Source organism: Ochotona princeps, chromosome 6 (assembly GCF_030435755.1).
Source record: "Ochotona princeps isolate mOchPri1 chromosome 6, mOchPri1.hap1, whole genome shotgun sequence".
Taxonomy (NCBI): domain Eukaryota; kingdom Metazoa; phylum Chordata; class Mammalia; order Lagomorpha; family Ochotonidae; genus Ochotona; species Ochotona princeps.
In genome coordinates this window covers 78,258,194-78,756,241 of record NC_080837.1, presented here as the reverse complement: position 1 = coordinate 78,756,241, position 498,048 = coordinate 78,258,194, and the positions used below count along the sequence as shown (strand labels likewise).

Sequence of the window (498,048 nt, the reverse complement as noted above, 5' to 3'; positions counted from 1 at the left end):
GGCAAGGCGCAAAGTGCTTGTGGCTAGAGAAGTTCTCATTGTCTCAGATTTCTAGGATGGGTTTCTATTTTGATTTTTTTTTTTTTAATTAGCAGAATGACTAAGATTCCCAAAATGTCTGACCTGGTTCCTATAATTTCTTAATAAACATTTATGTTCCCTTTGTAGGGGAAATGTTGTGGTGAGGCCCTGGCAAGGCAGAGGCAGGGACAACACAGGGGACCCCCACCCCCACTGCTAACAGCTGGCACAGACTGTGGCCCAGATCGCTGGCCAGAGTCCAGGGCCTGCGAGTGCTTACGTAAACACCATTCCAGGCTTTGATTGGCTTTGAGCTGATTGAAGTTCCATGGAAAATTTTGGGACAATGCTTTTTCTTCTCTTGGAGTAGTTAGACGCTTGTACCTGGAGCTTCCAGTGGCCACAGTGACAGGGTGCAGGTAGCATCGTCCCCATCTGCTGCCTGTGACTCCCAGCAAAACAAGGTATGAGGTGCCTGAACCCTCTTAGCCCACACAGGCGGCCAGCGGCACCCAGGCTGTGTGTGCCTCTCTGCGGTGGGCCTGGCAGCCAGGTGCTCAGGCCTTGGGTTTATAGGGCTTCCCTGCTTTGCTCGATGATAACCACCAGGAGTTCCCTGTCTCAGCAAGGAGCCAGGTGAGTGGACAGGGAATGGCTTCATTCATTTGGTCATTATATGGCTAATTCAGGCTGCCTTAGTGGGGATGTTTCCTTTGAGCCACACTAGAATACTGCGCCCAGGCCTGCTTTCGGGGTACCTACCGCCCTCCTCTTGGTTCTCGTAGATGTGTTGGACATTGGAATCCTCTCCCATGACAAAGACTGGCATGTGATGTGCTGAGGGGGGGTTGGCCACCCGTGGATGCTCGGCTCTGAGGGAAGTGTGTTCCTGCAGTAGCAGCTGATGTGGCCACAGAAGGGCAGGACCCACCTGCCCAACACTAAGCTGCATTTGCTTTACCATGAGCCTGATGCTGCTTGTCCCACCCTAGCCTCGCAGCCTTTTTAGATCTCTGCTTTGACTGGGGGCCTTAGCCCTTGGCCTAGTGCTGCGCACCCAAGGGAGGCCATGTTGGCATTCTCTCCAGGGCCCTGCTCACCTGGCCACCAGCAACTTTCCTGTCATGTTTGCAGAGACAGTTTTATAAACATGACCTTTTTCCAAGATGTGTGCAGAATTTAGTATCGTGTGTGTGTGAAGGATTTACTTCACAGCATTAAAGGTATTGAAATGCTATCAGAAAACATTCAGGGGAGTGGTGTTGTGGTGCAGCGGTTAAGCTGCATCTTCTGAGTACCAGTTCAGGTCTGACTGCTTCACTAGCCATCCAGCTCACTAATAATGCACGTGGGAAGGCAGCTAAAGATGGCCCGGGTGTTTGGACCACTGCACACCTGTGGGAGACCTGGATAGAGTTCCTGGTTCCTGGCTTCAGCCTGGCCCAACTCTGGCTATTGCAGACATTTGGGAAGTGAACCTGCAGATGGAAGATCTCTGTCTCTGCAGCCCTGCCTTTCAAATAAATCAGCAAATCTTAAAACTTAGGAAAATAGGGCCCGGTGGCGTGGCCTAGCGGCTAAAGTCCTCGCCTTGAAAGCCCCGGGATCCCATATGGGCGCCGGTTCTAATCCCGGCAGCTCCACTTCCCATCCAGCTCCCTGCTGTGGCCTGGGAAAGCAGTCGAGGACGGCCCAAAGCTTTGGGACACTGCACCCGCGTGGGAGACCCGGAAGAGGTTCCAGGTTCCCGGCTTCGGATCGGCACGCACCGGCTCATTGCAGCTCACTTGGGGAGTGAAACATCAGATGGAAGATCTTCCTCTCTGTCTCTCCTCCTCTCTGTATATCCAGCTTTCCAATAACAATAAAGTCTTAAAAAAAAAAAAAAAAAACTTAGGAAAATAACATCCTTCGGGAGCCTGGGTAAGTGGCTGCACATGGTGCTGTCAGAGGCCTTGTTGCTGGCTTAACGCTTACCTATGCAGGGGACAGCATCCACGTTACTCCACCCCACCTGTTGCCCAGACTGAACCCTGTTCTGGGTTTTATCTGTGAAAGGATTGCCCTGGCCCGTGAAGAGCAGAGGAGGGGATTGCCGAGGAGGTGCCCAGCGGGAAGAGTGAGTTTGCAGAATTTGGCCCATGAAGGCTTACTCATGGCACCTGAAGGACCAGTTGCTTTGGCAGCGGATGCCAGATTATGCCACAGGATCTGTGTAGCTCACCCTGTGCCTGCCCTCCTAGGCCAGCCAGCCTGTCGGCCCTCCTCTCCTTCACCCCACCACCCTTCAGGATCTGGCCTCAGCTTTTGTGTCTGTGAAGTGTTTGAAGCACAGGGTCTCAGGAGATAAACCAGGCCCTGGCTTTGAGAAGGTGGCACAGAAAATGAAGTTTCCCAAGCATCTGGTTGTTGCCATGGAGACCTGTTGTCAGGCAGCAGGCTATGCTCAGACCACGGAGGGGCAGTTCCACCTCAGGTGAGCTTTGTCCGCTGCCAGGTAACGGAGCCTTCCCAGGCACCTGTGGGTTCTGCCCAGCCAGACGCTAATTAGCAGCTGAACTGAAACCTCGACCTGGATTATAAAACGTCCCTGGTTACTAGAACAGTTGTGGATGCACCCCCCTGCCCAGGGGTGGGCTTGAGGGCAGTCCCACCGAGGGGCAGTCTCAGGCCTGTTGAATGATTTTTGACAGGTGCATTCTGAGAGGGCTTCGCCTTCCAGGGGTCCCTGCAGTCCTTCAACCCCAGAACAACAGGTGTCTGCCAGCAGGATGGCAGCAGTGCCCAGAGTGGAAGAGACAGTGGTACCACAGGAATGGGATGTGTGGTAGGAGAGCCCGGGGTAACCCTGGTTCCAGATCTTGGGGAGCTCAAGGTTACCTGTGGATGCCTTGTTTGCTTTCTTCACTTTGGCGTGTGGAGGGCAGCAGTCCTATGTGTGCAGACTTGAGTGTTGTGTCCCAGTGGGGTGCACAGAAGCGTGGTGAGGCGGCTTTCCAGCTGCCAGCCACAGTCTGTACCTGTTTCTTCCCTTCGGGTCCGCATCCTGTCCGTGTGTTTGGCATCACAGTGCTTCCTGTGTGGTCTGAGGTGAGCGTTTCGAATGACTCCAAATAAGAGCCTTCCTTCCTCCCTCCCTCCCTACCTCCCTCGCTCCTGACCTCTGATTGTTCCCTGAGGATACCTATGAAGGTCCCTGGGCAGGCCCAGTTGCTGGATAAGGGGCTTTCCCTGGGCTCCAGGCTCCCTTTCCCAAGCACTCTCGCGTTGAGCCCGTCCTCGAGATGCCCCTGAGGTGTCTGCAGGCCTGCCAACCTAGGGGCACTGTTGAGACTGGATGTCCTGCAGTCAAGTGCAAGGGTGGTGGTTGTCCCCACCTGTCTCCAAGGACAAGGCTTGGAGGCCTGATGGGGAGTGCTGGGCACTGATGGCCTTGCCAGGGGCTGCATGCCCACCTGTGTTGGCAGCACCCAGGGCACCTGGGCCACAGCAACATGAGTTACATTTCAAGAGTGGAGAGCTGCCCAGTTCGAGTTTCTCCACCACCTGTGCTGTCCTGCAGGTGCACCTGGGCTTTGGTCCACCTGGATGGGCTCTTTGGCAGGGCCTTAGGCAGACATTCCGAGGGACCCTGGGGTGCAGTGCCCAAGAGTCAGCCAGGCTCCCGGAGCAGCTCTGCCTCCTTGGGGAGGGTTTCTAGGGCTGCCGACACTGCTTTCCAGCTTTCGGGTGTGTGCGGCAGGGTGTCTGGTGCCCCTTCTCCCTGCACAACTCCACATATCTTGGCAAAGCTAGGTTAGGTGCCCAAGGTATGAGGTTGGGTTTGTCAGCCTCCTGGGACGGAAGTCCGGCAGCACTTCCGCAGCGGCAGCCCTTGGTGCCTGGCACTCACGCATGGGCTCCAGGTCCTGTCGCTCCAGAAGTGCTCTCCTTCCCTCCCCTGTCTGGCATGTACAGGTGGCAACACCCCCGGCCCTACACCAGGAGGTCCGGGGCCTGGCCTTGCCCTCACTTGCTTGATAGTAGTGGCTTCACCTCCTGCTTGACCTGTGTTTTCATACCAGGGTACACTGAAAATGGGTTGTGGCTGTGGCAAGGGTTCCAGAGACCAGAGCTAGGACTCCCCTAGCCTCCAGCCCCCAGCATGTTCAAGAGTTGGCTTCTTGGAGCCTGGGCTAGTGGCTGGTACCCTGTGCAGCCCAGTGGTGGGTCTGGCCCACAGTGTGAGGGGCTCCCTGCCATTGAGGAGCTGAGCTGGGCCCAGGAACCTGCTGGTGTGCTGTGTGGCCAGCATAGGCTTTGTTTTAAGAATGTGCAGAATAAGTCCTGGTCCTTGGGTCTGTGGATTTTTTTTCCTAAAACCAGCAGACTTGTTTTGACCTAATCTTGTGGAATTCTATGCAGACAAGGGCTGGAGAGGGTTGCTGGGGTGGGGCAGGGGCGAGGCCAGCAGAGTTGGCTGCCCTGTGTAGGCACTGCCCTGTGTTCTCCACACCCACCCTGGGGACTGTGAGTCCCCACTACTCAGTGCAGGCCTCTGCTGGCTGCTGTGTCAGGGCAGCAAATTGCTTCCGCATCCTCATTTGTCTTTCCAGGGTGTCTGGAAGAAGAAATGAAAACAGCGCCTGTGCTTTGAAATCTCTCTTTCTCGCTGGGGATGCCTCTAGGCCCTTGGTGTTGGGCTGGGCCCCTTTGAGCCGGGCAGCCTGCCCATACCTGCTGTGCAGCCCTCCTTGCCAGTGGCGTATGGGAGAGTCTGGGGAGATGCAGATGGTATAGGCAGCCTGCAGAACAGCGGCCGCCTAGGTCCTGGGGATGGACCCAGGGGGTAGGTGAAGTTGGGAGTGTGGTAGGACCCATGCTGAGCAGCAGGTGGGAGGATTTGGCCTTGGATCTGTCTGGAGTGGGCAGTGTCTCCTACCAGATAGTGCGAGCCCTCTGAGCAAAATGCTTTTGCCTCTGTGGTAGAACCTGGGGATCCCTGGGGAGAGCAGGCCAGTACCTCCTTTGCTTAGGCCAGTGTACCTTCCAAAGAGGCCCTAAGTCAGAGAACCCTCTAGGAGGCCACTTGGGCTGGGGGGTGCTGCTTTCATTCACCTCAGCCATGGGGCATCTGGGGTCAGTCTGGCCTGGCAATGTTGTGCCAGGATTCTGCAGTCCCATGGTCCCTCACTAGTGGGAGTTTGATGGCAGGGTTCTGAGATAGAGCAGGAGGAAGTAGGGGGCAACTTGGCTTGGGATGCCAAGGAAATAACAGCTAAAGGAGAAACAGGTGTTGTCCTGACCAAGCCTGAAGGGACCATGCTGCCACGTGGCAGCTGCTTGAAGGACCCCAGTTCTCTGTGTTTCTTTCCTAGCCCTGGGGCCCTGGGGCTGAAGCAGAGTGGGGTCGCCTTGTTGTGGCTGCAGTTTTGGTGCCAACAAGTCCTGTTGGCATCTTTTTTTGGTTATTTTTTGAATTTTTATTGGAAAGGCAAATTTACAGTGAGAAGGAGACAGAGAGAAAGCTTTTTCATCTGCTGTTTCACTCCCCAATTGGGCACAACAGCTGGAGCTGAGCTGGTCCAGAGCCAGGAGCTACTTCAGAGTCTCCCACGTGGATATGGGGTCCCAAGGCTTTGGGCCATGCTTTAATGCTTTCCCAGGCTGCAAGCAGGGAGCTGGAGGGGAAGTGGAGCAGATGGCACCTATATGGGATCCTGGCATGTGCGAAGTGAGGACTTTAGCTGCTAGGCTATCGTTCTGGACCCTGGGCACTCTTTAATATTATTATTATTTTAATATTGATCAGTTTATTTGAAAGGCAGAGTTAGAGAGAGGAGTCTTCCATCTGCTGGCTCACACCTCAAATGAATGTAGTGATAGAGGCCAGGCTACCCTGAGGCCAAGTTTCCCACATGGGTGCAGGGTCTCAAGGAGTTGAATTGTCTTGTAGCCTCAGCAGGGAACTGGACTGGAAGCTGAGAAGCCAGGTGAGCTTGTGTCATAGGTGGTGGCCTGACCCGCTGTGCCACAGTGCTGGCTCCCTCCCCTGGGTGTTCTCATGAGAGGGCTGCTGGCATCCCTGAGGCTTCCACACCACCTCTCCCTCCCTCTCGGGTCAGGATTCAGCAATGGGATTGTGAGGATACTTTGTGTAGGTGGTGGCCTCTGTTGTCTGCCAGGGCCTGGCCTGTCCCCTGACTCCAGACAGCCGTGACCCAAGACTGTCACCCTGCAGGAATCCCAGGACCCAGGGCTGTATTGCTGCCACAGCCCATTTGGGACAGGGGAAGCTCATGCTGCTTTCCCGGGGACCTGCCTGTGGATCCTGATGTGGACACGCAGTTTGCCCCAGGTGACAGGAGCCATTCCTGCCTGCATGCGGGCCCCCCCCGGGAATCATGCAGCCAGCTGGACAGCATGTGCACCACAGCCCTCTTGCTGGTAGAAAGGCAGCCATGCCCAGGGACTGCAAATTGAAAACTCACTTGCCTCCTGTTGCACTCACCCTGGCCCGAGTGCTGGGGGCCTTGGCCACCTCCAGCTGGGTACAACCTCCTCTGAATCACTCCACCCTGAGTGCAGCTTCCTGCTTCCTGAGTACGTGGGTGGTGCCCTCAGAGCAGCCAGTGCAAGTCCACCAGGCCCCTGTGAAGCAGGTGTGGGCCAGGCCTGAGCCGCTGCACCTGTGACCTGGGCCAGGGCAGGCCAGAATTTGGCTGTGGGGGCTGCTTCAAGCCTTCTTCTGCTGGTCTGGACAGTTCCCTTCTGGGGGAGGGGGCATGGGCGGGTCAGGGTCACAGCTTCCAGAGCCCCTCCTGTGCCAGTGTGAACTGAAGTGTGAATTAATGAAAAGCAGATGAGTTCACATGTCCCTGGAACTGCACATTATGTGAAATGGAAGAATGGGATCAGTTGTGTGTCCTTGGCCGAACCAAAAGTACTCAGAGTTGCTGAAGCTGCCAGGTCCTCAGAGTGGCCTCTGCACAATGGGTGAACAGTGTCTGGCGTGCTGCGCTCCCTCCCATTGGGGAAACCCCAGAGGGAACCAAGTTGACTGGGTTGCTGTGGGGCAGGGAGGGTGCTGCAGCCTGGTGTTTGTCCTTAGGCCAGTGTGCAGGTTGCAGGCTCAGGATGGGCTGGAGAGAGTGCTGCACAGGTGGGACAGGCCTTGCACATCATGGGACTGTTCGGGAATGACGTCTCCTGGCCAGCCAGGTGGCTGGCTGTGCCTTCATCTCCTAGATCTCAAAGAAGGCAGAAGTGTGTGTGTGTGTGTGTGTGTGTGTGTGTGTGTGAGTGTGTGAGTGTGTGACTCTAGCTGAGAATGCCCGTTTAGGCTCTGCCTCCTATCACAAGATTGAAATTCAGAGTGGAGGGAATTCTGTCTCCCCACCCGCACACCCAAGGAGAGGAAGGGAGACTCTGGGCTTGGTGCTTTGCATATGTCCCCAATGAGTGTGCAGAGAAGGCAGTGGGAGGTGGCACTGAAGGTAGTTTTCAGTCTGACTTCTTGGTGGTGTTGGTGGAGTCTGGGACTTGCTGAGGGGCTGACTCTGGTCCAGCTTTCAGGCCCTGAAGGACCCACAGGGCCACCAAGGTCTGGGCATAAATCTGCAGAAGGCCCTTAGGGGTGGTCGAGAACAGTGAAGACGGTGAGGCCTGGCCAGCACCCTCATGTCCCAACCGCCAGGCCTGAAGCAGTGTGCAAGCCATGGGAGATGGTGAGAGCAAGGAAATGAGGAGAGGGAACCTTGGTGGACACCCAAGTGGAGAGTTTGCCTGGTCGCCAGAATCGCTCACCCTTCAAGACGGCCCAGCTCTCCATCCCAGGCTGGGTCAAAGCAGAGAAAGCCAAGTCACCAGCTGGCCAACGTGGGCTCAGCCCATCGGTGTGGCCTGAGATGCTGGTCCTCTTGCAAGAAATGGCCTTCCCAGGATACTGTGAGGGGGCTGCCTTGTGCTTGTTCTTATTTCTGATGGTAAAGATTAAGTGTATCTCTTAAAGGTGTTTTGGAAACAGTATCAGAAGTTGATACTCTGGAGATTCGGATCGGTAATTCTAATCCCAGCCACCACTGTTAGTGTTTTTATACGTGTGTATGTGATGTAGTGTAAAACGGCATATCCTGTGCAAGTCATCCTGTGTTCTCATTTTCCTGCCCTAACATTCTTCCATGACCACATCCCCAAGGCACTGGCTGACTTTCTCCCGGACCCTTATGGACTGCCCCCAGTTTCTCCATTACTTTGTCTTCATGTCCTGCACCAATCCCAGGCTGGGAATCTCCAGCGACTTGCTGGTCTTGCGCACCCTGCAAGGGCATCCCTGCTGTGTGTGAGTCCTCGTCCTTCTATTTTGTTTGATTTGTTTGAAAGGTAGTTGCTAAGAGAGAATGAATAACTATCTTCCGTCCTGTGGTTCACTCCCCACAATTTCCACAACAGTTGTGGCTGGGCCAGCTACAGCCAGTACCTTCTTTCACCATCTGCTGCTGCTTTTCCAAATGCAGTAGCAGCGAGCTGGCTGAGAAGTGGAGTAGCTGGGACTTGAAATGGCTCCCGTGTGCAACGCTAGCGTTGAAGGTGGAGGCTTAACTCCCTGTGCCACAATGCTGGCCCCAGTCCTCATTTTCACAGCCTGAGTCTGAGGACCCCGCCAGGCAATGTGCATGTTAAGAGTAAGGTGCCTTCTAGAAACGAAAGTGAATCAGACCCACCAGTAGGACATGTGAGTACCTTGACAAGGAGGGGGATGAGCAGACAATGCTGGAATCCAAACCCACAGTTCCCCCAGGACTCCGGGCCCTGCCACTGAGTAGGCCCCTGGACCCTTGGGCCTGGGCAGTTGGCCGTTGAGTCTTGGATACCCAGGTTTAAAGATCTCGCAGCCCGGGGAGATGGGCCTGCTGGTCAGCTGGCAACCTCAACATCTGCCAAGGCCGGTGGCTGTGCAGTGTCACTTAGTGTGGCTCCAGCTGCTGTCCCTGGCTGTCTCCTCTGTCCCCAGCCCCAGAGTGCCAAGTGCAGGAATGGGTCTCCATTGACCCTTTGTGTTTCCGGTACCTGGTGTACTTCCTGGGTCATGTTATGGCTGCTGGGCCTGATTGAGGTGGTGAGACCAACAAGTAGAGACTTAATGAAAGGCTGTGTTAAATTGTGTGCATCCTGGTGAAGGACCAGCTGTGTGCATACACAGGAGCACTTGGCATTGAGGCCTCCAGGGTGTGTGTGTGTGTGTGTGTGGGCCTGACCCCGCAGCATGAAGAGGTTGGACCATCCTTCTGTTTGCACCCTCCGTGTAGCCAACCCTGGTCAACAGCTCTGTGGGAGGGTGCCATCTCTGAGCCCGTAGGCTGCCTAGACTGGATGGGCCTTCTGGAGGATGGGGAGGAGAAGGAAGGGCTGCAGAGGCTGGGCCCAAGGATGGCTCCCCCATTTGCTGGCTCTGAGCTGGCACCTGGTGTGGTTCTTGGCCTGTCATCTGAGGAGTTTTCCTGGGCTCTCATTCACAGGTGAGTGCCCAGTGGTTACCAGCACAAGGGCTTGGAACCCTCAGGACCAAACACAGTCACTGGTCAGTGCTTGGGGACACTGTCCTCCAGTCCTTCTGCTCCTCACTGTAGGTGCCCTTGACGGGGTGTCCCTGGCTGTAAGAGTCCCCCTTGCTAAGAGGGGTGGCACTCTGGGGGACTCTTGGGCTGGGCTAAGTCCCTGCCATCTGGCTTGGTCCCCGCAGGGGTTGGGCTGCTTCCAGATCTGTTTTCATTTTCAATTCCTTTTATTGCTAAACCACTCCAGCCCACAGAGAACAAACTGTTGTCCTCAGCTGACCTCAGATTCCTCCCGGCCTCAGTTGTTTGCCGTTTGCTAATTTTAGCCTCTGATCATTTCTACCCGTATCTCCCCTCCCCCCCAATGGGAGACACAGACCAAGAATAGCTACGGGTGGGGGGGGGACAGCTGGGGGAGGTGGTGGCCCTGGCTGCCACTGTAATCCAGTGGGGGAGGGAGCAGCTCCCAGCCACCTGGTCCTGGTGGAGAGGGTCCAGGCGTGAGTGTGGGGATCCCCTGGCCCCCTCTCTCCAGGGATCCTGCACAGAGGGGAGGAGGACAGGGACTCCTCTCTGCATTCGTTTCTACTTTTAGGCAGAAACCAGGACTTCCAGGAAAAATGTGTCCCCGCGTGACTCTGCCTAGCTCAGACTCCTGGAAGTCTCCCCTGAACCCCCAGATACAGCACCCCAGCAGTGGGTCTGAGCTTTGAGGCCAGGAGACAGGCAGCCTGGCACAGCTGTGTCAGCCATGGGGGTGAGCACCAGGCCCCAAGTGGGCCTGAGCAGGTGGAGGGCAATGGTGGATGCAGGACACTAGGCCCAGACCATTGGGAGGGACCCCCGCTCTAACCACGAGAGACAGCCTGCAAACTTTGAGAGCTCAAGGAAAAGGAGCTGTGGGTGGGTCCCTGCCCTGTGTCGTTCTGAAACTGCTGTTGTGTGTGTGCCTGGTACCTGCTCTGCCCTGACTGCAGTCTGCACATGCACTCCCACCCCCACCCCTCACCACCTGCCCATTGTTTTGTAGGCAGTCCCCCACACTGTATGGCTTTATCATGAGTGTCTCAGCACTGCCCAGTTCTGCCCACTGTAGCAGTAGGTAAGGGTGGCACGAAGAGCCCAGAGCCACCATCGAAAGGTGTGAGGGGCCCTCCGCCTGCCCTCTGTGGGAACAGGAAGGCAGCCAGGCAGTGGCCTTTCTGTCCGGGTGGAGCCCTTGTGCTCACCCCTCCCCTGGGAGCACAGGGGCTCATGTCATCACCGCTTGTATGTGTGGAGGTGGGGATGGGAAGGAGGGTGCCCTGGGGCAGGGCTGGGCTGCCCAGAACGTCACAACCACCTCTTATTTGTGGACATGTGTATGAGGGAGGGCACGTGGTGATGGTACCTTATCGCCAGATAAGGTACCATCAGATGCTTCCCCTGCTCGCTGGGCTTTCCCCTGCCCCAGATGCTTCCCCTGCTCGCTGGGCTTTCCCCTGCCCTTTCTCTGCAAGGGTCAGGGGCTCATCTCAGTGTTTTGGGTTCTGGGTGTTTCCCTTGACTTCACTGATGGCAGTTGGGGACAAGGTCCCTGCCCACCCCCTCCTGCCCCCCACACGCCCCCTTATGTGCTAACAGCACACTTAGGATGATCATCTTTCAGTATCTCCAAGATCTTCACCAAGCAAACACTGTGTGCAGGTGGCCCTGGCTTTATACTTTCCTTGAGAATCCATAGTTGTCTTTTTGGTGTGTGTTAAGATTTATTTAATTTGAAAGGCAGAGTTACAATACAAAGAGAGAAGGAAAATCTAAGAGATCTTCTATCTACTGGTTCATTGCCCAAGTGGCCACAGCAGTCAGAGCTGGGCCAATCAGGAGCCAGGAGCCAGGAGCTTCTTCTAGGTCTCCCATGTAGGTACAGGGGCCCAAGGCCTTGAGCCACCCTCCACTGCCTTTCCAGGCCCATCAACAGGGAGCTGGATCTGAAGTGGAGCAGCCAGGACTTGAAACCTCACCCATATGGGATGTGCCAGCCCCCATAGGTGCCTTTCTTGTGCAGGTGGTGCTGTTGTCACTTGCCCCCACCCCGTAGCTATCTGTGGCCTATATGTTGTCTGCTGGGGTTGGTTGACTGTCATCCAGGCTCCTTTCCTTTGCTGGCACCCTTTGGTGAGGCTTGTCCTGGAGCAGCCCAGAAGGGGCCTTGTGGGGCTCATATGAGTCAGAAAGTGCCCTGATTTGGCCCAGTTCTGGGCTCAGGAGGCCAACTGAGACTCCCTCGCTTCATCTGGACCTGGCCAGGACTGTGGTGCAGGGTTGCATGGAACTGCCCAGCCACACTCCGCTGTGTTTTCTGTCTCCTCTTGCTCTGGTTTGGGGGAGCTGCATCTTTTAAGGTGACCTCGCCTGCTTTCTGCGTTGAGCCGGGTCTATCTTGGGATCGTGGTACTACCTTCGTGTTTCTTTACCTGCCTGGGCCTGCTTCTTCTCAGCGCCTCTTCCTGCTCTCAGGTCTGCATCTCTGGTGGGGGCTCACGCCAACAACTCTCTCCGTTGTCCCCTGTCCAGCTACCCCAAAGGGCCGAACGCTGACTATGGAAATGGGGTGACATGCTGGGCTCTTTTTACCAGGCGTTTCCCACAGAGAGAGAACCAGGGTACTGGGGAGCTCCGCTTTGGGAGGCTGCCTGACCTTGCACCAGTCTAAAGCTCCCTGCCGTGGTGACTGCTCTGAGAAGACAGGAGGCTGCGGCTGTGTCCCTCAGTCTAAGAAGCAGAGCCTCCCCCCTCTTCCAGCCTCACTGTCTCCCTCATCCTGCTGAGTGTTTGAGGGGCACATTGTAGAGTCATGAGGTTGCCTGCTCTGCTGTAGTTTCACTCTTTATGGGGTTGTGTCCGCACTGTAAGCAGAAAATATCGCGGGACGAGTACACCCCCACCCTACTGAGTACCATGGCTTACCCAGCAACATACTGTGGAGCACATGTGTTGTTTCCTGAGTAACCACGGGGCGGGCTGGCAGTCACGCTCACTGCCGCTTCTCGGCATCTCAAGGGAGGACCTGACTGCAATGTACCAGGCAAGGAGAGTTCCATTTGTCCATCCAGTGGATACATGATGCCTGCCATCCCTACAGCATTAGAACACAGCCCTGCTTATCGGGGAATAGTGTACCCAGTGACTTCTGCGGAATTTGTTGGCCAGAAACTTCACAGAGTAAACGCTAGCTGCAAGGGAGTCAGGAAGAAAGCATTTTCGCCTGGTGTGCTGCTGCTCCAAGAGAAAGTCAAATCCTCTGGGAGGATAGCTGCCTGGCCCCCGAGATACTAGGAGTGGCTCCCACACATATGCCCTTTAGGTGTGGGATCACGGACCGGGGAAGAGTCCAGCAGGCACAGGCCATCAGCAGTGGATGCATGACGTCCCAAAGCTACTGAGGATCCTCAGACATTGATTTCTCTCTCCCATATTCCCCGAGAGTTGAGTCAGGATTCATCACATACATTGCAAAGTAATATTGGCTCATTACTCAAAAGCAAACCACAGAGGTCGTTATCAGAGTGATTGCAACAAGCACGCAGAATTGTCTAAACTGCAGTCACCTTGTCTTCCTCTGTTCCCCTTGGCCATGACAGTTTCGAGGCATACTGGCCATGTTCTTTGAAGAATGTCACTCAATTTGTGTTTTTCTTATGAGTGAGTAGGGTCTATGGATCTTTGGGGAAAAAAAGATGACAGAGATGACATGCTGTACTCAGTACTGCTTGCCTGTGGAAGGTGAAATCCACATGACTTAGCCTGCTGATGTCTGAGCCTTGACACCCCCTCATTTTGTCTTTTGTTTATAACCCACTTGCTGGCATCACAAGACGTTTTGGGCTAATTTTTTTTTCTACTCCAGACCTGCAGTTAGCCCATTTTCCCAAGACCCCAGTTCCTTTAATTGGAAAAAAGGAGTAGAATCCAAGATGTGGGTACTGTGAATCTGTTGCTTTAACATAGCAGAATGTGTTTAAGTTTTTGCATCTTGGGGATGGTGTTGGCATAGCAGATGAAGCCGCCACCTCCGGGTCAGGTTTATGTCCTGGCTGCTTCACTTCCAGTCCAGTTCCTTGTTAATGTCCTGGGGAAAGTGGCGGAAGATGGCTCAAGTGTTTGGGCCCCTGCTGCCTGTATAAGAAGCCTGAATGAAGTTCTTGGCTTCAGCCTGGTACAGCCCTAGGGTTGCAGTCATTGAGGGGTGAGCCAGCAGACAAAACATCTGTTTGCCCATCTCTGTGTAACTCTTACAGATAATAAGTCAGTACTTTAAGGAAGGAGCCTAGGATCCCTCCATCTTGTATGAGTAGCTCCATCCTTGTTATGATTAGCATTCCATTGTGTGGATGAGCGTCTGTAGTGTTTGCTCTCAGTTTCTGATTCCTGTGAATAAAGTTGCTAGAAGCATTTGCATACAGGTTTCTGTGTGAATGTAATTTTTCAGTTTGGTCATTGCTGAGTAATGAGATTGCTGGGTTGTATACTAAGTCTCTATTTAACTTCATAAGAAACTGCCAAGCCATCTTCCAAAGTATGCCGCAGTGCCTCTACTCTGCCCCGCCATCCTCCTCAGGTGCTGGGTGTTCTCTGTCCTTACCTGCGCATGGTGGCCGGCAAGAGACCTCTCCTGCAGCTTGCGATGGCTGGTGACAGCGCCTTTTCACACAGGACCTCATCTGTTCTCCTTCTTCAGTTAGATGTTCAGATCTTTTGTTTATCTGCGTAAAGAAAGTATTTAAGTAGAGTTAGAAGGAGAGACAGATCTTCCAGCCCTTGTTCAGTCTCCTGAATTGCCAGGTTGGAGCCAGGAGTTGCGTCTGAGTCTCGCATCATCTTCCACTGCTTTTTCAGGCACACTGGCAGGGAGCGGGATCTGAAGTGGGGCAGCCAGGACTCAAACCCGTGCCCATTTGGGATGCCAGCGTTGCAGGCAGCTGCTTTACCCATGAACGCCAACCCTGCTAATTTTCTAAGTTGGGTGCATGCTTATTGTTGAGATTTACAGGTCCTTTATATAGTCTGTAAACAAGCTGCAATCACTTTGTTTTTTAGTCAACCTCAGATTAAAAAAAATTAATTGAATAATTAAGCCTGACTCCTGAAGTGTGGATCCCAGGATCCTGTTTCCTTGCTTTTCCTTGGTGTTGCAGACAATCCCTGAGAAGGGTGGTTGAGCCATCCTCCCTGGCCTGCCCACAGCTGTCAGGCTCAGTGTCCCCATGCAGCAGTCCCATTGCGGTGCCCAGAACAGGATTCCTTAGCAGGACAACCGCCATCTCCCAGTTTGTACAGGGATGGGGTTGGGTCTGGAAATGCTTCTTTCCCTCCACTCCGCTCCAGCAATTGACTTCTGGCTGAGAGGGAGCCTCCAGAACAAAGAGGGGCTGGCATCTGGCACAGTGGGTTAAGCAGCTATGCAGAGTGCCAGCATCAGATGAGCACTGGCTGCTTCATTTCCACCCAGCTCCCTGCTTGCGCCTCTAACCCCTATCATCCCATGTGGGGGAACTGGATGGAGTTCCAGGCTCATAGCTTTGGCCTGGTCCAGTGCTGGCTCCTTCAGCCATATGGGAAGTAAACCAGAGAAGAAAGGATCTCTGTGACTCTCCCTCTCTGTAATTCTGCCTTTCAAATAAATAAAGCTGAAACATAGCACAGAAGCAACACATGGGCATGTTGGCCCTTTGGGTTGAACCCAGGGCTCCTCTGGTAGCATTAGCCACCAAGAGAAGCCTTGGCATGTAGCAGCCCCAGGATCATGGGCAGGGACACCTGTCCATGGATTCATCATGGGCAGCACGGGGCAGCGGGGAGAGAGGGAGGGAGGCTGGGAGTCCAGAGCCCCGTCTGGAGTGGCTTCTGGCCTTCTGCCGGCAGAAACCGTCAGTATTTTACTGCAGCTATTTTTCAAGGGTCACCGGAAATGGAAATTGTCTAATGTGTTTCGTAACCCTGAGCATAGGAGAAGCGGGGGGGAACCTTTATGACATTGCCGACGTGGGACTCCTCTGACCTTTCCCGACAGTGTACAGGGCACACCGCGGAGTGGGCTGTGGGGAATCCGAGGGAGCAGGCCCAGAGAGAGCAGGAGCGTGGGTGGGGTATGTGTGTGGAAGAGAAGAAAGTGGAGCTGTTGGGAAGAGGTCCTTGTGTGTGGCTGTTGAGGGCACAAGAGAGCTCTCCACCCCTCCCCTTGTCCGCAGTGTCCCCCACACCAGTGAAGGCAGTGACGTGGTGGCACCCAGGAGTGAGGATCTCCCCTCCCCGACATCAGGCCCTATGGGAGGAAGGCAGGGCGTGGGCCAGGGTTCCTGCCCTGGAAGCTTGCCCTGGATTTTCCTAGCCCTCCACCATCAGGCAGAGCCCAGTGACCTTGGGACGTAGACTCCCTGCAGTGCTGTTGAGGAAGGAGTCACCCCAAGTTTGGTTTCTGGGGGGATCCTGGTCCGTGTCCTGTGGGTCACGCATTTGGATAACATCCTCCCTCCAGGCAGGGACACAGTAAGAAGCATAGGAAGCCTGGAGGTAGATGGTGAGTGCCAAGGGACACTCAGGCCAGCCCATGACTGGGCGGGGCTTTGTCTCCCATCTACACAGCACCATCGGATTTCTTTCAAGCCAGGAGGGCACGGGCGGCCTCCTGCTCAGCCTTGAGGGTCCCTGGGTACATGTGGGTCAGGCCTGTTCTCTGAGCACAGTGAACTTCCCAGGAGTTCTAGGGTGTATGTCACCTGTAATAGAGGCCCACGGGAAGCACCTGGTGGGTTGGAGGCCTGGGGCAGCTGGGCTCCCGCCGAGCATCTGGAGCTCCTGGAGCAGTTCAGCTGCTTTAGAGAAGGCAGAGCTATGTCCCGCATTTTCTTTGCGCTTCACTCATCTTCAACCCCATGTGTTCCCCAAGAAACCAGCTCTGAGGAGCAGCCTACTTTCACTAGGTTCTTTTGCAAACCTCACACCCTCTCCCAGGGAGAAAGCCTGGCTGCTGCAGAGGTGGGAGGGTGAGGCCAGAGCCCAGACCCAGCCTGCTGCAGCCCAGGCCGCACAGGTAGTTGGGCACTTAGTACCCAAGAGGCAGGGCCTCTCCTGAAAGGACTGCCTGCACCCCACCTGCATACCCTGCAGGCCTCAGATAGAGCCTCCTGCTTGGGAGACCTGGTGGCTGCTGAGGTCCCCAGGGGCTGTGGTAGGAAGAGCTGCTGGCCTTCTCCTGGGCAGCCCAGGAACATGTGCCCTGCTGTGGGAACCCCTGCTGGCAGGGCCCACCCAGAATGCTTTATGAGAGAGACCAAAGGGAGGAAATGAAGGCAATGGGGAGGGGAGACACAGGAAGAGGAAGTGGGGCACACTGGTTGCCAAAGGCCCTGTAGAGGGGGGCCCCTCCTTCAGTTGCAGAAGGAGCCCAGGACACCTGCAGGGGCCTGGGGATGGGCGGGGGTTGAGCTGAGCCAGAGGCTAGCTGCTGTGTCTTGCCCACCTGGGAGGCCTGGGCTGACCTGGGGTGTGGCTGTTTCTGTAAGGATTGGGGACACGGAGTGAGGAGCTGTGGCGGCCCAGGCAGTGCGGGAGGGCAGGAGGCGTTCCCACACTGTGCGGCCCGTTTTCCCCACTCGTGCCATGCTCATCCTCTGCTTTGCTTCCTTCCCTTTGTTACTTTTTTCGAACCAAGGTGAGAACCCTTGCTCAGAAGTCGGCAGGGCTCCTAGTTCCCACTCCTCAGCAGCTTTCAGACTCTCCTGCCTTGAATTTAGGGCCTGGGTGGGTGGATGGACTCGACCTACAGGCTGCCGACACTGACCCAGCCAGCCAGGGCCACAGACAGTGCCCACGCGGGTTGTATTAGCTGCCTGAAGGAGCCCTTGGATTCGGCCTGTATTAATCTCTTGCTGAGCGTCTTTCATCAGTGGCCTTTGAAATCTCGATTACATATTTCCCGGCACACCTCTGCTTAGGTTTGCGGGTGAAGCAGGGATTCTGGTCCTGCCCAGGACATCTGCAGAGGCTCGGAGAGCTTTGCACGCCACTTCACCAAGAGCTCACTTTGCTTCCTTATCATCGTATTCTGTGACATGTTTCAAAGCTTTATTTATGTATGTATGTATATTTTGGTATCAGGGTCCAGTGGAAGGACACTGTTGGTCTTTGGCTTCTTTGTGGAATATCCAGGCCATGTGGTCCCATTGGTTGGGTGTGTAGGGGTTCATTTGTGGGGTCAAAGGGCATGTGCCTCTGTACTCCCAACAGGTGTTGCCAAATTACCCTTCCTTGAGCATGTGGTGGTTTGTGTCCCTATCAGCAGTAGCCACACCAGTCTGACAGGGGTCTCCTCGGCTTTACTGCCTGACAGGTGTGGCGGAGCCTCTCCTCAGGTGTTTGAGAGCCAGTTATGTTGCTGATTCACTTTTTGCTAACTGCCCTGTCCATCTTCCCAGCAAGTGTTTACTTTCTGGGAGCTCTCTCTCAGTTGGAGATTAGTGTATAGGAGCTGCAAACAGTTTGGTCTAGGGGGTCCCCCGCCACAACCCCTACTTGAATTTGTCACTTACCTTTTTAAAAATTTGCTTCATCTTATTTGAAAGACAGAGCCTCCTGTACCTTTTACCCTGGTTCCCGATGACTTTATCCACGGGCAAGTATTCCCATGCTTTGATGTAAAATCAGCCGTGTTGATTTTTTCTTCTGTGGCTTTTGGACTTTGGAGTCTCAGGAAGGACTTTCTCCCTGGTTTCTAAGACAGTGCCCTCATGTGTTCCAAACGAACGTCTGCGGTCTCACTTCTCACGTTGAACTTGTTGGCAAGGCATGCCAGCATGGGCGCCATGTGGCTGTCCTGACGCGCTCAGTGGGATATGATGGCCTTCTTGTGCACAGCAGCAGGCACCAAGGGCCCCTGGAGGTGGAGTGCGCTGCTGAGGCCCGGTGGGCCCCAACCAGACCCGTCTCCCTGTGCGGTCCGGTCTGCTCTTGCACGTGGGACCAGTGCAAAGGAACGTGTGAGCAATGAATGCCTGGACTCGGGCAGGCGGGTGATGTGGGGGCGGGGTCCCAAGCTGCTTCAGGAAAATATGTGGGCTGGATGTGGCTTTGGACCTGCCCACAGTGATCACAGCATCTTTACCCTGGGTCTCCTGGTAGTTGGTGGAGCCTCCCTGGATGGAGGGTTGTGGAAGGATCTGAAAGTGGCTCCAGGCTGGAGCCCACGGCCACTCTGATCTGGATGGCCCGAGGACTGGCCAGCTCTACCCCTCTGGATCACTCACGTGGCTTCCCTATGCCCAGCGAGGACACCTTGGTGAAGCTGGGAGGTCCATGTGCTTTGCTGTCTCAGGCCCCCCTCCCATCTCCCTGCCACAGGCGGGGAGCTTAGCCAGTTTCCCGGAGCACAGATCAAACAAGAGGCTGGCCAGAGCCCAAGGCCTTTGTCTCTGGCCTCTGCAATGGCCCTGGCCTAGTGCTGGGCCGGGCAGGTCAGAAAAAGATGCCCCTCCCCAGTCACACATGCACACTGGCCACCACTGCTGGCAGACAAAATGACCTGTACAACAGCTGGCCAGGTGCTGCTACAGCAGCAGAGCCCACTCTCCTGTGGGGTGGGGCGGGGCGGGGCGGGGCAGGAGGAGGGGCAGCTGGGTGTGACCTGGGTCCTGTAAGATAATTGGGACGGGAGGCTAAGCAGCGCCTTGCCCCAGTTCTGAGACCAGGCCTAAAGCCGGGTGCAATGGGCAAACTCTTGGACCCTGGGGCATTTGCATGTGGCTGCCTTATGGAGAGTTCTCCGCAGGGTCCAGGGGTGGGCCTGGGCAGGGGGCTTGCACTCTGCTCCCGTCCCTCCTGGACAGCCTCTGGGAAGGGAACATGCAGTTCCGCCCGGCCTGTGGCTTGGGCCAGAGGCGAGTGGGACGCTGTGTTCCCTGATAAGATGAGGCAATCGCTGTCGGGCCCAGGCCGCTTGCTTGCTGGGCTAGGCAGCCTCCTCGCCACGGCGCCAGGGAACATTTATGTAATCCTGCCCGGGTGCCACGTGCTCGCGGCTCCGCCCCAACGCGCGCCTGGCCCCTGCTCTTGGACCCCTCCCCTTGCCCACGCCACTCCCCGGCCGCTCTGCACTCCCGGCACCCCTCCCCACCCTGCTCCAGTGACACTGCTCTGCACACTCTGGCCCGTCCTCACCTTGGCCTGGCACCCCTCAACCCCAGCCCCCCACCCTCCACGCTGCATCTCACCGGGCCTGACCTCAACTCGCTTCCTCTCACAAGGTCTGAGCCGCAGTCTTAAGGCTCCTGGCACCCCGCAGCGCCATGCAGAGTCTTGGGCTTTCTGGCTTCTGAGAGTGTGGCCCGCTCAGACCTGGAGTGGCTGGAAGGCAGAGGTCATTGCGTTCAGGACCTGGGGTCTCGGAGCTGCACTAATCCTTCTGTGTTGGCAGGATTGTGGTCCCAGCAGGAGGCCGGGGTGGGACAGGACTTGAGTGCAGCAGGGATGCAGGTTTTAATGCCAGGGGCTCGCTCCGCTGCAGCCCGCCTTGGAAGGTGGGGTGCTGCCTACCGTCGCCGGTGGCCGGTCTTACTCAGCTCAGCCACGCCACCCTGAGGTCAGTTCCCAGAACAGCAGTTTCCAAAGTGAAGCTGGAGGGTTTCTCTACCTGAGACTTTGGGGGGAGGGGGAACAGAGTGGAAACTTCATGCACAGTGACATTCTTTGCACTCCACTCTTTCAGAAGAGTGCCGTGGAATATTCCAGATGCTGCAAGATGTGTGATGATATCACCCCTCTGGACAATAGGAATGTGTGCTTGGCTTCAGATTGTGTTCAGGCCTAATCCAAAAAGTAGCAGCAATCCTCCCACCACCACTGTTGGCTTCTCGGGTGCTGCCCAGATGTCTCTGAGAGGTGACCTCCGGACCAGCCCCAGTGCCGCTCCTTGCCAGGCGGAAATCCTGACCTGTCTGTGCACCAGTTCGTTTGTCATTACCTCCACTTAAATAGGCTGACAGAAGCATGCCCTGGGCCAGGATTGTGTCCCCAGGGCCAGCCCTTGGGTACAGGCATGCTTAGCAAGCTCATGGCACTGCTGGTGTGTGCTGGGTTAGGTTTGCCCGCCTCCCCCACCCCCCTGGCTGCCCGGCACCAGCACCAACAGCCATGTGCACGGATGCTGCAGTTCTCTGGCACGACTCTTCCACTGTCTGGCCTGCTTCACACGTTTCACAGGGTCACGGGCAGGACTCTGTGCCAGGACCCAAGGCCACGAAGATGCAAGGTGGGTCTCAGCTTGGCCCAGGAGGTGATGATGATATGATAGTCTGTCAGCACTGCAGGAGTGAATGTGGGGGCCATGCTGGGCCCAGTGCCAGGGCAGCCCCCTCCTGTGGCTGTTGTGGCATGTGACAACATGCTGGTGGTTCCTGGAGCCCCGGGGGTCCAAAGCCAAGGTGTCCGCGGAGCTCACTGCCCTGGAGCCTCTGAGGGGATGCAGTGCTGTAGTGATCTGTGGCATTCCTCCTCCACATCCCAGGCTCTGCCCACATTCCCCGCTTAGTTACACCTGAGAAGACCCTGTTTCCAAATAAGGTCACCCTCACAGGTTTGGGACTTCCCTCTGCAGGGAATGGTACTGACCTATCTGAAGCTACCCGTACATGGAGGACACAGGCTTGATCCTCTCTGGTTTACCTCACCTCGCTCCCCAACACTGTGAGCCCTGCCACAGTCAAAGCTTTTGCTCACTCACGTATATCTTGAGTCTGCAAGGGCAGAGTCCCCATGTGACAGTTGTCAAACGTTTTACTTTTCCTGGAACTAATACTAAAGTTTTCTTTTGAATATGATTTGGGATATGTTGGGCTAGATAAAGAAGTCTATTGAAACAATCTTTTTTCTTGCTAATAAAGAAATCAACGTGTTTTTTTAAAATGAAGAATCATAACATGGAAGAGCTTCCAACCTAGGGCACCCTTCTTCCAGACTGTGCCGCTCCACAAAGCACTTCTCTTTTTAACTCTGTTGTTGATTATCCTGGTAGCTCTCACCCTCTGTTGCTCACACGATAATTCGTTTGGTTGTACACTGTGTAAGTATCTTCCCGCCTTTCCCTGAACACTGCTGTGCCAGGGCTGGTTAGGGTCAGTTGCATATGTTTAGTATATAAGATTGACAACTGGAGCTAGGGATTATATGACCATGACTATAGTTTGTCTGCCTGAGCCTGTGCTAGGATTACATTGCTTTCTGCCATCTCATGGGATTGTTATGAAGGATAAATAATAGGACACCACTTGCTCATTTCACCAGTAGCTCATACTCATGTGGCATTTCAGTCTACTTCTCTGATTCGGACTATAATTTTCTTCTGTTTTTCCAGGAGTTTCTCATTGCCTCTTTTTTTTTTTTTCCTCCTTCAAAACAAAAAGCAGTCACGTGCCGTGCCTTCCTTGCATGGTGAAGTTCAAACAGTGTCTTTGATTGGAAGCTCTGGTGCCCAGAACTTTTGTTCCCACAGTCTCTTAGGTCTCTGCTTGACTTTTGTCCCCCGATGCCACTTTGATACCGGTCACTCAACCCTGGCTTCCTGGTTTCCTTTTGCTGTTACTGGAATCTGTAAGTCATGAACTTGGAAGGCCTTGATCCCTGCACATGTGACCTGGAGTTTCCCTCTTCTCTGCTAAGTTTTGGGTACTCTTGTTTTTTCCTTGGAGTCCTGGCATCTCGGAAACTCTGGGAACAAGGACATTTCATCACTCATCTGTCCACCTCCACTCTAAGCCTTCCCAGGCAAGCCTCCTGTCTTCCTGTTCATTCTGTGGTGACCTCTCTTCCGGTTTCCTCCGTAGATGCTCCAGTTGGAGAGGTGTTAAGTTCCCCAGACTGACTCCCTCTGTCTGTAACTGTCACACAGTTTTGGAACATGATGGTGGCTGCATGGTTTCAAGTCCCTTCCCCAAGGGCCCGGTGCCGTGGCCTAGCGGCCAAAGTCCTCGCCCTGAATGCACCGGGATCCCGTATGGGCGTCGGTTCTAGTCCCGGCAGCTCCACTTCCCATCCAGCTCCCTGCTTGTGGCCTGAGAAAGCGGTTGAGGATGGCCCAAAGCCTTGGGTTCCTGCACCTTTGTGGGAGACCTGGAGGAGGTTCCAGGTTCCTGGCTTCGGATCGGCGCAGCACCGGCCGTTGCAGCTCACTTGGGGAGTTAGTCATTGGATGGAAGATCTTCCTCTCTGTCTCTCCTCCTCTCTGTATATCTGGCTTTCCAATAAAAATAATAAATCTTTAAAAAAAAAAAAAAAGTCCCTTCCCCAAACGTGGAGTCAGCAGAGTGGCTGTCAGCAGGCTAAGCAGACAGAACATGTGGCATTCACATATTGGCTGCAACTGCTTTTGGTTCCGTTTTTCTGGGATATTTTTTTCCTTGAGTGTATTCCCAGATTTTCCATGGAATTTTTGTAGGGGGGAAGGGACAGCAAGAAGATTTTCAGTTTCCAACTGCTATGTTTTTGTTGTCTGAGCTTCCTTCTTAATAGTATCCTGTTTGTTTTATGCATCAAATTCTGCCTCCAGTCCCTCTGAGGAAATGGATTAGAACTTGAGGTTGATGTGCTCTTGTGTTTCTGACATCATCCATTTTCCTCTGGAGTTGGTGCCTCTGCTGCTTTAGACCTTCCCCTCCCGTGCCACTGGTCTTGCTTGGCTGTCTGGCTACCCGTGATCATTTGTCTCTATCCAAAGTGGGCAGAGGGGGGCAGTTCCTGCGCTGAGCATGGTGGGTGGGTCATGCTCAAGGATGTGAGCAGGAAGGGCATGGGATGGGGCAGGTGGCTGTTCCTAGTGCCAGTGGGCTATGTCTTGGGGCACTGGAGCCCTCAACTGGTTTTTTGAGCAGTGGGTATCACCATTGTGGTTCAGAGTTTGGGTAAAAAGCTGCCCTGTCCTTGCCCTGTGTAAAGAATGGCAGAGGTTGGAGGCAAGATCCCACTGGTACCCTCTTCACCACCCTAGAGGGAGGAGGGATCCTCTGGAGCCCCCCTTCACTACCTCTTAATTCCCCACCCCCTGCCTGCTGCATTCTGTTCCTTTCCCCACCTGTCCCCGCGCCCAGCACAGGCACAGGGGACCATGAGCCTCTGCGTGGATCAGTCACCATGCCAGTCCCCCTGGGGGCCACTGACCATCGCTGCCTGGCCGGGTTGGTGCTTGGCTAAGAGAGGAACAACAGGACAGTTCCTCAGTAAAGCCAGGCCCCAGAAATGTCAGCCTGAAAAAGGCCATGCCCTCAGGGGTCAGGGCTGAGCTCTGCCAGTGCTGGAGTTTGGGAATTGTTGTTTTATCCTATCCTGCAAGGATTCCTAGGTCCTTGTGCCCAAGTACAGGACTCTTGCGGGCAGGGGACAGCTGGGGCTACACTCCTGTCGGGCAGCGCACTTTGTGGTCTACTTCCTGGGGGTCCACTGCCGGGGACCTCAAGCCCACCCCCTGGCAGCTGCTATTGCTTCAGCATTTGGTGGGAGAGGGGTTGACACAGGTGGGGCATGCGAGACTGGGGGTGCGAAGAGTTGGAGCTTGTGAGAGGAGCCAGGTGAGGTGGAAGGTGAGACCGGCTGACATTGTGTGCCCCTGTCACCCACAGGTGAGCGACCCTTTGCCTGCAGCTGGCAGGACTGCAACAAGAAGTTTGCACGCTCCGACGAGTTGGCACGGCACTACCGCACGCACACTGGCGAGAAGAAGTTCAGCTGTCCCATCTGCGAGAAGCGCTTCATGCGCAGCGACCACCTGACCAAGCACGCACGCCGCCACGCCAACTTCCACCCAGGCATGCTGCAGCGGCGTGGCGGGGGCTCGCGGACCGGCTCACTCAGCGACTACAGCCGCTCAGATGCCAGCAGCCCCACCATCAGCCCGGCCAGCTCACCGTGAGGCCACCCCGCACGCCCTCCTGCCCACCCCTGTCACAAGGCCTCCGCTGTCAGGCCCGTCCTGTCCTTTTGTGATAAGAGAAGGAACAATTTAGGAGAAAAAAAAAAGTCCATGAGAAACACTTTTCTTCACCTCAGGTGTCAAAGTCAGTTTGTTTGTTTGTTTTTAAAAAAAAAAAAAAGAAAAAAAAACAACGAAAAATGTCCAAAAACACCATTCACAAGTTGCACAACAGACGTATGTACCCATGAAGTTGAGATTCAGCGGTGTTGAACCCCTTTCTCAGGGATGGACGCGGTCCACGCACGAGGTCAGTGAGGACACCCCTTCCTGGCGCCTTACTCTGTACATAGATTTGCACTCTGGAGTTTTCTGTGAGGATAGAGCTGGCCAAGTGGCGCAGGGGTCACAGACATTTGTGCTTCTCTGACAGATTCCTAAGCAGCGAGGCCTGGCTTCCCCGCTCCCTGCCCTGCCCACTGCCTAGACCTGATCAGGCACCCAAAGTGCAGGTGTCTCCAAAGGATGGGCCACTTCAGGGGGGATGCCTCAAGCTGTGACAGGCCAAAGGAGCACCCCCATGTGTGTGTTGGGGTTGGGGTGCAGGGGACTGTGTGGGGAGCCTCTGCCTGACTCCCTCCTCGCCTCCAGGAGCTTTGCCAGGGTCACCTTGGAAGAACTGGAATCAGGCCAGCCTGATCAGGCACAGCATTGTACCAGCCTGGCAGGAGACAGCAGCTGGGCCACACCTGCCCAGAGCCCCGAGCTCTGTCCTTGCAGAAGGCACCTGGGGCCACCCCACCCTACCCCTGGATACTGTACCCTGTTCTCCGACCGGAAAATGAAGCCTGGGGCCTGCAGTCATGGGCACAGGTGTCAGGCAGAGCCATGGGCGTGTCCAGACCCTGAGCTCTGTGGATGATACCGGTGGGCCAGCTTGGTGTCTACGCAGAAAGCTGGCAGTTGGGTAGTTGGGGGACTTCACAGACTGTCCTGCAGTGGCAGACCAGAGCATGTGACAAGGAACTCTGCCAGTATGGTGCCAGGGCTGTCCTGGGAGCTGCAGGAACAGTGAGGACTCTATGGGGAGCGCTTTCTTAGACCCTGCATGTCCCAGCTTCTCCTTGCCCTGCCTGGGAGGCCTAGGCTGCACCAGCTTGCTCCTGGTAGGAGACAAGGAGCACACAGCCCAGACTTGTGCGGGGCTGATTTATGGCCTGTGCAGCTCCATCTGGTCATGCCCCAGTGAGCTCTCCGGGGCCCTGGGATGGCCACCCTGTCCCTGTGGCCCAGGCCTATCCTCCCCTTGTCAGGGAGCACTGGGGCCTGTGAACACAGGCCCAGGATTCTGTGTGTGAATGTGTGAGTGTGTGTGTGTGTGTGTGTGTTAGGGGGAGGGGGTGGGGCAGACTTGGGCTATCTTGCAGAGACCTCTCTTCATGTGGGTGAGGGGTTGCCCTTGGAACCTCAAAGGACCATAGGTGGGCTTCCTGGGCCCAGAGTGCCTTGGTGGTGGCCATCCTGCTTCTACTCTGGCCCTCCCATGGCCTGGTGTGCAGGCCCCCTGCGGCTCCTGGCCACTGCTTGGGAGTGACTCCAGTGGATGGGCGTCCTGTGTGCACAGCTGTGGGAGGGGAGGAAGGGCAGCGTCGTGCTGAGCACTGTCCTTGAGGTGCCATGTGTGCCAGCTGGGGTCGGCGAATGTCCCGGAAGCGTGAGGGCTCCTTAGCTGGGCCGTGGATTGTTCCTGCACTGGTGGGAGTGCTGGGGAGGGGGAAGCCCTATCCTGGTCATGTGCCTGGCTGTCCTGATGGCTGTGTGTGGCCTGGGGGAGAGGGAGAAGGTAGCATAGGCAGCAGGGACCTCGCCTGAGAGAGCCCTGGGTACTTGGGTTCCAGAGTGAAGCCACACTCTGAATACATTTCACGTCTCAGGAATTCACATTCCAGGTTCAGGAATTTTATTCCAAAGTCCTTTGGTGCACTCGCCATCCCGGGTTCCGAAGGCAGAGAGAGGGTGCAGGGTGTTCCCAGGAGGTGAGCAGAGCACCCTGGAGCGCGGGGGTGGGGGGCGGGAGGGGAGGGGAGGGGAAGCGCTCCCCACGTCACCCTAGGAGGTTTTCAAGCTCCACATCTGCCTGCATAGAAGAGGTAAAAGGACTCTAAACCCAGTTATCTTGGAATAAAAACGAGCAGGTTTGCTTTAGAGCAGGGGTGGGGGGTGGGGGGAAAGGTGGGCGTCGGCTGTTTCCAAAGAGAGCACTTAATTTAATTTTCCTCTAGATGACCCAGGGCTGTTCCGTCTGATAGATGGAAGGGTAACATTGCCTTAAAACAGAAATATGCAGGCGTTGTTGGCTATTTTTGGCAAATGAACGTGTCTTCATTCCCAAAGTGGTTCTCATTAGCGGGCAGGATGGGGTCCTGCAGTTCCTGGGGGCCTGGCGTGAGAAACGGGAGGCAGAGCACCCAGGTGGGCAGGAGGCATTCCCATCTGAATCATCCAGGGGTGGAAACCATCCCTGGGTGGGGACCAGATGGGGCCCCGCGAATCTCAGGCTCAGCCCACCGGCAAGTTCCCATCTCATCCCGAGGAGGGTGCCTTCTAGGATGCGGGATGTCTTCCCAGCCTGGGTCCATTTCAGGGTCTTTTCATTTTTGTGTGGTTTATGGCCACGCTTGCCAGTTTCGGTGGGATTAAGGAAGCCATAGGGTTTTTAGAAACAGTAGTGGAAATGCAAACCTTGGTTTTTGGGACTGACTGCAGTTCCAGGAGCCAAGTAAGCAGGGGTCTGGAAGTGAAGGGAGAGCCCCTCCCCAAAGGCCTCAGAGTGGCTTGACGTAACCATGGGGCTGGCGTTCTGCTCCTATCTCCAGCAAGAAGCGCCCTCTTTGCATCAGCCATATCGGGACTGGCCGCCAGCTCCCCAGACGCCTACTGAATCCTACAGCCATACCGACACATGCAGCTGGACATGTAGTCCTCTCCTGCCGGGTGCTACGTAGGGGTAGGCAGTGCTGCCCTAGCCGAGAGCACAGGCCTGGGGAGGCAGTCTGGGGTGTCCTGCCGCAGCCCCTCCCTAGGGCCCTGGGGGTTCAGGGTTCCTCCAGCTTCACCCTCCTGGCTCCTTCATTCTGAGGCCATGCATCGGGGCAGGTGCAGGATTCGTCACGGTGCAGCCTCAAGATGCAAACGTGTGCACGCTGGTGACCGCGGACCTCACTGTGGCCCACAGCCAACTAGGCCAGGGGAGGGTGGTCCAGAGATGGACATGGGGCAGAGAGGCCCCAGGTGAAGGGCAGCAGGACTGGGGTCTCCATTCAAGATCTTTGCCCCATTCTTTCGCCTGCCCTCAGCCCAGTATTCTTGCCAGAGCAGGTGCTAAGATGGGCTCAACAGGGTTGCAGTTGTGTGACCTGGTTCAGGGCAGGGTCCCAGCCAAGAGGAAGGCTCCTGGTTGGGGCCTGAGCATTTTGACTTCTGACAGTGTGACAGTAGGTTTTTGTGTGTGTTATTATTATTATTTTTTTTAAACTCATTTGGAAAAAGTCCTTCATCAAAGACAGTACCCAGGGTGCCCAGGGGAGAAGAGCTGGTCCCATGCCTGATCCAACTCCAAACTTCCAAGATTGGCCCTAGACATTCATTCCAGATGTGATTGTCCCAGCATCTGGAAGCACAGCCCAGCTGACTACTGATAAATGCCTGGTCTTCCTCCTGCCCACTGACCTGTCCCTCTTCAGTCAAAGGAGCGCATCTGTCAGGAAGTGGGAATCCCCATGTTCCACCGGAAGAAGGGCCACACTGGGTACCTGCTGACGCCCCTCCCCATCAAGATGTGGGGGCTTGCGGTGTGGGCCCCTGGCCCTGCTCAGCCTCTCCCCCTCCTTCAGCTTTAAGACTTGACTTTTATTTAAGAATAAACAGGATAAGAGAAATAGCTCTTCTTCCCCCAAACCCCCAAATGTCAGACACACATTCCAGAGGGTGGGGAGGGCACAGGAAGGCAGGGGTGGGGCAGCTGTGCAGCCTCCTCCCAGGGCTAGAGGTTCCCGTCTACCTGGTGACTCCCCCAGAGGACCCCTTGATGGGCTACTTGCAGGCTCGTTTGGAAACCAAGAGCGTTAGCGGGGCTGCTGGGAGCTGACTGTCAGCAGAGCGCTTCCCAGAATGTGTCCCCTGCCATCCCTGTCCCAACCCTGGAGAAACAAGGGAGCCCCAGCCACCACACTCACTCAGGTCAGGGTGTCCTCCTGGGTGAGCCAGCGGGAGACTTGCTTCCTGGCCTCACCCTGGCAAAGTCGGCCTGGTGCTGAGTGCTGCCCCCACTGCCCGGTGTGTTGGGGGGTTGCGTGCCAGCTGCTTACTAAGACTATGCATGCATGATCAGGTTTGGGACCCTCTGTGTGGCTCCAGGCAGACCTGGAATGGCCTTTGCGGGTGTATTGGATATAGGTGACTCCTTCCCATCCCACACCGTGATGGAGCTTCTCTGGAATTGTTTGCCAAAATCCCAAGGCAGAACACAAGGGTCCAAGACCATTTCCATCAAGCTCATGTTTGCTTTTCTTGTCTTTTTTTTTTTTTAACCATCCCCCATCACTTCCGAAGGCCATGGCTCATCTTTCCTGGATCACTACAGTGAAGTATTATAGTTGTACAGTTCCCAGCCTTGGCTTGCTCCAATAAAACTTTGTATGTATTTTGTATGGCATAGATTCTATATTGTAATGATGTCCTATGCAAAAAAAAAAAAGAAAAAAATTAACGAAATTGTAAATTTTATTGTTTTAACGTGTATGCATGTTTAGTGACGTTTCCATTTTGAAATAAAAATTATGATTCAGTATTTACCGGCCAGCGCTGCTTTCCTTGAAGGACACATCCTGCACCAGGAGGGGGCCTTGGCTGCCCCTCCTGCCTGGGGTGGGGTCGGGGAGGGTTCTTGCAGCTGTTCCAGGCAGCAGGTAGGCGGCTGTGGCACTTTGGCCATAAAGGCACATAGCCTTTCCCTAAAGCTCTCCCAACACCAGGTTTCTACCCCCCACCCCGCTGCACCAACCTGCACTGTTCCCCAGAATCCAGCAGTGTGCCTGTTGGCAGCTGTAGCAGATCCTATAATGCACTGTGGGCAGTGATCCCCAAGTGCCCTGCCACAGAGATGGGCTTGGGGGATCTGGGCCAGGAAGATGTGCGCTGGGAACAGGGCCCAGAAATCCCGTGGGTTCAGTGGCCACCACAGCAGAGGCCATGAGAAGCCCACACCCAGAGACAGGAGAGTCGATCAAAGCTGCCTCTTCCTGAAGCTGCAGAGGTACCGGCAGGCATGTTTTGGTGAGTGTGTGTTTTCCCTGCCGCGGTCTAGGGGGCGGAGCTGTGAAGTGAGCGCACCCACGCACACTGCCGCCATAGAAACGAGCACAACGCAGGGCAACACGAGGCTTCCTGCCAAGATATTCGGAGCCTGTTCGTGGCTGGCCAGGACAGGCGCGGTGCGGCCCTCTGGGAGGCTCATCCTTATCTCAGGAACTGCCCCCACAGATGGATCCGCTTCCATAAATAGTTCTGTGTTGAAAGGATCCCAGATGCTTTACAAAGATTGACACAGGAAGAAAGCTGACAGTGACATCACTGTGGAGACGGGAACAAAGTTGAGTTCCTGTGGGGGTGGGAGTGTCATGGAAGAGCCCCTAGGTGAGACTGAGGTGCCCAGGCAAGCAGAAGGGACTCCTGGTGTTAAGATACCCGGGTAGTGCGTTAGAAGGCTGGAACAGAGTTCCAGCTCTGCACCGGATGGCAGCTTCCTGTACACTCGCACGGTGGAAAGCAGCAGGGGAGGCTGGCGAGGCTGGGTTCCTCCCCCCTCAGGGAACCTGCATTAGGCTGCAGGCTGTGGCTGCAGCGAAGGATGGACTGGCAGGCATTTTGGAGAGGCAGTCGGCACATGGGAGATCTCTTTCTCTGCCAAGCATCTAAGATGAATGAATGCATACATTTCTTTAAGTCTAGTGTGGGTGGCATTCACTCAGCACATTGCCCTGCCATGATCTTGTGGACAAGGTTCGGGAAGGTGGGCACAACAAGAATGGGGGTGGTTGAACCGCATCCAGGGCCTGACCCTCCTTCTCTGTTTTTATTAGATTAGAAAAGCACATTTGTGGCCCTCAAGGGAGGTGCTATGCAGGCCTAGAGCCTCCCTCCAAGGCTCTGGGACGAGCTAGTCCCTCTCAGGTCATCTGCCTGAGTGTTTTCAATTCCTAATAACACTGCAGACTGGATGAGTTATCAAGGAAAGAAACTGATTTGGGCTCTTGATTCAGGCTCAAGGTCAAGGCAACATGTCCAGTGACACCCTTCTTGCTGATAGAGTGCAGAGGAGGCGTGCAGTCCCATGGCGAGAAATGGTGCGTGTGGGTCAGTGCTGGCCTCTCTGGGTGAGTCCTGGGGGCACAGTGCTGGGAACATCACCTGACCCTGCTTGACTCCCATGACCCCAGCTCTGCACTTAGCATCCCGTTACGCTCTCACCCACTTCAGCCCTCACAGAGGGATCGAACCCCAATGAGAGGTTTGGAGGGGTCAGACCCTATTTCTTGACAGCCATGTCTCAGGGCGCTGGTGTGCAGTGAGCACCACACTTCTGGGGGTATAGAAGCAGGCATGGAAGCGCCGCCTGCCAAGGAAGCCATAAAGAAAGCTGTAGTTTGGAAGGGAAGGCCATGGTGTTGTTCTTGGGAACTCCCAGGAAATACTCATCCAGACCCTCTGTAACTGGCTTCTTCCAGTTATGTGTTGGCTCAGTCATATTGGGTCACGTTCAACTGCAGAGGACCTTAGCTAACAGGCTGGGCTGTGTGTAACTTGTTCTGGGGGCATAGGTAGCTCTATTCCTCCCTGCCTCCCCACCCCCATAAAGCACACCTCTGCTATGCGAGAGAAAACCCACACCCCTCTCTTTCTAAGGTCTTGTAAATGGAAAGCAGCCGAACCAGGTAAAGGTACACAGCTGGCCCCAGCAGTGCTCTGCTCTGGGCAGCAGATTCTCTTCTACACTGAATCAGGGACCGAGATCCCACCGTGGTGGCCCACAGGATAGCTGGCTTGGGACGACAGAAGTGTTGGAAGCATTTCCTGTCAGTGCTGTAAGTAGTTACCACAGACAGTGACCTACTGCAACACACCTTTAGATTCTCACAGCTCTGACACAAGTCCAAAGGGGTCTTAATCATATATATATATATATATATATATATATATATATATATATATATATATATATACACACACATATATATACATACACTGTATATAGTGATATATGTATATATACATATAAATATATATAACATATATTATATATATTCCAAGGCAGAATTACAGAGAGAAGAGAGAGAGATAGCCCAAAAGAGGTCTTCCACCTGCCAGTTCATTCATGATGGTCCTCACAGAATAAATTACACATGGTCCAGGCTGTTACTCAAGGCCCTCTCATTCCAACATGATTGATCAGATGTATTAGCAGGGAGCTGGATCAGAAATGTAACAGCCAGGACTTAAACCCACACCCGTATGGGATGCTGACATGGCAGGTGGCAACTTAACTTGCTATGCCACAGCACCTTCCCCTCAAGGATTATTTAATCTGTCTAGGGATGCTCCTGTCCATTCTTTGACATCATGGGGTTTCCTTGGGAAGGCTGGTGACACCATGATGGGGGGCTTTTTTCTGAGTACACATTTTTGGGACCACTACACTGGGCAGTCCTGTGAGCCTGCCCCTGGCAACCACTGTGTCCCATGCAGTGTTCCCCTTGGAAACATGCAGGCCCAGGCACAGTGGCTCTCAGGCCACTCTAGGGATCTCTCAGAAGCCTTCGTGGCTGTGATGTCCCCATCCAGGCTGCCGGCCCTTGGCTGTTCCCCCTCATCACTCGGGCCTCTTGGAACCCCAAGGCATGGCCAGAGCAGTGACACTTGCCACCCTCAGTTTACAAACATGAGAGATACCCAGGGCTGGCACTCCTGACCCCAACACCAGGGCTCATTCTTTGTGTATTTTATTTCTGATTGGCACATTATAAATGCACATGTTTGGGGTTTGAAATGGTACTTCAATACATGCACACATTAGGTATTGATGAAATCCATGTAAACAGCATATCCAATACCTTAAACATTGATCATTGATTTCTTTGTAGTAAGAACATTCAAAATTTTTTTTTGTAAGATAGACTTATTTATTTTAAATACAGAGTGATAAAGAGGGAGGAAGGAAGAGAGAGAGAGAGAGAGAGAGAGAGAGAGAGAGAATCAGGAGAAAGAGATTTTCTGTTCTCTGATTCATTCCCCAAATGTCCACAACAGGTGGGGCTAGGCCAGGGTAAAACCAGGGGCCAGGACGTTCATTTGGACCTCCGCGTGGATGGCAGGAACCCAAGCACTTGGGCCATCATCTGTCATTCCAGACATACTAGCAGGAAGAGGGAGAAGTGGAGTAACCAGGACCTGAACCAGACACTCTAGTATGGGATGTCCCAAGTAATGGCATAACCCTCTGTGCCAGGAGTCAAAGCACAGGTTGTCTGTATCTTGGCTCTTACGAGAAGTGCTGCAGTAAACAAAGGAGTTCTGGTGTCTCACCCTGATTCTATTCCCTTGGATATACTCCCAACAGTGGGACAGCTGGGCCATGTGGGAGTTCTGTTCCTTTTTTTTTTTCTAAGATTTATTTATTTTTATTGGAAAGCCAGATATACAGAGAGGAGGAGAGACAGAGAGGAAGATCTTCCGTCCGATGATGTACTCCCCAAGTGAGCCGCAACGGCCGGCGCTGCGCCGATCCGATGCCGGGAACCAGGAACCTCTTCCGGGTCTCCCACGCGGGTGCACGGTCCCAAAGCTTTGGGCCGTCCTTGACTGCTCTCCCAGGCCACAAGCAGGGAGCTGGATGGGAAGTGGAGCTGCCGGGATTAGAACCGGTGCCCATATGGGATCCCGGTGCGTTCAAGGCGAGGACTTTAGCCATTAGGCCATTGCGCCGGGCCCGGGAGTTCTGTTTCTAATGGTTTTATCAACCTCCACGTTGGTTTCCACAATAACTGCAAATCTGCATTCCTGCCAACAGAGTGCAAGGGTTCCCTTCTTGCCATTATCAGCTCTTATTCAGAACTTTCCTTTTTGAAAGAAGCATACTGGGGTTCATTCTTCAATCTCCCACCCCCAAGGTCTTCTTATTTTCAGCCAGACAACAGTTGTGTGGAGCCCACAGAAACACAGGTGAGACTCAGCAGACTTCCCTCTGCCACAGCTCCTATCCTCCAGCAGGTGCTGAGTGATCAATGATTATGTGTTAGCAAAATGCTCATTACCTGTGTGCTCTGATGGGTGGCTTGCTTTGTGGGGCCCCATCGCTGCTGTCAGCCAGGAATACCACCCCGAGGCCTCTCTGCAGAGTAGGGAGGGGGCCTCCTGCCCTTGCTGGCATGCTTTGGCGGGGGAGGGAGGTTTCTTACAGGGGCCCTCCCTTCACAAGGCCAGTTCCAGAAACTCAGGTTCTAATGGAAATGCAGATGCGCACGGCCATGGCATCTTTACAGAGTGGGCACGGGAGGCTGGGGGAGGTACAGCCAGTGAGAGTAAGGGACAGCAGGCCAGTGCTGGAGTGAAGCAAGGGGCTGGTGAGCCACTTATCTACATATATATCTGCAAATGCAGCAAGTCTTAAATAATAAACACATAAAATATCCAGGTGCTTTAGATAGTTCCAACGGGGAAGAGGACACAAGTTTAACATCTCCCTCAACATCCAGGATTTTTCAATTTAATGCATTAGGTGAAAAAGGCTGCTTGCAGAACAGTAGGCAAAAAATAATCACATTTGCTAAAAAAAAATTGTGTTCCATGGTTACATAATTTTTAAAATGAGTTTTATTTATTTCATTTGCAGAGTGACAGGGAGGGAGAGAAACAGAAAGACCTTTCCATCTGCTGATACATTTCCCAAATGACCACCATGTCTGGGACTGGTCAGGCCGAGGCTAGGAGCCAGACACTCCAGCCTGGTCTTGCATGTGGGTGGCAGGGGACCAAGTCCTCGGGCCATCTTCTTTTTTCTTTTTTTAAGATTTATTTATTTTTTTATTAGAAAGATTTGCAGAGAGAAAGAGAGACAAAAAGATATTCTATCTGCTGGTTAACTGTGCAAGTGGCCACTATGAAAGGAGTTGAGCTGATCTGAAACCGGAGTCAGGAGCTCTTCCGGGTCTCCCACGTGGGTGCACAGTCCCAAGGCTTTGGGCCATCCTCTACTGCTTTCCCAGGCCACAAGCAGGGAGCTGGATGGGAAGCGGGGCCACTGGGACTAGACCTGGCACCCATATGGGATCCCAGCACATCCAAGGTGAGGACTTTAGCCACTAAACTACCGCACCAGGCCCCTTGATCTGTCTTTTCCTGTCTTGCCTGGAGCATTGGCCAGATCAGAAGCTGAGCAGCTTGGACTCCAATTGTCACTCTGACATGGAGTTCGAGTGTTTCATCGGTGATCTTGCTCATGGAGCCACGGTGCCAGCCCCTGGTAGATCCTTCAGCAGCTGAACTGACCACATGGGGATGTCAGGATGCAGTGGCAGAGCCAGGTCCATGGGGGTTTCACCTGTGCCTACAACACTGCGTTAATTTAGGATGTGTTAGAACCAGGCCCTGGGAGCAGTGGTGCCATTTTGCTTTCTCTGTATTTGCTCTAGTGTGAAATGCTTGCCAGTTTTGCATGGCCCACGGTCGTGGCTCATCTAGGCAGACTGTCTCTGTGATATGCAGAGTGAAGTGGAAGCAGATGGCTGCAGCCAGACTTCTCCCTGCCAGGGATTCTGCCGGGGAGCCTGGCACCCAGAGCATAGCACCTGGCTTGGATACAGGCCACGCGACAAAGTCAAGTAACAACAGAACGGGTCCAGCCAGGAGGAGGGGACTGAACAACTCGTTGGCCAGCCATTGATCTGAGATGACAGAAGGAAACTGGACTGGCACAGGAAGGAGTCACATGACCTGCCCTGGTTCCTGGAGGAGCCTGGGCACAGAGGGAAGACCTGCAGCTCAGAGTCAGCTCCCGGGTTGGCATCTCCCCCGGCTGGGCACTGGAAACAGCTTGTTTCCTTTGTACATGAGAGTACTTCAAAGAATCTGTGGAAAGTGGAATTAAGTGATAAGCTTATTTTAGTTCAAAACAAAAGTGCAATCCATAGGGTTTTTTTCCCCATGTAATAAGAATTTGTGTGTATGTAGAGAGAGCTTATCTCCCATCTGCTGGTTTACTCCCTAAATGGCCACAACAGCCTGGGCTAGGGGAAGCTGAAGCCAGGAACCAGAAACTCCATCCAAAATCTCCCACGTGAGTGGCAGGTGTTCTGGACTTGAGTCATTATCCGCTGCTTTCCAGCGCATCAGCAGGGAGCTGGATCGGAAGTAGAGTCAAAGCAACACTGCAGTCTGGGGGCAGGCATCCCAGTGGTACCCAAACCTGCTGCACCACAACAGCAAGCCCAGGATCTTCCACTAACTGTGCTAACTGTGCTACGTGCCACAGTTAAACCCTGGTTGGAGGCACGTTCCCTTCCCTGTGGGCCTGCTGTTCTCCCTCTACCTTCAGGACACTGCCGACCTCCAAGAGCAAACTGAGTGAGCCCATTTTTCACTCCCTCATTCACCAAAGGTTGTATCACATTTTAGTTTGCTTCATGGTTGAAGCTTAACTTCGTAGCATGTATTTTTTTTCTCTGTGACTCCCACTGGCCTCCCTGCTGTTAACAGATAGTAACACACCACAACCGTTACCTTAGTTTTACCTTTCAGTTCCCAACAACTCCTCTCCTGCCCATTTTTCTCCTCACTCTTTGGCCTGTCCGCAGCACTGGTACCGTATGGTACTAGTGAGTCATTTCAAGTCTAAATTCTCCCTTGCTTCATTTATTTGAAAGACAGAGTTACAGAGGGGGAGAGACAGAGAACAGTCTTCCATCCCCTGCTCCATTCACCAAAAAAAGGTTCCAGTGGCAGAGGCTAGGCCAGGCCGAAGCCAAGAGTCAGGAACTTCGCATCTCCCACCTAGGCGCAGGGGCCCAAGCACTTGGGCCATCTTCCATTGCTTTCCCAGGCACATTAGCAGGGAGCTGGATCAGAAGTGAAGCAGCCAGGATTTGATCCCGTATCCAAATGGGCTGCCCCCTTATTTATTTTTATTTCTCCCTTTGCTGGAATACAACCCAAAATAATTTTCATAAAAAGGATGTGTAGGAGATGGTTTTGTGTTGCTTTGTTAAGTCCTTGGAAGTTTGAAAACATATTTATTCTTTTCCCTTTCTGAAAATACCTTTATTCGGCTCCACACTTAATTGGCAATTTGGCCCGGTATAGAATGCCAGGTTCAAAAGGACTTTCTGCTCGCCTGGAAGTCTGAGGCAGTACGGTTAATAGTCTTGCAACAAGCCTTTGATTTTTCCTTGTTTGAAATCTATCAACCAGGGGTACTCCCGGCTGGTCTGCCAAGTTTTATTCAATCTGTTTACTTGAGAGGCAAAGAGATGGCTCCCACCTCTGGCTCCTTCTGTGAATGCCCACAACACCCAGAGCTGGGTGGGCAAGGGCCCCAGTCTCCCACTCAGATAGCTGGGACCTGGCTAACCTGTGCCGTTACTGCTGCCTTCCAGGGTCCACATTAGTGGCAACCAACACCTGGAGGCAGGCCTCGAACCCAGCTCCTTCCAACATGGCACAGGAGTCTTCACTGGTGAGCTAAATGCCAGTCCATGTCGCAACTATGTTGAGGGGCAGGTCTGCATCCCAAGGACACTCACCTGAAGCTGCTGCGTAAATGCGTTCCTGTGATATTTTCTTGTTTCCTCCCCACCTCCCCTGCTTCTCTTTCTGAGGATTTGTGTTAGCTGAAGGCTGCCACACTGAACCTCCTTCTGTGGCTTCCACTTCAGCATGGGCCCCTCCCCTCCATCTCCTGTTCTGCACCCTGAGCTGGATTCCCACTCATCCTCTGAGCTACCCTTGCTGCACGTCCTGGCTGGCAGCCCAGCCTGACATCCCGTCTCCAGGGTCTCCAAGGGACAGACCCTCCAAGGCTCCGGAAAATCCCAGGAGTTTGTCAGCTATTGGCCCTGAGGGGGCTTTCCATGGGATTTCCGACAGGACCGACAAGCTGGGAAAGCACTAGCCACCGTGGCCGCCGGGGCAGAGTCCTGGCTACAGGCCACATCCCGGGGCCCGCGCGCCGCGAGGCCAAGCTCCGCTTTGCTCCCCAGGCGTCCCGACCTTGACTAGGGAGGCCCGCACCCCCGCTGAGGTCAACCCGCACCCCCGCTGAGGTCAGCCCGCGCCCCACCAAGTCCCTCGGGCAGCGGCAGCGCTGCTCCGCCCCTTCCCCCGCCCCGGCTTCCCTTCCGTAGCCGTGGCCGTGCCGGGGAGCGCGCCGCTTGGCTGTCGCGTTCTGAAGACGTGGCAAATCCATTCTGAGGACCTGCCGCGCTGGGGCTTCGGGAAATGGCCCCCTGACCACCACCGGTGGGCCTCGCTCCTGGGACTGGGAAATTTCCCGGCGCTCCGAGCCCCGGGAGCTCATTGGACGGCGGCGACGCCACTCCCGGGTAGGGAAGGCAGGGGGCGGGACCTCGCCTCGGGGAGGGGTCCCACCTGGAGCCTCCCCGCCCTGCGTGCGTGTGACGGGAACTTCCTCGTGTGCCCCACTCCACCGTGTGGGCGTCGTGTCCCCTCAGGGCCCCGTGGGGCGTCCCAGAGACACGGTCACTCCTTGTCCTGAAAGCCATGGCTGCCCTGCTTGGTCCTGTGCGCCTTCCTGGGCGTCCCGGAGCCCCCCGAGGGAAGCGGGGAGGGCTTGACGGGTGACAGCTGAAGCCTCTGCTCCTGGTATTCTGCAGCGGCCTCGACTGGGGTCAGGTGGGGGCCAGGCCGGAGTCTCGGCTGACAGCATTTCTACAATGGCGCCTCCGCACTCTCTCCCACGCATTCCCTGGAGCCTTCCTTGAAAGTCTTGTGCAGCGGACTTGTCCTGCCGCACATGGAGAAGGGCAGTTTGCAACCCAGCCGAGCCTCCTAGGATGCCCTACAAGCTTGGAGGCTGACCGGGGCGTCCTTGGCTAAGAGACCCTGCAGCGGTCTCCTCCTCACTTCAGAGGCCTCTTAGACCCTTCCCTGTCCTGGCACTGGCCTCTCGCACAGCTCTGCATCGTCCCCACCTGCTGGCCAGCCCCCACAGCACTGGAGCCACACCTGGCCCCTGCAGCTCTTTGTGCGCAGTGAGGTCTGCCCTTTCAGGGCACGGCTCTGTCCAGAATGGTTCTTGTGGGAGAACTTTCTAGAAGTTTGTCTCAAGAGTGCCCACTGGTGACTGTCAGCCTCCTCCTTGAGTCCCCCCAGCTATGGTGCACTTTGCTGCCCTCCCCCTACCCTGGTCACCATGGTGCTCTGGGGTCCTTCAGCGTGGGAGAGGAGCCCCTGTGGGAGAGCGTTCCCAGCCAGGCCCCCGCTGGCTTAGCCTGAGGTGAGGGTGATGATGACAGGGCTTCCCACTGGAATCGTGTTCATTATCTCCCAGACACTGCTCAAAGTCCCAGACGTGTGTGGACTCGCTTCTTTCCCACAACGTCTGCCTGGGCGGGGATGAAAAGATGGGGTATGGACTCTAGGACACAGCGCCCACCCCACCCCGCCCGCTGTGGCTCCCTGCACACAGCATCCACCGAACCTGCCCTGCCGCTTGATGTTGGATCTCAGAAATCCCTCCCCCTGGCCGCGCTCCCCATGCATCCTGAGCAACTGAGAGCCCCCCAGACAGGGTTGTTCCTGGTGGCGCATTTTGTAATGCCCACAGGTCCCTGTCCCATTTGGGCTCTGCAAGTCCCAGAGCAGACAGATTCAGTGCTGCAGTGCCCTGTTTTTTTTTTTTTTTTAATATTTATTTTATTTTTATTGGAAAGGCATATATATAGAGAGAAGGGGCGGGGGAAGACAGAAAGGAAGATCTTCCGTCCGGTTCACTCCCCAAGTGACCACAATGGCCGGTGCTGCGCTGATCCAAAGCCAGAAGCCAGGAGCCAGGAGTTCTTCCGGGTCTCTCACGTGGGTGCAGGGTCCCACAGTCTTGGGCCATCCTCCACTGCTTTCCCAGGCCATAGCAGGGAGCTGGGTGGGAAGTGGGGCTGCCAGGATACGAACCGGTGCCCATAAGGGATTCTAGTGTGTGCAAGGTGAGGACTTTAGCTGCTAGGCCACTGCGCTGGGCCCAGCAGTGCCCTATTAAAGGGGAAAAACTCAAACAGCACAGAGACAGTTGCTACCTATGTAAGGAACTAGGGGACAGGGGCCAGTGCTGCCATGGAGCAGATCCAGCCGCAGGCCTGTGACACTGGCATTTCCTAAGGGCACCAGTTTGAGTCCCGGCTACTCCACTTCTGATCCACTTCCTTACTAATGGCCTTAGAAAGCAGCAGAAGATGGCCCAAGTGCTTGGGTCCCTGCTGTTCAAATGGGAGACTTGGAAGAAGCTCCTGGTTTCTGGGTTAAGCCTGGTACAACCCTGCCGCTTGTGGACCTTTGGAGAGTGAACCAGTGCATGGAAGATTCTCTCCTCCCCTTCCCTCTCAGCAACTCTGCCTTTCAAGTAAATAAAAACAAGCAAACCCTTAAAAATGTAGAGAACAAGATAAAAACCTTATGTGTGTGTATATATATATATTTATATGTGTGTATATAATATGTATCATATATTATATATTATAATATATATATATTATACAGTCAGTTCTTTGATTCAGGGTGGCTCTTTCCACTTGGGATTTCATATGATGGGGTGGCAGGGAAGCGATGGGTGGTCAGTCCATAGCAACTCTCCTGATAATTTTGAATTAAGGTCTTTCCCGGGGTTAGAGAGACGCACTGCAGCTCTCTCCTCTTTTATTTTTCCCAAGATTTATTTTTTTTATTTGTAAGGCAGATTTACAGAGAAAAGGAGAGACAGAGAGAAATCTTTCATCTGCTGGTTTACTCTCTAAATGGCTGCAACCACCAGCACTAGGGCCCAGGAACCAAGAATTTCACATCTCTCATGTGGGTGCCAGGGCACCAAGTGTTTGTGCCGTCATCTGCCACTCCCAGGATGCACTGGCTTGCCAGGAAGCCCGAGTGGAAGCGGAGTACCTGGGACTTGAGGGGGTATGGGTTCTCAGGCGTTCTGTGCAGCGGCTTCACCCACTTCACCACAGTGGCCCGCTCAGTACTTGTTTCACTTAGAATATTTTCAGTTCACCATGCCTTTAAAAGTGGGTGTGTCTGATGTAAGTGAAGAATATATATTTTGTTCTAGATCTATGAAGTTTTTGCAAAATTGAAGCCCTGTGGCTGTAGGGATGCGGAGGGGTGGTAGGAGCTAGACGCCTCCCGACCCACGTTTCCTTTGACATGTCTGGGACATTTTACATATCATACAGCTCAGCCATTTATACTTCGCTGCATTTTGCAACATTTGTAGGTGTTCAGCAGCATCACTACCGTCCAATTTGGAACATAATCTCCAAAAGAAACTCTGCAGGGTCAGCCGCTGTCACGCTAGCCTGTCCTCCCGGCTCCGAGCAGTCACTAACCCTTCAGTCTCATGTAAGTGGAGCCGTCCAATAAGCCTTTGTGTCTGGCTTCATTCACTGTCAAGTCCATCCACCTTGTAGCTATGTTCTCGGTGTTTCATTCCTTTCAGGGCTGTGTCATCCACTCAGGTGGAGACACTTGAAAGATGTATTTATTTATTTATATTGGAAAGGCAGATTCACAGAGAGAAGGAAAGAAAGATCTTTCATCTGGTTCATTCTCCAAGTGGCCACCACAGCCAGAGCTGAGCTGATCCAAAGCCAGGAGCCAGCAACTTCTTCCAAGTCTCCCACCTGGGTTACAGGGTCCCACAGTCTTGGGTCATCCTCTACTGCTTTCCCAGGCCATAAGCAGGGAGCTGGATGGAAAGTGGAGCAGCCAGGACATGAACCAGTGCCCATATGGGATCCCGGGGCACATGCAAGGTGAGGATATTAACCACTAGGCTACTGCGCTGGGCCCATATACAGACACTTAAAAAATCTATTTGCCAATGAAGTTGTTTCTGCCTTTGGCTACTATGAATGTTGCTAATATGAAAATTTGTGGACATGTATTTTTGTTAACATAGATTTTCTGTGCTCTGGCATATCTAGCTAGGACTGGAATTGCTGGGTCAAATAACCACTTGAGAGTTAATCATTGAAGGAGTTTCCTACCGCAATACCTCCATTCCCCCCAGCAATCTGTGAGAGTGCCAATTTTCCCAGTCCTCTCTAGCACCTGTTGTCTGTCCTTTTTTGACGGTAGCCATCCTGATGGATGTGAAGTGATATGTTACTAGAGTTTTGATTTGTGGTTCCCAGATGGCCTGAATGCATCAGTTATCTGTAGTTTCAACTCTGATTATACTTCAGATCGTATCAAAATTAATCTGAGAAGCAACTCTAAGTGAGGGCAGGTGCCGCTGCTGGGGGTGGGGTGCGGTGGGAGCCTGGGTTTGGGCCCATGAAGTCAGCCAGGGCTGGTCCCGGTTGGAGCTGCACTCTGCCTCTTCCTGGACCCCAGCCAGCATTGGAGGCTGTCACTCCTTCACACTCCCAGGGCAAGGCCCATTGTCCCAACAGCTCTGGGACTGCACGATACTCAAGAATTCTGCCAAAGTTTCGATACGTGGTCTGCCGAAGAACATCCCTGATGCCCTCCACAAAGAAGCCACTGCTCATGGGAGACAAGGGCAGAGCCACCTAGAGTCTGTCACTGTCACTTCGAGTCTCCCTGCCTGCTGACATCTGGTCTCTGGCAACTTCTGCAAGTCAGGCTCAAGCTTCAGCCCCTCCCGTCTTTGGCCTGGGAGCTTCGGAGCTTGTGGCTTGCAGCTCCCCGGTGTCTGTCTTGCTGCTTATGCTTCTGGCTGGGAAGCAGCACTGCGGTTGGGAGGTCCTGAGGTCATGGAGGGCGTTCTCCTGGAAGGCAGCTCTCACCAGAGGGCTCCTAGTCCTCACCCATTCTCTCACGTGCTCTGCCGTCTGCCCTGGGGCTTTGGCCAGAGCCTGCCTCCCGCCCTTTGGACCTGCAGCCTCCTGCCTGGGAGTTAAGTAACTCTGTCCTCACTCACAGGGGTGGTGCCACCCAGATTCATTGCAGGACACAGGCAGTGGGGGAACCCTGTCATCCCGTCAGTACTGCAGACATCTGCATGGATAGGCATATACCACCAAACACCACATTTTTTAAAAAAAGATTTATTCTATTATTTTAAAAGGCAGACTTAGAGAACGAAAGATAAAAAGAGATCTTGTATGTGCTGATTCATTCCTTAAATGGCCTCAGCAGCCAGGGCTGGGCCAGGCTGAAGCCAGGAGCCTGGAATTCCATCTGGGTCTCCCATGTTGTGGGGGCAGGGGCACAAGCACTTCGACTGTCTTCCCTGATTCCATTAGCAAGCAGGAAGCCAGGTCAGAAGTGTAGCAGCCAGGACTAGAACCGGTATCCAAATGGGATGCCAGCTTAACCAGCTGCACCACAACTGACTTGAAGCAGAGGCAACTTGATTTGCCAAAGAGGACCGAGGTGAAGGACTAGCTGCAGGTGCTACCAGTGGGGGAAGGGTCATCCTGATGCCATTTGAATACCTCTTGGCTCTGCTGACAAAAAGAAAGGTGTGGGGGAAAAAATCAGAAAACATAGACCAATGGGATGGCATGGAGCCACCAGGACATGGGGCTGTGAATGCCTGTGAAAAAGAGATGTGAACTGAGGGATGTTTGGCTGGTGCCCCAGGACCTGAGAGGGAGTACTTGGGGGAGAGCTTGGCAGCACCACCATTATATCGACTCAGACTCCTGGTGGAGAAGAGCTGGGGCGGGCCACTGCGGACACTCACCGCTGTAACGGCCGAGAATGTAACCGGACCTGCCTTGCTTGGAACAGCATCTCTGGAAGGGTTGGGATAACACAGGGGCAGAACCATCTATCCACGGGCTAGTGGAAATCAAATCCAGAATTCTAATGCCAAACTTTGGTCTTTTTGGTATTTGTCATGTTTAAGATAATCCAGCCCGTTAGGGTCACAGGCCAGCCTTGCAATGAAAATTTAGTTATCATTGAGGATTTAGACTTGAGATTTTAACTTGAAATCTGACTCCTTATATTGGAACACTTATGGGACTTGAGTCTCCATATGTGAATGTATCCTGTTTATAAATAGGACTTAAGTACATGGAAGGGGGCTGGCCTTGTGACACAGTGGGTTAAGGTGCTGCTTGTGACCTCAGCCTACATAGGACACCAGTTCGAGGCCTTGCTGCTCTACTTTCAATCCAGAGCCCTACTAATCTACCAGGGAAGGCAGTGCAAGATGTTCTGGGCCCCTGTCATAAAACAGGTGGAAGACCCAGATGGAATTCCAGGGTCCTGGATCCTGGCTTTGTCCCGAGCTAGCCCTGGCCATTTGGGGAGCGAGCAAAGGATAGATCTCTGTCTTTCACCATCTCTGTAACACACACACACACACACACACATTCTGTCTTCTGGTTCACTCCCCAAATGGCCACAATGACCAGAGAGAGCTAGGTAGCCCAAGGCTGGGAGTGAGGAACTTCATCCTGGTCTCTCATGTGAGCACAGGCGCCCAAGGCCTCGTGTCATCCTCTGGTGCTTTTCCAGGCCATTGACAGGGAGTTAGACCAAAGGCAGAGTGGCTAGGACTTGAACTGACACCTATTTGGGATTCTAGTGCTGCAGGAGGAGGGTTAGCCTAATATGCCACCATGCCAGCCCCAATAACTCTGCTTTTTTTTTTTTTTTTTTTTTAGAAAAATGATTTATTCTCTTATTAGAAAGGCAGAGAAGGAAATATTGAGCTCTTATGCTAGGCCCCAATAGCTCTGCTTTCTAAATAAATACTTTTTAGAAAAAGATTCAAGTCCTAGGCAGTGGGGCAGGACATGCTACTGGCTCTGTCTTGGCCTCCTCTCTGAAGCAGTTGAGGTGCCATGTCCCAGAGCTTCTGAGCTGTGCCATTGACCCAGCTGTTGAGTGAGGAGCTGCCTCCAGGGGACAGAGGGTGGCAGGCTGGGCAGGGAGACTGGACAGGGGCCACAAGGCTTGGGATCCTTGGGCCACACTCCTGGGGCAGGGGGTGGCACAGCCCCCCTCCCCAAGTACCCACACCGCCAATCACTGAGGTCCAGAGGCCCACTCTTCTCCAGTCCAAGTTTTTCCTTTGCTGTTGCCTTGGGGATCTAGCTCACCCAAGGGTGCCCCAGGAGGGCAGCCCCTGGGCCAAGGTGATCAGGTGGGGTGGTGATGTGATGGGACCAGCTCAGGCAGGAACATTGCCACATGCCTTCACAGGAGGGCCATGGGTCCCCCCACCCCCCAGTCTTTGCTGAGTGGGGGCAGGGGGTATGAAGGAGGGTTCTGGGCCTCTTTCCTCTGTAGAGCCAGGGCTGTCTGTTGGTCTTGGCTTAGCAGCCCTGTGTCTCAATTTCCCCAGCTAGGAGAAACTCAGCAGCATGAGCCCCTTAGGCAAGCAGAAGGCACCACTAGTCAGCTGCTTTTAGCCTACCCAAGTTCACCTTCAGCGGTGGGCCCAGGAGCTCATCCTTAGCCCGCTGCGCACATGCACACACACACACATCTGCGTCCCTGTGTTTTGTGCTCAGCTGCAGCCTGTGGCTCCCAGTAATTTGCCTGATCTCTGGGATAAGGCTTTTGCCTGGACAGGTTCCCACCACAAAGCACTTTGTGCTTAGCGGGCAGGAGCGGCAGTGGCAAAGATTGGGGCTGTTTTGGGATGTTCCCCCACTTCCCACCCATCAGACAGCCCTGTGGAGCCATTGCACTGTGCCAGGGAACAGCTTGCACCGCCTCCAGTGTCAGGGTACCAAACAGCATGGGGCCAGGTGTATGGAGAGGGGCAGACATGCAGTGCTGGCATCGTATGCTTGCCTGGGAGGGCACAGGAGGAGACAATCCTGTGAGCCCGCAGCCAGGGTTCCCATCTGTGCTGCTGCCTTCGGCCCAGGGTACACCCTGGAACATGGATGAGTTAGCAGGACCCCCAGCTCAGGGTCCCCGAAGGCCACCTCATGGGGGTGACTTGGTGGCAGGACTCTGGTCCTGCAGAAGACCAAGCAGAAGCCTCCTGGGAGGCAGTAGGCTGCCGCCACAATGCCATCATCCACTCCTCCCGGGGCAGCCACAGGCGGCCGGGGCTGGGGGGAGTGCGGAACAGCTGGCAGCCAGGCCCAGAAGCCCTGGGCAGAGCCCATGCAGCTGCCTTTGATCAACCCAGGGCCGCATCACCCAGTGGGCTTTGCTGTACTCAGGGGCCTTACCCTATGGCAGGTGCAGCCTGGATGCCCCTGGTACAACGGGAGCCTGTGTGAAAGAGAGTGGTACTGTGGAGAGGTCCAACAAAGCCTCCCCTGCCCCTACCCCCACCCTGGGCGGAGCTGGTCTTCTGAAAACAGGGGGCCTCTCAGCCCCGAAGGTCAGGGGGCCCACCTGGCAGGGTGTCTGCGTCCCTGTGTTTTGTGGGCCGCCAGTCTTGCCAAACAACCACCTAATCCTTTTGGGTTCCCAGAGCCCTCCTGCCCACACAGGTGCTGAGGCCAGCCCCCAGGGGATTCGTGACGCCCACTGCTCCTGAGCCAGGTCTGGGCCTGCCCCCTCTATTCCCAGATGAGGTTCAAGGGCACTGAAACCTGTGCTAACCTTGCAGGGCTGGGCACAGGACAATGGGTGGGGTCCGAGTCAGGGCTGACTCATCCTGGGTGGGTGTGCCAGGTTGGGGCTGCTGTGAGCCAGAGGGGCACCAGCTGCCGTGTGTGTGTGTGTGTGTGTGTTGGCGGGGAGTCCTGCGCCCTCACACCTGTCCTGTCTGATTGGCCAAGGCAGGAAGTAGGAAGAGGGGGTGGGCACTGGGCTCTGGGATGCAGGCCTTCTGCCCTGCTGGTCCCACACTTGGTGCCACACCCTCTCTGAGTCCCCTTTGTCTGGGTGCTCAGGTTTGTTATGATCAACTTCCCTGAACTCTAGGAGTTTAATCCACTGAACAGCTTGCATTCACTGGTCTTAAAAGAGTGGAAACACAATTTGACTGTGATGTTTAGGGGCAGGACTCCTGGGAGGTGATTAGGTAATTAGGGTGGGGCCCCCATGGTTGGCGCCCAGTGGCTTTTTCAGAAGATGGACACAGACAGACACGGGCACTACCCATCTCTGGCCATGTGATACTTTGCCTTGGAACTCTGGGAACAAGATCTCGCTCATCAGAGGCCAAACTGACAGGTCCTGCCCCGTTGTGGCCTGCAAGCCTTCAGCACCACGAACTAAGATCAGCTCCCTTCATAGCAGCTAGCTGGCCCCCAGCACGCCATGACCACCATGCAACACTGGAGGACCTGTCCTGACTGCAGGAGTTCCAGGGAGCTCGGCCTTTGCCCTTTGTCCAGGGGCTCCCACTCTGCGGCCCTGGGGGAGGTGAAGGTTGCAGGTTTGAGTTTGGAGTTTGGGGTTCTGTCTCCTTCTGGCCCATTCTCCCCTCCTTCCACCTGGTCTCCATGGAATGGGGAAGAGGGCTGCACATTGGGATTCCACAGGGAAGAATGGAGGCAGAGCAGTGGGGTAGGTGAGGTCAAAACCTGGCTTCACTTCCTTCCTGTTTGTTTTTAAAGATTTGTTTAATTGAAAAAGCAGTTTTACACACACACACACACACACACACACACACACAAAATACAGAGATCTATCCACTGGTTCACTCCCCCAGAAGACTGGGCAGGGCCGAAGCCAGGAGCTAGGAACTTCATCCAGGTCTCCTATGTGAGTACAGGGGTTCAAAGATTTGGACCATCTTCTGTTGTTTCCCAGGCAGATTAGCAGGCAGCTGGATTGAAGGCAGAGCAGCCAGGACACCAACTGGTGCCCGTATAACATTATTGGTGTCAGGTCCGGAGCAATGGCTCAGTGGCTAAATCCTTACCTTGCAAATACCTGGGTCCTACACAGGCACAGATTTGTGTCCCAGCTGTTCCACTTCCCAAACTGCAGGCATTGGCTTTACCCACCTGGTCCACAGCACCGGTCCCTTACCTTCCTTTCACCTTGCGTCCTAACTGGGCAGGGCTGTTAACACAGGCTGGGTGTCCCTTCCTAGCGGTGGCTGGGACCAGAGGTGCTTTGGGTTTCACATTTCTTTCCTTAATGTGGGACTATTTGTACATATTTGGTGATGTTTCCTGGGTATCGACCCAAGTATAAACATAAAATTTATCTGTTTTGCTTCTGGCTTATACAGACATCAGTTCCTAAAGTCAGTTCTGTGCAGCAGTGTTAATAACGTATATGAGGTGGGGTTTTGTGGTGTAGAATTTTCCACTTGCGGCCTCACAGGGGTCCTCAAATATTTCAGATTTTGGATTTCAACTTTTCAGCTGAGGGATGCTCTCAGCTTATACTAAGGTCAGGCCGTGAGGGGCAATCACAATAAATAGAACATAGAAGAGAGACAAATGGGGGCGGTGAGGCCTGTAGGCTGACCAGAGAGCCCGCTGAATATGTGTAGTTAAGGATCTGAGAAGGGCGAGTTAGTATAGCTTTGGGAAGGAGTTTCCAGAGAGAATTCAGATACTAGGTCCTGAGATGGTGCTCCCTGGTGTGGCCAGGACAGTGAGAGGCCCTGGCACTGAAGCAGAGGGGTGAGTGGAGCCTGAGCAGAGCGAGGCAAGCAGGGAAAGGGACCTTCAGGGAGCTCTAGCTGAGGGGTGACTGGCCTCCAGATGCTCCACACAATGAGGAAGGGAGGGTGCGGACAGGAGCACCAGCCACAGTGGGCTTGGGAGGGAGGTGACATTGTCCTGGACCGGGTTGACAGTGGCTGCAGGTGATGGGTACACACTGGCTGGACCTGATGGTGAAGGGTGGGGGTGTGGCAGAAGGGGGAGGAGGGGATGCCCCCGAGTTTTAGGTCTGAACACCCGGAGGCATGGAGGGGAAGGAGGTGCTATGTGGCTTGCCCTCGCAGTGGCGGTGGGGTAGCAGGAATCAAGGATGCAGCCAGGGTTTGCACCCCATCCTCTAGATGTGCAGGCTGGGTCTGAGGTCTGGTGTAAGGAGAAGGGGCCACCTTGGCCTGCAGGGCTGTGTAGAGCCCTTCCCTGGGAAGTTGCCCACTTGACAAACTGAGGCTGTAGCCAGGTAGGGCCTGGGCTCAACGGTCTGCCTGCTTGGTCTCGAACTGCCCTGTGCCAGGCCGGCCTGGGCTTCCTCACAGCACCATGGCTGAGTTGCAAGGGGGCAGTGTCCCAAAGGAGAGCCAGGCAGAAACAGTCTGGCCATTTGTGACCTGGACCTGCTGCCCTTTAGCTCAGGTGGCAAGCCAGCCTGGACTGCAGGGAGGGAGCTGCACCCACACTGCCAGAGGCTTCTGTGCTCATGTCCTTGGCTGGGGCGGTGTGTGCATCCAGGCTGTGCCACAGGCAGGAATTGCACTGGGTGGTGCAGAAAGGTATGTGGGGGTACAGAGTTTCAGTTCCAACTTCCAGTTGTGCCTCTACCCAGCCTCTTGATGCTGGGAGGATCCTGTGTTTGCTGTGGGAGGAGACCCCCTTCAGGGGACCCCTGCCCGCCTGCAGGATGCTTGTGTGGAGCTTTCTGTCTGGGGCTGTGTGGGTAAGTCAGCGTGCTGGGGACACCTGGGAGGCTGTGGCCACGAGCTGAGGTCCTCTGGTGCTCTTGGCTGACAAAGGCCTGGAAGGGAATCCCAGGCAGGGGAGGAGCAATGGGTTCACAGCATAGGACTGTCAGGAAATCCCCCAGGCCTGGCCCCTCTGGAGCGGTGCTCTGGGCATGCCTCCCCGCTGACCACTCGCAGGCACTGTGCCCAGGGCGGCACATGGTCCCACCACTGGCGATGGAGAAGAGCTGTCTCCAGCAGTGGCCACCATTTCTGGCTGTCACCAGATAGGGGCTTCTGTGGCTCATTAGTCTGCGATCCTCCCCACCCCCCAGGACAGGAGACTGGTCTGGTTCCACCATGAGCCTCACCAAAATATGCCAGGCCAAAACGTGGGGGAAAGCACTTTCTGGGATGTGGCAAGGTGTTTCATTTCTTCACCAGCAGCCTTGTCAGCCTCACTTGCTCCAGCGGATGCCCGTCCCTGCGCCAGGCGCTGGCAGGGAAAGACGGAGGACAGGAAGGAGGGGCAGTTACACAGAGTCCCTGGGAAACAATGTTGCCTTCTCTTTGCTATTCTTCTGGCTCTCCAGCTGGCTCAACCCCATGGCCTCTCTCGAATCCCACAAAGTCTTAGCCCAGTTTTAGTCACCAGTTATGGCCCTGAATCAATTTGGAGCAAGATCTTTGGCTCTGGCCAGGGTAATACTGTGGCCAAAAATGACACCAAGACTGGATGTTCTGGTAACTAATGATGCATGAGGGCCTCATTATTCCAGTCTCCAGCTTGGTGGGCTCAGAGTGTAAAGAGGTGGCATGCGCTGGCACTAACACCCCTGCCAGAGTGGTTCCTTTTCTTAGTGATGGGAGACTGGATTTTGTACTTGGCATCTGGACCCATTCTGACCAATGGGTAATGGGCAGCAATGACATGAACCACTGCCACCCCAGCAAGTGACTTGAAGAGGAGTGGGTGGGTTCATCACACCTCCTTCTCCTCCTGCAGGGTGGAAGGTGGATGTGATGGCTGGAGCTGCAGCTTTCATAGTGCGACGTGAGGTGGTCTTGGGGATGTAAGTTCAGGTAGTAAAGCACAGGAAGGTGGGGGACCTGAATCTCAGACAAGCTGCAGCCTTTAAAACAGATGTGGGCTTCCTGTCTTGCACCCTGAGCCAACTACTGCTTTGTTTAAGCTGAGTAGGTGAGGGTTTCTGTAGAACCTGTAGCCAAAGAGAATCCATCACTGGCAGAGAGGTTCCATTCAGTCCTGCTTCTCTCCCAGAGTTTCCCAGTGGTTCTGTGTGTCCTTGGTGGCCTTGCACTGAGCTAAGGCAATGCATTTGCAAGATGTCGCTGTCCTTACTGAGGAAGGTGACCTCAGCACACAGATGTGCCACGGGTCTGGGATATGCAGACTGGAGTATTGCTCCAGCTTTGGGGTGCAGAGGGCAGCCCGGGAACTTCTTTCCTTATTTTTTTCTCCCAGAACTGGAATATATCCATGGTTTTTATTTGTTCATTTTAAGATTTTTATTTATTTGGAACACAGTTACAGAGAGGGGAGGAGAAACAGAATCTTCCATCTTCTGATTTACTCCCCAAAAGGGATTGGCCAGGCCGAAGCCAGGAGCCAGAGACTTCTTCTGGGCCTGGCATGTGGGTGCAGGGCCATCTTCTGCTTTCTCAGGTGCATAGGCAGGGGGCTGGACCAGAAGCAGAGCAGCAGGAACATGAGCCGGTACCTATACGGGATGCTGGTGTTGCGAGCAGATGTTCAGCTTGCCGTGCCACAATGCCATCGTCTCATGTTCCTTCATTTATACAAAAAAAAAGTTTCTTTGCAGATGTAATTTAAGAGCTCCACTGAGCACTGGGATCTGTCTCTGGCATGCCTCTGCCTCTTGCTCCATCCCACGTCCCCACTGCCTCCCCCCACCTTGGGACTCAGCCTGGGGACACCTGACATGTGGGTCATGAGGCCACTCTTGGGGCCGCAGCATCACAGGGGTGCTGTTCAGAAAACAGAACACATGTGGGCCCTTGGTTCACCCTGGGCAAAGGAGGTAATGGGAAAACAGGTGCCCTCCCACACAGCAAGCAGACAGGAAAACACAGCAGAAAAAAGGGGAAGGAAGAAAAATAAGATCAAAACTGAAAAGGAAAACAAAGTTCAAAAGCTTTATGTGAGGGTAGTAGATGGGGGAGGGGCAGTCGCAGGCAAATGTGATGAGTGGGTGTGATGGGAGCATCTTGCGGCTTCATTCCTGGGTCATGGCACCCCTTCCTGCCTCCACTTCTGAGTGGGGGTCCCATTGAGCAGCAGGCTGAGAGTCCACAGTTAGAGATCAGGAAGAGGCCAGCAATGTCCCTTTCGGGTCTGTAGAGCTGCAGGTGCACTGTTGGCTTCCCCCTAGTCCACCAGGCCTCATATGATAGATTGTCAGTGCTGCATTTGCACTAGGAGAGGAATAATGATAGGGTTGTGCACTAGATGGCATGTGTGTGACTGTTGGGAGGTGGGAAGGGAGCTCGGAGCAGACGTCGGGCCTGCTGGAGCCTTGGGTTTTGCACATCCAGGTTCCAGAAGCATGGGGAATGCTTTTCTCATGTTCCTTAGCCACTTGGTCTGTGGTGCTGCGTTGCAGTAGTCAGACATGAAGGAGACATCTTGCCAAGAAATGCACTGAGCCTAGGAGGAGGGTTGGTATCTGTGAGAGCAAAGTTCTCACTGGTTTGGCCTTTCTTATGGAGACAAGGGACCTGGCACCCACTGGGGAAGGCTTCCAGTTACTCTGAGTCACAGCATGATGCATTGCTCAAGCTGGGCTTCCCAGGAAGGGGAGAGGCCTGCTAAGTAAACAGGTCCAGAAACCACAAAGAAAACCCTTGCCAACTGCATGTGTGTACACCAGTCTTGTCTTGTGTGTGTGTGTAAACAGGCATCCACAGCAAACAATCACTATGGGACCAGAGGACCAGGAGGAACAGGAGTAACCACTGTCCTCGGGAGAAACAGATTGTGACGGCAGCAGAGGGAACCGCGCTGTCGTGGTGAACACCTCAGATGTTGGAAGAGCTGCTGCACGCAATGAAACAGAACAGAAATCCAGGGAAAGGAACAAGGAAGGAGCGAGAAAAAAAGCTCCAGTAAAAAAACATCAGGAGGAGGATTGAAAAATACAGTCCAAGAAGGCACAAAAGTAAAAGACTATGGGGGGCAGTCGAGAGCTGTGTAGCCCCAAATATGTCTAATAGGGGGTTTAGAAAGGATGAACAGCAGCGGCAGAAGCAGGGTGGGCACGTTGGTCCCCATTGCTGCTATAACAAAGTCAGCAAAGTTAGCGGCGTAAGCAAACATGAGTTTATCACACCTGCCAGCAAGTGTCAGCATCGTGGTAATCACTTTATATCCTAGCATGCTAGTTTGTCATCTGCATAAGCATTTTTGTTAGGTTTTGGGTATCTATGCTTTAGAAAAATAGTTGGGGGTATGGTTGATACCTTATATATTTCCCCTTAAAATAGTAGAAGATGGGCTTCCAGTTGGCATTTTCACTCAGAAATTTTGATTTTCAGCAACTTGTTACTTACAAAATTTTTCCTTAAAATATTAGAAAATTGGTGATGCTAATAAAACAGTGGATTTATGTAAAATATATGAGAAGTCTCAATAATTGTGACTGTATTAAGTAACCCAATTAAATGGCAAAGGCAATGAAATAAAGTACAATTTTCAAAAATTGATAAATATCCCACTTTCCGTTTAACAACAAGAGACCAGACAGCAAACATTCAGAGATGTGGGGAGTGTGAAGACAAAGGACTACACGTCTTGGCAAACGACAGCTCACCTGCACAAGGAGGAGAACGGAAGCATTTACTAAGAAATAACCCAAAGTTTGAAGAATTATAATAAAAAAATTGAACTTAAACAGTTTTAACACTCTATCAGACCTGGTTGGAAGCAGACGAAGATGTCTGTTTGGGGAAGATAAAGGCTGAGAAACCCATGAGCTAGATATCTGTTAAAGGATGGATATTAGAAAAAGAATAGCAAATAAATCTAAAGAGAGAAGAGCAAAGACATGGGGAGGACAAGAGCAGAAGTGAAAAACAAACAAGTACAAGAGAGCAGCCAAATAGAAACTTGCTTCTATGCTTGATAAATGCGAAGGGAACACCCCTAGTAGCAGGGCTTATGGCGAAAGAGAGCCAACGGGTGACACTATGGTGAGTGAAGGGGCCGTGACTGCTGACCCCACAGGTGAGATGGACGTACAGGACATTTCAAGCAACGTGTGGCCAAATATGTGACAAATATTAATCAATACAACATGCAACAAGAAATATTCCCAAGGAAATCTAATCAGGAAGGAAAATTCTTTTTATAAAGAACAGCAAATTCTCCCAAACATTTAGGAAAGCAATAATAATACATCTTACATAAACTGCTCATGGTATATTTCCCAAGACATTTTATGAGTCCAGAATAGCAATGCATAAAAATGTTACAGAAGCAACGCAAAAATGCAATTTATAGGACAATGATGCTATGAACAAGGATGTGAAAACCATAAATAAAAACCCACCAATGTGAAAAGAAAGGCACAGTATGCAATTAATTGGATTTACTCCAAGAATGCAAAGATTAACATTAGAAAACACTTGGGTTTACTCCAGGAATGCAAGGATTAACATTAAAAAATAAAAATGTTTTCTTATGTGAGCACTAAATTATACACAATTGTACATTACGTAAGATTATATAGTATGTAAGATTACATCATGCATAAGATGAAAAGGAAAATAATAAACCCATTCAAGTGATATTACAAAATAACAGTTTAAAAAAGATTTTAAAAATCTACTGGAACATAATTGCAGAGAAAGGGAGAGAATGAGAGAAAGCTCTTCCGTCTGCTGGTTCACTCTTCAAATGACTGCATTACTGGAACTGCGCCAGGCTAAAACTGGGGGTCTGGAACCCCATTTGGCTCTCTCACATCAGGTAGGGAACAAAGCACTTGAGCTATCTTCTGCTGCTTTCCCAGGTATGTTTCTGGATCAGAAAGGGAACATCTGGGACTCGAACTGGCACTCATATGAGGTGTCTACATCAAATGATGGCTTCACCCACTATGCCGCAACACGGACCTTCAGAAGCATTTGATATCCTAAGTTAATATCTCCTTACGATAAAACTTAATCACAGTAGAAGTAAAGGAAAACATGCTTAGTCTAATAAAACGTTTTTACAGAGGATCAACAATCAGTATATCTAATGGTGAAAAGAGGAATGTGTCACCTTTGGGACTGAGATGACAATGAGCTGTGAAACTCCACGAGAGAGTAGAACAGCACACAACATGAGATGACACAGGCCAAATGGTTGCACACGGAAGAAAAAAGTACAGAAAGCATTATAAATGTTTACAGAAGTGTTGCTCAAGTTTGACTATGCATGAAGCGAATGAGGAAAATGAAGTGTCGAGTTTCAGCAGCAAGGTGAATGAGTAGGAACCCAGGCTTGGTACTCTCACCATGATACCCACTTAACAACAGCACATAGCCAGAAATCATCTAGGTGGACTCCCCATACCAGTCACTGCACCACAGCACAGCTCAATACCGTGAACTGCAACACTGAAGCAGCTTGAAAAACTTTACTTATTTCCAATTGCGATATCTCTTTCTCCAAGCCAGTGATAAATCCTCAATGTGTAGGGCCTCGCCAGGGAAGAAAAGAGACATGGAATACAGTCCAGCCTTTCAGCTCTTCCGGAGCCTGCCAGAGAGACGAGTCTCTGTATCTCCTGACTTGGAGAGTGGACCCAACTGGCGTGTTTTGGATGCCTGGGCTCCGTGGATGACAACTCACAGCTCAGTATTTCGCAAGGTCAGAGAACCAGCAGCGTTACCAGAGGGAGCAAGAAATCACAAGATTTTGAAAAAGAAAATGACAAAGGCTCTAACTGTGAAATGAATCGCATGGTACTGAGAAGAAATCTCCCCTGGAAACATTTTTAGAACTCCTGGGCTTTTGACAGGGGCTTGATGACAAAAATCTTTCCCTGAAGGTATGTTTTTTTTTTTTTAATTTAAAATTCAAGAAAAAAAAATAAGGCACTTGAGGAAACAGAGGAACAAGACGAAACCTTAGGAATGGACCCTAAAGAAACCAAGATCAATGGAAGAAGAATTCAAAATAACTGTCGGAAAGAAGCTCAATGTCCTGCAATTGACACAGACGGACCATAAGGTGAAATCATGAAACTGATCCCTGAGAAGAACGCGGCTATTATGAGAGATAGGAACCACAAAGGGCACAGGAGGAGTACCTGCCAGAGAATCCTCCACGAAGAGAAGACTGTGAGGTCGGAGACAGATCATTTCAAGGTCTGTGCTGTGGCACAGCTGGTTAAACCCCCACCTTACAGTGCTGGCATCCCAAGTGGACCTTGGGTCAAGTTCTAGGTACTCCACTTCCAATCCAGTTCCCTATTAACATGCCTGGAAGAGTATCAGAGAACTCCCCAAGAGCTGGGCGCTCTGCATTCATGTGGTGAATGCCCAGATATTCACTGCCAATGCTTGGCTAGGGTAGTTGATCAATCTGTTCTGTCCTCCGTCCTCTGTTATGGTACCAGGTGTCCTCTGCAGGCTCCAGTGTACTGCCATATCCTCCACATGTATTTATTATTTTTTTATTTTTTATTATATTTTTGACAATCTCTACATAGTTAATTAGGGTAAAAATGTACAAGGGCTATAGGAAAGTGGGTAAGACTATTATTTCCATATTGTTTCCACCATATATCTGAGGTAAAGGGGATATTGAGGGAAAAGCCCCACCCAGTATCCCACCCATCCCAGGTCCCGGATGTGGGGCATGCTTTGAGATACTTGCTCAAGTGGTTTTGATAGTTCACCAGTTATGAATCGCTGCCAATCTCACCACTCCAAACACGATGAGGTCGCTGAAGAATCCACTGCTTGACATAGTCCATCATAGAGTCTCCATTTGCCCAGTATTTCGCTGCCAACATATAGCTGAGGTGGTTGATTGACCTGTTCTGTCTTCTGTCTTTTCTTGGTTAGGGTTCTGAGTCTGGTAGTTCGATTGGGGAGATCCCCAAAGAAACTTTGTCTGAGGTATTTCCAGACCAGATTCTTGTATGTACTAGCAGGTACAGGGCCCGGCACAGTCCGTCACCCCGATCAGTTGGTGGTTGCAATTGCTGGACTGGTTCTGTTTTCACCCCCGACTTCCACTGGAACCAATGCATGTTGCAGTTCAGCCTGGTTCTGCCCAGCACATACTCGGCCCTCACATAAACCAGTGGGAGCTGCAACCCAGTCAGAGCGACCCACAATAACCCCCACCAGGCCCGCACCCTACCCTGGTTTGCCAGTATGTGTAGCAGATTAGTCCAGTCTGTCCCATATCCCATTTGGCTATTGTACATTTCGATAGGTATTGAAGCTTAGTTCCATCTAACCAGCTCAACTATCCAGCCCTCATGGACGTTGTTGAGTGTCTCTCTGTCTAGCCACCCCAGCCTCTGTCCTAGTTTTCATGCCCTCCCGTGGGAGTGGTAACCCAAGAGGGAGGAGCCCACTATTTCCCTCCCAGGCCTCTCCCATTCCCAGATTTTGCACTCTCCAGGTGGTTCTGTGGTTTGACTTAACAGAATTAGTCCCCAGTGCCAACTTCTGCCAGCTGATGCTGTGGCTAAGCCCAAACAACCCTCACCCACCCACTCTAATTTTGTTTGCACCAGTAGGAACAATCGAACTCTCACCCTGGCATTCCGTATTGTGGACTGGTTTTTGTTGTGACCGAACCTGGCCCGACCCACACTCTGTTCTGGTGCTCGGATTTGCCAGTCGATGATGCTCCACGTGTATTTGGATATGTTGTCCACTGCTCTGTGTAAGCCACTGAAGAGGTTCAGCTCAGCTCTGACACATGTACTCCACAGTCAGACCATGGGACCGGCGATTCTTTCCATGATTGGGGTTCTGAGCCTAGCGGTTCAATTAGGGAGGAATTGCCAAAGAAATCTCATCTGAGGTGATCCTAGACCTGATTCTTGTGTGTGTTTGCCAATATAGGATCTGGCACAGTCTGTCACCCAAATCAGCCTATGCACACATTGTTAGTTGCAATTACTGGGTCAGTTCTGTCTGTAGCCTTGTCTCCTACGCAAACTAATAGGTGTTAGAGTCTAGTCTGATGCTGTCCACCACACACTCGGCCTTCACACAAACCAGTGAGAGCTGCAGCCTAGTTAGAGCGACCCGCAGTAATCCCCACCAGGCCTGCCCACTGCCTGGTTCACATGCTTGCCAATATGTACAGCAGACTGGTCCGGTCTGTCCCACATCCCATTCAGCTGTCGCACAAGTCAATGGGTACTGAAGTCCAGGTCATTCAATTAGCCCCACTATCCAGTCCACACTGGGGCAGACAAATGCCACCATCTGTCTAGCCATGCCTGCCGTTAGTCCTGGCTCTCATGCTTACCAGTGGGAGTGGCCACCCAAGACGGAGGTGCCCACTGTTTCCCTAATGGGCTTACTCCCACTCCTGGATCTTGTATTCTCCAGCTGGTTCTACTGCTTAGCCTGATAGAATTTGCCCCCATGCCAGCATCTGCCAGACAATGCTGTGGCAAACCCAACCCACCCACTCCCATTCTGTCTTACACATGCACCAGAAGGTAGTCAGCCCAGCCTGGCTTTCCCCTGATCCAGCATACATGTAGGCCATCAGATGTTGTATCCCTGTCTGCCCCTACTCCCAGTTTTCATGCTCACCAGTGGGAGTAGTGGCCCAGCAGGGGGTCCCCGCAGCTCCTCTACTGGTTTTGCCCCACCCTCCCTGCAGGTCTCATGTGTGTTGGTTAGGTGCTGTGGCCCAGTCTGGCACGGCCCGCCTTACCTCAGCATTTAGCAGTGGGTGCTGTAGCCTGGCCTATCCCGACCCACCCCCAATTCCAGCTCACGCTAATGGGGGCTACTGCCTAGTCCAGCCCTGCCATCCCCAATCCTGGCCCTAATGTAGACTGGCTGGTATTGTGGCCTGACCCGGCCTGACCCACACTCCATTCTGGAGCTTGGATTCGCCAGCAGGTGATATGAACTGGCTTAGCCTGGCTCACCCCAGACTTGCATCACATGTATGCTGGTGGGTAACATATCCTGGCCTGGTCTGTGGTGCTCCCTTTCTTGGTTCTTGTGCTCACCTGCAGGGACTGTTTCCTGACAGAAGAGTTCCCCAAGCTCCTCCATCAGGATCTTTTCCAATGCCAGATCTCGTGCCCATTGGTGGGTCCATGGGCCAGCCCTACTTAGTCTACCTCTTGTCATAGCAGGAACAGTGGCCTTTCATGACTGACCCTCACCCATTCTGGTTCTTGTTTTGGGGTGCTATAGCTCAGCTGGACCAAGGCTGGTCCATACCCAGACACAGCTCACACATGGCTCAGTAGGGACAGAGACCTAGCCCAGCCCTTCCTATACTCACCCTGATTCTCCTGAACACCAGTGGGTGCTGTAGTCTAGCCCAGAATGGTGCATCCCAGACCCAGTCCACACCCATGCCAATGGACACTGCAGCCACATCCAGACCAGATCGCAGCCCCTACTCCGGCCCTCAAGCTCACCAATGCGAACTTGAGGTATTTTCATTACAGCAGTTCCAGTTAAGACTAAGTGGCAGTAGCAGAAATGTCTGTCAGTAGTAACAGGGATAAAAAAGATGCATATCCATATAATAGATTTTATACTGCAGCAAAAATGAATTTCAGGGGCCAGCACAGTAAAGGCTCTGATTGCACTGCCGACATCTCGTATGGGCTCTGGTTTGAGTTGGGGCTGCTCCAGTTCAGCTCCCTGTGAATGACCTGGAAAAGCAGTGGAGAATGACTCGATTCCTTGGGCCCTTGTATCTATATTGGAAATCCCAAAAAAGCTCCTGGCTCCTGGTTTTGCACCAATACAAGTCCAGAACTTGGAGCCATTTGGGGAATGAACCAGCAGATGGAAGATCTCTCTTTCTTTTTCTCTCTCTGTAACTCTACCTTTCAAATAAAAATAAATAAATCTTTTTAAAAAAAGTAGATCAGAGATGCACATGGCAGTAGGGTGAATGCTTGAAAGCATGATTTTGACAGAAAGGAGATGGATCGGAAACTGCATACACCACAAGACTGCAGACAAGCCTTTGGCCTTTGCTGACAGCTGTTGACTGCCATGAACTCTAAACAGTAAGTGTTGACTGACTGCTGAGACGGCAGAGATCTGGGGAGTCGTAGCAGGAGGCAGTTACTTGAGTGTTCGCTTTCAAATAGCTTGCTGAATGCATTGCTTATGTTTAAACACTTCTGGATGTTCATTTCGTAAGCAAGAGGAAGCCGAGAAACTAGAGCAAGGGTAAAACCTTCCATGTGGCTGTTCTCAAAAGGGAAGGCCCAGCAGAGCGGAGCTGTGTTCCCCTGTTGGCCCCATCCCCCGCCCCAAGGGAGGGGCTGGGGGGCTCCTTCCTGGCCACCTGTCTTTACTCTGTTTTCCCAGCTCTGCCACATCTCTGTCCCTCCCTGACAGCTTCCACCGCACCCTGCGGGGGGCCTGCCCCCCTACATCTCATCGCGGATCACATTCTCCTGCTTCCGTTGACGGCTGCTCATGTTTGCAGGATGCTGGATGTACTTGGGACGTAGGAGATTTTTGCATTCTTGTAAAGATTCTGGAGCTTTTATCCTGAGAGGCAATGAAGTCACTTAGAAGTTGTCTGATCTTGTCGGGTCTTGCCTTTAGGACTTGCTCAGTGCAGTACTGCTCAGCCCCAGCCTAGGTCTGGGTTGACTGCTGACTACGCTGCCCAGTGCCTGGCGAATCAGGGGGTGTCCGGTCTGGTCGACACTGCCTGCTGTTGGCTCTGTCCCGACAACCCTGGCTGCTTTGCTTCCCCAGGCCTTTCTGTCCCGACAACCCTGGCTGCTTTGCTCCCCCAGGCCTTTCTGTCCGACAACCCTGGCTGCTTTGCTCCCCCAGGCCTTTCTGTCCCGACAACCCTGGCTGCTTTGCTCCCCCAGGCCTTTCTGCTCCATCCCTCTCCATGCTGGACTCTACTTCTTCCTTGCCAGGGTCCCCTGTCTGCCTGCAAATGTTCTTGGGGCAGCGAACACGGCTCTCCGCCATCCATTTCCTGTTTCCCTGGGGACCCTGTGCTTCCTCATCTCACATCCTGTTCACGTATCTTGGCTGGCTGTGCTGTTTGCTTCAAGCAGGAAAGCAAATCTGGTCCCTGTGACTCCAGTCTGGTGAGAAAGGGAGGCAACAAGGGCTGGTGGGAACCGGCCACACGCATCCTTGAGTGGCCAGGGGCAGGGGTATAGGTGGAATGGCCCTGATAAGCATTGCATATTCGCCAAGGAGAGATGCTCTGGGCACAGAGCAGGTTGCAGCGGTAGAGTGCCAAGCCCGTGGACCAGCTGCCTCTTAGTGGAAGCACCCAGAATGCAGACAAAGCCCACCCGTGTGGCTCTGCAGCTTGAACTCAGGTCAGGTTCATCGAGGTGACACTTTGGGCTTCCATGCCCTGGGACCTGCAGGCCATCCATGCAGAAGCCTGCTGATGGCCAGGCTTCCTGAGTTGCCAAGCCTTACAGTACCGGACATGGGACATCTCTCCCCAGACACGCATGTCTGTGAGACCTGTGTCCTGGGACCATGAAGAAGGCCTGCCCACTGTGCCCACAATGTAAGGGCCTAGAATGGCAGCCTTTCTTTCCCCCTCCCCTTGCTGATCACTGAGAGAGGAAGAGAGAGGCTCCCAGCTCCGTGCTCTTGCCCTGTTCTGGAACCCAGGCTCTGGCCTCTGTGGGTGAGGGTAATCAGTGCCATTTGGCTGAAGCTCACTGCCCACCTGGGCGCTCAACATCTTCATTCCACAGACAGCAACACGGGGCTCAGGGAGGCAAAGTGACTGGCTAAGCTCCCAGACTTTCCGTTTGGAGAATCTGGAAAAAGGAAGACAGGAGGGGGACAGTGGACAGAGAGGCAGGGCAGAGAGCCGCAGCAGAGACAGAGGGAAGAGCCCATCTGGGGTTGGGGCTGGGGCTGGGACAGGGGAAGGACAGCGAGGCGCTAGGTCCTGCCGGAGCAACCCTGGTTGCAGAGGCCTGGGCCCCAAGCCAGCCCTGCCAGGAAGGCGAGACTGGCTGGGACCACCAGAATCACAGGCTCCACCCTGCACTCAGCGCCACAGGCCTCCCTGCTGGGACCACAGCCTGCCACTCCCCAGGCATTGTCTCCCGCGGCAGCCACCTCGGCTCTCTGTCTAGACAGTGGGGCCCTAGCGCGTAGGTGGCTGACCGTGGTGGGGCCGGGGGTGGCCCTGGACGCCACTGAAGTCTCCCTTAAAACCGCGGCCAGGGCGGACTCATCGGAGTGTCCCTTCCACTTCCTTCCTGTGTGTATTTTACGCACGCTATGGGACGGGGCGGGCTCTGCGAGCGTGTGTTTTTGTTTCTTTCAAGTTTTTGTCTCTGTTTTGGCGCCGTGAGGTTGTAGGTTGCGAGGGTGTAGTCTGTTGTGAGTGGCCAAGATGCCGGAGCACCTCCTCCTGAGCTTTCGATGCAAGTTGAAAACCTTGGAATGGCAGAGTGAGGGAGAGGGCAGCCTCCCCGCAGCTCAGACCCTAGTCCGTGGAAACGCTGTACTTTTACTGTAAGATGGATGAGGCAGGTGAAGGATCAACCGGCCAGGAGGGCACTCGCTGCGGCTCCCGCCTCCTTCTGGAACCCTGTGGTGCCTGCTGTCTGGGGGACACTGGCTTCCTCCCTGTGCTTCTGATCCTGTGCTAAAAATGTTTGTCACCCTGTTTCCTGTGAAGCCAAAGGCTGCTGGCTTGTTACTCTTTCTCTTGAAGTAAACAGAATCTAAAACAGAAGCTTGGCTGTGATCCACATGAGCGCTTCCATCCCCGCTAGTGCATTTATGGATAACACACGCATGAAAACATGCACATGGGTCTGCAGATGATCTCATACATGTATGTACACATAGCTTGAGCATCCCTAACCTGAAAACCCCAAATCTGAAATGATCAAAAGATCAGACAACAAGACAACCCAAATGGAAAATTCCATACAGCTGACCTCACAGGATGGTTCCAAGTCAGAATGCAGGCACACCACAGACATCGTGCAAAACTACCCAGGACACATGTGTAAAGTATATGTACAACATAAATGCATTTCATGTGTATCCCCCTGCAAGGGATCTTATTACGTATACGCAAATATTCCCAAATTTTACAAAGTCCCAAATTTACAACCCTCTGGTCCCACCGAGATTTCAGATACAGACACTCAACCTATTCATCTGTAATTGATAGTGTTTCCATGAAAAGCCCTCATCCTCGCGTGCGGCACACTCACCCTGCTTGAGGTATGTTCACACTCATTGCCCATGTGCATGCATGTCTATGTGTATGAATACATGCATGGGCTCACATGTTTGTACCACTTTTGTGAAACAGCATACGGTATGACTCATCCACTCTGTGTGTGATATGATACCATTTTCTTTCCTTTTCTTTTTTAAAAATGATTTATTTATTTTCATGGGAAAGGCAGTTTTTACAGAGAAAAGGAGAGACAGAGGGAAAGATCTTTCGTTTGCTGGCTCATTCCACAAATGGCCACATTGGCTGGAGCTGATGCCTTCTCTGGGTCTCCCACGTGGGTGCAGGGTCCCAAGGCTTTGGGCCGTCCTCCACTACTTTCTAGAACCACAAGCAGGGAGATGGATGGGAAGTGGAGCAACTGAGACATGATCCAGTGTCCATTAGGGTTGAAGGTGCTTGTAGGCAGAGGATTAGCCAGTTGAGTTACTGTGCTGTCCCCAATATGTTCCCACTGAACAAGGGGAATTGGTTGGGAGTCAACACGTCCCACATCGGAGTTGTGTGCTCCATCTAGCCCAGCTTCTACCTGCATGTGGCCCTGGAAGGACAGGTGGAGTGGGGCTGGGGAAGCAGAGAGGAACAGAGCACCCTTCCCTCTTGGGTGGCTCCAGTCACAGGCTGGGCACCTCCGAATCACTCCTGGACTCCGGGGTTGCTTAGAGAATCAGATGTTTGTTTCCGGGGTGCCAAGTGAGGGGAACTTGAGGTCATACCTCCAAGTACGTGAGTCTATGTGACAGCATCCTGGATCCCAGAGCCCCAGAGCCTCCCAAGTCCCTGTTTCCAGCCAGCGTGTCCACCCATGTCCTGGAGAGCAGGTTTATCACAGCTCTTCCTGGGGCAGGTGGGTGTGCTTCTATGTCACACTGGACTGCCGACCCTGAGCCCACCCCTCCCAGGGGCTCAGTACTGTGGGGGCACAGGTGGGTGACAGGGAAGTTCAGGAGGTGGGGACTTACCCCACTTGCACTGGCTGTAGGCTGCGGACCCAGAGCTGCATTCAACCATGTCGACACAGGGCTGCTGAAACTCCTGGCAGCTGTCAGGTCCCCTCAGACCAGGCCTTGTGAGGTGTTTCCTGTCTGGAAAAGAACTGCCAAAACCCCTGGTAGTAGTCACTAGCCAGGCAGGTCAGCAAAGGCCCATGGACGAGGTAAACGTGCAGGCCCCGGCTGTCGGAGTCTGGTCACCACACTCACAGGCACTTCAAGTGCTTTTGGAGAGTGAAGCATCAAAGACATGTAGGTAAGCATTAGACAGGTGTGCAGAGTGGTGCACCTTCTTTAGGGCATCCTAAAGCTGTGCCACCAGGGGCACTGGGAGCAGACAGTTCTCACCTTTGCATGGAAAGGCAGAGAGGAATACCAGCACGGTTACAATGAGGGTCACATGGTCACTGCTGGGACAGCTGATTGCCAAAGGCATGGGAGTGGTCAGAGTGACCCCACAGGTGCCTGGGGTGGCGGGTGCAGTGAGAGGGCAGCCGAGTGCTCTTCCCTGCATTGGGGTTTGCTCTGGGTGTCCCCGTTGCCATAGACAACTCCTCCAGGGAAGATGGGGTATTGTCCACCCTTTGGCTTGGGGCCAAGTGGAAGTGGCAAGCAGGTGGAGTGGAGAGTGGGCAGAGGTGTACCTGAGCCAGTAGCAGGAGGGAGGTGGGTCCTGGACTCTGCCTTTCCCCTTTAGTCCTCTGCCTGCCTGGCTCGCCCCTCCTCCAAGTGTTGCCAGGTTTGGGAAAGGCTATTATCCCTGAGCTTGGGCAGCAGAGCCTGTCAGTGTCAGCACATCTCAGAGGCCGCCCACTGTAGGTTACCTGGTGACTCTGTCCTCTAGATCCCAGGCCCCGAGAGGCCTTTGAACCTGAGGTCTGTATGTGCTGCAGGCTGAGGCTGCTGGGCCCAGGCGAGCCAGGCAGGTTCCCCCGGTGTGGGAGGAGAGTGAGCTGGAGGAGCCAGGAGGGAGAAGCTGCGTGGGCTCCCGGGGTGGATGGGCTCCAGTCTCCCGTGGTCTTCTTAGAGACACCCTCCAGCCTGACATGGTCTCTGTTCCCCAAATCCAGCCCTGAACTAGCACCCCCCACCCACGCCTTATGTGGTATTCTTTCCTGGGGCTGTGGAGGAGATTCACCGGGCTCTTGAGGTCCTGTGGGTACCTCATCTCTGACACGACCTGACCGCTGGGCCCACAGGCCCTGAGATTTAAGGGAAAGGGGATATCAGGCCTGCCGGATTCCAGGATGACGCCTCCTCACTGCTAGGAGAAAGGCCTGTCTTTTGGTCTTGGGGCAAAGACCTGCTTGATTCTAGGTTTCCATCCCAGGGTTTCCATCCCTCCTAGTGGCCCAGCCCAGCTCGGATGGATCTAAGACTTGAGGCACACTAGCCTTGTAACACTTGGAATTTTTTTTTTTTTTTTTGTGATTATACTCTAGCTCAAAGGGACAGGCAATTTAGTAACAATGTAGCTGGGACATAACTTCAGGCAGGACTGGGGCCAGGAACTCCAATTGTAGCCATATTCCCTCCAGTTTTTTCTCCTGTTGACTCTACAGTCCCTACCTCTAGCCCCCCCTTTTTTAACAACCCCTGAGGCCAGATCCCCCAGGACTCATCAGCAACAACCCTGTGTGCCTGAGAACCCAGAGCTTCTAGAACAAGCACTCAAGGCCAGGGCCCTGAGACCCTCCTTGGGTCATGTGTGCAGGCAGGGAAAGCAGGGCTCCCAGGGACACCTGCAGGGACACGTGGCCCACTTGCCCGTGTGGGCGGGGAAGCTGGGCTTGGACAGACAGCCTCGGGTCTGCTTCTAACAGGGGCCTCACGGGGAGCTATGCTGGGTCTGAGGTTGGCTTCAGCTCCTCTCAGGTCCTTGGCTCAAGGTTCTTCTCTATCCTACCCTAAGCAGCACAGATTAATATCACGTCTAACAGGCCAGTGATGGCTCATGCCACGATGCAGCAGACAAACAGCGAAGGCCAGCCTCTGCGGACGTCTGAGCTGGTCCTCAGGTGGTCAGCACTCAGCCCACCTGCTTCTCTGATCCTTGTCGGCCTTGGGAGAGGACACTCCCTGGTACCCTGTTCACAGTGAGATCTGGCAGTGTGCCGTGAGCTGAAGGCCGCATGTCACCTCCAGGGGGTGCTACTGAGCAGCCAGCCTGAGGGCTGCATTGTCCCTTCACTCTGATGACCACCTAGCCGGGCACCTCCAGCATGCACACCCACTGGGACCATCGCTTCCCTGAGAGCTGAGCAGACCCAAGCACACCGCGTGTCAGGAGGGGTCACAGCTCACAGGTCCTGCTGGCACTGTAGGAATCCCTTGGGCAGTGATGAGGCCCTGCCTCGCCGTGGGAAGCTGCACCTCTTCCGCTTCAGCACACCCTGTGTGGGAGGGAGAAGATGCTCGTTTGTGCTCATTCTTTTTTTTTTTTTTTTTTTTTTATAAACAAAGTACTTTGTAACTAACAAGTCAAACTGCATGGGTTTATTACCTGCAACACCATGTTCTAATGGTGTCTACACTGCAGAAGAGTTAAACCAACCTGGTATACATGGCCAGCAACTCACAAATGTGTGCCTGGCAGTTTCCAATCCAGCAAAGCCAGCCTGCCATGCAGCATAAGTCCCAAACGCATGCCTGCCGGAGCCAAATGCCCATCAGCCAGCATCACCCCCTGGCTCTAACTCCTTCTCCAGCCCCTTTTCCCTAGCTAAGATCCCACTGGCCTGTGTGGGTTCGATTATTCACTGCACGGTATCTCCCACCAAGCAGTCCCTCACGCTTGGATCTGAACCAAGCGCCTCCTCGGTTGCTCCCATGTGGGACCTTGCTCCCCAGGGGTGCAGGTGCAGGCCGTGGTAACCCTGTCATGTGAAGTTCCAGTCCTGCTCCTGGGGAAAGGAGGGCTTTCCTGGGTTCTAGCAGCCCAGTCCTTCCTCCTCCGTCCTCCCCAAACAGGCACTAGGTCAATTGGCGTGCAGACCCCACACAACTGAGCCGCCTGTGCTTTGTGCATTGAACAGACACGTGCGCTTGGCTGTGCTGGGAGCCGCCTGACGCCTCGGTCGGAGTGGGTACCTTGTCCCTGACTTGAATTCTCACCTTCATCCAGATCCTGTTTTAACATCTGGAAGCTGTGTGGGGGCCAGTCTGCCAGCAAGAGCCTTTACTAAAGAAGGCAGGGACTGGGTGAGGCAAGGGCAGAGCGAGAGCTTAAGTGTGGGCGCGCGGTTGGCAGCAAGAGCGCAAAGAGCTGCAGGGAGCCCCCCACGGCAACCGGGGACCCGCACAGCCGCCCTGCCTCCCGAGGTCGGAGAGAGTGCGAGTCCAGAGCCCCGTACGAGGAGCAACGCCTTCCCAAGCCACCCAGCGGCTGAGGCCTGAGAAAGCTGCACTTGGAACGGCTGGACCCGGACCGGGGACTGTGTGGCGCCCGCTTCACACTCAGCCTCCCGCCGCCCGAAGAAGTCCTGAGGCTGGGGGTGGGCAGCAGAGAGGACCCCACCCCCGCCCAGCAACGTCGGAGGCCCGCCGAGTGGAGTCTCTATGGGAGCGCCTAGGATGCTTACCTAGCCTGAGTGTGTTTTGCTTTGTGTTTTCCTGCTTTAGTGTTGTTTTCATGCCTTTCGCTTGAAACACATTCCTCACATTTGTTCTTGTTTTCCTAACTTGGCTCGGCGACCTCGTGTCCTTCACATCCACTGCTTCTTGTTCAGTGCTGACATCAAGTGGTGGAGCTGCGCACTGAGCCAGTTCGGACCTTTTCTCATCCTTCCATATCTGTGCTACCTGCAATTTTCATTTTCTCTTCCAGAGGTTTTGACTTTGAAGTTTTAGGGTGTTGGGCTTTACCAACCGAGAGATGATTTACATAGGGTGCCGAGCGCTCTGACGTGGCATAGGGTAAAGCCACCACCTGCGATGCAGGCATCCCATACTGTCACTGGTTCATGTCCTGGCTGCTCCGTGTCTGGTGTAGCTCCCTGCTAATGCACTTGGGAAAGGAGCAGAAGAGAAGGGATAGCTTACATGTCCCGCACTTCTGGGCCCACAGACAATTTGACAGGGTGCAAGTTAGCCCCTGGATCAGTCATTTTTATGTCCTACCCTCTGATACTACCAACAAAGCCTGGCGTAGTCGCCCTTGTTGCACCCTGGATCCATTAGCAAAATGTCTTCACTCTGAAGGAGCAACGTGAAACTTTGTGGAAACTAAGGGTGATCTAGGTCCTTGCAAACTAGCTTATGACGTAAGGCTGGGGAGTGGACACGCCCCCAGGTGGGGACATGCAGGTGCATTGCTGGACTCTATTAACAGAGAAGGAGGAAAAAGCACCGGTACCAAGGAATGCTCTGGTTTGCTCAGGCAATGACACTGCATTTGGTGCCCATCAGTTAAGCTTGTGATGACTCATGGCCGTAATTCTAACATCCATCTGCTGTCTGCACAGGACAAATGGGCATGTTCAGTGGAAATCCGGTGAGAGCCACCGTCCCAACCCCCTCAAGTCCTTGAAGATGACATTTACCTGTCAGTCTCTATTCTAGGATTAGCTGTATTTTTGAATAGTTGTTTTAAATTCCTTGATCATCTTTAAATGCTTCTGTCACTACTAACTTGTTTGTGTGAAAGTGCCGTGATGGTGCTCCAGCTTTCTTGTGATTGTTTCCTACAAGGTAGACCCTTTCCCGTTTATTTTCAATTTATTTGTGTTTCTGAACCTAAAGTGTGTCTCTTATAGGCAGCAGATAGATCATTTTTTGTTTTCTTTTTAAATCCATTCTGACAATCTCTGCTTGTTTAAATCCAGTCACAGTTCACACTATCATGGGATTTAAACCTGCTGTTTTCTCTTTTGCTTTCCCTAGCTCTCACATCTTTCCACTCCTCAATTCCTTTTTATTTATTTGCATATTTTCTTTTTTTTAAAGATTTATTTTTATTACAAAGTCAGATATACAGAGAAGAGGAGAGACAGAGAGGAAGATCTTCCATCCGATGATTCACTCCCCAAGTGAGCCGCAACCGGCCAGTGCTGCGCCAATCCGAAGCCGGGAACCAGGAACCTCTTCCAGGTCTTCCACGCAGGTGCAGTGTCCCAAAGCATTGGGCCGTCCTCGACTGCTTTCCCAGGCCACAAGCAGGGAGCTGGATGGGAAGTGGAGCTGCCGGGATTAGAACCGGTGCCCATATGGGATCCCGGGGCGTTCGAGGTGAGGACTTTAGCCGCTAGGCCGCTAGGCCGGGCCCTATTTGCGTATTTTCTAATGCAGCATCGTAACTTCATTCGTGATATATATATATATTTTACTATTCTTTTAATTATTTCATTAGCGGTTGTTCTGGGTGTTACATATACATCCTAACTTTTAAATATCTGTTTTATGTTTGTATTAGCTTAATTCTTGAACTATGTGGAAACATCACTCTTTTTTTTTTTTAAAGATTTATTTTATTTTTATTACAAAGTCAGATATACTGAGAGGAGGAGAGATAGAGAGGAAGTGGAGCTGCCGGGATTAGAACCAGCGGCCATATGGGATCAAGGCGAGGACCTTAGCCACTAGGCCACGCTGCCGAGCACCCGGAAACATCACTCTTACATAACTCCATTCTTATGCACCCTTTCTGTAGCATCATTGTTATAGATGTTATGATATTGTTACAAATCCAAAGACACATTTTTACAATATTATGAAATACTCTGCTATGTCTTTTAAGGAAATGGAGAGAAAAGGGAACATGGGCACATGTTTACAGCTTCTCTCATATTAACATTTCTATTTTACGTTTTTGGTTCTGTTATTCTTTCCCCGTGGCTGCAAGCCTCCTCCAGCTGGGGTGGTTTCCTTAGCCCAATGTGGCTTTACTGCCACCCACCTTCTTTGTGCTGTGGTTGGTAGACACATTACAAAGCACACTATATATCCAGCTGCTTCTTAAATCACTTAAGAAAGATAACAATGTGATTTTTATAGTGTCTTGTATAGTTACACAACAAACTTACTGACGCATCCTATAATAGGCTGTTTCTGACTATTAATCCACACCTATGCCAGTGGTGTGTATGTGTTGGGGGGAGGGCTTTGCTTTATTTTACTCTCTCTGTGGAGTCTAGTTTTCCTCTGAGCTCACTTGCTTTTACCTGAATTTCCTGTAGTGTTTCTTGTAAGAGATGTGTGGCGTGTGAACTTGACCAGCAACCAGATCCATCGGTTTTTGTCTGGGAATGTCTTTATTTTACCTTCAGTTTTTTTGAATATTATTGCTGGGTCTAGGGTTCATGGCTGATAGGTGTTTCTTTGAACATTTTTAATATGTCACCCACTGCATTCTAGCCACCATTGCTTTTGATGATGAATCAGTTGTTAATCTTATTGGGTTCCTTTGTAACTAATGTACTGTTCTGTTTTTACTGTTTTAAAAGTGTTCCACTCATGTTAGGCTGTCAGCATTCTTCAGCTTGGCAATGTAGCACATCTTACTGTGTTACAGTTTACTTTCTGCATTGATCCTGCATGGAGTGCATTGCACTTCCTGAAAGTGAGTCATTTTCCAACCAATGTCCCAGTGTGGGACATTTCCAGACAGTTTTCTTCAAATATTTTTCCGTCTCCTTTCCTGGTATCCTCATTATGGGCATGTTGTTGTGCTTAATGAGTTATATGTCTAAGACTTTGTTTATCTTTTTTAAAATTTATTTTCCCCCCTATTCTTTGGCTTGTTCATTTTCTACTGATGTGTTCCCAAATATGTGATTCTGCCAATTCAGATCTGCTGCTGTCTCCCTCTAGAAATTTTTCATTTTCCTACTGTACCCTAATTCTAGCATCCTTCTTTGTTCTTTAAAACAATTTCTCTTTAGTGATATTCTCTACTTGATATGATGTTACTTCTTTCTTCCTGGATCATGGTTCTCTTTAGTTCTCTGAGCATGTTATGGCTCCTTGGAAGTTCTTGTTATACTGGCATCCAGTCAGTCTCACGGGTGGTCTCCTGCTGCTGTCCCCTGGGGTACAGATCTTGTTCCCCGTTTCCTTGCATGTTTCATGGTTTTTTTTTTTCTGGATTATTTTAGATAATATAACAACTCTAGACTTGGGGCCTAACTCCCCCAAACATTTTTTTTTAATTTTCTTGTTTTCTGTTTAATAAATAATGAGATTCAGTGAAATCCGTATCCTTGGGTAGGGAAAGGCAGGAGTAGGGCTTGGTTCAAATCCCACAGCCTCTCACCACTGTCAACAAAACTATAATGCACTTAACTTAAGGATTTTTTTTTTAAAGATTTATTTTTTATTTTTATTACAAAGTCAGATATACAGAGAAGAGGAGAGACAGAGAGGAAGATCTTCCATCTGATGATTCACTCCCCAAGTGAGCTGCAATGGCCGGTGCTGCGCCGATCCAAAGCCGGGAACCAGGAACCTCCTCCAGGTCTCTCACGTGGGTGCAGGGTCCCAAAGCTTTGGGCCATCCTCGACTGCTTTCCCAGGCCACAAGCAGGGAGCTGGATGGGAAGTGGAGGTGCCGGGATTAGAACTGGTGTCCATGTGGGATCCCGGGGTGTTCAAGGCGAGGACTTTAGCCACTAGGCCACGCCGCTGGTCCCAACTTAAGGATCTTAAAGGCTTTATTTGAAGTTCTAGAATTAACACTCATATGCATCAAAGACTGTGGGGTTTCCCCCACAGATTCCTTTAGTACTCCGTTACCGGAGGGGATGAGCCTGCTGCCCGCTACCCAGCCTTCTGGCCCGCGAGAGACAAACAGATGGACAGGGGTTCTGTCTAAGCAGTTCCGATTTATTGGGGAAATTCAATTTCTTATATAGGGTAAGGGATAGCCTCAGGCCAGGAATTTCAGAAATTCCAGGAGGGGAGAAACTAGGAGCCAATTACTGGGAGCATGACTGCGGAAGCCACGTCCCATAGGCCAGGGGTAGGTGAGCGTGATGGCCCTGGTCAATCAGTATTTCCTTGGAGCTACGTGACTCCTGTCCTGGTTCACGCCCAGGGCTCTGTCCTTGGCTGCCATCTTGCCCACCAGTGACTTGGACTGTTAGTCGCCATCTTATTGACTTAGTGACCTTTTTGCCCCTGATCCCCACAAAAGAGGATAATGTTCTGATGACTGGAAGAGGTTAGCTTTGTGGACAAGAGCAAGGTTCCAAGAAACAAAGAATAAAAAGCAAGCGGGTCATCTCAAAGTTACATCCTTGGCAGGCTGGAATACAGAAAAATAGAAATACCTGATGGGCTGACATCAGGTTTCCTTTTGAGACAAGGATTAAGACAAAGGAGACTTCATGATGGCTTTGACTCAACCTCGTGGGCCTTCTCTGCTACCTCTCCTTATCCTGATTTCTAGAAGATGAGAGAGACAGCTTCGTTTTTGGTTTGGTGACATTGCAATGCAGTATCAGTGACTCCACTTGGCTTGGTTTAGGACCTCAGTCCAAATTAATGACCTCTTAGACACTTGAACTTGTTCTTACTGAATTGTAATTTTTAAAACTGAATAATGCTGGGGAGAATCAAAATGGCGGAATAGGGTGAGGACACATTTTAACAAATGGTAAAACATTAGCCAGGGTGAAGCAGAGAGGGCACATTCCAGGAAATAGGAGAGGATGGACTGACGGCAGAAGGGCACCTTCTGACAGACACAGGAAAGTAGCGAAACAATGGGCTGGTATTGCAGTGACCAGACATTTAAGCAGCATTCATGCAGCAATGATCTTAACTCCACCAGCAGCTGGAACTCCACCTGCAACCAGGTGGGAAGGGACATTCACCGGGAGCTCAAGAGGTAAACCCAAAGAACTGTCCTTCCAGCTGGTTTGTTTTATTTGACCAGAGCAGAGACAGAGCAGCAGATCCCAAACAGGCGGTATGGAAACAGGGTGGATTTCACAGACCCAACCCCCCATAGAGCTGAATTGGGCACCATCTTATGTAGATAGACAATGGCTATGGGGCAGGACTGCTCATGCACTGAGCTGGGAGTGAACTCATTTCAGATTCAATGAATTGCAACAACATGGCATCCTACAGGTTCCTCCCAAAATAGGTCTGGGTAGTTCCCGGAGCTAATAGCCAGCAAATCCAGAACTCCACCAGTGGCACATCAGGTACCAGTTTGTACAGTGTGGCAAAGGCTTTGAGACTGCAGGGACAACAGTGAGCTGGTGCATGCACTGAGTTGGGAGCGAACTCACTAAGCTCAGTGCATTGTACTGATCTCACATTGAAAATAATACTGACTTTGGCATCTTATTGCTAAAAATAGTTCCATGTGGCCCTCAGACTTAATAGCCAACAGGTTCTGGTAAGATCAGCACTGCCAACAACCTAGCTATTTAGGACAGCTGCTGTCTCCCTAATCCTGGGAACTGTGTGAACTGAAGGTGGGAGAAATGTTGTAACAACAGCAAGGGATCACAGGAGGTAGAGTGCCAAGCCAGGAGTGGGGGTTACAGAGACCATGGTGGAAATCTGACACAAGAACCCAGATCTGAAACTCACTGGAGGGAGTGGCACAAGTGACTGCAAACAAAGAATTATGCACCACAATAAGTAAAATTGAATTGTAGACCTGTGGGTGACACAGCTTAGAAACCTGCCCTAAGGAGAAGAATCTACAAACCAGAAGTGCAGTGACCATGAGCAAAGGAAGAGACAAAGGCACAATGAATATTACTGAAGATTCCCCTGCAAAAGAGCAAAAACCTTTGCCAACCTCAGAGTTAAATGAGGAAGACATAGAGAAAACAGGGGATACAGAATTCAAAACACTTGTCATAAAGCTTCTTATCAACAATTAGAAGCACATGCATGAATTTAAGGAATATGTCACAACCCGTTGTTAAATGACAGAACTAAATTACCACCTAGTCATATTAGCCCTGAATATAAATGGCTTAAACTCATCAAACATCATAGATTAGTAGACTGGATTAAAACACAAAACCCATCTGTTTGTTGCCTACAGGAGGCATATTTCACCAACAAAGATTGGTGGAAACTATATCTCGTGGATTTTGATATTTTTGTTTTTAGTTTCAAGCCAGAAGTTTCTTTGACTCGAAAGTTTCCTAATTTAAGCATTTAGTGCTGTGACTTTCCTTTCCAGCCCTGTGTTAGCCATGGCCCTTGGCTCACAGGGTCACGGAGGCCGAGAGGTCCCTGGTTTTAGTGCTTGCAAGCTGGAGCCCATGGTGTAGTTCACATGCCTAAGGGCTAGAAAGCTGATGATGCTGGTTCTGCTCTGAGAACCAGGGGTGCAGAGGGCAGGAGCAGACCCACATCCCTGACAGGCAGGGGTCATTTGCCTTTGCTCCACTTTGTTGTCCTCTGTGGGCCCTGACTGCCTTGGGCTGTGGCCAGTCATGTTGGCAAGGTCATCTGCTTTGCTCAGTCCATCAGTTCAAATGCTGCTTTCCTGGGGAACCACTCTCACAGACACACCCAGAAATGAAGTCTCACAGTGATTTGGGCACCCCTTACCTTACCTTGACCCAGGTGGTGCATACAACCAGCCATCACAATGCTTGCTCAATTCCTTGGTTTTTGTTGTAGTTGTCAATGATTTATTTTCTTTAATTAAAAGGCAGAGACACAGAGATGGAGTGAGAGAGGGCTTCCATTTGTTCTTCTGGTTCACTTCCTAAATGGCTGTATCAGCTAGGGCTGGGCCAGCCTGAAGCCAAGAGCCTTGAATTCTACCCAGGTCTCTCACATAGCTACAGGGACCCAAGCCATCATTCACTGCATTCTTAGGCACATTAGCAGAAAGTTGGATCAGAAGTGGATCAGCCAGGACTTGAGCTAGCACTCATGTGGAAGGCTGGCATCTCAGGTGGTGGCTTAACTCACTGTGCCACAACACTGCCCTCCCCACCACCCCAGCTCTGTATTTTTAAACTCTTCTTTGAGAGAAATCCTGTTTGAGGAGTAGACTGTTTAGAGAGGCACATTGGAGTGGTAGGTGCAGGTGTGTGCACACCTTCCAGTGCTGTTTTTAGTGTTGATTCCCAGGTTGTTCCTGTGATTGTCAGAGAACATTGCCTGTAGGATTGTTCTGAAGTTCCAAAATCCTGGGAAAGAGCGCACGCTCTGTCCTGCCCCTGGCGGTGCACATGTGCCACCGAGACACGGACTCTGTCATTGGGCGTTTCAGGCTGTGGGTGGGGAGGTTCAGGAATGGTTCCCAAGTCCCCTTCAGGCAGTCTCCAGACCTCCCTGGAGAAGACAGAGGCCTGGGTGGTGGGGTCCCTGGGTCTGGTTTTCTGCATGAAGCCCAAGCCCTGGTAGTCTCAGATCAGGTGGCTCTGCTGGCACGCCTCTTTGCTCAGGTGTCGTCTGTATCTGAACACAGAGTCCTGGGCAGTGACTGTGGCAATGCAGGGAGCTCTGCGTCAGCTTCCTGTTTGGCAGGAGGTACCCTGGGTCCCAGCCAAAGGCCTCAGGACCCACTTGGCCTTGGGAGTCCCCCTGTGCTGCTGTCTGCTCAGGAATGGATTTGCTTGAGCCTGGATGTGGAAACCGAGCTGCAGAAGGTGGTTGTGGTGACTGAGGCCAACTAAGCTGGGGTAGGAGCGAGGAGGTCATGGAGGAGGGAGGCTGGTGTTGGGGAGTATGGACCAGAGTTTGGGAGAGTGAGGCATGGTGCCGGACCAGGCCACATGCCCATTCCTGGAGCAGCTGACACCCAGGTACTTCCCCTGGTTTGGGGTCACTCAGGAGGCTGGCCTCGGGGCCCCTGTGGTCTTCTGCACCTGACCTGGTAAGTGCAGCTGCCGGGAGGCCTGTGTGTCACTGGATAAGAAGGCAGGGGAGGGGTTGTGTGGTCCTGCTCCCGTGGCGCCCCCAGGTTTGTTTCTGGGCCTGCCCCTGGTGTTGACCCCTTAGTTGGCCCTGCTTTCCCCATGTACCAGCAGTGCCCAGTAACTGCTCTGTGGGGCTCACCCTCAGGTGGCCACATAGCCAAGGAAAGATGACAGCAGAGGTGTTCCAAGCTGGGGAATCCCTACTGCCCACCTAACCGGACAGCTGAGCCGAGGTCATCCACATGTGATGGCCAGTGCTGCTCCAAAAAGCAGGATTCTGGGGGTGGCAGGAGCGGCACTGGACATTCCTGTGTGTGTGAAAACACACATGCACGGGCAACGGCACCCAGAGAAACACATGGCCCAGACACTGCACTGCCCAAGGTGCGGGGCTCAGGCTTCAGTTCCCTGCATTATGGGGTTTTCCAGAACTAAGATATAATTGTACCCCTTGTTAGCTTGCTCTCCATATCTTCCTATTCTATGAGTTTAAAATTAACTTATAACTTTATTAAAACATCTCTTGAGGGGGGGAATCAGCCTGTAGAGAAAGCATGAATTGTGCTATGCACACACACCCTCCTGTTTGCAAGGCATTTTCCCGGGCTGCGTGGGTATTTCCTGTTGGTTTCCTGTGGGCCCCAGCAGACGCAGCCTCTCCCTCTGAGCTGAATGGTGGTGTTGGCCAGCACTGCCACTAGCAGAGCTGCAGACTGAGTCACACTGCACCTGCTCTCGCCACCTGCCCACTGCAGTTTCACGGGATGCAGGGAACCCCGGCTGGTGCCTTCTGGGGACTCTGCAGCCACACAACCCGCAGAACTGGCCTCTTTCCTTAGCCTTCCTAGGCCAAGAGTCCAGGGCAGCTGGGGAGAGGGCAGTGTGCCCCGGGCAGGCATGGGTGTGGACGGGGAGCACAGAGGCTCGCTGCCACTCCCAGATGCAGACACAGCAGAGGCAGATGCACGGACACTCAGAGAGGCACATATACAGAGCCTTAGGCACACACACATAGAAGCACACAGATGCAGGCACACACAAACACAGGTGCTTACAGATGCACAGTTACAGACATAAGCACATAGATCCAGTCACACACAGTTACACACACTCAGACACACATACAAGTGCGTGTACACACTGCCTTGCTCATGTCCGTCTTCTGCCTCCTCATGGGGGCCTGAGCAGAGCCAGACTCTTGGCTGTCTTGCCTGGATCTTGGACCACAGAGCATTTTCCTGTGGGGAGAAGGGGTGCGGTGTGGCTGCTGAGATGTCAGTCCCACACCCTTCCTTGTTTTACAATGGCTCTCAGTGGAAAGGGTCACCAGGGACCCCTTCCTAGGTACTGCTAGGAGGCAAGTTCCACTCTGCCATCAGCCTGGTGTCTTCAGACATGGGTCTGTTAAGACTCACTTGCTTTGGGCCTAGCGGCGTGGCCTGGTGGCTGAGGTCCTCGCCTTGAACACGCCAGGATCCCATATGGGCGCCGGCTTCTAATCCCGGCAGCTCCACTTCCCATCCAGCTCCCTGCTTGTGGCCTGGGAAAGCAGACAAGGACGGCCCAAAAATTTGGGACCCTGCACCTGCGTGGGAGACCTGGAAGAGGTTCCTGGTTCCCGGCTTTGGATCGGCGCAGCACTGGCCATTGCAGCTCACTTGGGGAGTGAAACATTGGATGGAAGATCTTCCTCTCTGTCTCTCCTCCTCTCTGTATATCTGACTTTGTAATAAAAATAAAATAAATCTTTTTTAAAAAAAAGATGCAGCTGCTTTAACCCGTTGGGGGCACTGGGCGCTCTGCAGGAGGAGGGTACACAACTTCAACATGGAAACCTGGTGGAAGACGGTGGATGCCTGCCCAGCGCAGTCCAGCAGGGCTCACTCTATGCTCTGGGGTCACCAGCATCTCGTGGTGGAGTGGTTTACAGTGTCAGGCAGTAGAACTGTCCTTGATTACCCTGCACTGCCTCTGACTCAGGCTTGTCCCTGGCCTGCTTCCTGGAAAGACAGAGAGAGAGAGAGAGAGAAAGAGAGAGAGAGAGAGAGAGATGGAAAAAGGCCTGTGCTTGCTGCCATCCCAGTGGCCATGTCTGGAAATCAGCCTGTTCTCCCAGAGCTGTGTGTCTTTTTCTTGGAATGCGGGTTTGAAATCCAAGCCCTTTGTGCTCATTGGGGCTGGTGGACAGAGCTCAGAGATGTACCCGTGTCCTTGCCCCATGTTTGTGTCATGTGCTGTCCCTGCGTCCACACTGAGCCAAGCATGAGTCCAGAGGGAGGCCTCTGAGGTTTCCCCCCCAGGATAGCTCCTCGCCTCCCCCTGGCTGATCTGCATCCTGTCCTGTGGAGAGGCGTGGCTTCTCACCTGGGTGTCCAGCTCCAGGTCATCAGCCTTCGCTGGCTGGAAATGGACTTGCTCCCCAGGGCACAGCTCCTTTGTTCATGGTCTCTCAGATTCCAGCCACAGCACCGTGTCCCAGTGGAGTTGGGCTGGCTGTCCCCTACCCTCCAGAAGGGCCAGGTCACACATCAGTACATAGCAGGAGTCCCTTGTCAGGAGCTGAGACTCATCCCAAGACATCCCAACCTCTTGGTAGCTTTTTAAAAACCTTCATACAAAGTGCACAGCTTCTGGGGCACAGTGGTTGGGGTGTCAGCACACAGGGCCAGAGAGAGCAGCCCCATCGTCCTCACAGCCGCCCCATGTGTCTCTGTAGCTGCAGTCACCCTCTGGGTCTCCCCAAACCTCTGACCTTTTACAGAAAGTCCTTTGCCTGGGGTGAGGTAATATAGAACCATTTTGGATTGGCTGCTTTCACTTATGCTATGTCATAAAAGAGTAAAGCAGATGGCAGCTCTGGCCAACTGGGGAAAAGTAGATTTGATTTAGAGCTGATGGTGCATGGAAGCTGTTAGCCATGGCAGCTGGGGTGGGCGGGTCAGCCGACAGTGATGCCTGCCGCCCTATCAGTGCTAGACCACAGCACATACAAAAACCTGGGACTTGGGCTGGGCTTGGTGGAGGCCACTGGAGCTCCTGTGCTTTCCCAGACCATGTGCTAGCAGCATGTGAATGCCCAAGTGGGAGAGAATACACATTTCCACACTTGGCCAAGCACAGCTTTGAGTGACACTATGGCAGGCTAGCTCATGCCTCCAGTGACAGTCACTTCCGAAGGCTGTGGGAGGGAGACATAGAGAGCAGGGACGAGACTCAGTGGTTCAGCCCACGGGCAGTTCTGACCTGGGGACCCCTCTCTTCCCTTCTTTCATTGTCTGCCTGCTACATGCAGGGGTCTGATGGTTCTGGTGCCCCTACAGTGAGGCGTGGGCTGAGGCTCCTTGACCATTGCTACAGCACCCATCAGCCTGGTAGTGAATAACTGGGAGCATTAACCCATGGGAAAGGGTCTTTTGTTGTTGTTGTTCAGGGCAGAGGGAAAATTGCCTTAAAAATGCTCAAAAGAGCCCTGAACACAAGGCCCTCGAAGCACTCACTCCCTGGGGAACACATGGTTAAACCCACCATGGCTCTCTCCAGCAAAAATATCCTCACTGTGGCAGTACTGAGGTACCCAGAGATACAGTTTCTAAAAAAGAAACAGACAAGGCCTGGCGTGTTAGCCTCATGGCTAAAGTCCTAGCCTTGCATGTGCCAGGATCCCATATGGGCACTGGTTCTAATCCTGGCAGCTCCACTTCCCATTCAGCACGCTGCTTGTGGCCTGGGAAACCAGTCGAGGATGGCTCAAAACCTTGGGACCCTGCACCCGCGTGGGAGACCCGGAAGAAGCCCCTGGCTCCTGGCTTTGGATTGGTGCAGTTCTGGCTGTGCGGCCATTTGGGGAGTGAATCAATGGACAGAAGATCTTCTTCTCTGTCTCTCCTTCTCTCTGTATCTCTGTATCTCTAACTTTCCTATATTTAAAAAAAAAAAAAAAAGAAAATAAGCAGAGAAGCCAGCTGAGGAAGCTCTGTTAGGTCTCATTCACCCGTGGTTCTCAGCACAGAGGTGCGGCTGGGCTGTCATGAGCCCCTGAATCTGCCCTCTGACTCCGTCCCTGCTTGGAAAGCACACACCGTAGCACAAACTACTACTACCTCTTCCAAGAATAGGGTTTGGAAGGTGGAGCGAGCCTAGGGCCACCAAGCTATTGCACTGGGACATTTTTTAAATTTTTTTCTTTTTAATTGCTTTTGACATCTGAGGAGAGGAGGTCTGAAGGGGACTTCGCAGGGCCCCCAGAAGCCCTCAGATCCAGACTGGTGGCCCCGACCACTAGGGGGAAGCACATGGCGTACTGTGCCTCCTACAGGGCCCTGGCCCATTAGCCCCTCTCTCCAGAAAACTAGTGCCCAAATTCTTACCTTCCGCTCCCTTCAGCCTGACAATTCCGTGCACGTGGGGCTCCTTCCTGCCCGGCGGTCATCAAGTGAGTATTTTAGCTCTGATAAGAACTTGGGAGATTCTGAGTCTCAGTTTCTTGATCTACAGTGGTGACACTCCCTGGGGAAGGGGTGGAAGCGCCCCGCTGTGTTGGGACAGGACCAGGGTCAGCTGCAGCAGCTCCCAAGGCCTTCCCCAGCCCTTGGCTTGCAGCGGAAGTGGCCGCTGTGTGGGCCCCCATCATCCCTGTCTCTCCTTACCGTGGCAGCTCCTGTACTAGCTGACAGTCGAGCCTTCCGGTCTTTGCTCTTCTCGGGTAAGAAGCTGGTCCAATCCTGAGCAGATCCAAGCAGCACTGCGCTCCCCGCGGCACCGCCAGCCTGGATGTACTTTGTGTGTTTCTGGGTCTGATGAGCCCAAGGCCTTGCTTCATGGCTCCACCCCCAAGCAGCTGCTGCTTGGATGGAGCTGAATCCTGGAGACTGGGGAAGCTTCTTTAGGGGCTCCTCCAGGCACTGCATAACTGGGAGTCACCTCCAGGCCCAGGCGAGGGACATGTGCTGGCCTGACGCTGCTTGCCTGGTTGACCTGGGCACACAGGACAGAGATTGTGCGCCAGGGAGGAGGTGTGGCTCCCACCACCAGCGGCGCATCTAGCGACATCAGACAGTAACCAAAACAAGGTTCCATGGCCAGCAACCAATCACCTGAGCAAGGGGACGGGGCACATGCTGGACTGATCCAGCCGGAGGCTGGACTGTGAGCTCAGGGGGTGCCTGAAGGACGAGGTGTAGTGGACAATGTGGGCGGTCATCAAGTTGCCAATAAAGACCAATGGAGGCCTGTGTGAGAGCACTAGGATTCCGTGTGCATGGAGTTTGAGAACAGACAGCATGAGTGGGAAGCAGAAAGCCAGGTGCACAGCTGCTGTTCCTGGGGACAGAAGTGCAGAGGGGAGGCCAGGGCGTCCCCGGGCTGTAGAAGACTCCGCACAGCTGTTCTGGGGACAGAAGTGCAGACGGGAGGCCAGGGCGTCTCCCAGGGGCGATAGGTCTCTTCGACATCTTGGCTGCCATAGTGACTTGCATGTGTGTGTTTGGCACAACTCATAGAACTGTACCTTGATATTTATGCATTTTTCTATATTTAAGATATAGCCCAACACATTGACTTTATTACAAATTATGCCTCAAGGTGCTGGTGCTGTGGCACAGCGAGTTAAGCCACCACTTGTGATGCTGACAGCTCATCTTGGAGGACCTGTTTTCAAGTCCTGACAATGGCACTAATGGTCTGGCTCCTTGCTAATGCGCCTGGAAAAGAGTTCTTGGGCTCTGGCTTTTCCCGTGGGAAACATGAATGGAGATCCAGGCTCCTGGCGTCTGCCTGGTGGTGACAGCCTTAGTGGTGACAGCCATTTGGGGACTGAACTCTCTCTCTGTCTGCTTTTCAAATAAATATATAAAAATTTTAAAAAGCCACTTCACTTTTGAAAGAAAAATTCCTACTGAAGTAGACACAATGGAAGTCCAGTCATTGAGTTCCCAGGCTTGAGTCATTTGACAGTGAATGGAGCTTGTGGCTTAAATGTGAACCAGGCTCTTAGAGCGAGGACTCTACACTTCCGCCCAGTTGTAGGAGGGGACTGGAAAAATGAAATGGAAAGGTAAATTTATTCTTGTACACAGAAAGTTGAAGCCTGCATGTGATGTGCATTTTGGGGAAGTTTTGGAAGGGCATGCGTCTGCACAGATTTCAAAGTGCTTGTTGACATTCTGTACTTGAACATGATCTATTCTGCTTGGATGCCCCATCCCAGTGTGTTTGCCGATGAGTCTCTAGGGCTCCTGGTGGGTAGTGGGGCCTCAGTGGCCTCAAGGTCCAACAGCAGTGCAGCGGGGAGCCCCGGGGGTGAGTTACCCACCTCCAGGGTCCAGCAAGGAGCTGAGCTTCCTTTTGCATCTCACCATTCTTCTTCCTAAGCAACAGCTGCTGGGTCCTGCTGGGAGCACTGAACAGGTGACCACAGGATGTCTGCTGACGCGGAAGCCCCCGGCTGACCAGCATGAACCAGGTGTGCCTGCACCACCAGGAGCTGCCATCCCCCAGCCCGTGAAGGTAAGTGCACGAGCACAGGGCTGTACAAGACCCCGCAGGCACAGGTGAGCCGTGAGCAGGTGGCTCAGACAGATGACACACACCGTTGTGTTTTGCCTCTTGTCTGTCAGTCTGTGCTTCCTGCTCTGTGCTGCTCAGGGAGGCCTGCTGCAGAGGGCTAATATGGTGTGCCAATACCTGCTGAGTGAGCACTCAGGGCATTTAGGCCCAAGAGGTCAGGTCACAGGGAGGTTCAGAGAAGGGGTGGGATGGAACAAGTGGCTGTCTTTTTTTGCACTTACTGACAGCTAGAAGAAATATCCTCTGTGATGGGTCCCCATGGAGGAGAGTCCCACCCCCATCCTCCAGGGACATCGGGCAATGTCTGAGTCATTTACAAATGTTTAGATTGATTTACTATTAACTTACAGAGAGAGAAAGAGAGAGCATGCACTCTCTCAAATGCTGGTTCACTCCCCAAATGCCACAAGAGCAAGGATGGGCCAGGTCAAACCAGGAGACAGGAATGCAGTTCAGGTTTTCCAAATGCACATGGCAGGGACCCAGGTGCTTAAGCCTCATTGCTGCTTAAACCTGCTGTCTCACAGGTGTGCATCAGCAGCAGGCTGGAATTGGGAATGGAGGTGGGACTCAAACCCAGGCCCTCTGATAATGGGATGTGGGCAACCCGAGGGGCATTATCACCAGTATACCAAAGCCCGTGCCCATTGCAGGTATGTTCGGGTGCTTCTATGTCTATCAGGTAGAGTTCTACATATCGTCCAGGCTTGCCAGAGAAACACAGAAACACAGTCCACAGGGAATGGAGATCTATGGAGAAAGACGTCTCCCAAGAGCCAGCAGGAGGCAACAGGGTGCATGGAGGTCCCAGCTCACACAGGCTGGCCCCACCCTTCCTCTGCCTTTTTCCCTGGGTCCTCCAGACTCGAAGGTGGCTGGGAAGGGTTGCTCTTCACTCAGTCTACTGGTTCAGGTACTGTTCTCTTTCAGGAATACCTCGCAGATACACCTGGAAGGCAGGGCTTACCAGCCCAGCCATCTGAGCATCTCTCAGTCCAGAAAAACTGACATAGATGGTAAACCAACATGGTCCACTGGGGATGCCGTCGAAGATCTTACAGGGCACACGGGAAAGCTCCCTAGAAGAAAGAATTCCCTGGTCCCAAATTTCCACAGAGCTGCTGCTGAGCGACTTGAACTAGGAGTGGGATTTGGGGGTTGAGGCTACAAGGAAGGAACTGGGAAGATGTATGTGATCAGGTCTTTTGGCATGTATGAACAGGGAGCTACATGCATGCCTGGTTATGCACACTAGAGGACTTGGTGCAGAATGCAGGCAAGATGGCCGTCTTTGTGCTGCTGGCCAGCCCTCCCACCAGCTCCATGGGTCCGTCCACAGAGGGGAAGTGGTTGCAGGGATGGAGGCTGTGGATGAGTGCCTTCCGCCAAGGTCAGCATGGAGATCACTGCTGCTGTGTGTCAGTGACTTCTGACCCGTGGGAGTCACAGCTTGCATGTCCCATCAACCCAGAGGCAGCTGTCTGATGGACTGGGAACCTGCCCACGGAAGACTCCACTACGAGGCCAGCAGACAGCTGCTCAAGAGGAGGGAGTCTGAGCTAACAAATGGTGATTTGAGTCAGGGGACTTATTGGGGTGTCCTTAATCACGCATGTTCCCCAAATGACCATTGCACTGAAACATCTAACAGAAGAACTTGTGAGGATTCTGAGCCTTCTCCAGTGAAAATCTAGGTTACCCGTCAGGCCAAGATCCCAATAAGCTGAGGTTGGCTGGGTGTAGAGAAACATGCACTGGTTAAGGAACAACGGAATTGCTGAGTGTCGCCAGAGTCCCCAGGCAGCTCCAGTTCCCTGATTTTTCTAATCTTCCCTGCTCAGTGCGTGTGAATATGCACAAATATACATGTGCGCACATGCACACATGTGCTGTGTGCTTCTATGTGCACGTTGCATGTCGGCAGATGGGAGGCACACAGAGGACTTGCTCTTTCTGCTGGCTTTCGGTTTCTGTTAGTGTTGTCCTAGCAACTAGTGCTTCACAAACCAATGGTGTGCTTCCGTTTTCTTGCTTACATGGAAGAGCCTGTCAGATCAAGCCCCATCCACCAGACACAGCATGTACTGATGTGCCCACAGGGTCACAGTGCTGTGATCAGCGCCTGGCAGACACTGGCTCCTGGCTGTGGCTGGGTCCTGGGTGCACTGAACCTGCTTGAGCTGGGCCTGGGGAGCCCTCTTGCTCACCCCAGGCTTCTGGGGAGGCCTCTTCCTATCTCTTCCAGGGCAGGACCCCTTTCTTCCTTCACACTCCCGGCTGCCGCCTCTTGCCTGTAGCAGCTGTTTATGGTGAACATTCATCAGGAAAAACTCTGCGGTTTGCATTCAGACGGCCAATGCCGTGACCATTCTACAAAGGAAGGCAGTAATTCTCACGCGAATAGCTGGATTTACATCTTGACAGAGTGGAGTGCGGATGGATGGATGAAAGCCTTCTCCCTTCTGGGCCCTATAGCCTTCTGGGATGCACCTGGCCAAGTGCACAGACACGAGTGGGCCAATCACTGGACCAACCAATGCTTTACAAACAGGTGGTTTTATTGAGTGGGCAACAAAGCTTCTCTGCCCAAACATGGAGAAGTTGCATCACATGGATTACAGAGCTAGTTTCATTTGAAATGATCTTTCATAAAAGAAAGAAATTAAAGTTCTTCTAGAAAAAGGGCAGTCGTTATAACTGGAAGTTTTCCAAAATGAAAGATTTACTACATATTGCAAAAATTGAGCGCTTTAATACTTTACAGAGTTATAACCCAGCCACCAAGGACAACTCCCAGAATGCATTTCTTCTCCAAAAAGGGACCGGCACTGAGTCAGAATGAACACTTGCAAGGAGGAAAGGGTGCTGGACGACTTGGTCAACAGAATGGGATTCACAACCCATTTTTCCTCAGTGTTTGTTCACAGTAACCAAATAAATGGGGAAACCAAGCCACAACAGTTCACTCCCAAGTTAGTCACATCAACGACAAGAGCAAAATAAAGGGGAAGGGCACCAGAATGTTCCATTCACTGACTTTCATGGGCGGAATGCAGACAGATGCGGAAGGAGGCTGTCCAGCTCCCACTGGCCTCAGTGAAATGAGGCCAGCTTTCCCAATGTGAAGGCGAAAGGAGCCCAGGCTCTGCAGTGGGGCAGTGACGGGTTCCTGGGAAATTCATCTCTGTGTGGGCGCCCCTTTCCGTGACTGACAGCGAGTGCAGTATGTGCCCACCAGGGACCCGGGGGGACAGGCTTGGTTGTGTCAGAGGCCAGGCTTGCCTCTGCGTCTGGGGGCTCTGCACGTGGCCAACCTCCAACAGGTGCTTGCGGCTGCTTCATTAGTTTTGACCTTGAGTGAGGCAGAGAAGCGGCCCCACTCCCACCTGCCCGAAGACCCCAACTGCTCACTAGGTGTTGTGATTCAGTTCCTGCAAGCAGGAAGACAAGTGTGCTGACAGCCAGACAGCCCTTCCAGGCTGTTCTGGACAGGTTTTGCGTGGGTTCGGGCTCTGAGAACCGGAATGAGCATGCTCCCTGTCTGGGCAGCCTTGTAAGGGACTTTGTTTACCTGGTAAGTCAAGCATATATGTGGGTGTGCACACTGCTTGCGAAGCAGCTGCAGAGGGGACATCCTGGGGGAGACCTCAATCCCCCAACCACGAGAGACCCTACAACACAGCACCCAGAGAGCTGGTGGTCAAGATGTGGAAGAGGATTCAACAGAAGGATTGAGTTCTTGATTTAGGGCACAATGGGACAAAGGTCCGGTAGGCAGCTTCTAACAGTGTTTTGCCGACAATTCTTAAGAGGAAAACATGCTTGGCCAGATGACCCAGGAGTAAACACCGAGGTTAGGCTGCTGTGGAAATCCGCAGGCAGGAGGAGGATGTTAGGGGTACAGTCACCCGCCTGCCTGCCACACGACCTGAATCCAAGGAGGTTGGTGTGGTTTGGCTCTGTGGGTCAGGGTCATGGCTCTTCATGCCCACCCAGCAGTGACAGAGGTAGAGCCCCGGGGACCCAGACTCTCATGTCCCCATCCTCCCCCCAACTCTCAGGGCAGTGGTCCTCCCTTGGCCTGGTCAGTCTGGATGATCGGTTTCTCTTCCTCCGTGACCTTGAGCTCAGTCCTTCTGTAGGGCTGGTGGCCTCCCTTCCCAAGTTGGCCCGGCAGGTGCCAGCTGAGAAGGACTGGATGATGCCAGAGAGTGGGTTACCAGGGTTTCTCTAGCATGTCCAGGTCTATTTGGTTTCGATGGAGGGAGTGTAAGGGGACCCAGCCCAATGCAAATGATGGGGAGCTACCCTGTATGGTATCAGTTTTCACCTCCACTGCGAACAGTTCTGAGACTCCCTCTTACTGAGAAAGATGGTCAGAGTCGCCACTGGAGGCTCTGCTGCGCCAGGAGCAGGTGCCCATGGCAGCTGGGCTGCCATCTGTCACCACCCTGAGTGTTTCTGGGCTGGGGATGGGGCCTGGGTGACAGTCCAGCTGCTGTTCTCCACTATCAGCGACTGGAGAAGAACTGGGGGCTTGAGAGAAGCTCCCATGGCCATTTTCCAGCCTCCTCAACAGCTCTCGAACTTGCCATTTGTTTTCTTGGATGAACATTTCTCTAGTGTCCATTAGGTGCTGGGCACTATGGTAGGCACCAGGTGCTGCAATAAGCAAGACACACACATATGCCTGCCTGCAGGGAGCTGACATTCCTTGCCTGACAGGCCTAGAAGAAATATGTGGATAACTGACAGGTGCACACAGGGAGCATGTGTTGTGCGTCTAATACACAAGTCCAGGAGATCCTAGCTGTAGGGTGACACTGCCGAGATGGCAGGTGGTACAGAGCAGCGTGGCTCTCTGGAGGAATAATGTTCCAGACTGAAGGAGCAGCACAAGCGAAGGTGTTGAGAGAAGAGGCTGCCTGGCGCTTACAGCTGGCATGGCGGAGGGGGCAGAGCCTGTGTCTCTTGCTGCAGTGGTACTGGATGGGGTGGTCTTGGTGAGGGTGTGGCTTTGGTGATGGGAAACTGAGTGATCCTCCAGTGTCCGCAGGCCTGTTCCCAAGCTTTGCTTCCTGGTTCTTATGGCACTAACAGGTCACTTTGATCTTGGGTTTTGTCCACATGTGTTTTAATATGTCCATATGTATTTTAATATAAAAATTGGCATATATGCCACCATATGTTAAAGTATAATAACAATAATAGATATTTATCTCTTTGAAATGTTCTTAAGCAATAAAAAGGTAAAAGCAATGTGTATCATTTTGAACGTATATAATTAGGGCTGGTTTATTATTTATTTATTTTCATATATTTATTTATATTTTACTTGTTTATATATATATTTATTTTTTTTTTGCCAAGACTCAGTAAAAATACAAACGTCAACATATCCTTCAGGGAAACAGTGCTCTCCCTTGGCGTGTCTGGAGGTAATGGCTGTGGTGCCACCCCCAGGATCAGGTGCTTTCAGCACAGCCTGGTGGAGCGCTGCATGATGGCACATGTTTAGGGGTCCTGGGGCTATCCCTGCAGGGTCTCTCCCTTGCTGGCTGCCCTGTGCCCTGGACTGCAGCGGGGAGGGAGAAGAGGTCTGCATGCAGAGAAGTGACCCGTGCGCCCACGGATGCATCATCTGACCGCTGCTCCGAGCTGTTCCGGAAAGCCTGTGCTGCACTGGGGGTACTCCGAGCCAGGGAGCCTGCTGGGGTGGGTGTGGGTGCTCTTGGCATCATGGGTGGGTGCTGGCCTCCTGGGACAGACTGGACTGGACCTGGCCTTTTGTCAATCAGACAGCACTGCAGACACCCGCTGGGGAGCAACACTGGGCAGCACCATGGCACTCGCAGGAAGCTGAGGTCACAGCAGTTGGTGAGCCACGCCCCAAGGGTTCAGTCCTGTTCTAGAGCAGGACAGGGAAGGAGGTCCCCCGGGGGTCTCCATGTGCAGGTGTTTCAGAAGGGGTTGCTGACTCCCAGTACCAGGGGCTCCAGCCACCCCTGGGCCCTTGTTCCTGCAGGATCAGACTTGCTATCAGCAGGGCAGAAGTTGGAGCCGGTGGGGGTAAAGACAGGGTTGCACTCGGTCGTGCACACACTTTCTGTATTTGTTACAAGTGCTGTGGGAGGAATGTAAAGTCCACACTAGGATAAAGAGAATCGGGTTGGAAGAAAGATGCCCCTGCGGGCAGTGGCCACCTTCGGCTTGCACGCCAGGTGTGGGGGCGAACGGAAAGGACTCACACACAATGCAACTTACACAGATTTTTGGCAAAGTTTTTTTTTTTTTTCTTGCACAAATTCCCTCCACTGATAGGTACAGCCCTTTTTCTTAAATAGTGTGAAATATATTTTGCTAGGTCAAGTTTGGCTTTGCAAAATAGAGTTAGTCTGTAAAATAAGTTGTGGACATAAAGGCAGGAAAGGCGCCGTAGCCACGGCCCCTCCACTGGAGACATGGTGAGGGCCCTGTAGGGAGGCGCGCCTAGGGCTGAGCCGCAGCCTCTCTGCAGGTTTAGCCACCAAATTCCCGGAACTGAAAGCTACTGGAATTGAGCAATCATTTGGGAAACATTCAATCTGTGAAGGAATAGATTCTGACGCCACTGGGGGAAACTAGCTCGGAAGTCCACAGTGATCTGAGGTGGTCAGGCGAGTTCACTCAGCCGGCAAAGGGGCAGAATCAAAATCCACAAACAGGACCAGGGAAACCAAACTTCCTGTTGAGAAGCAGATGGCGAGCACACAGCCCCACTTTTCAGGGAGTGTCCGCACAAACCACAGGCAGCACTGTCACCCCAGAGCCCACCTCAGGCAGCACTGTCACCCCAGAGCCCGCAGTGGGGCCCCGGCCCACCTCACAGGCAGCACTGTCACCCCAGAGCCCGCAGTGGGGCCCCGGCCCACCTCATCGCCCTGCCCCAGAACAGCCCCCGGTTGAGAAGGCTGTAGGAGACTGCTCTGTGTAATTTTGAAATTAACAGAAAAATAATTTCTTCATACAGTTGAAACTGGGCATGTAAAACTTCAATGTAAGGTAGCACAAACATCTACAGAATATACTGAAAAACACCTTCCCTTAACAATATCTGATATATTTTTTAATAGCATTTACGCAGCAGATGTGCAGGAATTATGAAGCAAACTTTGGAAACAACCTCTGAAGGGGGTTTGGAAATACCTGGATCCTTCTGGAAACCTGCTGTCACTTTCCCAGAAAGGGGAGCTGGGCAAGAGGGGCAGGATCCCCTGGAGCCTGGCCGCCCCGTGGTAAGTCATGAGGTCTCTAACCAGAGCTGATGCTCTCACACTGGCAATCTCAACACTGTTGAGAGCAAGGGCAGGTGCACCGCCCTCATGAAGAGAGATGGCTATTCGGAAGCAACAGGGGCAGAGACGTGGCATTTCAGCCAGGAGCAGGCAGTGGCAGCTGCCGGGTGCCCTGGCTTGGCCAGCCTGCCTGGTGACCATGCTGAAAGGCTGTGGCCCCTGACACGGCAGCTGGAGCTTGGGGGGTGGCCAGTGGTTTAATCTCAGGCTCTTGTTCATGGTAATGTGCACCTGTCAGCAGGTGGAGATGCAAGTGACAGAACAAAGCTTTTTTTGTTTTGTTTTTTAAATAATACTCATACATAGGCATTACACTGTATTTGGAAGGCTCTCCTGTGTGACACTAGATCCTTTTTATTCTGTTTCCTCATGATTCCTCGCCTTCACCTTTTTTTCTTCTTTTTATAAATGTGGCAGAAAGCACGGGAAAAACACTTTCTTAGACAGTTTTGGGAATTTTTTGTTGGCTCTTTCAATGTTAAAAAAGAAAAAGAAACAAGAGCAACCGCCCCACAAACTTGCATTATGTTTCCCTGACTGCTTGTGTGTGAGGCTGGCTTCTGGCTGCGCAGCGCAAAGCTGAAACCAAGGGGTCTGCGCTGGAGGTGACACACACTGTCACAGGAGCAATCTGCCCACACAGCGGCCACAGCGCCTCCAGGGGGAGTGTCTCATCATGGCTGGTTTCGTAACAGAGACCCCAGCAACACGTATGTCACCCTGACAGTGTTGTTCAGCACAGAAAGTCAAACCGCAGAAGCTGCTTCAGTCTATTGGGTCTATGCTGCTCAGAGGGACCTCCTAGGCAAAACCGAAATGACAAAAAGCCCCACATGCTGTAGAAATGAAAAACAGAAAGAAGGATGGGAGGGTTATTTTATAAGCCTCAAACCAGTTAAAAACAAAAAGTTCCCTCGCCATTGTTCTCTCTCTCTGCATTGTGGCTCTGTGTGTCATGGGGGTTCCATACCTTCTCCCGCACAAGCAGAGCCCCGCCAGGCGCCTTATGCCCTGCGTGGGGGTCATCAGAGGCTGGGCTAAGGCTCTCACAGGTGCTTAAGCATTCCTCGTGTGAGTGAGGACTTTGTTTTAGTCCCCTTACACTTCTGTCTTGGAAACAAGCCTCGCCCTTGGGGAGGCAGGGTGAGGGCCTCTGTGTCCTTGGCCAAGACCCGTGGTCTCCAGAGGTAATGTTGAAAGCAAGAGGCTGCATATATTGCTGCTCAGGACAGGGTAGCTAAGGACACATTATTTTTGTTTTATTATTATTTCCTCAAGAAATGTAGGAGGCACCAAAAAAAGAGGCTGTTGAGGGACTGGAGCTGCTGTTCCCTCCACGTGTGACTAAGGCAGGGCTCCCATGCCCGGGAGCCCCTGAGCCTAGCTGAACCCAGACGGAGGCAGGTGGGTGGTGGTGGGGGGGGATCCTTCCCGGTCCTTTGCCTTTGGTAAAAGGGGGTAGGCCGGGCTTCCAAGCAGCCTAGTAGGGACTTCCCCCAGGGACCCAAGGTCAATGCCAGGCTCCTCTTTTTGCGGGCACTGTGACCAGCTCCCGGGGGCCATCCAGGGTCTCTCCACTGAGGAGGGGTCTTCCGAGAGAGCAGGCAGCTCACCCATTTGCTCAGATGTGGGTCTACCGCTACACCCCCGGCTGCTTGGACCTGCGCTGTCTTTGGAAAGCTCCTGCGCCTTAAGCCGCCCTGGGAACTGTGAGCGCTAACCACCCTCCCCGCGCACCGCAAGGCACCGCGAGGTAGGTTGTCCGGTGTCCGCTCCAGACCGCTTGCGGCTGGCATGGCAGTGTGGCCCAGGGTGAGGAAGGGGAGGAAGGCTTGGCCCAGGGTGGCGGAGGCCCCTGGGGAGCGTCAGTGGTGTGAGGTGGCGGCTCCCTCTCGGAGGGCCAGGGGGCAGGAGGAATGGGTGGGCGTGGATGTGGGGTCCTGCACCCTCAGGCCGCGTGTTTGCTCTAAAACCTTGGGGTGCTACCAACCGCACACGAGTGACCGCTAGCTGGAAGAGGTCAGCCGTCGGGTTAGGGGGAAAAACACCAAAAAAAAAAAAAAAAAAAAAAAAAAAAGCATGTAAAACACTCCCTTCTAAAAACAAAGGGCTGCGAATTTCTTTATTTCTGTTATTGAGGAACAAAAATACTCTGGCAATGGCTATTGAGTTTCCACGGTACGAGGCAAAGGCTAGGCTAGCACACCCACTCTCCCACAGTATGACTTGTTTCCTATCCGTCTACTACCTGAGTGGCGTCAGTGTAGGTTCAGGCACCATTAGGAACGTTGGACCAAACACGTACACAGCACTGACAAGACGCGGCGCCGGCCGGCCGGGGGACCAGGGCGTGTAAAAAAAGACACCGACAGGATGGACGCGGCGGGGCAGGCGCGGGGCTCAGGGCCGCGCAGCGCGCGCCTCGCGCCGCCGCCGCAGCTCCTCGCGGTAGCAGTAGGAGCAGTAGTGCTCGGTCTCGGCGCGCCCGTAGAAGGCGCAGTTCTCGCGCAGGCAGCGCCGCTGCGCCGGCCCGGGCCCGCCGCGGCCGCACTCACCGTTCGAGCGCGAGGCCGGCGCGTCGGCGTCGGCGAACTCGAGGCCGTCGCGCGCCGCGCCGAAGCCGTTGCTGTAGGTCTGCGACTTGTGCTCGGCCGCGCCCGCGCCCGCACCCGCGGCGGCTGGCAGGGTTCCGGGCCCGGCGCGCGCCAGCGACTCGACCGTGTTGACGGTGCGCAGCGCGGCGGCGCGCGCCGGGCTGTAGCTCTGCGACGACAGCGAGCGGTTCTGCTGCGGGTACGTGGCGCACGGCCGCAGCGGGCCCACGGCCGGCGCGCACGCCTCGTCCCGGGCGCCCGCCGCCTGCACGTGGATGACGCTCTGGCGCCCCGGCGCCGGCGGGCTGCGGCCCGGGGCGGCTCCGCCGCTGGCGCCCGCGCGCCGCGCGCTGCCCACGCCGCCGGGGCCCGGGGAGGCCGAGCCGCCCCCCGCCGCCGCCCTGGCCGCCCTGGAGCCCGTCCCGGGCCCGGGGCTCGGGCGTTCCTTGAGCCTGAGCACCAGCTGCGTGGGCTGCCTGGCCGGTGGCCCCGGTGAGGCGCGTTCGGGGCCTGGCACGCTGTCGGTGTCCGGCCTGCGCGGTGGCCGCTTGGCCGTGGAGTTGGAGTTGGAGGAGGTGGCGGCGGTGGAGGAGGACGAGGCGGCCGTGGTGGCGGTGGCAGCGGCGGTGGCGGCGGCGGCAGAGGCGGCTGCGTCGCGGCGCCGCTGCTCCTGCTCGGCGCTGAAGCGCTCCTGCGCGCTGGTCAGGTAGTAGCCGATCATCTCCTCGTGGAACTGGTGCCGGTGGCTGGTGAGCAGCAGGCCGGCGAAGATGAACTTGCGTTCGCCCTGCATGGCGGCGCGCAGGATGTTCAGGCTCAACTTGACGTCCGTGCTGTACTTCCAGGCGTCGCCGCGAGGCCCGCTGCCCTTCTCGGCAGGCGAGGTGCCTGCCGCCTTGTCCGTGGGCGACGGCGTGGTCTTCTCGGATGGCGACGTGCTGGCCGAGGCTCCCGACTCCTCCTTGCTGCCCTTGCGTGACTTGGCCTTCTTCTCCTTGCCCCGCTCAGGGGCGTCGCCATGCTTGCCGTTGGCCGAGTTGGCGCGGCCCATCTTGCCGTGCACCAGGCCGCCCAGGCCGCCCATGTTCTTCTTCAGTTTGATGCCCAGCGTCTTGCTGAAGCTGCCCAGCTTGTTGGCCACGGAGTCCGCCCGCGTCTTGTCCTTCTCCTTGCGCTGCTTCTCCTTCTCCTTGTCTTTGCCGTTCTTGCCGTTATTGCTGTTAGAGTTGCTGCACACCGAGTCCCGGTCGGAGTCCAGCGAGTCGGCCAGGGACTGCACGTCTTCCCCTGCTGAGGCCGTCGGGGACTCGGGCTGCGCCAGGGGCGCCTGCGAGGGCAGATGGGACAGGGGGAGAGGCCATTTAGGAGTTGAGGCCACCACCACCAGCTGAGCCCAGCGCCCTCCCCAAGCCTCGCCGTTCCAGTACCCACTGCTGCCCGGGTTGACTCAGAACATGACGGGAGCCTAGGGTAGAACTGGTCCTGATCAGCTGTGCTAATGAAAACACGTGCCTGCAGGTGTCTGGGAAGGCTCTGTAGGGTCTTCCCCATCTGTGTGTGCAGTCTGGGCCCGTGGCTGGGGTGCACATAGCCCCACAGCCCTGGCAAGTTTCACAGAGAACTGCCATGTACCCCAGCCCCCTGCAGCTGCCTGCTGGACCACACTGAGTCCCCCCGGATGGCCTCCGGTGTAACGGCACAGGTCTTCGGGAGAGGAAGGTGGCTTACCTGCATACAAGGTCTCTCCTACAAACACTGTCACACTCCCTCCAGGCAGGATATAGACATCTGGCCCTCAGAGCCCTACTCGGGCTCCTGGGACAGACCCCCCTGGGATGCCGCGATGGCCCATCATTGGCAGGACTTCTTTCTGAGTGGTTGTGTGGAGTGACAACAGAGAAGGAGTGTGAAGTAGGGCTATGTAGAAAGGATGTGACCGTTCCCAGGCTTGGCCTCCTGTGGGCATGTGTGACACCGGGTGGTGGGGGAGGAGGGCACCTCCGCAGACACCTTGGATGAGAGGTGCTGACCCTGCTCAGCCAGCCACAGGAAGGGTAAGGATGGTGGGAACATGGGCCAGATTGGGGTTAGGGCGCTGCTGGAGGTCTGGTAGACCTGCTGCTGCTCTGAGGGGACACCTTCCCAGGAGGGCACAGAGGATCCGCACGAGCGTCACAGGGCAGGACCCATCTTGTTGGCCACTGGGTGCAGCCGGAGGCAGTGTCCTTGGAACTGGCTCTCCTGGGCTGTGGAAGAGCTGGGGAGGTGGCTCGCTGCCTCCCAAGGCTTGGCTCTTGCCCACCTCCAGGCTGAGCCCTGCACCTGAGTCCCTGAGCAGCTGACTCACTTGTGCCATCTGTTAAAAGCGGGGCATCAGAGGTAGCTTGCTGGGAGCCCAAAGGATCCAGAGCAGGTGAGAGCAGAAGTGTGGGTGTGCTGTGAGCGCCCCCAGAACTCCTGTATGAATGTGCCAGATGCTGCTCTGCATTCCCCGGGGGGCACCTGTAGAACATTCCTTCCCAGGCCTCACTTGATGCCTAAGTAAACTGAGGCCCGGGCAGGACCAGTTATCTGCAGGCGGCTTCTGTGAAGCCCTTGCCCTGGGGGTTGACTACTGAGATTACAAAATCATCTGCCGGCTTCTTGAGGCCAGTTGCCAAGGCTCTGCAAGCAGGGGCAGCACGGTGCTCCCCCGCAGCTCTCCACCCCTGCCAGCTCTACCCACCAGCGCGCTGCCCCAGGGAGGGGGTGCACTGGGCTCCCTGGCTTTTCCAGGGACCCACACACAGCTGGTAATTAATTCTGCTCTGTGGCAGGGCGGCACAGCGTGTTCCGATCCCAGCAGAGATAGCTCTGTGTTGTGACTTGCCTGCAGTTTGTTTTGAGTGGGTGTGTTTACACCTCTCCTTCTGTGGGGAAAAGTAGGGGACAAAAATCCCCCCCATGCGGCCATGCCTGCTCACACACCAGGTGCCAAGTGAAGGTGCTTTGAGCAGGGAGGGTGGGACTCCCCGGGCTCCCTGGGCTGCAGGTGCCTCCGAGGAGGTGGCGGGGAAGGGTGGCAGGGCTCACCCGCGTCTCTGAGGGGATCCGGATCCACGTCACATTCATGTAGCTGTGCAGGAGGTTCAGCTTGGCTTCCAGCGACAGGATGAGGCTGACAAGAGGGGAGGACGAACCTCAGTGAAGCACAGGCCTGGCCACCCGCCCGTCCCCAGGGCAGCAGGCGCAGCAGGGACCCCGGGAGGGGAAGGAGGCAGGGTGGGCAGGGTCCGGCCTTACTGGGCCAGTCGCGCGTTGTCGCTGTCGTCTTTGCCCCACTCCCAGTCCTTGCCCGGGTCCACGGCAAAGTGCAGGGGGAGCAGTTTGTGCTCACAGTCTGTCAGGGGGATCACGGCTGGAACAGAGAGAAGGCACGTTCTAGGCAGGGCCCTCAGCCCCTAGGGAGTCCCAGGCCACCACACCACAGGAGGGCTACCCTTCCCCCTCCTCCAGCTGTGGGTAAACATGGAGGCCTGCGGCCCCTGGCCTCAGGGTCTGTGTGTGCCCAGGCTGGTTCAAGACCACTAAGCAATAATGTGGGAATCTGCTACTGTTGTCCCTATGGGCACTGAGGGAGGACCCAGGGCCGCAGATGCACTGCTAGGGCAACTTCCAAGGGGCCAGAGGGCTGGGCCTTCCCTGTCCTTCCAGAATCGGGTAGCCAGTGGGTGTGCCACTTAGGGCCTCTGCTGCCCTCTGCTGCTCTGTGGCTTCACGGAGCATGGCTGGAAGTCCTGCCTGGCTCTACTGGAGCAGCCAGGCCCTGGCCCAGAGGGAGCTCATGGTGGGGGCAGGTGGGCAGGTGAGTAGGTCAGGGAAGGTGATCCCCGGGGGAGTAGGGGGTAAATGGTGGGCAGGCAGGCGGGAATGATGGCTAGGCCTCTCTGGGTGTGGCGGTGCTTAGGGAGGAGGGCCAACAACAATGGCAGGCACTGCCTTGGTGTTGCCAGGTGGGACACAGGTGCCTAAGAGCCTGGCAGCAGCCCAGCTGCTTACCACACCGGTTAGCAGGCACTGGAGGGCCCAAGGCAGGCTGGGCTGTGGGCTGAACCCAGGCTAGGGGCATATGGCACCAGCCCACACCAACAGCGAGGCCACCTGCACACAGAGCCCTGACGGAGCTCTGCCCGGCTGATACTGTCCCCTCGGAGGTCCAGGTGCCTCCACGCAGATGGACATGCGGGAAAAGGAGATTCCCCTTCACTCCAAATACTGCCACCAAGGTTCTCAAATCCCGTCAAACTTGGAACAATCTGCCAGATGTAGCTACTGTGGGGTAATGGGACCCTGAGGGGTGGACCGTCCACACCTCCCACCCTCCCCGAGTTGCTATGGGAACACATCTGTCCGGCCCCTTCCCCCCACCAGCACGTGGAGTAGGGTCGCAGGCATGTTAGGGTAAGATTTTAGCAGTTTCACTTCCTCTCCCTAACATGCCCTCTGGAAGACCCGGACACTCCCTGGGAGAAGAGCTGCCTGCCCATCGGAACACCTGTTCTAGGTCACCCACGTGGGGCCCAAGCTTCGGTGATGAAGCCACTGCAACGCTGGCTTGTTTCCGATGACCACGTGGACGCGCATCCAGATCGCCCACATCTTCCTCCCGCACCTGCTGTCTCCTTCCTGGTGGTGCCTGTGCGCCTCCCAGCCCCAGGCGTCTTCTCCGCAGAGGGCTGGGACAGCCCGGGGAGGCCCCGCACGGGTGTCAGCCCCTCGGAGGGACACTTCCCTTTCCGCAGAGGGATGGCCACGCGGCGGGCTGCCCTCTGGTGGCAGATGTCCGTAACAGCAAGTGCTTTGCGAAATAGGCCTGGAAAGGATTTTTCACTTTTTGTTTCTTTGACAGGGCTTTCTTCTGCGTTTTTGCCTGGAAACACAGAGAGTTCCTCACAGACTAACCTGAACTTATTCTGCGTACTTGTTTTTTAACAAAGAAAGAATGGGGGCCTCTGTTTCTGTTTGGAATGTGAAAAGCAAGTTAGGAAAAACTGCAAACGTACAACCCATCTCTAGCTACAGGACTGAAGTCATGAGGTGACCATCTGAGTCCGGAGTCAAGGAAAGATGCACTCCCAGAGGAGTTCAGCTAAAACTGTTAAGCTGGAGAGAGCAGAATGTGGGCTGGTGAAGCAGCGCGGACCCTGAGGGGTGAGAGGCAGGGAAGCTGGTGTGTGACACAGGCGCCTCTCTGCTGGAGCAAGCCTCAGCTCAGGCGCTGGCGAGAATTCTGAGGACGCGTCCTCCACAGACTCTTCTGTCCTTTCTCTGCGGGGACAGGGGTGTGGGGGGCATCAACTACAATTTCCTTTCTTAAGGCCACCGGTTTCCCCAAATCCAAACCAAACGGCGCTGCTTACGGAGGGCTGGACACACTGACAAGGGGGCAAGCTGTCGCGGAGTACGGCTCAGACATGACACAGGCAAGGACGCTGTCGGACGGGGACCTCACACACTACTGACTGATGGCAGAGGGATGCCATGGGGGATGTGGTGGCCGGCCTCAGCAGGGAGAGGACATCGGGAAGGCATCACAGGGAAACAGTGACACGAGTCAGAGCGACTGTGAGTGGCCAGGTCAGCTGGCTTGATGTGGCTGTGGATGCAGACTGGCCAGCAGAAACTACCCTGGTGGGGACAGAAACAGGGTGGGGCAGGAGGTGAGAAACACGGCACCCCACAGCCACAGGGCAGTATTAAGTCCTGTCATCCCCGAAGGAGAAGAGAAGGGGACAGAGGGAATGTGTTAGGAAAAGGTGATGGGAAAACTCATTGAAATTCAATAAGGATCACCAACAGATCCAAGAAGTTAAGAGAACACCAAACAATAACGGTGTATAAATCCTATGCCTAGATGCTCACAACGCTGGAAGCCCAGAGAGGAGATCATGGAGGCAGCCATAAAAACCGCGCGCCTTCCATAGCAACAAAGATAGGAACGGTGGCTGGCTTTCCTGATGACACGGCAGGCCAGAAGATAATGGAGTAATACTTTCCAAGTGCTGAGAGGAAGGAAATCCGCCAGTGTGGAGTTCTGTCCACAGCTGAGCTATCACAGAGACAGAAGGGGAAATAAAGTTTGTCTTCACCATCTCAAGCACATTCACCCACAGGCGCCGCGGCAAAAGTCCAGGGAGATGCTTCAGGAAGAAGATACAGAGGCTTGCATCTACTCAGTTCAGAGTGATGGAAGTGGAATAAATTTGAAAATAGTATTTTTTTTCTTTTTAAAAAACTGCTGTCAGAAATCTAAGGTGAAGAGAGCAGGAACAAGTTATATGCTTGTATGTTAATGTTGCATGTGTTAGATGTATGTTATATGTCTTACATGTTTATATGCTATAGGTCTTTTATGCTATGTGTTTTTCATGTCTCGTATGTTTATATCAGATGTAGTTGATAACAGTGCAGAAATGGTGGGAGGGAAGGATTAGGAATACACTTGTCATATTACTATATAACAAATGAAGTAGAAATTACTTGAATACAGAATTTTGTCACTAAAGATGTTTGCTGGGAATCTGCTAACAATTATAATGAAGACTAAATCTTAAGTCAATAATGGAGTTAAAACCATTAAAAAGCTCAATTAAGACAAAAAGATAAGATAATGGAAGAGAAACAGAAGGAAGAATGAACAAGTGGAACAGATAGAGAGGAATGAGTAGATCATGGATTAGGCCCGGTGCAATGTCTCAGTCGGCTAATTCTCACCTTGCAAGAGCCGGGATTCCATGTGGGTGCCCGTTCATGTCCCAGCTGCTCCACTTCCCATCCATTTCCATGCTTGTGGTCTGGGAAAGCAGCAAAGGATGGTGGGGAACACTGGGAGACCTGGAAGAAGCCCCTGCCTCTGATTGGCCTAGCTCCGGCCACTTGGGGAGTGAACCGGCAGCTGGAAGATCTTTCTCTCTGCCTCTCCTTCTCTCGGTAAATTTGATTTGCCTTTCAAATAAAAATAAGTCCTTTTAAAAAAAGTCACGGATTTTCTACTGGACTCTCTGCCATTGTCCATGCCCACAATGATGGATATATGACTGTGTAAGAAGAACTATACTATAGTAATGATATAGGGAAACTCAGTGAGGGGGGAGTAATTGGGGAGGGGATAAGAGAAATCCCAGGGCCTGTGGAACTGTATCATAAAATGATAATAATAAAAAGAAGTAAAAATAAAATCATGGGTTATCTAATCCAACCTCACCACTGATGATATTAAGTGATAATATTAAATGACAGTGAAACATCGCAAGTAAAAGGTGCAATTGTCAGTTTGTAGAAAGTACACATTGTCTACTAGGACCCCATTATAAAGACACAGAAAGGTAAAAAGATAGTCACCGATAAAGAAAAAAATAAGGAATATCTATGCTATTAACGGGCAAAGTAGACCGCAGACTAAGGGCTGTAACCAAACACAGGAGGGGCGGTTTGTGGTGATGATGGCTGGGTTCTCTAAGAGGACAGAGGACAGAACACTGTGTGCCTGCTCCTGACCACAGTGCTTCCAAGGACACAGGGAGCCACTGCCAACCCCTCCAAACCCCGGGGACAGCCCAGACCCCAGCAGATGCCTAGAACAGCTCACAGAACCATCACATCCACAGACCAATGTACTATAGTTGGAGACACCACCACTTGCTCCTTTGTAGCTGAAAGAACAAGGTAGAGGGAATGAGATGATATGGAAGCATCAGTCTGGGCTCAGCATGGTGGTGCAGTAGACTAACCCCTGGCCTGCTCCACTGGCTTCTATACGGGCACTAGTCTGTGTTCCAGCTGCTCCACTTCCCATCCAGCTCCTTCCTTATGGATTGGCAAAGCAGCCTTACACCCAGAAGAAGTTCCTGGCTCCTGACTCTAGATAGGCTTAGCTCTGGCTGTTGCAGCCATTTAGGGAATGAACTAGTGGGTGCAAGAACTCTCTCTGTCTTTCCTTCTCTCTGTAAAAATAAAATAAATCTTAAGAAAGACAACAGCAGTTTGATATAGAAGGTCTGTGCTGTGCTATCAGAGAACTTACACCAGATGACACTTAAGACAACTCAGCTAGGGCAGAACTCAATTTTTTTTTTCAAGCTCACATGGACTATTCACCAGGCTAGAACATACTGCTTACTAATCTTACAAGTTTAGAAGAATAGAAGTCATAAAAGTTTGTTCTCAGACCATGACTGAATGCAATTATAAGTTAATAGCATGGGGGGCGGTGCTGTGGTGGAGTGAGGTGAGCTGCTGCCTGAAATGCTCATTGTCCCATGTTGGAGTGCTGGGTTGAGTTCCTGTCAGTGCTGCTGAGACAGCTGTCCCTACAGCTGGGCATGCCACAGAGTGGTGTCAGGACAAGCTCTGAACTGAGGATTCCAAGTACAATCCCACTGTGTGTGCATTGCTTTGGTGCCATCATAAAATGGCAGCATCTTTTGTAGGACTGTTTTAAGTTGGGGACTGTTTATGCTGTGTCATAACAGGAAGCAGAGATGGCCTGTGGAGCTTGAACATCTCCAGAGTTCTTCCAAAGGTTCTCTGATTCAATGAACTGCAAGGGCACCTCTAGCTGCTGTTTAACAACACACACGTTGGCTCACAATACTCAGATCTGAGTTGGAAACAGTGCCCCCTGGGGGCCATCTGAAGACATGGCTGCAGAGAGGTCCACTGGGGCAAGGGCAGTGGGCACCACAGGCTGCCTCCAATAAGACTGAAGGCCTGGTGCCAGTCAAAGCCTAGTACCCCACCCTGGAGAAGCTGCTAAGAGAGGAAGCACATGGTTTATCTGGAATGTTTTAAAATGCTTGGGGAAGCCTGGGCCACAGCTGACCAGTCCTGTGAGCTCCCCCAGTCTTGACCTCCACACACACTCCTGAACTGGAAGGTGGTGAGCAGTGGTGTTTGCAGCCCCCAGAAGCAGAGGGTTCTCCCAAGAGGTGTGTCAACCCAGAGGAAGGCAGGTGGGTGAGAATTTTCTAGAATGCCCTGCACTGCTGTACAGCAGCCTCAATGTGCACGGATGAGATGCGACAGCTCAGCCCAAAGGATGCTGGGAATAAGGGCAGAAGGCGGCTAGCTCCCAGCCTAGCAAACATGGACGTCTCATCTTGACTCCCTAGAATGTTCTCCAATCCAAGCGGAAGACGCCTGTCTTCTCTGGGACCTATGATTTCTTTCTTTCCCTTCCCTTCCTTTCCTCGTTCCTTTTTTTTTTTTTTTTTTTCACTTGAAAGGCAGAGTTAGAGATAACGAGTGAGATAAAGAGAGAAGAGAGAGAAAGAGATCTTCCATCTACTGGTTCACTCTTCTAATGGCTGCAACAGCTCGGGCTCAGCCACATGAAGGCCAGGTGAGGAGTTTCATCTGGGTCTCCCATGTGGGTATACAGCACAGGGAACATTCGTGGGACTCACATGGGGTGTTGGATTTGTAGCTAGCAGCTTAACATGCTATCCCACAACGCTGGCACCAGGGACTCATGACTTCTGTGTGTTGCTATCTTGGTGTGCCTTCTACAAGGCATCCTTTGCAGGGGGCAAAGTCCGTGGCAGTTGTGTGGTAGCCCTGCCTGGGGCTGGACAGGAGTCTCACCAGGCTGGGCAGGCCACTCCAGCAGGCCTGGCCTGGGCCTCCTGTTGTCTGACAGTCTTTCTTGGGCTTCTAGGGATGCTGGTGAGCCCTCTCTAGAAACCTCAGTGGGACTGTGGCTTCTGGTCCACGGCCCCCACTGAGCTGTTTGACTTGGGATTTTGGGCTTACGACTGTCCTTGAGGGCTGTAGGTGCGAGGATCCCAGAGGCCACACAGTGATGCTGCTGCTGCCCCTGTAGCTAACAGTGGCGGTCAGAGGCACCGGGCCTCTTGCCCGTGGTCCGGCTGTCCCAGGAGGGCTGACCCTGTGGAGGGAGGACAGCAGCAGGCACCTTCCTATAGAGCACTGGATAGTGCCCCCTTGGGGTGTGGCATGGCAGTCTTGGTGGCTAACCCTCAGCTCTCCACAGGAGTGCAGAAGCCCAGGAAAGGAACCTGAGGCTGGGGGTCCAGCAAAACTCGCCTGCAAATATCAGTGATGGTTTACAGGAGGCCAGCTCCTGTTCTACAAAGCCTGTTTTCTTTGTTTTGTCTTCAAATTTACATAGCAGCGTAATGAGATCTATATAAACTGTATGCACACACAATGCAGCCATGGCTCTTCGAAGCTGGTGGCATTGTTCACTCCCTGGGTCTTTAACATGGATCTTTCCAGATGCACACATTTACACACGCCCTTAGTGGTTTTAAGCAGAAAGTACCCTGTTGCCTACCTTGTTCTCGCTGCTGGTCTCTCTGCTCCATGGACACGAGGGCAGAGAAGTGAGCTTGATCGTAGGCTAGAACCAGAGGTGAGCAATGGCATCTGTTGGGGGGCACCTCCAAGGGCAGGTAAATCCCCCCAAAGGGGATGGGCGCGAATGCTGCCAACACAAAGGAGGGGGAAGTCATGAGAAGTGGGACCCTCTGGTGATTGCAGGGGGAAGGAAGCTGTGCCCAGCTCGAGGAGCCACCCTTGGGAGTCAAGGTTACCCAGCCTCTCCTGCATGTCATGTGGCTAGCCCCGGGAGCTCCTGAGAGCAGCCCTGGGAGCTGCAGGCTGGAGGACCCAAGGAGAAGCACGCCTGCCCTGGGCCAGGCCCCAAGGGCCGAAGCACATCCAGCTTCAGAGAAAGGGTCAGCCCTGCCCAGCGCCTGGCTCTCCCTGGCAGCTCCGGCTTGACCCCAGCCTGGAGCAGGGATACCTGGCTGCTGGAAGGGGGCACTGTTGAACCGTGAGCCCACCAAGGGAGACGCAGTCCCAGCTCTCCCACGGCCACTTGCTTCTGGCATGTAGGTCAAGAGCGAGCCCTGCCGCACCCAGGAAGGTGAAGGAGAACCGAGCAGAGTTGGCTGGATCTAATCCACACCAGGTAATGCTCACTGGTTTTCTGGGGACCCAGCCTCCACGGGGTGCTGTCTGCTCCTGATCCGGGAGGTTGCCCGTTGCAGCTCTTGGGGTTTGGGTTTGGCGGGGAACTCACCTTCTCCACCCGAGTCTCTCAGCATCGTATCTGCCACAACAACAATGGGTCTTCGAAGTATGTGAGCCAGTACGAAAACATGGAACTCTTCCAGGCTCTCATACACCGGGTCCTCAGAGTTATCCACACTAGGGAAGAAAACAGAGAGAGCTGACACAGCTCTGAGTTAGGATGGGGAGGCAGTGATGGGAAAAACAGGGAACAGGCCGCTGAGCATCACCCCTCCACCCCAGGTCTGTGTCCGTGGACTGCATGGACCCCCCTGGAGTCACAGTGTCTGAGGCCATCCCCTCCCTTAGGCAGCCATGGCGAACACCCACTCCCACCAGGAGAAGCTGCAGGTTGGCACAGGGTCTCTGCAGGCAGAGGTGGCCTGCCAGGGCTGTGAGAAGCTGGGGGGCTGGTTCTCTCGGGGTGTCCTACAAGGACACAGCAGGGGCTGGAGGGAGAGAGGACGGCTTTCTATCTTGCTTATTTCCACCCGCGGTAGTGCAGCCACTCTTGGGAGATGGATGCCCAGGCTTGCCTGATGTGGTCCATTGCCCTCTTGGCAAAGTGGCCAAGGACGGGGTTTCCATGTCAGAGTTGGTGGGGGTGGGGGGAGGGACTCTGAGTGTGATTCTTGTTGCTCAGACCTTGTCCAGCCTGGACCCTGGCAGCATCCCAGACAGGCACAGTCATCCCAAACTAGTAATGGTTCATATTTTGGTGGCTCCACTTCTGTTTCAGCTCCCTGTTAATGGTCTGGGGAAAGCAGCAGATGATAGCCCAAGTATTTGGGCCCTCATACCCCAAATACTTGGGAGAACTGGATGAAATTCTTGCCTTTGGCCTGGCTCAGCTCTGGCTGTTAGACATCTGAGAATTGAACCAGTAGATGGAAGATGTCTCTCTCTGTCTCTCCTTCTCTCTCTCTCTGTAACTTTTTCAAATAACTAAACAAATCTTTAAAGAAACATTCTTGCAATGCTTAGTTATGGGTTTAGTTTACTGCTAAGAACACCAACATGCTACGTGAAGACTTGGCCCTCTGAGAGGAGCACGCCCTTGAGCGTCTTCCTAGCATGTCTGTGCTACACACTGGTCAGGCACCTGCCAGGCACCTGCCTCCACCTGTTGCAGATGAGGGAGGGACAGATCCTGGAGAGACACCAGGCTGGTGGCCTCTGCCTGGCGGGACCAAGGAGCAAGGCCCAGGAGGTGGCTCAGCTCCAGAGCACAGCGGCAGTGGCTGACTCAGGGGAGCCAGGGTTTAAGTGGCAGTCGGAGCCTTACAGAAGCTGGGCTCTGGACAAGGAGGGCAGGGTGAAGGGCTGGGCAGTCACCCACTCAGAGGGGACAGTCTCTTGACCCATCCCTGCTTCCACTCCTCCAGGGCAGGTGACCATTTCTCCCAGTTTGCTCAGGGGAGTCCTGCTTTCCACATTCTGAGGGATCAGGAACACATTCCCTTCCCTAAGAAACCACAGTGATAATGAGTGGCATGGTAGTCACTCCATCTATGGGGACACAGCACATGGGGATGCTGCCCCTTTGCTCTCAGCTGCACCCCCCCACTGCCTCATGCACAGTTTTCCCCTCAACCCCACCCCTGCAGGACCCTGCAAGGAGAGGCTTGAAGGGGCTGCTGTCAACCTGCATGTAGCAGTGGCCCCTACATCCAGCCCAGCCCTGACTGCTGTAGTCATTTGGGAGAGAGCATCAGTGTATGGAAGTGCTCTCTTTCTCTCTCTTTCTTCTCTAAGTCTTTTGAATAAACACATAAACCTTAAAAACCAAACCCCTTTGACCTGAATCCCATCTTAGCAAATATGAGTAGTCCTTGCACCAAGTGCATTCACAGCACCTTGGGGAATGCACTGAGAACATGTGCTTTTGCACAAGAGGCCAAGCCCACGCCCTGGGAACACAGTGCTGTGGGCTCCTCCCAGGCATGGAATGGAATGCCACTTGACACTTCCTGGAATGATCTACATAAGTTCTTATCACTGGGATTGTGTGCTATGAAATTATTTAGGATTCTGGTTGATTATGAGAAAAGCCAGTGAAGCCAGGCAAACCACAAGCATGTGAGTGCAAAGGGAAAAGCAAAGGAGGCAGCCAGAGAAGCTGGAAAGTGAGGCGGCCGTCGGAGCTGCACGTTCCTCAAAGGGCCCCCTGGGCTCTGCGCCTTTCTCTTTGTCCTCCCAGCCTCTCAGCTTCTGCCTCCCGGCTCATCTTCTTTTATAAGCTCAAAGGACAAACAAGCAAACAAGATGGCCTTCGCTCCCAACCTCAGGGGAAACATTCCTGCTCCTCTGACCTGTTCATAAGAAGCAACTGTCTCTCACTGGCTGGGGGGACACTGACAGGTGCCCAGTGATGGCTAATTCTATGGTCAACTTGTCTGAAGGCCAAATGATGCTCACATACCTGGCTAAACACCATTTACTGGAGAGACTAACATGTAAACTGGTGGACTGAGTAAAGCAGACAACCCTGCCATGTAGGCTGGCTCCACCCTATCCGTTTAGGAACCAGGGGGAAAAGCTGAATCATGCTCAATCCTGTCTCCTTTTCTTCTTCTTCTTCTTTTTTTTTTTTTTTTAAGATTTGTTTATTTTTCATCACAAAGTCAGATATACAGAGAGGAGGAGAGACAGAAGGGAAGATCTTCCGTCCAATGATTCACTCCCCAAGTGAGCTGCAACGGCTGGTGCTGCGCCGATCCAAAACCGCGAACCAGGAACTTCTTCTGGGTCTCCCACGCGGATGCAGGGTCCCAAAGCTTTGGGCCGTCCTCGACTGCTTTCCCAGGCCACAGCACGGAGCTGGCTGGGAAGTGGAGATGCCGGGATTAGAACCGGCGCCCATATGGGATCCTGGGGCGTTCAAGGCGAGGACTTTAGCCGCTAGGCCACGCCGCTGGGCCCAATCCTGTCTCCTTCTGCCCTCAACCTCCTCACCGCCTTGGAACTAGCCACCCCACCCCATCCCCACCTCCCCATCCTTCCTAGGAACCTGATTGGCAGGTGGCACATCATAGGGCTTCTGGAACTCCATCACAATCATAAACCAATCCCTTATCACAAAATTCCTGGTGTGTATATATCTGTCCTCTACCTGTTTTGTTTCTCTAGAGGATCCTGATCCAAGGACTTCAAAAGGTTTGTGGAAAAATGTAATTAAAAGAAAAAGTTTAGAGTCTGGCATGATGGCTCCATTGGCTCCTTAAATGCAGTGGCCCTGTGGTACAGCCGTGGCAATGAACACGGAATATAATCCACGCTGCCCATGCGGTGGCACTGGAGCCATCACCTTGTCTTTTCGCTCTGCACTAGTAGCAGGTGGGAGTGGAGCTGGGCGCTGTGCACAGACATCCCAATATTTACAGAAAAAAATTTTCCCATCTACTTGAAAGCTATATGGATAGAGGGAATGAGAGCGTGGTGGAGGGAAAAAGAGGGACATGGGGAGGAAAAGGGGGAGGGAGAGAGAGATAGGAAGAGGGAAAACTGGTCAGACAGGGTCAGTGCTGTGGGACAGCCATTGCTTGCTGCGCTGGCATCGCACATGGGTTCCTGTCTCAGCAGCTTCATTTCCGAGGCAGCTCTCTGCTAATGCCTGGGAAAGCAGCAGAAGATGGCTCGAATGCCTGGGCCTGTGCACCCACATGGGGAACTGGGAAGAAGCTCCTGGTTCCTGCCTTTGGTCTTACCCAGTTCTGGCCATTGTGGCTGTTTGGAGAGTGAAGCAGCAGATGGAAGATGCCTCTCCCTTTCCTTTTAAATAAAAATGAAAATAAATAAAAATTCTAAAGCGAAGATGACATCTTTGTGTCCATTCTGAGGCTGGCGGCCACATGTGGCTTGCCAGAGGGACACTTAGCAACTTCTCTGTAAGCAGAGGCTAAGCCACACCAGTACACATGGGCTGTTCTCCCTCCCATCCCCGAGATGACCCTACCACAAGCCTGGGCCTCCACAAGGACAAAAGCTCATGTGGAGTCAGGCTTAGCAGAATGCCAGTTCCCAGCCTAGGCCTGTGAGAGAGGCTACTTAGGATTCTTCGGTGTCACCTGACTCTCACACATGGCTTCAGCAAGTTCAAGTCCAGACTTCCGGCCTGTGGGGCTTGAGCAGACCCAGTGACTTTTGCTTTCAACTGCTCAGCTCTGGAGTGGTTGGGCAACTACCAAGTGCATTTCCTGGATGGGCACCACTCGGCCTCAGAGAGCTGGCAAGGTGGGACCCCAAGTCTGATGGGACTCTAACCCGGGACGTTTCAGCCTGGCTGTTCCTCCAGTCTCCTTCTTCCATGATCTTGTTTGCTCTAAACTAGGAGCAGCCCTGAGAGCCTGCACTCACCAGCTGCTTTTGGAGAGTTCACTGGCTTCAGAGCAAGCACTGGGGCTCCTCCCTCTGCACCCCATCCCCTCTTTCCAGTGTGCACTGCATAGAGATGGGGGTAAGACACGGGGCCCCTCTTCCTTCTGTGCAACTACTCACCTGGGCTTAGGCTTAGCACGACAGTGGTAGTGAGAGGTGAGCTGAGTTCACTTTGGGTTGGTAGTGGCTCTAAGGGACCCGGGAGAGGGGCACCCCACACATGTGGTGCCTGAGGGTCTGCAGAGCTGCACAGTTTGTTGAGTTGGCCTCAGAGAAATGGGTATGTTTTGATGTGAAAGACAGGGCATCAGAGTGAATTCATTCTGCAGCTCTGAGAGCAGCCTGTTCAGGAGCACTTGTACTTGCCAGGGCCTTGGTGTGGGGGGCTCCCCAAGTCTGTGTGTGGGGGGGACCCACCTGCCTTCCTTACGCATCTGAAGCCAAGTACACACTCGGCCTTGCCTCCTGGGGTGGAGTAGGTCCTTGAGGTCACCCTGTTCTGTGCTCACGGACTTAAGGAGTCTGTCCAGGGCCTGAGTCCTGCCTGAGTGTTGGTCATGTGTCTGTCCCTACTACTTGGAGAGGCAGTGAAGATGCGTCTCTGCCTCCAGGGTCTCCTGTCCAGTTCCATCTGTGACCCTGGGGGCTTGACCACTGTGAGTCACACTGGGAGGGAGAAAGACGGGTCAAGTTCATACTCCAGTTTGGTCTTCAGTCTGCTCTGCCTTCCCCAGAAACTCAACCTGTTTGCCGTCTGGGAAAGTAAGAGGCTTAAGAAAGACTTGAAGGCATTGTGCATGCCACAGCCCAGCAGTACGGGGGCTAAGACCCTCAGTTAAGGTGTCAGGGGTCTAGAACAGGATGGCAGGGCTGGCGCTGCCCTTACCCTATCGTCCCTGGGGAGCCAGGCTGGGGAGGAAGTGTGCAGGAAGCCTTCGTGGCCTTCCTGGCCACTGTGTCTCCACACTGTCCCCCCTCCCAGCCAGCTCTTTTCCCCAAGTCCCTGGGGTGGCAGCCTGAAATACATTTTTGCTCCTGTAGTCCACTGCCCAAGTCCTGCTTAGGACTGTCACCCCACGCTGGAGCCACCTCGGGACCCTGGCCAGCTCCTCCGCTCCACAGGTCACCTCCTCCACTTCCTTCTGCAGTGCGCCTGCCACCGTCCCCTCCACCCCTTGCCGTGAGGCCAGCACACAGCAGACAAGAGGGGCAGGGGTGTGAGAAAGTCTTCCTTAATCTTCATTTCAGTGACGCTGTCCCATGGCTGAGCCCTTTGTGGGTCTCCAGACCTTGCCTTGGTTTACGCGTGATCTAGCTCCCCAGTTCACATGGAAGCTGCACCCTCAGAGTTGCAAGCTAACGGCACTGGGAGGGTAGAGATGCAATCTGCTGACCGTCTGGAGAAGCTGGGCCTGGTGGGAGGCCCTTAGTCAATGGGGTCATGACCATGCAAGCTTCTCCTGAGAGGGCCGATTCTCTGGGCAGGTGTGGTCCAGCCGTTCTCTCTGCTTCTTGGCTTTGCTGTGGGTTTGTTCCAGATGGCAGAAGCAATGGGACTTCAGGCCTCTAGGAACTGAATAAGCCTCCTACTGCTTTCTCTCAGGCGTTTAGCTGCATCAACGAAAAACTGACCAAGGTCAAATTCTTCACTGCAGGGGTTCTGTCCTCAGTTCCCTGGTTAAAGGGCATCCACCCTCAGTCTCCTGGCCCCTAGGGCCACCTTCTGTGAGGTCCACTGCCATAGGTTTGGGCCTCCTTGCCAGGGTCCTTGCCTGGCCCTGGGAAGGCATGGGCAGTGTCATGACCCACTTGGCACCCCACAGCCCAGTGGTTCTGCAAGCTGGCCAGCCTGAACCCTGGACCCTTGAGGTCAGTGCTGGATATGTGTCTCTGCATCGGAGTGTAAGCCTCCATTCCTTCCAGTCCAACATGAGAAGTGAATCCTCTCTCCCCTCACCCAGAGGAGGCAGAGACGACGCAGTGTGCACTGACAGCAGCCAGCTCAGAGCACACTTCCCAGGTCCCAGCGTGAAGGACGGCTCCTGAGGACGCCCTGGTGGTCCTGAAAGCTGCCCTGCACCTCTCGGGTGCCCTCAGCACAAAGGCCAAGCGTTCAGGAACAAGTGTTTTGCCTGGTTTCAGAGGCTTCCCTCCTGGCTCAGCTGGACTCACCCAGGGGCACCTGCAACAAGGAGCAAACTAGCTGTGGCCACAGACATGCTTCTCTGTTGGCGTTGTCCCTGTACTTATCTTAGCTTTTTTTTCTTTCTTCTCTCCACTGGAAACATCTATTGCTAGGACTCACACGCACGGCCTGCATCACCAGCTCGTGTTTCTGACCCGAACACTTAGGGCTCAGGATGTGAGGGCTGGGGGTACTGTGTCCTCATTGCTGCGACCCCGGGCTGCAGGCCGACTCACTGTGCAGGCTTCCACCCATGGTTTTGTTTTTAGGAATTCTGTTTGGTTGAGCAGCATTGCCAAAAGAAGGGATACTAAATGATGTTGGTGTTCTACCCCTTGGCTCCTCCAGCTATAATTTCTGGGACCTTGGGAAAGCCACTTCATCTCACTGAGGCTCAGTTTTCCAATCTGTGAAAAGGGTGACCAGGGTTAAATGGCTGAGGCACCCAGCACAGGGCCTGGGAAGGATGCCACTGGCTCCTTCCAGGTTCCTCAGGGGTTCTCCCTGCTCCTGCTGATCCCCAAACTTGGCTCCCACTTGTCCTTCCTGTCTCTACAGGAAGGATTCTTGTTCTTTCCCTTGGATGGGAACACTGCCACCCCACCCTCACCTGGACTTTGTCCATCTTCTCCACGTCTTCTTCTGTGATGCAGCAGTCAGAACTGTGAGCCCAGGTCCCAGGACCGTGCCCTCGTTTCAAGACAACGTCTAGACCATGAGAGAGCCACGAGGCACCTGCATCCTTTTGCTGCATTTCGGGGGATTACTCAGATCTGACCATTTTGTGTTTTATCCTGAGCTTTTACAGTGCTGTTATTACAAAAGTGATTCATTTTCCTTGTTGAAAGGAAGAAAAAATCCTACTCAGGTGCTAAAAGGGAGAGAGGATAATGAGAAATAGGGTGAAAAGCATCGGGTGGCGGCTTGAGGATAATTTGTGACAGCACTCCAGGCTCTAGAGTGGGTGGTCACCGGCTCCAAGCAATAATTCCTAGAGTGGGGCAAGTACCCACTTGTCACCAGAGGGTGTCCTCAGTGTCCATGACAACCACAGGAGCATGAAACCTTCTGTCCTGCAGTGAAGGTGGGCCCTTCAGCAGGGCAGGAGAACAGAATCCAGCGGGGAGGACAAGGGTGGGCAGGCTGGGTGAGGATGGCTAAGTGGCAGCGTTTCCTAGGGAGCTAATGGGTGACCCCTCTACAGAAGTCACGAATCAGAGCCCAGGGTTCATGTGCTACGTGGAACATCTACAGACACTGATCAGAAAATCCTCAGTCACAGGGAAAATGCCTGGAGCCCCAGCAGCTGGGGGGAACCCAGGGGAAAGTAGTCCCAAGCACTTGGGCTCTGTGTTGAACAGTGTTTCCTGCTACTCAAACCTGTGGTTATGTGTTACAGGGAGGGACCCAAAGAGCAGGGATGCACTGAGCAAAAAACAAAACCAAACAACAAACATCTTCCACCCCTCAGGGCTCCTCACAAGCAGCAGGTTTATCACCAAGGTCAGAGCTGGCGGACAGCAACAGGGGTAACACCAACACAACCTTGGAGGGTTGGGAGGCAGTAGGAGGTGTTTGACACCTGTCATTGGGTGGCACAGGAAGGGCTGGACACAGGACACAGTCTGCTACCCCAGCATGTTTCCTGTGAGCAGGAGAGGGGTTGGCTGTCCAGCGCCCACCATGTACCCCAATCTCAGGGCACCAGGCCGGGAGAAAGAGAAGCGATGGTAGAGAATAGTAGGGCTGATGCCTGGCACAGAGATGCCCTTCTGCTGCCATCCTGCCTGCCTGTAAGTGCAGACACAGAGATGGACACCGGACGCTGTCTGCCCCTGCTCCCTCTAACCCTCTAAACACCTCAGGGATTGAGCCTTTGGCTTTAGGAGTCAGACGGGCCTGACCAGCTGTGGGGCCACTGGATGGGGACCTCAGGGAACCCAGTGTGTGGTGTCACTATTGTTGCTGCTTCCCTCCATCCCTCCCCCCGGCTGGGAGAGGCCCCAGACAGGACCAAATGTTCCAGGACACCTCCTCTCCCAGTGTCTGCCTTGTGGTCAGGATGAGAGAAGCAATAGTGGACAAGATGCCAAGGACATGGTTGGACTTGAGAGGGTGAAAATGATGAGCAGAGTTCTTGTCCGTTGACTGGGTCTTGGAACATTTGTCTCAAACTGTTTCAAACAAGACAGACTTGGTGCTGATGTGCCACACCATTCAGGAACAAAACAACACTGGGTCTGGCGTTGTGGCATTGCAACTTAAGCCTCTACTTGTAACACCAACATCCCATGTGGACGCTAGTTTGAGTTTTGGCTGCTCCACTTCTGATCCACCTTTCTGCAAATGGCCTGGAAAAGCAGCGGAGGATGGTCCATATGCCTAGGTCCCTGCACCCACATGGGAGACCTGGAAGACTCTCCTGGCTTTGCCCTGGCTGTGAGTCCATGGGTGTCTAGGCTTACAATTCCTGGTGTTTGGCCAAGACCTTTTTCAGGTGCAACATCTTTGCCTTTAGCTTCAAAGACCTTGCTGTCCCGTGAGCCATCATGGCCAGTGGCTGGGTCATGGCCACCTCTGCCTAGCTGAGCTTTCATTCCCACAAGAGAATATTCCAGCTGCATGAGCAGGAGCAAGCTACTCCTAAATGTGCTCTTAAACACATGGAAAGCTTGTTTTTTTTTTTTTCCCTGGCAACATGTCCAACACACCCCCAGTGCCAACGGTAGGAGTAACTGTGTAGCTCAGCCATCTTCTGCTTTCTGTGTGCCTCCCGGAAGCCACACATTCAGCAGCCATTCAGTCCACATGTGGCAGCCCAAGGCCTCGCAGCTGGGCATGTGCGGTGGCAGCATGAGAATGAGCGCTATCACAGGCCACCCTAAGGGGCTGGCTGTGCCCTGAGCTCCTCCCCAAGCTGTCGACCCCATGATGGGGCCCTAGGTGTGTGTTGTGGGTGGACAGCCCTGAGTTTCCACCTCTGTCTGGTGGACAGGGGATAGGGAGTGCAGTGTATACATGTCCTCCGAACCTGGCAGGCTCTGGCCATCAATTGCAGCCCTTCTACGGGCTGCACGGTGTCTGTACCTGGCAGCCTGAGGTGACCTAGGCAGGGGATGGGTGTGGGAAGCAGTGCCACACTTACCCCCCGCCTGTGCCGCCGTTCTTGCTGAAGTGCGTGCGTGGCTCACTGGAGGCCAGCTTCAGCAGCTCCGTCCACTCGCGTTCCCACTCTTCCTCCGTGTACACCAGCCCAGACTGTGGCAAGGGAAGTCCCTTTAGGAGATGGATACTGCTCTCCCCTTCTCATTTATCCAGCCAGGGCAGCCCTTGCAGGACCCAGGCTGGGCACATGAGTTAGTGGCCACCAATAGTCTCCCTGCCCTCTCTCCTCACTTTGCGCTACAATATATTTTCAGAACCCCAGGCTCAACTTTTAGGGTTTCTGGGAGGCCCCCCCAATTTCCCCAAAAGGGGCATTCTTGGTGGAGTGGGGACAGTGAGGATGAGACAACCTTAACCAGGAAGTGCACCTGGTTAGGCTGACAATTAAAAAGCATTAAAAAGTGGGCATGAGAAATCAGGCAGTTGGGCTTCTCTCTGGACTGAGCTCACACATGGGGGCTGCAGCCATGGGCTGTACTTGATTGAGGCTGGGCCACTTGTGAGAGTGAAAGTTGGCAGCTTTCAGAAGACGGAGGTGGGTGGGCACTGCGGCAGGCAGGTCCTGTCCAGGGACATACATAGGGGATGCCTCACTAACCTCAAAGGCTGTTTCCATCTGACTTCGACAGGACCGAGCCCTGAGGCTGTACCCTGCAGGTGTCAGGCTCCGGCCAGGCCCCTGAGTACCAACCTCTTTGTTCTGCTGCGTCTGTTGCCACCTCCACCTCCGCTTCAGGGCTTCCCTCTCAGCCCCTGTCCTCATCATGGTGTAGAGAGCTTTCCGCAAAACCAGGTCCCGGTCGTGAAAGCCCCACATCCCTGCAGCCAGGAGAGGGGATATGAGCAAGGGGTGACTAGAGGAGATTCTCACCACCATGACCTGCTGGGTCAGGCTCCTATGAGAATGCGCAGGGGCCCTAGTTCCCCAGCAGTGCAGTTCTCATTCTGGGCTCTGGACTCTGGTGCTCTTATCAACCTGTAGGAGGCACACAGGGCAGTCTATCTGCTTCTTGGCCAACCATGCCTGCCTGGCTCTGGGAGCCCTGGAAACCCATGCTCCACCTCCTAGGTTTGTTGAGGCATCTAACAACATTTGTCCTCCAGCTCTCACGTTTGTAGGACAAAACAGCCCTTTGGGACATGTTGGCTGCATGTCCTCGTAAGAACCTGACGTCAGTGTGGCCAATTGCATTCTGCCTCCTGGGTCTGCCAGACTCCATGCGTCCTAGCCCCAGAGAAGCAGCGCATCAGTAGACTCTACAGGTGGTCCTGGGCAAGAGTGAGGTTGGTCAAGGTCAAAGAAACAAAGGGAGAAGCAGTGAGAGGTATCGCCCTGGCTACGGGGGAGAAGGTAAGGAAATCCATTTATGTAGTCATTCAAGGAGGTGAGACTGTGTATGGCCGAGGCCAGAACACAGGAAATTACTGAAAACTCATGGTGCACACACTTTGGGGAAGAAGTGAAACAGCTGTTACCTGAACAAAGGATGTATAATCAGGAGGGGGGAGGGCGGCACCAGAAGGAGAGAGGGACAGACACAAGAGGACAGTGCCGGTGCGTTTGTGAGGGTGGAGTGAAGGCTTACTAGGGGGCGGCTGACAGCATCCCATGCTCAGGGATAGGCCGGGCATAGGTGCAAGGAGCAGCCTACAAGCTGTGCTTGAGAAAAGGCAGGATGCAGTCCTGGCTGGAGTCAGGACTGAGTGACAAGGCAGAGAGAAAAAGATGGGCCTTCAAGTGAGCAGGGTGGGGCTGCTGGAGAGTTTTCAGAGTTGGGGGTCCTGAACTGCCAACTGCTTGTGCAGGCTCAGGCTGGCTGGGGGTCTATGGACATGCAGTAATCAAGACAGTCATGGGTTTCCTAGCAGGCCGGGGTCTTTTCTGCAGGACAGATGGAGGGAATCCTCAGCCCTGTTGTAGCTGTCTTCTGGGACTCTCCAAGTAGCCTCAGTGTCACAACCCCGTGTTCAGGTATCCCTTGCAGGGAGCGACTCCTGCTCTCAGACGGGTCTGCCTACAAGCCTGGCTCTACGATCCCTGTCATTTCTATATGTTGTCCACAATCCTAGTTCAACATCAGGCCTGTTCAGCAGACAAAGCACAATCAGTGTGGGTGGTCCTGGTTCTGTAGGAGTGTAAAATGAAAACCAAGGACTGGGATGCAAGAACCAAACAGGCTCCTGGCTGGGTTGGGGAGAGGTAGAGGGAAGCCTTGCAGCCTGGGTTAGCCAGGGCCTCTCTTGCAAGTGGACAGGTCTTCATGAGGCTTTCTCTTCCCAGGTGAGCCTGGTCCATTGTGCTCAGGGGAAAAATCCCATCCGGTGACATCATGGAAGCTGATGGGGACAGTGTCTGTACACATGGCAGCTTCCAAGGGACAGAGGGTTTTCCAACCTGGGACTTTTCAATGAGGCTGCTGTTTGACACAGATGGGCGATGTCTTCTCTAGCATCTCTCTCGGCTTTAACAGGACGAGCTGAGATATGTCCAGTGATAGGGTAATAACCAGTGACAGCTCTTAGGATGAAATATGACCTGATTCCTGAAATCAACACCAGGCATGCATCTTCCTATAATTTTAGGTATTTGTTGGATCCCAAACTGGGGATATAGAAAGATCACACTTTCATTGCAAGAACAAAATCCTGGCAGACAATGCTCCGAGGTGTGAATGCGGCCAGCACTGGCTGGTGGGATTATCAACATGTACTTTCTCATCATGGAGATTATGCAACATTGTCATGCTGGCCAGCAGGACAGGCTTGCCTTGATGTGGACAGGAAGCAGGTAGGTGAGTACCTGTACCTGTCTCTTTCCCATCACTGCCCTTGTTCTATACCTCTGTTTTCCCTGGGATCTCCCTGGGTCCCTTCCTCCAGCCCTTTATCTCTCATTGCAGTCTGCATCTTGCTGAACAGCCCTCAGGGCAGGTTTATAATAAGGCCGGAGCCTGGCTTTTGCTCTGGGTCACAGCACTGAGTTAAGGCCAGGCTCACCTAGGGAGGGAGTTTGACCAATGAGAACCATCTGCTCAAGGCAGATGAGGAGTAATGGGCCCTGAGCATGGGGTTCCTGATGCTGATCTAGACTTGGCTAGAAGGAATAACTGAGCTCCTGGGAAGTTTGCTATGGTCTTCAGTGATTCCAGTACGGCCAGTCACACCTGTGCACCTGCTGGTTTGGGCTTTTGTGATCAGGAAGCTCATTCTACCACTGGAGACGGTTGCTGTGTATTCTAACTGCACCAACTCTCTCGTGAGGTACACAGTGGTTCCTGTATTTCTCCTTTCATCAGTCCAAGTTCATTGTAGACTTCTGTGCCTAGGGCAGCTCCACAGCCAGCCGACTTGACCTCTTGTTCTCCAGGATTCCTGTTATAGCCTCACTTGGCTCAGCCCTGCCTACTCTCTGCATTCATGCGTTATCCATTTGGTCTGCCTGCCTGCCTGGAATGTCTTCTCCACTCCCTCAAGGTCTTCAAGGTTCAGTAAAGAGACCACCTCTGACTGTTGATCTCTAACTCATGCTTAAGGTCTCTTTCCCTTACGACTGATATTTCCTCATGTGTGTTCTGTCTCTCCACCAAGAAAAGAAGGCCAAGGACTGCCTGATGCACCTCTTGGGCACTCTTCAGATGACAGACAAGTGTAGCATGGGTCTATGCTTCAGGAACACACTGCCCAGGCTTGGCGCCCTGCCACCATCTGTCTTACCCAGCGAGGCGGCATGGAGGAGGCAGTTCCCATCCCCCGTCGTGGCCAAAGGAAGCAGCCGCTTACAGCTCGTGCACACAGTGGACCACCAGTTCAGGCGCCCTGGAAGAGAAGGTCAGTTTAGCGTGGAAGAGCAGAAAAGGAGAGGCCGCCTCGGGAAGGTCTCCTTTGAATAGACACAGAGATCAGTGGGAGATCTTCTGGAAGGCTCCAGGAGGAAGGTCAAGTATCATGATCCCTTTTTTCTCAAATAAGATAGAGCTTACTTCCTCCGTTTAAGACAGGAAACGGCCAGCGCACAGTTCACCTGGCGAGAGGATTAAGCCGACCCCTTTTCTCCTGGAGTCTGGCAGTACCCAGCCCAACATTTCTCTCGGATTTTCTCAAACACATTGTCTCTCCTGTTTCGTTCTTTCATCACCGTTGGCAAGGCATTAGGTGTTTAGACCATCATGGCTCTGTGTTTGTCAAACACAACAGTGAAAGCCCGGAGCTGCCCGCCACTGCTGACAGCAGAGGTGCCATGGGGGGTCTGGGTGTGCACCTCTTCCAGGCTCTAACCAGGCAGTCTCTCTCAGGTGCAGAGCAGAGCCAGGACTTCAGCCCTGCTGGGGGAGCCTGGAACCTCACGCTCAGAGGAGAGGGATGACAGCCCCTGTCCTTCCCAGCAAGGGTGGGGGTCGCAGTAGGTGCCTGGGGGGGGAGCACCAACTCCTGCTTTGGCCTCACACAGGCACCCTCAGAGAGGAGCCCTTACTCGCCCCGCCCCATCAGTTATGATGCAACCATCTCACAACTGTCAGAGGAAGTCGCCTAAGACACAAGATTCGGATAGGTCCACTAACTTAACATCCGCTGCACATTCTCTTTGAAATAAATTTATTTACTTTGACAGTTACAGAAAGAGAAGAAGAGAGAAAGAGAGAAAAATATCTTCCACCCACCCTGGTTCACTCCTGATAACCACAATGGCCAGTGCTGTGTCATGCTGAAGCCAGGAGCCTGGAACTCCACCTGGGTCTCCCATGTGGGTGCAGGGGCTCAAACACTTGGGTCTTTCTCTGTTGCTTTTCCAGGCCATTAGTGGGGAGCTGGATTAGAAGTGGAGAAGCAGGATGCAAACCAGTGCCCATATGGGATGCTGGCATCACAGGTAGTAGCTTTTTCTCACTATGCTATAATGCTGGCCCGACAATTATATTTTAGACGGTAGATGATAAGCAAAATTGCAGGTGAGGTTTATATGAATCACTAGGCATGGTTAAATGTCAATACTAGCAGTCTTTTCATTGTATGAAGTAATGCCTAGAACAATCTCTCTCTCTCTAACACACACAGAGCAATCCTATACAGTTTCTTTGAGACCAAACCCAAACAAAGAAAATACAAAAATGAGAAACATGCAGACCAGTCCATGTTGTATATACTTACCACATAACCAGCAACTGCATTTTCTCAAGATGAATGAAAACATAAGGATATTACAAGAATATTCACAGCAGCCTTATTTCTTACTAAAACCAGTTGCTAAAAAACTGGGGGTTGCATTTTTAAAACAACTAATCTCATTAAATAGTTATTTTGGGTTCATTTCCTAGTAAACCCGGGTTAAGGTGTCCTCATTTACTCTTTCTTTCTGGATGTTTCTGGAGGAAAATGAGGACAAAAACCCCAAACAGGGTAACATGCAATCAGAGAGAAAACAGAGAAAAAAGAGGTGAATGAGGCAGGAGAGGGGGAAAGACAAGGAGTCAACCTGCTCCCTGGGGACAGGTGCAGCTGTATTGCAAAGGATACAGAACCTGGCCCATCCAGTGATCATAGCTCACATGCTGCACAAATGACACAGATATCATTTGTTCCTTCTTAATAACATTCAATTGTTCAAGGTTATGAATCATTTGCATTTTTTAACCTGGGGAATAAAATATAATAATTCATTCTCAGGGCCTTTAATTTTGTAAGTTTCTTTTTTAAAAAAGTATGTATTTCCACTTGAAAGAGCTACAGAAAGAGAGAGGGAGGGAGGGGAAGAAAGAGAAAGAGAGAGAGAGAGAGCAAGAGAGAGAGAGAGAGAAAGAGAGAGAGAGAGAGAATGAACCTTCCAAATGGCCACAATGCCAGATCTGGGCTGATCTGAAGCCAAGAGCCAGGAGCTTCTTCCAGCTATACCATGTGGGTGCAGGGTCCCAAGGCTGCTGCTTTCCCAGGCCATTAGCAGGGAGCTAATGGAACAGCTTGTGTCCTTTTGGGATGCTGGTGCTGCAAGTAAAGGATTAGCTCGATACGCCACGACAGCAGCCCCATAATTTTGTAAGTTTCAAGTAAGTAAAAATGTTTATCATGTGTTTCCATTAAGTTGTAAAAAGGTATTTTTGTTGAATATTCTTTTTTTCCAAATAATTTATTTATGTATTTGAAAGGCAGAATGACAAAAAGGAGAGATGGAGAGAGATTAATAGGTTTTTCCAACTGGCAACAGCCAGTCTAGACAGGGTGGAGCCAGGAGCCAAGAACTCTATCCTGGTTTCCTTTGTGGATGGACAATCTTCTGCTGCCTTTCCAGGTGGAGTAGCAGGAATCTAGAAAGTATTAGAATTGGTACTCCATTAAGGGATTGTTGGCATTGCAAGTGGTGACCTAACCCATTGTGTTACACTGTTAGCCTTTGGAGTTTTTTTTAAAGAACATTATTAATAGAATTTGAAAAATTGAGGGACATGTTATTATTTACATTTCTACATTTTCTCTGCCATTACTAAGAATTTTGGTAGAAGATATTACTTCTTTATGCTACGAAATAATGCAATATGAAGGATAAAGATTGTAAATGATGCTCGAAAATTAAGGTCCTTGGACATGATGTGATGGCTCAATTGGCTAATACTCCTCCATTTAAGTGCCAGTATCCCATTTGAACACCAGTTTGTGTCCTGGCTACTCCATTTCCTATCCAGAAATCTGCTTATGTCCCAGGAAAGCAGTGGAGGATGGCCCAAAGCCTTGGGACCCTGTACCCACATGGGAGACTTGAAAGAAGCTCCTGGATCTTGGCTACAGATCCACTTAGCTCTGGCCATTGTAGCCATTTGGGATATGAACCAGTAAATGGAAGATCTTTGTCTCACCTTCTGTCTGTAAATTTGTTTTTCCAATTAAAAAAAAAACTTTAAACTAAATACTCTTAATAACCTTAATTTTCTTTTTATTTTGTTAGAGTCAAAGAGTTATTGATAATATATTACGAACTTATCTAAACTGGATTCCTATTTGTTCTCCAATGCCTTTAGTTAAGACTCACCGATTCCATGGTAATAAGTGGTTTTATTGATATCAAATAAATGTACTCTTACTCCTAAGCAAAAGCATGAACTGAAATTAACACTCCAAAATTAAACAGAGGGGTATCTATTCCATGTAGGTGCTAATGCTTATGTTAATACATTATTCTGTTTTTGCCACCATTTTATTCACCAATCATCTTATTAAAGCTAAACAAGAAGCTCTAGTGAGGGCTTTAATGGACAGTACTGCTGGGTGGCCTGTCAGAAACAGAATGACCAATGCAATGCTTTGGAACTCCTTTTTCTCCAGGCTGTGGAGAAGCAATCTGAATCAACTGCTCAAAAGTCTTTTTATAAGCATCCAGTCTGGCAGATGTTACAACTGGGTTGCCGAGCAGTGCAAAGATGCTTCCCTACACAACCTAAGACTCAAAAGAGTGGCTGTAACACTGAAAGCCTGACGCATTTCACATTCAAGTGGGCCAGGCTCATTTCGCCTTGGAATTGCATCTGAGCTGCTGGTGACTCCCAGCACAGTGGGTGCCGAGGTTGTCATGGAGATACAGGGAAGGAAGGGTGCTAGTGGGGCAAGTGGTCCACATTACGTGGCAGACCCTGTGTCTGTCTGAAGCTACAGCTTCTCCTTGCTGACACAGCTCTGCTGTTGCTGGCGTGTTTTGGGTGTTTCCTTCCCCGCTCTTTGGAGCAACCCACGCAATTCCATTCCCCTCTGTGGGGGGGCTGTGTTGGTAGGGACCGGTGCTGTACCCCAGGCTGGGGGAAGAAGGCATCTTTAGCTACTTTCCCAGGTCACAAGTAGGGAGCTAAATTGGAAGCAGAGCAACCAGGACTCTAATTGGAGCCCATATAGGATGCCGGCACTACAGGCTGAGGTTTAGCCCACTATGTCATGGCGTTGGCCCCAGAAAATATACTCTTTAATGGGAATAGGGTTGGAGGTCAAATCCCAGCATATGTGAAGTTACAGGTCCAGCTTTTTCAACTCCTCCCTCCTTTGCTCCCTGTTTCTTATTTTTTTATTCCCCTCCCCGCCCCATGAAAGTATTGTAAAATACCGAGAGAAATAAATACACTCATTGCTCAGAAACACGCTAATGGCAGTCTCCGTCCATCTTTGCTCCAACGTGTTCCTTCCAATTTAAAAAGAAAAAGCAGTAAAGATAAAGTTTAAGTTCTCTGTATCTCCCCATCTCCCTGAAGCTTGTTGAAGTCAGAAACCAAGAGCTTCTTTCAGGTCTCCCACGTGGGTACAGGAACCCAAACCCACCCTTGGGCCATCTTCCACTGCTTTCCCCACTGCTTTTTTAGCAGGGGGTTGGATTGGAAATGGAGCAGCCAGGACATGAATCGGTGCCTCTATGGGATGCTGGCATCTCAGGTGGCTTTTATTCCACAGCACTGGCTCCAGTGTGAATTTTCATGAGAGTGATGTATGCTCCTGGTTACACAGAAGAATGTCTTTATTTTCAGAAGACACCTTCTCTAAGGGGTGAGTTACCTCCATAGAAATTTAAACAGCTCAGAAAAACTGGCCTATTATCTATCCTGTCTGTACATCTATCCATCCATGTAAATCTGTGTGTGTGTATACTGAGAGAAAAAAAGAAAGCAAATATGAAATATGACAGAACCCTGAAAACTGGTGATTCTTCAGGAAAATAATACACAGGTACTAATCTTTCAAATTTCATATTGACACGAAAATGTTCAGGACAAAAGGTATGCCATGTGGGCTTGCTGCCCAGTCTGACATTCATAAATGGAGATATTCCATTTTAGTGGCAAAGACAATTTCTATGTAAATTAACTCATCTGTCTCAATTCAGTTTAGGAAATTGGTTGAATTTGGTTAAACGCTCTTAAGGGGAATCTAGCCGACACAGCTACTAATTTGATTGAATTTTTCTGCTTTTCAATAGATTGAATTGGGATTTTTACAGTTTTGTTACAATGTTGAGATTTTTCAGGGGCACAGAGCCCTCAGGCTTACAGATGATTTCTCTCAAGTGTCTCCTGTCAATGTCTATCAGACTCACAGCAGACAGTATTAATAAATCATCATAGTTTCCATGGCAGACACGTTCATCAATCATGCCTCTTTCCACAAAGCAGGTTGAGAAGCTGGTCATCCATCTCAATTCACAGCTCTGTGCAATACTGACCGGCTGCTTCAAGCTGACAATGGGGCTGCAATGAATTATTCCTCCATTGAGTGGGCTTTGGGAAACTCACCCCTGCAGGATCTGGAACCTAAGAGTCAACGTTAGTCAAGGGTTTAAAGAAGCAGCCAACAGAGAGAAGGAGCATAGGGAATCCAAAGGTAGACTTCTGGGTTCAACTCTGAACTTTACTGCATTCATGGTGCGGCCTTGGGTAAGCTGTTTAAGCTCCATATGTCCTAGTCCTCAGTTCTAGAAAATGGATATAATGATATTGACTTAATATTGACTTAATGGAGATTTAATAAAGAGTGTGGAAGCAGTTTTCAAAAAGTTCACAGAAGATGTACATCATGAAAAAATATATGCAATTTCAATTTTTGTACCATAATTTATCTCTCAGCTCACATTTTCTAAGTTTTAAATTTAGTTTTTATTTCTGATATAACATGTTAAATATAATAGTTAATGCCCCACTAAATAAAGAGTTCAACAAATAAAGAGCAAAAAGATCACAGATGAGCAGGAAAATAGGCAAGGGCTATAAATAACCACATAAAAAAGATGCTGGACCTTTGTCATATAAACTATATACCTAAATAGTCACAAAATCATTACAAAGTAGTACATAGTTCTAGCAACCAGCACTGTAGTGTCACAGGTGAGGCTGTTGTCTGTGATGCTAGCATCCTACATGGGTACTGCGTGGTGTCCTGGAAGTTCCACTTCTGATCCAGCTCCCTGACAACGGCCCGGGAAAAGCGGTGGAAGGTGGTCATGTACCAGGGCCCCTGGCACCCACGTTGGCAGGCCTCTTGGCCACCTGAGGCATGAATCAGGGGACAGAAGACCGCTCTGTGTTTCTGTAACTCACACTCTCAAAATAAATAAGTAAGATAAAAACTATAGTAACATATATTTCTCTAAGAGTTTCTTGAGATAACCTCATAGTATGTAATACTTGGGGAGCACTTAGAACAGGGTTTGCCATATAGAAACCCCTAAATTGCTTTTCTTTTTTTGCCAAAATAGGTCCAAAATTGTGGGGAAAAGGAGTGCAGTTATGTGTTTATGAATATACTTATGAATGAATGAATGAATGAATGAATAAATAAATAAGTAGAGCACCCTCACACAGCAAGGTAGAGCTGCTTTTACATTCAGGGAGTAAAACCTACGGGAGTTGTCCTGTTGAGTGCCTGGTACTGCAACAGAAAGGATTTCTCTCTAGTGATGCACTCCCCAACAGCGGCTGGCCTCGGTTACAACCCCAAGTCACACACAACAGGAACCCAGTCCTGGAAGAGTCTTAGACAAAGTCACAGATATCTATCAGATTGAAGCTATCGACTGTTAGCTGGAGATTGCAAACAATTTGTCTGACATGTTTAAACGTAATAAAGGAATGAAATAAAACGTGACCACAGGTAAGTAGCAAATTTCAAAAACAAAAATAGAATTTAAGAGTGAAAGCTGTAGTGATCAAAGTTCAAAATGCTTACACTTGGGAGTCAGAGAGAAAGGCAGGGCTAGAGGATTCTCAGCTGCTGGTTCACTGCCCAGATGTCTGCAAAGGTGGAGGCTGAGCTGGGGCCTACGTGGGGAGCTGGGAATTCAATCTATGCCTCCCACATGTATGGAAGGAACTGGATTACTACAGACATTAGAGCTGGCTCCCAGGGTGTGCACTAGTAGGAAGCAGGAGTAAGGAACTGGAGCCAGAAATCAAACCCAGATGCTCCAATATTGGACCTGGGCATCTTAAAATGACAATAACTTGCAAATCAGGAGAAGATGGGGTGAACAAAATCAAATTTGACTAAGGTCCCTGTACTCTTAGGATGTAGCTTAAGATGTTGATTAGTTTGAGGTGCAATTAATATGAATAAAATGTTTTAGGGTAACCTTTCAATAATAAAAAGAGCGTACACTTTTAACATGATCAGAGGAAAAGTCAAACTATTAAAACATTTAAGGGCCCGGCACAACGGCTCAATTGGCTAATTCTCCTTCAAGTACCGGGATCCCATGTGAGTTCTGGTTTGTGTCCCAGCTGCTCCACTTCCCATCTGGCTCCCTGCTTGTGGCCTGGGAAAGCAGTCAAGGATGGCCCAAATCCTTGGGACCCTGCACTCACATGGGAGACCTGGAAGAAGTTGCTGGCTCCTGTCTTCGTACTGGCTTATCTCTGGCCACTGTGGCCAGTTGGGGAGTGAACCAGTAGATGGAAGATCTTTCTGTTTCTCCTCTCTGCAAATCTGCCTTTCCAATTAAAAAAAAAAAAAAAACAAGGGAGGGGATGAAAAAAGATGAGGCTCACCTGTCTCCACTCCACCCATTGCTCCATTGTAAAAATTTTAAAGTTAGATTTGCAAGATAAGAAAAAAATTGTCACAAACAACAAGGACAAATAGTTAGTAGCTGCACTAAAAACAAACGCACTCCAGGGCCGGTGCCATGTACAGTAGGGTAAGCCTCTATCTGTGGTACAGGCATCATGTATGGGTACTTGTTCGTACCCAGCTGCCTTACTTCTGCTCTAGTTGCTCTTTGTGGCCTGGGAAAGCAGCTGAAGATGGCTTAAGTCCTTATGCCCCTGTACCTATATGGAGAACCAGTAAGCTTTTGGCTTCAGACCCGCTCAGCTCCAACTGTTGAGGCCATTTGGGTGAGTGAACCAGCAAATGGAAGATCTTTCTGCCTTTTAAGGTAAAAACAAAATAAATCTTTAAAATAAATAAAACAATAAATGCATCCATTAAAAGACTAAGGTAATGAAACTGACTCTAAGAGTAACTACATGCAATTTATAAGAGGCAGGTGTAAAATATGCATATGCAGATGGAAAAATGGTGAAGGTATGGAGGCTGGCACACAGTGTACCAGGTAGATATTACCTTGAAGACAGCTAGCATACCTGCATCAATATCAGCTAAGTGGAAAGACAAACAAAGCTCTACTAGAGTCCAGTAAGCACTCTGTACAATGTCCAGCAGCTCAGTCCACGAAGCACATGCAAGTTTAGCTGTTGCAACTAATAGCCTAGCTTTACGTTTAGTTATGATTAAAAACCATAACAATCAGAGGATATAGGCAGCTCTCTAATCATTAGAAATTTTAATGCATTTCCTTCAGTAATAGAGAAAATAAAAATAAATAAACGAATGTTTGGATTTAAAATCATCGTACATGAACAAATGGACATACACAGAACAATGGAGTTAAAGCTGAATACTAGATCTTCTTTTTAAGCACACATCAAGCATTAGCATTTCAATCCTATTCTGGACCAAAAGTCAAAGGTCTCAACAGGTTTCAAATTGTGGACCATGCTCTCTGATCCCAATGTAATTAAGCCAAAACTCAATAATAAAACTGTAACTAGAAGCACTACTAATAATCCATGAGTCAAATGTGAATCAAAATGAAAATTAATAATTATAGAGCTACAAATAAAACTACATTTGAAACTTTGTGAGATATAACTCAAATAGAAATGAGAGGAAAATTTGTAACCTTAATTGCTTTTAATATGGTAAAAGCAAGGTTCAGAATTAATGAATGAAGCAATGATGTTTGGAAGTCAGAAAAGGAATGGTGAATAATTCCAAAGTGGGAGGAAAAGGACTCAGTACATTTTGGCCAGGCAGAGACGTGTGTATGGGAGATTGGGGAGGGAGACAGAGAATAAATTTGTAATAGAGACCTTACATGCCATGCAAAACCCAGGAAGAGCTATCAAACACAAAGTTAAATAATGGTATTTTTTAGGGCAGCAGAAAAAGAATTCGGGGCCATACAGCCTGTATCCCAAACAAAACTAAAGTTAGACCATCCTGGGATGGCAAAACAATTCTAAATGTCACTCTGCCTGATAACATAGTTTCAACATTATTCAAGGTACCAGTCCTGTATAACCTAACTAACTTCTTAACATCCTTGCCCAATTAGCATCCACACTGCTCCAATGATTTTTGGCTACAATGCTTCACATTGTCCCTTCTTCTTCTTCTTCTTCTTCTTCTTCTTCTTCTTCTTCTTTTAAAAAAAAAACATCATTTGTGGAAGACAAAAACTCAGCAAACTAGAAATAGAAGGTAACTGCCTGAATCCAAAATAGAGTATTTCCAAATATCCTATAACTCGCACCATATATCATGATAAAGTTGTGAATGTCTCCCTCTGAGATCAGAAACCACTCAAGGATGTCTGCTGTTACTTCTTCAATTAAAGTTTCCACTGGACAAGTCTGCAACTGGCAGAGAAACTAGGCAAATCTGCCAGGATTGGAAAAAAAGCAAAAACACTCTCATTCTTTCTACTTAACAGACTGTGAACCTAGAGGCTGAAAAAGCTTTAAACTATTAGGATTTATAAATGAATTTAGCAAGTTTCTAAAACGTTAGACCAATCAATAAAAATAAATTGAATTTCTCTGAGTTGTAGTTGGCACTTTAAAAATATATTGTTGGGTCTGGCGCCATGGCCTAGTGGCTAAAATCCTTGCCTTGAACACACTGGGATCCCATATGGGTGCCGGTTCTAATCCTGGCAGCTTCACTTTCCCTCCAGCTCCCTGTTTGTGGCCTGGGAAAGCAGTCGAGGATGGCCCAAAGTCTTGGGACCCTGCACTCACGTGGGAGACCCGGAAGAAGCTCCTGGCTTTGGATTGGCTCAGCTCCATCCATTGCAGCCATTTGGGGAGTGAATTGTTGGATGGGAGATATTTCTCTCTTCAAGTCTGGGAACACACAGTAGCTACCACGTACACGTGGGGAGCTGCTCCAGGGCGGCCAGTGCGCCATTTGGCGCCAGGCTCCGCCTGCTGGCCGCCCGGCCAGAGAGTTTTTGACTTTTGGTTCATTGACCTGCCGCCTGGGAGGCTCCCTCCTGAACCCACAGTGCTTGGGGCGTGAAGCACTGTGCTTGCTAGTAACCTGATCTCTGAACACCTCAAAGTCTCTTTGGGGATCCCGTCAATCAAAATGGAGGAAACAGAATGCTGGCAATGAGGGAATCCCAAATGAACTTGAGGCTTGCAGCTACGCTTGCAATGGGGGAATCTCAACTGAACTTGAGCTGTGGTTATGCAACAAGGTGGAGGAATCCACCATGGTGGGAGGGTTTGGGGAGGGGTGGGGAGAACCCAAGTATCTATGTAACTGTGTCACATAATACAATGTAATTAATGAAGTTAAATAATAAATAATTAAAAAAAAAGATATTTCTCTCTGTCTCTCCTCTCTGTATATATCTGGCTTTGCAATAAAAATAAACAATTTTTAAAAAAAGATCTATAGTTTACAATATCAAAAATATCTTAAAAGCATTCAGATAAATCTGAAGAATTGTATTCAAGTCCTTTCCTTTGACAGCCACAAAATATTTCTAAGAGGAATTAAGGAACATATTATGTCCCTGGACTGGATGACTTAACATTGTCAAGATTAAGTATCTTCCAACTGATCCAAAGATACATCTATGTGGAATTAACTTCTATAAATCCCATGCAGGTTAATTTATATGGAAGTACAAAAGCTGATAACAGTGATGACAAATGTTAAGGAGCCAAATCCAGAGGATTACACAGTATGACAAAGCCTGCTCATGCTCATGTTGTGCCAAGGACAGGTAATTAATTGGCAGAGTGCTGAAGCCGACCACCGTCATGCGGTCATCTGCTTTATCTCAAAGGTTATCTTGCCGATAATAAAGAAGAGAGTTTTTTTCTTTTTTCTTTTTCTTTTTTTTAGAAAAGGGAGTTTTAATAAATGGTATCAGATCAGGTCGATAAAATGTGAGAAGATAGACTTTCAGCACCTACAAACAGGAACATCCTGTCCAGGTAGACTGTAGAGTTAAACAGGAATGGCAGAAAAATATCACTAGGAATTTGGGATAGGCAGAGATCTTGAACTCAAACAGAAGCTCTCAATGTAGAGGGAAAAATGGAAAACTGAATGTTTTAGTTAAGATATTCTCTTCAGAAGGTGAAAAGGCAACCAGCAGAGGGAATGATGGTGTCAGCACTTCTGACAAGACCCACATTAAGAAAGTGTAAGACCCAGATACAGGAAGGAAAAAAGAATGTGGAAACAGTGGTCTTACCCACTTTCCTGTAGCCTCTGACCCTTTGCACTCTAATCAGCTATGTAAAGTTCATCAAAATAAAATAATAAAAAAAACCCTAAAAAAACAGAATGTGAAAGAAATTAAATTCCCACAAATCAATCAAATTGACTAACATCAGTATGGGCTAAGAACCAGTAAAGGCACCCAATGAGAGGTCATTCAAGTGGCAGGGACATGAAAAATATGTTTTGTTAGTCATCAGAAAACACAAATTAACCACCATGTGAACATTACTGCGCTTTCATCACAATGCCGAGCATACAAGAACAAAGCAAAACTAAAAAATGGAGCAACCGGAACTGTCGAGAGCGGAAGAGAAAACTGGTACCAAGTTGAATTTTTCTAAAATTCAAATCTAATGATCAGGTAATAAATATCACGTGGAAGTCCAGGATCTCCAGAAATGTTCACTGAATGTGTTCACACTGAAAACACATGCAAGAATGCCCACACAGCAACACTGATCAAAAATTGGAAATAGCTCAGATGTTGTAGACTAGCTGGGTCCCCTGACTGCACAGGATCCGTGTACTGATAAGAGGCAGCACTCCTAGACTCGCACCCCATCCCATGCATGCACTGAGGAACCAGGAACCAAGCAGGCTAACACCTTGGTCTGGGATTTCATGCCCCAGAACCACGTATGGTATTTTGCTATTTTAACTTGAGTTAAGATACCAATGCCTGTCCACAAGATAACAGGTAAATGCTTTGTAGTATATGCATTCTTTGCAATACAATGTAATGAGGACCAACTGTAATCCCACCTAGCTATGTGGACAAATCACATAAGCTTACTGTTAAGAGAAAGAATTAGAATTTATTCATGAAAAACCGCAATAGGCAGAATGCGTATAAGCTGTCAGTAATTAGTCTCCCTGACCTGAGGCCCTGTGACGGAAGCTGTTATTGTGTGCACTGCATGGTCTGTGCACTTTCCCATAAGCATGTTATGTTTCCACGAGTTAGCAGAAAAGAGTGCTGGGTCTAGCTCTGTGACTGTGATGGGGGAGAAGACAGCTAAAGGCTGCTGCTGCCTGAGAAGCACGCAACAGAAAACATACAATGATGAATGTGATGGGAGACAAGACCGATTTTCAAGCATTTTCCCAAATCATTTTTCATAAAATGCAACAGGATAGGTCTTAAACATCTGTGGGGGCATCTTGGGTGCTTACTGAGCCTACAAATACAGGCTAAGTCATAAAGCTGTGAGCATAAATTGCCACTAAAGCATACTTTAATCTCACACTGTTTATTTCTATCTACAATGCTAAACAGAATCAACATTAGACAACAGTAAAACTACAAAGACATACAGGGCAAATCAAGAGTGATCTTGACAACCTCTTAACAGGAGGTCATATGCACAGAGCCGGGGGGGGACCCCAGAGTGGAGCAGGTGGACAGGAGGAGGCTTGTATCCCAACCGTGGAGACTCCCGGATCCTCACCAAGGACTATCAGTATGGGCACCAAGGACTACATCCCAACTGCCAAAGAGACCACGGGGAATTGGAATGCCTTCAGAGGCTGAGAATTCTGAGGTCACCCACTCCTGTTTGGGTCTACCACATGGGATGGAAGAAGCCCAAATCCTTCCTTGCAGGATCCAAGGTCATCGGAACAACAACCAGGAGCCGTGAGCGGTCCGCTGCAACAGAACAGTCAACTTCCTTCGGGACTAGAGAGAGGAGCTTTCTCTTGTCCTTACTTAGTTCCAACTTTGGATCCCCACCCTCTCTTGCAATGACCATCAGGGTCGCTCCAGAGGCGCCTCACCCCAAACAACAACAACAACAACAACAACAAAAATTAGAATAGATAGAGAACAACAAGGAAAGCTTAGAACCAGACAGGAAATGGTCAGTGTGGATTCACATATACCTTATTAGGTAGGACACAAAGATTAGTTACTCCTCACTAAGGTATTGAAGATTTCTCTGCATACCCCTCCTAAAACTGTTTTGCACCTACACTGTTGACATATGTCTTGTTAAAGTTATAAGCCAGTTTAGACTATCCTAAAATCTGCCAAGTTCAGCAAAATTATGCTTCAACACTATAAACTGCTAAATACTAAGCTGAAAATAGATATGAGACAGCTGAATAGTACCATATAGCCATTTTAAGGTGTACAGAAGCCAGTTGTATATAAACTAAAATTGAAAATGTCAATGAAGCAGTCACAGGATGTGGTTAAGAACTTGCATTTTTTAATATATTGGTTACTCAATACCATGTCAAATAATTCCATAATGTTGTAAATTGTTGTTGATGTTATGTTGTGGCTTCTAATTGATCAGGATGATATTCTGCCAGCTCTGCCTTCAGACCAGAGATGGTCTCCCCAAGAAATGGTTGAATTTACCTGGACAATAAGATGCTGGACTCTATGCTTTGTATGTTTGCAATGAAAGAATATTGACTGAATTTGAACTGTAATACTGCAACAAGGTGGAGGAATCCACCATGGGTGGGGTACAGGGAGGGGTTGGGGGAATCCCAGAGCCTATGAAACTGTGTCACATAATGCAATGTAATTAATAATCAAAAAAGAGAGAGAGAAAAAAATGTATTCATTTATTTGAAATGCAAAGTTACTGAGAGAGCAGGAGAGACAGAGTGATCTTTCACCAGCTAGCTCATGACTCAGATGGCTGCAACAGCTGGAGCTGGGCCAGGCTGAAACTGGGAGCCTGGGAAGCCATCCAGGTCTTCTACATGGGTGGCAAGGGCCCATGCACTTGGGCTAGCCTTTATGGCTTTCCTAGGTGTATTAGCAGAGAGCTGGACAGAAGTGGAGCCCCTGGAACCACAGCCATCTTCAGTTTAATTTAATCTTTCATTGTACATCTTTTAGTGGAGCACAATTTTCATACTGCAAATCACAACACTGCGTTTGTGCGGGCAGACTCGTAGGAGGTTCTATGATGTACACCTCCTACGTGATACAGCTACTTCAGCCTCTTCCCTTGGGTGTGGTTAGACCTTCTGCTCTGATAGAATGTCTTTCCTATTGTTAGGTTACTATCCAGGACAAGGCACTTTGTCTGGTAGTGGACTGATTAAAGCTGCCTTCCAGAATCAAGACTTTTTCTTATCTGAAAGCATCTCCAGGGCTGCAAATTAGGAGGGACCACCTGCAAAGGCAACTCAGCCATGAGAAGTAAGTGCCAGCAATTTCCAGCGTCATGAGAACCCCAAATAGTCTAACGCTATTCAGATGCCCCCCACTAACCTCAGAATGGGCTATTCAGGACAAAGGCCTTTGTCACACAAGGAGTGAGATGGGAAAGTTTCCAGGAGGTTCCTATTCCTGCTGTGGCAGAGTGCCCATTTGTGTCTCCTCTGTAATCACTTAAGCACAAGGAAAAGACCTGGAGGCTTGGCATTATATCTCTCAGGTCCAAGGTGGCTTAGAGGGGAGATCACAGGTGGACACTGTGCAGGAAGGCTGCTGGTGTCAGGCGTAAGGAACTCTTAGTCATTTAGGTGGACTCTGCTGAGCCACAGGCCTCTTTGACTCATATGTGATGATGGGAGGAACACATTTCATCTTGTAACAGATGGGCACAGCAGTTTCAGATGTCATTTTGCTCATTGCTTACTAAGACACTTGGATTAAGGCAAGCAAAACGTGACAGTTCTCTAAGATGAGGACATTCTGGCCTTAAACATGGCCAAGTGCTTCCCTCCACTGTCTCTGTATGCCTCCACCCTCTAGCCCCTCTCCAGGTATTGCTGTGTCTGTGTGTGTTTCCATGAGCTCCTTTTACAACACACTGATGCTTTGCTCTGGGTTTGTCCCCTTTAATGTCCTTGGAGCTCCTTGTGGGCTGGGACCTTGTGCTCCTCACCTTGGTCCAAATGATAATGTCTGGCACATGGTAGATGCTTCATATGTGCTCACTGCATGAATGTGCCCTTGCAGTAGGCCTGAGAAGATGGCCAATTGCACTGGTCAGAATAAATACACCTTATAGCAATAACACAAAATATAAATGAAAAAGAAGTAAACATCACTCTATGGAGATAAAATATAAAGATTAATGCAGGTGTCACTTGTTCTGTGTTAGTGATCAGATGACCACAGCCAACCTGCTTTAGGGCCCTGAACTATGCTTCTCTGGTGCGAGGTTTGCTAAGGACCATGCTGCGGGTACAACGGTGCTGGGCAACTGGCAAAAAGTAGGGATTCTGGCTCTGTAACGCTGCCTCTCAATGACACTAAGCATGGGACTTTTGGAGTGGGGAATTTAGACCTTATATGGGCAATAAAGAGTGGGGTCCTCAGGCAGCTTGGTCTCCTGTACAGACAGCAGTGGCAGAGGCCCAAGGAATGCCTGGGGGCCAAGAGCTGCTCCCACTCTGTCCAGATGGAGTTGGGCATTTGAGGAGGCCTGCGTCACAGCAGCTGGGGGTATCCACAGAATCTGAACCCATTTTGGGGCCTGAAAGACAACCTAGCCCAAGATTCTGCCTGATGTGGAGAAAAGGGTTTGCAGAATTATAAGGGGGTCAGGTTTGCATTCTCTCAGCTCAGACATTCACCTGAGGAATGAACACAGGTTGGCTGCTGCACCTGTGCTGTGGCTCAGGGTGAGGATCATGGAACCTGCTGACTCCTAGGATGCCTGGGATGTGACCTCTCCCTGAGGAGCAGCACAGTGGCTTCCCCCAAGGCCTGCCCGGGACAGAGTCAGAGGCCAGAGCTTCCTCACTGCTGCCTGGGACCAGGGGCCTTGGGTCTGCCTGGATTCCGCCTCAGATTTCTCTGCCTGAACATGGACTGTTTTTAAAAGGTTTCTCCCAAGGCCAGATGTAAAACCTGGAATATAAAACATGAATGGTAGATGTTGACAGGTCCTACAATAGTTTCTCTGTGTTCCCAGAGCATGCCCATCTCTGGACTGTACAAATTCTATCACATAGGGTTGGCCCATACTTCTCCCATACTGGTGCTCACCCAAGTCTGTGATAAAGCTTAATTTGTAAATTAAACAAGTAGGACAGTAATGATCATAACCAATAATAAAATAGAGCGACAATCGCCATTCACTATAATCAGTTATTTAAAACTTGTGAATTGCAATCCCTGTCCATGTCATTTAACTTCATCAAGGACTCATATGAATCAGGGGCCCACTGCTGTTAGCTCTCATCAGTGCCACACTTGACAAGGGTTTGAGCTGCTGTTGCATTCGACACAAAGTAAGTGCAATGTCCTTCTTTCTCAACCCACACTAATTTCTCTATGAATAGCACTTTTCATTTAAAATATCTTGTGTGAATCCCAGGACAGTATCTTTGAAGCAACCAGCCCCCACCATGCGTGTGCATGGTTTGGATCATGGCTAATCCATGGGGGACTGCTCTGTGTGGCTCAGTCCATGGCATAGAGGTGAGCCAGGTGGCTGTGGGTGACAGTGGCTGACTTGCTTCTGAGAGCTAGGCTTGCATCTGGGGTAATGACATGAGATCCAGCAGGGCAACAGCGGACACAGATCCTGCTCTACAATGAAGCACACTGGGCCCAGCATGGTAGCCTAGTGGTTAAAGTCCTTGCCTTGCCTTGCACACCGGGATCCAATATGGTCAGCGGTTCGTGTGTTGACGGCCTGCTTCCTAGCCAACTCTCTGCTTATGGCCTGCGAAAGTAGTAGAGGATGGCCCAAAGCCTTGGGATCCTGTATCCACATTGGAGACCTGGAGGAGGCTCCTGTCTTTGGATTGGCTCAGCACCGGCTATTGTGGCCACTTGGGGAGTGAATTAATGGACGAAGATCTTCCTATCTGTCTCCCCTCTTCTCTATGTATCTGACTTTCCAATACAAACAAATAAATCTTTAAAAAAAAATAAAGCTCACAGGCCCGGCGGCGTGGCCTAGCGGCTAAAGCCTTGAAAGCCCCGGGATCCCATATGGGCGCCGGTTCTAATCCCGGCAGCTCCACTTCCCATCCAGCTCCCTGCTTGTGGCCTGGGAAAGCAGTCGAGGACGGCCCGAGGCTTTGGGACCCTGTACCCGCGTGGGAGACCTGGAAGAGGTTCCTGGTTCCTGGCATCGGATCGGCGCGCACCGACCCGTTGCGGCTCACTTGGGGAGTGAAACATCGGATGGAAGATCTTCCTCTCTGTCTTTCCTCCTCTCTGTATATTCGGCTTTCCAATAATAATAAATCTTAAAAAAAAAATAAAGCTCACTACTGGCAGGGTGGCTCCTCTGAGTCATTGTGGTTGACCATAGGCTGCCCCACACAGATCAGGCCAACTAACTACTGTCCCTTCCTTTAATCACATGCCACTGTGTCTTCCTTCTTGCAACAGGTGGATAAGCAAAGTCCTCAAAGCAATGGCATGGAACAAGTGTGAGTACCCAGATGCTCAGTTCTGGCCAGCATGCCTGACTCATCCACTTTCTGCATGCTTCCCACCTGCTCAAAGAACAAGTGCTTTATGCTTCTGCATGCATGGGCACCCCAAGGGTGGACTGCATGGGCCCCACCAGGGAGCTCTCTGCTCCCTGCTAGCAAAAGCACCCAGATGGTGAAGTGGGATGTGCTCACAGGGTTTATTTCTCTGGCATCTTCCCCCTTTCCAAAGCCACTCACTCTCTGTCGGGATCAAGGATCTGTCCTTGCAAGTACGAGGTCCAGGCATGGTGTCCTTCAACCCTCCCATTCCTTAGCAGATGCCCCTTTGCAGAACTCCCTCACCTCACTAATTTTGGCCATTTTCTTTCTTCCCAGAACCCTGACTCACCAATCAGGGTCAGACAAATCATCAGAGCCTTCTCTTTTGCCATGGAACAGAGGCTCCACTGTCCAGCAGCTGGGAAGGTGCCCTGCATTCTCACTGGCTGAGAACTGGACTGCATATCTGCTGTCAGCCTACACTGCTGCAAGGCCCTCGCTGGCAGGTACCCAGTGGGCATGAGAAGTAGGCAAAGAGTCATGTGCAGGCGTGTATGAAGAGCCCCTGATTAGAGGATTTTGCAATATATTTAAACACCAATATTTCTGAGTAAAATAGGTACAATCACGTAGTGCTTAGCCACAAGGACACATTCTGAGTATTGCACCATTGGGCAAGTTTGTCATTGTGTCAACATAATAAGGTGCATTTACACAAAGAAAGAAACTGTTAGGACAGGAGGTGATCTGACCTCAGGATTTCACCACTGTATATGCGACCCCCTACTTCTTGAAACATTGGTACGTGCACAAGCCTGCACTGCTTCTCTTGGGAAGGACCACATCTGTTTCAGATATGTATTCTGACCTCCTTATTTCTCCTTTAGGCAGAGGGGAAATAGTTTGCTCCTCAAGACTGGGGCAGGATTTCATGTTTTCTCAGCCTGGAGACCAGAAAGGCTGGGAGGGCAGGGAAACGCCATGCGGTGTTAGGACTCCCAAGGCTGCGGCAGGTGGCCATTGGGTGTCTTCATTTTTGCAGACAGGATAACAGAGGGGCAGGCAGGTTCCACAACTGGCCCATGGCCATAGGAAGGGACAGAGATCTCCCGCTTTCCAGTATAGCCCAGGTCTGCCTGATCTTTTGCTAACAGCTCATGAAGGAGTTGGAAAGGGAAGATGACAAACAGGAGCCTGTGAGCAGCAGCAACTCACCTGCCTGCTCCAAAGCTACCATGGTTGCCTGCTCGATCAAGTCGCGTTCGATGAAGCTCCGGAAGTCCTCGCTGTAAACACTCAGGTCTGGCAGCTGGAACGTGTAGATTGGCATCTCCAGGGGGAACTGCTCACTGTTGCATTCACTTGCTACGTGGGACCGGGCCAAGGAGACGATGGCTGAACTGGCGTGGGAAATTCCCCGGGAAAGCCGCTTTTCTGTATGGAAGAAAAGAAGACAGCCACAGGAACTGAGTGGGCATGGGTGTGGCTCTGTGGGACATGCAGTGAACATCACACACATTGCATGAGCATACTAGACACACAGCACACATACGGCTAGATGCAAGAACACGCATAACACATGGCTGTCAGGCATATGCCATGCATGCATGTACATCAGATGTAAACTCACACAAGTGTAGGTGCATGTATACAATATACACAATAACACACATGTATATGTATATTCACTAGGCAAATACATGTTAAATGTTAATTTACACACATACATGTAAGTACACTATGTAATATATACTTACATACATGCATATACACATACACATATAAACAAACACAATAGACAATGGTCTACCCACATGGACACACACGTTTATGCCACATTATACACTACACATCTGTGCACACTACATGCATATCTGTACACCAAAGGAATGGTACACAATACATGCAAATATCCATTGTACACAGGTGTACATAGGTGTACACACATACCCTGCACATGCAATATCCAACACTCATATTTTCCCTGAACAAACCCTTCCATTTTATAAGCTTTTGCAGTCCTACAGGCATTTCTGTCCTTAGACTAATGTTGTGACCATTGATGTGGGCTGCTTCTTCACTTAGGGTCACAAAACCACTTACAGGTGAGGCTCAACTTCAGTGTACAAATGCACACTAGCATGGTCACAGGGCACTGGGCTTGTTTTAGGTCTTTAAAAATATTTGCTTATTTATTTGAACGTCAGAGTTAGAGAAAGGGAGGAGGAAAGGGGGCGGGGGAAGAGAAGAAGAAGGAGGGGGGAGATGGAAAATAGAAGTAGATCTTTCACTGATACACTCCCTGCATGGCTGCAACAGCCAGGTTGGAGCTAGGCTGAAGCCAGGAGCCAGGAATTCCGTCCTGGTCATCCACATGGGTGTCAGGGAAACAAGCACTTGAACCACCGTCTGCTGTTTTTCCTAGGTGTATTAACAGGACACTATATTGGAAGCATAGTAGCCAGGACTGGAACCAGACCTTTGACACAGGTCACTAATGTAACAGATGGTGGCTTAACCTGCTGCACCACGATGGTGCCATGGCTCAGATTCTAAGACAGGTGGTTCGCAAAAGTTGCTCTGATAAATGCATCACATGTGAACGGCCCCAGGACACAGAGATGAATCTGTTATGCGTGCCTCTTTTCCACCTGGCTGTCACAGCATCCTCAAATGATGGTCTTCTCTCATCTTACTCTTCCTGGTCCTTCCAATAGGAAGGAGAGATCCACAACAACATTCCTCTAAAGGATCGGGGGGCTATCTTGCTAGGGAGTTGATTTCCTACTTAACCACAGTTAGAGCAGCTATTGCCCTCGCTCACCCCAGAACACTTGTGAGGATGTGGAGAAAAGGGTACCCTAATCCACTGTTGGCAGGAATGTAAACTAGTAAAACTACTGTGGAAGATGGTGTAGAGATTCCTGAGATCTGAAAATAGACCTACCATATGACCCAGCCATCCCACTCCTGGGAATTTACCCATATGAAATTAAAACATAATATGAGAGTTATCTGTACCCCCATGTTTATTGTATCTCAATTCACAACATCTTAGATATGGAATTAAGCCAGATGTTCATCAACTATTGACTAGATAAATACATTATGGTGTATATATACACTATAGACTACCACTAACCCATAAAAAAGAATAAAACCCTGTTTTTTTTCCAACAAAATGGATGCAACTGGAAATCAATATGCTTAGTGAAATAAGCTGGTTTCAAAAAGACAAACATCAAATGTTTTCTGTGATATGTGGTAGTTAATATAGAATTCAAAATAATGTAAATGAATGAAATGGATGTCTTGTGAATTGTGGTGTTCTTACTTTTTACTTATTGAATATTATAGTTAACGATGTATTAACCTTGTGATTATAGAGTGGATTAAAATTATGTCTTTGCAAAAAATCTACATTTCTCAGAAAAGAACTGAAAACAAAAACACAGGTGTTTTGTTTCCTCAATGCTGTAAAAACACAAAAAACCAGCTGTCTTTAAAAGCCCCACATTTAATGGCTGATATTGAACAAAATACAAGAAATTATAAACATGACATTAAGAACCACTTTCCCTTGGTGCAACCATGTTGATAACATGAAGATCTTCTTTTTGGCTCTGGAAAGCATGACCAGTGGTGTTTGGATGTGAGGATTGTCTGAACCTCACGGCAAATCCGTGAGTCTGCTCTCTGGGTCATGAGGATGCTCACCTCATTGCAGACTAACCTACTCACAGGTCAGGTACACACTCAGCTGGATGCTCCTTGGGTAGCCAAGCCTGCACCTTCCCCAACACCAGACATTCCCTACATTCCCACTTGCAAAAGCAGTGGTCAGATAGCATCAGTGGAACATTTTATGACAGCTGAAGAAGCAGAGACCTTGATTTTGTACAGAGTTAGTTTTGAATCCAAGGTTATATCTCAGAAGCCTTTTGTATTTGCCACTAAAATGAGAGTTACACACACACACACACACACACACACACACACAAACTCAATGATTCTTCTTTTTGAATAAAAACAAAATATTTTATAGCAATTAACTATGCTTTAAGTTTGTGCCAGAGAAACATGGATTGAAAACCAATCAATGAGCCAAGTGCCCAACCAACCAACCACAGTGGGAGAACATGCAAAATTTGCCCTCTGCTGAGACCACCCACTCTAACCTTGAACCTTTGAGCCAGGAGGGATATTAACAGTGTTTGCTTAATTCTATGTCTTTGATACTCTGGCATCTCCTCACTGGGGAGAGGCTGCCCTTCCCAGGTTTGGCTGGTTCCTGGGGCTATTTACCCTACCTCACCAGCCATTCCCACGGCAGCCACAGTGCAGGCTTGGAGTGGAGCATTCCTTGGTCTCCTGCTGCCTCCAGCTCTACCTGGGGCTTCCCTGTGTGGCTCTGTGCTGTGGTTCCTGCTGCCAGGGAACTCTGAGCCAAAAACCTCTACCTCCACGACAGCCATTGATGTGTCTGTGTGTTTTACCATGATAGATTAGAACAATTCCTAAATTTTAAAATAGGTGCACAGAACTGCCCATGCTTCCTGTCCTTCTCTGTTTGCATGCACAGGGAGATGGCCCTCACTCACCACAGGTACTGGGAGTTCAAGGGGAAATGCATAAGCAAATGAGGAGAGAAGAACCAATCAAGAAAGTTAGCAAAGTTCTTCTGCTAGGGCACCAGGAGGACCAGTCTCACAAGCGTGCCTGAGGTGGACGGTGCAGAACCCAAATCACTACCTAAGATGCCCACATCTAAGGGCTCCTGGCTTCAGTCTAGCCTAGCCCTGGTTGCAGTGAAAATCTGGAGAATGTACAAGTGAATGCAAGCTCTCTCTGTCAGTCCCTGTCTCCGCCTTTCAAATAAAATGAAAAAAAAAAAAAAGCCTGGCAAATTTGTTCAAATATAAATAAATACTAAAATGTGAAATAATGATTACAAAGAGTAATTTGTAGTTATAAATTATGGATGTTGGCATCAACACATTTACCAAAGACTGGATTAGTGTGCTAGATCATAGATCAAACTAATCTATTAGCAAGACATAAAAATAAACTGAGCAAGACGGGGGGGGGGGGTTGCAAAACATTCTAAGAAAATGTCTTGAATAGGGAATTTATATTCCATTAAAACAGAAATTTAAAAATATCCTGTAAACTGTTTCAGGGGGATTCATCAGGTAAAAACTCTTGGTGAAGGTGGTCTTTGAGGAAGCATTCTTTTGGCAAAAGAAAAATGAATACATGTGAACAAGTAAAGAATTCTCTAGAGAACCCACAGCAAGGACAATCACCTCAATAGGATTGCAGACAAGTGGAGGTGGGAAGGGAGAAGACAAGAGCATACTGAGACGCATATATTTTACAGGTCAAAATACAGTTGCACATGTGTTCTCAAAACAATAGAAAAAGGCAGGTTTTAATAGAAGAGAGGTTATTACGACATGAGTGAGAGAAGAATGTATAACTTCCAAACCAGTAGGAAAATGAATTAATCAAAGAAGATAGGACTGAACAACAACAACAAAAAGATATCCGGAAAGAGCCTGGCAAATAAAATAGCCAAGCACCTTAGCATGAATTAGCACCAGGTGGAATTCTAAGATAAGTCTATTTTGATGCAATTATACATTTTTGAAGAATTCATTACAGAGAGAGTGTTCTCACTGACTGCTGCACTGCCCAGTGCCCTCAGTGGCTGGAGCTGGGCCGGGTGTGAAGCAGGGGTGCAGTCGGCAGTGAGCTGGGAACTGGATTGAGCCACTCCAACATGGGATGGCAGCATCTTCATCACCAGGCTACACACGCACTGCAGGTGCAAGAAATTTTTGAAACTCATTTATATGTAGCATCATCAAAAAAAAAAAAAAAAAAACCTCACGAAGAATATGTATTAGGATAAACCTATGGATAGATTTAAACAATATCCGACCTCAAATAAACTTACCTTCAGATTACATTTTCCATGAAGCTCTTTCAAAATTGATTTTATGTATTTATTTGAGAGAATGAAAGATATACAGAGAGCAAGTGCATTCAGCCTCCGGTTCACTCAACAAATGCTCGCAGCAGTCCAGGCTGAACCAGTGATAAATGCAATCCAAGTCTCCCGTGTGGGTGGCTGGGCCCAATTAGCTGAACCATCATTTATTGCTTCTCAGTGTCTGATTTCCAGGAAGCTGGAATTGGGAGGTGGTGTTAGGACTCAAGCCCAGATACTTCCCTATTGGACATGGGCTGCTCAACTGGCATCTCAAAGGGCCACATGTTTCATGAACTTTAGGAAGTCCCCTTATACTTCATGACAAGCAAGGTCAAGTGTGACATGGGTGGACAGAATGGGAATCTCATTCATGACACCATTAGCCCAGTGGGAAAAGGATTCCTTGCTCAATCAAGATGCTCACATAGCCCACTCTTGATCCAGAAGAAGGCAAAGTTAGATCCTGTGCTGTCGTCGTTTATGGCCTATACAACAAATTCTGAAACAAATATATCAAACTATTTCAGGAACTTTGTTTTCCAGGAGGTTTTTAAAATAGGAAAGGAAGTCACCAGGCAGAAGTGAATATTGGTGAAAATATATTACATGGCAAAAATATACTGCAATCAAAGTCATGCAGCAAGTGATACAAAAGGAAGTATATACATAACTATGTGAAACATATATATGTTGTAGCCTTACTTAGGAAAGAACTATAAGTTGATGGGAAAAGTCAAATCTACTGACACAATATTCACAAAGCATGCGAAGAGGCACACTGCAGAGGGGGAAATTCAACTGGCCAGAAAGCGAATGACAAGATGCATGTGAAATGAGATATTTTTTCCACCTTTCAGAATAGGAATACAATAGCAATAACATCTAGAGCTGGCAAGATTGGAGGGAAACACCCCTTTCACATATGGCGAGTAGCAATGTTTTTGGACAGAAGTCTTTTAAAAAAAGATTTATTTTATTTTCATTGGAAAGTCAAATATATATAGAGGAGAAGAAACAGAGGAAGATTTTTCGTCTGCTGATTTATTCCCCAAGTGGCCGCAATGGCTGGGGTTGAGCCAATCTGTAGCCAGGAGCCAGGAGCCTCCTATAAGTCTCCCACGTGTGTGTAGGATTCCAAGGTTTTGGGCCATCCTCGACTGCTTTCCCAGGCCACAAGCAGGGAGCTGTATGGGAAGTAGGGCAGCCGGGATTAGAACTGATGCCCGTATGGGATCCCGGGGCGTTCAAGGCAAGGACTTTAGCCGCTAGGCCACGCCGCCGGGCCCTGTTTCTATGTTTATAAGAAATACAAACTTCAACATCTTTATACTTCCAATCCTATATCCTGGTGATTGTCTCTCTTTGGGTTAGCACTCTCAGAGTGAATTTACTATGCCAACAATGTATGCTTTTAATTTAATAATGTCAAGACTTCTGTCCAGGGCCTGGCATGGTAGTTCAAAGGCTAATGTCCTCACCTTGAATGCTCTGGGATCCCATACGGGCATCAGTTCTAATCCTGGCTGCCCCACTTCCCATCCAGCTCCCTGCTTGTGGCCTGGGAAAGCAGTTGAGGATGGCCCAATGCATTGGGACCCTGCACCCGCGTGGGAGACCCGGAAAGAGGTTCCTGGTTCCTGGCTTTGGATTGGCGCGCACCGGCCCATTGCGGCTCACTTGGGGAGTGAAACATCGGATGGAAGATCTTCCTCTCTGTCTCTCCTCCTCTCTGTATATCTGGCTTTCCAATAATAATAATAAAATCTTTAAAAAAAACATAGAAACAAAGAAACAAACAAAAACCAACACAAAATGCCCAGGAAAAACAGATCAATTTTGAGTTCAGGAGTGGTCTAAGACTTAATGTAGAATGTAGAAAAAAGCATAGCTACTAAGAGGTTATGTTGGTGACCCACGCTTGGGGAAGCATTGCAAAGTATAATGGGCATTTGACTCTGGTGTGCTTGTGTTCTGAACAAGTGTAGCAAGAGGAACAGAAGGAGGCAGAGTGGGATGTTGTCAGCACAGTACTTCAGTGAGATTTTTGGAAGATGTGGAGAAGAAAACCTAAAAATTTCCTTTCATGTCTCCATACTGCTTCCTTTGCTACAGGAAGCACAACAACTTTTTGCAATGAAGTAAAAGAAGATGAAGAGCAGGCATTCAGCTTAGCAGTTAGGATGTGTGTTCCCTGGTTCTGGTTCTGGACCTTTTTCTGCCAGTGCAGCTCCTGGGAGGCGGCAGCAGCCAGATGGCTCCTATGATGGTTCAAGTAGATGGGTCCCCACCCTTCACGTGGGAGCTGTAGATTGCAGCTCCTGGCTTTGGTTCCAACTCAACCCTGACTGTTGTGAACATTTGGGGAGTAAGTCAACAGATGGGTTTGCTCTCTATTTCTCTGTCTCTGGAATAAAAATTTAAAAATAAATACAAATTAAAAGAACTAATAGGAAAGCTGGGACACGTGGACATGATGCAGAGAAGACTTGGAAATTTGCTGCTTGGGAAATACTAGTTTGGTTTGGAAAATCCAGGGCCTTGGGAGGAATGTTGGGTCTCAATATCCCTTAGGTCTTTTTTAAAAAAAATATTTTATTTTGATAATCTTTATATAGTTGATTAGGGCACAAATGGTCAAGAGCTACAGGAAAGTGGGTAAGACCATTGTTTCCACATTATTTTTTTTTCTGTATCTGGGGGAAGGGTGGAGATAGAGAGAAGCCCCATCCAGTCTCTCACCCATCCCAGATTACCGATGTGGGGCATGCTCCGAGGGTCTTGCTCAAGTGGTTTTGATAGTTCAACAGTTCTGAATTGCTGTGAATGTTGCCATTCCAGGTACGATGAAATCTTTCCAGGATCCACTGGCTGACATAATTCTCCTTAGAGTCTCCGTTTGCCCAGATTTTCACTGCCAACACATGGCTGGGGTAGTTGATTGATTTGTTCTGCCCTCTGTCTTCTGTTGTGGTACCAGGTGTCCTCTGAAGGTTCTGATGGACTGCCATATCCTTCATGTGCACCTGGATATGCTGTCCACTGCTCCGTCTGAGCCTCTGAGGCTTAGCTTTGACACATGCACTCCACTCCATTGTCAGAGCATGGAACCGGCACTTCTCTTCATGGTTGGGGTTCTGAGATCAGCAGTTCAGTTGGAGGGATCCCCAAAGAAACTTTGTCTGAGGTGATCCCAGACCTGATTCTTGTGTGTGCATGCCAGTACAGGGTCCGGCACAGTCTGTCACCCCAATCAGCTAATGCATATGCTGGTGGTTGCAATTGCTGGGTCATTTCTGTTTCCAGCCCTGTCTTCCATATGGGTGTTGCAATCCAGCCTGATTCTGCCCAGCACACACTCAGCCTTCACACAAACCAGTGGGAGCTGCAGCCTAGTTGGCGTGACCAGCAATAACCCCCACAAGGCCTACCCCCTGCCCTGGTTCCCACGCTTGCCAGTATGTACAGCAGACTGGTCCAGTCTGTCCCACATCCCATTCAGCTCTCATACATGTCAATGGGCATTGAAGCCTAATTCAAACCAACCAGCCCTACTATCCAGCCCACACACATGCTGGCGGGTGCCTGTCTGTCTAGCCACCCCTGTCCCAGTCCTAGTTTTCATGCTCTCTAGTGGGAATGATAACCCAAGAGGGAGGTGCCCACTATTGCCCTACTGGGCTACACCCACTCCTGGATCATGCACTGTCTAGGTGATTCTGGAGTTTAACTTGACAGAATTAGCCCCCAGTGCCAACATGTGTCAGCTGATGCTGCGGCAAAGCCCAACCAACCCTCAACCACTCTGATTTATGCTTGCACCAGTAGGAACAGTCAGCCCACCTGACTTTTCCCTGATCTGGCTCACATGTGTTGTAGCCCTACCTGGTCTGGTCTGCTCCCATCCCGACTCATCTCTCCAGTGGGAGTGGTTGTCCAGTAGGGGATCCCTCCACATTTCCCTTACCAGTTTTATTCTCTCTTCTCCTGGTTTTCATGTGTGCTGGTTAGGCTCTGCAGCCTAGTCTGGCATGGCCCTCTTGCCTTGGCATTTGCCAGTGGGTGCTATAGCCTGGCCTGGACCGGCCCACCCCCTAATTTCAGCTGATGCTGGTGGGGGTTACAGCTTAGCGCAGCCCAGCAGGCACCCAATCCCACCCATAAAGTGTACTGGTATGTGTTGCTATTGAACCTGGCCTGACCCACATTCTGTTCTGGTGCTCCAATTCGCCAGCAGGGGATGTGAACTGGTTCAGCCTAGTCTGCCCCTGACCTATGCCAAATGTATGCCAGTGGGTATCTTTCTCTTGTCTGGTCTGGGCTGCTGCCTATCATGGTTCTTGCACTCCCCTGCAGGGACTGTGTTCTGACAGAAGAGTTTCCCATGCTCCTCCATCAGAAACTCTCCCAATGCCAGATCTCGCGCATACTGGTGGGTCCATGGGCCAGCCCTACTTAGTCTACCTCCTGTCCTGGCAGGAACAGTGGCTTTTCTTTGCTGGCCTTCAACCTATTCCAGGTCTAGATGTTTCAGCCCAGCCAAGGTTGATCCATACTCAGACATAGCTCACACATGGCTCAGTAGGGGCAGAGACCTAGCCTAGTCTGTCCTACAACAACGCTGGCCCTCCAGAGCACCAGATGGTGCTGGAGTCTATCCTGGTTTGGTGCACCCAGCCCCAGCTCACACTTATGCCAAGGGACACTACAGTCATATCCAGACCAGAATGAATCTCCCACTCTGGCCACCGCACTCACCAGTGGGAACCCCAACCCAGCCAGGGCATTCTCTTAGCTCTCCAACCAGGCCTGTTCCCAGCCATAGATCATGAATATGCCAGTGGTTGCTCTGACCCAGCTTGGCATAGCCCCTCACCTATTTTAGCTTTTGTCGTTCATGTTGTGCCCTAGCATCCTTGGCTCATGCAGACCAGTAGGTATAAGAGCCTAGCTTGGCATGACCTGTGCTCCAGCCTGATTTTTAAAAAATTTTACTTCTTTTTATTATTATCATGATATAGTTCCATAGGCTCTGGGATTTACCTTATCCCCTCCCCAATTCCTTCCCCCTTCGCTGAGTTACCCTATATCATTACTATAGTATAGTTCTTCATTCACAGTCATATGTCCATCATTGTGGGCATGGACAATGGTAGAGAGTCCAGCTTCCTACTGTCAAGATACAGTAAACAGTTTTATTGGGAGTCCATCTTTGTCTGGAAGTAGAGATGCATACTGCATTGTATCCTCACATCAGGATATGATAGTTTCCAGTACACAGTTACCATACATCCCCTTAAATGAAAAATCACAATGCAAAATCAACAACAGCAAGAAAAATGGAAATTAACAGCACCATGAAGTTAAATAACATGCTACCGAATGACTAATGTGTCACTGAAGAAATGAAAAAGAAAATCAAGAACCTTCTTGAAGAAAATGATGCTACTGTATGATCTATGAGTCAGTGAAGAATTTGATCAGAACAAAGTGTTTTGAAGAGATGAAACCAAAAAAAAAAAAAAAAAAAAAAAGAAAGAAAAGAAAACCCATTAGATACAGTTTCCACTGATCTTTGTTGGTGAAATGTGTCTCCTGTAGGAGACAAATAGATGGGTTTTGTTTTTTTAATCCAGTCTACTAATCTATGATGTTTGATTGAAGAGTTTAAGCATTTTACATTCAGGGTTAGTATGAATGTGTGGTAATTTGGTCGTGTCATTTAACAATGGGTTGTTCACGGATTTAGTCTTCTGTTATTTGACTGGGATGTTCTTCACATTTGCCTTTGGTTTTGGTGGGTACTATTCCTCTTCTTTGTCAAGAGAACATCTTTAAGTATCCTTTGTAAGGCAAGTTTGGAAGAGGCCTATTCTTTTAACTTTTTTGACTGTGGAAGAATTTCATTTCATTTTCAAAGAGAAAGAAATGTTTTGCCGGGTACGTTATCCTGGGCTGACAACTTTTTGCTTTTAGAATCTGAAATATGTTGCTCCATTCTCTTCTGGCCTGTAGCTTTTCCTGTGGGAGGTCTCCTCTGAGTTTAATTGGCATTCCTTTATATGTCAGTTGACTTTTTTCATGTGCACATTTAATGATCTTTTGCTTATGTTCGATTGGAGAGAGCTTGCTTATCATGTGTTGCGGTGAAGATCACTTTTGATCAAGCCTGTTGGGAGTTCTGTGCCCCTCCTGGATGTTGTTTCCCAATTCGTTCTCTAGATTAGGGAAATTTTCCTTTATTATTTCATTAAATACATTTCTAAACCCAGCTTCTCTTTCTGCACCTTCTGGTACTCCCGTAACTCTTCTATTTGGCCTTTTAATAGTGTCTTTCAATTCTCGAATACTCTTTTTAGCCTGATCCAGCTCTGCCTCCAGCTTTTGTTTGCTTCCCCCTGGTGACAGGAAATATCTGCCAATTCTGAGATTCTTTCTTCTGCCTCCTTCATTCTTATTTGGAGACTCTCCACTGGACTTCTAATTTGCTCTACTGTGTTCTTCATTTGTGATATATCAGCTTTCATTTGACTCATTTCCAGTGTGACATATTCCTTAAATTCCTTGAATGCCTGCTTTGTGTGCTTCTTGTTGCTGCTAAGAAGTTTTATAACAAGTGTTATAAAATTCTGTATCCCCCATTTTCTCGATGTCTTTCTCAGTGAACTCTGAAGTTGGCCAATGATTTTGCTCCTTTGCAGGGGAGTCTTTGATGAGATTCATTATGCCTCTATCTCTTCTTTTGCTCTTGGTCACTGTACTTCTGGTTAGCAGAATCTTCTCCTTGGGGCAGGTTTCTAAGCTGTGTCACCCACAAGTCTACAGTTTGATTTTACTTATTATGGTTGGTACATGGCTCTTTGTTTGAAGTCACTTGTGCCACTCCCTCCAGCGAGTTCCAAGTCTGGGTTCTTATGTTAGATTTCTACCATGATCTCTGTAGCCCCAGCTCCTGGCTTACCACTTTGCACCACCTGTGAGTCCATGCTGAGGCTGCACCATTGGCTGTATAACCTTTCTCCCATTTCCTGTAAGAGCAGGTCCCAGGATTAGGGAGATGCCTGGTGTCCTATATATCTAGGTTGTCGGTGCTGCTGATCTTGCTGGAACCTGTTGCCCACTAGGTATAAGGTCCACATGGACCTATTTTGAGCCATACAATGCCGAAGCTGGTATTTTTTTTCCTGTAGGACCCGTGCAGTGCACAGAGCTCAGCTAGTTTTTGCCAAGCTCAGCACATGGGCAGCTCACTGTTGTCTCTGCAGTTTTAAATTCTTTGCCACACTGTAAGAAATGGTGCCTACTAGAGTTCTTGATCTTCTGGCTGTCAGGTCTGAGCATTACCTGGCCCTTCTTGGGTGGGACCTGTAGGATGCCATGTTTTGCAGTTTGCTGACCCTGAAATGAGTTTACTACCAGCTTAGTGCAAGCACAGTACTGTCCATAGCCCTTGCCTCCTTAAACAAGATGGCACCCAATTTGACTCTAGGACGTGGACTGGGCTGTGAAATCTACCCTGTTCCTACACTGCCCATCTGGGATCTGCTGTTCTGTCGCTGCTCCTGGTGAAATCAAACAGACCAGCAGAACGGGCAGATCTTCATCTGGGTTCACTGCCTCAACTCCTGGTGAAAGTCCCTTCCCACCTTGTTGCTGGGGGAGTTCTGGCTGCTGCAATTCCAATCGCCACTTGCTGAAAGCTGCTGGGGTATCAGTCACTGCAACACCACATTGTTGTTCCTCTGCTTTCCTGTGTCTGTCAGTCTCCAGCTACCCCTGTGCTATTGTTCTGTCCTCTTCTATTTCCTGGAATATGTCCTCTCTGCTTCACCCTGGCTAATATTTCTCCATCTGTTTAGCCATGTCCTTACCCTATCCCACCATCTGTATCTCCCCCAGCCTGATTTCTGTTCTTTTTGGTAAGCTAACGTTTGCTCAGCCATGCCCAGTCCTCCCCCTTCCATAACCAACCCACACATTAGGCAGCCTTTGGAGCTACTTTGCCTAGCTTGCCCAACCCCCAGGCCTGTACCATGTGATCATCAGTGAGAGTTGTGATCCACCTGGGGAGTTTTTCAAGTTCCCCCACTTGACCTACTCCCAGACCCAGACATCATACATGCCAGTGGGTATTAGGTCAGTGCCCGGCATAGTCTACCCTTCTATCTTGGCCTCATATGAGCTGGTGAACGTTGCAGCCTGGTCCACACCACACCCTGTTTTATTATACACATTTGGGTGCTGCTGCCTTGACCTGCCCAGACTGTTGTTGGTTTCTTCACCTATGAGTGATGGCAGGTTCCATGAATCACCACCCCAACTTTTAAGCTAACCAGTGGGACTTGTATTTCCATAGGGTTTGGCCCATTTATCCCTTGCAGAATCTACCCCCAGACCTGGTTCTCTTGCATGTCGGTTGGTGTCATGACCCTTCCTAATGTGACCCATACCCTGTTCCACCACTCAGTCAGGTACTGGGATCTAGCCCTGCTAGAAATGCCCCAGCCATAGCTTTCGTGTAGACTGGCATGTGGCAGTCAGCGATGTTCTATGCTAACAGCCTATCTCAGGACTTCCATGTGGACTGGTGAATCAGTTTGACCCAAACAGATCATATGGACTCTGAGACCACCAGATCTATGAGACCACCAGGTCTCAGTCCCCACGCTTGCCAGCAAATTCAATGACCTCATTGCTGGGAGTCACACAGGATTCATCCCTCACCTATGTTAACACTGGCCTTATCCATGGATGTCTTTAGGTAGCAATTACATACCCTCAAAACCCTAGAGCTCGCTGCCGTGCAGCCAGCAGGTGGAGCTCTTGCCACTTGGCACACTGGTGCCCAAAAAGCCCAGGATTGCTTACCACGTGGCGACGGTGTCCACAGAGTTTCAAGCATTGGGTCTGATCTGGCTCATGTATCCTGCACAGCTGCCATGCTGCTGAGGGCTCCTTTTACCCAAGCCCTGTGGTCAAACACCCACCTCCTAGGTTCCTCTTGCTACAAGCTGGTAGTGGCAGGGCGAGGCCAGAGACCTATTCCTGTTCCCGATTCCCTTATGGCGTACTCACCATGGGTGCAGAAATCTCTCAGGCCTCCCAAAAGCCCAGGACTGCTCACCATGTGGTGACAGTGTCCATGGCCAGAGTCCCAAGCATTGGTCCAACCTGGTTCAGGTATCCTCTGCAGTTGCCACACTGCTGAGGGCTCCTTTCACCCAAGCCCCACAGTCAAACCATTCCTTAGGTCTTAAGGTACTGCATTCCCTCACCTGCCTGGTGGAGGCCCAGGTAGGGCCTGGAGAGGACATTACAGTCCACAATGAGGAGTGAGGTGCTGGGGCTCCAGTTTTCCTGCAGCTGGAAGCTGGGGATTCCAGTGTTCTCTGGCACCACCCAGCTCACTCCAGCCCTGGTGCACCAATGGACCCAGAAAGCTGCATACCTTGGGCAATGTCGTCCTGCCTCTGCAAGCAAGGCCGCTCCACCTTGTGCCCGGCCTGGGGCTGTTCTCGCTCTGGCTGTTTGGGGCACCTCCCTTCATTGAACACATGCGGCAGGTTGGCTGTGTGCACCTGTCGGAGCTGCTCATAGTCACTGAGAGCGGCTGTTAGGTCCCAGTTTTTGCCTAAGGGCAAGAAATAACAAGAGATTATACAGTTTCAATACACAAACAACATTGTACTATGGAAAAGAACCGTGGCAAGAAGGAGAGCCCATTTACAAGAAAACTAATGAATTCTCCATTGGTAATTTGTATTTTTCAAAGAGGAAATTACCTTCTGCCCAATCTTTGGAAGTAAATTTCACACCTGTAACTGTTATCCTCTTTAAGTACGTGACTTCACACAGCCTCCACACGCACACATGTGCACATACACACATACATGCACATGCCATCAAAACACTACGCTCCTAATGTTCATATGCTCTCAGAAAATTTAGCTGTGGGGAGAAAAGCACAAAGTTACAAAATGATGGAGAAGCAATCCTAAAGTTTCTTTGGGTTTTTGTTCAGAGTTCTACTGTTTCCTTTTGGCTTGACATAGAACAGCAGAAGCTGGGAAGACAGTCCTTCACTGGAGAGCCTTAGGCGAAGGTGCACCCAAGAGATCAGCTCTGCAATGGGTGGGATGCTGGCTGCGGTCAGGGTCCCCAGCGCCCCAGCTGACCCTGGGCTGGCACACAGCCATGGTGGAGAGGCACTGGGGGTGTAAAGGTGGATGGACGTGGGGTGGCTGAGTAGCTCTGCCTTTTGGCTCACAAAGCCTGGGGCTTCTTACAAAAGGAAGGAAACAACACACTTTGATCACACCGCACACCTAACCTCATCAAGCAACAGGCAGTTTTTTGAAAACAAAGAATTATAAGCTTAGCCTTAGTTTTAAGGAGCAAATCCAATCTTATCCTCCTCCTGGTTCACATCAGACTGCAGGTCCTAACAAAGTAGGAACGAAGTATAGGCCCAAGAAGGTGGCTGCATTAACACAGTGTTGGAAAACCATCCCTTTGTCTTTCTTCATTGTTTTCTCTTGTAGAGACCATCCTATCAGCCATAATAGTTAAATTACTGATGAAGTCATTTACCATTTAATGCTGTTTCCCCCTGCAGGCCAGTGAATAGTCCACAACAGCAGCATCTTTGCACATCTCAGAGGATAAGGAAAGTAAACTAAAGCCATGTGGGTCACCCTCCCCCATAAACAACAGGATCTTTATTTAAGATCTTTGTCTAAGGGGGCACTGAGGTAATGCCACAGAGTAGGGGGTGAGGTGGGCAGTATCAGTGTCAGCCTTAGTTCAGGTGAGATAAACTAAAGAACTAGGAGAACATATTTTTGCCCTTCTGCTTGCCAAAGAATCAATGTATAAAGCTTACTGTGCTCACACATCACCCATGATCAAAAGCTGGCCTTTCTGAATATGAGTTAGTGACGATCAAATGGGCATTCATGCTCTGAGCAGAGAGGGACAGAACCCTGCTTTTAGGGGATTTATGCCATAGTAGGGGTGAGGGCCTGGTGTGCACTGGGCTCTAGTGTGGGGCCAGGGGGTACAGTGTGAAAGAAGGCTTAGGCTGCAGAGGAGGGCTCAGCAAAGGGCAGGTGGTGGGTGGGGTAGGGGGCATGCTGTACTCCAGCTCCTACTACAAAGACACACGGGAGCAGAGGTGTGTACTAGAACACTCGCACAGCACCTGAGTTCTGGCTGTGCAGAGGGTGGCAGAGGACAGGGGCCAAGGGCTTCAACATCCCGAGGCCACAGTGAGAAACAAGCAGTTCCCTGGCATGTCACAGACAGATGCCCAGGCTTGGTGTGGTAATGGCATTTCCCATAGCCCCTCTCTGGACACAGTAAGGTGTCTGGGCACTTTCCACTGAGCTGCACGCTGTTGCAGGGCCACGCCAGCCACAGCAGGTGGCTCCAGGATAACACTGTGGCCACCCGGCTGGGGTAGGTGGGCATTGGCTCTGGGCACCAGTCCACTCACCCTCAGGGCTTCTCCTAGCCAGAGACAGCCTATGCTGCTTGTCCTCCCATCCCCTCTAAGAGGCCCTTCCCAGAGGCTCTGTCCAAGGTGCCATGATGAGCCCATTCAGCCCAAGTTGGAGGCTGGACTGGAGGTATCCTGTGTGAGCGTCGTGGGTCACCTGGAAGCCCCTGTAGCAGGGTGGCATGCTCCATAACATGTACTAGGCAGAGGGTCCACTGTTAAGACTGGGAAGGCAGGTACCCAGCTGCCAGCAAAGGCGTATGCAGCTGCTTTCCTCCTCTGCTCCCCTGTGTTCTGTCACCACATGGGTGTATTTCTCTCTGATTAGACTCAGGCTCACTGTCCTTACCAGGGAAGATCCTGGTGGTAACCCGTACCATGCTTGATAGCAAACAAGGACTTGGTGAGAATGAACATGGAGGTAGAGAGGAGGTTGCAACACAGTCTACAAAACCCTCTGTCTTTGACTGACAGTGAGCATGGAAGAATGTCCAAAGAGCAGCTGGAGTGAGAGTTCCAGCCCAGGCACATCCGGCACCTCTGAGCGGGAGGCAGAGCCCTCCTGTACACTTTTCCCACCTCATTCTGCAGGAGGGCCAGGATGGCAAGCTGTGACTCACAGAAGCTGGCCTAGGGAATGCGAAGGGCCAGCTCGGCCTTGGTGGAAAAACAGACTGAATCTATAGACAGGAAATCTGGAGGACAGGGCCAGTCCGGGTCCCTGGTGGTTTGGAGGAGATTCCAGATCAGTCATGTCCTCTTCTCACCTTTCCTGCTCCAGTTCCTGGGAGCCCTACAAGGCCAGAGTGAGAAAGATCCAGAGCCCAACCTGGGCATAGGACAGCAGTGAGGAAGGCAGACAACCAGGAGCTGATTTTGGGGCCTGAAGTCTGTGACTTTTTGTTTAAAAATGTTGAATCAGATCAAGATGGCAGAATAGGGTAAGGACATGTTAAAACAGATGGAGAAATATTAGCCAATGTGAAGCAAAAGTTAAAATAGGCCTCTTCCAAACTTGCCTTACAAAGGATACTTAAAGATGTTCTCTTGACAGAGAAGAGGAATAGTACCCACCAAAACCAAAGGCAAATGTGAAGAACATCCCAGTCAAATAACAGAAGACTAAATCCGTGAACAACCCATTGTTAAATGACACGACCAAATTACCACACATTCATACTAACCCTGAATGTAAAATGCTTAAACTCTTCAATCAAACATCATAGATTAGTAGACTGGATTAAAAAAACAAAACCCATCTATTTGTCTCCTACAGGAGACACATTTCACCAACAAAGATCAGTGGAAACTGTATCTAATGGGTTTTCTTTTCTTTCTTTTTTTTTTTTTTGGTTTCATCTCTTCAAAACACTTTGTTCTGATCAAATTCTTCACTGACTCATAGATCATACAGTAGCATCATTTTCTTCAAGAAGGTTCTTGATTTTCTTTTTCATTTCTTCAGTGACACATTAGTCATTCGGTAGCATGTTATTTAACTTCATGGTGTTGTTAATTTCCATTTTTCTTGCTGTTGTTGATTTTGCATTGTGATTTTTCATTTAAGGGGATGTATGGTAACTGTGTACTGGAAACTATCATATCCTGATGTGAGGATACAATGCAGTATGCATCTCTACTTCCAGACAAAGATGGACTCCAATGAAACTGTTTACTGTATCTTGACAGTAGGAAGCTGGACTCTCTACCATTGTCCATGCCCACAATGATGGACATATGACTGTGAATGAAGAACTATACTATAGTAATGATATAGGGTAACTCAGCGAAGGGGGAAGGAATTGGGGAGGGGATAAGGTAAATCCCAGGGCCTATGGAACTGTATAATAAAATAATAAAAAAATAAAGATGTTATTAAGTCATCCATTTCATTATCTTAATCTGCTATGTCTTGTACTCCTCTCTAGACAATTAGGATCATAAAAGTCACTCACTGATAATTCTGATTTGGGTCAAAAGAAACACGGTGGTGGTGTCTGTGAAATTCCTGGCATACAGGAAGCTCCTCATACTTGGCAGCTATTGTCCTCACTGCTAACTTGAAGTCTTGGCTTGTGACTCATTTCTGTTGCTTGTGGTTGGAATCCAGGTAGTGAGCCCGGAGCCCAGGTCTGTCCTTGGCATTTAGAGCTCGGCCTTCCCTTGAGCCTGGTCTAGCTCCCAGGCTCCTCCTTCCCGCCCTCTTGCCATCATTCTTTGTTACCAGGATGTGCCTTCCTTGTCACCAGGTCCTTCTGCTCCCCACCACCCCTTGCCCACCTAGCCCGACCCTCCCTACCAGGACACTCCCTTCTCTTCACTGGATTCTCACCAGGTCCTTCTGCTCCCCACCACCCTTTGCCCACCTAGCCTGACCCTCCCTACCAGGACACTCCCTTCTCTTCACTGGATCCTCACCAGCACTTCCTCCTTGTCAGGATTTCCAAATTCTGGATCTTTTCTCTGTTACCCAAGGACTTGGTTATATGACATGAGACATGCAAGTGTCATCAATGTCATCTCTCAGACTCTGGGTGGTCCTTGGGCCTGTGGGAAACGCCAGCAGGCACCCTTCATTTTAATGATTCCTCCTTTCTAAATCTCTGGGCTTTCTTTTGTTCTCTTGTTGAGTATTGTTAAAACACAGGGACACTCCCCTACTTTTTCTTCTCACTCTTGTTTGTTTCTCTTAATCAATACTTTAATATGAAGATTCAGTCCACCCGTCTCCGAACAATCTCAAGCATACTTATAATTAGTGTCCTAAGCTTCAAGGTCATGTATCTAACCAGTCCAGGGACAAGTTGACTACCCTGTCTCCGATTTTTGTGTACAGAATCATGATTTACTTGGGATAGCAAAGCACATAGCTAGAGACACGCATTTTTTCCTTCATTAGGCAACCTGGGATCATTAAAATCTGTATGCTATCCTGCACATCTGCTTTGCTGTGTTATTTCTTGCAGTAGTATTTCTTCCACGATGCAGACCAGGCTAATGTCTGGAGGAAGACCGTTGCCCTAGGAGTCCTGGGACTAAGGGTGAAGTGTCATGAAGCTTGCCTTCCAGGCTGTTGCCTTAGTTTTATCATTAGCACTTACAAAACAACAACAACAACAACAAAACATGACAAACACAGCACTCCCAAACCCAGAAAAACATCTTTCAGTAAGTAGCTAAGAAAAATAAGCAGCTGAGGAACTTAGCATAGTCACATGTAAAAACAGAAAAATGATGGGATAGAGCTAAGACTGACCTTTACTGCAAGAATAAATCTAAATAGGCTTAACACAGTTCCTTAAAGAAAGCATTTTCATGGATCTCAAAGAAGAAAGACTATCTGCTGTGTGCAGAGGAACATGTGGAGCCAAGCGAAGGCTCCAGACTGAGAACTGTCCATCCCCAAACTCAGAGTGCAGGCCTCAGGGTCCTGTGGAAGCAGCGATGAACTGTAGCGTGGGGCCTCTCGGGCGTGACTGGATTGGGTTGTCAGGGTGCAGTCCCCATTTCCTGTATCATGCTTGGGCCTGCATGGCCCCGCCGGGACCAGCGAACCCCCAGAGCTGTGAACCAGGGTAAACCTCTTGTATCTGTAAACACGGCTTGCCTCTGATATTTCATGATAGTAGCAAAGCTCGCATAGCAGTGTAGAAAGGTTGCAGCTAAGAAAGACTGGCTATAGCTGATCCGCTGCAGCAGGCAGGGGCTAATGAGCAACAGCATATCAGAAGCAACACAGAGGCCCTCCGTCTGTGACACGCAGGGGAGAAGTGAATGCTGGAAGCATTCAGGAAGACAAAGAAAGCCACTCCGGAAAGCTGCTGAGTTTGCAGTGAAGACATGTCATGCTCTTATTCTCTGTGTTTTTTCTTATGCTTTGACATCTGGGCCCTTGGCGTCCCTGGAGGGTCCAGTCAGTTGCTAGAGATAGCTCAGGACCCCACATGCCTGTTGTTCTCACGGAAACCAACGGGCCCAAGGCCTGGAGCCCTTCATATCTCCTTGTGAGGCTCTGCTGTTCTTACTCCAGTATCCCCAGGGCAGGCACTGGGCACTAGGGAAGCCACTGACATGATTCAAACTGGTCAGTCCTAAGCCTGCCAGGCTTGCAGAGTGCTGTACTTTAATCAATCCCACGGAAACTTCAAGAATGGCACTTGGCCAGGCTCCCTCTGGTGCTGTGGCCCTGGGTGCTCTGCTGTGGCTCCTGCTCCTGGGGAACCATGAGTGAGATTTTTCGCCTCCACATCTGTGGGCCTGATCACATCTGACTGAGGCAAATCCCAGGCATCTATGGGAATTGAAGGCATGGGGGTACAGATACCTGTGCACTAAACCAAGAAGCATAAACTGCCCTGAGACACAAAAGAAAAACATGCTGGGGGTGTAGCAGGTCAAGTCTGGACCTGAATTGTTGGCACCAGTTGATGGCTGGGCTGATCCACTTCATGTCTAGCTCCCTGTTAAGGTCCCCTGGAAAGCAGCAGAAGATGGCCCAGTGCTTGGTCCCCTACACCCACGAGGGAGACCCGGAAGAAGCTTCTGACTCCTGGTTCTGGTCTGGCCTAGCCTTGGCCACTGTGATAATTTGGGGGAGTGGAACAGCAGAGAGAAGGTCTCTTTCTCTCTCTTCCTCTCTGTACTTCTGCCTTTCAAATAAATTTTTAAAAATCCGAATATTTTAAAGAAATTAAAAATAAAAGAAAGTCACAGTGGTGCACAGGATTTCCAGGAGAGTGTCACAGGTAATGGGGTAACTGGTATATGGAGACAAACAGCTTCTGTGCCTGGAGTTTGCTTCTAGCTCAGACCTGGTGTCCACCATGTGGGCTCCTACAACACTCAGGCAGACAGAGCAGACACTCTGAAAAATTGCCTGTCACTCACTGAGGAGGGGGACAAAAAGCTGGGTAGGCTCTACAACTGACAGTCAGGGATCCTGGTCCAGTGACAGTACCTTGCTTCTGGTGACAGTCCAGACAGTGTTGGGACCCCATCCAATCTAGGGACCAGAGATGTGTCCTCCTCTATGCCCACAAGGGGGCAGCAGAGAGCTGTATAAAGTCCTTGCACAGCACTCAGGAAAAGCATACTGGTTGCTAAATTAACATGCAGGAATCAGCAGCCTCCACAAATCAACATTCATTAAGCTAGAAATGATACTGGAAGAGAATATTCCATTTACACTTGATACATGTACACCAAATATGATGTTCCCAAACTGGAAGCGTCATACTCCCTTTCTAGGTTAACCTGTACATTTAATATGATTCCAATAAGACGTACAAATAGGGCATTTCCCTCCTCTCTTTCTTGGGATCAGACACATTGATTCATGTTCACTTGGGGAAAAAAGGAAGAGTGGCCTGGGAACTGCTAAAAAACAAGATTAAAGAGAAGGGATGAGGCCTCACAGGTACTCCTCCATTCCTACCCATCTCATTGCTGTGGGGTAGTCAGACAAGACCAGCGTGTGAGGGAAGCTCCAAAGAGACTCATATGCATAAAGAAGGTCAACAAGAAACCTGTATTTGCAGCTCACATTGCACACCGGGGCCTACGTGCCAGCAGAGCTTGCCTGGCAAAGGCAGCAGGAATGGGCACTGTCTGAGCACAGGGAGGCTCAGCAGAGCCCCTGCTGATCTCCCGGGCAGGGCAGGTGGGATGGCTGGTCACTGGTGACCCCAGGGAGAACCAGGGAACAGGTGCCCTCCTTGGCTGGGGCCAGTTCTGAAAAGGGACTCAGCCACAAGCCCCACCCAGCGGAAGTGCCATGATGAAGGTATCTAAAATCTTTATCACTCAGTAATGTAGTGTAACGTAATGTAACTCCAGAGACTAATGAGGAAAAAATACGCTAATAATCCAAAAGATAACACAGGCAATGGATTTGAACAGAATTCAAAAATAGAAAATAGTTACAAATGTGTTTAGACAAACGAGAAGATAGCTAATTTCATTTCCAAAAGAAACACAAATTACAAACATGCTAAGGTGCCATTTTATACATATCAAAATAGCAAAGATTAAAGACCGGAAGACTGCTTGGTTATCAAGTCTGTGGGGGAGACAGGCCCACTCTTCTACAAGCTGTGGGAATATAGTTACAGGACTCCCAGGAAGACAATACGAATGAATTCCTCAAAGCTTCAAGTGCATTCATCCTGTGACCTGACAATTCCAGTTGCTGAAATTAGTCCTTTGGAAATTCCTATACATATAAAACTGAGATATGTACAACATTGTCACTCCAGCATGGTTTGTAATAGCAAAGCACTGGCAACTGTCTATTTACAGAACAATATATTGATGCACTGGACTACACGTCACCCGACACAGTGCCGTCCACTAAATGAAAGAATAAGGAAAGGGCTAGTGTTGTGGCATGGTGAGTTAAGCCACTAGTTGCAGAGAGAGCTGATTTTAGATCCAGCCTCTGCCTCTGATCCAGTTCCCTGCTGATGTGCCTGGAAAGGCAGTGGAGGATGGCTCACATGGGAGATCAGGATGGGATTCCTGGATTTTGATTTCAGCTTGGCCCCGCTATGGCTGCTGTGGGCATTTCGACAGTGATCCAGTGAATGCAAGATTCTCTCCTCCCGTCTCCTGTCCCACTCGGCCCCTCTTCTTTCTGTGTCTTTGCTTTTTGAGTGAGTGAATGAAGAAAGGAAAAGGAAGCTGCATGAAGACATGAAGTAGCTGTAATCCTACCTGTTAAGAAACACACACACCCCTTTGTTTGTTTGCATCCGCATCTACAAATGCTGGAAGGTCAAACAGAAAAATAACAGGACAGCTGACCTGGCCTCAGGGAGGAGAGAAAGACACAGACAGGGGTACATATTCCCAACATCAACCTGCTCTGAGTTCCGAGGCTTTTTGATTAAATCAGCTCTCTGAAACAAACTGCTAAAAAGGAAGTAAAAAAGAATTCAAAAACAGTTACCCAGTAACTTAAGTGTAGTAGAGTGGGGATTTCTTTGTAATATCCAGTCTGGCATTGACAGAAATAGAGTTCATCTCACTTACTTCTTACAGGAAGTAATTTTTAATTATCTGGCTATTAAAGCACAGACACAAATAGAACCAACTGAAATAACCAAATCTCTAAATTAGCTGATATTTATCACGTTAGCTTTAATCAGTTTATACAGAGAAGGAGATTAACCCAAAGGCTGCCCAACCTAATAGCCCAGTACTGTATAGTTCATCAAACACCCTTTTGTCTAATTTTTAAACAGGATGTATTTATTTTCATTTGAAAGGCAGATTTTATGGATAGAAAGGAAAGCTATAGAGAGAAGATCTTCCATCTTCTGGTTTACTCCCCACATGGCCAGAATGGGCAGAACTGAGCTGATCCAAAGCTGGGAGCTGGAAGCTTCTTACAGCTCTCCCATGTGGGCGCAGGGTCCTCTGCGCTTGGCCCATCCTCCTCGGCTTTCCAAGGCCATCAGCAGAGAGCAGGATCAGAAGGGGAATAACTGAGGCACGAACCAGCACCCACATAACATACCGGCACCACAGGGCGGAGGATTACCCTGTGTGCCTCTGTGCCAGCCCCTCTTTTGTCTATTTTAAACCGAATTATATTACTGACATTTCTTTTAAAAATGAAAGAAGACACTTAAATGTATTGGTATTGCTTTGTGTCCCACTGTGGCTGTGAAGGACAACATGCACAGGCCACGAGGAATCTTCAGAAAGTCCACAGAGAACACACATTAAACAATGCTGGTGTATAGATTCCAAAACTCTTTGCACCCAAAATAAACTTATCTCTCATTTCCATTTTACATGAACTTTTAAAGTCCTGCTGCTGGATAGGCTGGACGTGAAGACACTCCCAGCGTTTGTGCTTCAGGGGAATGTGTGGGCAGAGCGGCGGGCAGGGAAGGAGAGCTGCGGCTGGGATGATGGAGGACAGCTGGAAGGACGGAGGGCGAAGTGGCCCCACAGATGCTTGGGGGTCTTGTAGAGCAGGCTGTGATCTGGACTGAACTGCCAGGGCAGAAATGAGTTGCAGAAGTATTTGCCATAGCAGTAGGGCTCAGTGAGTGCATTAGTTTAGAAAAATAAAATATTTGCACTTGGGGAAAATGTCTGTGGCTAAAATGCAGAGATCGGTTATTATGTGGGATGCACTGCAGACGGAGTGTTAGGTGACTGGGAGCTGTGTGAGGATGGGGGTGTGGGAGGAAGCCCTGAGGCAGAATGCTCGGAGACCCAGTGACTGCAGAAGGCAGAGCTCAGGGCCCAGGATCTCCCTGCCTGCCCAGAGCCTGGCTGAGCAACAGTACTCCACATCTGGATAGCATTCAGATAGCACTGAGAAGAAGGGGTGTGCAAACCCAAAGCATCTTCAAAGTGTTCATGAATAAATCAGTATTGGGAAAAAAATAATGCTCAAAGTTTCAGTTTAAAATAAACTTATCTTCTAATTCTGTTTGACATGATCTTATTGAAGTTTCCTTTTGCAACTGATTTGAGGAGATTTCACTATGGAACTTACTTTTTGAGAAAAATTATTTATTTCCCTAATTTATTTGAAAGGGAGAGAGGTGAGAGAGAGAGCGAGAGAATGAGCGAGCGAGCAGGAGCGAGAGATAGTGAGCTATCCTTATGAACTGGCTCAGTCTGCAAACGCCCACAGCAGCCAGGTTTGGAGCAGGCTGAAGCCAGGAGCCAGCACTGCATTCGGGTCTTGGTGAGGAACTGCTCGCTGAGTACAGCATGTGCAGAAAGGGGTTCTACGCAGTCCAGTCGGGCAGCACAAGCTCTGCTGGGTGCGGGGCCTGTGATGCACAGAGACAGCTGTGCTCCTTACACTGCTGCACCACGGGAGAGATACCTGTGGTTTTCCGGTTCTGACAACAGTCTCCAGCGAGGGGTGTTCCTGCGAGATTTGCCAGCAGGAAAGGACAGGCTGTAAGTCTACCGGAGCAGACAAACGTGCTGTGCACAGAAGTAGGATTGGCTGAGGGCTCCTGGCAAACTCCAGGGGAGACACTTGCTACGTTAAACCTGGCTCCTGAGAAGGTGACAGGGGGTGTGTGTCTCTGGGACTCCCGAGGTCCTTTTGACCATCAATGGACACTGGCAATCTTTCTGTGGGCAACCAGACTTCTCTGACTTCCTGCACTCGCACAGGTTGTGTGGGTTCCCACTCAGAACACCCAGAGCAGCCTGCATTTCCTTAATCAAATGCTGCACACAGAGATCGGTGCTGGGAACAGGAAATGCAATGCAGAAGCGCGGGGAAGAGATACAGCTGGTGACAGTGTGGGAGACTGGGATCCCACTGGGCAGACAGTGCAAGCAAGGCTTTCATCCCCGTTCCTAGTCCAGCTTTGGCCTCGGAGCTGCTATGACTTCCCATCAAAGTCCTGGTAGCTCTTAGAGCCATGGGGGTGCTCATTCCAAGCGCCAGATGTGTCTGATCCTGCGGGTTGCTGCGTTATAGGCTTAACTCAAAGGCCTGCTTTATCTGCCCAGAATGTGGCAGGACAGTGCTCAGGAAAGACCGGGCCTGGGGACATTCAGGAAGGTTCTGAACCTGACAGGCCTTGAGCGAGCAGAAGCAGTCCTTCCTCTCCCATCTGATGCAAATGACCTAGACTGGGCACATGTGTTAACAGGCAGAAGACAAGTCATCCTAAAACCCAGCTCTTCACATGATTAGATTCATGACTAGGAAGACAGCCTGGGAGGTGACACACGTCGAAGGAACGGCAAGTAGAAACCTTCCAGCAGGTTGATAATGTTGATCCCAGAATTGCCTGACACCTGCCGGGAGAAATTTGCTGAGCTCTTTTGGACATGCAGCTCTGGGTGCTGGGAAAGGACAAGCAGGGCCTGGCAGGTGCAGTGGGAGACAGCATTAGAACCACATCAGCCTCAGGTGTTGGCCTGCCCTTCTGTCCTTGCTGGCAACTTATCTGTGAATATTGCTCTGTGTGAACCTCATGTGCCTGTCTTCCTTCCTCATCACAGAATATAAGGTATGCAGGAGGGGCTGTGCTCTTAATTCCGCTTTTGAGTTGTGGCTTCTTAGGCAAACGGATCATGACCAAACCCCAGGTGAATCAGTGATGGCTCAAGTAACTGGGCTTCCATCACTCATGTGGGAGATCTGAATCCAGTTCCCAAATGCTGGAATCAGCCTTGCCTTGTCCCATGCACTACAGCTATTTGTGTGTGTGTGTGTGCGCGCTTTTCAGTTTGAAAGGAGTATTGCCTTGTTGCGGGAGGAGAAGAGAACTGGGGAAGCAGAAGAGAAAGAAAAGGAAAGGAAGGATAAGGAACCACATAGAAAAAGGAAAGAGGGCTAGGAGGAGATAGAAACAAAGATGGAGCCAGTGATTTATTGGATTTCTTGTATCCCCTTGTTGATGAGAAGCAAGAGTGTTAACTCCAGAGCAGCACAGGGTCAGAGTTGTTGTGGTTACTGCCGGGGCTTGCCAGATGAGGCACGCACCAAAGGACACGCATGCAGGGCTGACGAACAGTGGAGCAGCAGCAGACAGCCCTCTGCCTATAGACCCTGGACTCCCTCTCAGCCCTGGAGCACCGCAGCATGAGCCTGGAGCAGCTCTGCCCAGGAGTGCTGTCCTGCTCAGCTCCAGGTTCTCTAGAAGAAGCATGCACTTATAGTTTGGGATCTAGCAGGGGAAGCTGTGAGTCCCTGCCAGCAGGAATAGCTCCTGCGCGAGCTCCAAGGAGCCCTGCTCTTGAGATGGGAACCTCAGCTTGCAGCTGCTCCAAGGGGAGCATTTCCAGATGCGAGGCTCGGGAGCCTGGAGCTTTGGAGCTTTGGAGTCTTGTAGCAGACGCGGTTCCCTGACAGTCCTGAGGTGGAGCACGACTTCTTAGTCACCTGTTTCTACCCACAGCTTCCCTACCTTAACTCCTCCACCCCTTCCATTGCTGGTGCAAGCCTCTAAGTGTCTGCGGGAAAATGTTTCTCAACTGCAGACCTCAAGTATTGCATGTGTCTCTGATACAGCACAATTCCATTCATATGTGCACACATGTTTGCATGCACAAAGGTGTGTGTGTGTGTGTGTGTGTGATACACACGCACTTCTATAGGATTATTTGAGTTTGCAGACAAACAGGAGGGATCTTTCAGAAGTTCATAAAAATGCTTTTAATGAGCACAGGATGCATGCATCTTGGATTCGGTAAAACTGTCACTGGGAAGATACTGATGGCCACTGTCTTTAGGTCAGTGCTGTGGGCAGAGCTTCCAGACCAACCTGTCTTTAAGTGCAGATCTGTGGTCCCAGTCCATTGGACTTAGATTCTATGAGCATCAGTTGAGGTTGGCTGCAGCAAGTCCACAGCCAGCCTATCCTTGAAGAGCCTGGGTTTTAGATGCAGCCTAGCATTGTGGCCTGATCACTCCACTCCTCCTTCAACTCCAGGCAGCGTAACCTGGAGTGAATCTGAATGAGGGGAAAAAGGTAGGTGAGTACCAATACATTGCAAAGAAACATGAGGCTAGCACTTCAGGACTTGGCTTTTCTTCCTTGACTTTGGGCAATGATAATTGTAACCAAGATCATGCCCCTGACTGTGTAAGCACTTGATTGACCCCTCTAGGACTCAGGGCCAGCACTCTGACAAGAATACTGGGTAAAGACCCAGAAAAATTATCTTTCACAAATGAAGGGGAAATACAGACTTTCCAAGACTAGCAAAAGTTGAGGAAATTCATGAGCACTGGACCAGTCTTGCAAAAGATACTTAAAGGGCTCTCAGACACAGATACAGGAGAAAAATAATGACAATCATGATAAAATGTGAAACAATAAAACTCACCAGATAGAGAACAAACAAGAGTCAAAGTGAACTGAAGAAAAATTTTAAAATGACAGGGCTAAATTATAGCTTATTAACAATAATCTTGTGTGCAAGCAGTCTAAATCATTCCCCAAACAAAAACACAGGTTGGCTGAATGGATTAAAAATCTGACCCAATGATACACTGTCTACAAGAAACATCATCAATAAGGGCATACACAGATTTACACAGAAAGGATGGAAAATGACACAAATGGAAACCAAAAGCAAGCTTACATCATCAAAACAGACTGAGACATAACTATGGGAAGGACAAAGAAGGTCACGACACAACGACTGAGGGATCAATTGAACAGGAAGACATGACATCTATCAGTATGTATGCACCTCATGCCAGAACACCCAGTCTTACAAAAAACAAACATTGTGTGAAATAAAAGGAGAGATAAATTCCAACATAAGAAAAGCACGGACTGTCCATCAACAGACAGATCATCTAGACAAAAAAAAAAAAAAAATAATAACCAAGGGTTTGGTATTTTGGCTAATTCTCCACCTACAAGTGCCACATCCCAGAGAGTGTTGGTTTGTGTTCTGCTTGCTCCACTTCTGATCCAGCTCCCTACTTGCGGCCTGGGAAAGCAGTGGAGAATGGCCTTGGGACTCGGAACCCAGATGGGAGATCTGGAGGAAACTCCTGGCTCGGCCATTAAGGCCATTCAGGGAGGAAGAAGTAGATGGAAAATCATTCTTTCTGTCTCTCCTCTTCTCTGTAGATCCATGAAATTCCATTAAAAATAAATAAGTTAAAAAAAAAAAACCCCAAACACCTATCCTAGTTAGCCTATCCTAGGCCAAATGGATCCAACATTTATAGAGCATTATATCCAGCAATCGTAGAATAAACCTTGTTTTCCTCATTTCATGGAATATTCTCAAAGATATACTTAAACAAATCTGAACAAATTAAAAAACACTGAATTACGGCATAGAATTCAACAAAAAGGGAAACTTTAGAATACAAATGCATGGAGATTAAACAACATGTCCCTGAGTGCTCAGCTGGTCAATAATAAGTAAAATAATGATTACAGAACATTAAAATTCTGTGAAAATGAGAAAAAAAAACCTCAAACCTATGGGATACAGAAAAGACAATATTAACAGGAAAGTTTGTAGCAACAAGTACCTACGTAAAAATAGAAACATATAGGTCACCTAACAATGCATCTTAAGGGTCAATAAAACAATAACAAATAAATAGATAAACCAAACCTATAGTCCACAGAAGGAGATAAATAATTAGCAGACCAGAGATAAGTGCAATAGAAACTAACAAAACTAATGAAATAAAAGGCTGGTTATTTGAAAACTTAACCGTTAATACCAATAAAGCATTAGCTAAACTGAGGAGAAAAAAAAGAGAAGATTAAAATAAAACCAAACATGAAAAAGAAGACTTTACAAACAACACCACAGAGATGCAAAAGATTCTTAGGGGCTATTATGCCAAAAAATTAGAAAAACCTAAAAGAAATGGATAAATTTCTGGATACTTATTATTTACCAAAGTTGAGCCATGAAGACACAGAAAACTTGAATAGATCAATAATGAGCATTAAGATTGAATTGGCAATAAAAAAAATGTCCCAATAAGAAAATATTGGGATTAGATGGTTCTACTGTTGAATTCTACCAAACTTGTATGTAAGAACCAGGGCCGGCATTGCGGCATAGCCTGTTAAGTTGCTGCCTGTGACTCCAGCATACCAATTGGAACACGCACCTGGGAAAACAGCAGCATATGCGGAAGTCCTGTGCCCCACGCCATGTGGGAGACCTGGATGAACCTCCTTCTCCCTGGCTTCAGCTTGGTTCAGTCCTGGCTGCTGAGGCCATTTGGGGAGTGGGCCAGTGAATGAAAGACCTCTCTCTCTATCTGTCTGGAACTCTGCCTTTAAATAAATAAATAGATCTTTAAAGAAAAAAAGAATTCCCAAAATAAAAAAAAAGAATTCTCAGTCATTCTCTAAAATTTTTTAAAAAAAGATTTTATTTTACTTCTATTGGAAAGTCAGATATACAAAGAAGAGGAGAGACAGAGGTGAAGATCTTGCATCCGTTGATTCACTTCCCAAGCAGCCACAATGGCTAGAGCTGAGCCAATCTGAAGCCAGGAGCCCAGAGCCTCTTCCAGGTCTCCCATGCAGGTGCAGAGTCCCAAGGCTTTGGGCTGTTTTTGTGTTCCTAGGCCACAAGCAGAGAGCTGGATGGGAAGCAGGGCTGCCAGGATTAGAACTGGGTCCATATGGGATCCTGGAGCATGCAAGGTGAGGACTAGCCACTAGGCTATCATTCTGGGGCCTCAAGCTATTCTAAAAGATATCTAAAGAGAGGAAATTCTTCCATTCTAGTGAGGCTAGTATTACCCTGAATCCTAAATCAAAGATACACAACCAGAAACAAAATCATAGAGCAATATTCTTAATAAATATGGATTCTAAAATTCTTAACAAAATATTAACAAATTGATTTCAATGATACATCAAAAAGATAATCCATCATGGTTGGATAGGATTTATTCCAAGAATGTGGAGATGGTTAAATATATGCAAACCAATAAATGGAATACATCACATCAACAGAGTAAAGAATAAAATTCATACGATCATCTTGACACAGAAGAAGCATTTGTTAACATTCAGTGTATACTCAAAAAAACCTCTTGAAAAAGGTGCAAATTGAACGAAGGAACATGCTGCAACATAATAAGGGTTTTATATGACAAATCCACAGTCACCCTCATGTTGAATGGGAGAAGTTGAAAGCATTTTCTTTAATATCTGGAAGACAAGAAAGTCAACTTTCACCACTCCTATTTAACATAGTTCTGGATTTTTTTTTTGCCACAGCCATTAGGAAAGAGAAAGAAATATGTATCAGACAAATAAGAAAAGAAGTCCAATGAGTTCTGTTTGCAGGTGACGGGATTTGTATCTAGAGAATGCTGAAGATTCTCCAATAAGAGACTAGAAGGACTGTTAGATGCGTTCACTAAAGTCACAGGATTCAATACAAGCACACAAAAACTTCATTTACTGATGCTTTCTGTGAGAAAGAAATGATAAGAGCAATTCTATGTTCAATAACTATCCAAAGGAGAATGAGGGAAATCATGAAGATAATAAAGCAACTGAATTATCTCCATAATTCTACACTCTATATAAATGCAATGGAACGTCTTTTGATACTAGAAGATCTCCTGGTGTTAAACAATAAAAAGCTGTAAAGAAGCATCGTAAAATGAAAAGTTTTTATTTTTCTTACTTTGGATTTTCTTCATTGAAGTCATACTAAACATATCTGCAGGAGTCAGTTTACCCAAATACCAAATGCACATCTGTTTCTCCAGGTAACAATTTTGGCTTTGTTTTCAATGCATAAGCACACATCCAAAAAAATAGAAATAAGCTGTGGACTCCATCATTTCAAGCAACTGGTTAACTACTGTGTGAGAGTACTTCAGAAACTTGTGGGAATGGGAAATTGAAGAATAAGTTTATTTTGATGCAAATTTTTGAAATCCACTCCACAGTATCTTCATTTTCACTTTCCAAGAACTATGTGAAGAATCTTTACAGAAAAGTAAATTACCACAATGAAGTTTAGTGATGCATATGGACTAGTTCTATGATTTTTCAAAGTATTAAAACAATAAATTTCAAAATAATATGAGATATATTTTTACAATAAAATAGTAATTTTAAAAAGACTTTGAATTTGGTCACAAAAAATGTATCTGTTAACTGCAAAAAGGAAAGCAAATTTTATGAAGACGTATGTCTCTATATAAAACTGTACCTATAGATCGACATACAGAGGAGGACCTTACTGAATTATTCTACAAATAAAATTCTACAAATGAAATTATTTCACTGTTACATGAATGTATCAGTGAATATGTACTTTTAGCCTGAGAAATTCTATTTTTGGATCATATGCTCTAGAGTTCATAAATCAGGCACGCCTTTTAGCTATTTCTAGATGTGATTTTGCTCTGCTTAGAATGTAGTTTTAATATAAACAATACTACCCAAATATGGAGAAACATTTTCATAGCAACTGGAGAAGCAGCTAAACAGAACAACCAAAAGCCACAGCAATGGAAGTGCTCCATCACTGTGCCTTGGGAAGGTTCTCTGGTTTGTGGGCACGAACTCACTCAGCAGTGGTCAGACTCCTAGTGTGCAAGGATCTCTGTGAATGCTGATGTGTGAAAAACAGCGATAAGGACCTACATTTGCCTTTCATGGGCCAGCAGAGCAAAAGGTGAGGCAGACGTGGAGACAGCGATGTGGACATGTCCAGAGAGCCAGGCAGTCCACGCCGTGGCTGACAGCCCTCATACTTGGGATCAAGCACTGCAGGATCCCCAGAAGAGGAGAACAATGTGGAGGTCAGCGCCTCCACAGGCTCAAAGGCTTGTGAAAAACTCCGCTCGGAGAGTTGCACAGAAGGGTCAGGCACTGAGATGTGGGAGCTGGTCAAGAAAAAGATACGCTTGTGAGAGGATGGCACAACATGCAAGCTTATCTGGGCATCCAGGGAAGTTCTGGACAGCAGGATTCTGTACATAGACCCTGCATCCTAGGGGTGCAGGGTCTGTAACACAGGACAGAAGAAGGGCCAGGGTACCCCCAGGGGAGGGGCAGGTTGAGGAGAGGGGGATTATATATTACAATGGCTAATTTTATGTGTCAGCTTGATGGCGCCACAAGATGCCCAGAGAGGTGGGCAGGAGCGCTGGATGTGCGTGTCCGTGGGTGTTTGTGGATGATATTAGCATTTGACTGCAGACTGAGTAAAGTCCAAGGCCCTTTCCATGAATGGACCTCATGCAACCTGAAGAAGTTCTGAGTGGAACCCAAGGCTTCGTGAAATTTGCCTGACAATGTTGGAACTCCCCTTGGACTCAAACTGGAGCTGAGACCAATTGCTCTGCTTGTTCTCTGATTGGCCAACCAGATCTTGGAGCTTCTCGGTTGCCACATTTACATGAGCCAGTTCCCAACAGCTCTGTCTTCTTTGTGTTGTCTGTCATCCATGTGCGTGCACGCACACACACACACACATACAGCCATATGTGCATCACTTAATGAGGATACCTTCTGAGAAATGGGCACATCAGGTACTAACTTACGTGCTAAATTTTCCTACTACTGGCAGCACCATGGCTTTGTTTATGCTTGTGTCATCAAAAACATGTCATGTGGCACTATGATGTCACAACAGCTATGATGGCATTATGGGATAGGAATTTTCTAGCTCTACTAGAATCTCGTAAGACCACTACTATAAATACTGCCCACTATTGACGGAAATGTTTTGTGGTGTGTGTACTTCTCTCTTACTGGTTCTCTTTCCTTGGAGAATCCAGGCTAATTCACTCATTTAAGCTGTCTTGATCAGCAGTGAGCCTAGAGTGTGCGAGCTCTTTGGGACAGCAGCGGCTTGGGGTCCTTCAGCCATAGGCCCGCCTACTCAAAGGTTACTGCGTTCCACTGAGGTTATGCGTGCAGGCTGTGCCCAGGAATTCGAAATGCCTAGAACTCTGCTTATCTGAATTATGTCCAAAACAACCGGGTAAGCAGAAATTTGCACATGAGGCTGGCATGCCTTTGAGGAAAGGGGTTTCAGTTTGTAGTAAAGAATCAACCAAGTGGGAGTTCATGTCCCCAGACTGTCTCTGGCTTATGTCCATGGGAGACCAGCAGGGCAGGGGTGTGGGGTTTGCCTCTCTCAGGGGGAACTTTAGAAAATATTATTTGTTTGTAAAGTCTCAGATGTTGTTTTAAGTCACTTGGTTTTGAGAGAAGTGAATGAATTTAACAGCTGTCTTACTCACTGCCTCATGTCTGAGCAACAAATTCCAGTGACTGGCTCGGTGGAGGTGGGGACCTACTGGAACACATCTTCCTGTTGCAGTCATGGTGAACCTTTCCTACAGCCAAAGCTATTTATTGAAATCAGTGCCAGCCATCGCATCAGCATCCTTCCCCACAGCTGGCCTCCTGGCTGTTACCGTTCCAACAGCGCCTTTACGAAGAGTCCGATCTTGCACTGCCTTGTCCATCTCACTCAGGACATGGGTCATCCTTTTGTCCAGAGTCCTGGATACTGATTTCCATAGTCAACAAAAGGTCGGTCCACTGTCAAAATGAATTGAGTCTTGAAAGTCGGAGTGTGCTGTGTTGAGACTGACGGCAGCTTGCTGATGTGGGCTCACCAGCAGCTCCCGCGCTTGCTGTGGATCTGCGCTGTCCTCAGGAGGAAATTGTGCCTCTCAGTTAAATTGTTTTAGTTAAAAATTTCCAAGATGGCTGTTAAAAATTGCAATCACACTAAATCCTGAAGATCTAAGAAATAAATCACTTCCTCTCTCTTGGACGTTTGCCAATCTGGTCTTGGGAGGAGTCTGTCTGTCAATTCTAAAGAAAGCTTTTTAACTCCTTCCATAGTGTTCTGCCAAGGGCGTCCCCCAGCTCCCTTGCCACCATGTCTGGGTACCTGAGAGCTGGTAAGGCATTACCCTAAGCCACTGGGTGTCAGTCACACACCCAGATCAGGGGTTTCTCTGTGGATTCAGAGGCCTTGAGAAGGACTGCACTAGCAACAGGAGCCCAGCGAGTGGTCACAGGTGGTCAGCTTGTATGTCTGAGTGAGAATGGCTGCTAAGCCTCTAAGGTTATTTTCTGCTGTTCAGGTTCAGTACAATCCTGCTGGGGCTCTGCAGACTAGTGAAATCCGAACCAGCCATGACTTCTTTCTTCCCAGTTCATCTAATAGGCTGGTAGCCCCTGAGAAACAGGTTGAGTCATGATAGGTGGGTCTGGGTGCAGAACACGATGTGCTGTAAGGCTTGCTGGCTGGGAGGCTGTGTCCACACAGGAGGCTGCTTCCACTAGGGGACGTGTATCCACCCATGAGCTATCACACACTCAGCAGAGGTCTAAGGGGTGCCCTTTCTGTACTGCTCCACTACTCAGGCACTGATCGATCCCTACTAAGATGATGTCATACAGAGACTCCAAGCAATGAGGAAGGGACTCCTGTGGCTGTTTGGACAGAGTTCTCAGCAATCATGCTGTGGGTCTGTGTGGTTGTAGTAGTGACACATGAGCAGAGTGGAGCAGGCTGTGCTTAAAAGTATGCAGAGTAGGGACATGGGAAAGGTGCAGGATTTTATTTTGGGTGAGACAAGACAGCTGGCAGATTCTCAGCTGCCTAAGGAACCCTTTGACATTCTCAGTGCTGATTTTCATGGTACAGTGTGTAGCTCTGCGCTCAAGGGCGCAGCTGTGTGGCCTTCAGTGTAACTGAGATCTACAGCTGGTCCAACCCATCAGAATGGCCATTCTGCTCCTTCCTAGCCAGATTCTCTGTCTTTGTGTCCTATGGGAGCATTACATATGATTACATCTTTCCTTAGTAGCTTAGTAGAGCAGAGGCTCAATGTCTCACAGTTTTGGAGGCCAGAGGTCCAGAGGGCTCCCTGGTTTCTGTGCTCTGATTCTCAAAGGGTAGAAGAGGTGCCAGCAGAGCTGTCCCTCTCCTAGGCTCTGGACAGCAAATGTGTCTGCAGGCCCTCTCCGGTTGTTGCAAGATTCTGCTCCAGGCGGCTGCTGCCTTGCAGGCTGCTGAGTTCTATTTGTGAGTTCTTTCTTAGCAAGCAGAACAGCAATGTTGCCTCATTGGCAGGTGACATGATCAAAGACGACCCAGTGGATGCCCGAGGGAGGTGCTGGGTAACACAAGAACTTACACCTACTATGTTTCCCTATTACTGTAGAGCCTAGCAAACTCAGCAAATGATTTTTTCTCTCCCTTTCCTGTAAAAAACCCTCACCTTTTCACTTAAGTGAAGCACATTATGGCTTCTCTTTGGCATATCTAAATTGTCAGCATCACTACTCTTACGTTTTAGGCCATTTATTGAGCGAGATAAGGGTTAAATGGGCACAGACACTGCAATGCTAGATGCCACTGGAGTTAGTTGGATAATACATGTGTTAACTAAGTGACTAGTAGGCAGGTAGCTAACAGAGTGTGGACACTCTGGACAAAAGATGACCCAAGTCCTCAATGAGATGGACTGGGCAGTGTGAGATAATCATCATACTACTCAGAATAACATGAATAACATGGAAGCAACCAAACTGCCCATCAGCAGAAGACTGGATAAGAAAGCTATGGTTCATCTACTCCATGGAATACTACTCAGCTATTAAAAAAAAAAACAAAATGCAGTTCTTTGTGGCCAAATGGGCCCAACTGGAAACCATAATGCTAAGGGAAATGAGCCAATCCCAAAAGGTTAGATACCACATGTTTGCCTTAATTTAAGATGAAATGATGTCAATATGAAAAATAGTACCTGTAAAATGTAATATTATCTCAACCTCAAACAGCCTATCTCACATGCAATAAGATATTGTGAGGTAACCAACAAACCAACAATCAATGTGAGTCAGACTGCTTATGATCTACATCAAAGAATTGTAAAACCTAATATACTTTTAATACCATATGGGAGTTGTGAATTCTCAGAACAGTGACCTGTAAGGTAATGCACTGGTAGTTACCAGGAAAGCCACTGGGGGCACCCATGCCTGAGAACTCACCCTACAACCATGGAACAAATAAATGATTAGAGAACATTTGTTTTTGAGACTGATTTTCTTAAACGATTTAACCTACGCCCCAAGGCCAAGCATTTTGTTGCTTATGAAAAGGACGACAGCAGCCACAATCCCAGACACTATTATGGTCCTCTCTCAGTAATCGGGAGGCTGGCCAGGTTGCATTGAGCAGGGAACGGCCCAGAGACAGCTCAGGCTCCAAGCACTCCACCCCCCTGCCTGGGGTCCCGGGACAGAACCCCAGATGCCACCACCTCAGCAGGCTCACTCAGTCCTCCACTCACCATTCCATATACTCTTAACTGGTCTCTGATGGAGGAGAACATTATCAAAACAAAACTTATTTGCCTCAACCAAAGGTGAACAACTAGACGATGTGAACCCACACTCGGCGTTGAATCCAGTGAGGTGAGTGTGCTGTGACATCCCAGTCATTTGTGCATTGCTTGCCATTTCTGGCCCACAGTAGGTACTGAATAAGCCTACATTTCATGTGAATATCTCTGGGTAGATGGAGATTTTGCTTTATTCTTTCACCATCTTCATTTGCAAACCCCAGGCAAGTCGACTGCAGCTTTATGGAGGTAGCAACAAAGCTATGCAGAACTGGGCAGGTTTTAGAGGCTGGTGTGATGAACACACACACAGGTGCACCCACAGAGGCCGCAGAATTCCTTTCAACTAGGGAATCAGTTATGAGCATTCAAAATAAGCTGTTCAGGATGCAGATGGCCAGGAAAATTAACTGGGTTTTCTAACATGATGAGCAAACAAAGGTAGGTAAACTGTGTGAATAGCCTCCTTGAACAAGTCCCCTTACTGCCAAAAAAAAAAAAAAAAAAAAAAAAAAGCCAGACAGAAAAGAAATGACAGATCCCTGACAAAATGCAGTTTTGTAAGTTGCGATACTGCACAGCTGATGTCAACACCTGTTTCACCAACTGTCTAATGCTTACTCAGCAGTTCTCTGTTCAACTTGAAAGTTACCACTTGGACACTGGACAGGCAACATCTACAGCCATACTTTTCACATTTGAATCAAGTATTGTATTTTATTTCAAGATTATTCATTTAATGCTGATACCGGTTAGCTTGTGATTCTTTGATAAGAAATCACAGACCAAACTACTGTCTGCTTATTCTAACACTGCAGTGCTTATCAGTGATACCATGGTGAACAAACTGAAACAATACTTGGGAGTTCTCTCTCCTGGCAGGGGTGCACTGGGTTAATTCCGACCATTGCTCATATTGGAACAGCTGCTAAACCTGTTTAATGATATCAGAGGTTGCAAAGACCATGAGGACTTTTAAGGTTAGGAGTTGAAATGAATGGAGACAAGAGAAGTAAACATAGTATTTGAGAGCATGTTTTGTATTTGTGGCCAATGGCAAAAGTCAAGAATGAGAGGTTGGAAACCGTTAAGTCTTAGGGACCTGGGCAAGTGAAAACTGGAATTCCTGGTCCCCAAAGAAAAGGACACCTTGGTCAACAGTTTTTCAGCTGGGAAGTGAAGGAACACAACCTGAGAGTCAGAGTGAATGAGAACTAGTACAGCTATAGCAGGAAAGTAATTACAGCTTCCAATCACTTAAAGCCTTATTTGGTTTACTGTGAGAGTGAAAATGTCCCCGCTGCAGCTGCCTGAGATAAGTAAATGTAAACACTCCTGAAAATACATAATCACCCAGAGTCTGAAATTATGATCTCAACATTTTAGTATATACTATGGTATAATATTCTCTGTATATAATAATATCCAGGATCCAATTACAGTGGCCAGGGTTATGCAAAGATAAGACCAGACAAAAAATAACAGCAGACAGCAGAAACAGAAAAACAGGAGACAAAGGAGCTCTAAAAACATATACTTCAGAACAACCGTAACTAATATAAAGAAGCTACAAAATTTTGGCAGAGAAAGAAATATAAAAATAAGCCAAGTGATAAACTCTAAAACTAAAAAATTGAGTAGCTATAAATAACTTAGTCGGTATGACTAAGAGGTGACTGGGTACCCAAGAAAAGAGAATGAACAACTTGGAAGACACATCACATGAATAAATATCCTGTCTGGCACAACAAGTAGACACACAGACAAGATGCAAAGGATGGTGTGTGGGGCAAACGGACAAGCGCACAGCAACATTAAAGTAACCCAGAAAAGAAGCATGAGACCCGAAGAAAGAAGACAGAGGATGGGACAGAGCAATTTGCCGAAAGACAATGATATCATATGTTTGATATAATATAATATAATATAATATAATATAATATAATATAAAATATCAAATCTAGAGATATCATATGTGAATCTTACTCTGTGTTAATCAATGTTTCTTCAAACTTACTTGTACCTAATGTAACAGGAACTTGTGATGTAATTCATTAGTTAACCATCCACAAGAGGTGGATTGTTTATAATCACCTGTGATTATCAGTGTCCACATATAACTGTTATTGGTATGACCGATAACAATGAAGGTCTAATCCTCACTCTGCCTACATGAGAGCCCCAGGATACAAGAATTAACCTACAACAAAAAGTTATTCTCCTGCATGGCTGGGAGATACTCCAGTGGAAGCATGATGGACTTGGGAAAATTCACGATGGATACACATTATGATTCTAGAGAAGAGAACAGTGGGGAGGGGAGGGAATTCGTGGAGGGGGAGGAGACAGCCCACCACTTACTAAATTGTATCAAAAAACAATAAAAATTATATATATTAAAAAAAGACAATGACTGACAGTTTCCTAGCAATTAGTGAAGGCTGGCAAGCCTCAGAGTCAAGAAGTGCTATGAACCTCAAGAATGATAACACAAGAAAAGTCCAAGTCAGCACATTGCAATGACAAACTGTTGAAAACCTGAGATGAACAAAAGTATCTTAGAATCTTCCAGTGAACGACAGGAAGATAGACAGTTGATTTCCCAATGGAAATAATAAAGGACAGAAGAGAACGGAATGATCTCTTTCAAACTGCTAAAATTACTGCCAGTCTAGATTCCTGTATCTTACAAAACTGTCCTTCAAAAAGTCATGACAAAATAAGAAGAAAATTTCAAGACCAAATCTTAGAACATTTATCACCAGGGGAGCACACTAAAGGAAATCCTAAAAAGGATATTATTTAGGCAAAAGGCAATGATCCCAGATAAAGATGAGAATAAAGGGCACTCGAAAGACTTTCTAAGTTAAAATGAGTATTGACTCTACAGAAAATAACATTGCTCTGCGGGGACTGAAATAGAATCAAATTATGGGACCTCATTAGCACAAAAGGACAAGATAAATGGGGTTTAAAAGCATTAAGATGCTTGAATTGTCCAAAGCATGGTAAAAGTACTAATTTAAGGGAATCTCTATTATCAAGGATGTTATGTTGCAATGTCTGTGGTAACTACCAAAAGAACACTAAAAAATAGAGAAAATAAAAACTGACTTATAAAAAAGCCACAGAGATGGCAAGCAATGAAAAGATAGGCCAAACAAAACAAATCATGAAATGTTAAATCTGTTATCACATCCAAATGTAGATTAAATAGTTCAAGTTAAAGACAGATGATGAGACTGAGATTTTTTTAATCTCAATCATATATTACTTATAAGAGTTAAATCTAAATATAAGGTATCAGAAAGATTGAAGGTATGGTGATAGAAAAAATACAAATGAACACACAAAAAGGTAATGTAGTAACACTAATATCAGACAAGCTTTAAGAGGACTATTTAAAGGATAAAACGCTTGTAATGATAAAGCAACTGTTCCTATGGAAATACATAATAAGACTAAATGTACTTAGTGTCAAATTATATAAAATAAAAATGGACAGAAAATAAAAGAGAGATATTCAAGTCTACCATTATAGTTGGAAATGTTAACTGTTTTCAGTAACTGATAAAACAAGAAGATGAAATCATATGGGTTTAATTCACATGGACAATCAACACGATGTAATTAACATTCGCAGGTCACTCTACCTAGTTGTCAGCTCCTTTTTATTTCCCTATGAATATGAAGCATTCAACAAAATAGATCAGATGCTAGACTCAAAGCAAGTCTCATTTTTTTTTTTAACCAAAGGCTAAAATAATTCAGAATGTGTTCTCTGAGCAAGTGAAAGTTGTCAGGAAAGTGTGGGGGACTGTCTCTGCCCTGGTGCCCACAGACTCCACAGGCACAGGCTGTAACACACTGCCTTGGCAGTGTGACAGGGGCTTCTCCCAGAACGGTGGGCTGTGCATTAGGATTATCTGATTCAGCTTCAGAGAACATAAATGTCAAGATCCTAAGATTTATAGCAGAAGTTAGGCCTTTGAAAGCCAGTTTTACTGGAGGTTCAATGTTAAATGCGAGACCTCTATGGCAGTGAAGATCTGAAACAATCTGTTCAAGCCGGGCTGCCTGGGTTTGCAAAGACCGCTGTGGCTGCAGAGGGAGGCCTCTGCCCAGACACTCTTCCTTCCCCTGTGCCTGGTCAGCCAGGCCTGCCTGGCACTAACGGCCTCCACTCCCCTGGCTCCTTGCTGGTCTCCAGGAAGTATGGAAAAAGGGGGCAGAGTCACCCCTGCCACAAGGGGATGATGATACACTCTTAGATGACAGATGTTACCTAGCTATCCTCTAATAACTGTATATAATTAACATTAAACAACTTGCATATATTTATATAATTTTATAAGTTTTGACATATGTCTATGAGGGCACTTTTAAAAGCTCACAGAAAATGGAAATCATTTTGGTGCAAAAAATTGAAATCCATGTATTCCAAAAAGCTCACAGAAAATGCATATTCTGAAAACTCTGCATAGGTTTTAAAAATTTTTTGCACCAAGCAAACTTATATTTTGATTTTATTTTCCCATTAACTGTGGAGGTAACTTCATATAATATAAACCATCACCACAACCGAATGTTGAGCACATATAGCACTCTTGAGCTCCTTGGTGATCCAGCCTCCTTGGACCGCTCTGCCGTCTCCTCAAGATCCCATGTAATACAATGACTTGTATCCCTCCTATGGAAAGGTGTGAATCTGCACAGTTTTCTTTAATGAGAATTCTACAGTACATGCTATGTTACAATCTGACTTCTTTAACTCAGCATAATTATTTTGAGATTCGGTCACGCTGTTGTGTATATGAAGTGGTCACTGTTTTTAATTGCTAAGTCACATCCCAATGTATGGTTATACCACAATTTGCATACCCATTTATCTGTAATGGACATTTGGTTGCTTCTAATATACAGCTATTGCTAAAAATGCTAAAATCATTTACGTGCAAGTATTGACACAGATTAATATGTATACATTTATATATTTTTAGTTTTCGGAAGTAAATAAATACAGGGATGTACATTAACTGTGTAAGAGACTATCATAAACAGATGTGAGGATATAAGGCAGTGTGCATTTCTATTTCCAAATCAAAGTTGGACTCCCAATGAAACTGTTGGATGTATCTTGACAATAGGATGTTGGACACTGCCATTGTCCATGCCTAAAATGTCAGCATACACTTACATAGCAGAATGATGGACTTATGACTATTTGTGCTGGATTGTAATGACATGGAAATTAGTGGGGGGGAAGGGATTTAGGGAGGGGGAAGAGAAATCCTGCAGCCTATGGAACTGTACAATGGAGCAACAAAATAAAATAAAGATAGGTATTTTATAGGACAAAAGGTTTGCAAGTATTTTCTTCCAATCTGAGATTTAACTTTGGATTCTCTTAACACTATTCTGAAAAAGAAGTTTTAAATTTTTATGAGGCCCAATTTATCTTTTTTTTCCCTTTTACAAATTGCTTGCTGGGTGTAATAACTAGAAAAATACTTTCCTGAGAGTCAAGAAGATTTTCTCCTTGGCCAGCATTGTGGCGTAGTGGGTTGTGTCTGCCTGCAACTCCGGATCCCATATCTGAGTGCTCATTTGAGTCTCAGGTGCTCTGCTTCTGAGCCATCTCGCTGCTCATGTTCCATGGAAAGCAGTGGAAGATGGTCCAAGCACCTGGGCTCCTGCCACCCAAGTATGGAGCTCCTGGCGATTGCTGGCACCCACCTGGCCCAGCCCGATCATTGCAATTTTACTAAGTAATACTTAGTAGTTTCAGGACACAGGTGTTACACACAGCTGTCAGATTTCCTCCCATTTCATAATTTTGATGCTACTGCAAACATCGTTCTCAAGAATTTCATTTTCTGATTATTCATTGCAAATATATAGAAGTGAGGCTGAATTTTGTATATTGATCTTTTATCTTACAACACTTCTGAATTCACTTAGCAGTTTCAGTAACTTTGTCAACTGAATTAGATCTTCTAGCTGTTAATCTCTTCCTTTGCAATCTGAATGCTTTTGAATTTTATTTGGTCACTTTATTGTCCTGCTCAGAGTCTCCAGCAAAATGCTGGGCAGAGGTGGTGATCTTCGAAAGAAAAGTTCATCATCCTGTAAATACCATTGAGTTTCCTAAAAATAGCTTGACTGTCTGGGAATTTGTTTTTAAACATTTTTTTTAGGTGTGATGAGAGCAGCTTTTTTTTTTTTTTTTTTTTTTTTTTTTTTAGGGCTATTTATTCCCCACCACTGAGGCCAGAACCTTCTAGATGTTCCAGTTAGTGCTTTTCCCATTGGGATGGTGGCTACTGTTTTGGCCATTGTGTGGGCAGTGGGTACTGTTTTCCTGGGTCCTTTCAGGTGGTTCTCTCTCAAGCTTAAGGTTTTCTTCACCCACAGGCCCTGGTCAGCACCCTGCTGAGAGGGAGCTGTACACCCCAGGCCAATCCTGGGCCTCCTGTCTGTACAGCATCCTTTCTCTGGTACTCTGACCTGTGGCTTATAGTCACCTGGCCTCCCGGGGTCTTGGCTCTGTCCCTTCACACCAATGAGTTAGTCAGGTTCCATTGGGTTCCTCCTCCCTAAAGCACACCCTGGAAACTCACCCTGCAAGTTTTCTCAAGGCAGCAACCTGGGCAACCACAGGATTGACTTTGCTTGTTAATAACTGCTCAGGGATTGCTGTCCCATGTTGCCTGATGTTCAGTGCCTCATCAAACATGCTTTCTGTAATTTTTAAAAATTAAAAGAGGAGAGGGAAAAAGAGATGGGGAGATAGTTGTTGAGATCTTGTGCGTTCACTTCCCAAATGACCTCAACAGCTGGGGCTGCGCCAGGCTGAAGCCAGCAGCCTGGAATTCAATCCAGGTCTGTCACAAGTGTGGCAAAGACCCGAGGGCTTGAGCCACCACTGCTGCCTCTCAGGGTCCACATTTTCAGGGAACTGGATTCGGAAATAGAGATGGGACTTGAACCAGGTTCTGTGACATGGTAGTGACTCAAGTGCTGTGCCAGCTGCCTACCCCAAACACAGTTTCTGACACTCCACCTTGGCTAGATGCAGAGATTTTTTTTCCTGCTATTGCCTGTTTTCAGAGTTTTAAATTACGATGATTGCCATCCATGCAGAGAAGTAGACACAGGCGTATAATAAGCCTGTTTGCATCCACTGCCCAGCTTGGACAATACCCAATTCATGGCTAATCGTGCTTCATTTCTACTAGCTTGTACATCCCCACCCCCTGCACATCCTATAGCTTCATCTGTTGATATTTCAGCAGGTACTTATTTCTTAGCACTTCTGCACTAAAAGAATCCCATTTAAAAACCACGAACAATAATTTTTAAATTATTACCAAGTATCTAGTAAATGCTAGTGGTCAAGTTTTCCAGAATGCCTAAACATTTTCCTTTCTATTATTTTTAGATTTTTCTGAGATAGCGTTCAAACCATGTGTACATGCACTATTTGATAAAGCTCTTCAGTCTTTCTAATTCTACAACATGGGTTGGTAACTGCAGTCCATTAACTGCCTAACTGTATAAATAAAGTTTTGTTAGCACGTAGTTGTGAACAAATTACCCGGGGAAGCAAAGATTTATCTTTCCAAATCTCCAGCATCCAGACAAGAGGCCCTCAGTTCATGCTTATAGATTCACACTAGGAAAACTTAGATTAAGTGGGAATTCTCACAGTGTGCAGCAACCTCCCTTTTGCTGTCCCAAGAAAACATGTCAAACTGGGTTTAGACTGCAGGGCTACTTATCTTCAAAAGCATGTATTATTTGTCAGGGTGTCTTCTGCCAGGGCTACTGTTGTGCGGTCTTGCCCCCTCTTCTATGGGAGTCAACCTAGCTCACATTACTGAATGCCACTCAGGACAGGTTGTTCCCAGGGTTGGGGCTCTGTGTGACACAGAAGGAGGTGGCACTCGTTTCCTATACTTGGCTTCCAGGAGGCATGGAGGTACATGAAAAAGATGGGCAAACACAGAATGGCAGCTCGTGTTGATGGTGAGGCTCCACTCACACAGCAACCTCGAGACTATGTGATGAATGTGGTTGGTTTTCCAGACAGGGCACTGAATTTCACACAGCTGAGACGGGGCAGAAGTTTGAATAAAGCCCATACATTAAGGCAATGTTGGTATCTGTGGGTTGCAACCTAACAGAAAGGAATTGAGGGAAACAAGATTGACTTAATTGATCAGTGTGACAAAAGGACACAACAGATGGTGCTAATGGATCTCAGGCTGTGTTCAAGGCTGCTTAAGTGCCTCTATCTATTTGTAAAGACAATCTGTCTTCTTGGGCCAGGTCAGGCCTTAGAACTCTGATCCTGGCAAGATCCGTCCCCCACCCCAACCCCTGCATTATTTTTAATGTGAGAGTTGTTCCTAGTGGGGACAGAATAGTAAGAACAGCAACCAATGGTTTCTTTAAGTGTCTATAGATTCCCTGAAAAGGTAGTCCCAGCTCTGGCCAAATCGCCATCAGACATCTGAATCTTCTGTAACACCTGCTTAGGATTTTGTCAGCAGCTTACTTTTGTGGTTTTGTCCATGGCAGTCCTCTGATCATGCAAACCTGACAATACTTCTGTTCGGGATTAAGCAGATCTAACAGCTCTCAGAGGAGGACATGCACATGGTATATCCAGCCTTTGGTGGTTTCATTTCTCTTTCTGGTACCCACCCCAACATTCTGTATATCTAAATGTGATTTGCAGGCTTAGCATCCTGCAGTTGCAATGGTGACTTGTGGGTTTCCAGGCAGAGACTCTCTGGACTTCTCTGATCTTTGCTTTCCATTCTGCTTTCATCTGAATTCATCTTTTCCGCTGTGTACTCCATGGTTGCTGTCACAATATTTCTGGATCAGTAGTTGGCTAATGTGAAATATTTACCTTTAGGACAAATTGTTTCTTTTACTAAACTTCCCCCATCTCTTTACTCATTTCTTGGATGCACTTCTGCGAGTATTATTATAGACAGTTGCCGTCTCCAAACTGTGGGAAAGTTTTCAAAGCATGAAAGTAAATATTAATAGCATTACTGACAAGCAATTTCAAATTGCCTCTCTGTGTGAGCTGGACCATGGAAGCACACCATATGCACACAAATACTTCAAACTCAAGGGGCCCAGGAGCATAAAAGAGACAATGCATTTCCTTGTAACATGTCTAAAAACTTTAGTTCTCAAATTATCAACTCAACTAATAAACACATATGTGTCTTAAGATGCACAGATAGCTTCGCTATGCTTATTAGAGAATACAATTTAACTTATCGCCACTCTTTATTTTGTAAAATCCATAAAGATGGAGGATATGGCAGTTACATTAGAGTCTGCAGAGGACACCTGGTACCATAACAGAAGATGAAGGACAGAACAAATTGATCAACTGCCTCAGCCAAGTGTTGGCAGTGAATATCTGGGCAAATGGAGACTCTAAGGTGGACTATGTCACCTAGTGGGTTCTGGAGATAATTCACCATGCTTGGAGTGGCAAGGTTAGCAGTAATTCAAAACTGTTGAAACCTCATGAGAAAGACCCTCAGAGCATGCCCCATATTAGGGATCCTGGGTGGTATTGGGTGGCTGTCCTCTATTCCAGGGTGCAGAGGCATGTGGGAGGCTGGGTGTGGCTTCTCTTCTTGTCTCCCCCTTTTCCCCAGCTATAGGAAGGAAAAAAGAGAATGTGGAAATTGTGACCTTAACCACCTTCCTGCAGTCCCAGACCCTTATCACCTTAATCAACTATGAAAAAGTCATCAAAAATAAAAATAACAATTTAAAACATCACACTCACAACAGGTGAGATGCTAATTCCCAGTTGATGTTTTCCCTAAATGAATCTGGCTACTTTGTACAGGGAATTTTTTCTTCCCTATGGATAACATAAGTGAGTCATGGGCATGGAGAAAGAATATCTCAGTAGGGCATTAAAGCCCAAACTTCACAGTTACTGGAAAACTAAGACAAGCTTTCCCCTTAGGCAGGAAACTGTCACTTCATAAACCACTCATATGTTTGGTCTCAACACAACAATCTTTTTAACTAACTTTTAATACATGTAAAGTGGCCAGACATTAGCTTGGACATGGATGTTGGCGATTAGCTCTGTTTCTTAAATGGTTTTTGTGATCTACCCAAGTACCACTTGAAAATAAAAGCTATCCATCTTAGAAATGAGTTGCTGAAACATTCTTTCATTTGTGAGTGAAAACTTTTTTTTTGCGTTCATATTGCATTCAGTGAATGTGCTGTTGAGTTCTAGAAGGTGGGAAGGTACAAAGCCAACTGGTAGATGATGTGACTTTGTGGAAAGAATCTAGCCTCTGGTGGCATGAGTGGGTTCAGCTGCTGTTTTTCCTATATTCTGGTTGTGCAACTTCAGGAAATTCTATTGGTCTCTATTTCCTGAGTATACAATGGGAAAATCAGCATTTCCTTTGCTAATTTATGGTGAACATAGAATTGAATGATATTTCACATTTAAAAGCTTAGCATCTGACATATAATACCCTATATAGCCAGCTACTACTGTCAATGCTATTGTCCTTGTTTTTAAGAACTTCTATTTTGACAAGAAAAACAAATGTGATTAATTTTAAAAGAAAGCATTGCCAAATATAGCCCTTCCTCAGTATTGGAAGGCAGTTGGTCCTGGGTCCCCCTCTGGATACCCAAATCCACAAATGCTCATTTCTATTGTATGAAACAGCATAGAATTTGCACAGACCTACACACATCCTTCCCCATAATTTAAATAACCCTTAGACTACTTGCAATGTCTAACAGAATGTAAATGCTATGGAAATAATTACAATATATTGTTTAGGGAATAATGACGAGAGAAACAGTCTGCACATGTTCAGTACCAATGTAATTGTTTCAGAAGTTTCTGACTCATGATTGATTAAATCCAAAGATGCCGAAATAAGAATATGAAGTGCCAACTGCACATCTGTAGAAATTCAGAAAGTTCTGAGGGATGGAAAGGAATGATTAGTTACTTTTAACTCATTCTAGACAGGAAGGCCATCTTCTTATCTCTCAAATCCCTATCAGATCTTCTTCTTATTTTTTTTAGTTAAGCCCATCCATGAATGACCACCCTAATTTAAAATTGCACCACAATTACATCCTTGATTTAATAATTTTATCTTCTCTATAGAACTGCTGAAATGCTTACTCACTCATGGTGTTTACACTCTCTATGTGAGTGAAGGTTCTTGTTTGGTTGCACGCACACTGCTGTCTCATAGCAGCAGGGTCACCTTATTGAGGCTGGTGGGGTCCCAGCTTTGGGTGGGGCTCATTGATGATTCATGATGGAGATCAGAATTTCAGTGGCTATGTGGGTTGAGTCCAGGGCTATGTGGGAAGAATTAACATTGAGCATTAGCAGGAGCCCAAAGGTGCATGATGTCTGAGGAAAGAGAGGTTGAAAGAGCACAGAGGGCATTGAGGTGGAAGGATGGAACTGGGCCAGAGGTGGAAGGGACTTGAGTGCCAAATGCAAACGCTCATTCTTTCATGGGGTTTGTGAAATCAGAGTCATCTGTTCTGACTTTTCTCAGGCCTGCTCTGGTGACACACAAAGGACTGACATGAAGGAGACATGGACCCTGGCAAGGACCTCGTCTTCCATCTGGACACTGACCACTACTTGCTTTCTATGTCTTCATTTGTCTGCGTCTTGCTGTGCCTAATCTGTCCCTTTTATATCAGAGTCCTTGTCAATTACATAACTCTTTTTTCATTGTTCTTCCTCTGTAATACAATAAATACAATTTAAGTGATTTCTTTCTAAACTTTCAATTTTGAAATTAATAGGTAACACAAGAAATGCTTCAGAGAGCATCCATGTATTTTGCACTCAACTTCTGAAATCACTGAAAATTTTTAAAAACACTTTATACCTTAGACCCATCCAAATCCCTAAATTATTTACAACGTCCCAGCCCAGGTCATACAGAGGGCACTCAAGGAAAATACTGTCTTTTCTGAAACACCAACTTTCAGGGAAATCTTGACCCAAATAACTTTAACATCTTACAGAACTGACAGTCCATATGGAAGCTGGTAATCTCTTTTGTAAACATGGACAGGATTCAGTCCTGGTAAGATGAGCACACCACACCTTTCTCTTGCCAAATGCTGCCACGGCACCTGAGCAGAGTGCAGTGACTGCTGCTAGGGACACAGACAGAGGACAAAAGCAACAATTCAAGGCATCACAGAGCTAGTGATGAGCTTAGTGTGTACATTCTCCAGGCTCCTGGCTGCAGACACTACGCAGTCCTAAACCCAGAGAAGGATATTAGTCGAAGCACAAGCCCCAAGCTCTGGCTCAGCACCAGGAAAAGGGTCTCTAGTACTCACAGAAAACACAGAAATGCCTAATTTGCAGTTCTTCCTTCTAAAACACTTTCACTTAGTTTTCTGTGTCCTAAGACATCAAGGAATTCTTTGACCACAAAAGGGGACAGCAGGAAGTTAAAACTGAGGCTAGGGAGCTTCCTATACAATCAAGGGTTCTGAGGACCTTAGAAGGCGAGGAAAAGCTCATTCACTGGGTGGCTCCTTGGCAGATCTGGCCTGGGGACCTTTAACCTGCCAATCTGGTAGCAGCAGGTGGTTTGGGCATCAGTGGCACTGGGTGAAGCCCTTGGGTCCTTGGCAGCATGCTCTGGGGAGTTGGGAATGAAGGTTACAGAGGTTCTGGGGGAAGGCACAGGAGGAGCATCATGGGGACCTTAGGGTTCATGTCCAGGTGAGGGTTCATTATTGTGGGACTTCCATTGAAAGGACCACTGTACTTGCGTGTAAGCCAGAAGACTGAGACCAAGTGGTTTGGAGCGAGGACAAAGTACCGGCACATGTGGGAGACCTGAGCTGAGATAGGTAGCATCAACCATCACTGAATATCATCCACTGACACATACACTAAAGCTAGGGCTGAAGGCCTACCTGGCAAGGCTTGATCACAGTACCCACCAGTGAGAGCAGCAACAGGGATGAGTAATGTTAGGCTGGGCCATGACACTAACCAGCACATAAGAGGATCAGGTCTGTGGCCAGTATCTGTGGGCAGGTAGATACTGTAGAACTACTCCTGTAGAACCACAATCTCTGCTGGCATGCATAAGATCTGTGGCTGGGAACAGGCCTGATGGGGTAGCTAAGAGGATGCCCTGGCTGGGCTGGGCTGGCAAGTGTGACAGCCAGAACGGGGTTAGTAATCTGGGCTGGACATGGCTGCAGTCTCCCTTGGCATGGCTGTGGACTGGGTCTGGGGAACACCAAACTGGGCTAGACTCAAGCACCCATTGGTACTCCTAAGAGCCAAGGTAGGTATAGAAACTGGCTGGGCTAGGTCTCGGCTTCTGCTAAATGATGTGAGAGCTGTGTCTGGGTGTAGACCAGGTGTGGCTAGACTGCAACACCCAGCAGTAAAAACCAGAATAAGTATGTGTCAGTTGGGTGATGACACTATTCCTGCCAGGACAAGAGGTAGACAAAGTCAGCCTGGGCCAAGGGCCTACCAGTGTGCACAACATCTGCTACTGGGAAAAGTCTTGATAAAGGAACTTAGGAAACTCCTTTGTCAGGATGCAGTCCCTGCAGGTGAGCGCAAAAACCAAGACAAGGAGCAGCCCAGACCAGGCCAGGTTATAGTACCTGCTGGCATACATGTAGGTCAGGTCTGGGGGTAGGCCAGGCTGGGCCAGTTCACAACATCCTCTGGCAGATGTGAGAAACAGGATGGGGTACAGAAGGGGCTGTGTCAGGCTGCAACACTAGCCAGTTCACATTAGGACCAGGACTGGGGACTGGCTGGAATGGGCTAGGCTGTGGCACCCACAAAAAAGAAATGGAACTTTGGGGCAGGCTGGACTGAGCCAGGCTGCAGTACCCACTGGTGGATGCCAAGGTGAGGTGAGGCATGCCAGCCTGGGGGTGGTGGGAGCCAGGTCCATGAGCCCCTAGGGGCAGGAGGTCTGGTGAGGCCTGGGTCACCTGCAGGTGGGTCCAACGATCTGGGCCAGGTGACCCAGGTCTGTGAACCCCAGTGGCAGAGAGTCTGGTGGGGCCCTGTCGTCTGGCCAGGTCCTTGGGCCTGCCTGTGAGTGGATGCTGGGTCCATGAGCCCTTGGGGATGAGGGTTGCCTAGGCCGGGTCCTTAGGTTCACCTGCATGAACTGGTCATCCTCAGTGGAAAAGGCAGAGTAGTAGACAGCAAGCCCTGATACACATGAAGGATATGGCAGCCCATTGGGGCCTGTAGAGTACACCTGGTACCACAGCAGAAGGAGAACAGAATAAATTGGACAACTACTCCAGCCAAACAATGACAGCAAAGGGGCAATTGGAGAATCTAAGGTTACTATGTCAGTCAATGGACATTGGAAGGGTTTCCTCATCCTTGGACAGGTGAGATGGGCATCATTTGATAATTATCAAAACTTCTTGGGCAGAACCCTCAGAGTATATGTCCCATCAGGACCCTGGGTTGATACTGGGTGGTTGTTCCTCATCCCTGAGTACTGAGGCAGCTGGGAGGCTGGATATTGCTTCTCTTATCTTCCCTTCTTCCTCCGGAAACAGGAAGAAGAAATAGAAAATTTAGAATTACTGATCATACCTACTGTCCCCTAATCCTTGATCCTGCGCACTCTTATAAACTTTGTAAACATCATCAAAAATAAAAATAAAAATAAAAATAAAAAAAGAAAAGCTCATTGATTTTCATTCTATCTTCTGCTGTGTGAACTCCAGTATGGTGTGGTCAGTGTGCCATGGTAGGGTGAATAAAACCTCAACGCACCAAAGTTGGCTGGAGGACTGAGGGAACTTGTCCACGCATCCAAAACTACTGAAATACTAAGGCATCAGGACTGGGGGAAGCAATCTCTTCAAGCTGTTTATGAATTCTTGGGTTCAACCCTGAGCTGCATGCGTGTAGATCTGAGCCTAATCAAGTTTAATAAACTCTGAATACTGTCACAGGGTATAGGTCACCGCCAAAGTCCAGACTGGTCACAAGATGGCAAAAAGTAAGACAAAATCCAATACCTAGACTTCTGAAAGACTTAACCTTGGAATCACAATCCAGAGTTCCAGGGCCTTCTGGAACTTGGAAGCCTGATTTCATCTAGGGTGCTTATCTCCCAAGATAAGCATAACAACATTTGCTTAACAATGACCAGAGTCTCATAATATCAAAGTGCTTAGGATATAATCCTAGTTATTTAGCATAACAAACAAACATAAAAATCCTTAGAGAAATGTCAACAGCTGCTTTGGGGATGAAGCAGACTTTGGAATTATTTGACAAAGACTTTAAAATAGTTGTTATGAATATTTTCCCATAAGTGAGACAGAATAATCTTGAAAAACACAGAATGTCTCAGTGAAGAAACCAAAGATACAAACAAGAACCAAGCAGTGAGAAGCGGCTGAAACAGTGACTTTCTAAGAGAAGGCAATGTAATATAGTCCATTAATAGTTTATAGAGAAAAAAAACCTACTTCACTACAGGATTAATGATACAGGAAGTACACAGAAAATAAATCTATCTATCCATGATAAACTCAGAACAAGCTTACAAAGTCATTTCCTGGGGCCACCACCGTGGTGTAGTGGGTGAAGCCGCCATCTGTGACACAGGCATCCACTCTAAGTGTGGGTTTGAGTCCTGGCTGCTGTACTTCCGATCCAGCTCCCTGCTAGTGTGTTTGGGAAAGCAGTGGAAGACAGCCAGTTGTTTGGTTTGCTGAAACCCAAAAGACAGACCCAGAAGAAGCTCTGGGTTTCTGGTTTTGATCTGGCCCAGCTCTGGTTTCTGTGGCCATTTGGAAGGTCAACCAGTGGATGGAAGATCTCTCTTTCTCTTTCTCTCTCCTTCTTTCTCCATAATTCTATCTTTTAAATCAATAAAGTCTCAAAAAAAAAAAAAAGTAAATTTCCCCCATCTAATAAAGAGGCTCTACAATAACTTAATAGCGAACATTCCGCTTCATGGTGAAAGAATGAATGCTTCTTCTGAGATTACAAACAAGGCAAGGATGGATTTTTTTTCCTACCATTTCTGTCTGTTTCACTAGAAGGCCAAGGCAGTGAAAAAAGTCAAGAAAAATGAAAAGGCACATGATGGGAAAAAAAGAAACAAAACTGTACTTCTTAAAGACAACATAAGGGGCCGATGGTGTGGCAGGTTAAGCTGTTGATTGTGATATGCACATTCCACACTGCTCTGCTTTTGACTCAGGTTCCTGTTAATGTGCTTGGGATAACAGCAGGTGATGGCCCAAGCGTTTAGGCCCTGCCACTGCTCCAGCCTTCTGGAGAGTGAACCATTGGATAGAAGGTCTCTCTTTCTTTCTCTCTCATTCCAACACTGCCCCTTGTCATTTTGCCTTTCAAATAAATAAATACTCAAAGATAACATTTTTATTAGTGTAGAAAATCCCCACCCCACAATGCCTTAGAACAAGTAGCTGAACTTACCTTTAGCAAGATTTCAGGATACAAAATTAACATACAAAATTAATTCTATTTTTATACTAGCTGTGAAAAATAGAAGCTCAAGGTTTTAAAAACTACACATGTAGTAACTAAGGATTCTTAGAAATCTAAACAATGTAGTTATCTACTAAAAATCTATGTGTTAAACACTATAAAGTATTAATGAAAAAATTCAAAGAGGCTCTTAAGAAAAAGGAGTCCTGTGATATCTCAAGGATTGAAAGACTCAACATAGTTAAAATTCATTACAGAGCTAACATAATTTTAATCAAAATCCCAGCAGGATATTTTATAAGGTGATAAGGTGATCCTGAAATTTGTATAGAAAGGCAAAGAAATTAAAATGACTGAAATGCTTCTGAAAAACAAAGCCAATTTAAAGCAATCATGCTACTTGAGTTTAACATTCACTACAAAGCTAGAGTGATTGATAAGTGCAGTTTGGTAAAAGAATAAACATAATGTACAATGGAATAGAATCAGTGACAGGAAGTAGATTCCCTCAAAAGCTCTCAGTTGGTTTTTAACAAATGTGCAAAGCCAATTCACACTCAGTAGAGAAAGGATAATCTTGCAACAAACAGTGTTGAAACAACAGGACAACCAGTTGTTTTATATGTCTAAAAATGAATCTTGAGCTAAATCTCACGTTATTAAAAAATCAGCTCACAGTGGGCCACAACTCAATCTGCAAAACATCAAAGTCTTCTAGAATCACGTGGAGAACACCTTCTTGATCTGGAATTATGCAGAGGTGCTTACACACTTCACTCAAAGCAGGATCCTTAAATAAATAGTTGATAATTTGGACTGCATCAAAACCAAAAGCTTTTGCTCCACAAAAATCGCCATTAAAAAGAATGGAAAGTCAAGCATACTGGAAGAAAATATTTGCAAATCACATATGTGACAAATGACTTGTACTCAGAATAAACATAGAACTCTCAAAAGTCAAGCATAGAACAAATAACTCACTTTGAAACAGCACAAAGCTTGAACAGATGTTTCACAAAAGAGAACACACAGGGCGAAAGCAACACGAAAGAAATTTCAACATCATTAGTCATTCAGGAAATGAAAACTAATGCCACAAAGAAATACCACCATACAAAGGATTTCAAAAAGTCTGTGGAAAATGGAATTAAATGATGAGTTTATTTTGGTGCTAAAATGTTTTGAAAGCTATGCATATTTTTTTAAAATAATACACATTTTTCATGAACTTTCAGCAGACACATCCTACACCTATTACAATGGCTAGAACTGAAGAGAAAAAAAGTAAAAGGAACAAAATACCAAATGCTGGTGAGGATGTGAAGAGCTGAGGCCCCAGGTGTTGCTGTTGGGAATGCAAAATGGTGTATGCCCTCTGGGAAACAGTAGGTAGTTTCTTATAAAGTGAAACAGAATACTGATCACTGGAAACAGGACACCGTCTCTGTTTATTCTAGTGAAATTGAAGCTACAGTAACAACAGCAGCAGAAACAAACCTGATCCTAAATGCCTGTGCACGCGGTTGACAACTGTGAAAGACTGGGAATGACTGAAATGCTCTTTCACAGAAGACTGAACAAACAGGCTCCATGCAATCCATAAAATGGGTTCTGTTCCCCCAGGACAAACAAACGATTGAGACACTATTTGGGTGAATGGCACAAGAATCCTGCAGGGTGAAAAGAAGCCAGCTTTAAAGTTTTGGCTCTGCAGGCAATCAGATGACTGCACTGACCTGACATTCTTGGAAGCAGATAAACACAAGTAACAGACAACCAGGCAGTGGTTGCCACTGGCTAGGGTGGGGAGGGCGCAATTTCCCAAGGAGCACAGGGAGTATGTGGAGGTGAGGAAGTGCTTCCATCTCCTGACGGCAGTGGTGATGAGACAAACCTACACATGCATCCAAAGGCACACCTATGCCAAAACGTCCGCTTTTCTGTATTAAAATTTTAAAAACAAAATTAAGAAAAAATTGATAATACTTGCCTCCCATTTAAAACTGTCTGGAAACCACTAACAATGCCTGTACTAGTGACAATATCAGCAACCACAAGCATTGTGTTCTGTTATTCTGAGATCCTGTATGTGCCATTCCCTTCAGGAATCTTATCATAATTTCTAATAACTGCAACCGCCCTGTAAAGTTGGTTTGGCTAAATTTACAGAAAACTCAGGTGAACAGAAGAAAACAGTAAATGGGTGAGTTTGATCTTGAACCCCACTCACTGCCAGTCTCAACCTATTTCTCCACCCTGCTGGTCATTAAATTAACAAGGCAGGGGAAACAGGCAGGAATACACAGAATCTGAAGAGCGGGAGGTGGGTATCTCATTTGGCTCTCATATACCGAGAAACGTGTCTAAGCACCTTTCTTTTTTTTTTTATTTTTTTATTTTTAACTCATGAATTATATTGTATTATGTGACACAGTTTCATAGGTACTTGGATTCTCCCCACCCCTCCCTAAGCACCTTTCATTTTAAACCTTGAGTTTGAATTTCTGGACAATTGAAGGAAATTTTAAAACTATGTTCTTGCCACTGTTTTTTCTAATCCTCTAACGGGTGGAGGATTTTTTCTTCTTTTCTTTAAAGATTTATTACTATTACTATTATTATTATTTGGAAAGGTAGAGTTATACAGAGAGAGACATACACACACATACACACACACACATTTGGGTCGCTCCCCAAATGGCTACAGCTCCATCTGGGTCTCTAGTGTGAGTGTAAAGGCCCAAGGAACATGGGTCATCTTCCTCTGCTTTCCCAGTGCATTAACAAAAGAGCTGGATTGGAAGTGGAGCAGCTGGGACTTGAACAGATATGGGTTATTGGTATTGCAGGTGGCAGCTTTATCAATTATGCCACAATGTTGGCCCCAGTTCCTAATTTTCCATAGGGCTGAAAAGATATTTTTGTTTGCACAGTGTCTTATTCTCCCCATATGACAAACAATAATGTGACTTAGGATCCCTGAAGCATTTACTAACTCTACAAATGGCAGTCTATGCATTTGAAGCCAAGAATCATTATAATACATTTCCCCTCACATACCTGATGGTTATAGAAAGGTGTAACAGACTCTTCCCTCATCTCCTTGTCATCACCATCATCAAAATAATTTACTAAATAAAAGTACTCATTGTAAAAACTTTAATTTTTGCTTCATTAAATATACCTGAACCAAACATCATATGGACAGTGCACACTTCTCATGTAGCAAGTGAAATGTTTTTGAAAAGACTGAAAATGAATTTTGTCTTCTTTCTTATTAATTATCTCCAATTACTTTACTGGATACTCAGCTATTTCATTTCCACTAAAAACTTTATCCTTATGTATTTTTATGTCAGGACAGAAGATGAGGTCTCATATAAATTTATTTTCTTGAATTTTTTGTTATTTGCTCTATTAAATATAGCTTCTTAAAAATCATTACTGTTAAGCCTTGACTCAGTATCTGTAGGACTTAACACATAATAAAGTCTATTTAATTACTTACTCATTTTTACTATAGAGATTTGGGCAGTCTATTCCACACTCAAAACAAAAGTCAGAAATAATTTCATTTTCTCCTACTCTGAAATGGGCCAAATACTGAGTACTACTGTTGTCAGGAAATGGGGTCTTCTAGGCAGGTGGGGTGGGGGGTAGGAGGGAGTATGCTCACCTTCCAGCAGGTCTCTGGCCAGACCAGGTTCTGCCCCTGTGGACCGAACAAAGTCTGACAGGACTGCGTCCATATCAAGAGTCATAGGATCATGTAGAAGTGCTGCCCAGCACTCAGCCGAGGTGGGGTTTGGAAGCAGACTAGAAACCATCCATCTGTGGGAAAGAAGAGAAAAGGCATCTCACCGATGATGCAGATGAATAAATGAGACCTGACAGAGGAAATGCATCATTGCCACCTGTGGCTACACAACTGGCTTGGGAGAACTTCCTTATTCTTCATGGAAGATACTGTGCCATAAAAATCAAACCAAAATGTCATTCCTCCACACATGCCAAAAAGGACTAAGAATGCCATGGTCAAAACATCTGTGATTCCTAAAAATCGTAGGTTGAAATCTGACTCTCATGATGATGGTGTTAAGGGATGGGATTTTTGGTGATTAGATCACAGGGTGAGGGGTCCTGAGGAATGAGACTTGATGCCCTGATAACAGTAGCCTGAGGCAGACCTCCTGCTCCTTCTCTACTGAACAGAGTGAATGGTGCCATCTATGAGGTTGGAAGTGGACCTCAACAAGAACCCAAATCTACTGGTACTATCATCTTAGACCACTCAGCCTCTACAACTGTGAGACATATATTTCAGCTACTTGGAAGCCACCTAGTTTAAGGTATTTTGTGACAGCAGGCTGTTCAGTCTAAAGCAAGTTTCCATTAGTATTTCTAATACCTTTTGCTTTAAATTCTCTTAATTCTAATAATAACTGGAGTGCATGTGTGCGTGTTTATGTGTGTGTTTTGGGGGAGATAAACAAGAATATTTAAAAACCCCAAATACTGCAATACCTTAGACTATTTAGATTGATTTGGAGTCATTCAATTTCTAATCCTCTTTCAGATTATAGATATGTTACATTTTCATGAAGTAATTGCATTATCCACCATATCCAAATGTTGCTCTCATTAACATGCCATCCCATCAATCTCAGACCCGATCCTTCCTCCAGCTCTTAAGAAAAACTCTAGGCCAATTCGTTGAATGAAATCCAAATTTGCTGAAAGTGATGACTAAACTATTTGCTATCTCTCTAAGAGTTGTCATATTCACAATGACAATCTGTCAAAATTTATTAGGAAGCCAAATTTCCTAGGAAGAAAAATCTCAGTCAGAAAGCTGCAATGGACATCTGGCAACTTGACCCTATGCTGACAATGGCAGCAACTGTTGGGGAAAAGCAAACATCACATCACATGTGGGAATGACTCACTTTAGTGAACCCATTCTGGGGTCACTGGGCTGAGTCATGGTTGATCAAACGCAAATGCCAGCTTGTGTTGGCAAAAATAAGGGACAAGCAAATTACAGCCTATGGGCCTAATGTAGTCTATCACTGGTTCTGGTAAAAAAAAAAAACAAAAACTTATTAGAACACAGCCGTACCCATTCATGTACCTATTGTCTATGGCTGCTAGTGCACACGACTGAGTTGAACTATAAAAATACGTCATAAGACCTGCAAAACCAAAAAGATTGGTTGCCTGGACATTTCTGAAAAGTTTGCTGAACCCAGTACAGATGAGGATACTTTTTTTTTTTACCAGCAAGGAGGTAAGTGATTTTACAGACTAGGCAGTGTGTTTAATGCCTTTGCCAGTGAGGGCAGACTGTTTTTTCATAGTCACCATAGAGATCTGTGTGCTTAGTGCTTGTGTTTTAGAGGTGGGCTTGTAGGCCTAGCCTGGGCACCAGCTCCAACTCTGACTGGCTGTGGTGTGTGCTTCACCTCTCTGTGCCCACATGCGTTTCTACACAAATAGAGAAACAAGCTCATGTAACTCGGCAAACTGAGGCTAGGAGTACTGAGTGTCTCAGACACAGTGATCTGTAACCTTAGGCAATTGGATTATGATGGCATTTGGTTGTACAAGGTCCTATGTGGGTACAATTTTGGTTCATGTGGCTAGAAACAGGAAAATGTTTAACCTGATGTTTATGGAACCCGTTAGGAAACTGTCTTCTTCCTTCTCTCCATGCACCGGAACCTGGGCTGGGAGAAGGTCTTCCGTTGCTGCTACCTGGGGGATAAACGGGAGAATAAGAGCTCGTCACTTTCTGTACCCTCAGACTGAGGTCCCAGTGTGCTTCCTACTGGGCAAGGCACTCCCTCTGCCTTCCTGGGCCCTACAGGCACTTGCCAGCTAGCTGGGCATCAACTTCCACATGCAGGGGGCTTACAGAAGTTGCATCTCAAGTTTTTTTTTCAATTTAGTAACTCCTTACATGCCAATGAGAATCATGTTTACAGAATAGTTATTTTTAAACCTTATTATATTGTCAACACAATAATTTCAGCTATTATGGTAAAATATACAAAACATGAAAATGACTATTTCAGCCACTTATAGGTGTACAGCCCAGTGATTTGAAAATGCACCCACTTCCTTCTCCAGAACCTTTTCATCTTCCACAACTGGAATTCTGCATCTACTAAGCACTAACTCCCTCTCTCCTCAGCCTCTGACCACAACTCTACTTTCTGTTTCCATGAGTTTGACTCCTCTAGGTACGTCCAGGTATCTCTAGGTAAGTGGAACCATGCAGGGTTTATCCTTTTGTCACTGGCTTATCTCACTTATCATGAGGTCCTGGCATTAATGTTGCAGCATGTGCTAGATCTTCCTATTCCTTTTAAGGTTGAATAATGTTCTATTGTATGGACAGACCACATTTTGTTAATCTATGCATCCACTGCAATCTCAGTCGTTTTATACGCATACCAGGTTGATAGGCTTTCAACTTGACAAATGATCATCAGTGTAAGAGCCATTTGTGTCCCCATCTCCTCCACTACATTTTGTCCTTAACACAGAGATGGTATGTAGGCTTAAAATGATGTATGTATGTGTCTCTGTGTGTATATGCATGTCTCTCTGTGTGTGGCAAGAAGCTACTGTAAATTTCAGACTCGAGACTTTTTAAATCTAATATGGCCACAACTTAGATTTCATAGTCATGCCCAATGGTGTTGTGGGCAGAGCTGGGTCAGGATGCACCTGGTTGCCCTTTCCCAGGGCCACTCCATCTGAAGTCCACTGCTGAGCCTTTGACCTGCCCTTCCTGAGCCAAGGCACTCCCTGACTGGCTGATATCACCAGGCTTGGGCTGGCTGAGTTTCAGCTCTGTTCACCTAGCATAAAGGCACAGAGCCTTTAGATGTCCCTTAGCCACTCTGGGGAATGGTTACGTCAGGCTCTCCTCATTGTGACAGGACCTCACTGTGCTTAGGACAGGCAGTGCAGTGAAACAGCCTCCTGGGACCAAAACAGCAATGCCAGCTTACTGTGTGACCATGGCCGTGCTATTTCATCTCTGTACACCTCAGTTTCCTCATCAGTAGAACAATAACAGTAATACTACCTTATAGTTATTATGAAATGTAAGAAATTAGTGCATGAATGCACTGGCATAGAGTACCTGTAGACGTGGTCCCCAACTCTGTCCTTGCCTTCCCAGGTCTCTACCTAGAAGCAGAACTGCTGCCCCCATAACACTGAGTGACAGGCCGCCATCACTGGGGACCCAAATGCTGCCTCAGTGTCCTCGGCAGATAGGCAGGAAGCAATGCCAGTGAGTGTAGAACTTGAATACAGGACGACATGAATTCTAGCCAAGAATGCCAGGTGCACGAAACTCCCTGATGTACTGATGCTCAAACATGGGCAGGAAAGTCTGCACATCTTCCCTGTACCTTCTCTCTGGCTCTGCTTTAGTGCCAAATGTGGGGCAGAGGATGGGGTGACCAACAAATGCACAATGGGTGGCTGATGGAAAGCCTTGGGAAGGGAGGTCAGAAGCCCATCAGAGCCTCAGTCCCCTTCCTGCAAAATACAGGCGCTGGCAGGTGAGCAAAGAAAATTTCTGTGTTTGTTATGGCTTTGTAAAATTCTGAGACAGGCAAGTGCATTAAAAACCGGTAATGAAAACTGATAAAAAACAAAACACAAATTCATCTCTGCCTTTTATTTCTACATATCCATGGATCTGCCCTTCTCTGGATTCTTAGAGGTCTTGAGAAAAAAGACAACAGAAATGGGTTTCGTCCGAGGGCACACTGGCTAAAAATTCTTACCTTGCATGTGTTAGGGGAGTAACCAGCGGTGGCACAAACCAGGCTTGGGCCACAGACCACCACTTTGACAAAGGCAACCAGGTCCTTCTGTCAGTCATGTTTGTGTATGAGAATCAGTATACATGTCCTAAGACCAGGATACCTGGAAGGCACCATCCTAAACTCAGTTTGCTGCATAACTTTCATATTTTTGGGTGGTTCTTTTTATTATCCACCTTTACATGTGAGGGTACTTGAAGCTTTGGGAAGAGAAGAGACTAGCCCCAGACCGTGGGACACACACAGATGTACCTGGGCATATACATGCTACGCTCCTCATTTGTCTCACTTCTGTTTCAGCAGAGTTCAGGTAAAACATGTCTGCATTATATTTGCCTGCAGATCTTATAGCCAGCAAGAGGAAGGTGATGTGGGGTTGTGTGTGTGGAGACAGACTGCAAGTTAAGGGCAGTGGCTTGCAGCCTGACCACTTGGGGAAGATTAAAGATCAGGGAGCCTCTTGTCCACTCAGAGCAGCAGACTGACCATCAAGGCCTTGTATGTAGCATCGCCCCCATAGAGGTCCATGAGCCTGAGGTCTTTGGTTTACTCTGGTCTCTTCTACTCTCCAGGTTTCACAGTGTGTGGCCCATAGCAGGGCCCGGGCCACACAGGTGAAATAGATATGGCACCTGTCAAACGTAAGGAAGTAAAGAGAAACAGAATTTTAATGACTCTGAAAAATGAGTGCAAAAAAAAAAAAAGGGCAAGATCAGCTTGACATTCTGCCTTTTGCCTCAGACTCTGCAGTCTTGGGGAGCCCTGTTGGGAATATATGTCACAGCTGGAGTGACTGACACCATGACAGGGCCAGCCCAGGTCAAAGTGATACAAGGGTGGAGCAGGAACTTGCCACATGTATCTTATGATGCAACTCGGTGGACACAGGTACCAGGGCACAGAGGAGAGAACCGGTGTAGGGTTGAGTCAAAGACCTGGCTGGGTTGAATGCTCACAATGTCCTGGCCTCATGACTCCACTTTTCATCTGAACAACGATGACATTAAAGACCCTGCCTTTTACTTGCTGTGAGGATGAAATGAGATGATAAAGACCACACACTATTATTATATTACCAATGTCACTTCAAACACCTGTGCAACTGCATTATTTTGGCATTGACAAACTGTCCTCTATCACCCAGGCATGTCTACATGGATATTTCAAGAGGCTTGAGGAAAAATGGAGTTAAAATATAGGCTTATTTTGACACAAAACATTTTTGAAAATGATACATAGATTTTTCAACTTTTTGAGACTCCTTTCACCTTTTCATTGTGAATGATCAATCTTGTGAGGAAACCCACTCTGATGAGGAGCGCACTATGGGGTTTAGTGACTGTCCTAGCTCAGATATCAATACCTGGTTTTCCAGGAGTCTATATGGTCCATCCTTTGCCAACTGCCATTGTGACTTGGCAAGTGCATTGAACCTGGGGACACATAAGTCTGTGGATATCGTTATAGTCACATGCTTCTTCCAGGGCATTTCCATTGCTCAGAGGAAAGTTAGGAGAATCCAATGTCTTTTATAATTTTTTTTTTTAAAAATCTATTTATTTTATTATTTTGTGATATGGTTTTGTGGGCTCTGGGATTTCCCTTCCCTCCTCTCCAAACCTCTACCACACCACTGATTTCCTCAATATCATTACAATAGTTCAGTCCTTCACAATCAGTCATAAGTCTGCAATTCTGCTATTCAAGTACATCTGGCACCATAGCTATGGACAGTGGCAGACAATGCAGCATCCTACTGTCAAGATACATTTGTTTCACTGGGAGTCCATCTTTGATTTGAAAGCAGAGATGCATTGTATCCCCACATTTGTATGTGATGGTCTCTATTACACAGCTATTATACATCTCCTTAAATGAAAAGCCATATGACAAAATCAACAACAGGAAGAAAAACCAGAAAATTAACAACAACATGAAGTTAAATAAGATGCTACTGAATGATCAATGTATCACTGAAGAAATGAAAAGGAAAATAAAAAACCTTATTGAAGCAAATGATGCTGCTGGGTGGCCTATGAGTCAATGAAAACATTAATGTGAAAAAGCAGGAAATGACAAAAAAAAGCAAACCTCCTGAGATGTAGCAAAAACAGTATTGAAACAGCTATTCATCTTATATTTTGCATAAAGGTTGCCTTATGTTAGACAGAACATATGATATTTGTCCTTTTGGGACTGACTTGTTTCACTGAGCACAATGGTCTCTAGTTGGACTATTTGGTTACAAATAGTAGAATTTCATCTTTTAACAGTAGAGTAGTATTCCATGGAGTAGATGTACCACAAATTCTTTATCCACTCCTCTTTTGATGGGCATCTGGGTTGTCTTCATGTTTTTGCTATTGTAGATTGTGCTGCTATGAATATAGGACTACAGATCCCTTTCTCATACACAGATTCCATTTCCTTTGGATATATTCCCAGAAGTGCAATAGCTGGGTCATATAAAATCAATTTTCAGTTCTTTTAGCACTCTTCATACTGACTTCCATAGTGGTTGTACTGGCCTACACTCCCACCAACAGTGAAGGAGGGTATTATTCTCCCCACATCCATGCCAGCAGGTGTTGTAAGTGGAGTTCTGAATGTAGGCCAATGTCCCTGGAGTTAGGTGGCACCTCAATGTGGATTTCATTTGTATTTCTCTGATAGCTTAGAGAACCTGAGCATTTTTTCATGTCTATTAGGCCTTTGAATTTGTTCTTTTGAAAAATGTTGATTTCCTTTGCCCATTTCCTTACTGGGTTTATTTGTCTTGCTGTTACATTGAGTTACAGAAACTCTTTGTAAATCCTGGATATTGGCTATCTCTGTCTGTTGTGCAATATACAAAGATTTTCTCCCATTCTGTTGGTTGCTGCTTCACTTTGTTAATTGTTTCCTTTGCTGTACAGAAGATTCTCAGCTTGATGAAGTACAATTTCCTTATTTTGGCTTTTACTGTGCTTTTGGTGACTTTTCTAAGAAGTCTTTCCTAATTCCCATATCCTGCAGAGGGTTTCCTATGTTTTCCTCTAATAGTTTGATGGTTTCTGGGTGCAGCTTTAGGTCCTTGATCCACTTAGAGCTGCTTTTTTTTTATATGGCGATAGGATCCCACCTTTCCTGCTCTTACCTCTGCAGGCTGCTATCCAATTGCCCCAAGAACATTTGTTGAAGAGACCAGGCTTTTCTCCTGCATTATTTCCAGCTCTCTTGTCGAAGATTAGCTGGCAGTACATGTATGTGCTCACTTCTGGAGTTTCTATTCTGTTCCACTGATTTCTCTATTTCTGTACCAGTACCATACTGTTTTAATGACCACAGATCTATAGTATTTCTTGGGGTCCAGAGTTGTGATTCCTCATGCTTGATTTTTATTCTTCATGGATAGCTTTGGTTATTCATGGTCTCTTGTGTTTCCAGATGAACTTTTGTATCATCTTTTCTATTTCTGAGAAAAATGTTGTTGGGATTGCGTTGAATTTGATAATATGGTCATTTTGATGATGTTAATCCTGCCAATCCAGGAACATGGTAAGTTTCCCCATTTTCAATGTCTTTTTCTATATCTTTTAAAATAGTTTTCATTATAGAAATCTTCCACATATTTAGTAGTTTAATTCCTAGGTATTTAAGATTCCTCTCCACTATTTTAAAGGGGAATGTACTTACAATTTCTTTCTCAGCCATGGAATTATTTGTGTACACTAGTGCCATCCATTTGTGTTCATTAATTTTGTATCCTGCTACCTTGCCAAAGTCTGTTATGAGTTCCAAAAGTCTCCTGATTTAATCTTTTGGTTCTCTTATGTAGAGAATCATGTCATCAGCAAACAGGGATAATTTTAATTTCTCAGTTTCAACTTGAATTCCTTTAATTTGCTTTTCTTGCCTACTAGTTCTGGCAAGGACTTCCAATACTATATGGAAGAGTAGTGGTGACAGTGGACATCCCTGTCTAGTTCCAGATTTTAGTGGAAAAGCTTCCAGTCTTTCCCCATTTAGTACGATGCTGGCATTGGGTTTTACATAAATTGCTTTGATTGTGTTATAGAATGTTTCTTCTGTGCCTATCTTGCTTAAGGTTTTCAGCATGAAGTGGTGTTGGATTTTATCAAATGCCTTCTCTGCATCTATTCAGATGATCATATGGCTTTTATTTTTCAATTTGTCGATGTGGTATATCACACTTACAATGTTGAAACATTCCTGCATGCCTGGGATGAATCCTACCTGGTCTGGGTGAATGATCTGCCTGATGTGCTGTTGGATCCTGCTGGCTAGTATTTTGCTGAGGATTTTTGCATCTGTTCATCAAAGGTATTGGTCTGCAGTTCTTTTTCTTCTGCATTTTTATCTGGTTTTGCTATTAAGGTGATATCACTTTCATAGAAAAAGCTTGGAAGGATTGCCTCCCTTTTTATTGTTTGGAATAGCAAGTGAAGAATTGGGGTAAGTTCTTCTTGAAACGTTTGGTAGAATTCAGCAGTGAAGCCATTTGGTACAGGATTTTTCTTGGTTGGGAGGACTTTAATTGCTGATTCCATCTCAGTCCATGTTTTAGGTCTATTTTTGAGCTTAGGATTTTACAGGTGGAGGCTCAGCTTGCTAAGCCACAGCACTCCTTTTAAATATGACTTTGCACTCCTTTATTTGAACATAATTGATGCAGTTGAACCAATCCAATACAGAAGCAACTATCACCTTTATTGGTGTTCAGACCACCATAATGTGCTGAGGAGAGCCTCTCCAAGCTGGCTCCTGAGTCCTGAGTCACACTGCTTTGATCTTGGTGAAGCGGAGCTTCTTTTTTTGCAGGTACAATAAGATGTCTCAGGTTCCTCTTGCACATTTACTGCTCCAGATTTTGAATCTGACATTTTCTCAAGGAACCATGTGTTTTTTAGTGAGTGTAATTTTTCAGGACCACTGTCTGGGTACTTAGTGTACCTGATGCTAGTGGATTACTCATTATTTCTAGAGCTTTTCAGTGGACAAATCTAAGAAAAATTTAAAGAGAAAATCTCCTTGTGCTCATCCTAAAAATAGACTTCAGAGATTTTAATTAACTTCATGCACTTTACATATGTACTTCTTCCCAATCCCTGGTTGATAAAAAAAAATCAGATATGACAGACTACTACCCAATAAATCATTTAATTCATCCTACAGTACATATGCAGGAGTCTCAGACTGAAAGTAAAGCGCCAGCATAAGAATAGTCACTGCAGGTGGTTTAAGATCTGTTTGAGAGAATCAAGATGGCAGAATAGGGTAAGGACACATTTAAACAGACAGAAAAACTTTAGCCAGTGTGAAGCAGAGAGGGCACTTTCCATGAAATAGGAGAGGACAGAACAACAGCAGAGGGGTACCTGGAGACTGACAGACACAGGAAAGCAGAGGAAACAACAATGGTGCGGTGTTAAGAGTGGCTGACCAGTACTGCATCAGCATTCAGCAAGTGGCGATCTGAATTGCACTGGCAGCTGGAAGTCCACCAGCAACAAGGTGGGAAGGAATGTTCATTGGGAGCTCAGGAGGTGAACTCAAAGAACTGCTTGTTCTTCTGGTCTGTTTGATTTGACCAGGAGCAGAGATGGAGCAGCAGGTCCCAGATGGTTGGTGCGGGAACAGGGTGGATTTCACAGCCCAGTCCACCCCCTAGAGCTGCATCCAGCGTCATTTTGTGTAGGTAGGCAAGGGTTACAGGACAGTATTCCACATGCACCAAGCAGGGCATGAACTCATTTCTGAGTCAGCAGCACCAACAACCTAGATATACAGAACACCTGGTGGGACCTGCTCTTACAGGAAGTGGGAGAAAGGTTGTACAGACAATGGTGCAGCCTCAGCATGGACTCACAGGTGGTGGAGAGTGGTAAGCCAGAAGCTGGGGCCACAGAGATCATGGTAGAAATCTAACATAAGAACCCAGACTTGGAACTCGCTGGAGGGAGTGGCACAAGTGACTTCAAACAAAGAGCCATGTACCAACCATAATAAGTAAAATCAAACTGTAGACTTGTGGGTGACACAGCTTAGAAACCTGCCCCAAGGAGAAGATTCTGCTAACCAGAAGTACAGTGACCAAGAGCAAAAGAAGAGATAGAGGCACAATGAATCTCATCAAAGACTCCCCTGCAAAGGAGCAAAATCATTGGCCAACTTCAGAGTTCACTGAGAAAGACATCGAGAAAATGGGGGATACAGAATTTTATAACACTTGTTATAAAACTTCTTAGCAGCAACAAGAAGCACACAAAGCAGGCATTCAAGGAATTTAAGGAATATGTCACACTGGAAATGAGTCAAATGAAAGCTGATATATCAGAAATGAAGAACACAGTAGAGCAAATTAAAAGTCCTGTGGAGAGTCTCCAAATAAGAATGAAGGAGGCAGAAGAAAGAATCTCAGAATTGGCAGATATTTCCTGTCACCAGGGGGAAGCAAACAAAAAGCTGGAGGCAGAGCTGGATCAGACTAAAAAGAGTATTCGAGAATTGAAAGACACTATTAAAAGGCCAAATAGAAGAGTTACGGGAGTAACAGAAGGTGCAGAAAGAGAAGCTGGGTTTAGAAATATATTTATTTAATGAAATAATAAAGGAAAATTTCCCTAATCCAGAGAAAGAATTGGGAACAACATCCAGGAGGGGCACAGAACTCCACAACAGGCTTGATCAAAAGTGATCTTCACCGCAACACATGATAAGCAAGCTCTCTCCAATCGAACATAAGGAAAAGATCATTAAATGTGTGTGTGAAAAAAAAATCAACTGATGTTGAAGACCTGCTCTGGCTGACTCGAGAGCTTGCAAAGGATGAGTGGATCAGCGAGACAATATGAAGACATAAGACGTGGACCACTATGGCATGATGCTCATAATGGACAACTCAGAAAATCAGCCTTCCTTATTTATACACAAATCATCACAGGCTTTTGCACAACATCCAATTGTTTCATTTTTACTTCATTACAAAAGAATGATTACAAAATCAATCCTAATAAGCATTACTATTATTTTACTTTAGAGAAAATATTTTCAGCAAGCTATTACTCATTAAAACCTGTAGTGACCTGGCAGAAGCCAGGAACTCCACAGTTGGCAGTACATGTGGTTACATAGTGACAAGTGGTTTACTAAAATTCAAAATCAATTTTTACTAAACACAACTAATATTGCTTAAGATATTAAGAGTACAGAGTTAAAAGAAAAGATCATAAATAAAAGGAATTTATAAAATATAGCATAGGTTCTTTGCTAAATCTTATAATCAAATCATGCATTAATTACTGTCACCTTCACCTAGTGCTGATTCAATTGTTTTTTGTTCTTAATGATGATTTAATTGTTTTTTTTTTCTTTTGTTAAACGGCAGTGAAAGGGATCAAGGCAACTCAGCCAATCTACAAACAGAGGGCCTTTACAAGAAACTTCCTTTTATCTTTATAAACTATTTTCTTTCCCTAAATATGAGTGCCAATATAAGATAGACATTTTTATAAACTGTTTTCTTTCCCTAAATATAAGTGCCAATATAAGGTTGAGATTTTAAGCCATTTTTGGGGGGGGTTCACATTTGTTTCCTTTTAGAAGATGCCCCATATACTTTCTGCTCTTCGTGGTGAGAAACCAAAATGCGTCATATCATGTGTTGCAGCAGTTCGAGGTGCGTGGTAAACAAACTCTTTGTACCTCCATGATTGCCATCTGTTCCATGATATTATCAAGCCATTTCTTAAGGAAAACATTACTTATATTAGGGCAAACTTCAGGACAAAGGTGGGTATATAACAGATGTTTGGAGGCATTGTGGCCTCAATTGTACTATTGTATGCTTTAGCTGTGTGTCATTGCTTTACGTCGCTACTGATGTTTTTATAATAACATGATTGATCAGTTTGAGGTGTTATACCAGCTACAGGAATCACTTCATATTAGCAGAAAAACAACAACAACACCCTCAGGAGAGTTCTATGAAACATCAGAGAGGTGACTGAGTGTCCATACAATGGGGTGAGGCAGCAATGAGGTGACCAGAGACATTCTGACGGGCCTTGCCGCGCAGCCAGAAACTCCTCGTAGCCTTGCTAACCTAGGAGCGGTGCTCATCACACACCCGTGCCATTCGACCCAACCGCATGGCTCCCCACAAACTGACATATAAAGGAATGCCAATTAAACTCACAGGAGACCTCTTACAGGAAACTCTACAGGCCAGAAGAGAATGGAGCAACATATTTCAGATTCTAAAAGCAAAAAGTTCTCAGCCCAGGATAAGATATCCAGCAAAGCTTTCTTTTTTCTTTGAAAATGAAATAAAATTCTTCTACAGTCAAGAAAAGTTAAAAGAATTTGCTTCTTCCAAACCTGCCTTGCAAATGACACTTAAAGATGATGGGCTGAGCGAGATGTGACCATGGAACCTGCCATCACTTACAGGTAAAGGAACCGACAACAGTCTGGGCAGGTCAAGGCAGTAGCACCCAAATATTCATCCTAAAATAGGACATGAGGTGAGCCAAGCTGTACTTGGAAGGGAGTGGACTGGGTAGGGCCGAGCAAACCTCAACTCACAGGGAAGAACAGAAATCAGCATATAGCACGAGTCATTTCGAGCTAGGCTCTTACATTGGCTGGTCTGCATGAGCCAGGGATACTAGGCCACAGCATTGAAGGCAAAGGCTGAGACAGGTGAGGGGCTAAGCCAATTGGGTCAGAACAATCACTGGCACGCACATAATCTAGGGCTGGGAATAGAACTAGTTGGGGAGCTGTGAAAGTACACCCTTGCTGTGTTGGGAGAGTGTGGGGGCTGGAGTGGGGGCTGCGTTCTGGTCTGGATATGGTTGCAATCTCCCTTGGCACAAGTGTGAGCTTGGGCTGGGTACACCTAGCCAGGATAGACTCCAGAACCATCTGGTGCTCCAGAGAACCTGGGTAGATGTAGGATGGACTAGGTTGGGTCTCTGCCCCTACTGAGCCATGTGTGAGCTGTGGGTATGAATGAGCCTTGGCTGGGCTGTAACATCCAACATTAAGAACTGGAATGGGTTGAAGGCCAGCAAAGAAAGCCCATGTTCCTGCCAGGACAGGAGGTAGACTAAGTAGAGCTGGCCCATGAACCCACCAGTATGTGCGAGATCTGGCATTGGGAGAGTTTCTGATGGAGGAGCATGGGAGTGCGAGAACCATGATAGGCAGCAGCCCAGACCAGACAAGAGAAAGATACCCACTGGCATACATTTGGCATAGGTCAGGGGCAGACTAGGCTGAACCAGTTCACATCCCCTGCTGGCGAATTGGAGCACCAGAACAGAGTGTGGGTCAGGCCAGGTTCTGTCACGACATAAACTAGTGCACATTATGGAATGCCAAGGTGAGGTGACTCGTACCAGATGTGGCCACAGCACCCAAACAGCACACGTGAGAATCGGGGAGGGAGGGGGCAAAGATGGCAAGGGGAATGTGGGGTCCCCTGCTGGAGAGCCACTCCCACTGGAGAGCATGGGTTGGGATGGGGGCAGACCAGACCAGGCAGGGCTACAACACCTGTGGGCCTCATGTGAGCTAGATCAGGGAAAAACCAGGTTGGGCCGACTGTTCCTACTGGTGTAAGCATAAATCAGAGTGGTTGACGGTTGGTTGGTCTTTGCCGCAGCATCAGCTGGCAGAGGCTGGCACTGGGGGTTAAATTTGTCAAGTGAAACTCCAGAACCACTTGGAGCATGCATAATCCGGGAGTGGGAGTGGCCTAGTAGGGCAATAGTGGGCACCTCCATCTTAGGTTATCACTCCCATGCTTCAATGCCCATTGATATGTATGAGAGCTAAATGAGGAGTGGGACAGACTGAACAAGTCTGAGGTACACAATAGCACACATGGGAACCAGGGTAGGGGACAGGCCTGGTGGGGGTTATGGGGAGTCGCCCCAACTAGGCTGTAGCTCCCACTGGTTTGCGTGAGTATGATGTGGGCAGGATTGGGCTGGAGTGTAACACCCATTGGTTCCTATGGAAGATAGGGCTGGAAACAGAACTGACCCAGCAATTGAAACAACCAGCACGTGCATAAGCTGATTGGGGTGATGGACTGTGCCAGACCCTGTATTGGCAAGCACACACAAGAATCAGGTCTGGGATCACCTCAGATGAAGTTTGTTTGGAGCTTCCTCCAACTGAACTGCTGATCTCAGAACCCCAATCATGAAGAGACTATGTCAGCCAGTAGATTCTGAAGAGATTTCATTATGATTGGAATGGTGAGACTGGCAGCAATTCAGAGCTGTTGAACTATCAAAACTGCTTGAACAGGACTCTCGGAGCATGCCCCACATCAGTGACCTGGGATGGGTGGAGCTGTGTGGGGCTTCTCCTGTTGTTTCTCCGTTTACCTCAGATACAGGGGGAAAATGATGATATTAGTGTGAAAACAATAGTTTTACCCACTTTCCTGTAGCCCTTGACCCTTTGTGCCCTAATCAGTTGAGGGGAGACCCTCAATGAAATCTCATCTGAGGTGATCTCAGACCTATCTCTTGCATGTGTGCCTCCCAGTGTGGGGATCTGGCTCATTCTATCACCCACATCAGCTTACATACACACTGGTAATTGCAACTGCAAGGTCAGATCTACCTCCCATCACATGCTGCGGCCCAACTCAACCCTGTCCTCCACAGAGTCGGCTCTCACATATACCATCGGGAGCTAATAGCCCCCAATAGGCTGGTCCCTAGCCCTTGTTTCTCTGTCTGCCTGCATTTGTAGTGGACTGATCTGGTCTGTCCTACATTCCATTCAGCTTTCCTACACATAATTAGGCATTGAAGCCTAACTCATCCCAACCTACTCCATCCTCCAGCCCACACTCATGCCAGTGGGTGCCACCACCTGTCTAGCCAGGCCTGCCCCAGTGCTCATTCTCATGTTCACTAGTGGGTGTTGCGGCCCATTAGAGCAGTGGCCACATTTTCCTTACTGGGCCCCAGTCTTGGATCTTGCACTCTCCAGATGATTTTGTTGGCTAGCTCGACAGGACTTGCCCCAAGTCCCAGTACTTGCCAGCTGATGTTGAGGCAAAGCCCAACCAGTCTGCCCTTATTCTAGTTTGCTCCTGCAACTAGATACAGTTAGTTAACCTAGTCTAGCTCTCCCTCAACTCAGTTCACATGCTGGCTAACAGGTGTTGTAGCCCTGTCCAGTCTGTTAACACAGGTCTTAAACTCCTTTTAAAACATATTTTCAGAACCCACACTATATACTTCAAATGCTCAAATGATATATACTATAGACACTTTTCTCTACCTTCCACTCAATCCTGTGGTGGACCTAACATTGCTCTCAAATAATCTATGAAAATAGTTTATTTATACTTACCTAATTTTCCACTAATATCACTGATAATAATGGACTTTGAGTTCTGATTTTAAAAAGTGACCCTACTGTCAGATTATAGAGGAATTCACCCATGTTTTCTTCTACTAGTTGAATGGCTTCTTTTTTATATATGTAAAACTGTGCTGCAGTTGGAATTGACCCTGGCCCATCCTACGAAGAATGGATCTCGTTTTATCATTTTCTCTGCACCCATCCGGCTATTTCAACACCACTTATGTAAAAACACATCAGTGCATAACCCCACTGATTTGAGATGCTTCTATTATTGTACGATAAATCTGCATAAGCAATTGGTTCTATTTCTGCATTTTCTTGTTATATCTATGCCTAGGTATTTGTAAAAGGTATCTTTTCTCCCAATATGTGTTAACAAATGATCATATTTATAAATAAAGCTACTTATTTTAAAATATCTAACCTGTCATTTCATTAGATTAGCCTGTAGTAATTTTCCCATAGGTTTTATGGAGAATTTTCCAGATATACAGCCTTTGTTTCTTCTTGCCTTTTTACTTAATTAGTGCCTCTGACATACTTTTTAACATTATTTCAGATAATGGAATTTTTATTGAGGATAACTCTGTTGTCTGCACATTAAATGAGATGCAGGTTCCTGACTTTTGGGCAACATACACACACACACACACAAACACACACAAATGTTAAAAAGGTATCCATAGACCTTTACATTGAATGGTTTATCCTTGGTGGATGTTGCCTTTCACATAGTTTTTCTTCTAAGGTCTATTAATATGACAGGGTCTAGGAATGGACTTCCTAACAGATCCTGATTTCTTGTTTTTGGAGTAAATTTTCTCTGCTTTTTTGATTCTCTTTGCCAACTTTTATTTAAAATTATTATATTGCTATTACTAAGTTGGATTTATGTTTGGCTCTTGTGTTTATATATAAGCTTTGTAAGGTTTTAAAATCAATATTACATACCTAAACCAAACTTGGGATTTCTTTCTTTCCAAGGTGTTGTCTAATCTAAGTAGCATTGGGGTCCTCTGGTATTTGGAGGTCTGGAAAAATTCCCTCTGTGAATCCATCATTCTGTTCTTGCCACTTCTATTGAAGGAGAGGGGATCTTTCAACAGACTTTACTATTTCTCCCCTACAGCAATCACTCTATGTAATTTTTTATCTCTTTACACTGTAATTTTTGCAAGATTATATTTTCCTAGAGGCTGATCCATTTTATCTTGGTTTTCAATTTATTGAAGGAAGTTAAACAGTGAACAAGGAAAATAAATACAACCTGCGAGGTGCCCTCAATAACAGTGACAGTGCTGAGTGCTTTATGAGTTAAATTTATACAGACAACAGTCACACAGGGCAAATGGCTTTGCCCCAGTTTATTGATGCCCAGAGAGATCAGCGTCAGAACTATGGTTTCCACATGAATCCACTTTGATTCAAAGATCACCATTCCTTCATCCCACAGCTGGATCTTTAGGATGATTCCCAGGCTATCTTCAAAAGGTTTCAGGTCAAAATACTCAGTGTCTTTGATGTAAGATATGTGCACAGATGCGCAGCCAGAGGCAAAATACTTCCTTACCTGACACTCAAACATCTAGTGATTTCCCCTCAATAGGGAACAATGAAAAAAGGCTCTCTCCTTAAATCCACATTTTAGGGAATAGTAGCGAATTCAGACTTTACTGTGATTTTGCTAGCACTCAGAAAAAGATGCTACAAAATATGTCACCGAGCGCACCTGGACAGCAGCACACACAGGGAAGCTCTTTATCACTTGATCTTAGCCAAAAGTCTGAGAAGTGATGGGGGAGCTCTTCGTCTACAGAGGAAGCCAGGACTCACCAAGAGAAACACAGCTCCCTTAAGGCGCATTAAAATTTCATCAACCAAGGAAGGTTAAACTTGCATCACTGGAGAAGAGACTGAAAATCAAACACCACCCCAAAGCCCAGAGGAACTCTGTCCTAAGTCACTGTCTGTTCTCTGTGCTTATTTCCCTCCCAAAGTCACTTTCCTCCTTTGAAAATTGTTTCCAATCCCCTTCCCCCTGCAGTTTCCTTTTTTCTATAACAAGGGCATTTACACCACACTAGCTGGAACCTCAATGAGTTTCATATTTTATACAGTTCCTGCAGAGACACACACTATCAAATTTGTATACATTTTTTCCCTGCTAAACTATTATCAGTTCGTTTCAGCAGAATCAATTATTGAGTCTTCACAGTAAAGTTCAAACTTTCCTGCAGTATTTTCAAAAGTTCTGAGGGCAGGGCCCAGGGCGGTAGCCTAGTGGCTAAAGTCCTCACGTTGCACACATGGAGATCCCATATGGGCACTGGTTCTAATCCTGGCAGCTCCATTTCCCATCCAGCACCCTGCTTATGCCTGGGAAAGCAGTCAAGGATGGCCCAAAAGCGTAGGGACCCTGCACCCGCATGGGAGACCTGGAAGAGGTTTCTGGCTCTTGGCTTCGGATTGGCTCAGCTCCAGCTGTTGTGGCCACTTGGGGAGTGAAACAATGAATGGAAGACCTTCCTCTCTGTCTCTCCTCTTCTCTGTATATCTGATTTTTGATAAAAATAAATCTTTTTTAAAAAGTTCTGAGGGCAAAACATCTGATGTCTTTGAAATACATTACATGTATAGACGACGCATGATCAGAAGCATCTAATTTTCCTAGCTTACACTCAATTATATCTGTCATGAATCGTTTTCTAGCATCGGAAGGTAGAAGAAATGTATCTTCTAAAAATTTTATTTTGGGAAATAGTATTAAAGGTAGAATGTACTGTGGCTTTCTTGTGAACATTGGAATGATACACTAATAAAGGACATATTCTTCATGAGTTCCTAATATGAGAGAAGGTCTACAATTGCTGCCACAGTCACAGGCTCAGAATCACTCTCACCCGCAATATAGACTGCTCTTTCTCTGTCACTCCCTAAATAACAGAGCTAGCCAGATCAGGTCCAGGCCAAAGCCAGGAGCCTAGAACTCCATCCAGATCTCCCATGTTGGTGGCAGGGACCAAAGCATCATCATCCACTGCCTTTCCAGGCACATTGGCAGAAAACTGGACCCAAAGTGCAGTAGCCAAGACTTGAACTGACGCTCTGATATTTAGGATGCTGGTGTCCCAAGTGGCAGCTAACCTGCTATGCTGCAATGTTGGCTCCTAAGATGAGCTCTTCAGGTGGATGTAAGAAGGCTGAACAGAGAAAGCTCCTACCTGGATGAGCACCAAAAGCAGAGGTCAAGGGCTACAAACCCTGCTGTGTATCCATGAGAATTGTGGCCATGAATGGAATAAGGTGAGGCCCAGCTGTGGGGGACATCAAGGTCTGCGGCTTGCCTGTATCATGAGGCTAGGGGGAAGCTGCTGAGAGTTACTCAGAAGATAAATGCTTCAAGAAAACCAATGGCAACACAAACCTTAGGGACAAGAAAACATGCACCTTCAGAGATTGGGAGGAAATGGTGGGGTGCTCACTCACTCTCTTAGCAGCTATGCATCCTATAGCACCCAGCCTGCTGCTGATAGCAGCAGGGACCTTGGATTTCAGAAAAGACGGGTAACCCTGTCCTAGCACCTATTCATACCCTGTCGCTGGTAACCCCGTTCCCCTTGGTCTATTTTTCACTAGTCTGAATGTGATCACACTGGGCGTTTAGTCCACCAGATGGAAGTAGAAGTCAGCTAAACCCCAATGCAGGGAAGAACTTGCTCGGTTGAAACAAACAGAATGGCTTAACTAGAATAGCCCTTTCCAAAATGTCTTTCTCCTTTTTGCCTTAAGCGAAGAATTGTGTCTGTAAGGACTCAAACCCTTTTGGGATCATGAAGCACAAAGTCAGGGGAGTAAAATTGAACGAAGTAAAAGTTGGAATGAAGTAAAAGTTGAACGAAGCAGAAAAAACCTAGTGATACTACTGAACATGTATCAGCTCGACAGCCCAACTGGGCTTTGCGTTGCATTTCTCATCTAAATACCCAGTTGTATCAGGCAATTATGCTAAATGTTGGCTTATTTGTAGATGACGTTATTCTTAATGGGCAGATGAAGACATAATGATTTGGAGGTCAAAACTAGAACAGAGACAGAAAAAGAAATTCTAAGATGGCATCTATAAAACATAGATGTAAAACTTAGGAGATCAAATGATGATTCAAAACTGTAGAAAAGGGCATAGAAAAGACAAATAAGAGCCCTGGAACTGCAGCAAAATTCTCAGGTCCTTGATGAAGGAGGTTATTAAGGTGAAAGCAGGTGAGCACATGAAATTTCTGGAGATACCAAATCATCTCTGGAATGCTTCACTCCAGGATCACATGATAGAGAAATAAATTCCCCTATTATTAAATGTCTGCCTTCTGTTCCAACAGCCAAGCACAGTGCTAGTGCTAATGTATTATTCTGACAACTTCAAGGAGAATAAAATATTTTCATCTCAAAAGAAAAGTTCACATTTACCATATCAACTAAAAACCAGCCTGGAATGGAAGGAATACTCTTCTACTTATTAAAGGGTATTGATCTCAGACAATATAAGAAGGGCTAATCCTAATAATGAATACATTAGCCACACTTGCAATAAAGTTCAGAACAAGTCTAGGTCTAGCTGAACAAATGCGATCACTTTAAATGACTGGAATGAGATCAACACACAAAAACTCATACTTTTTCCCACACAAAACACCAGTCGATACAACATTTTGAAAACAACAAAGATCCACTTCATAATAGCAAACACCAAAAAATAATCTAGTAAATTGCCTAGGGGAAAACAACAAAAATAAGAGAAACATTTTTTCCCTTCTGTTAAAAAAAAAAAAAAAACGACAAAACCTCAGTGAGGAACAGAATGTATTAAATAGATAGTATCATTATTTTAATATACCAATTCTCATATTTATAATGAGTTGAAGTAACAGCCACAGAAATCTTCATAGAATTTGAGTAATAACTTCTAAAGCATAGTAGAAATTCCAAGATTTTCATAAAGTACCAAGTGGGTAGAGATGTTTGTCCTACCACACTTAGCATAAAAATATTGTGATTAAAGCAGTGTGGTATGGGGTAGATGGAGGAACACAGAAAATGCAGAGGGGAGGGAGAGAGAGGGTGTGATTGGTATGTGTCCTTAGTTTTTATCCAAATACACACTTATCTTCCTCATTAACAGATACATGCTTTCTTCATGGCTGTGCCATACTCAATCCAGATTGGCATACATGAATCAAGAGAATTCCTATCTCCACTTTACTGGCTTCTCTAGCAGCACAAAGTATTTGGATGACCAGTCCTTCCTCCTCTACAAGCCCTACAATACAAGAGGAAATTTGCTGGCTGCTTTAGGCAGATGTTTGACTTTCTAATAAAAGGGGCATGCAGGGAATCCCCTTTCCTCCATGGTGACATGATGACATAGGAAAAGTTGAGCCACTCTTTGACCACGAGGAGAAGCTGCCCGGAGCCAACCCAATGCAAGTACCAAGTGTAGATTCTCCTGTGTAAAAATAAACAATCTCCTTTTTGTTGTTTGTCTATTTATTTTAGGTTTTTTTAGTTTGTATGATTGTTTGTTTGCTATGAGGGGTTTTCGGAGCGACCCCGATGGTCATTGCGAGGGAGGGTGGGGGTCCAGAGGTGGAGCCAGGCTCGGACCAGAGAAAGCTCTCCTCTCTGGTCCCGAAGGACATTTATTGTTCTTCTGTTTCTGCGGACTGCTCAGGGCTTCTGGTTGTCTTTCTGATGACGTTGGTTTCTGCACGGTAGTGTTTGGACTTCGTCCATCCCCTGAGGAAGCTCCGGTTGGGGGTGGGTGACCTCAGAGTACTCGACCTCCGAGGGCATCCAATTCCCTGTGGCCTCCTTGGCAGTTGGGATATAGTCCTTGTTGCTCGTATTAATAGTTTGTGGTGAAGGTCTGGGAGTCTTCATGGTTGGGATCCAAGCTTCCTCCTTACCACCTGCTCCACTCTGGAGTGCCCCCCTGCTCCACGCACATGACCTCCTGTTAAGAGGTTGTCAGGATCGCACCCGATTTCCCCCTCATGCATTGGTATAGTAGTTTTACTATTGTTTAGTGCCGCTTTGAGTCTGTTGTCTATGAATTACCAGATTTGATCTTGATAGGCTATATTGTACTTTTTCCTCACTCTTTTTATGGTCCTGAAAGACTTCCCTGCACCCCCCCCCATCACGGATTAACATAGCATATTGAGGGTATAGTAGGTTTTACAGTTTTTCGATGTAGATCTTAAGTATTCTGACATTAATTGTTGGTTTATAGATTATATTGCATTATCTTATTGCATTGGATACAGGTTGTTAGAGATTGCACTAATATTACAATATACAGGTACTATCTTCCAAGTTGAATCTGACAGGAAAGAGCTGGCATGGATTGGCTCATGCCTCGCTGGGTGGGACACAAAGATTAGTCATTCCTCACCATGGTGTTGAGAATTTTCCTGCACACCCCCCCAAAACAAACAAACAAACAAACAAAAAATGTTGTGCACCTTAATTGTCGACAAAGGTCTTGTTAGAGTTACAAGCCAGTCTAGATTATCCTAAAATCTGCCAAGATCAGCAAAATTATACTTCAACACAACAAATGGCTAAATACTAAAACGAAATAGACACGAGACAGCTGAATGGTACCTTATAGCCATTTTAAGGTATATAGCAGCCGGTCCTGTATATAAACTAAAATTGAAATGTCAATGAGCTAATCATAGGTTGTGGTTAAGAACTTGCTTTTTTTTTTTTTTTAACATACTGGTTACTCAAAACCATGTCAATTCCATAATGTTACAAATTGCTGTTTATGTTATATTGGGACTCTTAATTGACTGGGATGATATTCTACCAGCTCTAACTTCGGACCAGAAATGGTCTCCCCAAGAAACTGTTCAACCCATCTGGACAATAAGTAGCTGGACTCTATGCTTGGTATACGTTTGCAAGGAAAGAATCTTGATTGAATTTGAACTGTAATACTACATCAAGGTGGAGGAATCCACCAGGGGGGAGGGGCGTGGGGTGGGATGGGGGGATTCCCAGAGCCTATGAAACTGTCACATAATGCAAATAATTAATAAAAAAAATAAACAATCTCCAAGGAAGCCCCTGCTGGCGACCTCTCATGTTACCTGAGGCTGAAATAGCTACCTGAGAGGATGATTCATGTGCGGCATTCCAAATTTGTGGGTATCCTTGAAGTAAGGATTACATGGCAAGATAAGCTGCTTACAATGGCTTTAAGACTGATTTCTACCAATTTTTAAAGGCAGAACTAATCCCAATTCTTTTTCAATTACTCAAAACAACTAAAATGGAGGGAACATTTCCAAACTCATTCTGAAAGGCTGGTAGTACCTTAATCACAAACCAGAGATACTATGGACCAATATCATAGATGAACAAAGGTCAAAAATCCTCATCAAAATATTATCAAATTAAATCCAACAACATGTCAAAAAGACCTTCTACTCAAACCAATTGGGATATGGAGGTGGTTCAGCATTTCCAAATCAATAAGTATGAAGTAACAAGCCAATAAAATGAAGGATAAAAACATATGATTATTTCAACAGGTTTAGATAAAGTATTTGATAAAATCCAACATGTTTAATGTAAAAAACTTGAAAATTGAGCACAGGATGAACATACCATGGCACAATTAAAGCGATATGTGACAAACCAAGAGGCAGCATCACACTGGATGGAGAAAAAGGCGGCAGCCTTTTCACCAAGATCCAGAACCATGCAAGCATGCCCACTCTCACCAGTATTTTTCAATATAATTCCAGAAGTTTTAGTTAGGGCTATTTGGCAAGGAAAAGAAATCAAAGGAACAACAAGTGGAAATGAGGCAAAATAAAACTATCCTTGTTTGTAGATGATATGATCATTTATACAGTGAACCAAAACATTTCACTAAGAGACTATTAGAACTCACAGGAGAATCTGGCAAAGTTGTACGATGCAAAACCAAAACACAAAAAATCAACAACATTTTTATATACCAATAATGCTCTGGTTGAGAAATAACTTATCAGAAAGCATTTTGGGATAAATTTAACCAAGATGTGAAAGATCTCAACAATGAAAATTACAAAAAATTAATGAAAAAAATAAAAGACAACTCACAGAAAACCAGAACATCCTTTCACGTTCATGGACTGGAAAAATTGGTATCATTTAAATGTCTATATTATCCAAAGGAATGCATGGATTCAATGCAAAATCAATCTAAATTGCAATCATATTCTTCACAGACTTAAAAAAATTTCAACATCTATATGGGAACAAAAAAGACCCAGAATATTCAAAGCAATTTGAAACAAAACAAAATTGGAGGTATGACAACACCAGATTTCAATATATACTATATGGCTGCTATAATCCAAACAGACCAGCACTTCATCTTTACAGCAGCTCAGTTCATAACAGCTAACATACGGCATCAACCTAGATGTGCATCAACTGATGACTGGGTAAAGAAAACGCAGGACACATACATAATGTAATATTACTCAGCCATAAAAATAATGAAATACTGATATTTGCATCAAAATGGATGCAGCTGGAGAACATTATCCTAAGTGAAAGATGCCATACCCCCAAATCCAAATACTGCATTTTCTCCTGCTTGTGATAATACAGACATAGTATCAAGACTGTGTGATTGTGTTATCATTCAATATATAAATAATCTTCACTGAATCATACCATGCAAATGCCAACACACTCTTATTTCTCACATTGCAAAAATGAAATGGGGGAAGATAATAAGGTCTCCTGTGATACCAGCAATGTTTTGCTCTTAATTTGGGTGTTGCCTATGAGTTTGACCAGATGAACAAATACCTATTTTTCTGCAAACTAACGTGCTTTTCTTGGTATGCACACTATATTTTAATAAAATGTTAAAAAGTTCTTCCTTTTTATTTTTTGCAATCATATAATGTTCATGCACTTCACAGGGATGGTGAGAGGGAAGTATGGGTTTTCTTACAACTGTGTCTATGAAAAAGATGAAATCTGTTCTCTTTATATTAATAAAAATTGAAAAAAATGATAATTGCCACTTGTGATCCAGGATCCTACCAACACTCAGAAAGGCAGCAGATGATGGCTCAAAAATATGTGGATCCCTGCCAAACAATATGAGAGGTCTGAACGGAGTTTATGCTTCTTGGCTTTGTCCCAGTCCAACCCTGGCTATTGTGGACATTTGGGAAGCTGAACCTGGTGAGTGGAAGGACAATCTCTGTGCCTCTGTTGGTCTTTAAAATAAATAAAAGTGAATAAACATAACATTTTAATTAAGCTAATAGAAAATGCCAAAGGCAATAAGGTAGTACATATATATATGTATAGATATCTATATATTTATATTTAGTATATATATATATATATTTAACATGCACATCATATCACTTTACAATTCTGTCTCTTTGCATCTTCCCTAGGGGCAGCCTAGCTCATGAACACAAAGAAGATGTCCTGGGATGTTCCTTGTAGCACAGCTAGAGCTATCAAAAAGCACTGGATTGTCTGCAGGAGCTTGGCTAAATCAAGCACATCCAGGATAAGAACTGGACAAGCTGTCAAGATGAAGATTTCTCTAAGGCACGTGAGAACATCCATGCACTGCAGTGCAATTAAACAACACTAAGAGAAAAAAGAGCTCGTAGAGAAAAACATGTGGAGGAGACACATTGGCTGTAGCCTTGACAGCCTATTAGAACTTGGGTCCCTGAGAAGGAGGGAGCAGGGGTGCCAGCTTCTATTTCATGGGCCTCAAAGATCTTTGCCCCTGTGTTCTTATAATAAACCATATTTTAAGCATAATTTCCCACTGAAGTTAGTAAATTATATACACAAGAAATGACAAAGGCCCAGGCCAAAGAATGGAAGCAAAATGAGCGAGGAATGGAGGCTGAAGCACCAAAGGAGAATTTACTGGCACAAACTTTGAAGGAAGTTGGAGCTGGCCTTGAATTCTGGCTGTCACTTATCTCAAGATGTGTGTGTTTGTGTGTGTGTGTGTGTGTGTGTGTGTGTGTGTGTGTGTGTGTGATGGGGGTTTTTCACTAACTCCCTGTGGATTCATTTTTCCATGGATACATTGAGAGGTTACCATATTTTTCATAGAATTAGGTTAAGACTTAAAAGACCTTAAAAGGGCCCAGCATGGTGGCCTAGCGCCTAAAGTCCTCACCTTGCCTGAGCCGGGATCCCATATAGGTATTGGTTCTAATCCTGGCAGCTCCATTTCCCAGCCAGCTCCCTGCTTGTGGCCTGGGAAAGCAGTCAAGGACGGCCCAAATCCTTGGGACACTGCAGTCTTGTGGGAGACTTGGAGCATGCTCCTGAATCCTGGCTTTGAATTAGCTCAGCTCTGGCTGTTATGGCCACTTGGGGAGTGAAACATTGAACAGAAGATCTTTCTGTCTTTCCTCCCCTCTGTATATCTGACTTTCCAATAAAAATAAATAAATCTTTTTTAAAAAGACCTAAAATGTTCTGTTAATATATATAATATAACATATTATATAAATATATAATAATATTCTGTTAATCAATTATCTATCTGCCTGCCTGCCTCTGTTAGCCTAAAATTCATCCATCTGTTCATCCACCCACCTGTCCATCTTCTACCTATATCTCCCTATCTCTTCTGTTTACACATTTAGCTAGTAACTTACCTATCTTTTGACTTATTCCTTCTCCTATCTGATTATCTATCCATCTATCTATCTAATCTATCTGTCTTCCTTTACCTATGTTCTATCTCTTCATTTCTGGCTTGCCATTCCTTTTTTTTGTTGGCCATTCCTTTTCTTGCTGTTCTTATTTTTTCTTTTACCTTCCCTCCATCTGTCACGTAAGTTTCAGGCTTATATTTGTCAGTATATATCTCTGCATTATTTATCTGATTCTCCCTCCCTCTCTCTCTCTCTTTCTCTCTCTCTCTCTCTGTAATGCATCATTTGTCTATTGGTTCATCTGTGGATCTCTTTGTCTTTTAATCTAGGATGCAAATACACTTGGAGAACAACAGAGCAAGGGCAGATTCTGGAGACTGACTCTGTAAGGAGTTCACAAAATTCAGACAGCAGAGTTCAAAGATGACCTAAATAAATGTGCTGTTTCCATGGATTGCAAGATATAACACAGTGAAGATGTCAGTTATCCTCCCACTGATTTATGAATTCAATGCAGCGCCAGTCAACATCTCAGCAGGGCTCTCTGCTGACAGAGATAAGCTGATTTAAAGTTTATGAGGAATGATAAGGGAACTAGATTAGTCAAACCAATGTGGAAAGAGAAAAAAGATGCAGTACTCATACTACCCAATTTTAAGGTGTATTATAAATCTACTATGCTTAAGATGGTATAACATTGGTGACAGGGTGGACAAAAATATCAGTGGAGCAGAAAACAGACAATTCATTTGTAAGAAAGGCATACACATCTAATCTGATTACAAAGGACAGACTTCTAAACAAATGGTGCTAAAAATGAACATTCACATGTAACATATAACACGAGAACTTCAACTTGCATTTTACCCGCATATGGAAATCAATTCTCCATGGCCTACAGACTCTATGGGCATATATGTTCAGGAGTTCATGTGAAAACAAATGCATATATGACGTTGTGTGCCCATGGGAGTTTGTGCACATGATACAGAATGCACGTGTGACTCTGTATGTGAGTTTGTGCATGTCATACATGAGTGTTTTCATGTGTGTTTGTTGGGTGTGGATGAATATCTGTGTGTGCATGTGGATGTTAGGTAAACATTTGTGTAACTGCATGTGAGTATGTCTGGGTGTGTAAGAAGGAAACAGAAAAGGAGAGAATTTCCAAGGGGCTAAGGGTTTACTCAGGGAAGTTAACAGCCTATGCATGACAAAGAGATCCCAGGACAGTAGCTCTTTTCCATTAAAAGGTCATCTGAATTTCACCCAGGAGATTTTGAGCTTTTTAATAGGCCAGTATTTATACATGAGTATTTATACAACTGGCAAAATTCATTTTGTTATCTTAACACCCATATCCCCAACTAGCAGAATAAGTCACTTTGTGAAGATAAATAAACGTAAGGAGGACATCAATAATCTTGGAGGTTTTGAATATTTTTAGTTGGTAACATCAAACCAGTGGGTTTTAAGAACCCACTCAGGTTTCTACAGTATCCTGCTGACTTCATGACTTAATGGGTTATTCTCCTAGTTGTTTTCTTTTTTAGTTAGTTGAGCTTTTACTTCTTTTCACTACAAATACAGTATGAACTTACACTGGCATTCTGGAAGGGCTGGGGAAAAGACTTTTAACCCTTGGTTTTCATTTCTGACCTCTGAAATGAGAATGGCAGTTTCTATTTTGGTATGGCATGACTGAGGTGACAAGGCACAGTGCCTGGTACACGGGGAGCTCCAAAAAAGTTCAGCACAATGATTAGCATTGTTATTATCTGAAAATTTATATGTAAAATAATATACTTGCTGGGTTTAGAAAAAAGGGAATCTGGGTGTGGTTCAGTAATTGAGATAAGATACTAAAACGGGCCATTAAAAGCAGAAACACAATGAGGGCACATGGGAACTCTGTATTACTATCTCACAATTTTTGTTTTTAAATCTAAAAGTATTCTGAAATAAAATGTTTGAGAGACAATTAGTATACTTTATTAGACAATGTACTAAAACCCTCTGCAGTTCCATTCTTTGAAGGATTTGCTTTAGGCAACTTCTGCATCATATCACAAGGACTTAGAATTGTTGAAAGAGGGCTTCTATGTAGAAACTGCAGCATATAAACCCAAAGTTCCAGGATCAGCTGTATGAATCAAGCAATAAACATTTTTATTTTTTTGGACAGAAAATTTATTAGTCCACACTCCCTGGAGGAAACAGAGGTAAAACCAATTTCCTCCAAACACCAGACATTGGCTCAAGACCAGAACAGAAGCACCGCAGCCCAGGAGGAAATGGTCACCGCCAGTCTGAAACAACTGATTTCAACACAGAACACTTTTGCTACTGGAAAAGGATAGGGCACTACTTTCTGAAATGTGCATTGCTCCACAACATGCCTCTGATGTTAATCCTTTCTAATCTAGACCATGGAGGCAATCCCAGCTGTACGGCAGGGGAACTCAAATGGAACAGGAATTGAGAGAGGACAATAAATAAAGAATGGGCTGATGGGGAGTTCAGAATGAGGAGAAGGAAGAAAAGAATAATAGAGAGAGATGGATGGCAGCTCCACCAAAAAGCACATATCCAAGTACATTCAGCACTCCCAACTATTGAAGGTACTATATTAATTATTTATTCTTATGAAACAAATTACCCTCAAATGCAGGTATTTAAAACAATACCTAGTATGGCCTTGAAGTTTCTGTGAGGCAAACACCAGAGTGAGCTGCACAGGGTATCTGGTTCAGAGTTTCATCACACTGCAATCACAACGCGGGTTGGAGTTATGGCCTCATCTGAAGGCTCAACCTGGGAGGATCCCCTTCCGAGTTCACCTGTGTGTTTGCTGGCAAGACTGTTTGCGAGGGCTGTTTAACACCTCAGATCCTTGTCCTCAAGGCTTTTCCAGAGATGAGATCTTAAAATGATGCTTGGCTTCCTCAGAATGACCATGTGAGAGGAGTCAGAGGGTGTGAGGGAAAAGTCAGTCTTTGTCATCTGACCCAGGGACAATCAATCCCTTCTTCTATACCCTGTCTATGAGGAGCAAAAGTCAGCAGGTCTAGCTGACACACAGCACAAGGGCCAGGAAAATACAAGAATGGTAGGTTAGGCTGCAGTGAGGACAGGAATCCACATCAGAAGCTGCCTCCCACAGACGTTCCCACACGTGCCATACCAGGGCTCACGCTCACTCTGCAGGCCAAAAGCTGCACCAAAAGGTGGTGCTCATCGTTTGTTAGCCACCTTATGTTAACTAATTGTTACAGAAAAAAAAAGTCTCAAACTTGAGAAGCAGATAAATGGTGACTTTTTGAATGTTTGATATTCTTCTGGAATACTAATATGCTTACAGGATTTCAATCTGAAACTCTTGGGAAGTATACATATATTTACCTATTAATTCATAATTGATAAAAATGTGAAATATTTATAGCCCTGTATTGCTCAAAGTTAGCCTGCATAAATTAACCATTTTACTTGCCTAACTAAGGATATTACTTTTATTATTTATAGTTAACTAAGCTCCCCATTTTCATGCAAACTTCTTTTCCAACTGACTTTATCAATTCCTGTCAGTTAAAAGCCTTTACAGCCAACTTATCTTGTTGGTCCCCATATTAATCAATTAAACAACGATAAGATAGGACTGGCATTCTGGTGTCATGGGTAAAGCCACTATTAGGCATGCACCACTTCTGCTAACGGCCTGGGAAAAGCAACAGAGGATGTCCCTAGCACTTGGGCACCTGCACTTCTGTAGGAGACCCGGATGAAGCTCCTGACTCCTGGATTCAGCCTGACACAGTTCTGGCTGTTGCAGACATCTGGAGAATAAATCAGTGCATGGAAGATGTCTCTCTGTGCCTGTTCCTCTTTCTCTCTAACAGTGATTTCCAGATACAGAAAAATAATCTTAAAAATAACAACAAAATATCTTGTGATATATGCATATATTCTCATAGGTCTTTATACAAACAAGAAGATATATGATAGGCTTGGCAGAAAATGACTTTCAAGTAGAAAATGACAATAAAGTTCTGTGGGGACATGGAATAGAATGCAAATTCTAGCAGAAAACAAAAGGAGGTAACCATTCAAGGTGAATGAGGGAATTGCCTGTGTATTTTGAATGCAATGAGGGAAAGTATTTGTCAAGTAAATTTTCAAGGGAAAGAACTGTTCTGTTTTAAAGTGTCACTATCGTTGGAAGGGACATTTTGGTCTCTAAATGTATGATGTATAGTTCTCCCTTACTATGTTTCTGCTCTCTGAGGTTTCAGTTATTAACAGTCAAGTACAGTCAGAAAATATTAAATGGAAAATTCCAGAAGTAAATAAATCATTAATTTTCCATTGCCCCCTGTTCTCAGTACTGTGATGAAATCTCATGTCTTTCTGCAACATCCCACCGGGGACCTGACTCTTCACTTTGGTCAACATTTTTACACCATATAGTTTCTCATGACTCACATGGTAGCCCTACTAGCTATCAGTCTTACTGGCATCACAAGGTCACAGTGCTTGTTTCAGGTGACCCTTACTTACTTAACATCTCCTGATGTAGCCCTTACATCATCTCACATCATTAACAGGGAAAGATGGGTGAGTACAATATAATAAGTGTTTTGAGAGACAAAGGAGAGGAGAGAGACAGGGAGGGAGACAACAGTTATAGAACATTTATTACAGAAATTGGTATAACTATTATGCTTTATTATGAATCTGTTATAAATTACTTACTATGCCTAATTTATAACTTTATCCTAGTCATGTATGTGTAAGGGTTCTGCACCATACATAATTTCATACATGCTCTGCCTATGGCCATGGGGAGTTAGTGAGGTGAAGCTGCCCAAAACAACGTGGAATACAGATGGCCCTCGGTGGGCACAGTGGGCTGTCAATCCTGAGAGCTTTGCAAAAAATAAAAAAGGATGAAAAACACATACAAAATACAGCTTTCAGGGCACACAGCCCTACCTGCTTCCAACTGACCTCAGAGCAGTTCTGTGTCACAGGCTCCAGACACTGGCGTCCAGCAGGGTTAAGGAGTCTGAGTGGGACAGGGATGAGGAGGGGAGCTGAACACTCACTGTGCTCTCAGCAGGTGCCTGGTCCCTGTGTACTCATTCTGTCCTCACCTGCAGCCAATGGGACAAGTACTTGCATAGGCAATGATCTTTCTGGGATGAGGAAAATGAGACATGGAGCCTACCACACTTGGGCCCTCGGCCAGCGAGTACGGTGAGGTGCCAGCCCCAGAGAGCTGGAGGAAACACTGAGGTTTCAATCTGGGCCTGGAGAGCTCAAGGCACTGGAGGATGTGACTTGATGCAGCACTGAGTGGTAACCCCGCTTGCCCTCCCTCACCCGCAGCAGCCTATGCCCCATTTAAACAATTCAGAGGAAACCTCAAGGCACACTGATGGACAGTCTCTGCAGGCTCCATGGGCCTTGGCTCTTTTCTGCCTATGACAAGTGCACATTCTTGAGGGTCAGGAAAGGAATCCTATATGAGGACTCCCCAATGCTCAGCAAAACTAATGCATAAACAGACAGGGCAGGGGAGGAAAATGGGACTCTGGCACACACATCTCAAAACTTCTCTGGGAGGCCCCTTCTCTACCAGGCAATGGGGAACTGAGGCTTCTGAGACCAAGAGATGGGTCATGGCAACCCAGTTAGAAATCTGAGCTGAGAAACGTCTCTTTCGGGGAAGCAGGTATAAAACAGGACTAGTCAGTGTCGGGGAAGGCAATGGCAAGAGGAAGAAGGGAGAAGCAAGGGGCCTGGCTCTGGACTGCAGGCTGAGCTGGCAGGGACTTCATGACAAGGGCTATTCCTTGTGTAAGCTGCTCCACTTCATCCTTGCGCACTGGGAATGAAGAACCCACTGACCCTTCAGGTTTGCAAGTGGCTAGACATTCCTCAGGCTGCACCTTGGGAAATAATGAAAAAACAGCTCTGACATTTCCATCCACACATTCAAAGGAAGCCCAAGTGGCTTCCTTGGTGTTTATGCAGCACAAAAGGTTTGATTTTTCATGTGTTTCATCCATTCAACTCATAGATCATTCAATTGAGCCCACACCAGAGGAAATACAGAAAGCACAGATTGTTCCCAAGGATAGCATCAAGAAGACAAGGACACAAGCAGAGAATCCCTGGCACAGGAAGGGTAGATAAGGACACAGAAGAGGGCTGTAGTGGCACTTGAAGAAGCCTGACCCTCTGGGTCTGCAGGGCCCTCCTTGCCCTGATGACCACGGGCTGACCATGTTGGTTTTTGTCCCAGAAAGCAGGAAGACAGGTGATAGCTCTGGGTCATTGGCTTAGCTCAGCCTCCTGAGAAGCCAGCCAGGCATCTGCTAGGTGCAGGCAGCTCAGGACTAACAGTGGTGTTTCACGACCATCAGCCCTCACTGCTTTTAGGAGTTCTAGGGAAGATAAATCAGACCAGTCAAATTCCCGCAAGATGCATTTCTGAAGTACTCACATTCTGCAGGGACAAGTTTTATTTAGTTGTCAAGTCCCAGTCTAATCTACATTCTGAGTAGCTTCTAAACAAACCTATGTTTTTATTTGGTTTCTTGGTTAACTTTTTAGAACCGTCTCAGGGAAGATTCATTTTGAGAATAAAACAAATAAAACCACAAGTATTGGGTCTAAGCCCAAAACTCGAATAACCTTCAAATAGAAAGTGCAGTGGGTTACTGACCACAGAAAACTGACAGGGCAGGGAGGAGTTGAGGGAGGCTGGGTGAAGGCAGAAACAAGCAAGATGACAGAGACCCCCCTCAAGACACTGCTCACCACTGACAGCCTCCCGCCATGGTCTCTTTGCTTTTCTATGGACACTTCTAACTACAGGGACTTCTGAATCTGACCACTTAAGTCACGGGAAGGGTCTGCCCCGTCACACAGACTTGTTAGCATTTTGCCAAAGGCCTAAGGAAAGATGTCAGCAGAGAAGCTGTGCCCAGCTGGCTCTCGGCTTTTCCTCCCTGCACCTGTAAGAAGAAACTGCTATTACCAGGAGGTCAGGTCTACCACAGGCCACTGTCATTTTCAGTCTCCTAACGTATTTAACTGAGGCAGGGAGAGTGAGAATGGGGTCTTGAGTAAGAGCAAGGTAAAGATCTCTGATTCACTCATTCTTTTCTCAAATGCCCTCCAAGGTCAAGGGCACCAAAAGCTGGAAGTTGGGAGCACAATCTCTTACAAGGGAGGAAATCAAATTATCTGAGCCATCAGTGCTGCCTCTGAGGGTCCACGTTAGCAAGAAGCTGGAATTGGGAACAGGAGCTGGACAATGGAGCTAGGTACTTCAGTGTGGGAGGAGGGCATCCTAATGGCATCTTAGTCACTGGTCCAGGGCCCTCCTAATTTAAATAACAATGACACAGAAGGCTTGTGAGGTGAGGTATTTGCTCAAGGTCAGTCAGTATATGACACAGACAAGGTGCAGATCTAGACAGCCTAATTCCACAGTCTTCCCTTGATCGCCTCAAAATATTCCCTTGTGTGATGATGTCACAGCATGGAAAATGTGAAAGATGAATTCTGTGGAAGGAAAGATGGTCTGAGGTCCTGATTTAGGATGAGTGAAAAAAAGTCACAATGTAACTATGGAGGGATGTTAAAACCACTTGATGACAATTAGCCAGGGAAGAGAATGTCCATGTGGCCTCCAAGTTCATCCCACCAACTGCTTTTTAATGACAAGGATTTAAAAAACGGTCACTTTATAAAGGAAAGCTTGGAGGAAACCCCTACACCAAATGAGCTGCTCCCCATCATCAGCGTGAGATGCAATGTCATCCTATGCCCAGTGTGAGATGTAATGTCATCCTATGCCCACAAACACAGCGCACACACAAACAGGTGAAATACAGAAATGTAGATTCTGATGTTTTACAAAGCACCTGGCTTAGATGCGTCAAAGATGCCAACATTAGGAACAATTAGAACAGAAGCAGGGCTTTGATTTAGACTGAAAAAGACTTAATTCTGTGTGTGATACTTAAATGAATGCTAGCAAGGAGAAACAGCTATGATGAATGTTTTGGGGACATAGGGAACTATGTTAAAATGGGAAACAAATTGGATGCCATTGTTATATCAACATTTAATTTCACAGTGATAGTGGTTCCACAGTCACGTAAAAGATGTCATGAATTTACCAGATACATGCCAAAGAGTATCACGAGGTCTGTAAAAGATTTTCAAATATTTTAGAGAAACAAATGGGATTTGCACAGACATAATGAACATAAACATAAACATCCAATCTTGTGTGTGTGTGTATAAACAATTGGCAAATCCAGGTGAACAGAACATGGCTGCTCATGTCCTAGGCTTTCAACACTGTTTTTTTTTTTTTTAAAGTTTTTTTTCCAACATAAAAATTAGGCAAAAAAGTAAATGAAACTGTTTGTTGCAAGAATCATAAGGGAAAATCACTACACTAGGTTATCAACTAGATGAGACTTTATTTTTACATAGAAACTAGAGAAAATATTAAACATGAAAAGAACTAGCATGCAAGATGGCTGGGCTGTTTTTCTTTCATTTTTATTACTCTAACACTTTGAAACTAATTATGGTTGCAAAAGATGGCAACAGATAGAGAAAGTAAATTTGTCCTAGTATAAATCAAATCATTCGCCAATCACTACGGTCATGTTCCTTTTCAGACCAATGTTTGTTATTCTAAACTCAAATTCTAACGCAATATGAAACCCATTTCATGATTTCTTCCCAGCAGGCTTCACTGGGGAGATGACATTAGTGGGTTTTGGGCCTGATCAGGTTCCCTGTACTCAGAACCAGTACAGCTCTATTGTTATAAACACTGATTGCACTTGTCCCTGTGGCACTGTCAGCAGACCCCCCCCCCCACACACACACAGGCAGGACTCACTTTTCAGGTGCGCTGTCTTTTCGGGGTGTTGGGGGCAGTCAGGCATTTGGGTCAGCCCTGAACCACCTCTGCTGGAAAAGGCCCATTGGTGCCCTAGTACAAGATGTGAGAACACAGCCCCTGAGAACTCTGGAAAAGACAGAACACAAAGGATTATTCATTCACCCTTCAAGAAAAGGAGGAATTTCAAGTGGCGATTTCAAGATTAGTTTTCATATTTAAAAAGTAAACGCCAATATTTTACATTTCAACATGATATTAATTATTCGACATTGATGTTACCTGGATGGTGAATCCCGTGCCATGAATCCCACCCGCAGCACACGATCTTTTTAATTTTTAAACCATTGCCAAGATTGGGAGACAGCGGTGATGCTTGGAGAAGCCTTTTCTCTGTAGGCTTAAGAGAAGGCCCTGGGTTCAGACCTCTGAAAAACAGGGTCCCAGGGCAGGGTACTGGAGCTGCCTTGTCATGCCCTGAGATCCAGGAGAAGTTCTGGTGGGTGTGGTACATACCCAGGCTGACAGTGATACCCAGCAAGCAGTCTCCTGACCTTGACATCCACTCCCAGGCTGCTAGTGCATACAGTGCGGGTTTTCCTGCAGATGTCAGAGCCCCATAGATGCTCAGAAGCTGAGACAGTGCAGGGAGCCTGATCTGACTGTGACTCTGTCGCATGGGGCTGCGAGAATCCCACTTTCCCATAAGATACCACTGAGTCCCCAGTGCCCTGAAGGCTCCTCCCACCCTAAGTGTAATGGGTTTACTTTTGCCATTTCAAAACTTCTGTGATCACTCTCTGTTTTGGGTGTTTCATACCTTTTGTACACAGTGGGCAACAGCTGCCCAGCAGGGGGGCTATGGATGGAACTCGAGGAAGGTGGGATGCTGTCCACATGGAGCCAGTGGAGGGCAGGGAGCACAGAGCAGGTGTGGAATTGGTCAAGGGACACAGGCACTCTCTGGCCTCCCCTGGCTGGGCTTATCTCAGAATGCCAGACTCTGCCACTGTGCTTCTCCTGCCTCTCATTCCTATCATTAGGAGTTGGTTGTATTTTTCCACCAGGTTGCCTCTCTACCGATCCTTACTCCTGCTCCACCTCTCACAAGCTGAGGTTCCTTCAAGCCCCACCTCCCCCAGGAAATCTTTGCTGCTCAAGCAACCAGCAAACATTTTTTGAAACAGTTTTAATTTATTGTCATTTTTACTGTTAGCAATTTTCAAGCACACAACAGGCTGTACCACAGATTTCTTGATTTTTCTGCTCTTGTCTAACTGAAGTTTTGTATCCCTTGCCTTGCATCTCCCTGGTACCCAGCCTCAGGCCCTGGTAACCACTAGTCTACTCAATAGTTCTATGAGTTTTGCATTTTCCTAGATGCCCAGATATGAGGTCATGTGATATTTGCTATTCTTTGCCTCCCTTATTTCACTTAACATAATATCCTCTGGGTTCATCTACGATGTTGCAAAGGACAGGCTTTTCTTCATTTGTAAGGCTGAGTAGTACTAACTATGCTTATTCACTATATTATTTTTAGCCATTCATCTGGTGATGGACACTTAGGCTGGCTCCACACTGTGCTGCAGTGAAGGAGGAATGTGGATGTGGCTACAACTTACTGACTTCACATCTACTGGCTGTAGAACAGTGGTGGATTTGCTGGGTCACATGACAGTTCCAGTTTTAATGTTTTAGAGAACCTCTATTTGGGTACTTACTGTTTTCTATAATGACATTGCCACCAACAAAGCACCAGGTCTCCACTTTTGCTTCCTCATAACCAACACTTGCTCTCTTGTCTTTTAATTATAGATATCCAAAGAGGTGCAAGGTGACAATCTCACTGTGGTTAGCCAGCAAACTGTAACGAGGACTTACTTTGCGAGGAATTTCAGGAAGTGGGACAGAAATAAAGCTGATCACTTTTTGCCCTCAACAACCCTGCAGTTGCAAACAGGAGACAGAGCTGGGAATCCAGGCCTGAGGGACAGCAAGCTCTGTGGTGGCCAAGACATGGATCTAAGGGAAGCCATGCCTCAGGGACAGACACTTTTCAGAAGGAGACTCTCGGCCTGGACCTTAAATACTTAAAATTCTCATGGAGGGGCCTGGTGTCTACTGCGTGCCTATTTTGTACCATGCCCTGGAATAGCAGATGATTTAAGTTCTTGCAGGCAGTTTTTACAGATGCTGTAAAGGAAATAGGTCTGGGGCACACAGGCCTGTCCTTCCACTGTTTCGTGGAGGGGAATCTTTAGCCAAGGGAATCTCTAGTGCAGAGACACCAGGTGGTCTGCATATGGTTTCAAAATGCTTGAATTCTGCTGTCACAGTGCTCTCTCTTATCATTTAAGAGGAACTCCATTTTTACATCAGGAATGGAGACAGCCCCTTATTCTCTGGTTCTCTTTGTAAACTGGGAGGTTTTCACATCAAAGCTAAGCAGCTGAAATATGTTTTGCTCTAATACTTTTGCACTTATTGAATTTTGGTGCCTTTTAATCATGTTGCTCCCTAGATGTTGTCAACAGTTAATGCTTATGTTACTATAATATATGTTAATATATAAGAATAAAACTAATAACATGTAAGGGGCCCCAGAGAGGTTCCTCAGTATCATCACCACACACAATTCCTGTTGAACCACTTATGAATATTGTCTATTTCTCCATCACTTAAGCTATTCTATGTTCTCACTTACTTCTTATTCCAGTCTGCATCCTGTCCCTATCTAGCAACATGGTGTGGAAGCTATCATCTTCTAATGATCAAATCACTGGTCATTAGCCAAAACTGGTCATAGCTCTCAGCTCAATCTACTTTTCAGCCTTGAAAGCATCGTCCATTGTGATCTGGGCTACTCTTCACCTCCATCTTCAGTTCATCTGTTTTTTTTTTTTTTTTTTTTTTTGGCGATAAACTCTGAGTACTCTAAATATGTTCTTGGTTTGGTCTTTTCCTACAACTTCCACACTCATGTTTTCAATGTCATTAATCTCCCTTGTGTCAGGCTAACTCCCAACTACCTGTGTATAGTTTTATTTTCTTTTTGCCTTTCAGTCCACAACTCTATAATAGTGTATTTACTTATACATTTCATGGGCCCCTCAAATTTCTCTAATTTATTAGAACCAAAACCCTTTTCTTTGCAAAAACCTTCCTATTTTCCAAGTCAATCAAAACTCAAAAACCAGGTACTTCTTTGACTCCCCCTGTACATATCATAAGCCTTTTGGGGGTTTCTCTTTCTCAGGGAATCAGTATATCTCTCTCTCTCTTCTTACTCCTCATTACTTCTTCCCAGACTGTGCAATCATAAAACCCTGACATTCACAGAGAATGACTTTGCTCTGCCTTCCCCATCATTTTCTTGAAGCTATCATAACTTGGGCCACCTCACTGCTTGTAATGGTGTAAGAGGATGGTTTGACAGGTTGTCCCCGAGACTTGTCCACTCAGGGCTGTGATGAAAAAGATGGTATGCATATCAAAGTAATTTCCGTAAGATTTATTAATGATAAATAGATAAATAGCAACTTTATCCTAGAGATACTTGTCAGATATCACCTTAAGTTAAGGATAATGCTAACATGCAGTAATAAGACATATTGCCTATATTTTGTGTATCCATTTATGCATTGCACTTTGTAACATAAAATGTGTAGTACATGCCAATCAAAAATTTAAATATGAAGGGACTTATCCAAATTATGTACACAACAGCACAAACATATCGCATTAGAAGGCCCCTTCCTCTAAGAGTACAATATAGGAGTTGTTAGGAAACATTAAAAAAAACCCCAATGTTACTAGGCAAAATATAGGGCCAGCACTCTTCAAAAGTGAGATCAAGAAAGATCAGGAAAGACTACAGAACTACGGACTAGGAGGAGACAGAGATGACATGACATCCAACTACACTGTGGGAACTTGGTTGGATTCTAGGATAGAAAGAGGACAGTAGTGAAAAATCTATTGAAATTTCAATACTGAAAAAAAAAAAGACATGTAAACAACCCAGATGCACATTGAAGAATGGATAAATAAACTGTGGCTCACCACCTTCAAGGAATACTACACAGTCATTAAAAAGAATGAAATTCTACCATTTGCAACAAAATGGTCCTAATTGGGAATGATTATGCTCAGTGAAGTAAGCCAGTTCCAAAAGGACAAATACTGTATGTTCTTTCTGATATAAGATAACCTTCAGAAAAATATAAGAAACAAGGATCTTAAAGAGATATTCACCATGAGGTAGTATGGAAATAAGCTCAGTTTCTATCCATAACTGCAAGGATAAAGAAAATTATAAATCATACCATAATCTCAGATATGTATGGATTTAAATTCTTTTGTAAAGTAAAAAGTGATCCTTCATGTGTTTTCTTGAATTTTACAATGTGTGTGTGTGATAGAATAGTAATCAGCCTTAAAAAACAAAATTCTGTATTTGCAACAATTTGGATTAACCCTGAGCATATTAAACCAAATGAAATAAACAAGGCACAGGAGGACAAATGCCTGCCATGATGCTATGTTCATGAGGAATGTAAAATGCTCAAGATCATAAAAGCTGAGAGTAAAATGGTGTTTGCCACAATGAGATGGGGTGGTGGTGATGGTTAGAAAGTATTAGTCACAGGGTAGAAAATTCCAGTTATGCAGGTTGAGTTGGTTCTGGACATCTATGAACAAGAGTACAGTGCATATTAGAAATTGGGTGAATAGATCCTTTGCTATATACACCTATTACAAAAACCATGTAATAACAGATAACAAATTCGGAGGACTGGAGGAAATTTGGGGAGGTGACGGATATGTGCATAGACTGCAGTAATGGTCTAACAAGGCGCATGCTTATTTCCAAACTCACAAGATGTACACATGGAATAGCTGTAGCTTTTGTGCCATTCATCTCAATGAAGCTTTTTTAAAAAGAGAAAGTTTGCAAAGTAAGCACCAGGCCAACAAAAGTAATACATTTATGAATGAGACAGCAGAAACCAGTGAAACTGAAAATGTTATGGGGTGCAGCCACTGATAGCCAGCACCCATTGAAATTTGGCTGTGTCCCCCTATCATCTGTCCTGAAGGTGGGTCCTAACAGCAATGGAATGATAATTCCATCCTCAACCACTTCCCCCACATCCTAATTTAGCCAGGATATTGGATGCAGACAAGTCCAATTAGTCCAGGCATTTTTAGCTACAAGCCCAGTTCCTGTTTCTGCCATCCCAAGGAGCACTCATCAACTCCTTAGCCCACAACATTTAGGTATTCGCTCCTGCCCACCTGTGATTCACCTATCAACTGAGAGGGGATGGTATTGCATTGTTGTGTAACCAATCACTCCCCTCACAAGCCCCTTTAAAAGGCCCATGAAGCAGGGGCTCTCACTCTTTCTGGCCAGGTGCTTCCATTACTCTGGCACCTCGCCTCTTGGCTGACCAAGCACAGGTAATCCGCTGAGCATGGTCCCTGTGTACTGCTTAGAAGAGGCAATGGTTATAATAATGTTGTTTCTGGTTTGTGTACTATCTGGAGTTCCAGGAGAGGTGAGGCCTAGCAGTAGTAGAATGTGGGCAGAGAAGCCAGGGAAAGGTGAATGTCTGCAGCTTTGTAAGTGTGTCCAGGTTCTTTGTAAGTGTGTCCAGGTTATTCGTTGCATGTCTCTTAGGATAACTTATATTGTTGGAGAAGCTGGGACATAGGTTTTCAGCTTAATGGACAGACTTAAGGATAATGACCATTTGTTTCTTTGGGAATTATGATTCATTGGATTATGATTGGTTGGATTGCCGTATGGACTTGTGATTTGCTATTGTGTTCTGTTATCACCAAGCTTAGTTAATAAAGACTCATTAATAAATCTTAGACATGTCTGGTGTGATCTTGCTTGCACCCTGCAACAAAAACATGAAAATGACAGTGACATCAATAAAACAAAAAGCCGATTTCTCGGAGGCCACAAAACATCAATAAAATTGATAAACATTTAGTAAGATTGACAAAGAACAAAAGAAGAAGACACAAATGGCCTGTAATAAGGATGAAAACAGAGATACAGACTCTCAGATATCAACTGCATAGTAGGGAAATATCACAAAGAAATCAACACACAGGTGGCAGACAACTAAGACACTTGCATGCCCCAGTGCTCACTGATATTACCCCAATCAGCCAACACCTAGCCTCTATACCTGTCTTGCCCATTTCTTTGACAGAAACTGTACCAAGGGCCTTTGCCCACAGTTTCCTTCTTTTTTTCTGCCATCCTCATCTGTCTCCCACCCAGCCCCTGCATGGCAGGGTTCCTGAATTTGCAACTGGTTTTCAGTGGTGGTTGCTTTCTGATTACTGGCCTGGCACATCTCACATTTTCTTTCAACACACTGCATTTTAAAGTAACTGATCTTTGAGTTTCACATATTTGGCCATTATTTTCCATAATATGGGTCTATTCTTTGCAAACAGATTTTTTTTGGTGTCTTCATCACATCCTGCATTAAAAGGGATCCTTTAGAATTCTGGTAGAGAAATAGAGCCAGCTTCCCCCAGATGGGTCCCCATAACATGCAAAGAATGTCTGTGACCCACCCAAGGGAAAAAGACATAGCAGGAAAAGCCTTCTTGCCATCTGCAGCATGAGAGTGCCTGGCCATCTCTAGCAGTCTGGGGTCTTGGTAAGTTGATGGCAGAATCAGCCAATATAGAGTGTTCTTTCCTTTCTCCTTAAGGCTTAGTTGTGGTCCCTCGCAGGATAGAGTGTTAATATGAGCCAAAAAGAATCAGAGTGAACAATGAGGAAAAGGACCTTATGCTGGGGGCTAGTGTGGCACAATGGATTAAGCTATCTCCTATAATGCTGGCAATTCATATGTGTGCCAGTTTTAATACCAGTTGCTCAACTTTTTATCAGGCTCCCTGCTAATGCACCTAAGAGAGCAGGGCAAGATGGCCCAAGTGTTTGGGTCCCTGCATCCATGTGGCACTTCCAGATGGAGTTCTTGGCTTCAAGCTTTGGCTGCTGTGACCATTTGGGAAGTAAACTAGTATATAGAAGCTCTTTCTCTCATTTGCTCTTGCTCTCACTCCCTCTATCCCATCCTCCCTCCTCCATCTCTTTTTTCAAACAAATGAATCTTTAAAAATGCAGCTTTTAAAAAATAAAAACATAGAGCTTATGCTAAAGATTGGTATCTAGCAGTTTCTGAGTGGATGAAAATTTGATCACCTGAACTAGTAATGGGAAGTACTTCATCCATGAGGTTTGAGGGATGGAATAGTCTTTGGATTAAAACCTTAAACTAAAACTATATATAGAATAGAAAGTGGGCGGCAGGGTCTCAGTGACATCATTGGGATGTAGAACAGGGTGATGTCCTGACTTGGTTATGTTCCTTGCTTTCGTCCATCTCCGGAAACTGGCTCTTACAGTATGTACCTTTCGGTATGGCTTTCTTAAGCTCTAAACATCCACAGGCAGCTCTAATCCCTGTGCTCAAAGTTGTTGACTTTCCATTCATTCTCACTGTATCTTGTATCACTTGCTTCCATCAGCAAGCTCTGTAAACCTGCAAATTTACCTGATCTAAGTCACCTTGAGGATACCCAACTCTCCAGCAGTAAGCACTCTATATTACAGGGTGATATGACCTTGAGAAATAGGAAAATAAAAATGCAAGGAGAAATGTTTAACCTTCCTGTTCTCTCTCATAGCAGGAGAATTATCCAAACTCTACTGGTTTTACAGTTGAGAGTTGATTTTATAGTTTGCACCGTGGTTCAGAGAACATCTGAAAATAACATACATTTTGAGATCACTGGCAATAAAAAAGGCATGTTTTTCATGCTTGTATCATTGCAGACAAAAATGCATCCACTGAATTGTTTAAGTGGCACTCCTGTACTTAACTGGTTGGGAGGACAGTGATTTGAAGGGGGATTTTCCCTGCCTTCTCCAGCAGGTGGCTATTGTGTTCTCTCCATTTCTTGAGTAGAGCAGGTGCTTGGTGCAGGAATAAGGGAACGCAGCTATGCCTCAGGGTGCAAAACATCACTAAGTCAGTGGGACGTATCCCTGCACACAGGTGCACAGGCAGTGAGTGATCAGGCATTTCTCCCTAGGAAGGTGTAACCTCAGATAAAGGGTGATGGAATGCGCAGAACTTAGAGATGTAATAAAAATGCAACTTATTTTGTTCTCCAATTGGCCTTTTTAAATGCATTTAGCTGGCAGGGCTGGGTGGGTTGCTGTTCAGAAATGTTTTTCTTGGCAGAAAGCGGCTGTGCCTGGCACATATTTTCCTCTAAGATGTAGCTGGGGTGGCGATGCAGAAGCAGGAAGTGGTGCAGGTGGATCTGAGGGTCCTAGTTCATACTGTGTCTAATGCTCAGAGACTATGGCATTTTCATTGCTATTGTTTTGGCAATTCCTGTAGAGGGTCACTTTCCTGCACTATTTTTTGCCCCGAGAGGCTCCAGGCCTGCTCTTAATGGTTTCTTTTCAGTCATCCTAGTAATCTGATACCCACCTCTGGATTTTTGCTGCTAGGGTTCTTCTGAACCTCCAAATGACCCCAGTGATGGGGCCTTACACCATCCCACGAGCTCACACAGTCACAACCTACCCAACATCTATCCAAGCACTGCTTTGACAATCTTGGGGGAGTGCGGACTGGTCCCGTTTCTAACCCTTGTCATATCCAGCCAAGGGCCAGCACCTCATTCGGTCCCTGAAAACAAGTGTTTGACCTTGAGTAACCTTTCAAAAATTGAGATGTTAGTAGGGGAATAGGGAGTAAGGGAACACTTTGTACCACCACCTCATGATTTCTACTTCATAAATGTGTAACTATTCCAAAGTAAATGTTAAAGAATTTTCTCTTCCCAGAATCCCTCCTCGTTTTTACATCTGGTCCCAGCTTTATATCTGGATCGTCCTTAGGGGCTCAAAAGTCAGCAACATGACTCCATCTCAGTCCTTCCAAACTGGGATGCTTGTTCCAGCACCTGACTTTGGGAAGCAGTATGGCTACGCTCCCACATCTGTGACAAACTTCAATACCCATGCCCTGTTTGAAAGTATAGCATTTTATAAAGCAGGCCAGATTTGATAAAAAGACTTTGCAGAATACTTGAGACAAGATTTATTTCCATAGCCAATATGCTGAGGCTGTGAGATAACCATGTGGGAAGTGCAGCTTGACTCCTATATCATAACACACATCAAAATCAGCTCCAGGTGGTGGTGGTGGTTTTTGGATGTAAAAGGTAAAGCAGCAAACTCTAAAAAGTAACACAGAAGAACATCTTCAGGAATTTGGGAGGGACAAAGGATTCTGAAACAGGGTACCAAAGAAATTAAAGACCACTTCTACGATGCAGCAGGTTAAATCACCAGTTGAAAAGCTGGCATCCTGCAACAGAGCACTGGTTTGAGTCTCAGCTGTTCTGTTACTGGTATAGCTTCCTTGATAACATATCTGGGAAAGCAGCAGCAGATTATTCACTTGAACCCTTGCCACCCATGTGGGAAGATCTGGATGGAATTCGATTCTCCTGGTTTCAGCTTAACCCAGTCTTGGCTGTTGAGGCCACTTGGAGAGTGAAACCTAATTAAAACGGGAATTAGATAGCTACTAGAATGGACAAAATTACAGAAACCAAAACAGCAAGGATTGGAGAAGGAGTAGAGCAGCAGGAGCCCTCATATGGGACTGGTGGGGGTCTAACTGGCTAGGTAATCTTCAGCTTTTATGCACAATTACCAAAGCTGATCTCACATGTGCCCTGGGATCCAGTCATTTCAGTACAACCAAAATGTGTACACATATACACCAAAAGACATGGAAGATATTGTTGGAGTAATGTTAGTCATGTAGCTAAGAACTAGAAGCAATTCAAGCGATAATCATGGAGCCAATTGTGTGACTACGATTTATGGAAAAACTGGGGCATAATCCATGTGCATAAACATGGCATGAACAAATGACCTGGTGGCAGACAAAGCAAACATACTACAGATTGAGAATCCCTGATAAAAAAACTCCAAGTCTAAAATGCTCCTAAGTCTTAAGTTCTTTGAATGTCACCCTGATGTTACAGATGGAAAATCCTGTTCCTGACTTCACCTCATGGATCACAGTTAAATGCAAGAATACTAAGAATGTTGCATAAGATAAATGAAATGAAGAAAAGGTTTGTGTTTAGACTTGGGTTCCATCCCCAAGATATCTAATTATTTACATTAAAACATTGCAAGTTCTAAACAACAACAAATTCCAAATCCAAAGTACTTCTTTCCCAAGCATTTCAGAGATGGGATATGCAACTTGTACTTTATTCAATTCATCACATTGACTTTAAATACAAGCATAAAATAATCCACAGGTGGAACTGTGGCAGTGGGAAGAGGACACAGAGGGGAAGGGTGTTAGGGCAACAGAATAGTTCCAGTCAATATTCTATTTCTAAACTTCATGTTGAATACAGGGGTGTATTATGATTTTTATAATTTATGAAGCAGTGTATTTTTTTATTATTTCATTTTATCACACAGTTTCATAGGCTCTGGGATTCCCCCAACCCCTCCCCAAGCCTCCCCACATATTGAATTCCTCCATATTGTTACAGTAGTACAGTTCATAACTAATCACGATTCCTTCATTGCAGGCATGGACCATGCAGAATCCAGCACCTTATTGTCCAGACAAATTCAACAGATTCATTGGGAGACCATCCTTGGTCTGAAAGTAGAGCTGGCAGGATATCATCCCTTCCAATGAAAAGCCACTACACAACTTCAACAACAGGAAGAAACAGGGAAATTTACAACATCATGAAGTTAACTGACATGGTATTGTCAATTAGCCAATATGTTAGATATTTGTTAGTGACCAACATGTTAGAAAGTGCAAGTTCTTAACCACATCCTGTAACCACTTCATTGACATCTTAATTTTAGCTTATACACAACCGGCTGCTATAAACCTTAAAATGGTTATAGGATACTATTCAGCTGTCTCGTGTCTATTTTCATTTTTATATTTAGCAGCGTATAGTATTCAAGCATGATTTGTATTGAACTTCGTGAATTTTAGGATAGTCCAAACTGGTTTATAACTCTAACAAGCCATATGTTAGTGACTGAGGAGCAGAACAATTTTAGGAGGGATGTGCAGAGAAATCTTCAATATCTTAGTGAGGAGTAACTGATCTTTGTATCCTACCTAGTAAGATATATGGGAGGCCAAGCTGACCGTTTCCTGTCTGTTCCAAGCTTTCCTTATTGGTCTCTGTCTATCTGATCTAACTTTTGGGGGCTCTGGAGCGACCCTGATGGTCATTGAAACAGAAGGTGGGGAATCAAAGTCGGAACTAAGTACAGACCAGAGAAAGCTTCTCTCTCAAGTCCCGAAGGAAGTTTACTGTTTTTCTGTTGCTGAGGACTGTTCAGGGCTCCTGGCTGTTGTTTCAATGACATTAGATCCTGTGAGGAAGGATCTGGGCTTCTTCCATCCCATGTGTGAGACCCAATAGGGAATGGTTGACCTCAGAGTTCTTGGCCTATGGGGGTACTCCAATTCCCTGTAATCTCCTTGGCAGTTGGGATATAGTCCTTGGTGTCCATACTGATAGTCCTTGTTGAGGTACTGGGAGTCTCCCTGTCTTGTAGACTATTAGATAAAGCTGCTGCCTGCAATGCCCTTATTCCATATGGGTGTTGGCTTGAATTCTGTGGCTCTTCTGCTTCGTATGTAGCTCCCTGGCAATAGCTTGGGAAAGGCAGCCAAGCATGGTTCAAGTGCTTGGGTCCCTGTATCCATATGGGAGACCTGGATGAAGTTCCTGGGTAAGTCCTGGCCATTGTGACTATCTTGGGAGTGAATCTATGGATGAAAGATTTCTTTGTACCTCTGATATTAAAAAGAAATAGGTAATTCTTTAAAAATATTGGAGAACTAATAACCTACAGACCATAAATAAGCCCAGTATAAACCTCATGAGTAGGCTGATGGCAGACTTGTCCAATCCTACTTCTGTCTACATATGTTTGTGAAAAACAGCCTTCCTGAATTTTGGCTGGTATGCTATTGGTCATTCCATTCAACTGCATTGTTTATAACAACATTAGCAAACCACAGTATGGTTCTTCCTTCCATCTCTTTTCATCATAGCCAAAAAGAGCTTTCAAAGATATAAATTCCATCAAGTCATTTTAAAATTCCACTACAATGGAATAAAATACAAGTCTTCTTTCTAAGGTTTTACATCAGCCTGTGCCAACTGTCACACCTATCTCGAGCCTCCCTGGGGCCTCCTGGCTGTTTCCCCCCCAAAAATGGCTTTCTTGACCCTTCACTGCACCTGTGACTGGGTTTGCCTAGAACATCGTCCATAGTACCTCCCATCCTACTTCAAGTACCTACTACAATCTCATTGCTGCTGGGAAGCCTTTTTGTACTCACTTCCCCATTTTTTTTCCTCCCTGGACAACCAATTACTTCTTTTGTATTATTATCATGATCTGAAATAATGTCCATTCATCTTCCTAATCAGATGTCCCCTGCAGAGAATTTAAGTTCTGGGAACTTGCCTGTTCTGCCTTGTCTATCTTCAGATCTAGCACAATTTAGGTCATGTAAAATCTGCCTAGTAAATACATCCTCAAGAAATAAATGAAAAATATAAATGCAATTAACCACGGAATACATTAATGGATTTCACATTTGAGCATCCTTTTCTCAGACTATAAAGTAACCTTTTTCTATCTAAGAGAATTGTGTCAAGTTCTTCCTTTGGGAGTTCTATGGCATGTTAAATCCTAAGTCTATTACACAGGAATGTGGCCTTCACTTTAGTAGTGGGTATCTATCTAGGTGGGAGACTTAGATGAATTTCCTGGTTCCTGGTTTTACCCTGGCTCAGCCCTTGCCACTGAGAGACATGACTTAGAGATGTGCAAGAACCAATGTGGAATAATAAAGCATGAGCAAAGAAGGCAACATATCTCCACAAAAGGAACAGAAAAATATTGGGCTGTCAGAAGGTGAGATTGATGAAATGCCCGAGAAGGAACCAGAAAGAATGATTGTAAAGTTACTCCAAAGTAAAAAGTTAATGAATCTAGGAATTCAGTGCATTATATGGATGAGAAAGTCAGCAGAGAGCGATGCAGACAAAAAAATCAAACAGAAATATTAGAAATGAAGGATAAAACCATATGATTATTTCAACAATTCAGAGAACACATTTGATAAAACACAGCAACCTTTCATGAGGAAAACCTTAAAAAACCCTGGAAATTGAAGGAATATTCCTCAGTGCCATCAGAGCAATATATGAACAATCCACAGCCAGGACCATATTGAATGGGGGAAAACTGACAGCCTTTTCACCAAGATTCAGAACCAGATAAAGATGCCTACTCCCACCACTATTATTCAATATAGTTCTGGCAGCATACCCAGAGCCATTAGGAAAGAAAAACAAATCACAAGGTACAGGTTGGAAAGGAGGATGTCAAATTATCTCTGCTTATAGATGACATGATCATTTATATGGAAGAGCCAAAAGAGTCCATTAAGAAACTTTTAGAACTTATAACAGAATTTGGCAAAGTGGCAGGATGTAAAATCAACATGTAAAAATCAATAACATTCTTATACACCAACAGTGCCATGACTCAGAAAGGATTTGTAAACTTAGTCCCATTCACAATAGCTGAAAAATTCTATTATTTTTTAAAATTTATTTTTAATTTTGAATTTTATGGTACAATTCCATAGAGTCTGGGATTCCTCCCCTCTACGACTGGTTTTTCCCATACTGTTACAATATTATAGTCTTTTTTAAGGAGTTATAATTCCACCAGTCTGTTACTTAAGTGTGCCCTGACATTGCTGGTATAGACAATGCGAGGTAGTCCATCATCCCATTGTCTAGATATATCCAATGGTTTCATTGGGAGTCCATCTTTGATTTGGAAATAGGGATGCATGTTGCATTGGGTCTTCACATCTGGATATGGTAGTCTCTATTGCTCTATCACTATGCATTTCAATCTGCAGGATGATTTCCTTATATTAGAGAGAACTATGGTATTTGTCTTTTTGAGATTGACTTATTTAACTGAGCATAATGGTCTCTAGTTGGGATCATCTAGTTGCAAATGGTATAATTTCATTCTTTTCAATGGCTGAGTAATAGTCCATGGAGTAGACATACCATAGTTTCTCTAACCACTCCTATTTGTATGGGCATCTGGATTATTTTCATGTCTTTGCTATTGTAGGTTGTGCTGCTGTGAAAAAAAATTCTAATACCTTAGGATAAAGACTACTAAGAAAATGAAAAATAAAACAAAACAAAACAAAACAACCCCCCCCCCCCGCCCAAAACAGGCCACCAGCTGCTTGGATACAGCTGGTGCCATCTTGGGTTGGGCAGCCATTAATGGTTCCAGGTGAATGAGCTCTGGCTACCCGGCAATGAGCTTTGGGGACTTGGGGGTGTGGGTGGGGGCATGTAGGAACCTGAAAATTCATGTCCAGGTGATCAATCATTTCCAAGGGACTTCCATGGACATTGCCACTGTTCTAGCAGGTAAGCAAGGGTGCTGAGACTGAGTTGTTTGGAGTGGAGAACAGGAGGACCTTTAAGGGTCTATTCAAGGTACCAGTTCACCCAGGAGGCCTGAGCTGGAGCAGTTGGCATCAGCCATCTCTGAATATCACTCATAGGCACATACTGGGCTGGGCTAGGGGCTCTCCTAGCAGGGCTGGATCAAGGTACCCAGCAGTGAAAGTCAGAACAGTGAATGGGTAATGTGTGGCTTCTCCATAACACTGAGCAGCGCATGAGAGAATCAGGACTGGAGGTAGAATTTGAGGGGGCGTATAGGTTCTCACTCTTGTGGAACAACAATCTCCACTGGCATGTGCAAGAGCTGTGGCTGGGAACAGGCCTAGCTGGGATATTAAGCTGGGTTGGGTTCCCGCTGGTGAGCGCGAGAGTCAAAATGGGGGTAATGGTCTAGGCTGGACATTGCTGCAGTCTCCATCGGCATGGGTATGGACAGGGTCTGGGGATGCCACACTGGGCTAGACTCCAGCACCTACTGGTACACATGAGAGCCAGTATGGGTGTAAAACTGGCTAGGCTAGGTCTCGGCTCCCGCTGAACCATGTGAGAGTTATGTCAGGGTGTGGACCAGGTATGGCTGGGCTGTAGCATCCAACAGTGAGAACCAGAATGGTTATGGGCTGGTTGGGCAAAACCACTGCTCCTGCCATCACAAGAGATGGATAAAGTCTACGTGGGCCAAAGACCCACCAGTGTGCAATATCTGCCATTGGGAGAAGACTTGATAGAGGAGCTTCAGAAACTCCTTTCTCAGATTCCAGTCCTTGCAGATGAAAACAAGAAACAAGGCAAGGAGCAGCCCAGACTAGGCCAGGTTACAATATCCACTGGCATACATGTGGGTAAGGTCTGGGAGTAGGCCAGTCTGGGCTAGCTCATAACATCCACTGGCAGATCTGAGAACCAACATGGGATGCAAGAGAGGCCAAGTCGGGCTGCAACACCAGCCAGTTCACATCAGGGCTGGGACTGGGGACTGGTTGGGCCTTGCTGGGCTACAGCACCCACAAGAAGGAGCTGGAACTGGGGGAAGCCTGGTAAAAGCCAGGCTGTATAACCCACTGGAGGATGTTAAGGTGAGATGAGCCATGAGAGTCAGGAGGAGGAGGTGGGTGCTAGGTCTATGAGCCCTGGGGGTGGGAGGCCTGGTAGGGCTTGGGTTGCCTGGCCCAGGTCTTTGGCTCACCTGTGAGATGGGTGCCAGGTCTGTGAGCACCAGAGGCAGGGGGTTCAGTGGGGTCTGGCAGGGCCTAAGTTGCGTAGCCCGGGTCTGTGACACACCTGTGTTGTGGGTCCTGGGTCCATGAGCTTCAGGGGCAATGAGTCTGTGGGGCCAGGTTTGCCTGGCCTGGTTCCTTGGCCTGCAGGCACAGTGGGGGCTAGGTCTGTGAGCCCTGGGGCAGGGGGCAGTCTGGCCCAGGTCCTTGGCCTGCCTGCACCGTAGCAGCTGGATTCCATGGGCCTTGGGGGCAGGGGACATGGTGGGGCCCAGGTTGCCTCGCCTGTGTCCTTGGCCAGCCTGCATGGTGTGGGGCAGGTCTGTGAGCCATGTGGGTAGGGGGTCTGGCAGGATCCCAGTCACCTGGCCTAGGTACTTGGCCTACTTGTATGGTGGGGCCCAGGTCTGTGAGCCCTGAGGGCAGGAGGTCCAGTTGTGGCCCAGGTCACCTTGGCCAGGTCCTTGACCCACATACATGGTGGGTATAGGGCCTGTGAGCCTCAGAAGCCAGGGAGGGGGGACTCTGGCAGGACCTGAGTCACCTGGCCTGGGTCCTTAATCCGCCTGCATGGTGGGTGCCAGGTTTGTGAGTCTTACATGTGGGGAGTCTGGTGGGAACTGTGTTGCCTGGCCTAGGTCCTTGGACCATGCGTGCAGGAGTTCTGGGTCCATGTGCCCCAGGGGGGCAGGGGATCAGGTGAGGACCTTTTCGCCTGGCCTGGATCCTTGGCTCATTTGCAAAGCTGGTACTGGGTTCATGAGCCTTGGGGGTGGCGGCTCCAGCAGGCTCCGGGTCACCTGGTTAAGGTCCTTGGCCCACCTGCAAGAACTGGTCCTCCTCACTGGAAAAGACAGAGTATCAGACAGCTGGTCCAGATCCACATGGAGAACATGGCAGCCCACTGAACCCTGTAAGGGACATCTGTACCATTCCAGAGGAAGGAGGACAGAACAACTACCCTAGCCAAATGATGACAGCAAATATCTGGGTGAATGAAGACTCTGAGGTCGACTATGTCAACCAAAGGACATTGAGAAGGTTCCCTCTCCTTGGATTGGTGAGATTGACAACATTTCAGAACTAGTAAAACCGCCTGGGTAGAACTCGGAGTAAGCACCAAATTGGGACCCTGGCTTGATACTGAGTGGCCATTCTCCATTCCTGGGTACTGGAGTGGTTGAGAGGCTGGGTATGGCTTTTTCCCTTTTCTCTCCCCCTCTACCCACAAAACAAGAAGGAGAAACAGAAAATTTGGAAACAATGACCACACCCACTTTTCTCAAACGCTTGATCCATCCCACTCTGATCAATTATGTTAATATAATCTAAAGTTAAAAATAATTTAAAAATATAATTAAAAATTTAAAAAAATGAAAAAAAAGAAAATGAAGAAACATTAGTAAAAGAAAGAGAAGACACACACAGAATGGAAAAATCTTGTATGTTCATCAGTTAAAAGAACTGATAGCATCAAAATGACCATACTACCAAAACAAAAGGATAGATTCAATGTATTCCAAATCAAAAAGCCAATGACATTCTTCCCAAACTTAGAAAAAGTATTTTAAAATTCACAGAAACAGAAAAGATCCCGAATAGTCAGAGCAATCTTAAACAATAAAACAAAGGCAGTGGTGTCATAACATTGAGTTCCAAGGCACACTACATGATTGTTATAATCAAAATGGTCTGATACTGCTACAAAAAGTAAGGCATGGGGACAAATGGAACAGAATAGCAACCCATAAATTAACACATACATCTGTTATCAACTTTTGAAAGTGAGCTAAGTCTTGAAATCATAATGTTACTATAAGAAAACATAGGGAGAAATGCATTAAGACGTTGGTCTAGTTCTGGATTTCTTGGATAAGAAACTAGAAGCATAGGAAATAAAAGCAAAAATGCACAAATGAGATTATAACAAGGTAAGAAGCTCCTGTAAAGTCAAATAATATGAAATAAGGTAAGAATACTCCAAAAGATGGGGCCCGGCGGCGTGGCCTAGCGGCTAAAGTCCTTGCCTTGAACGCCCTGGGATCCCATATGAGCGCCGGTTCTTGTCCCGGCAGCCCCACTTCCCATCCAGCTCCCTGCTTGTGGCCTGGTAAGGCAGTTGAGGACGGCCCAAAGCGTTGGGATCCTGCACCCGCGTGGGAGACCTGGAAAAGGTTCCTGGTTCCCGGCATCGGATCGGCGCGCACCGGCCCGTTCGGCTCACTTGGGGGAGTGAAACATTGGATGGAGGATCTTCCTCTCTGTCTCTCCTCCTCTCTGTATATCCGGCTTTCCAATAATAATAAAAATCTTTAAAAAAAAAAGAATACTCCAAAAGAGAAACACTGCACATTTTCTGTTATTTGTGGTAGTTAATATGTAGAGATTATAAAAACTATATCTGTCATATCATTGTGCATATAGTTTTAAGTGGCATTTTACTGACTCATACCACAGAAATGGCAATCTACTTCTACTTCACGCATTAATAAAAAGAAATTGGGGTGAACAGTGAGACCCTCACGGCAACTGCAATGCCTGTTCTGAATGTGACCTGCTGACAAGCCGAGCACTTCTGTGCACCTCTTGGTATGTATTCCAATAAAATGTTTAAATACAGTGAGTTTTTCTACATTTAAAAGGCTTTTATAGTAGAGAAGCAATTTTCAAGATATGTAGTACACTAAATGGTTGGAAATCCATATCATATTTTCTCTGTAAAAGGTAAAACAGCTGGATTTTCTATGCTTGTTTATGTAAATTCAAAAACTACATGTATCGCTAATTTCTACTCCAGCAAAACCCTTACAACCAAGTTTCAGGCATTCAAAATCTTCTTTGTCCTCTTTTGCTCTTGAATTAATGCTAATATGCTTTTCCCCAGAGATTAATTAACAAATGCATTTGCACTCTGTAAAAGTTTAATAAAAATATAGATGGTAATATAAATGACAAATTAATTGAAATACTGAGAGAAAGAATTGTGGACTAGTTTAAAATTGTTCCTAAGACACAAACAGAAGGGAGCCCAGCAATTTGCTTATATTTTATAGACTATTTAAGTAAGTTCCATCTGTGTCATACCCGCTAAAGCTGCTACTTATATGTATATAAATCAGGGTGTGTGGTGTGTGCAACTTTATGTGTATGTATATGTGCATATGTGTATGTGCTGCTGTCAGGTGCAATATTACAGTACAAGCTGTCAGACAGCTGCATAATTAGGGAAAAGGCACGAAAACAATAGCATTAGGATTGGGGGAAGGTAAAGATGTTGCTACTTTGGACATGTACACTGGAAGGACACAGAGCCTTCGGGCTACCCCCTGTAATTCTGTGCAGTCAAAAGAAGCACTCCAGGTCACTTTTTCCCCTTGAGCAATTTTTCTCTTGCCTTCACCAACATGCATTCTGTGTTCTCCTTCCTCACAGCACAACCTTCAGCCACAGGCAGCCTTTAAATAATTTTTAAAGAATTAGAAGAGGCACAGGGAAAATGGGGAGGATTAAAGAGGAACTCCATGAGCTTATAGAACTGTACCATGAAAAATAAATGTTGAAAAGAAAAATGAAAATTGAAGAGAAAGGAAAAAAAATCCATGTTACCATGCATAGATTTCAAGGCCAGTTATGTTGAAATTTTTGTTCAGTACAAAATAATGTAATGATTTCTAAATCAGTGTGATCATTACTTGCTTTTCATTTCCTGCTCCCCACCATTAAAATGCTATCATATATTAACAGAGGCCATTGAGAAATGATGAGCGTGTCGAGAGTAGCCTACAGAGAAGACAAGTGACAGCTGCTGGACACAGCTTGGCTCTTCTTACCAAACCCAAGGCAAATGCTTTGCAAATCAGCAACCAGGCAGGACTGAAGTTCCAGAAGTGAAAGCCGCTGTCTTTGTCAGCCAATTCCCTGTACCTAAGACAGCATCTGATTCAAAGCAGGTGCTCATAACTCTTGATTGAGCAAACGAATTAACTAATAACTGGGGAGAAGAGGCAGAATTACTTTCAATAATCTGTAGAGAGACGGAAGATCTCTTGGGGACATGCCAACTCCAGAGGTCAACCTCAGCCTGGGGCGTGACTTCATGGTCCATCACATAGACGCTAGGCATTGAGCCAGAAACACCACTGAGAGCAAAGGCTCTGCAAGCCTCCCAGGACCATAGAAAGAAGTGAGCAGCTCATGGAGGGTCTCTGAGAAATGAAGAGGGTGTTAGGTAAAGCCTGGTAGATGTGGAGAGAATAACACTTATACCCCATCAGCCACTCTCACTCAGGAAGACCTGTGAAGTTTTGGAGGCTGCCATAACCCCCCTGAGAAAACCAAGCTGTCTGGGAGCCCCTGCAGGTATGCATTTGGCAGTGATTACACAAGGCCAGCTGGTAGATATTCCTGGATCTTGCAGAAAATGGGAAGCTCCTGGCAGATTAAGATGTGAGCAAACAAGAAATGGCTTTAAAAGTTCTCTAGGATGGCAATCACAGGAGCACAATCATACTCCTAAACACAGTTCTGGCTGCATCCCACATCTGTATACAGCATGAAGGGACATGGCTGACAGGTTGAATGGAATGATGGCCCAACATATGGCTATGACAGAACGGGACATGGGGCTGTGTCCTTAAGACTTGGCCATGGTATATACTGGCAGAAAAGCTGTGGCCAGGGACTAAAGCACCTATAGCTGCCAACACCTGGACCAAAGGAGACCTGAGAACTAAGGAGAATTGGACTTCCCAGAATTCTTTCTTCGTGTCTTTCCTTGTAATCAAAAAAAGCACAACTATATCACATATGGGCTTTGTAAAAGTAAATAAATTATTGGGAGCAAAACAGGAAAAGTTCTCTCAGCCAGGCTACATTTCTGAATTCAGAAGAATTCAGTTAGGAGCACCTTGGGACCCAGGCAACACCTGCTGCATTGGGCTGGCTGCTCCCACTAGAAGGACACTAGAGCTATCTTGTCCACACTAAACTATAGATGGCAAAATAGACGTCTGGACACATTACAACTCAGGCATAGTGATACATGCAAAGGGCCTGGAGCTTTCAACCTCGCAGCTTAAAGGCACATTCTAGACCCCTGGCAAGATGACCAGGCCACAGTGACCCAAGTCTCTCCACCCTTTTGTTTCAGTATGAAAGAGGACAGGGAAGGTGCTACTGGCTTATACTCCCAGTAGTGGTTCAACGTTGCAGCAGATGAGGGAGGCTGCCCAGATTGTGACCTCACCAGGGAGCCAGGCAGAGGGGAGGGACTCAGGAGAGTAGGGAAGAAACTGATGACAAAGGATGCAAGAGACGGGGGCTAAGAATCCTGCCAGAAGGGCGAGAGGTAGAAGCAGCCAGGTAGGCAGAGGTGGACAGGTGGAGGCAGAGCCAGCGACAGAGGCCTACGCTGCCTCTGAGATCCCTCTGCCTGGCTCTGGGGTCTTACTTCCCAGTGCAAGTCCTCCCTTTCTGGGACTGGGGGCACAACCTCAATGTTTTCGGTACAAATAAAATCCTGCCATATGTTCTCAGATGACTTATTTTTCATACAGAAAAAGTATTTTACCAAGTCAGCAGACAGAGCTAATTCAGTTACCCTTACTGATTGCATAGCTTTCCATTGTTTAGATAAATTGTGCCAAATGGGCCAAACTGGAAACCATAATGCTAAGGGAAATGAACCAATCCCAAAAGGTTAGAGACCACATGTTTGCTTTAATTTAAGATGATATGATGTTAAGCATAACATGTTATGTTATGGATGTTATGTCATATGTCGTATATAAACTAAAATTGAACTGTGAATGGGGGGTCACAGAAAGTGGTTAAGAAATCGCATTTATTTTTAACATGTTGACTGCTCAATACCATGTCAATTAATTCCATAACGATGTTAATTGTTGCAGATGGTATGTTAGTGCTTTTATTTGACCAGGATGATACTCTGCTGTCTCTGCCCTCAGACCAGAGAGAGTCTACCCAATAAGTAGTTGGACTTGACTGGACTATAAGATGTTGGACTCTATGCTTGGCATATACTTGCAAAGAGGGAATTTCAACTGAACTTGAGCTATGGTTATGCAACAAGGTGGAGGAACCCACCATGGGGGGAGGGTGGGGGGAGAATCCCAGATTCTATGTAATTACAACACAATGTAATTAATGAATAAATTTAATAAAAAATGTGATTTATGTAACTGGTTCCTTTCTGAGGGCTTTGCCCTTTTATTTTAAAACAAGTGCAAATGACCCTGACCTGGCTATCTTGACTTGCACAGGAAGATACCGCTGTAGGAAAAAAATCACGAAAGTAGAGTTGTTTGGTCAACATGGAATTATATGGTAAATTTAGATCGATGCTGACATGTTGTCATCTAGGACTTACATACCAACCTCTACCTCACCATCCACTAACCTTGTGAATGGTCAGCTCAGACACCCACGCCTAGGCAGGGCATCTTTAATCTTTGAAACATTTGCCAACCTGGTAAATAAAATGTGGTACTTCAGAGTTTTTTTTTCTGTTATTCTTGTTTTTAATTTGCACCTCTCTGATTACTTGTGGAAGTGATCAACTTTTCACATGAACAGGAGCCACTTGTATTTCTTCTGCAAGTTCCTAATTAATTTTGTTTTTCTTACTGATTTTAGGCATCCTATGTGTTATGGATTAAAATTTTTAATTAATTTCTCAGCACTGCCTGCTGTCTTCTCAGTTTTTATAGCAATTTCACTGAAAGAAGACCCAATTTAATGAAATAAATCTGTACACATTCTATGATGTTTCTATGACTTGTGGGTTTTGTGCCTACTTAAAAAGCCCTTCCGTCTCCCAAGCAAATACTATTCTCTATTTGTTTTTAATTGTTATTATAGTTATTTTCTCCTAGATGTTCAGACCTTAGCATATACGGAATTATTTGTACATGTGAGGGATTTAACTAGTGAATTGTTTCCACATGGTGACTAAGTGTTAATAAGGCGTGTACTTTTTTAAAAAATTACAAATCTAAAGTACAAAAACATTTACCATATTAAATATGTCTTTGATGTCATCCTAAGGAAATAGGAAGGGGTGGTAGGAACTGGATTGGGAAACGAGAGGGTTTCAGTAAACTGAGATTAAGTTTCTGCTTCTCACAGAATGAGAACTTGCATGGAGACTGAGTTCCACCATCACTTTTGCCCACCTCAAACTATACCTTCTGTAGTCATAATACAAGATGGTAAACTCAAATGATCAAAGTAGAAGAGATGATTGACTTTTACCTGAAGGAATATTCACTGGATTATGGTTGTTTGAAGAATGGTCCATACATAGTGGAATAATCAGACATGATGATTCAGAAGGATAATCTTTAGGGGCAGATATGCCTTCTGTTGAAGTCACCTGAAATTAAGTCAAGAGACATGGGCAGTGGTCAGTCACAAGAAAATAAAGCAATAACACTTATGGAGAATATTGCACCTGGCACCTGCTGCTGACTGGGATTCACCAGATCCAAAGCCTATTGTAGAGGAAAGGAACCACAGGCTTTAAGTAGCAAAGGATGGTAGCTGTTCCACTTCAAATGATCCTGGAGTCCCCTAATCTTACCAGATTGAACTCTCCCAATCTAGGCAGGAAGCCAGTTGGGAAAGTTGCCAGCCCACATGGAGGCCATGGTCTCCAATGTTTCTGTTTTTCTAAGCAATGTGGAACCAAGACCAGGAGATTAGTCAACAATGAAGTCCCTGCTGAGGAGCAGAATCACAGCAAGGAGCTGTGACAATCTCTTCGCAGTAGAATCTTACGATTTACATGGCTAATGATACCCGCAGCCTCCCAATCTTCTCCTTGCTCAGTGGGAATGCTCACTGAAACTATTCCATTTCTGTTTTACCACTACACACTGTGCATGTGTTTGTACGGTTGGGTGGAGTCATTTAACTTGTCTTTCTATTGCACAGGTCTCTAGACTACGAGAAATTATATCTATATTTTACAGAGAAATCTTTGACTGTGAAGTTAATGGGACTCTAGGATGTTCACCAAAGAAAATAATTTGATATTATTAGAAAAAAATGAACCGGATAATTAGGGTGCAGGAGGGAAGATAGTGATAGGTATTAAAATTGTTCACTAATGCAGTGTGTGGCACAGAGTTAAGTGCCATTTGTGACATGGGCATCCCATATTGGTATACTGGTTTGAGTTCTGGCTGGCTACCTCTGATCCAGCTTTCTGCTAATGCATTTTGAGAGGCTGCTGACAATGACACCAGTACCTAGGACCCAGACATCCATGTGGGAGACCAGGTGGGTCCTTGGGTCCTGGCTTTGGCCTGTCCCAGCCCTGGCTATTGCAGGCATTGAGGAGGTTAAACCAGGTGATGAAAGCCTCCCTCATCCTCCACTCTCAGTATCTCCCTCTTTTGCTGTCACTTTTCCTTTTACATAAATAAATACTTAATTTCTTAAAAAAGTGTTCATTGAGAAGAAACAAGATGGTGGAATAGGGTAAGGACACATTTAAATAGATGGAGAATCATTAGCCAGGGTGAAGCAGAGAGGTCACAAGCCTGGGAAGTAGCAGAGGACAGACTGATGGCAGAGGGACACCTGGAGACCCATGGACATGGGGAAGCAGCAGACACAGTGCAGCAGTGTTGCAGTGACCAGATACCCCAGTGGCAATTGGTGATCGGTGATTAGAGCTCCGCCAGAATTCCAAATGGGAAGGGGAGTCTACACAGAGCTCAGGAGGTGAACCCAGGTATACAACTGCATGTCCTGCTGATTTGCTTGATTTAACCATGAGCAGAAGCAGAGTAGCAGAGCCCAGGCAGGTGGGTGCAGAAACATGGTTGATTTCACAGCTCAGATCCCCACCAGTGCCACATCGGGTACTATTTTGTACAATGAGGAAAAGGCTGTAGGGCTGAAGGAACAATAACAAGCTGCACAGGTGATAAACCAGGAGAGAACCAACTTCCAGCTCAACGTATTGTATTAGTCTCACAGGAACAATAGCACTGACCTGGCATCCTATGGGATCCACCCAAAATAGGTCTGGGTAGCCTTCAGCCATTTAGGCACCAGTGTCTTCCAAATTTAAGATACTAGCCCCAATTAATACCCCTCTAGCAATGGTATTTCACTACTTAACAGTGCCAACATAACTCTGGACTCTCAAAATTGAGTACAAATATTGCATCTGACTCCTGGATTTCACCCTTGAATTGACCAGTATTACCCCAAATAAAAAAGACCTTGAAAACTCTGCAACACACACACACACACACACACTGAAAAGGAGCTTGCATTTCCCCACACTTAAAGTGTAATACTGGAGCAATGATACTACAATTTAAAAATTTTGAACAGTTAAAAAAGGAAGGTAGGTAGCAGTTGTGGTGTAGCAAGCCAAGCTGCCACTTGGGATGCTTATATTGAGGTGCATGGCTCAACTCTTGGATACTTCATGCTTTTTTTTTTTTTTAAAAATCTTTCAATTATTATTATTATTATCATCATTTTATTATACAGTTCCATAGGCCCTGGGATTTCCCTTTCCCCCCAAACCCCCCGAGTTCCCCTATATCATTACTGAAGTATAGTTCTTCATACACAGTCATATGTCCATCATAGCAGGCATGGACAATGGCAGACAGTTCAGTATCCTATTGTCCTATAGTAAACAGTTTCATTGGGAGTCCATCCTTAGTCTGGAAGTAGAGATGCATACTGCATTGTATCGTCACATCTGGATATGCTAGTTTCCATTTCACAGTTACTATAACGCCACAATACAAAATCACAAATGGGAAGAAAAATAGAAATTCACAATGCTATGAAGTTAAATAACATGTTACTAGATATGAGAGTCTCCATTACACAGCTACTATATATCCCATTAAATGAAAAGCCACAAAACAAAAGCAACAGGAAGAAAAAAGAAATTAACAATACCATGAAGTTAAACAACATGTTACTGAATGACTAATGTGTCGTTGAAGAAACGTAAAATAAAATCAAGAACCTTCTTGAAGAAAAAGATTGCTACTGTATGATCTATTAGCCACTGAAGAATTTGATCAGAAGAGTTTTGAAGAGATGAAACTAACAAAAAAATCAAAATGTGTGAGACACAGTTTCTGCTGATCTTTGTTGGTGAAATGTGTCTCCTGTAGGCAACAAATAGATAGGTTTTTTTTTTTAATCCAGTCTACTAAACTATGATGTATGATTGAGTCATTTACATTCAGGGTTAAAATGTATGGGTGGCAATTTGGTCTTGTCATTTTACCAATGAGTTGTTCATTGATTTAGTCTTCTGTTGTCATTTTACTATGATGTTCTTCACATTTACCTTTGGTTTTGGTGGGTGCTATTCCTTTTCTCTGTCAAGAGAACATCTTTAAGTATCATTTGTAGGGCAGATTTGAAAGAGGCAAATTCTTTGAGCTTTTCTTTACCATGGAAGATTTTTCATTTTCAAAGACAAAAGAAAGCTTTGCTGGATATGTTATGCTGGGCCGACAATTTTTTTTCTTTTACAATTTGGAATATGTCACTCCATTCTCTTCTGGCCTGCAGAGTTTCCTGTGAGAGATATCCTATGAGTTTAATTGGCATTCCTTTATATGTCAATTAATTTTTTTCACGTGCACACTTAAGGATCTTTTCTTTATGTTCAGCTGAAGAGAGCTTGATGATCATGATATACTTCATGCTTTTGATACAGATTCCTGCTAATGCTCCTGGGGGGGCAGCATATGAAAGCTGATGTCCTTGGATTCTAGCCACTCACGTGGGAGAAGCAGTTGGAGTTCCTGGCTCTTGGCTATGGTCCGGGCTAGCCCTGGCTGTTGTGGGCATTTGAAGGGTGACCAACAGATGGAAGATTCTGACTTTCCCCTTCTGTAACTTGCAAATAAATAAATCTTGCTTAAAAAAAGAAGGGGAAAAACGCATATGCAAACTTGATCATATCAAACAAATTGTAAAAACTGAAAGCAAAGTTACTATACTTCAATCATTAGCCTTACTCAGATATAGGAATCAGAATGTAAGGCAGCCCTTGTCCTCAGATACATGCAGATGTTTTGGCACAGAGGATTAAGCCACCACTTGGAAAAACCTACCTCCCTTATCTGAGCACATTTGAGTTTTGGCTACTCTGCTTCTGATCAGGCTTCTTAATGCATCTTGGTAGGAAGCATATAGTAGTTCAGTTTCTTGGGCCTCAGGCATCCATATGGGGGACCTGGATGGAGTTTCAGATCTTGGCTTCATAATGACTCAATCTTAGCTGTTGTGGACATTTGGGAAGTGAGCTAGTGGATAGAAGATCTACCCAACCTACCCCATCACACCCCAAGTTTCTTTTACTTTGTCTTTCGAGTAGATTAAAATTGATTAATAAACACAAAAACATACATCCTGGAAAATTCATGTAGGACACTAAGTCACTGGACAACTTCATAGGTCCCCATGGCTGCAGTGATCCACTGTACCTCCAGCTAAGGGCACATTCTGGCTATCTGAATGTAGAAATGATGGTGACTCTGTCAAGGCTCTGCTTATCAACCATCGCGATGGGGTGACTAATGTTCTGGGGCCCTTTACAGGAAGAGCTACTGGAATCCAAGATGGAAAAATCACACAACAGAAGAGTGCGTTTGGCATGCATTGTTATGACCTATTATCATACATGCAAGAGGTTGAAAACTTCACTTAAACCTCACACCAAGCCTATGGTTCAAAATCATCATGGTGAGGTTGACTGATGCATCTGTGGGAGAGGGCAACACCACCTCGTGCAGCTGCAGGAGGATGTGCTGGGTACACACACTCACTCCCCTCTAGAATATTCTCTTCCCCACTAGATCTCAAATTATCTTTAGCACAAGAGCCTCACTATACATTAATTCCTACTGAGCTATCCTCACACAAAAATTATTATTGCTCATCTCTCCAACCCCCACCTTATCACTGTGTCATATTCCTATCTTTTCAAGCCTTCTCAGCCTTCTTTAGAAATCCACGCTGATTGTAAGGCTGCCTTGATTCTGTACAAGTGCCTTCATATGTGAGCTCTATTTCTAAGCTCGCTGGCCTTTTCTATAGTGTCTATCCCACATGAGAACGACACAAATTACTGCTACTATCAATTACAATGTTGATACAAAAATGTTGATATTAAGTAATTTACTACTTTTGTTCTGTCCTCACTGTTGTCTAGGGAAATTTAGATCTTTGGTATGCAACAGGTATTTTAACACTTGGTTGTCAGGTTCCGTGAGAAAGCCATGTTGAAATCCAAGGAGTGTAAGCTGCATTTAAACATGAACTTTTGAGGAACCATTGTTTCAGTGCACTGAATCTGGAGATTCAGAATGAGACTGCAACAGATAAGTATCTCTCAGCCAGTCTCTTACCTGATAACCAACTTCAGCTTTGGCCATTTCTTCCAAAGCTATTCTTGCTAAGACAAGGATATCTTCACCATGGTCTGATGATGCTGACTCCAAATTTGGCCTTCCCAGTCCACAAAGAGCGAGAAATCATTTTTGATAGAGTCACCCAGTCAATAAGCAATCTGTCAGAGAGACTCTAGTTGATTGGGTAGTCCCCTCCTTAAAGCTCTTGTCTTCTATTATGTTATTTTATTCTTCTTACCCTCTCCCTTATGCCCTGCTTTTCCAACCCACAGTGATGGCACTCTTCCTTCTCTAAGTTCAGTGTTATGGGTTTCTGCCAGACATTGCTTGAGAGAATTCTTCATCTACCTCCAAGACTTCAAGTACTTTCCTATGTGTTTGCCTCTGAAACATTTACCTTCCAGCAAGCTTTTCCACTCCAACTCAGTTCATTTTTTTAGCTGTATGCTGGGGAATAAAATTATTTCCTGGGGTACACACTGCAGCAACCGTATCTGATGACATAAAGTTTGGCTCCTGCAAAGTAGGTGGTAAAAATATGTTTGCACATAGAAGACCTTGGCTAAAACCAACCACTGTTTCTCAACTCTGTGAACTTATGCAGGATATTTAAAGTTTCTAAAACTTCACATTCTTATCCAGCATGGGCGTGGTCTTAGAACCACTGTTATCATCCAGATCATCACTCAGGTCATGGAACCCATGACAGCACACAGTAGGCTCACAGTATCCGTGGGGACACTGTTGAATGATGAGGACAATGCAGAAAGGGGCACAGAGGACCAAGGAGAGTTGTTAGTATTTGGTTCTGGAAAAGAATACATTAGTATCTTGGTCAAGTTGCTGAAATTCTAAATAAGAAACAAATATAAAATAAAGATCTGAGGCACTTTTTCTTTCTACAAATTGAAGAGGTCTCTTTATTTTAAGACTTTCATTTTTCTGTAGCAGCAAACTACTGGGATTGTTTATCTGTGGCATCATTTGATCAAGCTACAAATTAATGCACAGAAACTTCTTTTCCAGTTTAATATCATTTCTACTTGATGCTTACTCAATTGCAGCTAAATTAAGTGCATTCTCTATCTAAAGAAGGGTCTGTTTTTATACATTAAAATTTTTTTTCCAAAATTCAAATTTTGCACTATGAAAGAGCAAATAGGAACATAGATGTTGGTAGAAATTTTACTTATAATAGACATATTTAAAAATTATATATTATAATTGGCAAAATTAGGAAGCAATTAAAATGTCCTTCATAGGTGAATGGGTAAATAAGTTGTGCTATACCCAGAGAGTGGGATATTACTCAACACTAAAAAAAAAGTGAACTAACAGGACATGAAAAGACTTGGAAGAAACTTACATGTATATTACTCAGTAGAAAAAAATGGATAGTGTAAGATTCCAATTAGGTGGCACTCTGCAAAAGATAAAATATGAAAACACACAAAAAAGGCAGCGATTGCCAAAGATTAATAGGGACGAAGAGATGAATAGGGAAGCATAGGACTTTAGGATGGGAAACTGCTCTGTGTGGTACTACACTGTGACTAGGCCTCATTACTTTTTGTTCGAACTTCTGGGTACCACACCAAGAACGCATGTAAACTATAGGCTCTGAGTGGTAATGAGCTGTCCATGTAGCTTTATCCATTGGGGAAATTTACAATAAAGGAGGCTGTGGTGTATGTATGTGCATGTGTGTGACAAAAATATTCTGTGAGGCTAAAACTGCACTAATATCTATTAGAAAGATTAATGCAGGAAATTATTCCTGATTAAAAAAAATAAGCAACCATGTAATCACACAAAGGGATTTATCTTTCAGTGATATTTTTGAAGCACTCTTATCCTTTAAGGAGAAGAATGCCAGATAGAAAGAAGTTGAGAGGGCAGTGAATGGACATGAAAGACCAAGCACAATCCCCCTGTTTCCCCTAGAATTTCTGCTTTTATATTAAAGTTGAATTTAAAATTAGGGTAGAGGCTGGGTGGTTAGCCCAGCGGCTGTGATGCAGGTTTGAGCTGCTGGCATTCACACTGATGGGTGTGGGTTTGATTCTGGCTCCAGCTCCTCATTTTGGCTTCCTGATAATGCAGACCAGGGAAGCAGCAAGTGATAGCTCAAGTAACTGGGTTCTTGCCAGTCATGAGAGAGACTGGGTTTTTGTTTCCAGCTTTCAACATCAGCCTTGGTCCAATCGTTTCTGTTTCAGACACTTGGGAAATGAATCATCAGATGGGAGGTCTCTGTCTCTCTAATAAAAAATAGTAAAAAAGACTGTTTCCCTCTCACCCCACTCGCCCCGTCCCTTAATTACATGGGCTTAGTCTCCTATGTCTGTTTTTTTAAATGTAGTGTTCCAGACAGAGATTCTGAAGTCAATGAGGCTTGTGAACAGCAGGAGACATGCAGAACAATCTTATTGTCATAGGAGAATTTGCTCCTTGCATGTGGAGTTGTGATCTCAGTGCTGCTTGGCTGGTGCGAGCAGCTCTGCCTGGGAACCAGCACTAGAAGAGCACACGTTGTCTCCTGGGTAATGTGCCACACCTCATGCTTCAGTCAAGGACAGGATGTGCTTAGATGCTGAACTTCAGTTTAATAAGTCACTGAAACATGTGCACAATTCACGTTGAAAAGCTGCTTTTGGCTAAAATAACCAACAAGGTTGGTTCTTGGAGAAATTCATAAGGCAAATTTCACCTGGAGGATATTAAATGAGCACTCACTTGGCAAGTTTCCTTTATAAGGTGCATTACACTTCTCCATGCACATCATGGGAAAACACAGTATAACCAAAGCTAATCTAATGGCTGACTACGTGATTCTCTCCATTTTCTGTCTCTAAATAACTTCCCCCAGTACTTTTACTCATAGTTCACTTAAGTGCTTCAACTTTTGAAGTTATAACCCAACTTTCTTTTCTTTTTTTTTTTTTTTTTTAAAGATTTATTTTATTTTCATTACAAAGTCAGATATACTGAGAGGAGGAGAGACAGAGAGGAAGTGGAGCTGCCGGGATTAGAACCAGCGGCCATATGGGATCAAGGCGAGGACCCTAGCCACTAGGCCACGCTGCTGAGCCCAACCCAACTTTCTATGTGGACATTTCTTTGGGTAGTGTCTGCATGTTTTTCTTGGATTACAATAAAGCTTTCCCAAATTTCAACCAAGAGATCTCCTCAACATCTAGCTCCATCTATACTTTCATCCTATGGGAGCCATGGGAGAGTGGGACACCAAGATTCACAGATGTTTAAGTTCTTTCTACAACATCTGGTAGTTTTTGCAAGTTATCTATGCACATCTTCCCCTACAGTTTAAATCCTTTCTAGATTATATATACTATCTAATAACACATGTTTTGTAATTAATTTCTGTATTGTATTGTTCAAGTAATAAGAACAAGAAAAACATCTATGACTATTAAAAACAGATGCAATTGTTTGTACAAATGGTTTTGGGTCCATAATTGCTTCAGTGTCAGATTCAGAACCCAAAGATACAGACGAGGTAATGGTAGTTGCTTCTCCACACAGCAATTAAAGAATAGGAAGTGTAATTCAAGTCACTCTATGGGAAAAGGTTGCTTGTCCCAGTTTCAATGCTGATTCTCTTGACTTTGACGTGTAATCTCGGTCAAGTGGGTGACGCGTTTGTGCCCCACATTCTATCTACCCTCATTGGACTGACATAATCAGCATCTTCCATGGGCCTCAATCCATTCTTGCATTGTTTGGTGCTCCCCTCCCCATCCCTTAGCCATACTCCACTTCCCCTGACTTCGTGGACTGCTCTTTCTCTGGGTAACTTATTCTACCTGAATGCTTTTACTACCTTCTAACTTCTTTCTCCCAATAGCCATGCCTTTTTCCTCTTCCTGGCTAAACCCTGCTGGCCCTTCAGACTTCAATGTAAATTCTTCGCACCCTTCAAGAAGCTCTGCATGGCTACCTAAATGAGGCTAGCCCTTGTGCACTGTCATGAGCATGACCTTTGTTCTTTTGGGGAGCACAGTTTACACATGTCTCATTTATCACCATCTCTCCATGGTGAACTATAAATACTGATAGTACATTTAGCCATGGCTGGACGTAGGGCTTGGGAGCTAACTGTAGGCAGGAGGCTGTCACGTGCTCTCAAACAGCAGAAGAAAGGCTAAGGACCCAAACCTCAGCCATAAGGGGAAGAAATAAAATCTGAAGTCAGAGTGAAGAGAAGAGCACAGCTGGTTATCCAGTTCCAAAGTGTAGAAGCATGCCTGGAAACTCCAGGGCATGGGGATAGGACAAAGTGGACCCACCAACCATGCTTCCACAGAGGAGGGTGATCATACAAAAATGCCACTTCTTTCAAAATGACACAGAACTGGAATACAGTGTTAGTTTGAGTCCAGAGTTATATTTTAGAAAACCAGATTCAAATATTTTGAAGTATGAAGGAAAGGGTTGGTAAGCATAATGCCAATGTTGGGGCTGGCATGATGGTGTAGTACACTAATTCTCTGATTGTGGCATCAGTGTCTCATAAATGCACCAGAAAATGTCTTGGCTGCTTCACTTCTGATCCAGGCCCCTGCTTATGACCTGGGAAAGAACAGAGGAAAGCTCAGTGCTTGGATCCTTGCAACCATGTGGGAGATCTGGAAGAAGTTCCCCGCTCCTGGCTCCTGTCTTCAGATAAACTTAGATCTGGCTGTTGAGGTCACTGGGAAGTGAATCAGTGGATGGAAGATCTCTCTCCTTCTCCTTTTGCAAGATATGCCTTTTAAAATAAAATAAATACAATTTTAAAAGAATCATAGCAATGTTAATAAAAGAAGTCAAAATTTGCACTGGCAACAGATAACAAAGTACCAAAATCTACCAACCAACAAAGCATCTCCCTTCCCACACATGAAACAAGAAGAAAACAAGACTAGCCATAACTTCAAAGCATAGTAATTATAGAAGCTAAGTGATCAGAACATGGGGTTTAGATTATATATGTGTATTTATGCAGGCTTAATATTTCCCATAGTTGTTTAAAAAGGTAAATAAAATAAAGGGAGTAGGAAAAAAAGAGGCATTTTTTAAAAAAAGAAGGGACCTTAATTACTTTCTTGAGTGCACATAAGTCCTTAGAGTAACATAGTTAAAATATTTTCCAGTCCATTGGGCATAGTTATAAACATAGGAAAACTCTCATCCTCTCTTAGAGTTCATAATTCTTGTGCTGAATGTTTTTCTGGCTTACAAATGGATACATTTAAAAAAAAGATTTATTTATTTTTATTGGAAAGAAAGATTTGCAGAGAGAAGGAGGACACAGAGAAAGATCTATCCACTGATTCTCTCTCCAAATGGCCGCAACAGCCAGAGCTGAGGCAATCCAAAGAGGCAGAAGCCTCTTTCATATCTCCCTCACAGGTGCAGGGTCTCAGATCTTGGGCCATCCTTCACTACTTTCCCAGGCCATAGCAGTAATCTGGGTAAGAAATGGAGCAGCCAGGACATAAACCAGTGCCCATATGGGATTCCAGCACTTGCAAGAGGATTAGCCAATTGAGCCATTGTGCCGGACCCAAGACTTAAAGTCAGTCATATTTCCAAGAGCTTACAACGAAACTGTGGAACAGGGCTATAATAAGTTTGTAGGCTATCTCACCACAAGGCTGTGATACCAAAAGCGGCATTTCAGGCCTCAGGTGAGAAACTTGTCAAATTTATCAAATGGATCTCACAAGCCCACACCACCCACACTCACAAATAAATCACAGATAAACTGATGGAAAAAATGTAAAAAATTAAAAGCATATTTAAGAAAATATAGTTTAAAATTTAATTTTTTACATGAAAAATGATGATTACAAATGTTTTAGTTGCAGAAATCATGAAGAGAATTAAAAAAATATTTATCCAGATGGTATTTTTACTGTGGAAAATATAAACAGTGAAAACAAACATCAACAGATCAACATTTGCAACATCCACACAGGCAGAGAACTAACAAGCCTCTATATGAAGCGCTGCTATAACCCTTTAGCAACACCACAGAAACTCCAACAAATGACACAGAGAGGCAATTTAGTGAAAAGGAAATTCAGGTGTCTGGTAATATATCAAAATGCTCTTCACTCTGAGCAGTACTAATGAAAAACCAATGCAAATTGCTCCCACGGTATCATCTTCCTACAGACAGGCAAATACCCAGGGTGAAGGGCTCTGGGGAACTCTGACAATCCTTCCATTTGTGCTGGGTAAGTAGATTTCTATGCCTTCTTTGGAATAAAGCTGGAAACAGTGACCCAAATTCACAATGGTCATATTTGTTGTTGCACTGATTTCTATTTTGGAAAATACATTTTACAGATACAGAAACAGTTGTGTATCAGAAAATGTTCAATTGTCTTTAATGAAGAACTTTTGAAGTATCAGAAAATTGGAGAGCATATGAATAGTTTGCAGCAGGGAATACTTGGACAAAAAGGATGTGTTCATCTGGTACTTTTCCACAGCAGTTAAAACAAATCAGCAGCAACTTAGAGGGTGGAAGGACATCCCTGCTGTAGAGTTTTGTGGGGAAGGGAAGCTTCTGAGCAACACGTGGTGTAGACATCAAGTTGAAGAAACAAACGCATGTTTATATTCATGTTCACACACAGAGGTAAAAGTGTTGCTGGTAATTTGTATATAGCCCCTAGAGTTTAGAAAAGTACAAACCGTTCTCATTTAAAAATTTCTTTTCAATGTTTCACTGGCCATTAAAAAATCACTATTTTGAGGATAAAAATTCAGACCAGTTTTGGGAAAGGTGACAGTCTGGCCCAGAAATGAAGGAGGGATGTAGTTGATTAAGGAGGGGATAGCTGATTAAGGGAAAAAAAAGGCCAAGACTCAGAAGAACAGGAATCTTTCCAGTCATCAGGGGAATAGGCACTGAAGGTAGGGATTGGTAAGAGGTTGGAATGAGTGATGAGGGATTCATGGGGGTCAGAAGCCACTGGTGAGTGCTCGTCTTCTAGCCGTATATAACAAAGATCGCCACTGTGAAGTCCTTACATGGTACCTTTGAAATAGATGCCAAATACTACTAGGTTGTGGCCTCTCAAAGTCTCTAGGTCTCTCTCCAAGTTTCTTTGCAAATCAACCTCTTACTAAAATAAACTCATTGCACTCAAGGAGTGGAACACTACGTCCAGACAATCCCATAGGGTCCTACAGCCCAAGAGCAAGGAGTTCATTCATCTCCTCTACAGGTAACATCTTGATGGTATGTCTTGTTTTGAAGTTTTTTTCCAAGATTCCCAGCCTCTAAGCAAAAAGTCACCATCACTTGCATACACCCTCAATTTTCACTATCACCCATTCTATGGTTGTCTTATTGTTGACCAACCAGCAGGACTTGAGCATTGTGAGGCCATGGAAACTTGAACACAAAGTGAAGATACAGCTTTCAGCAAATGCTCCCATCTTGAAGATTCCGCATCCTTAATCCCTCTAGGAGTCAAGATTTAAGGGATAGTGACTCACTCTTCTGTGCTTTCCAAATAAACACTACTTTCTTCCACTGCCCCATCTCATTAGGTGGCTGCTGTGAGTGAGGTGAGTGGATTCAGATTTTGAGGTTCTACAACAAAAGGAGGGATGACAAATTAGATGCAGGATGTAGACCTGAACATGTATGAACTCAGAATAGAAGGAAGGGTGAACAATTGGCTCCTTCCTTACCAGCTGACCAACAAAGGGGTCCAGGTAGGCTCACTAGCTGCCTACAAATCCCTCTGAGCATTCAACTGTCTGGCATAATTTCAGAACATCCTAGAAACTTTCTGATACAGCCAGTCAGTGACCCCTAATTTCTAGAAGCCAGGAGGATTAGCAGTTCCTATAGTCATCTTTAGAGAAAAGGACCAGCAACTGGCTACTGGCTGCTAGTGGAGCTCCTTACCACCTGTGGACACACATACACTGCTCTGCTGCACATTTCTGTCTGATGTGCAATATATTGTTAAGTCAAATCATTGTGTACAATAGTAACTCTAACCCTCAACTGACTGTTTCCTCAAGTCATTGAGGCGGACTGCTGACTGCCCATGGCACATCATTCAAGTATTGCCTCACTGTGTCCAGAGAGACACAGGGAAGGTGCAGAGGTGAAGTGCTGTGTCCTGGACAGGTCTTCACTTATATCCCTTACATACTTGTGCTCTGACAGGTGAGATGTGGGAATCCTCAGAAGATGCTTCCCCAGCATTGAGACAACTCAAGCTTTTCATAAGATGAACGTCAGTCTCTACTTGTACCTACCAGGATCCTCAGGACTCCCTCAAATGCCACACTTTTGTTACATTAGAGATGCAAAAGTGATGTCTCTGGGGAGGTGAGGATCCTAGTGGGAGGGCATTCCATCCTGGGGCTTCAGAGAACAGGGTCTTAAAAACATTCCTCAGTGGGATGGGTATCTCTGACCTATCAAAATGCTTCTGGAAGTGGGGACTGGGATGTTCTTTCACAAGGCCTCCAGGTAGTTTAATCAATTCATGCTGGATCAAATGCTTTGGAAACCATTGAAGACTTCACTGTACTGTTTGAAACTAAGGTAGGAATCCAATAAACACCTTCAGGCTGGCTGATTTCTATAGAACAAAAAATTAGAGGTTCTTTGTCTTTGTGTCATGCAACATCATCTGGCTCAATACTGAAAATACTAGATGTGGCTTCTCAAAGAAAAAAGTTCATCTTCACCCTTGGCTGTCTTCCTCCTCAAAATGAGATAAAATAATGTAAATGTAGTATCTTGAAAGTATTCACAGGTCACTGTAGTCCACAGAAAGATAACAATGTTGGCAACAATTTGCATTTCTAGGGTGATGTTAAAATAATAGGCACGGTATAGAATATTCAAGCCACAACAAAGAAAAAAAATTTCCATTATTTGTTCACCAATATCTTGGGAACACCTACTATGGGCCTGGCCCTACTAAGACACAAGGAATGCTTCAGTAAACAGAAGAAGCAGAAATCCTTTCCAGAGTCTTCTTTTCCAACAAACTAATAAAAAAAAAAATGTAGTGCAGTGGGGCAGTGATTAGCCTGTATGGCAAGAGAGAAACGAGGAAAGGATAGCAGCTGAGTCCAGCTGTGCTACTCAGAGCAGGTCTCACTGAGAAAGTGATTTTCAAACAAGGAGCAACAGAAAATGAGCCAGGGAGATGGTTGCATTGGTGGGGCAAACGTAAGGCTGAAGGATCAGCAGGTGGCATATGTATGCCTGGAGCACCTGAAACCAAAGCTATAGTTGGCAGTGCAGAGGCCTGGTGGGGCAGCCAAAGCAGCACAGCATTTGCAGTTCTCCCTGTGTGTAGAACCAGGAGTAACTGCAAGCTTTGCGGCTGAGGCACATCACAACGGAGCTCACATGTGAAGAGGCTCCCTTGGCTGTGGCTTAGTGAGCAGATGGCTGGGGGGATGGTGGCAAGTGGGAGGAAGAAGAGTGAGGAGATGAGTCAGGAGGCCACTGCTGTCTCCAGAGGAAGGAGGCGAATGGTCTGGCGAGGACAGCAGCAGTGGGGGTGACAAAAAGGGGTTGAATTCCCAATATATTTTGAAAAAAAAAAAAAAAGATTCGTGAAAGAATCCAAAAGAAGGAAATAAACAACAGGGAGAGAAGTAAACCCAGAAGATGTGAAATAAAGTACAAGAGGAGGTGGGTAGATGTAAACCCAAATGTGCCAACAATTAAATTAAATTAAGTTGAATTAAGTGTAAAGAGACCAGATGTTCCAGTTAAAAGCAATAAATTAGCAGAATGAATGTAAAATTCAACTATCCACTTTATAAAAGACATTTAAATACAAAGAAAACAGCACAAAAGCAAAAGAGTAGGCAAGAAGCATACTATGTAAACCGTAACTAAGAGAACAAGTGTCTCTTCATGAATACATCATGTAACAGACCTGGAAGTAAGAAGCTTTTGCTAGTGATTAAAGTAATTATTTCATCATAAGACAAAATAAAAGTAGGATATAGAGATTTGAATGCACTATTGGCAAATTTTACTTAGAGACAAAACAGTCTTCGAAAACCTCATGGAAAGTACAATTTAAAGATAAATTTGTTTTGCTATGCAAGAATTCAAATCCAAGTATATGAGCGGACTTCAAAAATCTTGTGGAAAATGTTTATTATGAGAAAAACATGGGTAGCTTGCAAACATTGTTGCACCAAAATAAACTTTTCTTTTAACTCCATTTTCCTCACAAACTTTGAGGTACAGAATTATACTCCAGGAGCTGCAAAATACGCAATACTCTCAGTACCCACGGCACATCTTCAAAATATTTATACTCTAGTGCAGGATGTGCATCACAAATTTTCACATATACTTCATTTCCTTGGCTCTTTCTGAAATTACATTGAAAGGCAGGGCATAACAATTATCTCAGTGGTTTACATGCCCGGGTTTGCATCCTGGTTGAGGTTGCTGGCTCCAGCTTCATAACACATCTAAAACCTAGCCTTCAGCGGTGATGACATAAGAACTGATTCCTGCCACCTATACCGGAGACCGCCAACCTTGGTCTAGCTCCAGCCACTGTGGGCATTTGGTGGAGTAAACCAGTGGATGGAAGTTCTTTCTTATCTGCTGTTCTCTGTCTCTCAAATAACTAAAGTGAAATAAAATAAGATAAAGTAACAAAATCATTAATATTCTGAAAATACTATTGATGATATCTAATAAGTTATGCAATTGGATTTGTAAAGATGGACTAAATAGAAAAACTGCTAAAAAAAGATAATATTTAATATAATAGAAAATCTAAGTAGTCCCATAGCCACTAAATAAATAAACCAACAGATAAATATTTCGCTTTCTCTACAAACAACCTCCAGTGACAGATGCTTTCCTCAATAAACAAGAAACAATTTAACCTTAAAATCTAATCCAGACTAGAGGATGAGTGTGCAACCATTAAGTCATGTCATGAAGCTAGTGCACAGAAGAGAATTCCGTGTATAAATACAATCATACAATTTAAGTGGAATGGACAAGTTTCCTAAATTATAACACTAAATGTGATTTAAGATGATTTAAAAAGAATCATTCTTCTACCTTATTCTGAATTATGCATACTAAAAATTATATTCATTATGAAACTTCTTGCCTTAAAATGATAAAAATAAAAGATGTAAAAACTATATAAAAATTAATGGGTGGGCCCGGCGGCGTGGCCTAGCGGCTAAAGTCCTTGTCTTGAACGCCCCGGGATCCCATATGGGCGCCGGTTCTAATCCCGGCTGCTCCACTTCCCATCCAGCTCCCTGTTTGTGGCCTGGGAAAGCAGTTGAGGACGGCCCAATGCATTGGGACACTGCACCTGCGTGGGAGACCTGGAAGAGGTTCCAGGTTCCCGGCTTCAGATTGGCGCGCACCGGCCCGTTGCGGCTCACTTGGGGAGTGAATCATTGGACGGAAGATCTTCCTCTCTGTCTCTCCTCCTTTGTGTATATCTGGCTGTAATAAAATGAATAAATCTTTTAAAAAAAATTAATGGGTGAATTCTACAAAACATTTAGGGAAAAGTCAACTTAACTTTACAAACTCCACAAAAAGAAGAAAAGGAAACACTTGCTATTTCCTTACTTTTCTATGAGGTTACCATACCTTTAACACCAAAATCATCAAAAAGGATAATAAGTGAAAACTATGTATCAATAGCAATCAGGAATGTGGGCCGAATATTCACAATGAGTTGAATCGAGCAATATATGGAAAAGAACCAAGGCAAAGTAAATTGTATTCTAGGAATGTGAGGTTGGGTTAACATTTAAAAAAAAAAACCCAATAAACATCAGTCACTATATTAATATAAAAAGAGAAAATATTTGACTAAATTAAATACCTATTCATTATATACGTATGTACATAAATGTTAAATATCCTGAAAACATAGAATAAAAGGAATTATTAATTGCTGCAAAATATTTTTTAATTCTATATTTGACATCTTATTATTTTTTTTAATTTGGGAAGTCGGATATACAGAGAGGAGAAGAGACAGAGAGGAAGATCTTCCATCCGATGATTCACTCCCCAAGTGACAGCAACAGCTGGTGTTGTGCCGATCCGAAACCAGGAGCCAGGAGTCTCTTCCAGGACTCCCATGTGGTTGCAGAGTCCCAAGGCTTTGGACTGTCCTCGACTGCTTTCCCAGGCCACAAGTAAGGAGCTGGATGGGAAGCAGGTCAGCCGGGATTAGAACCCGCGATCATATGGGATCCTGGCATGTTCAATGCAAGGGCTTTAACCACTAGGCTATTGTGTTGGGCCCTTGGAATGTTATTTTGTAGTAAAATGTTGCACTGTTTTTCCCTAATGTTAGAAACCAACTAATTACATCTAGTCTTACTCCTTGTAGAGATTTCAGCTAATGCACTAAGGTAAAAAAAATTTACAAAAACAGTTAATTTTAGAAAAGGCAATAGTTTCTTTCATATGACAGGAATGTCAGCGTGAAAAATTCTATGAGCTCTACAACTAACAAAGGCATTTGGCAAGACTATAAGTTATCAAGGCAATATAAAAAATCAATTCAGTTTCCATGTTTTATAAGCAAACAACTGGAAAGTGAAATTAAAACAAGTCTATTTAAAATGACTTTGAAAAGCATAGCAACTTAGCAAAAGATGCCAAGACTTTCCACACTGGACTACAAAATTGAAGAACACCTAAATAGATGGAAAGATCAACCATGTTTTTGCATTGAAAAAAAAAATTAGTGCTGAGGTCAGCTGACATGAAACAGATTCATAGGTTCAGTACCATTTTGTTTAGCAATTCCAGTAGTCCTTTTTGTAGAAATTGACTGACAGATTCTAACATTTAAATGAAAATGAAGTTGATCTAGAATGATAATGTATAAAATGGAAGCCTTATAGAACAATAAGCAACTGCAAAGCTGTATTAGACAAGTCTGCATGATGCAGGCATAAAGATATACGTGGTCATAAACCTAGTCTTCAGAAGAGGACTACATGTGCAGTAGAGGCCCCAGATTTTAACTTCTGGTGTTCCCATCAGTGGGACAAAAACAAGGACAGAAGTAAGTGGTGCAAGATATGGTTCAGAATTAAATCCACCAATATGCCAAAGCAATTTGACAGTGGAGAAAAAGACTTTAGATATGGTACTGGCAAAAGCTATTTTTTCATATGAAAAGAAAAAGTGCCTCAACTCTCAACTAATACCACACATGAAAATCATGCCGAGATTAACCCAACCAAACATTGAGCTTGCAACTGTACCACTTTAAAAAGAGAATTCAGTCTCTGCTTTGCTACTGGAAGTAGGTAAATATTTCTCAAGAAACAGTATAAAATAGTAACCACACAGAAGAAAACACTATATGGTGGGTTTTATAAAATACCATTTGATCTCATCAATAAAGCACCATTTAAAGTAGACCTATTACAAACTAGGAAAATAACTCACAAGATATATACTTGATAAATTTATGGCTTTCCTAGCTCTGACAAAGGCTATCTAACAAAACATTATTTAATAAAGGGTGGGGGAGACTTCCTATGTTAAAAGAAGAACAGATTCCAATGCAAAAGCTACGGTTAGGTTGAAGATATTTCCCATCTGAATAATTTGGGGCAATCTGAGTGTCAAAATCAAATATGGTCACATAATCCATCCAACAAAATAAAATCCGTAAGTCCAGAAGTAAATAAAAAGAGAACATGAATGTTAATGCAGAAGTGATAGAAATTCATCAATGGGTGCTACAATTAACATAAAATTTTGGTGAAAAAATGCAATTGATTACAAAAGGAAAACAATCAATTTTACAAGGAGAAACTTACTTACAAAACTTTATTCATGTGATTAAAGTTAGCATCGCAAGTCATGAAAATCAACATTATATGATTTTTGACATGATGTATGAGAAAGTACAGAATACCACTTTTGCTGTCCCATTCATAAAAGCCAAACTCTAAAAATCAGGAATACTTGGAAATCACAAGTTAGAAGGCATTCTACAAATTAACTATTCATACTCATAAAATAATAAAATCAAGGAAAGTAGAGAATGGTTAAGGATTTGTACTTTATGAAGAGGGAAAAGAGTCAAGATGTTTAAATGCAACTCAAGATTTGAAACTAAACTCCAGAGGATTCGGGGTCTTGGGGTTGGGGGTGGATGGCAGCCCTCTACAGTGTGACGACAGCCAGTGCACCAAATGGTGCCAGGCTCTGCTTGCTGGCTGCCCAGAGGCGAGCTCTGGGGGTTTTAGGATATGAAATTGCTGCATAGGGACTCCTATGAATAAGGCCAGGTTTAGTATTACGTGAGAGATGAAATCTGGGTGATTCCCGGTTACAGGGTCCTGAAACTTTTGGGTAAGTGTGGGGACTGAGACCTGATGGTTTGGAGGGGAATGTCCATAAGATCTATTTGAGCCAGACTGAATCACCAGCCAAATTAGGAATCCTGAGAAGGGCTATTAGCATAGAGCATCACTGACTGCCACACACCAGTCCACACCAAAGCTATGGATGGGGGCCTGTCTAGCTGGGCAACATTACTTGACTGGCTGGTGGAACAGTGGACTGATCACATACAGCAGGGTCAAGACACTTACCAGCACACGAGAGAATTTGGTCCGGGGGTAAACTCTATGGGGTAAGTGTGGGTCTAACCCTGTGGAAATACAAGTCCCACGGGTTAGCTCGTGAGCTGGGGTGGCAAGGGACTAAGCTTAGCGTGACCATGGTACCTGCCATCACTTATGGGCAAAGGAACCAATGGTATTCTGGGCAGGTCAAGGCAGCATCACCCGAAGGAGCATCCTAAAACAGGATGTGGAGTGGGCCGAGCTGCAACTGAAAGGGGGCAGACTGGGCAGGGCCAAACAAATTTCAACTCACAAAAAAAGAATAGAAATCAGGATGGAGCACATGTCATTCCAACCTAGGCTCTTACACCAACTGGTCTGCAGGAGGCAGGGATACTATGCCACAGCATTGAAGGCAAAGGCTGAGAAAGGTGAGGGGAACACCTGTGGGCCTCATGTGAGCTAGATCGGGGAAGGGCCTGATTGGGCTGACTGTTCCAAATGGTGCAAGCAAAATTAGAGTGGGCAAGGGTTGGTAGGGCTTTGCCACATCATCAGATGGCAGAGACTGGCAAATTCTGTTAAGTTAAATGCCACAACCACCTGGAGAGTGCGCAATCCAGAAGTTGGAGTGGCATAGTAAGGAGATAGTGGGCACCTCCCTCATGGGTAACCACTCCCACTAGAGAGCACGAAAACCAGGACAAGGGTTGCTAAACAGAAAGGCACCTGCCAGTATGTGTGTCGGCTGGATAGTAGGCTGGTTGGGTCGAACTAGGCTTCAATGCCCATTGACAAGTACCAGAGCTTAATGGGAGGTGGGACAGATTGAACAAGCCTGCGGTACATACTCGCATGCATGGGAACTAGGGAAGGGAGCAGGCCTGGTGGGGTTATGGGGAATCGCCCCAGCTAGGCTGCAGCTCCCACTGGTTTGCATGAGGTCTGAGTATGAAGAGGGTAGGATCAAGTTGAACTACAATACCCATGACAGGGTTGGAAACAGAACTGACCCAGGGGAGACTGGTTACATTAGGCAGGGCCATGACATTAACAAACACGCTAGAGAACCATATCCGGGGGAAGATTCTGTGGGGCATGTGTGGGCCAAACCATATGGAAATTCTAACCCCACAGGTTACTTCAAGAGATGGAGTGGTGATGGACTAAACTAGGTGTGACCAAGGAGCCTGCCATCAATCACAGATTAATAACCGACAACAGTCTGGACTGCTCAAGTCAGCAGCACCCGAATGTGCATCCTGAATAGGGTGTGGGGTGGGCTGGGCTGCAATGTTCACCAGCTCATGCAAGGCCAAAAGGAAGGCCAGACTTCGCCGGGCACTGGCCTAAAACCCAATGGCATGTATGAGAACTAGGTCTGGGAGGGGATCAAGAGGAAGAACTTGGGAAACTCCCCTGGCGAGTCATTGCTCCCACTGGTGAACATGTGGTCCAGACCCGGGGGTCGGACAAGATGGGCAAAGTAGTTCCAACGGCTCGTCAGTGTATGAAATGGCAATGGAATGGGCGCACCGGGCAATACTGAGCAAATCTTAGCCCATAAGTAAAATTAGAAACCAGGATGGAGCACAGGACATGCCCAGCTAGGTTCTTGCACTGGTCTGCGTGAGCCATGGATGCTAAGCAACAGTGTCTAAGGCAGGGTCGCGGCAGGTGACGGGCTGTGCCAAGCTGAGTCAGAGCAACCACTGGCATGCGCATGATCTATGGCTGGGAACAGGCCTGGATGCGGAGCTAAGGGGACACCCTAGCTGGGTGGAGGTTCCCACTAAGGGGTGCACGAGCTGGAATGGGGCTGCGTTCTGATCAGGAGACAGTTGTAGTCTCCATGGGCACAAGTGTGGGCTGGGACTGGACGTACCAGGCCAGGCCAGACTGCAACACCTTCTGGTGTTCTGGAGAACCAGGGTAGATGTGGGATGGACTAGGCTAGGTCTCAACCCCAACTGAGCATGTATGAGCTGTATGTGGGTATGGACAAGCCATGGTTGGGCTGAAACATCCAACAACAAGAACCAGAATGGGCTGAAGGCCAGTTGGGAAAAGCCACTGTTCCTGCTAGGACAGGAGGTGAACTGAGTAGTGCTGGCTCATGGACCCACTAGTATGCGCAAAATCCGGCACTCGGAGGGGTTCTGATGGAGGAGCCTGGGAAACTCCTCTGGCGGGACACAGACCCTGCAGGTAAGCGCAAGAAGCATGGAAGGAAACAGCCCAGAAGAGGTCATGGAAAGTGTCCCACTGGCATACATTTGGCATGGGTCGGGGGCGGACCAGGCTGAATCAGTTCACATCATTTACTGGCAAATCTGAACGCCAGAAAAGAGTGTGGGTCGAGCTAGGTTTGATTGCGACAAAAGCAGTGCACAACACAGAATGCCAAGGTGAGGTTGCCTGTGCCAGATGTGACCGCAGCACCCAACCAGCACGCGTGAGAATCAGAGACGGAAGGGGCAGAGCCAGCAGGGGAATAAGGAGGGGTTCCCTTGCTGGACAGCTACTCCCACTGGAGAGCATGAGCTGGGATGGGCACAGACCAGACTAAGCAGGGCTACAACACCTGTGTGCTTCATGGGACCAGATCAGGGAAAAGCCAGGCTGGGCTGATTATTCCTACTGGTACAATCTACAATTAGAGTGGGTGAGGGTTGTTTGAGCTTAGCCGCAACATCAGCTGGCAGAAGCTAGTACTGGGGACTAATTCTGTCAAGTTAAACCACAGAACCACCTGGAGAGTGCATAATCCTAGGGGTGGTAGTGGCCTGGGAGGGAAATAGTGGGCTCCTCCCTCTTGGGGTACCACCCCCATGGAGGAGCACGAAAACTAGGACAGGGGTTGGGCTGACTTGAGAGACACCCAACAACATGCGTGAAGGCTGGATAGTTGAGCTGGTTAGATGGAACAAGGTTTTAATACCCATTGACATGTATGAGAGCAGAAGGGGATGTGGGACAGACTGGACGAGTCTGCCACACATACTGGCAAACTAGGACAGGGGGCAGGCCTGGTGGGGGTTATTGTGGGTCACTCTGACTAGGCTGCAGCCCACATTGGTTTGTGTGAGGGCCGAGTATGTGCTGGGCAGAACCAGGCTGGACTGCGGCACCCATTGGTTCCAGTGGAAGACAGGGATGGAAACAGAACCAACCCAGCAATTGCAACCATCAGCTGATCAGGGCAATAACCTGTGCCGGGCCCTGTGCTTGCTAGTACATACAAGAATCTGGTCTGGGAACACCTCAGACAAAGTTTCTTTTGGGATCTCCCCAATCAAACTACCAGACTCAGAACCCTAACCAAGAACAGACAGAAGACAGAACCAGTCAATCAACCACCTCAGCTATATGTTGGCAGTGAAAAACTGGGCAAACAGAGACTCTATGATGGACTATGTCAATCAGTGGATTCTTCAATGACTTCATCGTGCCTGGAGTGAAGAGTGGCAGCAATTCAGAACTGTTGAACTATCAAAACCACTTGAGCAAGACCCTTGGAGTATGCCCCACATCAGGGACCTGGGGCAGGGGGGAGACTGGGTGGGGCTTCTCCCTTAAAATCCCTTTTTACATCAGATACATTAAGTAAACAATACGGAACTAATTGTCTTGCCCAGCTTCCTGTAGCGCTTGAGCTTTTTTACCCTAATTACATCGACTGTCAAAAATATAAATAAATAAATAATAATAATATTGAAAAAGAAACTAAACTCCAGAAAAATAACAGTTATGGAGGACATTATCTGGAGAATTGATGAGGCTGAATGTAATTGTCAGAAATATGGAAAAATAGGGCCCAGTGCAGTAGCTAAAATCCTTGCGTTGGATGCACCAGGATCCTATATGGGCGCCAGTTCTAATCCTGGCAGCTTCATTTCCCATCTAGCTCTCTGCTTGTGGCCTGGGAAAGCAGTTGAGGACAGCACAAAGCTGTGGGACCCTGCACCTGCATGAGAGACCCGGAAGAGGCTCTGGGCTCCTGGCTTTGGATCAGTGCAACTCCGCCCACTGTGGCCGCTTGAGGAGTCAATTATCGGACAGAAGATTTTCCTCCTCTCCTCCTCTCTGTATATCTGATTTTCTAATAAAAATAAAACAAATCTTTAAAAAAGAAATATGAAAAGATAAGGAACTCCTTAATTAGAGGAAAAGATGTTGCAACATGTACCACATGAGCACAAAATTTAAAATGTGCATCAACCAAGTTTAGGTAATAACACAGAACAAAGACATCTTTCCCACTCTGGAAACTGGCATATCCATGCTATCAACAGTAGGTATTACATACTAACATTCAAGGCGTGTAAATCATATGAGCCAGCCTTGCCACAACTATTAAATTCTCCCGGAGGAACTCATAAAACTTGTGTGCCAGGGGAGAAGTACAAGATGCGCCATGGTGGTATAAGGACAGATGAAAACTGCAGAGTCCAAATGCTTTTTCCAGAAGTATGTATTTAAAAGAAGCATATCCAAGTGTTGAAATACAAGAAAGTAACGAATATGAAAGAACTTCAGGTGCTCACAGTGTAAGCAGTTTACAAAGCATATGTTGGAAAAAAAAAGAAACAAACACAGGATACGTATCATCTCATCATATAATGTTACCAAGCATATAATTACCAATGATGACATGTAGGGATGCATACAAAAATGGTACAACTACAAAGAAAAGGTAAGGATGATTCTTAGAAAAGTCAGGCTGACGGGTTGGCTAAGATGCAATGGGGCGTTCATGATCTCTTTATACTCTAAAAATAACAGGATCATAAGCAAATTTTCTTTGTGTGGATTATAACCACTAATACTTAAATTAAAACTGAAAAATTTGAAAATATTTTAAGATTATCTGAAAATGATAAACATATTAAGCCCTGATTATAAGTTTATTTAAACATAACCATATTTCCCCAACAACAAAAAAAAGGTGATGTAGTAAGAGTAGCACTGTTTCATGTTTGAAAACCTTTCAAGTGAAGGGCTTAAGAGAAAGCCTAGATTTATTCATTATATCATCAAATCAACTCTGATTTAATCTGATCTGATCTAATCTTACTTGAAAGGCAGAGACAGAGAAGGCAGAGATCTCCCATATGCTGGTCCATTCCCCAAATGCCTAGAAGAGCAAGGCCAAAGCTGGGACCCAGGAACTCAATCCAGATCCCTCATATGGGTAGCAGGGACCCAAGTACTTGAGCTATGCACCTCCTGGGCTTGCATGGTTCACATTAGCAGGAAGTTGAAATTGACAGAGGAGCTGAGGCTTAAATCCATGCACGCTGATATGTATCATGGTGTCCCAAACAGAGTCTTAACTTCATACAAAATGCCTGCCCCAGGCTAGATGCTCATGCCTGTTTCTGCATTGTTTTTGGAGCTTTGGTTAAAGGATAGAGAACAAATGCAGTCGCATACAGCTATTTAGGAAACAGAGGAGAATTTAAGTTTTTCCCCAAGTAATTAAAAAATGTTTTCTGTCTTTGATATCACACCAAGTCCTTCCCAATTCCCTTTGCAAATGACTTTCAAGGTCCTGGAAATGGATAACTCATCCTAGCCATGGTGGTCCTAGAGGAGGCTGTGAAGTTGGTGCTGCTACCAAAAAGTCGCAGTTTGACTAACTTAAATGCCTAGAGGCCTGGAAAGTTAAGGTAACACAGAGTGCCACAAGATTGAGCTGTCATTTCATTCCTTGCCTTCTCTCTGAGGACTGGGAGACATAAACACCAACTGTCTCCAAGTAAAATGCACACTCAAATGTTCAAAACCATTAACTGGTTGAATTTAAGGAATCACTGAGGCATGTCTATCCAATACACAGTAATTAGGTAAGACTAATTTAAATCCTGTTAAATATTTGAGATTTTGACAAAACTTATTGCTTTCCATAGCAGCTACTGCAATTGTTACTATTCCACATTTCTATTTCTTCAACAGAAGGGCAAGAACAAAGATATGAAAGGTTGAGAGGAAAGATCATGGCACTGATGGCTGGAAACCATTCTCTGACTCAAAGGAAGAGACTACCCCCACTCACTATGGTATGCCAGGAGACTGGGCTGCTGAGAGCGTAGACAGTTTAGGCATGTGATGCATGGCTTTTCACCCTTCACATCTCTAAACAAACTCGATTTCACTATGGTGTCACATTCACTACTGTACTCCATCTTGGCTCTCTTCTACAAGGAGGTTAATCACATGGTACCTGAATCATCAGGCACTGTCCCAGGTGCTGAATCTGTTTGGCTCTTAAATTAGAACTCCCTTAAAGCTGGCAAAAGTTATTAATTAATTAATTAATTAGTAAAATGAAGATGAAGAAAGACTGCCTAATGGAAACTAAGACAGTAAAACAGGAAGAAATTCCAGCGTTCCATTGCACAAAAAGTGACTACAGATAGTGACAATGTACACATCTTCCTAAAATAAAAGCTAGCAAGAAGGAGTTTGAATGTTTTCACTATAAAGAAATTATAAGTGTTTAGAAAACAAGGATGGAAATAGCACTATCCACATAGGGTTACTGTAGCAACGAAAGAACATAATTGTGAGATATCAGAGGCACCTGGCAGGGAGAAATGACTTGACAGAAGCTGAGCCTCATGGCATCACACTCTGTATAACTCACTATATTGCTTCAGGAGGTCTCATGGATACTTACAGATAAACTGAAATTCATCAAAGGCCATAATTAAGAGTTTAAAAATAAGAGAATGGGATTTGTTTTCTAAAATAATAAATCCAATAGTGGACTTAGATTTAGAAATATAACTAATGCTTAAAAGTCAATAATATAAAGACAAATAACAATACATGAGCAAAGGATTTTAATTGTTACTTATAAAATATACACAAATAGTCAATAATCATATGTAAAGATGCTCAACACCAAAATCGTACAGAAATTAAGTCAACACTACAATGAGACATCACATCACTCCAACTTGAATGGCTAAGATATAAAAGACAAAGTACTGGGAAAGATGTGAACTTTTACCTTGATATACTGCTGATGTGGATGTACAACAATATAGCTACTTTTCAAAGTTTCATAGGAGTTCCTAAAAAAGCTATCATGTAACATTTACATTTGTCTCAGCAATTCCACTTTTAGTATATACCAATGAATGATGAAAATACGTTTGTACATGGATTTTTATGTTTATCAACTGATAAATGCATAATGTGAATGTGGTATGCCCATTTTACTCAGCAATGAAAAGGAATGAAGCTATTATATATGCTACTATGGAGACAAATATTGATAATACTCTAAATGAAAAGTGCAGTCACAAAAGGTAATAAATTACGTGATCATATTTGCATGAAATGTCCAGAATAGATAAATCAGTGAAGACACAAAATAGATGAATTTCTGGCTGGAAAAAGTAGAAGAGGAAGCAAGAAGCTGCTTCTAACAGGTATGGGATTGCTGGCTAACGGGTGATGACCTGTTGTAAATATCAGTAATTCTGATAGTTGCATATATCTGTGCATACACAATGATTTGAATACTTTAAATCAATGAATTTTAAGGTATGTGAATCTCAAAAATTATCTTAAAAAATCTTTCTCAAAGTAGCAGTAAAAACTAGATAATGAATAATCAGTTCTTCAGTACAAACAGTGGTAACAGGAGCTTTCACACATAAACATAAAACTCTGAGGAAGGGGAGCCCTTCTTTCTGAACCAAGGGCTGTGGTCTCAGTGGTTTGGAGCAAATCTTTGTTGTGTCTTTTTCTGTCTCTGTCCTTCCACCACCTGATCCCAGACAAAAACAAAGTCATGGAGAAGGTTGTTTTACAAGCTGAAACAGGAAAACCAATACCCTGACTTCTGGTCAGAGAACACTGAAAGGAATGTCAGGGAGATTATGAAAGAGAAGATCAAGACATACATGAACTTTGGCTGACCTCTGAGATGTGCATGCATTGATCTAACCTTAACTGTTACAGCAGAAGTTTTGATAAACTCCACAAAGCGATGCATGAATTTCTGGCCGATTTCTGAGATGTGCATGCATTGATCTAATCTTAACCATTAAAGCAGAGATGTTGATAGTAGAATGACAGACCTAACCACCATCTAGGTGTCAGAGTGACCAATGAGTAGCACATAAACTGGAAGGATCCAAATATCATTATGCAGTCCTGAGAACTGACTTGACATTGGAACCACTTACCAAGATGGGCCAGAATTTGAAGCTTGAACCCAAGAAGATGGATTGTCTGATAGAACAGACAAAATTAACATCCTGAGAATTTAAAAAGACCCACGTTCACTTTAGACACAAGAGCAGTCCTCTTTAGCCATGGCTTTGCCTTGCATGGCTTCAGTTACTTGCAGTCAATGGGGTAAAAAAACCAACGTGAACACCTTTCTCTTTCTTCACAATTTCACGGAGATATAAGTTTTGGCTATTCCAGGATATGGCTGGTTTTCTTAGACATTTGGGAACTTTTAAATTTTCATTTAAAGGAGCACTTCATGGTTTAACTTTGACATATCTAAATCACTAGCATCACTACTCTGCATCACTATTCTTGCACTTTGGAATCATGACAAAGTAAAATATGGGTGACTTCAATATTACCACTGTGCACCACAATAATAGATCAGATAACAGACGGCTTCTAAGATAGCTTGAGAGAGAGGCAAAGAGAGATTATAATCACAAAAGATTTTTTTTACAGTATGTTGTTACAATTGACCTATTTTACTATTAGCTTTGTTAATCACTTAAGGTGCCTAATTTACATGTTAAAATCAATCATAGCTATGTATGTGTTGGACAAAAACAATATAAGTCAGACTCAGGTACTAAACGTGGTTTCAGCCTCCCTTAAGGGTCTGGGAACATATCCTCTGGGGACTAGGGAGGACTGCTTTAGCCAAATATTAAGGATTAAATCCAGATTATTTGACATGCAAACAATTTGGAAAACCTCACATTTCAAGGCAAAAGACAAACAACATATGTCACCCTGAGATGAGAAAAATGTTTGGCACTATTCAGCAAAAGCAGTTATTTCAACCATGTCTGAAGAACTAAGGACAAACAGATGGAAAAATTGAAAGATTCAACAAAGAAACAAAAGATATAAAGAAGCACTGAATGGAAATTTTAGAGATTAAAAAAATACAGCTGCTGGGTGGGGTAAGTGGCAAAATGGAGAGGCAGAGGAAAAAAGAATGCTTGAATTTGAAGAGAACCAGTGGAAAGCCTCTAATATGATATCAGAGGCAAAAAAAGGCACTCAAGAACCAAAGAAAAGTCACAATGTTGAACATCTGTGTCATCAAAGTTCCACAAAAGGAGTGAGTGATACACAAAAGAATATCTGAAGCAATGGTGGCTAAACTGTGCTGAAATGTAGTGAGCAATAAACTTACAACAAACTCTGAACAAAATAAAAAGAAAACCATGCCCAGTCAAATCATAATCAAATAGCTGAAAATCAAAGACAAGGAAAAAATCTTGAATGTAGCTAGGAAAACCACTGACAAACATGGAGACCACCATTTGTATGACTGCAAATTTCTCATCAGAAAGCACAGAGGACTGACATACTCAGAAACGGATGAAAGGAAAGTAACACATTTTTTTTTAGCTGTGTGAATAACCTCCTAGAATGAGGAGGAAGTACAGATATTCTCAGATGATGGAAAAGTTAGAATTAGTCACTTGGATTGCTCTGAAAGAAGCGCTAGGGAAGTTATTCAGGGAGGTAATGACAAGCATTCATAGATAACATAATTGATTTTTTTTAATTTCTACAAAGTGTGACTGAAACTCAGAGTAATAATACTGTCTGATGGGAATTTCAGTTTTATACGGAAAGTAAGTGTAATACACAAGACACCACACATAAAGTGGGTAAAGAAACTAAATGGTGATAAGATTTGTACATTCCCCGTGAGGTGGTAAAATACTATAAAATGCTAAGTCTATGTGGGTCATAGAAGATAAGTATGGATACTGTAATCTCTAGAACAATCATTACAAATTATACAGAGATCAGACACCTTACAACAGCCTGAGGTGTACTGTGGATTGGTGCAGTTGCACTGCACAATGACTGTGGTTGTGGCCAAATAAATTTTTAAAAATGTGTGAAACGCATTAGTCTGTACAGCCAGCTGATTTTAAAAATACAACGGAAAAAAAATCAACAGTTTTGGGAAAGGCACCCCTCAACAAGCTAAGCTTCTACTTTAAGAAAGTTGAAATGGGGCTTGGCACAACATCCTAGTGGCCAGGTCCTCTCATTGCACACACTGGGATCCCATGTGGGTACCGGTTGGTGTCCTGGCTGCTCTACTTCTAGTTTCCTGCTTGTGACTTGGAAGGGCGGTGGAGGATGGCCCTAGGCCTTGGGACCCTGTACTTGTGTGGGAGACCCAGAGGAGGTTCTTGGCTTCTGGTTCTGGATTGGCTCAGCTCTGGTCATTGCAGCCACTTAGGGAATGAATCTGCAGACAAAGCATCTTTCTCTCTGCATCTCCTTACATCTGTATATCTGCCTTTCCAATAAAAATAAACATTTTTTTTAAAAAAAGAAAGTTTAAATGAAGAGCAACCTAAACACAAAACAAGCAGAGAAAGAGACATAACGAAGATGAGAACAGAAAACATTAAATATCCAAATTAAGCTCTCTGAAAAACATTAGTGAAACAAACAACCACTGGATGGGTTGATCAAGAATTCAGGGCAGGGGTCCGGTGCCATGGCCTAGTGGCTAAACTCCTTGCCTTGAATGCACTGGGATCCCATATAGGGCACTGGTTCTAATCCCAGCAGCCCCACTTCCCATCCAGCTCCCTGCTTGTGGCCTGGGAAAGCAGTCAAGAACGGTCCAAAGCGTTGGGACCCTGCACCCACATGGGAGACCTGGAAGAGCTCCTGGCTCCCGGTTTCGGATCAGCACAGCACAGGCTGTTGAGTTATTGCGGTCACTTGTTGAGTGAATCATCAGGCAGAAGATATTTCTCTGTCTCTACTCCTCTCTCTATATATCTGACTTTAAAAAAAAGAACTCAGGCAGGACAGAAATCTTTAAAATCAAGAATGAAACAGAAGATGCGACTACCAAGTCCACAGTTACCACAAGTATTATGTGGGGATATCTTGGACAACTCTATGTAAACACAATCAGAAAAAGGCAAGTTATCAAAAATTCTATCAGAAGAAATGAGGAAATCCTAGCCAGACAAAGGCACCAAAGGGGAAAAAACTCAGGCAAGAGAGCCTCTGGGGTATGTTTTTTAAAGGAAGTCTCTTCCTGAAGTCCCTCCCCCTCCCAACACTGCTCATGGGGTGAGGACTTCATCTCATGCATTTCAAGGGGACACAAGCAGACAATCCATGACACCAGTTCTCGATCTGTCTGTGCACACTTAGGGGACACTTCTAGTTTGTTGTTTCATCTGAATTACTAGCATTACCGGCTGGATTCTGGAGTTTTCCATAGATCTAAATTCCATGAAATTTACTGTTATACTGTTTATATACATTATCTCCAATCAACTGACAGTCCTGTGAATTCGCCCTCTATTTCCTATTACATTACATATTTATATGCTTCACAAACATGATATTTAAAAACTCCATTAAAATGAGTTTATTGGGAAAGCAGCAGAGAACAGCTCAGAGCTCTGGGATGCAGCACCCATATGGGTGATCCAGAGGAGGCCCAGATCTCCTGATTTTGGATCGATTCAGCTCTGGCCATTACAGCCACTTGAGAAGGATGTTGTAATATCATCACCTTTAATCAAAACCTTCCCATCCAGAAGGTACTAGACCATCATGAACTGGGGAATGAACCAGCAGATGGAAGATCTTTCTGTATCTTCTTCTATCTGCATATCTGCCTTTCCTATAAAATAAATAAATCTTAAAAATGAGTTAGTTTTTGATGCTTTTTGACATTCCAGGCCAGGTCTTTTTCATAATACACATCTTCCAAGAACCTTTTGAAGTGCCCCAGTATGTATGGAGTTCAACATCATTTTTGCAGCAAAACAGACTTATGTTTAATTTTCATTTTTACATGAACTTTCTAAAACACTCTCCTAAGAATACTGCAAGAGCAGCCCCCAGCCATGTGTTAGGAGAGAGTCACAAGAGGGGATTCTTTGTTCTCACAAATAGAGATCTCCAAGGGGTGTTCCATGGAATGACTCCGGAGTGAGCAGCTGTACATGGGATAACAGCCTTTGCTGAGCACTGCTCAGAGGCTTCTTGCACCACACACACACACACACACACACACACACACACACCATGGATCCACCACAGGTTCAAATAGCCATGGTGCTCTTGGCAGCCCAGGAAAAGGCTGACTTCAGGTTCCAAGGTGCAGTGGGGCAGATGACCCTGGGGATGATTTGCCTTTCTGCACCTGGGAACCTCCACACCAGCTCCTTCACACCTACTTGAGATTTCTTTCTGCCACCAACATCTTCCCACACCTTGACACATGCTGCCTTTCAAGCAGAAAAACACAACTAAGGCAGACAAGCCCAGAAGAACAGGGAGTGGTTGTCTGCATGCAGTGAAACATTCTGGCTTGAAGCTGCCACTCTAAAAGGATGATCAGGACCCAGTGCAGTCTGCCAGTGAAGAGAAGCTAATGTCAGGTTAACAAAAGCCAGCCGGTGCATTCTCCTGAATGGGGGGAAGGGGTCTTCCATACACACTGAGAGTTGCCAATCACAACAGCATCAGAGATTACACAGCACACTTCTCACTGACGCTTCGGTGACTCCGGGGTCTAGCAGACAGCTGCAGTCCCCAGAAACCATTTTTTTAAGGGGAGTAAGGAAGTTGTGCTGACATAGCACAGGCTGGTAACATTTCTCTTCTTCTAAACGAGCCACATCCCACAGTGTGACCTTGGTCAGGTCACTTGGCTCAGAGTCTCTTCTGGCTGGTGACTATCAGAATTTGCAGGAAAATCAGGGGCACAGGGTGGAAACTTATTTTTAGAGTCACCTGACCCATAAAGACCCACAGACCACCTGAAGTAGATTCTGAAGTTGTCGTTAGTCTGCTAGTGGGAACTGGGCCATTTTCCCAGGTCAGGATGGTCTAGTATCTGCTGGATGAGAAGGTTTTGATTAAAACAAGTTTAAAAGTGGTGATGTTACAACATCATTCTCAAACACAATATTCCTTTCCTGTGTCCAACACATGCAAATACATGTATGTTCATGTGTATATACACATATACACATCATTCTGCTTCCTCTCAACATTCAGTCATTCCAAAAATTCTGTAGAGTTTCATTATGGGTATCATTATCTTTAATGGCTTTCTTGAAAACTAAGTCGGTTAAGAAATAAAATGCCAAAATATATGGTTGCTGTGTACAATGTAATATCAATAAGATGGATTCACTTAAAACAACAAACACCACACGCTGGTTCATTCAACAACAGCCATGTAATCGTAATGATTTTAGTGCACAGCATTCACAGAAAACAGACAAACATCCCTGCTTGCTGGAGTTTCCATCTCAGCAAGCAAGAATTGTTACCAACAGGAAGTAAATGAAACAATGGGGTTTTACATTTACTCCCACCAATTTCCCCCCAAGAGGCTGATGTACCACAATAGAACCCTGGAAGCTTAATTTCAGTCCAGTATAGTCATGCAGCTCCTATTTGAGGTGAAGTAAAGGAAAGATCTGAACTTCCCCAGGAAAATGCATGGGGAGGGTACAGGGATGCCCCACTCATGCCGGGCAGGGTGCAAACAGTAGAAAGGCATCTCCTGGCACTTCATACACAGGCTGCTGCTCAGGGTAGCTCCACTTACAGTAGGTTGCCTTTTTAGGGCCAGACGCCAGTCAATCCACATAGGGCTGGCCACTGATTGGCTGTGGCTGAAGCTTACTCCACATAACGGGGCCAGTGTTTTGTAGGGGGTATTTTTAAAGGGCCACACCCCCATTGTGAATTCTTGTTTTGCCCTCCTAGCTCAATTTCCTCTGGCTGGTGGCTGTCAGTGTCTAGGGGAAAAGCAGGGCAAGAGGACTGGAACTCCTGGTGGCATCAGTCCCCTCTTACTACCTCTCCTTCTTCAGGGGCTTCTGCAGCCAGCAGGACAGAAGTGGCAGACACTCTGTCCAAATGATGTTCACCTTTCCCTAGAGTCCAGCTTCTCTGTGATGACCTCAAGCTTGGAAATCACCCCAAGCAAGGTGGGCACGCTGGCCTCCCAGTATCAGTGGAGGTCTGTTTTGGTCAATTGAAGTTACAAATGAATTAAAACCAAATGACTAGAAAACTTAGGCATATGAAGACATGAAACCAACAACAGAAAATCAAAACCCATGAGATAGTTTCCACTGATCTTTGTTTTTGAGATATGTCTCCAGTAGTCAACAAATAGATGGGTTTTGCTTTTAAATCCAGTCTACTAATCTATGACGTTTGATTGATGAGTTTAATCTGTTTACATTCAGGGTTAATAAAAATAGGTGGTAATTTGGCCTTGTGATTTTAGCAATGGGTTGTTCATTGATTCAGTCTTCTGTTGTTATTTTACTGGGATGTTCTTTGCATTTGCCATTGGTTTTGGTGGGCGCTATTATTTTCTCTGTCAAGAGAACATTTTTAAGTATCATTTGTAGGGCAGATTTGGAAGAGGCATATTCTTTTAACTTTTCTTTACTGCAGAAGAATTTTATACTTCATGGCATTGTTAATTTCTATTTTTCTTCCTGTTGTTGATTTTGTATTATGACTTTTCATTTAAGGGGATGTATAGTAACTGTGTAATGGAGACTATCATATCCAGATGTGAGGATACAATGCAGTATGCATCTCTACTTCCAGACAGAGTTGGACTCCCAATAAAACTGTTTACTATATTTTGATAACTATTTACTATATTTTGCTGGACACTCTGCCATTGCCCATGCCCACAATGAGGGACATATGACTGTGCATGAAGAACTATAGTAATGATATAGGGGAACTCAGTGAGGAAGGAGGGAATTGGGGAGGGGATAAGGGAAATCCCAGGGCTTATGGAACTGTATCACAAAATGATAATAATAAAAAGAAGTAAAATTTAAAATAAAATAAATTCTTGAACAGCCAAAAAAATCCCTTAGGCATATGGAAGAACAAATCATGTAACAGTTGTGGGATCTGAAGGGGCTGAAGAGTCCTCACAACACCCTTCAGAGCTGCGTGAAGAGCTGAACTGTGAGCATCATTTGTCCCTGCAAGTGGCCATTGAACTTTCCAGAAAATGAATTTGGGCTTTTGGTGCTCACTGGGGAAGCTCAAGATTTAATAGGTTCCTGTCGTTAATCCTCTTGTGAGATGGAGCATCTTGTTATAAAGTCTTCTGACCCCTATGATAGAAAATCATAGCCTGAGTGGCTTCTAAATCACAGCCACTTAATCTCATGGCTCTGGAGGCTGGGGCATCCAAGTTCAATGAGTGGATATCTGGTGAGGGCCCTTTTCCTAGCTCACAATTGCCACCTGCTCCCTCTCCCAGTGGGAGAAAGCAACTGGCCTAATTGCATCCCAGTGATCTCATCTCCAGGACTTTGCATTTCAACATAGGAACTCGGTTGAGGGGACACAAACTGCCGATCTAGAGCAGCCTCCTTTCCCCATGGCTGGCATTTCCAAAATCGAAAAGTCCTTCAAAAGGTTAATGTTGAATCATTAAATTAAATGTAATCATTGCCTAGTAGGTAAGAGGATACTCATGTGGGCCCTACAGGGACTGTGGGGTTACCAGGACACTTTCTAAAAATGTATTTATTTAATTGACGAGACAGACAGACAGACAGACACACACATACACACAGAGTGAGGGACAGAGGGAGAGACAGAGAGAGAGAGAGAGAGGAAGAAAGAATATTAAAATCAGGAGACCCAGGAACTAGAAACTCAATTCAGGTCTACCATGTGGGTGGCAGGAACTCAAAAGCCTGAGCCATTACCCGCTCCCTCCCAGCTTCTGCAATGGGAGAAGGGGTAAGTACCCAACACAGATACTGATTCAAAATTTGGGCAACCTAATTAGGTCTTTCTTTTTTTTTAAGATTTATTTTTTATTGGAAAGTCAGATATACAGAGAGGAGGAGAGACAGAGAGGAAGATCTTTTGTCTGATGATTTACTCCCCAAGTGGCTGCAACAGCCGGAGCTGCACTGATCCAAAGCCAGGAGCCTGGAGCTCTTCTGGGTCTCCCATGCAGGTGCAGGGTCCCAAGGCTTTGTGCTATCCTCAACTGCCTTCCCAGGCCATAAGCAGGGAACTGGATGGGAAGTGGAGCTGCCGGGATTAGAACCAGTGCCCATATGGGATCCTGGCACCTTCAAGGTGAGGACTTCAGCCACTAGGCCATGGCACTGGGCCCTAATTCTATTTTCTATGAACTCCTTGAAGTACCTGGCACATTACGGGGGGTGCAGCTGAGGGACTCTCATCTGGATCCTTCAAAAAGATGGGAAGAATCGGAAACAGCAAACTCAACTCTGAATTCCATTTTCAAAAGAAAAATGCAAAGAATGTTTCATCTGACTAATAAAATGCATGCCTATTCTAGCTGAAGAGTACTCACAAAGGACATAGCCAAGGCTTTCAGGGTTCCAACCATTAAGAGGCAGCCCTGATGATCTGTTGCCCAGCCCGATGCTGCCCAATCCTGAAATGGAACTCCCCTCAGGAATAGAGCTGCTGGCAAAAATGCAATTGGAAATGTAGGCTTCACTGATTTTGACTTTCACTCCAAGCCAGCCAGGAAACAGGAATTTTACTCACATTTCTCAGAGGCTGCACAAAAAATTTCAGCTTTACCTAAGACCAGCCTATTTTATTAGGACTCTCTCACCAGCATAATAAAGCAAATCATTTCATATCAGTGAATTTCACTTTATACTGGCCCCACCTTCCCTGTGGTTTTGATTTCTGAAGCTTCAGTTATCCCCAGTAAACTGTGGGCTGAAAATATTAAATGCAAAATGCTAGAAATGAACAATTTGTAAGATTTAAATTTCATGCTCTTCTGAATAACATGATAAAAGTCTCACTCCATCTTTCCTGAGATGTGAATCTTCTGTCTGTTCACAATGTCCATTCTGTGTACACTGTCCATTAGTCACTTAGTAACCCAGTTACCAGCTTTAAGTAACCCTTATTTTCTTTAATAATAGTCTCAGAAGGAATTATTCTGGCAGTTCAGACATGCCACAGAGAAGCCATCAACTGAAAAAGTGAGTATAATAGAGAGAAACCACATTTACTAACTTTTACTATAGTATATTGCTATACTTGTTCTGATTTATTATTAGTTATTCTTGTTCATATCTTACTGTGCCCAATTTATAAATGAACTTTTGCCATGGGGTGCATGTATAGGAAAAAAACAGTAAATATTCAGAACCATCTGATGGTTCTGAGGTTTCAGGCATCCTCTGGACATTTTGGCAAAATCTATTGTCCACAGACAAGGGGGGGAGACTACTGTACAGGGGAAGAAAACACAACTGTTGTACACAAGGTGATTCACAGTGCAGAAGCAGGTGGAGAAATAGTCTCTCCTTGGCCTCTACATATTGACAATGGATGTCTGACTGGGTCTGGAAGTCCAGGAAACAACTTCAATGCATGCCACAGCTTCATAAACACTGCTTGGGAGCGTCTTATGAGAATCCTGATGAGCAGCCAAGTCTGCCACTGTCAAGTTCTGACCACCAGCCTCTCTTCCTGAATCATTCTGGAGGCTGGGAGTGGGAGTGAAAGGGAACTGGAGAAGGAGCCTAGGGGTGGGCGGTGGAAGGCAGCTACTAGGCTACACACACACACACACACACACACACACACAGTGACTTTGACGTCTATGGAAAAATAGAATTAAAGCACAAATTCATTCTGGTGCAAATAATTTTGGAATTCATGAACATTAAAGAGCCTTCAAAAAGTTCCTGGACAGTAGGTATTATGAAAAACATCACACATGGATTTCAAAATTTTTACACCAAACTAAGCTCAATTTTTCCCAGTTATACTATTTCATGCTAATGTGATATTAATACAAAGCAGAAGATTTAATATAGTTCTTAAATATAGTTTTAAGACTATAATGATATTCCCTTTTTTCTTCTCTATCGCTATCTTCCTTTCTTAGTTTTTGAGGCATCTTTTAGTTGTTGAACAATTCATTTGGTGGAGTGTTATGCCCTTGACAGTAATGTAACACTCTTCTTTATAAAGGATTTTCAAAATATCTATTTGAAAGGCTGAGTTACATAGAGAGAAGAGACACAAATGTTCCATTTGTTGGTTCACTCCCCAGATAGATTCAAAGGATGGAGCTGAGTTGATCTGAAGCAGGAGTTTCTTCCGGGTCTCCCACATGGATACAAGAGCCCACAGAGTTGAGCTGTTCTTTGCTGCTGTCCAAGGCTACAGGTAGCTGGATCAGAAGTGGAAAGCAAGGACTCCAACTGGCATCCATATGGATGCTGGTGCTCTAGGCAGAGGTTTAGCCTACTATAGCATGGCACTGTCTTATAACAATCTTTCAGTGCTATTTTCCACAAGCTTTTTGAAGCCTTCTTACATGCATGTAGATATTATATATAAAATAGATATATGTAACTTTCAAATGGAGCTTCTAAGTATTAAGTTTACTTTTTCCCCCATCACACAAACATGCACGCACACACACACACACACACACACACTTAGGCATTGACAGAGAGCGCCTATCTACTGGTTCATTCTCCAAATACCCGTAAGCAGGGCTGAGCTTTGCCAAAGCCTGGGGCTAGGAACTCAATCCATGTCTCCCTCCATGGATGACTGGGATAGAACTAACTGAGCCATTGTCTGCTGCTTCTAAGGGTCTGAATTAGCAGGAAGCTGGGGTCCAGGGTCAGAGCCAAGAATCACACTCAGCACTCTGATATGGGATACAAGCACCTTAACTGCTAGTCTAAGTATCTGCCCCATTACTTGTCTTCTGGATGTTCAGGTGGAAGGAATCAACCTCACTCTGTTATAAATCCCTGATTTAAAGTAAAAAGTAAAAGAAAAGTAAAAGCAAGTCTCATTCTCAGGCAGGAACTCCAGCTAGCACTTAGCAGTTGTGGGAGGAGCCATCAGGAACTGTGAGCAGGCAACTCTTTGAACCCTAGTCTATTAGAACATGAACCTGAGCTCTGATTCATCTTGGAAGGCATCACACCTGGCACAAGGGTTAATGAAGGATTTCTTGCAGAAAATTACCCTGTGAAGTGCAGCTTGTAAGGAGAAAGGATGAGCTGAAAGGAGTTGTTGAAAGGGGTGGTTTTCTTTAACAAGGATGTCAAGCAGCAAGAAAATGTCTTGAAATGCCTCCTACACTGGAGAAGGTTACAGAGCTTCCAGGAGTGTTTGTCAGTTCATCAGTCAGTGTTCTTCTGTGGGAAAGATGGACCAGCATCTAGTTTGATGAATGAAAACATGAGCTATTGTCACTCAGTTCCTTGTATCCCACATTCTGATTTCTACAAACTTTCTGTCAAGGAAAGAGCACATTGATTACAGACATGGCATCCTGGGTCAACTGAGAAGTGACTTCTTAAAAATTGTAAATTTAAAAAGAGATTCCTTCAGTTTCATTTATTAAAATTAACTACTCAAAGAGGGACCTAGCGATGCCTCCCATCCTATCTTCTATTCTATAGTCTGACTTTGACACCACTCCCACTGGGAATTGAGGTCTGTGGTCTGTGACCTAGGCAGGCTCATGCCTGGTGGGATCAATAGAAGAGAGTGGCAGAGATGCTATGTGACTTCTAACGGTAGGTCATGATAGGTGCTGACACCTCCTTTGCTGGCACATGTGCACATGGTGTTCCAGGATTCCATGTTAGCACAGCCTGAGGCTGCCATGCAGTAAGGAAGACAAGCCACGTGAAAAGCCATGTGTAGACACTGCAGCTGGCAGTACTAGTCTGGGAGTCGCCCAAATCTAAGCGCCAGAATGAGTCCTTGGAGGACTCCAGCCTCGAGTGTCCAAGTCTTCCTACCTGAGTCCCCAGATGCCATGGAGTATCACCAACCCCAAAGAATTATGTCCAGGGTCTTTAATAAAAAGGGTGTTTCAGTAGCTGAATTTTATAATGCCGAGGAAATACATAAAAACCTGATTATATCAATGTGCAAATCTCTAAAGCTAATACATCCCAGTTCAGCCAGCACACTACACTCTCCCCTTTCCCTAACTTACAAGAGCAGAACTTGTTGTGACTACTAAAAATGACACCAGGTGCCCCTGCTACCTGGACCTAGAATGGTGTCTCCATCTGCGGGAATACTCTATCTTCCAGCTATAAGAGGCCACTCCCCTCACCTACTACCTACTTTGATTTGCAGTTGCATCTTCCATTTTTCTACAGAGCTTTTTACGTTTTTTAAACTTGCTTCAGAATGGTTTTAAATTTACAAAGCAAAAATTGAAGATTCATAAAAAGAGCTCTTACAAACCCTACATCCATCTTCTTTTATGATTAACAACTTAGATTATTAATGCATTTGTCACAGCCCACACTCAACTTTCCCTATTTTTAAATCCAAACTCTTTGTACGCTTCCCAACCTTCCCAAACTCTGATAAACACCATTCTGTGTTCCTAGTGTATTTTTCTTTTCCAGTTCTTACCTCTGAGGGAGAACAAGTGGAATTCGTGTTTCTGTGACTGACTGCACAATGTGTGGTCCCTCAGTTCCATCTATTTTGATAAGATTTCCTTCTTTTAACCATTTTCTATTGCGGGACATTTCTCTTGCTTCCAAGTGTTTGTTACTGAGACTTTATGTAACAGTGAAGAAACATTCTCTCATAGAAATCTGAACTATGACTATAACTATTTCCTTAGAAAAGTCTTATAAGTAGAACTGTGGGATACTCACAGTTAGCTTTAAGAGGTTTCCTCAAAATTAGTTGCTAGTAAGGTTGAATATAATTGTAAGCCTTGTGGACCTTTTAGTTTTTCTTTTGAGAATCATCTGCCCTATCCTTGCTCACTTAAGGCCATGGGCTTTTCTGACAGGCTGGAAGGTTTTTGTAATGATGCCCTTGCAAATGACATACAGTAACTAGGCCCACTCGGTGCCACATTGTACAGTCTACTGATGTAAATACAGAGGTTTGCTGTTGCATGCTAGCTCACTCTGACAGACTTGGTAGGGCTGGCAGACATGATCAAGATTGTTTCAACAAGGTGATGAGATATAAGGTCCCATAGGGCTACACAGGAACATGTGGGAGGATAGATCTGGATCAATATTGCTGAATTGAGACCTGAAGAACATGAAAGGATGGATAGAGTCTGTCCAGAAAGCATAAGTTGGCAAAATACTAGGTCTGGGGTTGGAGAGTGTGGCCCTGTGGGTTAGTCTGCTGCTTGGGATGCCTGAATCCCATATGGGAGCACCTTGAGTAGAGTCCTCTGCTTACGGCCTCTTTCTGCTCATGCCCACTCTGGAAGACAGCAAATAGTGATTCAAGTACCTGAGAAACTCAGATGGAGTTCCAGGTTCTTGGAGTCAATCTTGCAGAGTCCCAGGTGTTGCTGGCATTTGGGGAATGAATCAGCAGCTAAAAGAGCTCTCTCTTGCTACCTTTCCAATAAATGAAAATAAACGAATAACAGTTTTAAGAAGATTGGATCTGTTCCCATAACACACCAGAGGTCAATGTGCTTGGATCCAAGGTGCAAAATGAAGTCAAAAAGTCAGGGACAAGCCACAGTCGGTAGGGTCCAACTGTGATAGATAAACAATGAGATTCCCAGCAAGTACAGTGAGAAACTCTTAGGGATGTTGAGCAGGGAGAACCTCGTCCAGGGCACTGATGGTGGATGCGGGGAAGGGGCTGGAGTCAGTGTCAGCATGGACCAGTGGAAGGTGATAGCAACAGTCCTGGCCCAGGGCTTAGGAACTTCAGGGAAGAAAGCCAGAGTTCAGTACTTCGATGAAAAAGACATTTTGGAAACTTCTCATGGCTTCATGTATCTCCAAAACCTCTTGGTGATGAAGAACGTCTTGCTGTTGAAGAAGTTACAAAGAGCAAGGCCTGGAAGGGCACCACGGCTGACAGGCAGCTTCAAACAGAGAAAACTTTGGAACATGTGTAAGTGTCACACAGGAACTGGTAGACTGGCCTGCAGCCCAGAAAAAAGTTCTTAGTTGGAGGTGTGACTTTGGGAACTTGCACAGAAATGATATTTAAAGCCATAGGGCTTGAGACCACTTGTGTGTGTCAAGCACACATTTGATCTTCCTCCCAAGTCCAGGATAAGTATCTTTCATATGCCAATGAACTGGCCTAAAACTAACAGCTCCTAGGTCACTTCAGAATGTGTGTTCAGAAAGTCTCACCGTACTTTCTGGGAATCTCATTGTTTATCTATCACAATGGAACCCTACCTACTGTGGCTTGTCCCTGACTTTCTGACATTACAAATGGCCTGGTTTCAGGTGCTCTGTTGTGAGCAGCACAGAATGTCCCAAACTTTGTCCAACATCAAAGAATCTGTATTATACCTTCTTTTACATCAAAGTTGATTCTTATGCAATTGTCTTGTAATTGGCTAGTTTATATTCTCATAATTCCCAGTCATTCCACAATGTCAGATGCAAGAACAGCACTCAAGCTTTAATTTTTTCAATAATTGGGCAAATGAATGGATTCTCTTAGGTTTCTCTACATAAATTATCATATTGATTGCAGAGAGTAATTGTTTTGTCTTCTGTTTTTTATCTCTTTTCTTCCTTCCCTGTATGAATGCATTAAAGTAGTCTTAGACACTAAGAAATACATATAAGCCTTTGCATGAATGTGCCTTAGCCTGCCAAAAAACTCTCTGGGCTACAAAATCAGAAAGTCTCATTCAGTAACTTAAGGAACAAAGGGAGGGCAAATGCTCTAAGGGCCAGAATAGATCTGGCCTTCACCACAGAGCAGGGACCAAGGCCTGCATTGCTTATAAGATGTTCAAATGATTCTCAATTAATTCCTATCTCTTTTCTTGTTTCCCATCCAAATGGCCTTGATGAGAAAGACCATCACCTGGTTTGTGTTATAGCTGAAGCCACTCAGAGAGAAATAGCTCTCCTGAGGACTCTCACACTCCCAGGAAAGAAGACATTACCCCTCAGGGACTCCTGCCTGGACCAGTTATCCACAGATGCAGATTGTGCTGGCCTTAGTCTGGGTAAAGCACCCACCAACTAGATATGTTAGTGACAAGGGGCAGTGCCTTTCTTTTTCTTTTCTTTTACAAATGTTGCACGCTAACAAAGTGAATGGAGGAGGAAACAGGCCCCTTTAGAACACAGGCACTAGAAAGTGACCCCAACGTTAGGCACAGGTTATTGAAAATATCTACAGAACCCTCTGTAGTGTATGAACAGAGGACTAACATTATCTCACTTTCTTTGCCCTTCATGGTACTGGGTTCTCTTTAACGTCCACCTTATACATGAATAGACAGATTACGGCTGTGCAGTGACTTTTCCAAGCCCACACAATTATTAATGCCTGACTCAAATTGCAGATCCCATTCTCACTGTTGCCACTCAGTGATTACCATATACTTTTCATTCACTGAGATCTGTGGTCTTACTAAAGTCTTGAAGAAGCTTAAAATGAAGTTCAAGTTCTTCACACCTCCAAGGGTGGTCCACATGCTCTTACACTGTGTAACAGATGCAGCAGAATGTCTACCAGTGGTCACCACCAGCAGCACCAAACATCTCCCAGCCCACACCTTCCTCATGTGGGAAGAACATATGAGAAACTGCTATAGAACGTCTGCAAGGCTGGAGTAGCAGCCAGCCTCACTGCCGGTTGAAAGAAGATATTTCAATTTCCTCTCCTGTTGTGATACTGGATAAGAAATACAATCATTCAATAGATCCCCACAAACTTTTAAACTTTGAGTGTTTGAAACACTAAAGGTTAATTTTGTGCTAATTTTTACATCAACTACCTAAAATGAAGAGGACAACACAGTCGTCTTCCTCCATGATTGTGTTTTCTAAAACTGAAGTTGTTCCCACTCAGTGCAGTATTGTGAAGGCTCCACTCAATACACAACTCCCATGATTTGGGCTTCTAGCTCAGGCTTTCACTATGGTCTTAGTAGCGTGGCACAGTCACAAAAAACACAGTTGTCTCTACAAGAAAACCTGTAGTGTAAATCTATGTGTAAGGTGATCATCTGAGAATGGAAAATCATGCTATGGGACACACTGAGTCCCTTTTGCTTCCATGGTGCTTACCTGGCTACACAAGATTCCAAACTGACAAAGCTGCCCACCAGCTGTAGGAACCTTCTTGGGATCCTGTCCTTCTTCCCCAAACCCCTCCACCCCCACCCTGCCGCTTCTTCTCTGCCATTCTGTTCTTTTCCCTTATCCCTTTTCTTAAAAAATGTTTTTCTTCTTTGCAAACTTTTATTTCTTTGAAAGGCAGACACATACACCTCCTGGAAGGGAGGGAGAGAAGAGAAAGAGAGGTGGGCCCAGCACAATAGCGTAGCGGTTAAAGTCCTTGCCTTGAACGCGCTGGGATCCCATATGGCCCGCTTCCCATCCAGCTCCCTGCCTGTGGCTTGGGAAACCAGTTGAGGAAGGCCCAAAGCTTTGGGACCCTGCATCTGTGTGGGAGACCTGGAAGAGGCTTCTGGCTTCGGATTGGCTCAGCTCCAGCCGTTGCGGCTGCTTGGGGAATGAATCATCAGAAGGAAGATCTTCCTCCCTGTTTCTGCTCCTCTCTGTATATACTCCTTTCCAATAAAAATAAATAAATCTATTTTTTTTAAAGAAGAGACAGAGAGGTATATTTATTCACTCCCAAATGCCTGTTGGGACTGGGACAGACTACTGCCAGGAGTTCAGAACTCAATCTGGGGTCTTCCATGCAGGGACATGGGACTTTGCATAATCACCTCCTGCCTCCTAGTGCACACTTTAAGGAGATGCTGTAACAGAAGCAGGGGAGCCAGGACTGAAACCTAAGCTCTCTGATGCAGGGTATGCACCTAAGTGGCACCTTAAACATTATGTGAAACACTTGGTCCTGTTTTAGCTTCATTTTAACAACAGGAGTCTCCATGTTTCTACAGGACATACTTTCCGAAACTCCCAGCAGATGCCTGAAACCATAGAAACACCAGACCCTATGTATAAGATATGTATGCTCTATATAATGATTTTACCTATATAAACATATGTAGGACCAGGTTTAAGTTATATGTCAGGCATGTTAAGATATGATCAACAGGGCCCGGCGCCGCGGCCTAGCGGCTAAAGTCCTCGCCTTGAATGTGCTGGGATTCCATATGGGCACCAGTTCTAATCCCGGCAGCTCCACTTCCCATTTAGCTCCCTGCTTGTGGCCTGGGAAGGCAGTCGAGGATGGCCCAGAGCATTGGGACCCTGCATCCGTGTGGCAGACCTGGAAAGAAGTTCCTGGCTCCTGGCTTCGGATTGGTGCAGCACTGGCCATTGCAGCTGCTTGGGGAGTAAATCACTGGACAGAAGATCTTCCTTTCTGTCTCTCCTCCTCTCTGTATATCTTACTTTCCAATAAAAATAAATAAATCTTTTAAAAAAGATATGATCAACAATAACTAATACTAAAACAGAGCAATTATAATCATATTCTATAATAGAAGTTACTATATTATTATGTGGTCTCTCAAAATGTAAGCTTGGATATTAGATGGAGTTTTCCATTTGATACTTCTCTCAGATCACAGCTAACCATAGGTAACAGAAACTTCAGAAAACAAAGTTACAGACAAGGAGGGAGTACTGTGTAAACTATTGGGGTTCCCTATTTCCTGCTATTTCTCAGATCCATCTGTCCATGCATTACCTTGATTGGTTTGTTGGTCCTATGGAAGAAAATCCTAGGAAGATGGCTGATGAAGAAAAGGAGAAGAAAGAAAAAGGATCTGTAGTTGTATCAGCTACAGGAGGCCGGAGATCATGCTTCTGGGAAAAGCAGAGGTCAAATTGTGGAACTAGTGCTGCATTTTAACCCACAGACCTGGCTTCCTTGGGCTCTGCTGCATGTAGCTTGAGTTACAGATTGCAAGAGCTGAGAGATGTCATGACTGGTGCCTATACAGTGTGAGTATTCTCAGCAGCTGGCAGTAAAGGTGGGGATAAAATTTAAGCCCCACACAGATAAACCTATCCCCGTGACCTGGTAGCCCACCACGGGAGGTAAGAAAGTCAGCTTCAGGGGGAGCTACAGTTCCCAGATGTGTCAGGCATGACAGCCACTGCAGACCTCTGACATCTTGGCCCTCACATGGAGGCAACAGAATCCCCTGAGGGCTGGACCCACCTGCAGAAAATCTGATTCATCAGGGTTGGGGAGGTCCTAAGAATGGATACTCCAGCAAGTTTTCTGAGGGAGGCTGCTGCTGCTGCGGATCCATTTTGAGGACCTCTGCCCTAACGTATTCTGCAACCTCTGATTCATCACTGAGAACAGAGATGCACTCAAAGGAGAGGCTGTGGTTGGAACCAGGGTCTCCTGACACCAAAAACAACCACAAAACTGCCTCCCATGCTAGGCAGCCTGTACCTCAGGAGCCTCTACTTCCAGCCCTCCCCCAGGAAGTGGCATGATTGCTCTTTCCAATAAGCAATGACCCAGTCTGAAGCTGTCTTTTTCTACCACAGCCTGCATCAGCTTTAGGCTCTTTAGTTTCCATCTTCTGGCCTGGATTGTCTCAGCAAGTGTGAAGGAGGTGTGACTTTTTTCCCATTTTAAACATTAAAAATCTTGCCATAAAAATCCTTAGACATGCTTTGGGATACATGCACATGAGTTATTTTTAGGTTGTAGGAAATGTAAATCTACACATTTATTAAAACAAACCAAGTGCTATACTTAATGCTCTGTATAGACACATGAAGGTGTTCACAATCAGTGTCACTTACTACAAAGTCTTCAGAAAATTCATGGAAAATGCACATTGTCTCTTAATTCCATTTGCCCTGAACCTTCTAAAGCCATTTTTAGCATCACTTTATATTTTTGATAAGATAATCTGTTTAGAAGTATCCCAGTTATTTTTACTGGTATTATCAGATTCTTAAAGATGTTTATTTATTACTTATTTATATTTTCCAGTCAGTTTTTTTATGGAGAACACTGAGACAATTAAAAATTCACCTACCATATGACCTAGCAATACCACTTCTAGGAATATATCCGAAAGATGTGTCATATGACAAAGCAACATGCACCCCAGTGTTTACTGCAGCACAATCGACAGTCACAAGAACTTGGAAGCAACCTAAATGCCCATCAACAGAGGACTGGATAAAGAAACTGTGGTTCATCTACACTATGGAATACTACTCAGCGATTAAAAAAAAATGAAATGCATTACTTCATAGCCAAATGGGCCAACTAGAGACCATAATGCTAAGGGAAATGAGCCAATACCAAAAAGTCAGATATCATATGTTTGCTATCATATCATATCATATCATATCATATCATATCATATCATAAGATACCATATGTGAATCTTACTCCATGTTAATCAATGTTAACTCACACTTACTTGTACCTAATGTAACAAGAACTTATGATAATCTCCAGAATATACAAAGAGCTACAAAACAACCAAAATGTCATAACAAACAAGCCAATCAAGAAATGGGCACGGGAAATGGGCAAACACTTCACAAAGGAACAAACCCAAATGGCAAATAAACATATGAAAAAATGCTCAAGTTCCCTGGCAATAAGGGAAATCCAAATTACAACATCAATGAGATACCACCTAACGCCAGTAAGACTGGCCCACATGAATAAAAGCACCAACAACACTTGTTGGCGAGGTTGCGGGGAAAAGGGAACCCTACTCCACTGCTGGTGGGGCTGCAGGCTGGTACAGCCTCTATGGAAATCAGTATGGAGAATATTCAAACAACTCAAATTCAACATACCGTATGATCCAGCAATAGCACTCCTAGGAATATATCCAGAACAATTGTTTTATGAGAAACCAACATGCACTCCTATGCTCATAGCAGCACAATCAGTAATTGCAAAAACATGGAAGCAACCAAAATGCCCATCAACAGAGGATTGGATAAGAAAGCTATGGTTCATCTACTCCATGGAATACTACTCAGCTATTAAAAAAAACAAAATGCAGTTCTTTGTGGCCAAATGGGCCAAACTGGAAACCATATTGCTAAGGGAAATGAGCCAATCCCAAAAGGTTAAATACCACATGTTTGCCTTAATTTAAGATGATATGATGTTATGTATAACATGTCATGTTAGAAGAACAATTAATGTCCTTCAGGACCAGGGAGGAGAGCTTTCTCTGGTCCGAGCCTGGCTCCACCTCTGGACCCCCGCCCTCCCTCGCAGTGACCATCGGGATCGCTTCGAAAACCCCTCACAGCAAACAAACAATCATACAAACTAAAAAAAAAAAAAAAAAAAAAAAAAAAAAAAAAAAAAAACCCTAAAATAAATAGACAAACAACAGAAAGTAGAGCTTGAAATCTGACAGGAAAGAGCTGGCATGGATTGGCTCATGCCTTGCTGGGTGGGACACAAAGATTGGTCACTCCTCACCATGGTGTTGAAGATTTCCCTGCACACCCCCACCAAAAAAAAAAAAAATGTTCTGCACCTTAAATGTCGACAAATATCTTGTTAGAGTTACAAGCCAGTCTGGATTATCCCAAAATCTGCCAAGATCAACAAAATTATACTTCAACACAACAAATGGCTAAATACTAAAATGAAATAGACATGAGACAGCTGAATGGTACCCAGTGGCCTTTTCGGGGTATATAGCAGCCGGTCCGGTCCTGTATATAAACTAAAATTGAGATGTCAATGAGCTAATCATAGGTTGTGGTTAGGACTTGTTTTTTTGTTATTTTGTTCTTTGTTTTTTTTTTTTTTTTCTTTAACATACTGGTTACTCAAAACTATGTCAATTCCATAATACTGCAAATTGCTGTTGATGTTATATTGGGACTCTTAATTGACTGTGATGATATTATACCAGCTCTGACTTCGGACCAGAAATGGTCTCCCCAAGAAACTGTTCAACCCATCTGGACAATAAGTAGCTGGACTCCATGCTTAATATATGTTTGCAAGGAAAGAATCTTGATTGAATTTGAACTGTAACGCTGCATCAAGATGGAGGAATCCACCAGGGGGGAGGGGAGGAGGAGGGGGAGGGGGATTCCCAAAGCCTATGAAACTGTCATATAATGCTAAATATTAATTAAAAATAAAAAAAAAAAACATTGAAAAAAAAAAAAAAAGAAAATCTTTCACTGCTTTCGCAGGCTTTTGACAGGGAGCTGGATCAGAAATGGATCAGCCAGAACTGGAACTGGCACACAAATGGGATGCTGCAGGCAAATTTGATTGCCATGCCACTGTGTCAGGCCCCAGGTTCAAAAATGTTCAATGCAAGTTAATTTGTAAAGATAAGTACATTACTAATTTGTTTTGGAAAGGAAAAAACCAACACTGAGTTACAGAAAGCTTTGGTTAATTTTCTGACTTTTATTCTCATAGCATGATTCACAGTCAGGCATATGTGCTCTGTAGATGGTTATGTATATTCAGGATATAGTACTAAATCTCCAGGAATTGGTGCTACATGTTCTTTCCATACACATTTATATGTGTTTTATGATTGACCCAGGTACCAAGAATTGTATGAATGTTGCAGGAAAGTTTCATTTGTGTTCTGTTGTTTACATTGATTTTTTTTATTTTAAAAATGGAAAATAAAGCTACTATATCACTCAAAAAAAAACATGTTATGTTATGAATGTTATATGTTGTGTATAAAATAAAATTGAAATGTAAGTGAGGTGGTCACAGAAGGTGGCTAGGAACTCGCATTTACTTTTAACATATTGGTTACTCATTACTATGTCAATTAATTCCATAATGATGTAAATTTTTGCTGATGGTATGTTGGAGCTTTCAATTGACTGGGATGATGCTCTGCTGGCTCTGTCTTCAGACCAGAAAGGGTATACCTAAGAAGCCGTTGAACTTGACTGGACAATAAGATGCTGGACTCTATGTTTGGTATATGCTTGCAATGGGGGAATCTCAACTGAACTTGAGCTGTGGTTATGCAACAAGGTGAAGGAATCCACCATGGTGGGAGGGTTTGGGGAGGGGTGGGGAGAACCCAAGTACCTATGAAACTGTGTCACATAATACAATGTAATTAATGAATTAAAAATAATAAATAATAATAAAAAAAATTAACAAGAGGTGGATTGTTTATAACCACCTAAGACTATCAGTGTCCACATAAAACTGTTATTGGTATGGCCCACAAACAATGAAGGCCTAATCTTCACGGTACATTCATTAGGGCCTACAAGAATTAACCTACAATGAAAAGTTATTCTCCTGCATGGCTGGGAGACACTCCAGTGGAAGCATGATGGACTTGGGAAAATTCACGATGGACACACATGAACCTAGAGGGAAGAACAGAAGGGAGGGAAGGGAATTTGGGGGAGGGGAGAGCCCACTGCCAACTAAATTGCATAAAAAAAACAATTTAAAAAAAGGAGGTGTGACTCTTAAATCACAGATCTGGAAGGTGTGGGGCTGAGGCCCTTCCATGAAGCTCTCTGTGTCTGTGGCCCACAAAAAGGAGGTGACAAGAGGCCATCAGATTGATTTCAGTGCACGTGTTTCTGATTACAATGATCCTTCTACTTTTTAGTCCTGGGATTTTACTTTCAAGTGAACTATATATACTTTCCCATTTTCCATCTGGGCTCTTCTTAGTTCCTGCTAATTTGTAATACTGTTCCTTGATGTGGCCGATATTTGTCCCAGTCTTGTCATCTGAGTGTTGATGCTCTACCTTCATTCATCAGACATTCTTCATCTTAATGTGATCAATTCAACCATTTCTGCTTTAGAAATTGTGGTCTTGAGCTTTTATTTTAGAAGTCCTTTCCACCTTTGAATGATCTTTAATTAACTTTACAATTTTATGTTTCACATTTTTAAGCTTTGCATGTAGGATCTGGTGTGGCACCAGCTGGATTCCTCTCTACATGAAATATTATGTGTCAAAACTTACCTCTTGACTTGTGGTTCCCCTTGAATGTGTATTAATCCCCCACCACACAAAAGTATTCTGAGTTCTTGGTGCCACAGCAATAGGAGATGTAAAGCTTTAGCATCTTACACAGCAGCTCTCCTTTTTACATCGATAGGTTATTTACTAAAGAGATTATTTACTCCTTCTTTATCAAGCAGAAAATAAGGTGACAATACTGAAGATAAATTCAAACATTCACACATGGTGTAATCACTTCTTTTTGTTATATAATCACTGATATACGATAAGGAAGATGTAAGAAAGCTCTAAGTTTGTCCCCGAAAGACTGAGCCACCCATTAACAAACTATTAAGCACCTACTGGCCTATTCTGTGCTATCTGGAATTTTCAGAAAGCTTAGGGGCCGATCAGTGAACAACAAGAAAAAAAATCCTGCCTTCATGATGCTTACACTTGAGTAACATAAAGTGTGAAATCATTTCAAAAAACCTCTCTTCCCCAAGCCCAGCATTTGGTGAGTATTTTTTTCCACCAGGATCCTGGCTAAGAGCCTTCTTTGGCTTCTTGATTGTGAAGGAGAAGGAAGGGAGGGAGGCTAATAGGGAAGGGAGATGGAGAGCAAGAGACAGAGAGCTGATTATAACCTGCAAAATAAGGATGCTGCTGCTCATCCTGTAGTTTATGGAGAACCTAGGTATATGAATTAGCTTATAAACAAAAGGTAATTACCTAGGTGCAATTACAGATCATTTATTATCAGCTTAGTCAATGGTTTCATTTTGTATTGAAATGAAGGGAAAATGTTTTAAATATTAATAAAATCTTCATTATGTCTTTGATGTAAACATCTTTAAAACTGCAAACATTGAAGACCACTTGACACGGACAGAGATACAGACAACTGCAGAACTTGCTGTTCTTTCTCATCCTAGGACAAAGCTCAACCTAGGAACTCATATTTTCTTGGGGGATTTGTCTGTTATTGATCCCTTGCAACCCCTTGCAATTCCTTGTGGGAATCACAAGGTGCCTGAAGTTCTCATTCCAACTCTTGTCTTGGGAAAAGCTGAATGGAGCTGTGAGCATTGTTAGTGGCTGTACTGAGTTTGCTCAGAAACAGTCTCCAAAATCTCAGTGCAGACCTTCTCAGTCACTTGGACATCAGCCACTGCAGATGTTAGAGATCTGGCCTGGAAAGTTGGATAAGATGCTTCAGACAGGTTTGTGCTGAGAGAGAACTGGGATGGGAGGATGCAGACATCAGAACCACACAGCCAGCACTATGGCCTGCTGATCTCTTGGGCATTTCTGGGAGGTAGGGGACAGAGGCTAGAGTTCTTGAGCAGGTCCTACAGAGCAAGCACTGCTCTATGGAGAGTAGCTGCTAGAAAGGCAGGCTCAGCACAGGCCTGAATGAACCTGGTCATGGGGTTCCTGAAACCTAAGCTCTGGACATCTAACAGAGGCAAGCTGCCACTTCACAGCTGGATGACCTGGAGCCTATTTGGACCTTCTCTGGGACTCAGTTTCCTCTTTGTAAAGCGATAAGCATGTCCTGCAAGACATAAATGCCTTAACTGCTTCATCTCCTGAAACCCTCAGATAACCATTTGGTGATGGTGCATGATCTTTAATTGATAGAAAGCTGTTTTCAGGTTTGTAGAGCTTGAATGAGATGAAATAAAATTTAGGGCTGGGGCCACTGCCAAATTTACTGAACCTAAATTTGTGACAGTGAAAGTCCTCCAGAGTAACAGAATGTGTGTGTGTATGTGTGTGTGTGTGTGTGTGTGTGTGTGTGTGTGTGTCTAATGATCTACCTGCCTATGGGGAGAGATATTTCTTTTTAGAGGTTGTGTGGAGGTTAGCAAGTTCCATATCACCAGGGGGGATCAACAGACAGGAGCCCCAAGAAAGAGTTGATGCTGAAGCTTGAGTTCAGAGACAGCTTAGAGACAATTCCCTTCTTCCTCTGGCAATCTCAGTCTTTTTCCTTAGGGCCTTCAAAGGATTAGATGAGGTCCACCTGTAGGATCCAGGTAATTGGCTCTATTCAAAGTGTACCAATTTAAATGACAACCACATCTCAAAAATAACTTTACAGCAACATTCAGGTGTGTTTGACCAAACTTCTGTGTATAATGACTTAGCTAATATGACATCTAAAATTAATCATGATAGTGGCATGCATTTCTAACAATTCCAGTTTTTACTCTATGCTTGTATTTAGACAAGAGATACCTTTTGAATATCACTCTTGTGCAAAAATGAAAAGAAAAATAAGTAAACTAAATCAATTAAGACTTTCTAGAAGTTACATTGTCAGCTGCCTCATCAATGACTGTTACTCACTTCTGACACAACCTTCAGTCTCAAAAGTGTGGGCCATAGGAGGCTGAGCTGCCAATTGCCAATCCTCTCCAGCAAACGGGGTGGGCATCGTGTTTTCTTGTTTGGGGTGGACTGAGTGACACTTACATATGTATAGGTATCTCAGTAACAAAATCCCTCTACTTGTCAGGGGCTTCCTTCTTTAATTCCACAAAGCAGTTGATTTTTATCAGCAATGTAGAATAGCAAGACTTGCAATTACTTCCCAACAAAGACTACCTGCTCCACCAGCAAAGTGTCATAGCCTTGTGTCTTTCTGCACACACAATGCGCTTGTTCTGAAGAAGCTTTTGCCCACAAACCAAACTCAGCACAGGCAAAGAGATGACAGTACTCATTGCTGTGCCCAAGTGTGCACATGCAGAGGTCACAGCAATTGGACACGCCTGCCTCCTGGATGCTGGTGGTGGTGGGATGAAGGTACAATCTAGAGCCACTAAACTACTGCACTGAGTGTTGACTGCACTCCCCTGCACTGGAGGTTGGAGACTGGGGCTCATTCCTCCCCTACCCCTCCCTCCATCAGGCTTTGCTCCAGCTCATTTGAATTTGCCTTAGTTTCTCAGACTCAGAGCCCTTCTTACGGCTTCAGACATCTTCCACTCTATGAGAACGTGGAACTGTGAGGAGAAGGACAAGAAGGGATCACTCTGCAGAATTCCCACACAGAAATTTATCCAGTGAGCATAAAATTACTGAGCAACATTATCTTCCACATTCACCTAAGATAGTACTTTGCGCTCATATATTCCTCCAAGCTACTAATTTCTGGATGACATTTAATAATTAAATACATGTCATTATACTAAAATTGATTTAAAGTTTAAAAAATTGATTTATCCATTTTAAAGAAATCAATAATAAGGCAGAATAAGAAGGAGGGAGAGAGATCAACTGCTCTTCCATCTTCTAGTTCACTCACCAAGTGGATGCAATAGCTGGGTCAAAGCCAGGCCAAATCCAGGAGCTGGAAGCTCCATGCTGGTCTCCCACAAAAGTGGCAGGGGATCAAGTACTTGGGCCATCTTCTGTTGCATTTCCAGGCACATTAGCAGTAAGCTGATTCTCAAACAGAGGCACCAGTACTGAAACTAGTAATTTGACGTAGGATGCCGGTGTCACATGGGGCAGTTTAACTTGCTGTGCCAAATGCCAGCCCATGGTCTCTCTTACAAATAGGTTAATATAGCCTAATTCTCCTGAGACAGTAAATTATCAAAATGCCTTTTTACCTCTCAAAATTGGCCCATTTTGGACAATCATAATCTATAAGGCCATAAAAAATGTTGGGTCCAATTCATTGATACATTAGAGGAAAAGTGAATGGTACATGGATGATACACGGTAAGCTAGAGTTAAAAACTATGCTTGAGTGTAAAACACTTCTTAAAACTCTGGCATAGGTTTTTAATAAAACACAGACTTTTTAATAGCTCCTTTCCTTTCTAATGTCAAAAGACTTGAAATAAGGAAGATTTAAATCAGATTCTGAAAACAAGCTCTTCCTCCTCCCCCAAAACACCACACACACAACATTAAAGTTTTTATTTGTTCCACTGTATCACAGATCAAGTGAGGATACTGTTCCATGACCGACAGCAGACTTGAACAGCTTGGATCATATTCTCTTTCCTTCCAGTGAGGTCCTGGGCCCAAGTGGGTGACTCCACCCAGCTGGGCGGGGTCGCTGACAGGGTCACTGACATGACCAATCTCTGGCTCATGTATCAGAACCTCTGTAAGGACAGTTTCACTCCAGGAACACCCAGGCCAGTGCATGTTTCTTTCCTCTCCTTCACAGATGATTGGAGTGCATCCACACTACACTTGTTCCTTAGACTCGAGGCATTTCTGCAATGTTTCTTCAAGACGAGTCTTGGCAGCAACATGCAGGAACTTGGGTCTTACAACTTTTTCTCTCCCATTCCATGTGACTCCCAGGGAGGTCTTTATGGCTTGGACACCTGACATACACATTATGTTGCGCTCAGGGTCCTATACCTGTGGCCTTTCTCTCTCTCTCTCTCTTCCTTTTTTTTTTTATTTACCATAAAACAAGATCCCTGAGGTCAAGGTCTGGTCTTTTCTTTCCCATGGTGTCCTCCCAGGCTGCGTGGTGACCCTTCCCTTGGGTCACACCTGCAGATCTCATGATTTCTGCTCCAAAGGGAGCTTCCTGCCTCATCTCCTACATCCTATCCTAATTATGGATTCACACTTAGTGTCCTTCCCCAAACACAGATCTTCCATTGCCACTGTCCTAAGAACTGGTCCATGTTTGTCTGGATTCTCCAGGATTGTCTTACTTCTATCCAGCACCTATGCACAGAATGTTGTGTTGGTCAGTTCTGGCTGCCACACAAGATACCCCAGACAGGCTGGCTTATACAAAAGACTTTTTAGACTTTAATTACATTTCTGCTGATTACAAAGCCAAGATCAAGGTGTCAGTAGGGCTGGCATCTCCCAGGGCTGCTCTCCTTACTTAGATGGCGATCTTCTCCGTGTGTCTGCACATAGTCACTCCTCCATGCTTGTAGATTCTCTCTTCTTAAAAGGTACCAGTCATGTAAGATTAGGGCAGACTCATATGGCCTCACTCTAACATAACTGCCCCAAATAATATCATATTTCAAACCTGTAGGGTTTAAAACTTCAACATCTGCATTTTATAGGGAAGGACAAGAGTCACACCATCATGAACTGATTCTCCACAGAAATTCTGAGATGGAAGTGGTCTATGTTACAGATGAGGTCACTGAGAGGTCATCTGTGAGCTGCCTATTGTCCCGTACACAGCTCATTCTTTCAGTGAATATTCACATAATGCTATCAGATGTTCATGGTGTGCTTACTTTCTAGGTACCTGGAATGCTGCTGTGAACAAGTCAGATCATATTCCTATCCACAAATACACATAACAAACAAACAAAAAATGAAGGCAGTGTTTGACATAGAGGATTATAATGAAGACTACCAGGCAGTCCAGGGGCGGAGGTAGAGGATATCAGGCCTAAGAACTGGTTTTCCCCTGCTGGCTGTGCTAATCTGTCAGGAAAAGAGACACAACACCATTGAGGACTATTAGAATCCAGTGTAACTCAACCGTGTAAGTGTCAAGGGCATACAGTGAGGATTCTTGGACGCAAGTGTAACAGGGGAGCCATTGTGGAATGGAAAGCAGAATCTGCTGGGCTATCCTAACTCACAGTCTCTATGGCTGACTTAGAGGCCAGCAGGAGGATCAGAGGGAGCTGCATAGGTAGGTTCATGAGGGAGTTGTGGTCTCATTTCTCAAGATTGCCATCTGTGTTGAGAACCCCAAGACATGGTAGAAGGATGGTCAGCTCCATGTTCAGCATGTTCCACAGCAAACACACCAGGGTCCAGCAGGCAGGAGGATGGAGCAGGCTGAGATGCAGTGGTCATGGCTGCCTTCTCTTGAGAGGACAGGGAAGGAGGCCATCACACACTGGCTTGGAGTAAGAGCTACTAAGTCCCCAGTTCCTAACCTAAGGATAGGTCTAAGGTGGTTCCTCTAACAGAGGGAGGGCTTGAGTGGTCAAGGTGGAACCAGCAAAGTCAAGGGAACTCTGAATAGGAATGGAGGAGTGGGCTGTGAAGCTGAAAGGCCAAGGAGATGTAGGTGTCTCTTTTGATCCAGACAGTAGCCCAGAGCTCTCTAATTTGATTCCCAATGTGCAGGCAAGAGAATTCTCTCAGAGAGGAAAGCAAGACTTCCCTTTATGTAGCTCATAAGTGGTGGGCTTTGGACTGTGTTATGGGCTGAATGTTTGTATGCCCCCAAATTCACATGGTGATACCATCATCCCTAGTGTGACTGAATTTGGAGGTAGGACCTTCAGTAGGTAATTAGGGTTACATGGGTATGTAATGGGATTAGTGTCCTTATAAGAAGAGGAAGTCTCTAACTCCCTTTCACTTCACTGTCCGTCTCTGTATGCATGGAAGAAAGGCCATTCTCTAAGGACACATCCCCCTGTAATTCAAGAAGGATCTTCATCAGACACCAGATCCACAGATACTTTGAACCTGGACTTTTTAGCTTCCAGAATTATGAGAAATGAACATCTGCTGTTTAAGCTGGACAGTCTGCAGTGGCTTCTTCTAGCAGCCCCCAGCTCCCTAAGATGGGCAGGAATCCAAATCCCTCTATCTCCCACCTAGTTTCTCCAAAACCTGACTACTGCTTGACTCAGGAAATGGAGCTTCCCTTCAGCCATTGACTCACAGGTTGGGCGAGAACAGAGGGGTGAAGATCCAGGTAGAGGGCACTGCAGAGTCAACGACCCCTTCACACGCAGCCCAAGCCTTCTTTCAAACTGACCACAGTACACATGTTGTACTTTATCAAAGAGGCCACACCTTGGACACTACAGCAAGCTAATCATTATGCCAGAAACTGCAGGAAGCAAGTAGGCAGCACAAGGTTATGATTCAGACAGAAATTTGGCAGTGATATCAGCAGCACATGTCTCACTGGTAACTGGATGACTGCTAATAACACAAGTCACTCAAGGGGCACTGAGAACTCACCCTAGTGTACAAACACAAGAGTCCCTGTGAGAACTGGTTTAGCAAATGGGAACTCCAGGTTTCAGCTCAAAGGAGGCTCGCTACTATTTATGCTAATGACATGGTGGTTGTGGTGGCCATCTTTTGCTGTCGTATAGGATGTGTAGGGTCTGCTGAACATAAGGATACCACTGGTTTGCAAGCACATGGCATTTCCATTTTATGACACACTTTCCTCAAGACATCCTCACAATACTTAATTACAGATTAAGAAACTACGAATGAGAGTGATGCAGTTATTTGCCCAAAGGCAAACAGTTAAGTAGTAGAAAAATGACTGCACCACTCACTGTGAAACATTCTTTCTACCCTTCCACCTATTGACTGATTTAAACTAAACACTGACTGTATATTGGGAAACTCTGCAACACTGACCCCTCCCTTAAGAGCCTTTAAGCTTATCAGGGCATTACACGGTATGCCCATGCTATGATCTGAGCATCCCCTTGCAGGCTTGTTCAAATTTAACACCACTGTAACAGGGTTGAGGGGGAAGTCCTTTAAGAGGCCATTGGGTAGGGCAGGTGCCATCTTCAGGAACAGATTAGGGTTATTGGGAGTGGGTTAGTTATCAAAGGTGGGAGTTACCCCTTGTCATTGCCCTCTGTCTTGCCCTTTTCTCATGCACCACCTGCTACTGAGTTGTCACATGAGAGCAGTGATAAGGTCCTTGTCAGGCGTGGTCCCCCATTCTTGCCAGCCACCAGTATCATGAGCCAAGGAAGTTTCCATAACTCACAATTTACCCAGTGTACCATTTCACTATGGCAGCAAAAATGGACTGAGGCAGCCTGTGTTTTCTCAGAAGATTCTGATCCAGGAGTACATTATCTAGGATTTCAGGAGCTATGCAGCAGAGCTAGAAAACATTAGGGGTGAGGATGGGCTCCAGGAGGGTGGGGGCATGGGAAAAAAGAATGCTGATTGCACCTCAAAGTCAAGTACCTTCTCTTGCTACCCAACAGGGACAGATCTACTTTTATATTCTCTGGCAAGGATAAGTAGTTTTCCACCTGCAGTGGGAAGCACAGAAGGAAGCCTGTTCTTGCAATGTACTTATAAAACCATGGAGATGTCCCATCACTCAGCCCCTAACTTTGAGGCAGAACCTTGCCTCTTTCAGTTCATGCGGTATCTTCCTAATTTCTCTATTTGAGAGGTATGGTCTTTGACCTGAAAACAAAGCTTACTTCCTCCAAGAAGGCTTTCAAGATTTCTCAGGCTGGCTCTATCTTTTCTTCCTAAAGATAGCATTTTATATTTTAAAGTCTTATTTATTTATTATTTTCATTTACTTGAAAGGAATACACAGATCCTCCAGTTACTGCTTCACTCTCCAAATGCTCACAGTAGCAAGGGCTGGGCCAGGTTAAAGTCAGGCCTCCATCTGTGTCTCCCATATACATGAGTGGAAGGGCCCAAGTACTTAAGCTATCATCTTCTGTCTTCCTGGATGCATTATCAGGAAGCTGAATCAGAAGTGGAGTAGCCAGAACTTGAACTGGCACTCCAATATCAGATGCAGGTATTGCAAAAGTTAGCTGACCCCTCTCACACAGTCACCAATTTAGTGATTAGTAAACACCTGTGGCCAACCCAGCAGAAGCATAAGATAGGCAGACATTTGCTTATTTTGTCCAGCAGAGTGTCCCACGCTTCTAGCTCAGGCCTAGAATGCAGAAGTTGGATGGGCAGAAACAGAGAGAAGGATGAGTGTTTTCCAACTATTCCCTAGGGCGGGGGGTGAAGAGGGGAAAGGGAGGGCAAGGACAGAGAGCCACACTTCCCGCAGGTGACCTGGAACTCCATCCATGTGCCCAGGCATCTTGCCTCAGGGTCTGGAGGCAGGCTCTCAGAGCCTGAAAATGTTGAGCCAAGAAAAAAAGATGAATAAAGCAGGTAAGAATAACAGTCCAAAAAGAACACACACACACCCTGAAGGTATGGCATTAGCCGGCAGCCTTATTATTTACAAAGAACAGAGTCAGGTTTCCACAAAGGCTGTGGACAGCAGATACCATCAGAAACCCTGCACTGCCATTAGTTTTCCTAATGAACAGTCACTAATGAACAGTCACTAATGAACATTCAGCGCTGATCACAAACAGGCCACTCTGTGCCAGGGCCAGTGGGCAGAGCTGAGTCAGCCTTGTGCTGCTGGCGGCAGGCAGGCCAGGTGCGAGGACTGAGTCCCACGGCTCTCATGAGGGGCAGAAGCCCTGTCCTGCACAGGCCAGCAGGCCCACAGGGTGGGCTGGGCCGCCCACCAGCGTCACTGCCTGGGCTTGTCCTGCCCCACAGTTGGGGGGCCCCAAGCTCAGGCTGCTGCGGAAGCAGCTCTTCTGGGTCCTCAGGCCTGCTGGTTTTGTGTGGGCAGCCGCTGGCCTGGTTCCCGGCTGTTACCACGCAGGCCAAAGGTGAGATCATCCCCACAGATATCCAGGCATGCTCTCCAAGTGTGTGAGACTGCATCTGTGGAGCAGTAGAAACATTTTAAAGAACTGCTACTATTATTTTCTTAAAACAAATTGAAGGAAACATCATCTATTTTGTGGATGCTGAAATTTTCTGCAGATAAGTGTATACTGGGAGAGCAAAGTGACTGTGAAGCTACTTTCTTTCTTTCTTTTTTTTAAAGATTTATTCATTTTATTACAGCCAGATATACACAGAGGAGGAGAGACAGAGAGGAAGATCTTCCGTCCGATGATTCACTCCCCAAGTGAGCCGCAACGGGCCGAAGCGAGCCGATCCGAAGCCGGGAACCTGGAACCTCTTCCGGGTCTCCCACACGGGTGCAGTGTCCCAATGCACTGGTCCGTCCTCAACTGCTTTCCCAGGCCACAAGCAGGGAGCTGGATGGGAAGTGGAGCTGCCGGGATTAGAACCGGCGCCCATATGGGATCCCGGGGCGTTCAAGGCGAGGACTTTAGCCGCAAGGCCACGCCACTGGGCCCATGTGAAGCTACTTTCAAGGCATGCCGGAGACTCAGGAGAAAGCAGCATGGGCTTAAATCTTAAACCAATAATGGGTTTTATATACTCACATTATAGCAAAGTGAATACAACAAATATGCAGTCGTTTCTTGTAATAATGTATGTATTCTGAGATATTACTCAGACTTGAAATATCAAAAAATATTTAATTAATAGTAACTACATTATTTTAAAGTTAGGAATGCATGAAAGTATGTAATACACAAATAATGTTTATAATAATGTATTAGATGACATACAATTAATTATAATTTAGATATTAAGCATTATTTAAATAGGTGAATTTTTTCATTTTGAACATTATTTAAAATACTTATAGGTTTAAACATAGTTTTATATTATATTATATTATATTAGATATACATTACATATGTGGCTCACCATCCTCACAGCACAGGTGCAGGACCCACACCTTGCATTTGATGCTTTAACTCAGGTCTGATATGATCTTCCTTTTGGGTCACATAAGCTACATGTATGGCTACTGCAGTTATGGCCTATTTTGCTATGGTTTTTTACATGACATCGCAGAAAAACAGGCAGAATAGTATGTCAACCTGACATCCTTACTTAACTATGGAAAATCAGTGCCTCCACAGCTCATTTCATGATGAGGAATTAAGTAGGCTCTGGGATATAGTGAATATTGCACATAATATTTTAATAAATTGCCCTCATTTAGGGAAGAAAACTAGAAATAAAGTAGTAGCTCTTTCCTTTTCCAGGTCTTTGACACAGAAGACAGCAAAGACCATCTTGGGCCAAATTCTTCAGGCCTGCACTGAAGCCTACTAGGAGTCGCTGCCCATGCTGCTGGGCTTTGTCAGTCTCTGCAATGTCTGCAAGGAGTGGAGCCCTGGGCAGGACACGGCAGGAAGCTATCTCCCTCTGGTGTCTCTCTTGGTGACCTTTTGGCTGAGGGAAAGAGGAAGGATCAACAGGCAGGTCTGTCTGTTTACATTCAAGGGTGAGACTATACTTAAGTTGAGTGTTCCCAGGCAAGTGAAAATAATAGTTGAAAGCCACAAAGCCACATAACCAATAATCATGTTATAGAGAAGGAGACAGAAGCTCAGAATGGACAAGTCACCAGGTCACTTGGCAGCAATCACCACACTGGGCCAGGCATCCTGGAATTTATAGGCCAGGAGGTGTCTTGCCCTGTTAAAATCCTTTAGGGAACTGCTAAAAAATTTGCTAAAATGTCATTTTCCTTTTGATTTTTTCTTTAAAACATTTCTTTTGTTAGTCATGCTTCTTATTGTCCCCAAGACATCCACGGTTCAGATTCCCTAGCCAATGGGCCACCAACACAACCCTCTGCAGCTGATCCAGCTGCCAGGCTGGGACAGTTCATGGAGGACACTGAGGGCAGCCAGAAGCGCTTCTTCAAGCTATCTTGGCCCTTAGCTGGCAGGACACATGGAGTACAGATTCCATTTCTTTCCTCTATGTACTGCTGGGCACAGACTTTTAATGACAGCTTGGGAGGGTGGCTGGCTGAGATCTGTTGCTGTATTTCCATGAAGCCTCTGTGGTGAGTCACACAGGTGCCCTCCACTGTGACCTCCTCAGAGCAATGATTTGCAGGTGACCTCCAGGCAAACCAGACCTGGGAGACCAGTGCTAAGCATCAAGACTCCACCCCCAAGCACACCTTTTTATTTTTAAGGATTTATTTATCTATCTATTTACTTATTGGAAAGGCAAATATACAGAGAAGGAGAGAAAGATCTGTCCAGTGCTTCACTCACTAAATGACTGCAATAGCCGAGCTGAGCTGATCTGAAGCCAGGAGCCAGGAGCTTCTTCCACGTCTCCTAAGTGGGTGTGGCATCCCAAGGCTTTGGACCATTCTCCACTGCTCTCCCAGGCCACAAGCAGTGGGAGCAGCATGGAAAGTAGAGCAGCCGGGACATGACCAATGTCCATATGGGATCCCAGAGCATGTAAGACGAGGATTTTAGTCACTGAGCCATCACATGGTCCCTCCTGAGCACATTTCAAGGATGTGTTTAAGCTAAGCACTGGGCACTCAACCCACCACAGGCCTGACCCAGCTGCACACTGCTTCAAAGCCCGGCTCTTTCTCAAGGTGCAGATCAAAGTGATAGTATCAGGTGCGCAAGCCCATAGCTTCCTGCAAGGACAACAGCTAGGCAAGAATATAGAAGAACGTGGGCCAGATCACCTTCACCTGCCTTGCAGACAGTGCATTAATTTAACCATTGTGCAGCTACTGGCCCCTACCTCCCTCTTACTGCTGGCCCCACCAGATGACTTCTCAGGTTTGCTGGGGCAGTCCCTTCCTGCAGCTGGAATTGGGCCAACACAGGTTCTCCATATCAGACTGCTTAACACAAAAGTGTGGGTGAGGCATAGCGAAGACAGCTCTTCTCCTCCACCCACCGTGCCCAGAGCTCCTTAAAGTCGCAGATCCAAGGAGGTTCCTTGTCATGAGTCATCAGAAAGTTCCGGCCCCACTCTCAGCACCCTGAAGTAATGACTTATTCCTGGGAGGGGCTCAGAAACCCCTCCCTTCCCAGAGCTCAGGGCCAGCTCCATCCTCCACCCCTATGTACTCCTGTCTTGGGAATCCCCCCTCACTCTTTCTATGCTCCTAGGACAGGATCCTGTCTGGTCCTGGGGGGCTGAGGCCAGCAGACTGGAAGGGGTGTCCAGAGTTTGCACACATCTGTGTAGCTCTCCCACTGTTCTTGCCATCACCTCTCAGGATTGGGTTGTAAGTGGATTTCAAACACTGAGCATCCACAGGTACTGATGTGGCCAGGGCAGGAGGCAGGTTTAATCCCAGTCATGCCAGAAGGAGCCAGAGAAACTGTAAGGCAGTTAAAAACACCATACCACTGCACTGACTGGGTAGTGCAAGACTAGACACTGCTTTCAGCTAAGCATTTGCAAGTTATTTCTGTAAAGCTCCAGAGGAGTCACTCCTACCCTGAACATGTGGGTCAGTGAAGAATCATGTCCATGTGCCACACTAAGAGGCCAGTGCAGAAGGCAGACATCAAAAGCAGCCAAGTGCACAGCTCTTCAGGTGCTCTGAACTCAGCAATGGGTGGAAGCTGCCCCTGGCCTGCTACTGCCTGCCTCCAACATATTCAGCCCCTGAAGGGAGACCACAGGACAGTGAATTAGCTTCCTGGGACACAGGGTCACTTCAAAGGCTACAACATGGACCACACACAGGTCCCACCAGTTCCAAGGCTGTCACATGCAGGAGGATGAGTATTTTTTTAAAAAAATATTTATTGATCTACTTATTTTAAAGACAGAGTGAGAGAGCCAGAGCCAGAGAGATAGACAGGTCTTCCGTCATCTGGTTCATTCACCAGAGGGAGTGAAGAGCAGGGACCGGGCCATACCAAAGCCAAGAGCCAGGAATCCATGCTGGTCTCCCATGTGGATGGCAGGGGTCCAAATAAATTAGCCAACCTCTGCTGCTTTTCCAGATATCTCAGTAGGAAGCTGGATCTGAAGGGATGTGAATCAGTGCTCCAAGATGGGGCTCTGGCATTGCAGGTGATGACATCAGAACAAGGAGTATTAAACTTGGCTGGTAATGAACTGAAAAGGATAATGCAGGTGCAGGGAACCCAGTAACCTAGAGAGTATGGACATCTCAGAGATGTCCTGCACTGAGAGGTTTTTGCAAATGTGCATGGCCCTGAACAGACCTGCACTCCTCTAGATCCCTACTAGGTGTTACAGTACCCAGGACACTAGCTCACCTGGAGCGTTGTGTACATAGCAAGAGCTTGATGCATGCACTGGGCTGGCATCACATTGGCTGTTGCCTCAGTACAAGTATGTGTTGCCTTTCTGCCATTTCTCCCAACAGGCACTGATCACTTTCTCTGTCCATACAGGCACAAGACAGAATGTGACCACATGACTTCCAAAGGGAGGCATGTGACTGACCAAAAAGATCCCGTTTCTGGAAAGGGACACAGGCATAGACTCACCTACTTTCATTTGGCAAAATGCAGGACCCAACAATTAAGCAAAGTGGGGAGCTATTTCGGTCCCAGTCTCACTCATCCAGGCTGATAACTGAGACAGCCAGTAGTCTCTAAAGGTTTCCCTCTTCCAAGCTCCAACAATAAGAATACCAAATATCTGCACACAATCAGTTGAAAACAAATTAATTAGAAGACACTCTTAGCAACCGAGCCAGGGAAGAGACAACAGTAGGCCAAGTGTCTCCAAGGCTCGCTCAGGTTTTCCAAAATGTCCACAATGTCAGAGAACTGATGGCCAATTTTAAGAGCTTTTATATGGCAACATTTTAATATACTCTTTAAGAGACTGAGAAATTTCTACCAACTCAGGAATCACCTTCCAAATCAGCCATCACAATTACAGTAATAAAAATGTGTTCTGCTTTATGGAAAACACTGGTTGGCTTCCAGTCCCTAAACCTCCTGAGGTTTATTCAGCACAGCAAACTAAGATCATTTTCCATTTTTAAGAGTGTGGGCAAGAATTCTGCTTGTGCTCACACAATTTTCTAGGTCTCATTCAGTCCAAAAAGCACACAGCACATCTTTTAGTAATTGGTGCATCTCTGGGTAGGAACTTTTCCCTGAAGTCTCATTTCTGGGCCTTTCAGGAGTTTAAAGAAGTACCTTTGTATCCAGGAGAGATTTCCTCATGAGTCATAAGTCTGTCAACTACATCAGCAATACATTTAAGAAGAGACCATCCAAGCCAACCTCTTATACCCACTGGAAAATGAGTCAGAGCTCAATTTAGTCTGTTTAAATATTGAACCAGGCATTCAGACTTCTGTGATTAAAAAAAACCTACTGCATTTTTCACTTAGCCTCCATTCTCCATGCACTCCCTCCTTGGGGGTCTAATGAGTTGCTGTGTAGTCAAGGAGACTCCCTTAGTGTTCGTTGCTGGCCCCAGCTTCAAAGGCTACACTCTTCAGCCATTGTCTCGCCAGGAAATCCCAGGGCCTACATTTTTCAACCTAGGTTTGTGTATAGATGTCAGTCCCTATTGCTAAAAGGAGAGATGACTTATCAAAATATGATGCCAATAAAGGTGACCACAAAGCCTTTTGATAGAAATGGGAAGCTAGGAGAAGAGGGCTTCTGGCTGGAAGTGGCTGCCATCCCAGTACCACCTCTACATGTGCAGACAGTGCCACTATTCTTACCCTCAGATCATCGCCATCATCTTGGGGAATTTGCTCACTTTCTTGCCCAAGAAGTGGGGGTGTGGTCCTTGGCTATTCCCCCTGCCCTCTCCCACTTGTAGCTGTCGTAAGACTCTGGGTTAACTCAATTCAATCCCCTTCTCCTTTGTGTGTTCCCATTTGCCAGGCACTGCATATATACTTGCCTTTATATAAACATTGCCAAATTTGAAGTTAATCCTTTTTAGGATCAATAAATCATCCAATTTTAAAGGTAAAACTGAGCCTCAGAGAGACTTAGTAACTTATCCACAATATCTACGGCTCACTTGAAGTTTCCCTATCACCAAAGTCCAAATTCCTCTCTGTTATTTCCCTACATACAATCTCAGGGGAACATGTGAGCTGTACCCTCTCCCTCCAACACACATGCACATGCACCTGAAGTTGTGAAAAAGACTCACACATGACTCTACCTGTGTTACCTGGAGTTTCTATCAAGTCAACATGTTTTATGAAAGTACTTAATGTGTTTTTAAGTCCAATTTTCTATTATTGAGTTTTACATGTTAAGTTCTCTGACTGCCTCTAAATTGCATGTCACTTTGGCCCAAGAGAAAGGGCAGTGAAAGCAGAAACAATTCCAGTCTCTTATCTGGGCCAAGAGCAGTTGGGGAGCTGACATTTAAGGTCTGCAGCACCAGTTCCAACAGGATTGCAAAATGTGAGCTGGGGAGACAACTGCAATGGGCTCTGTGGGTCGAGGGCCTCTGCCTAACACTCTAGCTATGCTCAATTACACTTTCCTGCCTGATACGGTTAAAAACCATCAGCACAGCCCACTGGAGCCTGTCTTTCAGTAATTAATGTGCTGTATTTGATTAAGGCACTTATTTCTTTACAGAAGTAAAGTGGATCTGAAATTACAGAACAGAAAAAAAAAATCCAGAGAGTCACTGGAACCTCATCTCTTGTTCTTTGTGTCATTTCATCTGACTTCTCCCCAATAACTGAGGGGGAATCAACCAGCCACTGGGTTTGTGCCTCAGATGTTGTTTTGGTATTTAATGATCCCTAGAAAGCTTCCTGCCTCTAGAGGCCATTCTCATTTATCTATTGAAGCTGGTGACATCTCAAAGCATGCAGTACTTAAGAAGGGGTCAGAAGAGAGAAAATCCAAACGCATAGAATTTTGTCACACAATTGCGCTGATAAATGTTGCAGATGATGAGATAAAAGTTCTACACCAAAGAAATAGCCCAAGCAATAAAAATCTCAAATTTCCTTCACAAAAATTCTACTAAAACACAATCCAAAGACTGCCAAACATCAGCAAGCACCAGGATACACTGTTAAAGCAAAAAAATAAAATGGCCAAACATCCTCTTACTTGAGCAAAATTCTACTTTTCTGTGTCATGAAGCGCCATGGGGAGCCCCGCACTCCTTGAAATATGCTCAAGCACTGATAATAACACATGCCACACATTCCCAAAATGGACTTTAGCTACATACACGTTTCCTGGAGCCCAGGCAGGGCAAGCTCTCCAGAAGATAAACTCTGCAGAAAGGGAAGGCAGCGGATGTCCAGCCTGGGCTTGGCTTGTGCCCTTGGGATTTACCTCTTCTCTGGGTGTCAATTGATTGCAGCCTCAGGGTCCTCACCCACATGTCTCCAGGCTCCACGGAGACCCTGGTGCACTGCCCAGTGAAGGATGCCAGTACATGACATCAGTTCTGCTGGGCAGCCGTGGTTGTTCCAGACAAGATGACCCAAGGCTCTGCCTGCAACAGCACCCACAGCAGTGTAAGGGTGAGCAAACAAACAAGAATGAGATGCACGTTCTTGTCCCTGTGCCTTCCAACTGTAGAGTGGCAAGAATGACCTCACTTAGCAGATGAGCCTGAGGCTAAGGAGCTTCAGGGTTGGACTGGGGGGGGGGTTTCCAGGCAGCTCAGGCCTGGGAAAGGTTAGATCAGGCTTGCCTCCTTGTATAATGTTTCATCCTGTGAGGGATTCAACAAAAAGCAGAATGGACACTAAGCCAAGGGACCAAGGGCTGCCTGGGAGGAAGCAAGACAGAATAAACAGGCATGAGGAGAAGCGGGGCATCAGACACTGCTAGAAATGCTGGAGGGCAGCCCCGTGTCAGTTTCTAGCACCTGTACATCAACAAGTTGGACACATACCTGAACTCAAACAAACCTTAACCTGCAGTGCTCTATTTGTGTCCCAGATGTTAGTTACTATTTTTTTTCCCACATGAGGAAGACCAAGGAAGGTTCATTTAATAGAATCTGAACTCCAGCACCTAGGAAGGAAAGTAGAACCTGGGAGAGACACTATTCTTGTTTTCTGTCTACCTGCTGTCCATTCTCTCCTCCTGCCACCCCTCAGAACCTGGTTTAGCTGACGATGGAGGCTTCAGGTATCTAACCTTGGGTGAGGAACAGCAAACACCACGAGCAATGAGGTAAAAACTGCCCCTGCCTTCCCTGCCTCTGTAATTCTAAGCAGAGCCAAGTTCTGGCAAAGTAAACTTAAGCAGAAGCCTACCTGGAAGATAACCAGGAAGTCTCTGAAAACCCAATAAACTAGAATCAGAGGAGCTAGCCCTTTACTTGTCTCCTTCCCTTGAACTAGGACATAATAGTTAGTGCTCCTGCAGCCAGCCTGTGTTGTCATGTGGTCAAGAGAATTACAGCAGGGACAACCCAGAGAGGTCAAGTCATTAACCTTGAGACTCGCCTGTGTGAAAAGCAAAGCATTACCGGCTCAGTGTTCTGTTCCTCTTGAACAAATTCCTCAGCAGCACACACACACACACACACACACACACACACACACACACACATTTTATTTATGTATGTCAGTAGGGTGGAAATAGTAGTTATAATAATTCATTTCATAGATAGAAAGAAGCATTTCTGAATCTACTAAAGCCTTCCATAAAATTTGTCTAATTAGATGCACTAGCATTTTGTTACCAGGTAAGTGGGTTTTCCCCAATTTCAGATAAGAAAACACACCTGAAGTGGTAAACAGCATGGCAGTCTGGCATCCTAAGAATCCTGGGAACCAGGTTTACATACCACTGAAGGTGCAGGTACTAAAGCTGGTGTGGTGGCATAGCAAGCTAATTCTCTTTGTAAAAGGACTGACATCCCATATGGGTGCTGGTTCCTGTCCTAGCTACTCATTTTTGATCCAGCTCCCTTCTTATGGTCTGGGAAAGCATTAGAATATGGGTCTTTGTACCCATGTGGAAGACCTGGAAGAAACTCCTGGTACCCAGCTTGGAATCAGCTCAGCCCTGGCTCTCAGCTGTTGTGTTCATTTAGGGAGTGAGTCAGTGGAGGCAAGACCTCTGTCTCTCCTTTTCTCTGTAAGATCTTTTATTTAAAAATCTCCCCAATTTTTATTTAAAAATAAATAAGCCTAAAGAAAAAAAGGCGTGAGTGAGGATGTGGAGCACTAAGGTAGCCAGGAGCCTGCCTAAAGTCTCACTAAACACTCCATCACTGTTAGGGATGAACTGTGTCCCCTCCCCAGGTTTTCCCTGCCAAGCTTACATGCTGAAACCCGAACCTCCCAATGTGACTCTATTTGTAGTTAGGGCCTTTAAAGAGGTAATTAAAGTTGCATGATATCCTGAGGGTGGGGATTTAAACAAAATTAGCACCTTTAAAACAAGAGGAAGACCCACCAGTATCGGCTCACTTCTCCCTACATGCACAAAGACCCTACACAGGCACTACAAGCCACAGAGCCCACTATAGAAACCAATCCTTCATTGGGGATCTTCTACCACCAGAGGAAGTGTGAGAAAGTACATGCTATTTAATTTTGCCCAGTCTGAGTTATTTAACTAAGGCAGCCTAAGCCAACTAAGACAATAACCCCGCAGCAGCCAGCCAGCAGCCTCCTTGTTTACTGCTACAGTGAGTTTTGTTTTAAAGTAATGGTGCCAGACTAACCTTTGGAAGCTGTGTAATCCCCAGACTGTTAGCCCCCTTTAGAATTCAATCTGGAAACCAGTTTCTCTGAGCTCAGCCATGAACTAGCCCGGACATCTGTATGCAGGAGGCTACGTGCTCTCAAGGATACTAAGCAAGGTGAAGTAGTGAGAAAGCCCCCAGGCCTGTAGGTACAAAGCCAAGGCACTGCAGCTGTGCAACACCTACTGTGGATGGTGCCTGTCTCATACCTGCAGCCCTGAAGTAGGGCTCCCAGGGTTCCCTGTCCAGAGCCAAGCAGAACATACTTCATACACAAGCCAGGCCCAACAGACAAGATGCAGAGTCATATTTCCATCTCAGTCTCCACCATGAAGATAATATTTCTGGCCATGAAAATACAGTGATGACTGGAACTAGCAAAGTGGGTAAGGAGAGCCAGATACAAAGGGAGATATTTGGAAAAATGAATTACCGGGACCTTTTGATTGATGTGATATGTGTGTGGCATGGTGTATACACATACATGGGTAGTACATGAGGTGTATGAAGTGCGAATAAACACATATGCAAGTGGGAGGTCAGGTGGACCATGTCTGTGATGTGGGAGGGTGTGTGTATCTTTCCAAAAGTTGGTGGTCTGTGTGTATATTTGTGTACATATATGGGTGGGTAGTATGTGAAGTGTGTGTGTGTGTGTGTGTGTGTGTGTGTGTGGTGTGCATGTGTGTGAGTATGTGGTTCAAATGTGTATATGCATCACCACAGAGAGGCAACCAGAAACTGAGGTAGTGTGATAAGAAGTGTGTCTACCAAACCTCCAGGGACCAAGTGCCAGCGAAAGGTCAGTGCAGAGGTGCCTTTCTCGTACCTTTACAATGAGATTCTCACTGCCCTTACTTTACAGGGACAACATAGGTGACAGAGCAGGTTGCCACCTGCCCAGTCCCCTGCAGGCAGATTGGTTCAGTTGAATGTTGCAGTCTCTTGGGCCAAAGCAACTTGCCTTCCAGCGCTGTCTAGAAGCAAAGGTTGAATATTCATTTGCTAATTCAGTTATACCACCCAGGTGGAGGGGCAGGTCTAAGTGCCAGCTTCACCCTCATCAAAGGCTGACCAAGCAACACTATCCATGAGAAGGCCTGGCAGAGGCTGGGATGCTGTGATGGCACTGAAGTGCTCTCCCCACACTGACTTCATTGAGGCCTCCATGCTGGTTCCTATCCAGGCCCACAACATTCTAGGCAATTTGAGGAACATCACTACAGGTGCTGAGGGAGTGGGATCTCAGTGTCTGTACCCTGTGAGTCTCATCTCTCTTACATGCCTTGAATCAGTGCCCCGTTGGAACCAGCTAACCCACCTCTGGATGGACCCCACCCTGGAGGCGCCTGGCCCACCTCACCTGCAGGAATTTGGCAGTTATAACATCTGTTTACCTTCAGGCAATACCCTCAGAAAGGCCACAATAAGGTAAACTTAACCTAAAGGGACAGAATTGAAGTGATTCTGCCTCGTTTATAATTGCCTTTGTGGGAGAAGAGACAGCTTGGGAGAAGCTGCATGCGAAGGTTGATGGCAGTTTCCGAAACAGCTATACTGAAGCCATTTTGTGGCCTGGTGAAAAGACCTGATTCTCACTAAGTCATGCCTGAACTAATTCAAGAGGCACTGCCTCATCAAAAGCAGATTTCTGGCCCTCAAGAGACCTCCCAATGATGGCAGAAATGACAGGCACTCAGAGGCAGAATATTGTGACATGACCCCTGGTACCATGTGCCCTGCTCCCACTCCCTGCTGTCTCAAACCATGTCACCTGTTAGAATATCACCATATATTCAGAATATCACATAGCTGCATGTGTGAATGTCACACCTGCCTAGCATATCGCAAGCTTTGAGAATCTGATGCATGTCTCAGCGCCAGTTTTTCCCATCCTCAACACGCTTGACCTTAACATGTAAGAAGAGCCTGCTCTAAAATGAGAGTTGACATGTTACTTCTAAGAATGCTGAGCTTTTCCACACAAACATAGGAATCAGTGGTCCTGCTACATCATGTGTCCACTCCTGGAGACTCCTGGTCACATTCCCAGGGCCAGGACTGCCTACAGATATTTGCACGAGGCAACCTCAGAGAAGTCAGAAGAAAGACAACAGGTGTAGCACCTTTCAAATACCAGGAAGCATGAGGATTCCATCTAGGTGTGTTTAGGGTACATCCTGGAATGCATGCCAGGAGAGTTTCCTTCTTCAGGTGGGGGCACAGTCCACTGATGTGCAAGGTATATGCATGCCTTCCCCATGCCAATGCAGACCTCAGCACAGATGTGTGGATGTGTAGGCTGATGCCTGGGTCCATAGACCAAGCAGTGCTCTACTCACCATTCAGCATGGCTATCCTTGCAGACTGTAGTGACCCAAAAGACCGTAACTTCAGAAAGACTAGGAAAGGAATGAACTGTGTAATAATGTGGATCATGTCACAACGATGTCCCACACAGCACAGTGCACAGCTTTTTTGGTGTGTATAGCACCCAGATGGGGTGAATTCCACATTCTGCTTGCAAACTTTCTCATGAACACTGGGTTTGAGAACTAGATGTGGAGTCAGAAGGTGAGGCTAAATACTCTTGTACCAAACAAATTTGAAATCCTAAATTGTACCTGAGTAATCAGTTCATAGGCCACAGTCCTTCTCAGAGCCTTACTATATTAATAGGGATAATGCATCTTTATGAACAAATGCTCATAGCCCTTTCCACAACTTACCAGAAAAAAATGACTCTTTTTTTTCAAAAGAGACTAAACATTAACATCATGAAAGATCACTTGAAAGCTTTCCAGTTGCCAGAATGTTTCTGTAAATATGAATCCCCTGGAATCTCTGGGCCCTATTCCTGCCTTGGCTGTGGTACCTGTCTACCAGTTTAGAAACTCCACTTGTGTTCCACTAAGAATGTCAGAGAGATTCCATGACTGGAAACAATGGAAGACAACCAGGGGAACTGCCATAATGCCTCCAATTTAAGACACAGTATCCAAGACACACAATAACAACTTTTGGGGAAAAAAATTGAGAGCATCAATCCAGCAGGCCAGTGGGTGACTAACAGCATCTCAGATCCATTATGGTACATGTCTTGGTCACGCTAAATAGTCCTTCCAGTCAGTGTAGTCAGTGTAGTAGTGTTTCATGGCCCCTCGTTCTGGGGCTGCAGCCTGGCAGAGCTGACCACCCCAGACATGGCAGCACTACAGAGCGGGCAGAGCTTGAGAACCAGGCACCAACAATCAAATACTCCAGGCCAGAAATGACACCCATCATTCCCACTCACAATTCATCTCAGCAGACAGGATCAGATCCCAGGCTTGCCACACCACCTGAGTCAGCCCTACTAGGCTCTGGAGATCAAGAGAGCTGAGAATTACTGCCAATGTCACTGATGAAGACCATGGCCGGAGGGGGAAGCCAGCTGGAATCCAGTGTATGTGACACATCCTAACTTCAGCAATACAAAGATGGAAAGGAGGCCCTTAACATTTACAAAAATAGAATTTTAAAAGCCATACTTTTTAAAAATGATTTATTTTATTTATTTGAAAGACAGAGTTACAGAGAGAGAGGGAAGGAGAGAGAGAAATATCTTCATCTACTGTGGTCCACTCCCCAAGTGGGCTACAATGTCCAGCCAGGCCAAACCCAGGAACCTGAGAACTTATTTAGGGTGTCCCATGTGAGTGGCAGGAGTCCAGATACATGCACCATCACCAGCTGCCTTGCCAGGCACATGAATAGGGAGTTGTATCAGAAGCAGGGTAATGGGGACTCAAATCAGTGCTCTGAAATGAGATGCTGGCATTGCAAGTGGTGGTTTTAATTCTCTGTACCACAGGCTTCCATGCTTAAGTTTTAATTATGCTTAGTGAGTAGCTAATTTTTGACTATATATTACTCTATGTATATATTAGCTGCATATCTCTGCATTACGCCATAACTGTGGGTGCACAGCCTGCCTTGCTGAGGCTGGGATGAACTCCCAGCCTTGAGGTTGTGGCTCGGAAAGTCCCACATCCTCAATGCCACCTGCCCTGAGAATAACAGTCTGGGCGGCTGCACAAGGAGGCAGTTCTCTGTGGTAGCAACTGTTCCCTGCCTCTGAACAAAGGCCCGCAGGATTACCAACCCTTCCACAGCCCCTCCTGGAGCCCCTGAGAAGCTCTACCTCCATTTGCATAAATACATGAGACTTGGGAACTCCTATCCCAATTTCCCCTGCCAGGGCATCTGTGAGGCTGCAGCAGTAGGAGGGGTTATTTTAATGCCTCTGATTTGAGTGGGGACAACATGCTTGAGCAGGGAGGTGTTCATCAGATGGTTCCCCAGCTGCACAGACAGAAGCCTCTGTCAGTTCACCAGTCACATATGTGAGTGACCCTTCCCATCTCTTCTCTTTTTCTTTTAAAGATTTATTTATTTTTATTGGAAAGATGGATATACAGAGAGAACGAGAGACAGAGAGGAAGATCTTCTGTCTGATGGTTCACTCCCCACGTGGCCGCAACGGCTGGAACTGAGCCAATCCAAAGCCAGGAGCCAGGAGCATTTCTGGGTCTCTTATGCAGGTGCAGGGTCCCAAGGCTTTGGGCCATCCTCGACTGCTTTTCCAGGCCACAAGCAGGGAGCTAGATGGGAAGCGAGGCCGCCGGGATTAGAACCGGCATCCATATGGGATCCCGGCATGTGCAAGGCGAGGACTTTTAATCACTACACTATCACGTTGGGCCCTCCCATCTGTTCTCTTACCTAAGCATCACAGCCATATCAAGAGGGTAGCTAGGGTGACATATGATCATCCAGTTTTACATATCAGCAAACACTTACCCAGCAAGGAACTAGTTCAAGTTTACTCAGCTGACTTGCATACACATTCATTGGGAGTCTGGTGCTTCCAACCATTCTGCTATTGATCTTCTACCAAGGCCCAGGAGGACCCAAAACATGATGAAAGTTCGTGCTGTGAAATCCTCAAAAAAAGAATGCCCACACAGGAAGGAAGTGTGTTGGGTTCATTCTGAAAACAGGGCACCAGGATATACAGAAGGGCAGCAGGCCTGTCTCCCCCAAAATTGTGTGTCAGCAGCCCAGCAAAGGGATGTCTTCTCTCCCATGAGTGTCACAGGGGTTGCCCTGTGAGCTGCATCACAACATACAAACACAGGCAACCATTAAGAATAATAGACATGGGCCCGGCGGCGTGGCCTAGCGGCTAAAGTCCTCGCCTTGAAAGCCCCGGGATCCCATATGGACGCCGGTTCTAATCCCGGCAGCTCCACTTCCCATCCAGCTCCCTGCTTGTGGACTGGGAAGGCAGTCGAGGACGGCCCAATGCATTGGGACCCTGCACCCGCGTGGGAGACCTGGAAGAGGTTCCAGGTTCCCGGCTTCGGATCGGCGCGCACCGACCCGTTGCGGCTCACCTGGGGAGTGAATCATCGGACGGAAGATCTTCCTCTCTGTCTCTCCTCCTCTGTGTATATCTGACTTTGTAATAAAAATAAATCTTACAAAAAAAAAAAAGAATAATAGACAGGAGGCCTCCTCAAAGCTGGGGCAGGCTATCCATCCACACTTATATCCACAGCTCCCACCTGGCCCACAAGACAATCTTCTGGGAGAAGTGTCCCTCCCTGTGCTCCAAGTCAGCACAACAGGTGACAACAGTGACTGAGCAGGGAAGACACACATTCTATTTTAGACTGCTGCCTCTAGGAGAAAAACTGTTGGGTAAAGAAGGCTCTGCCTGCATCAGGTCCAAGTGAGGACACAACTAGCACTCCAGTTACCTTCTGAACTTGCATCATAGGAGGAAATGCGGCTGGTCTAGGACATGGTGTTCAATCAATTAATTTACGGTTAGCATCAGATCTTGGGTAGAGGGCCCAGATGCAGGCATGCAATCTAGCCTGTCCTTGAGTTAGTAAAGGACAGACCTTATTTCATCTCAATGAAGCATAAAATGAAACAAAAACCACCGCAGCAGTCCTCCTTTGTCCATGTACTTACAATTCCAAGACCCCAGGGGGTGCCTGGGACCTCAGATAGTACCAAATCCTACACAGACTCCATTTTCCTCTGACACATATTTACCTATGACTAAGTTTCTTTTACAAATCAGGCAAAGTAAGGGATTAGCAACAGTAATAATAAGAATTACAATAAAACACTGTAATAAAAGTCATACAAATGTTGTTCTTTCTCGATCTCTCAAAAGAGCTTACATACTTTTAGTTTTTCTCCTATAGGAACCACTTGATGACTATTCTGTGGCACATGTGAACTGCCAGCATCACTCATCTCACACTTTGGCACCATTATTAGGTAAAATAAGGGATGGCTCAGCACAAGTCCTGTGGTACCACAACAGTATATCTAATCCCCAGATGGCTACTTAGTAAAGGGTGGGCCCATAGTGTGTGGGTAATATACACAGTGGGAGTGTCTAGTCAATTTCCAGCCACTCTGCTTCTGATCCAGCTTCCTGCAAATGTGTCTCGGAAGAAAGCAGATAATGGCCCAGATAACGAGTCCCTTCCACTTACATGGGTGACCTGACGGATAGCCTGGCCTGGCTCAGTTCTGGCTGTTGCACGTATTTATAAAGTGAGCCACAGGATAGATGACCTCTTTGTCCATCTTTCTCTGTCACTCTGCCTTTATATATATAAACAAACCAACCAATAAATCTCTTAAAGACCATCATAGTAAAATTTTAAAAATAGACATAATAAGAAACCACATCATTTCTGAAATTATTCCCAGTGAAACCTGTGTTGACCAAAAAATTACAGAATCACATTTTCAGAACCAAAATAGGAAGAAAATAAATGAAGTGATGTGTTGCTTGCACATTTACTTACAGGCTGAAGCTATGAACATTCTGGTTCTGATCCATTAGCAGCATCTTTCTGAGATTTCCTGGTTGGTGAGCCTTCAGGCCTAAAACCTTCAAGGTGGCTCTAATTGGTGTCTGTGGCTTTGTCATGCAACTATGGCCAGCTGTTCACATCCATTTCCTCCTTCTAGTGACAATATCATCCTATCTCATTTCTCTAACATTAGGTTTCTCAGTGAAATCTTGTTGCAAGCCAGAGGAAAAGCTCTGTGGCCAGGACAGATAAAACCACTGTATTCTAAGGAAAGCCATTCTCCTTCTCCAAAAGAGAGATCAAAAACTGGGCTGCGAGGCTCATCTTGCTTACATTTTTCTGCTTTGTTGTGCTCCTTCCAGAAGTCCAATAGAATATACACACTAGAACGAATTCTATGGAATGAATGTTTCTGCTCTGGGTCATTCCTTGGCCTATTTTTTAAAAACCCCAGACTTCTTTTCTCCTGTAGTACAAGCAATTCAGGATGCATCAGCAATTTTTTAAAGCATGAACTGACTTCAAGTAATAACTTGCCTTTTTTTTTTACTTTTCTTTTAGCTAAGCCCTGGCTGTATCTATAGTGCACCACCTTATACTACTTGAAATCTATCTACCCACTATCCACCTTCCAAATCACACCCTTGGCCTGGGCTGTAAGGTGGTGCCACTTTCTGATGCATACCAACCTGTCATCCACCTGCTTTTCTAAGTCACACAGAAGGACACACTGCTGTAGTTTGAACATATGCGCCCTTCCAAAATTCACAGGTTAGCACTTGAACCTCCAGGTAATGACATCTGAAGGTGGGACATGTAGTAGAGATTAGGCCATAGGGCTCACTCTTGTGAAATGGGTTATTATACTCATAAAAATGACTTTCCAGAGATACTCTGTTTCCATCTTTGGTCTCTTGTGCCATATAAGGGAGGACACAATGTTTCACCCTTTTATCTTCTGCCTCTCCCTACATCAGGACACAGCAGCAAGGTTTTCTCTATGGGTCCAGGAGAGTGAACCTTCACCAAACCTGCTGGTGCCTTGATCTTGTCAACTTCTAAAGCAATGAGAAATTAAGCTTCCAGTCATTCACAAAAACTACTATGTCTAAGGTATTTTTTGGTGGCTCAGGGAAAGGCTAAACCAGGTGCCACATAGATTAGCAGCAACCTTGATGATAATGATTTTAACTCACATATCCATGCCCATAAATTTATCCTTGGAAAATAAAAAGAAAGAAGCAAACAGAATTAGGGAGAACATAAGTTGTTCGTTGCATTTCTATTTAGGAGAAAAAAAATGAGAACCACAATATTATTCAGGAAAAGGCATGATAGTAGTCTCTGGTACTGCTAACTAAGAGTGTTTAGCTTCCTCCTTCCAGACAACGGTTTACAGTAGCCTCCTTGTCTCCACTGGTGTAGCAATGGCTAATAAAGAGTAGGGGTGATGTGATACTTCTGGGGGAAGTCTGAGAATGACTACTGAGCTACACACTGCCTCTCTCCTTTGGCAATCAGAGATGTTATCTGTAGTAGCTGCTCCTTTGGTCTCATCACAGGAGCTCCCATTGGCTGGGGATGGACAGGCAATGGGAGTGAGACACAAACTTTGGTGCATCACTGAGATTCAGAAGTGGTTTACTACTACAGCTTAACAGAGCTTGCTGTGATTGACTCAGGAGTGTGCATCTGCTAGTGAATGCTGTAAAAAATAGGAACTGAGATAGCTCAGGTCTCAGGGGTTGTGTGCAAGAGAAATAGCAAACATATTTTCACTCTGAGCACCTGAAGGGCATATCCTATACTGGATGAAAAGAGGACAAAACATCAGTCCTGTGGGGGTGGAATTTGATGTTTCCTGGGTTTGGAAAGGCAGTACAAGAAAGAGAAGAGTGTAGGGAAAGAACTGGCTAATTTGTAAGTGGGAATGGAAGATGACTGTCTGTAAAGTTAAGGGTTTTACAAATTGGATGAAGAAACAGCTTTTTCTTTCCAAATAAAAGAGATTAAACCAAGGACAGGCCTTGAGTTACAACACTAAATTTTAAAGGAAGGGTCTAATGAGCCTTAATACTGTTCTTGTAAACTGTGAGTGAACTGAATGTCCAGAAATTCCTTTCAGTTGGGAAAAATGTCTCAAGGTTGAGAATAAAAGCTAAAAACTCCAAAGTAACCAGTTCTACTGTTCCACAGCCCAGGAGGGTGACTTGTATTTCATGATAATGTATTCCATACTGAATACGGGATTGACGAGAGTGCTGGTAGGCTCCAAACACAGGGCAAGGACAAGGAGAATGAAAGGCCTGAGGCCTGGTCAGTGGTCTGTGCTCTAGTGTAGAGTGTACAGTACTGCACTATACCTCATATACATTGTTTTATTGTTACATTAAAATTTTTTCTTTTTGCTTATTTGAAAGAGAGAAAAGAGAGACAGAGGAAGAAAGGGATCACCCATTTCCAAATGTCTAAAATAGTTGGGGCTGGGCCAGGCAAGCTTGAGTCTATACTCAGTCTGAGTCTTCCACTTAGGCAGCAGGGATACCAACCAGTACTTAAGCCATCACTGTTTCCTTGCTGGGTGTGCCTTAGCAGGAAGCTGGAAGTGGAAGTGGAGTCAAGACTTAAATCCAGATTCTCTGACACACAATACAGGCATCCTAAATGATGTCTTAACTTTGGGGCAATGCTGCCCAAAACTTTTAAATAAAAAAGGGTAAAATCTAAGCATTTTTGTGGAAGCACGACCGGTCCAAGGAGGCTGCACTCAACTTTGAGTGCTCCAGAGAGATAAGTAAGTACTATTTCTGCAACTATCCTGTAAGTCCCAAATTACATGAAAAGAAAAAGCTTTAAAAATTAAGATGCTCATTTGCATTTATTAGCAATTAAACATTTGGGGGATAAAAGAATCTGACTTGCATAAGTCATCTATTTGCAAAAATTAAAATATGGAAGATAGCTGTGGATACGGAGTTTGAGATTTCTAATGATTTCATTTTGTTTATTTGAATAGCCTATTTTTTCTAAAGTGAACACGTATTATGTGCTTAATAGAAAAATCATTATAATTTCATGTAAATATATGAATACTCATGCATCTAACATATAAACTTCAAAAAGTTCATAGAAAGTATGTAATTAAAGAAACTATACATGACTTTCAAATACCTTGGGGAACAAAATAAGCTTATCTTTTAGTTCCATTTTCCATGAACTTTTGGAAGTCCTCTCATACAAGTTTCTACATTTAATAAGCACTTGTATAAAATACATACCATATGTTTATATATAACACCTAAAACACATGATTCTCAAATTCATAATTTCAGTATTCATGTGATAAAACTTTCAGTATTATGTGATTTTTTTCTACATATATAGGTGTTTTACACACATAGTTCCTCTTGGACCCCACCTCAGACCATGAGATAATAACATCCACAAAGATGGCACCTGACATACTGAATCAAAGCACTCATTCCGAGTGTTAAGCAGATTCTGGAAAGTCTACTCTTGTCCACTCCATCTGTAAACATTCTGGTTGGGGCCAGTACAATGGCTCAAATGGCTAATCCACTGACTGCAAGTGTCAGCATCCCATATGGGTGCTGATTCCTGTCCTGGTTGCTCTGCTTCCCACCCAGTTCACTGCCTGTGGCCTGGGGAATCAGCAGAGGATGGTTCAATGACTTGGGACCCTGCACCAGTGTAGGAGACCTTGAAGTAGCTCCTGGTTCTTGGCTTAGGATCAGCTCAGCACCAGCTGTTGTGGCCATTTGTGGAGTGAACCAGTGGATTGAAGATCTTTCTCTATGTCTCTCCTTCTCTCTATAAATCTGCCTTTTCAATGCAATAAATCTCTTACAAAAACATTCTAGCTATTTGCTTCTCTTGGCAATTTCACTTAAGCAACTACTGAAAGGTAAATGAGACTATAAGATGAGTTCACATTTACAAATTTAAAAGTGTAAGGAACAAATGTATTCTGAAAAAGACTCACTACCTATACTTATCTTCAAAGTTACTAGTGATAGAGTCAGAGTTAAGAACCATTTTCATTCTTGGACTTCTCTGAAGTTTCTTTAAGTTTGAGCTTATCACTTAAATATCTTGAGCTTTAACTTGTACACTGTGTTTCACAATTCTTTCCAGTATAGTGACATTGATGTTGCCATTATAATCTGTATGTATACAGATACTTATTTTAGTCCTTATGTAACCCATAGTTATCTGTGAGGTATGCTCTCACAATGGAAGTCAATTTTGCATTCAGGGATTAGTTTCCAACTAGCTGGACCAGGGTCCTTCCTCACACTGATTGCCAAGAAATATGGAATCATGATTAAAAGATTCTATTTTCCACAAGCTTTATTGTAATACAGTTCCTTTGCCATACAACTTACCAGTTGAATTTTTTTTAAGTATTTACAGAGTTGGCTAGCCATTACCATAACCTAATTCTGAAACATTTTTTTTGTTTATAGATTATATCGCATTATCTTATTGTATTGGATACAGGTTGTTAGAGATTGCAATAGTATTACAATATACAGGTACTATCTTTCAGGTTGTCATCTTTTCATCTCAAATTAAGGTATTTAACCTTTTGGGATTGGTTCATTTCTCTTAGCATGATGGATTCCAGTCGGGCCCATTTTTGTTAACCCTGCACCCACTAGCAGTCCGTGACCATTCCCTCTGATGCTCCCATCCTTAAGCAACCATTAGTCTACTGTTTGACCATCAGTTTTCCTCTTCCTGACATTTTGTATAAATCAGACCCTACAAGATATGCTCTTCTGTGACTGGCTTCTTTAAATCCATGTTCCCAATGGTTAGAAATTTTGTGGCATGCACTAGTGGCTCATTTCTTATATTCCTGAATAACATGCCATATTATGCTATACATTACAAATTGTCTCTCTAAATCACAATTTTTGAGTGATTACAAATAATGCTAGTAAGCACAAGTTTTTATGTCAATATGTTTTTATCGCTTCGCTTTAGTACATAACTAGAACTGTAGTTTCTGGGTGAATAAGAAAATCTGTTTCAGCTTTTGAGGAATTGACAAACTATTTTTCAAAGAGTTATATCATTTTATATCCCTACCAGCAATGTATGATAATGCTAATTTCTCCACTTCCTTATTACCACTTGTTTGCTTTATTATTATTATTATTATTCTAGACATCTTAGTGAGTGTGAAGTAATAACCCAATGCGTTTTTGACTTGAATGTGCTTAATTGCTGATGACATCAAGAGTCTTAAATGGAGAAGACTTCAAATGTATTCCTTCTGTCTTACTGGGCTCACTATTATCAAGTTGTAAGTTGCAATTTGTTTTATTAATATCCCTTATGGGACTTGATTTACACATATTTTCTTCCACTCTGTGGTTTAATATCTCACTTATTTGAAGATCTTATTTCGTTAGTGTTCAATTTAATGGCCCACTAGATTTATCCTTTTCTTTTGTAATTGGGCTTTTGGCATTATAAAACAGTAGCTCTCTGAAGGGAGTAAGCTACTGGTGGTCACTTGTGGCCTTGTGTTTGGGAGACTCTGGTGGAAGTGAGCCAGCAAGAAGACAGATGTCACAGTGAGAAACATGGGGCAGACATAGGTCTGGGCTTCCCACAAAATAGTCTTTTGGAGTGGATGTATCCTGAGATCCAGCTACAGTTCATGGAATTCCAATGGACACCATGGGTCCTGTGCCCTAGCTCCACCCCAGCACTAAAAGGCAAAGTGAAAAAGAGTAACTTTCACCACTGTATCTAGTTGGCAGATGTTGACAAGACAGGATCTAGGGGATCCAATCCCAAAATGACGGAGATGCAGGGAAGGGGAGTCAAACACAGGTCTGAACCCTTCAGCTCAGCCACTTTGCTTGTCCATGGGAGGAGAAAGGAAATCACAAACACTCAGATAAGCTTCTCTTTCCTTTCAAAGTGATTCATAGAAAAGCTCCTTCAAGTAGTACATGTGTCAGTATCTGAGACTTTCTTTTTAGAGGTCTGAAATCCCAGAGCTTGGTGAGACTTCATCCATAACCCAAGTTGGCTTACAAGGAGCAAGTTGGTACAACTTAATACACAGGAATACAGTTTCCAGGAAACCTCTTTGTATAGGTTTAACCTCAAATGCATCTCACAGAACATTTCCCCAGGCCAGAACTGGATTAAAAAGTAAATCTCAATGTTATACATTTTCTGGGTGGAAAAACTATGAAAGATTGACTATACACAAACTATAGAGAATAAAATGGGACAAAAACACCTCGGCTATTGGGACACAGACTTCAAGAGGGTGAGGAGCCATTTTCGAAGATTATTTCAGACACATAAGCAAACTTTCATCAGTCTCTGTGAAGCCAAATACATAGAACCCCACTTCTGGACATCTCCCTAGGGCATCTCACTTGAACACAGACAAGACCACTGGTGACCTGCTCCCAATCTGACTAAACTGGGCTTTTAGCAGGTAGACTATGTCTCACTCCTGCAGAGTGTCAACTTAAATAGCATTTCACATGTCAGTCACTGCCACTGAAAACAAAATAGTGAATCATTTTATTGTTAAAATGCAGTTTTAAGTTCTAAGGTATGCAATCGAAGAAATTAAATTCACCACTAAAGTAGTCACCAGTATTTGTTAAAGAAGGAAACATATTGAGATATTTCCCATCATACACAGGGGACAAGCCCTTCTGGAACCCTTGAGTGTAACAGTGTCACTAAGATTATGTCTACCTGTTTTTTGTTGTGGAATGCTTGTGTGACAAGGCTGGTGACTCACACAAACAGGATAATGAGTGACCTTAGCTCCTGTAAAATATGAGTCCCAGAGTGGCCACAAAATGCAGACTCCTCTAAAAATATTAAAATTTATGGTATGCATGTGGTCTAGTGCTTAAAATACCTGAATTTCATGCCGGAATACTCAGGTTCAAGTCCTAAGCTTAGGTCTCAATTCTACTGTCCTAATGAACACTGTGGGAGGCTGGAAGTAATGGCTCCAGGAATTGGGTTCCTGTCACCCATGTAGCAGACTTGGATTGAGTTTCCAGCTCCCAGTTTTGGCATGGCCAACCTTTGTGGGCACTTGGGAAGTGAAATAGCAGATGAGAACACTTTCTCTGTCTACCTCTCTGTCTCTCTCCTTCTTCTAAAATAATTTAAAAATATAGTAAACTTAGAGGTCATAGCAATAGCTCAACTGGTTAATCCTTCACCTCACTTTGCCAAGATCCCATCTGGGTACCAGTTGGTGTCCAGCTGTTCCACTTCCCAACCAGCTCACTGCTTGTGGCCTTTGAAAGCAATGGAGGATGGCCCAAAGCCTTGGGAAAGACCTGGAAGAAGCTCCTGGTTCCTGGCTTCAGATAAGGTTTTTCTCTCTGTCCTTTTCTCTCTGAATCTGCCTTTTCAACAGAAATTTCAAAAATAATCTTAAACACAGAAAACAATTTATGGCATAAATTATGTCATTTACTTAATGGATTTTTTCAACTAATATAAACAGATTTTATATATTCTATAGTTATGACTGTCTCTCCTCCCACTTCCTTCCTTTTCATCTTTTAATTTTTTGAAATAGCATCGTTTAAATTCACTTCATAATCACAGGATTAAAACTCCTCTAAACTTAAATTTTGTGATTTGATTATTGTTTTAACCCTTGTTTATATCCTTGTGAAATAGTGGTCTTTCTATTTTTTACTTTAATGTCATTTTAATTTTATCCCTTCTTATTCATACATGCGTCCACCCATATATATTCATTGAGCACATTCAAAAGATCAAAAATGATCTGGTGGGCAAAAAATTAAGATATATCCAAGGTTATGATGAGTAAGGTAGGGGACAGAATCACTGAACAGGGAGACCATGTGCTATAGAACCAGTAAAGTAAGGGCACTGAAGGGCCTTTGTCTATTTCCGGATCAGGCATTTTCCTGCTCAGGATGCTGAAACACACTGCCTCAGCCACGCCGGCTCAGGCTCAGCATCCAGGCCTAACTTAAGCCTCTCATCTGAAATGCCTCTTGAGTTGCTTCTCACCCCCAGCTGTGTATCATGTCACCTGCTTCATCCCCATACAACACCTGCCACTTTATAATGATGCTCTGTTTCTGGATAGCAGATCATTGGGCATGCCTGATACCTGTAAGACACTAAGCATTTTGTAAGTCATATTTTCCACTACACAGATAATGAAAAGAATGGTGTGACAGCAAAACAAAGAATTGCTAAATTTCAGGGACATGTTTCTTCATTGTAAGCTACAGCTTCTAACATGATTTTTCTAAGGTAGCAAAAATACATTTAAAAACCTTAGAGTGGGGCTGGTGCATTGGCTCAACTGGCTAATCCTCTACTTTTAAGTGCCAGCACCCCTAAGGCAGCTGGCTCATATCCTGGTTGCACCACTTCCCATTCAGCTCCCTGCTTATGGCCTGGGAAAACAGCAGATAATGGGCCAATGCACCCAGGTGGGAGACCTGGAAGAGGATGCTGGTTCCTGGCTTCAGATCAGGTCAGCCCTAGTCATTGCAGCCAGTTTGAGAGTAAACCAGCAGATGGAATATCTTTCTGTCTCTCCTTCTCTCTATAAATCTGCCTTTCCAACAAAAATAAATGAATCTTTTATTTAAATAAAAACCTTAGTGTTACAATTCTTATTTTAAAAGATAGCCATTTCAATGTTATGTGTTGATTATTTTGCTAAGAATGGTGAGGCCATTATATATAGCTCCAAGACCCTCCCAGATATCAAAATCCATGAATGTTCATGTCGCTTATATAAAATGGCATGGGATTTGCATACAACCTATGCACTTTTGCCACACACTTTAGATCATCTCTAGATTATTTGTAATCTTTAATATAACAAAAATCATATGAAAATATTTGTTTAAAAATTGGTTATGTGTACCATATGCAGCACAGGTACAATTTTTTCTGCTTAATAGTTTCTTTCTAAGAGGGGTTGAATCCATGGATGTGGAATTTCAGAAAAGAAAAGAAAGGCTATACTTGCATGTCTCCTTCCTTCCCTGCCCAGAGATTCTCCTAGATTATCTGACTATTTGCTAGGCTTATATTGCTATCATTGTAAGTCATCTGTATGGCCAATCTTTCTTATGTCTTGTTTTATAGTTATTCTATATTTATATTTTTATTTGAAACATGGAGAAAACAGAGAGGAAAAGAGAAGAGGGGAAAGGGAAAGAGAGAAAGCATTAATATCTGCTGATTATGAATGCTATGTCAAAGCTAGGTCAAACCTAGAAGCACAGAGTTAATTCAATTGTTCAATAATGGTGACAGGGATCCAACTACTTGAGCTAATACTTGTTGCTTCCCAGGTGCTCATTAGCTGAAATTCAGAGTGACCTGAGACTCAAACCTAGGCATTCTGTATGGGAAGCACATGCATTATCTGGTATCTTAACCAGTGTACTAAGGCCCATTCCATTAGTTTTATATTTAAGTATATCCAAGAGGGGACTGTGTATAGTGCAGTGGGCTAAGCTACTACAAAGAATCTCATGTTGCAGTGTTAATTCCTGTCCTGGTTGCTTTGTTTCTGATCCAACTTCCGCTAATATGCTTGGGAAGGCAGCTGCTGATGGTCCAAGTGCTTTAGTCCCTGCAAACCACATGAGAAACCAGTATGGAGTTCCCGGCTCCTGCCCCAGGCATGGCCTAGTTTTGGCTGTTGCAATCATCTGGGGAGTGAACAAACAGATAGAAAATCTGCCTTTCAAATGAAAAAGAAATTATTAAAAAAATGTATTCAAACTTCACTCCCCATCTTATACCAAGATCTGTACTATTATCCACTTGTATTTTGGATAGATTTTGCCATTCAATAATTTTATTCAAAATCCTTATTCAAAAGTAATCAAAGCAGCTAACTTCTCTAATTTCTGGCACCCTTGAAAATATCTGGCTGTTGTCTTTGTCTCTATTCTTAGCACAAGTTGAGTAAATAAGAAATTACTGCCATTTCCATTTTTCTACTACAAGTCTATCGGAACCATTTCCTCCATGATCTCCCAGCAACCCTTACAGGAAAGAGGCTGAACTGGGATGACCCTACACAGCAGTGTTCCCTACCTTTCTTTACCATGGAATTGGGAAACTCACCAGGATGGAAGTCAATACTGATAATTTCTTTTAACATGAACTAAAATTGTACCTTTTGTACAACAAAGTGAGGGCACACCTATGTATTTAAAGTTTGCTTCTGTCCCATACTTTTCTTCTGTATTTTCTGAAACTGTTATGAAATCAAATTATGGTGATTCTTTACTCCACTTGTGTAATTTCCTCTCATCTGTCTCATAGTATTTGGGTTTTGAAGGACATATCCCATTTTGTGGTTCTGTTAGTCTTTGTGTCAGCATCATTTTACTTTCTTCTCTTCCATTTACTTTCCTCTGAATTCTGCCAAAGTGGACCTTGTTTTCCTTTGCCTCACTTGCTTCTCTGAATCTTCCTTCTATGTTAAAATTCTGCCTTAGAAACCCCATTGCCAACATTTTTTCTGACAGTATGGGAATGAACTTGGCTGAATTTCTGAGTTAGTTTGTGAATCATCTAGATTCCTTCTCAATCCTTTGCTTCTGCCCTTCCTCCCTCCCCTGAACCCTGCACTACCACTTCTTTTTTCTCTAAGTTGAGCTTTTTCTATGTTAGCTCTTTCATAGCACTTTGTCATCTTTGAGTGGGATCAGCCATTTACAGAAGAATAGGGGAAATATGTTGAGAGAGTAGATGGACTTGACTCCAATTTGTCTGAAATAAATTTTCTTTCCTGTGAATCCATATCTTTCAATCTGATGCCCTCCAGGGCTGGGCTGGTGAATACCAAAACATTGTCACAGGTTCACTGGAAAGACTTGTAATCGTCATGACCCTTTCTCTCTTCTGCCTGACGTTGAACAGATCTGTAAACCAGCAACCAGGTCATTTGCACTAGTGATGGAAGGGGACAGGATGACTTCTCACAGCCACGCCTGGAACATTCCCCAGTGGCCTTAACAGCCACTGCTTGGTTTTCAAGTGACAACGGCAAGAGATCTCTTGTCCTGCTCTTTAACCTTCCCACACTATCCCTGCCCCTTGCCCAGGGTACTCACCCTTCCTCTGCATTAGGAAGGTTTCAAATATTCCAAACACACCATGAGAATCACAGGTACAGCTAGCCATTCAGTCTCATCACGACCACCTGTTACTTGCTCATGTCTGTGTCTCTGCCTTCACAGTCACTAATCTTTGTTCAAATCTGCCCCCTTTTAGATCTCAAATCGAAACTCTCCTGAAGGGAAGAGATGGTTCTTTTAACTCTGTAAACACTTCTAGTGATTTTAACCATACTATTTGTCAATGCCAAATAAACTATGGGAGACTTCATTTCTGAGACACACAGAAAAAAAAATGGCAAATTAAAGCTGTCCTGTTGTCTGAATTTTTGCAATGCCAATGGAGAATGGTCAGGAATGAAATTTATTCTGTTTCCATGATCTTAGATTCCCACAAGGTGCATCCATGTTCCTGAGAACATCAGTATTTGGCAACATTCTCAAGGAATATTATTTCCCTTTGACACAGAGGAAAATGGAGGTTCAGGAAGGGAATTGTACGAACATGAGAGAATGCTGTAGATAAAATGACCAAGGTCAACAGCGGAAATGAGTAGCTGGGAGCGACATATTTTTCTCTGCTGCCGAATCAGCAGCTCGGTTAAAACTCTTTCACACTGTTGCTCTTGCACTGACTCACTACCAACATCACAGCCATACAGTGATGGTGCATAATGTTGTGAGCCCTCTTCCAGAATCAAATACAAAAAGAAACATTTTCTGAATAAGTCCTATGTGTGCACTGATGTCACCATCAGAATTCACTTAGTCATGGCCATCACCCAGTGACATCATGACTGTTTTATGCATAAGCAAAGTGAGTGTGAGCAAATAGTGTTAATATTCTGCATCATGCAAGAGCACAGCCAGGAAAATGTGATGGCCCCAAGCTTGGGACATGACTCCAGTGATGCAGGAACCAGGGCAGCGTGGTATTACATAATGATAGACAAGTTGATCAATTAGATATAACCAAAAGCTAGATATACACTCTTCTTGTATAACTGTGTGATTTAAGTGAAGGTATCATTATCAACTTATAATTGATAGAGTGGTCTTTTCTAATAAATGGTGGTGAAAAAACTGAATAACCACGTACAAAATTTAATGTCAATTCCTGATCACACTATATACAAATACTAACTCAATATATGCAAATAAAAAACCGTGATACTTTGTATAGCTAAACATAGCCAAACTGAAACTTCAAGAAAAGATATAGGGTACTATCTTCATGGCTTGGGATATATAATAGCTGCTTAGAACACAAAAACAGTAACCATAAATGAAAAAAAGCTAGGTAGACTTCATAAGGATTGAAATTCTATTGGTCAAATTATGTAGCTATAAAGCCACAATAAAAGGACTAGCTAGTATAAGGACTAAAAGTTGGAAAGCTAGGGCCCGGTGGCGTGGCCTTGCGGCTAAAGTCCTCGCCTTGAACGCCCCGGGATCCCATATGGACGCCGGTTCTAATCCTGGCAACTCCACTTCCCATCCAGCTCCCTGCTTGTGGCCTGGGAAAGCAGGAGAGGATGGCCCAATGCATTGCGACCCTGCACCCGCGTGGGAGACCCAGAAGAGGCTCCAGGTTCCCGGCTTCGGATCTGCGCAGCACCGGCTGTTGCGGCTCACTTGGGGAGTGAATCATTGGACGGAAGATCTTCCTCTCTGTCTCTCCTCCTCTCTGTATATCTGACTTTGTAATAAAATAAAATAAATCTTAAAAAAAAGTTGGAAAGCTAGTCCACAAAGGAAGAGATAGGAATGAACAATAAAAATAATTCCATACTATTAATCAATTGAGAAATGTAAAACAAAGCTATGATGATCTACCACTACACACTCATTGTTATGCCTCAGAGGGCACAGGCTGCCAATACCTAACTCTGGAAAGGACATACAGCAATCAAAACTCTCCTACCTTGTGGGAAGGATTATGAAATGGTCCCCAAACTTGTCTTTGTTTTTATTCTCAAATATTCATTTATTTGAAAGGACAAAGATAGAGAGGAAAAGATCCTTTAGCTACTGATTTACTCCTGAAGGGATCACAATACCCACGGCTGGGCCAGATTTATGATTTGTCTTGAGTTAATATTTGTGTATTGAGTGAGGTTGGGATTGACATTTATGTTTTTATATATGTATTTTATGTTTGTATATATGTATATGTATTTCAGCAGCACTTGTTGAAAAGACCATTCTGTCTCCATCTGGATCTCCTAAAAGAGTGGCAGGGGCTCAAGCACTTGATCCATATATTTGACGTCTACCCCGGGACATCAACAAGACATTGGATCAGAAGCAAAGCAGCCAGGACTGGTACCAGGACTGCACTATGCGATACTGATGATGTAAGTGGTGGCTTAATTAGCTTGCCATGACACTGGTCCTTGGCAGTCTTTTCTAAATTTCTCTATGATCCAACCATTCCATCTTGGTTATTACCCTAAGGTAAAAAAGAGCACAAAAGGCCTTAAACTCATACATGAATGTTCACAGAAGTTTATTCATGAGAGCCCCAATCTGGGAACAGTTCAGGAGTCCTGCAACAGTGACACAGTGGAATACACTGTGTCACTTTTGGAGACCCAGGATGTATACAGAACACAGAGACAGCTGAATGAAGATGAGTGGTGCCTGCTGCCTGAATCCTTTCAGATGAAGGAAGAAATTTCTTTTGAGAATAGGCCATATGAACCTGTGACGGAGAAATCAGAAAGGTAAGGGAATGTTTTGGTATGATACTAGTATTCTAAATCTTCACTAAGATTTGGATTAGGGTACACATATAGGTCGTGACTCATCTCATTTGTGCATTTCATTTTACCTCCAGAAAAAGAGAAATAAAGTAAAAGAAAAAGTTGACTTGGTGGGCTGAGAATCTGAACCAGTGTTTGGGGTGACTCTGTCTTCCAGTCTGATTCAGAAACACTGTTGGCTTCACTGAGGCACCCTCAGCCACACCAGTGTCAGGGGATAGGTACCAGAGAGAACCTGCAAAGGCTCAGGCCACACTGATCTGATAGAGAACACTGTCCAAGTAAGACATGGAGTTTACAGAGCACACACAGACTGCAGGCACAGGGCCATGCATCCAGTCACACATCCTGGAATGGCCAGAAACAAGTAGTTTCTCCATCTCCCGTCAGGCACATATTCTTGGCACCATCTTTAAAAATATATTTATTACTATGGTGGGAGGATTTGGGAAGGGGTGGGGAGAATCCAAGTACCTATGAAACGGTGTCACATAATACAATGTAATTAATGAATTAAAAATAATAAATTAAAAAGAAAAAAAAGAAAAAAAATATATTTATTTATTTTTATTGGAATGGTAGATTTACAGAGAGAAGGAGACAAAAAGATTTCTATCTGCAGGTTTACTCCCCAAATAGCTTCAACTGCTGAAGCTGAACCAATATGAAGCCAGGAGCCTGGAACTTCTTCTGGGTCTCCCATGCAGGTACAGGGTCCTAAGACTTTGGAGCATCCCCTGTTTTTTTCCCAGGTCACAATCAGGGAGCTAGATGGGAAGTGGAGCAGCCAGGGCATGAAACAGCACCCATATGGGATCCTGGCACTTGCAAAGGGAGGGTTTTAGTGAACTTAGCCTTCAGACCAAGCCCATTCAAAAAATTATGGTAGAAAGTGAATAATAAATTTGTCAAACAAATCATTTTTAAGTGTACAGTTAGCGGCATTAAGGACATGCACTACCATCCATCTTCAGAATTTTTTTCATACCCTAACACTGAAATGTTGTACCTATGAAATACTAAGTCTTTGTGCTTCCTGTCCCCAGTCCCTGGAAACCATCTTTTTTATGTTCTGTCTCTATACATCCTCTACTCTAACGATCTCAAGAGAAATCTTCCAGTATCTGTATTCTGTGATGGTTCCTTTCACTTAATACAATGACCTCAAGGTTCATCAATCCTGTAGCACATGTCAGACTTTTTTATTTAAAAACATATTTATTTGAAAAGAAACACACACACACACACACACACACACACATCTTGCACCTGCTAGTTCATGTCACAGTCACAATAGCTGGAACTTGTCTGGAATAGGAGTCTGGAACTTCCTTTAGGTTCCCTGTGTGTGTGGTAATGGTCCCAGCACTGGATCATCTTGTACTGCCTTTCCAGGTATATTAGCAGTGAGTTGGATTGAAAGTGGAAGAGCCAGAACTCAAACTAGCACACTGACATGAGATGCTGGCAACTCAGGCAGTCCCAGAATTTTATTTTTAAGGCTTAAGTAATATTTCATCATACGCAAGTACCACAGTTTGTTTATCCTTCCATTCACTGAGAGATGTTGAATTGCTTCTATCTTTTGCCTTATGTGAATAAAGTTGTTATAAACAGGCCTACAAACCTCTCTGCGAGTTCCTGCTTCCAATTCTTTTGGGTACACCTGGAAAGAGGAACTGCTGAGCCTTGTCGTAATAGTATGTTTCCCACAGTGGCTGTGCAGTTTCATATTTCCACTAAAAATGCACAAAAGCCCCCATTTCTCCATGTCCTCACCAACGCTTATTTCTATATTTTTGAGAACAACCTTCCTAATGGCGTGAGGTGATATCCATTACACCTTCTAAGGAAGGAGGCACTCTGTGTCCCTCTCTCAAAGGAAAGATAAGAGGATTTTATTTTCAAACACAATCTCCCTGCTGAGGTTCAACTTTGTAGTTGAATGAAGATAGAGAAGGCTCCAGGCACAGAAATGGAGGCCAGGTCTCCACAAGACATTTTCACACACATTTGCTCATGAGGTTTGGCCAATACACATTTAATGAAATTGTGTGCTTAATTCTTGGTTATTAAAAACCAAAACAATTCCTTCATTTCTTAAACATAAAAGGTAGCAAACAAAACATTTCTGAAACAAACACTTTCCATTTTGAAAAATCATTATCCAGGTCTAAAGGTTTGCAGAAACCCCAGCATAGCCAATAGAATTGCAGTAAGTGCCACTTCCCCCTCTTAATGTAACATCAGAATCATTCTCGGCATGGAAATGTCAGTTCTCAGCATACGTGTGTTTCTGAAGATTAAGAAGCAAATCTATTTGTAGATGTAAAAATGTTTTGTTTTAAAATATACTAACCATTTTAAAATCAGACTAGATTAGCGTGTTCTCAGAACTTGAGAGATTATCATCAATCACCAGGGGGTTTCACTTCGATATTTTGCATACATAAAGTAGCCCACCAAAAACTAAATTCATATTCTCAATGACTTTTGGTGGAAATGGTAGAAGTCTGAGGATCAATGACAGACTCAGGATGAGCAAGATCTGTTTTCCCAAGGTACACCGAGAACTGCCCTAGGAGTTCCTTCTCTGTCCTTTGTTTCAGCGCGTGGTGGGGGGAAGGTCCTTGCCAACTCTTCCCCTCTTGGAGCCCTCATTTCTTTGGAATCTTACAAATTTAATGGGCTTGGCATAGCACCATTCATGTTAGTTGCAGGTAAGCTTCCTATATTGCTTTCTCTGGCTTTATCCAAAAAAGCGTTAATACCTTAAAAGAGCAATGCCCTGCAGTTTTGATTCCAGCAGAGTTGTCATTTACATGCCTTTCAGTATTTTAAAACCACCCCAAATACACACCTGTGTCAGGGTATTTCCTGCCTCTGAACTGAAAAGCATTCTCACAGATGAAAGAATACTGCTCAGAGCCAGGTGAGTGGAAGTCTCGGTGAGGTTTTGGCAGCTGCCTGAAACGGAATGAAGAACAAGGGAATGGAACAGGGGGCCCTCAGGACACATGGTGCAGACATCAGCAAGACAGCTATAAGCTCTCTCCTCAGCTGGACCTCATTCTGCTTGTATCTGATAACTCAGTTATTAGCAGAAAACTCCAAATACATTTTCTTTCAGTCAATCATCAAACCAAGAATGAAACACAGTGTCAGAACAGTGACTACTTACATGAGTGGTCAAGTTAACTATGGAACAGCCCAACTTTGTGCCCACTTACATACCTGACCAAGGATCTGTGTGAAAGTTGCCAGCTATAGTAGCTGGTCACTAATGTAGGCAGCATCCTCCAAGGGAAACTGTCATGAAGACTGAGGTGCAGACGTGTGCATGGATAAGAATCTGAATAAACAGACACTGACAAAGATGGATGGAGTGAGATCACTGTGAACAGAAAGTGTGCATGGGCAACCACACTGAGGGATCAAACCTGTGTTGGGGAGTGGCCCAGCCCCCACTCTCCACAGACACCCATGGAAACAAAGCAGTAAGTATACACAAAAATCACCCTGTTCACCTGCCAGGAAAAGATACCTGTCTCTTTCTAATGCTACAGAATTTTGACGCCCTCTCTAACTTCTTTTGCTTTCACCAAGAATAAAAAACAAACAAACAAAAGCCAAACAGGCTTGAAAGACAGAAGAGATGCTGGAAAAAGCCAGAGTTTCCAGATAAAATATAGGATGTCTAGTGGAACTTGAGTTTCAGGAAAACAATGAGTATTTCAATAGAAGTATGTCCCATGCCATATTTGAGACATGCTTATAGCATATTATTCATTATTTATCTGAACTTAAATTCTAAAATGAAATATGATCTGTAGGTACAAATGGAAAAAAATGTTCTCCCTGCTGGTCATCAAAGAGAAAAACAAAGCAACTTGGAACAAATGGAACAAGGCAAAAATATTCTTTCTTTTTGTTTTTGTTTGTTCGTTTTTACTGTAAATAATAAATCAAAGGAAGCCAGGCCTGATCACCACTGATAAGAAAAGCAAATACTTGATATCATTAAATCTTTCAAAATTATATTTTCTTCTCTATTCTCCCAATAGTTCTGTATCTTAGCCATAGATTTATGAATGTAGGTGACAGTGTTTAAAACATATTTCCTGTGATAAGATCAATGAAAGATGAAAGTCCTTTTTTCTGAAACAAAATAGTATTTTATAATTTGCTTCTGATTCAAGATGTTTCAAGCAATTTCCACAGGTGTCATCTGGTGCTGACACCTGTCAATCATCTCTCCAATGTGCAACTGTTCGGTGCAGATGCAGTCTCTCACAATTTATCTCTGGGAAAAGTCATTTTAGAATTTAACAGGGAACTTGTACCTCGCAATAACTTTTCAGTTCTTTTAAAGTACTTTCTGGATTTTTTTTTCTCTGTACTTTCTATAATCGTTTATCATGTTAGATTTAGAAGATCCAAAAAAATTACATATGGCATTTAACTCATTACTATTTTTACAGACATCCTTACCAAAACTGATATTTTTCCCAACTCATTTTATGACGTCAAAGTCAGCACAAAAAAAGCCATCAAAATACCACAGGAAACAGACACAATAAACTTCCACAAAAAGGAGCAAGCGTGGGGCCAGCACAGTGGCACAGCAGGTAAAGCCATCTCCTGCGACACCAGCATGCCATATGGGTGTTGGTTCAGGTTCTGGCTGCCCCACTTCCAACCCAGTTCCCTGGTTACGGCCTCAGAAAGCAGAAGACGACTCAAGTGCTTGGGTCTGTGGCATCCACTTAGGAGACCTAGATGATGCTACTGGCTCCTAGCTTTAACCTGGCCCAGCCCTGGCCCTTGGAGCCATTTGTAACTACGGATGAAAATCACTCTCTCTAACTTGACCTGTGCATGTGTGTGTGTGTGTGTGTGTGTGTGTGTGTGTGTGTGTGACAATACTTCAGAAGATTAGCAAACAGAACCTACCAATGCATATTATATATATATATTATATATATATATATGTGTGTGTGTGTCACACACATAAACACAGACACACATGCCCAAAATGGGTTTTCTTCCTAGATAACTTGATATCCAAAAATCAAGCAAAATAATATACTACATTAACATACCAAATATATTCTGTAAAAAAACAAATATATAGATTGCATCAGAAAAAGGTGTAAACATCCAAAATATATTTGTGATTTTAAAACATCTAGGAATTGAAAGGTACTTTCTTAAATTGATTAAGGGCATTCATTAAAACATTTATATCATATTTAAAGCCAGAATCATATTAAACTGAATGATTTCTCTTCAGAATCAACAATCATAAAGGGATGTCCAGTGAACACTGTTGTCCATTAAGAAGAAATAAAGCTTTCTCTACTCACAGATAACAGTTTATATAGAAAGTTTCACAATCTACAGAAAATTTTCTAGCAATAAACAAATTTAGCAATTTCAAGAGATACGTATGCAAAAATCAACTGTTTCTATATACTAGAAATGAACACATTGGAATTGAAATTAAAACACAAAATGAATTATAATCATTCAAAATAAAATCAAATCCTTCCACAAAACCTGTATTCATTTGTATAAAGATTATGATGATGAAAGAAACCAAAGGTTTAAATAAATACATTAATGAAATCCATTTATAGTACAATATAGTATAGTATAGTGAGGACTCTTGAGGTACAAGTAACATGTTGTTTTAAATTTGGATGTTGGCTATAAATGTGAGCAGAGGCCCAAACATTCTTATGTGTTTCTTGATATGTTCATTCTATTTTAATAAACTTTTTTAAAGACATCAATTCTCTCCAAACTCCTATCAAGATCCCAGCAAAGTACCTTTAAAGCTATATGCAAGCTTAACTTAAAATATTATGGACGGCAAAGAAACTAGAATATTCAAAATAAGTCCACAAAAGAAGAAATGAGATGAACCACTCCACTCTACCTGATATAAGGACTATTGCATCACTACAATAACCAAGGGGTGTGACATGGGACACTGGGAGAATGGTAAACACACAGATCAATGAGGCAGAATAAAACAAACCAGAAATGTATCCATACAAGTTCAGCCAACTTGAGCTGACAGATCTGTATCACAAAACAAATAAGTTAAAAAAACAAAGTTGATAAGTAATATCTGTGTATATCCACAGAATACAACAAAACACTTCCATCTATGTATACACATTGCAGAAAAATTCAACTAAGAATTTATCCTACCTGCAAAGAGTATGTCATGCAGTGTAGGTCCCTCTGTGTTGACATATTTCAATTACCATAATGTCCTTAGTCTCATCCATGTCAAAACAAATGACAGAGTTGCATTCTTTTCAATAGTGGCTTGCCGTTTTGTATAAATACTACATTCTCTGTATTCATTCATCCACTGACAGTCACACAAGAGTCCCATATCTCCACTATTATGAAGAATGGTGACATGAACCCAGGAGTGCTGATACTGCTTTAGCCTCCTAGTTTTATTCATTTGGATTTAGAGATAGAAGCGGACTGCTGGATCGTATGATAATCCTTTTAGTTGTAAAGTTTATTTGAAAGCCAAGTTGACAGAGAGAAAGACATATACACACACTGAGAAAGAGAGAGAGAGAGAGACAGAATATGAGAGAATAAATTTTCTATCTACTGATTCACTCCCTAAATGTCTACAACATCTGGGACTGGGTCAAAATAAAGTCAGCCTCCTGGTCTCCCTTGTGGATAGCAGGAGATCAAGTACTTGAGTTGCTGTCTGCTGCCTCCCAGGCACTTGAAAATGACATTGGAATATGAATAGAGATTGTACTGAATCTGTAAGAGCAATTAGGGTTCTACAGACATTTTAATAATATTAATAATTACAACCTTTGAACAGAGACTATATATTTTTTTCAATTTCTTCTATCAATGTTTTATGATTTTATTTGCAGACTTTTTATTTCATTGATTAAACTTACTCCCAAGTATTTTATTTAAAACCTTGACAGAACAACCAATCAGGAAAAGAAATGAAAGCCATCCATACAGGAAAGGAAGAAGTGAAATTGTCTCTTTACAGATGACATGGTCTTAATACACTAAAAACCCCAGTAATACCAAAAATGATTACAACCCATAAGCAAATCAGTGAAGTTTAAGGTTAAAAGCCAACAGCTAAAAATCAGTAGCATTTCTATACACAAACAACAAATCATCTAAGAACAGAAATTAATAAGACATACCTTACAATGGTGGCCAAGTGGGTTTAACAGAGATCACAAAGCCTATCAATGGAGGAGTACTATGTTCTCAAAAATAGAGCAACTTAACTTTCATAGACAAAAATTGAACTTAGAACATCACACCTCATAAAAAATTAACCAAAAGGTCATAGATTTAAATGTAAAGTGCAAAGCAATAAAATTTTACAAGAAACCACAGAAAAATCTCTTTAGCACTAGCACTAATGATTTCTTACATATGACCCTGCAAGTACATTAAAAACAATTTTTAATCAAAATTAAAAAAACAGCCAACAAATCAATGAAAAACAAATTGTTCCTTGTGGGAAACCCTTGGGCACAGTTAAACCTTTGTGATCTCCTCAGCATCGTCGTGCCCTAGGGACTAACAGCCCTCTGCACCAACTTTCAGTTCACCCTCTAGCTCTCCATGTTCAATCCACTTAAATACCAAGAAAATGAGGTCTGAGAGCCAGATTTTTCACTTTTGCTCAATAGTCTGAGCTGCCAACAATGCTCTCCAGGAAGTCTATGAGGCTACTATGCCCAATGTCCTTCAACAACCCAAACTATTCTTAATGAGTTGGGAGAACTCGCAAGGTCTCCACTACTCCTAAGTGGGCTTGAGCCCTTTATCAGCCACTCAGCATCCTGGGAGATCTACCAAACGTGTATCTGATCAGGATTGAGCACTTATCTTTGGAGATTCATTAACACTGGAATAGATCTAAAGGCTCCGGGTGACCTGACCAGACATCTGGATCGAGGTGGGGAATTCCTGACTTGGTGTGTTGCCCTCCAAGCCTTTGGCTCCACAGCACTCAACACATATAGCTGAACCAGCCATGCAACATCCTCCTTCTGGAGCAGCAGCTACAGGCCTCAGTGACTGAGATGCTTCCACTATGGGCAGTAATGAGCCTAGATAATGGACATCATCACGGTGCAGTGACAAAACCACAGTGGTGGCCACTTTGGGTATCAAGACATTTGTTCACTCTCCTGGTTTTTTTTCCCCCTTGCATTTGCTCACTGGCAGAATGTGCCTCACTGGACTGAGTTAGAACCATGCAAAGTCCTTGGGCAAAATAAAAAAGAATCTATTTGCAAGCCTGGCATGATGCTACTCCTCACTTCACATGCCTTGTACACACTGTAAGAGTCCTAGGTAAAAATTATACAACCAATCATTGTAACAAAAACCAGTTGTAAATGAGATGGGATATAAACTTAATGTCAAGGCTGGAATTTTTTGGCCAAGTTTATTTAAAAGTTGAGGAAATCACAGACATACATGGGCCATATTCAGGGTCAGAGTGGGTGGGAAAGAAAAGTAGCAGAAAGAATGCTACTCTCATCTTCTGTATGCACGGAAGAGACAGTGTTCCTCCCTACTGCTTGGCTTCTTATGAGCCTGGAAAGGGGAAAGGTTATATGATACTGCCCCCATGTAAGGCTGGAATTCTTAAAACAACCTGAAATATCTTAACTGCTTTCCTTGGAGAAGTTTTAAGAAGTTACGTACACGGCTACAGAACATTCATGACATAGTTAGCAGGTGCCACTATATACTCAAAAACAAACATACTAAAAACAATGTTTTGTTGGTGTTTTACTGGTTTTTTTTTGTTAACTCCTTATCTTGGCCAGATCTGAACTTACTGGCACAATTTTATTTTAATGAAAAAAATGATCTGACAGGTATCCCTCCTTAAAAATGTAAAAATTCAAGTAGCAATTTCTGAAATAACTTTACAGAATATTATGAAATGAAACCTCAGATTTCTCTATGCAAACACCAGGATTCTGTTTCCTGTTAGAACTATCAAACACAACATAAAACTCCCAGAAAGTAATTGCATTTTCTGTGGTGGCAGTCTTATTAAGACATTAACTGGACTGCTTTTCAGGCCTCTGCTGCCTTTAACAGATATTGACAGTCACTGACAGTCATGGAAAATATGCTTTGAAAGTTAATTCTCACCTCTTAGAAAATACTACAGATTAATAGAAAATACAAAAATTGCTTAAAAAAATTTCCAGACAATTCTTGGAGATTTAGGCTGCACTCTTTCAAATATATCCCTAAAGGCTGAGTGTCCCTTATTCCCAAGGTTAGGGCCCCAAAATATTTTAAAGTTCCTATAATTTTTTTTGAATTTTGTGATATTTGCATATACATAATGATCTATCTTGGGAATGCTAGCCAGGCCTGAACATGAAATGCATTTTTGTTTCATAGACACCTTACACACATCACCCAAAAGCAATTTTATATAATATTTTTAGTGCACCTGCCTTTTGACTATAAAGTCAGGTGTGAAATTTTTTACTTGTGACATCATGTTAGTGCTCAAAGAATTTTGTAACTTGGAATGCTTTGAGTTTGTGATTTTCTGTTAGGAAGGTTCAATCTAGAACAGAACTTCCTGAAATCATTTTTGTTAGGGTTGATAGCATCACAAGGGAATTGCCCCAACTAGGGGCTGATCTCAGCCTCAGGCTCAGAGGGCCACCGCTGACGGCCACATGTTCCGCACCAGAACAGTTGCTTGCCTGTGCCACATAGGGGCGGGCATGAAAGCAAATCTTCCACAAGCACAAAAGAGCCTGATGCTCAAGCAGACTTGGCATTACCACCACCAAACAAGTACCTCTCTGATTTTACCTGCTGGTGCCCAGGAGGGGACAGCAGAGGGTAGGATGTCACAAGACCCAGGGTTGGGATCCATTCTCTTGCTCAGTCTCATGGCACCCCAAGGCAAGACACTAAACTTTCACTTAGTGTCATCCTCCAAGCCAAAAGGATAACATTGCCACTGCTCCACCTTGTCTCAGAATCAGGGTGAAAGATGAGGCAGACAGAAGACAGTTGCCTGGGGGAGCCATGAGTCCTTCTAAGACCTGATGGCAGGGGGAGGAGGAAGTGTCTTTAGCACCCAACGGTTGCTTTGAAACACATCTCAGTCCATAGTGAAGCCATGGAACATCAATGAGACACGTACAGTGGCAATCTGGCAGCTCCACTGTGCCTCTGACCACCTATATAATCAATGCAGTGGTTCATGGGCAGGCCATGCCCATGTCAGTGGATGACTCTGACCAAGCAAAGTAAGAAAGAGGTGACTGAGATACTCAGAGTCCCAGACCAAAAAGCCCTCATTTAGGAGCAGCTACTTGAACTAACTGTAAGCTCTCACTTATCTCACATCACAGTGCCTGGGTTTGAGTCCTGGCAACTCTCCTAATTCCCACTTCTTGCTAAGTCCCTTGGAAATAGCAGCTGATGGCCTAAGTAGCTGGGTCCCTGCTATTCCTTTGAGAGACTCGGATTGAGTTTGAGGCTCCCAGCTCTGACGTGGCACATTTCTACTGTTGCAAGTCACTTGGAAAGTAAACCAAGGTATAAATCTCTCTCTTTCTGTGTCTTAAGCACCATTTTGTTGTCTTTCAGATGAATAAAAATAAAGTAAAACAAATTTTAAATCCTCATTTAAATACAGGACCTCCTTCTACAAAGTCCAACATTCCTCTCTGATTTCTAAGTGGAACTGCTTGCTATCTATGCCTTCAAATTCTTGCTTGGATTCAATATCAATACATTCAATATCAAGTACATTCTGTGGACATACTTGACTTACTCTGCCTGAAAACTTTCATTCTGGCTTCTACCTGTTGGAACTGAATTTGCAAGAGGTGCAGTCTGTCCTAAGCTGAAGACACAACACCTTAACCCAGTATTTCTGTTAACAGATAATGTTGAGTGACAGGAGCCAGAAGGAAAGGTTCATACTCTGCATGGGTCCATTTACGACAAAATAAACCCAAGGTGTCAAAGGTGAGGACAGCAACTTCCCTGGCGTACAGTGCAGAGAAGGGTAAACCAGGGACTCTTATGGTGTTCCATGTCCCAATCTGGGTACAGATTGTAGAGTGTGCTCAGTTTGCAAACATTTGTCAAATTGCAGACTCAGCTGTGCTGCTTGCTGCTTGAAGATCTATTTCCATAACAAGATGCAATGCGAAGGTTAAAGGAGAGGATGGCAAGGGGTGGATTCAGTTGCGTCCTGTTCTTGGGCATTTTTCCCCTGCCAGTGAGGCTAGCAGGAGGACAGATTTTCACAGCAAGCAGCAAAGGCAAGTCCCTTTGAGGACTGGTGTCCACACAGGCTGTGCTGTACCATGTATGTGGGGGGAGCAGGGAGAGGACACTGGACAGGACAATAATTAAGGCTTGCTATTTAACGATATCACAACTACTCTGACTTCTGACAAGATTCGTGACTCTCTCCAAATTGACTGTGACTCACCTGTGATCGCTTCAAAATGATGACAAAACCCTGACCTACTTAGGGCCCACAAAGCACCTGCAAGTGACATCCCTATTTAAAGCATGTCTCTCATCTCTTCAGCAGTCATAGAACAGAGGAAGGTCCTGGATCCATAGCTGGGCCTTATTCTGGCAGATAAGCTCCAGGTCTGCTATCTGCACTCAAAACCACAGGAGCCAAAGCAACATGTGTCTTAACTAATTTAGGCTTGGGAAGTCTGAGGGGTGGGCTCAAAGATGAAAGGCTGTCAAGTGTGAGCATCCAAGTGCATCACTGCCCGACTTCATGTGCGCAGCCACTTATCAGCAAGCTGTGCCAAGCAGCCATTACCCCACAGTAGGGAGCAGCAAGCTTGGCTACCCTAGCTCTGTCTACAACTGGCCAGGAGGGGTTTAGAAGGTTGTTGCACAGGACTCCTCTAGACATGGCTGGTGTAAACAGAGCTTAGAACAGTTTCATGGATCAGGGCAACTATGATCCCATCCACCTTCTGGAGAGCATTTCTTAGAAGTTTCAGCTTGGTAACAAAAGGCTTTTAAGACACATTCCTCAAAAACAATTTTTACCCCGGAGTCTTAGTACTATCTCTTTGAAACATGCTGTAATTATCTATCTATCTATCTATCTATCTATCTATCTATCTATCTATCTATCTATCTGCATATATATATAACACATATATATATTACCCCATCTAGGCTATTTTTCAGCTCTTTCTTCATGATCTTAGCATTCTGAAGTGCAAATCTGCACAATTTCTATTGGACGTGTTGAAAGAGAGCCCCTCCCAGGCCCAGAACAAGGCACAGCCACAACTGCTGCATGTTTGTATGACAGCACAGATGAACCCTCACTGAGCATCTTACGGCCATTATTTCTGGCCTCTCCCCATGTTTCCCCGGCCAGTTCTGCCTATGACTCAAACCTAACCAATCAATGACTGGCAGGACCAGTCTGCCTCTTTATAACGGCTCAACACACGTCTGTCCTGCATGTGACAAATTCTAAGCTCTGTTCCAACTGGTGTTTATCGTCTGCAATGTCCCTGGGGAATCACGTTTGCTCTGAGCTAAATTGCATGGCCCTAGGAGAGGATCCCTTAGGTAGGCTGGGCTAGACATGGCCTCAATGGAGCAGGTGCACACACTGGAGCTTGATGAAGCTGATATTCTTATTCATCCCACAAGGGCTCCCTGCAGAGTTCCAGCAACATGTTCACTTTGATGGTTAGTCTGAAGTCAGAAGAAAGCAAGGAACCTTGGTAAGCCCATCATGGGGAGACAGCATTTGCAGGCTACACAGCCAGGGCTCTCCTGCACACCCAGACCTCACAGCAGGACCTCATGGCCAGAAGACCATTCTGCCCTGCTCCCCTCTAGGCTCTCCTTCCTCCAGGGAGAGGCAGCTGCCTCTGTTCTGCCTCTGATCTCTGCAGTCCAGGCACCCACGTCACTGCACTGTGTGCAAGAGATGCAACAGATAAGAAAACCAAAAAGATGCCCAACTGGTTTCACAAGATCCTGTTCCCCAGTGACACTGGAACTGCCTGTACTTGGCCTTCTGCCAACCTGATCCAAAAGTTCCTGCCTCTGTCTCCTGGATCCTCATGCACAACTCCTGGACCTCTTAATTGCACAGCTGGGGCCATGTGACCCATAAGGGTAATTGTTCCTAAGCAATTTTTTTTCTAAGTGAAAAGCATTAAGCACTAGAGCAAACACTCCCAACTTTTCATAAAGGGAAAGATTTGGTGCCAGGCAGGGGGGCTCTGACAGAAGGAAACTGGGGTTAGTACTTTATTCCACATAGAACAGTCCTTTCCCTTTTGTTACTCAGGCTCCTGATAATCGGCTCAGGGACCATCCCATGGCCTCAGGTTCCCCATCTGTGAGTTACTTACTTTGCCACCACTTACAGCTTGTATAAGAATGAATGCCGAGGGCTTGGTGGGATGGCTTAGTGGCTAAACCCTCACCTTGGAACCGCCAGGATGCAAAATGGGTACTGACTCATGTCCTGGCTATTCCACTTCCCATCCAGCTCCCTGCTTGTGGCTTGGGAAAACAATAAATGATGGCCCAAAGCCTTGGGACCCTGCACCTGCGTGGGAGACTCGGAAGAAGCTCCGGGCTCCTGACTTTGGATCGGCTCAATTTAAGCTGTTGTGGCTACTTGGGAAGTGAATAAGCGGACTGAAAATGTTTCCCTTTATCTTTACTTCTCTCTGTAAATCTGCCTTTCCAATAAAAATAAATAAATCTTACACAGAAAATAAGAAAGAATGCAGAGAGGCATGGAGGGGGTCTCATCCTCTCACAGTACTCCAGAGCCTTCTGCACTCTGTCTTCTTCCCTTCACGACCTAGGAGAGGTTCCCTGCTTAGTTCCTATGAGTACAGAAATACCTCGCATCCTTGCTATCCAAGTAGCATATTTATGAGTTATTGCTTCTTTTAAAAATAATGGCAATAGGGCCCAGTGGCGTGGCCTAGCGGCTAAAGTCCTTGCCTTGAAAGCCCCGGGATCCCATATGGGCGCCGGTTCTAATCCCGGCAGCTCCACTTCCCATCCAGCTCCTTGCTTGTGGCCTGGGAAAGCAGTCGAGGACGGCCCAATGCATTGGGACCCTGCACCCGCGTCGGAGACCCGGAAGAGGTTCCTGGTTCCCGGCTTCGGATTGGCGCGCACCGACCCGTTGTGGCTCACTTGGGGAGTGAAACATCGGACGGAAGATCTTCCTCTCTGTCTCTCCTCCTCTGTGTATATCTGGCTGTAATAAAATGAATAAATTTTTTTAAAAAAATAATGGCAATAATAATGCAGAATCTTTTGGGGGTGTTAGTCATCTCACCTTGTGAGGTCCCAGGCTGCCTTGCACCTTCAGGTTGTCTTTAATCTGTTTCCCTGGTGGCTGCATTCATTGTGTTCTATGTTCTCACCTCAAATGACAAGGGCCACAGAACAGCAGGAGGCCGCAGATGCCTGCCTCTTCTGTTGTCCTGTTCTGCCCCAGGCTTACCACAGGCGGATAGAGACAAGCACATGGACACCATCTGGTCATGCCACAGGGGTAGTCGGCTACTCACATGTTAAATCCAATGTCCTGCTCCTGTCCTCTGTGGAGCTGATCACAGGCCAGGTCATTTAGAAGGGGCACTCATGGCTCCAGGGGGCATCTCTGGCCAAGAAAATCACGCTCTGCCACAGCCGTGTTTTCAGATCTCCACCCCAAGGAGCACCTCAGGCCTCCTGGCTGACAGTAGGTCCCAGGTAGAGCCAGCCTGAACAGTCCCCAACCTTCCAGTGCTCTTCCTTACAGACCCCTCTTGGCACTTCTAGTGACACCTCCTTCTTCCTTGTACCTTGTCCCCACAGAAGCTTGAGGACCTGATTTCAAACTTGATCCTGAACACATGTGAATGTCATCGGGAACCAAACAGCACTGAGCACAACAACAGAGGCTCTGCAGACTCTCAGAGAATGGGGGAATAGGCAGGAGAATGAATACCAGGGACTCCATTGCACAGAGGGTCCCATAGACGGGGGGTGGGGCAGCTCTGAGAACTTCAGCACCCTAGAGTGTGGGACCCCAGGTATTCAGCCATTTTTGGGCTGGTTCCTCTTATTCCTACTTACTCCTCATCAGGGCAGGCTCTCCCGACTCTGAAGCTCTGCTCTGTGTCTCAGCTGCCTCAGCATCCCCCGCCCTCTGAATCCCCAAAGAACTCTGCACTCAAGAATGAACTCTTCCTGCCAGCCCCAAGCCAGCCCCAAGCCAGCCCCATTGGCCTATGGAGGGCCCAGACTGCCTTTCTCCTTCTTCTTCTTCCTGATAGAGGATTGTGGAGGAAGGATGAACAATGGACTCTTGGGGTATTCTGGCAAAGTCTAAGTAAAGAAAGCTATTGTGAGTGTGCATGGCAAGAGATGAGAGTCAAACTGCGAAGGGGGCACTCTGAAAACTCTGAGGAGAAAGAATAAAAAGAGAACTCTGCTGATGGAACAAGAGAGAAGAACCACGACCCGTGATGGCCTGCCAGACTGCACTGGAGCGATTCATCTCACCCTGCAGCTTGTCTCCAGTAAAGCCACAGCAATCAATATTCTGCCCACCAACCACAGCACATTCTGTCGATGCAGGTCACGCAGCCACCGAAACCTCAATTTAAGAAGGATATTTAAGCACATGGAAAACGACTCAAGAAGTGATGCCAGATGAAAAGAAAAACCAAGCCAGATGAAACATTCTCTGCACATATGACTGTTTATTTCTTTTCCTATTAGTATTTTTCTAAGAGATACTTGCACTTTCATGAGAAACTGTTCAGAAAAAAAAAAGGCCAGGAGAATTAATAAGAAGATGTCACAAAGCCAAAGACAGCAAGATTTAACCACGGATTAAATGTAGACAGAGTTTAAAAAAAGCAGAGAGTCACCCCACTGCTCCTTGCTAGACAGGATGGAGGATCACCTCTGCCCTCCCAGAAGCTGGGGTGAGGAAGTGTAGTGTCCGGCAGGGCCTGCTGTGGCCTGAGCATCTGGTGGAGGGAGGGGTCTGTAAGGATCTGGCATAGGGCATCATGGCAAGCAAAGACGGGTATTACACTGCAGAGGACCTTGTACCTCAGTGTATGACGCTGCAGCCTTCTCCCAGGTGTAACTGTAATGCTGTGTGCTCCTGAGAAAATGCTACCTCATTCATAATATGCATAACAGGCCACTGCTTGCACTTACATGCCTGCGAAGCACATGATGGGGATAAACAAAGGGGACTGACAATACATTAAGGAGCAGAACAGACAGGCGCTCTTCTCCACTCAGGATTACTAGCGACTTTCCAATCTTTATCACTGGGAGAAGGGGGGCCTTTGAAGAAACCCTGGATTATAACAACTGTCTAACACACACTTCATTCCAGGAAAGCAGTGAGCTCACATTCCCATGTTCTCATGTCTACTGTGCACGGGGTAGTGTCAGTGGGCTACTGCAGGGCCTTGTGTGCACACTGCACATGTAAGGGATTGAAACATGGAGATGCATCTTCCTGTGAAAAATCGCAAGACCCCTTCCATTGTGACAGCCATCAACATCACTACCACCATGATGGAGGTGCCCTGTGGGTAAGAGTCACAAAGGATAAGTCCTGTAATCTGCCCTCAGGAGTCAGACCCTGCAGAGTTCCCAGATCAACACAAATTCTCTGCTGAGAGGTAATGGTGGCAGGTGCCAAGTTCAAGGCCTGCAGTTGCTGGGCAGCAAAAGGCAGGCAGAGGCTTTCCGAGAAACTGGGAAAAGTGTCAATGGGGAGGAGAGGCAGGAATTTATGGGCCTGAAGGAAAAACGCTGTTGGGCATGCAGGGAAAGATAGAGCCACTGTGGGGATAAGGCAGCTGTGTCCTGCAGAGTGCCTGTGAAGAGTGCTGTGGAGAGATATGTCTGCCAGGGTTGTCCCTAATCTTGAATTTGAAGTATAGTTACTTTGGCTAAAAGTCTGAAATGCTCTAGAAATTTGTTCATAATTTGTTATAAAGAGCTTGTGGCAGCTAACAGGTGAGGTACATGCCATTCAGTTAGCAGTCTCCAGAATATTCCAGTCATTGGTGTACAGACTGCCTTTCCCCCTTCTTTGCCCTGACTCAGCAGTCATCCCCTGAAGTATCATGTGCTATCCCACATCCAAAGCTTTGCATTTTTAATCAGGTTGATACAATACAAAAAGGCAAACAAGGCAACTTCTAGAAAACATGGCATGCTCAGTTTAGGAAGAGCTGCTGGGTTGCTAGTCTCTGCCCAGCTGGCAAGGCTCCCTGATGGGTCCAATGATTCTCTACCCACAGCCAAGTGCTCAAAGTGAGGGAACTGCTCACTGGGCACTCTCAGGAACTGGCACACAAATGTACCAGTCACTGCCCTGGCCCTTCACAGCTCCACTTCCCAAGCTGTTCCTAATTTCAGAGCATGTCACCCGACAGGCCCGCAGAACCCCTAGCTTGTGGTTGGTCCTGTCCTGGCACCCAACCCCAACGATTCCCTGACACATACAGAGCACTTCCACATCCCTCCCCTTAGGCCTGATGTCAGACACACACACAATGGGCACAACCTCGGACATTCCTCAGCTCAGCCAGCCAAACAACCTTGCAATATGGTGGCACACCAAGTGGCCAAGGGAACCCATGGACAAAACAGAGGCACCCTCAGGCAAGCTGAAGGTGAGGATGCATTCCAGTGACAGAAGACAGGCAGCAGCAACTTTATAGTAACAGGGCCATCAGACCCAGCAAGCAACAGAAAAGGAAAGGAAACAACTCCCCACACCACTACCACCAAAACATAGAAATAGAGGAACAACAGCACATTACATGATTGGCTTGTGCATTTAAAAATTGATCAAAATCCTAAATAAGCAGTACAATACTATTAAAAATAACAAAGGCCATGACAATGAGAACCACAGTCATGGCAATGGAAGGCAAAGTAGTTGGTTTTTATAAAGGATTTAATGGATTAATTAGAAAACAGATGAGTGAAATGGAAGAGAGCACTGAGGAAACTATCCAGACTATAACATGGTTGGAAGAAAAGGGATACGGAACGAAGAAGACTAAGAAATAGGAGGATGCAATGAAACGGAATAATAAGTGGTTAATCAGAGAAGCCAGTGGAAGACAGCAGTGGTGGCCAGCAGCCTTTGTCTTGAAATAGCGAGTGGTATCCTGGAGTTGATGCCACATAAGAATCCTTTACTTGGGGAAGCCCAGAGAAGCTGAGATACAGACAGCTGATTCACTTACCTCCTCAGGTATCCTAAGATCAGGACAGCCACTTTCTCTAGCATCTCATAAGTTCTGATCACACAGATACAGTGTGTACCAAACACCTGGATGTTTTGTCTTTCCTCTACAGGTGCAGCAGCACCACTGTGGAGTTCATCATGTGATAGGATTCCACTTCCTGTAGACGGAGATTCTAGTGCTTTGCCCTCTGGCTTCTCAGAGGCCACAGCCCACTAATTATTCATCCCTATGATGGTCAACCTCCTGTGAACTCTGCAAACTCAGAGGACGATGAAGTAAGAAGAAAAATATTGGGAGGCTCTTGTGTATTGTCTTGTAAATACATGGTAAAATTCCCTCTAGCAACTGAAGACAGTGAGTGTGGCTGCTCTCTCACTTCTGCATGACTTGGCTGACAGGTGCCCCAGGGACAATAAGCCAAAGAAGATGCCCACAGGATGATCTGCCATAGGCCATGGCACGAGTGGTGTGGGGGAGGACTTCATTAATTCTTGTTCTTTAGGATTCAGATATCTCATTTCTAAGTTACTGTGGCCTTGGAAAGACAAATTCTTTAAAATCTCTTTTAAAATTTTCACTGTTAATTTACAAAACAGAAATTGTTAGGTAGTACTATAATGAATTTTCAGGAACCCCTAACCCTAATTTCCCTATTAACATTTCATATTGGAGCTGGCACAATGGCTTGATTGGCTGATCCTCCTCCTTTAAATGCTGGGATCCTGTAAAGGTGCCAGTTTGTGTCCTGGTTGCTCCACTTGCCATCCAGCTCATTGCCTGTTGCCTGGGAAAGCAGAGGAGGATGACCCAAAGCCATCCTGCATGGGAGACCCAGAGGAGACTTGAGGCTCCTGGCTCCTGGCTCATGGCTTCAGACTCAGCTCTGGCCATTGCAGTCACTTGGGGAGTAAACCAGCAAATGGAAGATCTTTCTGTCTTTTGTTCTCTCTGAAGATCTACCTTTCTAAGTAAATCAGTTCTTTAAAACTATTAAAAATTAAATTTTTGGGCCCGGCGCAATGGCCTAGCAGCTAAAGTCCTCGCCTTGAACACACCAGGATCCCATCCGGGTGCCGGTTCTAATTCTGGCAGCTCCACTTCCCATCCAGCTGCCTGCTTGTGACCTGGGAAAGCAGTCGAGGATGGCCCAAAGATTTGGGACCCTGCACCCATGTGGGAGACCTGGAAGAGGTTCCAGGTTCCTGGCTTCAGATCGGCGCAGCACCGGCCGTTGCGGCTCACTTGGGGAGTAAATCATCTAACGGAAGATCTTCCTCTCTGTCTTTTCTCCTTTCTGTATATCTGACTTTGTGATGAAAAATAAATAAATCTTTAAAAAAATTAAATTTTCGTATTAGTAATATGAAACTGTAAAATTATGACTTTTAAATATAAATTATGCTTCAATATATTTAATTTATTTATTTGAAAGGCATGGCAAAAAGAGAGAGATCTTCCATTTTCTGGTTCACTTCCCAAATGGCCTCCAGCAACAAGGCCAGCCTAAAGTCAGGAGCAAGAAACTCCACCTGGGTCTTCCAGATGGATAGCAGTGCCCAAGTACTTGAACCACCATCTGCTGCCTCCCACTATGTGTAGCAGCAGGAAGCTATTTCAGAAGTGGAGTTGGGCTTTGATTCTAGGCATTCCAATATGGGATGTGAGCACCTCAAGTGTCAACTTAGTCACTACACCAATCACCTACTTGTATATCTTAACTTATTGTAATTAACTTGTTACAAAATATAGATAGGATCCATGATTCATACAAAGAGGTCACTAAAAACACACAAAATTCATAAGGTTCAATTCAACTCAACAAGGTAACTATGCATAAAGGTTTATGCCAATACTTACCAAGAAGACAGCATATACTATATCAGACAAGCAACTGACAAACACTGAAACCAGCGGAGGCTCATCTGTAAAGTGATGATACGCATTGATACCTGCCTCCCAGGCTGGCTGGGAAATTTAAATTAGATTGCTAACAAGATAAACCATTTGACAATCAATAATGGTTATTCTTGCTGTTTAGAATTTATGGAAAGTAACTTAGTGAATATTAATGTTTTCATTAAGCCATTAGTGCAGTGAATGTTCCTCAAGGATTTTCTGATTAATGTCCATAAGATCACATAGATCTCCAAAATGTAGGTGGTCACTTTAAGGCCATCAGGACCAGGCAGGCACAGGGTCAGGCAGAAGAAGAGTGGGTTAGATGTCCCGCTTGGTACCTGCCTGCATCCCATCTCCCCAGGCTGTTGTTCTTTGGAGCTGCCAAATCTCTCATACAATAGCTCATCTGATTGAACACAAGGGCTTTTGTGAAGAAATGTTTTGGAGTAAAACAAAAACTCTATTTGGAAAAGGAACTCAAAAGTTACTGCACAATGCCTGATCCTGTGCAAAACAGTGACCTGTTTCTCAAAGCACAGGGAGTTTCCAAAGGTGAAAAGCAAAATCCTTCAACATCTAGACAGTAGCTTCCCAGCTTCTAGTGAACAATTTATTCCTCCACACTCTCTTTGTAAGATTTAAGAACAATGGAAAAGGAGAGAGAAAAGAGAGAGAGAGAGAGAAAATTAGAAAGAGAAAATATCACTCTCCCCCGTCCCCATCCCACTACCAATCAAGGAAAGAGACAATCAAAAATCACAAATCACTGAGTGTGCCAGACCAATGCAATCAGGAATGGGCATGGCACAGCAGCCCCTACTCCTACCCCTAGGGAACCATGGGCTCTGCTGGGAGAAATAGCTTGGCCCTCACGTGGCTGGCCATGAACAATCATGTGGATGTGGGAACAGAGACACTTGGCAGGACACAGCTTGTGGACCTGGACTCATACAGAAAGAAAGAACGGCTGCCAATACAAGACAGAAACACAAATGACCTGCTGTCAGCCACACCAAACTTGAACAATTAAATAAGAGAATGTAGCCTACCCTGAGTAAAAATGTTCATTTGGAGAAAGAATATTTCAGACTGCAGCTTTGAAGGAAATCTACAACTGCCCCTCTCCTGCTCTATAGTTCAACGAAGTCCTGATCATGAAAGCACCTGGCATGAGAATCAGGCATGCAGAATGGGATGCAGAGGAAGAGGAAATAAAATCAGGTGCCCAGGAAAACACCCATAAGGAAAAAGGTAAAGAGGCTTTGTAACAAAGGATCTCATATTCTTTGAGTTTCCTATTGGCCCTATGACAAATAACCACGAACCACGTGGTTTAAAACAACAAAAGCGTGTGAACTTTTAGTGATCACAAGGCTGAAATGGGTCTGTCCAAGCTAAAGTCACGTGTCACCGGGGCTGAGCCTTTCCTAGGTTCCAGGGGGAAGGTCTCTCTTTGGCTTTTAAGGTTTCTAGAAGCTGCCTTCATTGCTTGGCAGGTGGTCTCTGCCAGGACTGTATCACTTTGATCTCTGCTCCTACTGCCCATCTTCTCTGATGGTGACCCTTTTGCTTCATGATTGCCTATTTAGGATTGGGAAAAACCTGAGATCTACTTGGTAGCCCATGATCACCTTTCCATCTCAAGGTCCACACTTGAGTCACAGTTGCAAAGTCCTTTTTGACGTGAGGTGACAGATATGCAGCTTCTGGGAATTATCTTTGGGTGATAATGGCTCTGCTTACCACTGACAGAATCTCTTTTCTTTGCCTTCTTCAGCTTCTAGAAGCTCACACACACCTTGGATCATGCTTCCAGCTGTGTTGGGCTGAGTCCTTCTCACAGCATCATCTTTCTGTCTCTCTCCTTACACTTTTAAGAACGACCCTTCTGATTACAATGGGATCATGCAGATATTCCAGGATAATCTTATTTTCAATTGACCTGCTTAGCAACCTTAACTCCTTATTCAACTTTATTTTTTCAATTATTGTGTTCTTTTGTTAGTAAAGTAACATACAGATTTTGGGAGAATATTAACATCTTTGAGGTGCCATTATCCCAACTACTATACTTTCCCAGAAAGGAAAAAAGTACCAAAGAGTATAAACCTGTAGAAAGAGAAGCATAACTTCAGAGGTATTGGAGATATAAATGCTAAAATAAACAGAATAGAGATGAAAAACAAATAAAAAAGCAATTAAATGAGATATAGAGGCAAGGGAGTGAAATGAGAAATGATGCATTTTGTTTTATCAAAGAGAAGACAGATATATAACACAAATAAGATAATGTGTATACAATTTACATGTTTTAAGCTGTTAGCAGAGGAACGGGAAATGATATAATACAAGAAAACTACTGAAACCACCTGAGTTGTTTCTGTCAGCTGCAAAAGCATACTGTGCTTACTTTAAAGGAAACTTAGAGTAAAGCAGCAGACACAGCCCTCCCAGACTCCTGAACTGAAGGAACCACAGGATCGCCTGGTAGAAAACAGGTTGACCTGGTATTTCTCCACAAAAACACCCAGTGCAAAAACATGATATTTCTACACTGTTATAAAGGAAACTGTGTGACTCCCAAAGAGTATCCCAAGAGCTATCTTGAAGCTTGCTAGAATTCTGTAAAAGAGGACATAAATCATTTGAGAAAACAGCAGGGATGAGGAAAACGGAGCAGACGAAAAAAAGACAAACGCCACTCCCAAACTACAAGGAAATTGGATGAGGAACTGCAGGGAAAATGAGAATCCTCAAACTTTACCCTCTATAACTACTGGCACAAAGATGGAAACTGAGTAATCCCTACACAAAACTAAAGGTAAGTCACCATGCAAGCTGAGATTACTCCATATAGGGAAACCTGTTATGTGTCTTTGAAAAGAGAAATTATAACAAAGTAACAACACAGCAAAATGGATGTGAGATAAAGAAACATCGGTAGGTAAATTTAGTTATCTTCAAAAGTCTGAGTTGATGCCAACTCCAAACACAATAATTAACAAACAGCAAAACCTAGGAAACAGGCACATCACGATTTCCTTCTAACCTTAAAAGACTACATGGTGGGCCTAGCACAGTAGCCTAGTGGCTAAAGTCCTTGCCTTGCCTGGCATGTGCTGGGATCCCATATGGCCACTGGTTCTAGTCCCAGCGGCCTCACTTTCCATCCAGCTCCCTGCTTGTTGCCTGGGAAAACATTTGAGGACAGCCCAAAGATTGGGACTCTGTACCCGTGCGGGAGACCTGGATGAGGCTCCAGGCTCCAGGCTCCTGGCTTCAGATTGGCGCAGTTCTGACTGTTGTGGCGCTGGGGGAATGAATCAACAGACAGAGATCTTCCTGTCTTTCCTCTTCTCTGTATATCTGACTTCCCCCCCAAAATAAATTTTTAAAAAGACTGAATGGTGACGATCACTGCTCCCCAAATCCTTGCTAAGCAGCAGTGCAGCTGGCCCCACATGGGATGGTCCTGTGCACCAGTCGGGTCTGCTATAGGAACTGCCACCTGGGAGGGACTGCTGATTGCATGGACAGGTTGGCCAGCACAAAGAGATTGTTAAGCAAGTTGATACACCAAGAAAAAAAAAAACAGCTTACATTCAAAAATTCTTTTGCTTATTAGCAAAAGTAAATACTAATGTAGTAGTTTTTTTTTTTTTTGAAGTTGAGACACATAGAAACATACAGTACTTACAGGAGATTATGCTGTTCTTCTAGGATTAAAAAAAAAAAAGGAGATACTTGGGCAACCACAGAATATTTCTAGCAGGATGCACAAGGAGCAACTAATGGCAATGTCTCTTGTGAAACAAATGCAGACAGGGGATCAGAAAGTGACTTCTATTTTACTGTGCACCATTATTCCATTTGAATTCATTCTTTTGACCTATGAAAACATCAGATTCTCTCAAGAAAAAAGAATGAATAGGCAAAAGAAAAAAAAGGGAGGTAAGACTTTATTTTTATAGTGGTTTGTTCCCCCATCTCTACCATACACTCTCTCTGGTTCACGAACCATCTTTAGTTACAATAAAAAAGTCAATATTTGTTTTGCCTCCTTCAAGAGATCACATTCTCACACAATTTTATTAAAATATATAGTTATAGCTTTTATAGTACCTCTTACTGTACCTATTAATAAATTAAACTATCATAGGCAAACAGAAGAAAATTTCTATTTCCAATAATTTCTATTGGAAAGCAGGGAGCTGGATGAGAAGTGGGGTTACTGGGACGAGAACTCGCACCCATATGGGATCCTAGAGCAAGAACTTTAGCCATTAGGCTACCATGCTGGACCCCAGAAGAAAAAGTCTATTTTTATATTTTATTTCATTTTTTATAAACTTTATTTTTTAAAGATTTATTTTTATATATATTATTTTTTATTGGAAAGTCAGATATACAGAGAGGAGGAGAGACAGAGATCTTCTATCTGCTGATTCACTCCCCAAGTGGCTGCAACGGCTGGAGCTGAGCTGATCCAAAGCCAGGAGCCAGGAGCCAGGAGCTTCTTTTGGGTCTCCCACTTGGGTATAGGGTCCCAAGGCTTTAGGCTGTCCTTGACTGCTTTCCCAGGCCACAGGAGCGAGCTGAATAGGAAGCTGGGCCACCGGGATTAGAACCGGAACCCATATGGATCCCGGCATGTGCAAGGAGAGGACTTTAACCATTGGGCTGCTACTCCAGGCTGCATAGGAGAAACTTTAAATGCAATATGTTCAGACCATATTTCAGGCATCCATTGGGGGGGGGGTTGGATGTATTCCCTGAATATAAGAATGGACAAGTATAATGTTCCCCATACTACTCTCCTATATGCACAAGAAGACTGGTAAAGCTTGGAGTAGAAAGTTGGGTTGAGGAGTTGTATATCAGTTTTATCTTATAAATGTGCATATTCTGTTCCACACATGTTCCCAGATAGAGGGTCTTACTCAAAATACCAAAGAACAAAGTAGATCTCTCCTAGAGTCACCTTTTCTACTCCCTTTCCAGACATTTCTGTTAATCAAACTTATCAATAATCCATAAATTAATGTTGATGACACACACAGGACAAAACCATAAACAATCCTTTGGTTCACTCTAGAGAGGAAAGGGCTTGAATAAAACCTGTCATCTTTCCAAAGGGCTCAGGCAGTCTTTGAAGCATCACATGAGCCAGTGGGCCCCTTGGTGACACACTCCCCTTTCCTGGGTGGCCTCTTAACCAATGTGGGTTATCCTCCCATGGTCCTCACAACAATCCTGGTCTGTCCCTTGGTTCCCTATGTGGCTTAGAGCCAAAGATCCCTCCCCAAAGCTCCTCAGTGACAGAGCGAGTCTCAGATCCAGTGCTTGTCATGGGCTTGCAATGCCACAAGTCTTCCATACTAAGGGAAGGGGCTAGCAGAGCGGCTGGTCACACCTGACAGGATGGGCTCTGGACCTGCTCTCACCTGAGGCAGGCCTCATGGATGAGGGCTCAACCAAGGACTCACAGCAGGAGGCAGCATAAGTGCAAAGTGCATTCCCTGTGGGTCTAGGTGTCTCATCCAGGCCTGTCCTAGGAACTTGGGAGCTTCCCTGAACCACGCTCTCCCTGCTGGACAAGCAGAGGATGCAGGAATGGAGAATTTGTCCTGGCAGAAGTCCAGGAGCCTATGCAATTGGACAGAAGGGACAGAGAAGGTCATTGGAAAATCTGGACAGAGTCCATTCCATTCAAGACCCCAAGCACAGGGTTTGTCTGGCAGACACACATAGGGCATGGGCTGGCCTTGGTGAGGGGCTGGAAGTGTTCAGGATGAAAAGGGATAAAAACAGGGCTTCTCAAGTGTCACCAGCTTAGGGAGTTGTGGGAAACAGGGACCCAAACTCCATGTGAGGAGACTGTAACGAGGTGGGGGTGGTAGCCTCATGCCTACTGGGTTCCTCAGAATTAACTCTCAGGCTTGGCTACACTCTACCTTACTGTCAATCCTTAGAGTCTAATATTAGTCAACAGGATGTGCCACATAACATTTTGTGCCAAATTTCACACGCCTCCCAAGGACTTCTTAATCTCCCTGCCATTCCCCCAGCTTTGTTTGCTTCCAAGGACTACTTGGAATAATGATGGCCATGTTGACCATTTTTGTGCAGTCTGATACAGCTTGCAAAGCTCAGCCTCGTGTCCAGAAGAAACTGAAGCTGTGGTTCTAAGGCCCTGACTTCTCTGCAAAGTGCACCCGGAGGTGGCCAATCCCAGCCTGACCACGATATAAGGTTCTTCACTCCCATCTGCCCAGGCGAAGTTTTCAACCCTGTCCTTCCCTGACCCTAAGTGCTGTGTGTTATGTCCCCACTGTCTTTGCAACATCAGGGCCCTGCCCAGGCAAGTGCCCCATGTCTACAGAATCAGCAGCCAGAGACATTCTCTTCATGCCATTTTCTGTCTGCCCACAGAGTGCCACCAAGAACTGGAGATGAGAGGTCACAATCTGCCTCTTGGCTCAACAGGAACTTATAGACAGGGCTTCAGGGATTGGGGACCTGCTTCAGCTGTGGCCCAGCAGCTCTGTCAATTCAAATGGTTCATCCCATCACGTGGGGGAAGAGATTGCCAATGTATCTCCGGCTTCAAAGCCATCTCTGCTTCTCTTCCTCAGTGTTAGGGAGCACCAGGCTTTGGGGTGGGGGAGGGGTCTAGATTTGATCCTAGATTTGATCCCTTATCCCCTGAAATATGGGACTTTCTGCTCTCTCTGGTGTCCTGGGCATGTTCTGTACCACAAAAAGTTAACATGTGATTGCATACCCTTTCTCAGTAACGTCACTGTTTTTAACTAAGGCTCCACATCTGGGCTCCAAAGCTACTGCAGGGACACCCAGAGCAGGGAACTGAGGGAAGAAAGAGGTCGATCTTTCAATTCTGAAAGTGAGATTTAATGTTGGTACAGCTGCCCTGAACTGCAAGCCCTCACTTTTGGGTCTTGTGTGTAGTGGTTCAGCTACTCCGTGGGCAACTTTTGCAGGAGAGAGCACTGAAGGGCTGGGGAGAGGAGGAACATGATACAGATGGTTAATTACTTTAAAAGTTTCCAGCAGCAGTTAAGCCAGAAAGCAACATTGCAGGGACAAGAGATGTGTGTATCATTTTTTTTTTACTGTCCTGTTCGTTACAGGAAGTCAGGTAGATCTTACTCTTCTGCCAGACTAATAACAAGGCAGGAGGGCTCCTGCAGTCCTCTAGAAACTCCTGAAGGTAGGCATCTGAATCCTTGAGAGAGGCAGGGGACACCAGGAGGGCAGCAGCACACAGTGCCTCAAGTGGACATGAAAAGATGTCAAAGGAGGCTCAGGTGGAGGATTATCCCCAAGACCTCACACCCCTAGCAGAACCACACGAGTGATGTAGGAAGCAGAGAGGAAACGCTGGGGAAAACAAGCAGGGCTCTGTGACAACGTGCATCTGACAGATACCCAAGGCATGGGCACAATCAGGGCAGAACCAGCAGCTCACGGCAGAAATCCAAGGCTAAGTGAGACCTGAAGGAGCCACTGAAAGGCTTTGCTTCCATAGGGGCTTAACACTATAGAGACGCCGTGGGCCAACCCAGGAACATGACAATAAGGACTGCATTTTGATCTTGGTTCACACCCTCTACCCCACTATACGCCAACCCTATCAGCCTCACCTGGCACTCAGCTCTTCTGTGATGGCCTTGGGGATGAGACAGATCTTCTCAAATGAATGACTTTTACAGATACCATTAAAGTTTATTAGGGCGATGGTAGCTAAATTCACCAGACCAATGAAAAACAGATGAGGGGCAATCACCTGAGGCCCAAGGAGGCAGGTGAGTCACAGCTCTGGGCAGACAGCTGTCCTTAGTCTCTGCTCCTCTAGAATGGGAACAATCTCCCTGCTGATGGCAGGGTTGTTGAGAGGGTCAAGTAAGACAATGTGCATGCAAACATTCTGCATAGTTTAAAACACCCAAACCATTAAAGATATGATAATACATTTTATATAAGCTAACCAACTTGGTTAATCTTAGTTACAGCTAAAATGTTTAAGTTTTAATTATGAAAGTTTATCCTTCTTGTTTTTGTTGTTTCATTAATATTTTTAACTTGACAAAAAATGTACATACATATGGTATATAACATGACTCTTTGAAATGTATATACATTGTAGAAAGGTTCAGGGAATTAATATAGGCATGACCTCACAAATTTATCTCTTGTGTGAAGAGCATGTAAAGGCATACAGTTAGCATTTTTCAGGTATACACTACATTGTCATTAAATGTGGGCATTATGTTGTACCACTGACCTCCTAAATGTAAGCACTGTTCAGCCAGCTATGCAGTTGGCTAAATGTTATATAACTATCATTTGGGCTAATAATGGAAGTTTTACAGGTTCATCATATAAATGTCTTTCAATTTTGTATTTTATGGAAACAACTCTCTTTCCTCTCCACCTGAGGGCATGATGTATACCAAGCAAAGAAGGACTCTGCCTGTCTGCTTCTCCCTGACCCATCTCCTTCCCTTCTTAAAGTTGCAAGTACTTACTTGAGGCCAATGGCTCTCAACCTTGGAGTCAATGGGGGAATTTTCAGGAATGCCCTGTGGGAGCCCAGCCTTAGCTCAACAGCTGCCTCAGAACCTCTGGGAGTAGCTCTAGACAGCAGGCTTTTTTTCTCAGTTATGTACTTTTTCCCCTCTTCATTTGCATATCATTGTGCATACTGATGAGTACAGTATAAAAATTCAGCATACAAACTGCATAATGATCACACCAGGGTTACTGTCATAGGTTGCTGTAAACTAGAGCTGCCCATTGGGTTATGCATGACTCAGTTGTGCCTCCTATCCCACAGTATTTTGATATCTGTTATCCAACTTCATGCTATTTCTTCCTTATCCCTACCCATCTAGCTTCAGTAATCCCTACTTTACTCTCCTCAAGCTCAACTTTTTAACTCCTATCACAACCAAGTGAATAGAACTACAGCACATCACTTCCAGTGAGATAAGGCAGGCAAAGACACACGGACATTAGCATTTTCACACACTGGTGTCATTTCAGTGAGAAGCAGAGGAGCTCCATATTGGGCCCTTCAGAGGCCAGGCGCTGCCAGATGCGGAGCTCTGAGCATGAACACGACTGTGAGCTGACACTGGAATTTTCTCTGTACGAGGAAATTCTAAGGGTTAGGATTTGCCATTATTTTTAACATGAGAAGTTTAGAAAATCAATTATCTTAATCACCACATGTCTCTCTAGTCTGATGCATTTTCTTCTCCCTAAAGCATTGCCTCAAATAGGACCCACTTAAGTAACCTATCATTTTTATCTCTTCTAACACCCTTGTGTTTAAGCAAGCCCAACTAAATTCCTATTTTAAAAAATGTATAGTGCATATTACCAAACAGATGCAACTGATACTCCTTAAAACCACATGCAATATTTTGGGTGCATGAAATGAAAACTAGGAAACCATAAGTTCTCAGAACACACTCTACTGAGTGACAGGCAAGTCTCATTAAGGCTAGTAAATAAATAATTTCAGTAAATAATCAGCTTTTGTTGCTGCAGTTTATTTGCAAACTAGGCATGCTACTGAACTGGGAACTGATGTTTGTATTGCTTAGAATTTTATATGAGCAACATTCTCAACTACAATGCTTCTGCACTCATGGGATCTGAGTAATTGTAGAAAGAATAATTAAAATTTCAACTTTAATTCCCAGAGGGCTATTAACTGCATTTAACAAACATGAATTGAGGGCCATTCTGAGCAAGGTGCCGAAGAGAAGCAATAAGGACCAAAGCCCAGGAGTCTCCTCCAGGGCTGCACAGTGAGGGCTGGGGAGAAGACTGCTGTCTGCCCAAATCAGTTTCCTAACTGTAAATACTTATAACAGTGCTCAGTATTCGCCTCAATCCTGGAAATGGAAGATGGATACAAATATTGCCACAGGATACCCCATTTTTCCTACTAGTTCTCTCACAATAAGGAGTGGGGCTTTCTTACTCCTTGATTAGTCAGCAGTGGGAGAGAATTAAGGAATTCATTTTGCACAGAATCACGGAGTTGAAAGATATCACAGAAGTCAGGCAGCTACATCCTCTCCTTTTGACAAACCAAGACATAGAGAATATACCTAAAATGGGGTTCTTCTCCAAGAACCTGACAGAGCCAGGTCCTTGTCAGTACTCCCAGGAGAATGGAAGGAGAGTCATGTCAATGCAATAACACACTGATTTTCTGCCCATTCACTTTAAACGGGAAGCAGTGGAATGATTTGTCTACGTCCACTCCTCCCCTGGGAGCCTAAAGCCATAAGAAGCTTGTGATAATGCAATTTCTGAACACACCACCTGCCAGACTGTAAACGTAATCCATCAGTTTTGGCAGAAATAACCCTAGGAAACCTTGCTGACCTCATCTGGGGCACACAGAAGGCCTAGGAGAGATGCCTAGGCCAAGAACATATACCCTGTTTGATTGCCCAGTTAGTAAGTTAAGTACTTCAACTGAGTGGACCTGAAGGCCAAGTTCACAGGCAGAACCTCAGACAAGACAGATTTTAAAAACAGAATAATCAAGACATGGGAACACACTGCAGTCCAGCCTTGCAATTCTAGCACATATGCTCCTGAGAAATCCATTTGACCTTTCAATTTGCCTACACAGAACTACAGACCCAAAGTACCAAGTTAAACAGTCAGCCACAGAGCTTTCCCTCATTCTACCAAGTGACAGGGCTTGCAAAGGCTCCATGTCCTTCCTTGTCCTTGTGGGCCTCTATTATCCCAGTGCTGAGACTTGGCCACAGTCTATGTCAGTGATTAAAGGATGCCCTCTGGTCTCCCATGGGTTCAGAGACTTGTTCTAGAAATGGCAATAAGCCCCTTAAGGTTACATGCTCGGGGTAGGAGCAGTAGTACAGCTCATGGTGTGACCACACACCTGCCTCAGGGGAAAGCGTCAAGCCCATTCATGCTGGCAGGACCTCTGGTCAATCACTGACCATGTACCCTCCCTAGCATCTGCCTGCAGGAATCCAGCTCAGGAGTGCTCTTCTCTTTCATCTGCTCTATCTGCCAGTTGTTCACATGAGAGACTACTCTTACCTCAACTAAAAGGTTAGGAATAAGTGTCTGTAACTATCTCATGTACTGAGCCCTTTGGGGCTCCCATTCATGCCACCAGGATTTAGGAGATGCAACCTGATCATTAGGGAGCTCACCAACTACTCTGATGTAGAGGAACTTCATTTAGCATTGCTCATCACCTAATGATTTTAAGAAGTGCTAAAGTCATGGAAGAGCCTTTATCCTTCTAAACTCTGTTTCCTTCCTCTATCACCCAAAAAGTCAGATTAAGGTCATATAAGCAATATCTTGACTTACAAGTACATACTGTAGCTAGCTACATCAACAGACACAGGAGAAACTAGGCTGGTAGTAATTTGGATAGCTCTATCTCTCATTCCTTTTCCTAGAATGATTCATGGATCATTGAAATTTATGAACTCACTGCATACTCTTACTTAACTGCCCTTCCCCAACACCTGCAGGATAGCCAATAAAAAAACTCTACCCCTGGAACCACCTGGGACTGTGCAAGGTCACACAGTTGGTCTCCAAGTGCAAGTTGGTTGTATACTTAGTTTTACTGTTCAGTGATGATTCTTTCAGGATATGGTAAAGTATACTTAGGTTAAAAAAAATATCCCCGTTTAAACACTTTAAAAAGAAAAGGTTAACTATATGTGTCTGGGATGTTGGAATTTTCTTTCCTTGAGATACCTGAAAAGTTACATGTGCAAATGTGTTACCCACTTTCCAGTAATTCACACTTATTAGTGGAGCGGTAGGGCAGATGAAATGCAATCCCAGCATGGACTCTGCACCCTTAAGATGAAATGGGCGATGTGGATCAGGGAAGGAGTGCAATCACGTCCCAGGGCGCCAAGCACTCTGTACTTTCTTCTGCAACAAGAACTGGCTAGTCCAGCCTTGCTATGACTGTAAAACCAGGAGAGCCTGATGTGGATGAGTCCTAAAATGGAAACACAGGCATGAGTTGGGCACACTCTTACAGGATGTCTGCATCAGTTCAGGCGGCAGCAGAGCCAAGCTATGACATGGCTCACCCTGGTAGGGACAGCACCAGGCGACTGCTGAAATTCTTGTCTGAGTAACTGAAAAATCTTAATCTAATTGCGCAGAGGAATGGGGCTGTGGTCTATTCACACCAATCTCCAGTTCCACATGAAACTGCAGTAATCTAATGAAACAATTAGATGAAGTGCTAAACAGGGAAATGAACTTCAAAGGCTTAATTTTCATGTTCTAAAATTCGATACTTCTCTTTCTCATGTATATGCATTCAGACAACAAATTTCAATCATATTTGTAAGGAAAACTAAGCAAGAATAAACTATGCTTAAACAGAAAATATTTTCTTTGAAGGATAAATACAAAAATTCTTCAAGCCTCAAAATAAGTTGCCTCAAGATTTACCTGCTTATACCAAGAGAGGTGTATTTAAAACCTGCATGGGCATCGATATGTATTTGACTTTGCTTTATGCAAAATGATGGACAGTAGAAATCTGTAACATCAAGGAACGAGACTTTGTGGAGTCACAAGGTTGTACCAGATGAGAGGTTGGAAACAGGAGAGATTAACTCTGTTCCTTTGTCATGAGAAACCTGGAGCAAGAAGTCCCATGTCTTGACCAAGCTGTCAGTGGCTGGTCAATGTTGTTGATGCAGGGTCCACTCCCTCCCAGTACTAACCCCAACTTCCCTGTTCCCCTACAAAGTTGCCACATGCAAACCTGCCAGCTAACCACACCTTCACCACACAGGCAAGCAGTAGGGCAGCATCCAACACTTCTTCCAATACCAGTCTTTTGAGGTGTATTTTTAGCCCCACTTCTGTTGTCTGCTACAAGGAATGGCAAAGAACTGCGCCTCCTAAGTGTGGCAAAGGAGGCTCTCCCTTGTCATGTTGTCACGTCTTTCTTAGAGCTATCTTATTCTCTTTGTGATATGCAAACTTTCTTAGGGGATGAAGCAGTCTACCAATGAATAAATAAAAATTCTTTTAAGGTTCAAGAGTAAAATATTTTCAAATATAACACAAAAAGGAACCTGTGTGCTGCATTTCCATTTTAATTCCAGTGAATTTCAGGATTCTCTCTGAGCAGGGCATCCTGTGGCCACACTCAATGACAGGCAACTTCCAATTAAATTAGGTGCCACCTGTCTGTATATTGAGTGGAGCTTCCCACTTAGCCATATCAGTGCCTATAGTGAGCGTCTGGTTCAGCGTGAAGCTGAAATAAACAGCATTTCCATTTGGTCATCTAAATTCAATAACTGGGTTTTTCAGGCAGCTTTATGGGAGTCAGAAGCTCAAGAAAGCATCTAGTCATAGCAGTTGGCTAGTTCTCTAGTAGGGCATCTGTTAGGTTCTAGCACTGCTGAGGGGTGATCTTTCCCCTTGGCACACAGGCTCTGTGAGGAACGTTGGAGAAAAGAACAATGAAGATTACTGTTGCTGCAATAATCACCTAAGCTTAGGGGAAGTCTGTGGCCCCCTGAGATGACCCTTGCACAGGAGCTAGCCTTTCTGATCTCAGTCCCTTTTGGGGACAGCCTGTCAGGGAACATACAGTTGAATATCCTGGCACATGCCTACGAGTCAGATGAACACTTAAGCGAACATCACACTTGCTTCTTTCCTCCTGATTACATTTTCTGGGGGGAAATGAGATGATTAAACATTTGCTTTTCTTCATCTGAGAACCTTGGGACCAATCATGTTGTAGGGGAGGGCAAGCCAGACCCCCTGGAAAGTGCCAAACACAGAGGCCCAGGTGTTGAGTCAACTAGGAGTCAAAAACCAAGAGCAAACATGGAGGGATTGGGGAAGAGGTGTGCTCACGGGGTTCTGGTGGGCATGGTCAACCCTCCCTGGGACTCAGGGCTATAGTTCTGTAAGCACAACGTCCCCCTGCCCCATCTTCAAATCAGCTCTCATTCCTACAGTCTGAGAAAGCACTGGATCTTGAGACTCAAAATGAGCTAAGGATCGACAGCCCACTTTATAAAGACCCAGTCATCCTCTGCCCCACCCAGGCAGGGCTACAGATGTATTATTGTCACCCTTGGTCATTCAAATGTGCCCCTCTTGCTCCCTTCCTTCAGTTCCCACCTCATGTATGACAGACACACAGGGGAACAGTCTGGCACACACTAGTATACTTAGGTACATCACACACTCACCAGACCCCAACTTGGCAGTCCACCCCTAAGGTGGCGCTGATAGGGGCCAGTCAAGCCATGTTTAACATGCCCCCTGCTGGCCTAGCAGAAGCTGACTCAGCCTTTATTCTAATGGACCTAAAACAAGAATAAATGGTCCTAAGATCCAGAGGGAACAAAACAGAAAAGCCAAAGCAAAGCTGCCCTCTTAGAAACAGAAGATACAAAATTCTAAACACAAAAGAAGGAACATCAGCAGCTTTAAGAAGTTAGGAAACTGGCTAAAATCTAAAGATTTACTGGAAATATACACATTTGTATTTTCACAAGCACTGTAACATACTAAACCAAAAATATTATGGGAAGTATTTTAACATATCTACAGGTAAAAGAAAATGAAACTTAAGCCAATGTGGTTCAAAGTCTAAATTTTCAGAGTTCACAATCCAGGGCCTTATAAAACAATCTTCATACCATTGAGAGTATGTGAATTATACAAAAACCTCAGCCACAGTTTAAGAGAGCAAATTCCAGAGCAACTTCAGAGTATAGGCCAAGCACTGAAGGCTTCCTCTCTCATCCAGGCCTGTTTTTGGGAATAAACGTGGCCCACTGAGGGGTCAGATGTTATGACCTGCACACTGACCAATCAGAGCAAGATACCCCCTCCACTCCTCCAGGCCTGGTGGCCAAGAGTCACTTCCTTAGGTGACACCTGCAAACCAGGATCCAGGGCCAGGCCCCCACCCAGCAAGGCTTCATTTTCTCCCACCATCATCCTGAACAGCAAGGTCTTAGAGGAAATTATGCTCTCCCATTTGTTCTTACACCAACCCAGATGCAAACTTCTGCATGGGACCTGGTATCACATTCCCTGTGGACCCAAAGGGATCACGGCACTCATGTGTGCCATGCGTATTTTAACCTATTAGGAGTTTCATTAATTATTAATTATAAAAAATGTCAATACTTTTGTCCCCTATCAGATATCTGTTGGATATACAACAGGCTTCTGAAGTGCTTCAGAACCTCTGGATAACTTGCTTATGCTTCCACTAGAGTTGATAAAGAGGGCACCCTCCTATACACAGTTGCTCCTGTCTTGGGATTGGAGCGATGCTCCCTAGAATTTGATGAATTGTGCAGGTTTCCTGCCTCTGCATTCCCTGGACCCTTGTTGCATGTTGAAAAGGCCTGGGAGGCTGGTGGGATGCATAGTGGGGCAACCAGCATGTTCCCAGGGAAGGCCTCTCCCAGCACACCCTGGAGGGGGTGATGGACAAGGAGAGCTGCAGATTTTCCCAACCCTGTCAAGGCCTGCAAAGACGTAACACCCTCCTCGCCTTCCACTCCCACCCTGTCTACCCCCGCCTGCTTCAGTAAGCTATAGCTCTTACAGCTCACTTTCATCCACCAAGACAAGGCAAGGCCACAGCATGTCCTATCAGAGGTGGGTCCCTTCTTTCCACCATCCCTTTGCTGTGGAGGAAGCCATTCCCAGACATGCTCAGATCTAACAAGTTTCCCTTCAGCCACTCTTCCATCAGCGAATCCCCAAGCCAAGAGATGCAAGCCCGTGCGTCTTCACGTGGGAGACGTGGTTGAGTTTCGCGAGCAGAGGTAAATCCATTTTATGTGCAAGATTCTCAAAGGGCTGCAATAGCGGCACCCGGAGGGAGGAGGGTACACTCGAGCGGTCGTGTCCAATGAAGGAAAGTTTTAGTGAATGATGACATCACTGACATCTCCCAAATTTAAGGGAGCACTTAAGGCACAGCAGATTCAATCTCTCCCCACTCCGGAGAGGAGATCCTAGGGAAGGCCGCCGGGTTTGCAGGCAAATGGCACCAAGGGTCCGCCTGCTGTCCACCAAGACCCCGCAGGGCCAGTCAGAGAGCGGTGCGTGGCGCAGTGGTGGTCCACTTGCCACCCAGACCCGCGTCCTCCGAGCGGCCTCACGCACGCGGCTCCAGCTGGGCCCTCCGCCCGGGCGTCTGCGGGCGCCCCCACACCGCCCTTCCACCCCCGCCGCGGACCCTGAGGTAGTCGCCCAGAGCCTGTCATCACGTTCCAGGGCCAGGAGGAGACAGCAGCCCCGACCCACAGCGGGAGCGCCGCGCCCCGCCAGGGAGCCGCGCGGATCGGAACCGGTGGCCGCGGCGCCCGCGGGGTCCGGAGCGGAGCCCGCAATGCAGACGCGCGGGCGGGTCCAGCGCGGCCCTCGCCCCCCACCTGCCCCGGAGCCGGCGACACCGGGACAGCACACCTGCCGAGTCCGCCGGCCCAGCCCCGCCGCCCGCCGGCAGCACCGCGGCCAGCGCCGTCTCACCTGCCGCGCCGCGCAGCTCCGCTCCCAGCCCGCAGCGCCGCAGTCGCCGCTATCCGACTTCCATTTTCTCTCCCTTTACAGGAAAACCAGATCAGCTGTTTCGCTCGTGCCCGGGCTCCGCGTCCCCCTCCTCAGCGGCAGCTCGCGGTCCCGGGGGCCTCTCCTCCCCCGCCTCTTCCCGCGCGCCGCTCCGCCCCTCGCGCCGCTCCGCCCGCAGCGCCCCTCCGCCCGCGGCCGCGCGCAGCGCCCGCCTCCCGGCTCGGCCCGCAGCGGTCCGGCGCGCGCCCTCGCCTGACGTCACCGGCCGCGGCCGCGCCCCGCCCCTCGCCCCGCCCCGCACGGGCGAGCGCGCGCGGGCCCGCCCTATCCCCGCCCCGACCCCGCCCCGCTGGAGGGAATGTGGGGGCGGGGTCGGGACGCGCGTGCTCGGGGCCAGGACCGCGCCGCGGCCCCGACCTCCGGGAGCGCTCACGGCCTCCCCGCGCCCGCGCTGGCCCTCCGGGATCACCTCAGCCGCCGGCGCCGGGGCCACCCGCAGCGCTGCCTGAGGAGCTGCGGTCTCTTGGTGTCCCGCCTCGTGGTGCCTTCACCCACTTCGGGGGCTGTGTCCGGCCGGTTCGCTCTTCCCCTCCAAACCTCCCAAACTTTCTCACGGTCGCGGCTCCGTTTCCACGTCCTGTTGTGGGAGCCCGGGTAACACGCTCCGCAGTCCTTGCCTTGAGCCTCTGAGCGGGCTCTCTGGCTTTTCCCCCTGTTTTCGGCCGAATTGATAAGATTTTTCCTCGTCTGTGCTCGCGGGGGCCCCGGCTCGCTCGCTCCACCGGCCCTCATGGCGTGTCCCCGGGGGTCACCACGCCCCCTCGCCCCGAACCAGACTCGCGGCTGTGAGCGACTGCTGCCATCCTGGTGCGTTTCTTCACTCCTCTCCCCAGAACCACCTCGCTCTTTGCTTTTGCTTTTTTTTTTTTTTAACTCACTGTATTTAATAGTGTGTAATAATGCGTGTGACTTAAATTAATATTCAGATAAAAAACAACCCTGCAACCCTGTAATTTTGAGCCTGTGCTTGGGTTGGCGGGGAGCACCGGTTGGGGCAGGATTCAACAGCCCTGGCTCAACATCCTTCTCCCCCAGTCCAATCCTTGGAGCAGCTCACGTGCCTCCAGGGTTCTAGTTTGTATGAGGTCCTATGTGGAGAATAAAGCTATAGGCGGCGTTCAAAAAGGATCTGTATTCAGTCAGTGTTATGCCTTTGAAATTCAATCTTGAGGTTGCCTGAGTCAGACTTCATTCAGTTGTTCAGCACTGTCTGTTCCTGTCACGTCCCATTTCTGTAGTCACCCTCTGAAGAGTGGTGGTTCCCGGTTTTTGGCGACTGTGAATAGAATAAACATTTGCTTGCAGAGTTTTGTATGGGCAAGTTTTCCAAGAAGATGGTTAAGTAGAAATGCAATTGGTAGATCTTACAGTAAATATATTTGTAAGAATTGAACCAGGATGTGAGGGCGATCTGGCTGCGACATCTGTCACCACATGGATCGCCAGGGTTGATTCCGCTGATCTGGCTGGCTAGGCGGGTGTCCCCTTCCTCCCTCACCGCTCCGCGTGCGTCCCTCCCGAAGCTGCGGGCTCCAAGTGGACGACCATCCCCGCTAGAGGAGGACCAGTCTTCGGTCCCCTGCTAGAACCTCCAAACAAGCTCTCAAGAATTGAAGCAAAGCAGTTTTTCTGAGTGGTTATACCATTTTCATAACCTGCAGCCACACATGAGTCCCATTTTTCTAATCCTTTTCCACATTTGAGTTGGACTATGTGTGTATATTCATGTTCAAGAGTACTACAAAAAATTAATGAAAGATTGGAACATAAGTTTATAGTTTAATTTTTAAATTCATATGACAATCATTAAGAAGTTTATGGAAAGATGTAGTATGAAAAACAAAAAACCCTCTGCATGGGTTTCAAGGTGCTCTTTTTTTTGTCCCCAAATAAACTTAATTCCAATTTCCAGCAAATTTCAAAAGCACCTTCATATTTTCACTGAAAGCTCTTTACCTGATACATGTTTTACAATTATTATTATTATTATTATTGTTATTATTATTATTATTTTTGCCAGAGTAAGGTTTGTATTTGGATCCTGTTAACACTGTCTTTTGCAGGGCCAAGTCTTTCATTTTGATAATGTCTGATTGACATATTTTTTTCTCAAGGTCATAATTTTGATGTACATAAAATGGCACCAAATTCTAGGTTCCATAGATTTAGGTCAATGTTCTCTTTGGGAGTTTCATAGTTTTACATTTAGGTGTAATGAAAGATATGAGATCTTTGTGTCCTTTCTTGGGGCTTTGCACTTTCTCCATTGAATTGCTCTTGCCCTTTGTCCCGGATCCCGTGGCTCTGTTGGATTCCACAGGTACAGGAGTTGGTTCTCCGATGATTATGCTACTTTGCTCTGAGTACTAGACCATGGCTTCCTAGTGAAGCTTTGCGGTTGGGTAGTGTTGGTCCCTCCACTCTGTCCTTCCATGTCACACTCTCTACTGCAGCTTTTCTTGCTTTTCAAATAAACTTTATAAGCAGTTTAGAGAAAAGTATCTTTGAAAAGTATCTTTCTTGGGTCTTGGTTTAGATCCCATTGAATCTAGTGATCAAATTTGGAAGAATTCACATCTTAACAGTATTGAGTCTAATGCATGACTATGCTTTGTATTTCAATTTTGAAGATTTTAATTTATTTCAACAATGCTTTATAGTTTTTTTGGTGTAGCATCTCTACAGGTTTCGTGACATTGAATGTATTTCTGGGTTTTTTGATGCTATTGCAAATGGAATCACTTTTTTATTTGAAATTTCAGTTGTTTATTGGTGGAATACAGAAAAGCAGTTGCTTTAATCTATCAACCTCACATTTTTATGGCCTTGCTATACCTGTTTATTAGTTGCAGAATTGTCTTTAACGATTCTTGGGAATTCTTTACATGTGATATTGCCATTTAATAATAGAGACAGTTTCAGCATTTACTTTATGATCGGGATATATTTTATTTCCTTTTGTTATCTTAATAAATAAATTAGACTTCCCATAGATATGGAATAGGAGTAGTAACAGAAAATCTTTGTCTTGTTTCTAAATTTAAGAATAAGCATCCAATTTGTTACCACTAAATATGATTATTATGGCCAGAAGTTATATATCAAGCTGAGGAAGTTTGCATGTATTTGTTGAGTTTTTAAAACATATTTATGTACTTATTTATTTATTTATGAAATTCTCCCATTTTCATTGGAAAGGCAGATTCACAGAGAGGAGAGACAGAGAGAAAGATCCTCCACCTCTGGTCCACTCCCCAAATGACTACAATAGCCAGAGCTGAGCCAAATCAAAGCCAGGAGCCAGGAGCCTTCTCCAGTCTCACACATGGGTATTAGGTCCCAAGGACCAAACTCATCCTCCACTGCCCTTTCAGGCCACAAGCAGCGAGCTGGACTGGAAGTGGAGCAGCTGGGACACAAACAGCTCCCATAAGGGATCCTGGTGCCTGCAGATGAGGCACCAGCCAGCTGAACCACCATGCTGGACCTGAAAGTTATTTTAATCATGAATGTTCAATATTGGCATTTTCTCTGCATCTATTGATATTATCATATTATTTTTTATTTTTAGCTTGCAGATATGATGATCGGTATTCAAATGTTGTCAGCTTTGTAAATCTTGAATAAATTACACTTAGTCTTGGTTTGATAGTATTTTCATACATTCTTGAATTCAATTTGCTAAAATATTTATGAGCATTTAAAAATCTATGTTCATGAAAAGCATTGGTCTTTAATTTTTTTTACTGAATTTTGTTTTGATATTAGCGTAATGTCATCACATAATGAGTTCTCTGCTATTTTCTGTAAGAAATTATAAAAAATTGGTATTCTTTCTTACATACTTGGTAGAATTCACCAGTGAAATCATCTTGGCTGGTGATTTTTTTAAAAAGTTGATAATTATTGATTCTATTTTTTATTACTATTTGTTATTACTAGGCTACTTATTTTTGTACAAGTTTTCATAACTGTATTTGTCTAGGAATTTGAGAGTTTCATATAAAGATTCAGTTGTTTCTGTATAGAGTTGTCCAACACAATCTTTTGCTATTCCTTCAGTGAAAAGTTTCATTCCTAATATTGACAGATTATGTTCATCATATATTTCCATTATTAGCTTGGAAAAGTATTTATACACTTAAATGATCTTTTCAAAGAAAAGTTTTGAATTTGCTCATTTTCTCTATTGTTTTCTTGTCTTCAGATTCATTTATTTTCTCTATAATTTATTATCACCTTTTTCTGCTTGTTTTAGGCTTAAGTTTTTCATCCTGTAGTAGCCTGGGTGAAAGCTGGGGATTTTAATTTTAGGTCATTCTTCTTTTCCTATAAATGCATTTTGATGCTATATATTTCCCTCTAAATATTTATTATTATATTTATAAATATAACCACAAGTGTATCTTATAAACACACATATCTTTTTATATGTGTTTATATATACAAAAATTTGTATTTTTATCTTCAGTTAATTTTATATATTTCAATCATTATTGAGACTTCTTTGATTATGTGTTATTTAGGAATGTATTGGTTAGTCTCCAAAGATTTCTGAGTTTTCAGCTATCCTGTCCTTGATTTCTTGGTTAATTTCTTGTGGTCCTAAGCATACTTTGCATAATTTCTGATTTTCTTTAATGTGATAAGTACGTTTTGTATCCCAGAATATGGTTGATGTTGATGAATGTTTTATATGAGTTGGGATGAATGTATACTGTGCCACTGTTACATTTACAAATATCAATTAGATAAAGATGGTAGTGCACTTCAGACCAGCTGTATCCTGATCTTCTAGCTTCTTTATTTAATCATTTATTTATTATAGTTTGTTCCGTTTTTGCAGTGAAGATAGCTTTAGTAGTTCTTCTTAAAAAATATTAATTAATTAATTTATTTTATTGCAAAGGTGAATATACAGAGAGGAGGAGAGACAGAGTGGAAGATCTTCCGTCCGATGGTTCATTCCCCAAGCAGCCGCAACGGCTAGAGCTGAGCCAATCTGAAGCCAGGAGTCAGGAGCTCTTCTGGGTCTCCCACACAGGTGCAGGGTCCCAAAGCATTGGGCTGTCCTTGACTGCTTTCCCAGACCACAAGCAGGGAGGGAGCTGGATGGGAAGTGGAACAGCCGGGATTAGAACTGGCGCCCATTTGGGATCCCGGCACATTCAGGGTGAGGACTTTAGCTGCTAGGTCATCATGCTGGGCCCAGATAGCTTTAGTAGTTCTATAGAAATGAAACAAAGATGTTTTCAGACATTCTGATAGTACAGAAAAGTTAAAAGAACAAAGTTAAAAACCTGCTTGAGTTCTCACTTTCCGAATAATCACTAGTTAAAATTTTTTCCACACACTTACCAATGTATAGATGCTCATATGTATTTGTGCATAACATTGATGTTTACAATAAGCTTTTCGGCTTAATAATATTATTGCACACATGTCTCTTAACATTTTTTATATTTACAATAATTATGCATGTTTATCAGCTGCAGTTCAGTATTTCAGTGCATATATACAATGCATAAGGTTCAAATCAGTGCAATGAACACTTCCCATAGTTTCATTTTATTTTATGATTACAGTCTTGGCACTCCTTTCTTTTATTTGTTCATTAAAATGTAATTTATTTGCGAACTACAGTTTTCTTCCTTGTATTAGCATTAATTATGGACGGAAGAATGTTGAAGTCCCCAATTCTGATAATGGGTTGGCCAGTTTCTTTTCAGGTTTATGATTCATGTTTGCTTTTTTTTCTTGACATATTCTGATGTTGTGCAGTTATATACATATATTCAGATTAATGTTTTCTGGGAAAATGAACATTTTTATTATGCATACTAATTACCACCACTTTCCTTTGATCCATAATAGTTTCTCTTGTTTTCAAGTGTTATTTGTCTAAAATCAGTTTATCTAAATTTCTTTCTCTTTTCATTTTTAATATTGCTTATTTTTATTGGAAAGGCAGATTTACAGAGAGAAGGAGAGACAGAGAGAAAGATCTTCCGTCAGTTGCTTCGCTGCCCAAATGGCTGCAGTGACTGGAGCTGAGATGATCTGAAGCCAGGAACCAGGAGCTTCTTCCAGTCCTCCCACATGAGTGCAGGATTCCAAGGATTTGGGCCATCCCCTACTGCTTTCCTAGGCCACAAGCAGGGAAGTGAGCTGGACTGGAAGTGGAGCAGCCAGGACATGAACAGGCACCCATCTTGGATCCCAGCAAGCATTCAAGCCATCTTCAGCTGCTCTTCCCAGGCCATTAGCAGGGAGCTAGATCTGAAGTCAAGCAGTTGGGACATAAATTGCACCCATATAGTTTGCCAGTTCCTTGTGACAGCTTTACTTGCTATGTAATAATGCTGGGTTCTCGTAGTTTCTTTTGATTAGAGTTAGCCTGGTGTTTGTATTTCTCTATTCCTCTGCTTTTATCTAGTCAAAGTTTATATTTAACATAGGTTTCTTCCAGAAAAGATATAGTTGAGTCTTGTTTTGTTATTCACTTTGGCAGTCTCTCAATTGGTGTGTTCAGACTGCTTACATTGAATATGATTGATATGTTTTTATTACTACTCAGTATGTTTGCAACTGTACTGTAAGTTATCATTTGATGGGACAGAACAAGTGCTAGTTCAGGTCTCTTTTTTCCACCTCATGGCCTCATATAATCCTAGTTACCTCCCCAAGGGTCCACCTCAAAAAAATCATCAACACAGGAGTCTGAGGATTACATTTTATGATGTAATTTTATGAACTTTGGGGAACATATTGAAACCATAATGTTTTTTTGTGTGTTTGACAGAAGTTACTCTTTTTTGCAAGAGCAAGAAGGAAATATTCCTTGGATGCCTACTTTGAGAACCTGGTGGATTTCCAGTAGGTAAGTCAATGAAAACATGGGGCCAAGTGTCCCTGGTTAAGATTGGCCACTGGGAGTGTCTTACTCTCAAGCTAGTCTATATTTAGCCTGCAAATACTCATTAAAATTACCATTTAAGTGTCCTTATCAGTTTATAGTTGCAACATCTTCTCCAGTTGAGCTAGTCTAAGATCTAATCTGCTAGATTCACTTGCCTCTCCAGATTTCTGGGTTGCAATTCATCCTGCAACCCTAACTTTCTGATAAATACAAGAAAATTCATTTTTTTTTCCATTTGTTCAACTTTTCCCTCTGTAAAGACAACTAAGATGAGTTCTAAGCTGTTTGTATTCTGAGGCTCAAACTGAAATCTTGTTCCTATTGTGGTTTTGCGCTGCATTTCCCTGTGGTGAATCAGTGTCAAGCCTTTTCACATGCTTGGTCAGCATTACATTATTTACTTTGATGCATATTATGTGCAACCTTTTTAAGCTATGTTTATGAGATTTTAAGTTTTCTTAATATTGAACTTTAGGAATATATGTGACTTGACCTTACTAATTTTATATTCCATTGAAATTAAATGTAAATCATTTTGGGTCTAGGGAAGAACATTTGTTGCCTTGTTTTTCAATCTTGTTACTTATTGACATTTTCTTGCTTAATTGCACAGATGAGAAATTCTAGCAGGATGATGAACATAGAGATCAATGGGGATGCCATTATTTCTGATTTTAGGACTAAAAATTCTGTCTTTCATACTTAAGTATCATGTTGACTGAAGGCTTTTGCATATGCCACTTTGGGTAAGGTACCCATTTTAGTCCTAATTTGCTGAGTATTTACATCACAAATGGGTGTTTAACTTTTGTTAAATTCTGCTTCTGTATCAATTGAGTCCTTTGATTTTTCTTTGTTGTCTGTTATCATAGTGGATTCATTTTTTAATTTTTTGAAATTGAGCCAGTTTTGCATTCCCAGGATTTATCCAGGTTTATCCCAGCTACCAAGATGGTTCACTCGCCATCAGTTGCTAGTCCCTTTTGAAATCTTATTTTATTGTTATTTTATTGTTATTGTTTTATTGTTATTTTATTGTTATATTGTTATTTTATTGTTATTGGAAAGCTGGATATACAGAGAGGAGGAGAGGCAGAGAGGAAGATCTTCCGTCTGATGATTCACTCCCCGAGTGAGCCGCAACGGGCCGGTACGCGCCAATCCGATGCAGGGACCAGGAATCTCTTCCGAGTCTCCCACGCGGGTGCAGGGTCCCAAAGCTTTGGGCCGTCCTCGACTGCCTTCCCAGGCCACAAGCAGGGAGCTGGATGGGAAGTGGAGCTGCTGGGATTAGAACCGGCGCTCATATGGGATCCTGGGGCTTTCAAGGCGAGGACTTTAGCCGCAAGGCCACGCCGCCGGGTCCTTTTGAAATCTTTTGTACTGGGTTTAATCTGTACAAATATGACAACCAGGGGACATGGTATTCTGTTTTTTTCTTGCTATTTATATTTTGTTGGAATTAGTTTGACAGGATTTTGTTTAAAGAGTTCTGTTACTGCCTTTTCAGAACTGTTTGTTTATCCTTTTCTTATACTTCTTTTAACTAGTTTTGGGATTAGGGTAATGTTAACTCCTAAAATGGTCTATAGTGTAACTTCTAAGAAACCATTACAAAGAACTGATGCTGTTTGGTGAATTTCACTTGTTAGTATATAAGGCCGTGAAGATTTCTTTTTGAATGGCTTTAAGCTACAAAATTGTTTCTTTTTATATATATGGAACTATTCAGGAATTGATGTATGACTTTATGGATTTGTCTTGGCCTAAAATCTACCTTATATATTCCAGTTTCCTTGATTCTTTCTTCTTAGTCCACTAGTCCAAAAATGGAAACATCATTTTCCGTTTTACCACACAACTCCAAAAACTGTATCTCCATTCAGGGTCAAACTTGAGGGTGCTAGAAAAAAATAACAACGAGGATCTACTTCCCATTGTAAGGAGCATGTCTCCCTTAGTCACAGAGAGGAGCCATTCCCATCGGACTGTAGACATCTGCTTGCTCTCCCCTGGCTCTGCTGCCTGCTGCCCGCCTGCCACCACAACCCTAGAGTATCACGTGGGCTGGCATCTTCCTCCTTTTCATATTCTCTGATTTGGTGATGCACAACCCCCTTCAGGGCTTTGGCCTTTGTCCTTGGTTCCAGCTTCCAGTGTTTACTTCCCCAGCTACCTACATAGGTCACTCCCCAACTATTTCAAGTCCTTTTTAAACTTTCTTGTACAAAGCCAGATGACAAAGTATGTGCTTCTCCCAACTTGTTTACTGTTAGTCATGCCCCTTAACCTGTGAATTCCATGATTTGGAATGTTACTCCTTTACTTCCCTAAACATTGCTGGCCTCTGGAAGTGCTCAAGAAATACTTGGTGAAGGCAAGATGTATTCATTTGTGCACATATTTAAAAAATTCCCATCATAATAAAACATACTCTTCCATTTACTAGTAAACCTTGTGATATTTAAAATATGTTTAGCGATAAAGGCACATTTCAGAAACTTTGTTTAAAGAAGGTACTAGTGATGAGCAATATCATAAAAGCTTACAGAATTTATGTGGAGAATGGACATAAAAAGTACAAATTTTTCCATTGTAAGCAAAATTACAATTAATTTTCAGTGAGATTCATTAATTATGATGAACATATTACAGTAAGTTAATTCCCTATATCAAGGATGGTGAACATCCAGCCCACAGACCATTTAATGCCAGTAAAATTATTTGGTTTGACTCTGCCAAGGCAACCGCAGGTGAGGCTTGAAATTCAATAAATCTATAGCAGGCTAATTTTTAACTTGATGATTTTGTATGGCTTGTGAATAATGCTATAAATATTCAAATAGCTCCTGGCAGAAATAAGGTTCCCCGCTCGTGCAAAGGAGTCATTTTCTAATACTGCTGTAGTCAATTAGACAAATTTCAACAACAGAAGACTCTTTTTTCATAGTTCTAGGGACAGAAATCTAACATCAAGGTTAAGGTTTGTTTTGGCTCTGTCTGGAGTCAGGGAAATTTGTCCCTTGCTTCCTTCTCCAAGCCTCTTGTAGCTTCCTGCCTATCTTTGGCATTCCTTGGTATTATAGACTGAAGCTTGTATTCCTCCAAAATTTCAAATTGACCCCTAATCCTCAATATAGTATAATATTTGGACACAAGAATGACAAGGATAATTAATTAGCAATGAGGATCAGGACCTGGTTGTGTAAGATTAACACTCTTATAGGAAGAGTCCCAGAAGACTTGATCTCCTTTCTCTCACATGTGCACACACCAAGGAAAAGCCATGTGTGCTTACAATGAGACAGTAGTAGTCTACAAGCTGGGAAGAGAGCCCTCCTCAGAAACTGGCTTTACTGGTCTCTGACTTCAAATCTCTTGTAGTCTCCAGAACTAGTTAATAACACCCAAGATATTCAGGCTATCCCATCTGTGGCAGTTTGTTTGGATAGCTAGAACGGGCTATGTACTGGGTTTTCAGGCACGTCTCTACATTCTGTGCCTATCTCCGTATGTCCTTCTCTGTATCCCTTTTTCTTTTTTTGTCTTACAAGGCTGTTGCCTGTTGGATTAGTGATAATACAGGTAATCCTGATGGTTTTATTTTTCAAACTTTAACTTCATTAACAAAGACTTTATTTCTAAAAAAGGTCATTGTCACCACTGAGCATATCTTTTTTGTTGTTAAGATTAGAAGGGGGACACAGTTCAACCCACTGCAAATGGAATGGAAGTAAATCAGTTTATGGGGTTGAAATCTTCTGAGGTGGGACAAGACACATCCTCTCCCCATCTTCAGTGTGTTGGGAAGGCCAACAGTGTGATCCTGCATTATAGTCACCTCTCAACAAAAAAGGTCTGGATGCCATTGACAGAGGGCCATTGCCCCCATGGCACTGCTTACCCAGCAACAGTATATAGGTGGGCAGGGGAGTCTGAAACAAAGCCAGTGACATAGTCTCAGTATCTCTCTGAACCCACTGATAAAAAGAGAGCAACTGACATCGTGAACCAAAAGTACTGGAACAACTTTGGCAATAAACTTAAGAGAGTGGATAATCTCCCACATAACAATGTCAGGATGATGGAGACAAACCGAAAAGAGTAATAGCCCAGTGCAATTTCAGAAATGATGTGATGAAGTGGAGGGAAGACAAAGGAATGATAAAGATTTACATAGGTAGACTGCTTTTATTTATTTTCTACCAAGAGTGTTATATATAGCTGTTAACTTTTAAAAAATAGTTTTATTGCAACATAATTGACATACGCTAAAATAAACATACTTAAAGCATATAATTGGATGAGTTTTGGAATGAGCTTATCATAAGAAAATTATCACCATATCTAAGACAATGAATATTTCTATCACCCTGGAGTTCCCTCATGTGCTTTAGTATCCCTTGCTCATGATCCACCCCATTATTTCCCTTTCCTTTCTCAAATCATTCATCTGCTTTCTGGGCTTGACATTTCAAAAAATTATTTACCTATATTGATTGAAACTGTTTTCATATTTAACAGCTGTTTGTTATACCAAACATTTTTTGGATCTTTATTCATATTATGTTTGGGGTGATAGCATCTGTGTCCATAAATGAGATTCACCCATGTTTCTCACATCCTCTTGGTGTATTTAGGTTATCAAAGCTTTACTAGATATAAAATGAGTTCAGAGAATATCAGTCAGCAGAGACTGGCTTACAATGGCAATCTCAAAGAGTTAAAAAAAAAAAGAACAGAGGATGTGTTTCAGGGTTGCTTTGCAAGTCTGTCACAGAGCTGAAGGAGCGTGCATGCTCACCACAGGCACGCAGGCTGCTTTGGACCTGGAGGTTCTGCATGTCTGCACCACTACCAAGGAAGCAGATGACAGAATGGTGAATCTTTCACTGGCTCTTGGTCATTTGCATTCACATGTTACTGCCCAAAGCAGTTAATTTAGCTATGCCTAAGTTCATAGGGGCTGGAGCAGTGCAATTGTGTCATGTGAACAGCCCTAATGACTTCCAGTCTACCTTTCAATCACCACATACTCAGTTCTGTTTTCTTTCTATGTGTGGAAGAACACATTTATACCTTTCCTAGGTGAGCCTGCCCAAGAGAGTCCTGTCCAGTCATTACATCCAGTTAAGTCCAAGAATAGTAAGTGGGCCGGTGGTGTGCCATCAGGTCCAGATGGCTCTTCCTTGGTAGGAGACATATGATCTAAAATGACGCTTAGGAAAGCAGATAAAGTGACAAATGCACTGATTATTCCCAAGTGGTTCTATAGTCTGACTGACAAGATATATCCAAATGCCATATACTCTAGATATGAGAAAGAAACATTGATAAAACTACAACCTGATTGTGGCATAGCGGAACCCTTCTAGTGTTTTTTGTACCTCTTGTGTTGACTCGTTGGCAAGTTCCCTTTCCATTAACAGCCAGACCACATCTGAAGTGGATGCTGTAGAATATTCCTTGCTTTTTGGTCACAGAGATTTCTAGACAGCATGGTGGCCTAATCTTCATTTTAACATTGTAGCATGACAAAAATCACTGAATTTGAATACTCACAGGATTTTTTTTTGTAGTCTAGAATCATGATTTTTCTAGCAGTTTAACCTACTTAATGAGGCATCTCTTCTGCTTGTTTCTTTCTCTCTCTCTCTCTCTCTTTCTCCTTCCCTCCCTTTCTCTCTCCCTCCCTCCAACCCTCCCTTTCTCTCTTTATTTTCCTCCCTCCCTCCCTAAGTCCTTCCCTCCAATCTGGGAGGATAATATACATTCAAGGCTCCCCTGTCTTCTTGCTGATAGTTAGGCTTGGCCAGCTGGGAGATGAGAGAGAGAAAATTGAGTGCTGTTGTGTTTTTATTAGCCCTGTTCCCTTTCTGTATGAATGCCAAGGGTGTGTAAAGCAAATTAGAGTACTCCAGCCTACCTTCTAAGGTGGTGGTAGCTGCACACCATTATTTTTCTAGAAGGAGATTCTTTATATAGCATTCATGTCCACCCCAGGAAATGTGTCCTTTATATCCCTGGGACAATCTGAAGAAGATGGAAATTAATGCTTTCTGAGTATTTCGCATCATGTGCCTATGAGACCATTTGAGGACTCATATTCTGTTTATTTTACATTTTTGTCATCTTTCATTGTGGTATCACCTATATACAGCACCAGCAAAGATTATAAATGAGTAATTCAGGGTGTTTTTACAAATTTATATATACATATAACCCAAACTTTTGTCACTGTGTGAAACATTTTCAGCACCATGGAACATTTCTGTTTCTTACTCAACATTTTATTTTTACTCAGATCTTCCTATATCCATACATTTTAGAATCAGCTTATTTATATCTACGAAAGCATCTGTTGGGATTTTTGCCTTTAATTCCTTGGAGAAAATGTGTCTTTAAAGGAAAGCTATCATCATAAATATATTTAATTTTCTATATCACTGGCATACATATACTACTTTTACTTTGATGATAATATTTTATCATCAATAGTTATAAAATATCATCAAATACCTTTTCTGTGTCTGGTATAATTTTTTTCACTTTACTCTATTAATATGGTAAGATGCATGAATTTTCCTTTTAAAGAACCAAATCAACAGGGCATTCTTGGGATATCTCCCTTGTGTTTATTTTAAAATGTCTGTATCTATATCTGTATCTATCTACCTACTTATCTATTTATCTGTCTATATATACATATGTTAGTAGATTTGATTTCTCAAAATTTTAGTTAGAATTTTTATATCATTCCTCACTGTATTTGTAAGTTTCCTTTCTTACAATATCTCTGTCTAGTTGATCTTAGGACTGTAATGATCTCATAAAACGATATAGGGAGGGCCCGGTGGAGTGGCCTTGCGGCTAAAGTCCTCGCCTTGAAAGCCCCGGGATCCCATATGGGCGCCGGTTCTAATCCCAGCAGCTCCACTTCCCATCCAGCTTCCTGCTTGTGGCCTGGGAATGCAGTTGAGGACGGCCCAAGGCTTTGGGACCCTGCACCCGTGTGGGAGACCCGGAAGAGTTTCCTGGTTCCCGGCCTCGGATTGGCGCGCACCGGCCCGTTGCGGCTCACTTGGGGAATGAATCATCGGATGGAAGATCTTCCTCTCTGTCTCTCCTCCTCTCTGTATATCCGGCTTTCCAATAACAATAAAATAAAAAATCTTAAAAAAAAAAAAAACGATATAGGGAGCGTGAAGAGCCAGCTGGTGGCCGTGGACAGCAGAGTGTTGACTAGAGCCGATTGCAGGGCCTGTGGACAACAGGGGCAACCATGTAGATCAGACTGCTGTGTGGACAGCCCACAGCAGAATGGAGAGAGAAATGGATTCAAAACTCTTTCCTAACATTTTAATAAAAGTCTGAATCCGTCTGAAATGAGAATAGTTTGAGTTTTAAAAGTCAGGCTCAGAGAAACAATATTGCATGAATTTTGAGTTCATTTTTCTCACTTTGGAAGAAGAGTAAAATTCCCCTGTGTTTTGGGAGATATGAAAGAATGTTATAAAAAAGGAAGAAATGTGGAGCTATTAGTCTCTGAGGAAGCATTGGAGATGTGCCCCACCCGCTTCCAGAACCCTAGTAGGGAGCACCAGGTAGGAATGGTGGAAAAGGCAGGGCAGTATCCCAGCACATAGGGAATGTCACTGTCCTGTGAGATCTCTGAGTTTTTCTCTCCTGTGGTACAGATAGGGCTTTGGCCTTTGCATGGCGGTCCCATATGATATCAGAGTTCCCTCCTTTGTTTTTCCCTGTGAGGCAGTGAAATAATTATCCATTGTTACAAGTAGGGCAGCTGCAATTTCCCCACTTATTCTGCATCCCCAGAGTGCACAGGCTGCAGTGAACATCTTCCACATCCTAAGAATAACCTACAGGTAGCCAGAAGGATGTTGGATTTGAAGGGCCCCACATTCAGGACTGAGGGCTGACTGAGCAGCACTGTAGACACACTTCTGGCAACAGTGATCTTGCACCTCAGGGATCATGAGCAGAAGATGGAGGGGACAGATTCCTATGTGTACCTGCTCCCAATGACATGGCACCAAAAAGCCAAATTAAACAGCCACAAGCTGGAACAAGATGGGACCAAGCGAAAATATGGGGCTGCATGTGGTTTAAATAGCCTGGACTTGCATTTCTATCCTCCAAAGATGGGAGGTTGCAAAATAAATAGTGTTTTATAGAGATGAGTTCCATTTATTAAAAACTTTGAGATTTATACTCCAAAGTTTCTTTTATTTATTATTGAGATTGAATTTTAAGCACATAAAAAAGTGGAGATACTGGGAGTAAACTTCATTGCTGGTAGTTTAAAGTACAAGTAGGTGTAATCCTACTTCCTTATAGTTGAAAAATTGAAAAAATCATTACTGAGTGGATATTTTACTGCTATGGAAACTGTTAAAAAAGCAATACACAAAAACTTTCCATAATTTTTATTCTTGTGGCAGAGCATAAATGAAAATAATAAATCTGTTAGGATTTTGAATCACAATAATATCGACAGCAGTTTTCTTTTGCTCCACATTAAAACCCCAAGTTAAAAACAAGCTCCAACATAGAAATAAGATGATGACAATTTAAGCTGTTATTATAAAGTCAGGAGTGAATGTGTGGAGGCTCATGGAGAAAATACCCTGCCCCCAACAGGAGCAGTGGGCATGTTGCACTTATACATGGCCTTCAACATGGAAAGAAAGCAAATCTGGTTAAGAAAAGTAGACTAGATCAAAGTCAACCAGTTTTGAATGAGAAGGAATCCGTTTTTGAAACCCATGCATCAATATCAATGAATGGAAATACAGTACAGGACATGGACTGAATATAATTATTGATGTAATTGCTAGGGCACTCTGGGCCAGCCTGGATCTGCTCTCTAATCATGACTTTACTTGTAAGTGTCCTCACTATGATAGGTGTGGGAGATATGATGATGCTTTAGGTTTATAGATGTTAGGCACCTCAAATCAGCCCCTGCATCTTAACATTCTCTGCAGACTCAGAAGGACCTCACCCTGTTCACAGCTCTGCGTCGGCTCAAAGAGGTTGTTGAAGGAGTGTCTGAAACCTCCTGGTGTCTGCTGTTGTCAGCAGGACGATGCATTTCTGTGGCAAGAATTCTGGCAGTGGTTTCTATTTAATATGGCTGGCTTCTGTAATGGAATACCATGATGGGGTGCTTTAAGAAACAGGCTAGCTGGCTGACATGTTTGTTTGTTTGTTTCTCAGTTCTGGACACTGGGTGCCAGCGTGATGTGTTTCAGACCACCCCTTCTCCTTGTAAACTCATATGGCAGAAGGAGGGAGAGTACTTTTCTGGTATCACCATCACTTCTCAAAGGCCCCACCTCCAAGTGCTGTTACCTCGGGGTTAGGGCCTCAGCATGTAAATTTTTGGAGGACCAAACATTCAGTTCATCACATCTCCAAGTACAGAAAAGGGTTATGGCTGTGCAGCAGCCCCAGACTAGATGATGCCATTCCTGTCCTCCCTCATGATATCTGGGTAGAAATAATCCCTGGGTTGTTTGACTACAGCAGCCAGGAACTCATGTAGCACAGGATGCTGCTTCCTGGGAGCATTGTGAATGTTGCAGATGTTTTCATTTTTCCCCCAAGATTTTATTTATCTGGAAAGCAAATTTAGAGAGAGAGAGAGAGAGAGAGAGAGAGAGAGAGAGAGAGAGAGAGATTGAGACAGAGATTGAGAAAGAATGTCTTCCATCCATTGGTTCACTACTCAGTTGTCACATCAACTAGGGCTAGGCCAGGTTGAAATCAGGATTCAGGAGCTTCTTCCAGATTTTTCCATGTGGATGCAGGAGTTCAAGCACTTGGGCAATTTTTCACTGCCTTCCCAGGTGCATGAGCAGAGAGCTGGGTCAGAAATAGAGCAGCTGGGACTTAAAATGGTACCCATTTGGCATTTAGGTGTGCAGGTACCAGCTTAACCTATTATGCCACAGTGCCTATCCCAGTGATGTTGCTTAAGAATGTTAAAAGTATAATATTGGAAATATTAGGAAAGTTGGAAATGTTTGTTGGAAATGTTGGGGATATTGGAAATATTGAGAGTGAGGAATGTTGGAGGTATTTGTTGAGATCATTCAAAATATCAGGAGAACTGGAGATGTTGGGAGTGTTAAAAACACTGGGAATATGGAGAGCATTGGGAATGTCAGCAGAGCTGGCAATGTTGGCAGTGATGGGAAAATTTAAAATGTCAGGAACATAGACTTTCATCTTCTTAGGTGCAGGTTGCCTAGTTCTGGTGGCACTTGTGCCAGCTGGAAATAGCTACACAGTTAAAAATGCTTAAGTTTCAGTCTCTTTTCCTCTTCTCAGCTTCTGTCTCTCCCCTCTGAGACCCCAGGTGGAAGCAGACATCTGCTGTTCCCTATGCCACATGTGTGCTCACTCCTCTGCCACACACTGTTTTCTCCTCCTCACCTCTCCTCTGCTCTGTCTTCCTGGAAAATCTCTTCTTCCTGCAATAGCAGTTTAGATATCACCTCTTTGTGAAGCCTTCACAGTCTCCTTAGCAGTTACATCATCCATAGGTCTAGCAATTTCTTTTGCTCTCCCTCTTTAATATTTTATTGTAATTGCAACTGCATTCTGACTGCACTCTGAACTTCTTGGGAGCTGGACACTAGGTTTATATTTCAGCCCATGGCAGGTGCAGCTGGTGACCTGACTGCCAAAGGCTGCCTGTTGCATGCACCTGAGGTTGGTTAGCTGAACAGTTGTGCTCTGACATTGGAAACACACTACTTGGACCAGCATTCAAGACCAGCAGAAGTGGCAGAATTTAAGGGCCTGAAGCACCAGTCAAATAGAGAAGGTGGTAGGGAACTGGTAGGTGAGCACCCTATCTCCCTGTCCTTGAGATGGATGCCAGAACTTGCTCACAGCCATCCCAGAGGTGGCCCGAGAAGATGCCAACTATGATATGTTCCTAGTCTAGCTAAATACCTGACTACAGTTAGATTCCTAATAAATGTTTGATGAGTAAAATCACTACCAAAATTGATCGGAAATTAATTCATTTATTCATGTATGTAATGAACATTTCTGGGGCATTTGTCAGGTTTTAGATACCTTACTAAATTCAATGTGATGTGGTTGAAACCACAATTTTAAGGAATCTGAAGCCTAACACAGGAAATAATATAGCCATATATGTATTGTTTGTGCTTATCTCTTTTCATGTAATAAATTATCCCATATTTATTAGCTTTTAACATTTTTTATCTCATACAATTATTCTAGGCTAGGTTTAACTGAATGCCTCTGGCTCAGGGACTCCCTTGAAGTTATATCTTGTCTCAGCAGGAGCTTCATCTTCCAGTTCCTGGACTAAAGCTGGGGTATCGCCTGTGAGGCACCATTCAAACAGTTGGTAAGATGATGCTGGCCATTAGGAGGAGGCCTCATGGACCCAGGTGTTGTCCCGTAGTCTGTACACATTTGCCAACAAGGATCCTAAGTAAGTAGGAAAAGTGTGTCCTCCAGGCTCACAGGTGTTCAGTCACCTTATTGGTGTCTTGAATTCGGGAAGCACACTGAACAGCATCTCACATCTTCCCCAGGTAGTCTTTAACTGGGAAGATGAGCAAGAGAAAGGTGGAGGAATTGATCCCACTGAAACTCTCACTTCCTGAGGAAGTTAAGGTTTCCTGGAATACCAGGGTAGGGAGGAGATCTCCAGAGTTCATTTGTGATGTGTAGCCCTGAGATCAGAAGGCTGCTAATTATGTGGGTAGTCAGCAATAGCAAGTGGTTCAGAGTGTGAGCACTGGCTTGTCCCCTGCATGTCCTGTGACTTTGGGGAGACTAATTACTTGTTTGTCCTCATGTGTCTACCTGTGCCACCTGGAGGGGAGTAACCAGAACCTTGGGGTTTACTGGAGATGAACTGGGCTAGCACCTAGGGGGCACAGAGTGTGGACACAGAAAACACTAGGCGTGGGTGACCTTTAATATTTCAGGCAGAATTCAGCCTCAGCTGTCCCTTGACCAAGGTCATCAAATATTGGTGAAATATAAGCATGAAAATTTAGATATAATCTAGATATGGGCCTTGACGGTAAAGAAATTATAATTAGGGAGGCAAACATAGTTTGTACAGATCAAAGAAGAGCACAAAGGGAAGTACAAGCAGACCAGGAGCAGTAGGCATGGTTTGTTCAACAGCTCCCTCTTTGTAGACTAATGTACAAGTTGGGCTGGAAACCCACGTTAGTCTGGTCCTCAATTAAGTACAGAAGGAGGGACTGCATTGCATCTCTTAGAAGATGCGGATGTCCCAAGTGTTCAGAACCCTGTTAGTGCTCTGCATAACTGTCCCAGATGATTTTTCTGCTGGGTTACATTGACCAAGTCATAGCTTGAGTCAGCAGATTTTTTGTGCCCAAGGTATGTACCATTTTTTGTGGCCAAGGTATGTACCATGGTATTCTGGGCAGTAGTGAAAGGCACACAGTGGTGTGAATAGTATGTGCGACAGTGATGATGTTTTCTGGTAGAGGAAGTGAGTCACACACATGCACACACAGAACAGTTGGCAGCCTCCCTCAGGCAGAAGAGGTGAGGCAAGGAAGATATTCGTTGGGGTCAGAGGATACATCCCTGGAAGAGGCACCTGGTCAGTGTCTCAGTAATGCTTAGGAAGCATTTTGGACACAGGGAAATGCACAGAGGTACAGAGGAGAAAAAGTCAGCTAGGGTTGTCTAGATCTCTTTGTTAAGGAGACAAGCTGCAGTGAATGCCCTCTGGGGATGCTTCCTTGGGCTCAGCAGTGTTCTGGTGCTCAGTGCCTTTTCCCCTGTACTAGAAGTAGAGATGAGTGAATGGCAAGGCTGATCTGAGCTGAAGAGCAGCAGAGCCAAGGAAGTGCAGGCATCTACAAGGCTGAGACTAGAGGGCAGCAGAGGAGGCAAGGGAGGCCTTTATTCAAGAGCTGGAAGCAGCAGTTCTGAGCAGAACCCAAGCCTGGACCCCTGTTGTGTAAGGTGTGAGGTATGGAGTACCAGTGGGGAGCATGGCCAGATAGGATCAGGTAGGTGAAAGGAGGCTTGAGTTCAAAGAGCAACAAGGCCATTGAGGTTTTAGGAGTCAGGGTGACTTGGTGGGACCAGAGTGGGTGTTTGTGTTTACTTTTTGAGGAAGATGCTGGGGCTAGAATGAGATAGTCTTGGTACACTTTCTGTTCTTAAAACTGAATGCTACATACTAGGAAATTTATAGAGAACTGAGGTTTCTTAACTAACATTGTAGAAGGCTGGAAAGTCCAACAACTGGGAGTAGCATCTGGCGGGGGCCACCTTGGTATTTCACAACATGACCCAGAGCATCACTTGGCAAGACAGAACAAATGTTAGCTTGGGTCTTTCTCCCTTTTGTAATCTCTAGTGCCTTCCTGAGCACCCAACCCTCCTGATTTCATCTAATCCTAAATACATTCCAAAGACTCCACCTCCAAGTATCATCAATGTGTGACTTTAGTTCAAGTCCTCAACACATGAACAATCAGGAGATAACACTCAAATTATACAGCAACCACTGTTTGGCCAAGAGAATGATGGAGAAGCAGGGTTATGGAGAATATCCTGGAAGAGGTGCACAGGGCATGTCATTCTTGCTGTGTGAAGTCCCTGCTCTGTTCTTTTTCCAGTGGCTGCTGCTAAGCTCAAGACTTGGGAGCCACAGCTGGCTGGGTCTCTCCTCCTAGTCTTTTTCCTTCTGCCAGGAAAAGCTAGGTTTGCCACTAGGGCAAGTCCATTTGCAGCTCTCAGTCGGGCAGATGGATGTTTGCCTCCTCTGAGGCCTCCGCTCTGGCTCCTGTGCTGGGAGTGGCAGGGAAAGCAGTTTTGTACAATTCCCATTGTTTAGCTGAAGCTGACAAATCACTAGATCCTGCTTTACTGTTGAATGGCTTGCTACCTGCAGATGTGCACTTGACAGTAGTTCCCCTCTTCCACCACTTTTCTATGCAGATCTCACCCTATACAACTGAGAGACATGGAGCACACCTGAGCAGTATCCAGTTCCTTACTTCAAGACAAGCGCATGAATGTTCTCCCTGTGAATGCAAACCCCCAACAATGTGTGTGTGTGTGTGTACACGTGCATGCGCGTGCTATGTGAATACTGGGATCTGAGACCAGGACAAGGGGTTGGGCGGGGGAGGGTTAGGGGGAGGCAAGGTAGGAACCCTTGGGGAGCTCTAGAGAAGTTGTTCATGGGAGCTAACCCATCCGCTGTACCCCATTTTCTTTCATTACTCAATATTTTCCCACATCTTAAAATTCAATTTTCCTTCCATTAGATTTATCTTTTGGTATTTAAATCTGTTGACCTACTCTGTGAGGGGTTACACATCCCAAATTTCTTTTCTTCATGTGAAGCTGAGAGTCTTGGTTGTTATTGACTTTTCCCACAGTTATTGCTGGGTCATGTTTCACTTTCTTGTAGTGTTTGTTGGTGCAGATAAGACCTTGGGATACTGTTTCTCTTCTCTGAGCAGGCAGTTCTTTCCTCCTAACAGCAGAGATGGTTTTCTTTTCATATTTGAAATCAGGAATTTCACTAGAGTACGTCTGTTTTTTTTATATATTCTATCTGTGAGTTTGGATATTGGAGATTTTCTTTTGTTTTTGAAGACAATATTCTTTAAAAAATTGTTTAAACAATTTAGTTGAATATTGGAGTCTTTCTTTTGTAAGTACTCTGTACCTTTTGCTTTTTTTCTGCTCCATTTATTTATTTTCATGCCAAATATCTCATGCCTGTGCTGTATACAGTCTGTTTTTGCAATCTCTTATCTGTTTTGCTTATGGTTTAACCATCCTGTCATTTAGGTAGTTTTAGTTTTCTCTGATTTTAGCTTTGTTTATTATATTTGGAAGGGGTAAGGGGAAGAGAGAAAACACACAGCAAACACCTGAGCTCCCATGTTGGTCCATTTCAGGTCTCTCATGTGTATGACAAGAAGTGCCTTCCAGGGTCTGCATTAACGGGAAGGTATGGTCAGGAGCTTGATGTAAGAATCAGATTGAGGCATTCTGATATCGGATGTGGACATCCTTTTATTTTTTTCTAAGTTAGAGGAGAAAGAACTCATCTAGGTCTCTCACATGAGTGATAGGAGCCCAAGCATTTAGACCATCCTCTATGGCTTGTCTTCAAAGACACATTAGCAGAGATCTGGATTAGAAACAGAGTAGCCAGGACTAGAACTAGCACCCACTGGGTGAGCCACATCGCCCACCCAGCATAAGCATATTAGCTTGCATCTTAATTCCTAGGATGAACACCTACTGTTAAAGTCTTATTTTTAAATGACATGTAATAATTACACATAGTTGTGATATACAATGTGATGTTTTGATATGTCTAGAACAACGTGTAGTGATCTAATCAGAATAATTAGCATAGCATTCTCTCAAACATTCACTCTTCTTTGTGATGCAAACATTCAAAATCCTTTCTTGTAGCTATTTTGAAATATATATGATTAAACATAGTCATCCTAACCAGAACAGATTCTTCTGGTGAAACTGCATCTTGTAGGCATCTTGTTTGTAAGGATGATTTCTTTTGTTCTACATTCTGGAACACTGATTTAGTTCTTAGTGACCCTTCCACCCTCCAGGTTTTATTTCATGCATTGAAATCAAAGAAAAGAGTGTTAAATCCTTATGCATTTTGTTCTGTAATTGTGCACTTTAGGAGTTCCATTTGCTTCCACCTCATCCATTTGTTCCCTCAGTAGAAGCTGTCTTTCTCTTTGCCTGGTCTGACCTCTCTGCAAGGCATTGAGTCTTGCTTTCTTCAGTGGTCTGCGGTATTTTAGGCTGACCACATTGTAGCTCTCTGTAACATCTCTACAAGGGAGACTTTGAGTATTTCTTGGACATATGAGGGGCACATATGAATGCACACAAGGCTGGCAGTGCCTGCACCAGCTGGATAGAGGGTTGGTAGCCCAAGAAGAGGTCAGTGTGGGGTTCTTATATGCTCTGAATCACAGCAAGGGGTAGGTGTTTTCAGGAGCACTGACTGGGGACACCCTGGAGACACTGTTGCTAAGAAGAGTCTGTAATGAGTTTGTACCTGAGAATAAGTTTTGAACAAATGCTTATGAAGGCACCCATCAGCATATGTGTGGGCTGGATAGTGGAGCTGGTTGGTTTGAATTAGGCTTCAATGCCTATTGATATTTATGAGAGCTGAATGGGATGTGGGACAGACTGGACTAGTCTGCTGCACATACTGGCAAGCATGGGAATTAGGGCAGGGGGTGAGCCTGGCGGGGGTTATTGGGAGCCACCCTGACTAGGCTGCAGCTCCCACTTGTTTGCGCGAGGGCCGAGTGTGAGGTGGGAAGAATCAGGCTGAACTGCAACACCCATTGGTTCATGTGGAAGACAGGGCTGAAAATAGAACTGACCCAGCAATTGCAACCAGCAGCTGACTGGGGGCGATGGACTGTGCTGTGCCCTGTGCTGGCAAGCACACACAAGAATCTGGTCTGGGATCACCTCAGACAAAGTTTCTTTGGAGATCTCCCCAATCGAACTGCCAGACTCAGAACCCCAGCCATCAAGAGAAGTGCAGGTTCCATGGTCTGCCACGGAGTGCAAGTGCCAGAGCTGAGCCTCCTCAGAGGCTCAGACAGAGCAGTGGATAGCATATCCAGGTATACATGGAGGATATGGCAGTCAGTTGGAACCTGCAGAGGACACCTGGTACCGCAACAGAGGACAAAACAAATCGATCAACTACCCAGCCATATGTTGACAGTGGGCAAACAGAGACTCTAAGGTGGACTATGTCAACCAGTGGATTCTGGAGAGATTTCATCGTGCTTGGAATGGTGAGAGTGGCAGCAATTCATAACTGTTGAACTATCAAAACGGCTTAAGCAGGACCCTTGAAGCATGCCCTACATCAGGGGCTTGGGATGGGTGGGAGACTGGGTGGGGCTTCTCCCTTTATCTCCCCCTTTACCCCAGATACAGAAAAAAAAAAAAAAACAAGCCATGATGTGGAAACAATAGTCTTACCCACTTTCCTGTAGCCCTTTGACCCTTTTTGCCCTAATCATCTATGTAAAGATTGTCAGAAATAAAGGGGAAGAATGCTTATGAAGAATGAAGTCCTTGTCTGATATACGATGAATACTTGCCTAACTAATTTCTCGTTGTTAGCATTCACAGCTGGTTTTGTTTTGTGTTTTTATTTTATGGATATAAAAAAACAGATAAAATTTTCTCCAGAAGAATATCATTCTGGGAACTGTTGGTGTAGAATGTCAAAAGTAGTATTCTCTTTCATGAGTCATTGGATACTAAGCATGAATCAGTGATTCGACTGGATAAGCTATGGAAGGTGATGGAAGATGATAAGAGGTGGTTAGTGAATTATTCAGTGATTGAAGGGCAGTGTGTATAGCTCACTTCAGCAGTTCAGATGTAAATGTCCTCTCTTTGATTGCAAGTCGGGTCTTCTTGGATTGCATGACTTCTTTTGAACCAAGATATAAGTGATATCACAAATTACAGCATTGTGAGCTTCCCTTGCCTTGGTGACTGACCCAGGGATTGGCATGTTGTCTGTATCAAGCAGTGAGAGTCAGTCCAGATCTCCCCAAAAGCCAAAACAAAACTCCTTTTTCCTCTAGGAATGAGACTCATTCCTCTAGGAAGAGCAATGCACAGTTTGTCTTCTCAAGGCAATGTTTCTACCGCATGTGACTGACTTGTGGTAGGCCTTCCAAATACTATAACTGACAGAGGAGAGATGAGAAAAGATGACAAGAGCCAGATGTAATTCAGACATCTGTGCACCTGTTCTGGCTCATGGGAATCTGAGCTGGATTAACCGGCAGTTTCTTTCCTGTTTCAGGCTAGTTTTCAGTTTCTCTATTGAAAGAGTCTAGACTATCACTACACACACACACGTGCGCAAACACACACTCACACACTCACACTCTTGCAACTTCACTTTCTGTGATTGACCCTCAGTCAGTTGTCATCCAAATATATTGAATGGATACTTTAGGGACTAAACAATTCACAAGTTTTCAAAAACTTTTATTACAATGTTGTTACAGTTGTTCTATTATGATTATTGTTCATCTTTTACTGTGCCTAATTTATGAATTAGGTATCATCATGGGTATGCATGTGTAGGAAAAAGAAAACTTAAGGTGTGTAGGATTCTGTAGCACTTGCAGTTTCAGGCATTCCTGGAATGCCTTGTAACATGTTCCCTGAGGCCTAGGGAGGAAGAGGACACTATAACTCAGATATCTGGTATGGTGACAGGAAATACCAAAGGGAGAAGGAGAAACAGCATAATACAATACACATCCCTTCCTCTCAAATCAGTTTTGCTCCTATTGGTGAGGTGGGAAACATTTTGAGTTACACAACAGAAGACTGAAATAACAGAGCAACCTAGAAGAAGCGTTCAGTGCTGGGATACAGACCTTCAAGCAAATGGTCCTTTCTTTTTGTGTTGTACAGTAAAATCAGTGGTAGTTTCAGAGAGTGTAATCAAAGATCATTTTGACTTCAAGCTTGTATTGACAGTCATAAAATGTCCAATATTAAGATTTATATACCCTCATTTTTCCTTTGAGGAAACTGAGGCTCAGCGTAGAAAATTGCCAGGGAAGGTTCACCATAAATTACTAGGAATCTGGAACTTGCTTGCTTTCCTAATATTTAGGAGAGAGTTATGTACACTGCATTGTTGTGCATAAGCTGCTATTTTAGCTGTATGGATGTAATCCAAGTACCCTATAGTAGGTATTTGACTGTATGAAAGATAAAAGCACTACTTAAATTTTATATTTTAAATTTATATCATCATTAAGTAGTGAGTAGTATATTATATAAATTAAGCCTAAGGACTGGCACAGTGGCAGAAAGCAAAATCTCTTCCTGTGGCACCAGCATCCCATATGGGCTATGAATCATATCTTGGCTGCTCCATTTTGATTCCTGCTGTCTACTTACGGCCTGGGAAAGCAATGGAGGGTGGCTCAAGTCCTCGGACACCTACACCCACTTGGGAGACCTAGAAGAAGCTTCTGGTTCCTAGCTTTGGATCGGCTGATCTTTCTGTCTCTACTCTCTTGTAAAATCTTTCAAAAAAACATAAGTAAATTTTTCAAAAAGCAAACAAATGAAGTCTAATGTCTCCATAAAGAACTTACAGGAACATAACATTTTATTTTCTATTTATCTTCTGGATCTTGCATAACAAAGGACTGCTGTGTTTGGGGCCCCAATAACAGAAATTTATTTTCTTACAGTCCTTACGGGGGGTTGGAAAGTTGAGACAGCGTTGGCAGTGTTAGTTTCCTCTGAAGCTTTTCACCTTGGCTGGCATGGTCTTTCCTTTGTGCATGTCTGTGTCCTAATTTCTTCTTATAAGTACACCAATCATAGTGGATTCAAGTCCATCATAATGCCCTCATTTAACTGAGTTACCTCTTCAAAGCCACATTCTGGGATTCTGGCTTTGGGGTTAGAACGTAGGAAGGCATAATTGAGCCCATCATATCCATTTAGCATTTTTCAAAACAACATCAAAAGTAAAAGAATGTAGCCATTAGTAGAGAAAAAAATAGATTGCAAATATAAGGTAGAAATAAAGCAAGCACTATCTTGGACCTATATATTGTGGCTCTTTGTACATGGAGAACTTTGTTTCTGTACCCCGGAGTCACTGCCCTGGACTGTACCTATAGCCTCTGAGCAACAGCATCCTTCCATCTGTCCCTCTTCTGAAGACAAGAACTATGTGTCACTCACTCACTCCTGCCCAGAGTATGAACTTAAAGCGTAACATGGGTAGGGAGTACGTTCACATCTGGATGAACTTCTGTAACCCATGGAACCTGGGAGATGCCCTCCTTGCTTTTTGTGTGGTTTTGTTGTCAATGGAAAAGTAAGGTGCATGTCCATGTAAATTAATTAAAATGTACATTGATATATTCCATTAACTTAGTGTGTTTATACATACAGTTGCTACTACTTAATCCTGTATTTGAGCCTTTAAACAGTGTCTATATTCTACAACACCATTCTGTTCACAGTGAACCTACATTTAACACTGGGCATCAATTAGCTTTTACAACCCTCCCTGAGCCCCAAATTTTCATATTTCCAAATTAAAATAATACCTAGCTACCTCTTAAAAGACCAGTGTGGCATGGATTTGTAAATTACAAAATACGAATTGTGTAATGAAGACAGTGTGATACCTAGCAGGTTCTCAAATCATCTAGTAAAAATGGGTCCTGCCTCAAAGGTTCTGATGTCAGCATCTTGGTGGTAACAGTATCTACAGAGGAAATCAGGGTTCCTTTCCTAGCAAGGAGTTCATGATAGGCATGACTTGCAGATGGCATAGGGACTGTATAAAGAAAAATTGTAATTTGATTCGACCTGGGAAAGCATTCTCATTTATCCACACAGCTCACAAAATAAGCGGGAATTGTGTTACATTTTGCTTGGATCTTCCTATGGAAGTTTATTGTCAACATGTAAGCCACAATGAAGCTAATGACTCCAGGTAGTTTTGTCTGGAAAATTAGAGGCTTGAGATGGGCACAAAGAAAATAGAGCATGAGATAAGATGTTAGCAGAAAATCTCAGCAGGATTTTGTAATTTCCTTGGCAGACCCAAGACAAGGGCTTACATGCCAATATGGCTTGCTCTTCTCTAAAGAGGTTTCAGATATTCTATGACCATTTGCCACGTATATATAGTGTGGTACACCTGTGTACTTACTTATTCCTGACATGGAAGAGAAATAAAGAGGAGAGAATGTAGCCTCAAAAGGCAGTTCAAATGGAAACTTTTTTTTTCAACATTAACATCCGTCATATATAACAGCTGAATACAAACTTAACATCAAAGTTTCTATGAAGTTACATCTTACTTAGCATTAACAGTCATAAATTGATAAAGTTTTTTGGGGAGAATCTTAAGCCACAATTTAAACCTTGTAGTATATAGTGATTATGCACGGTTTTACAGAACTTTGCATTTAAACAATTGAAGAATAAAAAAGTTTTAGGCAGGTAAGCAGGAAAATCCCCAGCAAGTTAGTGAGTGAGGAAGAATTTAACTCTGCATCCTACCTAGTAAGGTCCAGGAGAAGCAAATAGGGAACCTGACCAGTAAGTACAGGCTGAGCGATTATAGGCTAGTTGGCCTTTTCCATGGCTATTCCAGACTTTCAATATCAGTGTCTCTCTCTATGTATCTGAAAAGCCAAATAGGAAGCCTGATCAGTAAGGTACAAGCTGAGTGATTATCAACTAGCTGACCTTTATTAGTCTCTGTCTATGTGAACTAATTTGGGTGCTCACAAGCAACCCTGATGGTTGGTGTAAGAGAGGGCTGGGAGGGCCCGGCGGCGTGGCCTAGCGGCTAAAGTCCTCGCCTTGAAAGCCTCGGGATCCCATATGGGCGCCGGTTCTAATCCCGGCAGCTCCACTTCCCATCCAGCTCCCTGCTTGTGGCCTGGGAAGGCAGTCGAGGACGGCCCAATGCATTGGGACCCTGCACCCGCGTGGGAGACCCGGAAGAGTTTCCTGGTCCCTGCCTCGGATTGACGCGCACCGTCCCGTTGCAGCTCACTTGGGGAGTGAATCATCGGATGGAAGATCTTCCTCTCTGTCTCTCCTCCTCTCTGTATATCCGGCTTTCCAATAACAATAATAAAAAAAAAAAAAAAAAGAGAGAGGGCTGGGAGCCAAGGCTGGAACTAGATAAGGACCAGAGAAAGCTCCTCACCTGAGTACAGAAGGAAATTTACAATCCTTTTATCTCTGAGTGCCACCCGGGCTATAGTTCCTGGCTATAGTTCCGATGTCACCAGACCCTATGAGAGGGTTTTGGGCTGCTTCCATCCTGCGTAGGAAATCCAATAGGAAATGACTGACCTCAGAGTTCTCAGCCTCAGAAGGCATTCATATTCCCTGTGATCTCCTAGGCAGTCGGGATATGGTTCTTGGTGTCCATACTAATAATCCTTGATGAAGTATCCATTGCTTCCATGGCGAAAGTCCTTGGGAGGCCTCCAGGAGTCTCCGGGACTAGGATACAGACCTCCACTTCTCCTCCTGTTCCACCTAAGATCCCCTCCTGCTCTGTACACACAACCTCCTTTTAAGAGGGTGTCAGGTTTTCTTGGATCCCACCACAAATTTCTATGGTTTTTCTAATGTCTAAGGCTGTTAATAATTTGTTATCTATAAATAATAAGCTACACTTAAAGTCTTCCTCAAACATTCTAAGAAGGTGGAGAATTTTTCTGCACCTCTGACCTGTAGTGGAACAAGAGGGATATTAAACAAATTTAGTTTTTCAGTTCTTAGATGCAGTTCCACTGGGAGTTTCATCTATTCCAGGGGTAGCATTGTATTCAGGGGGGTTGCTGCACTTCTGAGGTCGGATGAGCCATAGGGAAACCCACAGTTTTGAGGATCCATCAGGAAATTCTAGGGACAAGAACATAACCTTTCCCATAGATTATTAGTGTTCCAGAATATCAATCATGCAATTGTTTTATCAAATACATCAGGAGGTCAGGGACGTTATGCTTGGTGCACCAATCTCTTAAGATCCCCCATGTCACTCGGTGTTGGGAGGTGTCTGACCTCTTTCTCCTCCATTGTCTCCTTGATGGTGATGGATCTTTCAGGATGAGGTCATGAAGTTGTCTTACTGGAGGGGCTTCCTCCAGTGGATGGAGTCTAGGGCTTTACGTTACGAGCAGGCACCCACACAGGCTGTGGCTCAGTTTCTGTGAAAACACAAGCAAACCCTCTTCCCATAGTTAGAAAGGGGTCAGGACCTCTCTACTTTGGGGTTGCTGGGTCCCTCCAACGGACCAAAGGCATCTGTGTTGGACCTGCAAGCGGCCTCCAGTAACGCACAGCTGGTGCTCACCAGAAGGCAAAATCTGAAGAATATTTAACGTGAATAAGACCAAATTAATGCATTCACAAGTATAGCATATTCCCCCTCTCTGCTTTTAAAGCATAACTTTAATATTTTGGTGTTTCCTTTAACTACGTCCCAATCTCAAGGATATTAGGGAAGGCCTTAGATCTGAGCTACCATGTTGTTTACTCTTAGGAACAGTATAAAGTGAAAACTGCTAAATATTAGCTTTGCAAAACATTATCCCAAAGGCATATTGCCTGTTATAAATGAGACAAGGGTACAGGTTCAGACAGTCCAGCATCCCATTGTCTACACTTGTCCAACAGTTTCATTGGGAATCCATCTTTCATCTGGAAGCAGCAATGCATGTTGCATTATACCCCCACACTTGAATATGGTAGACCTCAATACTCCATCATTATACATTTCCATAATTGAGAAGCCATGAAACAAAGTCAGCAACTGGTACGAGTCAGAACAACAGCCTCAACAACAACAGTGACAACTACAACAACAACAAATTACAGCTCCATAAAAAAAAAAAAATGCCAACACATGGGTGACAAGAAGGAGATATAAAAGTCTCCTGGGAAAAATGATGCCACCATATAATCCATGAGCCAGTAATGAATTTGACAAGAGAAAAGAGAGTATTTGGAATAAATAAAACTGAAATAGAAAACATCAAAACACATGGGATGCAGCCAAAACAAAACGAAACAAAAACGGTATGGATCTGATTATTGCAGTTACACTTTCCATGCTAGTTTCCTTATATAAGAGAGAACATATGGTATTTGTTCCTTTGTGATTGACTCATTTCACTGAGCATAATGTTCTCTAGTTGGGACCACCTAGTTGTAAATACTATAATTTCATTCTTCTTAATAGCTGAATAATATTCCATGGAGTAGATGTACCACAGTTTCTTTAACCACTCTTCTTTGGACACACATCTAGATTGTTTCCATGACTTTGCTATTGTGGATTGTGCTGCTGCAAATATAGGATTACAGATCCTCTTCTCATATGCAGATTTCATTTCTATCGGGTACATTGCTAGTAGCCAGGTAGCTGGGTCATATGACAGATTTATTTGCAATTCTCCAAGCACTCTCCATATTGATTTCCACAGTGGTTGTATTATCCTACACTCCCACCAGCAATGAAGGAGGGTGCCTTTCTCCCCACATCCATGCCAGCAGGTGTTGTTAGTGGAGTTTTGAATGTAGGCCAATGTTACTGGAGTTAGGTGGTACCTCAACATGGTTTTCATTTGTATCTCTCTGATGGCTAGGGAGCCTGAGCATGTTTTCATATGTCTGTTAGCCATTTAAATTTGTTCTTTTGAAAAATGTCTGTTCATCTCCTTTGCCCATTTTGCTACAGGATTGTTTTTTTAGCTGTCCAAATGGAAGTTTCTAAAAAAATTGTATCAAAGGATGATTTTTCTTTCTTTTTCTTTTTTTTAAAGAAAGATTTATTGGGCCCAATGTGGTAGCCTAGTGACTGAAGTCCTCATCTTGCACGTGCTGGGATCCCATATGGACGCCAGTTCATTTCCCCATGGTCCAGCTTCCCATAGCGCTCCCTGCTTGCACCCTGGGAAAGCAGTTGAAGATTACCCAAAACTTTGGAACCCTGCACTTTCATGGAAGACCTGGAGGAAGCTATTGGCTCGTGGTTTCAGGTCAGCTTGACTCTGGCCATTGTGGCCACTTGGGGAAAGAATCAGCGAATGAAAGATCTTCCTCTCTTGGAAAGATCCTGGAAAGGCAGCTAAACAGAAAGCGGGGAGAGACAGAGAGGAAGATCTTCCATCTGCTGATTCATTCCGTCTCCTAGTTCCATCCCCAAGTGGCCACAACTGGCTAGAGCTAAGCTGATCCAAAGCCAGGAGCAGGAGCTTCTTCCAGGTTTCCTACTTGGGTGCAGGGTCCCAAGGCTGTGGGCCATTCTCTATTGCTTTCCCAGGCCTCAGGCAGGGAGCTGGAAGGGAAGTGGAGCATCTGGGACACGGACCAGCATGCATATGGGATCCTGACATGTACAAGATGAAGACTTTAGCCACTAGGCTGCCATGCCAGACCCAAACATGCTTGTTCTTAAATTACTCTTATGGTTATCTATGTCTCCTCTCTCATGGATATCTGCCCTAAACAGGCACTAGAAAAGGCTAATTCATAGCTTGCTTCTAGAGTTGACATTGCACTCCTCTTTGGGATAAGACAATTGAGTCCACTGAAGTCACAGTGCTTTCATGATGCCCCCACCTCCCCAACAGCTGCCTCAAATACTTTTGGAGAAAAAAAATAGATAATACCTTGAGTCTCAGTGGGAAGAAACCAGAAGAGCAGCAGCAAAGGTGCCACATAGCAGGGTTTGTGAATTCTCATCTTAAAGTAGAATGAGTTTGCCTTGTTCCACAAGTGGGTCATGTGATTACATAGACTGAGCAACAAAAATGTCTAAAGGCATTTTTGTGTACCAAACACTGGGCTAGGTTTCTGATGGTGGTGACTACATATCCAAAGCACACTGTGCTCAGTGAAGTCAGATGTTTGCAGGACATTGGATGGGATACTGAGCAGCCAGGGACATTTGCAGAACACTTATGGGTTTCTAAGCAGCCTGCTGAAGTGACTGGCTGCATGGAAACCGACTCCCAAACCAAGGCCTTGAAAGACAGAGGGACAATTTGATATTAGGTAAGAGGAAAAGATCAAGAAGGATGAAAAGTGCTGCATAAGCTGGGGTTAATGAAGGTATCGAGAATGGTGAAGTTGATGGGATGGTTAGGCAGGGATCCCATGTAGAGAGCTAAGGATACCAGGTTGTGTTCATTTGAACTTGTCATGCCAAGCATATGGAACTTGTAGAGAGAGCTGTATAGACTACTTTGGTAAACAGAGTAGAAATCTCTGTAAGCACCTCCTTCAACTATGACTTTAAATATAACAAACACAATTAGTTTGTTATGTTTAAGGAAAAAGAAATATCTAAATAAGGATTTTATTATTATATAAATGTATGTTTTATTTGTAATTATAAAACATAGGTAGATACTTAGAAATATTCAAGATGGATATTTTATGTTTTATTTATAAAGTGATTTGTAAAACAGAAGATTAGCATGTAACATGTACAAATACATCTACCACTTGACCTAACTCCCCTCCTGCACTCTCCTTACTGGTGGAGTTGATTATGAAGTCTGTTGATTCATTATTTGAGGAGAGAGAAGGGACACTTTGGCATCACCATCTACAACATGGTCACCAACACTTGGGGAATACTTTTCTACATAGTTTCACGCATTGCTTAACTATTCAATATACTGCTCTTTAAACAGCTTCCTGTCTTGATTTTCTCACACACCATGGAGCCAGAGTTACTCTGTCCAAACTGACCAAAAGGCCTCCTGAGTGGGGTACCACAGAGCAGTAGTCCTTCGGGAGGCCTCAAGGATCTCAAAAGCATCTCTTGTCATTCAGCTATTGAGGATAACTTAAATCTTGTATTCTTACACACTGAGCACCAAGGTCAAGTGTAAGCATGGTCTTTTTTTTCCATTCCAAATGTGTATTTCTGACACTGGGTATTTTGGGGGCTGTGGTGTGTGGAATATTCATGGGTTTTTCTGGCCAGGTTGAATAACAAAGCCAGGTATACCAGTCAACTGGAAGTAACACAGCACATGAAAATCAAGCTGCTCATATCCACTTTATCAACATAGATAAAATAAGCAACAATGGTGTTTTAAAAGGAAGACTTTTTGATGGCAAGTGCGTTGGGAATTGTCACAAGACCTCAATAATGACAAGGTTATGAGTACATCTTGCCAGCACTACATACAATTGCTTAAATTTAATAGTAGAGAGCTTATAAGTATGTTTATTAAAATAAATCTTTCTGCATGAATGCATGTCTTATGTTGTGGAGAAATAAATACCAAATGCAGCCTAATGGAACTGCATTAGTGAAACAAAGCCTTAGGGGAAAGAAAAACCTAGAATGGAATATAGATTTGGGGTTTGGGCTTCTCAAATGCAAAAGGGATAAACAGTCTTCTTCTTTGAGTGGTTTCTGTCTGGCACCTGCTTGATCTCATCCTGTTAGTGAGATTCAAAGGAACAGAAGAGTGATTTCATGCTAATGGGATGGAACAGAAAGCATTATCTAAAATAGAACATTCCTTAGGTTGGGCTGTGGGTTTTTTTTAAAATTGCAATTAGTTCATTTATATTTTAAATATCAGTATGACTGTGGTGAGATGAACTTTCTCTCTTAATCATCACAGTAGAGATTGAATACATACATGCATTTATCGTGCATGCAATAATTGGCCTGTGAAGCATTCTGCAATCCTTTCATTAGAGTGATGAGATTCAAAAATAGATGCCAAGTATGTTCATTGGAAACTATCAGACTCACCTGAGGTGTATACAATTTTTGTAAATGTGGCAGTTTGCAGGGTGTGTGTATGTGTATGTTAAGTGTATGTGTTAGTGTGTGGAGGGATAGATAAAAAAGAGAGAAAGAGATTGAATTTGTAAATAGGAGTATTCATTCTCGCACTTGCTTTACATCATTCTTTGGAATGAAAACACGGTATAATCTGCCAACATCAGGATAATCCTTGCTTCTCTTTACTCTGTTCTGATCTGATGATCTGAAATGTTGTTGAGTGAATCTGGTCTTTCTGTTTCCATGAACTTGCTGCCTATTGGTTGTACTGCTTTCTGTGTACCACAGATTTGGTTTTGGTTAATTATAATCACATAGGAAGAACTCTAACTTGCATGCTAGTAACATAATGGTGTGCATGATTCTTCTATTTCCTCCCTCTTCACAAGTGTAGTTACATCTGAAAATTTTGCAACAGAAAAAAAAAGACAGGTTTCAAAACCTGAAAGTAGAATATTGCTGTAACTATTACCTAAAAGTGGCTTTGGAATCAGGCAATGAATGCAGGGTGCTATAATTTTGAGAAATACAATTAAAACAAACAAACCTAGATTGCCTTCAACAGACTAGAAATAAGGAGGTCAAGGATTCTGGCAGTGAGGACTCAGAAGGAAGAGAAAGATATAACATTCTGTATTGCCTTAGAGAATGTGTGAGTCATTATAAACAGACTTGTTAGTGGAAATGTTAACCTTAAGGAATGCTAGTGAGAGCTCACAGATTGGACTTCAAGAATGCTGTCCTGGATTGGTGTTGTACAGGTTAAACACAGCTTGTGATACCAGCATTCCATATTTAAACATCATTCTGAGTCCCAAGTGCTGTGTTTCCGGTTCTGCCAGTGTGTCTGGGAATGCAGCAGATGACCCAAGTATTTGGGAGGTTGCCACTCAGTGAGGCAGACCCAGATGGAATTCCAGGCTCCTCGCCTCAGGCTGGTGCAACCCTAGCTTTTCTAATCCCTGGGGATGACAGTAAAGGGCTAGAGGTCTCTCTCTCTCTCTCTCTCTCTCTCTCTCTCTCTCTCTCTCTCTCTCTCTCTCCTTCCTGCTCTCCCTTTAAAATTGGTCAATCTTGTAAAGAAGACTTCTGCTTGTGACATCTCAGAAAAGAGCAGGGAAATCTTGGAGATATAAAAGGAGGGCATCCACATTACATATTGTCAAAGAACTGAAATTGTGTCCTGTGGTTATGTTGAAAACAGAACCTGCAAATCACAAAATAGGTCATTTAGCAAAGGAGACTTCCCATCCAAGCATTGAAGGTACACCCACACTCATCCTGAAACTTATAATAAAATGTGAAAAGAGCAATAAATTGAGTGTAAAGAAACTGAGACTGTGTTGTTTGAGATATTGGCAGCCTATTCAGATAACAGAAACTGCTAAAATGGCAAAATGTGCCATCAGGAATGCACATTCTCAAGAAAAGCAAATGGTATATGGACGTATAATGTTTTGATAGTATCTCAGGAGGATAAAAGATTTGACATCATTGCCGAAAGGTGATTATGCATTGAATGAAACAAGCTTTTGGAAGAGAATGTGTGGATTCAGTAGTTTCAACAGGTTACATAAGGGAAAGTGCTAAAGGTTAACTCGTTTCTACTCATACAGGTTGAAGCAATTTACCACAGTGCACTATTTATCAAATAGAACAGAGGTTCCATTCTAATTCAAGACCAAACTCTTTTTCTATGTTCCTGTGGCATTTTATACCCATAACACTAGAACAGAAACAACTATATGCGAATAAAGGAAGCAAAATTAGAAGCACAGCCTTCATAATTTTTATTTTGTTTTTACCTAGAATTCAGTGTTTCAAATGTGGCATGCTTTCCCTTTTCTAACGTTTCTTTCTTTCTTTCTTTCTTTCTTTTCTTTTCTTTTCTTTTCTTTCTTTCTTTCTTTCTTTCTTTCTTTCTTTCTTTCTTTCTTTCTTTCTTTCTTTCTTTCTTTCTTTCTTTCTTTCTTTCTTTTCCTCCCTCCCTCCCTTCCTTCCTTCCTTCCTTCCTTCCTTCCTTCCTTCCTTCCTTTTCCTTCCTTTTCTTCCTTTCTTTCTTTCTTTCTTTCGCTCATTTTTTATTTGAAAGGGAAAGAGGGACACTAAGTTGATGACAGACAGGCAGTTTGCTCTCACCTGCTGGTCAACTTTCCCCCACAGCTGCAACAGCCGGGCTGCACTTAGTAGCAAGTTGTAGCTCAACCTATGCCTCCTGTGTGAATGGCAGGATCCTCTTTTCTTTTATTTGCTCCATCACTACAACCTCCCAGCATCAGTAGTGGCAGGAAGCTGGATTCAGAATGTGAAGCCAGGAACTGAACTCTAATATGGGACCGTGGGCATTTTAACCACTGGATCAAACACTGCCCCTTGATACTCATTCTTTTGGAATTTTCTGAGCATTATGGTTTAGCGGTTTAGAGTGTGAAGTAGGAACAATTCTATTTTCCCAGTTGATATTTCTTTTTTAAAAACATTATTATTATTATTATTATTATTATTATTATTATTATCATTTTATGATACAGTTCCATAGGCTCCTGGCATTTCCCTCATCCCCTCCCCAATTCCCTCCCCCCACCTAGTTCCTCTATATCATTACTAAAATATAGTTCTTCATACATAATCATATGTCCATCATTGCAGGCATGGACAATGGCAGAGAGTCCAGCATTCTATTGCAAAAGATATAGTGAACAGTTTCATTGTAAGTCTATCTTTGTCTGGAAGTAGAAATGCATACTACATTGTATCCTCACATCTGGATGTTAGTCTCCATTTCACAGCTACTGTACATCCACTTAAATGAAAAGTCATAATACAAGATCAACAATAGAAAGAAAAATAGAAATTTACAATGCCATGAAGTTAAATAACATGTTACTAGAAATGACAGTCTCCATTACACAGCTACTGTATATCCCCTTAAATGAAAAGCCACAAAACAAAATCAACATTAGGGAGAAAAAAGAAATTAACAACACCATGAAGTTAAATAACATGCTACTAAATCACTAACATGTTGCTGAAGAAATGAAAATCAAGAACCTTCTTGAAGAAAATGATGCTATTGTATGATCTATGAGTCATTGAATGATTTAATCAAAAGAAACTGTTTTGAAGAGATGAAACTAACAGAAAACAACAAAACCCAGGCGATATATTTTCTGCTAATTTTTTGTTGGTGAAGTGTGGCTCTTCTAGTCAATAAATAGATGGGTTTTGATTTTTAATCCAGTCTACTACTCTATGACGTTTGATTGAACTTTAGCCATTTACATTCAGGGTTAATATGTATGGGTGGTACTTCAGTCCTGTCATTTTAGTAATGGGTTGTTCATTGGTTTAGTCTTCTGTTGTCATTTTACTGGGATGTTCTTCCCATTTGCCTTTGGCTTTGGTAGGTGCTATTCCTCATCTCTGTCTAGAGAACATCTTGAAGTATCATTTGTAGGACAGGTTTGTTAGAGGCAAATTCTTTTAACTTTTCTTGACTGTGGAAGAATTTTATTTCATTTTTAAAGTCGAAAGAAAGCTTTGCTGGATATGTTATCCTAGGCTGACAATTTTTTTCTTTCAGAATCTGGAATATGTCACTCCATTCTCTTCTGGCCTATAGAGTTTCCTGTGAGAGATCTCCTGTGAATTTAGTTGGCATTCCTTTATATGTCAAATGATTTTTTTTACGTGCACATTTAAGGATTTTTTTCCTTATGTTTGATTGAAGAGAGCTTGATGATCATGTGTCTTGGTGAAGATCTCTTTTGATCAATCCTGTTGGGAGTTCTGTGCCCCTCCTGGATGTTGTTTCCCAATTCTTTCTCCAGATTAGGGAAATTTTCCTTTATTATTTCATTAAATACATTTGCAAACTCAGCTTCTCTTTCTGCACCTTCTGGGACTCCCATAACTCTTACATTTGGCCTCTTAACAGTCTTTCAATTCTTGAATCCTCTTCTGGCCTGATCCAGCTCTGCTTCCAGTTTTTTGTTTGCTTCCCCCTGGTGACAGGAAATATCTTCCAATTCTGAGATTCTTTCTTCTGCCTCCTTCATTCTATTTTGGAGACTCTCCATTGTACTTTTAATTTGCTCTACTGTGTTCTTAATTTCTGATATACCAGTCTTAATTTGCTTTATTGCTTCCTTAAATTCTTTGAACTTTTGTATGTGCTTCTCATTTTTGATCAGAAGCTTTAAAATGAGTCTTATGAATTCTGTGTGCCCCATTTTCTTGATGTCTTCCTCAGTGAACTCTGAGGTTGGCAAAGGGTTTTGCTCCTTTGCAGAGGAGTTTTCAGTAATATGCATTGTGCTTTTGTCTTTTCTTTTGCTCTTGGTCATTGTACTTCTGTTTAGCAGAGTCTTCTCCTTGGGGCAGGTTTCTAAGCTGTGTCACCCACAGGTCTACAATGTGATTTTACTTATTGCAGTTGGTACACAACTCTTTGCTTGCAGCCACTTGTGCCACAACCTCCAGTGAGTTCCAGGTCTGGGTTCTTATGTTAGATTTCCACTGTGGTCTCCACAGCCCCAGCTCCTGGCTCACCACTCTCCACCTCCTGTGATACCATGGTGAGGCTGCACCGTGGTCTCTGTAACCTTTCTCCCACTTCCAGTTGGAGCAGGTCCCAGGATTAGAGAGACACCAGGTGTCCTATATAGTTAGGTTGCTGGTGGTGCTGATCTTGCCAGAACCTGTTGGCCATTAGGTCTGGGTGCCACACAGACCTATTTTGGCCAGTACGATGCCACAGTCGGTATTATTTTCCTGTGGGACCAGTGAAATTCGCTGACCTTTGCGAGTTCTCATGAGCTCAGCACATGTGCAGTACACTGTTGTCCCCTGCAGTCCTAAAGCTATTGCCACAGTGTATAAAATGGTGCCTGATGTACCACCACTACAGTTCTTGATCTGCTGGCCATCAGGCTTGGGGCTACCCATACCTGTCTTGGGTGGAACCTGTAGAATGCCACATTGATGCAGTTCACTGAGTCAGAAATGAGTTCACTCCCAGCTCAACACATGCTCAGTCCTTTCCCTTGCCTTTGCCTCCTTACACAAAATGGTGCCCAATTCAGCTCTAGGGGGCTGACTGGGCTGTGAAATCCACCCTGTTCTCGCACTGTCCATCTGGGATCTACTGCTCTGTCTCTGCTCCTGGTCAAATCAAACGGACCAGCAGAACAGACAGTTGTTTGTCTGGGCTCACCTCCCGAGCTCCCAGGTAAAGTCCCTTCCCACCTGGTTGCTGGTGGGAGTTCCGGCTGCTGGTGGAGTTCAGATGCTGTTTTCTGAATGCTGCTGGAGTATCAGTCACTGCAACACCACACCGCTGTGTCTGCTGCTTTCCTGTGTCTGTCAGTCTCCAAGTACCCCTCTGCTGTTGTTCTGTCCTTTCCTATTTCCTCTATGTCCTCTCTGTTTCATCCTGATTAAATGTTTCTCTGTCCATTTAAATGTGTCCTTACTCTATTCCGCCATCTTCAGTTGATATTTCTTCAAATGTTTCTTTCTACCATCTGTTCCTCAACTTCTTTAGGGATTCCAATTACATTTTATGTTAGACTGGTATTGTCCCACAGCTCTTGAAAAATCTCTTCTCAAGTTTTAAAATTTTTGTTTACCCTTTGCACTTGAGTTATGGCGATATCTATTGTCATTTCTTCCATGTAGATAGGTTCTGTGAATGTGGGACTTGGGAGTGTTTCCAACACTTGAAATATTATGCCTGCTCAGAACTTTCTTGTCTTGTTCAATTGTATCTTCTGCAGTGGATTGTCATAAATGCCTCAGGCAACCTTTTTCCCCCCCTCTTTTTCCTGCAGACCCTGGCTTATGCAACATGTAGGAAGTCAGAAGAAAAGTTTTAGCTGGAGTTTCTAGTTTTGGGGGGACTTCTTACCCCCAAGTCAGTATTGTGAGGCAAACTTTCTCATGGTTCTCTCAGTCTTCCCCATGTGTACCTGGTGGAGCTGAAATAAGATAATAACTGCCCATGCAGGAAATCCCGGGTACTTACTCCAGAAGCCCCTTCCTTTCCTTTATAATGTCTGTTAATCTGTCCCTGGTAAGCAAATACTTGGGTCTTTTTTCTCCCCCTGGTAACCTGTGTCTGTAGATATCAGTGTAATGTCTTGGTCTGAACCTTCATTTGTGCAGTGGACTAAAGAAAGTATTACTTTGCAGCTGACCCCACCTTTTCTTCTTATCAAGGCAAATGAGAGAATTATAGCTATTTGCATCTCTGGGGTGAAACTGTAAGGCAACATACTGCCTTTCCCATCCTTACCATGACCAGAAAATCTGGATCAAGATGAGGTGTTAATAGAACCCAACATCCCTGATTGTATTGTATCTATTAAATCAGATAAGCATATTCCCAGATTGTGGGCAAAAATATTACATATACTGATTATTTTGTTTTTGATATGCATTCCTTTCAGAAATAGCAACATTATAATTGTGTGATGAATCATATTTTATCCCTAGAAGGAATATTACAATCAGGGCCTAGTCTGTGAGTATTAATTTAAGATCAAATAAGCCAGAATCATGATATAAACATCATTTAGCCTTAAATTTCTCATCATGTGATAGAGTAATACTCCACTGCTAAATTTCCTGGAATTTATTACCTATTCAAGTTAATCTACATTGTTAGAGATACAAACTAGTCTAAAATATACTAAATATACCAAATATATATATAATATACTAAAGTTATATATAATACACTAAATTGTATTATTCCTATAAAGTGTATTATATCTATAGTATACTAAAGTTATATAAATCTGAACTGTGTGGAAAATCAAATCTGAATTTTATAGGATACTTGGAACAGTGTTAATGAAGACTAAAATTTTTAAAAAATTTAGAATGAATTTTCAGAAAATAATTTGGAAATGACATAGCATGTTCAATACCGTCTCAGGGGGATTTCCCACAGTTTTATGCAGCAGCACATTACATCATTCAAATGGAAAGCTTGTGGATATTTATATGCTAGTCTAGATTTCACAAAAATGGTAAGTGGAACACAGATTTCAAGTACAGGGAAGGTGGCACAGCTTGTCTACAAAAGCTGCTTGTTGGGGCCAACCTGTTTGTTATTGGTGCTGGACCTGTGAGGGTCCTCTTAGCTCCCAGCCTGTCCTTGTTGATGTGGCCACAGAGTTCTGTGCCAGCTACCCTGTGGTGCTGGTTGTGCAGATGTGGGCCACATCCAAGACAGTGGTGTGAGGGGCATGGCAAATCTTTCCCTAAAAGCTGTGATCAAACTGGACAGAATCAAAGGCTTAAGGATTCTGGAACTGGACCAAAAGCGTGCATCAGATTGATAAGAAATCATTCAAGAAAATTGCTACCAGGTAATAAAGTCACAATTTGTACTGTTTTAGCTAGGTGCATCTTGTATCTCATTAACCCTAACTCTAGTATAGTGTAGTATAGTATGGTATAGTGATGGTAGTCCATCTTTATCCTTAGGGTATATATTCAAGATCCCCAGTAGAAACCTGGAAGCATGAATACTATTAATCTTGCATTTACTCTGTGTTTTTTCCTGCAAATGTGCACACACACCTATGACAAGGTTTCATTTATAAATTAAGCACAGTAAATGATTCAGATAGGGCCACCATGTGGCACTGCAGCTTGAACTGCTGCCTGCAGTACCAACATCCCATTTAGGCAGTGTTCAAGTTCTGGCTGCTTAATTTCCCATGTATCTCCCTGAAGATGCACATAGGAAGGCAACTAAGGGTGGTCTGGGTACTCGGGCTGCGGTACCCATGTGGGGAACCAGGAAGTTGCTGGCTCCTGGCTTCAGCCTGGCCCAGCCCCAGTTATTGCAGTCATTTGGGAGATGAACCAACAAATGGAAGAACTCTATCTCTGTCTCTCTGTCTGTAACTCTTCCTTCCAAATAAATAAAAAATAAGCTCATGATTATAAAATAAATTGAAAGTATGTCCTTGTAAAAGAAGAATAAGGAGAGGGAGTATATGGTGAAAAGCATTATACTCATAAATTTGTGTATATGAAATGCAATTTGTGTTACATAAATTAAAAAATTAAATAAAAATTGACATTGTTCCTACAATGTCAGGATGCATTTAATAGCAGAATGATGGATTTGTGACTATTTTTGAAGGAATATACTAGGGTTACAATATAGGGGAAACAGTGGGGAGGAGGGAGAGGGTAGAAGGTGAAATTCCTGGCCCTAAGAAACTGTATCATGAAAAATAAAAAAATCAAAAAGATGACAAAAATATATAGAAAAAACCTCCAAATCATACCACTTTGCTAACCATTTTATCACGAGATAGGTGCTTTACAATTAAGTAATGAGATAGGTTCACATACAGTTGTAGGTTATAATACAGAGATCTGTGTTCCCCTACTGAGTTCCCCTCAGGTATAGACTTGCAAAACTGTGCATATAATATGACAGCCACGAAATTGACACTGATGCAAGCCATTGAATTTATTCTGATTTTCTCTGTTCCGTATGTGCTTATTTATGCACATTTAAATGTGTGTCCAGTTCCATTAAATTCTGTCACATAGATAGCTTCATGTATCCACCATTTCTGTTAAAAGAAAGAATAGTACCATCACCACAGAACCCTTATTTTGTCCTATAATTGCAACACATATTTGTTTCCCATGCTGAGCCTGCATTAATATTTCTGACAAACACAGTTGTTCTCTTCTTTGTTATATATTTTTACTTTTTTCACTTTTTGAAAGAATTTAAATTTTTTTCTAGACCTACAAAGCTATGGATTGCATATATGTATAATTTTACTTTTTTCCCTTCTATTTTTTTATGTGACACAGTTTTACATTGCATTATGTGATACAGTTTTATAGGTACTGAGATTCCCCCCCCCACCCCCTCCGCAAACCCTCCCCCCATGGTGGATTCCTCCATGTTGTTACATTACCACAGTTCAAGTTCAGTTGAGATTCTTTCATTGCAAGCATATACCAAGCATTCCCTTCTATTTTATCTTTAATTTTCAGATACAATTCCATGGGCATTGGGATTTCACTTACTCCTTCCCAAAACCCCTCCTCACAACTGATTTCCCCCATATTATTACAGTGGTATAGTCATTCATAAGCAGTCATAAGTCCATCATTCTGCTATTTAAGTATATCCTGACATTGCCAGCACAGACAATGGTAGACAGTCCAGCATTTTATTGTCACGATACATCCAACAGTTTCACTGTTGTCATGATACATCCAACAGTTTCATCTTTGATTTGGAAGTAGAAATGCATAGTGCATTATATCTTCACATCTGGATATGATAGTCTCTATTACACAGTTACTGTACATCCCCTTAAATGAGAAGCCATAAAACAAAATCAACAATAGGAATAAAGTTTAAAAATCTGTAATACCATGGAGTTAAATAACATGCTACTGAATAACCAATGTGTCACTGAAGAAATGAAATAGAAAACAAAAAATCTCCTTGAAGAAAATGATGTTACTGTGTGATTCATGAGGCAGTGAAGAATTTAGTAAGAGAAAAGAAACTATTTGGAAGAAATTAAAATAAAAACAAAAATATCAAAACCCATGGGTTGCAGCAAAAATCAGTACTGAAAGGGTTATAGACCTTATAATTTACATGAAGATTGCCTTATATCAGAAAATATATATGGTATTTGTCCTTTTGGGATTGACTTATTTCACTGAGCCTAATGGTCTCTAGTTGGGACAGTTCAGTAGCAAATGGTAGAATTTCATTCTTTTGAATGGCTGAGTGGTATTCCATGGAGTAACTGTACCACAGTTTCTTTATCCATCCTCCTTCAGTGGGCATCTCGGTTGTTTCCATGGTTTTGCTAGTGTAGATTGTGCTGCTGTCAATATAGGATTGCATATCCCTTTCTCATATGCAGTTTTCATCTGCTTTGGATACATTTGTAGGAGCAGGATAGCTGGGTCATATGGCAGGTTTATTTACAGGTCTGTGAGCACTCTCCATACTGACTGCCACAGTGGTTGTACTAGCCTGCACTCCCAGCAGCAGTGAAGGAGGCCATCTTTCTCCACTCATCCAGCCAGCAGGTGTTGTTAGTAGAGTTCTGAATGCCTATTCCAATTTTGTATTCTAGAACTAGAGATATAATGACAAGATACATTGAGACCTATTAGACTGACTGTAGGATGAACTTGAGCTAAGATTCCATTGATCTCTGTGTTTGAGAATCCACTGCTCTAACTGAAGCTCCACAGTGAAGTCTTAGATCTCTTGAAATCAATGTCAGCTCTAAGCTAACATCTAATAGCTCCCACAGGTTCACTTTCCTTTCCTTTGTTGCATAATAGCCCCAGTAAATGTTTCTAGGTTCCTCTGAGGGAAGGCTGAGAATCTGAATCTGAATATAAAAATTTAGTAGTTTACCAGAATCTTTCATCAGAAGGAAACATCCTCTCCTTCATTCAAGGGTTTCTGAGTCTGTAAAGAGGCTGAAGAATGGGAATTAACTGAGAAGGCATAACATAGTGCTGATAAGAACTGAGTTAGACCTCTGCTCACTTAAACCTTTTCTGCTTATACAGAACATCACGAGTAAGTATCCAACACCAGGAATCCGCATTGTCAAACTACTGTGACCACTACTTTGACTCTGTTGTTGATCACAGTAAATATGCAACCTTACATTTGGTGGTTAAGTGCTGACACTTAAGTGCTGATACCTACCACTCACGGATTCAGGTATTCTCATTATGTTTAATTTGCCAGTTGTGACAGCAGTTTTTACTTTTACGTCTGGTCAAGAGAGACTTACAGAACTCTTGAAAGATTCTGTGATTCCCCACTCAGACCTATTTCCTAAAGACTTGTTGAAATGTACATGTGAATGAGAAGAGCTCCATGGATAAACCCTACTGCAGCATTCTGAGCCTTTGGAGCACGACCCAAAGCTAAACCAGGGGAGTCTGGGAAGCTCCAGCTTGTTCACTGTCCACATTCCGATCTGAGCTCCATCTAACCCCTCTAACTACAATATTAAATGCAGAATCTCTGCTTATGGAATCCATATCAATAAATTCAGCCCCATCTAACTTTGGGATCCTTCCACCATTATCCTACATCCTGAGCTGTGATTCCCATGTATGTTCCCTGGATTTGTTAGTATAAATTAGAAAACTAAAGTTCTTTTGCTTCATGTGTTTACCTTGCTTTCGGGGCCTGCTAGAAATTGCATCTAGAAGCAAAAAAAGGGGGGAAGCGGTCCTGAGGTGAATTAATTTATCTTGAATAGCAGCCGCCTCAGGGGAGTCCATTGCTATTTCACTAAGTAACTCAAGATTGATTCCTTCAGATAGAGGTGAGAATACATGTCAATGAGGACAGGCAGGCCACTTCTAATAACATAATAGGCTAATCAGAATTTAAGAGCTCACATATCCCCCATTTAGCTGATTTTTACAAGCCTTCATCCCAAATCACAGGTTCCCATTCTTTCCCAGTCACTGTGCTCACTTCAATACCCAGAGAGTCTGAGATTTCAACTTTGCTCATGCTAGGAAGAAAATCACAAATTATAGTTTCAAAGGGGTATTGCTTCACATTGAAAATACTGTCAAGTTCCTGAACTTTAAAAGCCTTTTACACTGGTGTAGAAACTGGCATCCCTGGGTATGTAACCAGAAAAATGCCTCTATTGCTATGTGGGTGCCAATTCAATTCCCTCTTGTTCCACTTTCTATCCAGCTACCTGCTAATATGCTTGAGAAGGTGGGGAAGGATGGTTCAAGCCCGTAAGTCCCTGAACCCATGTGTGAGACCCAGGTTAAGCTCCTGGTTCCTGGCTTGAGCCTGGCCCAGTTCTGACCATTGCAGCCATTTGAGGAGTAATCCAGTGGATGGAAGATTCCCCGTCTCTCTCTCAACCTGTGACTTTCAAATAACTAAATAAATCTTTTTTAAAAATTTAAAAGCTCGGGCCCGGCGCAATAGCATAGTGGTTAAGGTCCTCGCCTTGCACACACCAAGATCCCATATGAGTGTCGGTTCTAATCCCAGCAGCTCTACTTCCCATCCAGCGCCCTGCTTGTGGCCTGGGAAAGCAGTCAAGGATGGTCCAAGGCCTTGGGACCCTGCACCCTTGTGGAGGACCTGGAAGAGCTTCTGGCTCCTGGTTTCGAATTGGCTCAGCTCCAGCCGTTGCAGCCGTGTAGGGAGTAAACCATCAGATGGAAGATCTTCTTCTCTGTCTCCCGTCCTCTCTGTATATCCGCCTTTCCAATAAAAATAAATAAATCTTTTTAAAAATATTTAAAAGCTCTAACTTCCTTATCCAGTAATCCAAACATCCCTGCCATATCTGTGTATAATTTGGATATTCCCTCTGTCAAAACTGTTTCTTCTACCGCTCAGTGTGCCTTTTAATGGTTTTATTGTTATTGAGAGCCAGACATGATATACTGCATGAAAAGACCCAAGGCAGACAGGGTTCTGTGTAAGGTATAAGTGTATCTGACTAGAGTTAGGCTGTGCTTAATGTGTACTGTAGCTATAAATGTCTGAACAAATTTTTAATCAAGGGAAATTAAATTAGCCTGTCAAAGTTTCTGTACTCTTACAGTTCTTATGGAAATATCCTAGGTGTGTATCATTGGATAAATGAGTTAATCAGTGTTATTGTGCATGCACATACACACATGCTGGGATATTATTTACCTATAAAAATCATGAAATATTTACATTTAGGACAAATGGTCAATAATATTCCATTAAGTATATATATATGTAATATATATATTAAGTAAATATACATATACTTATATATATATGTTTGCATATATTTATATGTGTGTAATATATATTAAGTAAATATACATATATTTACTTAATGGAATATTGCTGACTATATATATATATATATATATATGCTTTTTTCTATATTCATTTGACTAATGATCGACACTTTGGTTGATTCCATATCTGGCTATTGTAAATAATGCTGCAATGAGCATGGCATAGCAACATACATCTTTGATATGATATCATGATATCATGTCTTTTGGATATATACCTATTCGTGGAATTGCTGGTCATATGTCAGTATTATTTATAGTTTTGTAAGGAAGCTCTGTTATTTTGCACTAATTTACTTTCCCACCTCCAGTCTATTATCCTTGCCAACATTGGTTACTGTCTCTCTTTCTGTTAAGAGCCATTTTTCCCTGATGGCCAGTGATAAGGAATGTTTTTTATGTATTTTTTGGCCAAGCAACTTCTATTTTTGGAAAATGGCTATTCAGGTCCTTTCATCTGTTTTTTAATGGGGTTTTTGTTTGTTTCGGTTGTTAAGTTTTAAAATCTTTTTTATTCTGAATATTAATGATTTTAGATAAATGGCTTTCAAATATTTTCTGTAATTCTGTTGGATGTCTCTTGGCCCTAGTGATTGTCTTCTTCTTGTAAAGATACTTCTGAGTTTGAGACAATGGACTTTTTCTTGTTTTATTTTTGTTGCATGTGCTTTGGGGTTCTTACCTGAAAAATAATTGCTTGCACCAGTGTCTTGAAATGGCTCCCCTAACTTTTCTTCTATTAATTTCATTGTTTTTGGACTTCATTTTGGTCTTTGCTCTATCTCCTATATCTCAAGTTGATATTTTAGATAACTATTTTTTTAAATTGGAAAATGAAGGGTGAGCACCCAGATGACCTTAGCAGGGGAGGTTTGTCAATCGAAGGGAATTCAACCCAGATCTCTCATGTGGCTGACAGAGAAACAAGTACTTTAATCATCGCACGCTGCCTCCCAGGGCAAGCATCAGCAGGAAGCTGGAATTAGAAGCTTGAACCCAGCACTCCAATATTGGATGGAGGTGTCCCAAGCATTGCCTTTACTACCATGCAAATGCCACTACCCTCCGTTATTTCCTTACTGGTTTTTATTTGTGTGTGTGTGTGTTAAATACTTCTTAATGTGCCATTCAATTCTTCTTTATAACTATTTTTTGTTATATTTTAGGTGACTCTTATGGTCTTTTTTGAGTATTCCAATGACTCTTAATTATTCACAATCTACTTTGTAAGAATGTAACTTAATTTCTATCAACTACAAAAATTAGGTTCCAGTAAAACTGTTTCCCTTCTCCTATGATATTTTTTCAAAAGAAGTCTGTTTCTCCATCACCATTATGCATGATATGCTAAAATATAAAAATAATGCAGATTTGGAATTATATAATATGTTTTGAATAGGTCAAAGAGGAATGTAACAGATTTTATTCATATGTTTAATATTCATTGATATATCTCTCTGAGAAAACTTTCTCTCTCCATATCTCAAGTCATGATCTCATTTCTTTTAAGTTTCTCTAGGAATGTCTATTTCATCTTCATTTTTGAAGTTTTGTTAAATAGGGAATATTTACTTGATCTTCTTTCAGCACTTTGCTTTCTAGCTTCCATTGTTTCTGATGAAAATTCTCATCAGCATAATATGCTAATTTTGTTGTGGTTCCCTGTACTTTCTGAGTCATATTCTATCGCTGCTTTGAAGATTTTCTTTTCCAACATTTTGATTATGATTTGTGAGGATATGAATCTCTTTAGGTTTATTTTAATTGGGCTTTGTTGAAGTCTTGGAGGCACTGATTATTTTTATTAAAGTTTTTATTGATTTGGGAGGTAAAAAGGCAGTGAGAAACAGAGGAAGATAGAAATAGAAGGACAGACAGGTGACAGAGCTCTCACTCAGTGGTTCATTCCTCAAATGGCTCCAACAGCTGTGGCTGGGCCAGGGGCGGAGATAGAGCTGGAAATTCCATCCCGTTTGGGTGGCAGGGGCCCAACTCCTTCAACTGTCTGTTACCTGCTGCCTCACAGGATTGCTGGGAAACTGAAATTGGGCTTTTTTTAAAGGCAGTCTTAACCATGTTTCTTCAGAAATTTTTACTGTTCTTTTTCTCTTTTATCTGGAGCATATTTTCAACTTTAAAAAACATATCTTTCTGATCCGCATATGGGTTAATTTGTATTGATCTATTTTCTAGATTGCTTATCAGTTCTGCCAACTTAAATATACTGTTAAATCACTCCAAGTATTTGTTTCAATTGCCATATGTTCAAACAGCAGAATTCTCATTGGTTCTCTCCATTTGAAAGTCATAGTTATCAAATTCACCCCTTAACCTTAAAAAATTTTATATAAGGTGAACAAATTTCATATATTTTATAGTATGAGCATAGTGAGGCTTCCTCCTCTACTCTTCCTCTTGTCTGTGTTGTCCACCTGCCCTCATCTTTTCTTCTCTTTTAAAAATTTCTACAATGGCATAATACTTTGAGTTTCCTTTGCAGTCTCAGGATTTGAGTAAAGATTTCAACAAGTAATAATCAGGAAAAAAAACTATTAGTTCTCAAGAGTAGAGGCACAAGTTGTAAACCATAAATGAATTTCAAAGATTAAGTCTCACTCATATAAGTTAAGTTTTTGGTACTGTATGTATTAGTTACCACAGATCAAGTAAAACATAATATTTGCCTTTTTGACTGACTTATTTTCACTGAACATAATGATTTCCAGTTACATCTATTTTGTTGCAAAAGACAAGATTTCATTCTCTCTTTTTTGTTAAAAGAAAATGTGGTATATGCAAACCATGGAGTACTACTCAACCGTGAAAAGAATTAAATCCTTTTCATATTAATGCAGCTTTTGATTTTATCCACATATCTGTGCTACTCGATGCCTTTATCTGCTGGACCTCACTAGAAACAGTTTGATGAGCTGCTTGTCACCTGATGCTTGTAAAAGTAGGCATTTTAGATCATATACGCGCAACAGCTCTGGACTCTACCCTCTTCCCTTAGGGTTGTTTCTGTCTTGTACTTTTTTGTGTTAATGTAATATTACTACAAACAGAACAGATTCAGTCTAGTTCATTAATATAATTCCAATGATATGATGTTTTTCTTTATACATTTCTTATAAATGAGTATATATATATTTATATATAAAGGAATATACTTGTATATTCCTTTCCTCTCTACCAAATACTCTCCTTTCTTCCACCATTCCTGCTGCCCTCCTTTATTCTTGTTTTAGTTTTTGATATTACATATCTTAAATTTTAATTATAGATGGAGGCTTAATGTGCCAATAAAGAAAGAACTCCACAAATAAGCAAAAAGACTATTTGTTTATTGAATTATCTGCAATATTTCTGTTAGATTGGTTTCTTTCAAAATATGCAGTTGCTGATACCCCTGATGGTTTTCTTGAAGATCTATTTTTTTAAAAGATTTATTTATTTTTATTGGCAACGCAGCTTTACAGGGAGAAGGAGATACAGAAAAAAAGATCTTGCATATGCTGATTTGCTCCCCAAGTGGCTACAGTGACTGGAGCTGAGCTGATCCCAAACCAGGAGCCAGGATTTCTTCTAGGTCTCCAATATGGACACTGGGTCCCAAGACATTGGGTCTTCCTCTGCTGCTTTCCCAGATCATCCTCTGCCGCTTTCCACATGGGGAGCTGGATGAGAAGTGGAACTACCGGGATACAAACTGCTACCGATATGGGATCTTAGCACATGCAAGGCGAGGATTTAGCTATGAAGCTGTTGTGCTAGACCCAAAAATCTGATTTTTTTTAAAGCCTGGCTTCTTAGGAATGCCTCCTCATTCAGCATTGATTGGTGATCAGTTGATTACTGTGTCAGAGTTTATTCTAAAACATTCGATCCATTAAAACTGATGCTCCTAGACTGAAGTGAGAAATGTAGTGAGTGCTCACTCAGCTTACATATCCTCTCTGGCTTCTGATTTCTAGCAGTTTTAGTGGATCCTGGCACATGCAAGGCAAGAATTTAGTCACTGAGCTATTGTGCTTGGGGTGGGGGGCATGCCTTGGACTGTGTTTTGGTGATGTAATAGAATACCTGATCTTCTGTAATTGCTAAAGAATGGAAATTTGTTTCTCATCATTTAGATGGATGGGAGCATTGGTCTTCCATTATGATCTGTGTTTCCAAGCTGCTTATACCCTGCCTCTTCCAGGGGGAAGGACAGTTATGTCACGTGGCATAATAGCAGAGGAGAGAAGACCAATCCCAGACCTTTTATAGCAGAACTACTCTTGTTTTAAAAGTTTGTTTAATTTTAATTTTTGATGTTTACATAGTTGATCAGGGTGGGAAGGATCAAGGGTTAGGAAAAAGTGGGTGAGACCATTTTTTCCAAATGTCTTTTTCATCTTCCTGTATCTGGGGGAAGGAGGAGGGTAAAGAGAGAAACCATATTCAGCTTCCCAACTACCTCAATACCCAGGAATGAGGAACAGACCCCCCAATAGCATCCCAGGGTCATGATGTGGAACATGCTCTGAGGGCTTTGCCTAGGTGGTTTCGATAGTCCTGAAATGTTGCCAATTTCACCGATTGAAGGATGAGGAAACTCTTCCAACGTCCATTAGCTGACACAATCAACCTTAGAGTCTCCATTCAGCTAGATTTTTGCTCTCAATGCATGGCTGGGGCAGTTGTCCAATTTGTTCTGCTCTCCTTCCTCTGCTATGGTACCAGATGTCCTTTGCAGTCCCCAGTGGGTTGCCATATCCTCCATGTACCTCAGAGTCTGCTGTCTACTACTCTGTCTTTTCCACTGTGGAGCCCAAGGACCTAGGCCACGTGACCCAGGCTCAGTTCGACCCCCGCCCTTAGGGCTCACAGACCCGGCATCCACTTGCACAGGTGGGCCCAAGCACCTGGGCCAGGTGAACCAGGCCCCGCTAGACACCCTGCTCCCGTGGCTCACAGTCCTTGCACTCACCATGTAGGCGGACCCAAGGACCTAAGCCAGGTGACCCACGACTAACCAGACCCCCTGCCCCATGGCTCACAGACCCAGTGCCCAAGGACCTAGGCCAGGCAACCTGGACTGCACCAGATCCCCACCCCCAAGACTCACAGACCCAGCACCCTCTGTACGGTTGGCTCAAGGCCCTGGGCCAGGTGACCTGGGCCCTGCCAGAGCCCCTGCCACTGGAGCTCACTCACTTGGCACCATCAGTGCCCAGATAGCCATGGCTTGCCTCTCCTTGGCATCCACCAGTGGGTAATGCAGCCTGGCTCTTTCCAGGCTGCCCCAGCTCCAGCTTCTGCTGGAGGATACAACAGCCAAACCCATTCCAACCTGTCCCCTGTCATGTCCCTAACGAGAACTGGCTGGTGTTGCAACCTAACTCAGCCCCTCTTGCATCCCATCTTGACTCAGCCTGGCCTGGCCCACTCCCAGACCTGACCCACATGTATGACAAAGGTACTGTAACCTGGCCTGGCCCGGGCTGCTCCTTGCCTTGGTTATTGTGCCCACTTTTAGGGGCTGCATCCTAATAAGGGATTTCCCAAGCTTCTGTATCAGGTCTGTTTCCAGTAGCAGATTTTGTACACACTGGTGGGTCTTGGCCCAGGTTGACTTTGTCCACATCTTGTCCTGGCAGGAACACTGTTCTTGCCCAACTGGTACACACCCATTCTGTTTCTTACTGTTGAGTGTTACAGTCCAGCCATACCTGGTCCGTGCTCAGACACAGCTGTCACGTGGTTCAGGGAGCCAAGACCTAGCCCAGCCCTTTCTACACCAATTCTAACTGTCATGAATATCAGTGGGTGTTGGAATGTAGCCCAGGTTGGTGCTCACTGGGCCCAGTCCTTACCCATGCTAAGAGAGACTGCAGTCATGCACAGCCCAACCTTCTGCTCCCATTCCAGCTCTTGCCCTCACCAGTGGGAACCCCAACCCCGCTGTGGTATCTCCTTAGCTCCCTCACTAGGCCTTTCCCAGCCTCAGATCTTGCACATGCCAGTAGACATTGCTGTTCCACAGCGGTGAGCCCATGTACCCCCCTACACAGATTCTGCCCCAGATCCGATTCTGTCTCATGCTTGTTAGTGTTATGGCCCAGCCTGATATTACCTGTCTCCTGTTGCAACTCTCACTGGTGTGTACTATGATATCACCACGCCAGGTAGGCCCCCAGCCCTAGCTTTAGTGTGTGCCAGTAAGTGGTTTTTGGTGATGGTCACTAATAACTACCCCAGCTCAGGTCTCCCACATGTGCTGGTGCTTTGGTCCTCCTGTTCCCCTCTCCAAACCACTTGGTCTCAGCCTCCTCACTTGCCTGTAAGTGCAGTAGCCTTGTATATGGAAGTCCCTCATTCATTCTTCACCTGGACATGAAACCTAAGGTCTGCTAACCTCCACCATACCATACCCCCAGATTCCCTGTAAGTCCACACCCCAAAGTCCCCAGTGGACACTTCCAGGCAGCCTGAGGGCTTCACCAGTTGGCACCTGGGTCACCTGATCTGGGATTGCCTGCTACCACTGCCAGGCAGGTGGGGTAAGAGGACCATGACCAGGCCACATCTGGGGTCACCTGCTGCTGCCATCAGCAGAAGTACTCTTTTAAAGATTTATTAATTTTATTGAAAAGGCAGTTCTACAGAGAGAAGATACAGAAAGAAAGATCTTCTGTCCACTGATTTTCTCCCCAAGTAGCCTCAACAGCCAGAGCTGAGCCAATCTGAAGCCAAGAACTTCTTCTGGGTCTCCCACATGGGTGCAGAGTCCTAAGGCTTTGGGCCATCCTCTTTTGCTTTTCTAGATGACAAGCAGGGAGTTGGAAGGGAAGTGAAGCAGCCAGGACACGAAGTGGCACTCATATGGGATCCTGGAGCATACAAGGTGAGGATTTAGCCACTAGGTTATTGTGCCATGCTGGAACTACTCTTGAAATATGCACTTCCCAATAGATCCTGCCCTCTGACACTGAGTTTTCTGTGCACACACATTCTGATGGGCTTATTCAGGCTATCCTAGGATGATATAAGGGTCCTTTCCAATCTCCTTTGATGTGTATTGATATCAATATGTATTCTTGTAACACCTAGTCACATAATCATCCATAATCAATTACTTTAGAAGTATTTTTCTAACTCCAAATATCTTAAATAATGTTCAGGAAAGTTTTCTTTTTCTTAAACTTTACACATATGAAAAAAATCATGAATGGAATTAAAATATGTTTCTTTTGGTAGAAATAAACTTATGCATGCATATTTTTTCATAATACACAATATTTCATGAAATGTTAAAGACCTCCTCATATTTGCTGTTTTTAAGTCCTGGATTCTTATAACAATGTTGCCTATTGTGATTATCCCACAAACTCATTATTCCAAGAAAGCCCTTTCAGAATCTACCTCCTCTCACCTCCACACAGTAGAGAACTCTGCCTTCATTTTCCAGAAATCTACAGATTCTTTTGTTGTTGCTGTTTGTTTTTATTATTCTTGGCATTGTAGTTCCCCTGTCTCAACCTCATAGTTGTATTATAAAGCTCATGGGACAGAAGATCGCCTTTTCACCTCTGGTTTACTCTCCCTCGCTCATAAAATCTTGTCTGTAGTGAGTACTCAGTATGTGTTCAGTTAAGTGGGATTATAGCTTTCCGGAAAAGCCCCACTTTCTTTCAACTTCCTCATGTGGGCCAATAAGCAGTTTTGTCTTCCAGGCCCTTTGTGTCTCTGACATTCTCCAGCTTTGTTGCTTGTGAACATTTGTTGGGATATTAGTCATCTTATGTAGAACAGGATATATCTGTCACTTCTCCTCTGTGAAACCCTCCTTTAACAAGATTTATTTTAAGAACTGTGTGAAAGAGACAATTTCACAGGCAACCCTGTGAAAATACAGTCATTTGTCAACATGTGGGATTAAGTGGCCAGAGTTGCATCTGGCTGCCCTGGCTGGACCCACCAGGGAACCCACTCTGAGGAGGCAGCTCTCAGGCAGGACTCAAGGCTGCTGTTCTGAGCCTGCCAGGAAGCCACACATCTCTCAGGGTCCTTGTTCAGGGAGAGTGGCAGGCTGGCAGTCCACTAGGGAGTTGATTCTCTGCCTGTGTTTGACTACAAGTAATCTCTGATCCCAGACAAGTGCTGGCCACTCTGGGTCTCAGTTTCACTGTCTGTAAACTGAGGTGGTGTTCTCCATGAACACCCTCCCACCCTGCCCCCATGTTCCCCACAGTCAGATGAGGGTGGCTTCCTCCTCCGTGCTCTGGGACTGCACATGCTTGGTGAGAAACCCTGGGAGCTTGGTTAGGAGCTGCCACGCACCCTGCACACAGCTCCTTGAGTCAGCTGGGAGGATTCACACCACATCCCCCAGACACCCCCACTGGGAGTTTCTATAGCAACTTTCTGAGAAGAATTTCCATGGCTCAAAGATTCTGTCATAGTAACCCAGCAAGGGCAGAAAGTGTGGGTATGTGAGGAAGGGGCCGGGAGTCTGTATGCATGAACAAGTGGAGGACCTCAGGGAGCAGGCAGAGAGAGTGGCTGGCTCCAGAGATAGGCAGGGAGCTGAGCACTCAGGTGTTTAGGTCTGGTCCCCTGCCAGCTCTTTAATGGGACGACCCTATGCATGCCACTTTAAATAATAAGATGCACTCAAAAATGCTCTTCAGGATTAAATGAGGGAGAAACACAGCCTTCTCATTTGTTGTTTCCTAAGAATCAGGGCAGGAGAGGCTGGGAGTTTGACTCCAGTGGAAAGCTGTCTGTAGGTGTCTACAGAACAGAAAAGAAATTATGCAAGCAGATGGCTTGATGAAGAATGAAAAATATGAATATAAAAGCACTCTAGCAATGGAGATGCTAATTTTTTAAAAAACTTTACTTTTAATAATGACACCATTTTGGATATCAAAGATGTTTTCTAGTTTTTAGGCATCTTCAGTCCTCAAAATAAAACTGTTCAACAAAGTATAGCTCCATTTCACACATAAACACTTTGAATCAGAGGATCAACAGAGGATGAGCACATCTGCCTCTTATCATCCAAGCACCAAGCATTAGCAGTTTATTCCAGCAGTGAGTCCATGTTGCAGACTTATGACACCTCACACAGTGCTGCACACTGAAGTAGATGGAAGTCAAATGCATGAGGTCTTTGACCTCAAGTTTGGTATTAACTGCCAAGGGAGATGGGGTTATAGTAACTGTTGTAGTGATGGCTACACATTTCTGAAGGATGATAGACCACTGGTTTAATTTCAGTAAGGCCTCAGCATGGAGAGGCTTCATCTGAGTCTCCAGTGTAAACAGACTGCAGACTGCAGCTGGCTCCAGGTGCAGGGTGAGTCAAAAGCAAGGATAAGAGCTTGCATGTGAGTGAAAGGGTCAGTTGGAGAAACTGGGAGAATTACTCCATCTTTATGATCATCAAAGCCTCAAGCAGATTTTAAAACTATATTCTATCTTTGCTGTATTATAATTTTCCTCAGCAGAACTATTGGCTGGAATTACCAGGTCAATATTATCACCAAAACTTTGCAATCATCATTGTTTTCAAATGCTTTTATAAAAGTTTTAAGTTTTTTTTTTTAACATTTCTATAGTTCTGGCATGGAAGAAAATGTTTAGTAAGTAATATTGAAAAAGAAACTTCTCACGCAAATATTGAGTATGCTGGATATTGAAAGCACATCAATAACATTAGAAAAAGAGTTGTAGTTGAGGATCACAGTTTGGGCATAGTGGTTAACTCCAATGTATAATATCAACTTTTGGGGACAGTATTGTGGCACAGAGCTTAAAGCTACCACCTGTGACTCTGTCATTCCACAGAGTGCCACTTTGTGTCCCAGCTGCTTCATGTCTGATCTAGTTTCCTGCTAATGCTTGGGGAGAGCAGTAGGAGATTGTCTGAATGCTTGGGCCCCTGCTACTCATGTGGGAGACCTGGATGAAGTTCTTGGCTCCTGGCTTCAACCTAGTACAGGCTTAGGTTGTGGTAACCTTCTAGGGAGTAAACCAGCAGATGTAAGATTCTCTGATTCTCTGTCCCTTTCTCTGTCTCTCTCCCTCTTTTTCCTTCCCTCTGACTTATTATTCCATCTCTGAATTAAATTAGTAAATGTTGAAAAGGAATATTAACTTCTTAGCAGTTGCATACTCATGAAGTACAGATAACCAATTCCTGGTGGTTAAGAACATAATTTCCATGTTTATTAATCAGAGTTGTCTGGAGAAATGGAGCTATGAGGTGATTATCTATCTATCTATCTATCTGTCCATCCATCCGTTATCTTTTGTTTTAAAGAATTGATTTACATGGTATGGAGACTTAGAAGTCTCAAGATCTGGAATTGATATGCTGTAATATACTTGGATAAGCAGACTCTATCTTCATTTTTCTTTCATCAACATAAATGAATGCAGTTAATTCCATTTCCCCCCACAAACCTTTCTTCTCTTGGTTCAAAGAAGATGTAGTAGTTTGAATAGGAACCTTCAAAACTTCACCTGTACTAGGAACTCTGTACACATTCTTACTTGGAAACAGTTCTCTATAGATTCAGTTAGTTATTCTGAGGTCTACTCAGAGTTGCCCCTGAATTCAATGACTTGCATCCGGAGAAGAGACATATAAAACACAAGATACAGACAGGAAAGAATGCATATGAAATCTGTTGCAGAGATTGGAGCGAGGTAGGGAAGTCAAAAAGTTCCAAGAAGTGCCAGCAGTCACCATTCCTAGGAAAGAGAATTGGTATAGATTTTTCTTTGGTAACTGTAGATGGATCCAACCCTGCTCAGCTCTTGAATTTGTACTTCTGGTCTCCTGAATGAGAGAATAAACATCTGTCATTTTAATCCCAGAAGTTTGTTATGGCAGATCTGTGCAGGATGTTTTTCAGAATGGCCACAGCACTCTGTAAAGTGAAGGGAGATGGTTACCAACAGAAGACCACAAATGGCCTTGTGAACCACAGGAAGATGTTTAATTTTTATTCGGCAAGCCACAGGAAGCAGATTAATTTCAGTAAGAGCATAAAACACAAAGATTCATGCTTAATAAAGATCTCTGTTATGTCAGTTGAAGACAAACGTTGGAGCTTGTGAGGCTGGCAGGCTAGTCTGTCAAAGAATCCTTCCTTTCCTACCAGAAAGAGCATCAAATCTTGAGGGGATGTATGGACAGCTACAACTAGGAGAAAAAAAATCACAACTCCAAATGTTATACTAGCAAAAATAATAATACTAGTAATAAAGAAGAAAGAAAAGCAAAATGCCACCATTAATGAGCTTCCCATTTTCCCTCTCATATCTTGATCTGGCCGGGTGCCTAAATACCAAAAACGAGCTAAAGTTGGGGAGAAGAACAGAATGCAAGAAAGTCCTGTGTACCTTCCAGCTCTGGCCTCAGGTAGAGAGAGCTCCTAATGATTGGGGTAGTAGGGAGATCACTCCCATTGTTTTTGAACTCAATCCTTAGCTGATATGCATAAAGCCTTAGCAATGAAAAACCGGAGATTGGATATCCACCCCAACCCCGGAACCCAGGGCTGAAGACTAGGTGATGAACACAAGTAATATGAAAGAGCATCAAAAAATCTTTGAACATGAAATGCTACTGGAAGTAGCATGCAAAGAAGGCTGACCATATTTAGGTCAATTGCTACCAAAATTAGTTCAATTGCTGCTAAAATGGAAAGATTTCACTTTTCCATAGAATTTAGACCTGCTTCAGAGACTTCAAGCATAATGTTCAATATGTCAATAATATAATAAACTGGCATATAAAGAAAAGGTAAATATTAAATTTCTGGAATCACAAAAGACCATGAATAGCTAAAGCTGTCTTGAAAAATAGAAATCAAACCGGAGGAATCACAATTCCAGACCTCAAGACATACTATAGAGCAGTGGTTATCAAAACAGTCTGGTACTGGTACAGAAACAGAGAAGAAGATCAGTGGAACAGAATAGAAACACCAGAAGGGAATTCACACATGTATAGTCAACTAATCTTTGACAAGAAAACAGAAAACAATCCAGATAAAAAACCTGGTCTATTCAATAAAAGCTGTTGGGACAACTGGATAGCAGCTTGCAGAATAAAGAAGCAGGACCCGCACCTGTCGCACTATACAAAATCAGCTCTAATTGGCTCAAGGACCTAAACCTACACCCAGAAACCATTAAACTACTAAAGGAAAACATAGGAAGCACACTCCAAGATATAGGGACAGGGAAAGACTTTTTAGAAAAGATGCCTAAAGCAGCGGCGATCCAATCCAAAATGAACAAATGGGACTATATCAAACTAAAAAGTTTCTGTACAGCAAAGGAAACAATTAAAAAAGTGAAGAAGCAACCAAGAGAATGGGAGAAATTTTTTGCATTCTACACAAGTGACAGGGGACTAATATCTAGGATCTACAAAGAGCTTCAGAAACCCAGGGATAGTGAAAAAACAAACCCTGTAGCAAAATGGGCAAAGGAAATGAACAGACATTTCTCAAAAGAACAGATTCAAATGGCTAACAAACATATGAAAAGATGCTTGGGCTCTCTAGCCATCAGAGAGATACAAATGAAAACCACCTTGAGGTACCACCTAACTCCTGTGAGACTGGCCTACATTCAGAATTCGAAAACCAACACATGCTGGCGTGGATGTGGGGAGAAAGGTACCCCCCTTCACTGCTGGTGGGAGTGTAGGCTAGTACAATCATTGTGGAAATCCATATGGAGAGTGCTTGGAAAATTGCAAATAAACCTGCCATATGACCCAGCAATCCTGCTCTTAGGAATATACCCAACAGAAGTAAAATCTACATATGAGAAGGGAATCTGTAATCCTATATTTACAGCAGCACAATCCACAATAGCAATGACATGGAAACAAACCAGATGTGCGTCTAAGGAAGAATGGTTAAAAAAACTGTGGTACATCTACTCAATGGAATATTATTCAGCTGTCAAGAAGAACGATATTATTCTATTTAAAACCAGGTGGTCCCAACTAGAAACCATTATGCTCAGCGAAATGAGTCAATCACAAAAGAATAAATACCATATATTCTCTCTCATATAAGGAAGCCAACATGGAAAGGGTAACTCCAATAGTCCAACCTATACTGTTTTTTTGAGCGTCTGTTGGCTGTTTTGGCTGTGTCTCAGATGTTTTGATGTTTTTATGTCAGTTTGTTTGCTTCCAAATAATTTCTTTTCTCTAGTGGAGTTCATCAAGTGCCCATGGAGTATGCGATGGCAACATAGTTCCTAAGAGACTTCTGTGTTTCCTTTTAGTTAAGCATGTGCTGCCTACTCAGTGGCACATTACTTAATCAAGGTGCTACAATTTGTTGTTGACGTTGTTGCTGTTGTTATTCATGCTGTGATTGATGTGGCTGTTATGAAATGATGTCAATCCGAAAAATAGTTAAAAAAATGTTCTAGATATGAGAAAAAAAATGTCTTTGGTATTTTGAGATTGCAATAAGCTTGTAAATTGCTTTAAGTACGATGGGTATTTTGATGATATTAATACTTTCAATATATAGGAATTTGATTTTAACAGATAATTTTGTACTATGAATGTTTACTGTTAGTACCAGGTGTGAAATATGGCTTTTTGTTATTGTTACACTTTTGTTTTCAAAAGATTAATTTTTCTGGCCGAAAGTCTTAATTATTTTAGAGGTAATCTGTGACTACTTTGCCATGTGTGTGTTTTTCCTTTCTTCCTGCGTGTTCCATGAGGAAGATATTCTGACTTTGTAGATGAAACATGCTTATGCTTTATTGTTCAAGAAGTCTTATGTTTTTAAAGCAAATAAAGGTGTTTAAAAAAATTTCGTAGGAGAAGGCAATCCACAGTTGCTCGCATAGACATGGATACTGTGGCATGATCTGACTTGGACTTTGAAGCATCCAAATATGCTCCAAGAAGTGAAAGGTGAACATTCTCGAATGGAAACAAAGAAGGTTGCACAATTAAATAAAAGATGTACTGCAAGAAACTATTTTTGATTGTGGAAGACTGAATGCTTTCTGTCTAACAGTGGGAACAAGGCAAGGCTATCTGCATTCATAGTTGCTGTGCACACATGAATGGTGAACAGGTTGAAAGCAGAGACGTGAAGTTTTCTTGATTTGCTGATGACATAATTGTCTATGTGGAAGATTCCAAAATACCTACAAAACACTCCTGGGGCCAGTTAGATTTTTGTAGGAGAAACTGGGAGAATTACTCCATCTTTATGATCATCAAAGCCTCAAGCAGATTTTAAAACTATATTCTATCTTTGCTGTATTATAATTTTCCTCAGCAGAACTATTGGCTGGAATTACCAGGTCAATATTATCACCAAAACTTTGCAATCATCATTGTTTTCAAATGCTTTTATAAAAGTTTTAAGTTTTTTTTTTAACATTTCTATAGTTCTGGCATGGAAGAAGATGTTTAGTAAGTAATACTGAAAAAGAAACTTCTCACGCAAATATTGAGTATGCTGGATATTGAAAGCACATCAATAACATTAGAAAAAGAGTTGTAGTTGAGGATCACAGTTTGGGCATAGTGGTTAACTCCAATGTATAATATCAACTTTTGGGCAGTGGTTTTGTTTCACAAGAATAAAATTTCTGCAACCCCTCATTGGTTCCTTCATTTCCCTACTGCAAGGTGAGGACCTCCCACGTGAGAAAAACAGGATATGTCTGTCCCGTCCCTGGCCTTCTGTCAGCCATCAGGTCAAGCCCCTGCTGGTTTCCCTGGAGCACAGTGGGCTGTGCCCTTGTGACCTCCAGCATGGGCCAGGAAGGCCCGGATCCACGGACAACTACCACACATCTAGTGTATTGATAACTTTTATTTCTGGAGCTGAGATTTGATTACATGGATGTGTTCAGTTTGCATGCATTCTTTGAGTTTGTAATAGCATTTGTGTTAAAATACATTATTTTGTTAAAATACACTATTTAAAAAGTATACAAATGGTAAGAAATATACATTGAACACCCTTTGTCTTAACTTCATGCTTACCACCTCTAATGCCTCCAGGGCAACTGAGCTGTTCTTAGGACTAGAAGAGCTGTGGTGGGAGCCCTGGACTGCCCGTAATTTAGTAATCTCAAAACTCCATGGGTAAGTGTTTAACCTTGTTCTGGTTGCTGTTGTTAAAATTAGTACCAGGACATTTATCTGTTTGGTCTGTATCTTATTGTAATATTAAAAGGTGTCTTTCTAGCTCTAATTGATTTGGTGTGTTTATCAATTGTGTTTTTTTTTTTTAAAAAACACTGTAATCCTCTCTCTCTGCTACTCTGTGTATAGCTGATTTTTCAATAAAAATAAAATGAATCTTTTTAAAAACTGTATTAAATGTTTTAAATGTGTTAAAGTAACAAAAAGAGTACAGAAGTAGCTAAGAAAACAATTTGCTTTCGCTTTTCAGTCTTCTAAGTAATTACCCATGTTTGTCTCTATTCTTTTTTTTAAAGATTTATTTTATTTTTATATGTATGAAGAGAGAGAAGAAGATCTTCCATCAGCTGATTCACTCCCAAGCGGCCACAATAGTCAGAGCTGTGCCAGTCTGAACCTAGGAGCCAGGAGCTTCTTCCAGGTCTCCCACACGAGTGCAGGGTCCCAAGGCTTTGGGCCATCCTAGATTGCTTTCCCAGGCCACAATCAGTGAGCTGGATGGGAAGTGGGATAGCCAGGATTAGAACTGGCGTCTATATAGGATCCTAGTACGTTCAAGGTGAGGTCTTTAGCTGCTAGGCTACTGCACTGGGCTCTCTTCTCTATTGTTAAATAAAAATAAACATTCATGTACAGCCTTCACAATTTTTTTTTCAAATTGGATTAACTGGACTTTATTGCATTTCAATTTGCATTTTCACTTAATCATGGAAATGATCAGTGAATATAGAATTAATTTTTAATAGTCATGTAATATTCGATAATGTGGCCTATTGAACAATGCCACACTTTATTAATCCTTTCATTGAGGCATAATGCCTTCTTTCTTAAATCTGTTGTTCTTGATTTATCAAATAGATAAAGGTATAATGGATGCTGGTAGCTTCTGCCTTGGTCTTTGGGAACCCGGGCTGCACGTGGATAAGAGGGCCACACAGCACCTTGGAGAGACCCTACATGTGGAGAAGACCCAGAGCGTGTGTCCTGGCTGAGCATCCAATCAGGAGCCAGCAGAGCCTGCCGGGTCCAGGGGCTGTCACACAAGGCGGGGCCGAGATGTTTCTCTCAAACTCCACTCAGATCCCAGCTGCACGAGTCAAACACACTACAAATCATTGTGTTAAACTAGGTTTAGCACTAGATTTCTTGAGCCTTATCTCACTTGCTGCTCAGTCAGTGTGCTCATAACATTTCTGTTGTTTTCAGGGACTTCACCCAAAACCTCTCGTAAGTCTCCACCTAATATTGTTTTTTAAATTCTGGCATTTATGTAGTACTCCAGGAGCTGTTTGCTGCATGCAATTCTGGCAGTTGTTTCATGCTGTTGGCTTTTCTTCAAGTGTCTCATGATTTGTGTCCTGTGGTACAAAATTTATGGGAAAGACATCCTAGTGGGGGTGTTTCTGAATTTTTAGATTTGCCTTGTTGCTATGTCATTCCTTTCCATGTTTTTAATTTTTTTTTACTAGTGACAGATGCTGACTCCTTTACCCACACAGTAAGGAAAAACACTCATTTTATTTTATTTTTAACAAGATCAACAAGATGAGTCATGACATTCTTTTAACTTTGTCTTTTGAGAATCTTTGCAATTGCTGTTATACTACATTCATCTCTTGAATGTTTTAGAAAAAGTGGTGCAACCGGTGGAGGCAGTGTTCCCGTAAACGTGTTTTCTGAGACCACAAACACGGACCCTTTGCCATTCATCTAAAACTGATTTGAACTAGGAAACCATTGCATGGAGTCCTTTGTACGGCCCTCTGAGAAAAAGCCATGTTTTGGCAAGTATTTTTCCCTTTTCTCTATTGTTAAAATAATTTACAAACACAAGGGTTTCAGTGCTATTCAGTGGGTCCAGTTTCAACAAAAAGCATCTGTTACTTTCAGATAGAACACAGCAGAAGTGACTTGGTGCCTTGCGTGTTTGGAGCACCATCGGCTGATTTGTCATATTCCATGCGATAGGTCCTCCTGAAGCCATTTGATTCCTGTCCTTCTGCCACTTTAAACATGGGAATCTAACAGACTTTTCTGGTGCCTGCACTTCCTCTAGAGGACTCCATGGCGGAAGAAGGTGAAGTTCGAATCTCAGAGGAGAAGCGCAGTGCAGCTGGGGGTTTACTAGGGACTGCTGTTGCCAAAGCCTGACGAGGCCATGTTTTCATCTTGGCAGCATTTTTACCAGCAAGTGAACATTAGCCGCCCTCAGTGATGAACCCATCAGCGGAGTTTAGAGGAAGCACAGATGAAACAATAGCCATGTCCCCATGGACCATGACTGAGAAACACATACAGTACATAAACAGCAAACACGTATCCATCCATCTCCTTTGTTACATAAAGTATCTACCCTAGAATATGCTATGCTGTGCAACCATTAAAAAATCTGTGTATAAAAAAGATGATCAGGCCCGGCGTTGTGGCCTAGCGGCTAAAGTCCTCGCCTTGAAAGCCCCGGGATCCCATATGGGCGCCGGTTTTAATCCCGGCAGATCCACTTCCCATCCAGCTCCCTGTTTGTGGCCTGGGAAAGCAGTCGAAGACGGCCCAATGCCTTGGGACCCTGCACCCGCGTGGGAGACCCGGAAGAGGTTCCTGGTTCCCGGCTTCGGATTGGTGCAGCACCGGCCGTTGCGGCTCACTTGGGGAGTGAATCATCGGACGGAAGATCTTCCTCTCTGTCTCTCCTCTCTGTATATCTGACTTTGTAATAAAATAAATAAATCTTTAAAAAAAGAGAGATGATCTCAGTACATTATAGCTACATCAAAGTAGTACCATAAAAAGTTAAAGTGATTTACAGAAAGGCAGAAAAAAAGAAATCAGAAGCCGAAAACAGAAAGCCAAATGAACAAACCGAAAACAAATACTGAATCCCTAACACACAAGCGTTTATACTGAACATTATTGTCTACACGTATCAGTGCAAAGCTAGAGCTTGACAGAGTAGATTCAAAAGTGATCCAACTATTGGCCAGCTATAAGAAACTCACTTTAAATATAACAGTATTGATAAACTGAAAGCAATCTGATAGAATGGGAGAAAATATTTGCAAGCCTGTTTTTAAACAAAGAATTAACATTGTCAGCAATACCAAACAAACAAACAAACAAACAAAAACTCAACAACAACCAATCCAGTTAAGAAATGAGCAGAGGATCTGAAAAGGCAGTTCTTAAAAGGCAAATATGAAATGATTAACAAATACATGAAAAGATCTTGAATATCACTAGCCATCAGGGAGATACAAAAGCCACAAGGAGGCAATACTTCACCGCTGTTAGAACGGCTGTTATCAAAGGCACAGAAATGATCAGATGCTGACCTGGATGTAGTGAAAAGGAGCTCTTACCCGCCGTTCATGGGAATCTAAATTAGTACAGCTACTATGGAAAACAGCATCAAGAATTCATTTAAAAAAACAGTATTCCATATTTAGGTTCCAGTTACCTTGCCTCTGATCCACCTTCCTGCTAATGATGTGCTTGGGAAGGTGACAGATGGTGGCCCAAATTCTTCAGCCTCTGCCAGCCACATGGGAAACATGGATGAAATTCCTGGCTCCTGGTTTCAGCCTGGCCAAGCTACTGTGGGTGTTCAATGTTGAAGGAGTGAACCAGAGAGCACTCTCTCTGTCTGCTCCTCCTCCTCCTGCCTGCCTCCTGCCCCCTTCCCACTCTCTTTCCCTCCTTTACTGCCTTCCTCTCCCAGCCCTATTGCTCTGCTTTCGAAACAATAAGTCTTTTTAAAAAAGATTTATTTATTTATTTTATTAGAAAGTCAGATACACAGAGAGGAAGATTTTCCATCTGCTGATTCACACCCCAAGTGACTGCACCGGCCAAAGCTGCGCCGACCTGAAGCCAGGAGCCCAGAGCCTCTTCTGGATTTCCCATGCAGGTGCAGGACCCCAAGGCTTTCAGCCGACCTTGACTGACTGCTTTCCCAGGCCACAAACAAGGAGCTGGATTGGAAGTGGGGCCTCAAAGATTAGAACCGGCACCCATATGGGATCCTGGCATGTTCAAACCTAGGACTTTAGCCACTAGGCTGCTGCAGCAGGCCCAGAAAAATAAATCTTATAAAAGTACATTTACCAAAAATCCTGCAGTCAACATTGCACATCATGGTAAAGGCATGAATTCATTTGTTGTAAGACTGGGGGCAAGGTGGGACCAGAGCAGTGGTGCATTAGGCTAATCCTCCACCTGCTTTCATCCCATATGGGTGCCAGTTTTTGTCCTGGTTGCTCCATTTCCAATCCAGCTCTTTTCTTACACTCTGGGAAAGTAGCAGAGGATGGCCCACGGCGATGGGCTCCCACATCTCCTGAGAGATCGGGAAGAAGCCCCTGGCTCCAGCTTCTCATCAGCTCAACTCTGGCCATAGCAGCCATTTGAGGAGCCATTTGATGGAGGTTCCCTCCCCACTTCACCCATCTCTCTGAAAATCTGTCTTTCAGATAAAAATAAACAAATCTTTTAAAAAGGAGACCAGGCACGAGGTAAGATGCCTGTTCTCACATTGCTATCCAACATAGTACTGAAAGTTAAAAAAAAAAAAGGAGCGAGAGAGAGTTAGAGAGAAACAGAACCTGTTTTTAGTGTGATAGATTATGTAGAAAATCTCAAGAAATAGAAAAGAAAAGAATTCTAGGATTAATAAATGAGTTTAGCAAGAATGCAGAAAACCAAGTTCACAAACAAAATCAATTGTGTTGACTGCTAGTACATACTATTAGTTGGGTGGAAAATGCAATTGAAAATATATTCTCAGTTATATTCCCTGAGATAAACTGAATGTGAAGCTAACAAAATATGTGCACTACTCACATTGAAAACTAATAACAAAACAAAGCCTACAAAATCACTGGCCCTAAATGTGAAGCAACACGGGCAGGGCAGGAAGGGGACACACCACAGCTGGAGCAGGCGTCTTCCTAAAGAGAGCCCAAGCCTGAGGGGGCCGGTTGCCAGCATGCACGGGGGACACACGGCAGAGCCCCTCTCAAGGTCGTTCTTCCCTTTGCTAATAAACCTGCTGTGGCTGTGAACTTGTCTGTCCTGCTCTTACTTCCTTACACTAATACCAAAGACTCATGCCAGTATTCCCTAGGCCGGGTCTACAGGGAGGGTGTGGTTAACTGCAAGTGTTCTTTTGCTTGCTCAGAGTCTGCCTTGTTTCCTCTGTCCCTGAGGTCCCCTGAACAGGGCCTCCTAGGGACTCATGGGACCCCTGGGAAAGCTCAGAGAGGCACAGGGGTAGGCCTGTGATGGTGAGGAATGAGGGGGGTGGGGGTGGGGGTGGGGAGGTGTGGGGCAGCAGGGGCCCAGGGTGCTCTCTGAGCAGGGAATTGGCTGCTCACAAAGGCAGGTGCTGGGGAGCAGCCAGGTGGGGTCTGTTTGGTTTCACCCAGCGATGCCTGTACTTAACCAGCATCTGTCAATCACTCCTGCTGTCTTAAGTGCTGAGTGGGGCAAGGTCTCTTCATCCTGTTGTAAGCCTGGTGGTTGTTGACTTTCAACTGTCAGGGGAAGGTGACAGTTGGCGTAAGTTCATTATCAGGAACCAAAGACCTGGCTGTCCTTGATCCCTTCTGCACCTGAGCCTTTTCTCTGAGCTGAATCTCTGGACAGGAGAAAAATTCATCAGGAGAAATCCGAACAGGTGGAAGAAAAATCACCAACAGAATTCCAGCCTGGGAATTGTGGTCGTTTAGATGAGCGAGTCACTTGGATTTCTTACTTTCTGGCGCCACCTAATGGCTCAAGATTGAAAACACAAGTCTGGACTTCCAAAGGAGGATGTGGGGGTGGGAGGGGGTGCTTTGTGAAGCCTGCAGCAGGGAGATCTTAAGAGGGAAGCTCACAGGCCCTGCGGCGTGGCCTAGCGGCTAAAGTCCTCGCTTTGAAAGCCCCGGGATCCCATATGGGCGCCGGTCCTAATCCCGGCAGATCCACTTCCCATCCAGCTCCCTGCTTGTGGCCTGGGAGAGCAGTGGAGGACGGCCCAGTGCATTGGGACCCTGCGCTCGCGTGGGAGACCTGGAAGAGGTTCCTGGTTCCCGGCTTCGGATTGGCGCGTACCGGCCCGTTGCGGCTCACTTGGGGAGTGAAGCATCGGACGGAAGATCTTCCTCTCTGTCTCTCCTCCTCTCTGTATGTCCGGCTTTCCAATAACAATAAAATCTTAAAAAAAAAAAAAAAAAAAAAAAAGGGGGAAGCTCATCTCCTCTGGTCCCAGCTTAAAGACCAGAGGCTGCAGGTGTCTGATACCAGTGCAGACACGTGAGTCATCTCTGAGTCTTCCCCTGATCCACCTACGTACAGCCCTTTACAATAGGACTCTCAGACCTTCCTGGTGGAGATGCAGAAACGGAAGAGCTCTTTGGAGACAACTCACATGATCTGGCAACATCACATGTTCCTTGTGCTGTGTGTCTAACGTGTACCTACATTTGTGTGGTCAGTGTTAGGTGGGCAGTGTGAGGACTCAGCACATGTGCTTGGCCTTTTGTGCTTGCCGTGTACCCCAGCGTGCTGCAGGTCTGCTTGAGAGCCTGAGCCCTGCACTGTATACACTACTTTGTGTGCCTTGCACCATGTACCAAGTGTTGTGTGTACTTAGTTGTGTGCTACGTAGTGCGTGGTCTGTGCTTTCTGTGCACCGTGTGCTCTGAGCGGCGCGCACTGAGCTGCATGACTTGTATGCACCGTCATGAGCCCTACACTGTCCGGGGCATTTTGCACTCTGTGTTGTACTCCCTGCATTGTGTGACTGGGTGGCTCACTGCAAGGTTTACTTCAACACTGTGCCTTGTCAGGGAAGCACACTGCGAGAGGCGTCATCCTTATTATCTGCTCAGGGCAAGTTCAGGGTCTTTTCTTGGTCTCCGTAGTCTCCCCTCCCCCCAGCCTCACCAAGAGAGCTCGGGTTTCTGCAACTCTTTCCAGTGTGCAGTCCTCCATGTTTAATGACTCCAATAAACTAGGTTGCTACTCAGATTCCCATTTTCGGAAACTTCTTATAGGGAAAAACCTTTAAAGAGGACGCTCCCCCTACTGCACTATCAGCGAGCTGGAATGGGTCCCAGGCATATCCCTGGGGCCTTCCCGGGCCACAGACAATGGCGGGCTCAGTGACAGGAGCACGCCTTGTCAGAGGAGATCTTTGTCCTCCGTTCCTGGGTGGTCCCCAAAGCACCCTGCTGTTTTCCCTCTAGCTCACACATTGTTCTCAGCATCAGCCTCCCTCACTGGCCATGCCTTCCATTGCAGATGTAGGCTCAGAGTATCAGGGCTCGAAGGAGGGTATGTGTTCTGGTTAAAGCAAAACACAAATTGGCCCTGTGCAGTCCCAGTCTATCTGCTTCTGCAGGCACAGCCAGACCAGGCCTCCCACCTTGGGAAGCATCAAACATAATACTTAGTGGAGGGAAGTGCGGGGAGAACTGCTCTCCCTAATCCAGTGGGCCTTGAGGCCAAGTTATGGAAGTGTTCAGTGGAATGCTGTCTTTGCTGTGTGAAATTACTGAAGTCTGCCACCAGGGGGCAGAGGCACTCTCCTGTAATTGCTGGGCAAAGGACTTTTACTCATTTCTTCGGCTACAAGGATCAAAAATTAGAGCACCCTGTGCCAGGGCTGCACCAGCATGGGAAGCTGCACTCAGCTTAATGTTAGGTTTTGAGTCTCATCACCTCCTCTCTGAGCATTTGATGGTTTTGCTGACAGCAGTGCAGTTCACAGCAGGCCTATGGGAGAAGTATAGAGTCATGCTGCCCATAGACAAAGGCACCTTATGGACTTAGGTCTCTGGTCTGAAGACCATTGCCAGGGAATGCTCGGAAAAACTGTCCTGTGACAGAAATGTATGATTTGAGTGTGAGAAACTGTAGGAGATACTTGTGAGTGCTGAGTGGTATAAAATGAGACTGTGCCAGTAGGAACAAAGACAGAAGCACTGCCCCCAGAACGCCTACCCCTGAAACCATCAATGAAACACCCACTGCACCACCAAGGAAAAGGACTTAACTGTGTGATGTGTGCTGAGAGTGCACCTGTGGGCGTGGGTCCTGCAGTGTGGGCTGTGCTGAGCCTGAGTCCAGAGAACAGAGCCCTCCTGCTTGGGGACCATCCTGCGCGCCTGCAGCCATGAGCATGGAGCCTTTCTAGGTGGGACCTGTACTCACAGCACGGACAGGCTTCCTTCACTGCTGTGACCTCCACTGAGCATGTGCCTTGTGAGGTGGGATTTGCACAGACTCCACCTCGGTACCGTCACTGCCGCGTCACTTGCGTTCTGTGCTGCTTGCGTGTGTGCATAAATACAAGAAATCTGCCCTTTCTTATCTGTGCTGAGAATGCACACATTTAAGGCTTTTGTTTTGTTTTGGTGCTAAGTACTTTCCTATGTGAGGACAGGGGCTGTCAGGGCATATAGTTTTATAAAAATTCTGCACATTGGAAGACAAGGTCCTGCTGTGTGATCTGTACTGGCAGTCACAGGAACAGGAGAAAGTGGCCTCCAGGCATGATCTTAGTGAAAGTGTGCGCGCGCGGATTGAGATGGCCTCTGGATATCACAGTTCATCTATTTGTGTGCCAGGATGAGAAATTTCCTTTTCTGCTCTTCACCATCTGTCAGCAACGCATATCCCTGAAGTTTAACTTGCTTTTTTGATACATTGGGTGGTTCCTAATTCACGAATGTCTTAGTAATGAGAATGGGTTCAAGCACAATCTTTTGTCTTGATAACTTGTCCTCGATACACATGGAATATTTTGTAGATCAAGTGTTTTTGGTTTCTTTATGATGTCATTTCATAGACAATATGCAAACCTCTGATCATGTCATGTTGAATTTCAGGGAGTGGGGTGTCGGTCACCCAATGATTCATGGGTACGAACGAGAAGATTTTTGCTTCTCTTGGGATATTCAGAAAGGAAAACACCTTGGTCTGGCATTGAGGGAACTGAAGGACTTGCACCCAGACAAGGGCGGTTTCACCTTTCTCAGAGCAGGAGAGATGTGATACAATGTGTGGGGACTAGCCTAAATGTTCATTCCATTGTGAGAGTCCTGGTGATTTAGGATATGAGTACACTCTGGTGATTTAGGATATGAGTACACTTAAGGATTACAAGATGTGAGCTGGAGACAGATCCCAAAGAACTGGGTAGAACTGGATCTTGAAAGGCTTAAGCGATTGGGCAACATGATTGACAGTTTGTTTTCACACACACCAATGTGTGCACAACTGGGGACTGATTGTAGTGTAATTGCTGAAGACATCGAGATCCAGTGCACTGTGGATCCAACGCATGCAAAAGAGTGTCCATTACACTGGTCCTGGAGGGAGACGAGGCAGGAATGTGGTGGAGCAGTGGGTGGGGGTTGGAGGCAGATGGGGCTGTCAGGTGGTTTGCTGTGGATCATGGGGAGAGAGTGGGAGGAGGAAGCACCCAGGGCTCTGAGTGTGCAGGGAAAGGGAGTAGGGCAGAGGTCCCTGTTTAGTGGGCTTCTCCCTCACTTGATTGATTCTGGAACCACATGCCTCATCATTCATTTTTCAGACCCAAGACATCTTTTGCTTATGGGTAAAGGGCATAAGGACCTTCCCCCAATTGAACAGAAATAATAATAACTTTTTAATAGCTTGTTCTAAAGTCTATCATTAGGATGTGGCATTTTAGCCTAAGGCTAATAACCTCATTAGGTTGGAAATACTGCAATTTGGGCAGAGTGCTCTATTAAGCCACCCATACAATTTTGTAGTGTGACATTTACAAATGTATTTGGCAAACATATACTTGCACCAAGGTTAGGGCATATCATTCAAGAAGCATTAGAGAAGTGCTCTAATGGGGGTAAGAAGAACAAACCAGCAGCAGGTGGTACATTAGAAAAATGTGTGTGGGGGCCTGGCACGGTGGCCTACTTGCTAAAGTCTTCACCTTGAATGCACCAAGATCCCATATGGGTGCCAGTTCTGGTCCCAGCAACCCCGCTTCTCATCCAGCTCCCTGCTTGTGACCTGGGAAAGCAATCAAAGAGGGCCCAAAGCTTTGGGACCCTGCACCTGCGTGGGAGACCTGGAGGAAGCTCCTGGCTCCTGGCTTCGGATTGGTGCAGCACTGGCCATTGTGGTTACTTGTGGAGTGAATCATCAGATGGAAGATCTTCCTCTCTATCTCTCGTCCTCTCTCTATATATTTGAGTTTGCAATAAAAATGAATAAATCTTAAAAAAAGTGTGTGTACCCTGAGTTGATGAAGTCCCTTCAGATTGGGCTGTGTGGCTTGTGATGAAGGACACAGGGATAAAGTCAAACCTCACCTTCCTGCGATTCATGGAGAAGGAGGTGTCAAAGGCCCTGTGAGACTGGATAGCTGAGGTTTCCTTCCCTCAGTTGACTTCCTGGACTCCCGACTACACCTGATTCTTAGTGAGAGAAGGCTCACCTCACTGAAATGCTGCATGCTCAGAGAGATCCTAACACTCATTGATTTCATGAATAGCAAAGGAGTGTGAACCACTGCAGGCGGTCTTGGCTGGCCATGCCTTTACTGAGCAGCAGAACAGCCCTGGGAAAAAGACATTAGGAAATTACAGGCTGAAGATTAGCTGAGAAAAGGCAGGAAATTGAATGAAGTCAGTGTAAGGGCACCAGGAGGCATTTTTTTCTTGCTGTCTGCCCAGAAAGGCCTTTGACGGATGGCCCATCCACATGTCAGAGATAAAATTGGACCCCGTGACCATCACAGGCAGACAGCTCATGAAAAGGAGGGAGCTTCCTAGCTGTGCCCCTTCCTGAAACCTTTCTTCTCCACTGCATGTTTGTGGCTGGCTCAGAATCCAAAGACATCAATCTAGTCAATTTACAGCAGGCAGAAAAGATCTGCAAGACTTCACTTAGGGGACTGTAGAATGAGGTGTATAAATCAACTACAAACACAGCCACAGAGGGGTGGTCCTGGTGAGCAAAGCCCCCACTCAGCATTCAGCACCACAGGCTGTCAGGCTCACCTCTGCTGATGTTGGAGTACCAGGCGGAGCGTGACACCACACTGGAAGTATGTGACACTCACCAGAGGCCACACATGTGACCATCTGGGGCCAGAGAAATAGAGCTGTGCCTGACAACAGAGGAAGTAAATGAAAAGGTCTCAGGGGAGCACAGGATTATAAAAAAATAAAGATGTCCTTGGGGTTGTGTTTCCCAGTGGCTCCTGCTCTGTCCAAGAATAGAGGCTGTCACTCCAGGGGCCTGAATGCCCCTTGTTGCAGTTGGCTGTTCTGTGTGTTGTATTCTTGTTTCAGTTAGCTTTGCATTACCGCAATGAAATACCCGAGGCAGGTAACTTATGAAGAAAAAAAAGTGTATTTGGCTCATGGTTCTTTCCTAGTGCAAGGCAGATTCATTGGTTTAGTCTATGTTGATGGAGTTTTGCTGGCAGACTCCCAAGGTGGGACAGGGTGCCACATGAGAGAGAGGCAAGCCTGTCTTCCTCTCCTTATGATGCTACCAGGACCCAATTATGGGCTTCACCCCTAACAGTCCAATCCAATACCATTGCCTCTCAAAACCCCCATGCTGAAATACCACAACTGGGTCAGATTTCTACCCTCCTAGTACCAGGAACATAAGACTTTGGGGCCCAAATGGGGAGTCTTGGGGTGGGAGAAAACATTCATGGCTGTTTTTCCACTTCACAGAAACACTGTTTCATCAAAAATATATGTATGTATGTATGTATGTATGTGTGATCACAAGAGGGGTCCTTATACTCACACCAGAGTGACTGAGTTTAGCAGAGGTGCAGTGTAACCGTAATGAGCCAGTAGGCGTGAGGACCTAGACTCCAGCCTCCTGAATTATAGTGCTCTGATTTGCACTGTGCAATGGGTGTGCACATTCTGCCAGGGTCCTTGGCAGCATTGCTGAGGCTGCCTTTCCTCCATGCTCTCTGCCTGGAAGAATTTGCATGGGCTGCTGAGCAGTGTGATTGAGGTGGCACTGATATGCACATTCCTACTGCCCTGCCGACAGGCGCTGAACCTTCTCCAGTTCTGTTCAGCAAGCTGAAGATAACTTGACATCCTATTGAATTGAGTCCTTTGTAGAGGTAAAGAACATTAAGTAGATTACAGTTCTCCAGTCTTGACTATTTTCTGCTGTTTGGTGGAGAGATTAGAGGTAGTGAACACTTGAGTCACTTCTCAGCATGGAAAATGGCTTGTTTCCGGCTCATCTGAAGTTCCGGAGCTTTTGTGATATGATTAAGGAAGGGATAAATGAGGCATTGGCTTATGTTCAATGGCAACAGCATCCCTTTGTGAATCTATTATATATCAGGAACTCAGCTGTGTTCTCAGGATGGAGAGCTGGGGAGGCACAGGCGTGAGGAGGCTGGTGATCTCTCGGTATCACCACGTTAGAAGAGGCATCTGGCAGTGTGGGACTGGGTTAAAGAGGCACTGATATTTCAAGGAGGTAGACAGGTTTAGGAGCACTGTAAGGGAGAGAAAGCCTTGACAAAAGCTGGTGGTGGTGGCAGGTAGGAGCAGATGGGGCCTAGGACACAGAGTGCAGGTGGGCTAGAATCCTGTGGCTTGTGGAGGAAGCCCCTGGACATAAAAGGTTCTCCCGGGGTACCTATGGGCAAGGGTAGAAAGGCAGGCATGCTATCCATACTTTAGAATGCTGATTCCAGTAGAAAGAACTGCTAACATTTGCAGGGATGTTAGGAACTTTGTAGGGGTGAGGTCAGACTGAACTGGCTTTGTGGAAAGCAAAGAAGGACACATGCAGTAGGAGTGGATGACAGGACTAGGGGCAGCCACGAAGGGAGGAAGTGAAACAGCCGAGGTCCCAGCTTTGCAACTGGGGGAAGACTGACATGTTTTCAGTGAGGTGAGCCATTGGCAGAGCAAGGGTTGGACACTGTGCTTCCTTAGATTCAGGTGCTGCGTGGGACACTGACATCCCATGTCACAGGTCCTGGATTGAGTGAGATTGGCTTGGCTTCCAATTTAGTGTCCTGCTAGTGTACCTGGAAGGGAACTGATGATGGTGCCAAGTTCTTGGGTTCCTGCTGCCCAATGGGAGACCTGGAAATAGTTCCTGGATCATGGCTTTTAGCCAGCATTGTGGGAGTGAGCCAGTGGATACAAAACATTTGTTTCTTCTTTGTCTCCCTCTCTTTCTCCCTCTCTCTCTCCTTCCTTCTCCCTCCCCCACTTTGTCTCTTATCACTCTGGCTTTCTAGTAAATATATCTGAAAAAAATTGTAACATATCACAGGTTTAAGGACAAACATGTGCTGCTTATTTTTTTAAAGCTTTTTTTATTTCAGAATAATTAAACTTGCAGAAAAGTCATAAAATAGTACAGAGAATTACTATAAATGATCTATTTAGCTTCTAATTGTTTACAATGCAGAGAAGTGCAGTATGTTGATTATATCAGGATTTACATACTGTTATAAAGCCATTGTCTAAAGACAGCCTGTATTCATATTTACCAGTCAAGGTGTCCAGCTTCACTCTGCCTTTTTGGGTGGTCCCATCCCCAACCCACATCTCTAGGTGCGACTCAACGAGACAACTGCCAGCTATTACTCTTGGCTCAGACCCTATCCTAACTAGTTGACAACTGCATTGCACTTCCAGCTGCTCCTGCCGCATGACCTGGGCAGTCACTCCCACAACCAGATTATCTACAAGCATGACACAAGCTAACACAATACCAACCAGCCCATTCATCCCTCCCTGTTTCCCCTGGACAACTGTGAAAGTCTTTTAAATAATCTCTTCCTCCCTGTGTATCCTCTATTTGTCATTTTATGTCAAATTATGTCACTTCTTTGCTTAAGGGAACAGGTGCTTCATTGCTATTGGGACGCTGAAATGTTACTGAACATGAGGCATAGCAGTTGGGAATTTCTATCACAATGACAAACAAATCTACTTCTTCACTTCAGCCATGCCTTCCAGGAGTTTGTCTTCTACATGTATTTGTACACCTGTAAAATGATATATGTACAAACTTACTCTCAGCAGAACTGAAACAGCAGAATGTTACACACAATTCAACCCCCATCAAGAGGAGAATGGTTGAGTGAGTTAAGGTATACCCACGTAAGAGAATATTTTTGAAGCAGTGAAAAACTAATAATCTAAAGACTAGGAAAGCCCTCCATCTGCTGGTGTGAAAATGTCTACAGGAAATTCTGTTACCTGAAATACAAAGCTGAAAATAGTGTTTGAAAGGATGCTGCATTTTTTTTATAATAAAGAAGGAGAAACAAGCAACTCTATTTATTTGGGTGAGGAAGTGATGTGTTGACAAGAGCAGGGAGACAAAGGAAGACTTCTCGTTGAACAACTTACTATTATGGCATTTGATTTAGTATTTAAATCATGTTGATTTCTCTCTCTCTCTCTCTCTCTCTCTCTCTCTCTCTCTCTCTCACACACACACACACACACACACCCCTTCAGGGACTCCCCTCTGATAGGTCCTTTGAGCTGGGAAGTCCACCGTAGTCAAATCTCTGCCTCCTTCTCATTCCATGTTGGATGGGGCTCCTCTTAGGAATGCTCAGCTGGTTTAATTTTCCATCGTGTTGGGTTTCTGTTGTCTCCCCCTACTAGTCACATGTGCCAGTGCAAGCCCCACATGTTTTTATCCAAAATCATTATCAATATGGTTTTGAATATGTGAAAAGAAAACATAAACCTGTGTTGAATGAAAAAGGATGCTCCCCTCCCCTTGTAGTTAATGAAGATTTTTCCTCACTTTTACATTTTTGCAACTTCAACTCTCCCCATAATGTACACTGTAATCTTTGGAAATTTGTCTGATTTTGTTAATATTATATGAATTTTAATTTTAGTTCACATTGTGTGAATTATTTATCACTTTTGACAGAATTTACTTTGTGGGGCATGATCAAAGTGCCAGCAAACTTGGGCTTACTTCCTGGCTTGCAGGAGGTTGCCTTTTCACTGCACAATCACATGGCCTTCTTTTTGTGACTGTATGGAGGTGAGAGAGCAGAGGAGGAGGGAAAGAGAAAAGAAGAAACAGGAGGAAGAGAAGGAGGAAAAGAAGGTAGGGGAGAAAAGAAATTTAGTGCTCGTTGCTCTTGTTATAAGGGCTCTAAATGACCTCATTTAACCTTATTTATCTCTGTTAAGTCCCTCTCTGATAGCCTCTGTTCCTGGCTTCTAAGAATCACTATTTGAGGGCTAGTGCCGTGGTGTAGCAAGCTAACCTTCTGTCTGTGACTGACTTCTCATGTGAACACTAGTTGCAAACCCGGATGCTCTGCATATTAGTTCCGCATTACAATGCTCCACATTCGCTCCATGGTAATGACCTGGGAAAACAGTGGAGGATGGTCCAAGTCCTTGGGGCTCCTGCACTCATGTGGGAGATTTAGGAGAAGTTCCTGGCTCCCAGCTTTAGTTCAACCAAGCATTGGCCATTGCAGCCATTTGGGAAATGAACCAGTGGATGGAGGATTTCTCTCTCTCTCTCTCTCTCTCTCTCTCTCGCTCACTCTCTCTCTATCTCCTTATCCCTATGTAACTGTACCTGCTGTGACTATCAATTAAAAATATTTTTTAAAAATGACTTTTATATTTATATTCAATATACACAAATTGTTAACACCTACCAAAATCAAACCTAAATCCCATATCTGACGTAAATATCCTCTGAATCATTTGTAAAATGAGATACGGTCTATTCTGAGACAAATTCTACTCTAGCTGTAGACCTGTGAAACCAGTCTATTCTGTACTCCCAAAATACAATGGTGGGACTAAATCTCAAATTACTTGGGGTGATGTCTGAGTAAACTTATCATAAGTTGAACATATAGTTAAGTCAAATACTGTTAATATTTGACATCCTTAGCATACCTGTAATGTACACAGAATACTTCCATTAGTCTATAGTTGGACAATTTTTTCTTTGTTCTTTTAATTTTTATTTATTTAAAAATTAACTAATTAATTATTTTTATTTTCCCTGCCCCTTCCCCAAATCCCTTCTCCTCGTCAAATTCCCCTATATTATTACTATAGCATAGCTCTTCAAAAACAGTCACATGTTCATCATTGTGGGCATGGACAATAGCAGAGAGTACAGCCTCCCATTGTCAAGATACAGCTAATAGTTTCATTGGGAGTCCATCTTCGATCTGGAAGTAGAAATGCACACTGCACTGCATCCTCACATCTGGACATAATAGTCTCCATTACACAGTCACCACACATCCCTCTTAAACGAAAAGCCACAATACAAAATCAACAACAGGAAGAAAAATACAAATTTATAACACCATGAATTTCTCAAGAGGTTTTGATATTTCAACAGTCCTGAATTGCTGGCGATCCCACCACTCCAATCACGATGAAATCTCGCCTGAACCCACTGGCTGCTATAGTCCACCTTAGTGTCTCCGTTTGCCCAGATCTTCACTGCCAATGCTTGGCTGGGGTAGTTGATCAATTTGTTCTGTCCTCCATCCTCTGCTATGGTACCAGGTGTCCTCTGAAGGCTCCGATGTACTGCCATATCCTCCATGTACATTGGGTATGCTGTCCTCTGCTCCGTCTGAGCCACTGAGGAGGCCCGGCTCTGACACTCTCTCAGTCAATCCATGGAACCTGCAATTCTCTCCATGGTTAGGGTTTTGAATCTAGCAGTTCAGTAAGTCGGGAATTGCCCAAGAAACCTCTGGAATCAGCCATTCCAGAGCTGATTCTTGTGTGTGTTTGCCAATACAGGGTCTGGCACGTTTGTCACCCAAATCAGCCTACACACACCCTGGTTGTTGCAATTGCTGGGTCAGTTCTGCCTCCAGATTTAAGACTGGAAGGCAAGTTCCTAAGGAATGGAGCACAGTCAGGTAGCTGAGCATTCATAAGAGGAGCCCCATCCAACATGGAATGAGAAGGAGGCAGAGATTTGACTATGGTGGACTTCCCAGCTCAAAGGACCCATCAGAGGGGAGTCCCTGAAGGTAGGTTAGTGCAAGAAGTAAGATGGGGAGCAGCCCAGATCAGGCCAAAATACGGTACCCACTGGCATACATTTGGTGCAGGTCAGGGCCAGGCCAGACTGGGTCAGTCCATATTATCAACTGGTGAATCTGAGTGCCAGAATGGAGTATGGGTCGGGCTGGGTCAGCGTGCTATACCAGCCAGTCCACATAAGGGCCAGGATTGGGGGCTGGCAGGGCTAGGCTAGGCTGGGCTAGGCTGTATCCTCCACCAGTGTGAGTTGGAATTTGGGGTGGGCACCCACTGGCAAATGCCAAGGTGAGGGGGCTGTGCCAGCCTGGGTCGCAGCACCCAACCAGCACATGTGAAACACAAAGGGTGGTGGGCATGGCCCCAGTGAGGGTGCTGCCAAGGCTCCCTTCTGAGCCACTACTCCCACTGGTGAGCATGAAAGCTGGGAAGGGGCAGATCAGGCCGGGCAGGGCCACATCTGATGGCCTACATGTGAGCTGGATCAGGGAAAAGCCAGGCTAGGCTGACTATACCTTCTGGTACATGCATAAGCCAGTGTTGGTGTGGATTGTTTGGGCTTTGCCACGGCATCAGCTGGCAGATGCTGGCACAGGGGCCAAATTCTGTCAGGCGCAGGCATGGCCTAGACAGATGGTGGCACCTGCTGGCACCAGTGTGCCAGGGTCCCTGATGTGGAACATGTTCTGAGGGTTCTGTCCAAGTGATTTTGATAGTTCTGAAATGCTGCTGATCTCGCCGATCCAAGGATGAGGAAGCGCTTCCAATGTTCATTGACTAACATAGTCAAGCTTAGAGTCTCCATTCACCCAGATATTTGCTGTCATTGCTTGGCTGGGGTAATTGTTCAATTTTTCTGCCCTCCTTTCTCTGCTACGGTGCCAGATGTCCTCTGCAGGTCCCAGTGGGCTGCCATATCCTCCATATGCATCTGGGCCTGCCATCCACTACTCTGTCTTTTTCACTGAGGAGTCCCAGTTCCGACTCTATATACTCTATAGTCAGACCACCAGTCCTGGACATTAGCCCCCATGTCCCTGCATGCCCCCACCTGTGCCATTCACAGACCCCTACAGCTCCACACACCAAGCTCCAACCAGCGTGTTGCCAGGCAGCCAATGGGGTTCACCTGGTACCACTGGGCACTGGGCTGACAGACCTGGGCTGTGCTGGAACCCTGTCCCTGGGGCTCATGGACCCAGCGCTCACTACACAGGTAGGCCTAAGGACCCAGGCAAGGTAACCCGGACCCCACTGGACTACCCACACCCGGCCTCACAATCCAGCACTTACCACATAGACGAACATAAGGACACAGGCCAGGTGACCTGGGCTCCATCAGCCCCTGACTCCCAGGGCTCATGGACCTGACACAAACCACACAGGCAGTCCTAAGGACTCAGGCCAGGCGACCTGGGCCCTGCCAGACCCCAAGCACCCAGGCTCACGTACCCACTGCAAGGTGGGCCTAAGGACCCAGGCCAAGAGACCCGGGCCTCGTCTGATCCCCCACCTCTGGGGCTCATGAACCAGCACCCACCATGCACAAGGACCTAAGGAGCCAGGCCAGGAGGCCCAGCCCCAGCCAGACCCTCTGCCCCTGGAGCTCATGCATCTGGCACCCACCATGTAGGTGGCCCTTAGGACCCAGGCCAGGCAACCTGACCTTGTTGGCCTCCCCACCCCTGGAGCTCATGGACCTGGCACCTACCAACCAAACAGACCTAAGGACCCTGCCCAGGTGACCCAGGCCCCGCTAGAGCCCCCTGAATTGGGCAAAATCTTACAACACAAATCCTATTTTATAATTAAGTATTGTATTTAATACTCATGCGATTTTGTTTTGAATACTGACTGAAAGTGAAAAGCGAAATTGGTAAGCTTTAGAACCATTAAAAGTAGAAATATTGAAAGTCAAATCCTTCTAGGTGGGAAGCCATCTATGCATTCTTAAGTCAAAACGAAGAAATCAGAGTAAAAAAAATGTGTGATAGATTCTAGTTGAGTCCCAAACTTAGTGAAGTAAACTCCCTGAGAGAAAATACCTTTTGGTTCAATGCCTCACATTTTGGATCCACTGGGGCCAGCAGGTTTGTACCCAGAGCTTGAGGTCATGTTCTCTGAATCATGTTTCAGATGAATTTCCCACTCCCTTAGAAAAGGACTCGACATGTGTAGCCGAGTAACTATTCAGCCTGTTGAATCTGGATCCCATAGCTGTGAGCTCATACCTTCTCATCCCCTTCAGTTCAATGTGGTGGCGCTTCTGTGAATGTGACCTCTGCTTTCTTTACTGGGTGTCAGATCAGCCACACCGGATGTGTCCTCTTCAGGGCATGCTTTCTTCTCTCTCTCTCTTTCCCTTGACCCTTTTCTCTTGTCGTCTCTTCTCTCTCACCTTTCCCCTCACTTGCCCTTATGGAGTAAGAATCTTACAAACCTTTAAGTTTTTATTTCTTTTTCACTATAGTTTCTGTTTAATTCACTTTCCTTGTATTTTACCCCAAGTAGACAACAGGTCCCAGGTCACATCCACATTTTGCTTAGAGATCTCCTCAGCTAAATATTCAGCTTACAGCTCATAAGTTCTATCTTTCATAAAGCAGTGACAGACACAATGTAGCCAGAATTCTTTGTCGCTTTATACTAAGAATTACATTCCCCCCAGTTTCTAATAATAGGTTTCTAATTTTTAAAATTGGGACCTCACTTGGATGGCCCTTCAGCAACATTGTGCTTCTAGTGAATGGACAGGGAAAGCATTTCTCTCTAGCTCTTGGATCATCTTCCGTATCTTTCCCAAGCATTTCTCCATGACCAACCAGCTTTCTATCAAAGCTTATCAAGCTCATTGATCTCCTCTCATTGCCTCTGATGGACTTTCAGATACTTTTTCTAGCAGCACTCCCAGTTCACCTTCTAACACTCTTTTTGACTCTCAGGAAGTAAGTGCTCTATTTTCTGAGAATGCTAATGCTACCTTACCTCGTGACCCACAGCTTGTCTGAATTTTACATCCTTTGTTTGCCACTTTGTCCTTCTTCTAAGGCCTAGTGAGGTGTCCTCTGACATCAGTGAGAACAGAAACACATAAAAGCCCGAGGTCAGCCTGGTTTTCATTTCTGTGTAGCAAACCTGCTTGTTGGCATGGCTCCTTAAACGTTTTGTTTCTTGTTAAAATTCAAAACCTGTTGCCACTGTTTCTAGACTATTCCTTTCAACTGAATTCTGCTGAAGAGCAGAAAGGAAGCAGACTGGAAAAAGTTGAGATTGGGGCTTAAGAACATTTTTTTTTCTTGTAGAGCTCAAGAACCATTATTTTAACTGATACAAGGTCATACATTTTTAAAATTTTATTTTTAAGACAGTTGACTTTACAACTCACATTTTAAGAATGAAATAAATTTAAATTTGTCCCAGAATCAATGAGTTTATTGATTAATGTATTTGAGCATCATTCTCTGTTTCCTCCTCCTTTCTCATTTTCTCTTCGATCACTGACCTAATTTCTCTGTGCCAATAGGATGCCAGTGTCGCAAGCAGCGGCTTTGCCCTCTAGGCTATGCCAGCCCCAAATCTTTCTCTCTCTCCTTCCTTTCCTTTCTGTGGTAGTTGTGCTAGGGAGCTCACCAGAATTAGTGATAATTTCCTCAATAAGCCAGTTAACTCCCTCCTTATTTTTTCCTCTTCTTATTTTTTTAATCAATCCCTGCCCTCATATTTATTATTTTTTATTAATTATTAATTATTTTGCATTATGTGGCAGTTTCATAGGCTCTGGGGTTTCCCCCCACCCCTCCCCATGCCCCTCCCCCACGGTGGACCCCCCCCACCCGGTTGCAGCTTTACAGTTCAAATTCAATCAAGATTCTTCCCTTGCAAACAGATGCTAGGCACATAGTCCGGCTGCTCATTGTCCAGATAGAATGTACAGCTTCTTGGGTAGACTATTTAGCTGCGATCGACCCCAAGTGGTTTTAATATTTCTCTAGATATGAATTACTACCAGTCTCGCCACTCCCATTTTGATGAGGTCGTTGTAGAGTTCACTGGTTGACACTGTCCATCATAGAGTCTTCATTCGCCCGGTTTTCGCTGCCAACATATGTCTGAGATGGTTGGTTGACCTGTTCTGTCCTCTGTCTTTTCTTGGCTAGGGTTCTGAGTCCAGCTGGTCATCACCACAATCAGCTTGTAGGTGTAAATCCTGGGCTGGTTTGTTTTCGGACTGGAGTTGCTCTGGAACCAGTGGGTGCTGCAGACTAGGTTGGTTCTGCCCAGCACGTACTCGGCACTTGCGTCAGCCAGTGGGGGCTGCAGCCTAGTCGGGGAGACCCACAATAACCCCCACCAGGCCCGCCCCTAATCCTGGTCCGCCTGTGTGTATAGCAGACTAGTCCAGCCTGTCCCACATCCTATCTAGCTCTTGCACTTGTCCCTGAGTTTCAAAGCTTAGTTCTGACTAAGCCGCTCGGCCATCCAGCCCCCACAGATGTTGTTGCGTTCCTCTCTGTCTAGCCACCCCAGCCCCTCTCCAAGTTATCATGGCCTCCCGCGGGAGCAGTGACCCAGGAGGGGGGAACCCATTGTTTCCCTCCTGGGTCGTTCACTGTCCCGGTTTATGTATTTTCTGGGTGGTTCCGATTTGACTTGTCAGAATCAGTCCCCAGAGCCAGCTTCCGCCAGCCAGTGCAGTGGCCAAGTCCTTACACCCCTCATTCATTCTGATCTATGCTTGCCCCAGTATGGGATAGTTTGCTCAGTCTGACTTTTCCCTGGTCTAGTTCCCGTGCGGCACACAGGTGTTGCAGCCCTACCTAGTGTGGTCTGTCCCCAAACCAGCCCACGCTCTCCAATGGGAGCAGCTGTCCGGTGAGGGGACCAGCCCCTAAATTCCGATGCCGGCTCTGCCCCCCCTGGTTCTCATGTGTGCTGGCTGGGCGCTGCAGTCAAATCCAGTACCAGTGACCTCGCCCTGACATTCCACAATGTACGCTGGTTTTGTCGCAACCAAACCTTACCCAACTCCCACTCCGTTCTGGTGTCCAGACCTGCCAGTGGACAACATGCACCGATTCAGCCTGGTCCACCCCTGTCCCGTGCCAAATGTATGCCCGTGGGAAATTTTCCATGGCCTATACTGGGCTGTTTCCTATTGTGCTTCTTGCGCTGACCTGGAGGGTCTGTATCTTGCCAGAGGAGTTGCCCAGGCACCTTCCTCTGAGCCTCTCCCCTTGCCAAGTTATGCGCATACCAGGGGGTTTTTGAGCCAGCTCTTCTCAGTTCACCTCCTGTTCAAGCAGGAACAGTGGCTTAACCTGGCTGGCTTTCACCCCATTTGGGTTCTTGTTATAGGATGTTTCAGCCCAGCTGTGGCTCGTCTATACCCACGTACAGTTCACAAGTGCCTCAGTAGGGGGTCGAGACCTAGCCTAGCCAGTCTCATGTTTACCCTGGTTATCCAGGACACCAGACGGTGTCGGGGTCCGGCCCAGTCCGGTGCATCCAATCCCAGCCCACACTAGTGCCTTGGGAGACTACAACTATTTCTAGGTTAGGACACAGCCCCCATTCCCGCACACGTTCCCCATGGAGGGAGCCTCAACCTAGTCAGGGTATCCCCTTGGCTCCCAGACTGGGCATGTTACTAGCCGTAGATCATATGCCTGCCAGTGGTTGCTCTGAATCAGCTTGTTGCCGTCCCTAATTTGTCCTAGCCTCAGCCTTACACATTGTGGCTTCAAATCCTTGATTCAAGCAGAGTAGCAGGTGTAATGGCCCAACTCGGCTTGACCTGTGTTCTATTCACCATCCCACTAGGGTGGTGGGTGTGTTGTCCTAGAGATTCAAGTCTCTGTTCCTGGGCACTGCGAGGAATCCTGTCTCCCCTATACCAAAGTTGGGCCTATTGATGGGTGTCCCCAAATAGCTTTCCATATCGTAAAAATCTCTGAGCTCGCAGCCGGGCGAGCAGGCACAGCCTGGCACCACTTGGTGCACTGGCCGCCCAGAACAGAGTACTCGCCCTCAGCCTCTCTGCTGTGGGTTTGGCAAATGGAATTCACCCGAGTTGCCCGCTCCCAACTAGCGGGAGCAGGGCGGAGCTCGGACTTCAGTCCAGCTCCGAGGTAGCCCCCATGGCTGCTGACCTGGGAGCTCCGTTGCTATTATTTTCTTTCTTCTGTTAGTTTCAGATTTTTTAATCTCATTTTTCTTACTTGTCTCATTTCTATTGTACACATTTAAAATGATGTATTTCCTTTTCAGTGCTGCTTTAGGTATATCCCATATATTGCTCTATTTTTGCTTTCATTCCACTCAGTGTCTTTTAAAAATTACTTTGTGATTTCTGTTTGACTCATAGAGTGTTGGTTTTGCTTAAAGTTTAAAAGAATAGAGATTTTGTAGATGTATTTCAATTATTAATTTATAGCTGCATCCACTGAACCTGAGTAATGCAAGGTTGACATGATGTCAGTCCACCGGGACAACATAACGATCCTACTAAAAATGTACATACATATCAAACAACAAAGTTTCCAATGCAGATAGAACTTTCAGAAAAAAAGTAAACACATCTTTTGAGAGGTGATAAAAATAGTTTCAAAAGCAGAGTTTGACTGGATACTGTGAAAGTAAAGAAAACCAACATGGTGCTCATGTTGATGTATTTGTTTGCCAAATGGATTGGATTAAACATTGTGAAGCTATTTAAGTGTGTAAATTAATGCTGAACAAATAAGTGAATATATTTTGGAGAATGACAGCCAAGTTTCTTATTTTATTTTAATTTATTACAAAGGTGAGGGGATTGCAGACCCATGTAGGCTTCCAATTAGCATGGAAAAGGCCAAGGTTGGTGAAAGGTATACTACTCCTTGCTTTTAGAATGCATAAGCTTGAGAAGAATGAAGTTAGGCATAATGAAACTGAAAAATCTAAAATCAATTTTGTGATGCTTCAGTATATTCATATGAACTTGTGAGTGTGTGCATATGGTGGCACTTTATGTAGGTAGATACAGAAATAAAAAATCAATGTGTCTACCCATCAGGTAGCATAGATATATAAATCTCCCTCTGACAGAAACCAAATACTGAGTTGCCTATTGCAATGAATACAGCTTGCATCCAGTGTGTTGTTTCTAATCATCAAGAGAAAAAGAACAAGCTAGCGAGAGATAGATAGATATCTTTGGAGAGTTGGTTAATTCCAAATTGTGTCAGGGAAAATACAAGATGATCCCAGAACACACTGTGGTGCCAGCAAATAGGAAACTGCCAAAATGAAGCAAATCAAGAGGAAGTGATGGGTTGTCCTTATGTAAGAATTCCAGTTACTAAATCCAGAAGAAAAGAGGAATATAAAAAACACAATCACCATCAGAACATTGCAGATGTGATTGTCGTAGGCAAATGTCATGGTGAATGTTAAATAGCAAGAACAAATTAAATAGAAAGAACATACTTTTTAAAGTATTCATCCCAAAGTCTTTAGCAATCATAAAGAAGAAAAATAGCAAATTTGCATTATTGCTCCTGGGCAAACCTATCTGAGCCTTGTAATCAAGTTCAAATTATGATTAATAAATAATCAACATTATATACCCACTGGTGCATGACAAAGGGAACCATTTGTTGCTGTTTTTTAAAAAAACAGAGCATTCAATCTAACCATGAGAAACATACGAAAATTACAAATTGAAGTCTTTCTGCAAAACACCTGTCCAGTAATTTTCAGGAAGGTCAAATTTCTGAAAGACAAGGGAAATCTGAGGAATTATTATAAGGTAGATAAAGATAAAATAAAGGAGGCAGGATATGTGGACATAATGTGAAATATTTTTGTATCTGGAACAGAAAAAAAGAGTTGTAAAAAATTTAGTGGAATCCAACTATATCTGTAACTTTGTTTCTAATTTTATACCAGTGTCTTAGTTTTAGTGAATTTTCTGTGTAAGAATTTAGCATAAAAGAAGCTGGATGACAGGTATACTGTAATGCTTTACTATTTTTGCAACTGTTTTCTAAGTCTAAAATTATCTAGAAATATAATTAGATCTGTTTGTGGAGGATAGGAAAACAACTGTTAAAAACCTTGGTAAATACAGAAAAGAAAAAAAAAATCAAGAATTTACACAGCCTTTCTTATCAGAGTGACATCCCTGAGTAATCAAATAGCAGATGAGGGAAGGTGTTTCCTCAAGAAAATACTCTAAGAGTTGGAAAGAAGACTTGTAGTTTCCATTCTGTCTGGAGTTTGGAAATCATCAGTCCCATACTCACACCAAGAAAAAAATTTGAACAATATAAAGTCAATAATTCTTAGATCTACAAGACAATTGGCATCCAAGGGAAAAATCGTTCCCCTCAAGATCATAGAGACAGAAAGGTAGATATTGAAAATCACAGCTTTCCAGGGCAGAAACTGATGTGGAAGCCAGGACAGGTAAAGAAAAAAAACTGTATGTAGTGAATTATTGGAGGCTCACTAGCTGGGGGAGGAAAAAACAGCAATTTTGAAACAAGGTCATTATCCTTAGTAAATCTGCCCTGAATAGAAAGATTTTTTTAATAGTCTCACTGACTGGAGAGAATGGAAATACCCAGTCCTTCCTCTCCTATCCTTCTGACCTCATATTGGGAACCGATAATTAAGGAATAACAGTGAAACACTTGAAGTCACTGTCCAGGGTTTACTGAAAGATGAAAGCCCAGTCAAAGGTCTTTCCCTCAACATACCTTTCTGCCCTATCAGTAGAGCCCCTGTGTCGTAATAAGGAACTCCATCTCAGACTTAAGGAAACATCCATAGGAAACCCAAAGACAACAAGTAAAATAGAAGCAAGGAGTCTGGGGGAGGGGGTGGAATTTTAGCTTCCTCTGACATTTGCAGCAAATGATAAACATAGTTGAAGCCTAGTCTGATACAAATAAAAACCTAAATGTAGAGGCTTACTTATCTTAGTTTCTGTTATCCATTGTTTCACATATAGCTTCCAACAAAAAATTACAAGTCATGCTAAAATACAAAACACACCATCCGAATCAGAAAAAGAAATATCAGAACCAGTTCAGCCACAGTAGAGATTTGGAAATATTCATATTGACAGTAATGATCAGTATTCTATGGCTCTAAGGGCAAAAGTGGACAACATACAAGAACATATTGTCAATGTAAACAAATAGCTGGACATTCTAAAAAAATGAAAGGAAATCCAAGAGTATATATCTATAACACAGATATATGGATATATGCATTCATAGGGTTATTGCCAGATTATTCACAAAAGGCAAGACATGCTACCAACCTAAGCACCCCAATAGTCCATTAGTGGATACAAATGTGGTATATGTACTCATTGGGACACTATTTACTCTTAAAAATAAGGAAATATGTCATTTGCAATAACTTAGTCAAGCTCAGCGGCCATCACACTAAGTGAAATAAACTAGGAATAGGAAGACAGGTACAATGTGACCTCACTTATTTTGATATCTGAAAACATAGAACTTGGGGCAGGTGTTTGACCTAGTGGTTCAGACAGTGTCTGGGTTTGAAAACAGGCCCATTTCTAATTTCAGAACCCTACTGAAGAACTCCCCTGGGAGGCAGCTGGGGTGGCTCTGCCACCCTGGGGGAGGCCTGGATAGAGTTCCCAGTTCCCAATTACTTGAGAAGTGAATTAGCAGATAGGATCACTCAGTCTCCTTCTTTCTCTCCTCCCTATAATGAGAAAACATAAATAGATAATAGAATTAATAGAAATGGATAGTACTCACAGAAGAGTGGTTACTAGAGACTGACATAGTGTTTGTTAGGACTGGTGAAATGCTGATCAAAGGATATAAAATTTCAGATAGGTGAATAAGCTTAAATGGGCTCTTGCACATTATGGTGACTATAGTTAAAACATATTTCATATTTGGAAACTGCTAAGAGAAAACAAAAATGCTAAATGTATGAGATAATGTATATAGTAATTAGCTGGATTTAGCCATTCTACAATATATGCCTACAACAAAATATGTTATTGGTCACAGATATACACAAGTTTTTGCACCCGTTGAAGTCACAACAAATAAAATAAGAATAAATCAAAAATGCTGTAATGGAAATGAATAATGCTGTTGATGGGCTCTTGAGCCAAAGCGCAAAGGTAAAATGAATGAGTATGAAGAAGTTACTTGTGGAATCTTAATTGCATAGAGAAAAAGATGGAACAGAATATCCAGTAACTTTGCGACAATTACAAAAACTTATATGGGGCCAGCACAGTAGAATTGTAAGCTAGGTTGCTGCATATGGCACCTGCATTCTATGTGGGTACCAGCTGGAGTTGTGGCTGCTACATTTCTGATGTGGCACTCTGCTAATGGCCTGGGAAAGCAGCAGAGAGATGGCTTAAGTCTTTGGGCTCCTGAACCCAAGTAGGAGACCTGGAAAGAAGCTCTTGCCTTCTGACTCTCTCTCCCCGATCTCTCCTTTTTTCTGTTACTCTACCTTCCCAATAAAAATAAAATAAATATTTATCCTACAATTCATGGGACTGATTTAAAGATTTTAATGTGCTTATGATAACATAAGAAGGTGAAAAAAAGAGAACAAAATGAAGGCAGTGTTTGAAGTAATGATGGCTAAGAATTTCCCCCCAAATTAATATGCAATACCAATAAACACAAAGGACTCCAAACAGAATACATATAACAAGTCTGTATTCAGGAATATTATATACAACTTCAGGAATTCAAAGACAGAGTAAAATCTAAACAAACAAACAATAAACAAACAAGAAAATCTCTCTCTCTCTCTCTCTCACACACACACATATGGATAGACGTCCCTTATGTATAGAGGACCAAGCATAAGGATTACATCTGATTTCTCTGTAGAAACCAAGTAATCAAGAAGATAGTGTTGTCAAATGTTTAAGGTACTGGTGGGAAAACAAAAGTATCCTGGAGTTTTGTGCCCAGTGAAATTATCTTTGAAAAGTTAAGGGCAAATAAATAGTTTCCTCCTGCTTACCCCAATGAGGAGTTTGTCTTGCAGTAAATGTTCGAAGAAATTTCATGGAAAGAAAGAAAACTATATAGGTCAGAATCTTAGATCTACATAAAGAAAAAGGAGCATCACAGAAGGAATAAATCAAGCTAATGCAATCAGTTATTTTTCTTCAAAATGTTCATTAACAATGCTTGTACATATTTGTAGAGCACAGTGACATTTCAACATATGTACATAATGTGTACTGATCAAATCAACGAAATCAAAATTTCCCCTTCTTTGACATTACTCTGTGATTACAGTGTTAATACTAATGGGAGAGGGAAAAAACACAGGCTGTATTCAGCTGCTAGTGAATGTGCTGAGAAGTCTGTGCCACTTCCTGTCAGATACCTGCCTCCTGCCCCCACCCAACAGCAATGCGCAGTCACCATCCTGATCTACAGTTAGCTGCTCTTGGTATACTAGCAAGCAGGCTCCTTACCTGACCCATAAGATGTTGAAGAGGAGAGTGCTCATTGCTCACTATGAGTGTTGGGGTCACTCAGGTTTGTTCTCCAGTAAAATGGTCCCAGCTCTCTAGGTTTGTTATGGTTGGTTTCAGCACAGCATTTCTTTTCTAACAGGAGCTGCTTTCTCCTCTTTGATCATGAACTATATGTTATTGCAAACTATTATCATCTTACTATATAGGAAATGTGACGCTAGGATTTTACCCCTTCTATCTAATTCTGCATTTAGTATCTGTTATCTAGCCCTTCATCTCCTCCCATCCCTCCCTATTTTCAGTAACTACTATTCTGTATTCAGAGTGAATTTTTTACATTTCCACACATGACGGAGAACATTAGTAGCCACCAGGGAAATTCAAATAAACACAATACAAACAATAAAAACATTTTTCTTACTATTAAATAATCTAGTAGATACCACTTTTTTAAAGTGTTGTAACAGTTGCATGTTGTAGCAAGAGATAAGGGAAATGAATGCAGCAATTTTATAATGGATGAGAAGAGGAATTCTATGTACTCTAACACCATTAAAGTGGTAGTATATTTGAATGTGGGGATGGATGAATTCAATGCATATTGCAAACACTATTTTCAAAAAGCATATCGATATGCTAAGACTCTTAAATGAGCCTTAAAATGCTCAAGTAACACTAAAGGAGATGAAAAGGTACTAGAAAACAAGAAAAAAAGCAAGATTATTGAATACAAATACAAATATAGTAGGTGATGCATCAAATATTATCAATAATTCATTCATTCATTAAAATAAAATGTTAAGTTGTATCAAACCTAAGACCCAACTATACATTGCCTTCTATAAATCATTTCTTATTGTGAAAACACAGAGAAATTGGAAGTGAACAAAAATATTCCCTGCTAACATTAATCAAAAGAAAGTTGGAGTAGCTGTATTAATTTTAGATGTATCATACTTCAAAGCAAGGAAAACTATCAGGATTAAAGAAACATCATATAATAAAAAATGATTAATGCATCAAGGCAATATCTTAGTTCTAAGTGTGTATGCACTTAAGAACAGCATCAAAATACATAAGACAAAAGTGATTCAACTTCAAGGAAAAATGTGAGACTCAAAGATGATTTCACTTGATGCTGGAGACTGGAATACTACTTTACAGTAATTGATAGATCCAGCAGGGAGAAAATCAGTAGGGGAATGGTTGAACTGAGCAACGCCATCTATCAACTGGAACTAATTGACATTTATAGAATACTTTCTTCAACAACAGTAGAACACACTGTCTCTTCCGTTTTACACATAGTCACCAAGAGAGACAATATTCTGAATCATAAAACATAACAAACTTAGAATAACTGTAAGCATAGTGACAAAATAAGTATCTTGGCTTTTTACATTTCTCAGCTAATGGATCTGGGTGCCGATTATCATGAATAGGTGACAACAAAGGATTGCAGTCTACGCGTGAGAGGAAATGTGGTCTTGTGCGTGGACTCGTTTCCGCACATGTCACAGCTCCCCGAGTAGAAACTCTCACGGTCCCTTTTCCTAGTCCTTGGAATGTTTGTGGGTTAGCTCCAAGGTTTAGACACAGTGTTCCTCCTTGGATGGATGGCAAGAAAGGATGTGACTGGGAGCGGTTGTTCAGTTATTGAAGTGTTTCTCCCTGCATTTGTGTCCATTAGTTGAGCGAAGAATGGGAACCAAGTACGACTGGATGGCCTCATGTGCATTCCTGGGTAAAGGAGGGGACCAGGCTCATCTCCAGCATGGTCTTGTACCTTGCTAAGCATATTTTGGGTTCTTGACTTGTCATATTTTTTTGATTTTTCTCTTCATATTGCTACATCAATTTTATCTCTTCGAGTTTGGTGTCTTGTATTTATGCAGAGTAATTCCAAGTTGTGCAGTATTAAAAATAATCAAGTTATTAAATCTCAGAACTCTTACGTCAGTCTGAGAAACAAAATTATCTTTTGTTTCTCTGAACTTGATCCAAATGCTTGCAGTATTCATTCTGTTTAAACAGGACAAAAAATAAATAATCGCAATTGATATTTCAGCTGTTCTGCTGCCATTTCTTCAAAGAACCAACATTTCACAACTGATTGTTCTGAGGAAGTTCCACATATGTGAATCTTGCAGCCCTAGATACAGTCCTGTTCTCTCTTGGTCAAATAAATTATGAATGGCTCTGAATATGGATTTATTTAAGTGCTATTGGTTCTCATGTGTGTCGTCTTTGTATCAATCAGAAAAATAGGAAATTAGTTTCATAGGTTTTTTTTTTAAATTAGAGAATTACTGAATCATGCATTTCAAATACTTATGAATCATGGAATCTACAATCTGCTGAGTTACTGTAATTGAAAAGTATCTTCACATTTAGGCCTGGATTTACATGTGTAGAATGCTAAAGTCACAGCAGGGAAATCCTGCAACTATTCTCCCTGAAAATGTCAAAATTCAGCCTTTATTCAAATAGTTTGTGCATATAAATTCAAAAGTATCAAGATGCTTTGGGTCAAAGAGTCATGATATCTTAAAAATGCAGCTGCAGGGCCCAGTGTGATGGCTCAGTTGACTAATCCTCCCATTGCAAGCACGGGGATCCCACAAGTACACCAGTTAATGCCCTGGCTGCTCTGCTTCCTGCTCAACCCCCTGCTTATAGCCTGGGAAAGCAGTGGATGATTGCCCAAAGCCTTGGAATCCTGCATCTGTGCAGGAGACCTGGAGGAAACTCCTAGCTCCATGCTTCACGTTGGCTCAGTTCCAGCCATTGCGACTATTTGGGGAGTGAATCAGCAGAGGGAATCTCTTTCTCTCTCCCCCTGTTTGTCTCTCTCTCTTGGTCTCTCCTTCTCTCTGTGAATCTGCCTTTCCAGTAAAAATAAATGAATCTTAAAAAAAAAAAAAAGATGCAGCTGTAGATGCTAGAGCAGAGTACAGATTGCAAATATAAGGGATCTTCAAAAAGTTTGTGGAAAAAATACATAAATGAGAAAACTATGCGCAGACCTCAAAATTTTTGCATCTTTTAATTCTACTGTCTTGCAAACATTTTGAAGAACTCTCGTGTATCTGTTACAGCAGGAATACTCCATTGTTAGAGGAAGTTCCTGGTGAGAATTAGTGATTTGCTCAGCATTAATTACATACCACTGGCTTTATATAGATAATATATAATTGTAGTATTATCCCTACTTTAGGAATCTAGAAATTAAACCTAAGACTGTGATATCCAAAGTTAGCTAGTAAATGCCAGAGCCAGAACTTTAACTGAATGTCTGTCAGAAGCCCTATACTTGGACATAACAGCACAGAAGGAGATGATAATGGAGGGGTCAGCCTGTATCTTCCCAGCATCTCATCCCAACTGCCTACAAAATCCCATAGTCATCTGCACCCATCCTCTATCAGGGTGCACTGGTAAGAGCAGTCTCTGCCAACTCATGAGCTTTGCCAATGATCCTCAGCTGACTTACCCACTCTTCCTAGCATTCCTACATAACTGCTCTGACCCTGTTCAAATCACACAGCCATTCTAGGAGACGGTATGAGAGTGAATCCAAAACATGTGAATTTGCACATTAGAATCATCTGCTGCTTTAAAAAAAATCTCTTTTTTTAAAAAAAAAAGTTTTATTTATTTATTTGGAAATGTCGCTCTAGAGAATGATCTGCCAGAAGCCAAGAAACAAGAGTTTTATCTGGGTTTCACACATGGATGGAAGGGGCCCAAATACCTGGGCTATCTTCCTCTATTTTTTTTCCAGACCATTAACAGAACTGGGTGGGAAGTGGAGCTGGAACATGAAAAAGTGCATATTGTAGATGCTGGCGTCATAACCAGCATTTTGACCATTTTGCCACAATGCCAGTCCCTATCTGCTGATCTTTATCCTCCTAATACCCTTGTTACAGGCAGACAGTTGAAGTCACATCCCAGGGATATAGGGATTTTCAATGGAACACTAAAATAAACATCTCTAAAGCACTCTAGATTATTGCAGTTGGAAGAATACTTGGGAACCATACACTTACTGTTATCATGGACAGTACTGATTTCATTTGAAAATCAAGTAAGAGAGTTTTAAAAACAATAATGAAGCCAAACAATGGAATTAGAATCGCTGGAAGAAGGCTGGGCAGGTGTAATTTTCAGGAGCTTCTCCTGCTGATAGAGAAGGGAGGTCCCTGGACCTGGATGCGACAACTCCCTGAAGTGTGTAATCCTTCCTAGGCATTAGAAACCCGGGTTCTAGAATTTTCCTCCCTTTTGCTTGAAATTATGAGTCATCAAATCACTATTTAATATAACTAGTGGGGGCTGACACCCCAAATGCTTTCCATGGAAAATATCTTCGTTCCATTTAATTTTTTAAAAAAACTTTATTTCTAAAAGATGAAAAAAATTCTTGTATGGATTTGGGAGCGTGGTAGTGCTTCTGACCGTATCTTCCCTCCTGCCCATGGTCATACCCTGCCTCCTCCTGCATTTATTTTTTCTTTTAAAAGTTAAAGGGCATATCATCAGTCTTTTTATCTTTACATTCTAAGGGAAGTGTTGTTTTCCTTTGGAGGAATCATATTGTCTCCTCATGTTTCTTATGTTTCTACATTTTGTTTTTTAAATATTTAATTTATTTGTATTGGAAAGGCAAATTTACAGAGAGAAGGCGATACAGAGAAAGATCTTCCATGTACTGGTTTATTCTCCAGTTGGCCACAACAGCCACAGCCAAGCAGATCCAAAGCTAGGAGCCAGAAGCTTCTTGGTTTCCCATGCATGGGCAGGGTCCCAAGGCTTTGGGCCGTCCTCTACTGCTTTCCTAGGCCACAAGCAGGGAAGTGGAGTAGCTGGGACATGAAGTGGGGCTCATATGGGATCCTGGTGCATACACCAAGGATTTAGCCACTAGGCTATTGTGCCATGCCCTGTACATGTATTTATTTATTTTTAAAGATTTAATTTTTAATTGGAAAGTCAGATATATAGAGAGCAGCAGAGACAGAGAGGAAGATCTTCCCTCCATTGATTCACCCTCCAAGGGGCCACAATGGCTGGAACTGTGTCAATCCAAAGCCAGGAGCCCAGAGCCTCTTCCAGGTCTCCCACATGGGTGCAGCGTCCCAAGGCCTTGGGCTGTCCTTGACTGCTTTTCCAGGCTGCAAGCAGGGAGCTGGATATAAAGCAGGGCTGCCGGGACTAGAACCGGCACCCATATGGGATCCTGACATATGGAAGGTGAGGACTTTAGTTACTAGGCTATTGTGCTGGACCCCTGTACATTTATTTTTATTTTTTTTATTTTATTCTTTTTAAAGATTTATTTATTTTACGGAAATCCACAGTGGCTAAACACCCCACCCACATATTTGCAAGGACCACACAAAGATCTCTGTTGTCTTTGGTGTGATCATAGAACCCTCAGAATGACACACACCAGGCACTTTGGGGAGCTGTGAGCCTCTGAAACCAGGCACAATGATTTCCCAGAGTCAGCCACACTTCATTCCTTGTCATGCAGTCACAGAAGTCCTGTAGTGACCAGGAGCAGGGTATCACCTCCCAGCCCCACAAAGCTTCTACCATGGAGAGAGAGCCCAGGTGCTCCCAGAGCCAATTAGGCCACAGCAGTCTGAGTAGATACAGAAGGGCGGGGAGTGCCCCACAGGCTCAAGAGGATGCTGTGCCTCCTGCCCCCCTCCAGGTCAGACTCAAAATCAATGGGGAAAACAAATGTATCCCTCAGATAAATTCACCCAGTCACAAGAGCATAAGCTGTGGCAGCCTGTACTCACCTTGTTAAAATGGCTATTCCTCCGTGTTACTCACGTGGAGCCCTTGTAGGGGGAAGGGAAGTCGGAAATGTGCTCTCACTTCCTGGGTTTAGGTGGGCATCCTGCATCCCGCTAGTGCTCCGGGTGGAACTCGAAGTTTCTACAGTCTGCAAGATTCTCAGGCAGTATTACCAATGACACAGACTGGCACACTCTCCCCACATTTTCCTTTAGGAAGATGGTGCTTCCTGCTGATACTGATTGTGATACTGGTCGGAACAGAACAGAGGGTCGCTGCTGACTTTACGCTGCAGCAGTGCCGGAGGGGATGAAGCAAGCCGGCTTCCCTGCTAGGCCTGGCAGTTGTTCAGAACCCATTCAGCTCCCCAAGAGCAAGTAAAAGTTAGTGGCTGATGATGGAATTTGGAATTCCCTCTCAGCTAAACCACAACTGGTTGTCCTTACTTGTCATGCTGTGATGGTGACTTAGAGCTGGTAGCTGGTGACCGGCTACAATGAGTGTCTTCTCTCCTCCTATCCCATGGAATCTTTGTTGTTTTTTCCCATTTGATTGAAGATATCTGCCCATCAGATCCCTGGAACCATGACTCATCCTTTGTTCTTTTCTTATCCCAGATCTGTTAACGTTAGTATGACCACACTATTCAGTCATCTTGGATCTCAATATCTTCATTTTAAACCACACTGTTTGCCGCTGACCATTGGTCCATGTTTCCATCAGCTGTGGACTGAGGGTGGGGATCATCTCAGGCATATCCATAGCTATCTCCTAAGAAAGTACTGTAGGCATAGTAGTCAATATTAAAGCAATGATCGGCATGCCCAATAAGGTGATAAAATCTTGCATCTCAAGCGTTCTAGAAAGGAAGGTAAGATGCCGTGCATTGAAAGGAATTGGAATTATTTTGAAACCTCAGCTTGTTTTTAACCATTGGCCTTGTGCAGTTTACACCATCTCTTTTGCTCTCATCTGTAAAACAGAAGCTGAGAGCACTTGCTTATTGTGCTTGTCATGAAGATTAATTTATGTAGCCCACATAAGCATCCAATCCACCATAAGCCTTTAGAACTACTAGTTTCTAACATAACTCAGGCATTTGACTCCCCTGCCTCTTGGTCCTCAGCCATCACAATGCACAATGACACAGCACCATGAGAGTTCTTCAATCAACAATCTGTTCTGCTTTGGATGTGGCATACACAGGTTAGATTGGGTCACCCAGAAACTCGTCATCAATCCCAAGTCTTTTATGTAATCCAAGCACATGATCAGGGATCTTACACCCTAAACTTGAATCATCAATCTCAGTGCTAATGGAATATAGAAAAACACTTTTCCCTGGAAGATCACTAAAAGGTCATGGTCTTGTGTTCCTCTGATAGATTTTCTGTCATGTCATACAGTAATGTTGAGTTGGGTGCTGAGATTACTGTCCTGAGAACAGCTGTCATCTCTGTAGTTGTGCGACCCAACCCCCCAGAGGGGCTGGAAACTTCTCTGGAGGCGACTCTTTAATCATCTCTGGCATCTAATTTTTAACTACTTTTAATTTTCAGGACTACAGATGAAAATATTAGCTGTGGCATAGTCCTCAGTCTGTGACACACTCAGTCTCTGCAAATTCTCGGTTTCTTCCTGTTTCCCCTTCTCCTCTCCCATTTTTCTTCCTTCCTCCTTTACTCTTTCCTACCCCTTTCCTTATTCTTTCTCTTCAATTATTAATTTCCCCTTCATCCACAATTTCATTTCCCATTTCACTTCCATCCTGAACTTCAAAATGTGTACACATTATACCAAAGAAAATCCTTTGAAGCCACTTTTATACATTTACCCATATAAAATTGAGTTATTGTGTGACATGATATTAATGCAAGTGCTGCTTAATTTATTATCCACAGAAATGCTGATGTCTGAAAATCTAATTCCTTTCTTGGACTTGTGGCAAAGATTCTACACATGATTAAACAGGTTTTTCTGATTGTTTGCTTGAATAGTCACACTGGTTTTTAGTTTCCAAAATAAACAGCTTCCAATTTCACCAAAGTTCCGGTAGCTGTTGGCATGATCAGAATTTTGCCAATCAGATGTCAGTATATTAAGTATGTTTAGGCAACTGCTAAGGTTAACTGGACATTCACTCTGTGGCAGGTATTCTGCTTGATTTTCCATGCGAAGAGTTTTTTATTGTCCCTTGCCCATTTTCTTCTGTAGCATTTTTGGCCTTTTCCTTGTTGATTTGCGGAAGTTTTTTTTTTTTTTTTTTTGTGAGTGTGGTTTATAGAAAAGAACAAATCTGCCTTCCATAATTTAAATTTGTCTTTGCTAAAACAGAAATCTCCAGTTCTGAATGAGTGAAGTTTGTAAATCCTTTCCTTTGTATATGATTTTTGGAACTTAGTTAATAAATTTTTTTATCTGAATTCATCATGGCATTCCATTTCTTCTACTAGGTCAATAGTTGCCTTCCTTATAGAAGTTTAATTTATTTGAAACATTTTCTTGTGCATGTGTAAGAGAGGAATACAGATTTTCCTCTCTTTCTAGAGGTAGAAAGCTTGTTTAGGCAGGTAATAAACATATCCAATAGTAGTGTAACCATCATTACACATAGCTCAGCCTGGACTGTGAGGACTATCCTGTCACACTTGTGCTAAAAGCACATTTTAAAATTAAACCGGCTTGTGCTATGTCATATTTTAAGTGTATGCTCCCTGTGACACATTGAATTTTCAGAAAATTTTATGAAGTTGTGGATTTCTAGAATAAGTTTCTTAATTTTCCCCAAAGAAGGTAATTGCAAAAGTAAGGGCCAGTTATTATAAAGAAGTCAAACGTATATAACACTTGTTATGACCATTTCAAAAAAATTAAACATGAAACTAGAGACAAAATGAAGTCAAATGAGCATAAGTTTATTGATTTTTTAAATTAAAAGGATTTTCTTTTAAATGTGCTGATGGAAAACTCTGCTGAAATTAGAATAAAGAGGAATACAGGAGCAAGCCTTTGGCACACAAGTGCCACCACTTGGGATGGCTTCATCCCACCTTGGAGTACCAGGGTTTGAATTCTTGATCCACTTCCAATTCCAGTTTTCTGTTAATGTGCAGCTTAGGAGGGAGCTGGTGATGACTCAAGTCTTGGGGAAAAAGAAAATACTTGCTAGAAGGGATAGAAGGTAAAGTGATATTATCCTCACAGAAATAAAATGAGACACAAATGGATTATAAGACTAAAAAAAAAAAAAGATAAATGTGAGAAGCCCAAATATTGGAGTTGTAAAAAGTAAGAATAAATAGAGATGTGAAAATGAAATTAAAATTAAATAATTACAGAACAATTCTTAAATTTTTGGACAAAGGTCTGAAAGATTCCCACGAACACTTGACACCGTGTAGGAGAGGAAATTGCACAAAGCTAACCACCAGGATATTCTAGAACATATTGGCAAAAGGACAATATGGAAAAATGATGAATTCAAAAGCAGAGACTGTCAGTCTCATTGAAAACAGAGTGAAGACACCTTGAGACAGGTCTCAAAACATGGGATTCCCCAGTGCTATGCACTCTTCCTTTCAAGCATTTGCTGCTCTGAATATAACGGATAAGGGAAGAAAAAAACAGGCATGTATGAGAGCTAAAGGGGAGATAATACAATAAGCAGAAATATTTTCTAAAATTATAAGAGAAAGCTGCAGTATGACAACTGGTCATTAATCCACAAGGACAAAATGGTCCCAGGGGAAGAGTGCCTGGAAAAGCTGGGACATTATTCACAGTTTAGGACTACTGGGGTATTACTTCTTCTCTCTGGAGAATTGAAACATTTACTTGATACATTTAAAAAGCAATTTAAGATTCATTGACAAGAATTGTAAAAAATCAGCGAGAATCAAATATGAAAGCTTAGGTGAGATGTGATTTTTTTAAAAGGAACGTAACCAAATTTATTACCAGAAGTGATTACAGTTTATATATATCAGTAACAAATGAAAGTGTTAAAGTGGTGATAAGATTTTCCCCTTACTGCAGAATGTGCAGACCTAGACAACATTACAAGGGCAGATTCTACCAGCGTCTCGTGAGCCATCTTGCTATTTTATACAATCTACTGAAGAAAATAGAGCTTGGATATAAGTTTCCAATCTCATTTTATGAAGTCAGTTAATAGCCTTGGTACCAAAACAGAAGAAGTAAATTATAAGCAAAGAAAATGACAGACCGATTTCACGGGTGAGGACACATTTGGAAGTCAGAAATGGAACGTCAGCTAATTAAACCCAATGGTGTATTTTTGAATTAATGAAACAAAGTGATTATGGAAAATTTATCCCAGCAATACAAAAATGCCATCTGAGAAGATTCAACATTAGATTATTTCATTATCAGAAAATCTAGCAGCGAGACACATGGATGCATAGAGAAGAGAAGCACGTAATTTTCTCATAAAATTATATTTAGAAGTTCAGTATTATTTGCAATTAAATCCACAAAATAGGAGACCTAACAATCTCTAAGAACAAGAGAATCCAGTGAAATTTATAGAAGACCAACATATAAAATGACTGGCATCACCTTAGTCCAGTGATATTGAGAAAAGGACATTGAGAGTCAGCCAGGTTAACTTTGCAATAGAAATAGAATCTGTAAAACATTTGGAACAACTTAACAAAAATTTTCAGTGAAGATCTCACGGATAAAAAATGATTCACTCTGTGATAGTACCTGTTTTCCAATTAAACTTTTTCATTTTAAATTACTGTAGATTCAGATAAAAATGTAAGAAATGGTGTAAAGAAATTCTGTGTATGCTCTGCTCAGTTTACCCAAGTGGTAACATTTTGAAAAGCTGTATCACAACATTACATCCAGGTAACACTCTGACAAACTGTACTACAAAAGCATGACCAAGAAATAGACATTGATAAAGTCCACCTACCTCCTGATTTGTATTTCCCCAAGTATTACATGCACTCATTTATGTGTGCATATGTGTATATTTATGTCTAGTTCTTTGTAGTTTTTCCACACCTGTGAATTTATATATGTGCCTCCAGACTCAAGGTACAGAATGGCTATACCATCCAAAAATTTCTCATGTGTCCTTTCATACTGATACTCACTTAATTCTTCATCTCTCCTGCATCCCTAAGTTGGCTGCCATAAATCTGTTCTCTATTTGTATAATCCAGCCATTTAAAGGATTTATAAATCTATCTTACATTGCGTAGTCTTTTGGGGTTGGCTTTTCTACATAATTCTCTTGAGATATTTTCAAGTTGTATGTACATCAATAACGTTCCTTTTTATTGCTAAATATTAGTCCATGGCATAAACATGGTAGCTTTATTATTAACCATTTATCTACTGATGAATGTTAGGTTTGTTTCCAGTTTGGAGCTAGTAAAAACAGTTACCATGAACATTACTTATATGTACATAATTTTATGAACAAGTAATTTCATTTATCTGGAATAATTAACTGGGAATGCAATTGCTAGGTCACATAATAATTATACCTTTACTTTTATAGGAAACTAGCAAACTATTTTCCACAGAATTAATGTGATTTTACATTCATAACACCAATAGGGGCTAGTTTTTAAAATATGAGCTCAATAAGGAGTGTGTTATTAAAACTACAAATGTTATTAAACAGTACAAAAGGGATTGGATAATATAAACTGGCTTGGGATTGAGGACTCCGAGGAGGGTGGTACTGATAAGTGCATGACTGTTAGGCAGGGATTTGGCATCTCTAATCTCAAAACCCCAAATCTGAAATAATTCAAAATTCAAAATTTAATGAGTGCAAATAGTAGAAAGTATTGAAAATAGTGACAAGTAGAAAGTGTCACATTTGACCTAACAGGACAGCTCATGATCAAAAAAGAGGAGTACGGGCCCGGCGGCGTGGCCTAGCGGCTAAAGTCCTCGCCTTGAACGCACCCCAGGATCCCATATGGGCACCGGTTCTAATCCCAGCAGCTCCACTTCCCATCCAGCTCCCTGCTTGTGGCCTGGGAAAGCAGTCAAGGACGGCCCAAAGCCTTGGGACCCTGCACCCGCGTGGGAGACCCAGAAGAGGTTCCTGGTTCCCGGCATCGAATTGGCGCGCACCGGCCGTTGCGGCTCACTTGGGGAGTGAATCATCGGACGGAAGATCTTCCTCTCTGTCTCTCCTCTCTGTATATCTGACTTTGTAATAAAAAAAAATTCTTAAAAAAAAAGAGTAAAAAATTTTGTATAAAGTTACTTTCAGGCTACATGTATACTGCATATCTAAAGCATCAATTAATTTATTGTATAGACATAAGTCATGCCCTCAGGCACCTCATTGTATGTATGCAAATGTTAAAAAATTTAAAAAGTCTCAAATCCAAAGCAGTTCTGTCTGTTTTTGAGAATTTCAGAGAACGGACAATCAGCCTGTACAAGAGAAAAAAAGGGAAAGACTGATTGGGGCTGAGGAGGGGGAGAGAGAGAGAGAGAGAGAATATGGCAACAAATAAAATTCCCAAATGCATAAGAACCTCTAAACCTAATATTGTGAACCCCATCCCGCAAAGTAATAAATGGAAGCTGTCTTTGCTGAAGAAAGCAGGAGAGACAGCTAGTCCCATCCACACAGGGAACCGTGCGTTCTCCCATTGCTCTGGCAGCTCAGCCCTGAGCTGTCCAGACGCAGGGGAGCACCCGCTGCTCCCGGCTCTCAGCCTGCCACAGCAGTGCTGACTCCTGGAGCTTCTTCTGGAACAGGTTTAACTAGCTTCCGGAATCCAAGAACTCTGAGGAAAGCATCTGTGATTGGATAAGGATGACATCTTCACTAAATCTTTCTTGGGGCTGGCCAGCCTGAAACACAGCTTAGGCCCAGGTTCCTGACCCAGCAACATTTCCCTGTTCCCACCCCCTCAGACTCAGCTGACAGTATTTTTGCTAGAAGTTTTCTTGCAGCCCTTCTCTCCTCCCCTCCATACTTTGGAGCACCTGCTGGCCTCTGCCAGCTATTCCACCTTAGGAACTACCTCCAGCCTCTGGCCAGCTCAGTCCATCCTGTCTGGTGGGATCAAGGTGGTCCCTCTCTTCCCACTCTGCTGACTGTAAATCAGGTCAGCAAGCCACAGCCAGCAGGCCACACCTGGCCCCTCACGCATCTTCATCAGTGAAATCTTACTGGCAAACCAGCCTCCGACCTTCAGCGCCAGGTGATCTGTAGCTGCTTTCATGTGGCAAGGGCTCTTCCTTGGCCTAGTCTGTCAGTCATTAGATTGTCAAGAGTGATAAGAGTGTCTTTTTTAAATCCAAACAAAATGTGGCCCTGAGAACTACATGTAGTATGCCTGATTCTAAAGGGCAGACCAGCAAGGGATGAGGACAGAGAGAAAAATCAGGGATAAATTTTCTTGGTTTTCTGATTTGCATGTTCCAGACTGAGAGGGGGCACTAATGGACGAAAACTATGAAGAAATCCCCCGCCTCCTGCAAAAAAAAAAAGATGTTGTTTTCGTTGGACAGTGGAGCAAAATGCTGTAGAAAGCAGCTTCCCCAGCCAAGGCCTAAGGAGGACTTAGACTCCTGCTCTCTCCTGACTGTAAGCAGGCACTGCTGGAGCCCACCCTCTGCCCTCGCAGCATAGCAGGGAAGGAAATGGGGAAGGGACTTTTGTCCTCACTCCTGGTAATGAGATCTTCCTTCATGGAACCTTGCACACATGGAACCCTGGATCTCCATCCCCCGCCCCAAGTGGTGCTGGACATCTCCCCATCACCCTGTGCCAAAGTTCCTCCTTGTTCAAGCCTGGGTAGAACCAGCATGGCTTAGCAGGGACCCTCAAACATTCAGTCCAGAAGAAACAATCCCCCAGCTCTGAAGCAGACTGAAGGAAGAACATGCATCTTCACCCTACTGTGCGGTAATAAGGCAGCACCATGGGGCCTGGATGGCATTTGCAGCAGCTCCGTAAGCTGTGCAATCACATTTCATACATTTTGTCCATAACCATGTCTTATTCATAATAAGATTAAAATACCTGACTTCTAAGTACACTTAAGACTCCTACAAGGGACCTGGCATGGTAGCCTTAGCGGCTGAAGTCCTTGCCTCTTATGTGCCAGGATCCCATGTGGGTGACAGTTCTAATCCCGGTGGCCCAGTTTCCTATCCAGCTCCCTGCTTGTGGCCTGGGAAAGCAGTAGAGGATGTCCCAAAGCCTTGGGACCCAGCACCCACGTGGGAGACCTTTAACAAGCTCTGGGCTCCTGGCTTTAGAGCGGCACAGCTCCAGCCGTTGTGGCCACTTGGTGAGTGAATCAATGGATGGAAGATCTTCCTTTCTGTCTTTCTTTCTCTCTGTATATCTGACTTTCCAACAATAAAATAACACTAAGTGTTAAAAAAAAAACATACAAAAGACTCCTACAGAGAAAGAGATTCTATGATAGAAAGAACAAGAAAGTATAAAATAAGACCAAGTGGGACAGAAAGAATCAAAACCAAAATAAACCTAGAAGACAACATACAGTTTCAATGGACAGAATGCATAATGAATTTGAAGTAATAATGGAAGATCATAGCATTTACCACCCAGAGATACTCTTGAGAGTGCAATGTGGAAGGGGGCCTAGTAATTTCCTGGGGACAGCATGCATGTACCAGGGCTGTCTTGAGAAGATTCGAGAAGAGATCCCACCCATCTCAGAGTTAAAACAGAATAAAAGTAAGGAAAAGGACTACACTTAGAAAGGAAAAAACAAGGAAGGTCGTCAACATAAATCTGACCAGAGAAAATGCTAGAGATAATTCTATAGGATGACAGAGGAAATTTTCTAGGGTAAGAAGGTTTCAAATTAAAATTTACCAAGTATCAACCAAGACAAATGAAAACATGCACACAAAGGCTTGTCCTTGTGAAGCTGAAGCTGATCAAAGGGGAAAAAAATGTGAAAAGCCTTCTGAAAAGAAAAATTAGCTCCTAGGAATCATAGGTAATAATCACATGTTTCTGGAAACATCCCAGACACTGCAGAATAGAATCTTCAGAAAGACTGAATGTGAACAACCATCAACACAGAATTTATGTACAGTACAAGGATTCTGACAAGTTAGTGGTACAAGTTGCAATGCCATTTTTAATCCCTCTGGATCCCCCATGGATATACAGATGTGGGGGTAGCAAAACCTTAATTGCACAGACAACTGCCACAACAAAGCTGGGAAAGCCAAGGTCCTTAAGAACCTTGATCTCAAAAGCATGGAAAGAAAGTATCAAACTCCAAAAGGTGTGTGCTACCCCTGCAGAGGGAATCAGTGGGTGTCTGAGATGTCTGAGACTTTGGTGGACAACTTCATGGGCCTCGGCACAAATGGGGCTCCTTCTTGGGGTGCTCATGGTTTGCACTTTGGGTCTAGATAAGTCTTCATCATTGTATCACTGAATGTTTTCCATGCAACAGTGATGTGTGCACCATTCACGGACTTGGAGACAGCTCATTTACAGGCCAGAGTCTCACTGCCTCCCTGCCTCCCCACCTTCCCCTCTCTGCCTCTTCTTGTCTCTGTGCCACATGACAGCTACTCAATGGGGACTTGTCCCAGGATGCTTGGGGTTGTATGTGTGCATGCTCTGAGGTGCATGAAGGCTCCAGTGCTCAAGAGGATGTGTGCTTACCCCAGAAGTATCCCTGTACTTACATCAGTACAGCATTAAGCAACAAATAAAGACCACTAGGGCAGGTTGAAAGATGAAACAGAAGATATGAGTCAAGCTTTGCTTGTGGCTACTTTATGGAAATCTAAGGCAGCCAAATTTTGAAAGCCCTAAAATTCGGAGAGATCCATCCCCTCTCAAAGAAAGTGAGGACAAGAGGATCTCGGTGAGATCTAAGTGGGGAGAGCACACTGGGCCCTACAGGGTTCAATAGGAGTCAGCAGACCTATCCTTCCAGGACATAGCTTCACACTGAGAGGAAGCTAGTAAGAATAGTCTCCAAACTAAACTTCTTGGGGACAGTGGAGACAGATGCAGGGCAAAAGAGCCCAGGTACAGATTGGAAGGTGTTAGGATTTGAAGACATTTTGTTCTTTCTGAAACTCATGCTCAGATTCAGGACCCATTTTGAGATGTTATTAAAAGGAGAGATAGTCTGGCTGTGGTACTTAGTGGTGGGGTCTTTGGAAGGAGGGACTAAAACAGAGAGAGAGAGAGAGAGGGAGGGAGGGAGGGAGGGAGAGAGACTGCATGTTTGAGCACATGCATGTTCCCTATCTCCCTTCATGTGATGCCCTCAGCCACCCTCGCACTCTGTCAGCAAGAATGCCATCACCAGTTGTGGCCCTTGACCTTGGGCCAGCAACATGAGCCAAAATAAACCTTGTTCTTTTGCAATCCACTGGCAATAGAAATTGGAGTGAGGGTGGGTGGAGAGTAGTGAGAAGGCAGTTAGACTCTTTCATAAGGCAAGATACTTTATTTCCTAACACTTCTCAACAACAGAAGAGCTTCCTCCTACCACTAGTTAGGATCCAGTCAGAGACGTGCATGTGTGAAGTCAAATCCAGGCTTTGGTTTGCATCTGAAGCTGGAGTCAGGAAACAGGGAGGGAAGATGTGTGTGCAGTGCAGCAGCAAGGAGGAGCCAGGCCTCAGGAGCATTGCTGAATGTGCTGGAGCCTCTGGAGGATGGACTGAGACCTTTGTGAGATCTCACTGCATCACCATCGAATGTCACCACAGAGCTAGGCACACACTTGGCCCTGGCTTGGCCAGAGCTGAAGGACGACCCAGGGGAAAGCAGAGGAAAGCCTCAGCTTCAGACAAGGCTGCTCACTGCCAAGGGTGGTAAGCCTACCAGGAGCCTCACTCTCTCCTTCCAAGTCTTCCATAGCATTCTCAGCATGAAGGGATTGAGGCAGACATGCCTCATAACGAAGCCATCACAGCCTTGAATGCTGAGAAGTATGAGAAAACACAACTCAAAATTCTGAAAGTTCTAATCTTGTGTGAAATCAGCAACAAAGAATGGTCAATACCATACATATTTCTATAGGAAAAAAAAAGAGAGAGAAGAAAGAGAGGAAAGATTTTGATGGAGTTGGTGTGGTGGCACAACAAGCTAATCCTCTGCCTGCAAATGCTGGCATTCCATATGAGCACTGGTTATAGTCCCATATACTCCACCTCCCATCCAGATCTTTGCTAATGGCTTGGGAAAGCAGCAGAGTATGGCCAAAGTCCCTGGGACCTTATACCCATATGGGATATCTAGAAGAAGCCCCTGGATCCCAGCTTGGGACTGGCCCAAGCTCTGGCCATTGTGCCCATGTGGGGTGTAAACCAGTGGCTAGAAGATCTGTCTCTCCATCTCTTACTTTTAAGTATAATAACTAAATCTTTTTAAAAAAGAAATTTTAATTACACTAGTAAAATATACAAACAGGTGAAATAATGTATTTAAAATTATGTATTAAGAAGACTAACAGTAAAGATGAAAGAGCACAAATTAAGTTATAGAGATTAGGGAAAAAGAAGAAGGAATACAATTTGTAAATAAGCATAGGACAAATACAAATAATCACAATAGACGATGTGTTTAAAAATGAGGCATACAGGGATGGGGTTTTGTTGTGCTTGATTTGTTTGAGTGAAGTTGGCTGTATAAAAGGCCATCACCACCAAAAATGTACCCAACATGCACATCAAAGAAGAAATGAAAAAGCAATAAAACAAATATGAAGAACTAAAGATTGTTAAGAAACAGTTGAAACTATGGGATGAAAGGATATTATACATACCTGATAAAATCAAGCCAGGACAATAAATATCAAGCCCACAGTTGAAGTATTGAAATATATATATATATATATATTTCCCCCCCCCCCTTGGATACCCACAGAGAAATAACAAAAAAACCCAAAACATAAATTTTAAAGTGTTATATTTTTATCAGATCTCTCAAGAGCAGTACTTCATGACAAAAGAAAAGGAATAAAACATTTAAACATGATTACATTTTAAAAAAATGAGCCAAGGGTTTTATATCCAGGCAAAGGGATTTTCAAGTATAAATGTAGAAGCTATCATTAATATGTAAAAACTTAAGGAGTACTTTCCATGTACCATTTCTTTGAAATGCACAAGTGTCACACTTGACTGTGCTTAAGAGGTATTGGTGTAAACACTGATGGGAAGCATTAAATATTTGCCTTTGTGGAACTGACTTTAAATATGAGAGATAAATAGAAGGTAAAATGAAAAAATCATATATAAAACCAAATTTGTATAATCTGTAAAATTCTGTTTATTTTGAAAAGCAGTGAAAGAGAAAGAAAGAACTAGATGGAGTTCCAGGCTTCTGGCTTGATCCTGGCCAAACAATGGCTATTTCAGTTATTTGAGGGGGTGAAACAGTGGATGGAAAAATCCCTTTTACTCCCGCTGTCTCTTCTTCTCTCCTGCGTGTCACTCTAGGTTTCAAGTATGCAATATAAACTGTTTTAAAATGATCAAATTACCCATAAACTAGAATGTCTGGATGCAATCAAGGACCATTGACAGTATCTACAAAAACTGAACATACACAAATTGTAGGATCCAGCAATTCCCAGGTATATATTTGTATTAGTTAAGTGTCAACAAAAGTATCTTACTGATTTTGTTCCTCTGAATCCTAATATAGGTATACATTTCTATTACCTATATTAGTTTATGTGGGATGTATGTGTAAACAATAAGGGTGATTCAAAAAATCTGTGGAAAAAGAAATAAAAAGATAAGTTTATTTTGTACATTTTTTCAAATCCATGCCTACTAGGGATTCACAAAAAATGAACCTCATGAATATCAAAAATGTTTGCCCTAAAAGAGACTCATATATACATATATTGTATGGAATATAAGTTACAGGCTCACGTGACAAAGGAGGATGACACATCCCACAATCAACAGGGCAAACCAGTGAGCTGGAGACCCAGAGGAGCTGGGAATGCAGTTCCAGGCCACCACAGAGGCCTGAAGTTGAGAAGGCCCTGTGAGAGGGCTCCAGAAAGAGTCTACATCACATGTTCAGCTGTAAGCCAGGAGAAAAACCAAAGTTCTTTTTTGAAGCAGAGAGTTTATCTTACTCAGAGAATGATCAGCCCTGTTCTATTCAGGCCTTCTCCCAAAATATAGAAATATTCAGAATAATGTTTCATCAAGTTTATTTAGCCAATTGTGTCCTATTCAGGCTGTCACATAAAGCAAGCCACTACGATGCCCAATGGAAATGTGTGCACAAAATAAATGGTCAAAAGTGTTCATTGCAACATTATTCATAGTAGCTTCACCATGGAAACAGTCCAGCGTCCAACCATTGCAGCGATTGCATATTATGTGTAAAACCTTTTATAACTCATTGTAACAACTATGATAAACTAAATAAATCCAACTAAATAAACTTGAATAAATGAAAGCTAAATCCAATTGTTGTTCTTTAAAGATTTATTTATTTTTATTACAAAGTCAGATATACAGAGAGAAGGAGAGACAGAGAGGAAGATCTTCCATCCGATGATTCACTCCCCAAGTGAGCGCAATGACTGGTGCTATGCCAATGCAAAGCTGGGAACCAGGAACTTCTTCCGGGTCTCCCACAGGGGTGCAGGGCTCCAAAGCTTTGGGCCATCCTTGACTGCCTTCCCAGGCCACAAGCAGGGAGCTGGATGGGAAGTGGAGCTGCCAGGATTAGAACCGGCGCCCATATGGGATCCTGGGGTGCGTTCAAGGCGAGGACTTTAGCCACTAGACCATGCCGCCGGGCCCAATCCAATTGTTTTTGAATCTTCACTCACATTCTTGAATAAAAATAAAAAGTATTCCTACAGAAATAAATACTGAGATTTGATTCATATGAACACAAAACATTCATGTCTAATCTCTGACATTAGAAGGTAAGTTTTAGAGATGGGTATGATGGTAATAATTAGAGAAGAGCTCCTCCCCCGCCCTGCAGTTAATGCTTGTGTTTGAATATCCAGTATTGTAACTTGGTGAATTCATTGAGTTGTACTCTCATAATTCATATTATCTCCAGGTATAATTTCCTTCAAAAAACAGGTTGCTTAATAAGTAGGTAAAAAAAACAATGCACTTTAAAAGATAAGAGCTGAAATCAGGGGTTGGCCCCGCGGGCTAGCTACCATCTATGACACTGGCATCCCATACCAACACTGGCTTGAGTCCTGGCTGCCCTGCTTCAGATCCAGCTCCTTGCTAACGCATTTGACAAAGCGGTGGAAAATGATGGGTCCCTGTCACCCATGTGGGAGACCAGAATGAAACTCCAGGCTCTTCACTTTGAAACCTGATCATTTTGGCCATTTGGGGAGTGCACTAGCAGATAGAAGATCTTTTCTCTGTGTCCTCCTTTCTTTCTGTCATTCTATCATTGAATTAGTAAAGTAAACCTTAGAAAACAAAAGCTGGGATGATTTAAAAATCATCAGTTCCTGAGCATGGTACCAGCATAGGGAACTTTATTTGAAAAAGTTAAATAACGGAGCCAGCAAAATAACTTAACTGGCTACTCTTCCCATGTGGTGTCAATTCCTGTCCCAGTTGCTCCATTTCCCATCCAGCTCCCTGCTTATGCCCAGGGAAAGCAGAGGATTATTGCTGCAAGCCTTAAGAGGCTCCTGGCTCCAGACTGGCTCAGTTCCCGTGGTTACAGCCATTTGAGGAGGGAGCCAATGGATAGAAGATCTTTCTGTTGGTCTCTCCTTCTCCCTGTAAATTTAGCTTTCCGATAAAGATAAAATAAAATCTTAAAAGAAAAGGAAAAGTAAAAAAATGCAGAGAACAGCCCAAGAAGCAGAGGAATGATATATTTAAAGGAAAAAAAATAAACATGGGAGGAATATAAACTTTTTTTAAAAAATTAAAACAGCAGTAATATTGAAGCAATTGAAATGATGTTTAAATTTAGGTGTAAAAAGAAAGGACTCACAAAAATTTCAATAGTAATAATATACAATATGCAAAAAGTACAGTCACCACTAAAATACCCCAAACCTCTTATGGTTCTGTGTTGGAGGTAGGTAGGCACAAGACTTAACTGTGACATATGGAATATAAAATTATTTTTAAATATTATGAGTAAGGACACTATACTGCTTGATGCCACAAAAAATAGCTACCACAATGAAGAAAGATAAAACTGGAGAAAATATGCCAGGAAACTTTATGAAAATGGTAAAAAGGAGTACAGGGCCATGATTCTAGAATGAGGGAAAAACAATGAGCCCTGTTTGGGGAGTTGTGGGGAAGCTAGCATGAAATGATGGAACTCGAGAAGAAAAAAAAAATGGTGCTGCTAAACAGAGCAGGCAGACATGATATTTCTAGATTGCAGAAAGTGACTAGAACTTCCTTGTCAGAAAACTATAGAAGGAGCTGCAATACACAGTATGGTGATCCAGGAATTTGGGAGTGAATTAACCATGGATCTTTAGCCAAGAACTGGGATACATTTATACACAAATTCCAGAAAGCCTCAGTGAGATGCACTATTGTGAGGATAAAACCTAAAGATGTCAGATATTGTACTGTATGGAACAATGTTGATATTTTGCAGCAGCCTGAGACCCCAGAAAAGTGAAAGCTTAGCATTAAAGAGCTTATTATATGGTAACAGCTAGGCTCTGAACTAAGTTTCTAACTGAGTGAATACACCTGAGTAAAGAATAAAACCAAGCCGACAGGATCAGAATGATATCCTATTGATAACTTTTTGACAGAACATGATGTCCTTGAAAGTACTCCCTACAGTGTAGCATTCACAACGTCAAGGTGTCAAACATACAATACAAAGTACACAAGAATGAAAAAAAATATACAGAAAAAAGAGAGGGAGAGACAACTGTAATTAAGGGAAAAAATAAAGTCTATGGAAACATTCCAAGATGATTTGGATATTGGAATTAACATGCAAATATACCACAGAAACTCTTTGACTTGCTATTAAAAGATAAATAAAAACACCATTACAAAAGTAATCATTTTGGTATATTTAGTGTTTAACTGAGACCATCATGAAGAAATAAATTGGAAATCTAGGACACAGAAGTACAATTTTTGATGTGAAAAGTTCACTGGATGAACTTAACACTAGAGGAAACCTTCAGAGGAGAGGATATGAAATTTAAGGATAGATGAATAGAAATGGCCCAAACTGAACACAAAAGAAAAAAGATTGGGAATAAATTGAGCCAATTCTCAGTGACATGAGAAGCAGTGTCAAGCAGTCTAAAACATACGAAGTTCCAGAAATAGAGGATGGAACAAGTAGCAGAAAAAACACATTTTTTAAAAAGAATAACTGATAATTTTTCAAATTTTGTGAAAAATACAAGCTTATGATCCAAATAGCTCCAGAAGTATACATCTAAAGACAAAAACAAAAAATGTATGAAAAACTTTAAGAGCAACAGAAAAAAGGGCAATTACCTTGTGGTGTTTGGAGGGGCTGACATGAATGAATGACAGGTGATGTCTTACCAGGTACAACACTTTAGAGTGACATTTGTAAAATGCTTTAAGAAGCCTTTCAACACATAATTCTAATTATAGCAAAAATATTCTTTTTTTTTTTTTACTTTTTAACATTTTTATTTGAAAGGCAGATTTTTTTTTTGTGAGATATTTTTTTTTAATTATTTAACTTCATTAATTACATTGTATTATGTGACACAATTACATAGATACTTGGGTTCTCCCCACCCCTCCCCAAACCCTCCCACCATGGTGGATTCCTCCACCTTGTTGCATAACCACAGCTCAAGTTCAGTTGAGATTCCCCCATTGCAAGAGTATACCAAACATAGAGTCCAGCATCTTATTGTCCAGTCAAGTTCAACGGCTTCTTAGGTATACCCTCTTAAAATGAGGATAAAATGCAAGTAACAGCTGAGAACATTTGTTGCCAGCTCATCTGGGTTATAAGAAATACCAAAAGAAGTCCTAATCCATAAATGGTTAATACTACTAATAAAAATACCCTCATTTTCTTAGTTTTACAATATTCAACACACTGTTTAAATAAAAAGTAATGAGACTGTACTGTGGAGAATATTATTAATACATTTGTAAAAGACATGATGGTAATTGAAAAAAGGATGGGAAAGGTAAACGGAATTTTACTGTTATAGGAAGCAGTACAATAGTAATCATAGTAAATGGGCATTGTTTAATGATGCATGTTGTAATTCCCACAGCAGCCACTTACTGAAAGTAAATGGGATCATTAAAAAAGTAAAGAAAAAAATAAAATGAAATACAGAAAATTTTGATTAACATCACTAAAAAGGCAGGGAAGTAGGACTAGAAGCACAAAAATGAATTATGTAATTTATAGAAAGTGTATCAAAATGATAACCTAATTAAATCAATAATTACATGGACTAAACTTTCCAAATAACAGCTGAAGTGTTTACCCTAGTATAAAGTAACATGCAACTTTATGCTGTCTCCAAGATAGATGCCAGATACAAACCTGAACTTACATAAAAAAAAAAAATTTTAACAAAGGAAAAGATTTTCCTGTACACAGTAGAGCTGATAAGGCTCTATTAACATGAGACTACAAGACAAGTTAAAGAGAACTATTTCATGATGTTGGAAGCACAGTTCATCAGCATAGCAATCACTAATGCATACGTACATGGTAACATTAAAAACACATAAAGCGAAAGTAGCATAATTAAAGCTATAATTAGAATAACCATCAAAGAGCATCTTTCTTTTAAAAGTTAAGAAAGTAGTTAGTTTATAGAAAATAGGAACGATCTTTACAACCTCTTTGTCTAATGGACATTTGTGTACTGTTACATTCAACAACTTTGGAATCTGCATCTTCAAAATGCCCATGAGATAATCAACCTTAACCTAGTCCCAGCTGTCACCAGCATTTGCGAGGAGCTCACTCTTTCTCTCTACCTGTCTTTATTTCCTGAATAAAACAAAAACAAGGAAAATCAGCCAGAGGGATCCAAGGTAGTGCTGAGATAAGAATTTATGTCTTAAGATACCTGCATTTGAAAGAAAATCTAAAATAAATTACCTAGTTTACACATTGAGAAATTTGTAAAAGTTGGAGTAAATTAAACTCAACATAAGTAGAAGATAAAATTGAGTATGAGTAGATATCAATGAAAACTAAAAAATACAATTGAGAAAATTCATAAAATCATTAGTTCTCTGGAAAGGATAATCATATTGATAATATCTGGCATGTATAAACAACAAAGAGAAAGCACAAATTACTGGAGTGGGAATGAATAGGAAATATCATTATGTGGCCTGTAGGAATAGCTTAATAAAGGAATATAATAAACTATGCCAATAAAGGTAGTAACTTAAACAGAAAAAAATCTTTAAAAAACACAACTTAGCAAAAGTTTTCCCAAGAAGAAATAGAAACTCAAATCTGTGTAAGTTATTAAAATATGAGTTTGTAGTAAATGCAAAACAAAATAAATTAGCCACAAGGAAGACTCTGGGTATCCAACTTCACTGGTGAGTCTTATCGGACATTTAAGGGAGAAATTATATCATGAGCATTTTCAGAAAATAAGGGAGAGGGAGCTTGCCCCAACTTATTTTTGGAGGGCAAAGTAGTTGTGCTGCTCAAACTGGACAATGGCATTACAGGATATGGAAATTATAGAGTAACATTACTCATGGATATGGATGGAAAATTCCGCTAAAATCTACAGCAAATTAAATTCAGTGGCAATCATATCCATGCAAGTGAATCTGCTTTGATGTCTTTCATCAATATTGAAAAGTTCTCAGAATTTATTCCTCAAGGATGAAGCATACCAGTATATGAAAAGAATTTATGTCCTTGAAAGACCTGGGAAGGGGGTTGGCCACCCAAGAAAAGTCATTTGAACTTTCGGATTAGGTTGTGAGGAAGAAATAAATTTGTGACAGTGTGAAATTAAGGGCGTTTGTGCATTACGACTGTAGCTAATGTTACCCATCAAAATTTGTCAGATTTAATACATACTGCTGTTTGTTTTTTCTTTTATAGAAAATACTTATTTTATTGGAAACAGAGAATTACAGATAAACGTTATGTACTGTTATTACAGGGGAAAACAGTGGGGGGAGGGGGAATGGAGAGAGTGGAAGGAGAAATCCCTGAGCCTAAGGAACTGTGTCATGAAAAGTAAAAAAAATCTTAAAAAGTGAATAAGTTAAAAAAAAAATCCAGATGGAAGGGGAGACAGAGAGAAAGATCTTTTATTTTCCATCTGCTGGTTCATTCCCCAGATGGCCCCAGTGACTGGAGCTGAGCCAATTCGATGCCAGAAGCCAGGAGCTTCTTTGGGGTCTCCCACGTGGGTGCAGGGACCCAAGACTTTGGACAATCCTCTATTGCTTTCCCAGGCCACAAGCAGAGAACTGGGTGGGAAGTGGAGCAGCTGGGACACAAACCTACACCCATATGGGTTGCTATTGTACTGGCCCTATGGCTTTTTTTTCCCTTAAGATTTCTCTTTCATTTCAACTTGTAGGGCAGGGATTTTCCTTTTTATTCTGTGGGATGACTTTTCCTTTCTAGTAACTATTATCATGTATGATTCACAAGAATGTTTTCTGGAGTGCTGTGCTTGCTTATTGTGAACTCAGATTCATGCACATTGTGTGACTTTCTTTTTTCCTTTTAGTCCTATATGTGAAGTTATCAAGTTTTTCTTTAGTGGAATTCTTGCATTCCAAGGTTACATTTGACTGTATACATAGCCTCATACACTTTTGAGTTTTTATTATTATTACTGAAGATTAGTTTATTTTTATTTGAAAGGTAGATTTTATAGAATGAAGAAGAGACGGAGAACTCATCCATCCACTAGTTCACTCCCCGAATAGCCACTGTGGTCACAGCTGAGCTGATTCGAAAGCTGGAAGCCAGGAGTTTTTTCCTGGTCTCCCATGTGGAGCCCAAAGACTTGGGCCATCCTCTGCTTCTTTCCAAGGTCATTCATTAGCAGAAAGCTGGATCAAAAGTGGAGCAGCCAAGACAGGAACCAGCGCCACTATGGGATGCTGACATCCTAGGGTGGAGGATGGGTCTGTGGTACCACGGCACTAGCCTTGCTTTCAGGTTTTTTTTTTTTAATGATTATTTTATTCTGATAATCTTTACATAGTTGATTAGGGAACAAAGGATCAAGGGCTACAGGAAAGTGGGTAAGACCATTGTTTCCACATACTCTCTCTTTCTCTCTCTTTTTTCTGTATCTGGGGTAAGGAGGGAGATAAAGGAAGAAGCTCTACCCAGCTTCCCACCCATTCCAAGGTGTTCAATGTGGGGCATGCCTCGAGGGCACTGCTCAATTGCTTTCCATAGTCCAAAAGTTCTAAATTGCTGCCAATCTCGCTATTCCAAGCACAATGAAATCTCTTCAGAATCCACTGGCTGACATAGTCCACCCTAGAGTCTCTGCCCAGATTTTTGCTGCCAAAACATGGCTGGGGTAGTTAATTTGTTTTGCCCTCCATTTTCTGTTGTGGTACCAGGTGTCCTCTGCAGGTTCCATTGGACTGCCTTATCCTCCATGTGCACCTGGATATGCTGCCCACTGCTCTCTCTGAGCCTCTGAGGATTCTCTTCATGGTTGGTGTTCTGAGATCAGTAGTTCAGTTGGAAGGATCCCCAAGGAAACTTCCTCTGAGGCGATCCCAGGCCTGATTCTTGCGTGTGCTTGCCAGTACAGGGTCCAGCACAATCTGTCACCCCAATCAGCTTATGCATGTGCCTGTGGTTGCAATTCCTGGGTCAGTTCTGTTTCCAGTCCTGTCTTCCATATGAACAAATGGGTGTTGCAGTCCATCCTGGTCTTGCCCACCACACACTCAGCCCTCACACAAACAAGTGGGAGCTGCAGCCTAGTCGGAGTGACCCGTAATAACCCCCACCAGGCCTACCCCCTACCCTGGTTCCCATGCTTTCCAGTATGTACCGCAGACTTGTCCAGTCTGTCCCACATCCCATTTAGCTCTTGTACATGTCAATGGGCATTGCAGCCTAGTTCAACCTAAACAGCACCACTATCCAGCCCACACACATGCTGGTGGGTGCCATTCTGTCTAGTCATGTTTGCCCCAGTTCTGGTTTTCATGCTCTCTAGTGGGAGTGGTAACCCAAGAGGGAGGAGCCCACTATTTCCCTACTGGGCCACTCCAGGTGGTTCTGCAGTTTAACTTGACAGAATTAGAACCTCAGTGCCAGTGTCTGCCAGCAAAACTCCACCAACATCAACCTCTCTGATTTATGCTTGCACCAGCAGGAACAGTCAACCCAGTCTGGCTATTCCCTGATCTAGCTCACATGAGGCCCACAGGTGTTGTAGCCTTGCCCAGTCTGGTCAGCCCCCATCTGGACTCACGTTCTCCAGTGAGAGTGATTGTCCAGCGGGGGCCCTCCACATTCCCCCTACCAGCTTTGCTCCCTCCCCTCCCTGGTTCTTATGTACTGGCTCGGTGCTGCGGCCCAGTCTGGCATGGCCTGCCTCTCCTCGGCATTTGCCAGTGGGTGCTGTAGCCTGACTTGGCCTGGCCCACCCCTAATTCTAGCTCCCACTGGTGGGGTTTACAGTCTAGTCCAGCCGAGCCAACACCCAGTCCCAGCCATAAAGTGTACTGGTATGTGCTGTGGCCCACAACCAGCTGGACCCATACTCTGTTCTGTTGCTTGGATTCACCAGTGGATAATGTGAACTGGTTCAGCCTGCATACTCAAATGTATGCCAGTGGGTACTGTTCCCTGGCTTGGTCTGGGCTGCTCCCTACTGTGGTTCTTGCACTCACCTGCAGGGACCTGCTTTCAGGTTTTTAAGCATGCAGTCACCTTTCTCACCA

General features: G+C 45.0%; 2 protein-coding genes across 5 annotated transcripts; one reads left to right on the top strand and one right to left on the bottom strand.

The window, feature by feature from the left end:
* Window positions 1-1,915: 1,915 nt before the first annotated feature.
* KLF13 (KLF transcription factor 13) lies at window positions 1,916-29,336 on the top strand. 3 transcript variants are annotated; one of them, XM_058666539.1, is made up of 2 exons: window positions 1,916-2,497; window positions 24,200-29,336. In XM_058666539.1, exons 1-2 carry the CDS (start codon window positions 2,464-2,466, stop codon window positions 24,487-24,489), a joined length of 324 nt encoding a protein of 107 aa, XP_058522522.1. In that variant the 5' UTR covers window positions 1,916-2,463; the 3' UTR covers window positions 24,490-29,336. The 3 variants fall into 3 exon arrangements, 1 of the variants encoding a protein (XP_058522522.1); XR_009245650.1 differs by lacking the exon at window positions 1,916-2,497 and adding an exon at window positions 2,504-2,777; XR_009245649.1 differs by lacking the exon at window positions 1,916-2,497 and adding an exon at window positions 2,784-3,111.
* A 62,547-nt stretch (window positions 29,337-91,883) lies between these two features.
* On the bottom strand, window positions 91,884-379,447 carry OTUD7A (OTU deubiquitinase 7A). 2 transcript variants are annotated; one of them, XM_058666537.1, is made up of 15 exons: window positions 379,243-379,447; window positions 251,513-251,633; window positions 228,369-228,497; window positions 195,137-195,228; window positions 193,151-193,305; window positions 150,041-150,223; window positions 135,816-136,034; window positions 116,592-116,693; window positions 113,569-113,696; window positions 112,858-112,970; window positions 103,161-103,288; window positions 102,411-102,560; window positions 95,360-95,474; window positions 95,150-95,234; window positions 91,884-93,404 (listed from the first exon to the last, which is right to left on the bottom strand). In XM_058666537.1, exons 5-15 carry the CDS (start codon window positions 193,299-193,301, stop codon window positions 91,884-91,886), a joined length of 2,895 nt encoding a protein of 964 aa, XP_058522520.1. In that variant the 5' UTR covers window positions 193,302-193,305; window positions 195,137-195,228; window positions 228,369-228,497; window positions 251,513-251,633; window positions 379,243-379,447. The 2 variants fall into 2 exon arrangements, with proteins under 2 accessions (XP_058522520.1, XP_058522521.1); XM_058666538.1 differs by lacking the exon at window positions 116,592-116,693.
* Between the last annotated feature and the right edge of the window lie 118,601 nt (window positions 379,448-498,048).

Excerpts from the sequence above, each read along its gene's own strand:
- KLF13 (XM_058666539.1), top strand. The coding sequence starts at position 2,464 with ATGCTCAGACCACGGAGGGGCAGTTCCACCTCAG. Across the intron at positions 2,498-24,199 it reads GAGGGGCAGTTCCACCTCAG|GTGAGCGACCCTTTGCCTGC; the intron begins GTGAGCTTTGTC and ends TGTCACCCACAG.
- OTUD7A (XM_058666537.1), bottom strand. The coding sequence starts at position 193,301 with ATGGTTTCTAGTCTGCTTCCAAACCCCACCTCGGCTGAGTGCTGGGCA. Across the intron at positions 112,971-113,568 it reads AGACGCAGCAGAACAAAGAG|TCTGGGCTGGTGTACACGGA; the intron begins GTTGGTACTCAG and ends CCCTTGCCACAG. Across the intron at positions 93,405-95,149 it reads GGATCCCCTCAGAGACGCGG|GCGCCCCTGGCGCAGCCCGA; the intron begins GTGAGCCCTGCC and ends CTGCCCTCGCAG.